This window comes from Ranitomeya variabilis, chromosome 8 (assembly GCF_051348905.1).
Source record: "Ranitomeya variabilis isolate aRanVar5 chromosome 8, aRanVar5.hap1, whole genome shotgun sequence".
NCBI lineage: Eukaryota > Metazoa > Chordata > Amphibia > Anura > Dendrobatidae > Ranitomeya > Ranitomeya variabilis.
The window spans coordinates 103377406-103919268 of NC_135239.1; the positions used below are offsets into that span (position 1 = coordinate 103377406).

At 45.8% G+C, this 541863-nt stretch overlaps 2 protein-coding genes across 2 annotated transcripts; both read left to right on the forward strand.

Annotated features, from left to right (window-relative positions):
• The first annotated feature begins 235954 nt into the window (after positions 1 to 235954).
• COLGALT2 (collagen beta(1-O)galactosyltransferase 2) lies at positions 235955 to 484362 on the forward strand. Its single transcript, XM_077278788.1, has 12 exons — positions 235955 to 236411; positions 320703 to 320813; positions 348001 to 348118; positions 348491 to 348625; positions 361988 to 362192; positions 400904 to 401023; positions 438584 to 438660; positions 453713 to 453819; positions 460905 to 461037; positions 469710 to 469837; positions 480472 to 480678; positions 483542 to 484362. Exons 1-12 carry the CDS (start codon positions 236188 to 236190, stop codon positions 483813 to 483815), a joined length of 1839 nt encoding a protein of 612 aa, XP_077134903.1. The 5' UTR covers positions 235955 to 236187; the 3' UTR covers positions 483816 to 484362.
• On the forward strand, positions 438834 to 449329 carry LOC143788139 (uncharacterized). Its single transcript, XM_077277547.1, has 7 exons — positions 438834 to 438922; positions 440589 to 440637; positions 444723 to 444797; positions 444894 to 445104; positions 445198 to 445357; positions 445469 to 446117; positions 449321 to 449329. The coding sequence occupies exons 1-7, from the start codon at positions 438834 to 438836 to the stop codon at positions 449327 to 449329; spliced, it is 1242 nt and encodes a 413-aa protein (XP_077133662.1).
• Positions 484363 to 541863: the final 57501 nt, after the last annotated feature.

The window sequence follows — 541863 nt, forward strand, 5'->3', positions numbered from 1 at the left end:
CTAGAAGGGAAAAGATAGACCTTTCTTGCCTCCAGAGAAAAGACCCCAAAAGTTGGATACAAGCCCCCAACAAATAATAACAGTGAGGTAAGAAGAAAAGACAAACGTAAGAATGAACTAGGTATTTAGCAAAGAGAGGCCCACTGACTAATAGCAGAATATAGTAAGATGACTTATACGGTCAGCAAAAACCCTATCAAAATTTCCACGCTGGATATTCAAGAACCCCCGAACCATCTAACGGCCCGGGGGGAGAATACCAGCCCCCTAGAGCTTCCAGCAAAATCAGGAATCACATTTAGTACAAGCTGGACAAAAAATAAGAGCAATGCAAATAACCAAAAAACAAGGAAGCAGGACTTAGCTTAATTTTGCAAGAACCCGGACCAGCAGACAGGAGCAAACAGAAAGGACCGATTACAATGATGCCAGGCACCAGACTGAGAATTCAGGAAGTTCATATAGCAACACCCCTGGACTAACAACCCAGGTGGGTGCCAAACTGAGGAAAGACAATCCCAGAGTCATATCACTAGTGACCACAAGAGGGAGCCAAAAAAGTCAATTCACAACATCAAACGCTGGCCAATGGTCATATTTTGTGCTATGTTGAATTTGGGTGGTATAAATTCACAAGTGATTTATCTTGAAAACAAGCTTGAACCACTCCGTAGACGATTGTATCTGAAAAAATTGGCCCATGAACTAGTACTTGGAGAGCTACGCAGGAGAAGCGTGAAAACAATCGGTATCCCCTCTCGCCTTCAAGTTCAGCTCAAAAGGTTCCGCCCAGAAGATGATGGTGAAAAGTCACCATCTGCACCACCTCACAAAAGAAGGAGATGCACCACCTGCCAAACGGAAAGCGGAACCAGAAGGCTTTCAAATTATGAATGTCTCAAATGTCATAAAGCAATTTGCCTGACACATGCAAAAATGGTGTGTAATTCTTGCTATTTGCTCTGCAAGTGTGACTTTTCTGGGGAAACCTCAGCATCTACTTCTGATTGAATATGTTTTTAATAGTACTTAAGGTACCTTAAAATTAAGTTTGTGTTCAAAAATTTTCTTTGTACATTTTTTTGAGAGAGTCGAACTGGGGACTATTTGGCGGGAGTTTTGAAAAGTTTGTATTTCATAGTTATTAGTTTTATGTTAAGTAAATGGTTTTTTTTGCAACTGATTATGTGTAGTCTCTTTTATTACATTCCTATGAAGGTCACTGATCACTTTTAGAGCACTGAAATTGCAAACATTAGATATTATAGGTATTTTTCCAGCAGGCGCCTGACAGGCACATTGTATGTGAACTCGTTAGTCCGAATATTGTATGTGACGGAGGGTAAAACAGATTTGTTTTGGAGCAAAGTGACTAAGTAAACCAAGTGTTATACATCACCTCTGATACACCACTTTTTTTCTCCATGACGAAGCGATTCAGTTACAAAGAGATACAGAGCTCATATGGTATTGGTCAAAGCTCAGATGGTGTTAAACAAGGTATTAGAACCCAGTCCCCTCAACCATATACCTCATGGACGTATCATCTTGTTCTTGAGTGATAATCTGAATGGTCTTACCTCAGTGCTAAAGCATTCATCTTGACTAACGAAGATCTTCCTCCTTACCACAGGAATCTGACAGGTAATGGGACATTTTAACTCATCCATCGATTACTCCTTTTTATAGGTTTATTGCACAGTTACCATTTTAGCACTCCAAAAGTGCATTGTCTAGATATTTAACCTACTTCCCACTTACAGTGGGTACGGAAAGTATTCAGAACCCTTTAAATTTTTCACTCTTTGTTTCATTGCAGCCATTTGGTAAATTCAAAAAAAAGTTCATTTTTTCACATTAATGTCCAATCTGCACCCCATCTTTACTGAAAAAACCCCCAGAAATGTAGAAATTTTTGCAAGTTTAATAAAAAAGAAAAACTGAAATATCACATGGCCATAAGTATTCAGACCCTTTGCTCAGACACTCATATTTAAGTCACATGCTATCCATTTCCTTGTGATCCTCCTTGAGATGGTTCTACTCCTTCATTGGAGTCCAGCTGTGTTTGATTAAACTGATAGGACTTGATTTGGAAAGGCACACACCTGTCTATATATGACTTCATAGCTCACAGTGTATTTCAGACCAAATGAGAATCATGAGATCAAATGAACTGGCTAAGGAGCTCAGAGACAGAATTGTGCCAAGGCACAGATCTGGCCAAGGTTACAACAGAATTTCTGCAGTATTCAAGGTTCCTATGAGCACTGTGGCCTCCATAATCCTTAAATGGAAGAAGTTTGGGGCCACTAGAAGTCTTCCTAGACCTGGCCGTCCAGCCAAACTGAGCAATTGCAGCGCCCCAGAGTCCTGGTCGTTGCAGTGTTGTCGCTCCGCCGCTAAGGGGAGTGATGGTACGTCTGATGGCACTAAAGGGGTTCACCTGACCAGGTATCACAGTCACACATTACACTTCACACTCTGGCCACCAGGGGGAGCAAAAAGGTTCTATGTATTAGGCCACTCCTCACACTCTGGTAAAACTGGGGGTTAGATAGGAAGTTAGAAAGAAGGTGACTGGGTTTTGCCCAGGTAACCTCTAGTGAGAGAAGAGGTTGCTTGGAAGGACTCAGGGAGGTCCCTGTCAGGGGTGGGATCCTGACAGTGGCCTAGCACAGGACAGATCGTTACGGAGCCGTGCCTGCACCTCATTGCGGCAGCAACTTAAGAAAGGACACGAAGCGAAGTATATTGTGGAGAAGTGAGAAACGAGATCACAGCACAAAGGCGATAGAACCAGAAGGAGTCATGCTCCGAGATCGGCAACATCCTTCTGAGGCGCGTAGCCAGCGGCCGGAACGCCGAGGAAGTAATAGACTCTACGCATTACTTTGAACTACGGCAGGGCAGTTAACTCTAGGTTGGCTGCCTCACCTTTTCACCTAATGAAGACAACGGAGGCAATTGTGGGAGAGGGGCGTCTCTAGGGTCCCTATAAAATAACTCCAGGCATACCCCGTCATACGGGTGCGTCCTATCCATATCATCTGGGGGACGGAGAGAAAGAACAGAAACATACACGACAGTTGTGAGGACTATCTCGTGGTGCTCAGCAGGGAAGTGCTACAACACCCAGGCGCTAGTAGGTAGGCTACTGATTTCCACCTGCAAAGGGAACTCTGGATGTGCCTTCGGACCGGCCGGTCTCAGCCAGCCCTGTTAGCAGTGCTCTGGATTGCGGATGCTGAAGCCATCAGTAAAAAGGTAAAGAGACTGAAACCCTGTGTCCTCATTATTTACTGCAACCTACATTGTCACCTACATCTTTAATTGGGCGCCCCTTAGCAGGCCACGGACCGGGTAAGGCCACCGTGACATCCCCAGAACCGAGAGACCCGGTACCGGGTACCCCGCTGCCCTGCGTTTGGGGGCCGCTCCAACTTGACGTCACGAACAAGATCTACTTAAGCCTGATGAATCAGGTCATGTGTGCCTTGGAACTGTGACTGAATTGTGCTTGAACCGTGATTTATTGCAAAAACTGTGTATTGTTATTTGCCGCCAAAAATTCCCGCCAAAACCGCCGCCATTACAGCGCCACGAGGAGCGCAGGGGAAGAAGAAGGGTGTGCCATGGGAGGGAACTAACCAAGTGGCGCTGAAAGTGACGACCGCCCCCTCCGACTACTGCTGCGAGAAGACGACATGCCCCGAAGTACAGGAGAACCACCCCCTGATTTGCAACGGCGGGAACCAAGAGGAGAAGGAGCTCCACCTTCAGAAAATGGCTGAACCATGTGTGTGTACAGCTGCCGATAGCGAAACAGCGAGGGTGACCAGCGAGTACCTGAACGACGACGAAGTGATCCCGGACTATCCCCACCGACCAGAGGCGGATCCGAACCCACCGCAGCTGGAGGATCCGGACCTCTCGGAGCCACGGGCGGAGGAGCCGAGTCCACCTATCCCGAACACAGAGCCAGCAGATGTGAAGCAATGGAAGTCGGAGCTGTCCCAGAGGGTCGCATTGGAAGAACCGCGGTCCGAGCCGCTGCCGACTCCAGTGTCCTCGTCAATGGAACGGACCGGCATCGGTGGAACCACATCAGACGCAGGTATGGAAAGCGCCCCTGCTCTAGCGACCGATCCTGCTCCCGCGACCGCTCCCCATCCCGACAATGACCGATTCCTCGCCGCTGAGCTGGTAGTGATAACCCCCGACACTATGGAGAAGCTGGTGCCTCCGTTACCGACAACTATGGGGGAACCACTAGATGTGAGCTCAGAGGGGGTGATCTTCCAATGGGATACCCCAAGGATTGGGCCAGATGGGGCCAGGCAGGAGGGCCTCAGCATTGCTGTGCTCACCTGGGAACAATATAAACAGTGCTTAATTCTACACTGGAAAAACCGAAAAGAGACAGAACAAAGAGACCCACCGAAAGTACAAGAACCAAAGACTGAACGCGGTAAGAAAAACTTGGTAAAACAGGGGACTGTACTAGCCTTTCACCCGAAACGGGGTTGGGGCTCTATACAGGAACCGGGACTGCCGACTGAAGTCTTCTTTACCAGGTACAACGTGAAGACCCCGTCCCGCAACTGATGTGACAACCAACTTCTATGTAAAGGGGACCAGGTGACCTACACTCGCCATCGGAGTGCGCAAGGGTGGTGCACTCAGAACGTCCAACGATGCGAGCCTGCAGTGGCGCCACCTGCTGTCCTGGCTACGACTAACTCTGACCTATAATACAAGAGAACGGAGTAATAAAATCCCAAGACTCATGTTAAAAAATAGTATAAATTTTATTTAACCAATACTTACAACTTAAATAACAGTACAAAACAGGCACATAGCCAAAAATAAGGTGTGGAGGAAACCAATGGTATGCATGAGGAATAGGAGGGAAAAATCAAAAGTTAAACCCTGGGTTGCTGAAGAAGCATGTGCTGATCACACTATGGGTGTATGCCACAATCCCACAGTCCCAAGTAGCTCTATACAAAGTCCATTATATCATCAAGACTATTGTACTTAGAAATCCAATATCCCAATACCATATGTAAAGGCACAGTTGCTAACGTCAGTGAATCAGCTTACCCATAATGGTGGATAATTCCCTCCGGTTCCACAGGCGGCCCCCTGACGCACGTTTCGCGGTCTGCTTTCTCAAAAGGGGTACAACGGAGCCGGCCGGCCAGGTGCTGCGATCTGCTCTCACTGTACGGCTGCACTCAGAGCAGGAAGCAGACGGCAAGGGACCTGAAGGACACCGACGGGTGAGCATGTACGGTTTGTTTTTTTACGTTTACGCTTGTAACCAGGGTAAACATCGGGTTACTAAGCGCGGCCCTGCGCTTAGTTACCCGATGTTTACCCTGGTTACCCGGGGACTTCGGCATCGCTCCAGCGCCGTGATTGCAACGTGTGACCGCAGTCTACGACGCTGGAGCGATATTCATACGATCGCTGCGACGTCACGGATCGTGCCGTCGCAGCGATGAAAATTTCAATGTGTGACGGTACCCTAAGGCTGCAGTGCTAACCACAGAGCCACTGTGCTCTAATGTTGTTGATTATGGCTTACAGACAATGAAAACCCAAAAGTCATTATTTCAGTTAATTAGAATAATTAACAAAAACACCTGCAAAGGCTTCATAAGCATTTATAAAGGTCCCCCTTTGTCTGTTTCAGTAGGCTCCGCAATCATGGGGGAGATTGCTGTCTTAACAGATGCCCAGAAAGCAGTCATTGACACACTCTACAAGGAGGGTAAGCCACAAAACGTAATTGCTAAAGAAGTTAGCTGTTCACAGAGTGCTGTATCCAAGCATATTAATGGAAAGTTGAGTGGAAGGAAAAAGTGTGGTAGAAAAAGGTGCACAAGCAACCGGGCCAACCGCAGCCTTGAAATGATTGTTAAGAAAAGGCCATTCAAAAATTTGAAAGAGATTCCCAAGGAGTGGACTGCTGCTGGAGTCTTTGCTTCAAGAGCCACCACACACAGACATATCCAGGACATGGGCTATAAGTGTCGCATTCCTTGTGTCAAGCCACTCATGACCAATAGACAAAGCCAGAAGTGTCTTGTCCAGGTCAAGGAGAAAAAGAACACAGTGGTCCATGGTGTTGTTTTCAGATGAAAGTACATTTTGCATTCATTTGGAAATCAAGGTCCCAGAGACTGGAGGAAGAGTGGAGAGGCACACAATCCAAGCTGCTTGAGGTCTAGTGTGAAGTTTCCACAATCTGTGATGGTTTTGGGGAGCCATGTCATCTGCTAGTGTAGGTCCACTGTGTTTTATCAAGACCAAAGTTAGCACAGCCGTCTACCAGGAAGTTTTAGAGCACTTCGTGCTTTCATCTGCCGACAAGTTTTTTGGAGATGGAAATTTCATTCTCCAGCAGGACTTGGCACCTGTCCACACTGCCAAAGGTACCAATACCTGGTTTACAAACAACAGAATGACTGTGCTTGATTGGCCAGCAAACTCGCCTGAGCTTAACCCCATAGAAAATCTCTGGGGTTTTGTCACGAGGACAAACCAATTAAATATATAGGTCTGATAAACCAATTAGAAGATCTTCTACCAAAAGACAGACCTAAAATGTAACTTTTATTAATACTTCTATAAAATATGGATTGTCAAGAGGAAGATGAGAGACACCAGATCCAACAATGCAGATAAGCTGAATGCTACTATCAAAGCAACCTGGGCTTCCATAACACCTCAGCAGTGCCACAGGCTGATCGCCTCCATGCCGCGCCGTATTGATGCAGTAATTGATGCAAAAGGAGCCCAGACTAAGTATTGACTGCTTTTACTGAACATTCATTTCAGTAGGCCAACATTTTGGATTTTAAAATCACTTTTCAAGCAGGTGTTATAAAGTATTCTAATTTACCGAGATAATGACGTTTGGGTTTTCATTGGCTGTAAGCCATAATCATCAACATTAACAGAAATAAACACAAGAAATAGATCACTCTGTTTGTAATGACTCTGGAGGCATGTGATGGAGCATTGTCCTACATGAAAATCATGTTTTTCTTGAACGATACCGACCACCTACCACTGCTTGAAGAAGTTGTCCTCCAGAAACTGGCAGTAGGTCTGGCAGTTGAGCTTCACTCCATCCTCAACCCGAAAAGGTCCCACAAGTTCATCTTTGATGATACCAGCCCATACCAGTACCCCACCTCCACCTTGCTGGCGTCTGAGTCGGAGTGGAGCCCTCTGCCCTTTACTGATCCAGCCTCTGGCCCAGCCATCTGGCCCATCAAGAGTCACAATCATTTCATTAATCCATAAAACCTTTGAAAAGTCAGTCTTAAGATATTTCTTGGCCCAGTCTTGACGTTTTATCTTATGTTTCTTGTTCAAAGGTGTTTGTTTTTCAGCCTTCCTTACCTTGGCCATGTCCCCGAGTATCGCACACCTTGTGCTTTTTGTTACTCCAGTAACATTGCAGCTCTGAAATATGGCACAACTGGTGGGAAATGGCATCTTGGCAGCTTCACGCTTGATTTTTCTCAATTCATGGGCAGGTATTTTGCGCCTTTTTTGCCCAAACACACTTCTTGCAACCCTTGGCTATTTGCCATGAAACGCTTGATTGTTCGGTGATCACGCTTCAAACATTTGGCAATTTCAACACTGCTGCATCTCTCTGCAAGACATCTCACAAGTTTGGACATTTCAGAGCCCGTCAAATCTCTCTTCGGACCCATTTTGCAAAACGAAAGGAAGTTGCCTAATAATTAAGCACACCTTATATAGGGTGTTTATGTCATTAGACAACACCCCTCCTCATTACAGAGATGAACATCACATGATTTACTTAATTGGTAGTTGGCTCTCAAGCCTGAACAGCTTGGAGTAGGACAACATGTATAAAAAGTATCATGTGATCCAAAAAACAACTTGCCTAATAATGCTGCACGCAGTGTATATAATATACTAGCTGGCAGCCCGATTCTAAAGAATCGGGAGTCTAGAATCCATATATACTTTATTTATTCAAATGTAAGAATAATACAATTAATAAATAATAGTAAGAAAGAACAAAAAATGGCTGCACTCACCAGCTCTTGACAATTCTTGTTATTTAAGGTACAGTTACACAGGATCCATGAACATGCTTATGAGGGGAGTGATAAAAGACATCAGACAACAACTTTGCGTGTTGTGGCAAATGCCACAACAACGGTTCTTTGCTTAAGAACAATAATGTAAATAATAAATAATATGTATCAATAACTATGTATATTGGTATGTTCTTTCTTGGCACAAATTGCAGGAAGTAGTATTCTAGGCAATTATATATTAGATGGGCATTTCCTGAAGGAAATACATGGTGCTTGAACAGCGCTACCAGCTTTACAGCAGCACTTTTCACACACGGGACTGGGGGGCGCGCTTACTTTTGCACCCGGGGCCGGGGGCGCGCTTACGTTTGCACCCGGGGGCGCACTTACTTTTCCACCCGGAGGCGCACTTACTTTTGCACCCGGGGGCGCACTTACTTTTGCACCCGGGGGCGCACTTACTTTTGCACCCGGGGGCGCACTTACTTTTGCACCCGGGTGCGCACTTACTTTTGCACCCGGGGGCGCACTTACTTTTGCACCCGGGGGCGCACTTACTTTTGCACCCGGGGGCGCACTTACTTTTGCACCCGGGGGCGCACTTACTTTTGGGGCCGCACTTACTTTTGATGGGTGGGGCTCCTCGGCCTCCGATTTGGTTGGTGGGGCCCCTCGTCCTCCGATTTGGTGGGTGGGGACCCTCGGCCTCCGATTTGGTGGGCGGGGACCGGCCTCCGATTTGGTGGGCGGGGACCCTCGGCCTCCGATTTGGTGGGCGGGGCCCCTTGGCCTCCGATTTGGTGGGCGGGGCCCCTCGGCCTCCGATTTGGTGGGCGGGGCCCCTCGGCCTCCGATTTGGTTGGCGGGGCCCCTCGGCCTCCAATTTGGTGGGCGAGGACCCTCGGCCTCCGATTTGGTGGGCGGGGACCCTCGGCCTCCGATTTGGTGGGCGGGGCCGGGCCCCTCGGCCTCCGCTTTGGTGGGCGGGGCCGCTCGGCCTTCAATTTGTTGGGCGGGGCTCCTCGGCCTCCGATTTGGTTGGCGGGGCCCCTTATCCTCTGATTTGGTGGGCGGGGACTCTCGGCCTCCGATTTGGTGGGCGGGGACCCTCGGCCTCCGATGTGGTAGGCTTGGCCCCTCGGCCTCCGATTTGGTGGGCGGGGACCCTCGGCCTCCAATTTGGTGGGCGGGGACCCTTGGCCTCCGATTTGGTGGGCGGGGACCCTCGGCCTCCGATTTGCTGGGCGGGGCCCCTCGGCCTCTGATGTGGTGGTCGGGGCCCCTCGGCCTCCGCTTTGGTGGGCGGGGCCCCTCGGCCTCTGATGTGGTGGTCGGGGCCCCTCGGCCTCCGCTTTGGTGGGCGGGGCCGGGCCCCTCGGCCTCCGCTTTGGTGGGCAGGGCCGCTCGGCCTCCGATTTGGTGGGCGGGGACCCTCGGCCTCCGATTTGGTGGGCGGGGCCGGGCCCCTCGGCCTCCGCTTTGGTGGGCGGGGCCGCTCGGCCTTCAATTTGTTGGGCGGGGCTCCTCGGCCTCCGATTTGGTTGGCGGGGCCCCTTATCCTCTGATTTGGTGGGCGGGGACTCTCGGCCTCCGATTTGGTGGGCGGGGACCCTCGGCCTCCGATTTGGTGGGCGGGGCCCCTCGGCCTCCGATTTGGTTGGCGGGGCCCCTCGGCCTCCGATTTGGTGGGCCGGGACCCTCGGCCTCCGATTTGGTGGGCGGGGCCCCTCGGCCTCCGATTTGGTTGGTGGGGCCCCTCGGCCTCCGATTTGGTGGGCGGGGACCCTCGGCCTCTGATTTGGTGGGCGGGGACCCTCGGCCTCCGATTTGGAGGGCGGGGACCCCCGGCCTCCGATTTGGTGGGCGGGGCCCCTCGGCCTCCGATTTGGTGGGCGGGGACCCTCGGCCTCCGATTTGGTGGGCGGGGACCCTCGGCCTCCGATTTGGTAGGCTGGGCCCCTCGGCCTCTGATTTGGTGGGCGGGGACCCTCGGCCTCCGATTTGGTGGGCGGGGACCCTCGACCTCCGATGTGGTAGGCTTGGCCCCTCGGCCTCCGATTTGGTGGGCGGGGACCCTCGGCCTCCAATTTGGTGGGCGGGGACCCTTGGCCTCCGATTTGGTGGGCGGGGACCCTCGGCCTCCGATTTGCTGGGCGGGGCCCCTCGGCCTCCGATGTGGTGGTCGGGGCCCCTCGGCCTCCGCTTTGGTGGGCGGGGACGGGCCCCTCGGCCTCCGCTTTGGTGGGCAGGGCCGCTCGGCCTTCGATTTGGTGGGCGGGGCTCCTCGGCCTCCGATTTGGTTGGCGGGGCCCCTCGGCCTCCGATTTGGTGTGTGCTCTGCCTGGGGCCACTGTGCTCTGCCTGGGGCCCCATATGCTGCCTGGGGCCCCTGTGCTCTGTGAGCTTTGACAAAGATCTGCAAAGATCGAAACGCAAAACAACAGAACGGAGTATACAAGTCCCAATACGCATTTTATTTAAAAATTGTATAATTTTATTTATATTATCAAAATATATAATTCAAACTGAGTAATCAAATATAAATACAATACATATAAATAACAGGATTAGTGGAGGAGGAAACACTATAATAGTGGCGGAGCGGATGACAACACCTATCACATCATATCACAAGGACTGCTATTGTGGGAGCCATAGTATGAAAACAGTCTGTGGCAATAGCCCTAATCATCATAGCTATATTGCTCAAAAAAAAAGAAAAAAAAAAAAAAAAAAGTTGCAACAGTGCAGGTTATATCACTAGCTAAAGTGCCATAGTGCCTACAGGACTCATCACCTCATATCATATAAAGCAGCTTACCCATTAGGTCTGAGATGTCTCACCACGCTCCACACACCACCCCCTTGACGCACGTTTCGCGGTCGCTTTCTCAAAAAGGGGTGAAACCCCTTTTTGAGAAAGCGACCGCGAAACGTGCGTCAAGGGGGTGGTGTGTGGAGCGTGGTGAGACATCTCAGACCTAATGGGTAAGCTGCTTTATATGATATGAGGTGATGAGTCCTGTAGGCACTATGGCACTTTAGCTAGTGATATAACCTGCACTGTTGCAACTTTTTTTTTTTTTTTTTTTTTTTTTTTGAGCAATATAGCGATGATGATTAGGGCTATTGCCACAGACTGTTTTCATACTATGGCTCCCACAATAGCAGTCCTTTTGATATGATGTGATAGGTGTTGTCATCCGCTCCGCCACTATTATAGTGTTTCCTCCTCCACTAATCCTGTTATTTATATGTATTGTATTTATATTTGATTACTCAGTTTGAATTATATATTTTGATAATATAAATAAAATTATACAATTTTTAAATAAAATGCGTATTGGGACTTGTATACTCCGTTCTGTTGTTTTGTATTTATTGGGGAGTTTCCTAGACTGTCCTATTGTTTCGGACAGAAATATTGGGAGAGATATAACAATCCTTGTCTCTCGGCCACGCATATGTATTAATTTTTGTGAGTTTTGTATTGAGAAAGATCGAAACGCGTAGCTCATGTCCTACCGTGCCATGGAGAGTTATTCAGCCCATGTTTTTAATATGGATCAATAAAGAATCGGAATTTTACTATTTGGAGCTGGAACAAATTTTCTCTTCCATTCCCCTGTGCGCTGCCTGGGGCCCCTGTGCTCTGCCTGGGGCCCCATGTTCTGCCTGGGGCCCCTGTGCTCTGCCTGGGGCCACTGTGCTCTGCCTGGGGCCCCATGTTCTGCCTGGGGCCACTGTGCTCTGCCTGGGGCCCCATAAGCTGCCTGGGGCCCCTGTGCTCTGCCTGGGACCACTGTGCTCTGCCTGGGGCCCCATATGCTGCCTGGGGCCCCTGTGCTCTGCCTGGGGCCACTGTGCTCTGCCTGGGGCCCCATATGCTGCCTGGGGCCACTGTGCTCTGCCTGGGGCCCCATATGCTGCCTGGGGCCCCTGTGCTCTGCCTGGGGCCCCATATGCTGCCTGGGGCCCCTGTGCTCTGCCTGGGGCCCCTGTGCTCTGCCTGGGGCCCCATGTTCTGCCTGGGGCCCCTGTGCTCTGCCTGGGGCCACTGTGCTCTGCCTGGGGCCCCATATGCTGCCTGGGGCCCCTGTGCTCTGCCTGGGGCCCCATATGCTGCCTGGGGCCCCTGTGCTCTGCCTGGGGCCCCTGTGCTCTGCCTGGGGCCCCATGTTCTGCCTGGGGCCCCTGTGCTCTGCCTGGGGCCCCTGTGCTCTGCCTGGGGCCCCATATGCTGCCTTGGGCCCCTGTGCTCTGCCTGGGGCCACTGTGCTCTGCCTGGGGCCCCATAGGCTGCCTGGGGCCCCTGTGCTCTGCCTGGGACCACTGTGCTCTGCCTGGGGCCCCATATGCTGCCTGGGGCCCCTGTGCTCTGCCTGGGGCCACTGTGCTCTGCCTGGGGCCCCATATGCTGCCTGGGGCCCCTGTGCTCTGCCTGGGGCCCCATATGCTGCCTGGGGCCCCTGTGCTCTGCCTGGGGCCCCTGTGCTCTGCCTGGGGCCCCATATGCTGCCTGGGGCCCCTGTGCTCTGCCTGGGGCCCCTGTGCTCTGCCTGGGGCCCCATGTTCTGCCTGGGGCCCCTGTGCTCTGCCTGGGGCCACTGTGCTCTGCCTGGGCCCCATATGCTGCCTGGGGCCCCTGTGCTCTGCCTGGGGCCCCATATGCTGCCTGGGGCCCCTGTGCTCTGCCTGGGGCCACTGTGCTCTGCCTGGGGCCCCATAGGCTGCCTGGGGCCCATGTGCTCTGCCTGGGACCACTGTGCTCTGCCTGGGGCCCCATATGCTGCCTGGGGCCCCTGTGCTCTGCCTGGGGCCACTGTGCTCTGCCTGGGGCCCCATATGCTGCCTGGGGCCCCTGTGCTCTGCCTGGGTGTAGGACACTGGTGACGTCACTTATCTCCGGACATTAGCTCCGGACATTAGCTCCGGACATTAGCTCCGGACATTAGCTCCGGACAAAGCCACGGAAGTTGGCACAAATTGCAGGAAGTAGTATTCTAGGCAATTATATATTAGATGAGTTTCACTTTTTGTATTGAAGAACTGAAATAAATTAACTTTTTGATATTCTAATTTTGTGAAAAGCACCTGTATATATGCTCTTTTCATATGGTTAACAGAGAATGTGCTGATATATTATGGACATGATTTGACCTGTAGTGCCATCTCATTTTGCAATGGTCTGTTGCTTTCCTCTGTACACTCTTCGTAGTGTTTTTAACCTATTTTTAATTACAGTATGTTCTATTATGAAGCAATTAAATATTTATATATCCTATGACTCTATACCTTTTTTGTGAATAGGCTATTTTATTTTAACATACTGTCTGCCATTAGTGTTCGTGACCGATAGTTTGCATTTAATTTTAAATAAATGGTTAATCAAAATCAGCTATTGTTGCCAACTCTTACATGCATGGGCAGTTTACAGTAAATGGCTGGCGTCTTGTCATTTGTCTGTGTACACAGAACAGTACAATATAAAAGTAACAACTAGTGATGAGCGAATGTGCTCGGATAACGTGTTATCTGCGCAGGCTCGGGGGCTAACCGAGTGTCTATGGCGTGCTCGAAAAACATCATAGAATGTTAGAGTTGGAAGGGACCTCCAGGGTCATCATGTCCAAGTCCCTGCTCAATGCAGGATTCACCAAATCATGCCAGACAAATGTCTGTCCAGACTCTTTTTGTAGATTTCTATTGAAGGAGAACTCACCACCTCTTGTGGCAGCCTGTTCCACTCACTCATCACCCTCACTGTCAAAACGTTTGATCTAATATCTAATCTGTATCTTCTCCCTTTCAGTTTCATTCCGTTACTTCTTGTGTTTCCATGGGCCGCTGAGAATAAGGATCATCACTATACATTGTGACAGCCCTCCAGATATTTGCAAATATGTTGAGTCCCCGGGGCGTCATGTTGTGCAGCTGTTAGACAACCGCAACACATGATGGGATTGCCTAACAAACAGTCAATCTCTGCATGTGTTGCGACTGTCTAACAAATAGGTAACCCCTGCATGTGTTGAGGCTGTTGAACAGCTGTGAGGCATGCAGCACGCAGCCGCTGGAACGCGAACATATTATTCAAGTACGCTGAAGACACTCGGTTAGCACTCGAGCATGCTTGGATAAGACCTTATCCGAGCACATTCGCCCATCACTGGTAACAGCGCATAATAAACAAAGAATGCTTTTATGGCCTTCACATTTCACCTTGTTCCAGTCTATCCACATCTGAATATTGTTACAAGAGGGGGTGGACTGCAATTCTCAAATTATGAACAACAGAACTTGTTGTGCCTCCACCATATACCTCACATCACATCTGGAAGTAGTTTAGAAAATGCTAGAATATTAATAGCATATGTTAAGGAATATCAGTTGTGCAATTTTTGCACATTTACACTGCATATGGCCGCATGAGATGAACACTCAAATGAACTATGGTCTTTCTTAATACATGGCCCAATATGAAACCTGGGCCCTTAGAAATAGCACACTGCTTCATGTGCATGATCTTTGTACAATATTAGAAAGGGATAGTTATGTGTAGACCAGAATTCATGATACTCTCTGGTGACGTAATGCAGCAAACTCTAAACACACAATTACTTCCCAGCCATTTATCTATACTATCTCTTAAATGTAGTCAATTATTGAAAGTCAACATGTACAGTTGCAATCAAAATTATTCAACTATCAACTATTCAGCTATTTGTAATGGCCAACCTTAACAAGAATAATTTAAATACCACAACACAACTAATAAAACAAGTTGTTTATCCAAATTTAGCACATAATTCCACTTTTACTGACCCTTGTATTCTTAGAATTACTCATCCCTTTCATGACAAGCAAGCATCTTTTATTCTTAGTAGAGCACCTTAGGCTGACCTGCTGCAAATGTGACACAAAGCCAGATATCAGCTTCTGACAGCCACTACAGAATTTTCTAGAACTTTTTTTCTGAAACCAAGCCTTGGTAGACTTTGAGTTTTGCTTGTAATCGTTGTCCTATTAGAAGGTACAATGACTCCCAAGCTTCAGGTTCATCACAGAAGACATGTATGTATCTTGCACTCCCCTCACTGCAGGTTTTCAGTGTCACAAATGCAGAGCATCTTCAGAACCTCACTCAGCCACCGCCATGCTTCACTGTAGGCATCACTGCGCCAACGCCCTGCATCACTGAGCCACTACAATGCTTCACTGTAGACAAGGTAATCTTTTCAGAATATGCTTAACTTTTTCCTCCAGACATACCGCTTATCCACAGGTGTAAAAAATTCCATCACTTACAGAACAGAATCTCAAAACTTTTGTGGCTTATTTATATGAAATTAAGCATATCGGCTCTGACTTTCCATGTGCTTTTGGGTCAGATGAGGTGAATGTCTAAGAGTTTGGGCATGAAGACCTTCAGTGTTTTTCTCATGCTATTTACTGAATAAACTGAAACCTCAGTGCCTGGTGCCACCATCTAGGTACAGGCCATTTGCAGTCACTTCAGGATTTTTGACTACCTGCCTCCTCAGGAATCTGGTGGCAGCTGGTGATAGCATCCTCTTTTTTCAGGTGATATTGTCAGCGTTTCTTTAACTTTGAACTTGCAAACTATGACTACAACTATTTCTCTTGGATTGTTCAGTGTTTTAGATAATCTTATTTGTGCAAGGCAATGATTTCTTCTCCTAAAGGCCCCGTCTCACTAAGCGATTTACCAACGATCACGACCAGCGATATGACCTGGCCGTGATCGTTGGTAAGTCGCTGTGTGGTCGCTGGGGAGCTGTCACACAGACAGCTCTCTCCAGCGATCAACGATCAGGGGAACGACTTCGGCATCGTTGAAACTGTCTTCAACGATGCCGAAGTCCCCCTGCAGCACCCGGTAACCAGGGTAAACATCGGGTTACTAAGCGCAGGGCCGCGCTTAGTAACCCGATGTTTACCCTGGTTACCAAAAAAAACAAACAGTACATACTCGCCTTTCGGTGTCCAGGTCCCTTGCCGTCTGCTTCCTGCTCTGACTGAGCCGCCGTACAGCGAGAGCAGAGCGCAGCGGTGACGTCACTGCTGTGCTCTCACTTCTCACTGTACGGCCGGGAGTCAGTGAGAGCAGGAAGCAGACGGCAAGGGACCTAACGGACATCAGATGGTCAGTATGTACTGTTTGTTTTTTTTTTACATTTACGCTGGTAACCAGGGTAAACATCGGGTTACTAAGCGCGGCCCTGCGCTTAGTAACCCGATGTTTACCCTGGTTACCAGTGAAGACATCGCTGGATCGGTGTCACACACACCGATTCAGCGATGTCAGCGGGGCCTCAACGACCAAAAAAAGGTCCAGGCCATTCCGACACGACCAGCGATCTCGCAGCAGGGGCCTGATCGCTGGTACGTGTCACACATAGCGAGATCGCTATGGAGGTCGCTGTTGCGTCACAAAACTAGTGACTCAGCAGCGATCTCGCTAGCGATCTCGCTATGTGAGACGGGGGCTTAACTCCTTGGACCACTCTCTTGAGATTCCTCAAAAACATTGTCAGACACTGCTATCTGGCTATGCCTCACATTTGCAGCCGGTTATAACAGCCAAAGGTAGTCTACTAAGTAAGAAAGATGCTTGTCATGAATGGGTTGAATAATTCTGAGCCTGGAGTGTTTAGTAAAAGTGGCATTTTATTTTAAATTGATTTAACAATTTAACACAAAGTATTGTAAATTTTGGTAACAAATCTAATTTTCAATAAGGGTTGAATAATTGTTTAAATTTATTTTAATTTATGTGAAGATAGTGAAAAAATATGTAGAGAGGCTGTCAGGGATGATATGTTTTTTTATTAGCCAGCTATTACATTCATTAAAGAAGGGTACCTCTTTACAGGAAAATTTCCGACAACACCACAATGCTGTAAACTCCTTTGCTGTGTCACACTGAAGTGTAAATGTCTTACCCTGGATGTTCACCTGTAGGCTCTCTGTTGGCTCTGAATCACTCGTGGACACGGTCAGGAGAGGGCCTCTGTGCAGGAGCAGTATATGGGCCCTTTGAACTTCACTAGCTCATCATAATTCACAATTACACTGGCTTTGGAGGTGATAGTGGTCCCTGACCTCTTGGGCCCCAGTGCAGCCATGTAGGTTCCACCAATGGTATGTCTGCCTATGCTCTGGATGGTATATGTACACAATAGTAAGTGTTTGTCTCCATATACATTATATGAAAAAGTGACCTGCTTTACCCACTCTTCCTCTTCTCCAGTTTTCTCTGCCTCCACTTCTGTGCGGGAACTAAACATTAGCTAAACTAGAAAAAACTTTTAGCAGCTCAAGACTAGTACAAGATGCGCCATATATGAATGATGTGAGCGATGCACGGAAACTCCAGGCCTCTATTCTCGAGCAGCAATGGAAATAAAAAGGTTTGTAATCCAACACCGCAAAGATAGTTAAAAAGATGATCTTTAATAAACAATTGTCTACATAAAATAGAATAAAAGATTCAGTGGAAAATATTATGTACACTGATGAGTAAAAGGGTAACAGTTTTTTGAGCTATTGACTTTCAGGCTCCATATCTCAGCATTCACTACAGCTTTGAACGTGAGACTACCATCATCATATAGACAATAACTGTCTTATGCATAAATAGCTGCTCTTGGGTATCGCATACATAAATTTGACTTCCAATTATTTAGCATATGATGAGTTATGCAGATTCTTGTCATGTCACTACATTTCTTCCTGTATAGTGCAAAATACAACATGTTCTCACATTCCCTAATAGCTGAGAGTGTTATTAGGTTGATTCCTAAGTGAAAGGTCACTGGTTCAAATCGAGGAGCAGCCATGAAGAAAATTTCCCAAGAAAAGAGAAACCTCATCATCCAGCTCACTGATAGCGGGCTCTTGACCAAGAAAATTGTCAAACTGCATCATGTGAGTGCCATGACAGTTGGAAGAATACAAAATGAAGCCCGTCCATTAATTCAAAAGCCAAGAAGTGGACGTCTAGGTAAAATATCAGAATCATCAAGTGGGCTCATCACAAGGTCTATCAGTTCTGGCGCAACAAACAGCAGTGGAGGAGGCTTATATGTGTTGTAATGGTGAATGCCCAGACGTTCATGCAAGCACCTTGTGACGCATGTTACACAAGTCTGGTATGGTTGCCCCAAAAAAAGGTAAAGAAGCCTCGACTTCACTATCGTCTTAAGAAGCAATGGTTCAAGTTTGCAAAAAAATATGAAAAGTGGACAGTAGAAGATTGGAAACGGATTAGTGTGATGAGATGAAAGTCAATAGACTTGGCTCTGATGGGTGCAAATGGGTCTGGAAGAAACAAGGGATTTAGGATCTGTTGAATCCAAAGGTGGATTTACAAAATACTAGCAAAATTTAAAAAAAAAAACATTTTTAGGAACAAAATAGTAACAATGCAGTGACATGACAAGAATTTCCATAACTAATCATATGCAAAATAGTTGCAAGTCATATTTATGTATGAGATAGCCAAGATGATTGTCTATAAAATGATGGTAGTATCACATTCGAAGCAGTAGTGGATGGTGAGATATGGAGCCTGAAAGTCAAAAGTTCAAAACATTGTTACCTTTTTACTCGTCAGTGTATCCCCTGCTGGGATATGCCAGGGAAGCAGAATTCTGCAGGACACAGAATTATACTGGCTGCACCTTCCTATAGCCAGGTGGAGGCAACAGGAGAAAGCACGGTGCTCCTTTTGCTCATCACTGTATCAGTCTTATGCGTTTCGTACTGCTGTGAGTCCTTAGTCATAGACATACCAAATCCATATGGTTCCAAGACCAGGAAACCTGTCTTTTATAGATTCAGAGAGCAGAGTTCACATAATTAGATTACACCTGTACAGGGCCGCCATCAGGGCATTACTGCCCTTACTGCTGTATGGGGCCCGGTGAGCAGCGGTACAGTAAGGCGCCCAGGGCCCCACCTCCTGTGCTTCTGCTCACCAGGCCCCATCATGCACTAAAGTGCTGTGCGGTGTGGTACACATGTCGGCGCAGGGGCTTGGGAGCTGTGCATGGCCATCTAACCTTGATGGCTGCACAGCTCCCGTTCCCTCCGCCTTCCCTGGACTTCTGGTCAGGTGTCTTCGCGTAAGCGCCGACATGAACGAAGACATCAGAAGCAGAGCTGCATCTGATCGGGATCGTCTGTGAGGTAAGTATGAAAAACGTTTTGTTTTTTTTATTTCTTTATAAAATAAATTTAATGGGTGAAGGGAGGAGAAGGGATTGCAAATGATGAAGGGGGCTGCAAATGATGAAGGGGCTGCAAATGATGGAGGGGCTGTAAGTGATGAGGGGGGCAGCAAATGATGGAGGGGGCTGTAGATGATGAAGGGGCTGCAAATAATGGAGGGGGCTGCAAATGAAGAGACTGCAAATGATGGAGGGGGCTGCAAATGATGAAGGAGGCTGCAAATGATGGAAGGGGCTGCAAGTGATTAATGGAGGGCTGCAAATGATGGAGGGGGCTGCAAGTGATGAAGAGGGCTGCAAATGATGGAGGGGACTGCATATGATGAAGTGAGGGAGGGGACGGAACTGCACATGAACGGAGGGGGACTGCACATGATGGAGGGGGACTGCAAATGATGAAGTGGGGGAGGGGGGACTGGAAATGATGAATTGAGGGTGAGGGATGGGGGGCTGCAAATGATAGAAGGGGACTGCAAATGATGGAGGGGGATGCAAATGATGAAGGGAGCTGCAAATGATGAAGTTGGCTGCTAATGATGATGGGGGCTGCAAATGATGAAGTTGGTTGCAAATGATGGAGGGGCTGTAAGTGATGAAGGGGGGCTGCAAATGATGGAGGGGGCTATAGATGATGAAGGGGCTGCAAATGATGGAGGGGGCTGCAAATAATGGAGGGGGCTGCAAATGATGAAGGGACTGCAAATGATGGAGGGGCTGCAAGTGATGAATGGAGGGATGCAAATGATGGAGGGGCTGAAGAGGATGAAGAGGGCTAAAAATGATGGAGGGGGCTGCACATGATGAAGTGAGGGAGGGGACGGGGAACTGCACATGATGAACGGAGGGGGACTGCACATGATGGAGGGACAGCAATTGAATTGAAGATGGGGATAGGGAGAGCAAATGATGAATTGAAGGTGGGGGTTGGGGGAGCAAACGATGACCTGGCGGAGAGCAAATAATGATGAATTTTGAGGGTGGTGGGAGTAAATGATGTATTGAATGTGGGGGGAGAACAGTTGACAATGAATAAAGGGTGGGGGTGGGATAGAGAGAAGATATGACAATGAATTGGGGCAGAAGGGGCTTGTAAATATAATGAATCGGGGGAGCGGGAGGTTCAGAGTAGGGGGCATTGAGGATGCAGTGACTGGTAATGAATTGGGGGAAAGAGTACAGGGGATAATTAATTTATATATTTATTAGGTCGGGAAAATGGCTATTTATAGTTGGTGGGGGCACAATGGTGGATTAAAATTTATATTTGGAATGGTGGATTGAATAATAACTATATATTAATGGTGGGTGCACATCTCTATTTAGGTGCGTAGTGTAAAAGAAAAGGAAAAAGTGGGGAATGGGCTCTGGAAGCGGTACTCTGGGTAACTGTGTTATTTTATGCAGAGACGAGTCCTGTCTGGAAGAAATGATGGCGGTCTGCGCTGCATGAAAAGAAAAGCGAAGATGAAGGACTTCAGCTAAAGATATCACCAGTGAGTCAGTATGTTACCTGTACACTGACACTATACACTGTATACTATATACAGAGCTCCTGTATATGATGTCACTGGTAATCACTGTATTACCTGTACACTATATAGAGAGCTCCGGTGTATAATGTCCCTAGTGATCCCTGTATTACCTGTACACTGACACTATATACAGAGCTCCTGTGTATAATGTAACTTGTGATCAGGGTATGATCTGTACCCTATGTACAGAGCTCTTGTGTATAATGTCACTGGTGATCACTGTATTACCTGTACACTGACACTATCTACAGAGCTCCTGTATAATGTCACTTGTGATCACTGTATTACCTGTACACTGACACTATATACAGATTTCCTGTGTATAAGTTCACTGGCGATCCCTATATTACCTGTACACTGACACTATATGCAAAGCTCCTGTGTACAATGTCACTGGTGATCACTGTATTATCTGTACACTGACACTATATACAGAGCTCCTGTGTATAATGTCACTGGTGATCACTGTAATACCTGTACACTATATACAGAGGTCCTGTGTATAATGTCACTGATGATCACTGTATCATCTGTACACTGACAGTAAATTCAGGGCTCTTGTGTATAATGGCACTTAGTATTGTGCTTTTTTAATTAATCAGTATTGTAGTATTCGGTCATTATGTGGTGGTAATATGTGATCTGGTCATGGTGTGGCTGCATTTGTTCCTTGTATGTGGTATTATTCAGTCACTATGCTATGGTAATATGTGATCTGATTATGGTGTGGCTGTATTTCTTCCTTTTATGTGTTAGTATTCGGTCACTATGTGGTCTGGTCATGGTGTGCTGGTATTTCTCCCTTGTTTGTGGTATTAATGGTCATTCTAAAAAATGTATGTGACTCATTATCTTCAACAAAAATAAATAAAAAATATACCTAAAAAGAGTATTGGATATTTTTAGAAATGTTTACTAGGTTAGAGTAGAATAGGGACTGGCCAAAAGAATCTGCCTTGTGGTGGCAGATTAAAAAATCTTTTGGCCAAAACAAAAGCTGATTGGTAAGGACGTGGTGCAGAAGGTGAGGTTTTGCAAGAGAGGGCAGTGGGACTGTGGAATGTTCGAGGTGTGGAGGTAGAGCTGGGGTGGAGCCTGGGTGGAGTCTCAAGGGGGTCAGAACATTTTGCCAGTATGGGGCCCTGAAATTCCTAGTGGTAGCCCTGCACCTATTACATGATGTTCATGAAGTTTTAAACCTTTAGTGAATATAGGACAAATTAAAGGGGTTGTCCACTACTAGGACAACCCCTCCTTAAACTAACATGTTATGACCCAATAAAATAATAAAGCCTATACTCACCTCCTGTGCCGGTGTCGTTCTCCGTGGTGTCGACACTCGCGGTCCCAGGGCTGTGATGCGATGGAATGACACGTGATGTCCAGCGCTCAATCAGCACTGCCATCACTGTCTCCCCCCTCAGACAAACTGAACCTGAAGAGGAGCCAGGGTCAGCTGTAGCCCTGTCTTCCTCTTCATGTTCAGTTTGTCCAAAGGAAGAAATAGTGACACCAGTGCTGATTGGGCACTGGACATCATGTGTCACAACACTGTATCATAGCCCTGGGGAGAGCGAGTGCCCACACCACGGGAATGGCACCGGCAGATGGGGACCACAGACCACATCTCGGTACCAATGCTTTCTGGCTGATGTTTTGGTCACATTTGAATGTTGGTTGTGCTTTCACATTCGTGGTAGCATGAGACAGACTCTACAGCCCACACAAGTGGCTCAGGTAGTACAGCTTATCCAGGATGGCACATCAATGCGAGCTGTGGCAAGAAGGTTTGCTGTGTCTGTCAGCGTAGTGTCCAGAGGCTGGAGGTGCTACCAGGAGACAGGCCAGTACACCAGGAGATGTGGAGGGGCTGTAGGAGGGAAACAGTCTAGCAGCAAGACGGCTACCTCAGCCTTTGTGCAAGGAGGAACAGGAGGAATACTGCCAGAGCCCTGCAAAATTACCTCCAGCAGGCCACAAGTGTGCATGTGTCTGCACAAACGGTTAGAAACCGACTCCATGAGGATGGTCTGAATGCCCGACGTCCACAGATAGGGGTTGTGCTCACACCCCAACACCGTGCAGGATGCTTGGCATTTGCCACAGAATACCAGGATTGGCAAATTCGCCACTGGTGCCCTGTGCTCTTAACAGATGAAAGCAAGTTCACACTGAGCACATGTGACAGACGTGACAGTCTGGAGACACCGTGGAGAGCGATCTGCTGCCTGCAACATCCTTCAGCATGACCAGTTTGGCAGTGGGTCAGTAATGTCATGGGGTGGCATTTCTTTAGAGGGCCGCACAGCCCTCCATGTGGTCGCCAGAGGTAGCCTGACTGCCATTAGGTACTGAGATGAGATCCTCAGACCCCTTGTGAGAACATATGCTGGGGCGGTTGGCCCTGGGTTCCTCCTAATGCAGGACAATGCCAGACCTCATGTGGCTGTAGTATGTCAGCAGTTCCTGCAAGATGAATGCATTGACACTATGGACTGACCCACCCGTTCCCCAGACCTGAATCCGATTGAGCACATCTGGGACATCATTTCTTGCTCCATCCACCAACGTCACGTTGCACCACAGACTGTCCAGGAGTTGGCGGATGCTTTAGTCCAGGTCTGGGAGGAGATCCCTCAGGAGACCATCTGCTGCCTCATCAGGAGCATGCCCAGGCGTTGTACAGTAGGGAGGTCATACAGGCACGTGGAGGCCACACACAATTCTGAGCATCTTTTCCTTGTCATGAGGCATTTCCACTGAAGTTGGATCAGCCTGTAATTTGATTTTCCACTTTGATTTTGAGTGTCATTCCAAATCCAGACCTCCATGGGATATTCATTTTGATTTACTTTGATAATTGTTATGTTTTATTGTTCTGAACACATTCCACTATGCAATGAATACAAATTTGCAACTGGAATATTTCATTCAGAGATATCTAGGATGTGGTTTTTTAGTGTTCCCTTTATTTATTTGAGCAGTGTCCTTCTGCTTTTGTTGTCTGAACCAGTGTCTGTTTTCCCCTGTTCCTGTCTTGACTCAGTGTTTCCTTTTAGTGTGCAGACTCCCCGGTTCGACTTGGCGTGTATCCTGACCTGTTTCTGTCATTTATCTTTTGGCTTATCCGCTCCTGAATGTTACTGACCCCCTGGCTTGTCTCTGACCTCAAGTAGGTTTTTTCCTTTGGTACTGCGCTACAGTCTTGGATTTGACCCTGCTTGTTTGGACTATTCTGCTGCCACCTGTGGTAGCCTCACTGTTGCACTGCAGGTTAGCTCTGTTAGATGCAGACCTGCTTCATCTCTACTGCCATCTAGTGAAGGCTGCACCTACCTACATTGCAGCAGCATGACAACATGGAGGCAGAATGGAAAGACATGGGGGCAGTATGGAGAGACATGGGGCAGTATGGAGAGACATGGGGGCTGAATGGAGAGACATGGGGCAGAATGAGGAGACATGGGAGTAGAATGAAGAGACATGGTTCAGTATGGAAAGACATACGGACAGTATGGAGAGACATGGTAGAATGGAGAGACATGGGGCAGTATGGAGAGACATAAGAGCAGAATGGAGAGACATGGGGAAGAATAGACAGACATGGGGGCAGAATGGACAGACCTGGGGGCAGAATGGAAAGACATGGAGGCAGAATGGAGAGACATGGGGCAGAATGGAGAGACAAGGGGCAGTATGGAAAGACATAGGTTGCAGAACGGAGAGACATGGAGACAGAATGGAAAGACATGGGGCAGTATGGAGAAACATGGGGGCAGAATGGAGAGACATGGGGCAGAATGAAGAGACATGGATGTCACAGCTGTGCCTGTCCGCGATACTCACCTCTTTCCTTGCACTTCCCGGCGTGATGCTGATCGGGGTTCTCACCGTGTCTCGCCAGCACTTCCTGCTTCTCGTCCTCCTCCGGCACCTTATGCGGCCGGGATGTCTTGACCTGGAAGCGCTGTCCTGTCTTGATGGCAGCTACCTGGTTTCTCAGGCTGCTTCCTGCTAGAGGAGGCGCCTGATTATCATCAGTATCTGCCCTTGTGCCAGCCTTGGCGCTCAAGCTTTTGCTTGTCTATACTCAGGTCCCTGCGTGCTTCTCTGTGCTAATTATGTGTGTGCCTTATCTTGATCTGATCTTACTGTCTTTCAGTGCCTACCATCGGTCCCTGGAGGTCCAAGGATTCTTCCTTGTCTCCTCGTTTCCCTAATTCTCAGTTCCTGTCCCACACCTCCGTCTCCCACCACTTATACCGGATATCTGACTGTCCCTAGTTGTTTGTCTGTTCTATGGTGCTCCCTGTTATCTCATCATTCGACCCTTTGTCTATTCTGTCTCCTACAAGCTATCCCCCTGGTACCAGCTGTCGTGGTATCCAGCCTCCTTGGGCCTGCCCCTGACGCTCCCTGTATAGGAGGTCGTTCCCTAGGTCAGCTCAGGGGGGTCCGGTATCACGACCCAGAGGGTCCACTCAGGATCGTTACAGGATAATCAGGCCATGGACCCCGCTGGTGCCTCTTTTTCTGCCCAAAAGGAGTTGGCATTTTTGCGCGAGAATCAAAATCGCATTATGTCGTTTATGCAATCCATGGAGTCTTGTTTAATTTCACTGCAGGCCTCTGACCTGGTAAATGCAACCCAGCTTGCAGGTCTCCAACAGGAACTTGCCCAGCTGCGCGACATACTGTCCCGCATGCTAAGTTATGTGGCCTCAGTGGATGACCGTTTGTTTAATCTTCAGTCCACTGCCACAGCTTCGGTGCAAGTTCTATCCAGTGACCCTGATTCTGCTTCTGTACCTCACCCCCCCTCACCTGGGGAAAGCCGCCCTGGTATAATGGCGATCCCAAGCTTTGCAGAGGTTTTTTGAATCAGTGTCGCCTACACTTTGAGCTGTTACCTCAGTAATATCACACCGATTGGACTAAGGTGGCATTCGTGGTCTCTCATTTGGAGGGAGAGAATCTGGCTTGGGTAAATCCACTGTGGGAGTGTGATGATCCCATTGTTTCTCAGCTGCTCGCCTTTCTGGAGACCTTTCGTAGAGTGTTCGATGAACAGGTCGTCTGACCTCTACTACGGAGTCCCTCTTCAATCTCCACCAGGGTTCTCTTACTGTTGGCCAATATGCCATTCGCTTCCGCACCTTGTCCTCAGAGTTGGGGTGGGATAATGAAGTGCTTGTCAGAGCATTTTAGCGGAGGCTGTCGGGCAGGATTAAGGATGAACTCGCGGGTAAGGATACTCCAACTTTTCATGAGGATCTTATCTCTCTCGCTACACGTATTGACCTGTGATTCCAGGAATGCTCTCGTGAATCGACTCGGGAGAGAAGGCCACTTAGTCAGCGACCCTCTGTGTCTACCTCTGCTACAGCACCTGCAGGGCTGCCCCATACTGGCAAAATTTTCGGGGCCCCCTTGAGACTCCGCCCAGGCTCCACCCCAGCCCCGCCTCCATGCTCCACCCCTCAAACTGTCCACAGTCCCACCGCTCTCTCTTGGAAAAACTCCACTTTTCACCTATCACACATTAACAGTTCCCATCACCAGATCACACATATAGCCAGCAGCTTTTGTTTTGGCCAAAAGATTTTTTAAGCCGCCACCATAACACGGTAGACACTTTTGGCCGGGCCCTACTCTGCTGTAACCTATTAAATATTTGTTAAAATATGCAATACAATTTAGGTATATTTTTATTTATTTTTCAATTTTTAAAATGACCAATAATATCACATACAAAGAACAAATACCGCTACACCATGACCAGATGACATATTACCACCACAGTGATCGAATAATATCACATACAAAGAACAAATACCGCTACACCATGACCAGACCGCATATTACCACCACAGTTATCGAATAATATCACATACAAGGAACAAATACCGCAACACCGTGTCCAGACCACATATTACCACCACATAGTGACTGAATACTACAATTCTGATCAGTAATAAAAAAAAAGCACCATACTATCACCATAAGTGCCATTATACACAGGAGATCTGTACTTAGTATGCAGTGTCTGTGTACTGATAATACAGTGATCACTAGTGAAATTATACACAGGAACTCGGTATACAGTACACAGTGTATAGTGTCAGTGTACAGGTAACACACTGACTCACCAGTGACGTCTCTAGGTGAAGTCGTTCATCTTTCATCCAGCACAGACCGCCATCACTTCATCCAGCCAGGACTCGTCTCTGCAGGAAATAACACAGTTATCTCGAGCTCCGCTTGTAGAACACATTACTTAATTTTTCCCAACTTCTACATTACACCACATGAAGAAAAAGAGGCGACATAGTATCACTCTACACAATAACAGGACCGACCCCTCATTTAAAACAGTATACTCAAAAAATAAAATAAATACATCACTGCAGTAATAATATCCCTAAATTAGTCCCTATGGTAATAATGTTCCCCATCCTGGCCACCGTGTGTCTCATTCCTGGCATCAGCCATATGTTCTCCCATCCTGCCCTCATGAGTATCCATTCTGCACCATATGATCTCCCCATCCTGCCCCATATGATCGCCCCATGTGATCTCTCCATCCTGCCCCATCTGTCTCCATCATATCCATCCTGCCCCATGATCCTGCACGATCTGTCTCCAATTCTGCCCCCAGTGTCTCCAATCATGCCCCATGTCTCCATTCTGCCCCCTATGTCTCCATTCATGCCCCCATGTCTGCAATCCTGCCACTTGTCTCCAATCATGCCCCCTGTGTCTCCATTCTGCCCCATCTGTCTCCAATCCTCCCCCATCTGTCTCCAGTCATGCCCCCATGTCTTTCATCCTGCCCCATGTCTCCAATCATGCCCCGTATCTCCATTCTGCCCCGTGTCTCGCATTCTGTCCCAATGTCCAGCATTCTGCCCCAGTGTGTCCAGCATTCTGCCCCAGTGTGTCCAGCATTCTGCCCCAGTGTGTCCAGCATTCTGCCCCAGAGTGTCCAGCATTCTGCCCCAGTGTGTCTGTGTCATGATATGTACTTTTACCCTGTCCTGTATTTGAATAATATGCCATTTGATGTATGTAACTGTTCTCTGGTTTCTATTAGCAGTAATTCATGTATGTTCTTGTGTTGGGAGTTACCTGTAACAATGTCTCCTTCCCCCAATACTTGCAGCCCTAAGCTATAATGTAATTAAGCTTTGTCAACTAGTGAAGGAATAGCCATTCTTCCTCACAGCAGGTGGCTAGTCAAATGTACATACTACAGAGCCGAACAGTCTAGAATCTTCTGATGGACCCAACCATTGAATAGAAGGTGTGACCCCTACCCCCCTTCATGGGCGGTTCCCAGGAGCTCAGACAATCCATTCTTATTTTGAGATCAGATGTGAGTTGACTTTTGAAGGAGAAGGAGTGGGGATTCTTAGCTGAGGCAAGACCCCATGTCCAGCTGTGACTGCGGAAGCGAACGGGGCGAGACTTGAGCTGAGGACATATCTCGTCGTTCGTGGGATTGTTTTGTGATCCCTTGGACTCGTGTGGACTATTGTTTTGTTAGCTGGCACAAGGATTATCGGGAGGTGCCCCCGAACCTGTTCCGTTGGACTAATTGTGGACTCTGTAGATCTACCTGCATGTGTTGTTCCAGCGTTCTTGATAATAAATCTGTGGAATCATCCCTTGGCCTGTTGTCCCTTCTTGCTCTGCCGTACACCCCGTCACAAACTGGTGGCAAGCAGCGGGATCAGAGCAGAAGGAATGGAGGACAATGGCCCAAAATCGGGAACCAGCACCACAGAGTACAAGAACTGGACTTTGGGGAGCCTACAATCAAAGGCCCGTGAAGTAGGAGTCCGTTTTAAAGGACTCTCCAAGGAGCAGCTAATTGAGGCTTTGGAAGGAGTTCGCCTGCAAGATGACGCTGAGGAAGGATCCTCACAGCAAATGGAGGAAAGACTGCAGCCGGAGGTAAATACCCAAAAAAGTCAGTGGATTGTGTGGTACAAGGAGGAGTTGGCATTGCTCGGAGAAGAGGCCACCATAAACGATAAGAGGGAGGCCATTCACAGAGCTCAGGAGAGGGAGGCCATTCACAGAGCCGAGGAGAGGGAGGCCATTCACAGAGCTGAGGACAGAGCTCAGGAGATGGCATTGCTGGAGAGGCAGATCGCTTTGGAAACAGCTAGAAGCTCCAGACAGACTGTAACCCCAGCACACACCATGAGGGAACTCCCCAGAGTGTCCCGCAAAGACTTCAAGCCGTTTAATGAGGCTGCAGGCGACATTGAGGGCTTCTTCCAGGACTTTGAGCATCAGTGTCGATTAATGGAAGTCCCGGACAGGGAGCGAGTCCGACATCTTGTGGGGCTCTTAGAGGGTGGAGCTGCCGAAGCCTATAGAGCTATGGACCCTCGGGGGAACCGTGAGTATGCGGAGATTAAACAGACTATTCTAGAACATTATGCTGTGACGCCAGACACTTACAGGACTCAGTTCCGTACTTTAGCTTGTGATGGGGAAGTGTCTTTTAAGATATATGCTCATAGACTCAAACAAATACAGTGGGGCAAAAAAGTATTTAGTCAGTCAGCAACAGTGCAAGTTCCACCACTTAAAAAGATGAGAGGCGTCTGTAATTTACATCATAGGTAGACCTCAACTATGGGAGACAAACTGAGAAAAAAAATCCAGAAAATCACATTGTCTGTTTTTTTATCATTTTATTTGCATATTATGGTGGAAAATAAGTATTTGGTCAGAAACAAAATTTCATCTCAATACTTTGTAATATATCCTTTGTTGGCAATGACAGAGGTCAAACGTTTTCTGTAAGTCTTCACAAGGTTGCCACACACTGTTGTTGGTATGTTGGCCCATTCCTCCATGCAGATCTCCTCTAGAGCAGTGATGTTTTTGGCTTTTCGCTTGGCAACACGGACTTTCAACTCCCTCCAAAGGTTTTCTATAGGGTTGAGATCTGGAGACTGGCTAGGCCACTCCAGGACCTTGAAATGCTTCTTACGAAGCCACTCCTTCGTTGCCCTGGCGGTGTGCTTTGGATCATTGTCATGTTGAAAGACCCAGCCACGTTTCATCTTCAATGCCCTTGCTGATGGAAGGAGGTTTGCACTCAAAATCTCACGATACATGGCCCCATTCATTCTTTCATGTACCCGGATCAGTCGTCCTGGCCCCTTTGCAGAGAAACAGCCCCAAAGCATGATGTTTCCACCACCATGCTTTACAGTAGGTATGGTGTTTGATGGATACAACTCAGTATTCTTTTTCCTCCAAACACGACAAGTTGTGTTTCTACCAAACAGTTCCAGTTTGGTTTCATCAGACCATAGAACATTCTCCCAAAACTCCTCTGGATCATCCAAATGCTCTCTAGCAAACTTCAGACGGGCCCGGACATGTACTGGCTTAAGCAGTGGGACACGTCTGGCACTGCAGGATCTGAGTCCATGGTGGCGTAGTGTGTTACTTATGGTAGGCCTTGTTACATTGGTCCCAGCTCTCTGCAGTTCATTCACTAGGTTCCCCCGCGTGGTTCTGGGATTTTTGCTCACCGTTCTTGTGATCATTCTGACCCCACGGGGTGGGATTTTGCGTGGAGCCCCAGATCGAGGGAGATTATCAGTGGTCTTGAATGTCTTCCATTTTCTAATTATTGCTCCCACTGTTGATTTCTTCACTCCAAGCTGGTTGGCTATTGCAGATTCAGTCTTCCCAGCCTGGTGCAGGGCTACAATTTTGTTTCTGGTGTCCTTTGACAGCTCTTTTGTCTTCACCATAGTGGAGTTTGAAGTCAGACTGTTTGAGGGTGTGCACAGGTGTCTTTTTATGCTGATAACAAGTTTAAACAGGTGCCATTACTACAGGTAATGAGTGGAGGAAAGAGGAGACTCTTAAAGAAGAAGTTACAGGTCTGTGAGAGCCAGAAATCTTGATTGTTTGTTTCTGACCAAATACTTATTTTCCACAATATGCAAATAAAATGATAAAAAAACAGACAATGTGATTTTCTGGATTTTTTTTTCTCAGTTTGTCTCCCATAGTTGAGGTCTACCTATGATGTAAATTACAGACGCCTCTCATCTTTTTAAGTGGTGGAACTTGCACTATTGCTGACTGACTAAATACTTTTTTGCCCCACTGTATGTCATCGCTGGCTGGAGGCAGAGGAGGCCTTCACCTGGGAGACCTTCCTCCAGGTTATCCTAAAAGAGCAGTTTTACTTCAAGTGCCATGCTGAGATCCGGGAATGGGTGCGTGAGAGGAGACCAGCGACAATGGAAGAAGCTGCATCTCTCACTGATGAGGCTCTCACCATCAAGCCTCAGTGGAGGGTTCTGTTGGAGGATGGAGAGAGACCTACCAGCTCCACAACATCGGTGGCCCCCAGTTCTTCTGTCCCCATTGTTCCCTGTTCCTCTAAGCCACCACCTCATGCTGATACCCGTGTAAATGTGCCTCCAGTTGCTTCTACTGCATTTTCTGGAATACGACGAGGAGAGGAAGTAGCAGAGCGCAGGTGTTATGGTTGTGGGCATCCGGGGCATCTGCAGGCCTCATGCCCAGCCAGCCCATGGAGGAGTCGTCCTCAAACCCCTACAGCACCTTTAGGTGGGAGCCGGCCTCCAGGTTCCCTTACCCCTCGCCCAAGAGGATGCCTTGGATGGAGTGAGACCCAGCACAGATGCTATCGATGTGGGCAGCCGGGGCATCTGCAAGCCTCCTGCCCAGCTGTTCAAATGAGGATTGATCCTGTACCCAGTCATATTATTAATTATGTACAGCCAAGTGCCATGGAGGAAGACGTGTCACCACTACGTGAGGACTGGCCTAGTGCCTCCCCCACCCATGTTGTACCACTAGGAGTTTATGGTGTGCGACCTGCAGCTATGACGACTTTTGCTCATCGAGGTAAGTACTTGCAGGAGGTCGTGCTGGATGGACAGAGACTTATTGGATTTTGTGACTCAGGGGCTTTCCTCACAGTGGCTGATCCCCGAGTGGTTCGGCCTGAGGCAATCCATAGAGGACCTGGGATTGTCATTAAACTGGCTGGTGGGCAATGGAGGACTATTCCCACAGCCACTGTGGATCTGAACTTTGGTTTTGGGGTCAGGCGATGTGTGGTTGGGGTGATGGGTGGTCTGCCTGCAGATGTTCTCCTGGGCAATGATGTGGGAGAGCTACGATGCCAATTTGTGGCTGCACGAAGCCACATGTAAGTTACGCTCTGCCTGTGTGTACTTAACCAGCGACCTGTAGAGGTCCCTAGTACGTACACAAATTGGGAGGGGAAGGGATTGTCATGATATGTACTTTTACCCTGTCCTGTATTTGAATAATATGCCATTTGATGTATGTAACTGTTCTCTGGTTTCTATTAGCAGTAATTCATGTATGTTCTTGTGTTGGGAGTTACCTGTAACAATGTCTCCTTCTCCCAATACTTGCAGCCCTAAGCTATAATGTAATTAAGCTTTGTCAACTAGTGAAGGAATAGCCATTCTTCCTCACAGCAGGTGGCTAGTAGTGTTGAGCATTCCGATACCGCAAGTATCGGGTATCGGCCGATACTTGCCGGTATCGGAATTTCGATACCGAGATCCGATACTTTTGTTGTATCGGGAATCGGTATCGGGATTAATATCAATGTGTAAAAGAAAGAATTAAAATAAAAAATAGGGATATACTCACCTCTCCGGCGCAGCCTGGACTTTACCGCCGTAACCGGGAGCCGTTGTACCTAAGAATGCGCGCTTGAAGGGCCTTAGATGAGGTCACTGCGCTCTGATTGGTCCGTAGCGGTCACATGGGCCGTCGCGACCAATCACAAAGCCGTGACGTCATCTTAAGGTCCTTCACGCGCTGATTCTTAGGAAGGAAGGCTGCCGGAAAGAAGCCGAGGGTGAGTATATACCTAATAGGAATATACTCACCCTCGGACGCGCCATGCTTCTTTCCGGCACTCTTCCTTCCTAAGAATCAGCGCGTGAAGGACCTTAAGATGACGTCACGGCTTTGTGATTGGTCACGACGGCCCATGTGACCGCCACGTGACCAATCACAAAGCCTTGACGTCACCTAAGGTCTTTCAAGCGCTTGAAATACCTTAGGTGACGTCACGGCTTTGTGATTGGTCGCGTAGCGGTCACGCGACCGCTACGCGACCAATCAGAAACTGCGGACGTCTTCTAAGGTATTTCAAGCGCTTGAAAGACCTTAGGTGACGTCACGGCTTTGTGATTGGTCGCGTAGCGGTCACGCGACCGCTACGGACCAATCAGAGCGCAGTGACCTCATCTAAGGCCCTTCAAGCGCGCATTCTTAGGTACAACGGCTCCCGGTTACGGCGGTAAAGTCCAGGGCGCGTCAGAGAGGTGAGTATATCTCTATTTTTTATTTTAATTCTTTCTTTTACACATTGATATGGATCCCAGGGCCTGAAGGAGAGTTTCCTCTCCTTCAGACCCTGGGAACCATCAGGGATACCTTCCGATACTTGAGTCCCATTGACTTGTATTGGTATCGGTATCGGATTAGATCCGATACTTTGCCGGTATCGGCCGATACTTTCCGATACCGATACTTTCAAGTATCGGACGGTATCGCTCAACACTAGTGGCTAGTCAAATGTACATACTACGGAGCCGAACAGTCTAGAATCTTCTGATGGACCCAACCATTGAATAGAAGGTGTGACCCCTACCCCCCTTCATGGGCGGATCCCAGGAGCTCAGACAATCCATTCTTATTTTGAGATCAGATGTGAGTTGACTTTTGAAGGAGAAGGAGTGGGGATTCTTAGCTGAGGCAAGACCCCATGTCCATCTGTGACTGCGGAAGCGAACGGGGCGAGACTTGAGCTGAGGACATATCTCGTCGTTCGTGGGATTGTTTTGTGATCCCTTGGACTCGTGTGGACTATTGTTTTGTTAGCTGGCACAAGGATTATCGGGAGGTGCCCCCGAACCTGTTCCGTTGGACTAATTGTGGACTCTGTAGATCTACCTGCATGTGTTGTTCCAGCGTTCTTGATAATAAATCTGTGGAATCATCCCTTGGCCTGTTGTCCCTTCTTGCTCTGCCGTACACCACGTCACAGTCTGTCCTGCATTCTGCCCCAGTGTGTCTGTCCAGCATTCTGCCCCAGTGTGTCTGTCCAGCATTCTGCCCCAGTGTGTCTGTCCAGCATTCTGCCCCAGTGTGTCCAGCATTCTGCCCCAGTGTGTCCAGCATTCTGCCCCAGTGTGTCCAGTATATTGCCCCAGTGTGTCCAGCATTCTGCCCCAGTGTGTCTGTCCAGCATTCTGCCCCAGTGTGTCCAGCATTCTGCCCCAGTGTGTCCAGCATTCTGCCCCAGTGTGTCCAGCATTCTCCCCCGTGTCCAGCATACTGCCTCCTTGTCCAGCATTCTGCCCCCGTGTCCAGCATTCTGCCCCCGTGTCCAGCATTCTGCCCCTGTGTCCAGCATTCTGCCCCAGTGTGTCCAGCATTCTGCCCCAGTGTGTCCAGCATACTGCCCCCGTGTCCAGCATACTGCCCCCATGTCCAGCATTCTGCCCCCGTGTCCAGCATTCTGCCCCCGTGTCCAGCATTCTGCCCCTGTGTCCAGCATTCTGCCCCAGTGTGTCCAGCATTCTGCCCCAGTGTGTCCAGCATTCTGCCCCAGTGTGTCCAGCATACTGCCCCCGTGTCCAGCATTCTGCCCCCGTGTCCAGCATTCTGCTGCTGTGTCCAGCATTCTTCCCCAGCGTGTCCTGCATTCTGCCCCGGGCCCCCCTGGATTGCCACTCTCAAAGAAAAAAAAAACACGAGTTCTTATCTGCTGCGCTCCTGCGCCGGGCGAAGCTCCCTCCAGGCTCCATGCAGGTGAAGACGCACCACTCGCCGGGCCCGGTGGCTGACAATGATGTCAGACGCCGGCGACTGCGCACTGCGGCCCTACTCGGCTGCCAGCCTCTGACTGGCTGGCGGCTGTTAACTATTGACGTGCGGGCGCGGGCCCGCACGTCAATAGCGTGCCGCAGCGCCTGCAGGGGGGGCCCGGTGAGCAGATGAGACGGGGCCCGATGAGGGCCCCCTCTGCCCACCGGGTCCCATACGCCAGTCATGGCTGTAATGCCCTGATGGCGGCCCTGAGCACCTGAACGATGCAAGTGGATCAGCTTCAAATGGCGGAAGAACGCCAAAGAGAGAGACTCGCACAAGGTCTTTGCTTCTACTTGCCTTCTCATAGGTGGAACGTTCGTCAAGTACTGCTACGATTGAGGGAGAATCGTCTATGCCAAGTTCGAGAAGTGTTTGAGCAGACATCCTTACCATTTTTGGGGTACATCATCTCAGACTCCAGGCTTAAGGATGGATCCCGAGAAGGTGTCCACCATCCTCAACTGACCACGACCCCTCGGGGTTAGAGCCATCCAACGATTCTTTGGCTTTGCAAACTATTACAGACAGTTCATTCCTCATTTCTCCTCGTTATCGATGCCTATCTCCTCTCTTATATGCAAAGGAGCTGATCTCAATGTTTGGTCTGCAGAGGCAGTGAACACCTTCCAGACTCTGAAGCCATCCTTTGCAACAGCCCCAGTGCTTCATAGCCCAGAGGCAAGCAGACCATTCATTCTCGAGGTGGATGTCAACTCTTCCGGAGCTGGTGCAGTGCTGTCCCAGAGGTCTTCTGGTCGGTTAGTCACCTGCAGGTTTTTCTCCAAGGCGTTTACTACTTCCGAACGCAACTATTCCATCGGAGACAGAGAACTACTTGCCATAAAGTTGGAATTAGAGGAATGACATTACCTGCTCAAGGGAGCAGTACATCCTTTCTTAATTTTCACCGACCACAAGAATCTGACCTATATTCAGTCAGCTCAGAGGCTCAACCCTCGGCAAGCCAGGAGGTCTCTATTCTTCACCTGCTTCGACTTTGAACTTCACTTCCCGCACGGTAATAAGAATGTCAAGGCTGATGCTCTTTCAAGGTCCTTCTAGTCGGCTAATGTAGAGGAGAATCCGTCACACATTATTGACCCCTCCAGAGGTAGACCACAACTATGAGAGTCAAAATGAGAAAACAAATCCAGAAAATCACCTTGTCAGATTTGACAAGATTTATTTTGCAAATTAAGGTGGAAAATAAGTATTTGGTCACCTAAAAACATGCAGGATTTCTGGCTCTCACAGACCTGTAACTTCTTCTTTAAGAGGCTCCTCTGTCCTCCACTCATTACCTGTAGTAATGGCACCTGTGTGAACTTGTTATCAGTGTAAAAGACACCTGTCCACAACCTCAAACAGTCACACTCCAAACTCCACTATGGTGAAGACCAAAGAGCTGTCAAAGGACACCAGAAACAAAATTGTAACCCTGCACCTGGCTGGGAAGACTGAATCTGCAATAGGCAAGCAGCTTGGTGCGATGAAATCAACTGTGGGAGCAATAATAAGAAAATGGAAGACATACAAGACTACTGATAATTTCCCTCGATCTGGGGCTTCATGCAAGATCTCACCCTGTGGGGTCAAAATGATCACAAGAACAGTGAGCAAAAAAAACAAAACTACATGGGGGGACCTAGTCAATGACCTGCATAGAGCTGGGACCACTGTAACAAAGGCTACCATCAGTAACACACTACGCCACCAGGGACTCAGATCCTGCAGTGTCAGACATGTCCCCCTGCTTAAGCTAGCACATGTCCGAGCCCATCTGAAGTTTGCTAGCGAGCATTTTGATTATCCAGAACAGTGTTGGGAGAATGTCATATGGTCTGATGAAACCAAAGTAGAACTGTTTGGTAGAAACAAAACTTGTCATGTTTGAAGGAGACAGAATGCTGAGTTGCATCCAAAGAACACCATACCTACTGTGAAGCATGGGGGTGGAAACATCATGCTTTGGGGCTGTTTCTCTGCAAAGGGACCAGGACGACTGATCCATGTACATGAAAGAATGAATGGGGCCATGTATCGTGAGATTTTGAGTGCAAATCTCCTTCCATCAGCAAGGGCATTAAAGATGTAATGTGGATGGGTATTTCAGCATGATAATGATTTCAAGCACACCACCAGGGCAATGAAGGAGTGGCATCCTAAGAAGTATATGAAGGTCCTTGAGTGGCCTAGCCAGTCTCCAGATTTCAACCCCATAGAAAACTTTTGGAGGAAGTTGAAAGTCCGTATTGCCCAGCGACAGGCCCAAAACATCACTGCTCTAGAGGAGATCTGCATTGAGGAATGGGCCAACATATCACCAACAGTGTGTGCCAACCTTGTGAAGATTTACAGAAAACGTTTTACCTCTGTCATTGCCAACACAGGATATATAGCAAAATATTGAGATGAACTTTTGTTAATGACCAAATACTTATTTTCCACCATAATTTGCAAAATAAATCTTGCCAAATCAGACAAGGTGTTTTTCTGGATTTGTTTTCTCATTTTGACTCTTATAGTTGTGGTTTACCTATGATGTCAATTACAGGCCTCTCTCATTCTTTTAAGTGGGAGAACTTGCACAATTGGTGGCTGACTAAATATTTTTTTTCCCCACTGTATTTGCGGCAATGTGTACATGGTGCCATAAAAATAACATGTCTACTATTGCAATTAATATATGACTTGATAGAGAATGTGTTATTATCATTACTTGAATATATTAAGAGTAACTGAATTGTATGTCCAGTACATGCGCACATACGTGTAATGCTCCATGGGCTTCTCAATTAAGTTTCCAAAACTCCTGGAAAGATCTGGAATTAAATTTAACAAAACCTCATTAAAAAACATGTAAGAAAGGACACGAGAGATGCTTCAAACTGTAGTCGTTGTTTACATAGGTTTAAATATGCCTTGAAGAAGTCTGCAAATATGACACTGATAAAGAGAATGTCCCACTGACATGGGGAATTTGCCTCCACTGTTATGCTGTCCTCTCCAATGACGGTATCAGCCAGCCAGATGCACCCACTGATTTTAGCAGTGTTTGTTATGTATGCAGGAGGTGAAGTTTTCGTGAAATGTACGATTTATTTGTTACATGGCTTTTGATACAGGAATTCTCTAATTGATGAGCACAAGTTCATGATGAGCTGCAGGCAATCCCCAACTGTAGCCAAAGCCTAATAGGAATATGGCGGGACTGAGGGCATTTGTGAGAGCTCCAACTACCATAGCACCCAGTCAGATCCCTTGATCACTTTTGCCAATAAGATGAAAGAGGGAGATCACTCCCTTTGCTTAACTACCTAAATGCCACTGTTGCTATTCCCAGGGTCCGGGCTGTCAATCACCACTTATTCTGAGCCTGTTCAACCACCCTTGTATGTTAAGGTTCATAAACAGCCTCATCACCTTAACATACTAATATATAAAGGTGATGAAAGGAGTTAAACATATTTCAGGACTTTGAGTTGGAAAGTGGCTAGTGGTTTTACCCCTCTAAAGACTCTTTAACCTTTTTCCTGACCAAAACTAATCTTACACATCCTTATAGGCGGGCCATATTTGCCACTAAGCACTGGAGGTCTAGTGCTCAGGGCGGCAAGTCGCTGGGAGCGGCACATGTCACTAGTTATTTTATTTATTTGTTTATAAACCTGTCCCCTAGGGGTAAATGTGACTATCCCCATAGAGTCTGGGGGTCGCGGGGGCGCCAGTGTTATTTTCAACTGAATGTGCATCCTTGGCGATATAGAGTTCTAGTCCTCTTCTTCTCTGAAGAGGCAATTTGCATATTAAATTTCCCAGAGGAGCATTGCACAGCAAATAAGCCTCCTTACCTTGACATGCCAGAGCCAGTATGTCACTCTTCCTCAAGGAGAAAAGTTGCCCCTTAGACCTCAGTCCAGAGCGTCTCACCCATCCAAATCAGTTCTCATACTTTGCACTGATGAGGGGCAATACCCCAAAACACCATGTCTGAAAATTGAGATTCTGATTTGGCTTTTATCCTAAGTCATATTGCAAAACTCATTAAAGGGTCGATAGTGACTAGTAGGATTGATGCTTCCAACAGGTGGCGCTATAGAAATGAAGTCCTCTTCCTCTCTGAAGAGGCAATTTGCACATCCTTGGAAATGGAATGCAATTCAAAGTTATTGCTGAGGAAAAATAAGTTTTTGCTCCACACTTCCTCCACAAGTTGCAGGCCTATCAAAGGACCGTATCTGCAGAAGACGTAGGCGTCCCATCACAGGTGGCACAATCAATGCATTGCAATGCCTTTATCGGGAGAAGTTGGAGTAAGATAGAGCAGCTCATCATGGATGTGTGAACAGTAGTGTTGAGCATTCCGATACCGCAAGTATCGGGTATCGGCCGATACTTGCGGTATCGGAATTCCGATACCGGGATTCCGATACTTGCCGCGTATCGGATACCGGAATCGGAAGTTCCAAGATTCAAAATGCAGAAATTCAGCCAATGAGAATGATTCCAAGTGTGGGCACATCCTGTTTAGCATGGAGGGCATGAAACTACTGGCAAGGCTGTGATTGGCTGCTGAAATTATGTCATGATGCAGTTTAAAAGTCGCTGGCGCCATTTTGCGATCACTCTGCTGTGAATTCAGTTAGTGACAGGACGCTGTTTGCTGACTGAGGGACAGTTTAGAGATAGCGATTTGCTTCTTTGTGCTTTCCAAAGGCTAATTTAGCAACCGCTGTGTTCACCTACTATTCACCTTGCTTTTGCCTTGTAGCGCTGTTTTCACAGCGATCTGCAAGGTCTGTGTGTGTGTGTGTGTGAGTGCAGCCCACTCTCTAGTCTGAGTGCAGCCACATAGGCCATCCATAGCTGGTTGTATTCAGTTCAGGGAGGGTGGTTCATTGCCTCATACTGTTCTTTTTTTTTTTTTTTTTCAAGTAGTGTAGTCTGCTGCTAATTTATTCAAAAAAATCCTATTAGTGTCTTTCCACCCGTCTCCAGCTAATTTGTGGAAAAACACTACATAGGATAACGTAGAGGAGGGTTTTTGGGCCTTGCAGCGCCGTTTACGGCTGTCTGCACGGTCTCCGTGTGACTGCAGCTCTATCCGTTGTCAGTTCAGCCCCCAAAAAATAAATAAATAATAAAGTTCACCAAACACACCAGTTACACCACTTTACATTTGTGTAGGCCACATTAGCTCATATTAAAGTCTAGTCCACACTTTAGAAAATTAGTGTTTCTTATACCTGTTAGGAGGAGTTGCTCAGGAATAAGCACACAAAGCCGTTAGTACTTTTCTGCTTATCTTTATCAGTCAGCCAAGATGAAGAAGGCAGTAAGTAAGGCACGTGGGCGTGGGCGTGGGCGTGGGCGCGGAGCAGGGAGGGGACGTGGGGATTCTGTGCCTGCTGCGGGCACCGGTGACTCATCAGCACCCACTTTCACCAGGCAACAGTCATTCATGCGCAGCTTTGTGTCAGAGCGCCGTACACCGCTGCTGCGTGAAGAACAAATTGAAGCCGTTGTCGGATGGATGGCAGCTAATGCATCAACTTCAATTAGTGCCACATCCTCTCAGACACAGAGCACTGGAGAGCAGCCATCTGTCTCTTCACCACCTGCCAAATTGCCCAGGCAGACAGAGAGCCCAGGACAGGAGCCGTCTCTACTTCTGTTCTCTGAATCTCTTGGCTTGGAAACAGGGGGCCAGCCAAGCAGCATTGGAGAAATGGAAGAAGAGGCAGGGTGCAGTGATGCCCAACAGCTTTTTCTCTCTTCCTCTGAAGAGGCGGGTGGGCCAGTGGCTCCGGTCACCACATCGCAGGCCGCATCAGCTGATGATGACACTCAGGTGCCACTTACTGGTGCGTGCTCTGCAGCTGAGACTACCCAGGAGGAGCAGTTGGGGGCAGAGGGTAGTGTAGATGATGAGGTCCTTGACCCATCTTGGCGTGAGGGACAGGAAGGTGGTGGGAGCAGCTCTGAGGAAGAGATTCCCCGTACGGCCCAAAGAGGGAGAGGGAGGGGGAAGACTGCGGATCCTGCAGCCTCCGCTTTGGCACCCGTTAGGAGCATGTCTCTTCCAAAAGCCAAAAAGGGCGCTCCCAAGACTTGCAGTGCCTGGTCCTTTTTTGACACAGTTGCAGATGACATTTGCTATGTCAGATGCAAGGTGTGTCATCAAAAAGTCAAAAGAGGTCGAAATGTCAGCAACCTCAATACCTCCAACATGTGGAAACATGTGCACAACAGGCACCCGGCGGAGTTAGAAAAACACACTGAAGAGCTAGGCCAACCAACAGCGGCAGCTACCACCTCTTCAGCTCGTGTTGCCTCTTCCTCTAGCTCACACGCAGCTGGTTCGGCTTCCTCCCAGGATCGCCGTGGAAGAACTTCTGGCCCTGTTGTCCAGAGACCCGCTGTAATTCCACCCGCAGCACCACTTTCCCAGTCATCCACACACTCCCAGCCCAGTCTACAGCCATCGGTAGTACAGGCATGGGAGAAAAGGCGGCCTTTCTCGTCAAACCACCCACGAGCACAGGCTCTGACTGCAGGCATTGCCAAACTTCTTTCACTGGAAATGCTGTCATTCAGGCTGGTGGAGACTGACAGCTTCCGTGACTTGATGTCATTGGCAGTCCCACAGTACAATGTGCCCAGCCGCTTTTACTTCAGCAGGCAAGCCGTCCCTGCCCTGCACAAGCATGTGGAGGGACACATAAAACACGCGCTACTGAACGCCGTCAGTAGCAAGGTCCACCTCACCACCGATGCGTGGACCAGTCAACATGGACAGGGGCGATACCTTTCCCTCACTGCCCATTGGGTTAATGTCGTTGAGCCGGGTACAGACCGTGCGAGTGGCGCAGGACGTGTCCTGCCCACTCCAAGGATTGCAGGAATCCATTCTGTACGCATTGACTCCTCCTCTTACACCAGTTCCTCAGAATCATCGCTGCAGGAGCCGTCACAGTCCACCTCCACATGGACCCGTGATGAACGTGTACCTGTTACGACCGACATGAGCACAGCCGTGGCCAAACGTCAACAGGCCGTCTTGAAATTAATTTTTTTGGGGAATCGTAGCCACACAGCGCAGGAGCTCTGGAATGCCATCAAGCAGGAGAGCGATGTGTGGTTTGTGCCAGCGAATCTCCAGCCAGGCATGGTAGTGTGTGATAATGGCCGAAATCTGGTGGCAGCTCTGGGCCTCGGCAACCTCACTCACATCCCATGTCTGGCACATGTGCTCAATTTGGTCGTGCAGAGCTTTTTGAGGGACTATCCGGATCTTGATGCACTGCTGCACAAGGTCCGCCTAGAGTGTGCTCACTTGCGGCGTTCCAGCACGGCAAAAGCGCGCATTGCGGCTCTGCAGCGCCGACACCGCCTGCCGGAACATCGCATCATATGTGACCTACCTACCAGGTGGAATTCCACGTTACATATGTTGGAGCGGTTGTGTGAGCAGCAGCAAGCTGTAATGGAGTACCAGCTGCTTCAGGCGCAAAGAAGTCGCAGTCAGCGCCGTACAGACTTCACAACCACAGAGTGGGCCACTATGAATGACGTCTGCCAGGTTTTGCGTCCCTTTGATTATTCCACGCGGATGGCGAGTGCAGATGATGCACTAGTCAGCATGACTGTCCCCCTTATCTGCCTGCTTGAAAAATCACTGCAAGCGCTAAGGGATGATGTTGTGGAAGAGGTGGAGGATGAGGATTCACCATTTCCATCATCTTCTGGACAGTCAGCGCCACGTGGTTCCTCACAAACGCGTAGGCAGGGGACAGTTTGTGAGGAGGATGAGGAGGAGTCAATGGAGGAGGAAGACATCCGTCCAGAGGAGGGAGTTACCGAATTGTCCAGTACTCAATGTGTACAGCGAGGGTGGGGTGATGACGAGCGGGCAGAGATCACGCCTCCAGCAGGGGACAGCGTTTCTTGGGCAGTTGGCAGTCTGCAGCACATGGTGGATTACATGCTGCAGTGCCTGAGAAACGACCGCCGCATCGCCCACATTCTCAACATGTCTGATTATTGGGTGTTCACCCTCCTCGATCCTCGCTATCGGGACAACGTAGAAAGCCTCATCACACCGTTGAACCGGGAGCGAAAAATGCGGGAGTACCAAGACACACTGGTCAATTCCATCATCTTCTCCATTCCAACTGAGAGAAGTGCTGCTAGTGCATTCCAAAGCAGCTCAGTGCGTCCAGGCAGTGGTGGAGGCTCTGCACAAAGAGGGAGCAGAAGCAGTGCCTCTGCCCAAGGCAAGACCAGTATGGCCCAACTGTGGCACAGTTTTCTGTGCCCCCCACAAAAGTCTACACCATCACAGACGGCTCCAGTCAGCAGGAGGCAACGGTTCCGTCAGATGGTGACAGACTACATGTCTTGCCCTCTTGCTGTACTCCCAGACGGCTCTTCCCCTTTCAAGTTTTGGGTCTCAAAGCTGGATACATGGCCAGAGCTAAGCCAGTATGCATTGGAGGTGCTGTCTTGCCCTGCGGCCAGTGTATTATCGGAACGTGTCTTTAGTGCTGCAGGTGGTGTACTAACTGACCGTCGCATGCGACTATCCTCCGATAACGTTGACCGGCTTACTTTCCTGAAAATGAACAAGGCCTGGATCTCGCAGGAATTTGCCACTCCTCCTCCTGATTAAATAATTAGGTCACTGTATACGTTATCCAGGTCTCCTGTTGTGTTCATCTTTCTACCACCTGAACTTAAATTCCTGGGCTCCAACACCGCCAGTTGAGGCTCAGAAGTGCCGTCTGCACAGTCAAAACATACGACCCAGTGTTATTGGGTTTCAGTAACGTCAGCTGATCCCCAGCTGTGTAGCCGGCAATGTGTCATGCGACCGCCACGCTGACACAACAACTGAAATGTAAGGGAATCTGTCCCCCCCCCCCAAGGCGTTTGTTACTGAAAGAGCCACCTTGTGCAGCAGTAATGCTGCACAAGGAAAAGGTAGCTATTTTGGTTTAGCTCCTTGCACACGCAGAACTTAACACTTATAAAATGTGTCCACTGATACCGTAAAACCGTCCCGGAGGTGGGACTTTCCTTCGTAATATGACGCAGCACAGCCGTCATTCCTCCCCCCCGGCGCCGCGCCCCGGCTCCTCAGCGTTGTTTGATTCCGTCCCGGAGCCTGCGCTGTTATGTTATCCCGTGGCCAGGCACACTTAGCGCTGCACGTCTTCTGGCATCATTTGGTGTCAGGATGGCTGCGCCTGTGCGGCCGCGCTGGCCGAGAGCCCGCCTCGCAGTGTCTTCTGATTTAATCCCACTGGGGGCCTGGGATCCATGGACATGCGCAGTGCATATCTGAACCTCCACCTCTCACTCATCTCCCTATGGCTTCTTCAGACTGTTCGGTGTCAGCTGGTCCCTAATAGCATGCCACGGCCGTGACACCGCACAGTCTTAAGAAGCCGTAGGGAGGGGAGTGAGAGGCGAGGATATGCACTGCGCATGGCCATGGATCCCAGGCCCCCAGTGGGATAAAATCAGAAGACACTGCGAGGCGGGCTCTCGGCCAGCGCGGCCACACAGGCGCAGCCAGCCTGACACCAAATGATGTCAGAAGATGGGCAGCGCTAAGTGTGCCTGGCCAAGGGATAACATAACAGCGCAGGCTCCGGGACGGAATCAAACTACGCTGAGGAGCCGGGGCGCGGCGCCGGGGGGGTAGGAATGACGGCTGTGCTGCGTCATATTACGAAGGAAAGTCCCACCTCCGGGACGGTTTCACGGTTTCAGGGGACACATTTTATAAGTGTTTAGTTCTGTGTTTGCAAGGAGCATGATGAAAAGAGCCACCTTTTCCTTTTGCATCTTTTGTGCTGCACAAGCTGGCTCTTTCAGCTACAAACGCCTTGGGGGGGGGGTTAAAGGTTCCCTTTCGACTTTCTCAGGCTTCGGCCTACATTGTGTTCCTCTGCTTTTCCACCTGTCCCTGGGCTCCAACACCGCTAGTTGCCGTCCAGAAGTGCTGTCCGCACAGTCCCAACAGTCGCTCCTCTGTTATTGGGGTTCAGTAACGTCAGCTGTTCCCCAGCTGTGTGTGTGGCAATCCCTCCTACCTCCTCCTACCTCCTCCTCCTCCACCTGTCCCTGGGCTCCAACACCGCTAGTTGTTGCCTGGTAGTGCTGTACGCACAGTCCCAACAGTCCCTCCTCTGTTATTGGGGTTCAGTAACGTCAGCTGTTCCCCTGCTGTGTGTGTGGCAATCCCTCCTACCTCCTCCTACCTCCTCCTCCTCCACCTGTCCCTGGGCTCCAACACCGCTAGTTGTTGCCTGGTAGTGCTGTACGCACAGTCCCAACAGTCCCTCCTCTGTTATTGGGGTTCAGTAACGTCAGCTGTTCCCCTGCTGTGTGTGTGGCAATCCCTCCTACCTCCTCCTACCTCCTCCTCCTCCACCTGTCCCTGGGCTCCAACACCGCTAGTTGTTGCCTGGTAGTGCTGTACGCACAGTCCCAACAGTCCCTCCTCTGTTATTGGGGTTCAGTAACGTCAGCTGTTCCCCTGCTGTGTGTGTGGCAATCCCTCCTACCTCCTCCTACCTCCTCCTCCTCCACCTGTCCCTGGGCTCCAACACCGCTAGTTGTTGCCTGGTAGTGCTGTACGCACAGTCCCAACAGTCCCTCCTCTGTTATTGGGGTTCAGTAACGTCAGCTGTTCCCCAGCTGTGTGTGTGGCAATCCCTCCTACCTCCTCCTCCTCCTCCACCTGTCCCTGGGCTCCAACACCGCTAGTTGTTGCCTGGTAGTGCTGTACGCACAGTCCCAACAGTCCCTCCTCTGTTATTGGGGTTCAGTAACGTCAGCTGTTCCCCTGCTGTGTGTGTGGCAATCCCTCCTACCTCCTCCTACCTCCTCCTCCTCCACCTGTCCCTGGGCTCCAACACCGCTAGTTGTTGCCTGGTAGTGCTGTACGCACAGTCCCAACAGTCCCTCCTCTGTTATTGGGGTTCAGTAACGTCAGCTGTTCCCCTGCTGTGTGTGTGGCAATCCCTCCTACCTCCTCCTACCTCCTCCTCCTCCACCTGTCCCTGGGCTCCAACACCGCTAGTTGTTGCCTGGTAGTGCTGTACGCACAGTCCCAACAGTCCCTCCTCTGTTATTGGGGTTCAGTAACGTCAGCTGTTCCCCAGCTGTGTGTGTGGCAATCCCTCCTACCTCCTCCTACCTCCTCCTCCTCCACCTGTCCCTGGGCTCCAACACCGCTAGTTGTTGCCTGGTAGTGCTGTACGCACAGTCCCAACAGTCCCTCCTCTGTTATTGGGGTTCAGTAACGTCAGCTGTTCCCCTGCTGTGTGTGTGGCAATCCCTCCTACCTCCTCCTACCTCCTCCTCCTCCACCTGTCCCTGGGCTCCAACACCGCTAGTTGTTGCCTGGTAGTGCTGTACGCACAGTCCCAACAGTCCCTCCTCTGTTATTGGGGTTCAGTAACGTCAGCTGTTCCCCTGCTGTGTGTGTGGCAATCCCTCCTACCTCCTCCTACCTCCTCCTCCTCCACCTGTCCCTGGGCTCCAACACCGCTAGTTGTTGCCTGGTAGTGCTGTACGCACAGTCCCAACAGTCCCTCCTCTGTTATTGGGGTTCAGTAACGTCAGCTGTTCCCCTGCTGTGTGTGTGGCAATCCCTCCTACCTCCTCCACCTCCTCCTCCTCCACCTGTCCCTGGGCTCCAACACCGCTAGTTGTTGCCTGGTAGTGCTGTACGCACAGTCCCAACAGTCCCTCCTCTGTTATTGGGGTTCAGTAATGTCAGCTGTTCCCCTGCTGTGTGTGTGGCAATCCCTCCTACCTCCTCCTCCTCCACCTGTCCCTGGGCTCCAACACCGCTAGTTGTTGCCTGGTAGTGCTGTACGCACAGTCCCAACAGTCCCTCCTCTGTTATTGGGGTTCAGTAACGTCAGCTGTTCCCCTGCTGTGTGTGTGGCAATCCCTCCTACCTCCTCCTACCTCCTCCTCCTCCACCTGTCCCTGGGCTCCAACACCGCTAGTTGTTGCCTGGTAGTGCTGTACGCACAGTCCCAACAGTCCCTCCTCTGTTATTGGGGTTCAGTAACGTCAGCTGTTCCCCTGCTGTGTGTGTGGCAATCCCTCCTACCTCCTCCTACCTCCTCCTCCTCCACCTGTCCCTGGGCTCCAACACCGCTAGTTGTTGCCTGGTAGTGCTGTACGCACAGTCCCAACAGTCCCTCCTCTGTTATTGGGGTTTAGTAACGTCAGCTGTTCCCCTGCTGTGTGTGTGGCAATCCCTCCTACCTCCTCCACCTCCTCCTCCACCTGTCCCTGGGCTCCAACACCGCTAGTTGTTGCCTGGTAGTGCTGTACGCACAGTCCCAACAGTCCCTCCTCTGTTATTGGGGTTCAGTAACGTCAGCTGTTCCCCTGCTGTGTGTGTGGCAATCCCTCCTACCTCCTCCTACCTCCTCCTCCTCCACCTGTCCCTGGGCTCCAACACCGCTAGTTGTTGCCTGGTAGTGCTGTACGCACAGTCCCAACAGTCCCTTCTCTGTTATTGGGGTTCAGTAACGTCAGCTGTTCCCCTGCTGTGTGTGTGGCAATCCCTCCTACCTCCTCCTCCTCCACCTGTCCCTGGGCTCCAACACCGCTAGTTGTTGCCTGGTAGTGCTGTACGCACAGTCCCAACAGTCCCTCCTCTGTTATTGGGGTTCAGTAACGTCAGCTGTTCCCCTGCTGTGTGTGTGGCAATCCCTCCTACCTCCTCCTACCTCCTCCTCCTCCACCTGTCCCTGGGCTCCAACACCGCTAGTTGTTGCCTGGTAGTGCTGTACGCACAGTCCCAACAGTCCCTCCTCTGTTATTGGGGTTCAGTAACGTCAGCTGTTCCCCAGCTGTGTGTGTGGCAATCCCTCCTACCTCCTCCTACCTCCTCCTCCTCCACCTGTCCCTGGGCTCCAACACCGCTAGTTGTTGCCTGGTAGTGCTGTACGCACAGTCCCAACAGTCCCTCCTCTGTTATTGGGGTTCAGTAACGTCAGCTGTTCCCCTGCTGTGTGTGTGGCAATCCCTCCTACCTCCTCCACCTCCTCCTCCTCCACCTGTCCCTGGGCTCCAACACCGCTAGTTGTTGCCTGGTAGTGCTGTACGCACAGTCCCAACAGTCCCTCCTCTGTTATTGGGGTTCAGTAACGTCAGCTGTTCCCCTGCTGTGTGTGTGGTAATCTGTTATGACCCCAATGGCGAGGGTCTCAGAGGAACGTGGAAGTCTGCAGAATACAAAAATCCAGCTCATAGGGCAGTGGTAACTGGGTTGACCATATATCTACTCCTAACGCCAACACTAGAAGTAGCCGGGGATCATTCCTACGTTGATTCTAGATGACACGCGCCAGCCGGAGAATCTAGCTACCCCTAGTAGAGGAAAACAAAGACCTTTCTTGCCTCCAGAGAAGGGGACCCCAAAGCTGGATAGAAGCCCCCCACAAATAATGACGGTGAGGTAAGAGGAAATGACAAACACAGAAATGAATCAGGTTTAGCACAGAGAGGCCCGCTTACTGATAGCAGAATAAAGAAAGGTAAATTATATGGTCAACAAAAACCCTATCAAAATCCACACTGGAAATTCAAGAACCCCCGAACCGTCTAACGGTCCGGGGGGAGAAAACCAGCCCCCTAGAGCTTCCAGCAAAGGTCAGGATATAGATTTGGAACAAGCTGGACAAAAATACAAAACCAAAACAAATAGCAAAAAGCAAAAGGCAGACTTAGCTGATATAACTGGAACCAGGATCAGTAGACAAGAGCACAGCAGACTAGCTCTGATAACTACGTTGCCAGGCATTGAACTGAAGGTCCAGGGAGCTTATATAGCAACACCCCTAACTAACGACCCAGGTGTGGATAAAAGGAATGACAGAAAAACCAGAGTCAAAAAACTAGTAACCACTAGAGGGAGCAAAAAGCAAATTCACAACAGTACCCCCCCCTTAGTGAGGGGTCACCGAACCCTCACCACGACCACCAGGGCGATCAGGATGAGCGGCATGAAAGGCACGAACTAAATCGGCCGCATGAACATCAGAGGCGACCACCCAGGAATTATCCTCCTGACCATAGCCCTTCCACTTGACCAGGTACTGAAGCCTCCGCCTGGAGAGGCGAGAATCCAAGATCTTCTCCACCACGTACTCCAACTCGCCCTCAACCAACACCGGAGCAGGAGGCTCAGCAGAAGGAACTACAGGCACAATGTACCGCCGCAACAAGGACCTATGAAATACATTGTGAATAGCAAACGACACAGGAAGATCCAGACGAAAAGATACAGGATTAAGGATTTCCAATATCTTGTAAGGCCCAATAAAACGAGGTTTAAATTTGGGAGAGGAGACCTTCATAGGAACAAAGCGGGAAGAAAGCCATACCAAATCCCCAACGCGTAGTCGGGGACCCACACCGCGGCGGCGGTTGGCAAAGCGCTGAGCCTTCTCCTGTGACAACTTCAAGTTGTCCACCACATGATTCCAGATCTGCTGCAACCTATCCACCACAGAATCCACCCCAGGACAGTCAGAAGGCTCCACATGACCCGAAGAAAAGCGAGGATGGAAACCAGAGTTGCAGAAAAAAGGCGAAACCAAGGTGGCGGAACTAGCCCGATTATTAAGGGCAAACTCAGCCAACGGCAAGAATGTCACCCAATCGTCCTGATCAGCAGAGACAAAACACCTCAAATAAGCCTCCAAAGTCTGATTGGTTCGCTCCGTCTGTCCATTAGTCTGAGGATGGAAAGCAGACGAAAACGACAAATCAATGCCCATCCTACTACAAAAGGATCGCCAGAACCTGGAAACGAACTGGGATCCTCTGTCTGACACAATATTCTCAGGGATGCCGTGCAAACGAACCACGTTCTGGAAAAACACAGGAACCAGATCGGAAGAGGAAGGCAGCTTAGGCAAAGGAACCAAATGGACCATCTTGGAGAAGCGATCACATATCACCCAGATAACGGACATGCCCTGAGATAGCGGAAGATCAGAAATGAAATCCATGGAGATATGTGTCCAAGGTCTCTTCGGGACAGGCAAGGGCAAGAGCAAACCGCTGGCACGAGAACAGCAAGGCTTAGCTCGAGCACAAGTCCCACAGGACTGCACAAATGACCGCACATCCCTTGACAAGGAAGGCCACCAAAAGGACCTGGCCACCAGATCTCTGGTGCCAAAAATTCCCGGGTGACCTGCCAACACCGAGGAATGAACCTCGGAAATGACTCTGCTGGTCCACTTATCCGGGACAAACAGTCTGTCAGGTGGACAAGACTCAGGCCTATCAGCCTGAAATCTCTGCAACACACGTCGCAGATCCGGAGAAATAGCTGACAAGATAACTCCATCTTTAAGAATACCAACAGGATCAGCGACTCCAGGAGCATCAGGCACAAAGCTCCTAGAAAGAGCATCGGCCTTCACATTCTTTGAACCTGGTAAATACGAGACAACAAAATCAAAGCGGGAGAAAAACAATGACCAGCGGGCCTGTCTCGGATTAAGGCGTTTAGCAGACTCGAGATACATCAGATTTTTGTGATCAGTCAAGACCACCACACGATGCTTAGCACCCTCGAGCCAATGACGCCACTCCTCAAATGCCCATTTCATGGCCAACAACTCCCGATTGCCCACATCATAATTTCGCTCGGCAGGCGAAAACTTCCTAGAGAAAAAGGCACAAGGTTTCATAACAGAGCAACCAGGGCCTCTCTGCGACAAAACGGCCCCTGCCCCAATCTCCGAAGCATCCACCTCAACCTGAAAGGGAAGTGAGACGTCAGGCTGGCACAAAACAGGCGCCGAAGTAAACCGGCGTTTCAACTCCTGGAAAGCCTCCACGGCAGCAGGAGCCCAGTTAGCTACATCGGAGCCCTTCTTGGTCATATCCGTCAAAGGTTTCACAATGCTAGAAAAATTAGCAATAAAACGACGGTAGAAGTTAGCGAAGCCCAAGAACTTCTGAAGACTCTTAACTGACGAGGGCTGAGTCCAATCAAGAATAGCTCGGACCTTGACTGGGTCCATCTCCACAACAGAAGGGGAAAAAATGAACCCCAAAAAGGGAACCTTCTGTACACCAAAGAGACACTTTGAGCCCTTGACAAACAAAGAATTTTCACGCAAAATTTTAAAGACCAACCTGACCTGCTCCACATGCGAATCCCAATTATCAGAAAAAACCAAAATATCATCCAGATAAACAATCAAAAATTTATCCAGATACTTCCGGAAAATGTCATGCATAAAGGACTGAAAAACTGAAGGCGCATTGGAGAGCCCAAAAGGCATCACCAAGTACTCAAAATGACCTTCGGGCGTATTGAATGCGGTTTTCCATTCATCACCTTGCTTAATGCGCACAAGGTTGTACGCACCACGAAGGTCTATCTTGGTGAACCACTTGGCACCCTTAATCCGGGCAAACAAGTCAGACAACAGCGGTAAAGGATACTGAAATTTGACAGTGATCTTATTTAAAAGCCGATAATCAATACAAGGTCTCAAAGATCCGTCCTTTTTTGCCACAAAAAAGAATCCCGCACCAAGAGGGGAAGAAGACGGACGAATATGTCCTTTCTCCAGAGACTCCTTGATATATGAACGCATAGCGGTATGTTCAGGTACCGACAGATTAAACAGTCTTCCCTTAGGAAACTTACTGCCTGGGATCAAATCTATAGCACAGTCACAGTCCCTATGAGGAGGCAGTGCACTGGACTCAGACTCACTGAAGACATCCTGATAATCAGACAAATACTCCGGAACTTCCGAAGGCGTAGAAGAAGCAATAGACACAGGCAGGGAATCCCCATGAATACCACGACAGCCCCAACTTGAGACTGACATAGCCTTCCAGTCCAGGACTGGATTATGGGTCTGTAACCATGGCAGCCCTAAAACAACCAAATCATGCATTTTATGTAAAACCAGGAAACGTATCACCTCGCGGTGTTCAGGAGTCATGCACATGGTAACCTGTGTCCAATACTGCGGTTTATTTGCTGCCAATGGTGTAGCATCAATACCCCTAAGAGGAATAGGATTTTCCAATGGTTCAAGAGCAAAACCACAGCGCTTAGCAAATGAGAGATCCATGAGACTCAGGGCAGCACCTGAATCTACAAACGCCATGACAGGATAAGATGACAGTGAGCAAATCAAAGTTACAGACAGAATAAATTTAGGTTGCAAATTACCAACGGTGACAGGACTAACAACCTTAGCTATACGTTTAGAGCATGCTGAGATAACATGTGTAGAATCACCACAGTAGTAGCACAAGCCATTCCGGCGTCTATGAATTTTCCGCTCATTTCTAGTCAGGATTCTATCACATTGCATTAAATCAGGTGTCTGTTCAGACAACACCATGAGGGAATTTGCGGTTTTTCTATCACATTGCACCGAATTAGGTGTCTGTTCAGACAACACCATGAGGGAATTTGCGGTTTTGCGCTCCCGCAACCGCCGGTCAATTTGAATAGCCAGTGCCATAGTATCATTCAGACCTGTGGGAATGGGAAAACCCACCATAACATTCTTAATGGCTTCAGAAAGGCCATTTCTAAAATTAGCGGCCAGTGCACACTCGTTCCAATGTGTCAGCACGGACCATTTCCGAAATTTTTGGCAATACACTTCAGCCTCGTCCTGCCCCTGAGACATAGCCAGCAAGGCCTTTTCTGCCTGAATCTCAAGATTGGGTTCCTCATAAAGTAAACCGAGCGCCAGAAAAAACGCATCAAGATCAGCCAATGCCGGATCTCCTGGCGCCAGCGAAAAAGCCCAATCCTGAGGGTCGCCCCGTAAGAACGAAATAACAATTTTTACTTGCTGAGCAGAATCTCCAGATGAACAGGGTCTCAGGGACAAAAACAATTTACAATTATTCACGAAATTCCTAAACTTAAACCTGTCTCCGGAAAACAGTTCAGGAATCGGTATTTTAGGTTCTGACCTAGGATTTCTGATAACATAGTCTTGTATGCCCTGCACACGAGTAGCCAGCTGGTCCACACTTGTAATCAAGGTCTGGACATTCATGTCTGCAGCAAGCATAGCCACTCTGAGGTAAAGGGGAAGAAGAAAAAAAAAAAAACTCAGAATCTTCTTTCTTATAATCACTCTTCTGAAATGCATTAAACATTTAATATTGGCCTGGCAAACTGTTATGACCCCAATGGCGAGGGTCTCAGAGGAACGTGGAAGTCTGCAGAATACAAAAATCCAGCTCATAGGGCAGTGGTAACTGGGTTGACCATATATCTACTCCTAACGCCAACACTAGAAGTAGCCGGGGATCATTCCTACGTTGATTCTAGATGACACGCGCCAGCCGGAGAATCTAGCTACCCCTAGTAGAGGAAAACAAAGACCTTTCTTGCCTCCAGAGAAGGGGACCCCAAAGCTGGATAGAAGCCCCCCACAAATAATGACGGTGAGGTAAGAGGAAATGACAAACACAGAAATGAATCAGGTTTAGCACAGAGAGGCCCGCTTACTGATAGCAGAATAAAGAAAGGTAAATTATATGGTCAACAAAAACCCTATCAAAATCCACACTGGAAATTCAAGAACCCCCGAACCGTCTAACGGTCCGGGGGGAGAAAACCAGCCCCCTAGAGCTTCCAGCAAAGGTCAGGATATAGATTTGGAACAAGCTGGACAAAAATACAAAACCAAAACAAATAGCAAAAAGCAAAAGGCAGACTTAGCTGATATAACTGGAACCAGGATCAGTAGACAAGAGCACAGCAGACTAGCTCTGATAACTACGTTGCCAGGCATTGAACTGAAGGTCCAGGGAGCTTATATAGCAACACCCCTAACTAACGACCCAGGTGTGGATAAAAGGAATGACAGAAAAACCAGAGTCAAAAAACTAGTAACCACTAGAGGGAGCAAAAAGCAAATTCACAACAGCAATCCCTCCTACCTCCTCCTACCTCCTCCTCCTCCACCTGTCCCTGGGCTCCAACACCGCTAGTTGTTGCCTGGTAGTGCTGTACGCACAGTCCCAACAGTCCCTCCTCTGTTATTGGGGTTCAGTAACGTCAGCTGTTCCCCTGCTGTGTGTGTGGCAATCCTTCCTACCTCCTCCTACCTCCTCCTCCTCCACCTGTCCCTGGGCTCCAACACCGCTAGTTGTTGCCTGGTAGTGCTGTACGCACAGTCCCAACAGTCCCTCCTCTGTTATTGGGGTTCAGTAACGTCAGCTGTTCCCCTGCTGTGTGTGTGGCAATCCCTCCTACCTCCTCCACCTCCTCCTCCTTCACCTGTCCCTGGGCTCCAACACCGCTAGTTGTTGCCTGGTAGTGCTGTACGCACAGTCCCAACAGTCCCTCCTCTGTTATTGGGGTTCAGTAACGTCAGCTGTTCCCCTGCTGTGTGTGTGGCAATCCCTCCTACCTCCTCCTACCTCCTCCTCCTCCACCTGTCACTGGGCTCCAACACCGCTAGTTGTTGCCTGGTAGTGCTGTACGCACAGTCCCAACAGTCCCTCCTCTGTTATTGGGGTTCAGTAACGTCAGCTGTTCCCCTGCTGTGTGTGTGGCAATCCCTCCTACCTCCTCCACCTCCTCCTCCTCCACCTGTCCCTGGGCTCCAACACCGCTAGTTGTTGCCTGGTAGTGCTGTACGCACAGTCCCAACAGTCCCTCCTCTGTTATTGGGGTTCAGTAACGTCAGCTGTTCCCCTGCTGTGTGTGTGGCAATCCCTCCTACCTCCTCCACCTCCTCCTCCTCCACCTGTCACTGGGCTCCAACACCGCTAGTTGTTGCCTGGTAGTGCTGTACGCACAGTCCCAACAGTCCCTCCTCTGTTATTGGGGTTCAGTAACGTCAGCTGTTCCCCTGCTGTGTGTGTGGCAATCCCTCCTACCTCCTCCTACCTCCTCCTCCTCCACCTGTCCCTGGGCTCCAACACCGCTAGTTGCCGTCCAGAAGTGCTGTCCGCACAGAGCCAAACACCTCGCCAATGTGTTAGTGGGGTTCAGCACCGCCAGCTGTTCCCCTGCTGTGCAGCCGGCAACGTGTACTGCGACCGCCACGCAGGCACAACAAGTTAAATTTAAGGGAACCTGTCCCCCCCCCCCCCAGGCGTTTGTTACTGAAGGAGCCACCTTGTGCAGCAGTAATGATGCAAAGGGAAAAAGTGCCTCTTTTCGTGGTGCTCCTTGCACATGCTGATCCTAACACTTATGAAAAGTGTCCCCTCCTACCGTGATACCGTCCGGTTGGTGGAACTTTCCTTTGTGATGTGACGCAGCACAGCCGTCATTCTTACCCCCTTGGCGCCGTGCGCCGCATCCTCAGCGTTGTTTGAATCAGTCCCGGAGCCTGCGCTGTTAGGTTAGCCCTTGGCCATGCACACATTTTGCGCTGCCCGTCTTCTGACATCATTTGGTGTCAGGCTGGCTGCGCCTGTGCGGCTGCACTGGCCGAGAGCCCGCCTCGTACTGTCATCTGATTTAATCCCACTGGGGGCCAGAGATCCATGGACATGCGCAGTGCATATCTGAACCTCCACCTCTCACTCATCTCCCTACGGCTTATTCAAACTGTGCGGTGTCAGCTGGTCCCTAATAGCATGCCACGGCCGTGACACCACACAGTCAGAAGAAGCCGTAGGGAGATGAGTGAGAGGTGGAGGTTCAGATATGCACTGCGCATGTCCATGGATCTCAGGCCCCCAGTGGGATTAAATCAGAAGACAGTACGAGGTGGGCTCTCGGCCAGCGCGGCCGCACAGGCGCAGCCAGCCTGACACCAAATGATGTCAGAAGACGGGCAGCGCAAAATGTGTGCATGGCCAAGGGCTAACCTAACAGCGCAGGCTCCGGGACTGATTCAAACAACGCTGAGGAGGCGGCGCACGGCGCCAAGGGGGTAAGAATGACGGCTGTGCTGCGTCACATCACAAAGGAAAGTTCCACCTACCGGACGGTATCACGGTAGGAGGGGACACTTTTTATAAGTGTTAGGTTCAGCATGTGCAAGGACCATAATTAAAAGAGCTAAGTTTACCTTTTCCAGCATTAGTGCTGTACACGATGGCTCTTTCAGCTGCAAACGCCTGGGGGGGGGGTTAAAGTTTCCCTTTCAACTTGCTCCAGTGCAGGCTTCGGCCTACACTCTGCTCCCTCTCCTCCTCCTGCTGACCCTGGGCTCTAACACCGCCAGTTGGGGCCCAGATGTGCTAGCTGCACAGAGCCAAACACCAGCCAATGTGTCAGTAGGGTTCAGCACCGCCAGCTGTTCCCCTGCTGTGTAGCCGGCAACGTGTCCTGCAACAGCCACGCAGACACAAGAACTGAAATTGAAGGAAACCTGTCCCCCCTCCCCCAGGCGTTTTTACGTTTTACAGCCACCTTGTACGACAGTAATGCTGCATGTGTGCAAGGTGGCTCAGAAACTTAATCTCCTTGCCCATGTTGAAGTGAACACGTCTAAAAATGAGTCCTCTGCGACCATTAAAACGTCCCTCAGGTGTGATTTTCCTTTGTATTGACACGCAACAAGCTCCTTGGTAGCGCTGCCCGTCTTCTGGCATCATTGTTTGGCTGGGTGCGCCTCTGCGGCCGCCTTGCCCCACACAACGCCCCTCGGTGTCTTATTTATTTGGACTGCAAGGGTGTGATTGATGGGCATGAACGGTGCATTTCTTCGCCTGTCCCTCATCTCCTTCCGCCTTCTTCAGACTGTGCGGCTTCATGGCCGTGGCATGCGATAAGGGATCAGCTGACGCCGCACAGTCTGAAGCGGGTGTAAGGACCCGAGTGTGAGAGGCGAACATATGTGCTGCGCCAGGCCATGAATCCCAGCCCCGCAGTGTTTTAACAATGTTAAGACACTGCGGGGCTGGGATTCATGGTCATCGCGAACCGCACCGGCCGACATTAAATGATGTCAGAAGATGGGCAGCGCTAACAGCGCTAGGCCAGGGGATAACACAACAGCGCAGACTCCTGTACAGCAAATAACAACGCTCAGGTCAGGAGGCTGCACCCAGCACCAAGGTGGGATTCTTGACATCTGTGCTGCGTCTCATTACAAAGGGAACTCGCGCCTCCAACACAGTTTGACTGTATAAAGGGCTAAATGTTATACGTGTTTCATTCAGCGTGTGCAAGGAGCAAAATTAAAAGAGCAACCTTTGACTTGTGCAGCACTACTGCTGCATAAGCTGTGGCTCTTCTACTTTGTAACCCCTGAGGGGGGGTTAAAGGTTACCTTTGAAATTGGTTCAAGTAGGCTTCGGCCTACACTCTGCTCCCCCTGCAGAGCACGGGCTCCAACACCGCCAGTTGGGGCCCGGTACTGCTAGCTGCACAGAGCCAAAAACCAGCCAATGTGTCAGTGGGGTTCAGCACTGCCAGCTGTTCCCCTGCTGTGCAGCCGGCAACGTGTCCTGCAACAGCCACGCAGGCACAACAGACCCAAAGCTGCCGCCAGTGCAGGCTTCGGCCTACACTCTGCTCCATCTCCTCCTCCTGCTGACCCCGGGCTCTAACACCGCCAGTTGGGGCCCGGTACTGCTAGCTGCACAGAGAAAAACACCAGCCAATGTGTCAGTGGGGTTCAGCACCGCCAGCTGTTCCCCTGCTGTGTAGCCGGCAACGTGTCTTGCGACCGCCACGCAGACACAAGAACTGAAATTGAAGGGAACCTGTCCACCCTCCCCCAGGTGTTTCTATGTTTTACAGCCACCTTGTACAGCAGTAATGCTGCATGTGTGCAAGGTGGCTCAGAAACGTATTCTCCTTGCACTCGTGGAACTGAACACGTCTAAAATGTGTCCTCTGTGACCATTAAAACGTCCCTCAGGTGTGATTTTCCTTTGTATTGACACGCAACAAGCTCCTTGGTAACGCTGCCCGTCTTCTGGCATCATTGTTTGGCTGGGTGCGCCTCTGCGGCCGCCATGCCCCACACAACGCCCCTCGGTGTCTTATTTATTTTGACTGCGAGGGTGTGATTGACGGGCATGAACGGTGCATTTCTTCGCCTGTCCCTCATCTCCTTCCGCCTTCTTCGGACTGTGCGGCTTCATGGCCATGGCATGCGATAAGGGATCAGCTGACGCCACATAGTCTGAAGCAGGTGTAAGAACCCAAGTGAGAGGCGAACATATGTACTGCGCCAGGCCATGAATCCCAGCCCCGCAGTGTTTTAACTATGTCAAGACACTGCGGGGCTGGGATTCATGGGCATCGCGAACCGCACCGGCCGACATCAAATGATGTCAGAGGACGGGCAGCACTAACAGCGCAAGGCCAAGGGATAACACGACAGCGCAGACTCCTGTGCAACAAATAACGATGCTCAGGAGGCCGCGCAAAGCACCAAGGTGGCATTTTTGCCAGCTGTACTGCGTCTCTTTACGAAGGGAACTCACGCCTCAAAATCAGTTTGACTGTGTAAGGGCCTAAATGTTATACGTGTTCCTTTCAGCGTGTGCAAGGAGCAAAATTAAAATAGCAACCTTTGACTTGTGCAGCACTACTGCTGCATAAGCTGTGGCTCTTCTACTTTGTAACCCCTGAGGGGGGGTTAAAGGTTACCTTTGAAATTGGTTCAAGTAGGCTTCGGCCTACACTCTGCTCCCCCTGCAGAGCACGGGCTTCAACACCGCCAGTTGGGGCCCGGTACTGCTAGCTGCACAGAGCCAAACACCAGCCAATGTGTCAGTGGGGTTCAGCACTGCCAGCTGTTCCCCTGCTGTGCAGCCGGCAACGTGTCCTGCAACAGCCACGCAGGCACAACAGACCCAAAGCTGCCGCCAGTGCAGGCTTCGGCCTACACTCTGCTCCATCTCCTCATGCTGACCCCGGGCTCTAACACCGCCAGTTGGGGCCCGGTACTGCTAGCTGCACAGAGAAAAACACCAGCCAATGTGTCAGTGGGGTTCAGCACCGCCAGCTGTTCCCCTGCTGTGCAGCCGGCATCGTGTCCTGCAAAAGCCACGCAGACACAAGAACTGAAATTGAAGGGAACCTGTCCCCCCTCCCCCAGGCGTTTGTACGTTTTTAAGGCCACCTTGTACAGCGGTAATGCTGCATGTGTGCAAGGTGGCTCATAAACGTATTCTCCTCGCACATGTGGAACTGAAAACACGTCTGAAATGTGTCCTCTGTGTGACCATTTAACCGTCCCGGGGGTGTGACTTTCCTTTGTAATGACACGCTGCAACCCACTTGGTAGCGCTGCCCGTCTTCTGGCATCATTGTTTGGCTGCCTGCGCCTCTGCGGCCGCCCTGACCCACACAACGCCCCTCAGTGTCTTATTTCTTGGGACTGCGAGGGTGTGATTGATGGGCATGAGCAGTGCATCAGTTCGCCTGTCCCTCATCTCCTTCCGCCTTCTTCAGACTGTGCGGCTTCATGGCCGTGGCATGCGATAAGGGATCAGCTGACGCCGCACAGTCTGAAGCGGGTGTAAGGACCCGAGTGTGAGAGGCGAACATATGTGCTGCGCCAGGCCATGAATCCCAGCCCCGCAGTGTTTTAACAATGTTAAGACACTGCGGGGCTGGGATTCATGGTCATCGCGAACCGAACCGGCCGACATTAAATGATGTCAGAAGATGGGCAGCGCTAACAGCGCTAGGCCAGGGGATAACACGACAGCGCAGACTCCTGTACAGCAAATAACAACGCTCAGGAGGCTGCACCCAGCACCAAGGTGGGATTCTTGACATCTGTGCTGCGTCTCATTACAAAGGGAACTCGCGCCTCCAACACAGTTTGACTGTATAAAGGGCTAAATGTTATACGTGTTTCATTCAGCGTGTGCAAGGAGCAAAATTAAAAGAGCAACCTTTGACTTGTGCAGCACTACTGCTGCATAAGCTGTGGCTCTTCTACTTTGTAACCCCTGAGGGGGGGTTAAAGGTTACCTTTGAAATTGGTTCAAGTAGGCTTCGGCCTACACTCTGCTCCCCCTGCAGAGCCCGGGCTCCAACACCGCCAGTTGGGGCCCGGTACTGCTAGCTGTACAGAGCCAAACACCAGCCAATGTGTCAGTGGGGTTCAGCACCGCCAGCTGTTCCCCTGCTGTGCAGCCGGCAACGTGTCCTGCAACTGCCACGCAGGCACAACAGACCCAAAGCTGCCGCCAGTGCAGGCTTCGGCCTACACTCTGCTCCATCTCCTCCTCCTGCTGACCCCGGGCTCTAACACCGCCAGTTGGGGCCCGGTACTGCTAGCTGCACAGAGAAAAACACCAGCCAATGTGTCAGTGGGGTTCAGCACCGCCAGCTGTTCCCCTGCTGTGCAGCCGGCATCGTGTCCTGCAAAAGCCACGCAGACACTTGCTCTTGTACCTTCTGCTCCCCATCCTGGTTCCAGTACCGTCAGCTGGTTCCGGGCAGAGCCTTTGGCTTAGGTGCCTCCCTCTGGGTATCCGAGTTCCACCAACGTCAGGTGGTCCTTGGTAGTGCTTTCAGGCACGGGTACCTCCTGCTTAGTAACCGGGTTCCAGTAACGTCAGCTGGTCTTCGGTAGTTCCATTGGCTCTTGGACCTTCGGCTACCCATCCGGGTTCCAGCACCGTCAGCTGGTTCTCGGCAGTGTCTTTTGCTCTTGTACCTTCTGCTCCCCATCCTGGTTCCAGTACCGTCAGCTGGTTCCGGGCAGAGCCTTTGGCTAAGGTGCCTCCCTCTGGGTATCCGAGTTCCACCAACGTCAGGTGGTCCTTGGTAGTGCTTTCAGGCACGGGTACCTCCTGCTTAGTAACCGGGTTCCAGTAACGTCAGCTGGTCCTCGGTAGTTCCATTGGCTCTTGGACCTTCGGGTAGCCATCCGAGTTCCAGTTCCATCAGCTGGTTCTCGGCATTTTCTCAGCCTTCTTGTACCTTCTGCTACATTTCCAAGTTCAAGAGACTAAACACGATGACCCGGAAGACCACCCCTAAGATGACGACGACACCAGAGACGACAACCACCGTGATGACGACGACCCTGGAGACGATGACCCTGAAGACGACCCCGATGACGACGACCCCGGAGACGACAACCTTGAAGACCACCCCGATGACGACGACCCCGGAGACGACGACCCTGGAGACGACGACGACCTGGAAGACCGAGAAGCAGAAGAACAAGAGGCTGCAGAACAAAGAGCAGAAGAACATTAAGCATAACACTAAATATCAGAGCAAAAAATATTATCTAAATTATAAGCAGAAGAAGACTAAGCAGTGTATGGGGGTGAGTCCGTTCCTCCTCGTGGTGCCCCTGGATAAAGCCTGATGCTGCAGGCCAAACTGAACGCGGACAAATGTAACTGTTTTGTGACAGGCAGAACGGAAGGTGTAATCTTCAAACTTTTATAGATAACAACTACGGGAATGCCTGTCACAAATAAGAATATGATGAAGAAGTAGAATATGATGAAGATAATAGTAAAATAAAAAGAATATGAACAATGTAACCAAAAAAATAATAGGTAGAAGATGAAGAAGAAGATGAATAAGGTGAAGAAGTTGATGTCAAAGAAGCTGATGATGAGGATAATGAAGAAGAAAGTGTGGGAGAAGTAAAAAAGAAGGTGAAGGGCGTGGAAGTAGTGAAACATCAATATCTGACAAAATAAAAAAAAAATTAACATAGTCAAAATCTTTCTACCGCCGAACGTCATAAAAAAAAAAAAAATCCTGCTATTCTATTACATTGGGCTAAACCTCTGTGCCTTTAATGTCTCCGCCACGTCCCCCAATACATCCTACATTATTCTTAGTTGTTTTCCTTCATGTAGAATGAACCTACAAGTTTATAAAGGGTTTATTTTAATTCCGATATTTTCGTCCCATTGACTTGCATTGGGATCGGGTATCGGTATCGGATTAGATCCGATATTTTGACGGTATCGGCCGATACTTTCCGATACCGATACTTTCCGATATCGGAAAGTATCGCTCAACACTAGTGAACAGGTGAGAGATGGGGTTGTTTTATATTATGCTGGAGGGATCACTGTGTGCATTATTCCTGTACCGTGAAATGTCTTTGTGTGTTATCCCTGTACTATTACATCACTTTATTTATTATCACTGCCATGCACAAAAAAGAAAAAGATAGTTGAATAAAGCACGCATGCACACTGGATAATAATCACTATTGTTTATTAGGCGAATCAGTACAAATAATCCATATGACAAAATTCTCTTAAAACATTTAAAAAGTGCATAACAACACAAAACTAAACACATAATCTACAAAAGCATCAAGGCAAATGTTTGACATTCAGTGTAAAGTGCAAGTTGATAAATATATCAAATGAAAATATGATAAAAAAAAGAATAACTATATTCATATACAAACATACTTTTTAAATGATCTTATGGATTTTTTGCCACATGGATTATTTGTACTAATTCAAGTCTGCCATGGAAACATTATGGTCTGATGAGAATAAAAGGTTGAATTTTTTGGCATTAATTCCAAAATGTATGTTAGAGGAAAAGCCAACACAGCCCATCATCAAAAGAACACTATACCCACAGTGAAGCATGGTGGAGGCAGCATTAGGTTTTGAAGATTTTTTTGGCAACAAGAACTTTATTATTTATTATTACTGTACTGTGACATCACTGCATTTATTATTGCTGTTCTTTATTATCATTGTTTTTGTTATCTTTTAACTGTGACATCAATGTGCTTATTTCTGCACTGTGACACGACTGTGTTTATTAATCATGTACCATGAAATCACTATGCTTATTATTCTTCTACTGTGACACTGTTGTGTTTATCTCTGCGATGTGACATCACTGTATGTAACATAGTAACATAGTTTTTAAGGTTGAAGGAAGACTTTAAGTCCATCTAGTTCAACCCATAGCCTAACCTAACATGCCCTAACATGTTGATCCAGAGCAAGGTAAAAAAAAACCCCATGTGGCAAAGAGTAAGCTCCACATTGGGGAAAAAAATTATTTCCCGACTCCACATACGGCAATCAGACTAGTTCCCTGGATCAACGCCCTATCAAGGAATCTAGTGTATATACCCTGTAACATTATACTTTTCAAGAAAGGTGTCCAGTCCCCTCATAAATATAAGTAATGAATCACTCATTACAACATCATACGGCAGAGAGTTCCATAGTCTCACTGCTCTTACAGTAAAGAATCCGCGTCTGTTATTATGCTTAAACCTTCTTTCCTCCAGATGTAGAGGATGCCCCCTTGTCCCTGTCTCAGGTCTACGAGTAAAAAGATCATCAGAAAGGTCTTTGTACTGTCCCCTCATGTATTTATACATTGTAATAAGATCACCCCTTAGCCTTCTTTTTTCCAAACTAAACAGCCCCAAGTGTAATAACCTATCTTGGTATTGCAGACCCAGTCCTCTAATAACCTTGGTCGCTCTTCTTTGCACCCGCTCCAGTTCAGCTATGTCTTTCTTATACACCGGAGACCAGAACTGTGCACAGTATTCTAAGTGTGGTCGAACTAGTGACTTGTATAGAGGTAAAATTATGTTCTCCTCATGAGCATCTATGCCTCTTTTAATGCATCCCATTATTTTATTTGCTTTTGTAGCAGCTGCCTGACACTGGCCACTGAATATGAGTTTGTCATTCACCCATACACCCAGGTCTTTTTCAGTGACAGTTTTTCCCATTGTTTTACAATTAAGCACATAATTATACATCTTATTTCTTCTGCCCAAGTGCATGTGGTGTGCGCGCCAGGGCCGTGGGGTACTCGGTACCGGGTCTGGTACTCAAAGGGATATGTCACAGCGGCGGCGACCCAGTCTGTGGCACTGGGCACCCATGTTAAAGGGATGGTCTTTAAAGGGATTTGTAAAATAATAAATGTTGGTGACGCCACCTGTGGTATTCGGTCAGGGATGACCAACGCTGCTTAAAGGGGTCCTCTGGGGTGATGTTATGGCAGCTAGATGGAATAACTTCCCAAAGGTGAAGTAGGTCCCCAGGGCTCCAGGTGAATAGATAGAGGAGGGTGAGTGGTGCAGTAAAGAACGAAGGACACAGTTGTGCAGTCTTTTTACCTGGTTTACTGATGGTAGCAGGTAGCCACAGTCCAGGGCACCAGATCACAGGCAGGTACAGGCAGGGTCCGGCCAGCTTGGAAGTGAGTACAGAGTCCAGCTTTATCAGGTGGAGATAAAAGCCTTCCTTTTAGCGTGTTTGTGTTGTTATAGTCCCTTACTGCCTATGGTTTTGTAGCAAGGTCCTCTCAGTTATCTCTGTCCTTTGTGTAAGTGGGACACAAACCCGTATGACAGGGTCTCTATCACGACCCGGGCTCTATGCGTCACTGTGTCTCCTGGGTGTTTGGGAGAACAGGTGATGTAGAATCCAGCTGTTCTGCCGATTTCTGCTATGTGTCTTAGAGTCCCACAAAAGCCTCAGTGTTCCGGCTACCGGTGTCTGCGCTTTGCCAGGGAGACAGTCTGTTTGCTGCCGTCCTCCCCTGGTGTCCTCGCCTGTGCTCCTCTCTCCGGCACATTAGCTAAAGGCTGTTCTTCCTTCTGTATCTCGTTATCTAGGAGCTATAGCACCTCAGGCTGTACGGCCCCTCACCCGTCCTTCTGCCTCAGACTGCTCCCATCTGCTGTCCGGCACCAACTGACTAAATCTTCCCAACTGCCTAGCAACTGCCTAGCAACTAAATCCTCCTCCCGACCAGAGAGAGCAGCTCCCCTGAAGTTGGGTGTAGAGCTCCCTCTTCTGGCCTGGAGTTAGAACGGTGTTGTATGTGCTAATTACCTGTTAAGAGGAATCTTCCATTGCTTCCAAGCATGACATCACTCTCCCCATGAGGAAAGCAGTGCCACTGTGACAACTAGGACCCTGGGCTGTCACACATGACCTTACATTTATCCTCGTTAAAGCTTATTTGCCATTTATCAGCCCAAGGTTCTAGTTAACATAAATCCTCCTGTAATATAAAATTGTCCTCCTCTGTATTGATTACCCTGCAGAGTTTAGTGTCATCTGCAAAAATTGAAATTCTACTCTGTATGCCCTCTACAAGGTCATTAATAAATATGTTAAAAAGAAGCGGGCCTAATACTGACCCCTTTGGTACCCCACTGTTAACTGTGACCCAGTCTGGGTGTGCTCCATTAAAATGCAAATCACTCACTTGTCCAGCTCATGCAAATATTGAATGGAGGAGATGAAAATAGAATAAAAATCTTGTCCTTTATTAGTGCATCATAAAAACAAGCTGTCGCGTTTCAGGCAATACTGCCCTTAGTCATAGCATAATAAAAACACATTACAACACAATATATAAAGGCACATAACAGAAGGCTACAATCAATCACAATACATGTCAATTAACCATATATCAAACACCTGAGTACCCATTGGACAAAGACACACACTCTGCCCAACCTGAGTGTTATACAAATGTTATAGCCACTTAGTATATATACAATATTGCTAATACAAATTGTAAGAATACAACAATACTCTTCGCCAATATATGTAAATACATAAAATACCCCCACATATATACACTGCTCAAAAAAAATTAAGGGAACACTAAAATACCACATCCTAGATATCTCTGAATGAAATATTCCAGTTGCAAATTTTTATTCATTGCATAGTGGGATGTGTTCAGAACAAAAAGAACATAACAATTATCAAGGTAAATCAAAATGAATATCCCATTGAGGTCTGGATTTGGAATGATACTCAAAATCAAAGTGGAAAATCAAATTACAGGCTGATCCAACTTCAGTGGAAATGCCTCATGCAAGGAAAAGATGCTCAGTATCATGTGTGGCCTCCATGTGCCTGTATGACCTCCCTATTGTACAATGCCTGGGCATGCTCCTGATGAGGCGGTGAATGGTCTCCTGAGGGAGCTCCTCCCAGACCTGGACTAAAGCATCCGCCAACTCCTGGACAGTCTGTGGTGCAACGTGACGTCGGTGGATGGAGCGAGACATGATGTCCCAGATGTGCTCAATCAGATTCAGGTCTGGGGAATGGGTGGGCCAGTCCATAGCTTCAATGCCTTCATCTTGCAGGAACTGCTGACACACTCCAGCCACATGAGGACTGGCATTGTCCTGTATTAGGAGGAACCCAGAGCCAACTGCACTAGCATATGGTCTCACAAGGGGTCTGAAGATCTAATCTTGGTACCTAATGGCAGTCAGGCTACCTCTGGTGAGCACATGGAGGACTGAGCGGCCCGCCAAAGAAATGCCACCCCACACCGTTACTGACCCACTGCCAAACCGGTCATGCTGAAGGATGTTGCAGGCAGCAGGTCACTCTCCACGGCATCTCCAGACTGTCACGTCTGTCACATGTGCTCAGTGTGAACCTGCTTTCATCTGTGAAGAGCACAGGGTGCCAGTTGCAAATTTGCCAATCCTGGTATTCTGTGGCAAATGCCAAGCGTCCTGCACGGTGTTGGGCTGTGAGCACAACCCCATCTGTGGACATCAGACCATCCTCATGGAGTCGGTTTCTAATTGTTTGTGCAGGCACATGCACATTTGTGGCCTGCTGGAGGTCATTTTGCAGGGCTTTGGCAGTGCTCCTCCTTGCACAAAGGTGGAGGTAGCGATCCTGCTGCTGGGTTGTTGCCCTCCTACATCCCCCTCCACCTCTCCTGGTGTACTGGCCTGTCTCCTGGTTATGCCTCCAGCATCTGGACACTACGCTGACAGACACAGCAAACCTTCTTGCCACAGCTAGCATTGATGTGCCATCCTGGATGAGCTGCACTACCTGAGCCACTTGTGTGGGTTGTAGAGTCCGTCTCATGCTACCACGAGTGTGAAAGCACAACCAACATTCAAAAGTTACCAAAACATCAGCCAGAAAGCATTGGTACTGAGATGTGGTCTGTGGTCCCCACCTGCAGAACCACTCCTTTATTGAGGGTGTCTTGATAATTGCCAATAATTTCCATCTGTTTTCTATTCCATTTCCACAACAGAATGTGAACTTGATTGTCAAACAGTGTTGCTTCCTAAGTGGACAGTTTGACTTCACAGAAGTTTGATTTACTTGGAGTTATATTCTGTTGTTTAAGTGTTCCCTTTATTTTTTAGAGCAGTGTACATAAACCACATATCTTTATTATATTTATACATGAGTACATCATTTAATAAAAATCCATCAGATCTGTTTTATAATTCATTCCTTCATGATTGGTTGTAGCCTTTTGTTATGTGCCTTTATATATTGTGTTGTAATGTGTTTTTATTATGCTATGACTGAGGGCAGTATTGCCTGAAACGTGTCAGCTTGTTTTTATAATGCACTAATAAAGGATAAGATTTTTATTCTATTTTCATCTACTCCATTCAATATTTGCATGAGCTGGACAAGTGAGTGATTTGCATTTTCACCTGGGAGTCGGCCGGCAGGAACTTGGTGGTGATCCGTGTTCTGCACATGTCTATTGAGAATTGGATTCTAATACGTCTGGTTGGGTGAGCTGATGAAATCCTAGTATTTGCAAGTGCTCCATTAAAAACCACCCTTTGTTTCCTATCCCGGAGCCAGTTCTTAACCCACTTACACATATTTTCCTCTATTCCCATTGTTCTCATTTTATGTACAGTATCAACCTTTTGTGTGAAACCATATCAAAAGCTTTTGAAAAGTCCATATACACCATGTCCACTGAGTGTCCTTGGTCCAGTCCGGAACTTAACTTTTCGTAGAAATGTATTAGCGATGAGCGAGTATACTCGTTGCTCGGGTTTTCCCGAGCACGCTCGGGTGGTCTCCAAGTATTTGTGACTGCTCGGAGATTTAGTTTTTGTTGCCGCAGCTGGATGATTTGTGGCTACCAGACAGCTTGATTACATGTGGGGATTCCCTAGCAACCAGGCAACCCCCACATGTACTCAGTAGCAGCTCTAAATCATGCAGCTGTGTCAACAAAAACTAAATCTCCGAGCAGTTACAAATACTCGGAGACCACCCGAGCGTGCTCGGGAAAACCCGAGCAACGAGTACACTCGCTCATCACTAAAGTTTATCAGATTAGTCTGACGGGAATGGTCCCTAGTAAACCCATGCTGATATTGGGTCATGAGGTTATTCCTCTTCAGATACTCCAGTATAGCATCCCTTAGAATGCCCTCCAGGATTTTACCCACAGTAGAGGTTAAGCTTACTGGCCTATAATTTCCGAGTTCAGTTTTTGTCCCCTTTTTGAATATTTGCACCACATTTGCTATATGCCAGTCCTGTGGTACAGACCCTGTTATTATGGAGTCTTTAAAGATTAAAAATAATGGTCTATCAATGACTGTGCTTAATTCCTGCAGTACTCGCGGGTTTATCCCATTGGGTCTGGAGATTTGTCAATTTTAGTGATTTTTAGACGCCGCCGTACTTCCTGCTGGGTGACATTTAATGGGGAATTTTTGTTATCACTGATCATATTGTCTGCCATGGAATTTTCTTGTGTAACTACTGATGAAAAAAGTCATTTAGCATATTGGCTTTTTCCTCATCTCATCCACCATTTCACCCAGACTATTTTTAAGGGGGCCAACACTATCATTTTAAAAAAAAGGGAGCATAAACTGCACATCCAAAAAATCATACACTGATCTAAAGCCACTAAGCAAAAATTTATATAACTGAACAATTTTAATTAGCAGGAGACTGCAAAGTAAGGGGTATAGCCCATTTTGGCTCTCACTGAAGAGCTGGTGGAAGGTGAGTTTCAGTGCTCCTTTCATTTTGGTGCTGGTGCTGTGTGGTGGCCATTGTTGCTGTGGCTTTGTGCTGGTGGGGCGGCGCGGTCTGGAATCATGGGGACTCAGTCTTGCAGCATGGGTGCTCTGGGGCAACAGGCCATCTGCCCTACTGGTGCATTGCCGCTGTGGTGGTGGTCGCTGCACGGCTCCGCTCCGTTAGGGCAGTAGGACCCACTATGAGGTTTGCCGTGACGTTGCAGTGGGCTTCATACAGTCTGGTCAGAATGTTAAAATAAGAATCACATGTTCAGTTATATAAATTTTTGCCTAGCGGCTTTAGATCAACATATGATTTTTGGAGGAGCTGTCCATTCTCTTTTTTTCAGAACTATAATTTTTAAATTTCTTACTATTTATGTAGTTAAAGAATATTTTGGAATTATTTTTACTCTCTCTGGCAATGAGTCTCTCTGTCTCTATCTTTGCTGCCTTGATTTGCTTTTTACAGAATTTATATAATTTTCTGTATTTATTTAATGCCTCATCACTACTTACTTCCTTTAAAGGGAACCTGTCACCCCGTTTTTTAAAGATGAGATAAAAATAGCGTTAAATAGGGGCAGAGCTGTGCTTTACATTAGTGTCTTTTTTGTGCCTTTATTCCCCACCTATGCTGCCGAAATACCTTTGTAAAGTCGCCGTTTTGGGCTGTCACTCACGCTGGTCTGGTCAAATGGGCGTGGTGACATCGCTGTTTCTTCCCCCAGATCTTGCTTATCTTTCCGTTGGTGGCGTAGTGGTTTGCGCATGTCCAACTGCCGAATCCACAGCGCAGGTGAAGAAAAAGAGCGCGATCTGCGCTATTCCCCTGGTCATCGGTGGGGGCGGCCATCTTCCTGAGGCCGCGCTTGCGCAGATGGAGTGCTCTGCTGCACGGGGCTTCAGGAAAATGCCCGCGGGATGCCGCGCGTGCGCAGATGGAGATCGCGGCGGCCATTTTCCTGAAGCCCCGTGCAGCATTGCACTCCATCTGCGCACGCGCGGCCTCAGGAAGATGGTTGCCCCCACTGATGACCAGGGGAATAGCGCAGATCGCGCTCTTTTTCTTCACCTGTGCAGTGGATTCGGCAGTTGGACATGCGCAAACCACTACGCCACCAACGGAAAGATAAGCAAGATCTGGGGGAAGAAACAGCGATGTCACCACACCCATTTGACCAGACCAGCGTAAGTGACAGCCCAAAACGGCAACTTTACAAAGGTATTTCGGCAGCATAGGTGGGGAATAAAGGCACGAAAAAGACACTAATGTAAAGCACAGCTCTGCCCCTATTTAACGCTATTTTTATCTCATCTTTAAAAACGGGGTGACAGGTTCCCTTTAATTCTCTAAATGCTTTCTTTTTGTCCCTTATTGCGCCCCTTACAGCTCTATTTAGCCATATTGGTTTTCTCCTATTTTTAGTATGTTTATTCCCATATGGTATATACTGTGCACAGGTCCTATCCAGGATGCTAATAAACGTCTCCCAATTTCTTTGTGTATTTTTATGTCTCAGGATATCGTCCCAGTTTATTGCACCAAGATCATCTCTCATCCGTTGGAAATTTGCCTTCCTGACGTTTAGTGCCCTTGTAACCCCTCTACTACACATCTTATAAAAGGATACATGAAAACTTATTATTTTGTGATCACTATTACCCAAGTGACCCCTAACCCTTATATTTGATATGCGGTCTGGCCTGTTAGTTAATATTAGGTCTAGCAGTACCCCCCTTCTTGTTGGGTCCAGAACCAGTTGTGAAAGGTAATTGTGTCTCATAGTTGTCAAAATCCGATTACCTTTGCTGGAATTGCAGGTTTCTGTTCCCCAATCTATTTCAGGGTAGTTGAAGTCCCCCATAATAATGACTTCTCCTTGAGTCGTTGCTTCATCTATTTGCTTTATGAGGATATTCTCTGTTGCTTCTGGAGCGGCCCCCAAACGCAGGGCAGTGGGGTACTCGGTACCGGGTCCCTCGGTCTCGGTTCTAGGGGTGTCACGGTGGCCCGATCCGGTCCGTGGCCCTGCTAAGGGGCGCCCAAATAAAGGTGTAGGTGAGAGTTTGTCAAGTGTTCGTGACGCCACCTGTGGTATTCGGTCAGGGTGACCGACGCTGCTAGGGGTCCGCTGGGGTGATGGAATGGCAGCTAGATGTTGTAACTTCCCACAGGTGAAGTATGTCCCCAGGGCTTCCCTTGATGAGTAGATGGTAATGGTGTAGGTCGCAGTAAATGACGAGGACACAGGGTTGCAGTCTCTTTACCTCTTTACTGAAGGCTTCGGCATCTGCAATCCAGAGCACTGCTAACAGGGCTGGCTGAGACCGGCCGGTCCGAAGGCACATCCAGAGTTCCCTTTGCAGGTGGAAATCAGTAGCCTTCCTACTAGCGCCTGTGTGTTGTAGTACCTCCCTGCTGAGCACCACGGGATAGTCCTCACAACTGTTGTGTATGTTTCTGTTCTTTCTCTCCATCCCCCAGATGGTTTGGATAGGACGCACCCGTATGACGGGGTAGGCCTGGAGTTATTTTATAGGGACCCTAGAGACGCCCCTCTCCCACAATTGCCTCCGTTGTCTTCATTAGGTGTAAAGGTGAGACAGCCAACCTAGAGTTAACTGCCCTGCCGTAGTTCAAAGTAATGCGTAGAGTCAATTAGTTCCTCGGCGTACCGGCCGCCGGCTACGCGCCTCAGAAGGATGTTGCCGATCTTGGGGCACGACTCCTCCTGGTTCTATCTCCTTTGTGCTGTGATCTCGTTTCTCACTTCTCTACAATATACTTCGCTTCATGTCCTTTCTTAGGATGCCGCCGCAATGAGGTGCAGGCGCGGCTCCGTAACGATCTGTCTCGTGCTAGGCCACTGTCAGGATCCCACCCCTGACAGGGACCTCCCTGAGTCTTCCCAAGCAACTCTCTCTCTCACTAGATGTTACCTGAGCAAAACCCTGTCAGCTTCTCTCTAACTTGCTATCCGACTCCCAGTTTTACCAGAGTGTGAGGAGTGGCCTAATATATAGAACCTTTTGCTCCCCCTGGTGGTTGGAGTGTGAAGTGTAGTGTGTGACTGTGATACCTGGTCAAGTGAACTCCTTTAGTGCCATCAGACGTACCATCACTCCCCCTTGTGGCAGAGCGACAATACTGCAACGACCAGGACTCTGGGGCGCTGCACTTACATTATAATTTGAGACTTATAACAAACCCCTATCAGTAATTCATTATTTTTACCCCTCCCCTTATCTCCACCCACAGGGACTCTACACTTTCATTGGATTCACCTATATTATCACGCCGGATGGGTTTTAAGGATGATTTTACATATAAACACACTCCCCCCTCGCTTAATTATAAGGTAATTTTTGAACAGACTATAGCCCTGTAAGCACAACACACCAGCCCATTTCCTCTACACCAAAGATGGGCAACACTTCAAAATCAATGAAAACATACTGACAGTAGAGTTATTAAACTCCCCCTAGTCATGAAGCGTTAAATTTTTAACAAATATCTTTATTAACACATAAAATATACACAATTAAAAAATGCCTCACAATCAAAAATAGTGATATCAAGACAGAGACCAGCGAAAAAACAGGCTATACACATCCACATAGACATCAATCCTATTGCGTTATATACATAAATTGTATTTCTCCCGATTCAGTATGGCAGAAAAATCAACTTAAAGTGGCAGTGCAAACAAAATAGCTGGGGGGCCACCTGAAAATGCCAGCATACGCTATACAATCCTATCTCCCTCTAGTGAGGCCAGAAAAAATATCATCCCAAAGAAATAAATTACTCCCCGTTATGTAGGGCAATTGCCCAGCATTAAATGTTATATAAATTTGCATATCATATACTCCTGAGCCTCATAGCCACTTGACAACCTAGCTGGATCACAAGGAAGTCACCCACAGCTAACATAGGTTTCATGGGACAAAACCCTATTCCAAGCATACGGGAAATCCAATCAGGCAAAGCCTCCAACCTAACCCCTATTGCACCACCCATACAGCCAAGGCACATATCACTGTGGAGAATGAAAAAGATGGATGTAATAACTAATCCAATACATATTACCTGGATGTGGACGCTGAAATAACGGCCTCGTGGCACGCTGAAACTCCGTTACCCCGACGCGCATTTCGCATCTGCTTCCTCCTGGGGGCGTGTCTCTGGTAAGGCGTCACTAACTTTTTAAGAACTGAGGCAACCAATCAGGTTGCCAGAACAGGGCTTCCCCTAAATGAGTCATACTTCCCAGAAATCCTCAACCAATCAGGTGCTGAGTACATGGCGTCTCCCACAACACTATCAGTGCAGCGTACACATTACCGGGACTAAGACACATCATGGCTATGCCTACTCATGCACAGCCTATCTAGCTTGTCAATACTAAATAGAACGTAGAAAACGCCAATCCTAACAGATGAGTGTCAATGCAGAACCTACTGCTAATGGAACTATAGCGCAAGAAGCCGGAGTCACGCAAAGGACAGCGAGGCACTACCGGAGCCTCCCCTGCAGGATGAGGCGCCGACCGTCACCATCGCCCCCCGCATGATCCCCCATGTTCTAAGCTGCGCAATAGCCACTAAAAAGAAAAATGTCCCGCTAATGCCAATGTGAATACATGAGTCTACAGCGCAAGGACCCGGAGTCAAGCAACGGACACCGATGCACAACCGCAGCCTCCCCTGCAGGATGAGTCACCAGCCGTCACCATCGCCCCCTATGTAATCCCACTGATTAACAAATACATAGCAAACAAGGTACCCACACTGAGAAATGAATGTGCTAATGATACTGGTAAATAAACCCCTCAAATCAGGCGCATACATGACAACCACCATTGTACCCCATGAATCCTCCCCCGCAATCCTACCAAAACAGAATATAGCCATCATATACAGACTAATAAATACAGAAAAATTAGGTCCATATTCATTGATAGGTGCAAAGCGCATGGGTCCATTTGTCAGATGCATTCAGAAAAAGTCAATCAGTATCATAAAGAGGCTGGCAGTTCCAGTGATGCACCAAGTGGAGCTCTGGACATCCTCAATATTGCACCGATGTCCCCTGGTCATATCGCTGACGGGTTGGTCATATAATTCAGCACACACTATGCAATCTTGATGGATGTAAAGTCCCTGCAAAAACCAAAATCGAGGTGCAAGTCTTCAGGGTCACATCAGTATCCATGATCATGCTGCCGAGAGATTAGCCATAAGTCCATACAACCCCACAGTATAGCGTACGGATTCTGAAAGTAATAAACTCAAATTAAAAACAATCAAAAATGAAACCAAACCAAAAAACAACACATATAAATAAAAACATTTAAAAGACCGACCACACATAATATGTACACAAAAAGACCAAGATGCTAATCACTTACAGGAAAGAACCAAAACCCAAATTTTCATTTAGCCCCTGTGGGGCCAGAGTACCCAGCCGGTACATCCACCGGCTCTCGACTTGCGCTAGGGCTTTACTCAAATCTCCACCTCTGGGACCTACAGTCACGAGGTCTATGCCCTTAACTATCATAGAGCGGGGATTGCAGTTATGGAACTTTTTATATAGTGCCTCGGGAGTGTCTTTAGACTGGCGAGATCCTCTACTGTTGTAGCTCTCTCTATGTCTCGCAGTCGCACATGTTCCCGGATACGTAACTTCAGTTCCCTAGTGGTGAGTCCAACGTACACTTTCCCGCAGGGGCAAGTAGAATGATAAATCACCCCCTTTGATGAGCATGAGATAAAATTCCTAATCTCAAATACTTTAGACCCATCAAAATTGGTGAACTTTTTTGTTTTGACACAATTGGCACAGGCCTTGCACCGGCCGCACGGAAAAAAGCCCACCAAATCCTTAACCATACTTTTCTTTTTTCTGGGCTCATAATGACTATGCACTAGAATATCACGAATATTTCTAGATCTCTTAGCCACTATATCCGGTTTTTGAGGTATAATTCTTTTTAATATCGGGTCCGTGTGTAACACCGCCCAGTGCTTCTCTACAATTTGCCTGAATTCATGCCATTTATTATGGTATCCTGTAATAAATCGTATTTGATCCTTACCATCCTTTGCTATACTACTGTTGTTACCATATAACAAAACATCCCTAGATGTATTTTTCGCTCTCAAAAGCCCTCTCCTGATTGTTTTCTGGCCATATCCGCGTTGTAGAAACCTGTCAGCTAAATCCTCTGATTGAGTCACAAAATAAGCCTCACTAGAGCAAATGCGGCGAACCCGCAAAAACTGGCCAATCGGAATCCCTCTAATTGTAGAGGGCAAATGTGTTGACCGGGCATGAAGCAACGAGTTTGTGGCTGTACTTTTACGGAAAACATTAGTAACAATGTCCCCCTCCGGGCGGGCACGTATCTGCAGGTCCAGGAAGTCCACCGACCTTCCATACTTAAAGGTGAGTTTAATATTCAAGTTGTTCTGGTTCAAGTTAATCATCAGGGCATTGAGCTCTGCCGTGCTCCCCTCCCATACAAACCAAATGTCATCAATGTATCTCATCCATTCCTGGATGAGATGGCTCTGGGGGATGGGATTACTCATAAAAATGTCCCTCTCCCAAGCCCCCAGAAAAAGGTTTGTATAGGAGGGGCACAGCAGGCCCCCATAGCAGTGCCCTGTAACTGCAGATACTTGCCACGCCCAAAGACAAAGACATTGTGTGAAAGTACAAATTCCAATAACTCTAACAGTCTTAGTACTAGCTTTATATCCAAATTACTGCACTCCAAGTACCAGGCCACCGCTCTTATTCCATCAGCATGCTTAATTGAGATATAGAGTGCCTCTACGTCAGCAGTGACCATGACACTCTTAGTGCTGAGTTGAAGATTATCCAATCTGCGCAAAGCAGCTGTGGTATCCTTAATAAATGAAGGCAGTTGTGTCACCAGAGGTTTCAGATAGTGGTCAAGAACTTGGATGATAATTTCACAGAGACCCCCGTTGCCCGACACAATGGGCCTACCCGGAGGGTCAACGGGGTCTTTGTGTATCTTGGGTAAAAGGTATAACGTAGGCATCCTGGGATGCATATTTCTAATCAGTTCCCACAATCTTTTGGGAACTATGCCTTCCTGGAATGCCCTTTCCAAAATATCACTTAATTGGTCCTGAAAAAGCCTCATAGGATTGCCAACCAGTTTCTTATAGCAATCTTTATTATTGAGCAATTTGTATGCTTGCTTCTCATACAAAGTATGAGGCCAGATTACCAAATTTCTGCCTTTATCGGCTGGTTTAAACACAACATCCCCCCATCCTTTGAGGATGTCCAAAGCTTTTTTCTCAGGCTGCCTGATGTTAGAAGGACCAAAGCCCTTCTGGGCAAGTTTCTCAATGTCACCGGCCACCAACTTCGTGAACATTTTTTAACATTTTTTAATTGTGTATGTTTTATGTGTTAATAAAGATATTTGTTAAAAATTTAAGACTATAGCCCTGTAAATTAACAGCCCACTCATGGCTCTCGTCCAGCCATGTCTCAGATATCCCCACCATGTCATAATTATGTTCCATCAAAATTAATTCTAATTCCTCCATTTTGTTGGTGAGGCTCCTGGCATTAGTATACATGCACTTTATGTATCTCTCTGTACCGCTATTCTTTCTTAAATTATTAACTGTTCTAACCGCACCCCCAACTTCCTTATTTGTGCCCAGGTCTCTATCTGCACTATCTTCCCCTCTTATAAATTGAATACCCTCCCCCCATCCCTAGTTTAAACACTCCTCCAACCTTCTAGCCATTTTCTCCCCCAGCACAGCTACACCTTCCCCATTGAGGTGCAGCCCGTCCTTAGCGTAGAGCCTATAACCAACTGAGAAGTCGGCCCAGTTCTGCAGGAACCTACACCTCTCCTTCCTACACCAATTCCTGAGCCAATTATTTATTTCCCTAATCTCCCGTTGCCTCTCTGGCGTGGCGTGGCACGTGCTACAGGCAGTATTTCGGAAAATACCACGTTGGAGGTCCTTGCTTTAAGCTTGCAGCCTAATTCCCTGAAATCATCTTTAAGGACCTTCCACCTACCTCTAACTTTGTCATTTGTGCCAATGTGCATCATGACCGCTCGGTCCTCACCAGCCCCTCCCAGTAATCTGTCCACCCGATCAGCGATGTGTCGGACTCGAGTGCCAGGTAGGCAGCACACCGTTAGATGAGCCCTGTCTTTGTGACAGATTGCCCTATCTATTCCCCTAATAATTGAATCTCCCACTATCAGCACCTGTCTCGCCTGCCCTGCTCTCCTATTTCCTCCTTACTGGAGCAGACACACCTTCAGCTTTCAGAGGACATGCCTGGCTGCAGCAGTGCTACCCCTGTACTGGCACCCCCCTCATCTGCCAACTTAGCAAACTTATTGGGGTGTGCCAGATCAGGAGTAGCCTCCCTGGCACTCTTCCCTCTACCCGGCCTTCTGTCACTCAGCTAGCTGCCTCACTGTCCTGCAGCTCCATCCTACGATCCTCCCCTACATCTATCCCATTGAGCATCTGCTCAGTGAGCAGCAGACTCCTTTCCATATTGTCTATGGATCTCAGTGTTCCCAGCTGCACATTTAGATTCAGAATCTGGGCTTCCAAATGCAGAACGCGCTCACGTCTCACACAGCAGTATGCTCCCTCGACTGGCTATATTATCCCTTAAGGCTAAGTGCACACGTTGCAGAATTGCTGCGGAAATTTCTGCAACTCCTGCCACGGGTATATCGCATGCGGAATTGGCATGCGTTTTCCCACTAAACACTAGCGTTTTGCAAGAGTAATTAGCTTGCAGAATGCTATCATTTTTCAAGCGATCTGTAGCATCGCTTGGAAAACTGATTGACAGGTTGGTGTCACACTTGTCAAACATAGTGTTTGACAAGTGTGACCAACTTTTTACTATTGATGCTGCCTATGCAGCATCAATAGTAAGAGACAGAGTGTTAAAAATAATTTTAAAAAACTATGATATTCTCACCTTCCGGCATGCAGCGCAACTTTCCCGCTCCTCGCGATGCTCCGGTCCCAGTAATGCTTTGCGGCATGACCCCAGATGACCTACGGTCTCGCGAGCCTGCACGTCATCACAGGTCATTTTCGCAATGCATTACTAGTGCAGCGCCCCAGAGACCTGGTCGTTGCAGTAACATCGCTCCGCCGCTAAGGGGAGTGATGGTACTTCTGATGGCACTGAGGGAGTTCACCTGACCAGGTATCACAGACACCAATACACTTCATAGTCTGGCCTCCAGGGGGAGCAAAGGGCACTACGTATTAGGCCACTCCTCACAGTCTGGTAAAACTGGGGGTTAGATAGAAAGTTAGACAGAAAGCTGACTGGGTTGGAACCAGGCAACATCCTGTGGCAGAGGGTGTTGCAGGGGAAGATTCAGGGGGGTCCCTGTCAGGGGTGCGATCCTGACAGAGGCCTAGCGAACAGAAAGAACGTTACGGGACCGCGCCTGCACTTCATCGCGGCGGTACCCCAAGAAAGGACAAGAAGCGAGGTTTATTGTGAAGAGTGAGAAACGAGATCAAAGCAACAAGGAGAAAACACCAGTAGGAGTCGTGCTGTAAGATCGAGGCAACATCCTACTGAGGCGTGTAGCCGGTGGCCGGAAATGCCGAGGAAGTACTGGCTCCAAGCCTTACTTCAAACCAACGGCAGGACAGTCAGTTATAGGCGGGCTGTCTCACCTAAATCACCTAAGCAGACATAGGGGGCAACAGTGGGAGAGGGGCGACTCTAGGGTCCCGGAAGAACTCCAGGCCTACCCGTCATACGGGTGCGTCCTAGCCATATCATCTGGGAGACGGAGAAGAACATCAGAATCAGTTGTGAGGGAACATCAGAAACAGACACAACAGTTGTGAGGACTATCCCGTGGTGCTCAGCAGGGAAGGACTACAACACACAAGCGCTAGAAGGAAGGCACAGATTTCCACCTGAAAAGGGAACTCTGGAGGTGCCATCAAACCGGCCGGTCTCAGACAGCCCTGTTAACCGTACTCTGGATTGAGGATCCTGAAGCCTTCAGTAAAGAGGTAAAGAGACTGCAACCCTGTGTCCTCGTTATTCATCGCACCCTGCACCACACCTCATCACTCTCAACTTTTATTGGACGCCCCTTAGCAGGGTCACCGACCGGGTCAAGCCACCGTGACAATCCCAGAACCGAGACAGAGAGGCCCGGTACCGGGTACCCCATGGCCCTGCGACGGTGGGGGTGCTCCACTAGGACCGGAGCGTCGCAAGGAGCAGGAAAGCTACGCGGGACGCCGGAAGGTGAGAATATCATGATTTTTTATTTTAATTCTTTTTTTTAACAATTATATGGTTCCCAGGGTCTGGAGGAGAGTCTCCTCTCCTCCCCCCTGGGTACCAACCGCACATGATCCGCTTACTTCCCGCATGGTGGGCATAGCCCCATGCGGGAAGTAAGCTGATCAATGCATTCCTATGTGTGCGGAATCGCCGCGATTCCCCTCTTTAATGAACATGCTGCGTTTTCTCCCGGAATGCGATTCCACCACGGAAAAAAATGCAGCATGTGCACAAAAAATGCGGAATGCATTCTAAAAATAGGATGCTTAAAGTATGCGGTTTTTTGTCGGTTTTATCGCGTTTTTATAGCAAAAAAAACGTGAAAAAAAGCGAAAATTCCTAAACGTGTTCACACAGCCTTATTTTGACATCACTGTCACTGTGACATACAAACACCTGCGCACACACAGTACAAATAACTGCACGAGCACAGTACGCATACCTGCGTGCACATAGTATGCAGACCTATACAGTACAAAGAGTCAGACATGTGGACAAATACAGACACATAAAGGCATATAAACAGTCATATAAATATGCACAAATAAACATAGATATATACAATTATATATACAGTACACAAACAGAAACACCTGGAGTAAAAAGGTCCACAAAAAAGAAGTACTTAAAAGGTATTGAATTTTATTAAATAACAAAAAGGCATAAATTAAGTAATATTATTTCATAACAACAAATGATTTTACAGCGAGGGATTAGCAACAAAAGAGAATGTGGGTCCTGGAGAATCAGTATATGTAACAAGGTGGGTATCGCATTTGATTGCAATTTTACATCAATAAGGTGCTAGTGCTACCGTAAGCAGATGACTTATCCTACTACGTAGTCAAAGCATATTAAGTGCTGTGTGCTAGTGCAATATTACATAGCCATCTATCTACTGTCAAATATCAATGTTCTTACCCATTGTCCCTCTTCAAGAACACCACATGTGAGCTATTTTTGTGGAAAATCAAAAACTGAAAAGTGGGGCGTGCAATATTATTCGGCCCCTTTAACTTAATACTTTGTTGCGCCAGCTTTTGCTGCGATTACAGCTGCAAGTCGCTTGGGGTATGTCTCTTTCAGTTTTGTACATCGAGAGACTGAAATTCTTGCCCATTCTTCCTTAGCAAACAGCTCGAGCTCAGTGAGGTTTGATGGAGATCGTTTGTGAACAGCAGTTTTCAGCTCTTTCCACAGATTCTCGATTGGATTGAGGTCTGGACTTTGACTTGGCCATTCTAACACCTGGATACGTTTATTTGTGAACCGTTCCATTGTAGATTTTGCTTTATGTTTGGGATCATTGTCTTGTTGGAAGACAAATCTCCGTCCTAGTCTCAGGTCTTTTGCAGACTCCAACAGGTTTTCTTCAAGAATGGTGCTGTTGTTGGCTCTATCCATCTTCCCATCAATTTTAACCATCTTCCCATAGCAGCCAATATGTTTGGAAGGTTTTTGCAAGACAAATTCATCGGATTAAGACAGCAGCTGCTAAAATAGTATTGCAGAGCAGCAAACAAGCATTTTAAGCTGCTGGCGCCTCTGGAGTTCCACGATCCTGAAGGTGTAGGATTCTCCAGAAGCTTCCAGTTGTGCATAAACCTTCTATTCAGCCACCCCTAAACAGGGCTCACAAGTAAAAACAGTTGCAGTAGATCCAGACATACATGAAGACTAATTTTAAAACAGACTTATTTACTGATGAGTGTCATGCAACCCTAGATGGTCCATATGGATGGAGTAGTAGATAGTTGGTGAATGGCCACCATGTCCCAGCAAGAAGGTGGCAGAGTCATGTTTTATGCTGGAATCATGGGTAGAGAGCTGGAAGACCCCTTTAGGGTCCATGAAGGTGTGAAAATGACCTCTGCAAATTATATAGCGTTTCTGACCACTTTCTTCCATGGTGCAAAAAGAAGAACAGTTTCTTCCATAGAAAAATCATCTTTATGCATGACACAGCATCATCTCATGCTACAAAGAATACCTCTAAGTCCTTGGCTATTATGGGTATAAAAGGAGAAAAAACCCTAATGAGAATGTTACCGTGATAGAGAGGAGTCAAAAGACTGCAGCGTCTGATTGCTCCTTCTTATGCGCTGAAAAGAAGCACTTAATCTTCTTTTAAAATGGTGTAAATTTCTTTTGGCAGTACAGGGGTTAATTGGCTATGTTGGGAGCTCTGAGCACTGTTAGCCACTCCTATCCCCTATATAATCTGGGTCCTGACTGACACACATTGTTACAGTAGCTTATACTGCATGGCTGGGAGGATAGCAGTTGGATTTGGCAGATTTAGGTAAAGTAGTTGTTCAGCATCCCAACATATCAGGTGTGGGAATCATGACTCCCAGGCAACTCTTAGTGGAGCCCAACATCACTTTGCCTGACAGGTTCTCTGGGGGGCGTGACAGGTATGTTGTTTTCAGGGAGACCTGTAAACTGTAATTTAGGTTACGTCCTGGTTGCTCAGGAACAGAGGAGCAATGTATGGGGATAATAATCTCGCTCCTTCAGGGGGACCTACAAGCATCTCTCCGGTCTGACTCTCAGTCGCTTCAGATGGTGGAGGAATTTTTTCTGGCACTGGGTCTTATATACGATGACCCCACCTGCGTCAGCTTCAGCAGGGAGACTGGCCGGCGGAAGAGTATTGCTCAAAGTTTTCATAGGTGGTCCACAGACACTAAGTGAAATGATCCCGCACTCCGTCGCCAGTTCTGTGAGGACCTGTGAAGGATGCCTTAGCACTGTATGAGTCAAATATATAAGGCAGCACACTGCGGCGCTAAAACATGCAAACATGAAACATGAAAATTGAACTGCATTACTGCACTAGAAATATGAAAAAATGAAAGCGTTTAGCTCATAAAATGGCCAATTTATGCGTACCTGGTAGCCACATTAGGGCATCTCTCGTATACCAGGTCCTACACTTTCCTTTCCTCGCTGAGAATAAACGTCTTCATCGTAGGGGCCATGCAAGCTGAAGTAATTGATTGCTATGTCTAGAGGGTCTCCCCCTCTTGTGGTTCTTGGACCTTTCTTGGCTCACTCTCCACAATCCTGTGGTAGATTGGCAGACTTAGGAAGTGGTAAAGTGGAGTGAGTATTGTCATGGATGCTGCTTGGGTACCCGGCTTGCTATGGTGGATACCCAGTCTGAGCCTAAATACCTGTCTGACTTTGGGGATATGTTCTCCAAGCAGGGGTGCCAAGAACTTCCTCCCCATCGTCCTTATGACTGCGCCGTTAATCTTGTTCATGGGGTCAATCTGCCTAAGAGCAGACTGTATAATACCTTTGGCAAGCCATGAAGGACTATATAGCAGAAAGTTTGGCAAAGGGTCACATCAGACCATCCTCATCCCCCATTGCTGTTGGGTTTTTCTTTGTAAAGAAGAAAAATGGGGGTTATGCCCATGCCTAGATTACCGTGAACTCAATCTGATCTGGAATCCATATCCGCTCCCTCTCATCCCGGACCTCTTTAATCAGATTGTAGGAGCAAAATGGTTTTCAAAATTGGACCTCAGGCAGGCATATAATCTCATTCATATTAAAGAGGGGGATGAATGAAAAACAGCTTTTAATTCGCCTGAGGGCTACTATGAGAACCTGGTGATTCCATCTGGGTTGACGAACGCTCCCGCCATCTTTCAGCATTTTGTAAATGACATCTTTAGTCACCTGGTAGATAGATTTGTGGTTATCTATCTTTATGTAAAAGCAAAAGAGGGGAGAAGCCAGCACTGCTTATGGTCAGAGCGCAATACATAAAGTGCACATGCACATACTAATTTCTAACTGTATTTCAGTGACCACTGTATTTCAGTGACCACCACTGTTGCCACGCATGCTGGGTTATGTACGACATTCTTTCTGTGTTCACTGTGATTGATAGGCTGCTGTACACACACACAGCAGCCCTGCCCCAGGCGCTGTTTAATTGTGCACCTGTGTCTCAGCCTGTCTCACCCTTTATCTGTGGTGCTGGTTGGGCAGTGTGGGGGTTAAACCTGAAATGTCCATGGCTGGACCTGGTCAACCTTTATCTGCGCTTGCCCTTTCTGGCACCATGGGAGTGATTCAGAAATGCTTCAGGTACAGCTTGCATTTAATGTGGTCTTGCTTTTTAGGAGGCCTTTATGGCACAGCGAATATAAAAAACGTAGAGTAGGACTGCCCCATTATGAGAATGCCGTGAAGTGGCAGGGTAGCTCAAAGAATTGTTCAATTGTTTGCTAAATGTCTCATTCTGAAATACAGTTAGAAATTAGTATGTGCATGTGCACTTTATGTATTGCGCTCTGACCATAAGCAGTGCTCGCTTCTCCCCTCTTTCGCTTTTACATTGGTATGTGGCTGACCACCACTGTTACCGCGCATGCTGGGTGATGTACGCCATTCTTTCTGTGTTCACTGTGATTGATAGGCTGCTGTACACACACACAGCAGCCCTGCCCTGCCCTAGGCTCTGTTTAATTGTGCACCTGTGTCTCAGCCTGTCTCACCCTTTATCCGTGGTGCTGGTTGGACAGTGTGGGGGTTAAACCTGAAATGTCTATGGCTTGACCTGGTCAACCTTTATCTGTGCTTGCCCTTTCTGGCACCATGGGAGTGATTCAGAAATGCTTCAGGTACAGCTTGCATTTAATGTGGTCTTGCTTTTTAGGATGCCTTTATGGCACAGCGAATATAAAAAACGTAGAGTAGGACTGCCCCATTATGAGAATGCATCACTCTGTTGTCCCAGCGCAGCAGCTCTTCCTGTGCTCAGCGGTCACGTGGCACCGCTCACTAAAGTAATGAATATGAACGCGTCTCCACTCCCATAGGCATGCTAGCCCCAGGACGACGGAGAAGCAGGGAAGTGCAGCGACCACATCAGGAGGGTGAGTATGACAGGGAGGGCGAGCCATGCAATATTCACCTGTCCCTGTTCACCGCCTGCGCTGTCTTCTACATCCTCTGGCTGTGACGTTCAGGTCAGAGCACACAATGACATGTTTAGTGTGCACCCTCTGCCTGAACAGTTACTGCAGAGAGCAGGAAGACATAGCGGCACACGCGGCGATGGAGTGGGGACAGGTGAATATCGCAAGTCCGGGGGCCTGAGCCAGCGGCGACTCCGGCGCATGGCCCCCACAGCGCGCCGGTGTTCCCGCCTGCTCAGGACACTGGCACCTCTCCCCCAGTGACGAGAGGTGAGTATGTCATCTTTTTTTTTAATCACAGCATCAGCAGGATATGGGGCATATTATTCTATGGAGCATCTTATAGGGCCATCAACCTTTATGGAGCATTATATGGGGCATAATATTATATGGAGCATCTTATGGTGCCATCATTAACCTTTGTGCAGCATTATATGGGGCATATTTTGTATGGAGCATCTTATGGGGCCCATCATGAACTGTATGGAGCATTATATGGGAGCATATTTTGAATGGAGCATCTTATGGGGTTCATCATGACCTGAATGGAGCATTATTATTATTTTTGAAATTTACCAGTAGCTGATGCATTTCCCACCCTAGGCTTATACGCGAGTCAATAAGTTTTCCCAGTTTTTTTGTGGGAAAATTAGGGACCCCGGCTTATACTCGGGTCGGCTTATACTCGAGTATATACGGTACTTTTGTTAACATTGTCCCTACTTTTTGAGATATATTGCTGACATCAATTTCTAAATTAGTTGATTTTTTTCAAATTAAATGGAAAATGTCCAAAATGTATCTTCTGATTTGTGTTCTATGTTGTATTGTCAATAAAAATATGTTTCTAAGAGATTTCCAAAACATTGTGATCTTGTTTTCTTTACATTTTACACAATGTCTCAACTTTTTTTGCAATGGGGGTTGTAAGATTGTTTCATCGGAAACAGAAAATCAACATAATCATAAGTTATCACTTATCACAGGGGTTGGACCCAAACCTGTTCCAAAAACCAAAAACAGTGCTCCTCAAAGCCCGATCTGAATGGAGTGGTAGACATATATGAGCACCACAGCTTTAATATTTATCTATGGGACTGGTGGAGATAGCCAAGTACAGCTCTTGGCTCTCAAATGAGAACATACATTTCTCCAGTTTGACAAATAACTTATTGTCACTGAGTATTTGAAAGACCGGCCTGACATGTACCTGATGTGACTCAAAGTGAGGTGAATAAATTAATATGTCATCAAGATAGATAAGCAAAAGAGGGGAGAAGCCAGCACTGCTTATGGTCAGAACGCAATACATAAAGTGCACATGCACATACTAATTTCTAACTGTATTTTAAAATGAGACATTTAGCAAACAATTGATCAATTCTTTGAGCTACCCCGCCACGTCACGGCAGGGAGGACTTGCAGCGATCGCGCCAGTAGTGGGTGAGTATGATGTGACAGCCGCCGGCCCCTGCCACTCCCCCACCAACCCCCTGGGACAATGACTCGAGTATAAGCTGAGAGGGGCACTTTCAGCCTAAGAAAATGAGCTGAAAATCTCGGCTTATACTCGAATATATAAGGTAAATGGTACTAATGAAAAACAGCTGGAGGGTGAATTTACACATGAATGTGTATAAAAAAAAGCATTTTAGAGAGACAACGTCTCTCAAAATCAAAGATGTCAATCTATGAACAACTATGTCTGTTAAGGCTGGCGAAACGCACCAAATAAATATAAGTATGGAAATAAGGTGCGCTCACAACCCGGAGTCCACCGTGCAGAGATGGTAACTGCTGCTGAGTAATGGCGGCACTCCATGGCGGTATTACACCAAAGTGCACACGGGTTAACGTCACCCGGTGTGAACAGACGCGAACCCTGTTGCTTCACAGAGTCGCAGAGCACAATAGAATGCTGTACCCTGTTAGCTGACACAGGGTGCAGCAGAGTTGGAGCTAGTTGGATCCCTAACGCTCACCCCCACTGCACTGGTGGTTGAACCCGCTGTCTCACTCAGTGGCTTTTGAGCCCACGCCTGAGGATGCCCGGACACAGATGCTGGGTTCAAGGGGGAATTCCCACCGTACTCTGATAAAGGAATGGTGCTCAAATAATAAATACGGACGCAACTGCGAACCGCTAAAGGATAGCAATAGCGCACAGAGTGCACGCAACGTAGAGTGTACGCCGCTACTGACGCTGACCAAGTGTGTGGCAGAGGCTTAGCAACTGACTCACGCTGTATGTTAGCTCCACTCACCCTGATGCCCAAGCAACAACCAGAGGGAAGGGGAACGTTAAGGGTATGTGTCCACGTTCAGGATTGCATCAGGATTTGGTCAGGATTTTTCATCAGTATTTGTAAGCCAAAACCAGGAGTGGGTGATAAATGCAGAGGTGGAGCATATGTTTCTATTATACTTTTCCTCTAATTGTTCCACTCCTGGTTTTGGCTTACAAATACTGATGAAAAATCCTGACCAAACCCTGATGCAATCCTGAACGTGGACACATACCCTAAGGAGCATTCACCAGATAAAATAACACAAGCTCACACACACCATTTAGGTTTATACTAGCGCATGGCCGAGCGGCCATGCAAACCTTTTATAGCGTTCCGGGACCTTCCTGGTGGTCCAATCAGAGCTGTTACAGGACCTGGGCATGTGACCTCTGACCTCAAATCAGAGGTCGACCCATGGGCATGCTCAGTAGATGAAAAGAAGGACTTAGTCCCTGGAATATCTGCTTGCTGATGATCAATGCTGGTTACAAAGGCTGAACCTGGGACAGCAGCAGTAACCAGACGCACAGTATCAGCCTGAGCCAGATGCTGGGACCGACGACTCTGCTGACAGACTCCACTGGGGCTGGGGAAGAATGGGAGACCGCAGCGGAGATGATGCGGGATCCCCCCTGTGCAGTGGCAGGTAGTTACTGCATATTGACAGAAAGCATTGTCAGTGACTTTGGAACAGCGAGAATCCTACATCACACAAGAATGGGACAATGTTCCAGTTCCAAAATTCCAGCAATTGTCTTCTCATTTCCTAGAGGTCCCAGATATTTACAGAATGTACAATGGCAGACATGGTTCTGCCCAAACCTTTTTGAGATGTTTTGTGGCAGCAATTTTTAAATGCGTTAAAAATTTCAATTAAAATGGAAAAGCGTTCTCCATATTAACCCCTTCCCGACATGTGACGGAATAGTACGTCACATGTCGGGACCCCCGCTTTGATGTGCGCTCCGGCGGTGAGCGCACATCAAAGTCGCGACATGTCAGCTGTTTTTTACAGCTGACATGTGCGCGCAATAGCGGCGGGTGAAATCGCGATCACCCGCCGCTATTAACTAGTTAAATGCCGCTGTCAAACGCAGACAGCGGCATTTAACTACCGCATCCGGCCGTGCGGCCGGATATGAGCGCATCGCCGACCCCTGTCACATGATCGGGGGTCGGCGATGCTCCTCCATTGTAACCATAGAGGTCCTTGAGACCTCTATGGTTACTGATTGCCGGTGGCTGTGAGCGCCCCCCTGTGGTCGGCGCTCACAGCACACCTGCATTTTAGCTACATAACAGCGATCTGATGATCGCTGTTATGTAGCAGAGCCGATCGGGCTGTGCCTGCTTCTAGCCTCCCATGGAGGCTATAGAAGCATGGCAAAAGTAAAAAAAAAAAGTTTTTAAAAATGTTAAAAAAATAAAAAAAACATAAAAGTTTAAATCACCCCCCTTTCGCCCCAATCAAAATAAATCAATAAAAAAAAAAAAAAAACTACACATATTTGGTATCGCCGCGTTCAGAATCGCCCGATCTATCAATTAAAAAAAAGCATTAACCTGATCGCTAAATGGCGTAATGAGAAAAAAATTCGAAACGCCAGATTTACGTTTTTTTGGTCACCACGACATTGCATTAAAATGCAATAACGGGCGATCAAAAGAACGTATCTACACCAAAATGCTATCATTAAAAACGCCAGCTCGGCACGCAAAAAATAAGCCCTCACCTGACCCCAGATCACGAAAAATGGAGACGCTACGAGTATCGGAAAATGGCGCAATTTTGTTTTGTTTTGTTTTTTGCAAAGTTTGGAATTTTTTTTCACCACTTAGGTGAAAAATAACCTAGTCATGTTAGGTGTCTATGAACTCGTAGTGACCTGGAGAATCATAATGGCAGGTCAGTTTTAGCATTTAGTGAACCTAGCAAAATAGGCAAGCAAAAAACAAGTGTGGGATTGCACTTTTTTTGCAATTTCACTGCACTTGGAATTTTTTTCCCGTTTTCTAGTACACGACATGCTAAAACCAATGATGTCGTTCAAAAGTACAACTCGTCCCGCAAAAAATAAGCCCTCACATGGCCAAATTGACGGAAAAATAAAAAAGTTATGGCTCTGGGAAGGAGGGGAACAAAAAACGAAAACGGAAAAACGGAAAAAGCTCCGGGGGTGAAGGGGTTAATGCATTCTTATTTTATTTACATTTTAGTCAACATCCCTATTTTTTTACAATTGGGGTTTGTATATACCTATGCCCTGTGACAGTTTTTCATGTGAAGTGTATATTGTGTGCGTGATATACAATGAAAATGTACAATTCATACACATAACTTCATACTATGCTGTTCATCCAAAGAGCTGCAATTAAGGAAACACAGAAGCTACATTCAGATTTGCACTCAGTCAAATCATTTATGTTTCAATTAACATTTTCTTAGCTCTGCAGATATTTTCAGTACAAACATCTTTTCTTCATACTCTGCTTCTAAAATATCCCCAAGATCCCTGAGGTTAACCACAGGTGACCAAAATCAATGGAGATGGTTACAAATCTGGAGCATGGTATATACATACTGGAGAAAAAATGTAATGAGCTAACGGAATATGATGTCACTATGTAACCTTGCCATACACACATACTTAGAGGGCTTTTATTGAAGAAATGCATTATCAGTATACGCTCCACAATCTTATAGGTTACTGTCAATTCAGGTTTACCCCATCTAGTGCTTTATTGGAGTCGCCCATGTTACTATTGACTCATGAATCATAATCTTCTGCATATTCATTCTCTGTCTTTCTACTATATTCATTCTGCAAGTGGGCAGGGTCGGTGGGCTTACCGGCCGGTGCGGCGTCCCCCTTAGCGGCTGGCTCTGCTGGCGGCGGCATCGGTGGGAATATCGGTAGCAGCTCTGGTAGCGGTGCAGGGACCGATGTCGGGGGATCCTCCGCCGGCGCCACCTGGTATGGGTCCTTGGCCCTCACCCGTAGTTGCAGGAGCTGATCGATCAATTCCTCCATCTCAATCTGCAGGAGGTCAGTGCCGACCGTGGAGATTTGGCTGCTGTGCTCTTCCGGGTAGCTGGGGGAGTTCTCTGCTTCAACCCCACACTCTGGTTCTGAGCAGCTGGCCATAGCGTCCTCCACGTGGCTCGCTTCCTGGTCTTTTTCCCGCTCTCTTCTTCATGGGCGGTTTTGCTTTCTTTGTCTCCGCCCTCCATTGAGGATCAGGAGGTGGATCTCGACTGCTGACGGACACGTCCTCAAGGTACAGAAATATTTAGACTGGGAGGCCATTGTTCTTCGTGCTTCTCAGTCCGTTCATGCCCACAACTCCATGCCCTTCTTCTTCTCCTGCGCTCCTCGTGGCGCTGTAGTGGCGGCGATTTTGGCTGGAATTTTTGGCGGCAAGTGGCAACACACAGTCTTTGCAATAAATCACAGTTCAAGCACAATTCTGGCACAGTTCTAAGGCACACATGACCCGATTCTCGGGCTTAAGTAGATCCTGTTCGTGACGCCAAAGTTGGATTGCCCCCAGGCGCAGGGCAGTGGGGTACTCGGTACCGGGTCCCTTCTGTCTCGGTTCTGGGAATGTCACGGTGGCCCGACCCGGTTCGTGGCCCTGCTAAGGGGTGTCCAATTAAAAGGGGTGATGAGGTTGTCAAGTGTTCATGACGCCACCTGTGGTACTCGGTCAGGATGACCGACACTGCTAGGGGTCCACTGGGGTGTTGGAATGGCAGCTAGATGGTATACCTTCCCACAGGTGAAGTATGTCCCCAGGGCTTCCCAGTAAGGTAGATGATGATGGTGTAGGTCGCAGTAAATAACAAGGACACAGGGTTGCAGTCTCTTTACCTTTTACTGTAGACTTCAGCGTCCACAATCCAAAGCACTGCTAACAGGGCTGGCTGAATCCGGCCGGTCCGAAGGCACATCCAGAGTTCCCTTTGCAGGTGGAAATCAGTAGCCTTCCTACTTGCGCCTGTGTGTTGTAGTACTTCCCTGCTGAGCACCACAGGATAGTCCTCACAACTGTCATGTATGTTTCTGATATTCTCTCTCTCCGTCCCCCAGATGGTATGGATAGGATGACCCGTATGACGGGGTAGGCCTGGAGCTATTTTAAAGGGACCCTAGAGACGCCCCTCTCCCACAATTTGCCTCCGTTGTTTTCATTAGGTTAAAGGTTGGACAGCCAACTTGGAATTCACTGCCCTGCCGTAGTTTGAAGTAATGCGTAGAGCCTATTACTCCCTTGGTGTTCCGGCCACCGGCTACGCGCCTCAGAAGGATGTTGCCGATCTTAAGGCAGAACTCCTCCCGGTATTGTCTCCTTGTGCTGTGATCTCGTTTCTCACTTCTCCACAATATACTCCACTTCTTGTCCTTTCTTAGGATGCTGCCGCAATGAGGTGCAGGCGCAGCTCCGTAATGTTCTATCTCTCGCTCAGTCTCTGCCAGGATCCCACCCCTGACAGGGACCTCTGTCTGCAGCTCCGATGTTCCTCCTTCTCTCCCTGTCTGTCTGACAGGTCTTTCCTGGGTCTCACCCAGTAGCGTTCTCTCTAACTTACTATCCAACCCCCAGTTTTACCCGAGTGTGAGGAGTGGCCTAATACATAGAACCCTTTTGCTCCCCCTGGTGGCCGGAGTGTGAAGTGTAGTGTGTGACTGTGATACCTGGTGAGGTAACTCCTTTAGTACAATCAGACGTACCATCACTCTGTTGTGAATTCCGTTCTCCGGCTCCCTCCTGTGGTCGTGAATGGTACTTTGGTGAGTTCGGTCCTTGGACACCCTCTGGTGGCTTTGAGTGGAACTGCTGATCTTTGAGGTTGGCTTTCTCAGCTGCCCTCGTTTATTGCTGCTGTTGGCTTCCCTATTTAACTCTGCCCAGGTCGTTAGTCCATGCCAGCTGTCAATGTCTCAGGACTGGTTCAGATCTCTCTTGGATTTCTCAGATGACCTGTCTACTCCAGCAGAAGTTAAGTCCCTGCTAGTTCATTTGCTGTTCATTGGTTTTTGAATCTATTTCTCTGTATATGCTATATTTCTAGTCCAGCTTGCTATTATGATATTTACTTGCTAGCTGGAAGCTCTGGGGATGCAGAGCTGCACCTCCACACCGTGAGTCGGTGTGGAGGTCTTTTTGCACACTCTGCATGGTATTTGTAGTTTTTTATGCTGACCGCATAGTTCCCTTTCCTATCCTCTGTCTATTTAGAGAAGATCCGGCCTCCTTTGCTAAAATCTGTTTCATTCCTGTGTTTGTCACTTCCCTGTTGACTCGCAGTCGATATTTGTGGGGGGCTGCCTTTACTTTGGGGAATTTCTCTGAGGCAGGGTAGGCTGCTATTTCTATCTTTAGGGGTAGTTAGCTCTTAGGCTGTGAAGAGGCATCTAGGGAGAGTTGGGCACGCTCCACGGCTATTTCTAGTGTGTGTGATAGGATTAGGGATTGCGGTCAGTAGAGTTACCACCTCCTCAGAGCTTGTCCCAGGTTTTCCGTTTTAACCATCAGGTCATTCTGGGTGCTCCTAACCACCAGATCCATAGCAGTACAGCTGGCCAACAAAGTGTTAATGCATCTCAAAAGAGGGATAAGAGAAGTTCTGGGGCAATTTTTTTTTCATTGCAGCTTGTTTTGTCTTTCTTTTCCCCTTAACCTCTGGGTGGTTCAGGACTCAGGTGTAGATATGGATATTCATGGTTTGTCCTCTTGTGTGGATCATCTCACTGCAAGGGTACAAAGTATTCAAGATTATGTAGTTCAGAATCTGATGTTAGAGCCTAGAATTCCAATTCCTGATTTGTTTTCTGGGGATAGATCTAAATTTCTGAATTTCAAAAATAATTGCAGACTGTTTCTTGCTCTGAAACCCCGCTCCTCTGGTGACCCCATTCAGCAAGTAAAGATTATTATTTCTTTGTTGCGTGGCGACCCGCAAGAGTGGGCATTCTCCCTTGAGCCAGGAAATCCTGCATTGCTTAATGTAGATGCATTTTTTCTGGCGCTTGGATTGCTTTATGACGAACCAAATTCTGTGGATCAGGCAGAAAAGATCTTGCTGGCTCTATGTCAGGGTCAGGATGAAGCAGAAGTATATTGCCAGAAGTTTAGAAAGTGGTCTGTGCTTACACAATGGAATGAGTGTGCCCTGGCAGCAATTTTCAGAAAGGGTCTTTCTGAAGCCCTTAAAGATGTTATGGTGGGGTTCCCCACGCCTGCTGGTCTGAATGAATCAATGTCTTTGGCCATTCAGATTGATCGGCGTTTGCGCGAGCACAAAGTTGAGCACCATTTGGCGGTGTCCTCTGAGCAGAGGCCTGAGCCTATGCAATGTGATAGGACTCTGACCAGAGCGGAACGACAAGAACACAGACGGCAGAATGGGCTGTGTTTTTACTGTGGTGACTCCTCTCATGCTATCTCTGATTGTCCTAAGCGCACTAGGAGGTTTGCTGGGTCTGTCACCGTTAGTACTGTACAGCCTAAATTTCTCTTGTCTGTTACTCTGATTTGCTCTTTGTCATCCTATTCTGTTATGGCATTTGTGGATTCGGGGCTGCCCTGAACTTGATGGACTTGGAGTTTGCCAGGCGCTGTGGTTTTTCCTTGGAGCCTTTGCAGAGTCCTATTCCCTTAAGGGGGATTGATGCTACGCCATTGGCCAAGAATAAACCTCAGTACTGGACTCAGCTGACCATGTGCATGGCTCCCGCACATCAGGAAAATATTCGCTTTTTGGTGTTGCATAATTTGCATGATGTTGTCGTGTTGGGTTTGCCATGGTTACAGATTCATAATCCAGTACTGGATTGGAAATCAATGTCTGTGTCTAGTTGGGGTTGTCAAGGGATACATAGTGATGTTCCTTTGATGTCAATTTCTTCTTCCACTCCTTCTAAAGTCCCTGAGTTTTTGTCGGATTACCAGGATGTATTTGATGAGCCCAAGTCCAGTGCCCTACCGCCTCATAGGGACTGTGATTGCGCTATTAATTTGATTCGTGGTAGTAAGTTCCCTAAGGGCCGACTTTTCAATTTATCTGTGCCAGAACATGCCGCTATGCGAAGTTATGTAAAGGAGTCCTTGGAGGAAGGGCATATTCGCCCGTCTTCATCACCGTTGGGAGCAGGGTTCTTTTTTGTGGCTAAGAAGGATGGCTCTCTGAGACCCTGTATAGATTACCGCCTTCTCAATAAAATCACGGTCAAATTTCAGTACCCTTTGCCTCTGCTGTCTGATTTGTTTGCTCGGATTAAGGGGGCTAGTTGGTTTACCAAGATTGACCTTCGAGGGGCGTATAATCTTGTGCGTATTAAACAGGGCAATGAATGGAAAACAGCATTTAATACGTCCGAGTGCCATTTTGAGTACCTGGTGATGCCATTCGGGCTTTCTAATGCTCCATCTGTGTTTCAGTCCTTTATGCACGACATCTTCCGGAAGTATCTGGATAGGTTCATGATTGTGTATTTAGATGATATTTTGGTCTTTTCGGATGATTGGGAGTCTCATGTGAGGCAGATCAGGATGGTGTTCCAGGTCCTTCGTGCTAATGCGTTGTTTGTGAAGGGGTCTAAATGCCTCTTTGGAGTTCAGAAGGTTTCCTTTTTGGGCTTCATCTTCTCCCCTTCTACTATCGAGATGGACCCTGTTAAAGTTCAGGCCATTTATGATTGGACTCAACCTACATCTGTGAAGAGTCTTCAGAAGTTTCTGGGCTTTGCTAATTTTTACCGTCGCTTCATCGCTAATTTTTCTAGTGTGGTTAAGCCGTTGACTGATTTGACGAAGAAAGGCGCTGATGTGGTGAATTGGTCCCCTGCGGCCGTTGAGGCTTTTCAGGAGCTTAAACGTCGCTTTACTTCGGCCCCTGTGTTGCATCAGCCAGATGTTTCGCTCCCTTTTCAGGTCGAGGTTGATGCTTCTGAGATTGGGGCAGGGGCTGTTTTGTCTCAGAGAAGTTCTGATGGCTCTTTGATGAAGCCATGTGCTTTCTTTTCTAGAAAGTTTTCGCCTGCTGAGCGTAATTATGATGTCGGCAATCGGGAGTTGTTGGCTATGAAGTGGGCATTTGAGGAGTGGCGACATTGGCTTGAGGGAGCCAAACACCGCGTGGTGGTCTTGACTGATCACAAGAATCTGACTTACCTTGAGTCTGCCAAGTGGTTGAATCCTAGACAGGCTCGATGGTCACTGTTTTTCTCCCGGTTCGATTTTGTGGTCTCATACCTTCCGGGATCTAAGAATGTGAAGGCTGATGCCCTTTCTAGGAGTTTTTTACCTGATTCTCCGGGAGTCCCTGAGCCGGCTGGTATTCTCAAAGAGGGGGTGATTCTGTCTGCCATTTCCCCTGATTTGCGGCGGGTGCTGCAGGAGTTTCAGGCTGATAGACCTGACCGCTGTCCAGTGGACAAACTGTTTGTCCCTGATAGATGGACTAGTAAAGTTATTTCTGAGGTTCATTGTTCAGTATTGGCTGGTCATCCTGGGATTTTTGGTACCAGAGATTTGGTTGCTAGATCCTTTTGGTGGCCTTCCTTGTCACGGGATGTGCGTTCTTTTGTGCAGTCCTGTGGGACTTGTGCTCGGGCCAAGCCTTGCTGTTCTCGTGCCTGTGGGTTGCTTTTGCCTTTGCCTGTCCCGAAGAGGCCCTGGACGCATATTTCCATGGATTTTATTTCTGATCTTCCTGTCTCTCAAAGGATGTCCGTCATCTGGGTGGTTTGTGATCGGTTTTCTAAGATGGTCCATTTGGTACCCTTGCCTAAATTGCCTTCTTCCTCTGATTTGGTTCCATTATTTTTTCAGCATGTGGTTCGTTTGCATGGCATTCCGGAGAACATTGTGTCTGACAGAGGTTCCCAGTTTGTTTCTTGGTTTTGGCGGTCCTTTTGTGCTAAGATGGGCATTGATTTGTCTTTTTCTTCAGCGTTCCATCCTCAGACAAATGGCCAAACCGAACGAACCAATCAGACCTTGGAAACCTATCTGAGATGCTTTGTTTCTGCTGATCAGGATGATTGGGTGACCTTCTTGCCATTGGCCGAGTTCGCCCTTAATAATCGGGCTAGTTCGGCCACTTTGGTTTCGCCTTTTTTTGTAATTCTGGTTTTCATCCTCGTTTTTCTTCAGGGCAGGTTGAGCCTTCTGACTGTCCTGGTGTGGATTCTGTGGTGGACAGGTTACAGCAAATTTGGACTCACGTGGTGGACAATTTGACGTTGTCTCGGGAGAAGGCGCAACGTTTTGCTAACCGCCGTCGCTGTGTTGGTCCCCGACTTCGTGTTGGGGATTTGGTTTGGTTGTCTTCTCGTTATGTCCCTATGAAGGTTTCTTCTCCTAAGTTTAAGCCTCGTTTCATTGGTCCTTATAAGATTTCTGAAATTATCAATCCTGTGTCGTTTCGTTTGGCCCTTCCAGCTTCTTTTGCCATCCATAATGTGTTCCATAGGTCGTTGTTGCGGAGATATGTGGCGCCTATGGTTCCTTCCGTTGATCCTCCTGCTCCGGTGTTGGTTGAGGGGGAGTTGGAGTATGTGGTGGAGAAGATTTTGGATTCTCGTATTTCGAGACGGAAGCTTCAGTACCTGGTTAAATGGAAGGGTTATGGTTAGGAGGATAATTCCTGGGTTGTTGCCTCCGATGTCCACGCTGCCGATTTGGTTCGTGCCTTTCATTTGTCTCATCCTGATCGGCCTGGGGGCTCTGGTGAGGGTTCGGTGACCCCTCCTCAAGGGGGGGGTACTGTTGTGAATTCCGTTCTCGGGCTCCCTCCTGTGGTCGTGAATGGTACTTTGGTGAGTTCGGTCCTTGGACACCCTCTGGTGGCTTTGAGTGGAACTGCTGATCTTTGAGGTTGGCTTTCTAAGCTGCCCTCGTTTATTGCTGCTGTTGGCTTCCCTATTTAACTCTGCCCAGGTCGTTAGTCCATGCCAGCTGTCAATGTCTCAGTACTGGTTCAGATCTCTCTTGGATTTCTCAGATGACCTGTCTACTCCAGCAGAAGTTAAGTCCCTGCTAGTTCATTTGCTGTTCATTGGTTTTTGAATCTATTTCTCTGTATATGCTATATTTCTAGTCCAGCTTGCTATTATGATATTTCCTTGCTAGCTGGAAGCTCTGGGGGTGCAGAGCTGCACCTCCACACCGTGAGTCGGTGTGGAGGTCTTTTTGCACACTCTGCGTGGTTTTTGTAGTTTTTTATGCTGACCGCATAGTTCCCTTTCCTATCCTCTGTCTATTTAGAGAAGATCTGGCCTCCTTTGCTAAAATCTGTTTCATTCCTGTGTTTGTCACTTCCCTCTTGACTCGCAGTCGATATTTGTGGGGGGCTGCCTTTACTTTGGGGAATTTCTCTGAGGCAGGGTAGGCTGCTATTTCTATCTTTAGGGGTAGTTAGCTCTTAGGCTGTGAAGAGGCATCTAGGGAGAGTTGGGCACGCTCCACGGCTATTTCTAGTGTGTGTGATAGGATTAGGGATTGCGGTCAGTAGAGTTACCACCTCCTCAGAGCTTGTCCCAGGTTTTCCGTTTTAACCATCAGGTCATTCTGGGTGCTCCTAACCACCAGGTCCATAACACATTCCCCCTGGTGGGAGAGCGACAATACTGCACGACCAGGACTCTGGGACGCTGCACTTCCCTAACCCCTTTCTGACATTAGACGTATTATCCCGCCCAAGTGCCCTGGGCCCGTATGACCATGGACGGGATAGTACGTCATGTGCGATCAGATGCGCTCACGGGGGGAGCACAGCTAATTGCGGCTGGTTGTCAGCTGATTCTGTACAGACGGCTCCCGGCACTTTAACCCTCGGAACACTGCAAACAAACATGATCGCAGCATTCTGGAGCCGGAAGAGGGTCTGACAGCCCCTCTGCCTTTGGATCGGAGACCCCGCAGCATGATGCGGGGTCCCAATCACTGCCATGGAGACCCAATGTCGTCATGATGACATCCTGGTCTCCAGAGCTGAGAGACTTCCTGTCATGTGCAGTGCATGTCAAGAAGTCTCTAAGGTTTGTGTATAGAAGCTGCAGCACTGACAGATTCTATAGCATGCTGATATGCATGCTATACACTGTGTGCAGAATTATTAGGCAAGTTATATTTTAGAGGATTATTTTTATTATTGATCAACAACTACAGTATGTTCTCAATCAACCCAAAAGACTCATAAATATCAAAGCTCAATATTTTTGGAAGTTGGAGTGTTTTTTTTTTAGATTTGGCTATCTTAGGAGGATATCTGTTTGTGCTGGTAACTATTACTGTAGAGATTTATTAGGCAACTTAATAAAAACCAAATATATTCCCATCTCACTTGTTTATTTTCACCAGGTAAACCAATATAACTGCACAAAATTTAGAAATAAACATTTCTGACATGCAAAAACAAAACCCCCCAAAATTAGTTACCAATATAGCCACCTTTCTTTATGATGATACTCAGCAGCCTTCCATCCATAGATTCTGCCAGTTGCTTGATCTTTTTACGATCAACATTGTGTGCAGCAGCCACCACAACCTCCCAGACACTATTCCGAGAGGTGTACTGTTTTCCCTTCCTGTAGATCTCACATTTTATGCGGGACCACAGGTTCTCTATGGGGTTCAGATCAGGGGGGCCATGTCATTATTTTTTCTTCTTTGAGACCTTTACTGTCCAGCCACGCTGCGGAGTAGTTGGAGGCACGTGATGGAGCATTGTCCTGCATGAAAATCATGTTTTTCTTGAACGATACCGACTTCTTCCTGTACCACTGCTTGAAGAAGTTGTCTTCCAGAAACTGGTAGTAGGTCTGTGAGTTGAGCTTCACTCCATTCCCAACCCAAAAAGGTCCCACAAGTTCATCTTTGATGATACCAGCCCATACCAGTACCCCACCTCCACCTTGCTGGTGTCTGAGTCGGAGTGGAGCTCTCTGCCCTTTACTGATCCAGCCTCTGGCCCATCCATCTGGCCCATCAAGAGTCACTCTCATTTCATCAGTCCATAAAACCTTTGAAAAGTCAGTCTTAAGCCTGCACTGGAGGAAGCTTAGTGTCTGTTGTGTCTGCGTGGTGTTTGCAGGACACGTTGCCGTCTACACAGCAGGGGAACAGCTGGTATTACTGAACCCCACTGACACAGTGGCGAGTGTTTTTTCTCTGTGCAGCCAGCACTTCCGAGCACAAAGTGGCGGTGTTAGAGTCCAGGGACAGCAGGAGGAGCAGAGTGTAGGCCGAAGCCTGCACTGGAGGAAGCTTAGTGTCTGTTGTGTCTGCGTGGTGTTTGCAGGACACGTTGCCGGCTACACAGCAGGGGAACAGCTGACGTTACAGAACCCCACTGACACAGTGGGAAGTGTTTTTCTCTGTGCAGCCAGCACTTCTGAGCACCAACTGGCAGTGTTAGAGCCCAGGGAATCAAGGAGGAGCAGAGGAGCAGAGTGTAGGCTGAAGCCTGCACTGGAGGCAGCTTAGTGTCTGTTGTGTCTGCGTGGCGTTTGCAGGACACGTTGCCGGCTAGACAGCAGGGGAAAAGCTGGTGTTACTGAACCCCACTGACACAGTGGCGAGTGATTTTCTCTGTGCAGCCAGCACTTCCGGGCACCAACTGGTGGTGTTAGAGCCCAGGGACAGCAGGAGGAGCAGAGTGTAGGCTGAAGCCTGCACTGGAGGCAGCTTAGTGTCTGTTGTGTCTGCGTGGCGTTTGCAGGACACGTTTCCCTGCTACACAGCAGGGGAACAGATGGCATTACTGAACCCCACTGACACAGTGGCGAGTGTTTTTCTCTGTGCAGCCAGCACTTCCGAGCACCAACTGGTGGTGTTAGAGCCCAGGGAATCACGGAGGAGCAGAGGAGTAGAGTGTAGGCCGAAGCCTGCACTGGAGGCAGCTTAGTGTCTGTTTTGTCTGCGTGGCATTTGCAGGACACGTTGCCGGCTACACAGCAGGGGAACAGCTGGCGTTACTGAACCCCACTGACACAGTGGCGAGTGTTTTTCTCTGTGCAGCCAGCACTTCCGAGCACCAACTGGCAGTGTTAGAGCCCAGGGAATCAAGGAGGAGCAGAGTGTAGGCCAAAGCCTGCACTGGAGGCATCTTAGTGTCTGTTGTGTCTGCGTGGCATTTGCAGGACACGTTGCCGGCTACACAGCAGGGGAACAGATGGCGTTACTGAACCCCACTGACACAGTGGCGAGTGTTTTTCTCTGTGCAGCCAGCACTTCCGAGCACCAACTGGTGGTGTTAGAGCCCAGGGAATCAAGGAGGAGCAGAGGAGCAGAGTGTAGGCCGAATCCTGCACTGGAGGCATCTTAGTGTCTGTTTTGTCTGCGTGGCATTTGCAGGACACGTTGCCGGCTACACAGCAGGGGAACAGCTGGCGTTACTGAACCCCACTGACACAGTGGCGAGTGTTTTTCTCTGTGCAGCCAGCACTTCCGAGCACCAACTGGCAGTGTTAGAGCCCAGGGAATCAAGGAGCAGCAGAGTTTAGGCCGAAGCCTTCACTGGAGGCAGCTTAGTGTCTGTTGTGTCTGCGTGGCGTTTGCAGGACACGTTGCCAGCTACACAGCAGGGGAACAGCTGGCATTACTGAACCCCACTGACACAGTGGCGAGTGTTTTTCTCTGTGCAGCCAGCACTTCCGAGCACCAACTGGTGGTGTTAGAGCCCAGGGACAGCAGGAGGAGCAGAGTGTAGGCCGAAGTCTGCACTGGAGGCAGCTTAGTGTTTATTGTGTCTGCGTGGCGTTTGCAGGACACGTTGCCGGCTACACAGCAGGGAAACAGCTGGCGTTACTAAACCCCACTGACACAGTGGGAAGTGTTTTTCTCTGTGCAGCCAGCACTTCCGAGCACCAACTGGTGGTGTTAGAGCCCAGGGAATCAAGGAGGAGCAGAGGAGCAGAGTGTAGGCCGAAGCCTGCACTGGAGGCAGCTTAGTGTCTGTTGTGTCTGCGTGGCGTTTGCAGGACACGTTGCCAGCTACACAGCAGGGGAACAGCTGGCGTTACTGAACCCCACTGACACAGTGGCGAGTGTTTTTCTCTGTGCAGCCAGCACTTCCGAGCACCAACTGGTGGTGTTAGAGCCCAGGGAATCAAAGAGGAGCAGAGTGTAGGCCGAAGCCTGCACTGGAGGCAGCTTAGTGTCTGTTGTGTCTGCGTGGCGTTTGCAGGACACGTTTCCCTGCTACACAGCAGGGGAACAGCTGGCATTACTGAACCCCACTGACACAGCGGCGAGTATTTTTCTCTGTGCAGCCAGCACTTCCGGGCACCAACTGGCGGTGTTAGAGCCCAGGGAATCAAGGAGGAGCAGAGGAACAGAGTGTAGGCTGAAGCCTGATTGGAGGAAGTTGAAAGGGAACCTTTAACCCCTCCCAAGGCGTTTGTAGCTGAAAGAGCCATCTTGTGCAGCACTAAGGATGCAAAAGGAAAAGGTGGCTCTTTTAATTATGCTCCTTGCAAATGCAGAACTAAACACTTATAAAATGTGTCCCCTGATACCGTGAAACTGTCCCGGAGGTGGGACTTTCCTTCAAAATGGGATGCAGCACAGCCGTCATTCCTACCCCCTTGGTGCCGTGCGCCGCCTCCTCAGCGTTGTTTGAATCTGTCCCTTAGCCTGCGCTGTTATGTTCAACCTTGGCCATGCGCAGTTAGCGCAGCCCGTCTTCTGACATCATTTGGTGTCAGGCTGGCTGTGCCTGTGCAGACGCGCTGCCCGAGATCCCGCCTGGCGTTGTCGTCTAATGTAATCACACTGCGGGCCTGGGATCCATGGGCATGCGCAGTGCATATCTTCGTCTCTCACTCCCCTCCTTCCGGCTTCTTCAGACTGTGCGGCGTCACGGCCGTGGCATGCTATTAGAGATCAGCTGACGGCGCACAGTCTGAAAAAGGCAGAGGGAGATGAGTGAGAGCCTGAGGTGAAGATATGAACTGCGCATGCCCATGGATCCCAGGGCCACAGTGTGATTAAATCAGAAGAGACTGCGAGGCGGGATCTCGGGCAGCGCGGCTGCACAGGCGCAAGCAGCCTGACAACAAATGATGTCAGAAGACGGGCAGCGCTAAATGCGCATGGCCAAGGTTGAACATAACAGCGCAGGCTACGGGACAGAATCAAACAACGCTGAGGAGGCGGCGCATGGCGCCTAGGGGGTAGGAATGATGGCTGTGCTGCGTCCCATTACGAAGGAAAGTCCCACCTCCGGGACGGTTTCACGGTGTGAGGGGACATATTTCATAAGTGTTAGGTTCAGCGTATGCAAGGAGCACAACAAAAAGAGGCACCTTTTCCTTGTGCAGCATTACTGCTGCACAAGGTGGCTCTTTCAGTAACAAACGCCTGGGGGGGACAGGTTCCCTTAAATTTCAGTTGTGGTGTCAGCGTGGTGTTCGCAGGACACATTGCCGCAACACAGCAGGGGAGCAGCTGGCATTACTGAACCCCAATAACAGAGGAGCAACTGTTGACTGTGCAGACAGCACTTCCGGACAGCAGTTGGCGGTGTTGGAGCCCAGGGAATGCAGGAGGAGCAGGCTAGAGTTATTGCCGCAACACAGCAGGGGAGCAGCTGGCGTTACTGAACCCCAATAACAGAGGAGCAACTGTTGACTTTGAAGACAGCACTTCCGGACAGCAACTGGCGGTGTTGGAGCCCAGGGAATGCAGGAGGAGCAGGCTAGAGTTATTGCCGTAACACAGCAGGGGAGCAGCTGGCGTTACTGAACCCCAATAACAGAGGAACAACTGTTGACTCTGCAGACAGCACTTCCGGACAGCAACTGGCGGTGTTGAAGCCCAGGGAATGCAGGAGGAGCAGGCTAGAGTTATTGCTGCAACACAGCAGGGGAGCAGCTGGCGTTACTAAACCCCAATAACAAAGGAGCAACTGTTGACTGTGCAGACAGCACTTCCGGACAGCAACTGGCGGTGTTGGAGCCCAGGGAATGCAGGAGGAGCAGGCTAGAGTTATTGCCGCAACACAGCAGGGGAGCAGCTGGCGTTACTGAACCCCAATAACAGAGGAGCAACTGTTGACTGTGCAGAGAGCACTTACGGACAGTAACTGGCGGTGTTGGAGCCCAGGGAATGTAGGAGGAGCAGGCTAGAGTTATTGCCGCAACACAGCAGGGGAGCAGTTGGCATTTCTGAACCCCAATAACAGAGGAGCAACTGTTGACTGTGCAGACAGCACTTCCGGACAGCAACTGGCGGTGTTGGAGCCCAGGGAATTCAGGAGGAGCAGGCTAGAGTTATTGTCGCAACACAGCAGGGGAGCAGCTGGCGTTACTGAACCCCAATAACAGAGGAGCAACTGTTGACTCTGCAGACAGCACTTCCGGACAGCAACTGGCGGTGTTGGAGCCCAGGGAATTCAGGACGAGCAGGCTAGAGTTATTGCCACCACACAGCAGGGGAGCAGCTGGCGTTACTGAACCCCAATAACAGAGGAGCAACTGTTGACTGTGCAGAGAGCACTTCTGGACAGCAACTGGCGGTGTTGGAGCCCAGGGAATTCAGGAGGAGCAGGCTAGAGTTATTGCCGCAACACAGCAGGGGAGCAGCTAGCATTACTGAACCCCAATAACAGAGGAGCAACTGTTGACTGTGCAGACAGCGCTTCCGGACTGCAACTGGTGGTGTTGGAGCCCAGGGAATGCAGGAGGAGCAGGCTAGAGTTATTGCCGCAACACAGCAGGGGAGCAGCTAGCGTTACTGAACCCCAATAACAGAGGAGCAACTGTTGACTGTGCAGACAGCACTTCCGGACAGCAACTGGTGGTGTTGGAGCCCAGGGAATGCAGGAGGAGCAGGCTAGAGTTATTGCCGCAACACAGCAGGGGAGCAGCTGGCATTACTGAACCCCAATAAGAGAGGAGCAACTGTTGACTGTGCAGACAACTGGTGGTGTTGGAGCCCAGGGAATGCAGGAGAAGTAGAGTGTAGGCCGAGGCTTAATTGGAGCAAGTTGAAAGGGAACCTTTAACCCCCCCCAGGCGTTTGTAGCTGAAAGAGCCACCTTGTGCAGCACAAATGATGCAAAAGGAAAAGGTGGCTCTTTTAATTTTGCTCCTTGCAAACGCAGAACTAAACACTTATAAAATGTGTCCCCTGATACCGTGAAACCTGTTATGGATCCTGGTGGCAAGGATCACAAAACCGACCTGATAGGTAAATGGAATATAGGACAAGCTCTGGGGATGTGGGAACTATACTGACCGCAACACTGATCCTATCCAAACACACTAAAGGCAGCCGTGGAGCGTTACCTAAAATCCTAGACGCCTCTTCACAGCCTGAGAAACTAGCTACCCCTAGAGAGAAAGCAAGCCTCACTTGCCTCAGAGAAATAACCCCAAAAGTTTAGACAGCCCCCCACAAATAATAACGGTGAGTTAAGGGGAAAGCACAAACATAGAAATGAAAACAGGTTTTAGCAAAATGAGGCCCGCTAATACTAAATAGACAGAAGATAGCAAGGGATCTGTGCGGTCAGTAAAAAACACTATCAAAAACTATCCACGCAGAGAATACAAGAACCCCCACACCGACTCACGATGTGAGGGGCGCACTCCGCACCCCAGAGCTACCAGCAAGCGAGAAAATCACATATAAGCAAGCTGGACTGAACTAATCAGATAGTGAGAAACATTTTCACTGAAACAATGAGCAAATGAACTAGCAAGACTTAGCTTCTCAAGGAGGAGACAGGTCACAAGTGAAGTCCAGGAGAGATCAGAACCAGTACTGAATACAACGACAGCAGGCAACCAGTAAAGGTCCAGGTGAATTAAATAGGAACCAAAATAGCAGGAAACGAGACAGCTGAGCCACCTACAGACCAGCCGTATCGCTAAAGGCCACAAGAGGGAGCCCAAGTACAGAACTCACACAGTACCACTCATGACCACAGGAGGGAGCCTGAGAACGGAATTCACAACAGAAACCGTCCCGGAGGTGGGACTTTCCTTCGTAATGGGACTGTGCGGCGTCACGGCTGTGGCATGCTATTAGGGATCAGCTGACGGCGCACAGTCTGAAGAAGGCAGAGGGAGATGAGTAAGAGCTTGAGGTGAAGATATGCACTGCGCATGCCCATGGATCCCAGGCCCGCAGTGTGATTAAATCAGAAGAGACTGCGAGGCGGGATCCCAGGCAGCGCGGCCGCACAGGCGCAGGCAGCCTGACAACAAATTATATCAGAAGACGGGCAGCGCTAAGTGCGCATGGCCAAGGGATAACATAACAGCGCAGGCAATGGGACAGATTCAAACAACACTGAGGAGGCGGCACACGGCACCAAGGGGGTAGGAATGACGGCTGAGCTGCGTCCCATTACGAAGGAAAGTCCTACCTCCGGGATGGTTTCACGGTATCAGGGGACACATTTTATAAGTGTTTAGTTCTGCGTTTGCAAGGAGCATGTCAGGACTCTGAACATTTTTTACCTTTTGTGCTTTACTACCCTTTTCCAACATGGCGTCTTTGGGCTCATGTGCACTTGTCTTCCTGCTATAAAACTCCACCCCAGCCTTCAGTCTGTGCTAGATTATTCTGCTTTGCATCCAGCTCCTGATTACTCCCTGGCCTTGCACCTGCACCTGCTCCTGTGAACCTGTGTTGGAGATCCTGCCACTCTGCTCTGAGTTCCTGCTGCATACACCAGTGTTCAGTAATCCTCCTTCATCTGATGCTCGTGTTACTTCCATCTGCATTTGCTGGACATGTAAGCTGTTTCTGCTCTGCAAAACCTGAGACTATTAACCGGGCCTCCCTGTCATGGTTCCCAATGGCAAGGGAACGTAAGAAACATATAAATAACGAACGAGCTCTCGGGTGATGGAAACTCGAGTTGACCGTGAGCTAAATCTACCACACAACTAATAGTAGCCAGGGAGCATACCTACGGCTTCCTAAATGCCACGCGCCAGCCGGAGGACTAACTAAGCCTGGTAGAGGAAGAAACAGACCTGGCTTACCTCTAGGGAAATACCCCAAAAGATGATAGCAGCCCCCCACATGTAATAACGGTGAAATAAGAGGAAAAGACATACACAGTATGAAAGTAGATTTAGCAAAGAGAGGTCCACTTACTAGATAGCAGAAGGATACAAAAGAGGACTTTACGGTCAACTGAAAACCCTTTCAAAAAACCATCCTGAAATTACTTTAAGACTCCTGTGTCAACTCATGACACAGGAGTGGCAATTTCAGCCCGCAAGAGCTTCCAGCTACAGAGAATTACAAAAGCTGCAAACTGGACTAAAGATACAAAACAAAAGGACAAAGTCCACTTAGCTGATCAGCAGACTAGTAGCAGGAACATGCAACCGAAGGCTCTGGTTACAATGATGACCGGCAAGGAAATGACTGGAGAGCAAGGCTAAATAGGAAACTCCCAAACGCTGATGGAAGCAGGTGAACAGAAGCAGCAAAGGGGCTGCCCTGAACTTGATGGACTTGGAGTTTGCCAGGCGCTGTGGTTTTTCCTTGGAGCCTTTGCAGAGTCCTATTCCCTTAAGGGGGATTGATGCTACGCCATTGGCCAAGAATAAACCTCAGTACTGGACTCAGCTGACCATGTGCATGGCTCCCGCACATCAGGAAAATATTCGCTTTTTGGTGTTGCATAATTTGCATGATGTTGTCGTGTTGGGTTTGCCATGGTTACAGATTCATAATCCAGTACTGGATTGGAAATCAATGTCTGTGTCTAGTTGGGGTTGTCAAGGGATACATAGTGATGTTCCTTTGATGTCAATTTCTTCTTCCACTCCTTCTAAAGTCCCTGAGTTTTTGTCGGATTACCAGGATGTATTTGATGAGCCCAAGTCCAGTGCCCTACCGCCTCATAGGGACTGTGATTGCGCTATTAATTTGATTCGTGGTAGTAAGTTCCCTAAGGGCCGACTTTTCAATTTATCTGTGCCAGAACATGCCGCTATGCGAAGTTATGTAAAGGAGTCCTTGGAGGAAGGGCATATTCGCCCGTCTTCATCACCGTTGGGAGCAGGGTTCTTTTTTGTGGCTAAGAAGGATGGCTCTCTGAGACCCTGTATAGATTACCGCCTTCTCAATAAAATCACGGTCAAATTTCAGTACCCTTTGCCTCTGCTGTCTGATTTGTTTGCTCGGATTAAGGGGGCTAGTTGGTTTACCAAGATTGACCTTCGAGGGGCGTATAATCTTGTGCGTATTAAACAGGGCAATGAATGGAAAACAGCATTTAATACGTCCGAGTGCCATTTTGAGTACCTGGTGATGCCATTCGGGCTTTCTAATGCTCCATCTGTGTTTCAGTCCTTTATGCACGACATCTTCCGGAAGTATCTGGATAGGTTCATGATTGTGTATTTAGATGATATTTTGGTCTTTTCGGATGATTGGGAGTCTCATGTGAGGCAGATCAGGATGGTGTTCCAGGTCCTTCGTGCTAATGCGTTGTTTGTGAAGGGGTCTAAATGCCTCTTTGGAGTTCAGAAGGTTTCCTTTTTGGGCTTCATCTTCTCCCCTTCTACTATCGAGATGGACCCTGTTAAAGTTCAGGCCATTTATGATTGGACTCAACCTACATCTGTGAAGAGTCTTCAGAAGTTTCTGGGCTTTGCTAATTTTTACCGTCGCTTCATCGCTAATTTTTCTAGTGTGGTTAAGCCGTTGACTGATTTGACGAAGAAAGGCGCTGATGTGGTGAATTGGTCCCCTGCGGCCGTTGAGGCTTTTCAGGAGCTTAAACGTCGCTTTACTTCGGCCCCTGTGTTGCATCAGCCAGATGTTTCGCTCCCTTTTCAGGTCGAGGTTGATGCTTCTGAGATTGGGGCAGGGGCTGTTTTGTCTCAGAGAAGTTCTGATGGCTCTTTGATGAAGCCATGTGCTTTCTTTTCTAGAAAGTTTTCGCCTGCTGAGCGTAATTATGATGTCGGCAATCGGGAGTTGTTGGCTATGAAGTGGGCATTTGAGGAGTGGCGACATTGGCTTGAGGGAGCCAAACACCGCGTGGTGGTCTTGACTGATCACAAGAATCTGACTTACCTTGAGTCTGCCAAGTGGTTGAATCCTAGACAGGCTCGATGGTCACTGTTTTTCTCCCGGTTCGATTTTGTGGTCTCATACCTTCCGGGATCTAAGAATGTGAAGGCTGATGCCCTTTCTAGGAGTTTTTTACCTGATTCTCCGGGAGTCCCTGAGCCGGCTGGTATTCTCAAAGAGGGGGTGATTCTGTCTGCCATTTCCCCTGATTTGCGGCGGGTGCTGCAGGAGTTTCAGGCTGATAGACCTGACCGCTGTCCAGTGGACAAACTGTTTGTCCCTGATAGATGGACTAGTAAAGTTATTTCTGAGGTTCATTGTTCAGTATTGGCTGGTCATCCTGGGATTTTTGGTACCAGAGATTTGGTTGCTAGATCCTTTTGGTGGCCTTCCTTGTCACGGGATGTGCGTTCTTTTGTGCAGTCCTGTGGGACTTGTGCTCGGGCCAAGCCTTGCTGTTCTCGTGCCTGTGGGTTGCTTTTGCCTTTGCCTGTCCCGAAGAGGCCCTGGACGCATATTTCCATGGATTTTATTTCTGATCTTCCTGTCTCTCAAAGGATGTCCGTCATCTGGGTGGTTTGTGATCGGTTTTCTAAGATGGTCCATTTGGTACCCTTGCCTAAATTGCCTTCTTCCTCTGATTTGGTTCCATTATTTTTTCAGCATGTGGTTCGTTTGCATGGCATTCCGGAGAACATTGTGTCTGACAGAGGTTCCCAGTTTGTTTCTTGGTTTTGGCGGTCCTTTTGTGCTAAGATGGGCATTGATTTGTCTTTTTCTTCAGCGTTCCATCCTCAGACAAATGGCCAAACCGAACGAACCAATCAGACCTTGGAAACCTATCTGAGATGCTTTGTTTCTGCTGATCAGGATGATTGGGTGACCTTCTTGCCATTGGCCGAGTTCGCCCTTAATAATCGGGCTAGTTCGGCCACTTTGGTTTCGCCTTTTTTTTGTAATTCTGGTTTTCATCCTCGTTTTTCTTCAGGGCAGGTTGAGCCTTCTGACTGTCCTGGTGTGGATTCTGTGGTGGACAGGTTACAGCAAATTTGGACTCACGTGGTGGACAATTTGACGTTGTCTCGGGAGAAGGCGCAACGTTTTGCTAACCGCCGTCGCTGTGTTGGTCCCCGACTTCGTGTTGGGGATTTGGTTTGGTTGTCTTCTCGTTATGTCCCTATGAAGGTTTCTTCTCCTAAGTTTAAGCCTCGTTTCATTGGTCCTTATAAGATTTCTGAAATTATCAATCCTGTGTCGTTTCGTTTGGCCCTTCCAGCTTCTTTTGCCATCCATAATGTGTTCCATAGGTCGTTGTTGCGGAGATATGTGGCGCCTATGGTTCCTTCCGTTGATCCTCCTGCTCCGGTGTTGGTTGAGGGGGAGTTGGAGTATGTGGTGGAGAAGATTTTGGATTCTCGTATTTCGAGACGGAAGCTTCAGTACCTGGTTAAATGGAAGGGTTATGGTTAGGAGGATAATTCCTGGGTTGTTGCCTCCGATGTCCACGCTGCCGATTTGGTTCGTGCCTTTCATTTGTCTCATCCTGATCGGCCTGGGGGCTCTGGTGAGGGTTCGGTGACCCCTCCTCAAGGGGGGGGTACTGTTGTGAATTCCGTTCTCGGGCTCCCTCCTGTGGTCGTGAATGGTACTTTGGTGAGTTCGGTCCTTGGACACCCTCTGGTGGCTTTGAGTGGAACTGCTGATCTTTGAGGTTGGCTTTCTAAGCTGCCCTCGTTTATTGCTGCTGTTGGCTTCCCTATTTAACTCTGCCCAGGTCGTTAGTCCATGCCAGCTGTCAATGTCTCAGTACTGGTTCAGATCTCTCTTGGATTTCTCAGATGACCTGTCTACTCCAGCAGAAGTTAAGTCCCTGCTAGTTCATTTGCTGTTCATTGGTTTTTGAATCTATTTCTCTGTATATGCTATATTTCTAGTCCAGCTTGCTATTATGATATTTCCTTGCTAGCTGGAAGCTCTGGGGGTGCAGAGCTGCACCTCCACACCGTGAGTCGGTGTGGAGGTCTTTTTGCACACTCTGCGTGGTTTTTGTAGTTTTTTATGCTGACCGCATAGTTCCCTTTCCTATCCTCTGTCTATTTAGAGAAGATCTGGCCTCCTTTGCTAAAATCTGTTTCATTCCTGTGTTTGTCACTTCCCTCTTGACTCGCAGTCGATATTTGTGGGGGGCTGCCTTTACTTTGGGGAATTTCTCTGAGGCAGGGTAGGCTGCTATTTCTATCTTTAGGGGTAGTTAGCTCTTAGGCTGTGAAGAGGCGTCTAGGGAGAGTTGGGCACGCTCCACGGCTATTTCTAGTGTGTGTGATAGGATTAGGGATTGCGGTCAGTAGAGTTACCACCTCCTCAGAGCTTGTCCCAGGTTTTCCGTTTTAACCATCAGGTCATTCTGGGTGCTCCTAACCACCAGGTCCATAACACATTCCCCCTGGTGGGAGAGCGACAATACTGCACGACCAGGACTCTGGGACGCTGCACTTCCCTAACCCCTTTCTGACATTAGACGTATTATCCCGCCCAAGTGCCCTGGGCCCGTATGACCATGGACGGGATAGTACGTCATGTGCGATCAGATGCGCTCACGGGGGGAGCACAGCTAATTGCGGCTGGTTGTCAGCTGATTCTGTACAGACGGCTCCCGGCACTTTAACCCTCGGAACACTGCAAACAAACATGATCGCAGCATTCTGGAGCCGGAAGAGGGTCTGACAGCCCCTCTGCCTTTGGATCGGAGACCCCGCAGCATGATGCGGGGTCCCAATCACTGCCATGGAGACCCAATGTCGTCATGATGACATCCTGGTCTCCAGAGCTGAGAGACTTCCTGTCATGTGCAGTGCATGTCAAGAAGTCTCTAAGGTTTGTGTATAGAAGCTGCAGCACTGACAGATTCTATAGCATGCTGATATGCATGCTATACACTGTGTGCAGAATTATTAGGCAAGTTATATTTTAGAGGATTATTTTTATTATTGATCAACAACTACAGTATGTTCTCAATCAACCCAAAAGACTCATAAATATCAAAGCTCAATATTTTTGGAAGTTGGAGTGTTTTTTTTTTAGATTTGGCTATCTTAGGAGGATATCTGTTTGTGCTGGTAACTATTACTGTAGAGATTTATTAGGCAACTTAATAAAAACCAAATATATTCCCATCTCACTTGTTTATTTTCACCAGGTAAACCAATATAACTGCACAAAATTTAGAAATAAACATTTCTGACATGCAAAAACAAAACCCCCCAAAATTAGTTACCAATATAGCCACCTTTCTTTATGATGATACTCAGCAGCCTTCCATCCATAGATTCTGCCAGTTGCTTGATCTTTTTACGATCAACATTGTGTGCAGCAGCCACCACAACCTCCCAGACACTATTCCGAGAGGTGTACTGTTTTCCCTTCCTGTAGATCTCACATTTTATGCGGGACCACAGGTTCTCTATGGGGTTCAGATCAGGGGGGCCATGTCATTATTTTTTCTTCTTTGAGACCTTTACTGTCCAGCCACGCTGCGGAGTAGTTGGAGGCACGTGATGGAGCATTGTCCTGCATGAAAATCATGTTTTTCTTGAACGATACCGACTTCTTCCTGTACCACTGCTTGAAGAAGTTGTCTTCCAGAAACTGGTAGTAGGTCTGTGAGTTGAGCTTCACTCCATTCCCAACCCAAAAAGGTCCCACAAGTTCATCTTTGATGATACCAGCCCATACCAGTACCCCACCTCCACCTTGCTGGCGTCTGAGTCGGAGTGGAGCTCTCTGCCCTTTACTGATCCAGCCTCTGGCCCATCCATCTGGCCCATCAAGAGTCACTCTCATTTCATCAGTCCATAAAACCTTTGAAAAGTCAGTCTTAAGCCTGCACTGGAGGAAGCTTAGTGTCTGTTGTGTCTGCGTGGTGTTTGCAGGACACGTTGCCGTCTACACAGCAGGGGAACAGCTGGTATTACTGAACCCCACTGACACAGTGGCGAGTGTTTTTTCTCTGTGCAGCCAGCACTTCCGAGCACAAAGTGGCGGTGTTAGAGTCCAGGGACAGCAGGAGGAGCAGAGTGTAGGCCGAAGCCTGCACTGGAGGAAGCTTAGTGTCTGTTGTGTCTGCGTGGTGTTTGCAGGACACGTTGCCGGCTACACAGCAGGGGAACAGCTGACGTTACAGAACCCCACTGACACAGTGGGAAGTGTTTTTCTCTGTGCAGCCAGCACTTCTGAGCACCAACTGGCAGTGTTAGAGCCCAGGGAATCAAGGAGGAGCAGAGGAGCAGAGTGTAGGCTGAAGCCTGCACTGGAGGCAGCTTAGTGTCTGTTGTGTCTGCGTGGCGTTTGCAGGACACGTTGCCGGCTAGACAGCAGGGGAAAAGCTGGTGTTACTGAACCCCACTGACACAGTGGCGAGTGATTTTCTCTGTGCAGCCAGCACTTCCGGGCACCAACTGGTGGTGTTAGAGCCCAGGGACAGCAGGAGGAGCAGAGTGTAGGCTGAAGCCTGCACTGGAGGCAGCTTAGTGTCTGTTGTGTCTGCGTGGCGTTTGCAGGACACGTTTCCCTGCTACACAGCAGGGGAACAGATGGCATTACTGAACCCCACTGACACAGTGGCGAGTGTTTTTCTCTGTGCAGCCAGCACTTCCGAGCACCAACTGGTGGTGTTAGAGCCCAGGGAATCACGGAGGAGCAGAGGAGTAGAGTGTAGGCCGAAGCCTGCACTGGAGGCAGCTTAGTGTCTGTTTTGTCTGCGTGGCATTTGCAGGACACGTTGCCGGCTACACAGCAGGGGAACAGCTGGCGTTACTGAACCCCACTGACACAGTGGCGAGTGTTTTTCTCTGTGCAGCCAGCACTTCCGAGCACCAACTGGCAGTGTTAGAGCCCAGGGAATCAAGGAGGAGCAGAGTGTAGGCCAAAGCCTGCACTGGAGGCATCTTAGTGTCTGTTGTGTCTGCGTGGCATTTGCAGGACACGTTGCCGGCTACACAGCAGGGGAACAGATGGCGTTACTGAACCCCACTGACACAGTGGCGAGTGTTTTTCTCTGTGCAGCCAGCACTTCCGAGCACCAACTGGTGGTGTTAGAGCCCAGGGAATCAAGGAGGAGCAGAGGAGCAGAGTGTAGGCCGAATCCTGCACTGGAGGCATCTTAGTGTCTGTTTTGTCTGCGTGGCATTTGCAGGACACGTTGCCGGCTACACAGCAGGGGAACAGCTGGCGTTACTGAACCCCACTGACACAGTGGCGAGTGTTTTTCTCTGTGCAGCCAGCACTTCCGAGCACCAACTGGCAGTGTTAGAGCCCAGGGAATCAAGGAGCAGCAGAGTTTAGGCCGAAGCCTTCACTGGAGGCAGCTTAGTGTCTGTTGTGTCTGCGTGGCGTTTGCAGGACACGTTGCCAGCTACACAGCAGGGGAACAGCTGGCATTACTGAACCCCACTGACACAGTGGCGAGTGTTTTTCTCTGTGCAGCCAGCACTTCCGAGCACCAACTGGTGGTGTTAGAGCCCAGGGACAGCAGGAGGAGCAGAGTGTAGGCCGAAGTCTGCACTGGAGGCAGCTTAGTGTTTATTGTGTCTGCGTGGCGTTTGCAGGACACGTTGCCGGCTACACAGCAGGGAAACAGCTGGCGTTACTAAACCCCACTGACACAGTGGGAAGTGTTTTTCTCTGTGCAGCCAGCACTTCCGAGCACCAACTGGTGGTGTTAGAGCCCAGGGAATCAAGGAGGAGCAGAGGAGCAGAGTGTAGGCCGAAGCCTGCACTGGAGGCAGCTTAGTGTCTGTTGTGTCTGCGTGGCGTTTGCAGGACACGTTTCCCTGCTACACAGCAGGGGAACAGCTGGCATTACTGAACCCCACTGACACAGCGGCGAGTATTTTTCTCTGTGCAGCCAGCACTTCCGGGCACCAACTGGCGGTGTTAGAGCCCAGGGAATCAAGGAGGAGCAGAGGAACAGAGTGTAGGCTGAAGCCTGATTGGAGGAAGTTGAAAGGGAACCTTTAACCCCTCCCAAGGCGTTTGTAGCTGAAAGAGCCATCTTGTGCAGCACTAAGGATGCAAAAGGAAAAGGTGGCTCTTTTAATTATGCTCCTTGCAAATGCAGAACTAAACACTTATAAAATGTGTCCCCTGATACCGTGAAACTGTCCCGGAGGTGGGACTTTCCTTCAAAATGGGATGCAGCACAGCCGTCATTCCTACCCCCTTGGTGCCGTGCGCCGCCTCCTCAGCGTTGTTTGAATCTGTCCCTTAGCCTGCGCTGTTATGTTCAACCTTGGCCATGCGCAGTTAGCGCAGCCCGTCTTCTGACATCATTTGGTGTCAGGCTGGCTGTGCCTGTGCAGACGCGCTGCCCGAGATCCCGCCTGGCGTTGTCGTCTAATGTAATCACACTGCGGGCCTGGGATCCATGGGCATGCGCAGTGCATATCTTCGTCTCTCACTCCCCTCCTTCCGGCTTCTTCAGACTGTGCGGCGTCACGGCCGTGGCATGCTATTAGAGATCAGCTGACGGCGCACAGTCTGAAAAAGGCAGAGGGAGATGAGTGAGAGCCTGAGGTGAAGATATGAACTGCGCATGCCCATGGATCCCAGGGCCACAGTGTGATTAAATCAGAAGAGACTGCGAGGCGGGATCTCGGGCAGCGCGGCTGCACAGGCGCAAGCAGCCTGACAACAAATGATGTCAGAAGACGGGCAGCGCTAAATGCGCATGGCCAAGGTTGAACATAACAGCGCAGGCTACGGGACAGAATCAAACAACGCTGAGGAGGCGGCGCATGGCGCCTAGGGGGTAGGAATGATGGCTGTGCTGCGTCCCATTACGAAGGAAAGTCCCACCTCCGGGACGGTTTCACGGTGTGAGGGGACATATTTCATAAGTGTTAGGTTCAGCGTATGCAAGGAGCACAACAAAAAGAGGCACCTTTTCCTTGTGCAGCATTACTGCTGCACAAGGTGGCTCTTTCAGTAACAAACGCCTGGGGGGGACAGGTTCCCTTAAATTTCAGTTGTGGTGTCAGCGTGGTGTTCGCAGGACACATTGCCGCAACACAGCAGGGGAGCAGCTGGCATTACTGAACCCCAATAACAGAGGAGCAACTGTTGACTGTGCAGACAGCACTTCCGGACAGCAGTTGGCGGTGTTGGAGCCCAGGGAATGCAGGAGGAGCAGGCTAGAGTTATTGCCGCAACACAGCAGGGGAGCAGCTGGCGTTACTGAACCCCAATAACAGAGGAGCAACTGTTGACTGTGAAGACAGCACTTCCGGACAGCAACTGGCGGTGTTGGAGCCCAGGGAATGCAGGAGGAGCAGGCTAGAGTTATTGCCGTAACACAGCAGGGGAGCAGCTGGCGTTACTGAACCCCAATAACAGAGGAACAACTGTTGACTCTGCAGACAGCACTTCCGGACAGCAACTGGCGGTGTTGAAGCCCAGGGAATGCAGGAGGAGCAGGCTAGAGTTATTGCTGCAACACAGCAGGGGAGCAGCTGGCGTTACTAAACCCCAATAACAAAGGAGCAACTGTTGACTGTGCAGACAGCACTTCCGGACAGCAACTGGCGGTGTTGGAGCCCAGGGAATGCAGGAGGAGCAGGCTAGAGTTATTGCCGCAACACAGCAGGGGAGCAGCTGGCGTTACTGAACCCCAATAACAGAGGAGCAACTGTTGACTGTGCAGAGAGCACTTACGGACAGTAACTGGCGGTGTTGGAGCCCAGGGAATGTAGGAGGAGCAGGCTAGAGTTATTGCCGCAACACAGCAGGGGAGCAGTTGGCATTTCTGAACCCCAATAACAGAGGAGCAACTGTTGACTGTGCAGACAGCACTTCCGGACAGCAACTGGCGGTGTTGGAGCCCAGGGAATTCAGGAGGAGCAGGCTAGAGTTATTGTCGCAACACAGCAGGGGAGCAGCTGGCGTTACTGAACCCCAATAACAGAGGAGCAACTGTTGACTCTGCAGACAGCACTTCCGGACAGCAACTGGCGGTGTTGGAGCCCAGGGAATTCAGGACGAGCAGGCTAGAGTTATTGCCACCACACAGCAGGGGAGCAGCTGGCGTTACTGAACCCCAATAACAGAGGAGCAACTGTTGACTGTGCAGAGAGCACTTCTGGACAGCAACTGGCGGTGTTGGAGCCCAGGGAATTCAGGAGGAGCAGGCTAGAGTTATTGCCGCAACACAGCAGGGGAGCAGCTAGCATTACTGAACCCCAATAACAGAGGAGCAACTGTTGACTGTGCAGACAGCGCTTCCGGACTGCAACTGGTGGTGTTGGAGCCCAGGGAATGCAGGAGGAGCAGGCTAGAGTTATTGCCGCAACACAGCAGGGGAGCAGCTAGCGTTACTGAACCCCAATAACAGAGGAGCAACTGTTGACTGTGCAGACAGCACTTCCGGACAGCAACTGGTGGTGTTGGAGCCCAGGGAATGCAGGAGGAGCAGGCTAGAGTTATTGCCGCAACACAGCAGGGGAGCAGCTGGCATTACTGAACCCCAATAAGAGAGGAGCAACTGTTGACTGTGCAGACAACTGGTGGTGTTGGAGCCCAGGGAATGCAGGAGAAGTAGAGTGTAGGCCGAGGCTTAATTGGAGCAAGTTGAAAGGGAACCTTTAACCCCCCCCAGGCGTTTGTAGCTGAAAGAGCCACCTTGTGCAGCACAAATGATGCAAAAGGAAAAGGTGGCTCTTTTAATTTTGCTCCTTGCAAACGCAGAACTAAACACTTATAAAATGTGTCCCCTGATACCGTGAAACCTGTTATGGATCCTGGTGGCAAGGATCACAAAACCGACCTGATAGGTAAATGGAATATAGGACAAGCTCTGGGGATGTGGGAACTATACTGACCGCAACACTGATCCTATCCAAACACACTAAAGGCAGCCGTGGAGCGTTACCTAAAATCCTAGACGCCTCTTCACAGCCTGAGAAACTAGCTACCCCTAGAGAGAAAGCAAGCCTCACTTGCCTCAGAGAAATAACCCCAAAAGTTTAGACAGCCCCCCACAAATAATAACGGTGAGTTAAGGGGAAAGCACAAACATAGAAATGAAAACAGGTTTTAGCAAAATGAGGCCCGCTAATACTAAATAGACAGAAGATAGCAAGGGATCTGTGCGGTCAGTAAAAAACACTATCAAAAACTATCCACGCAGAGAATACAAGAACCCCCACACCGACTCACGATGTGAGGGGCGCACTCCGCACCCCAGAGCTACCAGCAAGCGAGAAAATCACATATAAGCAAGCTGGACTGAACTAATCAGATAGTGAGAAACATTTTCACTGAAACAATGAGCAAATGAACTAGCAAGACTTAGCTTCTCAAGGAGGAGACAGGTCACAAGTGAAGTCCAGGAGAGATCAGAACCAGTACTGAATACAACGACAGCAGGCAACCAGTAAAGGTCCAGGTGAATTAAATAGGAACCAAAATAGCAGGAAACGAGACAGCTGAGCCACCTACAGACCAGCCGTATCGCTAAAGGCCACAAGAGGGAGCCCAAGAACAGAACTCACACAGTACCACTCATGACCACAGGAGGGAGCCTGAGAACGGAATTCACAACAGAAACCGTCCCGGAGGTGGGACTTTCCTTCGTAATGGGACTGTGCGGCGTCACGGCTGTGGCATGCTATTAGGGATCAGCTGACGGCGCACAGTCTGAAGAAGGCAGAGGGAGATGAGTAAGAGCTTGAGGTGAAGATATGCACTGCGCATGCCCATGGATCCCAGGCCCGCAGTGTGATTAAATCAGAAGAGACTGCGAGGCGGGATCCCAGGCAGCGCGGCCGCACAGGCGCAGGCAGCCTGACAACAAATTATATCAGAAGACGGGCAGCGCTAAGTGCGCATGGCCAAGGGATAACATAACAGCGCAGGCAATGGGACAGATTCAAACAACACTGAGGAGGCGGCACACGGCACCAAGGGGGTAGGAATGACGGCTGAGCTGCGTCCCATTACGAAGGAAAGTCCTACCTCCGGGATGGTTTCACGGTATCAGGGGACACATTTTATAAGTGTTTAGTTCTGCGTTTGCAAGGAGCATGTCAGGACTCTGAACATTTTTTACCTTTTGTGCTTTACTACCCTTTTCCAACATGGCGTCTTTGGGCTCATGTGCACTTGTCTTCCTGCTATAAAACTCCACCCCAGCCTTCAGTCTGTGCTAGATTATTCTGCTTTGCATCCAGCTCCTGATTACTCCCTGGCCTTGCACCTGCACCTGCTCCTGTGAACCTGTGTTGGAGATCCTGCCACTCTGCTCTGAGTTCCTGCTGCATACACCAGTGTTCAGTAATCCTCCTTCATCTGATGCTCGTGTTACTTCCATCTGCATTTGCTGGACATGTAAGCTGTTTCTGCTCTGCAAAACCTGAGACTATTAACCGGGCCTCCCTGTCATGGTTCCCAATGGCAAGGGAACGTAAGAAACATATAAATAACGAACGAGCTCTCGGGTGATGGAAACTCGAGTTGACCGTGAGCTAAATCTACCACACAACTAATAGTAGCCAGGGAGCATACCTACGGCTTCCTAAATGCCACGCGCCAGCCGGAGGACTAACTAAGCCTGGTAGAGGAAGAAACAGACCTGGCTTACCTCTAGGGAAATACCCCAAAAGATGATAGCAGCCCCCCACATGTAATAACGGTGAAATAAGAGGAAAAGACATACACAGTATGAAAGTAGATTTAGCAAAGAGAGGTCCACTTACTAGATAGCAGAAGGATACAAAAGAGGACTTCACGGTCAACTGAAAACCCTTTCAAAAAACCATCCTGAAATTACTTTAAGACTCCTGTGTCAACTCATGACACAGGAGTGGCAATTTCAGCCCGCAAGAGCTTCCAGCTACAGAGAATTACAAAAGCTGCAAACTGGACTAAAGATACAAAACAAAAGGACAAAGTCCACTTAGCTGATCAGCAGACTAGTAGCAGGAACATGCAACCGAAGGCTCTGGTTACAATGATGACCGGCAAGGAAATGACTGGAGAGCAAGGCTAAATAGGAAACTCCCAAACGCTGATGGAAGCAGGTGAACAGAAGCAGCAAAGTGCAAACAAGTCACCAGTACCACCAGCAACCACCAGGGGAGCCCAAAAAGCGGATACACAACAGTACCCTCCCCTTAAGGAGGGGGCACCGAACCCTCACAAGAACCGCCAGGGCGATCTGGATGAGCCCTATGAAAGGCACAAACCAGATCCGAGGCATGAACATCAGAGGCAGTTACCCAAGAATTATCTTCCTGACCATAGCCCTTCCATTTAACCAGATATTGAAGTCTCCGTCTGGAAATACGGGAGTCCAAGATCTTTTCTACCACGTACTCCAATTCACCCTCCACCAGCACAGGAGCAGGAGGTTCAGTAGAAGGAACCACCGGTACCTCATATCTCCGCAACAGCGACCGATGGAACACATTATGGATAGCGAAAGATGCCGGGAGGTCCAAACGAAAGGAGACAGGGTTAAGAATCTCCAAAATCCTATAAGGACCGATGAACCGAGGCTTAAATTTAGGAGAAGAAACCCTCATAGGGACAAAACGGGAAGACAACCACACCAAGTCCCCAACACGAAGGTGGGGGCCAACACGACGACGGCGGTTAACAAACTGCTGAGTCCTCTCCTGGGACAATTCCAAATTATCCACCACTTGTCCCCAAATCTGATGCAACCGATCCACTACCACATCCACTCCAGGACAATCCGAAGATTCAACCTGACCAGATGAAAAACGCGGATGAAACCCTGAATTGCAAAAGAAAGGAGAAACCAAAGTGGCAGAACTAGCCCGATTATTAAGAGCAAACTCCGCCAACGGCAGAAAGGCAACCCAATCATCCTGATCCGCAGACACAAAACACCTCAAATAAGTCTCCAAAGTTTGATTAGTTCGTTCCGTCTGGCCATTGGTCTGAGGATGGAATGCAGACGAAAAAGACAAATCAATGCTCAACCTGGCACAGACTGCCCGCCAAAATCTAGACACGAACTGGGTACCCCTGTCAGAAACGATGTTTTCCGGAATACCATGCAGGCGAACCACATTTTGAAAAAACAGAGGGACCAACTCAGATGAGGAAGGCAACTTAGGCAATGGCACCAAATGAACCATTTTAGAGAAACGGTCACACACCACCCAGATGACAGACATCTTCTGAGAAACAGGGAGGTCCGAGATAAAGTCCGTAGAGATGTGCGTCCAAGGCCTCTTCGGAATAGGCAAGGGCAACAACAACCCACTAGCCCTAGAACAACAAGGCTTGGCCCGAGCACACACATCGCAAGACTGCACAAAAACACGCACATCTCGAGACAGGGAAGGCCACCAGAAGGATCTAGCCACCAAATCTCTGGTGCCAAAAATACCCGGATGACCTGCCAGAGTAGAAGAATGAACTTCCGAGATGACTCTAGTGGTCCACTCGTCAGGAACAAACAGTCTACCAGACGGACAACGATCAGGTCTATCCGCCTGAAATTCTTGCAAAGCACGTTGCAAATCAGGAGAGACAGCAGACAAAACCACTCCATCCTTAAGGACACCAGCAGGTTCAGAATTCCCAGGAGAGTCAGGCTCAAAACTCCTAGAAAGAGCATCTGCCTTCACATTCCTAGAACCCGGTAAGTACGAGACCACAAAATTAAACCGGGAAAAGAACAACGACCAACGTGCCTGTCTAGGATTCAGGCGCCTGGCAGACTCCAAATAAATTAAATTCTTGTGATCAGTCAAAACTACCACCTGATGTTTGGCACCCTCAAGCCAATGATGCCACTCCTCAAATGCCCACTTCATGGCCAAAAGCTCCCGATTACCAACATCATAGTTTCGCTCGGCGGCCGAAAATTTTCGCGAAAAGAACGCACAAGGTCTCATCACTGAGCAGTCGGGACTTTTCTGCGACAAAACCGCCCCCGCTCCAATCTCGGAAGCATCGACCTCAACCTGAAAGGGAACGGAAACATCAGGCTGGCGCAACACAGGGGCAGACAAAAAGCGGCGCTTAAGCTCCCGAAAGGCCTCCACGGCAGCAGGGGACCAATTGGCAACATCAGCACCCTTTTTAGTCAAATCCGTCAGAGGTTTAGCAATGCCAGAAAAACCAGCTATAAATCGACGATAAAAATTAGCAAAGCCCAAGAATTTCTGGAGACTCTTCAGAGAAGTAGGCTGCGTCCAGTCGTAAATAGCCCGAACCTTGACAGGGTCCATCTCAATAGAAGAAGGGGAAAAAATGTACCCCAAAAAGGAAATTTTTTGAACCCCAAAAACACACTTTGAACCCTTTACACACAAAGAATTCTCCCGCAAAACCTGAAAGACCCTCCTGACCTGCTGAACATGAGACTCCCAGTCATCAGAAAAAATCAAAATATCATCCAAGTACACTATCATAAATTTATCCAAATATTCACAGAAAATATCATGCATTAAGGACTGAAAGACAGAAGGTGCATTAGAAAGGCCGAAAGGCATTACCAAATACTCAAAATGGCCCTCAGGCGTATTAAATGCGGTTTTCCACTCATCCCCCTGCTTAATCCGCACCAAATTATACGCCCCACGAAGATCAATCTTAGAGAACCACTTAGCCCCCCTTATGCGAGCAAACAAATCAGTCAGCAAAGGCAACGGATACTGATATTTGACTGTAATTTTATTCAGGAGTCGATAATCAATACAAGGCCTCAGAGAGCCATCCTTTTTAGAGACAAAGAAAAAACCGGCTCCTAAAGGTGATGAAGAAGGACGAATATGTCCCTTTTCCAGGGACTCCTTAATATACTCGCGCATAGCAGCATGTTCAGGTACAGACAGGTTAAACAAACGACCCTTTGGAAATTTACTGCCAGGAATCAGATCTATGGCGCAATCACAATCCCTGTGAGGAGGGAGTGAACCAATCTTAGGCTCTTCAAAAATATCACGATAATCAGACAAAAATGCCGGAATCTCAGATGGAATAGATGACGAAATGGGCACCATAGGAGTGTCCCCATGAGCCCCCCGACATCCCCAGCTTAACACAGACATAGCTTTCCAGTCAAGGACTGGGTTATGAGACTGTAACCATGGTAATCCAAGCACCAAAACATCATGTAAATTGTACAACACAAGGAAGCGAATCACCTCCTGATGGTCTGGAGTCATACGCATAGTCACTTGCGTCCAGAACTGTGGTTTATTACAAGCCAAAGGTGTAGAATCAATACCCTTCAGAGGTATAGGGACTTCCAGAGGCTCTAAATCAAACCCACAGCGCCTGGCAAAGGACCAGTCCATAAGACTCAGAGCGGCGCCAGAGTCCACATAGGCATCCACGGTAATAACTGATAATGAACAAATCAAGGTTACAGACAAAATAAATTTGGACTGTAAAGTGCCAATTGAAATAGACTTGTCAACCTTCCTAGTACGTTTAGAGCATGCCGATATAACATGAGCAGAATCACCACAATAGAAGCATAACCCATTTTTACGCCTATAATTCTGCCGCTCGCTTCTGGACATAATTCTGTCACATTGCACTTTCTCTGGCATCTCTTCAGAAGATACCGCCAAATGGTGCACGGGTTTGCGCTCCCGCAAACGCCGATCAATCTGAATTGCCATTGTCATGGACTCATTCAGACCTGTAGGCGCAGGGAACCCGACCATAACATCTTTAACGGCATCAGAAAGGCCCTCTCTGAAATTTGCCGCTAAGGCGCACTCATTCCACTGAGTAAGCACAGACCATTTACGAAATTTTTGGCAGTATATCTCAGCTTCATCTTGCCCTTGAGATAGGGCTATCAAAGCTTTTTCAGCTTGAATCTCCAAATTAGGTTCCTCATAAAGCAACCCTAAAGCCAGGAAAAACGCATCCACATTGAGCAACGCAGGATCCCCTGGTGCCAATGAAAATGCCCAATTTTGAGGGTCACCTCGCAGCAAAGAAATTACAATCTTAACCTGCTGGACAGGATCTCCTGAGGAGTGAGGTCTGAGAGAAAGGAATAATTTACAATTATATTTGAAATTCAGAAACCGAAATCTATCTCCGGAAAACACCTCTGGTGTAGGGATTTTAGGTTCAGAAATAGGAGTATGCATAACAAAATCTTGTAAATTTTGAACCTTCGTAGCAAGATTATTTAAACCTGCAGCCAAACTCTGAGGATCCATCTTTAAACAGGTGAGCTCAGAGCCATTCAAGGATTATAAGGAGAGAAAGGCAAAGGCAGTAATTAGAGCTGAAATACAATTGATCCAACTATGGAGCCAGCATAGGGAAAAAGAGAAAAAAAAAAAAAATTTACAGACTTCCTTTTTCTCTCCTTTCTTCTGCCAATAAGTTTAACACATGGCCGGTCATACTGTCATGGTTCCCAATGGCAAGGGAACGTAAGAAACATATAAATAACGAACGAGCTCTCGGGTGATGGAAACTCGAGTTGACCGTGAGCTAAATCTACCACACAACTAATAGTAGCCAGGGAGCATACCTACGGCTTCCTAAATGCCACGCGCCAGCCGGAGGACTAACTAAGCCTGGTAGAGGAAGAAACAGACCTGGCTTACCTCTAGGGAAATACCCCAAAAGATGATAGCAGCCCCCCACATGTAATAACGGTGAAATAAGAGGAAAAGACATACACAGTATGAAAGTAGATTTAGCAAAGAGAGGTCCACTTACTAGATAGCAGAAGGATACAAAAGAGGACTTCACGGTCAACTGAAAACCCTTTCAAAAAACCATCCTGAAATTACTTTAAGACTCCTGTGTCAACTCATGACACAGGAGTGGCAATTTCAGCCCGCAAGAGCTTCCAGCTACAGAGAATTACAAAAGCTGCAAACTGGACTAAAGATACAAAACAAAAGGACAAAGTCCACTTAGCTGATCAGCAGACTAGTAGCAGGAACATGCAACCGAAGGCTCTGGTTACAATGATGACCGGCAAGGAAATGACTGGAGAGCAAGGCTAAATAGGAAACTCCCAAACGCTGATGGAAGCAGGTGAACAGAAGCAGCAAAGTGCAAACAAGTCACCAGTACCACCAGCAACCACCAGGGGAGCCCAAAAAGCGGATACACAACACCTCCCTGGTTGAGCTAAGATATGATTTGAACTGCCTTATAGCATATCTATCTGTGTCTGGACTAAGTCAAGGATCTATTTGTGTCAAGTTTCCTCAAGAATAACTGTGCTACATAGACTTTCAGTTTGTTTGCATCTACCTCTGAAGTTTCCTATTGACTGCTAAGCTGCGTTTATAATTTGCACCAAGTGTTGTGGACTTGAGTTTCTCTCTGCACCTGCTTGAATCACCGTGTGATAATATAAACTTTACCACTTATAAAACTGTGTCCTGTTGTATTGTTCCACGCAAAGAGTCTCCTGAATTATCCCCTATAATTATTACAGAGCATAATTAAGAGCCACATTTTCCTTTTGCATAATTTGTGCTGCACAAGTGGCTCTTTCAGCTACAAACGCCTGGGGGGGGACAGGTTCCCTTAAATTTCAGTAGTTGTGTCAGCGTGGCGGTCGCAGGACACATTTCCAGCTACACAGCTGGGGATCAGCTGACATTACTGAAACCCAATAACACTGGGTCATGTGTTTTGACTGTGCAGACGGCACTTCTCAGCATCAACTGGCGGTGTTGGAGCCCAGGGATTACAGTTCAGGTGGTAGAAACATGAACGCAACAGGAGACCTGGATACTGTATCCAACCAATTATTTAATCTGGAAGAGGAGTGGCAAATTCCTGAGAGATCCAGGCCTTGTTCATTTTCAGAAAAGTAAGCCGGTCAACGTTATCGGAGGATAGTCGCATGCGACGGTCTGTTAGTACGCCACCTGTGGCACTAAAGACGCGTTCCGATAATACACTAGCAGCAGGGCAAGCCAGCACCTCCAATGCATACTGGCTTAGCTCTGGCCATGTATCCAGCTTAGAGACCCAAAATTTGAAGGGGGAAGAGCCGTCTGGGAGTACAGTAAGAGGGCAAGACATGTAATCTGTCACCATCTGATGGAAACGTTGCCTCCTGCTGACTGGAGCCGTCTGTGATGGTGTGGACATGTGTGGCGGGCACACAAAACTGTGCCACAGTTGGGCCATACTGGTCTTGCCTTGTGCTGAGGCACTGCTTCTGCTCCCTCTTTGTGCAGGGCTTCCTCCACTGCCTCGACGCACTGAGCTGCTTTGTAAAGCACTAGCAGCACTGCTCTCATTTGGACTGGAGAAGATGATGGAATTCACCAGTGTGTCTTGGTACTCCCGCATTTTACGCTCCCGGTTCAATGGTGTTATGAGGCTTTGTAAGTTGTCCCGGTAGCGAGGATCTAGGAGGGTGTACACCCAATAATCAGCCGTGTTGAGAATGTGGGCGATGAGGCGGTTGTTTCTCAGGCACTGCAGCATGTAATCAGCCATGTGCTGCAGACCGCCAACTGGCCAAGAAACGCTGTCCCCTGCTTGAGGCGTGATCTCTCCCTGCTCTGTATCACCCCACCCGCACTCTACACACTGACTACTGGAGAATTGTGTAACTCCCTCCTCTGCACCGATGTCTTCCTCCTCCATTGACTCCTCCTCATCCTCCTCACAAAGTGTCCCCTGCCTAGGCCTTTGTGAGGAACCACGTAGCGCTGACTGTCCAGATGCTGATGGAATTGGTGACTCCTCATCCTCCACCTCTTCCACAACATCATCCCTTAGCGCTTGCAGTGTTTGTTGAAGCAGGCAGATAAGGGGGACAGTCATGCTGACTAGTGCATCATCTGCACTCGCCATCCACGTGGAATCATCGAAGGAACGCAAAACCTGGCAGACGTCCTTCATAGTGGCCCACTCAGTGGTTGTGAAGTCTGAACAGCGCAGAGTACGATTTGTTTGTGCCTGATGCAGCGGGTACTCCATTACTGCTGGCTGCTGCTCACACAACCGCTCCAACATATGTAACGTGGAATTCCACCTGGTGGGTAGGTCACATATGATGCGATGTTCCGGAAGGCGGAATCGGTGCTGCAGAGCTGCAATGCGCGATCTTTCCATGCTGGAACGCCGCAAGTGAGCACACTCTAGGCGGACCTTGTGCAGCAGTGCATCAAGATCCAGATAGTCCCTCAAAAAACTCTGCACGACCAAGTTGAGCACATGTGCCAGACATGGGATGTGAGTGAGGTTGCCTAGGGCAAGAGCTGCCACCAGATTTCGGCCATTGTCACACACTACCATGCCAGGCTGGAGATTCACTGGCACAAACCACACGTTGCTCTCCTGCTTGATGGCATTCCAGAGCTCCTGCGCTGTGTGTCTTCGATTCCCCAAAGAAATTAATTTCAAGACAGCCTGTTGACGTTTGGCCACAGCTGTGCTCATGTCGGTCATAACAGGTAAACGTTCACGGGTCCATGTGGAGGTGGACTGTGACGGCTCCTGCAGTGATGATTCTGAGGAACTTGTGTATGAGGAGGAGTCAATGCGGACAGACTGGATTCCTGCAATCCTTGGAGTTGGCAGAACACATCCTGCGCCACTCGCACGATCTGTACCCAGCTCAACAACATTAACCCAATGGGCAGTGAGGGAAAGGTATCGCCCCTGTCCATGGTGACTGGTCCACGCATCGGTGGTGAGGTGGACCTTGCTACTCACGGCGTTCAGTAGCGCGTGTTTTATGTGTCCCTCCACATGCTTGTGCAGGGCAGGGACGGCTTGCATGCTGAAATAAAAGCTGCTGGGCACATTGTATTGTGGGACTGCCAATGCCATCAAGTTACGGAAGCTGTCAGTCTCCACCAGCCTGAATGACAGCATTTCAAGGGACAGTAGTTTTGCAATGCCAGCATTCAGAGCCTGTGCTCGGGGGTGGTTTGCCGAGAACGGCCGCCTTTTCTCCCATGCCTGTGCTACTGATGGCTGTAGACTGGGCTGTGAGTGTGAGGATGACTGGGAACGTGGTGCTGTGGGTGGAATTACAGTGGGTCTCTGGACAACAGTGCCAGAGGTTCTTCCATGGCGATCCTGTGAGGAAGCCGAACCAGCTGTGTGTGAGCTGGAGGAAGAGGCAACAACATGAGCTGAAGAGGTGGTAGGTGCCGCTGTTGGTTGGCCTAGGTCTTGAGTGTGTTTTTGTAACTCCACCGCGTGCTTGGTCCGCACATGTTTCCACATATTTGTGGTATTGAGGTTGCTGACATTTTTCCCTCTTTTGACTTTCTGATGACACACCTTGCATTTGACAAAGCAAATGTCATCTGCAACTGTGTCAAAAAAGGACCAGGCACTGCAAGTCTTGGGAGCACCCGTTTTGGCTTTTGGAAAAGGCATGCTCCTAATGGGTGCCGAAGTGGAGGCTACAGGAACCGCAGTCCTCCCCCTCCCTCTCCCTCTTTGGCCCGTTTGGGGAATCTCTTCTGTCATGGTTCCCAATGGCAAGGGAACGTCAGAGAACATAAATAACAGAACAGCTCTTGGGTGATGGAATCTCGAGCTGACCGTGAGCTAAACCTACCACACAACTAACAGTGGCCGGGTGGCGTACCTACGTTTTATCCCTAGACGCCTAGCGCCAGCCGGAGGACTAACTAACCCTAATAGAGGAAAAGACAGACCTGGCTTACCTCTAGGGAAATTCCCCCAAAAAGGAGACAGAAGCCCCCCACATATATTGACGGTGAGTACAGAGGAAAAGACATACGCAGTATGAAGGTAGGTTCAGCAAAGCGAGGTCCGCTTACTAGATAGCAAGAAGATACAATAGGGAACTTCACGGTCAGCTGAAAACCCTATTAAAATACCATCCCGAAATTACTTTAAGACTCATGTGTCAACTCATGACACCGGAGTGGCAATTTCGGCCCACAAGAGCTTCCAGCTACAGAAAAATAACATAACTGTGAACTGGAACAAAAATGCAAAACAAACTTAGGACTAAGAGTCCAACTTAGCTGATAGTAGTCTAGAAGCAGGAACATGCAACAGAAAGGCTCTGGTTACATTGATGGCCGGCACTAGAATAACTGAGCAGCAAGGCTAAATAGGATACTCCCATATCCTGATGAAAACAGGTGAACAGAGAAAGTGAAGCACACAAGTCCAGTACCACCAGTGACCACCGGGGGAGCCCAAAAACCAAATTCACAACAGTACCCCCCCCTCAAGGAGGGGGCACCGAACCCTCACAAGAACCACCAGGGCGATCAGGATGAGCCCTATGAAAGGCACGGACCAAATCAGAGGCATGAACATCAGAGGCTGTCACCCAAGAATTATCCTCCTGACCGTAGCCCTTCCACTTGACCAGATACTGAAGTTTCCGTCTGGAAACATGGGAGTCCAAGATCTTCCCCACAACGTACTCCAATTCACCCTCAACCAACACCGGAGCGGGAGGCTCAACGGAAGGCACAACCGGTACCTCATACCTGCGCAATAATGACCGATGGAAGACATTATGGATAGAAAAAGATGCTGGGAGGTCCAATCGAAAGGACACGGGGTTAAGAATCTCCAAAATCTTATACGGGCCGATGAACCGAGGCTTAAACTTAGGAGAAGAAACCCTCATAGGGACAAAACGAGAAGACAACCACACCAAATCCCCAACACGAAGACGAGGACCAACACGACGACGGCGGTTAGCAAAATGCCGAGTCTTCTCCTGGGACAACTCCAAATTGTCCACCACCTGTCCCCAAATCCGATGCAACCTATCCACCACAGTATCCACTCCAGGACAACCCGAAGACTCCACCTGACCGGAAGAAAAACGAGGATGAAACCCCGAATTGCAAAAGAAAGGAGAAACCAAAGTGGCAGAACTAGCCCGATTATTGAGGGCAAACTCCGCCAATGGCAAAAAGGCAACCCAGTCATGCTGATCCGCAGACACAAAACACCTCAAATAAGTCTCCAAGGTCTGATTAGTTCGCTCAGTCTGGCCATTAGTCTGAGGATGGAACGCAGACGAAAAAGACAAATCAATGCCCATCCTAGCACAGAACGCCCGCCAAAATCTAGACACGAACTGGGTCCCCCTGTCAGAAACGATATTCTCCGGAATACCATGCAAGCGAACCACATTTTGAAAAAACAGAGGAACCAACTCGGATGAGGAAGGCAACTTAGGCAAGGGCACCAAATGAACCATCTTTGAAAAACGGTCACACACCACCCAGATGACAGACATTTTCTGAGAAACAGGGAGATCAGAAATAAAATCCATAGAGATGTGAGTCCAAGGCCTCTTCGGAATAGGCAAAGATAACAACAATCCGCTAGCCCGAGAACAACAAGGCTTGGCCCGAGCACAAACATCACAAGACTGCACAAAAACTCGTACATCTCGAGACAGGGAAGGCCACCAGAAGGACCTAGCCACCAAATCCCTGGTACCAAAGATCCCGGGATGACCTGCCAACACAGAAGAATGAACCTCCGAGATGACTCTACTGGTCCAATCATCAGGAACAAACAGTCTACCAGGCGGGCAACGATCAGGTCTATCCGCCTGAAACTCCTGCAAAGCCCGTCGCAGGTCTGGGGAAACAGCAGATAATATCACCCCATCCTTAAGGATACCTGTAGGTTCAGAATCACCAGGGGAATCAGGCTCAAAACTCCTAGAAAGGGCATCCGCCTTCACATTTTTAGAACCTGGTAAGTATGAGACCACAAAATTAAACCGAGAGAAAAACAACGACCAGCGCGCCTGTCTAGGATTCAGGCGCCTGGCAGACTCAAGATAAATCAAATTCTTGTGATCGGTCAATACCACCACCTGATGTCTAGCCCCCTCAAGCCAATGACGCCACTCCTCAAAAGCCCACTTCATAGCCAAAAGCTCCCGATTACCAATATCATAATTTCGCTCGGCGGGCGAAAATTTTCGAGAAAAGAACGCACAAGGTCTCATCACGGAGCAGTCGGAACTTTTCTGCGACAAGACCGCCCCAGCTCCGATCTCGGAAGCATCGACCTCAACCTGAAAAGGAAGAGTAACATCAGGCTGATGCAACACAGGGGCGGAAGAAAAGCGGCGCTTAAGCTCCCGAAAGGCCTCCACAGCAGCAGGGGACCAATCAGCAACATCAGCACCCTTTTTGGTCAAATCAGTCAAAGGTTTAGCAACATCAGAAAAACCAGTTATAAATCGACGATAAAAATTAGCAAAGCCCAAAAATTTCTGAAGGCTCTTAAGAGAAGAAGGTTGCGTCCAATCACAAATAGCCCGAACCTTGACAGGATCCATCTCAATGGAAGAGGGGGAAAAAATGTACCCCAAAAAAGAAATCTTTTGAACCCCAAAAATACACTTAGAACCCTTCACACACAAGGAATTAGCCCGCAAAACCTGAAAAACCCTCCTGACCTGTTGGACATGAGAATCCCAGTCATCCGAAAAAATCAAAATATCATCCAGATACACGATCATAAATTTATCCAAATATTCACGGAAAATGTCATGCATAAAGGACTGAAAGACTGAAGGGGCATTTGAAAGACCAAAAGGCATTACTAAATACTCAAAATGGCCCTCGGGCGTATTAAATGCGGTTTTCCACTCATCCCCCTGCTTAATTCGCACCAAATTATACGCCCCACGGAGATCAATCTTAGAGAACCACTTAGCCCCTTTTATTCGAGCAAACAAATCAGTCAGCAGTGGCAGAGGATACTGATATTTGACTGTAATTTTATTCAAGAGTCGATAATCAATACACGGCCTCAAAGAGCCATCTTTTTTAGATACAAAGAAAAAACCGGCTCCTAAGGGAGATGAAGAAGGACGAATATGTCCCTTTTCCAGGGACTCCTTAATATATTCTCGCATAGCAGCATGTTCAGGTACAGATAGATTAAATAAACGACCCTTTGGAAATTTACTGCCCGGAATCAGATCTATGGTACAATCGCAATCTCTGTGAGGAGGTAGTGAACCAAGCTTAGGCTCCTCAAAAACATCACGATAATCAGATAAAAATTCCGGAATCTCAGAGGGAATAGATGACGAAATGGAAACCAAAGGTACGTCCCCATGAGCCCCCTGACATCCCCAGCTTAACACAGACATTGCTTTCCAGTCAAGGACTGGGTTATGAGATTGTAACCATGAAAATCCGAGCACCAAAACGTCATGTAGATTGTACAACACAAGGAAGCGAATCATCTCCTGATGGTCTGGATTCATACGCATAGTCACTTGTGTCCAGTATTGTGGTTTATTACTAGCCAATGGTGTAGATTCAATACCCTTCAAAGGTATAGGAACTTCCAGAGGCTCTAGATCAAACCCACAGCACCTGGCAAAGGACCAATCCATTAGACTCAAAGCGGCGCCAGAGTCGACATAGGCATCCGCGGTAATTGACGATAATGAACAAATCAAGGTCACAGACAGAATAAACTTAGACTGTAAAGTGCCAATTGAAATAGACTTATCAACCTTTTTTGTACGTTTAGAGCATGCTGATATAACATGAGTTGAATCACCACAATAGAAGCACAACCCATTTTTTCGCCTAAAATTCTGCCGTTCGCTTCTGGACAGAATTCTATCACATTGCATATTTTCTGGAGCCTTCTCAGAAGACACCGCCAAATGGTGCACAGGTTTGCGCTCCCGCAAACGCCGATCAATCTGAATAGCCATTGTCATGGACTCATTCAGACCTGTAGGTGCAGGGAACGTCAGAGAACATAAATAACAGAACAGCTCTTGGGTGATGGAATCTCGAGCTGACCGTGAGCTAAACCTACCACACAACTAACAGTGGCCGGGTGGCGTACCTACGTTTTATCCCTAGACGCCTAGCGCCAGCCGGAGGACTAACTAACCCTAATAGAGGAAAAGACAGACCTGGCTTACCTCTAGGGAAATTCCCCCAAAAAGGAGACAGAAGCCCCCCACATATATTGACGGTGAGTACAAAGGAAAAGACATACGCAGTATGAAGGTAGGTTCAGCAAAGCGAGGTCCGCTTACTAGATAGCAAGAAGATACAATAGGGAACTTCACGGTCAGCTGAAAACCCTATTAAAATACCATCCCGAAATTACTTTAAGACTCATGTGTCAACTCATGACACCGGAGTGGCAATTTCGGCCCACAAGAGCTTCCAGCTACAGAAAAATAACATAACTGTGAACTGGAACAAAAATGCAAAACAAACTTAGGACTAAGAGTCCAACTTAGCTGATAGTAGTCTAGAAGCAGGAACATGCAACAGAAAGGCTCTGGTTACATTGATGGCCGGCACTAGAATAACTGAGCAGCAAGGCTAAATAGGATACTCCCATATCCTGATGAAAACAGGTGAACAGAGAAAGTGAAGCACACAAGTCCAGTACCACCAGTGACCACCGGGGGAGCCCAAAAACCAAATTCACAACACTCTTCCTCAGAGCTGCTCCCACCACCTTCCTGTACCTCACGCCACGATGGTTCAAGGACCTCATCATCTACACTATCCTCTGCCACCAACTGCTTCTCCTGGGTAGTCTTGGCAGCACAATATGCACCAGAAAGTGGCATCTGAGTCTCATCATCAGATGCGTACTGCGGTGTGGTGACCGGAGGCACTGACCCACCCGTCTCTTCAGAGTCAGAGAGACAAAGCTGTTGGGCATCACTGCATACTGCCTCTTCTTCCGTTTCTCCAATGCTGCTTGGCTGGCCCCCTGTTTCCAAGCCAAGAGATTCAGAGAACAGAAGTAGAGATGGCTCCTGTCCTGGGCTCTCTGACTGCCTGGCCAATTTGGCAGGTGGTGAAGAGACAGATGGGTGCTCTCCAGTGCTCTGTGCCTGAGAGGATGTGGCACTAATTGAAGTTGATGTGTTAGCTGCCATCCATCCGACAACGGCTTCAATTTGTTCTTCACGCAGCAGCGGTGTACGGCGATCTCCTACAAAGCTGCGCATGAAGGACTGTTCCCTGCTGAAACTGGGTGATGATGAGTCACCGGTGCCCGCAGCAGGCACAGAATCCCCACATCCTCTCCCTGCTCCGCGCCCACACCCACGCCCACGTGCTTTACTCCCTGCCTTCTTCATCTTGGTTGACTGATAAAGATAAGAAGAAAAGTACTAAGGGCTTAGTGTGCTTATTCCTGAACAGCTCCTAACAGGTATAAGAAACACTAATTTTCTAAAGTGTGAACTAGACTTTAATATGAGCTAATGTGGCCTACACAACTGTAAAGTGGTGTGTTTGGTGAACTTTATTAATCTTTTTTTTTTTTTGCAGAACTGACTACAGAGTGAGCTGCACTCACACACAGACCGTGCAGACAGCCGTGAATGGCGCTGCAAGGCCAAAACAAGCTCCTCTATGTAATCCTATTTAGTGTTTTTCCACAATCTAGCAGGATACGGAGAGAAGGCCACTAATAGGATAAATTTGAAAAAATGTGCAGCAGGCTTCACTAATTGAGAAACAGACAATGGAACGGTATGAGGCAGCCACGCACCCTGAGCTGACTACAACTGGCTATGGCTGCGGACAGACTACAGAGCGATGTGCACTCACACAGAGACCGTGCAGACAGACGTAAACAGCGCTGCAAGGCCAAAAAAAGTTGCTCTATGTAATCATATGTAGTGTTTTTCTACAATTTAGCTGGATATGGATGGAAAGCCACTAATAGGAAATATTTGAAAAAATGTGCAGCAGGCTGCACTAATTGCAAAAAAGGACAACGGATTGAACGGTATGAGGCAGTCACGCACCCTGAGCTGACTGCAACCGGCTGTGGCTGCGGACAGACTACAGAGCGATGTGCACTCACACAGAGACCATGCAGACAGCCGTAAATGGTGCTGCAAGGCCAAAAAAAGCTGCTCTATGTAATCCTATGTAGTGTTTTTCCACAATTTAGCAGGATACGGATGGAAAGCCACTAATAGGAAATATTTGAAAAAATGTGCAGCAGGCTGCACTAATTGCAAAAAAGGACAATGGATAGAACAGTATGAGGCAGTGACGCACTCTGAGCTGACTACAACCGGCTGTGGCTGCAGACAGACTACAGAGCTATGTGCACTCACACACACAGAGACCTTGCAGACAGCTGTGAACAGCGCTGCAAGGCAAAAGCAAGGATCTCACACAGCGGTTGCTAAATTAGCCTTGGTAAAGCACAGTGAAGCAAATCGCTATCTCTAAACTGGCCCTTAGTCAGAACACAGCGTCCTGTCCCTAACTGAATTCACAGCAGAGTGAGCCCTAAATGGCGGCAGCGACTTTTATAGTGCATCATGACATCATTTCAGCAGCCAATCACAGCCATGCCAGTACTTCCATGCCCACCATGCAGATCAGGATGTGCCCACACTTCTAATCATTCCTCATTGGCTGAATTCGGGCACTTTGAATTGTGGGAACTTCCGATTCCGGTATCCGATATACTGAAAATATCGGAACTCGGTATCGGAATTCCGATACCGCAAATATCGGCCGATACCCGATACTTGCGGTATCGGAATGCTCAACACTAGTCTTAAGATATTTCTTGGCCCAGTCTTGACGTTTTATCTTATGTTTCTTGTTCAAAGGTGGTCGTTTTTCAGCTTTCCTTACCTTGGCCATGTCCCTGAGTATCGCACACCTTGTGCTTTTTGTTACTCCAGTAACGTTGCAGCTCTGAAATATGGCAAAACTGGTGGCAAATGGCATCTTGGCAGCTTCCCGCTTGATTTTCCTCAATTCATGGGCACTTATTTTGCGCCTTTTTTGCCCAACACGCTTCTTGTGACCCTGCTGGATATTTGCCATGAAACGCTTGATTGTTCGGTGATCACGCTTCAAAAGTTTGGCAATTTCAAGACTGCTGCATCCCTCTGCAAGACATCTCACAATTTTGGAGTTTTCAGAGCCCATCAAATCTCTCTTCTGACCCATTTTGCCAAAGGAAAGAAAGTTGCCTAATAATTAAGCACACCTTATATAGGGTTTTGATGTCATTAGACAACACCCCTCCTCATTACAGAGATGCACATCACCTGATTTACTTAATCGGTAGTCGGCTCTCAAGCCTGAATAGCTTGGAGTAGGACAACATGTATAAAAAGTATCATGTGATCAAAATACAGCTTGCCTAATAATTCTGTACACAGTGTAGAAGTGATCAGCCTGCACAAAATGAGTGTCCCATAGTGGGACACAGTGTAAAAGCAAAAGTGAATTTAAATTTTTTTTTTTTAAATAATTGTAAACATCTATAAAAAATCAATATTTATTCCATCAATAAATAAATATTTGAATTAAAAAAAATCTAAACAATAAAAGTACACATACAGTGGGGCAAAAAAGTATTTAGTCAGTCAGCAATAGTGCAAGTTCCACCACTTAAAAAGATGAGAGGCGTCTGTAATTTACATCATAGGTAGACCTCAACTATGGGAGACAAACTGAGAAAAAAATATCCAGAAAATCACATTGTCTGTTTTTTTATCATTTTATTTGCATATTATGGTGGCAAATAAGTATTTGGTCAGAAACAAACAATCAAGATTTCTGGCTCTCACAGACCTGTAACTTCTTCTTTAAGAGTCTCCTCTTTCCTCCACTCATTAGCTGTAGTAATGGCACCTGTTAAAACTTGTTATCAGTATAAAAAGACACCTGTGCACACCCTCAAACAGTCTGACTTCAAACTCCACTATGGTGAAGACCAAAGAGCTGTCAAAGGACACCAGAAACAAAATTGTAGCCCTGCACCAGGCTGGGAAGACTGAATCTGCAATAGCCAACCAGCTTGGAGTGAAGAAATCAACAGTGGGAGCAATAATTAGAAAATGGAAGACATTCAAGACCACTGATAATCTCCCTCGATCTGGGGCTCCACGCAAAATCCCACCCCGTGGGGTCAGAATGATCACAAGAACGGTGAGCAGAAATCCCAGAACCACGCGGGGGGACCTAGTGAATGAACTGCAGAGAGCTGGGACCAATGTAACAAGGCCTACCATAAGTAACACACTACGCCACCATGGACTCAGATCCTGCAGTGCCAGACGTGTCCCACTGCTTAAGCCAGTACATGTCCGGGCCCGTCTGAAGTTTGCTAGAGAGCATTTGGATGATCCAGAGGAGTTTTGGGAGAATGTCCTATGGTCTGATGAAACCAAACTGGAACTGTTTGGTAGAAACACAACTTGTCGTGTTTGGAGGAAAAAGAATACTGAGTTGCATCCATCCAACACCATACCTACTGTAAAGCATGGTGGTGGAAACATCATGCTTTGGGGCTGTTTCTCTGCAAAGGGGCCAGGACGACTGATCCGGGTACATGAAAGAATGAATGGGGCCATGTATCGTGAGATTTTGAGTGCAAACCTCCTTCCATCAGCAAGGGCATTGAAGATGAAACGTGGCTGGGTCTTTCAACATGACAATCATCCAAAGCACACCGCCAGGGAAACGAAGGAGTGGCTTCGTAAGAAGCATTTCAAGGTCCTGGAGTGGCCTAGCCAGTCTCCAGATCTCAACCCTATAGAAAACCTTTGGAGGGAGTTGAAAGTCTGTGTTGCCAAGCAAAAAGCCAAAAACATCACTGCTCTAGAGGAGATCTGCATGGAGGAATGGGCCAACATACCAACAACAGTGTGTGGCAACCTTGTGAAGACTTACAGAAAACGTTTGACCTCTGTCATTGCCAACAAAGGATATATTACAAAGTATTGAGATGAAATTTTGTTTCTGACCAAATACTTATTTGCCACCATAATATGCAAATAAAATGATAAAAAAACAGACAATGTGATTTTCTGGATTTTTTTTCTCAGTTTGTCTCCCATAGTTGAGGTCTACCTATGATGTAAATTACAGACGCCTCTCATCTTTTTAAGTGGTGGAACTTGCACTATTGCTGACTGACTAAATACTTTTTTGCCCCACTGTATTTGGTACTGCCGCGTCCGTAATGACCCGACCTATAAAACTGTCCCACTAGTTAACCCCTTTAGTGAACACCATTTAACAAAAAAAAGCCCAAAAAACAAAGGTTTATCATCATACCGCCGAAAAAAAACTGCAATAACATGCGATCAAAAAGATGTGGTACCCCTGAAAACGTAATTTTTTCCTGCAAAAAACAAGCCGCCACACAGCTCCATCACTGGAAAAATAAAGTTATAGCTATTAGAATAGAGGGATGCAAAAAAAATTATTTTTTTATATAAATTAGTTTTTATTGTATAAAAGCACCAAAACATAAAAAAATAATATACCCGTAAATGAAGTATCGCCCCGCTATAAATAGTAAGTCAAACCCCCCTTTATCACCCCCTTAGTTAGGAAAAAATAATAAAATAAAAAAGGATTTATTTCCCTTTTCCCATTAGGGTTAGGGTTGGGGCTGGGGTTAGGGTTGGGGCTAAAGTTAGGGTTAGGTTTGGGGCTAAAGCTAAGGTTAGGGTTGTAGCTAAAATTAGGGTTGGGGCTAAAGTTAGGGTTATGGTTGGGGCTAAAGTTAGGATTGGGGCTAAATTTAGGGTTAGAGCTACGATTGGGATTAAGGTTAGGGTTGGGATTAGGAGTGTGTTAGAGTTGGGAATAGGATTATTGGTGTGTTGGGGTTAGGGTCTGAGGTAGAATTGGGGGGGGTTTCCACTGTTTAGGCACATCAGGGGCTCTCCAAACGCGACATGGCATCTGATCTCAATTCCAGCCAATTTTGCATTGAAAAGTCAAATGGCGCTCTTTCCCTTCCGAGCTCTGCCATGCGCCAAAACAGTGGTTTACCCCCACATATCGGGTATCAGCATACTCAGGACAAATTACACAACAACTTTTGGGGTCTAATTTCTCCTGTTACCCTTGGGAAGCTACACAATTGGGGGCGAAAAAAATGTTTTTTTATTTTTACGGCTCTACATTATAAACTTCTGTGAAGCACTTGGGGGTTCAAAGTGCTCACCACACATCTAGATAGGTTCCTTAGGGAGTCTACTTTCCACTTTCTACTTTTGTGTCACTTGTTGGGGGTTTCCACTGTTTAGGCACATCAGGGGTTCACCAAACACGATATGGCGTCCGATCTCAATTCCAGCCAATTTTGCATTGAAAAGTCAAATGGTGCACCTTGCCTTCCAAGCTCTGCCATGCTCCCAAACATTGGTTTACCTGCATATGTGGGGTATTATCGTACACAGGACAAATTGTACAACAACTTTTGGGGTCCGATTTCACCTGTCACCCTTGGTAAAATAAAACAAATTGGATCTAAAGTAAATGTTTTGTTAAAAAAGTTACATGTTAATTTTTTTTTTAAACATTCCAAAAATTCCTGTGATGCACCTGAAGGGTTAATAAACTTCTTAAATGTGGTTTTGAGCACCTTGAAGGGTGCAGTTTTTAGAATGGTGTCACTTTTGGGTATTTTCTATCATATAGACTCCTCAAAGTGACTTCAAATGTGATGTTGTCCCTAAAGAAAAAATGGTGTAAAAAATCGCTGGTCAACTTTTAACCGCTATAACTTCCTAACAAACAAAAAATTGGGTTCCAAAATTGTGCTGATGTAAAGTAAATATGTGGGAAATGTTACTTACTAAGTATTTTGTGTGACATATCTCTGTAACTTAAGGAAATGAAAATTCAAAGTTGGAAAATTGTGAAATGTTATACATTTTTTCCAAATTTCCATTTTTTTTCACAAAAAAAGCAAGTCATATCAAAGAAATGTTACTAGTGATGAGCGAGTGTACTCGTTGCTCGGGTGATCTCCAAATATTTGTTAGTCTTCGGAGAATTACTTTTCATCGCTGCAGCTGAATGATTTACAGCTATTAGCCAGCTTGATTACATATGGGGATTCCCTAGCAACCAGGCAACCCCCACCATGTACTCAGCCTGGCTAATAGCTGTAAATCATTCAGCTGCGGCAATGAAAACTTAATCTCCGAACACTAACAAATACTTGGAGACCACCCGAGTATGCTCTGTAAAACATAAGCAGCGAGTATACTCGCTCATCACTAAATGTTACCACTAACATGAAGCACAATATGTCATGAGAAAACCATGTTAGAAACACCAGGATACATGCAAGCGTTCCAGAGTTATAACCTCATAAAGGGACAGTGGTCAGGATTGTAAAAATTGGCCAGGTCATTAACATGCAAACCACCCTTGCGGGTAAAGGGGTTAAAGAGTTTTCCAAAATGTGTAAAGTACATAAAATAACAACCTCCATGGACCTGATCTGGGCAGTTACTATTGGGCCTACTGGAATGCTCCATGAATAGTGGTGACCTTGTATATTGGGCAGGTACAAATCGAGATGCCTGAAGTCTGTGCCTCAACTGTGAAGTGTAACTATCAAGCTTTCTACCTTTATTCTTTTGTGTAATACCCAAGCTGTATTCCTCAATACTGTCTGTGACTGTCGGGATTGTGTTCTTAAGAGACTGTAACTACTACGCTAGTTGCCTCATGTTGAGTGAACGTCTTCAGCACATCCAAATATTGCATATTGATTGACTGGCACCGAAAAAATTACTAGAAGCTGTATGTAACAATCTGTGGTGTGTATTAGTTTAGAGGTTCTGTGGTGTGTGGTGGTGGGGTTCTATATTGAGGTATGTATTTATAGTTTCTGGGTCTGTATTAACCCCTTTATCACCTTGGATATATCAATATGTCCCTGTGACCAGGTACTTGCCGACCTTGGATGGATGTATACGTCCAGGCGATTTTGCGAGCAAAACCGATGTTGTGCGATCACCGCCAGGTGTCAGCTGATTCTGACAGCTGACACTGGGCACTCAGTACCAGGAGCGGACCAGAATTGCCCCTGCAGTTAAACCCCTAATGCTGCAATAGAACTCGAACATTTTGGGAGCAGGCAGAGAGAAGAAAGCCCCTCTGCCCTTGGATCTGGACCCCGCAATGTCATCTCAGGGTCCCAATACTTGCCACGTTGACACAATGTCATCCGGGTCACTGGGCACTAGTAAGGTAGTTAGGTGTTATGGTGACCTGGTGGTTAGGAGCACTAGGAATGACCCGATGAGCAAACTAGTAATACCGGACCAGCTCTGGGAAGTGGGAGCTCTGCTGACCGCAACCCCTAATCCTATCACAACAACTAGAAATAGCCGTGGAGCGTACCTGACTCTGCCTAGACGCCTCTTCACAGCCTAAGAGCTAACTACCCCTAAAGATAGAAAATAAAGCCTACCTTGCCTCAGAGAAATTCCCCAAAGAAAACAGGCAGCCCCCCACAAATATTAACTGTGAGTTAAGATGGAAGTCACAAACACAGGAATGAAACAGGTTTCAGCAAAGGAGGCCAGACTTAACTAAACAGACTGAGGATAGAAAAGGCAACTTTGCGGTCAGCACAAAAAACTATAAAAACCACGCAGAGTGTGCAAAGAGACCCCTGCACCGACTCACGGTGCGGAGGTGCCACTCTGCATCCCAGAGCTTCCAGCTAGCTTGGCAAAATCATGATAGCAAGCTGGACAAGAAAACAGAGATAAACAATTTAACTAGCAGGGACTTAGCTTTTGCTGGAGTAGACAGGTCATCTGCAAGATCCAAGAGAGAACTGAACCAGTACTAGAACATTGACAGCTGGCATCAAGTAACGATCTGAGTGGAGTTAAATAGAGCAGCCAGCCTAGAACTAAATGAGGTCAGCTGGAGAAGGAACCTCAGAACCAGCAGCTCCACTCACAGCCACCAGAGGGAGTCCATGGTTAGAACTCGCCAAAGTACCATTCACGACCACAGGAGGGAGCTCGAGAACAGAATTCACAACAGTACCCCCCCCTTGAGGAGGAGTCACCGAACCCTCACCAGAGCCCCCAGGCCGATCAGGACGAGCCAAATGAAAGGCACGAACCAGATCGGCAGCATGAACATCAGAGGCAACAACCCAGGAATTATCCTCCTGACCATAACCTTTCCACTTGACTTTTCCAGTTTCCAAAATCTTCTCCACCACATACTCCAACTCCCCCTCAACCAACACCGGGGCAGGAGGGTCAACGGAGGGAACCATAGGAGCCACATATCTCCGCAACAACGACCTATGGAACACATTATGGATGGCGAAAGAAGTTGGAAGGTCCAAACGAAATGACACAGGATTAAGAATTTCAGAAATCTTATAAGGACCAATGAACCGAGGCTTAAACTTAGGAGACGAAACTTTCATAGGAACATAACGAGACGACAACTAAACCAAATCCCCAACACGAAGTCGGGGACCAACACAGCGACGGCGGTTAGCGAAACGTTGAGCCTTCTCCTGGGACAATGTCAAATTGTCCACCACGTGAGTCCAAATTTGCTGCAACCTGTCCACCACAGAATCCACACCAGGACAGTCCGAAGGCTCAACCTGCCCTGAAGAAAAACGAGGATGGAAACCAGAATTACAGAAAAAGGGCGAAACCAAAGTGGCCGAGCTGGCCCGACTATTAAGGGCGAACTCAGCCAAAGGCAAGAAGGACACCCAATCATCCTGATCAGCAGAAACAAAGCATCTCAGATATGCTTCCAAAGTCTGATTGGTTCGTTCGGTTTGGCCATTTGTCTGAGGATGGAAAGCTGAAGAAAAAGACAAATCAATGCCCATCTTAGCACAAAAGGACCGCCAAAACCTTGTAACAAACTGGGAACCTCTGTCCGACATGATGTTCTCCGGAATGCCATGCAAACGAACCACATGCTGGAAAAATAATGGAACCAAATCAGAGGAGGAAGGCAATTTAGGCAAAGGTACCAAATGGACCATCTTAGAGAAGCGATCACAAACTACCCAGATGACCGACATCCTTTGAGAGACAGGGAGATCCGAAATAAAATCCATGGAAATATGCATCCAGGGACTTTTCGGGACCGGCAAGGGCAAAAGCAACCCACTGGCACGAGAACAGCAGGGCTTAGCCCGAGCACAAATCCCACAGGACTGCACAAAAGAACGCACATCCCGTGACAAGGAAGGCCACCAAAAGGATCTAGCCACCAAATCTCTGGTACCAAAGATTCCAGGATGACCAGCCAACACCGAACAATGAACCTCAGAGATTACTCTGCTAGTCCATCTATCAGGGACAAACAGTTTCTCCGCTGGACAACGGTCAGGTCTATCAGCCTGAAACTCCTGCAGCACCCGCCGCAAATCAGGGGAGATGGCAGACAAAATTACCCCCTCTTTGAGAATACCAGCCAGCTCAGGAACTCCCAGAGAATCAGGCACAAAACTCCTTGAAAGGGCATCAGCCTTCACATTCTTAGAACCTGGAAGGTACGAAACCACAAAATCGAAGCGGGAGAAAAACAGCGACCATCGAGCCTGTCTAGGATTCAACCGCTTGGCAGACTCGAGATAAGTCAGATTCTTGTGATCCGTCAAGACCACCACGCGATGCTTGGCTCCTTCAAGCCAATGTCGCCACTCCTCGAACGCCCACTTCATAGCCAACAACTCTCGATTGCCCACATCATAATTGCGCTCAGCAGGCGAAAACTTTCTAGAAAAGAAAGCACATGGTTTCATCACCGAGCCATCAGAACTTCTTTGAGATAAAACAGCCCCTGCTCCAATCTCAGAAGCATCCATCTCGACCTGAAACGGGAGCGAAACATCTGGCTGACACAACACAGGGGCAGAAGAAAAACGACGCTTCAACTCCTGAAAAGCCTCAACGGCCGCAGAGGACCAATTGACCACATCAGCACCTTTCTTGGTCAAATCAGTCAATGGTTTAACAACACTAGAAAAATTAGCGATGAAGCGACGGTAAAAATTAGCAAAGCCCAGGAATTTCTGAAGGCTCTTCACAGAAGTAGGCTGAGTCCAATCATAAATGGCCTGAACTTTAACAGGGTCCATCTCGATAGTAGAAGGGGAAAAAATGAAGCCCAAAAATGAAACCTTCTGAACTCCAAAGAGACATTTAGACCCCTTCACAAACAAGGAATTAGCACGAAGGATCTGGAACACCATTCTGACCTGCTTCACATGAGACTCCCAATTGTCCGAAAAGACCAAAATATCATCCAAATATACAATCATGAATCTATCCAGGTACTTTCGGAAGATGTCATGCATAAAGGACTGAAACACAGATGGAGCATTAGAAAGCCCGAATGGCATCACCAGGTACTCAAAATGGCCCTCGGGCGTATTAAATGCTGTTTTCCATTCATCGCCCTGTTTAATACGCACAAGGTTATACGCCCCTCGAAGATCTATCTTAGTGAACCAACTAGCCCCCTTAATCCGAGCAAACAAATCAGACAGTAGAGGCAAAGGGTACTGAAATTTGACGGTGATTTTATTGAGAAGGCGGTAATCTATACAAGGTCTCAGAGAACCATCCTTCTTGGCCACAAAAAAGAACCCTGCTCCCAACGGTGACGACGACGGGCGAATACGCCCTTTCTCCAAGGACTCCTTTATATAACTCCACATAGCGGCGTGTTCTGGCACAGACAAATTGAACAGTCGGCCCTTCGGAAACTTACTACCAGGAATCAAATTAATTGCACAATCGCAATCCCTATGAGGAGGTAGGGCACTGGATTTGGGCTCATCAAATACATCCCGGTAATCCGACAAGAACTCAGGGACTTCAGAAGGATGGGAAGACGAAATTGACAACAATGGGACATCACCATGTACCCCTTGACAACCCCAACTAGATACAGACATTGATTTCCAATCCAATACTGGATTATGGACCTGTAGCCATGGCAAACCCAAAAGGACCACATCATGCAAATTATGCAACACCAAAAAGCGAATATCCTCCTGATGTGCAGGAGCCATGCACATGGTCAATTGAGTCCAGTACTGAGGCTTATTCTTGGCCAAAGGCGTAGCATCAGTTCCTCTCAATGGAATAGGATACTGTAAAGGCTCCAAGAAAAAACCACAGCGCCTGGCAAACTCCAAGTCCATCAAATTCAGGGCAGCGCCTGAATCCACAAATGCCATAACAGAATAGGACGACAGAGAGCAAATCAGAGTAACGGACAAAAGAAATTTTGGCTGTACAGTACCAATGGTGGCAGACCTAGCGAACCGCTTAGTGCGCTTAGGACAATCAGTGATAGCATGAGTGGCGTCACCACAGTAAAAACACAGCCCATTCTGACGTCTGTATTCTTTCCGTTCAGCTCTGGTCAAGGTCCTATCACATTGCATAGGCTCAGGCCTCTGCTCAGAAGATACCGCCAAATGGTGCACAGTTTTGCGCTCACGTAAGCGTCGATCGATCTGAATGGCCAAGGACATAGACTCATTCAGACCAGCAGGCGTGGGGAATCCCACCATAACATCCTTAAGGGCTTCAGAAAGACCCTTTCTGAAAATTGCCGCCAGGGCACACTCATTCCACTGAGTAAGCACAGACCACTTTCTAAACTTCTGACAATATACCTCCGCTTCATCCTGACCCTGACACAAAGCCAGCAAGATTTTCTCTGCCTGATCCACTGAATCTGGTTCATCATAAAGCAATCCAAGCGCCAGAAAAAACGCATCTACATTACGCAATGCAGGATCTCCTGGCGCAAGAGAAAATGCCCAGTCTTGAGGGTCGCCACGCAGCAAAGAAATAATGATTTTTACTTGCTGAATGGGGTCACCAGAGGAGCGGGGTTTCAAAGCAAGAAACAGTCTACAATTATTTTTGAAATTCAGGAACTTAGATCTATCCCCATAAAACAAATCAGGAATTGGAATTCTGGGTTCTAACATCGGATTCTGAACTACATAATCCTGAATGCCTTGTACCCTTGCAGTGAGTTGATCCACACAAGAGGACAGACCTTGAATGTCCATATCTACACCTGTGTCCTGAACCACCCAGAGATTTAGGGGAAAGGAAAAACAAAACACGCTGCAGAGGGAAAAAAAATGGTCTCAGAACTTCTCTTATCCCTCTATTGAGATGCATTAACACTTTACTGGCCAGCTGTACTGTTATGGTGACCTGGTGGTTAGGAGCACTAGGAATGACCCGATGAGCAAACTAGTAATACCGGACCAGCTCTGGGAAGTGGGAGCTCTGCTGACCGCAACCCCTAATCCTATCACAACAACTAGAAATAGCCGTGGAGCGTACCTGACTCTGCCTAGACGCCTCTTCACAGCCTAAGAGCTAACTACCCCTAAAGATAGAAAATAAAGCCTACCTTGCCTCAGAGAAATTCCCCAAAGAAAACAGGCAGCCCCCCACAAATATTAACTGTGAGTTAAGATGGAAGTCACAAACACAGGAATGAAACAGGTTTCAGCAAAGGAGGCCAGACTTAACTAAACAGACTGAGGATAGAAAAGGCAACTTTGCGGTCAGCACAAAAAGCTATAAAAACCACGCAGAGTGTGCAAAGAGACCCCCGCACCGTCTCACGGTGCGGAGGTGCCACTCTGCATCCCAGAGCTTCCAGCTAGCTTGGCAAAATCATGATAGCAAGCTGGACAAGAAAACAGAGATAAACAATTTAACTAGCAGGGACTTAGCTTTTGCTGGAGTTGACAGGTCATCTGCAAGATCCAAGAGAGAACTGAACCAGTACTAGAACATTGACAGCTGGCATCAAGTAACGATCTGAGTGGAGTTAAATAGAGCAGCCAGCCTAGAACTAAATGAGGTCAGCTGGAGAAGGAACCTCAGAACCAGCAGCTCCACTCACAGCCACCAGAGGGAGTCCATGGACAGAACTCGCCGAAGTACCATTCACGACCACAGGAGGGAGCTCGAGAACAGAATTCACAACAGTTAGGTCATGTGCAGTGCATGATCTAACTAACTTGTGTCTGCATGGATGACAGGCTATAAGGTATAGCAATGATCCTACATTGCTAAACTTTATAACTGCGATCAGACTTCAGAAAGTGAAAGTCCCATGGTGAGAATAAGTAAAAAAGTAAAAAAAGAGTGAAAAAAAGTTGAAAAAATATATTTTAAAAAAATCAGAAAATAATAATAATAATATACAGTGGGGAAAAAAGTCTTTTGTCAGCCACCGATTGTGCAAGTTCTCCAACTTAAAAACATGAGAGAGGCCTGTAATTGACATCATAGATAGACTATAACTATGAGAGTCAAAATTGAGAAAACAAGTCCAGAAAATCAGCTTGTCTGATTTGGCAAGATTTATTTTTCAAATTATGGTGGAAAATAAGTATTTGATCATGTAAAAACATGCAAGATTTCTGGCTCTCACAGACCTGTAACTTCTTCTTTAACCCCTTAACGACCGCCGATACGCCTTTTAACGGCGGCCGCTAAGGGTACTTAAACCACAGCGCCGTTAATTAACGGCGCTGTGGAAAAAGTGTATAGCGCCCCCCAGAGTCGGATTTTCTCTGGGGTCTCGGTTGCCGAGGGTAGCCGAGACCCCAGAGAACATGATTCGGGGGGTTTTTACCGACCCCCGAGTTGCGATCGCCGGTAATTAACCGTTTACCGGCGGTCGCAACAAAAAAAAAACAAAACGCGATTTGCCGTTTAATTTCTCTGTCCTCCGATGTGATCGCACATCGGAGGACAGAGAAATGTGGTCCCCGATGGCCCCCAATAGCCCCTCGATACTTACCTACCTCCCCCGGTGCTCCTCGTGGCTCCCGATGGGCGCCGCCATCTTTTTTCCGGGAAAAAATGGCGGGCACACGCGCAGTACGCCCGCCGCCCGGCACCCGGAAGATCTTTGGGGTCTCGGCTGCCGTGGGTAGCCGAGACCCCAAAGAACATGATCGGGGTCGGTTTGCACCGACCCCTGCTTTGCGATCACTGGTAATTAACAGTTTACCGGCGACCGCAAAAAAAAAAAAAAAAGCGATCAGTTATTTCTCTGTCCTCTGATGTGATCGCACATCAGAGGACAGAGAAATAGGGGGATTCGGGGACCCTAACATACTCACCCGGTGTCCCTGGGTCCTCTTCTGTCTTCTCCTGCCAGCCGGCTTTTGCATCATGGCGGGCGCATGCGCAGTGCGCCCGCCATCTGCTGCCATCTGCCGGCCGGCAGGAGAAGACGAGTTGGGGCTAAAATTAGGGTTAGGGTTAGGGTTAGGGTTAGAGTTAGGGTTAGGGTTAGAGTTAGGGTTAGGGTTAGGGTTAGGGTTAGAGTTAGGGTTAGAGTTAGGGTTAGGGTTAGGGTTAGAGTTAGGGTTAGGGTTAGAGTTAGGGTTAGGGTTGGGGCTAAATTTAGGGTTAGGGTTAGGGCTAGGGTTAGGGTTAGGCTACTTTCACACTAGCGTTTTTTGGCTTCCGTCGCAATGCGTCGTTGGAGAAAAAACGCATCCTGCAAAAGTGCTTGCAGGATGCGTTTTTTCTCCATTGGCTTGCATTAGCGACGCATTGCGACGGATTGCCACATGTCGCATCCATCGTGCGACGGATGCGTCGTGCTTTGGCGGACCGTCGACACAAAAAAAACTACATGTAACTTTTTTGTGCGACGTGTCCGCCATTTCCGACCGCGCATGCGTGGCCGGAACTCCGCCCCCGCCTCCCCGCACCTCACAATGGGGCAGCGGATGCGTTGAAAAAACAGCATCCGCTGCACCCATTGTGCGGCGCTTACAACGCTAGCGTCGGTACGTCGGCCCGACACTGCGATGGGCCGAGTACGACGCTAGTGTGAAAGTAGCCTTAGGCTTCTTTCACACTTGCGTCGGTACGGGGCGGTCGCAATGCGTCGGCCCGACGTACCGACGCACGTTGTGAAAATTGTGCACAACGTGGGCAGCGGATGCAGTTTTTCAACGCATCCGCTGCCCAGTCTATGTCCTGGGGAGGAGGGGGCAGAGTTACGGCCACTCATGCGCGGAAATGGCGGACGCGACGTACAAAAAAAAGGTTACATTGAACTTTTTTTGTGACGACGGGGGCTAAAGTTATGGTTAGGGTTGGGGCTAAAGTTAGGGTTGGGGCTAAAGTTAGGGTTAGAGTTGGGATTAGGGTTTGGATTAGGGTTGGGATTAGTGTTACGTTTGGGATTAGGGTTGGGATTAGGGTTAGGGTTGGGATTAGGGTTAGGGGTGTGTTGGATTTAGGGTTTTGATTAGGGTTATTGTTAGGGTTGAGATTAGGGCTGTTTTGGGGTTAGGGTTGTGATTATCGTTAGGGTTGTGATTAGGATTATGGATCGGGTTGAGATTAGGGTTAGGGGTGTGTTGGAGTTAGGGTTGGAGTTATAATTTGGGGGTTTCCACTGTTTAGGTACATCAGGGGGTCTCCAAACACGACAGCCAATTTTGCGCTAAAAAAGTCAAATGGTACTCCCTCCCTTCTGAGCTCTGCCGTGCGCCCAAACAGTGGTTTACCCCCACATATGGGGCATCAGCGTACTCGGGATAAATTGGACAACAACTTTTGGGGTCCAATTTCTCCTGTTACCCTTGTGAAAATAAAAACTTGGGGGCTAAAAATCTTTTTTGTTGGAAAAAAAAATATTTATTTTTTTTGACTACTCTGCATTATAAACTTCTGTGAAGCACTTGAGCTTTCAAAGTTCTCACCACATATCTAGATAAGTTCCTTAGGGGGTCTAGTTTCCAAAATTTGGTCACTTGTGGGGGTTTCTACTGTTTAGGTACATCAGGGGCTCTGCAAACGCAACATAACACCCACAGACAATTCTATCAAAGTCTGAATTCCAAAATGGCACTCCTTCTCTTCCGAGCTCTGCCGTGTGCCAAAACAGTGGTTTACCCCCACATATGGGGTACCAGAATACTCAGGACAAATTGGAGAACAAATATTGTCATCCAATTTCTCTTGTTACCTTTGTGAAAATAAAAATTTGGAGGCTAAAAAAATCTTTTTTGTGGGAAAAAAAATATTTTTTATTTTCACTACTCTGCATTATAAACTTCTGTGAAGCACTTGGGCATTCAAAGTTCTCACCACATATCTAGATAAGTTCCTTGGGGGGTCTATTTTCCAAAATGGGGTCACTTGTTGGGGGTTTCTACTGTTTAGGTACATTAGGGGTCTGCAAACGCAACATAACGCCCGCAGACAATTCTATCAAAGTCTGCATTCCAAAATGGCGCTCCTTCCCTTCCGAGCTCTGCCGTGCACCCAAACAGTGGTTTACCCCCACATATGGGGTACCAGCATACTCAGGACAAATTGGACAACAACAATTGGGGTCCAATTTCTCTTGTTACCCTTGTGAAAATAAAAATTTGGGGGCTAAAAAAATCTTTTTTGTGGGAAAAAAAATATTTTTTATTTTCACTACTCTGCATTATAAACTTCTGTGAAGCACTTGGGCATTCAAAGTTCTCACCACATATCTAGATAAGTTCCTTGGGGGGGTCTATTTTCCAAAATGGGGTCACTTGTTGGGGGTTTCTACTGTTTAGGTACATTAGGGGTCTGCAAACGCAACATAACGCCCGCAGACAATTCTATCAAAGTCTGCATTCCAAAATGGCGCTCCTTCCCTTCCGAGCTCTGCCGTGCGCCCAAACAGTGGTTTACCCCCACATATGGGGTACCAGCATACTCAGGACAAATTGGACAACAACTTTTGGGGTCCAATTTCTCTTGTTACCCTTGTGAAAATAAAAACTTGGGGGGCTAAAAAATCTTTATTGTTAAAAAATATATATTTTTTATTTTCACGACTCTGCATTATAAACTTCTGTGATGCACTTGGGCATTCAAAGTTCTCACTACACATCTAGATAAGTTCCATGGGGGGTCTAGTTTCCAAAATGGGGTCACTTTTGGGGGGTTTCTACTGTTTAGGCACATCAGGGGCTCTCCAAACGCGACATGGCGTCCGATCTCAATTCCAGTCAATTTTGCATTGAAAAGTCAAATGGGGCTCCTTTGCTTCCGAGCTCAGCCATGCGCCCAAACAGTGGTTTACCCCCACATATGGGGTGTCGGCATACTCAAGACAAATTGTACAACAACTTCTGGCGTCCATTTTCTCCTGTTACCCTTGGTAAAATAAAAATTTGGAGGCAAAAAGATCATTTTTGTAGAAAAAATGTGATTTTTTTATTTTCACGGCTCTACGTTATAAACTTCTGTGAAGCACCTGGGGGTTTAAAGTGCTCACCACACATCTAGATAAGTTCCTTAAGGGGTCTAGTTTCCAAAATGGTGTCATATGTGGGGGGTCTCTACTGTTTAGGCACATCAGCGGCTCTCCAAACGTGACATGGCGTCCGATCTCAATTCCAGCCAATTCTACATTGAAAAAGTAAAACGACACTCCTTCTCTTCCAAGCTCTGCGGTGCGCCCAAACAGTGGTTTACCCCCATATATGGGGTATCGACGTACTCAGGAGAAATTGCACAACAACTTTTGTGGTCTAATTTCTCCTGTTACCCTTGTGATAATAAGAATGTGTGGGCGAAAAAAATCATTTTTGTGAAAACAAATGCGATTTTTTATTTTCACGGCTCTACGTTATAAACTTCTGTGAAGCACTTGGGGGTTCAAAGTGCTCACCACACATCTAGATAAGTTCCTTGGGGGGTCTAGTTTCCAAAATGGTGTCACTTGTGGGGGGTTTCCACTGTTTAGGCACATTAGGGGCTCTCCAAACGCGACATGGCATCCGATCTCAATTCCAGCCAATTCTGCATTGAAACAGTCAAACGGTGCTCCTTCACTTCCAAGCTCTGCGGTGCGCCCAAACAGTGGTTTACCTCCACATATGGGGTATCGGCGTACTCAGGAAAAATTGCACAACAAAATTTGTGGTTAAATTTCTGTTTTTACACTTGTGAAAATTAAAAAAAATGGTTCTGAAGTAAAATGTTTGCAAAAAAAAGTTAAATGTTCATTTTTTTCTTCCACATTGTTTTAGTTCCTGTGAAGTACGTAAAGGGTTAATAAACTTCTTGAATGTGGTTTTGAGCAGCTTGAGGGGTGCAGTTTTTAGAATGGTGTCACACTTGGTTATTTTCTATCATATAGACCCCTCAAAATCACTTCAAAGGTGATGTGGTCCCTAAAAAAAACATGGTGTTGTAAAAATGAGAAATTGCTGGTCAACTTTTAACCCTTATAACTCCCTAACAAAAAAAAAAATTGTTTCCAAAATTGTGCTGATGTAAAGTAGACATGTGAAAAATGTTATTTATTAACTATTTTTTGTGACATATCTCTCTGATTTAAGGGCATAAAAATACAAAGTTTGAAAATTGCAAAATTTTAAACATTTTCGCCATATTTCCATTTTTTTCATAAATAATTGCAAGTAATATCGAATAAATGTTACCACTAACTTGAAGTACAACATGTCTCGAAAAAACAGTCTCAGAATCACCAGGATCCAATAAAGCGTTCCAGAGTTATAACCTCTTAAAGTGACACTGGTCAGAATTGTAAAAATTGGCTTGGTCATTAAGTACCAAATTGGCTCTGTCACTAAGGGGTTAAGAGGCTCCTCTGTCCTCCACTCATTACCTGTATTAATGGCACCTGTTTGAACTTGCTATCAGTATAAATGACACTTGTCCACAACCTCAAACAGTCACACTCCAAACTCCACTATGGTGAAGACCAAAGAGCTGCCGATGGACACTAGAAACAAAGTTGTAGGTCCTGCACCAGGCTGGGAAGACTGATTCTAAAATAGGTAAGCAGCTTGGTGTGATGAAATCAACTGTGGGAGCAACAGTAAGAAAGTGGAAGACATACAAGATCACTGATAATCTCCCTCGATCTGGGGCTCCATGCAAGATCTCACCCTGTGGGGTCAAAATGATCACAAGAACGGTGAGTAAAAATCCCAGAACCACACAGGAGGACCTAGTGAATGACCTGCATAGAGCTGGGACCACCGTAACAAAAGCTACCATCAGTAACATACTACGCTGTCAGGGACTCAGATCCTGCAGTGCCCGACGTGTCCCCCTGCTTAAGCAAGTATATGTCAGGGCCCATCTGAAGTTTGCTAGAGAGCATTTGGATTATCCAGAAGAGTATTGGGAGACTATCATATGGTCTGGTGAAACCAAAGTAAAACTGTTTGGTAGAAACAGAACTCGTTGCAGTTGGAAGAGACAGAATGCTGAGTAGCATCCAAAGAACACCATACCTACTGTGAAGCATGGATATGGCAACATCATCCTTCCAGGTATCACAGCATCACACCACACTTCACACTCCAACCCACCAGGGGGAGCCATGCTCCTATCTAGTAGGGCACTCCTCACAGAAGGGTAAAACTGGTGGTTTGGATAGAAAGTTAGGGAGAAGATGACTGGGCTCGGCCAAGGCAACACTTGTCAGGCAGACAGGGGGAAAGGAGGAACATCTGAGCTGCAGACAGAGGGTCCCTGTCAGGGGTGGGATCCTGACAGAGGCCTAGCACGAGAAAGAAAGACACGGAGCTGTGCCTGCCCCACGTGCGGCAGCATCCTAAGAAAAGACATGAAGAGAACTGTGTTGTAGAGAGTGAAAAACAAAGTCACAGCACAAGGAGAAAACACCGGGAGGAGTTCTGACCTGGGAAAGGCAGCCTCCTTCTGAGGCGCGTAGCCAGTGGCCGGAACACCAAGGGAGTAATTGACTCTACGCATTACTTCAGAGACCGGCAGGACAGTCAACTCCAAGTTGGCTGCCCGACCTTAATACCTATGAAGACACAGTGGCAAATTGCAGGGGTCGGGGCGTCTCTAGGGTCCCTGTAAACAAGCCTCAGGCCATCAGTCAAACGGGTTTGTCCTATCCACACCATCTGGGGGACAGAGAGAGAAAGACATCAGAAACATCCACGAAAGTTGTGAGGACCTTACCGAGTTGCTCAGCAGGGAGGGACTACAACACACAGGCGCTAGAGGAATGCTACTGATTTCCACCTGGATAAGGGGACTCTGGATTTGCCTTAGGACCGGCCGGACTCTGCCTACCCTGTGGTCTGTACTCTGGACAGTGGACGCTGAAGCTTCCAGTAAAAAGGTAAAGAGACTGCAACCTTGTGTCCTCGTTATTCACTGCGCCTTACGTCGTCCACTATCACCACCTACACATCTGGGAAGCCCTGGGGACATACTTCACCTGTGGGAAGGTATACCATCTAGCTGCCACTCCATCACCCCAGCGGACCCTTAGCAGCGTCGGTCACCTTGACCGAATACCACAGGTGGCGCCACGAACTACACCTTTAATTGGACACCCCTCAAAAGGGCCACGGACCGGGTCAGGCCACTGTGACATCCCCCGAACAGAAGGACCCGGTACCGAGTACCCCATTGCCCTACTCTGAGGGCGATCCACAAACCTCCTACCATCTCCAAGGGCATTGAAGATGAAACATGGATGATTCTTTCAGCATGATAATGATTCCAAGTACACAGCCAGGGCAAGGAAGGAGTGGCTTAATAAGAAGCATATGAAGGTCCTGGAGTGGCCCAGCCAGTCTCCAGATGTCAACCCCATAGAAAACCTTTGAAGTGAGTTGAAAGGCTGTGTTGTTCAGCGACAGGCCCAAAACATCACTGCTCTAGAGGAGATCTGCATGGAGGAATGGGCCAACATACCACCAACAGTGTGTGCCAACCTTGTGAAGACTTACAGAAAATGTTTGCCAACAAAGGATATTCCTTATACTCAATTTTCCATTAATATGCTTGGATACAGCACTCTGTGAACAGCCAGCTTCTTTAGCAATGACCTTTTGTGGCTTACCCCCCTTGTGGAGTATGTCAATGACTGCTTTCTGGACATCTGTCAGGTCAACAGTCTTCCCCATGATTGTTGTGCCTACTGAAACAGACCTTTTTAAATGCTTAGGAAGCCATTGCAGGTGTCTTTTGTTAATTATTCTCATTTACTGAGATAATGACTTTTGGATTTAAGCCATAATCATCAACATTAACAGAAATAAACACTTGAAATAGATCACTCTGTTTGTAATGACTATATATAATATATGAGTTTCACTTTTTGTATTGAAGAACTGAAATAAATTAACTTTTTGATGATATTCTAATTTTGTGAGAAGCACCTGTATTTGGTATCATCCAACCTTTAAAACTGTCCCACTAGTTAACCCCTTTAGTGAACACCGTAAAAAAAAAAACAAGGCAAAAAACAATGCTTTATCATCATACCGCCAAACAAAAAGTGGAATAAAACACTATGAAAAAGAGGAATATAAATAAACATGGTACTGTTGAAAACATCATCATGTTCCACACAAAAAAGCAGCTATATAGCTCCATCAGTGGAAAAAAGTTATAGCTCTCAAAAATAATTATTTTTTTTATAAAATAGCTTTTATTGTGTAAAAGCACCAAAACATAACAAACTATATAAATGTAATATCGCTGTAATCATACTGACCCGAAGAATAAAGCTGCCTTATCAATTTTACCACACATGAAACAACTAAAAAACAAAACAAAAGGCAATTCCTCAATTGCTGTTTTTTGTTCATTCTGCCTCCCAAAAATCGTAATCGTAAGTGATCAGTGTACAGCACTTGATAAATGTGATCCCAAACGTTATGTAAAATGTTCCCAGTAAAAGTTTCAATTCAATCCACAAAAAAAGCAAGACGCCACTCAGGTCAATCATCTGTTAATGGAAATATGAGGGACTTCCACATAATTGATAGTACAAAGACTATGGAAAAGCGAAATGGCTCCTTGCCTCTCAAAAGAAAATGAGCCAATTCTGTGCTCCCAAATTCAAATGCCCACTCCCTTCTGGATCCCACAGTGTGCCTAAACCACATGTAGCGTCCACATGTTTGGCATATCTGTAGCGATTAGAGCCCGCCTAATTTAGTGGGGGTGTATCTCCAGAAGCTTGAGCTAGGAATAACGAACTGGTCACTGTAAGGTGCTGGTCACTACATCGTACTGGTTACTAAAATGGCAGTTTGCAATTTTCACTCAGCAACATCCACTGCTGCTTGTTTCTGGAAAACATTCATGGAATTAAAATCCAAAGGGGTAGAATTTCCAACATAGGGTCGCAGTGTGAGCAGCAGCCAGGGCTGTAACCATGGCTCGCCACGGTGTCTGATTTAGCGCACCTTGGCCACCCACATCACATACATAGAGTCGCACTGTCTCACTTGCCTGGTTCTCAGAGGACTCCCTTAGACGCAGGGACACTTCTTCACATAAAGAGACAGAGTTCAATTGCAACTTTAAACATAGAACTTTACTTGTTTCCAATCGCAGCACGTTCACATTAGTTACGGCATCAAAACAGAGTTCTGCACAGTTCACATCCTTCGCTTTCCCTGTGCTCTTACCTATGTCCAGTTGATACCCAGGACTGGCTCTGTAAGAAGCATTTAAAGGTCTTGGAGTGGGTCCTACAGACCTGGACCCAAAAGAAAATATTTGGAGGGAGCTGAAACTCCATGTTGTTCAGCAACAGTCCCGAAACCTGAAAGATATGGAGAAGATCTGTATGGGGGAGTGGGCCAAAATCCTTGCTGCAGTGTGTGCAAACTTGGTCAAGAACTACAAGAAATATCTGATCTCTGTATTGTATCTGTTTTCTTTTGCATCAAATACTTATTTCATGCAATAAAATGCTAATTAATTATGGAAAAATCATACAGTGTGATTTTCTGGATTTTTTAAAGATTCTATCTCTCACAGTTGAAGTGTACTTATGCTAAAAATTACGGACCTCTCCATTCTTTGTAGATAGGAAACTTGTAAAATCGGTAGTGTATTGAATACTTAGTTTCCCCACTGTACTTATGTACACGTTTTATTCACTGCTGGCATTCATTCAGGACAGGGTGGCACAACTTGAATTTTCACATCAGCCAGCAGAAAAGCAAGGATCAATCTTGCTCCCAAAAAAATGTATTTTCCTCACTGTATGGGCTCTGTGTATACATGTCTCTGTATGCATGTATGTGCTCTGTGTATGCAGCATGTCTCTGTATGTGTGTACTCTGCGTATGTAGCAGGTCTCTGTATGTATGTATACATGTCTAAGGATGTATGTGCTCTGTGTATACAGTCGTACACTCTGTATGTATGTGCACTGTATACACCATGTCTCTGTATGTATCTAGGCATGTACTCTGTGTATACAGCATGTCTCTATGTGTATGTATGTGCTCTGTGTTTGCAGCATGTCTCTGTATGTGTGCACTGTGTGTATACATGTCTCTATATGTATGTGCTCTGTGTATACATGTCTCTATGTACATATATGTGCTCTGTGTATACAATTATCTGTATGTATGTATGTGCCTTGTGTATAGATGTATCTGTATTTATGCATGTGGTCTGTGTATGCATGTCTCTGTGTTGAGGACAGCCATACGATCAAATACTTAATTTTCCTCAAGACATAAGAGATTGAGAGAAACATCCCATACAGTGTATTGTTTAACCTTACATAAGCTTGCTCATATCAAAGTGTGACACTAAAGATGGCTGACATTTCCTGTCTCACCACACAACATGTGCTGGTATCCAAGATGATCAAAGTGTGACACTAAAGATGGCTGCCATTTCCTCTTTCACCACACCATGTGCTGATGACCTCATGGACCAACCCACCCTGAAGACCACATGGATCTGCCCTCGGTGACACCCACTCTGATGACCTCATGGACCAACTCAGCCTGATGACATCATGGATCCGCCCATGGACTAGCTCATTGCCCAACCCACTAACCAATGGAATACATCCGATCACTCCCCTTTTAGAGCTAACCGAGCCCCCTCACAGGGTTATATAAACCTATGTTCGGATTAAACAAAGGTCCTTGGAGCTGAGCAATAGATTGATCAAGGAGAGATTACATCCGACTGTGTCTGTCTGATGAAATTTCTTTAGTGCGCACCTGATCAATATCCAATTAGGCTAGGAGTAGGCAACTAACTGAACATTTCTTATTGTTCAACCTAACATTTGTAGGTATGTGATCTGTGTAATGCATGCCTCTCCTATGTATTGTGGTGTAGTGACCAATGTTACAGCCAGGGGGCGCTGTGTGTGCTCTTCAAGATGCACTTGGAGGCAGAGTTATGATGAAACAGTGACTGGTAGTGTGGTGAATGGCCGATATGTGTCGCAGAGGGAGTCTGCGTGGTAAGTTTGATGTAACGTGGTTGTTTTGGGACCTGTAGTCGCACAAGAGTTTGTGTGATGTTGTATAATGATCATGGGGGACTTACTAGGCTAGTCGTGTGAGATGGGTGGGACAAACTAGCCACACAACCACACTCCCACCCATGGGTGTGGTTAAGGGTAGATAATGTGACCAGGGTGTGGGTCATATGGTCTTGTGAGGTTCCTGTGTATGGAGCCGTTTGTTCCTGTGCAAGGTCCTGGTCGGTCAGTGTTGGAGACTCCTGGGAGTGGAGTCGTCCTGGAAGCACCTGGAGACCGTAGACCTGGTCGGTCTGTGTTGAGGACCTGGGACTGACCTGAAGTCAGTGTGAGGAGTGGAAACTCCTAAGAGGTAACCCCGGACAAGGGGATCATAATATACAGCAGAGAAGCCTATCTGCTACATGAACTGTCTGATGTCCTGTAATGTTTCGTGGCTGTAATGAAAATGACTGTACCCTGTCTGGTTTATGCGGAGTTCAAATAAACCATATGGACTGACTTGTGTGAGGAACCGTGCCTGTCTATGATGATTCTGCTGCCAAGCGAGTGTCCCCAAGACCTGTAGCGGGTGAAACGCCACAGTATGTATATGCTCTGTATATGCAACATGCCTCTGTATGTATGTATATTCTCTGTGTATGCGGCATGTCTCTGTATGTATATGTATTATGTGTGCATGTATCTGTATATATGTACTGTGTGTATGCAGCACGTATCTCTATTGTAGTGCAGCGCGGTTGATGCATTGTGACAGACGCAGTGACCACAGGAAAGTTCAAAACAAAGTGACTTTAATGTCCAATGTACTCAGAAACAGAAAACAAATCTTTTTCATGGCTTCTCGATTTGAAAAAAACTCCCCAACAATTTGCCTCTTTCCATTTATTAAAAAAAATAACAATAAAGTCTGGCACTCGTGCTGCCCTCATGAGAACTGGCTGCTGTGAACTGAGGTGATGTCAGAAAGGTTACCTCAGCAGTGATGCCGTTATGAGAACTGGCCATTATGAAGTGAGATAATCTTACTGACGTCACCTCAGATCACAGCAGCTGGGTTGCGCGAAGTGTAGTGCAAGCCCCGGCTTCATAGACTGGATGAAGAAGACTGAGATCATCTTGGGACCTCCATATTATGGATAACGGCGGACCCTGTGGATTTTTATAATTATTTTTGATTAATAACACAAAATATGGTCACACAAATAACAAAGGTATTCACCAGGGAGTGAAGGAATGGGGAAGAAAATAAGGCAGGTAAGCATGAGGAATTTACAGGCGTACGAGCCATACAATTGTCGCACAATAAATTCCTCCAGCTCTCCAAACACCAGCTCCTCACTACTCCAGGTCTATCATGCAAGTGCTATCTCAGACAAGGATCTGACCAGAAGGCCTAGATTTTACATGAGAGAGGAGTGGCTAACCAAGCACAGCTGAAAGCAGGAATTTCCACATGGCCTATTAACCCCTGTCCTGCTGAAAGAAAACAAACACCTTTAATACACTGGAGAAGTGCTTCTTCTCAACAGCCAAGCAGGAGCCATCAGACGCCGTAGTCTTCTGGTACTGCTCTGTCGCGGTAACTCAGTGACAGCTACAATTGGTGCATCTAATATAGCGTAGCTTCTGGATCAGCTGATGGCAGTATATCTAGGTAGAAAACTTGGTTCTGTTCCCATGTCTATGTAGTAAGTTTGCTTCTGTTTAAAAATCTATGTAGTAAGCTTGGTGTTTTTCATGCATCTATGTAGTAAGCTTATTTATGTTCCTGTATTTATGTAGTAAGCGTGGTTCTTTTCATGTGTCTATGCACAGTGGGGAAAAAAGTATTTAGTCAGCCATCAATTGTGCAAGTTTTCCGGCTTAAAAAGATGAGAGAGGCCTGTAATTGACATCATAGGTAGACCACAACTACGAGAGTCAAAATTGAGAAAACAAATCCAGAAAATCACCTTGTCTGATTTGGCAAGATTTATTTTGCAAATTATGGTGGAAAATAAGTATTTGGTCACCTAAAAACATGCAAGATTTCTGGCATTTCTGGTGATTTTCCGAATTTGTTTTCTCAATTTTGACTTTCATAGTTGTGGTCTACCTATGATGTCAATTACAGGCCTCTCTCATCTCTTTTTAAGTGGGGGAAATTGCACAATTGGTGGCTGACTAAATACTTTTTTCCCCACTGTAGTATGCTTCGTGTTGTCCCCATATCTATGTAGTAAGTTTGTTTTTGTTTTTGTATCTATGTAGTAAGTTTGGTTCTGTTTCCAAATCAATGCAGTAAGCATAGTGCTTCTCAGGTATCTATGTAGTAAGCTTGTTTCTATTCCTGTATCTATGTCGTAAGCTTGGTTCTTTTCATATATCTATGTAGTAAATTTGGTTTGTCCCTATATCTATGTTGTCAGCTCAGTTCTGTTCCTGCGCCTATGTTGTAAGTTTAGTTCTGTTCCTATATCTATATAGGAAGCTCAGTTCTGCTCCTGTATCTATGAAGTAAGCTTGATTCTGTTCCCATATCTATATAGCAAGTTTGGTTCTATTCCTGCATCTATGCAGTAAGCTTGGTACTCTTCCTGTATTTAATAAGTATGCTAACTGCTGTTTTGTATCTACAGTGGGGACGAAAAGTATTCCGTCCGTAGACCCCTTTAAATTTTTCACTGTTTGTTTCATTGCAGCCATTTGGTAAATTCAAAAAAGTTCAATTGTTTTCTCATTAATGTACACTCTGAACCCCATCTTGACTGAAGAAAACAGAAATGTAGAAATTTCTGCAAATTTATTTAAAAAGAAAAACTGAAATATCACATGGTCATAAGTATTCAGGCACTTTGCTCAGACACTCAAATTTAAGGCACATGCTGTCCATTTCCTTGGTATCCTCCTTGAGATGGTTCTACTCCTTCATTGGAGTCCAGCTGTGTTTGATTAAACTGATAGGACTTGATTTGGAAAGGCACACATCTGTCTATAAAAGACCTCACAGCTCACAGTTCATGTCAGACCAAATGAGAATCATGCAGTCAAAGGAACTGGCCAAGGAGCTCAGAGACAGAATTGTGGCAAGCCACAGATCTGGTCAAGGTTACAACAGAATTTCTGCAGCACTCAAGGTTCCTAAGAGCACAGTGGCCTCCATAATCCTTAAATGGAAGAAGTTTGGAACCACCAGAAGTCTTCCTAGACCTGGCCATCCAGTCAAACTGAGCAATCGTGGGAGACGAGCCTTGGTGAGAGAAGTAAAGAAGAACCCCAAGATCACCCCAAGATGCTGCTTGGTCAGTCGTACTACATTATGCATTGATCATATCAGTCTGCTTCTTATTTGTTTTTACTTCTGCTTTCTCAACTCGCCCGCCCTGTAACACATTCTGTGTGCACTTTCTCCATATCCACCCCTCCCTTCTCCCCTCACACATGTATAACTCTGAGGCTCTACTGACATTTCTTACCCACTCCAAACCATCCAATACCTCCATACAGCACTCAAAAAGTTCATACAAATCATCCCACCACCTGTTCTTTCTGTTTTTTCTCCTTTTACTAGTTGCAGGCGACATCTCCCCTAACCCTGGGCCTCCCTCCACCAGCATACATTACTCTCCTCCAGCTGCATATAGAAACCCTGCTAATCTTATTAACATTCAGTGCATGTCTCCTATCACTTTCCAATGTGCTCTCTGGAATGCAAGGTCTGTGTGTAACAAACTAACTTACATTCATGATTTTTTCCTCTCTAATTCCGTTAACCTTCTGGCTATTACAGAAACCTGGATTGTCATGATTCTCAATGGCGAGAGAACATAGCCCAGCATATATGAGAACTAGCTCTTGGAAGATGGAAACTATACTGACCATGAACTAAACCTGCCGCACAACTAGAAGTGGCCGGGTAGCATGCCTACGTTTTTTATCCCTAGATGCCCAGCGCCAGCCGGAGAACTACCTAATCCTAGCAGAGGAAAAGACAGTCCTGGCTCACCTCTAGAGAAATTTTCCCAAAAGGCAGACAGAGGCCCCCACATATATTGGCGGTGATTTTAGATGAAATGACAAACGTAGTATGAAAATAGGTTTAGCAAAATCGAGGTCCGCTTACTAGATAGCATGAAGACAGAATGGGCACTTTCATGGTCAGCAGAAAACCCTATCAAAACACCATCCAGAAATTACTTTAAGACTCTAGCATTAACTCATAACACCAGAGTGGCAATTTCCGCTCACAAGAGCTTTCCAGACACAGTAACGAAACAGCAGCTGTGAACAGGAACAAAATGCAAAAACACACAAGGACAAAAGTCCAACTTAGCTAGGAGTTGTCTAGTAGCAGGAACATGCACAGAAGGCTTCTGATTACATTGTTGACCGGCATGAAACTGACAGAGGAGCAAGGTTATATAGCGACTCCCACATCCTGATAGGAGCAGGTGAACAGAGGGGATGATGCACACAAGTACAATTCCACAAGTGGCCACCGGGGGAGCCCAGAATCCAATTTCACAACACTGGATCCAGCATTCAGACACCGCCGCCAGTGCCGCTCTCTCTTTTGGTGGGCTGAAATTTTCACATACCGCCAGACCTGAGAACAGACAGGGTGGCAGTGTTAGTTTGCTCCTTTCATCACAATGTGCTTTCCAGGTCATCCCCCTGGTTCCCTCACTTACATTTCCTTCCTTTGAAGTCCATGCCGTCAGACTCTTTAAGCCCTTCTCCTTGCGAGTGGCAGTTGTTTATCGCCCTCCAGGCTCCTCCCGCCAGTTTTTAGACCACTTTGCCACCTGGCTTACTCACTTTCTATCCTGAGATATCCCCACCCTCATCATGGGAGACTTTAACATCCCCATCAATGAACCCCTCTCCCAATCTGCCTCTCATCTTCTTTCTCTAACTTCTTCATTCGGCCTCTCACAGCTTACTAATTCTCCTACGCATGAGGATGGAAATACTCTGGACCTGGTTTTCTCCCGTCCCGGCTCGCTGCATGACTTTACTAACTCCCCTTTCCCGCTTTCCGACCACAACCTTCTTTCCTTCTCTGTCAAGAATTATCTCCTCACCCAGGACACCCCCACTTACCGCAGTTATCGGAATACACGTACCATTAATACCCAGGAGATTATGGACAATCTCCACACATCTTTAGCCCCCATCTCCTCCCTCTCCTGTCCAGACTTAGCATTGTCACACTTCAATAATACACTGAAGAATGCCCTAGATGAAGCAACACCTTCTACACGCAGAAAGACCCAACACAGACAACGGCAGCCCTGGCACACAATGCATACATGCTTTCTTCAGCGCTGCACAAGGTGTGCAGAGCGGCAGTGGAGAAAATCTCTCTTAGCAGAAGACTTCATCCACTTTAAGTTCATGCTCAAAACCTTTAACTCTGTCCTTCATCTGGCCAAACAATCCTACTTCATCACCCTCATCATCTCACTATCCAACAACCCAAAACGACTTTTTGAAACCTTAAACTCCCTCCTGAAACCTAAAGTACAGGCCCCCATCACCAACCTCAGCGGTGAGGATCTGGCCACTTATTTCCTAGAAAAAATCAACCACATCCATCAGAATATCTCAGCCCAATCTCCTCAGTGCCTTTATCCCCTTCCCTGCCGCACCTCAAGCTCACTAGACATCTTTGAGCCTGTTTCAGAAGAAGAAATTTCCAAGCTCGCTTCTGTTCGGCCTACAACCTGCAACAGTGACCCCATTCCTTCACATCTCCTGCAGTCTCTCTCACCAGTGGTCACCACTCACCTGACTAAATTTTTAACCTCTCTCTTTCTTCAGGTATCTTTCCCTCCTCATTTAAACATGCCATCATAAGTAGCATTTTACTCCCTACGGGTCTAGGGGACACTCGCTTAGGTGCGGCGGATGACACTCAGGAGACACGTTTCCTTAAAAGTTCACAGGTTTATTGCTCCATAAACCACATTGCAACAGGAACAACAGGTAAACAGTCTTACGTCAGACAGATTATTCCTCAATGTCCATAGTAGAGCTCCGCTCTCTCAGGTCACACACAGACTGTGCTATGTCCAGCACGTAGGCTCTCCAGCCTAAAGATGGTCTCTGTGTGTTGTTCAGGATGTCTGTCCCCACCTGGAACCGTCCCAACACACAGGCCACTCTGCAGTGTCCAGCCAGGACACATGGAAGTCTGTCCACCCTGACACACACCCACACACCATGTGCTACACACACCTCCTTACATAGGTGTAACCACACCCAGGTACCTGTCACATGGCTAGTCAGGTGAGCGTGACATCACCACAGGTCCTTACACACAAAACCATCTTACGTGTTCAGACACGCCTCTTTGGGTGGGTTTGCAGGTGACTGAACCCACCCATCTCTCCAATCACCTGGAAGCCTTCCCAACGTAAACAAATCCCTCAGCAGTAGATCTGCTCGAGCAAAACATACCTAGGCTTCCATCACAGGGCCACCCACCTCTGCGATACATACTGTCCATCAATCACATGACCAGTCGCTATGCCACACCCTTTACTTAAAAAGCCATCCCTGGACCAGAACTGCACTGCTAACTACAGACCTGTCTCTAACCTTTCCTTCATCTCTAAACTCCTGGAATGCTTGGTCCACTCCTGTCTAATCTGCTATCTCTCGGATAACTCTCTTCTCAACCCCTTAAAATCTGGTTTCCGCTCTTTACACTCCACTGAAACTGCCTTGACTAAAGTCTCTAATGATCTAATAACAGCTAAATCCAACGGTCATTGCTCTCTGCTGATTCTCCTGGATCTCTCTGCCGCATTTGACACAGTGGATCACCAGCTCCTCCTCACTATGCTCCGCTCTATAGGCCTCAAGGACACAGCCCTCTCCTGGTTCTCCTCCTACCTCTCTGACTGCTCCTTCACTGTATATTTTGCCGGATTTTCTTCTTCTCCTCATCTCTTTACTATCGGGGTTCCGTAGGGCTCAGTCCTAGGCCCCCTCCTCTCCTCTCTATAAACTGCCCCTATAGGACAAACAATCTGCAGATTTGGGTTCCAGTATCACCTCTATGCTGATGACACCCAACTATAGTTCTTCCACTGACATCACCCCTACCATAATTCAAAATACCAAGGATTGTCTGTTTGCTGTCTCTAACATGTCCTCCCACTATCTCAAACTAAATCTCTCCAAAACTGAACTTCTTGTGTTTCTCCCCTCTACTAACCTCACTCTACCTAACATCGAAATAACCCTGGAGGGTTCAACCATAACTCCCAAGCAGCATGCCCGCTGTCTTGGGGTCATATTCGACACCGAACTTTCCTTTACTCCCTATATCCGATCACTCAGTCGCTCTTGTCACCTGCATCTTAAAAACATCTCCAGAATCTGACTTTTTCTCACCTTTGAAACTGCTAAGACTCTTACTGTCACTCTTATTCATTCTCGTCTGGACTACTGCAACTCTCTTCTGATCAGCATCCCTCTTACCAAACTTTCTCCTCTTCAATCCATCTTGAATGCGGCAGCCAGGGTCGTATTTCAGTCCAGCCACTTCACCAATGCCTCCATCTTGTGCCAGTCACTACACTGGCTACCCATTCGCTACAGGGTCCAGTATAAACTAATCTCTCTCACCCACAAAGCTCTCCACAGGTCTGCACCGCCTTATATCTCCTCTCTCATCTCTGTCTATCGCCCTACACGTGCCCTTCGTTCTACAAATGACCTAAGACTAACATCCCCGGTAATCCGAACCTCGCACCTCCGTCTCCAAGACTTCTCTCATGCTGCGCCAGCTCTCTGGAATGCACTTCCCCAGCGATCAGGCTGATACCTAGCCTCGACCTTTTCAAGCACGCTTTGAAAACCCTTCTCTTCAAACAAGCTTACCACATCAACTACTCAGTAAACTAACTTTGCCCTGTTCCCTCCTTCCGAATATTATTCTGAATCTGCGCCCTACTATTCATCTCTCTCCACACCCTCCATGCACATGATAACTGAACTTGATACTTGACTATTGCACTTAAACCCACGGGCTGATGACTGGATCATGCAACTTTATATAAAAATTCCTATTTACTATAATTGCCAGACCTGAAATAACAAGCACTTTTCACCTATTGTGTCCCCCCATTTCTTTGTAGATTGTAAGCTTGTGAGCAGGGTCCTCACTCCTAATGTCACTGTTTAAATTGTCTTAACTTGTATTGATTTTATTGTCTGTTCATGTCCCCACTTAATTGTAAAGTGCTGCGGATTATGTTGGCGCTATGTAAATAAAAAATATTATTTTTATCACTGTGGCTGAGCTCCAGAAATGCAGTAGGGAGATGGGAGAAAGTTCCACAAAGTCAATTATCACTGCAGTCCTCCACCAGTTGGGTCTTCATGGCACAGTCGCCCGACGGAAGCTTCTACTCAATGCAAGACATATGAAAGCCCACATAGAGTTTGCTAAAAAAAACACATGAAGGATTCCCAGACTATGAGAAATAAGATTCTCTGGTCTGATGACATGAAGATAGACCTTTTGGGTGATAATTCTAAGCGGTATATGTGGAGAAAACCAGGCACTGCTCATCACCTGCCCAATACAATCCCAACAGTGAAACATGGTGGTGGCAGCATCATGCTATGCTGGTGTTTTTCAGCTGCAGGGACAGGACACGACTGGTTGCCATTGAAGGAAACATGAATGTGGCCAAGTACTGAGATATCCTGGATGAAAACCTCTTCCAAAGTGCTCTGGACCTGAGACTTGGCCAAAGGTTCACCTTCCAACAATAAAATGACCCTAAGCACACAGCTAAAATAATAAAGGAGTGGCTTCAGAACAACTCTGTGGCCATTCTTGACTGGCACAGCCAGAGCCCTGACCTAAACCCAATTGAGCATCTCTGGAGAGACCGGAAAATGACTGTCCACCAACGTTCACCATCCAACCTGACAGAGCTGGAGAGGATCTGCAAAGAAGAATGTAGCATAATAGAAATGTAGCAAGCATATTACATGTAAAGGATTAGATTTGTCAAAAAAACTAATATCACGTCACCTAAATACATGCATGTAAAGTATGTATGCATGTATATGGCCTTTACATGCATGTATTTAGGTGACGTGATATTAGTTTTTTGACAAATCTAATCCTTTACATGTAATATGCTTGCTACATTTCTGTTATGCTATGTTCTAATTTCTGTGTTCTGAACAGGTTATTCCTTTGTGGTCAAGATGGACTATCGAGCATGAGAAAAAACCTGTCTCAATCAATTGGATCTGGTCTGTGGCACTGGGGGGGTGATGTGCAGCAGGCGGGTGATCACAGTTGGGATGATAAACTTTTGCAAATGAAGACACTCCTCCTGAAACGGTCCAGATTATGGTCGAATAGATTGTTTTTGGAGAAATATGTTACCTTACCAACAATATGATCCCATGGGGATTAAGGGTCAAGGTCATCCCTACTTTCCCAGTGGACGATGAGCAGTTTGTCACTAAGTGGGAGGAAGCATGTAATATGTGTTCATTGACGTTTTTACAACAGCTTATTAATCTGAATTCAACTAATATCTCAGAATTGGATAAATCTATTGCTGCTGCTCATGAGGAAATATGGAAGGGTTGCCCAGCTGATAGGGTACAACAGTTTGAATCTGAACTTGATAAAACTATGGATCAACTGGTTAAGAAGATTCAAGATAACCAGCTGTCAAAATATACTAGAGATCTAAGAGATTATCAGACTAAGAAAGTCTATCTTTGGAGAAATAAGAATAATTCTATTTTACATAGAGCATCCTCCAGTATTTCAGTAACTTCTTTGAGTGGACAATCAGATGCTTCTTCAACTTAAGTTATTTCATATAGGGCAAGTGAAACTCACAGACTGCGGGATCATTCCTATCACCCCTATAAAAGACACCCGATGAAAATAAGGTGATCAACCTGAGTAAGCAACATATTAACAGATGTGGATCTTTCTCTACTGGGCAGGGGTCTATCCTTTTCACCCACACCGGGATTTGACACCTTCACTGCGGTGAAGGATTTGCACATTTTTGCTAGATCTTTGTTGTTCAGGAGACATTTTTACAACAATGAATTTCAACATCTTTTCCCCAAAGAGGAGAAACAAGAGGCAATAAGAATTTTAGAAGAGCTGGCTATTGAACATGTCAACAAAGGAGGCAAGATCCCTCTGTCTATCCATCCACGTTTGATTAAGTTCCCTCCATTTACCTCTTGTCCCAGCATTGATTTGTTTGTCCGGGTGGTGACTGAAGAGTTCCTTAGAATCCCTAAATTTGGTGGAGGGGACAATCTTACTAAAGGCCCCGTCTCACATAGCGATTTGCCAACGATCACGACCAGCGATACGACCTGGCCGTGATCGTTGGTAAGTCGCTGTGTGGTCGCTGGGGAGCTGTCACACAGACCGCTCTCCCCAGCGACCAACGATCAGGGGAACGACTTCGGCATCGTTGAAACTGTCTTCAACGATGCCGAAGTCCCCCTGCAGCACCCGGGTAACCAGGGTAAACATCGGGTTACTAAGCGCAGGGCCGCGCTTAGTAACCCGATGTTTACCCTGGTTACCAAAAAAAACAAACACTACATACTCGCCTTTCGGTGTCCAGGTCCCTTGCCGTCTGCTTCCTGCTCTGACTGAGCCGCCGTACACTGAGAGCAGAGCGCAGCGGTGACGTCAGAGGTGCTGTGCTGAGCTCTCGCTGTACGGCCGCACTCAGTCAGAGCAGGAAGCAGACGGCAAGGGACCTGGACACCGAAAGGCGAGTATGTAGTGTTTGTTTTTTTTGGTAACCAGGGTAAACATCGGGTTACTAAGTGCGGCCCTGCGCTTAGTAACCCGATGTTTACCCTGGTTACCAGTGAAGACATCGCTGGATCGGTGTCACACACACCGATTCAGCGATGTCAGCGGGGCCTAAACGACCAAAAAAAGGTCCAGGCCATTCCGACACGACCAGCGATCTCGCAGCAGGGGCCTGATCGCTGGTACGTGTCACACATAGCGAGATCGCTACTGAGGTCGCTGTTGCGTCACAAAACTTGTGACTCAGCAGCGATCTCGCTAGCGATCTCGCTATGTGAGACGGGGCCTTTAGGAAGAGAGAGTCCGCTTGAAGTTCCTTCAAAATCTATCTGATGTGGTGCTGAAGCTGTCGGATAAAGGTGGTAATGTGGTGGTGTGGCTCAAGCAAATGTATGAGAGGGAGACATTTTGACAGCTTAATAACTCTACTTGCTATAGGAAACATACCTATAAGTTACCTCTCTGCATTTAATGCAAAACTTAATTCTATTTTAAAAAGGGCTCTTGATGACGGTACTATCACCAAAGACGTGGCATCTGCACTCACAGTGAAGGAACCTACTATTCCAACATTGTACCTTCTACCAAAAATCCATAAAGATATGGTGTCACCGCCCGGCAGACCTATCGTTTCTGGGAGAGGGAACTTTCTTGAACATGTCAATGGATGGATTGATTATTATTTTCAACCACTAGTGCTCAATCTTCCTTCGTTCCTCAAAGATTCGGGGGATCTGTTGCGCAAGGTCGATGGTTTGTGTTTAGAGCGTGACACACTATTAGCTCCAGTTGATGTGGAGTCTCTCTACACCAACATCAGACACCATGACGGCATCTGAGCCATTCGTTTTTTTCTGGGTACATCCCCACTCCCATTGCGGTTGAGGGACCTCATCCTGGAGCTTTTGGAGTTCACTCTCACCCACAATTTTTTCATGTTTACAGGGTCCTTCTACCTGCAGCTCCAGGGGACAGCCATGGGTGCGGCTTTTGCACCGGCCTATGCTAACTTGTTCCTTGGACTGTTTGAGAGGGACCATTTTCTGTCTGACAAACAGGGGTCAATTGATCATGTCCTTCTTTGGGCACACTATATTGATGATATCTAATTTGTCTGGCAGGGCACTTCCTTCAACCTTCTGCAATTCATATCTGTCCTGAACAGCAATGATCTAAATATACGTCTCACCCCGGTGTGGGATCCAAATAAAATTGATTTTTTGGATGTTACCATTCGGAGGGATAGATTTGGTATAATTCAGACGGATATTTTCCGTAAGCCAACAGATACAAATACTCTGCTCCATGCTTCGTTGTGTCATCCGCGTCATATGATTAAGGCCATCCCTGTAGGACAATTCCTCCGCCTACATCGCATTTGCTTAACTGATGATGATTTTGAAATTCGAGCGGAAGAACTTAAATCACTTTTTTTGGTGCGAGGGTATAGTAGGCGGATAATTAAAAAAGCATAACACTGCGCTAAACATTCAGTTCGCAATAACCTACTGTATAAAAATGCAACTGGTAGGCCTAATGCAAGTGGTATGGCAAGGTTCATCATGTCAAATCATCCTCAACATAAAAAATGTGATTGGCTATTAAGAAGGCTTAGCCTATTCTACAGGTTGATCCAATTATCAAGAAATTTCTCCCTAACAATCCATCTATTACATTCCACCGGGCAAGGAATTTGTGAGATCAACTTACCTGCAGCCATTACATCGGCCTATCTGGACCAACATTTCTTGACAGTGTTCCATTGAGGGGTGGCTGTGTGACTTGGTGTGTGGCAGATGCATCGCCTGCCCCAACATTGAGCGGTGCACCTCTTTGACAAACTTTCATGGCTCAAAATGTTTTGCAATAAAACAACATATATCCTGCATTTCCAGGTACGTTGTATATTATGCCACTTGTCCATGTGGACTTTGACCACTAGACAACTCAAGGTTCGTGTTAGAGAGTACATGTTTGGTATACAGGCGGCGGCGGTATGCATGGACACTGCCACCCTGAAAACCCTGCTACGGCGTTTTAGGGAATTCCATCAACGCTATGCTACACTGTTGAGAGTGCGTGGCATTGATTCCGTGAACATTAATATTAGGGGAGGGTTTGTCTAGACGCCTGGCTCAGCTAGAAACAAGGTAGATCTGGACACTACATACTATCCACCGAATGGACTAAATAAAAATATATAATTTGCTCCCTTTCTGTGACCCCTGTTATGACCCCAGTGGACAGGGTCTCAGAGGAACGTGTAAGTCTGCGAGATTCAAAAATCCAGCTCATAGGGCTGTGGTAACTGGGTTGACCAAATAGCTACTCCTAATGCCAACACTAGAAGTAGCCGGGGATCATGCCTACGGTGATCGCTAGATGACTCGCGCCAGCCGGAGAATCTAACTACCCCTAGGAGAAGAAAACAAAGACCTCTCTTGCCTCCAGAGAAAGGGACCCCAAAGCAAGATACAAGCCCCCCACAAATAATAACGGTGAGGTAAGAGGAAATGACAAACACAGAAATGAACCAGGTTCAGCAAAGAGAGGCCAGCTTACAAATAGCAGAATATAGCAAGATAACTTATCTGGTCAACAAAAACCCTATAAAAAACCACGCTGGAGATTCAAGAACCCCCGAACCGTCTAACGGTCCGGGGGGAGAACACCAGCCCCCTAGAGCTTCCAGCAAAGGTCAGGATACAGATTGGAACAATCTGGACAAAAATACCAAACAAAACAAAAGCAAAAAGCAAGGAAGCAGACTTAGCTTGAAATACAGGAACCCGGATCATAGGACAAGAGCACAACAGATTAGCTCTGATTTCAACGATGCCAGGCATTGAACTGAAGGTCCAGGGAGCTTATATAGCAACGCCCCTGAACTAACGGCCCAGGTGAGGATATAGGAAAAGACAGAAGCTCCAGAGTCAAATCACTAATGACCACTAGAGGGAGCAAAAAGCAAAATCACAACAGTACCCCCCCCTTAGTGAGGGGTCACCGAACCCTCACCACGACCACCAGGGCGATCAGGACGAGCGGCGTGAAAGGCACGAACTAAATCGGCCGCATGAACATCAGGGGCGACCACCCAGGAATTATCTTCCTGACCATAGCCCTTCCACTTGACCAGGTACTGAAGCCTCCGCCTGGAGAGACGAGAATCCAAGATTTCTCCACCACATACTCCAACTCGCCCTCAACCAACACCGGAGCAGGAGGCTCAGCAGAAGGAACCACAGGCACAACGTACCGCCGCAACAAGGACCTATGAAACACGTTGTGGATAGCAAACGACACAGGAAGATCCAGGCGAAAGGATACAGGATTAAGGATTTCCAATATCTTGTAAGGACCAATAAAACGAGGTTTAAATTTGGGAGAGGAAACCTTCATAGGAACAAAGCGGGAAGAAAGCCACACCAAATCCCCAACACGTAGTCGGGGACCCACACCGCGGCGGCGGTTGGCAAAGCGCTGAGCCCTCTCCTGTGACAACTTCAAGTTGTCCACCACAAGATTCCAGATCCGCTGCAACCTATCCACCACAGAATCCACCCCAGGGCAGTCAGAAGGTTCCACATGACCCGAAGAAAAACGAGGGTGGAAACCAGAGTTGCAGAAAAATGGCGAAACCAAGGTGGCGGAACTAGCCCGATTATTAAGGGCAAACTCAGCCAACGGCAAGAAGGTCACCCAATCGTCCTGATCAGCAGAGACAAAACACCTCAAATAAGCCTCCAAAGTCTGATTAGTTCGCTCCGTCTGTCCATTAGTCTGAGGATGGAAAGCAGACGAAAACGACAAGTCAATGCCCATCCTACTACAAAAGGATCGCCAGAATCTGGAAACGAACTGGGATCCTCTGTCTGACACAATATTCTCAGGGATGCCGTGCAAACGAACCACGTTCTGGAAAAACACAGGAACCAGATCGGAAGAGGAAGGCAGCTTAGGCAAAGGAACCAAATGGACCATCTTGGAGAAGCGATCACATATCACCCAGATAACAGACATGCCTTGAGACACCGGAAGATCAGAAATGAAATCCATGGAGATATGTGTCCAAGGTCTCTTAGGGACAGGCAAGGGCAAGAGCAACCCGCTGGCACGAGAACAGCAAGGCTTAGCTCGAGCACAAGTACCACAGGACTGTACAAATGACCGCACATCCCTAGACAAGGAAGGCCACCAAAAGGATCTGGCCACCAGATCTCTGGTGCCAAAAATTCCTGGGTGACCTGCCAACACCGAGGAATGAACCTCGGAAATGACTCTGCTGGTCCACTTATCAGGCACAAACAGTCTGTCAGGTGGACAAGAATCAGGCCTATCAGCCTGAAATCTCTGCAACACACGTCGCAGATCTGGAGAAATAGCTGACAAGATAATACCATCCTTAAGAATACCAACAGGTTCAGCGACTCCAGGAGCATCAGGCACAAAGCTCCTAGAAAGAGCATCGGCCTTCACATTTTTTGAACCTGGTAAATACGAGACAACAAAGTCAAAACGGGAGAAAAACAATGACCAGCGGGCCTGTCTAGGATTCAGGCGTTTAGCAGACTCGAGATACATCAGATTTTTGTGATCAGTCAAGACCACCACACGATGCTTAGCACCCTCGAGCCAATGACGCCACTCCTCAAATGCCCATTTCATGGCCAACAACTCCCGATTGCCCACATCATAATTTCGCTCCGCAGGCGAAAACTTCCTAGAGAAAAAGGCGCAAGGTCTCATAACAGAGCAACCAGGGCCTCTCTGCGACAAAACGGCCCCTGCTCCAATCTCTGAAGCATCCACCTCAACCTGAAAGGGAAGCGAGACATCAGGCTGGCACAAAACAGGCGCCGAAGTAAACCGACGTTTCAACTCCTGGAAAGCCTCCACGGCAGCAGGAGCCCAATTAACCACATCGGAGCCCTTCTTGGTCATATCCGTCAAAGGTTTCACAATGCTAGAAAAGTTAGCGATAAAACGACGGTAGAAGTTAGCGAAACCCAAGAACTTCTGAAGACTCTTAACTGACGAGGGCTGAGTCCAATCAAGAATAGCTCGGACCTTGACTGGGTCCATCTCCACAGCAGAAGGGGAAAAAATGAACCCCAAAAAGGGAACCTTCTGTACACCAAAAAGACACTTTGAGCCCTTGACAAACAAAGAATTTTCACGCAAAATTTTAAAGACCATCCTGACCTGCTCCACATGCGAGTCCCAATTATCAGAAAAAAACAGAATATCATCCAGATAAACGATCAAAAATTTATCCAGATAGTTCCGGAAAATGTCATGCACAAAGGACTGAAAAACTGAAGGGGCATTAGAGAGCCCAAAAGGCATCACCAAGTACTCAAAATGACCTTCGGGCGTATTGAATGCGGTTTTCCATTCATCCCCTTGCTTAATGCGCACAAGGTTGTACGCACCACGAAGGTCTATCTTGGTAAACCACTTGGCACCTTTAATCCGGGCAAACAAGTCAGACAACAGCGGCAAAGGATACTGAAATTTGACAGTGATCTTATTTAAAAGCCGATAGTCAATACAAGGCCTCAAAGATCCGTCCTTTTTAGCCACAAAAAAGAATCCCGCACCAAGAGGGGAAGAAGACGGACGGATGTGTCCTTTCTCCAGAGACTCCTTGATATATGAACGCATAGCGGTATGTTCAGGTATCGACAGATTAAACAGTCTTCCCTTAGGAAATTTACTGCCTGGAATCAAATCTATTGCACAGTCACATTCCCTATGAGGAGGCAATGCACTGGACCTGGACTCGCTAAAGACATCCTGATAATCAGACAAATACTCAGGAACTTCCGAAGGCGTAGAAGAAGCAATAGACACAGGCAGGGAATCCTCATGAATACCACGACAGCCCCAACTAGACACTGACATAGCCTTCCAGTCAAGGACTGGATTATGGGTCTGTAACCATGGCAGCCCCAAAACAACCAAATCATGCATTTTATGTAGAACGAGAAAACGTATCACCTCGCGGTGTTCAGGAGTCATGCACATGGTAACCTGTGTCCAATACTGCGGTTTATTTTCTGCTAATGGCGTAGCATCAATACCCCTAAGAGGGATAGGATTTTCTAATGGTTCAAGAATAAAACCACAGCGCTTAGCAAATGAGAGATCCATAAGACTCAGGGCAGCACCTGAATCTACAAACGCCATGACAGGATAAGATGACAGTGAGCAAATCAAAGTTACAGACAGAATAAACTTAGGATGCAAATTACCAACGGTGACAGGACTAACAACCTTAGATATACGTTTAGAGCATGCTGAGATAACATGTGTAGAATCACCACAGTAGTAGTACAAGCCATTCCGGCGTCTATGAATTTTCCTCTCATTTCTAGTCAGGATTCTATCACATTGCATCAAATCAGGTGTCCGTTCAGACAACACCATGAGGGAATTTGCGGTTTTGCGCTCCCGCAACCGCCGGTCAATTTGAATAGCCAGGGACATGGTATCATTCAGACCTGTGGGAATGGGAAAACCCACCATAACATTCTTAATGGCCTCAGAAAGGCCATTTCTAAAATTAGCGGCCAGTGCACACTCGTTCCAATGTGTCAGCACGGACCATTTCCGAAATTTTTGGCAATACACCTCAGCCTCGTCCTGGCCCTGAGACATAGCCAGCAAGGCTTTCTCTGCCTGAATCTCAAGATTGGGTTCCTCATAAAGTAAACCGAGCGCCAGAAAAAACGCATCAATATCAGCCAATGCCGGATCTCCTGGCGCCAACGAAAAAGCCCAATCTTGAGGGTCACCCCGTAAGAATGAAATAACAATTTTTACTTGTTGAGCAGAGTCTCCAGACGAACAAGGTTTCAGGGACAAAAACAATTTACAATTATTCCTGAAATTCCTAAACTTAAATCGGTCTCCTGAAAACAGTTCAGGAATCGGAATCTTGGGTTCAGACCTAGGATTTCTGGTAACATAATCTTGTATACCCTGCACACGAGCGGCAAGCTGGTCCACACTTGTAATCAAGGTCTGGACATTCATTTCTGCAGCAAGCTTAAGCCACTCTGAGGTAAAGGGGAAAAGAAAAAAAAAAAAAAAAAAAAATGAGAGAGGGAAAAAAAAAACCTCAAAATTTTCTTTCTTATAATCCCACTTCTGCAATGCATTAAACATTTAATACTGGCCTGGCATACTGTTATGACCCCAGTGGACAGGGTCTCAAAGGAACGTGTAAGTCTGCGAGATTCAAAAATCCAGCTCATAGGGCTGTGGTAACTGGGTTGACCAAATAGCTACTCCTAACGCCAACACTAGAAGTAGCCGGGGATCATGCCTACGGTGATCGCTAGATGACTCGCGCCAGCCGGAGAATCTAACTACCCCTAGGAGAAGAAAACAAAGACCTCTCTTGCCTCCAGAGAAAGGGACCCCAAAGCAAGATACAAGCCCCCCACAAATAATAACGGTGAGGTAAGAGGAAATGACAAACACAGAAATGAACCAGGTTCAGCAAAGAGAGGCCAGCTTACAAATAGCAGAATATAGCAAGATAACTTATCTGGTCAACAAAAACCCTATAAAAAACCACGCTGGAGATTCAAGAACCCTCGAACCGTCTAACGGTCCGGGGGGAGAACACCAGCCCCCTAGAGCTTCCAGCAAAGGTCAGGATACAGATTGGAACAAGCTGGACAAAAATACCAAACAAAACAAAAGCAAAAAGCAAGGAAGCAGACTTAGCTTGAAATACAGGAACCCGGATCATAGGACAAGAGCACAACAGATTAGCTCTGATTTCAACGATGCCAGGCATTGAACTGAAGGTCCAGGGAGCTTATATAGCAACGCCCCTGAACTAACGGCCCAGGTGAGGATATAGGAAAAGACAGAAGCTCCAGAGTCAAATCACTAATGACCACTAGAGGGAGCAAAAAGCAAAATCACAACAGACCCCTGCCTGCTGCGCATCAATGTGCGGCCCCTGGCATGCACATATTGTTTTTATGTGGTTTCATTTTTTAATATTTCTTTTTTTCTCTTTCATGTTTAGTATTGTCAATATTGGTATAGTATTTTGGATACTGAAGCACTATTCGGAAACATTAAAGCATTGTGTGTAGAGAGTCCTCTATTTGGTTAACCTTGACGCCTATCGTTGCATTTGACATTTTGATAAATATATATATGTAATTTTTGTTGTTTTGTTTTTTATTTATTTTTGTTTTTTATTACTATTGCTTTTCAGTATTATTATTTTTTTTTTATTATTATTTATTTGATATTTAGTGTCTAGTTTTGAAGGTGATACGGTGTAATTCATCATGTACCATACTTGATTCTGGGGAAATAGAGAATTGCTTTTAACACATTATGTTATGGCTGCATTATGAATATAACTCTCTATATATTGTAATTATAATTATATGGATAAAAGTTTGGTTATGTGTATTATTTGAGCAATATAATCTATGTACATTTCTATATTAACTTCTATATATGGAGCGGTAATATGCTGTGTTTATTTCTCCTTCTTACATAAATTCTCCTTGTACCTGAAATTAGCATTGTATAAATTTATGCCAAATGCACTCTCTCCTTACGCACCCTGAGGAAGGAGCAGGTTGCTCCGAAACGCGCGTCGGGAAGGGCTGTTGGTCCTCCACTCCTGCATTTATCAGGTATTTCACTGTGATTATTTCTCTGGGACTGCTGGTATAATATTAAGCATTTTATTATGTGGCACTTGTCATGATAGTCTTGTAGCCTATGGGATATTCACCATTGCAGGGTTGGTTGGCCTTTTTTGCCCTTTTTTTGATGTGTAGCCATTGAGTACGTACATTGTTCCCTGCTTTTGCCATTGTACCTATAAATCCTAAAGTTTTTTACATTTGTATTTAATAAAGTTTGTACATTTTTATGGGACGTCATGACTGCTTGTTTGGTTTTTGTTTTGCAAGGAACAATGGGAGAAAATCCCCAAATCCAGGTGTGAAAAACTTGTTGCATCATTCCCAAGAAGACTCATGGCTGTACTAGCTCAAAAGGGTGCTTCTACTCAATACTGAGCAAAGGGTCTGAATACTTATGACCATGTGATATTTCAGTTTTTATTTTTTAATAAATTTGCAACATTTGTACATTAATGAGAAAAAATGAACTATTTAGAATTTACCAAATGGCTGCAATGAAACATTTAATTGAAACATTTAAAAGGGTATGAATACTTTCCTTACCCACTGTATATGCAGCTTTGTATGTCGCTCATTTTTCTGGGCTGTTAATATAAAGCTCTTTGTTAATTACAACTCTGCCTGTATCACCTTACATTTACCAGAGGGTGTTATATCCCACTATATAGTCTGTATTTAGTCTGTATTGTACTTTGCATTTATTGGCTTATAATATAAAGAGCTTAAGGCTTAGTGCTGACATTATTCAGTATTTCTATTATTATGCACATTGTATTTTTGCCTACATAGCATATTTTGCAACATTCATATTGTACTTCAGGGCAGGCTCCTACTTTGGTATAGATATTTATGACTAATGAGTAGGGGGTGTACTTTCGGTACTGCATGTTTTTATATGCATTTTTTGAGGTGATAATAAAGGTTTCTGTATTTTTCATAGATTGTGTGGTTGTGCATTTTTCATAGATTGTGTGGTTGTGCATACCTTCATTAGTCTAGTCCCTTCTTTTCGTTGTCAGCTAAATATTACAGACTAGGTATTGCACCCCTTTTTTCCTCTTGGTAATTGCTTTATATCAACTAGTAGCGCACCCCTTTCTATCTCCCTTACACATATCTACTGTATATAGTACGCTTGGGTATGTTTCCATATCAATGTGGTAAGCTTGGTTCTGTTCGCATTTCTATTTATTAATAACATTTTTTATTTATATGTCACCAACATATTCTGCAGCATAATAATAACAAAGAAAAAGATAGAGCCTAAGTACTAAATATATAAAGTTCACCAAGCTGACTGAACGTGTATCAGTCATGGTTTTTATTTCAACATGCACAATGTGCACTGTTATTTATGGGCGTTATGTCAGCTTGGTGATGCTTCGGCATTCGTGTTATTTTATTTCACAGCCGCACCTCATTAATATTTATCTTTTCGTCTATTCACCTTCTTACTCACCCAGCATTTAAATTCCTTTTTTTTATGCTCACTAATGTTTTCGTTATGGTCCCTAGACGCTTACGCGGTTGCTCTCCTGTGGGCTTTTCCGTGAGCGGTCCATTTGGGGGCTTGCGCATGCGCTGTCGCATAGCGGCACGCCTGGACTTGCGTTCCACCGGACCGCAAGCGGAAATAGCCATGCATCACATTGGGGGATCACTGCGCATGCGCCACTTATGGACGTCCTCTGGCTTTTTTATCCTGCTCCTTCTGGCCATCGTAATAATATACACATGTCTTTTTGTGCTATTGGTTAGACCGCCTTATAAATATTCTGACCTCCACCCCCAACACACGCCTTCTGAGGAAGTGACTATCACGAAACGTGCGTTGGGGCAGCGGGAGCACCTCCATCGGACATTACTCACATGTAAGCTTCTTACTTTTTATTTATCATTTGAAATTATATGTGCACTTTATTTATGCAACACTGGTTGCTTTATTATGATATTTAAAATTATGTGCGCATGTTATATGTGGATATGGTTGGAAGCACATTATATATATTTAGCACTTTATAGGGTCAATAGACATATTAAGTATGCTTTGTAGTAGCACTAAGCACTTTTTCTGCACTTCATATATTTACAGTATGCTAATTTCAGATCTCACATGTGAGTATAAGATGAATTAAAGGGCTCCATAGACTGTTTTTTATGGTTTTTCTGCAGCCTCTAATGTGGCATTTTTGTACATGTTTTCTTTGATTGAAAAAATAAAAAAATATATTTTTTTTAAATATGGTGAGTAAAGATTTACGTAAATTTTATATATTTAGTACTTAGGCTCCGTCTTTTTCTTTGTTATTATTATATTGTTGAGATAGTACTTAAATAATTTTCATTTCTGAGTATTTGTATATCAATATTCTGCAGCATGTTACAATTCAGCAGGGACATGTACAGTCAAAAGTTTACATACCCCGCAGAATTTTCTTGGCCTTTTTTTCAGAGAATGTGAATGACTAGATGGTGGCCCGATTCTAACACATCGGGTATTCTAGAACATGTATGCGTAGTGTATAGCACAGTCCACGTAGTATATTGCACAGCCACGCAGTACATTGCGCAGCCCACGCAGTACATTGCGCAGCCCACGCAGTACATTGAGCAGCCCACGCAGTACATTGCGCAGCCCACGCAGTACATTGCGCAGCCCACGCAGTACATTGCGCAGCCCACGCAGTACATTGCGCACCCCACGCAGTACATTGCGCAGCCCACGTAGTACATTGCGCAGCCCATGTAGTACATTGCACAGCCTACGTAGTATATTGCACAGCCCACATTGTATATTGCGCAGCCCACGTAGTACATAGTGCAGCCCACGTAGTACATTGCGCAGCCCACGTTGTACATTGCGCAGCCCACGTTGTACATTGCGCAGCCCATGTAGTATATTGCGCAGCCCACATAGTATATTGCGCAGCCCACGTAGTATATTGCACAACCCGCATAGTATATTGCGCAGCCCACGTTGTATATTGCGCAGCCAGCGTTGCATATTGCGCAGCCCACGTTGTATATTGCGCAGGCCACGTTGTATATTGCGCAGCCCACGTAGTATATTGTGCAGCCTACGTACTATATTGAGCAGCCCACGTTGTATATTGCGCAGCCCAAGTTGTATATTGCGCAGCCCATGTTGTATATTGTGCAGCCCACGTAGTATATTGTGCAGCCCACGTTGCATATTGCGCAGCCCACGTTGTATATTGCGCAGCCCACGTAGTATATTGCGCAGCCCACATTGTATATTACACAGCCCATGTTGTATATTGCGCAGCCCACGTATATAGCAATGTGGGCATGATATAATAAAAAATAGTTATATACTCACCTTCCGTTGGCGCCTGGATCCAGGAAGAGGTTACCGATGCTTGGGATCCACCGAAGCTCCGCCAAGCTGCTCGCGCCAGCCGCCATTTTCCGTTCCCAGGATGCATTGCGAAACTACCCAGATGACTTAGCGGTCTCGCGAGACCACTAAGTCTTCTGGGTAATTTCGCAATGCATCGCCGGGAACGGAAGATGGCGGCCGGCGCGAGCGGCTTGGCGGACAACGGAGGGTGAGAATAGCAGGGGGGTTTTTTAAAATTATTTTTAACATTACATTTTTTTACTATTGATGCCGCATAGGCATCGTCAATAGTAAAAAATTTGGGACACACAGGGTTAATAGCAGCGGTTACGGAGTGCGTTACCCGTGGCATAACGCGGTCCGTTACCGCCGGCATTAACCCTGTGTGAGCGGTGACCGGAGGGGAGTATGCGGGCGCCGGGCACTGACTGTGGGGAGTAAGGAGCGGCCATTTTCTCCAGGACTGTGCCCGTCGCTGATTGGTCGTGGCTGTTTTGCTGCGACCAATCAGCGACTTGGATTTCCATGACAGACAGAGGCCGCGACCAATGAATATCCGTGACAGACAGACAGAAAGACAAACAGAAAGACGGAAGTGACCCTTAGACAATTATATAGTAGATAACACCAAAACTTTTTCTCCACTCATGGATAGTGGTTGGGTGAAGCCGTTTATTGTCAAACTACTGTGTTTTCTCTTTTTAAATCATAACGACAACCCAAAACATCCAAATGACCCTGATCAAAAGTTCACATACCCCATTACTTAATACCGTGTATTCCTCCCTCTAACATATCAATGACAGCTTCAAGTATTTTGTGGTAGTTGTGGATGAGGTTCTTTATTTTTTCAGATGGTAAAGCTGCCCACTCTTCTTGGCAAAAAAGCCTCCAGATCCTATAAATTTCTGGGCTGTCTTGCATGAACTGCGTGCTTGAGCTCTCTTCAGAGTTGCTTAATGATATTGAGGTCAGGAGACTGAGATGGACACTCCAGAACCTTCACTTTGTTTTGCTGTAGCCATTGACAGGTCTACTTGGCCTTGTGTTTTGAATCGTTGTCATGTTGGAATGTCCAAGTACGTCAGATGCACAGAATCTTGGCTGATGAGTGAAAATTTGTCTCCAGTATTTGCTGATAACGTGCTGCTTTCATCTTTCCTTCAACTTTGACCAAGTTTCCTGTGCCTCTGTAGATCACACATACAAACAATATCAGTGATCCACCTCCATGCTTTGCAGTAGGAAAGGTGTTGCTTTCATCATAGGCCTTGTTGACCTCTCTGCAAATGTAACATTTATGGTTGTGGCCAAAAAGTTCCATTTTGGTCTCATCACTTCAAATTACCTTGTTCCAGACATTTTGAGGCATGTCTCTGTGCTGTTTTGCGTACCGTAGGCGAGATACTTTGTGGCATTTGCGCAGTAATGGCTTTCTTCTGGCTAATCGACCATGCAGCCGATTTTTCTTTAAATGCCTCCTTATTGTGCATCTTGAAACAGCCACACTGCTAGTTTTCAGAGAGTCCTGTATTTCAGCTGGTGTTATTTGTGGGTTGTTCTTTCCACACTGAACAATTTTGCTGGCAGTTGTGGATGACTTTTTGTTGGTCTACCTGACCGTGGTTTTGTTTTTACAGAACCCCTGATTTTCCATTTGTTAATCATAGTTTGAACGCTGCTTACTGGCATTATCAATTCCTTGGATATCTTTTGTATCCCTCTCCTGTTTTATGCAGTTTAACTACCTTTTCCCGTAGATCCACTGACAATTCTTTTGCTTTCCCCATGACTCACAATCCAGAAATGTCAATGGTTGGATGAAAGATGCAAGAGTCTGTATGGATCCCAGAAACTCACTCAGTTTTTATGCACACACACTGATTACAAGCAAACTGGTCACATGTGAGGATGTTATCCTTTAGTAGCCATTCAAACCCATTTGTGTCAACTTCTGTGCATGTTATCAAGCCAAAATCACCAGGGCATGTAAACTTTTGATCAGGGTCATTTGGATGTTTTGGGTTGTCATTATGATTTATAAAGAGAAAACACAGTAGTTTGACAATAAATGGCTTTACTCAGTCACTAACCATGAGTGGGGAAAAAGTTTTGGTGTTATCATTCATATTCTCTGAAAAAGGCCAAGAAAGCAAAAATTCTGCCGGGGTATGTAAACTTTTGAGCACATCTGCAAATCCTGGAAATTAACCAGATTTTCTGAAGTAGTGCATTCTAGAAAACTGATGCAGCACAAGAGAAGTCTGGAGATGAGAGTGGAAAGTTCGGCTTATAGAGAATGTTAGTCTTAGGTCTCTAGCAGAATGGAGAAGATATGGGTTGGGTGGTTGTAAGGGGATAGGATTTTCCTCCACAAATTACTAAACCTTATGGTTACCAAAAGATGAACTCTCCTTACACCTCTATTGAGGTCTGATATTAACTATTAACGCCGAACTTGACTATTAATAATTAATATCCACTTAATATGCCTCAACGTTATCTTTTCCTTATACTATATACTAACTGAGACAAAACAGTGTAACAGTAAAGGATATTTATTACACTCACACAAGTCTGCAGTCTATAACATACATATATATTTATACCCAAGCTGGCGACTATAAATATATACAAATATACGGATATCACAACTCTGATACAGTAATATCACTACAGTATTCAGTGATATCGCAACAGTACAACACAGTAATAACCCACAATAACCAGTAATATCACAACAATATCACCACAATATAAAAACCCACAATTAACTGCCCGATTACCCAAATCACACATACAATATCAGCCCTCCCAATCTATAGCTTACTAACCCTAAGACCTAAGAGGTTACAGGGCATAGTAAGAAAAGGGGATACAGATATATTCAACCACCATGTGGATCCATGATCATTCCAGCACGCAGGCACAGCAAAAGATTCAGATCACATGTGTCTTGTGCCTTTTATGTCCAGCTAGAAGAGGTGTGTCAAGCCCCAGGTGTGTGGGGATGAGGTCACAAGTCTATTGTCCACTGGCCTAAGTCCTAAATTAAACCAGATATACCAGCTTGAGGAGGGGGCTACTGAGCACATGTGGGGGAATTATTTATCACTAGTGTTGAGCGATACCTTCCGATATCGGAAAGTATCGGTATCGGAAAGTATCGGCCGATACCGTCAAAGTATCGGATCTAATCCGATACCGATACCCGATCCCAATGCAAGTCAATGGGACGAAAATATCGGAATTAAAATAAACCCTTTATAAACTTGTAGGTTCATTCTACATGAAGGAAAACAACTAAGAATAATGTAGGATGTATTGGGGGAGGTGGCGGAGACATTAAAGGCACAGAGGTTTAGCCCAATCAAATAGAATAGCAGGATTTTTATTTTTTTTTATGACGTTCGGCGTTAGAAAGATTTTGACTGTTATTTTTTTTTATTTTATTTTGTCTGATATTGATGTTTCACTACTTCCACGCCCTTCACCTTCTTTTTTACTTCTCCCACACTTTCTTCTTCATTATCCTCATCATCAGCTTCTTTGACATCAACTTCTTCACCTTATTCATCTTCTTCTTCATCTTCTACCTATTATTTTTTTTGTTACATTGTTCATATTCTTTTTATTTTACTATTATCTTCTTCATATTCAACTTCTTCATCATATTCTTATTTGTGACAGGCATTCCCGTAGTTGTTATCTATAAAAGTTTGAAGATTACACCTTCCGTTCTGCCTGTCACAAAACAGTTACATTTGTCCGCGTTCAGTTTGGCCTGCAGCATCAGGCTTTATCCAGGGGCACCACGAGGAGGAATGGACTCACCCCCATACACTGCTTAGTCTTCTTCTGCTTATAATTTAGATAATATCTTTTGCTCTGATATTTAGTCTTATGCTTAATGTTCTTCTGCTCTTTGTTCTGCAGCCTCTTGTTCTTCTGCTTCTCGGTCTTCCAGGTCGTCGACGTCTCCAGGGTCGTCGTCTCCGGGGTCGTCGTCATAGGGGTGGTCTTCAGGGTCATCGTCTCCAGGGTTGTCGTCATCACGGTGGTTGTCGTCTCTGGTGTCGTCGTCATCTTAGGGGTGGTCTTCCGGGTTATCGTGTTTAGTCTCTTGAACTTGGAAATGTAGCAGAAGGTACAAGAAGGCTGAGAAAATGCCGAGAAACAGCTGATGGAACTGGAACTCGGATGGCTACCCGAAGGTCCAAGAGCCAATGGAACTACCGAGGACCAGCTGACGTTACTGGAACCCGGTTACTAAGCAGGAGGTACCCGTGCCTGAAAGCACTACCAAGGACCACCTGACGTTGGTGGAACTCGGATACCCAGAGGGAGGCACCTAAGCCAAAGGCTCTGCCCGGAACCAGCTGACGGTACTGGAACCAGGATGGGGAGCAGAAGGTACAAGAGCAAAAAACACTGCCGAGAACCAGCTGACGGTGCTGGAACCCGGATGGGTAGCCGAAGGTCCAAGAGCCAATGGAACTACCGAGGACCAGCTGACGTTACTGGAACCCGGTTACTAAGCAGGAGGTACCCGTGCCTGAAAGCACTACCAAGGACCACCTGACGTTGGTGGAACTCGGATACCCAGAGGGAGGCACCTAAGCCAAAGGCTCTGCCCGGAACCAGCTGACGGTGCTGGAACCAGGATGGGGACCTATTCAAGCTTGTCTTCCTAGAGCCCCAACTGGCGGTGTTAGAGCCCAGGGTCAGCAGGAGGAGGAGATGGAGCAGAGTGTAGGCCGAAGCCTGCACTGGTGGCAGCTTTGGGTCTGTTGTGCCTGCGTGGCTGTTGCAGGACACGTTGCCGGCTGCACAGCAGGGGAACAGCTGGCGGTGCTGAACCCCACTGACACATTGGCTGGTGTTTTTCTCTGTGCAGCTAGCAGTACCGGGCCCCAACTGGCGGTGTTGGAGCCCGGGCTCTGCAGGGGGAGCAGAGTGTAGGCCGAAGCCTAATTGAACCAATTTCAAAGGTAACCTTTAACCCCCCCTCAGGTGTTACAAAGTAGAAGAGCCACAGCTTATGCAGCAGTAGTGCTGCACAAGTCAAAGGTTGCTCTTTTAATTTTTCTCCTTGCACACGCTGAATGAAACACGTATAACATTTAGCCCTTTATACAGTCAAACTGTGTTGGAGGCGCGAGTTCCCTTCGTAATGAGACGCAGCACAGATGTCAAGAATCCCACCTTGGTGCTGGGTGCAGCCTCCTGAGCGTTGTTATTTGCTGTACAGGAGTCTGCGCTGTCGTGTTATCCCCTGGCCTAGCGCTGTTAGCGCTGCCCATCTTCTGACATCATTTAATGTCGGCCGGTGCGGTTCGCGATGACCATGAATCCCAGCCCCACAGTGTCTTAACATTGTTAAAACACTGCGGGGCTGGGATTCATGGCCTGGCGCAGCACATATGTTCGCCTCTCACACTCGGGTCCTTACACCCGCTTCAGACTGTGCGGCGTCAGCTGATCCCTTATCGCATGCCACGGCCATGAAGCCGCACAGTCTGAAGAAGGCGGAAGGAGATGAGGGACAGGCGAACTGATGCACTGCTCATGCCCATCAATCACACCCTCGCAGTCCCAATAAATAAGACACCGAGGGGCGTTGTGTGGGTCAGGGCGGCCGCAGAGGCGCAGGCAGCCAAACAGTGATGCCAGAAGACGGGCAGCGCTACCAAGGGTGTTGCAGCGTGTCATTACAAAGGAAAGTCACACCACCGGGACGGTTAAATGGTCACACAGAGGACACATTTTAGACGTGTTTTCAGTTCCACATGGGCGAGGAGAATACGTTTATGAGCCACCTTGCACACATGCAGCATTACCGCTGTACAAGGTGGCTGTAAAACGTACAAACGCCTGGGGGAGGGGGGACAGGTTCCCTTCAATTTCAGTTCTTGTGTCTGCGTGGCTTTTGCAGGACACGATGCCGGCTACACAGCAGGGGAACAGCTGGCGGTGCTGAACCCCACTGACACATTGGCTGGTGTTTTTCTCTGTGCAGCTAGCAGTACCGGGCCCCAACTGGCGGTGTTAGAGCCCAGGGTCAGCAGGAGGAGGAGATGGAGCAGAGTGTAGGCCGAAGCCTGCACTGGTGGCAGCTTTGGGTCTGTTGTGCCTGCGTGGCTGTTGCAGGACACGTTGCCGGCTGCACAGCAGGGGAACAGCTGGCGGTGCTGAACCCCACTGACACATTGGCTGGTGTTTTTCTCTGTGCAGCTAGCAGTACCGGGCCCCAACTGGCGGTGTTGGAGCCCGGGCTCTGCAGGGGGAGCAGAGTGTAGGCCGAAGCCTAATAGAACCAATTTCAAAGGTAACCTTTAACCCCCCCTCAGGTGTTACAAAGTAGAAGAGCCACAGCTTATGCAGCAGTAGTGCTGCACAAGTCAAAGGTTGCTCTTTTAATTTTTCTCCTTGCACACGCTGAATGAAACACGTATAACATTTAGCCCTTTATACAGTCAAACTGTGTTGGAGGCGCGAGTTCCCTTCGTAATGAGACGCAGCACAGATGTCAAGAATCCCACCTTGGTGCTGGGTGCAGCCTCCTGAGCGTTGTTATTTGCTGTACAGGAGTCTGCGCTGTCGTGTTATCCCCTGGCCTAGCGCTGTTAGCGCTGCCCATCTTCTGACATCATTTAATGTCGGCCGGTGCGGTTCGCGATGACCATGAATCCCAGCCCCGCAGTGTCTTAACATTGTTAAAACACTGCGGGGCTGGGATTCATGGCCTGGCGCAGCACATATGTTCGCCTCTCACACTCGGGTCCTTACACCCGCTTCAGACTGTGCGGCGTCAGCTGATCCCTTATCGCATGCCACGGCCATGAAGCCGCACAGTCTGAAGAAGGCGGAAGGAGATGAGGGACAGGCGAACTGATGCACTGCTCATGCCCATCAATCACACCCTCGCAGTCCCAATAAATAAGACACCGAGGGGCGTTGTGTGGGTCAGGGCGGCCGCAGAGGCGCAGGCAGCCAAACAGTGATGCCAGAAGACGGGCAGCGCTACCAAGGGGGTTGCAGCGTGTCATTACAAAGGAAAGTCACACCACCGGGACGGTTAAATGGTCACACAGAGGACACATTTTAGACGTGTTTTCAGTTCCACATGGGCGAGGAGAATACGTTTATGAGCCACCTTGCACACATGCAGCATTACCGCTGTACAAGGTGGCTGTAAAACGTACAAACGCCTGGGGGAGGGGGGACAGGTTCCCTTCAATTTCAGTTCTTGTGTCTGCGTGGCTTTTGCAGGACACGATGCCGGCTACACAGCAGGGGAACAGCTGGCGGTGCTGAACCCCACTGACACATTGGCTGGTGTTTTTCTCTGTGCAGCTAGCAGTACCGGGCCCCAACTGGCGGTGTTAGAGCCCAGGGTCAGCAGGAGGAGGAGATGGAGCAGAGTGTAGGCCGAAGCCTGCACTGGTGGCAGCTTTGGGTCTGTTGTGCCTGCGTGGCTGTTGCAGGACACGTTGCCGGCTGCACAGCAGGGGAACAGCTGGCGGTGCTGAACCCCACTGACACATTGGCTGGTGTTTTTCTCTGTGCAGCTAGCAGTACCGGGCCCCAACTGGCGGTGTTGGAGCCCGGGCTCTGCAGGGGGAGCAGAGTGTAGGCCGAAGCCTAATTGAACCAATTTCAAAGGTAACCTTTAACCCCCCCTCAGGTGTTACAAAGTAGAAGAGCCACAGCTTATGCAGCAGTAGTGCTGCACAAGTCAAAGGTTGCTCTTTTAATTTTTCTCCTTGCACACGCTGAATGAAACACGTATAACATTTAGCCCTTTATACAGTCAAACTGTGTTGGAGGCGCGAGTTCCCTTCGTAATGAGACGCAGCACAGATGTCAAGAATCCCACCTTGGTGCTGGGTGCAGCCTCCTGAGCGTTGTTATTTGCTGTACAGGAGTCTGCGCTGTCGTGTTATCCCCTGGCCTAGCGCTGTTAGCGCTGCCCATCTTCTGACATCATTTAATGTCGGCCGGTGCGGTTCGCGATGACCATGAATCCCAGCCCCGCAGTGTCTTAACATTGTTAAAACACTGCGGGGCTGGGATTCATGGCCTAGCGCAGCACATATGTTCGCCTCTCACACTCGGGTCCTTACACCCGCTTCAGACTGTGCGGCGTCAGCTGATCCCTTATCGCATGCCACGGCCATGAAGCCGCACAGTCTGAAGAAGGCGGAAGGAGATGAGGGACAGGCGAACTGATGCACTGCTCATGCCCATCAATCACACCCTCGCAGTCCCAATAAATAAGACACCGAGGGGCGTTGTGTGGGTCAGGGCGGCCGCAGAGGCGCAGGCAGCCAAACAATGATGCCAGAAGACGGGCAGCGCTACCAAGGGGGTTGCAGCGTGTCATTACAAAGGAAAGTCACACCACCGGGACGGTTAAATGGTCACACAGAGGACACATTTTAGACGTGTTTTCAGTTCCACATGGGCGAGGAGAATACGTTTATGAGCCACCTTGCACACATGCAGCATTACCGCTGTACAAGGTGGCTGTAAAACGTACAAACGCCTGGGGGAGGGGGGACAGGTTCCCTTCAATTTCAGTTCTTGTGTCTGCGTGGCTTTTGCAGGACACGATGCCGGCTACACAGCAGGGGAACAGCTGGCGGTGCTGAACCCCACTGACACATTGGCTGGTGTTTTTCTCTGTGCAGCTAGCAGTACCGGGCCCCAACTGGCGGTGTTAGAGCCCAGGGTCAGCAGGAGGAGGAGATGGAGCAGAGTGTAGGCCGAAGCCTGCACTGGCGGCAGCTTTGGGTCTGTTGTGCCTGCGTGGCTGTTGCAGGACACGTTGCCGGCTGCACAGCAGGGGAACAGCTGGCGGTGCTGAACCCCACTGACACATTGGCTGGTGTTTGGCTCTGTGCAGCTAGCAGTACCGGGCCCCAACTGGCGGTGTTGGAGCCCGGGCTCTGCAGGGGGAGCAGAGTGTAGGCCGAAGCCTAATAGAACCAATTTCAAAGGTAACCTTTAACCCCCCCTCAGGTGTTACAAAGTAGAAGAGCCACAGCTTATGCAGCAGTAGTGCTGCACAAGTCAAAGGTTGCTCTTTTAATTTTTCTCCTTGCACACGCTGAAAGGAACACGTATAACATTTAGGCCCTTACACAGTCAAACTGATTTTGAGGCGTGAGTTCCCTTCGTAAAGAGACGCAGTACAGCTGGCAAAAATGCCACCTTGGTGCTTTGCGCGGCCTCCTGAGCATCGTTATTTGTTGCACAGGAGTCTGCGTTTTTGTGTTATCCCTTGGCCTTGCGCTGTTAGCGCTGCCCATCTTCTGACATCATGTTATGTCGGCCGTTGCGGTTTGCGATGACCATGAATCCCAGCCCCCCAGTGTCTTAACATTGTTAAAACACTGCGGGGCTGGGATTCATGGCCTGGCGCAGTACATATGTTCGCCTCTCGCTTGGGTTCTTACACCCGCTTCAGACTATGCGGCGTCAGCTGATCCCTTATCGCATGCCACGGCCATGAAGACGCACAGTCCGAAGAAGGCGGAAGGAGATGAGGGACAGGCGAAGAAATGCACCGTTCATGCCCATCAATCACACCCTCGCAGTCCCAATAAATAAGACACCGAGGGGCGTTGTGTGGGTCAGGGCGGCCGCAGAGGCGCAGGCAGCCAAACAATGATGCCAGAAGACGGGCAGCGCTACCAAGGGGGTTGCAGCGTGTCATTACAAAGGAAAGTCACACCACCGGGACGGTTAAATGGTCACACAGAGGACACATTTTAGACGTGTTTTCAGTTCCACATGGGCGAGGAGAATACGTTTATGAGCCACCTTGCACACATGCAGCATTACCGCTGTACAAGGTGGCTGTAAAATGTACAAACGCCTGGGGGAGGGGGGACAGGTTCCCTTCAATTTCAGTTCTTGTGTCTGCGTGGCTTTTGCAGGACACGATGCCGGCTACACAGCAGGGGAACAGCTGGCGGTGCTGAACCCCACTGACACATTGGCTGGTGTTTTTCTCTGTGCAGCTAGCAGTACCGGGCCCCAACTGGCGGTGTTAGAGCCCAGGGTCAGCAGGAGGAGGAGATGGAGCAGAGTGTAGGCCGAAGCCTGCACTGGCGGCAGCTTTGGGTCTGTTGTGCCTGCGTGGCTGTTGCAGGACACGTTGCCGGCTGCACAGCAGGGGAACAGCTGGCGGTGCTGAACCCCACTGACACATTGGCTGGTGTTTGGCTCTGTGCAGCTAGCAGTACCGGGCCCCAACTGGCGGTGTTGGAGCCCGGGCTCTGCAGGGGGAGCAGAGTGTAGGCCGAAGCCTAATAGAACCAATTTCAAAGGTAACCTTTAACCCCCCCTCAGGTGTTACAAAGTAGAAGAGCCACAGCTTATGCAGCAGTAGTGCTGCACAAGTCAAAGGTTGCTCTTTTAACCCCTTTCTGTCATTAGACGTACTATTCCGTCCATGTGGGGTGGGCCCTACTTCCCAAGGACGGAATAGTACGTCATACGCGATCGGCCGCGCTCACGGGGGGAGCGCGGCCGATCGCGGCCGGGTGTCAGCTGCATATCGCAGCTGACATCCGGCACTATGTGCCAGGAGCGGTCACGGACCGCCCCCGGCACATTAACCCCCGGCACACCGCGATCAAACATGATCGCGATGTGCCGGCGGTGCAGGGAAGCATCGCGCAGGGAGGGGGCTCCCTGCGGGCTTCCCTGAGCCCCCCGCAGCAACGCGATGTGATCGCGTTGCTGCGAGGGTCTTACCTCCCTCCCTGCCTGCTCCAGACCCGGATCCAAGATGGCCGCGGATCCGGGTCCTGCAGGGAGGGAGGTGGCTTCACAGAAGCCTGCCCAGAGCAGGCACTGTGAAGCAGCCTGCACTTCTCTCAGATCGGTGATCTGTCAGAGTGCTATGCAAACTGACAGATCACCGATCTGTATTGTCCCCCCCTGGGGCAAAGTAAAAAAGTAAAAAAAAATTTTTCCAAATGTGTAAAAAAAAAAAAAAAAAATATTCCAAAATAATGAAAAAAAAATATATATATTATTCCCATAAATACATTTCTTTATCTAAATAAAATAAAAAAAACAATAAAAGTACACATATTTAGTATCGCCGCGTCCGTAACGACCCGACCTATAAAACTGGCCCACTATTTAACCCCTTCAGTAAACACCGTAAGAAAAAAAAAAAAAAAAAACGAGGCAAAAAACAACGCTTTATTATCATACCGCCGAACAAAAAGTGGAATAACACGCGATCAAAAAGACGGATATAAATAACCATGGTACCGCTGAAAACGTAATCTTGTCCCGCAAAAAACGAGCTGCCATACAGCATCATCAGCAAAAAAATAAAAAAGTTATAGTCCTGAGAATAAAGCGATACCAAAATAATTATTTTTTCTATAAAATAGTTTTTATCGTATAAAAGCGCCAAAACATTAAAAAAATGATATAAATGAGATATCGCTGTAATCGTACTGACCCGACGAATAAAACTGCTTTATCAATTTTACCAAACGCGGAACGGTATAAACGCCTCCCCAAAAAGAAATTCATGAATAGCTGGTTTTTGATCACTCTGCCTCACAAAAATCGGAATAAAAAGCGATCAAAAAATGTCACGTGTCCGAAAATGTTACCAATAAAAACGTCAACGCATCCCGCAAAAAACAAGATCTCACATGACTCTGTGGACTCAAATATGGAAAAATTACAGCTCTCAAAATGTGGTAACGCAAAAAATATTTTTTGCAATGAAAAGCGTCTTTCAGTGTGTGACGGCTGCCAATCATAAACATCCGCTAAAAAACCCGCTATAAAAGTAAATCAAACCCCCCTTCATCACCCCCTTAGTTAGGGAAAAATAAAAAAATTAAAAAATGTATTTATTTCCATTTTCCCATTAGGGTTAGGGTTAGGGCTAGAGTTAGGACTAGAGTTAGGGCTAGGGTTATTGCTAGGGTTAGGGCTAGGGTTGGGGCTAGGGTTGGGGCTACAGTTAGGGTTGGGGCTAAAGATAGGGTTAGGGTTTGGATTACATTTACGGTTGGGAATAGGGTTGGGTGTGTCTGGGTTAGAGGAGTGGTTAGGGTTAATGTTGGGATTAGGGTAAGGGGTGTGTTTGGATTAGGGTTTCAGTTATAATTGGGGGGTTTCCACTGTTCGGGCACATCAGGGGCTTTCCAAACGGGATATGGCATCCGATCTGAATTCCAGCCAATTCTGCGTTGAAAAAGGAAAACAGTGCTCCTTCCCTTCCGAGCTCTCCCGTGTGCCCAAACAGGGGTTTACCCCAACATATGGGGTATCAGCGTACTCAGGACAAATTGGACATCATCTTTTGGGGTCCAATTTCTCCTGCTACCCTTGGGAAAATACAAAACTGGGGGCCAAAAAATAAGTTTTGTGGGAAAAAAAGGATTTTTTATTTTCACGGCTCTGCGTTGTAAACTGTAGTGAAACACTTGGGGGTTCAAAGTTCTCACAACACATCTACATAAGTTCCTTGGGGGGTCTAATTTCCGATATGGGGTCACTTGTGGGGGGTTTGTACTGTTTGCGTACATCAGGGGCTCTGCAAATGCAACGTGACGCCTGCAGACCAATCCATTTAAGTCTGCATTCCAAATGGCGCTCCTTCCCTTCCGAGCTCTGTCATGCGCCCAAACAGTGGTTCCCCCCCACATATGGGGTATCAGCATACTCAGGACAAATTAGACAACAACTTTTTGGGTCCAATTTATCCTGATACCCTTGTGAAAATACAAAACTGGGGGCTAAAAAAATCATTTTTGTGAAAAAAAAAAGAATTTTTATTTTCACGGCTCTGCGTTATAAACTGTAGTGAAACACTTGGGGGTTCAAAGTTCTCACAACACATCTAGATAAGTTCCTTGGGGGGTCTAGTTTCCAATATGGGGTCACTTGTTGGGGGTTTGTACTGTTTGGGTACATCAGGGGCTCTGCAAATGCAACGTGACGCCTGCAGACCAATCCATTTAAGTCTGCATTCCAAATGGCGCTCCTTCCCTTCTGAGCTCTGTCATGCGCCCAAACAGTGGTTCCCCCCCACATATCGGGTATCAGCATACTCAGGACAAATTGGACAACAAATTTTGGGGTCCAATTTATCCTGTTACCCTTGTGAAAATACAAAACTGGGGGCTAAAAAATCATTTTTGTGAAGAAAAAAAAAAAGAATTTATTTTCACGGCTCTGCGTTATAAACTGTAGTGAAACACTTGGGGGTTCAAAGCTCTCAAAACACATCTAGATAAGTTCCTTAGGGGGTCTACTTTCCAAAATGGTATCACTTGTGGGGGTTTTTAATGTTTAGGCACATCAGGGGCTCTGCAAACGCAACATGGCATCCCATCTTAATTCCAGTCAATTTTGCATTGAAATAGCGCTCCTTCCCTTCCGAGCTCTGCTATGCGCCCAAACAGTGGTTTACCCCCACATATGGGGTATCGTCGTACTCAGGACAAATTGAACAACAACTTTTGTGCTCTAATTTCTTCTCTTACCCTTGGGGAAATAAAAAAATGGGGGCGAAAAGATCATTTTTGTGAAAAAATATGATTTTTTATTTTTACGGCTCTGCATTATAAACTTCTGTGAAGCACTTGTTGGGTCAAAGTGCTCACCACACATCTCGATAAGTTCCTTAGGGGGTCTACTTTCCAAAATGGTGTCACTTGTGGGGGGTTTCAATGTTTAGGCACATCAGGAGCTCTCCAAACGCAACATGACATCCCATCTCAATTCCAGTCAATTTTGCATTGAAAAGTCAAATGGCGCTCCTTCCCTTCCGAGCTCTGCTCTGCGCCCAAACAATGGTTTACACCCACATATGGGGTATCAGCGTACTCAGGACAAATTGCACAACAATTTTTGAGGTCCAATTTCTTCTCTTACCCTTGGGAAAATAAAAAATTGGGGGCGAAAAGATCATTTTTGTGAAAAAATATGATTTTTTATTTTTACGGCTCTGCATTATAAACTTCTGTGAAGCACTTGTTGGGTCAAAGTGCTCACCACACATCTAGATAAGTTCCTTAGGGGGTCTACTTTCCAAAATGGTGTCACTTGTGGGCGGTTTCAATGTTTAGGCACATCAGGGGCTCTCCAAATGCGACATGGCGTCCCATCTCAATTCCTGTCAATTTTGCATTGAAAAGTCAAATGGCGCTCCTTCCCTTCCGAGCTCTGCCCTGCGCCCAAACAATGGTTTACACCCACATATGGGGTATCAGCGTACTCAGGACAAATTGCACAACAATTTTTGGGGTCCAATTTCTTCTCTTACCCTTGGAAAAATAAAAAATTGGGGGCGAAAATATCATTTTTGTGAAAAAATATGATTTTTTATTTTTACCGCTCTGCATTATAAACTTCTGTGAAGCACTTGTTGGGTCAAAGTGCTCACCACACATCTAGATAAGTTCCTTAGGGGGTCTACTTTCCAAAATGGTGTCACTTGTGGGGGGTTTCAATGTTTAGGCACATCAGGGGCTCTCCAAATGCAACATGGCGTCCCATCTCAATTCCAGTCAATTTTGCATTGAAAAGTCAAATGGCGCTCCTTTCCTTCCGAGCTCTGCCATGCGCCCAAACAGTGGATTACCCCCACATATGGGGTATCAGCATACTCAGGACAAATTGTACAACAAATTTTGGGGTCTATTTCCTCCTGTTACCCTTGGTAAAATAAAACAAATTGGATCTGAAATACATTTTGTGTGAAAAAAAGTTAAATGTTCATTTTTATTTAAACATTCCAAAAATTCCTGTGAAACACCTGAAGGGTTAATAAACTTCTTGAAAGTGGTTTTGAGTACCTTGAGGGGTGCAGTTTTTAGAATGGTGTCACACTTGGGTATTTTCTATCATATAGACCCCTCAAAATGACTTCAAATGAGATGTGGTCCCTAAAAAAAAATGGTGTTGTAAAAATGAGAAATTGCTGGTCAACTTTTAACCCTTATAACTCCGTCACAAAAAAAAATTTTGGTTCCAAAATTGTGCTGATGTAAAGTAGACATGTGGTAAATGTTACTTATTAAGTATTTTGCGTGACATATGTCTGTGATTTAAGGGCATAAAAATTAAAAGTTGGAAAATTGCAAAATTTTCAAAATTTTCGCCAAATATTCGTTTTTTTCACAAATAAACGCAACTTATATCGAAGAAATTTTACCACTATCATGAAGTACGATATGTCTCGAGAAAACAATGTCAGAATCGCCAAGATCCGTTGAAGCGTTCCAGAGTTATAACCTCATAAAGGGACAGTGGTCAGAATTGTAAAAATTGGCCCGGTCATTAACGTGCAAACCACCCTTGGGGGTGAAGGGGTTAATTTTTCTCCTTGCACACGCTGAAAGGAACACGTATAACATTTAGGCCCTTACACAGTCAAACTGATTTTGAGGCGTGAGTTCCCTTCGTAAAGAGACGCAGTACAGCTGGCAAAAATGCCACCTTGGTGCTTTGCGCGGCCTCCTGAGCATCGTTATTTGTTGCACAGGAGTCTGCGTTTTTGTGTTATCCCTTGGCCTTGCGCTGTTAGCGCTGCCCATCCTCTGACATCATGTTATGTCGGCCGTTGCGGTTTGCGATGACCATGAATCCCAGCCCCCCAGTGTCTTAACATTGTTAAAACACTGCGGGGCTGGGATTCATGGCCTGGCGCAGTACATATGTTCGCCTCTTGCTTGGGTTCTTACACCCGCTTCAGACTATGCGGCGTCAGCTGATCCCTTATCGCATGCCACGGCCATGAAGACGCACAGTCCGAAGAAGGCGGAAGGAGATGAGGGACAGGCGAAGAAATGCACCGTTCATGCCCATCAATCACACCCTCGCAGTCCCAATAAATAAGACACCGAGGGGCGTTGTGTGGGGCAAGGCGGCCGCAGAGGCGCAGGCAGCCAAACAATGATGCCAGAAGACGGGCAGCGCTACCAAGGAGCTTGTTGCGTGTCAATACAAAGGAAAATCACACCTGAGGGACGTTTTAATGGTCGCAGAGGACTCATTTTTAGACGTGTTCACTTCAACATGGGCAAGGAGAATACGTTTCTGAGCCACCTTGCACACATGCAGCATTACTGTCGTACAAGGTGGCTGTAAAACGTAAAAACGCCTGGGGGAGGGGGGACAGGTTTCCTTCAATTTCAGTTCTTGTGTCTGCGTGGCTGTTGCAGGACACGTTGCCGGCTACACAGCAGGGGAACAGCTGGCGGTGCTGAACCCCACTGACACATTGGCTGGTGTTTGGCTCTGTGCAGCTATCACATCTGGGCCCCAACTGGCGGTGTTAGAGCCCAGGGTCAGCCGGAGGAGGAGAGGGAGCAGAGTGTAGGCCAAAGCCTTCACTGGAGCAAGTTGAAAGGGAAACTTTAACCCCCCCCCAGGCGTTTGTTGCTGAAAGAGCCATCGTGTACAGCACTAATGCTGGAAAAGGTAAACTTAGCTCTTTTAATTATGGTCCTTGCACATGCTGAACCTAACACTTATGAAAAGTGTCCCCTCCTACCGTGATACCGTCAGGTAGGTGGAACTTTCCTTTGTGATGTGACGCAGCACAGCCGTCATTCTTACCCCCTTGGCGCCGTGCGCCGCCTCCTCAGCGTTGTTTGAATCAGTCCCGGAGCCTGCGCTGTTAGGTTAGCCCTTGGCCATGCACACATTTTGCGCTGCCCGTCTTCTGACATCATTTGGTGTCAGGCTGGCTGTGCCTGTGCGGCCGCGCTGGCCGAGATCCCGCCTCGTACTGTCTTCTGATTTAATCCCACTGGGGGCCTGAGATCCGTGGCCATGCGCAGTGCATATCCTCGCCTCTCACTCCCCTCCCTACGGCTTCTTCAGACTGTGCGGTGTCACGGCCGTGGCATGCTATTAGGGACCAGCTGACACCGCACAGTTTGAAGAAGCCGTAGGGAGATGAGTGAGAGGTGGAGGTTCAGATATGCACTGCGCATGTCCATGGATCTCAGGCACCCAGTGGGATTAAATCAGAAGACAGTACGAGGCGGGATCTCGGCCAGCGCGGCCGCACAGGCGCAGCCAGCCTGACACCAAATGATGTCAGAAGACGGGCAGCGCAAAATGTGTGCATGGCCAAGGGCTAACCTAACAGCGCAGGCTCCGGGACTGATTCAAACAACGCTGAGGAGGCGGTGCACGGCGCCAAGGGGGTAAGAATGACGGCTGTGCTGCGTCACATCACAAAGGAAAGTTCCACCAACCGGACGGTATCACGGTAGGAGGGGACACTTTTCATAAGTGTTAGGTTCAGCATGTGCAAGGAGCACCATGAAAAGAGGCACTTTTTCCCTTTGCATCATTACTGCTGCGCAAGGTGGCTCTTTCAGTAACAAACGCCTGGGGGGGGGGACAGGTTCCCTTAAATTTAACTTGTTGTGCCTGCGTGGCGGTCGCAGTACACGTTGCCGTATACACAGCAGGGGAACAGCTGGCGGTGCTGAACCCCACTAAGGCTACGTTCACATTAGCGTTAAGCTAATGTGCGTCGGATTTGCGTCGGCGACGCAGCGGCGACGCATGCGTCATGCGCCCCCTATACTTAACATGGGGGACGCATGCGTTTTTTTTTGTTGCGTTGTGCCACACATGCGTCTTTTTTGCCGCAAGCGTCGGACCAAGAAAACGCAACAAGTTGCATTTTTCTTGCGTCCGATTTTCGGCAAAAACCGACGCATGCGTCGCAAAACGCAGCGTTTTTGCGTGCGTTTTGCCGCGTTTTTGCGTGCGTTGTGCGTTGCGTCGCCGACGCAGCGGCGCACAACGCTAGTGTGAACGTAGCCTAACACATTGGCGAGGTGTTTGGCTCTGTGCGGACAGCACTTCTGGATGGCAACTAGCGGTGTTGGAGCCCAGGGACAGGAGGGGGAGGTGGAGGTGGAGGAGGTAGGAGGGATTGCCACACACACAGCAGGGGAACAGCTGAAGTTACTGAACCCCAATAACAGAGGAGGGACTGTTGACTGTGCGTACAGCACTACTGGACGGCAACTAGCGGTGTTGGAGCCCAGGGACAGGAGGGGGAGGTGGAGGTGGAGGAGATAGGAGGGATTGCCACACACACAGCAGGGGAACAGCTGACGTTACTGAACCCCAATAACAGAGGAGGGACTGTTGGGACTGTGCGGACAGCACTTCTGGACGGCAACTAGCGGTGTTGGAGCCCAGGGAAAGGAGGGGGAGGTGGAGGTGGAGGAGATAGGAGGGATTGCCACACACACAGCAGGGGAACAGCTGACATTACTGAATCCCAATAACAGAGGAGGGACTGTTGACTGTGCGTACAGCACTACTGGACGACAACTTGCGGTGTTGGAGCCCAGGGACAGGTGGAGGAGGAGGAGGTGGAGGAGGTAGGAGGAGGTAGGAGGGATTGCCACACACACAGCAGGGGAACAGCTGACGTTACTGAACCCCAATAACAGAGGAGGGACTGTTGACTGTGCATACAGCACTACTGGACGGCAACTAGCGGTGTTGGAGCCCAGGGACAGGAGGGGGAGGTGGAGGTGGAGGAGATAGGAGGGATTGCCACACACACAGCAGGGGACCAGCTGACGTTACTGAACCCCAATAACAGAGGAGGGACTGTTGACTGTGCGGACAGCACTACTGGACGGCAACTTGCGGTGTTGGAGCCCAGGGACAGGAGGGGGAGGTGGAGGTGGAGGAGATAGGAGGGATTGCCACACACACAGCAGGGGAACAGCTGACGTTACTGAACCCCAATAACAGAGGAGGGACTGTTGACTGTGCGTACAGCACTACTGGACGGCAACTAGCGGTGTTGGAGCCCAGGGACAGGAGGGGGAGGTGGAGGTGGAGGAGATAGGAGGGATTGCCACACACACAGCAGGGGAACAGCTGACGTTACTGAACCCCAATAACAGAGGAGGGACTGTTGACTGTGCGGACAGCACTACTGGACGGCAACTAGCGGTGTTGGAGCCCAGGGACAGGAGGGGGAGGTGGAGGAGATAGGAGGGATTGCCACACACACAGCAGGGGACCAGCTGACGTTACTGAACACCAATAACAGAGGAGGGACTGTTGACTGTGCGGACAGCACTACTGGACGGCAACTAGCGGTGTTGGAGCCCAGGGACAGGAGGGGGAGGTGGAGGTGGAGGAGATAGGAGGGATTGCCACACACACAGCAGGGGAACAGCTGACGTTACTGAACCCCAATAACAGAGGAGGGACTGTTGACTGTGCGTACAGCACTACTGGACAGCAACTAGCGGTGTTGGAGCCCAGGGACAGGAGGGGGAGGTGGAGGTGGAGGAGATAGGAGGGATTGCCACACACACAGCAGGGGAACAGCTGACGTTACTGAACCCCAATAACAGAGGAGGGACTGTTGACTGTGCGTACAGCACTACTGGACGGCAACTTGCGGTGTTGGAGCCCAGGGACAGGTGGAGGAGGAGGAGGTGGAGGAGGTAGGAGGGATTGCCACACACACAGCAGGGGAACAGCTGACGTTACTGAACCCCAATAACAGAGGAGGGACTGTTGACTGTGCGTACAGCACTAACAGGCAACAACTAGCGGTGTTGGAGCCCAGGGACAGGAGGAGAAGCAGAGGAACACAATGTAGGCCGAAGCCTGATTGGAGAAAGTCGAAAGGGAACCTTTAACCCCCCCCCAAGGCATTTGTAGCTGAAAGAGCCAGCTTGTGCAGCAAAAAAGATGCAAAAGGAAAAGGTGGCTCTTTTCATGATGCTCCTTGCAAACACAGAACTAAACACTTTCAAAATGTGTCCCCTGATACCGTGTGACCGTCCCGGAGGTGGGACTTTCCTTCGTAATATGACGCAGCACAGCCGTCATTCCTACCCCCTTGGCGCCGTGCCCCGGCTCCTCAGCGTTGTTTGATTCCGTCCCGGAGCCTGCGCTGTTATGTTATCCCTTGGCCAGGCACACTTAGCGCTGCCCATCTTCTGACATCATTTGGTGTCAGGCTGGCTGCGCCTGTGCGGCCGCGCTGGCCGAGAGCCCGCCTCGCAGTGTCGTCTAATGTAATCCCACCACGGGCCTGGGATCCGTGGCCATGCGCAGTGCATATCCTCACCTCTCACTCCCCTCCCTACGGCTTCTTAAGACTGTGCGGTGTCACGGCCGTGGCATGCTATTAGGGACCAGCTGACACCGCACAGTTTGAAGAAGCCGTAGGGAGATGAGTGAGAGGTGGAGGTTCAGATATGCACTGCGCATGTCCATGGATCTCAGGCCCCCAGTGGGATTAAATCAGAAGACACTGTGAGGCGGGCTCTCGGCCAGCGCGGCCGCACAGGCGCAGCCATCCTGACACCAAATGATGTCAGAAGACGGGCAGCGCTAAGTGTGCCTGGCCAAGGGATAACATAACAGCGCAGGCTCCGGGACGGAATCAAACAACGCTGAGGAGCCGGGGCACGGCGCCAAGGGGGTAGGAATGACGGCTGTGCTGCGTCATATTACGAAGGAAAGTCCCACCTCCGGGACAGTTTTACGGTATCAGTGGACACATTTTATAAGTGTTAAGTTCTGCGTGTGCAAGGAGCTAAACAAAAATAGCTACCTTTTCCTTGTGCAGCATTACTGCTGTACAAGGTGGTTCTTTCAGTAACAAACGCCTTGGGGGGGGGACAGGTTCCCTTACAGTTCAGTTGTTGTGTCAGCGTGGCGGTCGCAGGACACATTGCCGGCTACACAGCTGGGGATCAGCTGACGTTACTGAAACCCAATAACACTGGGTCGTATGTTTTGACTGTGCAGACGGCACTTCTGAGCCTCAACTGGCGGTGTTGGAGCCCAGGAATTTAAGTTCAGGTGGTAGAAAGATGAACACAACAGGAGACCTGGATACTGTAGACAGTCACCTAATTATTTAATCAGGAAGAGGAGTGGCAAATTCCTGCGAGATCCAGGCCTTGTTCATTTTCAGGAAAGTAAGCCGGTCAACGTTATCGGAGGATAGTCGCATGCGACGGTCAGTTAGTACACCACCTGCAGCACTAAAGACACGTTCCGATAATACACTGGCCGCAGGGCAAGACAGCACCTCCAATGCATACTGGCTTAGCTCTGGCCATGTATCCAGCTTTGAGACCCAAAACTTGAAAGGGGAAGAGCCGTCTGGGAGTACAGCAAGAGGGCAAGACATGTAGTCTGTCACCATCTGACGGAACCGTTGCCTCCTGCTGACTGGAGCCGTCTGTGATGGTGTAGACTTTTGTAGCGGGCACAGAAAACTGTGCCACAGTTGGGCCATACTGGTCTTGCCTTGGGCAGAGGCACTGCTTCTGCTCCCTCTTTGTGCAGAGCCTCCACCACTGCCTGGACGCACTGAGCTGCTTTGGAATGCACTAGCAGCACTTCTCTCAGTTGGAATGGAGAAGATGATGGAATTCACCAGTGTGTCTTGGTACTCCCGCATTTTTCGCTCCCGGTTCAACGGTGTGATGAGGCTTTCTACGTTGTCCCGGTAGCGAGGATTGAGGAGGGTGAACACCCAATAATCAGACATGTTGAGAATGTGGGCGATGCGGCGGTCGTTTCTCAGGCACTGCAGTATGTAATCCACCATGTGCTGCAGACTGCCAACTGCCCAAGAAACGCTGTCCCCTGCTGGAGGCGTGATCTCTGCCCGCTCGTCATCACCCCACCCTCGCTGTACACACTGAGTACTGGACAATTGTGTAACTCCCTCCTCTGGACGGATGTCTTCCTCCTCCATTGACTCCTTCTCATCCTCCTCACAAACTGTCCCCTGCCTACGCGTTTGTGAGGAACCATGTGGCGCTGACTGTCCAGAAGATGATGGAAATGCTGAATCCTCATCCTCCACCTCTTCCACAACATCATCCCTTAGCGCTTGCAGTGATTTTTCAAGCAGGCAGATAAGGGGGACAGTCATGCTGACTAGTGCATCATCTGCACTCGCCATCCGCGTGGAATAATCAAAGGGACGCAAAACCTGGCAGACGTCATTCATAGTGGCCCACTCTGTGGTTGTGAAGTCTGTACGGCACTGACTGCGACTTCTTTGCGCCTGAAGCAGCTGGTACTCCATTACAGCTTGCTGCTGCTCACACAACCGCTCCAACATATGTAACGTGGAATTCCACCTGGTAGGTAGGTCACATATGATGCGATGTTCCGTCAGGCGGTGTCGGCGCTGCAGAGCCGCAGTGCGCGCTTTTGCCGTGCTGGAACGCCGCAAGTGAGCACACTCTAGGCGGACCTTGTGCAGCAGTGCATCAAGATCCGGATAGTCCCTCAGAAAACTCTGCACGACCAAATTGAGCACATGTGCCAGACATGGGATGTGAGTGAGGTTGCCGAGGCCCAGAGCTGCCACCAGATTTCGGCCATTATCACACACTACCATGCCTGGCTGGAGATTCGCTGGCACAAACCACACATCGCTCTCCTGCTTGATGGCATTCCAGAGCTCCTGCGCTGTGTGGCTTCGATTCCCCAAATAAATTAATTTCAAGACGGCCTGTTGACGTTTGGCCACGGCTGTGCTCATGTCGGTCGTAACAGGTACACGTTCATCACGGGTCCATGTGGAGGTGGACTGTGACGGCTCCTGCAGCGATGATTCTGAGGAACTGGTGTAGGAGGAGGAGTCAATGCGTACAGAATGGATTCCTGCAATCCTTGGAGTGGGCAGGACACGTCCTGCGCCACTCGCACGGTCTGTACCCGGCTCAACGACATTAACCCAATGGGCAGTGAGGGAAAGGTATTGCCCCTGTCCATGTTGACTGGTCCACGCATCGGTGGTGAGGTGGACCTTGCTACTGACGGCGTTCAGTAGCGCGTGTTTTATGTGTCCCTCCACATGCTTGTGCAGGGCAGGGACGGCTTGCCTGCTGAAGTAAAAGCGGCTGGGCACATTGTACTGTGGGACTGCCAATGACATCAAGGCACGGAAGCTGTCAGTCTCCACCAGCCTGAATGACAGCATTTCCAGTGACAGAAGTTTGGCAATGCCTGCAGTCAGAGCCTGTGCTCGTGGGTGGTTTGACGAGAAAGGCCGCCTTTTCTCCCATGCCTGTACTACCGATGGCTGTAGACTGGGCTGGGAGTGTGTGGATGACTGGGAAAGTGGTGCTGCGGGTGGAATTACAGCGGGTCTCTGGACAACAGGGCCAGAGGTTCTTCCACGGCGATCCTGGGAGGAAGCCGAACCAGCTGTGTGTGAGCTGGAGGAAGAGGCAACACGAGCTGAAGAGGTGGTAGCTGCCGCTGTTGGTTGGCCTAGCTCTTCAGTGTGTTTTTCTAACTCCGCCGGGTGCCTGGTGCGCACATGTTTCCACATGTTGGAGGTATTGAGGTTGCTGACATTTCGACCTCCTTTGACTTTGTGATGACACACCTTGCATTTGACATAGCAAATGTCAGCTGCAACTGTGTCAAAAAAGGACCAGGCACTGCAAGTCTTGGGAGCGCCCTTTTTGGCTTTTGGAAGAGACATGCTCCTAACGGGTGCCAAAGCGGAGGCTGCAGGATCCGCAGTCTTCCCCCTCCCTCTCCCTCTTTGGGCCGTACGGGGAATCTCTTCCTCAGAGCTGCTCCCACCACCTTCCTGTCCCTCACGCCAAGATGGGTCAAGGACCTCATCATCTACACTACCCTCTGCCCCCAACTGCTCCTCCTGGGTAGTCTCAGCAGCAGAGCACGCACCAGTAAGTGGCACCTGAGTGTCATCATCAGCTGATGCGGCCTGCGATGTGGTGAACGGAGCCACTGGCCCACCCGCCTCTTCAGAGGAAGAGAGAAAAAGCTGTTGGGCATCACTGCACCCTGCCTCTTCTTCCATTTCTCCAATGCTGCTTGGCTGGCCCCCTGTTTCCAAGCCAAGAGATTCAGAGAACAGAAGTAGAGACGGCTCCTGTCCTGGGCTCTCTGTCTGCCTGGGCAATTTGGCAGGTGGTGAAGAGACAGATGGCTGCTCTCCAGTGCTCTGTGTCTGAGAGGATGTGGCACTAATTGAAGTTGATGCATTAGCTGCCATCCATCCGACAACGGCTTCAATTTGTTCTTCACGCAGCAGCGGTGTACGGCGCTCTGCGACAAAGCTGCGCATGAATGACTGTTCCCTTGTGAAAGTGGGTGCTGATGAGTCACCGGTGCCCGCAGCAGGCACAGAATCCCCACGTCCCCTCCCTGCTCCGCGCCCACGCCCACGCCCACGTGCCTTACTCACTGCCTTCTTCATCTTGGTTGACTGATAAAGATAAGCAGAAAAGTACTAACGGATTTGTGTGCTTATTCCTGAACAACTCCTCCTAACAGGTATAAGAAACACTAATTTTCTAAAGTGTGGACTAGACTTTAATATGAGCTAATGTGGCCTACACAAATGTAAAGTGGTGTCACTGGTGTGTTTGGTGAACTTTATTATTTATTTATTTTTTTGGGGCTGAACTGACAACGGATAGAGCTGCAGTCACACGGAGACCGTGCAGACAGACGTAAACGGCGCTGCAAGGCCCAAAAACCCTCCTCTACGTTATCCTATGTAGTGTTTTTCCACAAGTTAGCTGGAGACGGGTGGAAAGACACTAATAGGAATTTTTTGAAAAAATGTGCAGCAGCATGCACTACTTAAAACAAAATGAAAATTGATTTGGCGGTATGACGCAGTGAAGAACCCTGAGCTGGAGACAACCAGGCTATGGCTGCTCACAGACTACAGGGCGAGCTGCAGTCACACGGAGACCGTGCAGACAGCCGTAAACGGCGCTGCAAGGCCCAAAAACCCTCCTCTACGTTATCCTATGTAGTGTTTTTCCACAAATTAGCTGGAGACGGGTGGAAAGACACTAATAGGAATTTTTTGAAAAAAATGTGCAGCAGCCTGCACTACTTAAAACAAAATGAAAATTGATTTGGCGGTATGACGCAGTGAAGAACCCTGAGCTGGAGACAACCAGGCTATGGCTGCTCACAGACTACAGGGCGAGCTGCAGTCACACGGAGACCGTGCAGACAGCCGTAAACGGCGCTGCAAGGCCCAAAAACCCTCCTCTACGTTATCCTATGTAGTGTTTTTCCACAAATTAGCTGGAGACGGGTGGAAAGACACTAATAGAATTTTTTTGAAAAAATTAGCAGCAGACTACACTACTTGGAAAAAAAAAAAAAAAGAACAGTATGAGGCAATGAACCACCCTCCCTGAACTGAATACAACCAGCTATGGATGGCCTATGTGGCTGCACTCAGACTAGAGAGTGGGCTGCACTCACACACACACACACACACAGACCTTGCAGATCGCTGTGAAAACAGCGCTACAAGGCAAAAGCAAGGTGAATAGTAGGTGAACACAGCGGTTGCTAAATTAGCCTTTGGAAAGCACAAAGAAGCAAATCGCTATCTCTAAACTGGCCCTCAGTCAGCAAACAGCGTCCTGTCACTAACTGAATTCACAGCAGAGTGATCGCAAAATGGCGCCAGCGACTTTTAAACTGCATCATGACATCATTTCAGCAGCCAATCACAGCCATGCCAGTAGTTTCATGCCCTCCATGCTGAACAGGATGTGCCCACACTTGGAATCATTCTCATTGGATGAATTTGTGCATTTTGAATCTGGGAACTTCCGATTCCGGTATCCGATACGCGGCAAGTATCGGAATCCCGGTATCGGAATTCCGATACCGCAAGTATCGGCCGATACCGGATACTTGCGGTATCGGAATGCTCAACACTATTTATCACTAAACACATCTCTACGTAAAGATATACATTTTGGAACACTTCCCTTCTACATTCCCCCTGTTGTCGAGAACCCGACAATTAAGTTTGAGGGACGTTTTGTGCTGGGATTTATTTGCCTACTCAACCCCATTCATGACTAGTGACAGTTCAGGATGGAATGAAGCATAATTCTGCACTTAGGTACCTAGACATCATCCACACGGCCATCAGCTCTTCCTTGCTGTTCACAGTAACCCACATCTCTATCCACAGAGTACACCTTCTTCTTCTTTCTTAGATCTTAGTCTAAGTCTTTTTGTTGTCAAAATCAAAGTCTTTTGTTATCAAAGTCTTTTTACTATGTATAATCTCTGTGGTCATGTCGTTACCGGTCTTCAGGTGTCGGCCTATCCCAATGTCGTCTTACTGGTCAGACTCTGGAATGGCTTCACCCTTACAGTCCATAGGTCAGCCAACGTCATGCTGTGCATACACTTCACCCTGTCGGACTTCACGTTACTCTATTTTGAGTATATCTGGCTTGATGAGACTGCTGGGTGTCACAGTCCATAGATGGGCCTCATGGCATTTTGTAGCGGAGGCACGACTTCCATCAGGCACGACTTCCATCAGGCATGACTTCACTTTCATCAGAAAATGCATCAGACACAATTTCCATCTCCTTTATTCTTGATTGAAGATAGTTGATGAGGTTCCTCTATAGATAGATGCGCAGATCTTTACTAGGCAGGTCAGCATTTCTGAAGTAGGGAGTGATGTCACAATACCTAAGTAGACTGTGGGAAGAACACCGTCTAATTCTAACCGACATTCAATCCATCCATTACGAACTTCACCATTGCTAGGGTTAAGTGGCAAATAACTTAGAAGCTGTGGGGACCTGTCCCTAGAGAACCTCACTCTTTCCCCATTCACATAAAACACATAAATTACAATTCCATAATGCATATAGAGACTTAAGCTAAAATAGCGTGGCTGCTACTGATCCATAAAGAAGATCATTGATCCAGTTATCTACTGGCTGTAAATGCATGAACACCTTCGCATGAACACACTTACTGAGTATGTCAATGTACAGGTAGTCCTGGACTTACACCTAAAGTGTCTATATGCACACATATGGAATTACTACACAGTAACACAACAATTAATATAACATCATTATTATATACAATATATATATAAATATATACTGGATTCTGGGGAAAGGACTGGATTTTTCTTGTGTCCTTAACCCCCTTCACCGGCTGAGTTAATGGTGCTCAGTTTGACTTCCGTGCAGTTGGGTGTCCAGTCTTTTGGTTCTCCTGCACATCATAAACAGTTCAATATATATAAAATAATGATCAGGAGGAAAATGACAGGACGAAGTGGCATTAAGTTTTATTACAGTCTCCTCCTCATGGCTGAAATCTGAGAGGAGATGTTTCAACTTGGCATCAAACGTAAGAGGGGTGTTCTGGAGTCTGTAATAATTATAGGGGATAACTCAGGAGACTCTGCATGGAACAAGACAACTACAGGACACAGTTTTATAAGTGGTAAAGTCTATATTATCACAAAAAAGCCCGTCCATACTGGGACTCTATGCCAGCAAGTTTGTTTTCCTGGGCTGCCATTCGGTTGCTTAAGTCCTGCAAAGTTTGCCCAAACACTTGTTGATTGTGTTCAAAGCTTCCAAACTTCTTTTGCAGACCTTCCACATCTTTCTGCAGTGATCTAATTATGGAAAACACCTGCTCTAATCTGCTCTCTGCAGTCATTGTTCCAGCAGTCTCCTTTTTTTTTAAGGCTAGAGTATCCTGTAATAATTATAGGGGATAACTCAGGAAACTCTTTGCGTGGAACAAGACAACTACAGGACACAGTTTTATAAGTGGTAAAGTCTATATTATCACACGGTGATTCAAACAGGTGCAGAGAGAAACTCAAGTCCACAACACTTGGTGTAAATATTAAACGCAGCTTAGCAGTCTGTAGGAAACTTCAGAGGAAAATGCAATCAAAAAGAAAGTCTATGAAGCACAGTTATTCTTGAGGATATTTGACACGAATAAATCCTTGTCTTAGTCCAAACACAGATAGATAAGTTTATAAGGCAGTTCAAATCATATCTTAGCTCAACCAGGGAGGCCTGGTTAATAGTCTCAGGTTTTTGCAGAGCAGAAACAGCTTACATGTCCAGCAAGTGCAGATGGAAGTAAACACGAGCAGCAGATGAAGGAGGATTACTGGAAACTGGTGTATGCAGCAGGAACTCAGAGCAGAGTAGCAGGATCACCACACAGGTTCACAGGAGCAGGTATATAGCCAGGGAGTAATCAGAGGTCAGGAGCTGGATGCAGGCAGAATACTCTAGCACAGACTGAAGGCTGGGGTGGAGTTGTATAGCAGGAAGACACAGTGCACATGAGACCAAAGACGCCATCTTGGAAAAGGGCAGTAATGCACAAAAGGTAAAAAATGTTCAGAGTCCTGACAGAGTCTCTCAGGGGTATCTGGGCAAAGGTCAAGACTTCTTCTCTGGAGTGATAGGTGCTCTTCTACATAGATACGTAAAATGGGACAAAAGAAACAATACGCTCTGGGAGATCTCCCAGTGCAGTTAATAAACATCCTTATTTGATGCTTCCCTGTCCCACCAAACTCACTCATTCTTTATATTTTTACTTCAAGGTGACCTCCCCCTGTTAACCTTTCTTGAGCTGCCCAATAATTAGCTAATGCCTCAACTCTCCTGAACCCCACAAAATGAATGCAATTTTCTTATAGTATGATCCTAGTCAATTGTCTCTGTTTCCTATACAGACACCCGTACCAGTTTTCCACAATTCAAAAGAGTAACATACAACCCTCGCAGCTACTTAACACCCTAGGAAAACTAAACGTAAAACTAAGGTACACTGACATTAGTTGCATCCTGCATCAGGTCTTAAACAAAACCATGTTATCCATCCAAACATCAAGGTCAGCACACAGTATAACATAACACTCCCTCGTGTACATCCGTTATCTGTCCATGCTTCTCCACCTGTCTTAAGGTACCGTCACATTAAGCGACGCTGCAGCGATAGCGACAACGATGCAGATCGCTGCAGCGTCGCTGTTTGATCGCTGGAGAGCTGTCACACAGACCGCTCTCCAGCGACCAACGATGCCGAGGTCTCCGGGTAACCAGGGTAAACATCGGGTTGCTAAGCGCAGGGCCGCGCTTAGTAACCCGATGTTTACCCTGGTTACCAGCGTAAAAGTAAAAAAACAAACACTACATACTCACCCAGCGTCCCCCAGCGTCTGCTTCCTGACACTGACTGAGCTCCGGCCCTAACAGCACAGCGGCTTTCACTTTCACTTTAGGGCCGGCGCTCAGTCAGTGTCAGGAAGCAGACGCTGGGGGAGGTATGACGCTGGGTGAGTATGTACTGTTTGTTTTTTTTACTTTTACGCTGGTAACCAGGGTAAACATCGGGTTACTAAGCGCGGCCCTGCGCTTGGTAACCCGATGTTTACCCTGGTTACCAGTGTAAAACATCGCTGGTATCGTTGCTTTTGGTGTCAAACACAACGATACACGGCGATCGGACGACCAAATAAAGTTCTGGACTTTATTCAGCGACCAGCGACATCACAGCAGGATCCTGATCGCTGCTGCGTGTCAAACTAAACGATATCGCTAGCCATGACGCTGCAACGTCACGGATCGCTAGCGATATCGTTTAGTGTGACGGTACCTTTAGTTCACGTAACAACAACCTTTATCCAATCTAAGATGCACAGGAAAACAAACAAACAAAGTCAATTTTACAGCTGAACTTCAAGGCCTAGGTGAACACACACCTCCCTACCTATCTTAGTTCAAGCAACAAATCAGAGAATCCATGAATGTGACTCTATTATTAAAGGAACCATAAAAACATTAACACCCTTAGGAAAACCTAAAGTAAAACTAAGGTACAATGACTTTAGTGGCAACCCATAATTGAATATGTAATTGTTGGTTTTTCTGAAGTGACCACAGCCTTTTCTAAATTAGGATTATGGGAATAAACAACCAACTAACAAATCCTGTTATCATTGCAATCACATTGCACCTCAGATAAAGGCTGAGTCACATGTAACAATATCGTTAACGATATCGTTGCAACGTCACGCTTTTGGTGATGTAAGCAACGATCCCGCTAACGATCTTGTTATGTGTGACAGCGACCAACGATCAGGCCCCTGCTGGGAGATCGTTGGTGGAAGGGAATGATCAGGACCTTTTTTTGGTCGCTGATCACCCGCTGTCATCGCTGGATCGGCGTGTGTGATGCCGATCCAGCGATGTGTTCACTTGTAACAAGGAAAAATATCGGGTTACTAAGTGCAGGGCCGCGCTTAGTAACCCGATATTTACCCTGGTTACCATTGTAAAAGTTAAAAAAAAAACACTACATACTCACATTCTGATGTCTGTCACGTCCCCCGGCGTCCACAGGGTTGACTGTGTCAGCGCTGGCCGTAAAGCAGAGCACAGCGGTGACGTCACCGCTGTGCTCTGCTTTACGGCCGGCGCTGACACATTCAGTGCAGGGAAGCTCTCGGCAGCAGCGCGCGCATTACCAGCGCTCCTCCCGAAAGCAGTTTTAACCCTGTGGACGCCGGGGGACGTGACAGACATCAGAATGTGAGTATGTCGTGTTTTTTTTTTTAACTTTTACAATGGTAACCAGGGTAAATATCGGGTTACTAAGCGCGGCCCTGCACTTAGTAACCCGATGTTTACCCTGGTTACCCGGGTGCTGCAGGGGGACTTCGGCATCGTTGAAGACAGTTTCAACGATGCCGAAGTCGTTCCCCTGATTGTTGGTCGCTGGAGAGAGCTGTCTGTGTGACAGCTCCCCAGCGACCACACAACGACTTACCAACGATCACAGCCAGGTCGTATCACTGGTCGTGATCGTTGGTAAGTCGTTTAGTGTAACGGTACCTTAAGGCCCTTCAGCCTCCTGTCTGGTCCTCACTGGTCTAACAATACATTACAATGACAAAAGAGCAAACTTAGCAAATAGAAGAAGAGTAAAAGAAATTAAACAAAACAAACAATCAGAAAAACCAGAAGCCAGACTGAAACTCTGAAAACTGAGTTTACATCAAGGCCTCACTAGCCTCTCTGGTTGTAATCGGCCATTTTGAGGAGTCTGCACATGGCAGGGCACAGACTGAGAGAAAATGCCATTATGTCTGTGAAAATGCCTGTGCTCCTTGACAATATTGCTAGGCCCCTCACAATTACTTGTGCAGTAACAGTTCCTTGCAATATGTCCAAAGTGACCACATTTAAAACATTTCACAGAATTATATTTCCTCTCCTTCATTGTACCCGGCCATTTGCAGTACCTGGCAATATGGCCGGAGCCAGCACAGGCATAACATCTAACACATGCCATGCCTGATTTATGGGCCCTGACAGAACATACTTCCTTCTGTCTGGAACTTTTAACCCCTTCCCGACATTTGACATACTATCCCGTCGAGGTGGGGTGGGCCCCCATGACCACGGACGGGATAGTACGTCATACGCGATCGGCCGCGCTCACGGGGGGAGCGCGGCCGATCGCGGCCGGGTGTCGGCTGCATATCGCAGCTGACATCCGGCACTATGTGCCAGGAGCGGTCACGGACCGCCCCCGGCACATTAACCCCCAGCACACCGCGATCAAACATGATCGCGATGTGCCGGCGGTGCAGGGAAGCATCGCGCAGGGAGGGGGCTCCCTGCGGGCTTCCCTGAGACCCCCAGAGCAACGCGATGTGATCACGTTGCTGCGAGGGTCTTACCTCCCTCCCTGCCTGCTCCAGACCCGGATCCAAGATGGCCACGGATCCGGGTCCTGCAGGGAGGGAGGTGGCTTCACAGAAGCCTGCTCAGAGCAGGCACTGTGAAGCAGCCTGCACTTCTCTCAGATCGGTGATCTGTCAGAGTGCTATGCAAACTGGCAGATCACCGATCTGTATTGTCCCCCCCTGGGGCAAAGTAAAAAAGTAAAAAAAAAAATTTCCAAATGTGTAAAAAAAAATTAAAAAAAATATTCCAAAATAATGAAAAAAAAATATATATATTATTCCCATAAATACATTTCTTTATCTAAATATAAAAAAAAAACAATAAAAGTACACATATTTAGTATCGCCGCGTCCGTAACGACCCGACGTATAAAAGTGGCCCACTAGTTAACCCCTTCAGTAAACACCGTAAGAAAAAAAAAAAAAAAACGAGGCAAAAAACAACGCTTTATTATCATACCGCCGAACAAAAAGTGGAATAACACGCGATCAAAAAGACAGATATAAATAACCATGGTACCGCTGAAAGCGTCATCTTGTCCCGCAAATAACAAGCTGCCATACAGCATGATCAGCAAAAAAATAAAAAAGTTATAGTCCTGAGAATAAAGCGATGCAAAAATAATTATTTTTTCCATAAAATAGTTTTTATCGTATAAAAGCGCCAAAACATAAAAAAATGAGATAAATGAGGTATCGCTGTAATCGTACTGACCCGAAGAATAAAGCTGCTTTATCAATTTTACCAAACGCGGAACGGTATAAACGCCTCCCCCAAAATAAATTCATGAATAGCTGGTTTTTGGTCATTCTGCCTCACAAAAATCGGAATAAAAAGCGATCAAAAAATGTGACGTGACCAAAAATGTTACCAATAAAAACGTCAACTCGTCCCGCAAAAAACAAGACCTCACATGACTGTGGACCAAAATATGGAAAATTTATAGCTCTCAAAATGTGGTAACGCAAAAAATATTTTTTGCAATAAAAAGCGTCTTTCAGTGTGTGACGGCTGCCAATCATAAAAATCCGCTAAAAAGCCCGCTATAAAAGTAAATCAAACACCCCTTCATCACCCCCTTAGTTAGGGAAAAATAAAAAAAAAGTATTTATTTCCATTTTCCCATTAGGGCTAGGGTTGGGGCTAGGGTTAAGGCTACAGTTAGGGTTGGGGCTAAAGTTAGGGTTAGGGTTTGGATTACATTTACGGTTGGGAATAGGGTTGGGATTAGGGTTAGGGGTGTGTCAGGGTTAGAGGTGTGGTTAGGGTTACTGTTGGGATTAGGGTTAGGGGTGTGTTTGGATTAGGGTTTCAGTTATAATTGGGGGGTTTCCACTGTTTCGGCACATCAGGGGCTCTCCAAACGCGACATGGCGTCCGATCTCAATTCCAGCCAATTCTGCGTTGAAAAAGTAAAACAGTGCTCCTTCCCTTCCGAGCTCTCCCGTGTGCCCAAACAGGGGTTTACCCCAACATATGGGGTATCAGCGTACTCAGGACAAATAGGACAACAACCTTTGGGGTCCAATTTCTCCTGTTACCCCTGGGAAAATACAAAACTGGGGGCTAAAAAATAATTTTTGTGGGAAAAACAAAGATATTTTATTTTCACGGCTCTGCGTTATAAACTGTAGTGAAACACTTGGGGGTTCAAAGTTCTTACAACACATCTAGATAAGTTCCTTGGGGGGTCTAGTTTCCAAAATGGGGTCACTTGTGTGGGGCTTCTACTGTTTAGGTACATTAGGGGCTCTGCAAACGCAATGTGACGCCTGCAGACCATTCCATCTAAGTCTGCATTCCAAATGGCGCTCCTTCCCTTCCGAGCCCTCCCATGCATCCAAACGGTGGTTCCCCCCACATATGGGGTATCAGCGCACTCAGGACAAATTGTACAACAACTTTTGGGGTCCAATTTCTCCTGTTACCCTCGGGAAAATACAAAACCGGGGGCTGAAAAATATTTTATGTGGGAAAAATTTTTAGTTTTATTTTTACGGCTCTGCATTATAAACTTCTGTGAAGCCCTTGGTGGGTCAAAGCGCTCACCACACATCTAGATAAGTTCCTTAGGCGGTCTACTTTCCAACATGGTGTCACTTGTGGGGGGTTTCTACTGTTTAGATACATTAGGGGCTCTGCAAACGCAATGTGACACCTGCAGACCATTCCATCTAAGTCTGCATTCCAAATGGCGCTCCTTCACTTCCGAGCCCTTCCATGCGTCCAAACGGTGGTTCCCCCCCACATATGGGGTATCAGCGCACTCAGGACAAATTGGACAACAACTTTTGGGGTCCAATTTCTCCTGTTACCCTCGGGAAAATACAAAACTGGGGGCTAAAAAATAATTTTTGTGGGAAAAAATGTTTGTTTTATTTTTACGGCTCTTCATTATTAACTTCTGTGAAGCCCTTGGTGGGTCAAAGCGCTCAAAACACATCTAGATAAGTTCCTTAGGGGGTCTACTTTCCAAAATGGTGTCACTTGTGGGGGGTTTCAATGTTTAGGCACATCAGTGGCTCTCCAAACGCAACATGGCGTCCCATCTCAATTCCTGTCAATTTTGCATTGAAAAGTCAAACGGTGCTACTTCCTTTCCGAGCTCTCCCATGCGCCCAAACAGTGGTTTACCCCCACATATGGGGTATCAGCGTACTCAGGACAAATTGTACAACAACTTTTGTGGTCCAATTTCTCCTGCTACCCTTGGGAAAATACAAAACTGGGGGCCAAAAAATAAGTTTTGTGGGAAAAAAAAGATTTTTTATTTTCACGGCTCTGCGTTGTAAACTGTAGTGAAACACTTGGGGGTTCAAAGTTCTCACAACACATCTAGATAAGTTCCTTGGGGGGTCTAGTTTCCGATATGGGGTCACTTGTGGGGGGTTTGTACTGTTTGGGTACATCAGGGGCTCTGCAAATGCAACGTGACGCCTGCAGACCAATCCATTTAAGTCTGCATTCCAAATGGCGCTCCTTCCCTTCCGAGCTCTGTCATGCGCCCAAACAGTGGTTCCCCCCCACATATGGGGTATCAGCATACTCAGGACAAATTGGACAACAACTTTTGGGGTCCAATTTATCCTGATACCCTTGTAAAAATACAAAACTGGGGGCTAAAAAATCATTTTTGTGAAAAAAAAAAATAATTTTTATTTTCACGGCTCTGCGTTATAAATTGTAGTGAAACACTTGGGGGTTCAAAGCTCTCAAAACACATCTAGATAAGTTCCTTAGGGCGTCTACTTTCCAAAATGGTGTCACTTGTGGGGGTTTTTAATGTTTAGGCACATCAGGGGCTCTGCAAACGCAACATGGCATCCTGTTGTGAATTTGCTTTTTGCTCCCTCTAGTGGTTACTAGTTTTTTGACTCTGGTTTTTCTGTCATTCCTTTTATCCGCACCTGGGTCGTTAGTTAGGGGTGTTGCTATATAAGCTCCCTGGACCTTCAGTTCTATGCCTGGCAACGTAGTTATCAGAGCTAGTCTGCTGTGCTCTCGTCTACTGATCCTGGTTCCAGTTATATCAGCTAAGTCTGCCTTTTGCTTTTTGCTATTTGTTTTGGTTTTGTATTTTTGTCCAGCTTGTTGCAAATCTATATCCTGACCTTTGCTGGAAGCTCTAGGGGACTGGTGTTCTCCCCCCGGACCGTTAGACGGTTCGGGGGTTCTTGAATTTCCAGTGTGGATTTTGATAGGGTTTTTGTTGACCATATAAGTTACCTTTCTTTATTCTGCTATCAGTAAGCGGGCCTCTCTGTGCTAAACCTGGTTCATTTCTGTGTTTGTCATTTCCTCTTACCTCACCGTCATTATTTGTGGGGGGCTTCTATCCAGCTTTGGGGTCCCCTTCTCTGGAGGCAAGAAAGGTCTTTGTTTTCCTCTACTAGGGGTAGCTAGATTCTCCGGCTGGCGCGTGTCATCTAGAATCAACGTAGGAATGATCCCCGGCTACTTCTAGTGTTGGCGTTAGGAGTAGATATATGGTCAACCCAGTTACCACTGCCCTATGAGCTGGATTTTTGTATTCTGCAGACTTCCACGTTCCTCTGAGACCCTCGCCATTGGGGTCATAACAGTTTGCCAGGCCAGTATTAAATGTTTAATGCATTGCAGAAGAGGGATTATAAGAAAGAAGATTCTGAGTTTTTTTTTTTTTTTCTTCTTCCCCTTTACCTCAGAGTGGCTATGCTTGCTGCAGACATGAATGTCCAGACCTTGATTACAAGTGTGGACCAGCTGGCTACTCGTGTGCAGGGCATACAAGACTATGTTATCAGAAATCCTAGGTCAGAACCTAAAATACCGTTTCCTGAACTGTTTTCCGGAGACAGGTTTAAGTTTAGGAATTTCGTGAATAATTGTAAATTGTTTTTGTCCCTGAGACCCTGTTCATCAGGAGATTCTGCTCAGCAAGTAAAAATTGTTATTTCGTTCTTACGGGGCGACCCTCAGGATTGGGCTTTTTCGCTGGCGCCAGGAGATCCGGCATTGGCTGATCTTGATGCGTTTTTTCTGGCGCTCGGTTTACTTTATGAGGAACCCAATCTTGAGATTCAGGCAGAAAAGGCCTTGCTGTCTATGTCTCAGGGGCAGGACGAGGCTGAAGTGTATTGCCAAAAATTTCGGAAATGGTCCGTGCTGACACATTGGAACGAGTGTGCACTGGCCGCTAATTTTAGAAATGGCCTTTCTGAAGCCATTAAGAATGTTATGGTGGGTTTTCCCATTCCCACAGGTCTGAATGATACTATGGCACTGGCTATTCAAATTGACCGGCGGTTGCGGGAGCGCAAAACCGCAAATTCCCTCATGGTGTTGTCTGAACAGACACCTAATTCGGTGCAATGTGATAGAAAAACCGCAAATTCCCTCATGGTGTTGTCTGAACAGACACCTGATTTAATGCAATGTGATAGAATCCTGACTAGAAATGAGCGGAAAATTCATAGACGCCGGAATGGCTTGTGCTACTACTGTGGTGATTCTACACATGTTATCTCAGCATGCTCTAAACGTATAGCTAAGGTTGTTAGTCCTGTCACCGTTGGTAATTTGCAACCTAAATTTATTCTGTCTGTAACTTTGATTTGCTCACTGTCATCTTATCCTGTCATGGCGTTTGTAGATTCAGGTGCTGCCCTGAGTCTCATGGATCTCTCATTTGCTAAGCGCTGTGGATTTACTCTTGAACCATTAGAAAATCCTATTCCTCTTAGGGGTATTGATGCTACACCATTGGCAGCAAATAAACCGCAGTATTGGACTCAGGTTACCATGTGCATGACTCCTGAACACCGCGAGGTGATACGTTTCCTGGTTTTACATAAAATGCATGATTTGGTCGTTTTAGGGCTGCCATGGTTACAGACCCATAATCCAGTCCTGGACTGGAAGGCTATGTCAGTCTCAAGTTGGGGCTGTCGTGGTATTCATGAGGATTCCCTGCCTGTGTCTATTGCTTCTTCTACGCCTTCGGAAGTTCCGGAGTATTTGTCTGATTATCAGGATGTCTTCAGTGAGTCTGAGTCCAGTGCACTGCCTCCTCATAGGGACTGTGACTGTGCTATAGATTTGATCCCAGGCAGTAAATTTCCTAAGGGAAGACTGTTTAATCTGTCGGTACCTGAACATACCGCTATGCGTTCATATATCAAGGAGTCTCTGGAAAAAGGACATATTCGTCCGTCTTCTTCCCCTCTTGGTGCGGGATTCTTTTTTGTGGCAAAAAAGGACGGATCTTTGAGACCTTGTATTGATTATCGGCTTTTAAATAAGATCACTGTCAAATTTCAGTATCCTTTACCGCTGTTGTCTGACTTGTTTGCCCGGATTAAGGGTGCCAAGTGGTTCACCAAGATAGACCTTCGTGGTGCGTACAACCTTGTGCGCATTAAGCAAGGTGATGAATGGAAAACCGCATTCAATACGCCCGAAGGTCATTTTGAGTACTTGGTGATGCCTTTTGGGCTCTCCAATGCGCCTTCAGTTTTTCAGTCCTTTATGCATGACATTTTCCGGAAGTATCTGGATAAATTTTTGATTGTTTATCTGGATGATATTTTGGTTTTTTCTGATAATTGGGATTCGCATGTGGAGCAGGTCAGGTTGGTCTTTAAAATTTTGCGTGAAAATTCTTTGTTTGTCAAGGGCTCAAAGTGTCTCTTTGGTGTACAGAAGGTTCCCTTTTTGGGGTTCATTTTTTCCCCTTCTGCTGTGGAGATGGACCCAGTCAAGGTCCGAGCTATTCTTGATTGGACTCAGCCCTCGTCAGTTAAGAGTCTTCAGAAGTTCTTGGGCTTCGCTAACTTCTACCGTCGTTTTATCGCTAATTTTTCTAGCATTGTGAAACCTTTGACGGATATGACCAAGAAGGGCTCCGATGTAGCTAACTGGGCTCCTGCTGCCGTGGAGGCTTTCCAGGAGTTGAAACGCCGGTTTACTTCGGCGCCTGTTTTGTGCCAGCCTGACGTCTCACTTCCCTTTCAGGTTGAGGTGGATGCTTCGGAGATTGGGGCAGGGGCCGTTTTGTCGCAGAGAGGCCCTGGTTGCTCTGTTATGAAACCTTGTGCCTTTTTCTCTAGGAAGTTTTCGCCTGCCGAGCGAAATTATGATGTGGGCAATCGGGAGTTGTTGGCCATGAAATGGGCATTTGAGGAGTGGCGTCATTGGCTCGAGGGTGCTAAGCATCGTGTGGTGGTCTTGACTGATCACAAAAATCTGATGTATCTCGAGTCTGCTAAACGCCTTAATCCGAGACAGGCCCGCTGGTCATTGTTTTTCTCCCGCTTTGATTTTGTTGTCTCGTATTTACCAGGTTCAAAGAATGTGAAGGCCGATGCTCTTTCTAGGAGCTTTGTGCCTGATGCTCCTGGAGTCGCTGATCCTGTTGGTATTCTTAAAGATGGAGTTATCTTGTCAGCTATTTCTCCGGATCTGCGACGTGTGTTGCAGAGATTTCAGGCTGATAGGCCTGAGTCTTGTCCACCTGACAGACTGTTTGTCCCGGATAAGTGGACCAGCAGAGTCATTTCCGAGGTTCATTCCTCGGTGTTGGCAGGTCACCCGGGAATTTTTGGCACCAGAGATCTGGTGGCCAGGTCCTTTTGGTGGCCTTCCTTGTCAAGGGATGTGCGGTCATTTGTGCAGTCCTGTGGGACTTGTGCTCGAGCTAAGCCTTGCTGTTCTCGTGCCAGCGGTTTGCTCTTGCCCTTGCCTGTCCCGAAGAGACCTTGGACACATATCTCCATGGATTTCATTTCTGATCTTCCGCTATCTCAGGGCATGTCCGTTATCTGGGTGATATGTGATCGCTTCTCCAAGATGGTCCATTTGGTTCCTTTGCCTAAGCTGCCTTCCTCTTCCGATCTGGTTCCTGTGTTTTTCCAGAACGTGGTTCGTTTGCACGGCATCCCGGAGAATATTGTGTCAGACAGAGGATCCCAGTTCGTTTCCAGGTTCTGGCGATCCTTTTGTAGTAGGATGGGCATTGATTTGTCGTTTTCGTCTGCTTTCCATCCTCAGACTAATGGACAGACGGAGCGAACCAATCAGACTTTGGAGGCTTATTTGAGGTGTTTTGTCTCTGCTGATCAGGACGATTGGGTGACATTCTTGCCGTTGGCTGAGTTTGCCCTTAATAATCGGGCTAGTTCCGCCACCTTGGTTTCGCCTTTTTTCTGCAACTCTGGTTTCCATCCTCGCTTTTCTTCGGGTCATGTGGAGCCTTCTGACTGTCCTGGGGTGGATTCTGTGGTGGATAGGTTGCAGCAGATCTGGAATCATGTGGTGGACAACTTGAAGTTGTCACAGGAGAAGGCTCAGCGCTTTGCCAACCGCCGCCGCGGTGTGGGTCCCCGACTACGCGTTGGGGATTTGGTGTGGCTTTCTTCCCGCTTTGTTCCTATGAAGGTCTCCTCTCCCAAATTTAAACCTCGTTTTATTGGGCCTTACAAGATATTGGAAATCCTTAATCCTGTATCTTTTCGTCTGGATCTTCCTGTGTCGTTTGCTATTCACAATGTATTTCATAGGTCCTTGTTGCGGCGGTACATTGTGCCTGTAGTTCCTTCTGCTGAGCCTCCTGCTCCGGTGTTGGTTGAGGGCGAGTTGGAGTACGTGGTGGAGAAGATCTTGGATTCTCGCCTCTCCAGGCGGAGGCTTCAGTACCTGGTCAAGTGGAAGGGCTATGGTCAGGAGGATAATTCCTGGGTGGTCGCCTCTGATGTTCATGCGGCCGATTTAGTTCGTGCCTTTCATGCCGCTCATCCTGATCGCCCTGGTGGTCGTGGTGAGGGTTCGGTGACCCCTCACTAAGGGGGGGGTACTGTTGTGAATTTGCTTTTTGCTCCCTCTAGTGGTTACTAGTTTTTTGACTCTGGTTTTTCTGTCATTCCTTTTATCCGCACCTGGGTCGTTAGTTAGGGGTGTTGCTATATAAGCTCCCTGGACCTTCAGTTCTATGCCTGGCAACGTAGTTATCAGAGCTAGTCTGCTGTGCTCTCGTCTACTGATCCTGGTTCCAGTTATATCAGCTAAGTCTGCCTTTTGCTTTTTGCTATTTGTTTTGGTTTTGTATTTTTGTCCAGCTTGTTGCAAATCTATATCCTGACCTTTGCTGGAAGCTCTAGGGGACTGGTGTTCTCCCCCCGGACCGTTAGACGGTTCGGGGGTTCTTGAATTTCCAGTGTGGATTTTGATAGGGTTTTTGTTGACCATATAAGTTACCTTTCTTTATTCTGCTATCAGTAAGCGGGCCTCTCTGTGCTAAACCTGGTTCATTTCTGTGTTTGTCATTTCCTCTTACCTCACCGTCATTATTTGTGGGGGGCTTCTATCCAGCTTTGGGGTCCCCTTCTCTGGAGGCAAGAAAGGTCTTTGTTTTCCTCTACTAGGGGTAGCTAGATTCTCCGGCTGGCGCGTGTCATCTAGAATCAACGTAGGAATGATCCCCGGCTACTTCTAGTGTTGGCGTTAGGAGTAGATATATGGTCAACCCAGTTACCACTGCCCTATGAGCTGGATTTTTGTATTCTGCAGACTTCCACGTTCCTCTGAGACCCTCGCCATTGGGGTCATAACAGCATCCCATCTTAATTCCAGTCAATTTTGCATTGAAAAGTAAAATAGCGCTCCTTCCCTTCCGAGCTCTGCTATGCGCCCAAACAGTGGTTTACCCCCACATATTGGGTATCGTCGTACTCAGGACAAATTGCACAACAACTTTTGTGGTCTAATTTCTTCTCTCACCCTTGGGGAAATAAAAAAATGGGGGCGAAAAGATCATTTTTGTGAAAAAATATGACTTTTTATTTTTACGGCTCTGCATTATAAACTTCTGTGAAGCACTTGTTGGGTCAAAGTGCTCACCACACATCTAGATAAGTTCCTTAGGGGGTCTACTTTCCAAAATGGTGTCACTTGTGGGGGGTTTCAATGTTTAGGCACATCAGGGGCTCTCCAAATGCAACATGGCGTCCCATCTCAATTCCAGTCAATTTTGCATTGAAAAGTCAAATGGCGCTCCTTCCCTTCCGAGCTCTGCCCTGCGCCCAAACAATGGTTTACACCCACATATGGGGTATCAGCGTACTCAGGACAAATTGCAAAACAATTTTTGAGGTCCAATTTCTTCTCTTACCCTTGGGAAAATAAAAAATTGGGGGCGAAAAATCATTTTTGTGAAAAAATATGATTTTTTATTTTTACCGCTCTGCATTATAAACTTCTGTGAAGCACTTGTTGGGTCAAAGTGCTCACCACACATCTAGATAAGTTCCTTAGGGGGTCTACTTTCCAAAATGGTGTCACTTGTGGGGGGTTTCAATGTTTAGGCACATCAGGGGCTCTCCAAATGCAACATGGCGTCCCATCTCAATTCCAGTCAATTTTGCATTGAAAAGTCAAATGGCGCTCCTTTCCTTCTGAGCTCTGCCATGCGCCCAAACAGTGGATTACCCCCACATATGGGGTATCAGCGTACTCAGGACAAATTGTACAACAAATTTTGGGGTCTATTTTCTCCTGTTACCCTTGGTAAAATAAAACAAATTGGATCTGAAATAAATTTTGTGTGAAAAAAAGTTAAATGTTCATTTTTATTTAAACATTCCAAAAATTCCTGTGAAACACCTGAAGGGTTAATAAGCTTCTTGAAAGTGGTTTTGAGTACCTTGAGGGGTGCAGTTTTTAGAATGGTGTCACACTTGGGTATTTTCTATCATATAGACCCCTCAAAATGACTTCAAATGAGATGTGGTCCCTAAAAAAAAATGGTGTTGTAAAAATGAGAAATTGCTGGTCAACTTTTAACCCTTATAACTCCGTCACAAAAAAAAATTTTGGTTCCAAAATTGTGCTGATGTAAAGTAGACATGTGGGAAATGTTACTTATTAAGTATTTTGCGTGACATATGTCTGTGATTTAAGGGCATAAAAATTAAAAGTTGGAAAATTGCGAAATTTTCAAAATTTTCGCCAAATATTCATTTTTTTTCACAAATAAACGCAAGTTATATCGAAGAAATTTTACCACTATCATGAAGTACAATATGTCACGAGAAAACAATGTCAGAATCGCCAAGATCCGTTGAAGCGTTCCAGAGTTATAACCTCATAAATGGACAGTGGTCAGAATTGTAAAAATTGGCCCGGTCATTAACGTGCAAACCACCCTTGGGGGTGAAGGGGTTAAACTCTTCCATCACTAAGGATGCACTCTTAACAACGTTACGTTTGCACTTTCTTTGTAATTTGGACAGCACATATCTGTCATTCCTTTTCGTTATTGGATCAAAATTTGATAAAATATTTGATCCCTCACCTGTTCCATCACTCCCCCCTTTTTACCCTGTACAGGGCACAATTGGTCAGGGATCTGACCTTGTTTTCAGAGACAAAGAGAAGGCCGGCACCACATGTGAAAAATCATTGATGACATTATTCAGACTAGTAATCAGTTGGGAACTAGTATCCAGCTCCACACTACACTGAGTAATAATGGCATAACTAGCTCCTGCCATTTTCTTCACAGCTTTGATCTCAGCCCCAGACTGAATCAGCTGGGCTTCCATATCAACACAATGATTTTTCATTTTCAGCAGTTGTGATTCAAGACTGGCAATCTGCTTTTCTCCATCCACATTATGCTGATTGGTCTCTGCCAGTTGTGTCTGTAAGGCACACACTCTCTGCACATTAGTCACACAACACTGGCAGTGGAAATTTGGGGAATCTGCATTATACAGGGATTCCTCATACACACAGATTAGTTTGGCTAACATTTGTAGTCGTTTACTTGATTTATTCAAAACTGACCATCTCTATGCACATGCTGTCATGCCCACATGCTTGTTCCAATAGGGCAGACCACAGCAATTCTGCAGATTTGGGTATAGTGAAGGTTACTGGGTGAAATTTACTGTGCTTTGCTAATCTTTTAAGGGTTGATAAGTCCATACTCACTCTTCCTGAAGCCATCTTGGTTGTCCTCCTTGTCCATTCTCTGCTGCTTGAAAAATGTCCTTTTACCTTAAGAACGACTATGACTCTTTGGAAGATTGGACTGGAAAAGATCACCCCAAACTCTCAAAGATTACTAAACAAAGGAAAAAGAAAAATGTTAAAAATCAGAAGACTTGGTTCTCTGTTATTGATTTTGCTCCGTGTATAGCTTGTATTGAAAATCTGCGTCACCCGTCTGAACTATCAGCGCTCTGAACGCACAGAATTACACAACAGTTCACCCTGTATCAATGTAATCTATCCACATTCCTCCGGCCTGATCAGCTCACAGATGATGACCAGAAACTCACACAGCTAAACATGAAAAACAAAATCTAAACAGTGGGCCTGTAGCTCGCCATTGTAAAAGGATCCAAATCCTCCCCAAATAATACTGAAACTTATGGTTACCAAAAGAGGAACTCTCCTTACACCTCTATTGGGGTCGGATATTACCTATTAACGCCGAACTTGACTATTAATAATTAATATCCACTTAATATGCCTCAACGTTATCTTTTCCTTATACTATATACTAACTGAGACAAAACAGTGTAACGGTAAAGGATATTTATTACACTCACACAAGTCTGCAGTCTATAACATACATATATATTTATTCCCAAGCTGGCGACTATAAATATATACAAACATACGGATATCACAACTCTGATACAGTAATATCACTACAGTATTCAGTGATATCCCAACAGTACAACACAGTAATAACCCACAATAACCAGTAATATCACAACAATATCACCACAATATAAAAACCCACAATTAACTGCCCGAATACCCGAATCACACATACGATATTAGCCCTCCCAATCTATAGCTTACTAACCCTAAGGCCTAAGAGGTTACAGGGCCTAGTAAGAAAAGGGGATACAGCTATACTCAACCACCATGTGGATCCATGATCATTCCAGCATGCAGGCACAGCAAAAGAGGGAGAGCTCATGTGTGTTGTGCCTTTTATGTCCAGCTAGAAGAGGTGTGTCCAGCTCCAGGTGTGTCCAGGTGTGTGGGGATGAGGTCACAAGTCTATTGTCCACTGGCCTAAGTCCTAAATGAAACCTGATATACCAGCTTGAGGAGGGGGCTACTGAGCACATGTGTTGGAATTATATATCACTAAACACATCTCTACGTAAAGATATACATTTTGGAACACTTCCCTTCTACAGTGGTAGAGAGAGATGTGGGGGGAATGTAGGGTGGTATAAAACTGTGGAGAGCTTTGTGTGTAAGAGTGTTAAGTTTATATTGAATTTTGGAGCAGATACGCAACAAGTGCAAATACTGGCATATAGTAGATGCATCAGTGTAGCTGGTAGAGATAAACATGTTCCTGGCTGTTGAATTCATGATAGATTGGAGTGGGGAGATTTTAATAAAAAAAACTGTTCTTGTGTCAATGTAGTAAGCTTGGTTCTGTCCCTATATATATCTATATCTATCTATCTATCTATCTATCTATCTATCTATCTATCTATCTATCTATCTATCTACAGTACAGACCAAGAGTTTGGACACATCTCATTTAAAGATTTTTCTGTATTTTCATGACTATGAAAATTGTACATTCACACTGAAGGCATCAAATCTATGAATTAACACATGTGGAATTATATACTTAACAAAAAAGTGTGAAACAGCTGAAATTATGTCTTATATCCTAGGTTCTTCAAAGTAGCGACCTTTTGCTTTGATGACTGCTTTGCAGACTCTTGGTATTCTCTTGATGAGCTTCAAGAGGTAGTCACCCCGGAAATGGTCTTCCAACAATCTTGAAGGAGTTCCCAGAGATGCTTAGCACTTGTTGGCCCTTTTGCCTTCACTCTGCAGTCCAGTTCACCCCAAACCATCTCGATTGGGTTCAGATCTGGTGACTGTGGAGGCCAGGTCATATGGCGTAGCACCCCATCACTCTCCTTCTTGGTCAAATAACCCTTACACAGCCTGGGGGTGTGTTTGGGGTCATTGTCCTGTTGAAAAATAAATGATGGTGCAACTAAACGCAAACCGGATGGAATAGTATGCCGCTGCAAGATGCTGTGGTAGCCATGCTGTTCCAGTATGCCTTCAATTTTAAATAAATACCCAACAGTGTCACCAGCAAAGCACCCCCACAGCATCACACCTTCTCCTCCATGCTTCACGGTGGGAACCAGGCATGTAGAGTTCATCCGTTCACCTTTTCTGCGTCACACAAAAATGCGGTGGTTGGAATCACAGATCTCAAATTTGGACTCATCAGACCAAAGCACAGATTTCCACTGGTCTAATGTCCATTCCTTGTGTTCTTTAGCCCAAACAAGTCTCTTCTGTTGTTGCCTGTCCTTAGCAGTGGTTTCCTAGCAGCTATTTTACTATGAAGGCCTGCTGCACAAAGTTTCCTCTTAACAGTTGTTGTAGAGATGTGTCTGCTGCTAGTATTCTGTGCAGCTTTGACCTGGTCTCTAATCTAAGCTGCTATTAACCGGCGATTTCTGAGGCTGGTGACTCGGATAAACTTATCCTCAGAAGCAGAGGTGACTCTTGGTCTTCCTTTCCTGGGGCGGTCCTCATGTGAGCCAGTTTCTTTGTAGTGCTTGATGGTTTTTGCCACTGCAATTGAAGACACTTTCAAAGTTTTCCAATTTTTCGGACTGACTGACCTTCATTTCTTAAAGTAATGATGGCCTCCCGTTTTTCTTTATTTAGCTGCATTTCTTGCCATAATACAAATTCTAACAGTCTATTCAGTAGGCCTATCAGCTGTGTATCCACCAGACTTCTGCGCAACACAACTGATGGTCCCAACATAGTTAGGCTTGTTTTACACTTATTTGGTGTAACAACCCTACTGGCATCACTGCATGGCCTCCCATCCCCCACCTGCATTATACTCAAACTCACTTACTTCTCTGGGCCTTGTTGTGACTTCTCTCTGCTGCCAGCTCCATGCTGTGTGCCTCATGTTTGCTGCTTGCTCTGTGCATGCTCTGTCTGTGTGCATAGGGGGGTGGCGCCATCAACTTCTGTGTCTTATTGAGACTATGTGCATCTTGCTAAGGTGTCCCCGGCCAATAACCATGAGGCTTACTGTATTTAAGACTTCCCCACCCATTGGTGGGGGCCTGTGCAACTTACTCCCTCAGTCAGTTCTTAGCTGCTGAGGTGCCAGGCTTTGTCTCTGTTGTCCTTGTGTAGCCACCCAGTGGGGCTTTGTACCCTGGCCTATGTCCGCCACTCAGGGGGGTGTTGTACCCTGGTCCGTGTCCTGTGTTTGCCATCCAGTGGGGCCTCGTACCTTGGCCTATATCCACCACCCAGAGGGGCGTCGTACCCTGGCTTGTGTCCATGTCTCTGTGCCTTGACCTGTTCCTGACTCTGTCTTAGGCTACGTTCACATTTGCGGTGTGTGCCGCAGAGTCGCCGCCGCAACGCACAGCGCAAATGTGAACACATGCACAACGCTGCTTTTTGCGCCGCATGCGTCCTTTTTTCCATTGATTTTGGACGCAGCAAAAATGCAACTTGCTGCGTCCTCTGCGCCCCGACGCGGGCGCCGCAGGGACGCATGCGGCGCAAAAAGCAAGTGCACCGCATGTCCATGCGCCCCCATGTTAAATATAGGGGCGCATGACGCATGCGGCGCCGCTGCGGCGCCCGACGCTGCGGCGCCCGCCGCGAATGTGAACGTAGCCTTAGTCTACTCCTGTTTCTGTGTTCGTTTATGTCCTTGTCATGCTTTGTTCCTTGCTCTGCACTCTGTGGCTTTTCTCTGCTTTCAGCTCTGCTCTCTGCGACCTTGCTTTGTTCTTTGCTCTGCACTCTGTGGCTTTGCTCTGCTTTCAGCTCTGCACTCTGTGTCTTGCTTAGCTCTGTTTTCGGCTCTGCTCTCTGAATTAACACATGTGGAATTATACACTTAACAAAAAAGTGTGAAACAACTGAAATTATGTCTTATATTCTAGGTTCTTCAAAGTAGCCACCTTTTGCTTTGATGACTGCTTTGCACACTCTTGGCATTCTCTTGATGAACATTCACCAGGAATGGTTTTCACTTCACAGGTGAGCCCTGTCAGGTTTAATAAGTGGGATTTCTTGCCTTATAAATGGGGTTGGGACCATCAGTTGTGTTGTGCAGAAGTCTGGTGGATACACAACTGATAGTCCTACTCAATAGATTGTTAGAATTTGTATTATGGCAAGAAAAAAGCAGCTAAGTAAAGAAAAACGAGTGGCCATCATTACTTTTAGAAATGAAGGTCAGTCAGTCCAAAAAATTGGGAAAACTTTGAAAGTGTCCCCAAATGCAGTGGCAAAAACCATCAAGCGCTACAAAGAAACTGGCTCACATGAGGACCGCCCCAGGAAAGGAAGACCAAGAGTCACCTCTGCTTCTGAGGACAAGTATATTCGAGTCACCAGCCTCAGAAATTGCAGGTTAACAGCAGCTCAGATTAGAGACCAGGTCAATGCCACACAGAGTTCTAGAAGCAGACACATCTCTTCAACAACTGTTAAGAGGAGACTTTGTGCAACAGGCCTTCACGGTAAAATAGCTGCTAGGAAACCACTGCTAAGGACAGGCAAGAAGTAGAAGAGACTTGTTTGGGCTAAAGAACACAAGGAATGGACATTAAACCAGTGGAAATCTGTGCTTTGGTCTGATGAGTCCAAACTTGAGATCTTTGGTTCCAACCACCGTGTCTTTGTGCGACGCAGAAAAGGTGAACGGATGGACTCTACATGCCTGGATCCCACCGTGAAGCATGGAGGAGGAGGTGTGATGGTGTGGGGGTGCTTTGCTGGTGACACTGTTGGGGATTTATTCAAAATTGAAGGCATACTGAACCAGCATGGCTGCCACAGCATCTTGCAGCAGCATGCTATTCCATCCGGTTAGCGTTTATTTGGACCATCATTTATTTTTCAACAGGACAATGACCCCAAATACACCTCCAGGCTGTGTAAGGGCTATTTGACCAAGAAGGAGAGCGATGGGGTGCTACACCAGACCTGAACCCAATCAAGATGGTTTGGGGAGAGCTGGACCGCAGAGTGAAGGCAAAATGGCCAACAAGTGCAAAGCATCTCTGGGAACGCCTTCAAGATTGTTGGAAGACCATTCCGGGTGACTACCTCTTGAAGCTCATCAAGAAAATGCCAAGAGTGTGCAAAGCAGTCATCAAAGCAAAAGGTGGCAACTTTGAAGAACCTAGAATATAAGACATAATTTCAGTTGTTTCACACTTTTTTGTTAAGTATATAATTCCACATGTGTTAATTCATTGTTTTGATGCCTTCAATGTGAATGCACAATTTTCACAGTCATGAAAATACAGAAAAATCTTTAAATGAGAAGGTGTGTCCAAACTTTTGGTATGTACTGTACATACTACATACATACTACATACATACTACATACAATACATTCATATATTACATACAATACATACATACAGACATACAGTACATTAAACATAGAGTACATACTCACCATTACTTGTCACTTTGATCCCCGAAGCCAGTGTCACCTGTAAAAAAGATTAAAATAACAAACAATCAATATACTCCCTGTCCGCAGAAATCCACGAGTGTCCCATGACGATCTCCCATGGAGAACGGCAGCATTAGCTGATGCGACCGCTCTCCAGGGGCTCCAGGAACACAATGATGGGAGGAAGGTATCCTTCCGCCACTGTATTCCTCCACCGCTGTAAAAAAAATAGTCCCTTGTCTCACTTTTGGCATTGCTGTGTGAGAAATTTTCCCATGCAGCAATTGCCATAAAGTGAGACCAGTGAACTATAGTAACCTCAGTGATGCACTGCAGGAGCCATTGTCTCCTGTCAGTGTGTCACTGAGGGTCCTATAGAGCAGTGACATCACCCGATGTCACTGTTCTATAGGGGAGATCGTCGTGGGACACTCGTTATTAATTGGACTACGGCGGACAGGTAGTATACGGTTTATTATTTTACTTTTTTTGCAGGAGCTGAAGTATGGTAAGTATGGTTAAATGAAGAATATTAAAACACTTTTTTCCTAATGTGTGTGTGTTTTATTAACCCTTTATTACTATTGGATTAATAATGGATAGGCGTCTTATTGACGCCTCTCCGTTATTAACCCGGCTTAATGTCACCTTACAATAGCAAGGTGACATTAACCCCTTATTACCCCATATCCCACCGCTACACGGGAGTGGGAAGAGAGGGGCTAAGTGCTGGAATGTGGGCATCTTACAGATGCACCATTTCCAGGGCGGCTGCGGACTAGTATTTGTAGCCGGGGGATCCAATGTCCATGGCCCCTCTCTAGGCTATGAATATCAGCCCGCAGCTGTCTGCGTAGCCTTTCTGGCTATAAAATATAGGGGGACCCCATATCATTTTTTGGGGGGGTTCCCCCTATTTTAATAGCCAGTAAAGGCTACGCAGGCAGCTGCGGGCTGTATTCATAGCAGGCTACAAATATTGGCCCCCGGCTGTCGGCTTTCCCCCTCTGGCGCAGAAAATTGCGCGGGATCCCATGCCGTTTTTTTTTTAATTAAACGCTCATTAAGGTCTCTTTCATACTTTCATCGGTACGGGTCCGTCACTATGCGTCGGGCCGACGTACCAACTCACCTTGTGAAATTTGTGCACGACGTCGGCAGCGGATGCAGTTTTTCAACGCATCCGCTGCCCATTCTGAAGTCCGGGGAGGAGGGGGCGGAGTTTCAGCCGCTCATGCGCGATAGAAAATTGCAGACGTGACGGACAAAAAAACATTCACATGAACTTTTTTTCGTGCCGACGGTCCGCCAAAACACGACGGATCCGTTGCACGACGTACGCTACGTGTGGCCATCCCTCGCGATCCATCGCTAATACAAGTCTATGGGTAAAAAACGCATCCTGCAAGCACATTTGAGGGATCCGTTTTTTTTCCGCCGGATCCTTTTTTTTCTCATAGAGTTGTATTAGCGCCGGATTGCGCCTGATGGCCACACGTTTCATCCGTTTTTTGCAGGATCCGTCAAAAAAGCGGTTTTCGCCGGACGGAAAACACATACAGAGGAACGGTTTTTCTGTCCAGCGAAAAAAGGCACAGCAACGGATCCAGCAAAAAACGGATGAAACTGAGATGTGAAATGATGAATCTGGCCTCCAAATCCGTTTTTTCATGCATGTTTTCATTCAAATCATGCACATTTTCCGTTTATTTATTTATTTCCAAAAACTGCATCAAAACCTGCATCGAAACCTGCATCAAAACTGCACCAAAAACTGCATCAAAACTGCACACGTCGTGTCCGTCGTGCAACGGATCCATTGTGTTTTGGCATACTGTAGGCACGAAAAAACGTTCAAGTAAACGTTTTTTTGTCCGTTGCGTCCACCATTTTCTACCGCGCATGCGCGGCCGAAACTCCGCCCCCTCCTCCCTGGATAGCGACGGACCCGTACCGACGCAAATATGAAAGACACCTTAATGAGCGTTTAATTAAAAAAAAAAAGGAAAAAAAAAGGCGTGGGCTCCCGTGCAATTTTCTGTGCCAGAGGGGGAAAGCCACGGCCGGGGGCCAGTATTTGTAGCCTGCTATGAATATCAGCCCGCAGCTGTCTGCGTAGCCTTTACTGGCTATTGAAATAGGGGGACCCCCCCAAAAAATGATGTGGGGTCCCCCTATATTTTATAGCCAGAAAGGCTACGCAGACAGCTGGGGGCTGATATTCATAGCCTAGAGAGGAGCCATGGATATTGGCCCCCCGGTTACAAATACCAGTCCGCAGCCGCCCCGGTAATGGCGCATCTGTAAGATGCGCCAATTCCGGCACTTAGCCCCTCTCTTCCCACTCCAGTGTAGCGGTGGGATATGGGGTAATAAGGGGTTAATGTCACCTTGCTATTGTAAGGTGACATTAAGCCGGGTTAATAACGGAGAGGCGTCAATAAGACGTATATCCATTATTAATTTAATAGTAATAAAGGGTTAAAGGGCCACTGTCACCCCCTCCAGCCGTTATAAACTAAAAGAGCCACCTTGTGCCGCAGTAATGCTGCATTCTAACAAGATGGCTCTTTTAGTTTTAGGTTCAAGTATACCCCAAAAAAAGCGATTTGATACTTAGCCATAATTGGTGTCTCTAGCCACGTAGGCTGGTCCTCCCTCCCCAGCTCGAAACGCTCCTCTGCCGTCACTCACATCTTCTTGGTCTTTCTGCGCCGCCCCCTCAGCGCTGTTTACGTTTTCAAACTGGCGCCTGCGCTGTGTAGTACTGTTCTGCGCAGGCGCAGTAAGCTCTGGCCGTCTGCCGTCCAAGCCAGTCTTTCACACTGCGCCTGCGTGGGCAGTGTGGCCCCCACCTTTGGAATCCCAGCCCCGCACTGTGTTATGCATTATGCACAGTGCGGGGCTGGGACGGCAGACGGCCAGAGCTTACTGCGCCTGCGCAGAACAGTACTACACAGCGCAGGCGCCGGTTTGAAAACGTAAACAGCGCTGAGGGGGCGGCGCAGAAAGACCAAGAAGATGTGAGTGACGGCAGAGGAGCTGGCCAAGCTGGGGAGGGAGGACCAGCCTGCGTGGCTAGAGACACCAATTATGGCTAAGTATCAAATCACTTTTTTTGGGGGTATACTTGAACCTAAAACTAAAAGAGCCACCTTGTTAGAATGCAGCATTACTGTTGCACAAGGTGGCTCTTTTAGTTTATAACGGCTGGAGGGGGTGACAGTGGCCCTTTAATAAAACACACACATTAGAAAAAAAGTATTTTAATATTCTTCATTTAACCATACTTACCATACTTCAGCTCCTGCAAAAAACATAAAATAATAAACTGTATACTACCTGTCCGCCGTAGTTCAATTAATAACGAGTGTCCCACGACGATCTCCCCTATAGAACTGCGACATCAGGTGATGCCACTGCTCTATAGGACCCTCAGTGGCACACTGACAGGAGACAATGGCTCCTGCAGTGCATCACTGAGGTTACTATAGTTCAAAGTCTCACTTTATGGCAATTGCTGCGTGGGAAAATTTCTCACACAGCAATGCCAAAAGTGAGACTAGGAACTATTTTTTTTACAGCGGTGGAGGAATACAGTGGCGGAAGGATACCTTCCTCCCGTCATTGTGTTCCTGGAGCCCCTGGAGAGCGGTCGCATCAGCTAATGCTGCCGTTCTCCATGGGAGATCGTCATGGGACACTCGTGGATTTCTGCGGACAGGGAGTATATTGATTGTTTGTTATTTTAATCTTTTTTACAGGTGACACTGGCTTCGGGGATCAAAGTGACAAGTAATGGTGAGTATGTACTCTATGTTTAATGTACTGTATGTCTGTATGTATGTATTGTATGTAATATATGAATGTATTGTATGTAGTATGTATGTAGTATGTACAGTACATACCAAAAGTTTGGACACACCTTCTCATTTAAAGATTTTTCTGTATTTTCATGACTGTGAAAATTGTACATTCACATTGAAGGCATCAAAACAATGAATTAACACATGTGGAATTATATACAGATGACACTGGCTTCGGGGATCAAAATGACAAGTAGAGGTGAGTATGTACTCTATGTTTAATGTACTGTTTGTCTATATGTATGTATTGTATGTAGTATGTATGTAGTATGCATGTAGTATGGATGTAGTATGTATTAGTATGTATGTAGTATGTATGTAGTATGTATGTAGTATGTTGTATGTATGTAGTATGTAAGTAGTATGTTTGTAGTATGTATGTAGTATGTTAGTATGTATGTAGTATGTATGTAGTATGTTGTATGTAGTATGTTGCATGTATGTAGTATGTATGTAAGTAGTATGTAAGTAGTATGTATGTAGTATGTATGTAGTATGTTAGTATGTATGTAGTATGTTGTATGTATGTAGTATGTATGTACATAGTATGTACACTCACTGGCCACTTTATTAGGTACACCTGTCCAACTTCTTGTTAACACTTAATTTCTAATCAGCCAATCACATGGCGGCAACTCAGTGCATTTAGGCATGTAGACATGGTCAAGACAATCTCCTGCAGTTCAAACCGAGCATCAGTATGGGGAAGAAAGGTGATTTGAGTGCCTTTGAACGTGGCATGGTTGTTGGTGCCAGAAGGGCTGGTCTGAGTATTTCAGAAACTGCTGATCTACTGGGATTTTCACGCACAACCATCTCTAGGGTTTACAGAGAATGGTCCGAAAAAGAAAAAAAATCCAGTGAGCAGCAGTTCTGTGGGCGGAAATGCCTTGTTGATGCCAGAGGTCAGAGGAGAATGGGCAGACTGGTTCGAGCTGATAGAAAGGCAACAGTGACTCAAATCGCCACCCGTTACAACCAAGGTAGGCCTAAGAGCATCTCTGAACGCACAGTGCGTCGAACTTTGAGACAGATGGGCTACAGCAGCAGAAGACCACACTGGGTACCACTCCTTTCAGCTAAGAACAGGAAACTGAGGCTACAATTTGTACAAGCTCATCGAAATTGGACAGTAGAAGATTGGAAAAACGTTGCTTGGTCTGATGAGTCTCGATTTCTGCTGCGACATTCGGATGGTAGGGTCAGAATTTGGCGTAAACAACATGAAAGCATGGATCCATCCTGCCTTGTATGGAGCATCTTTGGGATGTGCAGCCGACAAATCTGCGGCAACTGTGTGATGCCATCATGTCAATATGGACCAAAATCTCTGAGGAATGCTTCCAGCACCTTGTTGAATCTATGCCACGAAGAATTGAGGCAGTTCTGAAGGCAAAAGGGGGTCCAACCCGTTACTAGCATGGTGTACCTAATAAAGTGGCCGGTGAGTGTATGTACTGTATGTAGTATGTTGTATGTATGTATGTAGTATGTATGTAATATGTATGTAGTATGTTGTATGTATGTAGTATGTAGTATGTATGTAGTATGTATGCAGTATGTATGTAGTATGTATGTAGTATTTTTTTCACATTCAACACATTAGCCAGATGATGGGACTACTACTGTTCCATCATTGACTAATGTGACAATCACTGTCACTGTAGCAGGTATCATCTGATGGGACTTGTAGTCCCATCGGACGATGCCTACACACACGCAGAGACCCCCAGCAGCCCGCACAGACCCCCGGCAGCCCGCACAGAGCCCCTGCAGGCCCGCACAGAACCCCGGCAGCCCGCACAGACCCCCGGCAGCCCACACAGAGCCTCGGCAGCCCTCACAGAGCCCCGGCAGGCCCGCACAGACCCCTTGCAGCCCGCACAGACCCCCGGCAGCCCGCACAGAGCCCTGGCAGGCTTATTCTGTTTTAGTATCTATGTTATAAGTTTGGTTCTTTTCAGGTATATATGCAGTAAGCATGGTTCTATTTCAGTATCTACTTACTAAACTTGGTTCTTGTACCATATCTATGTAGTACACTTCTTCCTAGAACCCCTGGCAAAAATTATGGAATCACTGGCCTTGGAGGATGTTCATTCAGTTGTTTAATTTTGTTGATTGCAGATTACGGACATGGCACAAAACTAAAGTCATTTCAAATGGCAACTTTCTGGCTTTAAGAAACACTAAAAGAAATCAAGAACAAAAAATGTAGTAGTCAGTAATGGTTACTTTTTTTAACCAAGCATAGGGGAAAAATTATGGAATCACTCAATTCTGAGGAAAAAATTATGGAATCACCCTGTAAATGTTCATACCCAAAAATAACACCTGCATCAAATTAGATCTGCTCGTTAGTCTGCATCTAAAAAGGAGTGATCACACCTTGGAGTGCTGTTGCACCAAGTGGACTGACATGAATCATGGCTCCAAATGAGAGATATCAATTGAAACAAAGGAGAGGATTATCAAACTCTTAAAAGAGGGTAAATCATCACACAATGTTGCAAAAGATGTTGGTTGTTCAGTCAGATGTGTCTAAAATCCGGACCAAATACAAACAACATGGGAAGGTTGTTAAAGGCAAACATACTGGTAGACCAAATAAGACATCAAAGCGTCAAGACCAGAAACTTAACGCAATATGTCTCCAAAACAGGAAATGCACAACAAAACAAATGAGGAACAAATGGGTGGAAACTGGAGTCAAGGTCTGTGACCGAACTGTAAGAAACTGCCTAAAGGAAATGGGATTTATACACAGAAAAGCTAAACGAAAGCCATCATTAACACCTAAACAGAAAAAAACAAGGTTACAATGGGCTAAGGAAAAGCAATCGTGGACTGTGGATGATTGGATGAAGTCATAGTCAGTGATGAATCGTGAATCTGCATTGGGCAAGGTGATGATGCTGGAACTTTTGTTTGGTGCCGTTCTAATGAGCTTTATAAAGATGACTGCCTGAAGAGAACATGCACATTTCCACAGTCATTGATGATATGGGGCTGCATGTCAGGTAAAGGCACTGAGGAGATGGCTGTCATTACATCTTCAATAAATGCACAAGTTTATGTTGATATTTTGGACACTTTTCTTATCCCATCAATAGAAAGGATGTTTGGGGATGATGAAATCATTTTTCTAGATGATAATGAATCATTCCATAGAGCAGAAACTGTGCAAACATTCTATGAAAAAAAGACGTATAAGGTCAATGTCATGGCCTGCAAATAGTCCAGACCTCAATCCAATTGAAAATCTTTGGTGGAAGTTGAAGAAAATGGTCCATGACAAGGCTCCAACCTGCAAAGCTGATCTGGCAACAGCAATCAGAGAAAGTTGGAGCCAGATTGATGAAGAGTACTGTTTGACACTCATTAAGTCCATGCTTCAGAGACTGCAAGCTGTTATAAAAGCCAGAGGTGGTGCAACAAAATACTAGTGATGTGTTGGAGTGTTTTTTTGTTTGTTTGTTTTTCATGATTCCATAATTTTTTCCTCAGAATTGAATGATTCCATCATTTTCCCCCTATGCTTGGTTAAAAAAAGTAACCATTACTGACTACCACATTTTTTGTTCTTGATTTCTTTGTGTTTCTTAAAGCCAGAAAGTTGCCACTTGAAATTACTTTAGTTTTGTGCCATGTCTGTGATCTGCGTTTTTTCAACAAAATTAAACAACTGAATGAACATCCTCCAAGGCCGGTGATTCCATAATTTTTGCCAGGGGGTTGTAATACCATATCTATGTAGTATGTATGGGTCTGGTACTGTATGTATGTGGTAAGCTCAGTTCTGCCACATCTGTTGCAAGCTTTTGCTAACAGCTTAGTTGGGTATCAAGGATTGTACTTAGATGTGTGATCACAGTGTGAAGTCAACATGTCTTTTATGCAGCAGCCAGAGATAACCAGGTCAAGGATGGAGCACTGCTGATGGGCAGGTGCTGTGTGCTTGACTCTCTGCCTAATATTTGTAACCCAAACCCTGATATTAGTTGTTAACCAACTTTCCTGAACTCCTGAAAAACAAATCTGCTTCGTTATGCAGCAATAAAGAAAAGGAGGATGTAAAACTAGGCAGGTTTACCATTCTGCAGTCTAGGAAAGTTGGTTGAAAAGTAAAAGTTATCACAGTGATGTGACTGATGTCATAGTGATGTGACAGTGATGTGACAATGGTGTGATAGTGATGTCATAGTGATGTGACTGGTGTGACAGTGATGTGACAGTGATGTCATAGTGATGTGACTAATGTCATAGTGATGTGACAGTGATGTGACAATGGTGTGATAGTGCCAGGAGTTGTGTCCCACCAGAGACACCAGCGATCCACGAGTGACTGGTGCGGGGTCAGGAGAAGACCCGGGATTGTGTGCTGTGATGAATGGCATGCATTATTAGCGGTCCTGCAGATCCCCCCTCTCTCCTGCTCTCATATTTCAGCTCCATCCCCCCATCCCTCGTCCATGTAGCTGCAGGAGCAGAGCAGTATGCAGAGCGGTAGCTCGGGGGAACATGGCTGCAGTCAGTGCCTGGCTCCTTGTGCCCCTGTCCCTCTCCATCATGGGCGCTGTGCTGGCCGAGGAGCTCTCCGTGGAGGAGGACATGTTCCCGGAGTCCGGGCTGCAGAAGCCCAGTGTCCTGGTCGCCATCATAGCCCGGAATGCTGCGCACACGCTGCCCTACTTCCTGGACTGCATCGATAAGCTGGACTACCCGAAGAGCAGGATGGCTATCTGGTGAGGGCAAGGCTGGCACCCCGGCGGGCGCATTACATGTGCGGGGCACTGCTCCTGATGGAGGCTCCTCAGGTCACACAGGGATTGGCACTGACTCCTTACCTGCTGCTGCTACTTCTGGCCTCTCAGGTGACATCCTCTCCTTGGACCCATTCTGCCCTGCAGAGGAATGTGTTCCTTGCACCTCAGCAGCCTTCCTGTGCAGGGTCAGCAGCTCCATGTCTGGGGAACAGGCAGAGGTTCACCTTTCATGGTGAGGGCAGCAGTAGGTAGATGTTGGAGCATGGAAACATTACTCCTGAACAGGGGTCCACAACCTGGGGCCACATGTGTCCATGATGCCTTTCTGTGCGGCCCCCAACCATATGGATACAACAGGTAGCTGTATGTGAGCGGCTGCGCAGAGGCGTAGTGTGGCTGGCGAATACTAATGGTGCCCTGTGGATACCTCAGACATCAGGAGAATGCGGTCTCGTCCCCCGTGTGACAGTTCAGAGGGAGTCTGGGCATTGGACACTACTATATGGGAATTGTGAAACTTTAGGCAGTAAGTACATCACCTATAAGCTCTAGTGTAGGAATCTATGAGGTGAGCATGGCAGCTTCATTACCAGGATTTGTTCCCTCAGCTTTTGATGAGAATTTACAAGGCGATTTTCCTGCAAAATTCGAATTTAATAGAGAAATTGCTCCAAATATTCCTCTTGATTTTTGTTGGAAATGCTCAAATTAACGTGAAAAAGCCGCAATGTGAGACTGCGCCCTGGGACCTTTCTCCCAATAAAATACATGGGAGTATTTGAAGCGTTTTTTAATGTGGATTTTGGAGCTGAATCTATTTCTAAATCCTCCTAAAAAACCTCTGTGTGTGTGCTTAGGTACGATTAGAGAGCGGATTGGTGGAGACGTCCTGTGTATAAGTATACCGTCTACTTTCCTTATGCCACCATGAATGTCGCAGAAGCAAACACCTCATTCATTTTTATTGCAGCAATTGGTTCAGTATAACAATGTGGCCCTTGGACCAAAAACGTTGTGCACCAGAGCTCTATAAGTAGTGAGAGAAGCTTCCTGGGTTCAGTTTTGCACCCTCCAAATCTGAGTCACACTGAGAAATGGGTAGAAATGTTTGCGTCCCGTTATCCCATACGAGCAGTCCGGTGCTGTCACACACCCAGTGGTGGACTCCTAGCTGACTATTGGCGTCAAACAATTGGGAATATCTCAGGAATCCATTTACTAGATTTTGTAATCCTGGATCTAAAGATTTAGTGGCAGAAGTAATATAGTGTCAGCGATCTGATTTCTGACCTTATGTAAAGGGTAATTGCACTTTCTAGAAAACTTTTAACATGTCATAAATTTTGGTTGGTGGAGGTCCGAGTGGGATCAATTACTGTGCATTCTTCTGCCATGTCTATCCTGTTATTATTTGCTTGCGGTATTACTGGCCTTGTATTACATCTTATGGATGACTCTTTATTATGCATCCACCTCTCCAGTTTCTAACTTATGGGGCACTTAAAGGAAACCTGTGTAGAGATTGATGCTGCCTGAAACATTGGTATCCTGAAAACAGACAAGATCGCTGTTGTCCATCTCACATTCAGACGTCAGAGAAAATCGGACTGAGTCTGGACCACGATGCAAAGACTGTCTGCTGGTCTCCTGACCCAACTGTGTCAGATTCATAGAAATATATCAAGCTTCACGCTTGGGTCATGTGACCTGCTGCCAATCCGGACATTGCGGTCTGATTTCAGACTGATTTGCACGGACGTCTGATTGCGCTACTGTGACAGGCTGTGAGGTTTCAGAGAAATTATAGCTTAAAGGGTATCTGTCTCCTCCAGGATATATATGACCTATTAATATGGGTATACGGGTTATAGAAATGTTACACTAGTCCTTCCTGTATGCCTCATATTAATGGTCTGGAAGCTGAGAATTCTTATATTCTTTCTTTAAGTTAATGATATCTTCCAGGCTCTGGGGTGTGCAGTGCCTGGAATGAATTCCTGCCTCCTCTCCTCATTACCACACTACCCTCCCATCAGCATCAGTTGTGGCCCTGGAATCCTGCGTCTGCTCCCTGCACTCCCTCAGAAATCCATACCTCTTCCTCCCTTCTATGGGCGCTGCACTTGGGAGCGAATTCCACTCCAGAGACCTGCGTCCTGCGTGCCTATAAGGTGCTCTCCCCACTTCCTCCCTGCATAGTCATCATCTTGTACACATGGTTCCTAGTGATGACTATGCAGGGAAGATGTGGGGAGAGCACCTTATTGGCGCGCACGTCGGTGGTCACAGTGACTCACTGGCAACTGCGCAGAAGATCCCAGAATGCAGTGCCCACAGAAGGGAGGAAGATGTAGGTATTGTGGATGGAGTGCAGACGTGGGATTTCAGCACCAGAACTGACATGCATGGGAGGTGGTAGTATTACAATGAAGACAGGAGGCAGGGATATCTTCCAGGCTCCGGGGCGTGCGGTGCGCATATTAATAGGTCATATAGGTTCCAGAGGATGACAGATTCCCTTTAAAAACCAACTAGGCACATGGAAGATAATGGGCATAGGGAGAAGAGTCCAGTGGGTGTGTCCTCCAGCTTCTCCCCGCCCAGCTTATCTTAATTGACCAGACGTCTCTATTATTGCATAAGAAGTCAGCTGTCAGTCAAGTAGAGTTGGGCGGGAGAAGCTGAAGGGAGTCGCCCAGTGGACTCTCCATCCTCTGTTGCCTCATTTTTCAAACTGTGTTTTGAGCCTGTCTGTATTCCACGTTACCCTTGGTTCAAGCAGTATCAGATTAGATTCTCCTGAGCAGTCCCCTTTAAACTCCAAAGTTTCCATGGCAGTTCAATAAAGTGTTCTTTTCATAGTCTTTTCCTGATATGATGAGTCATGCTGCCCTCTGAACCCTACATGATGTACCACTAAGTGTAGATGGGCATATTCAGTGTACAGTGTAAGGTAGAGCCAACTATGTGGGAATGTTTGCACTGGTGGAGCAGTAACACTCCATTTATATTTAGGTCTATGTTGTGTACGGTAGTGTAGCTGCTCTTTATACTGATATTGTGTTTGTTTATTTTGTTTCTTGTAAACAATTGATTTTGATTATGAAAACTCCATCTGGAATCCATCATAGTCCATCAAGTCATGACTTCATGATGCACTCAGTTGTATCTGTATCTTCTCATTTTCATTTCCAATCTAAGTTGTATTTTCTGCAGGTTCCCAGGTAAATTATTGGGGTGGCCCGACTGTAACGGGGTCTGCTGTGCTGGAGTACCTCTTTCAGTACCACACCGTGGTTCAGGAGGTCCACTCTGCTTTGGCTGGATTCTGAATGAAGGACGCTGACTGGAATTCCTTGATTACATGGGGGAATATAAAATATCACTGCTTCTCCACGTATTTCCAGTGTGACAACTCTTTACACACAGAACACAGAATATACAGTGCCTACAAGTAGTATTCAACCCCCTGCAGATTTAGCAGGTTTAATAAGATGCAAATAAGTTAGAGCCTTCAAACTTCAAACAAGAGCAGGATTTATTAACAGATGCATAAATCTTACAAACCAAAAAGTTTTGTTGCTCAGTTAAATTTTTATAAATTTTAAACATAAAAGTGTGGGTCAATTATTATTCAACCCCTAGGTTTAATATTTTGTGGAATAACCTTTGTTTGCAATTACAGCTAATAATCGTCTTTTATAAGACCTGATCAGGCCGGCACAGGTCTCTGGAGTTATCTTGGCCCACTCCTCCATGCAGATCTTCTCCAAGTTATCTAGGTTCTTTGGGTGTCTCATGTGGACTTTAATCTTGAGCTCCTTCCACAAGTTTTCAATTGGGTTAAGGTCAGGAGACTGACTAGGCCACTGCAACACCTTGATTTTTTGCCTCTTGAACCAGGCCTTGGTTTTCTTGGCTGTGTGCTTTCGGTCGTTGTCTTGTTGGAAGATGAAATGACGACCCATCTTAAGATCCTTGATGGAGGAGCGGAGGTTCTTGGCCAAAATCTCCAGGTAGGCCGTGCTATCCATCTTCCCATGGATGCGGACCAGATGGCCAGGCCCCTTGGCTGAGAAACCACCCCACAGCATGATGCTGCCACCACCATGCTTGACTGTAGGGATGGTATTCTTGGGGTCGTATGCAGTGCCATCCAGTCTCCAAACGTCACGTGTGTGGTTGGCATCAAAGATCTCGATCTTGGTCTCATCAGACCAGAGAACCTTGAACCAGTCAGTCTCAGAGTCCTCCAAGTGATCATGAGCAAACTGTAGACGAGCCTTGACATGACGCTTTGAAAGTAATGGTACCTTACGGGCTCGTCTGGAACGGAGACCATTGCGGTGGAGTACGTTACTTATGGTATTGACTGAAACCAATGTCCCCACTGCCATGAGATCTTCCCGGAGCTCCTTCCTTGTTGTCCTTGGGTTAGCCTTGACTCTTCGGACAAGCCTGGCCTCGGCACGGGAGGAGACTTTCAAAGGCTGTCCAGGCCGTGGAAGGCTAACAGTAGTTCCATAAGCCTTCCACTTCCGGATGATGCTCCCAACAGTGGACACAGGTAGGCCCAACTCCTTGGAAAGGGTTTTGTACCCCTTGCCAGCCTTGTGATCCTCCACGATCTTGTCTCTGATGGCCTTGGAATGCTCCTTTGTCTTTCCCATGTTGACCATGTTTGAGTGCTGTTCACAAGTTTAGGGAGGGTCTTAAATAGTCAGAAAAGGCTGGAAAAAGAGATAATTAATCCCAACATGTGAAGCTCATTGTTCTTTGTGCCTGAACTACTTCTTAATACTTTAGGGGAACCAAACAGAATTCTGGTGGGTTGAGGGGTTGAATAATAAATGACCCTCTGAAAAGACTTTTCACAATTTAAAAAAAAAATAAACAAAGAAATAACATTCTTTTTTGCTGCAGTGCATTTAACACTTCCAGGCTGATCTACAGTCCAAATATCACAATGCCAAGTTAATTCCAAATGTGTAAACCTGTTAAATCTGCAGGGGGTTGAATACTTCTTGTAGGTACTGTATATCACAACAGATACAGAAGGCAGGCCCATTCAAAAGCGGCAGCCAAGACATACATTACAATAGCCGCAGGTGGCCGGAGCCTGCTGATATTTACTGTGGGAATTACAAAGGTGGGGGAGGTCAGAAGGGGGATATCTTGTCTCCTCTGCCCAGGGGCGCAGCCTGTGGGCTGATGCATTAGAGACATATATCTCACATGGAACCTATTATATATACAAATAACTGCATAACATATTCTGGGTGCTGGGGGGTTCTGTAACACCGACCATCTTCTACAGGGGTGCACTGCTCCTTAGCCTCCGTGCTTCCTGCATGCTCGGGGGTGGTGCGCTCCTTCTTCATAGACAGTTTGGGCAAGGACATTGGGGCGCACAGTGCCTTGATTGGCAGTGTGTCATGATTCCCAATGGCAGGGAAACATCAGAACACAAAAATAACGGACGAGCTCTGGGTGATGGAATCTCGAGCTGACCGTGAGCTAAATCTACCACACAACTAATAGTAGCCAGGGAGCATACCTACGACTTCCTAGATGCCACGCGCCAGCCGGAGGACTAACTACGCCTGGTAGAGGAAGGAACAGACCTGGCTTACCTCTAGGGAAATACCCCAAAAGATGATAGCAGCCCCCCACATGTAATAACGGTGAGTTAAGAGGAAAAGACATACACAGTATGAAAGTAGATTTAGCAAAGAGAGGTCCACTTACTAGATAGCAGAAGGATACAAAAGAGGACTTCACGGTCAACTGAAAACCCTTTCAAAAAACCATCCTGAAATTACTTTAAGACTCCTGTGTCAACTCATGACACAGGAGTGGCAATTTCAGCCCGCAAGAGCTTCCAGCTACAGAGAATGACAAAAACTGCAAACTGGACAAAAGATACAAAACAAAAGGACAAAGTCCACTTAGCTGGTCAGCAGACTAGTAGCAGGAACATGCAACCGAAGGCTCTGGTTACAATGATGACCGGCAAGGAAATGACTGGAGAGCAAGGCTAAATAGGAAACTCCCAAACACTGATGGGAGCAGGTGAACTGAGACAGCAAAGCACACACAAGTCACCAGTACCACCAGCAACCACCAGAGGAGCCCAAAAAGCGGATTCACAACAGCAGTGATTGGCTGCAGAAGTCACTTGCTGTAGTAATGGCGTCACTGCTGCCATGTCATTGAAGATCAAGACTAGTAGTGGAGAGACAGTGCTTCAATCACTCCCATGTCTATCAGAAAAAAAATAAGGTTAATTTTTGGTGGGATTGGTTGACCATCTAATAAGTACAGGTGCGTCCTTATCTTCCGGCAGATAATTCACTACCAGATGAGTCTGGCTTCAGCTTACTATGTTCTCCCTATGGGGAGTGCATGACTCAGTGATTGGGGTCCTGGGTTCAAATCCCACCAAGTACAACATCTGCAAGGAGTTTGTATGTTCTCCCTGTGTTTGTGTGGGTTTCCTCCGGGTTCTCCGGTTTCCTCCCACACTCCAAAGACATACTGATAGGAATTCTAGATTGTGAGCCCCATTGGGGACAACGATGATAATGTGTGCAAACTGTAAAGCGCTGCAGAATATGTTGGCGCTATATAAGCAATGCATAATAAATAAATAATAAAATAATAATAACGTTCTTGAGTATAGTGAATGGTCGGCATAATGAGCATTTCACCAACAGTTATCCAAGGTTTATGGCTGACTCAAGGTTGATTTTGTTATGTTGTATTTTTAGAGAGCACGCCTGTCTTCTAGAAATCTCAACCTGGAGATCGCCTGTAATAGTTTCTGAAGTTCATAGAAGCTCGAGCTTACTACCTGCTTAGCAGTCCCATGAATAAGAAGGATAAAAACACATCTAAACATGGAAACAAGTGGAATGTGCACTGTCTGTTCTGCTCAGTGTCTTCTGGGTAGGAGACAAGTAACAGTTTCTGGATTTAAGCACTTTTCATGTTAAGGCCGGGGTCACACTTGCGAGTATGATGCGAGAAACTTGGGCGAGTCTCAGGCATCAATACCCGGCACTGCCACTGGCACTCGGGATCGGAGTGTGCGGCTGCATGTATTTCTATGGATTTCTATGCAGCTGAACGCTCAGGTCCTGAGCGCCGACGGCAGTGCAGGGTATTGATGCGAGAAACTCGCAAGTGTGACCCCGAATTAATAGCAATATCTGCATTTGTTATCACAGCTGTGGGTAACGCTTTAGGGTAGGTTACATGACCATTTTCTCCATGGTCGTGTCCATGTCCATGTAAATTGGACTGCGCTCAGAAGTCATCAAAGTGCGATCTGATTTTGTTCAGAGACCCATAGACTTGTATTGCTGATTTTGATCTAACATTTAGATCAAAAATAATTTTTTTTCTTCTTTTATTTTTTTTAACCCCTTTACCCCCAAGGGTGGTTTGCACGTTAATGACCGGGCCAATTTTTACAATTCTGACCACTGTCCCTTTATGAGGTTATAACTCTGGAACGCTTGCATGTATCCTGGTGTTTCTGACATGGTTTTCTCATGACATATTGTGCTTCATGTTAGTGGTAAAATTTCCTTGACTTTACTTTAGTTTATTTGTGAAAAAAAAAACGAAATTTGGTGAAAATTTTGAAAATTTCACAATTTTCCAACTTTAAATTTTCATGCCCTTAAATCGCAGATATATATCACACAAAGTACTTAATTAGTAACATTTCCCACATGTCTACTTTACAATATTAACAGGAGAACCATGAGTCAAAAAGGTTGCCAAAAAGTAGTTTACATCAAACAGTACAAACTTTATTAAAGGTACAATCAATATCAAGATAAAATATTACCAGTTACACTAAAGTGACATAGTGACTACATCCGTGGATACAATAGTGAGCTGAGAACACCAGTACGAGACATAGAAATCCTGAGGTATATAGATATAAAATACGTATATTATCACAGTAGTGTGGACTGAAGACTAACAGCCAGAAACCGGCAGCCCAGCTAAGAAATATAATGATAACATAAAGTGCAAACGTGCTACAAAATTAGCTGGGAGCTACAGCGCACACAAAATGAATAAAGACAGTTAATTACCCATACTGGTATGTGACTGGGCGCTGGACGAGACCTCTACATCATCCCACATGGGTAATTAACTGTCTTTATTCATTTTGTGTGCGCTGTAGCTCCCAGCTAATTTTGTAGCACGTTTGCACTTTATGTTATCATTATATTTCTTAGCTGGGCTGCCGGTTTCTGGCTGTTAGTCTTCAGTCCACACTACTGTGATAATATACGTATTTTATATCTATATACCTCAGGATTTCTATGTCTCGTACTGGTGTTCTCAGCTCACTATTGTATCCATGGATGTAGTCACTATGTCACTTTAGTGTAACTGGTAATATTTTATCTTGATATTGATTGTACCTTTAATAAAGTTTGTACTGTTTGATGTAAACTACTTTTTGGCAACCTTTTTGACTCATGGTTCTCCTGTTAATATTATATTTATGGTTGAGTCGCCATCTTTTGGTAATACAATACACGGCTGATGTCCCTTTATGTGTATGTCTACTTTACATCAGCACAATTTTGGAAGTACATTTTTTTTGTTAGGGAGTTATAAGGGTTAAAAGTTGACCAGAAATTTCTCATTTTTACAACACCATTTTTTTTAGGGACCACATCACATTTGAAGTCACTTTGAGGGGTCTATATGGTAGAAAATACCCAAGTGTGACGCCATTCTAAAAACTGCACCCCTCAAGGTGCTCAAAACCACATTCAAGAAGTTTATTAACCCTTCAGGTGTTTCACAGGAATTTTTGGAATGCTTAAAAAAATGAACATTTTACTTTTTTTCACAAAAAATTTACTTCAGATCCAATTTGTTTTATTTTACCAAGGGTAATAGGAGAAATTGGACCCCAAAACTTGTTGTACAATTTGTCCTGAGTACGCCAATACCCCATATGTGGGGATAAATCACTGTTTGGGCGCATGGCAGAGATCGGAAGCGAAGGAGCGTCATTTGACTTTTCAATGCAAAATTGGCTGGAATTGAGATAGAACGCCATGTCGCGTTTGGAGAGCCCCTGATGTGCCTAAACAGTGGAAACTCCCCAAAAGTGACACCATTTTGGAAAGTAGACCCCCTAAGGGACTAATCTAGATGTGTGTTGAGCACTTTAATACCCAAGTGCTTCACAGAAGTTTATAATGTAGAGCCGTAGAAATAAAAAATCTTATTTTTTTTTACAAAAATGATTTTTCGCCCACAATTTTTTTTCCCCAAGGCTAACAGGAGAAATTGGACCCCAAACGTTGTTGTGCAATTTGTCCTGAGTACGCTGATACCCCATATGTGGGGGTAAACGACTGTTTGGGCGCATGGCAGAGCTCAGATGGGAAGGAGCGCCATTTGACTTTTCAATGCAAAATGGGCTGGAATTGAGATAGGACGCCATGTCTCGTTTAGAGAGCCCCTGATGTGCCTAAACAGTGGAAACCCCCCAAAAGTGACCCCGTTTTGGAAAGTAAACCCCCTAAGGAACTTATCTAGATGTGTGGTGAGCACTTTGAACTCCCAAGTGCTTCACAGAAGTTTATAATGTAAAGCCATGAAAATTAAAAAATAATTTTTTCTCCACAAAAATGATCTTTTAGCCCCCAATTTTGTATTTTTCCAAGGGTATCTGGAGAAATTGGACCCCAAAAGCTGTTGTGCAATTTGTCCTGAGTACGCTGATACCCCATATGTGGGAGAAAACTACTGTTTGGGCGCATGGCAGAGCTCAGAAGGGAAGAAGTGGCATTTTGGAATGCAGACTTTAATGGAATGGTACAAGTGTTATCCATGAGAATCACAGTTAGCATTTGGCCAAGGAGATCAGTTGTGTGCACAAGCCCTTATAATAAAGAGAGTAAAGAATATCTCCTAAGTATAGGATCCCAATTACACACGTCTGCAAGGGTAAAATTGTTTTAAAAGTAAGAGGTGATTTTTATATACGTTTGATCTCTGAACTCAGTAAAAATATAAAAAGAATTCCATCCCATACAGTTTTTTAATGAACCCTGACCCCATAGGCTTTTTCTTGCACAATACTTTGACCCTTTTGTGAGACTGTTGGTGGATGATTTTGGTGTCATTAGATTGGTTACAAATTAATGGACGCTGTGCTGCAATTGGTTGCTATGGGCAGAGAAGATTTTCTTAACACAGCTACCAAACAATGTGGTGGTGTTCATGGCATCAAATCACAGCATAGCTTTCATTTTACCTCAGCAGTGTAAGAAATGAAATCTGTGTTGTGACTGGTTGTTATGGACAGTAAAGACCGATATTTTTTTTACTCACAGGCCATAACAATGTGGTTCTGTCCATTGCAACCAATCAGAGCACAGCTTTCATTTTACCTCAGCAGTACAAAAACTGAAAGCTGCACTATCATTGGTTGCTGTGGGGAGCAAAGACAGATTTTGTTTTAGACAAGCTCATAAGAGTGCGGTAGTGTGCTTACCATGATTCCCTTCAGTATTTAGTGGTTGTGGTGCATTAAGCTTCTGTTTGTAACAAAGTGAACAAAATGGCTACAAGGTGGTGGCCTAATTCACCTAACAACTTTTTTCTACATTTGCGGTTGTTTTGCAGTGAAGAAACACTGAAGGAACATTATGGGCTTTGTTAGAAAATTGTACTTTACTGTAAAACAAGGTGATCAGGACAAGTCGTGGGCTCCACATGCAGTGTGTTCTGTTGGGATAGGATACAGTTGTCTAAAGGGAAGAAAGAGCTTTCATTGTGTCATTCTTATGATCTGGAGGGAACTGCAAATTCATAGTAATGACTGCTACTTTTGTACGTGCGACGTGGAGGGATTCAACTTTAAAATTAAGGAGAAATTATATACACAGACCTCCCGTGACTGATTCGCCCTGTGCCTCATGGACCAGGAATACCTTGAAGATACACCTGATTCAGAAGACTCAGAACATGTGATGCAAGATTCTAATGTAGACTTTCACGCTAGTCACAACGAGCCACAGCTTTTTACGCAGCTTGAATTAAATGATTTAGGCAGGGACTTGGAATTGCAGCAAGTATGCATCGTTGCCTGTAGGGCAGTCTGTGCACTTTAAATAAAGCTATGAGAATTTAGACCAGAGGTGTCAAACTGCATTCCTCGAGGGCCGCAAACAGGTCATGTTTTCAGGATTTCCTTGTATTGCACAGGTGATAATTTAATCACCTGCACAGAATGATTCCAGCACCTTGTGGAATGCTAAGGAAATCTTGAAAACACTCATGGTTTGAGGCCCTCGAGGAATGCAGTTTGACACCTCTGATTTAGACTTTATTGTCAAGAAACTTAACTACGAGGATCAAGGATGGTCAATATATGGTGATCTGAAAGTTCTCTCTTTGCTACTTGGGCAGCAAGGAGGATACATGAAGTACCCATGCTTTTTGTGTGAATGGGACAGTTGGGATAGTACTCAGTCATCACTGGAGCCCAAAAAGTTGGCCAATGAGAACATCTTTGCAACCTGGGAAACAAGTCGTTTCCAAGGCATTATAGATCAGATGAGCTTCATTTACCATTTTGTTTATGCTTGATAAAGGCAGCTTGATGGCTGAAATGTTGCTTTTATGGTGCATTTTCGATGAATTAAGGAATAGAATCATCTCTCTGGTTCCTTGGAAATGATTTGTCTCTAAATTTGCTGGTAACTCAGTGTGAAGTTGACCCAAGGAAGTGCAGAGCCTGTGGAGTGGTGCAAACCTGGACTCAAAAACATAGTCGCAGAAAGTTAGTTGATACCACTAAAGTTCTCCTGCCACCACTCCACTTTAAGCTTGGACTGTTGAAGCAGTTTGTGAAAGCTTTACTGAATGGAGAGACTTTTAAGTACCTGTGTGCCAAGTTTCATGGACTGTCCAACGCAAAACTGAAGGAAGGCGTTTTTGTGAGTCCGTATATTCAAAAACTTATGAAGGACGACATGTTCAAAACAAAAATGAAAGCTGTTGAGGAAAGGGTTTGGGATTCTTTTAAAGAAGTTGTGAAGAAATCTCTAGGTATCAGCAAAGATCCAAAATGTAAGTCCATTGTGGAGAACATGCTGAAACATTTCAAACCCTTGAGTTGTCTGATGAATTTGTTACATTTTCTACATTTCTATTTAGGCTGCCGTCACACTAGCAGTATTTGGTCAGTATTTTACATCAGTATTTGTAAGCCAAAACCAGGAGTGGAACAATTAGAGGAAAAGTATAATAGAAACATATGCACAACTTCTGCATTTATCACCCACTCCTGGTTTTGGCTTGCAAATACTCATCTATATATATAATTGTCTAAGTCTACGTTCACATTTGCGGTCTGCGCCGCAGCGTCGCCGCATGCGTCATGCGCCCCTATATTTAACATGGGGGCGCATGGACATGCGTCGCACTTGCGTTTTGCGCCGCATGCGTCACTGCGGCGCACGCGTCCGGGCGCAGAGGACGCAGCAAGTTGCATTTTTGCTGCGTCCAAAATCAATCAAAAAAAGGACGCATGCGGCGCAAAACGCAGCGTTGTGCATGCGTTTTGCTGCGTTTTTGTTTGCGTTGTGCGTTGCGGCGCCGACGCTGCGGCGCACAACGCAAATGTGAACGTAGCCTAAGGGGTACTTCCGTCTTTCTGTCTGTCTGTCTTTCTGTCGGCAACTTCCGTCACGGAAATCCCGCGTCGCTGATTGGTCGCGCCAGCTGCCTGTCATGGCTGCCGCGACCAATCAGCGTCGGGCACAGTCCGATTAGACCCTCCCTACTCCCCCCGTCAGTGCCCCCTGCGTGCTTCACTGCTGACACATGACCCGCACATGGTGCACGTCGCTGCACGAGGTTATAATGGGGAGGAAGCAGCGAGCGCTCACAATGCGGGACATGGAAATACAACGGGGAGATCACAGCGGCCGCCATCATCTGACCTGTGCCTGGGGCTCCGCACACTCCTGGGAGCAGCCACGATGTCCTCTGCCAGCAACGGCCTCCGTGCCAGACTACAGGAAGGGCGGACTATCACCCCGCATGTGAACAGCTCTTCGGAGCTAGACCATGTGCCGGCACTGTGGAGTCCTGCTGGGCCCTCGGCATCTCCGTCATCTACACACGTGTCCTGTTATTGTTAGGCGCGGGCCATGTGCTGCTCCTGCACTGCCAGAGATGGCGCCTCCGCCGCTCTCACCACCAGCTGTACATCTGCTACTCTCATGGTCGGACGGGCCGGGGACGGTCTCCAGAAAGCTGCCATACTACTTTGGCTGTGTTACATATGTCTCTGTGTTATATACTACGTGGGCTCTGCTATATACTACGTGGCTGTGCTATATACTACGTGGGATCTGCTATATACTACGTGGGCTCTGCTATATACAACGTGGCCTCTGCTATATACTACGTGGGCTCTGCTATATACTACGTGGCCTCTGCTATATACTACGTGGCTGTGCTATATACTACGTGGGCTCTGCTATACACTACGTGGGCTCTGCTATATACTACGTGGGCTCTGCTATATACTATGTGGATTTTGCTATATAGTGCGTAGCCTCTGCTATATATTACGTGGCCTCTGCTATATACTACGTGGCCTCTGCTATATACTACGTGGCCTCTGCTATATACTACCTGGCTGGGCAATATACTATGTGCCCTGTGTTATATACTGCGTGGGCTGTGCTATATACTACTATACATATTCTAGAATACCCGATGCGTTAGAATCGGGCCACCATCTAGTGTAAAATACTGACCAAATACTGCTAGTGTGACGGCAGCCTTAGACTGCTTTCCTGAAAACCTTGGTGCTGTTAGTGAAGAGCAAGGAGAAAGATTTCATCAGGATATTAAGGAGATGGAACGAGGATACCAAGGTAGATGGAACTTGAATATGATGGGGGATTACTGCTGGATGCTTCACAGCGAAGATCTGCAGGCCTTCTATAAGAGAAAAGGCATCAAGAGAAGCTTTAAAGAGAAAAGGAAGTCACAAGAATTAATTTCCAATAAACTTGCAGAATGAATGTTCAATAAATTTTTATACATAATATTGTGGACATTTTTGTCTACAGTAAAGATTTTTCTTGTTCATCTCACTTGAACACAATTTCACACTCATTTTGTGCAAAATTCAATATGTGATGGTTAAAAATAGAATTATTTTTTTTAAATCAGGGCACAAGAAAACATACGAATCAGTCATTGGATTTGAAAAAAATTTCATAAACCCAAATTTTGCATATCTGTATTATCTTTATTAACTCAGAACATGTCTTGCAGGAACAAAGAACATGTCTTGCAGGAAGGAAAAGTGGTCATATTTATACAGTTTTTAAAAATATGCTTATCCAAAATAGAGTGTTCCCACACAAAACGTATACAGACTCAAGTGTATATTTTGGATTATTATATCATTAACAACTGTACAAATAGGACCACTCTGTAGCCCCACTTCAGCCGGATGTAAACACATGGAATGGAGCTGTGCTATGCAGCGCTAATCAATATGTAGTACTGCAGGTATGAGTTCTGCAGAACAACAGACTCAATAGAATAGGCGCTGTTCTGCAGTACCCAAGAGCGGTGACTAGGCATTATTATTTATTTATTATGATTTGCTTAGATAGTGCCATCATTTGCCTCAGCACTTTACAGACATCGTCATCATTGCCCCCATTGGGGCTCACAATCTGGATTCCCTATTAGTATGTCTTTAGACTGTGGGAGGAAACCTAGGGAGAATGCAAATCCCTCACACATGTTGTCCTTAGTGGGATTTGATCCCAGGACTCCAGCGCTGCAAACCAACAGTGCTAACCACTGAGCCATGCATTGAATGGAACTGCTCAGTGTTTAGATCTGGCCGCCACTGGTGTAACAGCTGATTGGTGAGGGTGTCGAATGTAAGACACCCACGATCTTATATTAATGAACTATAACATGAATATGTCGTCAATATGTTCTTGACTGGACCACCCTTTTAAGGATTTGTTATATCATTATTGTTGTGGTCCCTGAAAATAGGAGGAGTACAGACTGTGGCTGTAATATTCTGCCCTTACAGACCCTTACATAGAGCAGCATATTAAGCTGAGATATCCGCTTTACATCTTCACACCTCTTTTTTTACTTTAGCAGTGATAATGTCTTGAAATATGCAGTATTGGAACTCAGTACACTGGTTGCATGTTCTGCCAGATGAATAGCCCTTTCTCTCTCCCCTATGAAGATACATGCTTGGCTCAGCTGAGCCTGTATATCCATTGTAATGGGTAAGGAAGAATAAGTCACAGCCAGGAACCTCTGCCAGGAGCTTATGCCCTGTGGGAATAAAGGATCAGACATGTAAATTCTAGCACGCCCAATCCTTCTTTCTTCTCTTATTTGCCATCAGGAAGGAGCCAGGCTATTTCTTAGTATGACCCACTGCCATATAGAAAGGTAGGAGAGCGCTGTATGACTTTCCTATACTCTATGGCCTAGTTGTTTGGTTAGAAATGGGTGACATTCCTACATAGATAACACACTGTTCTACAAAGTCTGATTAATATGTGTTTCCAACTCCTGCTTGACTTGCAGACCAGATTTGTGAGGATGTCAGTTTGTATGGCTGTATGATGTGTGCTTTGATTGCTGCTAATGGTAATTTGGCTTGTAGTTATTCTGCAGTCAGCATAACTGGGGCTCACTCAAGTGTCAACTGTGAAAAGGCTGGAGGAAGCTTATTGCAGACATCCTTCTGAGGCCCTGTGAATCCCAGTTGTGCCAGTTCACTGATGCTTTTCATAATAAACCTTTCATGAGCAGGTCAGAATTTCTCCTTTGTCATCAGTCATTAGCCTCCAGTCTCTTGTACATGAAAGAAACCAGACGCCTGGTTTATCCAGGGAACCCCTTATCACTGGTGGATAAGCTGTGTGATACCAAACACGAAGCTAGTCGCTTCCTTTTCATACTTTCCACTTAACACGACTTTGCCTTTTGTACCCGAGCATACTCAACAATTTGACCATTGTCCAAGATGAGATATTCCTTAATTTCCTGGCACCATACACTTTTGGGTGCCCAACATGTTGACAAACATACTTGTACACACACTGACTGGTGACCGGTCAATGCAACATTACGGGAATACCCTATTAAGTACAGTGATAGCAGGACAATACAATACAAGCCCTTTTTACCATTCACTTTTCATTTTCCCCCATCTCCTCATAAACTGTAAGAAGGACCCTCACTCCTTCTGGTATCTGAGTTTTGTGTTATTCTGTAATGTCTTTATAGTCTGTATAATGTAATGTAATGTAAAGTGCTGCGGAATATGTTAGCGCAATAGAAATAAAAGTTATTATTATAAGCCTCTGAGCAATAGTTATTCAATTGCTTTAGTTACACGGCACGAAAATAAAAAAGTTTGCAATAGACTTGCTTTTTTCTATCTCCTGTCATTCTCCTGCTAAGAGAGCTTTTATCTTTTATACTGTACTGCTGGTTTCCATGGAGCTTGCCACTACCACAGGACTGGCGTATAGCAAATGTGGTGCCAATATTCAAAAAGGGGACAAAAACTGAACTCAGAAATTATAGGCCAGTAAGCTTAACCTCTACTCTGGGTAAAATCCTGGAGGGCATTCTAAGTGATGCTATACTGGAGTATCTGAAGAGGAATAACCTCATGACCCAATATCAGCATGAGTTTGCTAGGGACCGTTCCTGTCAGACAAATCTGATCAATTTCTATGAAGAGGTACGTTCCTGACTGGACCAAGGGAACGCAGTGGATGTAGTGTATATGGACTTTTCAAAAGCTTTTGATATGGTGCCACACAAAAGGTTGATACATAAAATGAGAATAATGGGGATAGGGGAAAATATGTGCAAGTGGGTTGAGAGCTGGCTCAGGGATAGGAAACAAAGGGTGGTTATTAATGGAGCACACTCGGACTGGGTCGCGGTTAGCAGTGGGGTACCACAAGGGTCAGTATTGGGCCCTCTTCTTTTTAACATATTTATTAATGATCTTGTAGGGGGCATACAGAGTGGAATTTCAATATTTGCAGATGACACTAAACTCTGCAGGGTTATCAATACAGAGGAGGATAATTTTATATTACAGGATGATTTATGTAAACTAGAAGCTTGGGCTGATAAATGGCAAATGAGTTTTAATGGGGATAAATGTAAGGTCATGCACTTGGGTAGAAGTAATAAGATGTATAACTATGTGATTAATTCTAAAACTCTAGGCAAAACCGTCAATAAAAAAGACCTGGGAGTTTGGGTGGATGACAAACTCACATTTAGTGGCCAGTGTCAGGCAGCTGCTACAAAGGCAAATAAAATAATGTGATGCATTAAAAGAGGCATAGATGCTCATGAGGAGAACATAATTTTACCTCTATACAAGTCACTAGTTCGACCACACTTAGAATACTGTGCACAGTTCTGGTCTCCGGTGTATAAGAAAGACATAGCTGAACTACAGCGGGTGCAGAGAAGAGCAACCAAGGTTATTAGAGGACTGGGGGTCTGCAATACCAAGATAGGCTATTACACTTAGGGCTATTTAGTTTGGAAAAAAGTAGGCTAAGGGGTGATCTTATGTTAATGTATAAATATATGAGGGGACAGTACAAAGACCTTTCTGATGATCTTTTTAACCATAGACCTGAGACAGGGACAAGGGGGCATCCTCTACGTCTGGAGGAAAGAAGGTTTAAGCATAATAACAGACGCAGATATTTTACTGTAAGAGCAGTGAGACTATGGAACTCTCTGCCGTATGATGTTGTAATGAGTGATTCATTACTTAAATTTAAGAGGGGACTTTCTTGAAAAGTATAATGTTACAGGTTATATATACTAGATTCCTTGATAGGGCGTTGATCCAGGGAACTAGTCTGATTGCCGTATGTGGAGTCGGGAAGGAATTTTTTTCCCCAGTGTGGAGCTTACTCTTTGCCACATGGTTTTTTTTGCCTTCCTCTGGATCAACATGTTAGGGCATGTTAGGTTAGGCTATGGGTTGAACTAGATGGACTTAAAGTCTTCCTTCAACCATAATAACTATGTTACTAGTACCTGTCCACTGGCACAGTGCTCAGTAGCAACATTCCAGGAAAGGGGTTAACTCTTAACCCCTTTCTGCCATCAGACGTACAGACGTACTATTCCGTCTATGACCTGGGCCCTAATTCCCATGGACGGAATAGTACATCACATGCGATCAGCCGTGCTCACGAGGGGAGTGCGGCAGATCGCAGACGGGTGTCAGCTGACTATCACAGCTGACACCCGATACAAAGTCCCAGGGTCGGTCACGGACCGCTCCCAGAACTTTAACCGCCAGAACACTGCGATCAAACAAGATCGCAGCATTCCGGTGGCATAGAGAAGCATCGCGCAGGGAGCGGGCTCCCTGCATGCTTCCCTCAGACCCTCAGAACAATGCAATGTGATTGCGTTGTTCTGAGGTTCTCTCTGCCTGCAGACCCCCAGATCCAAGATCACCGCAGGGTCCTTCCGGGTCCTGCAGGGAGGTGGCTTCTCAGTGCCTCCTGAGAGCAGGCACTGGCAAGCATCCTTCCCTACCTGTCAGATCGCTGATCTGACACAGTGCTGTGCAAAGTGTCAGATCAGCAATCTGACTTCATACAGTGATGTCCCACACTGGGACAATGTAAAAAAGCAAAAATTAAAATATACTGTGCAAAAATATATTTTTTTAAATTCCTAAATAAAGAAAAAAATAATAAATATTGTTCCAATAAATACATTTCTTTATGTAAATAAGAAAAAAACAATAAGAAAAAAACAATAAAAGTACACATATTTAGTATCGCCGCGTCCGTAACGACCTGACTTATAAAACTGTCCCACTAGTTAACCCCTTCAGTGAACATCGTAAAAAAAAAAAAAAAAAACAAGGCAAAAAACAATGCTTTATCATCACACCGCTGAACAAAAAGTGGAATAACATGCGATCAAAAAGACGGATATAAATAAACATGCTACTGCTGAAAACGTCATCTTGTACTGCAAAAAATGAGCTGCCATACGGCATCATCAGCAACACAATAAAAAAGTTATAGCTCTCAGAATAAAGCAATGCAAAAATAATTATTTTTTTTATATAAAATAGTTTCTATTATATAAAAGCGCCAAAACATAAAAAAAGATATAAATGAGGTATCGCTGTAATCGTACTGACCTGAAGAATAAAACTGTTTATCAATTTTACCACACGCGGAACAGTATAAACGCCCCCCCAAAAGAAATTCATGAATTGCTTGTTTTTGTTCATTCTGCCTCACAAAAATCGTAATAAAAAGTGATCAAAAATGTCATGTGCCTGAAAGTGGTACCAATAAAGACGTCAACTCGTTCCACAAAAAACCTGACCTCACATGACTCTATGGGCCAAAATATGGAAAAATTATAGCTCTCAAAATGTGGTGATGCAAAAACTATTTTTTTGCAATAGAAAGCGTCTTTTAGCGTGTGACAGCTGCCAAACATAAAAACCCAGTATACAAACCCGCTATAAAGAGTAAATCAAACCCCCCTTTATCACCCCCTTAGTTAGGGAAAAATAATAAAATAATAAAAAAGTATTTATTTCCATTTTCCTATTAGGGTTAGGGCTAAAGTTAGGGTTATGGTTGGGGCTAAAGTTAGAGTTAGGGTTGGGGCTAAAGTTAGGGTTAGGGTTGGGGCTAAAGTTAGGGTAAGGGTTGGGATTACATTTACAGTTGGGATTAGGGTAAGGGTTAGGGGTGTGTTGGGCTTATGGTTGTGGTTAGGGTTGTGGTTAGGGGTGGGTTCGGGGTGTGGTTAGGGTTGGGATTAGGGTTGTTGGGGCGTTTCTACTGTTTAGGCACATCAGGGGCTCTCCAAATGCGACATAGCGTCCAATCTCAATTACAGCCAATTTTGCATTGAAAAGTCAAATGACGCTCCTTCCCTTCCAAGCTCTGCCATGCGCCCAAACAGTGGTTTACCCCCACATATGGGGTATCAGCATACTCAGGACAAATTGCACAACAACTTTGGGGCCCAATTTCTCCTTTTACCCTTGGGAAAAAAAAAATTGGGGGCGAAAAGATCAAAATATAATTTTTTATTTTTACGTCTCTACATTATAAACTTCTGTGAAGCACTTTGGAGTTTAAAGTCCTCACCACGCATCTAGATAAGTTCCTTTGAGGGGTTTACTTTCCAAAATGGTGTCACTTGTGGGGGTTTCCACTGTTTAGGCACATCAGGGGCTCTACAAACGCGACATGGCGTCCAATCTCAATTCCAGCCAATGTTGCATTGAAAAGTCAAACAACGCTCCTTCCCTTCCAAGCTCTGCCATGCGCCCAAAGAGTGGTTTTCCCCCACATATGGGGTATCAGCATACTCAGGATAAATTGCACAACAACGTTTAGGGTCCAATTTCTCCTGTTACCTTTGGTAAAGTAAAACAAATTGGATCTGAAGTTAATTTTTTGTGAAAAAAAGTTAAATGTTCATTTTTTGTAAACATTCCAAAAATTCCTGTGAAGCACGTGAAGGGTTAATAAACTTCTTGAATGTGGTTTTGAGCACCTTAAGGGGTGCAGTTTTTAGAATGGTGGTTTTTCTATCATATAGACCACTCAAAGTGATTTCAAATGTGATGTGGTCCCTAAAAAAAATGGTGTTGTAAAAATTAGCAATTGCTGGTCAACTTTTAACCCTTATAACTCCCTAACAAAAACAAATTTTGGTTCCAAAATTGTGCTGATGTAAAGTAGACATGTGGGAAATGTTACTTATTAAGTATTTTAAAACCTACAAGAGAAAAAAGTAAGCAAAAACCCTGATGTAACTAAGTAAAAAAGCAAAAGTGCATTTAAATAACAGAGTTTTTAGTAATACTGTTTTTTGATTAAAAAAAATAGCACAAAAGCCATGCCACCTAGTCAAGGTAACTCTGATCGGGACAGTCCTACACTGTCTAATATTAAAACCTTACCATGTGTCAATGTTGACCTCAGTGTGAATAAGGGCAGACAAAAGGACTGGGCCCAACCAGTGAAACACCAGACTGTGGAAGCCTTATATATAATCTCTAGCTCAGAAACAGGGAGGCCACACCCTGGCTTGCACAGAATGCAACAATAAAGAGAAAAAAACACAAAAATTGAGCTCTTTCTGACCTCGGACGGGATAGTACGTCCGAGGTCAGATCCCCTGCTTTGATGCAGGGCTCCGCGGTGAGCCCGCATCAAAGCCGGGACATGTCAGCTGTTTTGAACAGCTGACATGTGCCCGCAATAGCGGCGGGTGAAATCGTGATTGACCCGCCACTATTAACTAGTTAAATGCCGCTGTCAAACGCAGACAGTGGCATTTAACCGGCGCTTCCGGCCGGCCAGACGGAAATGAGCGCATCGCCGACCCCCGTCACATGATCGGGGGTCAGCGATGCTTCTGCAGTGTAATCATAGAGGTCCTTGAGACCTCTATGGTTACTGATCGCCGATAGCTGTGAGCGCCACCCTGTGGTCGGCGCTAACAGCACACCTGCATTTCTGCTGCATAGCAGCGATCTGATGATCTCTGCTATGTAGCAGAGCCGATCGTGCTGTGCCAGCTTCTAGCCTCCCATGGAGGCTATTAAAGCATGACAAAAGTAAAAAAAAAAGTGAAAAAAAATAAAATAAATAAAAGTTTAAATCACCCCCCTTTCGCCCCATTCAAAATAAATCAATAATAAAAATATCAAACCTACACATATTTGGTATCGCCGCGTTCAGAATCGCCCGATCTATCAATAAAAAAAGCATTAACCTGATCGCTAAACAGCGTAGCGAGAAGAAAATTAGAAACGCCAGAATTACGTTTTTTTTGTCGCTGCAACATTACATTAAAATGCAATAACGGGCGATCAAAAGAACGTATCTGCACTGAAATGGTATCATTAAAAACACCAGCTCGGCACGCAAAAAATAAGCACACACCTGACCCCAGATCATGAAAAATGGAGACGCTACGGGTATCGGAATATGGCACAATTTTTATTTTTTTTTTTAGCAAAGTTTGGAATTTTTCACCACTTAGATAAAAAATAACCCAGAAATGTTAGGTGTCTATGAACTCGTACTGACCTGGAGAATCATAGTGGCAGGTCAATTTTAGCATTTAGTGAACCTAGCAAAAAAGCCAAGCAAGAAACAAGTGTGGGATTGCACTTTTTTTTGCAATTTCACCGCACTTGGAATTTTTTTCTCGATTTCTAGTACACGACATGGTAAAACCAATGATGTCGTTCAAAAGTACAACTCGTCCCACAAAAAATAAGCCCTCACATGGCCATATTTACAGAAAAATAAAAAAGTTATGGCTCTGGGAAGGAGGGGAGCGAAAAACGAACACGAAAAAATGGAAAATCCCAAGGTCATGAAGGGGTTAACTTGAGTTAGTACACATGCAGAGGTTAAACGCATGTTCACATTGGCCACAAAACATTAAAACCTACAAGAGAAAAAAGTAAGCAAAAACCCTGATGTAACTAAGTAAAAAAGCAAAAGTGCTGTGGTCCTTAAAAAAAAATGGTGTTGTTAAAATGAGAAATTGCTGGTCAACTTTTAACCCTTATAACTCCCTAACAAAAACAAATTTTGGTTCCAAAATTGTGCTGATGTAAAGTAGACTTGTGGCAAATGTTACTTATTAAGTATTTTGTGTGACAACTGAGTCTCCCGCCAGGCCTGTGGGGTACTCGGTACCGGGTCCGTTACTTAAAGGGATGTGTCACTGCAGCGGCGACCCGGTCCGTGGCCTGGGCGCCCATGTTAAAGGGATGGTCTTTAAAGTGATTTCTAAAATAATAAATGTTCCTGAAGCCACCTGTGGTATTCAGTCAGAGGTGACCAATGCTGCTTAAAGGGGTCCCCTGGGGTGATGTTATGGCAGCCAGATGGTATAACTTCCCACAGGTGAAGTAGGTCCCCAGGGCTCCCGGTGAATAGATGGAAGATGGTGAGTGGTGCAATAAAGAACGAAGGACACAGTTGTGCAGTCTTTTTTTACCTGGTTTACTGATGGTAGCAGGTAGCCACAGTCCAGGGCACCAGATCACAGGTACAGGCAGGGTCCGGCCGGCTTGGAAGCGAGTTCAGAGTCCAGCTTTACCAGGTGGAGTTAAAAGTCTTCCTTCTAGCGCTGTGTTGTTATAGTCCCTTACTGCCTATGGCTTTGTAGCAAGGTCCTCTCAGTTATCTCTGTCCTTTGTGTAAGTGGGACACAAACCCGTATGACAGGTGACTCGAGCCTTTTTACAGGGTCTCTATCACGACCCGGGCTCTATGTGTCACTGTGTCTCCTGGGTTGCCAAGAGTGTGCAAAGCAGTCATCAAAGCAAAAGGTGGCTACTTTGAAGAACCTAGAATATAAGACATATTTTCTGTTGTTTCACACTTTTTTGTTAAGTATATAATTCCACATGTGTTAATTCATAGTTTTGATGCCTTCAGTGTGAATGTACGATTTTCATAGTCATGAAAATACAGAAAAATCTTTAAATGAGAAGGTGTGTCCAAACTTTTGGTCTGTACTGTACATGTAACAATTTGTTTTATTATTACCTCACTAGACATGTCCTTTTTCAAGTTTTTAAAAAGAAAAGAACAGTAGTTAAATCATGAAGCTATAAAATAAAACAATATGAACTGGTCTTAAACAATTAGTAGTACGTCATAACACTGACCTTTCACTATCAATTTGTCCCTTCTACTGGGTGAAATGTAATCTTGCCCACAATCTTTTACTAACAATGGGCATTTCTTTTTGTGTCAGAAGAATATGTCTGGCTGTTATGGGGTTTGGGTCCCCCTGAGTTACCATATATCTGATTTGTGTTTACTTTTATAATGTCTCATTTTCTTGGATACATAAATTATGGTGATGGACCAGAAGGGGCTGAAAGGTCCACTGCTACTTCTTTGTTGTTATTATCTTGGAGAGTACATTAGCTAGCCAGCGGTGCCGATCATATTAATAGTTGTAAAGGCACAGATGATTGGCCTCGGGGAGACCAAAACATCCAACACCGCGGAGACACCATCACGTGTTTCTCAACGCAGTGATCCAGAACACTGCCCCCATCCCTTATGGGAAATATGCAAATGCATGTAGGATAGCTGCGGAGACACCATCACGTGTTTCTCAACCCAAGCAGTGAATAGCCAGGTCTTTCCCTGGGAAGGAACAACCACGGGAAGGGCAGCATCCGATAAAGGAAAACATCCAATACAGGAAAACCACCTATGCCAAGCATGGTATCCATCCACAGACAGCTGTTCATATTCATATTAATAGGTCACATAACCAGTTATGTCATCCATTGCTAATCTTGAGCCACCTTCAACACTCCGTGGATGTCACTGTCATTGCTGAATGAAAAAATCCTTGTTTTTATTTCTGTTTCATTACATGGAATGAAAGTGTGGTGTTGCGGAGTCCATGTGATGGTTTCTGATTCCTGTAGCCAATGTTTTAACAAACTCTCCTCTTCTTCTTAGTCCTGGTTTGTACAATACATGAACTGGATATTAGGAATATTTTTTTCACTCCAGTTGATAAGTTGCATTGGTGCTAAGATTTGGTCCGAATATGACCTCTAGAGGCTAGCATAAGCTCCAAGGTATTTCACGGGACCTACTAAATCATCACATACACCTTTGCCACGAGCTGTGGCAGAAAAATGTGCCATTCACCTTCCACTCCAAAATGTTTATTTGTGATGGCATACAATTATAAAGTTTTGACTATGTTTAAACTGTGCAGAAGAGCCATCCGAGAACTAGTAGACCTTGCTCAAACTTGGTAGGATATCGTTTTTTATCACTGAAATCATTTTTTTGAACAAATGAATAGCTATTGAATCATAAAGTATGCACTCAGATATCAGAACACCACTTTTGGACTCTGTTCTCATCACACAGGGCGCTGGGGGAGACACTGCACAAGGGAGACACAGCAGTGACCAGTCCCTGAAATGAGTGTCAATGATGATGCTTCGTTTTAGGGTGGCAAACAAAGTAATGGGAGTGTCGGGATGTCCCATCCCTGTCGCCTTTGATGCCGCTTCGTTTCAGGGCGGAAAGGGGAGTGAGAGCAGTTTCAGCCAGCAGATGACGATTCCTTTGAGTATCCCATCATGCACTGGGATTCTCAAACGAATCGTCATAGGAGGTGGGTAATATAAACAGAACCCTAAGTTGCAGTACAGAGTGAATGGTAGGGAATTTTGCCATGACTTGGATTACAAAAGTTATTTAAGATTTATTTATTGAAATTTACTTTGGGGTTTCGGACTAACCTTTTAAGGACTTTCATCTGGTCACAAATATGTTCTACAACATCTTTTGCACTTTTGGAAACAGTCAAAAGTACATCTGTCAACAGATATCCACTGTTTTTAAGTTATACTATCTACCATGGTGTTTTTGAAATGATGTAATATTTTTCTTGGAGGACGTGTTTTGCAAATATTTATGTAACAGTTTGAACGCTTTTCTGGACACATTTTTTGAGGTACATACTTTGTAATCACCAAGGTTGGACACCAATCTGAATATCTATATCTTTCAGCTTACTTCCTTCAGGCATAAGCTTTGTGTTCTGGTGTGCTGTACATACAGTGGGGCAAAAAAGTATTTAGTCAGTCAGCAATAGTGCAAGTTCCACCACTTAAAAAGATGAGAGGCGTCTGTAATTTACATCATAGGTAGACCTCAACTATGGGAGACAAACTGAGAAACAAAAATCCAGAAAATCACATTGTCTGTTTTTTTATCATTTTATTTGCATATTATGGTGGAAAATAAGTATTTGGTCAGAAACAAAATTTCATCTCAATACTTTGTAATACATCCTTTGTTGGCAATGACAGAGGTCAAACGTTTTCTGTAAGTCTTCACAAGGTTGCCACACACTGTTGTTGGTATGTTGGCCCATTCCTCCATGCAGATCTCCTCTAGAGCAGTGATGTTTTGGGCTTTTCGCTTGGCAACACGGACTTCCAACTCCCTCCAAAGGTTTTCTATAGGGTTGAGATCTGGAGACTGGCTAGGCCACTCCAGGACCTTGAAATGCTTCTTACGAAGCCACTCCTTCGTTGCCCTGGCGGTGTGCTTTGGATCATTGTCATGTTGAAAGACCCAGCCACGTTTCATCTTCAATGCCCTTGCTGATGGAAGGAGGTTTGCACTCAAAATCTCACGATACATGGCCCCATTCATTCTTTCATGTACCCGGATCAGTCGTCCTGGCCCCTTTGCAGAGAAACAGCCCCAAAGCATGATGTTTCCACCACCATGCTTTACAGTAGGTATGGTGTTTGATGGATGCAACTCAGTATTCTTTTTCCTCCAAACACGACAAGTTGTGTTTCTACCAAACAGTTCCAGTTTGGTTTCATCAGACCATAGGACATTCTCCCAAAACTCCTCTGGATCATCCAAATGCTCTCTAGCAAATGTCAGACGGGCCCGGACATGTACTGGCTTAAGCAGTGGGACACGTCACGATCTGAGTCCATGGTGGCGTAGTGTGTTACTTATGGTAGGCCTTGTTACATTGGTCCCAGCTCTCTGCAGTTCATTCACTAGGTCCCCCCGCGTGGTTCTGGGATTTTTGCTCACCGTTCTTGTGATCATTCTGACCCCACAGGGTGGGATTTTGCGTGGAGCCCCAGATCGAGGGAGATTATCAGTGGTCTTGAATGTCTTCCATTTTCTAATTATTGCTCCCACTGTTGATTTCTTCACTCCAAGCTGGTTGGCTATTGCAGATTCAGTCTTCCCAGCCTGGTGCAGGGCTACAATTTTGTTTCTGGTGTCCTTTGACAGCTCTTTGGTCTTCACCATAGTGGAGTTTGGAGTCAGACTGTTTGAGGGTGTGCACAGGTGTCTTTTTATACTGATAACAAGTTTAAACAGGTGCCATTACTACAGGTAATGAGTGGAGGAAAGAGGAGACTCTTAAAGAAGAAGTTACAGGTCTGTGAGAGCCAGAAATCTTGATTGTTTGTTTCTGACCAAATACTTATTTTCCACCTTAATATGCAAATAAAATGATAAAAAAAACAGACAATGTGATTTTCTGGATTTTTTTTTCTCAGTTTGTCTCCCATAGTTGAGGTCTACCTATGATGTAAATTACAGACGCCTCTCATCTTTTTAAGTGGTGGAACTTGCACTATTGCTGACTGACTAAATACTTTTTTGCCCCACTGTACAACATACTGAGTGTGCACCACTACTACCAGCAAGGACACAATTCTTAAGTTGTAGGGCAGCACATTTTGAAAATCCTATTTTGGCAGAAGTTAAATTTTAAAAAAAACAAACCCCAAAGGACTCTTTCAAATTGGCGAGAACCAGCCTCTTACGAAGATGAGTTTTCTTACCGTTCTTTTTCATTGACAGTCTTTCTTGCCAGGAATAATTCAGTTCATTTCATCACTATTGTAGAAACCTTTCACTGTATCCACTATAGATTTATCTAATAATTTGCCTGTTTTAAGATCAAGACAAGTCATGCAATTTTTTTTTTATTTTATTTGAAAAATACAGACCTTGCACTTTCAGACCACGGGCTGAACAGATCTTAATTCGAGATTTTCAAACTGACACTGTTCATATAGTTATTTTTTTAAATATGATCCCTTTCAGATCCCAGCTTGAATTTTGGTACAGATGTGGCTAGGAGCATAGGAGGCACATGTGAATTTTTTAAACATTTTATATCATATAGTTTTTTTGGAAATGCTTTTCAAAATTGTCCATTTAATTCTGTATGGGTAAAATATTAACAAAGATATTCTTGTGACATATCGGAGACGCGAGTCTCCGCAAGATAAATGTCACCTGTACAATCTATTGGACGCAGTGATATTTTGCAGTTCAGTGATCACATGCGGATTCACCTGTCTTCAATAGACGGCAGCGCTTTGGATGCAGCGAACATGCGCTTCATCCAAAAGGCTTCTAGTTTCGGATCATGGGCACCCGGCTTAGTAGGATCATAAATAAAGTTCAAGCTGGCCATGCACATTACATAAGTGTGCTCAATTCATAAATTTGGAATGATGGGGGTGGATTGGCTATATTTACAGTGTAGCTAGCAATAGGCAAATCTGTTGTGGATTTAAGGATAATCTGCAACCGACATTTGCATCTGATGCATAGATTTCCGCTGAGGATTAGCATGTGTATTTTAGCGCATATTATCTCCACTGAAATTTACTGGAGCTAATGCTGCAAATTATAAAATCCATTATGTCTTATATCACATAATATACTGACTGGCCTTCATTAATGAAACTGTCCATCAGTAACACCAAGTAAGTCATTGTTGCTCAAAGCAACCAAAGTCCAGCTTTTAATTATCAAGGACAATTTAAGAAATGAAAGCTGCGCTCTGATTAGTTGTACTGCACAACAAGGACTTTGTGGATAAATAAGTCCTGATGTGTTTTTTATTGATGCTTTTCCATGTAATACTCTCACTACATACTTATATATTTGTATATGTACTATATACTGTCTATATATTGTAGTGCAGCAGGGTTGGTGAAGTGTGACAGACAGGCAGTGACCCAGGACAGTTCAAAACAAAGTCTCTTTTAATGGTCAGTGTACTCAAAACAGAAAGTACCGTAAATAGGTTCCTCTGGATCGCAGCCGGGAAACGAGATAGTCCGTAACCAGAACCGGTTACCGTGGGCGACTGCACCACCGTGTACGCTGAGGGGTGCCAGGCCTTTTGGCTCTGCTTGGCTCCTTGTTGCTTCACACAGACCGAAGCTATAGTAAAGCCTTCTGTTCTGCAGGTTTTCAAAACAAGAACACACCCAACCCCTTTGCTGCAGGGTTTTTACAAGGAACCTGGCAGGGAAGGAAACGAACCGCCCCACTACCATCCTGTAGTCCATTTCAAAAATAAAAGCCCACGGCAGGTTTTCCTAAATCTGCCTTGGACAAATAGCTTGCCCAAGACCAACACTTACTTTTATTTTGCATTTAAACCACAGGTATGCCTGCGACTGCAATGCACTCCTGCGGCCTCAATATGTTGCTGTGCGCATCCTGGGGGACACGTAGAGACCCTCGCAAATAACACCAGTCACTGCCTCACAATATATCTATAATATAACGCTGGGAGCGTCACTCTGTCCGAAGCCTTTATAGACTGCGCAAGCGCAGGCGCCGACGCAGTCTGGACCCCACAGAGTGACGCTCCCAGGAGATCGCGGTATGCGTAAGCACTGAACGCACACCGCAATCTCCAACGGAGAAGCAGGGACGTGCCAGGAGGGTGAGTATGCTCTATTTACCTCTCCCGTTCCACCGATGCGTGCTGCTCCGTCCTCCACATCCTCTGCCTATGACATTCAGGTCAGAGGGCGCAATGACGCGCTTAATGCGCGCCGCCCTCTGACTGAACAGTCACAGCCAGAGGACCCGGAAGACAGAGTGGCACGCAGCGCTGGATCAGGGCCAGGTGACTATAGCAAGTGCCGGGGGCCTGAGCTAGCGGCGACTCCGGCACCTGACCCCTCACAGCGCGCCGGTGTCCCCGCCTGCTCAGGCCCATGGCACTCGGCGCCCACCGACCATAGGTGAGTATGTTATTTTTTTTTTTATTGCAGCAGCATACAGGGCATATAATACTATGGAGCATCTTATGGGGGCCATCAACCATAATGGAGCAGCATACAGGGCATATAATCCTATGGAGCATCTTATGGGGCCATCAACCATAATGGAGCAGCGTATGGGGCATATAATACTATGGAGCATCTTATGGGGGCCATCAACCATAATGGAGCAGCATACAGGGCATATAATCCGATGTAGCATCTTATGGGGGCCATCAACCATAATGGAGCAGCGTATGGGGCATATAATACTATGGAGCATCTTATGGGGGCCATCAACCATAATGGAGCAGCATACAGGGCATATAATCCTATGGAGCATCTTATGGGGGCCATCAACCATAATGGAGCAGCATACAGGGCATATAATCCGATGGAGCATCTTATGGGGGCCATCAACCATAATGGAGCAGCGTATGGGGCATATAATCCTATGGAGCATCTTATGGGGGCCATCAACTATAATGGAGCAGCATACAGGGCATATAATCCTATGGAGCATCTTATGGGGGCCATCAACTATATTGGAGCAGCATACAGGGCATATAATCCTATGGAGCATCTTATGGGGGCCATCAACCATAATGGAGCAGCATACAGGGCATATAATCCTATGGAGCATCTTATGGGGGCCATCAACTATAATGGAGCAGCATACAGGGCATATAATACTATGGAGCATATTATGGGGGCCGTCAACCATAATGGAGCAGCATACAAGGCATATAATACTATGGAGCATCTTATGGGGGCCATCAACCATAATGGAGCAGCATATGAGGCATATACTATGGAGCATCTTATGGGGGCCATCAACCATAATGGAGCAGCATATGAGGCATATACTATGGAGCATCTTATGGGGGCCAACAACCTTTATGGAGCAGCGTATGGGGCATATAGATGGGAGCAGCAAATTACAGAACGGTGGCACAGGATGGGAGCAGCACATTACAGAACTGTGGCGCAGGATGGGAGCAGCACATGACAGAATAGGGCAGCACATGACAGAATGGGGGTGTAGGATGGCAGCAGCACATGCCAGAACGGGGGTGCAGGATGGAAGCAGCACATGACAGAACGGGGGTGCAGGATGGAAGCAGCACATGACAGAACGGGGGCACAGGATGGGAGCAGCACATGACAGGATGGGGGCGCAGGATGGGAGCAGCAAATGACAGAATGGAGGTGCAGGATGGGTGCAGCACATGTCAGAATAGGGGCGCAGGATGGGAGCAGCACATGACAGAATGGGGCTGCAGGATGGTAGCAGCACATGACAGAACTGGAGAGTAGGATGGGAGCTGTACATGACAGAATGGGGGCTCAAGATGGGAGAAGCGCATGACAGCATGGGGGCACAGGATGGGAGCAGCACATGACAGAACGGGGGGTAGGATGGGAGCAGCACATGACAGAATGGGGGCGCAGGATGGCAGCAGCACATGACAGAATCGGGGCTCGGGATGGGAGCAGCACATGACAGAACGGGGGCGCAGGATGGGAGCAGCACATGACAGAACGGGGGAGCAGGATGGCAGCAGCACATGACAGGATGGGGGCACAAGATAGGAGCAGCACATGGCAGGATAAGGGTGCAGGATAGGAGCAGCAAGTGACAGGACGGGGGCGCAGGATGAGAGCAGCACATGAAAGGATTATGGTGGAGTATGGGAGCACCACATGACAGGATTGGGGTACAGGATGGGAGCACCACATGACAGCATGGGGGTGCAGGATGGGAGCACATGACAGGATTAGGGCGCAGGATGGAAGCAACACATACCAGGATGGAGACCATATACCAATATAAATGCTCGCCACCCGGGCGTAGAACGGGTTCAATAGCTAGTATACAGTATATACAGTTATATGAAAAAGTTTGGCCACCCCTATTAATCTTAAGCTTAATGTTTTATAAAAATTGTTTTTTTTGCAACAGCTATTTCAGTTTCATATATCTAATAACTGTTGGACACAGTAATGTTTCTGCCTAGAAATGAGGTTTATTGTACTAACAGAAAATGTGCAATCTGCATTCAAACAAAATTTGACAGGTGCATAAGTATGGGCACCCTTATCATTTTCTTGTTTTAAATACTCCTACCTACTTTTTACTGACTAAAGGTACCTTCACACGAAACGACTTTACAACGAGAACGAGAACGATCCGTGACGTTGCAGCGGCCTGGATAGCGATATCGTTGTGTTTGACACGCAGCAGCGATCTGGATCCTGCTGTGATATCGCTGGTCGTTGATTAAAGGGAACCTATCACCCCGTTTTTTAAAAATTAGATAAAAATAGTGTGAAATAGGGGCAGAGCTGGGCTTTACATTAGGGCCTTTTTGGTGCCTTTACACCCCCGTTAGGCTGCCGAAATACCTTTGTGAAGTGGCCGTTTTGTCCTGTCACTCAAGTTGGTCAGGTCGGATGGGCGTGGTCACAGCGCCGTTTCTCCCCCAGATCAGGCTCATCATTACGTTGGTGGCGTAGTGGTGTGCGCATGTCCAAGGTCCCGAATCCTGCACAGGGGGGTGAAAATAGCAGCGATGTCCGTTATTTCATTGGTGGTCGGTGGGCGCGGCCATCGTGCTTTGGCCGCGCGTGCGCAGAAGCGGCGCTCTGCTGGCCGCGGCTTCAGGAAAATGGCCGCGGGCATCCGCGCGTGCGCAGATGGCTATCGTGGCGGCCATTTTCGTGAAGCAGAGTTCGCATCTCGGCTTCACGAAAATGGCCGCCGCGATAGCCATCTGTTGTTCTCCTGTTTGAATCTCCTCTGAAAAGTGGCATCATGGGCTCCTCAAAACAACTGTCAAATGATCTGAAAACAAAGATTATTCAACATAGTTGTTCAGGGGAAGGATACAAAAAGCTGTCTCAGAGATTTAACCTGTCAATTTCCACTGTGAGGAACATAGTAAGGAAATGGAAGAACACAAGTACAGTTCTTGTTAAGGCCAGAAGTGGCAGGCCAAGAAAAACATCAGAAAGGCAGAGAAGAAGAATGGTGAGATCAGTCAAGGACAATCCTCAGACCACCTCCAGAGAGCTGCAGCATCAACTTGCTGCAGATGGTGTCACTGTGTAATTCTTACATTTCTTGCTGCCATGTTGGGTCCCTTTTTCACTCTCAGGGCCCTTGTGTAGCTGAACAGGCAATTTTTTCTCCCTTAAAGGGGTTGTCGCATCATCCTAAAAGGGTAGAACTGCTTTTCTATAGAGCTTGTAAGCACTGCTCTAAATCTAGCTGATCTCTGGATAAAGCCATCTTTACTGTTTGTGTGCTCCTCATGCATAAGAAAAGTTGCCTGTGCTTTCATTATTGGCTGACACATGGTTAAGGCTAGTGGCCAACTTGTCAATTCTTCAGGAGCACGTTGCCTTCGTAGCAAGCTCCTTCAGACAACAAGAGAATAACCCGATAATCTCCAGGACTGAATGCAAACTATGATTTTTATTCAAGAATGTAGTTAACCAAGATTTGCGTAAAAATGAAAAACAGAAACTACGAGTTGTTTTGTTGTTAACGATGGTAAGTTAATGACTGATGTCCAGCAGTAAAGAAGAGCACATGTGTGAAGGATCGGATTTCTTTGACGCTTCTAAGATGCTTCACATTCACGTTCTCTGTAGACAATTATTCTCATCTCATCTGGGATGAGCTCATTTTAATTTTCAAAGCCAGGAAGTGGCAGAAGACATTTTTGTATGAACCTACACAGTGCATTTCCTGTAACTTTCTTGTTGGTATCTAAAGGATGCAAAACAAGCCCCAAATATCACAAAGCACCTATAAGACATAAACCTGAAGTCATAGAAGTAACCAGATTCTGGAAAACAGCAATTTCTGCCGTTACATTGGACAATTCAATTCATGAAAAGCAGAAGTAAAGTGCAGGAGTACAAATAGTGGCGACAGGTGGTAAAGGTTAAAGTGGTGGTCCATAGCCTGAAATCTATATATATAATTGTCTAAGGGGTACTTCCGTCTTTCTGTCTGTCCGTCTTTCTGTCGGCAACTTCCGTAACGGAAATCCCGTGTTGCTGATTGGTCTCGCCAGCTGCCTGTCATGGCTGCCGCGACCAATCAGCGATGGGCACAGTCCGATTAGTTCCTCCTTACTCCCCTGCAGTCACTGCCCGGCGCCCGCTCCATACTCCCCTCCGGTCACCACTCACACAGGGTTAATGCCAGCGGTAACGGACCGCATTAGGCCGCGGGTAACGCACTCCATTACCACTGCTATTAACCCTGTGTGTCCCCAACTTTTTACTATTGATGCTGCCTATGCAGCATCAATAGTAAAAAGATCTAATGTTAAAAATAATCAAAAAACCTGCTATTCTCACCTTCCGTCGTTCGACGATGCACTCGCGCCTGCCGCCATCTTCTGTTCCCAGAGATGCATTGCGAAATTACCCAGAAGACTTAGCGGTCTCGCGAGACCGCTAAGTCATCTGGGTAATTTCGCAATGCATCCTGGCAACGGAAGATGGTGGCAGCTGCGCGCACATTGCCAGAGCTTCGCTGGATCCCGGCGGGTGAGTAAATAATAATTTTTTATTTTAATTATTTTTTTTAACAGGAATATGGCGCCCACACTGCTAAATACTACGTGGGCTGTGTTATATACTGTGTGGGCAGTGCTATATATTACGTTGGCTGTGTTATATACCACGTGGGCTGTGTTATATACTACGTCGCCTGTGTGCCTGTGTTATATACTGCGTAGGCTGTTACATACTGCGTAGCTGCTATATACTACATGGGCAGTGTTATATACTGCGTGGCCTGTGCTATATACTACGTCGCCTGTGCCTGTGTTATATACTGCGTGGCTGCTATATACTGCGTGGGCTGTGCTATATATACGTGCCCTGTGTTATATACTGTTTGGCCTGTGTTATATACTACGTCACCTGTGTTATATACTACGTCGCCTGTGTAAGATACTGTGTGGCTGCTATATACTGCGTCGGCTGTGTTATATAGTACGTGGGCTGTGTTATATACTGTTTGGGCTGTGTTATATACAGCGTGGCCACTGTTATATACTGCGTGGCCACTGTTATATACTGCGTAGCCTATATTAACGCATCGGGTATTCTACAATATGTATGTATGTATATAGCAGCCACATAGTATATAGCATAGGCCACGTAGTATTTGTCTGCTATATACTACATGGCTCCTATATTCTACGTGGCCTGTGCTATATACTATGTGGCTGCTATATACATACATACATACATATTCTAGAATACCCGATGCGTTAGAATCGGGCCACCATCTAGTGTTATATATAAATATCTATTTTTGCAGCGTAAGTACTTTTGTAATTTGCTTTATTATAACATTCCCTACACTTCTACCTTTCCAGCTTATCACTAAATGTGTTTTTGCTTTTTTACTTCACTTCCTATGTCGTTTAAATTGAGGTGATTCTCAAATGAGGCATCATCAGGAGACTGGGGCTGCACTCACTTCCTGAGGTGCTGAAACTCTGCTTCTGTCTTTACTGGGCACTGCTTCTTACAGTGGAAGGAGACGTAATCGGGCACAGTGATATAAGCAGGGTGAGTTACAGCAGCTGCTCCCCACAGCTTCTATAACTGGCCTCCATTGAGTCATTGTCTGGACCAATGGTGTCACTGACACTGCTTCTATCACCGCCCCCTTATTCTAATTCGTTTGAGGTCTATGATAGAGCTGTGGGGAAGGGCTGGTGTCACTCACACTGCTTCTGTCACCGCCCCCTGTCGATGTCTTCTTTCACAATAAGACACTGTGTCAGGCAGTGACAGAGGCACAGTGACGGCACTTCAGTCAGTTCTCCCAAAGCTTCTATCAACTCTATGGACATCATCAGAGCATGGCTGATGTTCTGCTCCAGGCGGGGTGGTAGAAGCTGTGAGTGCAGCGTGATGACATAGGTTCCGGCCTGGTTTCTGCGGCATCATAGAGCCATATTACCGTTTGGGCTGCAGTGATTTCCGCAGTCAAACACAACATATGCTTTGCACGGAGGGGAGAGAGAGAGAGAGAGAGAGAATGTAAAAAATAATCCACATTGACTTGCATTGGGTGACTTTCGAGAAGGTCGGGTTTCACAAAACCCAACTCGATCCTAAAAAAGCAAAAGTCGCTCAACCCTACCCCTGATCGTTTGTTTTGGAGCTACTGTAAATTTCATTTTTTACAATATTTTAGGACAAGTCTTGTTATATGCTGTTAGCAGGCACCTTGGTGAAAGCTTACTGGCCTAACGCTTACTAAATGAAGGGACAGGAGTGTAAGTTGATTTTCTGGCAGACACAGCTGTTTATAAAACCGTGCTATACCTGCCAGAACAGTACTATCACCTCTATCACTTTTTTGGCTAGAGCGAGTTTTGAGGTTTGTTAGTTTCTAAGGAAAATTCCAAATGTTTATTACATCATGCTCCCGTTGATGAATGAATACTGCATGCTCCAACTACCAGACCGTTCATATGTCTTTACTACGTAACGAACACGCTCTGTTAGTTTATTTGCTGCCACGTGAAGCTATAAATGTTCACAAATCTATAAACATATATAAAGTGGGGTCATGTGTTTTATTCCTCACATATCAGTGAGAAGGAGCCAGGCAGAAGACCGGGTCACTACAAGCATTAATGTGGTCTTGATATGTTCATGTAAAAAAAGTGAGGTGCTCTAAGTAAATATTTTCACAATTTTTCAGTTTTCAGATGTCCATATTTTTGCTGGCTGCAAACTGTTAAGTTACACTGTGAAATATAATATTCCTCTCACTACGTATATAAAAGAAGGCTGTTTTCCCACAGACATTTCTTACAGGCTGTTCTGCATTTCATGGAACCTTCTTTCAAGGAGGTGCGTACACATTTTTGGGTTACATCCCATTAATGCTAGGTCAGATTTCCATTTCAATAACATAGTTGTCTGTGTCTCACACTATGTAATTGTTACACTACAGATCAAAATGCAACTTAGCTTTGGCTTGTATGAGACAAAGGTGAAGAGATATTCAATTAACATATTTCGAGCTAAACAGACAAAGACTATGAAAGGCCCTCCACGTCTAATACAGAAATGCTAATTTAGAAACGTAATGCATACATTCTATGGAATCTTAAAAGGATAATTTCATGTTATTAATTGCTTTAATTATCATGAAAATAAACAAGTTTGTAATTAATTTGCTTTTTCTATCTGCATTCACTCTCCAGCTGTAAGAGCATTCATCTTGCATAGTGGGTACAGTTTGTTTCCAAGAAGTTTGGCCACCAGAGCCAGGCCAAATGCTCAGTAGTTTGTTTCCAGGAAAAGAGTTAACTCTTAACATTCTAATCAGCACTCTACAACCATTGATAAATGTACAGCAGTTAGAGAGACTGTGAGCACAAAATGACTCTTCAAACTAAGTCCCTCCGCTCGGTGCTTCACGGCGGGGCCAGCCATTTAAATACACCGTCACACCTGCTTGTTTTCCTTCGATCTCCACTCGTCCTCTTCTTTGATTTGCAGCTCAGTATTCATAGGGCAAGAGAATGGTAGATATAAAAGGAGAGCAAGCAGGTGAGAAAGTGTATTAAAATTATTGGCCCCGCTGTGAAGCACCGAGCAGCAGCACTTGGTTTGAACAGTCATCCTGTGCTGACAAAGTCTCTTTAACTGCTCAATGCCATCTCAGCTCCAGAGCTGTTATCAAGCCTGTAAAATCACCAACCCTTTGGCCCTCACTTTTAGCAGTTTCCAGAATAGTTCTCCTAATCACAGCTCTCACTTTCCTGAGTAGTCTGTTTGTTCAAATGCACTGTTATAACTATGTGCAAATATAGCACTATCACTCAAGGAGGAGCATTTGTCGCAAAGTAACCAGGAAGTAAGGAGACTGCACAGCTCTGAGCTGCTCAAGAGGCAACTTGAGAATACCTTTTTAACTTTTGGTCCTTTGCATATGTAGCTGGAATAGTCTTCATAATATAATAGGGAAACCCGAGGCAAAAAAGATATCAGATGCCAAAAAGTTTATTCTTATGAACAATCATAAAGCAGCATGCAGCACCGTTTCGGCCGTGAGGCCCTTTGTCAAGGTAATTATCTACAAAATATAACATATAATAAGAAAATAAAGTACAAAACATAATCATAATCAATAAGTAGTCAAGTATTAACAAAAGGAAAAAAAATCTCATGTCGTATTGAATAACCTATGCACAAAACGTATATTAGTCTGAGGTCTGTATATTAAAAGCCTATCATGCAGTCCCCACAAATATAGATAACAGAATAGAGCAATGATTACCTGTATGGCGGTATCTAGATACATGCATATATATGTTTTGTACATAGGTTATTCAGTACGACATATTGACCTTATGTAGTAATCATTATCTCTTATTCCTACAGTTTTCACAATTTTCTTTTGATATATGGTGAAGATTCCATTCAATGATGTCCATTTGTCTAATTTGTACGATGTACATATATATCTCTTTTATTTTTTATGAGATTTTTTTCCTTTTTTTCCTTTTGTTAATACTTGACCAGTTATTGATTATGATTATGTTTTGTACTTCATTTTCTTATTATGATATGTTGTATTTTGTAGATAATTACCTTGACAAAGGCCTCACAGCCGAAACGTTGGTGCTGTATGATTGGTCATAAGAATAAACTTTTTGGCATCTGATATCTTTTTTGCCTCGGGTTTCCCTATTATATTATACTGTATCTTTTTCCTGAGGACAACCTCACAGTAGACTGAGATCCCCTTGATCTACTATTTTGGAATATTCTTCAGCCAGTGGTGTACCAATTATTTAAGCAATTGGGCGTTTTTCTGAAGCCCAAAGTACCATCCATCAGAAACCATATCACCAATCTATGTAAAAGTTGAAGCATGAGTTTGCTGAGGTAGAGTTATAAATCATCTACTTATGTATGCACAAAGTTAAAAGGGTTGTTCAGTGATACATTTTTTTTTTTTTTAAATGGCGTACCTGTTTTTTGCTGTGTGGCAACTTGGGACCAGAAAAAGAGACCAGTGCAGATTGAGAACGGAGGGGAAGCAGTGAGAGTGGACATCACTTCTTTTATTGTTTCGTACCCATTGAGAAACATTTTAATCTGTGGACTCCTCTTTTAAATGCATAGGTTTGTACAGCTCCCACTGAGTCTATTACTAAAGGTACCTTCACACTAAGCGACTTTGCAGCGAGAACGACGACGATCCATGACGTTTCAGCGTCCTGGATAGCGATCTCGTTGTGTTTGACACGCAGCAGCGATCTGGATCCCGCTGTGATATCGCTGGTCAGAGCTAGAAGTCCAGAACTTTATTTTGTCGCTGATCACCCCCTGTCATCGCTGGATCGGTGTGTGTGACACCGATCCAGCGATGTGTTCACTTGTAACCAGGGTAAACATCGGGTTACTAAGCACAGGGCCGCGCTTAGTAACCCGATATTTACCCTGGTTACCATTGTAAAAGTAAAAAAAAAACACTACATACTCACCTTCTGATGTCTGTCACGTCCCCCGCCGGCGGCTTCCCTGCACTGAATGTGTCAGCGGCGCCGGCAGTAACAGCGGTGACGTCACCGCTGTGCTCTGCTTTACGGCCGTCCGGCGCTGACACATTCAGTGCAGGGAAGCCGCCGGCGGGGGACGTGACAGACATCAGAAGGTGAGTATGTAGTGTTTTTTTTTTACTTTTACAATGGTAATCAGGGTAAATATCGGGTTACTAAGCACGGCCCTGCGCTTAGTAACCCGATGTTTACCCTGGTTACCCGGGTGCCGCAGGGGGACTTCGGCATCGTTGAAGACAGTTTCAACGATGCCGAAGTCGTTCCCCTGATCGTTGGTTGCTGGAGAGCTGTCTGTGTGACAGCTCCCCAGCGACCTAAACAGCGACGCTGCAGCGATCGGCTCGTTGTCTATATCGCTGCAGCGTCGCTGAGTGTGACGGTACCTTTACTTCAAGCCACTGTGGCAAGTACTCCATGGCTGAAGAAAAATGGGTTTGTCCTGTATACAGACATATTGTAAGTTACCAGGTACTATACAATTTTTACTCTCTAGTATGATAGCTACCCGGCAGGGAAGCTGTGTCCATAGTGTCATCTCATAAGGTGTCATTGTCAAATGTCTGCAGGTCTCACAGAGGCCATGGCACAATTTATCCATATGATGATACATTATGGTCACTAGGTTCATTTTTTGCAGGTTAGCAGATTTTTTTATGGTAAGTCTGAAAAAAAAACTTCTTAAAGAGCATAAAGTAGAAAATAAACTGAGTGTGCAACAGAAGTAATTGGTGAATAGATTTAATCCCGTTGTTCTGCCTTGTAGAAGCTGCACTGTCCGGTGTGATGTCAGAGCATGTCATGTGAGATTTTAATTCAATAATCTAATTTATGATTTATTTAAAAACGAAAAAAATCTTTAAATTGTGAAAAAAATAATATTGTCCTTATGTGATATGCTGGCTGTTGGGCACATTGGTGGAAAAATAGAAAATCTCTTTACCTATAGGTTAACAGATCAATCATCCATTATTGACCAAAAGCCATCATCATGTTTTAGTTTGACCACCACCATACTCTTCTTCACATTTCTGTCAAGGCTTGTCGGAATACCCCAGGGTTAGACATTCTTCATTTCTCATATGTCACAATTTCATTTTCTTTTGCTGGTATAGATTAGTGTAAAATTCCTTAATGACAAAGCCTGACCCAAGGCATCATATTAGTGCTCTCCTTTCCCTTGAAATTTTCATACATATTCAAACATATGGAAACATCAAACCCTACCACAATGACAAACATAAAAAACAGATGAACGGATATAAAATAGACTTGAAAAAAGGCGCAAGTTAAAAGGAGGATAAGGCGCAAATGGAAAACAGCCGAAAAACACTAAAAACTAGACAAAAAAGTACAAATAAATTGGGTCCAAGTAATTTATTTTATACAGTTGTGCTCAAAAGTTTACATACCCTGGCAGAATTTTTGCTTTCTTGTCCTTTTTCCGGAGAATATGAATGATAACACCAAAACTTTTTCTACACTCATGGTTAGTGGTTGGGTGAAGCCATTTATTGTCAAACTACTGTGTTTTCTCTTTTTACATCATAATGTCAACCCAAAACATACAGACAGGCATATTTCCCTTGAAGGGGTCCACTGTTGCAGGTTGGAGCTCTGGTAAATATGCCTGTCTATAAGCCTATACTGAGTGTTGCTTAGTAGTGTTGAGCATTCCGATACCGCAAGTATCGGGTATCGGCCGATATTTGCGGTATCGAAATTCCGATACCGAGTTGCGATATTTTTGCAATATCGGGAATCGGGATCGGGATGCATATTCATGTGTAAAATAAAGAATAAAAATAAAAAATAGGGATATACTCACCCTCGGACGCGCCCTGGTTGTAACCGCTGCAACCGGCAGCCTCCGTTCCTAAGAATGAGCGAGTGAAGGACCTGCGATGACGTCGCGGTCTTGTGATTGGTCGCGTAACCGCTCACGTGACCGCTCACGTGACCGCGACGTCATCAAAGGTCCTTCACTCGCTCATTCTTAGGAATGGAGGCTGCCGGTTGCAGCGGTTACAACCAGGGCGCGTCCGAGGGTGAGTATATCCCTATTTTTTATTTTTATTCTTTATTTTACACATGAATATGCATCCCAGGGCCTGAAGGAGAGTTTCCTCTCCTTCAGACCCTGGGAACCATCCAGGATCACTTCCAATATTTGTGTCCCATTGACTTGTATTGGTATCGGGTATCGGTATCGGCGATATCCGATATTTTTCCGATATCGGCCGATACAATCCGATACCGATACTTTCAAATATCGGAAGGTATCACTCAACACTATTGCTTAGATATCTGCTTAGTAAACCATATCTGTGTCACTGCCCCTGGTCTGTCTGCCAACAGATGGTTTGGAATCATGCTATTATATCCTTATTTCTAATATCCAGGCCGTCTGCTCTGCTCCGCACACCTGGGACAGTCTCCAGCATCATGGACATCTATTAAGCACTCAGCACTTTGTTTATTGCATATTAACCCTTACTGTCTTGAATGTTCATTACGATGTACACTGCATTGTTAGTGTGATAGGACTGCAGCATATATTTCCATCATCAATATTAGGTTCTTACTAGTTTACAGGCTCCATATGTATAAACCCCTATAAATGGAGTGATTCTTAATATAATCTCTTCACAGTGTATTTTTCATTTTCTGTTTGTATGTGTTGCTATTTCCTTTTTTTAATTACTGTATTGTTCGCTTTATAAGATGCACCTGATTGTAAGACACATCTAGATTTTAGAGAGGAAAATAAGAAAAAAAATATTTTGAGCGAAATAGTGTGCAAAAACCTTTTATAAAATACAAAAATGTTATCTGTTGATGACGGTCTGTTATGGAGGATCTGTGAATTACAGTACAGTGCCTGCAGTACCGTATATTGTGACTACCACCTCCTCATCCTCAGGAATACACCCACTTACTGTATACATGGCTGTATTCTGAAAGATGAGGGAGGTGGTAGTCATATTTGCAAAAAATAGCAAAAAAGGCAGAGATGCTTACGTGCCTAGGCCTCCGAACAAATGCATTATCAGGATGCAGTGGACCCAAGTGGTTAAGATGGCGGCTACACAGGTGCAGAAATACCAATAAGGCAGCCACTCACAACCTACCAAATTAATGGAGGGGGTGGCTGCTTGGCATATGACTGCACATTAGAGACTGGTATGTGGCGCTGTTCACACAATGGGAATGCACAGCATCCAGGTTAACAACCTATTAGTGACTCCCTTCTATTAGCTCAGGCGGGCTGCCCAGCGCTATTAAGATGCATCCCAAGTGAACAGACACCACAGTTTACATGACAGAGTGGGCCCAACTGCACCCCGAAAAAATGCAAAAGACACAAAAAAATATGTGAGGTATTAGTTTATATTCTGGCCAAAATATGTAAGCTCGTAACCCAACGTCAAGGGTCCCCACACTTACAAGTCCTACTCTAACCAATGTTAGCACAAAAAAAGGATTCAAAGATCCTCCAAAAATTCCAAAAAATAGCAAAAAAGGCATAGATGCTTACCTGCGTAGGCCTCTGAACAAATGCATTATCAGGATGCAGTGGACCCATGTGGTTAAGATGGTGGTTACACAGGTGCAGAAATACTAATAAGGCAGCCACTCACAACCTACCAAATTAGTGGAGGGGGTGGCTGGATGCTGTGCTTTCCCATTGTGTGAACAGCGCCACATACCAGTCTCTAATGTGCAGTCATATGCCAAGCAGCCACCCCCTCCATTAATTTGGTAGGTTGTGAGTGGCTGCCTTATTGGTATTTCTGCACCTGTGTAGCTGCCATCTTAACCACTTGGGTCCACTGCATCCTGATAATGTATTTGTTCGGAGGTCTAGGCACGTAAGCATCTCTGCCTTTTTTGCTATTTTTTGCAAATATGACTACCACCGCCCTCATCTTTCAGAATACAGCCATGTATACAGTAAGTGGGTGTATTCCTCAGGATGAGGAGGGTGGTAGTCACAATATACGGTACTGCAGGCACTGTACTGTAATTCACAGATCCTCCATAGCAGACCGTCATCAACAGATAACATTTTTGTATTTTATAAAAGGTTTTTGCACACTATTTCGCTCAAAATATTTTTTTTCTTATTTTCCTCTCTAAAATCTAGATGCGTCTTACAATCAGGTGCATCTTATAAAGCGAAAAATACGGTAATTAAAAAAAGGAAATAGCAACACATACAAACAGAAAATGAAAAATATACTGTGAAGAGATTATATTAAGAATCACTCCATTTATAGGGGTTTATACATATGGAGCCTGAAAACTAGTAAGAACCTAATATTGATGATGGAAATATATGCTGCAGTCCTATCACACTAACAATGCAGTGTACATCATAATGTCTATTTTTTGGAATTTTTGGAGGATCTTTGAATCTTTGTTTGTGCTAGCATTAGTCATATTTGCAATAAACATTTTGGACACTACATTACAGAGTATATTTACACTAAAAATGGCTAGAACCCCCATCATCCTTCATAATATACCCATTGGTACAGTATATTCTGAATGATGATGGGGGTTGTTTGCTCACCTTTCCTAAGAGGATCTCGGACTTGTGAGTACCGTAATTCCAACATTAAATAGTGTGCAGGGACAGATATGTGATTGGTGGAGGCAGCTCAGCAACAGTTCCCTGCACCAATCACTATCTATCCCTGCAGAGGAGGAAGAGGATCGCTCTTCTGTCCCTCCTCAGCTTTAGGCCTCTTTCACACATCCGTGTCTCCAATACGTGTGGTGACAGTTTTCACACGTACCGGAGACACTGACACACGTAGACCCATTCAAATGAATAGGTCTGTGCACATGTCAGTGTGTTTCCACGGACCGTGTGTGCCTGTGCCCCACACATAGACATGTCCACTTTTTACGCCAGCATGGACGGCAAAACGTCCCGCAGGTGTGCACACGGAGAACACACATGGATGTCATCCGTGTGACACGCATCGGCGGCGCTGGGGAAGAAGAGCTACAATAAGTGTTGTTCTCTGGCAGCGAGTGCTGAAGACGGGTCTCATCACTCTCCCTTGCTCTGCTGGCGATCAGCGTGAGCAGAGAAGAGAGGTGTTATATTCAAGTCAGAATAATGACAGCAGGTGGGGGCTTTTTGGACTATTATTCCCATCAACCTACATCTGCTGCAGCTATTAACAGTAACAGTAGGAGTGGATGATGAAGGTATTCCTCACCTGCCGCCGATTGCGATATAACCAAATGAATGAAAAACCCGGCATGAGTTCCCTCATATTTTCTATAACCAGCCAGGCAAAACTTACAGCTGGGGGCTGCAACCCTCAGCTGTCAGATTCAGCAAGGTTGGTTGTCAAGAATAGAGGGGTCCCCAACACCTTATTTTTAATTATTTAAATAAATAATTTAAAAAGACGGCATGGGGTCCCCCCATTTTTGACAACCAACCCTGCTAAAGTTCACAGCTGGGGGCTGGTTATGGGCCATAGATATTGCCCCCCCAGCCTAAAAATAGCAGCCCACTGCTGCCCAGAAAGGGCATATCTATTAGATGCGCCAAATCTGGCTCTTTGCCCGACTCTTTTCACTTGCCCTGTAGCGGTGGCAATTGGGATTGATGTCACCTTTGTACTGTCAGGTGACATTAAGCCCACGGCTTAGTAATGGAGAGGTGTCATCATTGAGGCTGGGCTGAATGCTCCATCTGCCCTGCATCCTTGGCCATTTCCCTGGAGACATCGCGTAGAGGCAGGCGTGGATGGAGATCTCGGCTTTCCTCCATCTGCTCCTGCATATGCCATATGCCTCCACCGCAGGGCCACCGCTCACCGCCATACCACCACTGCTTGCCACCGTACCACCACTCAGGACCACCGCTCCCCACTGTACCACCACCACATACCGCAGGACCGCCACACCACCACAACACCCTCAGCTCTGAGCCCACAGCATCGGTAAGAACAGTGTTCGGTTTATAAGATTCACCCCCATTTTCCCCCTAATTTTGTTTGATCATAAAAGTGTGTCTTATAATCAGAAAAATACGGTATGTCTTTTAAAAATAATTGTTAAACAAACATCAATTCTTTTTAGACACTATATTGCATTTGGACCATCCCTTTTTTGCAAGTTATAAAATTCATCCTTTAAGAAAGGAATATTAATGATGTTCTTAGTGCGTGCTGTGGGCAGGGACCATGAAGGTCTGTAGATATTTTGCAGAAGTCAACTGCTTAGTCATAATGTGGCCTTCAGAAAAACAACTTGATGCCATTCTGGGGCCGTTCCCAAGGAAAATATGAAGCACTAGATGTATCTTGTTTTCAACAAGCTTCTGTCTGCTGGGCCATCTTTACCTCAGGGGTATTTTTTCTCGTCAGTTTTGTGAAGTCATAGCTGTCTAGTTGGCAGTGAGAATAATTTGTGTGATTCTTCCAACTAAATGAAAATGAACTTGCCAGGATTTTTCTCTGTCATATATTTTTCAGTAAATTGCAAAACATGACATGTGCTCATACTCTCCACCTCCGGAGGTGACCTCTCATACTATTGCTAAACTTCATTTAATCCCTCTTGAAATTGTTTATGGAATTTAAGGCAAAATCATCATCAGATAAAAAGAAACAAAGTACAACACAAATAAAACAGAGTAACACATTGGGGCCATTCATCTTCTAGAGGACTTGTCCGTTCTGATAGGATTGTATTTGGACACACTGATGTTCTCTATGAAGTCGCAGTTGTGGAGCACCTCTTCTTAGAACTCTTCATTGTGCCAGTCCATTGTTAATCCTCCTGGAATCCATCTACATTTACATCAGTGTCCTAATATTCTCACCTCACACTTTCACACTGTCCAGTCAGTCCTAATAGTGTCAGATGGTCACATACCCTTTATGATAACAGAAATAGTAACGGCCATCGTCTATTTTACATTTCCAGGAGGAACAGCAGAGAAAAAGCATAATTCATAGATCTACAAATGATTTATCTAGTGTTATTTCATGGTTGGAGAACTGAACTGAAGTCCACTTTAAGTTACATATAATTTCCAGTAATTCACATCTTATTATCAAGCCATAGGGTTGTACGACAAAATTATCACTCCCTGCACCCACCAGTAGGTTGGGTTCACTGAATTCAGATTTATACAGCTCCCATTGAACTCAATCATAAATCTTTATGGAGTAAGAAAATGTTAAGTTATAGTTTAATATGTGAATGTTGCTGGTCAAGGGTGACTTCTGAGCTGCAAACTCTCAGCCTAGCATTAAAGGGGTGGTCCACCATAATCTAAACTATTTTGTAATATACTATAATTAACAATTCGCTATCCTTCCCTAACTACACTATGTTCGGTATCTGCTTTTCTAGATTTTTTCACTTTTTGATGATTTGTCATTTGAGAATTCCAGTGCATTTTGGGATACTCAAAGTGTCATCAGGAGCTACAAGCTGCAGTCATTGCTGCAGTCCCTTACCCCTCTCTGAAGCGAAGCGTCATCTGTGGCGCTCATTTCAGGGGCTGGGATAGTCCCTTTGTGATGTGCTGCGTGTGATGTGTACAATGACAGTGCGCTCTTTCACCGGCTCAGATCAGTAATGAGCTGACACCAAAGCGCGTCAGAACATCTGATGTCCCATGCAGAGGTGGCGCTGGTCTTTGCACGCTGAGTATTCTTACCATGCGCTCTCTTAACGTCTTGTTACAACTGACCTGAGCCGGCGAAAGAGTGAGCTGTCATTGTGCACATCGCGCAGCACACATTAGCGCAGGGACTAGTCCAGCCCCTCAAAGGAGTGTCACTGATAATGCTTAGTTTCAAGGAGGGGTCAGGGGCTGCAGCAGTGACTGCAGCCTCTGCCCCCTGATGACTCTTCATTTGAGTATCCCAGCATGCACTGGGATTCTCAAAAAAGAAGCATCATGAAACAGGAAATAAAAAAAAAGAAAAACAGTTAAACTTTAGCCAGGGAATAATAAGGAACTTTTAATTACAGTATATTAGAAAATAGTTTTGATTATGGCACTAAAAATATAGGGATTGGGATGAAAATTGCTTTGGACTTTGGACCACCACTTTAATGTCCAGTAATCTTTTATCAATCAGAATAATATGATTGCAGCTATTGGATATAATACATGTTGAGAATTAAGACCAGTGTAACTAACACACAATGAGTTTTAAAGTTACCTAAACTTTTATGCAGATTATATGCACATTGGCCTCCTTAGAAGCAGCAAAACTTTTTTTTTTTTAGGTTATATCTATTATTGATCCATCGGTCTTCTGGATGTACTATGTTATATACATTGTATGTTACTGTATTTAATTTCGTAATATTGAAAAAGACAATGAACCTTGAACAAGGGTTCATTCTTTTAGTGCTTCAATGATATGGTATGATCCTGGGACATAGTCCAATATGACATTCAATAGACTCCAGGGGTGATTTTATTGAATGCGTCTCCCAGCATCTGTCTGGAGCTCTGTTCTACAGTTTATTGCTGCATATGTCATTGTGGAGGAGGTTTGTGTATGCTTATGGCATCTGCTTGTAATTGTCTACATCATTGTCAGAGAACTGAGAAGTTGCAGCAACTCCACCTCTGATTTCTGTAACCCTTCACTCTTACCACCCGGAGCCTTTCTTCCGCTTCTCCCTTTCCTCCTGTCCCCAGCAGCAATGAGTTTATGCATATATATGTAGGCCTGATACTTTTATAACATAATTATAACCAAATAGTCACTAAATTACTATAGAAAACGTTAGGTCACCACTCTTAATTTGATCTGCCCATAATTTTCTTAGTTCTGCCAGACCCATAACCAATAACAGCATCTTCATCCAAATGACGATCTGGACACTTTTCTGTAGATTGATTCAATCCCTGAGCTAAATTATGACCCCCATTATTCTTACTCACTTTTCTGACTCCATGACTAAGTTGTAGGCGTAGGGCGCTGTGAGACACCATTTTTAGGTTGCCTATTTTAAACCGTACTCAGACGTTGTGTGATGTCATCAACTAGTTTTAACTCGACTGTAGAATGCATGTATGAAGATTCTAGAAGAACGTTTATTTTCCTGCTGAATTCTTGAAGACATGCACACATACAGCAGTTAAAAAGACTTTTCAAAAGCAGGACTGCATACACATGAGTTTCTAAGATGGCTGATAGATGGTGAATGAGGAAGAAGGGAGAGGTTACTGACATCAGAGCTACATAAGAGACAGACAGGGAGAGAGGAAGCGCAAACTTCTAAAGAGGGCAAACCTTATTGCATAGCAATGAAAGAGCACACTCTAACAACACAATAATAATGCAATAATGTCTTTATGATTCCCAAGTCATGGGACATGACACCCACCTTCTCTAGTAAAGAAAGCATTTGGATATAAGTATATGCTCAATATGTACTGTCAGGGGGCTGCATTAGTGATCACTAGGGTTGAGCGAAACGGGTCGGCAATTTTCAGAAGTCGACGACTTTTGGCAAAGTCGGGTTTCATGAAACCCGACCCCTGTGTGGGGTCGGCCATGAAGTCGGCGATCTTCTGAATCTGGAATCGGAATTCCGATACTGATTCCCGATATGTTTAAGATATTGGGAATTGGTATCGGAATTCAGATTTAAGTGTAAAATAAAGAATTAAAATAAAAAATATCGCCATACTTACCATCTGATGCGCCCTGGTACTAAGCGGGAACCTTCCTTCCTTAGAATCAGCCTTCCAGGACCTTGCGGTGACGTCGCGGTGATGTCGCGGCTTGTGATTGGTCGCGCGGCCGCCCATGTGACCGCTCGCGCGACCAATCAAAAGCCGCGACGTCACCGTGACGTCACCGTGACGTCACCGAAGGTCCTGGAAGGGCTGATTCTTAGGAAGGAAGGCTGCCGGAAAGAAGCAGGGCACGTACGAGGGTGAGTATATACCTAATAGGAATATACTCACCCTCGGCTTCTTTCCGGCAGCCTTCCTTCCTAAGAATCAGCCCTTCCAGGACCTTCGGTGACGTCACGGTGACGTCGCGGCTTGTGATTGGTCGCGCGAGCGGTCACATGGGCGGCCGCGCGACCAATCACAAGCCGCGACGTCACCGCGACGTCACCGCAAGGTCCTGGAAGGCTGATTCTAAGGAAGGAAGGTTCCCGCTTAGTACCAGGGCGCATCAGATGATAAGTATGGCGATATTTTTTATTTTAATTCTTTATTTTACACTTAAATATGGATCCCAGGGCCTGAAGGAGAGTTTCCGCTCCTTCAGACCCTGGGAACCATTGGAAACCCAATGCACTGCATTGGGTTTCGAGTTTCGGCCGACCCCGACCCCGACTTTTTTATAGGATCGGCCGATTTCACTCGACCCGACTTTTGAAAAAGTCGCGTTTCGTGAAACCCGACCCGATCCTATAAATGTAAAGGTCGCTCAACCCTAGTGATCACCTTTCTACAATACGGGATGCCACAGGTTGGTGTGGCTTGATGGGCATTTTTGCGTACCATACGGTCAAGCTGCTCCCACAACAGCTCAATGGGGTTGAGATCTGGTGACTGCGCTGGCCACTCCATTACAGATAGAATACCAGCTGCCTGCTTCTTCCCTAAATAGTTCTTGCATAACTTGGAGGTGTGCGTTGGGTCATTGTCCTGTTGTAGGATGAAATTGGCTCCAATCAAGCGCTGTCCACAGGGTGTGGCATGGCGTTGCAAAATGGAGCGATAGCCTTCCTTATTCAAAATCCCTTTTACCTTGTACCAATTTCCCACTTTACCAGCACCAAAGCAACACCAGACCATCACATTACCTCCACCATTCCTGACAGATGGCGTCAGGCACTCTTCCAGCATCTTTTCAGTTCTGCATCTCACCAATGTTCTGTGTGATCCAAACACCTCAAACTTGGATTCGTCTGTCCATAACGCTTTTTTCCAATATTCCTCTGTCCAATGTCTGTGTTTTTTTGCCCATATTAATCTTTTCCTTTTATTAGCCAGTCTTCGATATGGCTTTTTCTTTGCTACTCTGCCCTGAAGGCCAGCATCCTGGAGTCGCCTCTTCACTGTAGACTTTGACACTGGCGTTTTGCGTGTACTATTTAATGAAGCTGCCAGTTGAGGACCTATGAGACATCGATTTCTCAAACTACAGACTCTAATGTACTTGTCTTGTTGCTCAGTTGTGCAGCGGGGCCTCCCACTTCTCTTTCTACTCTGCTTAGAGCCTGTTTGTGCTCTCCTCCGAAGGGAGTAGTACACACCGTTGTAGGAAATCTTCAGTTTCTTGGTATTTTCTCACATGGAATAGCCTTCATTTCTTAGAACAAGAATAGACTATCGAGTTTCACATGAAAGATCTTTTTTTCTGGCCATTTTGAGAGTTTAATGGAACCAACAAATATATTGCTCCAGATTCTCATCTAGCTCAAAGGAAGGTCAGGTTTATAGGTTGTCTAGTCAGCCAAACTGTTTTCAGCTGTGCTAACACACTTGCACAAGGGTTTTCAAGGGTATTCTAACCATCCATTAGCCTTCTTACATAGTTAGCAAACACAAAGTACCATAAGAACACTGGAGTGATGGTTGTTGGAAATGGGCCTTTATACACCTATGACGATATTGCATTTCAAACTAGATGTTTGCAGCTAAAATAGTCATTTACCACATTAACAATGTATAGAGTGTATTTCTGAATCATTTCATGTAAGCTTCATTGGAAAAAACTGTGCTTTTCTTTCAAAAATAAGGAAATTTCTAAGTGACCCTAAACTTTAGAACTGTAGTGTATATGATGGGCGGGGGGGGATTTTTCATCACATTCTTGGAGATGCCCTTTAAGAACCATGCGCCTCATATTAAATTTGGCTCATCTTACTCCAGCAGACTCTGGATCAAGACTGATATACAATTATTGATGCATGAATCCTTCATCTCTTCCCTTCCAACAATTACAATCTCACAATATGGTGTTTACACCAAAAAACTTGCACAACACTCATTTAGGCGAGGGATTACTGCATAGAGAATGAAAATGAAGTTTGCGCATATTTCCTCAATCCAAAAATATTCGCCTGGGGCTCATTGCTTGAGAAATAGGTCCAGATGTTTTCCAGGAGGTCTTGACTGGATGCAGGATGGTGTTGTCATCCCTGATATCTGTTACTTTTCAGTACATTTCTACAATAATACCTGGCTAAATTTGTGTGGTTCTCTGTATTAAAGGAGCTTCACGTCATATGTGATAACTAGCTGATATTTGTGGGTTCTTCACTGGGACCACCACTGATCCTAGATTGGCCAGTTTGAATAGAATGATGGTCCTGCAATGAGATGTGTGAATGTTCTGAGATACTTTTTTGCAGGTATGCTTGAATCAATTGGCAGCTTTGATTGTGAATTTTTTTTTGCATGATTCAAAAGTGCCTCCAATTACCCTAAAAAGACATGTATTATTCTCCAAGGTTTCTCCAGACCCCAAAGCATAATAAAGAGAGGGGAGGACAAGAATTTAAAAATTAATTGTGTTCACCTGTTCTAGCCCTACCCTGACTTCATACGTTGAAGCTTCCTTGGTTAAAGGGAATCTGTCAGCAGGATTTTTCTATTGTTATTCTGTGTGCTGTTTCAATACTATCAGAGTTTTATCAGAAGGACATTATCACTGACAGACTAGCCACCCATGTACCTCCTGGTCTAACCAGGCACCCAGCGCTGATGATTGTGAATATACAATGTATGTAGAGCGCGGTGTGGTGTGGGAGAGGTTTTATTTCTGAGCACTGCCACATTAACACCAGTGAAAACTCTTATTGCTGCATGACTGCTGCACCTAGTAAAGTAAGTGATACATCCCTGTAATCAGGGTCTCTTTCTCTATATTTGTGCTGCTCTTAGATGAGGAAGCAAAAACCTGGTGACATATTCCCTTTAAGGCCGGAGTCACACTAGAAAAAGTTCAGAAACTTTCCCACGCTACAGAGTTCATGTCATGGGGAGGCTGCGCAGTCAGCTTTTCATTCATTACACAGTGGTTTACAGCCGGGACGGTAGCATTAGCACCGCTCCCGGTTGTAAACTATTTAACCCCTTGAGATGGATTGCAGAGTGGGACTTGACTGTACTGCGGACAGGTATGGGATATTGTTGCCTTTTTATTTTGGATTTTTTACAGGAGAACAAGGGCTTCGCTTGGATTGGGAATATAATAAAGATGAAAAACCTGTGTGTTTAATTATTTCATTAAAATACTTTATTCTTAATGCGTATGTATTTTTTTTAACCCTTTCATACTATTGGATTAATAATGGATAGGTATGTTATTGACACCTCTCAATTATTAACCTGGCTTAATGTCACATTACAATAGCAAGGTGACATTAACCCCTTATTACCCCATATGCCACCGCTACATGGCAGTGGGATGAGAGAGGCTAAGTGCCAGAATTGCCGCATTTTATAGATGCGCCTTTTCTGGGGCGGCTGGGTGCTGGTATTTCTAGGCTATGAATATCAGCCCGCAGCAGTCTGCGTAGCCTTTCTGGCTATAAATTATGGGGGGACCAATGTCATTTTTTTGGGGGGGTCCTCCTATTAGAATAGCCAGTAAAGGCTAAATATACAGCTACGGGCATATATTAATAGGCTGGGAAGCTCCATGAGTATTAACCCCTTCCGAGGCTAAAAATATCGGGCTATGGCCATCGGCTTTACCTCTCTGGTGAAGAAAATTTGCTTCCACATTATTTATTCATGATTTTCTGGGCGGAGATCCAATATATGTCCATTTTGCAAGCCGGCAAGAAATCTCGCCATGCGGATCACTGTTCAGGGAACATTGATGCAATTCTCGTCCGTGAAAAAACGGATCGATTTTTTTACATTATGTGTGACTCCAGCCTAATGATGTGAGTTGCCCTTAAGTATCTCATGGTTCTCTGTGCCAAAAAAGGCTAAGGACCCATGCAGGAAGACCAGGGAAGCTGTGGAGGCAACATAAGTAGTCAGGTGAATGTAATGCTGTTGTTTTATATTTTTTAACCCCTTACCATCACTGACCACCAATGATTCTGGAGGTTTTGGTTTGAATTGAGAAATAATCATGGGGATCGGTTATAACTTAAAGTCTTGGTGTAACCCCTTTAAAGGGAACTTGTCAGCAGGTCTTTAGACCCCAAACTAACATCTAGCATCTGCTAACTAAAGTTCCTGTAATGTTGATGACCTCCAAGCCTTCGTTTTATAAGTCTGTGTCAACGTTTTATAGAAACATTTTTATTCAAATGAGGTACAAGTACAGGGGTTCTTAGCCTGCACTTATGGTTCTCCAGCTTCCCTAAGAGAAGGACAAGAGGTTGTCAGAGGATGGGGAAAGATGGATAATGGCCAGAGAACTGCTATAAGTGCAGGTCAGGCCCCCTGTACTTGTGGCTCATTTGCGTGAAAATTTTCTTATGGATTTTTATGAAATGCAGACATGGACTTATAAAACAATGGGGTGGAAATTATCAAAATTATGAATACTCTACATAGCCACTGTTAGCTTGGAGTCCAAAAAGGCTGACATGTTCCCTTTAAGTGAAAATGATTATCTACAGTGGGGAAAATAAGTAATAGATACACTGACGATTTTGCAAGTTTTTCCTCCTACAAACAATGGAGAGGTCTATAATTTTAATCGTAGATACACTTCAAATGTGAGAGATAGAATCTAAATATAAAAAACAGATAATCATATTGTATGATTTTTGCATATTTCATGCAATAAAATGCAAATTAATTATGTGATATAATAGGAAAACAGAACTTATTATTTGGTACAGAAACCTTTCCTACATTTCCTGTAGATATTGACCAAGTTTGCACACACTGCAGCAGGGATTTTGTCTCCCTCCTCCATATAGATCTTTCAGGTTTCAGGGTTGTCACTAGGCAACATTGATATTCCCTCCAAAGATTTTCTATTGGATTCGGGTCTGGAGACTGGCTAGGCCACTCCAGGTCCTTGAAATGCTTCTTACGGAGCCAAACCTTAGTTGCCCTGACTGTGTGTTATGGGTCATTGTCATGCTGGAAGACCCAGTCACAACCCATCTTCAATGCCCTTGCTGAGGGGAGGAGGTTATTGGCCAAAATCTCGCTATACGTGACCCCATCAATCCTCCCTTCTATACGGTGCAATCGTACTGTCCCCTTTGCAGAAAAGCACCTCCATATCAGTCCAACATTATGGGTAGGCTACATGATACATTTATGGGTAGGCTGCATCTCCTCTCATGACTAATAACTTAATAGATCAGACCTTCAAAGATTTATGCTTAGAAGGCTGACTCTTCAGTAAATAACCATTTTCCATTCCCAGGTGCCCACATTAGTACATCTGTATTACCAACACATGTTTTGTCTCACCTGCTAAACCATCATGTAAATCATAGTGCAAATCATACTTCAGTTTATGGCAAAAATAATCCATGTAAAACTGCGCTTCTCTGATTTCAATGAAAGCTAGCATTGTGTGCCGTCCCTTCAGTCAGACAGTGTGCGCAGGAATGTAAACATAGACCATCCACGGTGAAAGTACACACACGTTTTAGGACATTTGAGATTGGCCTGCGCTCGTCCTAGTTGCACACACGATGAGACCAGACCTGTAAATATATTTATTCTTCACATACTGATTTATGTCTTCTCTGGAGAGCAGATGGTTGAGATTCCAGTGTGAAATCAAAGGATCCTCAGTATATCAATGCTTTATTTTCATATGAAAAAATATTCCAGTCAAAACTGAGTATTTAGTTTTATCTAGATTTCAGACACTTCCATCCACCTTGGGTACCTTACTGCACCTGGGTATTGCATTTCTTTGATATTGGAGGGTGGTCTGCCTGTGGTACACCTGACATAGTTGAACACACAGAAATATCGTAATATCATCAGGCTCTTATTACACTCACATTGTGTTACATAATGGTTACTCTGAAAACCACCCATTACATAATATACATATCATATGGCATTTATGGCACTGAAAGTTAAAATAAATAAGTGTCTGAGGTCTCTGCTAACGTGCAGATAGATAGTGTTATCCTTTTTTGCCTCAAATTCTGATAATAATGTCCAGGACTACAGCATTAGGAGAGGTCATCAATATCAGATATTTGAAGTTTGACAGCCTCACTGGTCAGCTAATAGCAATTTCAATAGCAAAAGGAAGTTCAACTCATTATCAAAACACCTCAGGTCCCTACACTGAGCGGTGGCCAATACTGGGTGGCAGCTCAGCTCCCTACAATGAGTAGGGGCTAATACTGAACAGTAGCTCAGCTCCCTACACTGAGCAGGGGCCAATACTGAGTGGCAGCTCAGCTCCCTACACTGAGTAGGGGCCAATACTGAGTGGCAGCTCAGCTCCCTACACTGAATGGTGGCCAATACTAAGTGGCAGTTCAGCTTCCAACACTGAGTGGTGTCCAATACTGAGTGACAGCTCAACTCCCTACACTGGGTGGTGGCCAATACTGAGTGGTAGCTCAGCTCCCTACACTGAGTGGTGTCCAATACGGAGTGACATCTCAGCACCCTACACTGAGTGGTGGCCAATACTGAGTGGCAGCTCAGCTCCCTACACTGAGTGGTGACCAATATTGAGTGGCAGCTCAGCTCTCTACACTGAGCGGTGGCCAATACTGAGTGGCAGCTCGGCTCCCTACTCTGAGTGGTGCCCAATACTGAGTGGCAGCTCAGCTCCCTACACTGAGTGGTGGCCAACAATGAGTGGCAGATCAGCTCTCTACACTGAGTGGTGGCCAATACTGAGTGGCAGCTCAGCTCTCTACACTGAATGGTGACCAATATTGAGTGGCAGCTCAGCTCTCTACACTGAGCAGTGGCGGATACTGAGCGGCAGCTCAGCTTCCTTGACTGAGTGGTCGCCAATACTGAGCAGCAGCTCTGCTTCCTACACTGAGTGGTGGCCAATACTGAGTGGCAGCTCAGCTCTCTACACTGAGTGGTGGCCAATACTGAGTGGCAGCTCAGCTCTCTACACTGAGTTGTGGCCAATACTGAGGGGCAGCTCAGCTCTCTATACTGAGCTGTGGCCAATACTGAGTGGCAGCTCAGCTCCCTACACTGAATAGTGACCAATACTGAGTGACAGCTCAGCTCTCTGCACTGAGTGGTGGCCAATACTGAGTGGCAGCTCAGCTCCCTACACTGAGTGGTGTCCAATACTGAGTGGCAGCTCAGGTTCCTACACTGCGTGGTGGCCAATACTGAGTGGCAGCTCAGGTTCCTACACTGAGTGGTGGCCAATACTGTGTGGCAGCTCAGCTCCCTACACTGAGTAGTGGCCAATACTGGGTGACGGCTCAGCTTCCTGCACTGAGTGGTGGCAAATACTGAGTGGCAGCTCAGCTCCCTACACTGAGTGGTGGCTAATAATGAGTGACAGCTCAGCTCTCTCTACTGAGAGGTGGCCAATACTGAGTGATGGCCCAGCTCCCTGCACTGAGCCATGGCCAATACTGAGTGATGGCTCAGCTCCCTACACTGAGTGGTGGGCAATACTGAATGACAGCTCAGCTCCCTAGGCTGAGTGGTGGCCAATACTGAGTGGTGGCCAATACTGAGTGACAGCTCAGCTCTCTACACTGAGTGTTGGCCAAAACTGAATGACAACTCAGCTCCCTAGGCTGAGTGGTGGCCAATACTGAGTGACAGCTCAGCTCCCTACACTGAATGGTAACCAATACTAAGCGGGTGCTCAGCTCTTTACACTGAGTTGGGGCCAATACTGAGTGGCAGCTCAGCTCCCTACACTGTGTGGTGACCTACACTGAGTGACAGCTGTGTAGTGGCAAATACTGAGTGGCGCCTCACCTGCTTATACTGACTGGTTGAGTACTGCAACTTGTCCCCCATTTACTTTAATAGGAGGTGTGCTGCAATACTTGGGAATGGCTACTACCCAAAGTACAAATCTGTGGTGTGCTGCATACACTGCTAATACATTATCGGTGGGGTTGCCAGATATTGAACCCACCCTTGGTTTGACAAAAAGTATAAGTCACTAATTGCCTAGTCATGGACAATCTTTCTTTCGCTACTCTCTTCTAGATGTAGCGTCACTTCTGTCCATGGGTTGTGTCAGTTAATGTAGCTCAGCTCCATTTATGTGACTGTGACTAAAAGGGACCCAAACATATTGAAATTGGTATCTTATCTACAGGCATGGTGCTATAGAGCAGGAACAACTGACCAGATTTGTATCATTTGTTTGTGGGAATTGTTTCAGCAAAACTTGCTGGAAATCCCGGATGTTTGTATGCATATGAGTCCAGTGGGTGGTCCAATATTGATTGACAGCTATTTACGCATGCACAGTCACACAAGGCAAACTGTCAGTCACTGAGTAGGACTGCCCTCTGAATTTCAATGAATAAAATACAATTTTCTAACAAACCTAAACCTATATATCATTCTGCTCAGCTTCTCCTCCCTGCCAAGCTGTCCACACATCGGACTACACGTATAACATGAAAGGTCACCTTTAATTGTATTACCACAAACAACCAATGGTCAGGTGTAGCGCCTGTCTTGCATAAAAACAGATATGGCTGTACTAACCTTGTGCAGCATCTTTAATATTATATGGCTGTAAATCAAACATAATCCTTACTTTGAATAGTTGAAAAAAGGGGGCAATCAGCTCACCTGTCTGGTGCACGGCAAAAATCAGACTAAGGCCGGCGTCACACTGGCGAGTTTTACGGACGTAAGAGCGCAGAAACTACGTCCGTAAAACTCGCATTACATACAGCACAATTATTCTCAATGGGGCTGCTCCTATTAGCCGTATATTACGGTTCAGTATTATACGGCTTTCTACGGCCGTACAAAATCGCAGCATGCTGCGTTTGTCAGCGTATTGCGCAAAAAAATCGCTAATGAAAGTCTATGGGGGCGAGAAAAATACGGATTCCACACGGACCTGCAGTGTGACTTGCGAGAAATACGCAGCGGTGTTAGTGAAAAGTCGGTAATTCAATTGCCTGCTTTTCATTTCTCCTTCACAAACCCGAGATGATATGAGACATGGTTTACATACAGTAAACCATCTCATATCCCCATTTTTTTTGCATATTCCACAGTACTAATGTTAGTAGTGTGTATGTGCAAAATTTGTGCACTGTAGCTGCTAAAATAAAGGGTTAAATGGCGGAAAAAATTGGCGTGGGCTCCCGCGCAATTTTCTCCGCCAGAGTGGTAAAGCCAGTGACTGAGGGCAGATATTAATAGCCAGGAGAGGGTCCGTGGTTATTGGCCCCCCCATGGATAAAAACATCTGCCCCCAGCCACCCCAGAAAAGGCACATCTGGAAGATGCGCCTATTCTGGCACTTGGCCACTCTCTTCCCACTCCCTGTAGTGGTGGGATATGGGGTAATGAAGGGTTAATGCCACCTTGCTATTGTAAGGTGACATTAAGCCAGATTAATAATGGAGAGGCGTCAATTATGACACCTATCCATTATTAATCCAATTGTAGGAAAGGGTTAAAAAACACACACACACATGATTAAAAAGGATTTTAATGAAATAATCACAGCGGTTGTTGTAATAATTTATTGTTCTCGCAATCCATTTGCAAACCCTCGCTTGGCAAAATAATAAACGCACAATATACATACCTTCTGATGTCAGATCACGTCCCACGATGTAATCCATCTGAAGGGGTTAACTAATATTACAGGCAGGAGGCCTGCAAATGCAGCGGTGCTCGTGTCTGTAATCCCCCGGCGAATGAATGAAATGTAGGTCATTGACCTACATTTCCTTCAGTCGCGGTGATGCGCCCCCTGGTGCATGTCCTCATATGACCTGGAGCGTGGGAAAAAGTTCCCAGGCTGCAGTTCATGAGAACATCCACCAGAGGGCGCCTCACCGCGACTCAATGTAAGTACAGATCCAGCTTTCCTTTCAGCACCCGGGGATTACAGGCACGAGCGAGTGGTTTATCGCAGCTCATGCCTGTAATATTAGTTAACCCCTTCAGATGGATTACTTCGTGGGACGTGATCTGACATCAGAAGGTATGTATCTTGTGCGTTTATTATTTTGCCAAGCGAGGGCCTGGAAATGGATTGCGAGAACAATAAATTATTACAACAACCGCTGTGTTTATTTAATTAAAATACTTTTAAATCATGTGTGTGTGTGTTTTTTAACCCTTTCCAACAATTGGATTAATAATGGATAGGTGTCATAATTGACGCCTCTCCATTATTAATCTGGCTTAATGTCACCTTACAATACCAAGGTGACATTAACCCTTCATTACCCCATATCCCACCGCTACAGGGAGTGGGAAGAGAGTGGCCAAGTGCCAGAATAGGCGCATCTTCCAGATGTGCCTTTTCTGGGGTGGCTGGGGGCAGATGTTTGTAGCCACGGGGGGGCCAATAACCATGGACCCTCTCCTGGCTATTAATATCTGCCCTCAGTCATTGGCTTTACCACTCTGGCGGAGAAAATTGCGCGGGAGCCCACGCCAATTTTTTCCGCCATTTAACCCTTTATTTCAGCAGCTACAGCGCCCAAATTTTGCACATACACACTACTAACATTAGTAGTGTGGAATATGCAAAAAAAAAGGGATATGAGATGGTTTACTGTATGTAAACCATGTCTCATATCCTGTCGGGTTTGTGCAGGAGAAATGAGAAGCCAGCAATTGAATTACCGGCTTTTAACACATATCGCGCTGAATGAAATCTAAATACAGAATATATACACTCACCGGCCACTTTATTAGGTACACCATGCTAGTAACGGGTTGGACCCCTTTTGCCTTCAGAACTGCCTCAATTCTTCGTGGCATAGATTCAACAAGGTGCTGGAAGCATTCCTCAGAGATTTTGGTCCATATTGACATGATGGCATCACACAGTTGCCGCAGATTTGTCGGCTGCACATCCCAAAGATGCTCCATACAAGGCAGGATGGATCCATGCTTTCATGTTGTTTACGCCAAATTCTGACCCTACCATCCGAATGTCGCAGCAGAAATCGAGACTCATCAGACCAAGCAACGTTTTTCCAATCTTCTACTGTCCAATTTCGATGAGCTTGTACAAATTGTAGCCTCAGTTTCCTGTTCTTAGCTGAAAGGAGTGGTACCCGGTGTGGTCTTCTGCTGCTGTAGCCCATCTGCCTCAAAGTTCGACGCACTGTGCGTTCAGAGATGCTCTTAGGCCTACCTTGGTTGTAACGGGTGGCGATTTGAGTCACTGTTGCCTTTCTATCAGCTCGAACCAGTCTGCCCATTCTCCTCTGACCTCTGGCATCAACAAGGCATTTCCGCCCACAGAACTGCCGCTCACTGGATTTTTTTTCTTTTTCGGACCATTCTCTGTAAACCCTAGAGATGGTTGTGCGTGAAAATCCCAGTAGATCAGCAGTTTCTGAAATACTCAGACCAGCCCTTCTGGCACCAACAACCATGCCACGTTCAAAGGCACTCAAATCACCTTTCTTCCCCATACTGATGCTCGGTTTGAACTACAGGAGATTGTCTTGACCATGTCTACATGCCTAAATGCACTGAGTTGCCGCCATGTGATTGGCTGATTAGAAATTAAGTGTTAACAAGAAGTTGGACAGGTGTACCTAATAAAGTGGCCAGTGAGTGTATATATATATATGTGTCTCAATTACATATATATATATATATATATATATATATATATATACTGTATATATGTTTTCCCGAACATTTGAGCACATAAATCCATTAGATGTCGGTTTTGCAAGCCTGCGCGAAAATCTCGCAGTACGGATGCCATACGGATTACATACGGAGGATGCCATGCGCAAAATACGCTGACACACCCTGACTACGGATCAATATTTTGGGAACATTTCTCCGTATTACGGCCGTAGTACGGACGTATAATACGTGGCGTATTGTCTTACGCCAAGTGTGACCCCAGCCTAAGGACTACACTGGTCAGAAACTAGGCGCCCAGATGCCTGATTAGACTCGTGTCCATTCTCTACCATTCTTATATGTTTTTAATCATTTTTGTTGTTGCTCTTTGCCATTCATGTATTTAATCTGAAAAATAAACTTTATTTTTTAATTGAATACTATGAGTGCTGGCTTCTACGTGGATCTACCTATATCCTTACTTTTATTTATCTGTAAAGTCAACAGGTATTTTGGTAAAGTTTAAGGGGTTTTCCCACAAACTAAAGTATATTTTAATAATTTGATCTTGGAATAATAATAATTTTCCACATTTGTATGGATTTAAAAATAATGTTCCTGTGCTGAAATAATCTTAGAATTATGCCTATGTAGTGGATGTATCTGACCATACAGGCACATGGTCGGATATACCCTAGCTCCCGATCAGGGGACGATGAAAAGGAGTATACAGACATTCCAGCAGGGGATCACAACTGATTCTTTTTGTGAGTAAAACATTTCACAGTCTGTTTTTAAACAATATTTTACCTTAAAGAAATAATTATTTGCGGTCCCATGCTGTCCTGTCTGTATATTCTTTTGCTTCCTCCACTGCCCAGAAGATGTGGTATGGTCAGATCATGTTCCTGTATACGGTCACACACAGACATTACACAGTACACAGCAGGGGCACATTTAGAAGATTATCTCAGCACAGGAACATGTTAAACACATCCCATTGTGAGAAAAAATATTATTATTCCAAGATCAACTGATTAAAATGAACTTTTGTTCATGGGAAAATCCCTTTAAACTCTTTAGTTGCTGATATGATTAAACCTTTTTCCGGCCTTTGTAAAGGCCCCGTCTCACATAGCGAGATCGCTAGCGAGATCGCTGCTGAGTCACAAGTTTTGTGACGCAACAGCGACCTCAGTAGCGATCTCGCTATGTGTGACACGTACCAGCGATCAGGCCCCTGCTGCGAGATCGCTGGTCGTGTCAGAATGGCCTGGACCTTTTTTTGGTCGTTGAGGTCCCGCTGACATCGCTGAATCGGTGTGTGTGACACCGATCCAGCGATGTCTTCACTGGTAACCAGGGTAAACATCGGGTTACTAAGCGCAGGGCCGCGCTTAGTAACCCGATGTTTACCCTGGTTACCAGCGTAAATGTAAAAAAAACCAAACAGTACATACTCACCATCTGTTGCCCGTCAGGTCCCTTGGCGTCTGCTTCCTGCTCTGACTGAGCCGCCGTACAGTGAGAGCAGAGCGCAGCGGTGACGTCACTGCTGTGCTCTCACTTTCCGGCCGGATCAGTCAGAGCAGGAAGCAGACGCCAAGGGACCTGACGGGCAACAGATGGTGAGTATGTACTGTTTGTTTTTTTTTACATTTACGCTGGTAACCAGGGTAAACATCGGGTTACTAAGCGCGGCCCTGCGCTTAGTAACCCGATGTTTACCCTGGTTACCCGGGTGCTGCAGGGGGACTTCGGCATCGTTGAAGACAGTTTCAACGATGCCGAAGTCGTTCCCCTGATCGTTGGTCGCTGGAGAGAGCTGTCTGTGTGACAGCTCCCCAGCGACCACACAGCGACCACACAGCGACGCTGCAGCGATCAGCATCGTTGTCTGTATCGCTGCAGCGTCGCTGTGTGAGACGGGGCCTTAAGTGTACTTAAAGGGACTCTGTCACCCCCTCCAGCCCTTAGAAACTAAAAGAACCATCTTGTGCAGCAGTAATGCTGCATTCTGACAAGGTGGCTCTTTTAGTTATTGGTGCATTCAAAGCAGAAATAAAGCGTTTTATAATTTCGCAAAAATACCTGTCTTTAGCCCTGGAGGCAGGTCTTAACCCCCCTGCTGCACAAGCCACGCTGCCATCACTCAAGGCTTCTTCGGCGCTAAGCGTCGTCCCCTCCGCGCTGTTTTCAAATCAAATCCGGCACCTGCGCTGTTTTGTTCTGCCTGGGGCAGGCGCAGTGAGCACTGCCCGTCTGACCTCAGATGCAGTCTCGCAGACTGGGCCAGTGCGGCCACCCAGCTTGTGAATCGCAGCCCCGCACTGTGCATAATGCATAAGACACTGCGGGGCTGCGATTCACAAGCTGGGTTGCCGCACAGGCGCAGTCTGCGAGACTGCATCTGAGGTCAGACAGGCAGCGTTCACTGCGCCTGCCCCAGGCAGAACAAAACAGCGCAGGCGCCGGATTTGATTTGAAAACAGCGCGGAGGGGGCGGCGCCCGGCGCCGAAGAAGCCCTGAGTAACGGCAGTGTGGCGTGTGCAGCAGGGGGGTTACGACCTGCCTCCAGGACTAAAGACAGGTATTTTTGCAAAATTATAAAACGCTTTATTTCTGCTTTGACTGCACCAATAACTAAAAGAGCCACCTTGTCAGAATGCAGCATTACTGCTGCACAAGGTGGCTCTTTTAGTTTCTAACGGCTGGAGGGGGTGACAGTGGCCCTTTAATAGATAAGTGCTTATATTGCCCAGCAGGAATAGTGGAGGCTGGGCCATGCCACTTAGTGTCAAGAGCAGCTGCAACCAGAATTCTGACATGAATGTTACAGATAAGTGATAAGGTGGACTTTTGGAGAAACCCTATGTAAACCAGCACCACCATGTAATTAACCTCTTTTTACATCTTTGCACCCTTGTTGACCCCCATATCTTGTCCTGGTCCTGTGCAGCATGATAGTGAGCACTTAGGGGTCAGATGGACATCTCCAGACTATGCTTTGCACCCCCTGTGAGTCTGCTGACAGTGTCGCTGCTGATTGTTCAGTGGTAACAATCACTTTAGTTTCAGATGGAGTCATCCATGAGTATGCTGCTGTGATAAATATTCAGTATGATAATGGGTAACCCGATTATAGGAGCCTCCGGTGAGCTGGTCTGGGAAGGAGGCCATCTGTAAACAATGACTAAATAATAGCTCTATATTAGGACAATGTATCTGTAGTTCCTCTCGTTTGCTGCGTCGGTGTCTTATACACTATGGGATTGAGTTTAAATATAGAAAACATTACCTTTTTCGACTGCCAGATAAATAAATGAATTCTGTCCGACTTGTTACATAATACTCTTCTGGGGACTAATCCATAAAACTAATCAGTTTGTATGACTCGGAGTGTGGATCAGCTCATGTGTTTACTCAGGAAGTGACTTTTGCAGTGTTGGAAATTTCCCTGTAGATTTCCACAACTTACGAATGCTAATTCCACCGGAAGCTTGTCTATTTAGTTTGCAGCATTTCAGCTACACATTATTCTTTTTCTCCTTTAGTACTTATTACAGATCATGATGTAGACATCAGCTATTTGGAATGGGCTTGGATGGAACATTTAGGATTTGTCCCTCCACAGTCTCAGCAGAACACCCCGTACCTTTGGATATTACAGCTATTTTTAATCAAAGAACAGCATGCAAAAAACCTGATGGGAAAACAGCATCCATTAAATAAATGTGCCTAGCAATTGGATGATGTCCAGTCTGATCCCAGCAGAGTCATGCCACACAATGGAAGACGTCTGCTTAACGTTCTTTACCCCTTATGGCTATAAAGTTATTGAAGCTTTGTTTTTTTGTGGGACAAGTAATATTTTTTGAGCGTCTTCCATATTTGACTTCTTCTTTTTTTTCTTTTCATTGTTTACACTATTTAAATTGTTATTCCCATCTTCTTATTAGACAGATATACAGTGCCTTGCGAAAGTATTCGCCCCCCTGGAACTTTTCAACCTTTTCCCTCATTTCAAGCTTTAAACATAAAGATACCAAATGTAAATTTTTGGTGAAGAATCAACAACAAGTGGAACACAATTGTGAAGTTGAACAAAATTTATTGGTTATTTTAAATTTTTGTGGAAATTCAAATACTGAAAAGTGGGGCGTGCAATATTATTCGGCCCCTTTAACTTAATACTTTGTTGCGCCACCTTTCGCTGCGATTACAGCTGCAAGTCGCTTGGGGTATGTCTCTTTCAGTTTTGTACATCGAGAGACTGAAATTCTTGGCCATTCTTCCTTGGCAAACAGCTTAAGCTCAGTGAGGTTTAATGGAGATAGTTTTTGAACAGCAGTTTTCAGCTCTTTCCACAGATTCTCAATTGGATTGAGGTCTGGACTTTGACTTGGCCATTCTAACACCTGGATACATTTATTTGTGAACCATTCCATTGTAGATTTCGCTTTATGTTTGGGATAATTGTCTTGTTAGAAGACAAATCTCCGTCCCATTCTCAGGTCTTTTGCAGACTCCAACAGGTTTTCTTCAAGAATGGTCCTGTATTTGGCTCCATCCAACTTCCCATCAATTTTAACTATCTTCCCTGTCCCTGCTGAAGAAAAGCAGGCCCAAACCATAATTCTGCCACCACCATGTTTGACAGTGGGGATGATGTGTTCATGGTGATGAGCTTTGTTGCCATTACGCCAAACATATTGTTTGGCATTGTTGCCAAAAAGTTCGATTTTGGTTTCATCTGACCAAAGCACCTTCTTCCACATGTTTGGTGTGTCTCCCAGGTGGCTTGTTGTAAACTTTAAGCAACACTTTTTATGGATATCTTTGAGAAATGGCTTTCTTCTTGCCACTCTTCCATAAAGGCCAGATTTGTGCAGTGTACGACTGATTGTTGTCCTAATGACAGACTGTCCCGCCTCAGCTGTAGATCTCTGCAGTTCATCCAGAGTGATCATGGGCCTCTTGGCTGCATCTCTGATCAGCCTTCTCCTTGTTTGAGATGAAAGTTTAGAGGGATGGCCGGGTCTTGGTAGATTTGCAGTGGTATAATACTCCTTCCATTTCAATATGATTGCTTGCACAGTGCTCCTTGGGAATTTTAAAGTTTTGGAAATCATTTTGTATCCAAATCCGGCTTTAAACTTCACCACAACAGTATCACGAACCTGCCTGTTGTGTTCCTTGGTCTTCATGATGCTCTTTGTGCTTCAAACAGAACCCTGAGACTATCACAGAGCAGGTGCATTTATACGGAGACTTGATTACACACAGGTGGATTATATCTATCATCATTAGCCATTTAGGACAACATTGGATCATTCAGAGATCCACAATGAACTTCTGGAGTGAGCCGTTTGCCAAGGAAGAATGGGCAAGAATTTCAGTCTCTTGCTGTACAAAACTGATAGAGACATACCCCAAGCGACTTGCAGCTGTAATCGCAGCAAAAGGTGGCGCAACAAAGTATTAAGTTGAAGGGGCTGAATAATATTGCACGCCCCACTTTTCAGTTTTTGAATTTCCACAAAAATTTAAAATAAGCAATAAATTTCGTTCAACTTCACAATTGTGTTCCACTTGTTGATTCTTCACCAAAAATTTACATTTGATATCTTTATGTTTGAAGCATGATATCTGGGAAAAGGTTGAAAAGTTCCAGGGGGCCGAATGCTTACGCAAGGCACTGTAGTTGTAAAGTATTGTAAAAACAAGCAACTTTCCAATTTACTAAGATTCTGCTAAATTACCCTAATCATTTCTATTGTATTTTTAATGTGTGCTTCATGTTGCCTAGGACCCTGGCCAGTGCCAAGCTCTTTTTATTGAGCTTATAAACCTAGCACTTAAGTGGCTTCATTGGTACTGTGCTCTTCTGATGCTGCAGAGGCAAGGATGCCTTAAATAGCAGTATCGGAGGCTGCACACTTCCAGTTAGCAGCACGATGAAGTTGCTAGTCTGAACTGTCACTCAAGCAGGACTGCCCACCCCCGAACAAGCAGAAAGCTGCTACGCTAGGGCATGATGATCTGCTGAAGAAACAAATGATTGTCATGTGTCGATCTGACAGTGCTTTACTTCTTTGACTTGTAAAATGAATATATATATATATATATATATATATATATATATATATATATATATATATATTTATATATATATATTATTCAACTAAGATTTGTTCTAATAGACAGTATTACTAAATAACCTTGGGAATTTTATTAGACCCAGGCTTGTCATGATTTCCTGGTGATCATATACAGCGATGAGCAAAAGGGAACAACGTTTTGAACTTTTCACTTTCAGGCTCCATATCTCACCATCCACTTCGAACGTGAGACTATAGTCATTTTATAGACAATCATCTTGGTTATCTCATACATAAATGTGACTTGAAATTATTTAGCATATGATTAGTTATGCTGACTCTTGTGATGTCACTGCATTGTTACTGTTTTGCTCCTAAAGATCTAAATTTTTATTTTTATTATTTTGTTAGTATTTTGTAAATATAGTTTTGGCTCTCAAGACTGCCTGAATCCTTCTGCTCTCAATCAGATTCAAATATGTATCAACTGAAATCTGATCCCAGGTCACTTCTACACGTTCCCAAAGTTGGTGCATACTGGTCCACTCACTTGGGTATATATATATAGCTTTTTCATCTACTCTACTCTCAAGTGTTCGTTAAGGTTGAGGTCTGGGGACTGTGGAGGCCCATCCAGCACGTCTACTTCATTGTTATTAAACCATTTCTTTGCCAGTCTTGATGTATGCTTCAGGTTATTGTCCTGCCAGAACACTATGTCCCCCTTTTCATACTCATAGTACTCGAGTGTGCGAAGTACATATATGTGAATACTCACAAATAGCTCAGCACTGAGACCGCTATCAATCCTGGTCAAGTATCCAATGCGTTTGGCTGTGCAACAACCACATATCAGACTTTCTAAACCGAACTTGACAGTTCCTTGAATTTCTTGATCTGCAAGCTCCTTTTTTGCTTGTTTCTTCAAGACCCATTTGCACTCATCAGAGACTAGTCTATTGACTTTTGTTTCATTGCTCCAACTCAGCAGTTTCCAATCTTTTGCTGTCCACTCTTTGTACTTTTTTGCAATCTCCAGCTGACGTTTCTTATAACAATATTGAAGTTGAGGATGCTTCACCTTTTTCGGGCCACCATTGCAGACTTGTGTAATGTGCGTTGCACAGTGCTTGCATGGCCATCTGTGATCTCACTATTATGAAGCATACGAGTCTCCTCCACTGCCGTGTTTTTCGCCCCAGAACTGATAGACCGCGTGATGAGCCGACTTGATAACTCCAATATTTTGCCTGGACGCCCACCTCTTAACTTTTGAGTGGCTGGACTGACTTCATTTTGTATTCTTCCAACTGTCATGACACTCACATGATGCAGTTTGGAAATTTTCTTGGCTGAGAGATGACTATCAATGAACTGGATGATGCGGTTTCTCTTTTTTTGAGAAATCTTTATGTCTGCTCCTCAGTTTGAACCAGTGACCTTTCGCTTGTTAATCTACCTAATAACACACTCAGCTATTAGGGAATGTGAGAACAGGTTGTAATTTGCAGTATACAGGAAGAGAGAAATTTTCCACCAGGAGCAAAATAGTAACAATGTAGTGACATTACAAGAATCTGCATAACTAATCATATGGAAAATTGTTGCAAGTCAAATTTATGTATGAAATAGTCAAGATGATTGTTTATAAGACTACTTTCACACATCAGGTTTTTGCCGTCAGGCAGGATCCGGCAAATTTGTAAAAAAAACTGATCCTTTGCAAATTGTGAAAAACTGATGCAACTGATCCGTTTTTTTTTTTTGCTGGATCCGTTTTTTTTTTTTTTAATGAACCCGGGGTAGGGTATGGGTATGTCTCCTCATGAACCAATTGTAGGAGAAACACATCGAGATTAGCATACTTAATAGCTATAGGTTTATACACTATAGCTCTTGTGGTCAACCTAGTATTCTCCATTAGGTATATCTAGTTTTTGGGAGTTGTTACAGCATTATGGTGCATTATAAGAGTGATGGGGGCCTATACTATATGGGTGCTTTGGTCTGTGATTATTAATAGATCCGTATACTTTGCTGCATGTGGGCTGTGATTACATTTGAAGGGTGCACACACAGCTCACTGAGCCTCTTGGGACTCTCTACCCCCTTCTGCCATATGGCAAAATAGGGCATATTAGGGGGAGTCGACGCCGAACGGGGGTGCCATCTACGCAGGTCTTAGGGTGCCAACCTCCGCAGCAAGGTAGGGCATTATCAGTAATATAACAGGTTCATTTATGTACCCTCTGTTTCCACAATACATAAGCAAGCTCTTGGCTCCCTGAGGCCTGTGCTAGTTCTAATTTGTTTGACTGCATAAATGACCATCAGATATACTAACCATTTTCTTGGTCATTGAAAGCAATGTGTTTACTTACCTGTGCTTACACCTTTATTTCTTGTTCATTGCATTTTTTGCCCCCCTCTTCCCATTTACAACATTTATTTTGAATGCACCCCTATGACATCTTATTGTGTATGTTTCCGACTCAGTGTCTGCAGTCTGACTCTTTTCCTCTCCCACACTTTAGGGCTTACTAGGGCACATTAGGATTAGGGAAAGTCTACGTTGACCGGAGGCACCACAGGGCAGGTCCTAGGGTGCCAACCTCTGCAGCAAGGTAGGGGATTCATAGTTGGACATTAGGGTTACCCTACACTTTCGTATTTAAGGCCAAACAGCGGACCCTTTTTTTTGTCTGTATGTCTGTTTGTATGAACTTTGTATGTTTTATATTACATTGTTTTCTTTGCTAATATATCATTAAAAGTTAAGTTTTAATTTATTCTTGTTGGCATAGTGCTTTGTTTGGGGTTTTATCTTTTCAAGCTCCATGCCATCCTTTGTATGATCAGTTATCTAGAGCTGAACTGCATATTCCAGATGAGGGTACAGTAACATTTTGTACTGTGGTACTTTTACGTCCCTCTCCATGAATTGATACCTGTTTTAATACATGACAATACACTGCTGGCTTTAGAAGCCACTGATTAACATTCCATGCTGTTATTTAGTCTGTTATCTACAAGTACACCCATATCCTTCTCTACTAGTGACTCTCCTAGTTTTACTCCCCCTAGAACATACGGTATGGTGCCCTCATATTATTGCCTATATGGATAACTTTCATTTCTACATATTGAACCTCATCTTCCCAGTGGATGACCAAACAGTCATTTTGTCCAAGTTGCTTGTACCTTTTGAACATCTTCCATAAACTTTATATACTACAAAGTTTGGTGTCATCTGCAAAAATAGAAAAAAAAATGAAATACAGTCGATTATTGCAATTTATGCAAATGTATAATATAGAAGAAGTTGTTAGCTTGTCTATTATCTGTGGCCCTTTATAAAATTGGAGGAAATAAAATATCCCTCAAATCATTTCATTCCTGTGATTTTCCATGTTTGCGTCAATGTGTTCAGGTTACCCCTGGACATCAATATGGCACTACACGGTGATATGTTCTGCTCTAAGAAAAAAATAGCCCATTCCACACGTCTCAATTTCTTTTCCATCACACAGAAGACGCCTCTTGTTTTCTACAAAATAAATAAATAAGGACGGAACGTCTCACCAAGTAAACAGATATTTCCCATAACCCAGAGATGTGGAAATAAGTCTGCTCTGTCTCCAAAGACTCTCTGTGAAAAATAGAATGAAAAATTAAAAGCCATTTTGGGGAATTAATCGCCTGGATGAAAACATGCATGAACATAGAATAATTTTAATACAGAAAACACCTGCAGTGCAGAAACATCCTCCATGCTTCTGCGTTAGTTTCTGCTATGTGAACTCTCGTGTTACTATTTATAAGGCCTCTTTCACAGGTCAGTGTCTCCGGTACGTGTAGTGACAGTTTTCTCACGTACCGGAGACACTGACACACGTAGACCCATTTAGATGAATTGGTCTATGCACATGTGCGTGTTTTCACACGGACCGTATGTACCACAATATGGACAGCACACGTGCACACGGAGAACAGTGTGCACTCTCCTCCGTGTGCACGTACCGCCCGCAGGAGAGACAGTGCTACACTAAGCGCTGTCCCCCCCGCTGTGGTGCTGAAGGCGGAATTCATCTCTTCTCCCCCGCCGGAGAGAAGAGATGAAAGATCAAGTTTTGTTTTTTTTTGTGAAAAATAAATTTTGCATGTGGAATATTCCCTGACTTTAATGAGCGGTCCCACGTGACCGCTCACACAGGAGAAGCTGCCAGTGCGGAGAGGACAGAGGAGACATCGCGGGAGCTAGGTGAGTATTTCTGCGGCAAGGGACCAGGCGGCGCACTGAGGGGGGAGGCGGGGGGCACATGCAAAATTTATTTTTCACCCCCCCCCCAAAAAAAATGATCTTTCATCTCTTCTCTCCAACGAACACTGGGGGAGAAGAGATGAATTCTGCCTTCAGCACCACATGCGGGGGGACAGCGCTTAGTGTAGCGCTGTCTCTCCTGCACGGTCCGTGTGGTCCTCAGGTGGCACACAGGCGGCACACGGATGCCGCACGTGTGCCACACTGATGTGCCACTTGAGCACACGGACATACGGACACGGATATCTCCGGTACCGGTTTTTCCGGTACCGGAAATATCAGGACGTGTGAAAGAGGCCTAACAGTGATCCTGCTGTTACAGGGATTGATTTATTCTCCATTTTTGAGTAATTTGGGGCAAAAATAGTTCCTCTGATTTGAAAGAAATGTATTACTGTAGTAATGGGAAATTATGTGTTTAATTTATTCCCCAAAACCCCTTTACACCCTATGTATATGTAATCACAAGAACCATTTAGGCTAAATCAGTGACAGACATTGATGCCATTTCTTTAGGAAATGCCATCAGTGTTGATTATCGAGAGGACAACCACAATGATTCCTGTGAATACTAGAATGAAGTGGCAACAGTGTGTAAGGCAGTGACCGGTGTAACATGTAGGGGTCGCTGTGTGTTCCCCCCAGGATGCGCAAGGAGGCGTATTGAAGCCATGGGAGTACACAGGTGTAGCTGTGATTGCAGTGCAGAATAAAAGTATTGGTTCTGGGCATGTTATGTGTCCAGGGCAGATTTAGAAAACCTGCTCTGGACTTTTGTGTTTTGAAACAGACTACAGAATTGTAGTGGTGCAATCAGTTTCATTCTTGGCCGGGTTTTCCATGTGGCTGAAGGCCACAGGTTGCTTGTAAAAACCCCTGAAGCAGAGGGTTGGGTGTGTCAGGGTCAGGTGTGTCAAGGTCAGTGTCAGTCTGATGTTGGCATGAGTACAGAGCAGAAGGCTCTGCAGAGTTGCTCCTGTGTGAGGCAACACAGGCAAGTGGAGCCAAAGAGACAAGGCAGCTGAAACGCCTGGCACCCATAGCGCACACTGCAACCGGTCTCAGAGGTGTCTTGTGCCCAGCTGTGAACCGGAGGTAGACTGTCCTGTGCCCAACTGTGATACGGAGGTGGACTGGCATGTTTATTGACTGCAATCTGTAGGATATGGTTCCCGGCTGCGATCCGGAGGATATCGTGTGCTGTGTTTTGCTGTGAGTTGAACATTAAAGAGACTTTTGCTTTGAACTTTCCTGGGTCACTGCCTCATCGCTGCACAGTGTGGATACCGCTGCACTTCAAGTGCTAGAGTGCCATTTTTATTCTTATGGGCTCCTCTTGACAGTTTTTTGGTAGCTGCATGATCGATCATTGCCGATGTGGTTTCCTGATGAAGGAGTCATAGTACTCTGAAACACGTTGAACAAAGCCACTTTTCATCTGAATATCCATTTGGACTTCTATCTTTCAAGCAGCGCAGAGATAATCCACCTTTTTATCCCATTTTTTTTCTTTACTATGGACTTAAGGAAATCACAGGATCTTCATGGTGTTGTCCATGTTGTCACCAGACCAATTTCTGGCTGTCATTGTTTCCAAGACAAAAGTGAAACTCATCACTGAAGAAGAAAGACATCAATTCCAGCCTCCATTGCTCCTATCCAGCCACCAGTCCCCATTGGAGACCACGTGTACAATGCTTTGAAAAGGACTTCATGAGGAAGAGTCACAGCTGTCCTACTGCTGGGATTTTGGTGTGGGGTGGCATTATATACTGAAGCCGGACCCTTCTAGTTTTCATTTCAGTTACAATAACAACTAGTGGTTACTGTTATGCACATGTGGTACTAAACATGGGGATAAAGGATCTAACAAAGAAAAAGCTGCACAACCCCACCCTGTTCCTGTACCGACTATAGTATCCAGTAATGCAGGCTCTAGTGGCTTCAGCATGACTTGGATAAACCTTGAAGGTAAAAACTAGAGGAGATAACTCGGACATAGCTCCCTAAAAGGCCATGAAGTGTATCACAAACCTCCTAAGGAATGGTGGGAAAGTGCAGAGTAAGAAACCCCAGCAGTACCTTTATCTGAATGGCCTATATACTCAAAAGTAGGACTAGAACTCCAAGCAGAATCCACTAAAGACTATCACCAGCAGAGAAGACCAGCAGGGGGAAGGTTTATATAGTAGCATCTGCAGTGTGATAGGACAGGTTAAATAACAAATGAAAAACACCTGCTGTCCAAAATAAATGAACAAAGGCAAAAGGTAATCACATGGATAGCAACAGAACCGCTGTGGCTCAACGGACAGAAATGCTGAAAGAAGAGCACAGGGCCATCGGATCAAATCTCGAAACATGACAGTTACAATAATAATAATATTTTTTTATTTATATAGCGCCAACATATTCCGCAGCGCTTTACAACTTATAGAGGGGACTTGTACAGACAATAGACATTACAGCATAACAGAAATCACAGTTCAAAATAGATACCAGGAGGAATGAGGGCCCTGCTCGCAAGCTTACAAACTATGAGGAAAAGGGGAGACACGAGAGGTGGATGGTAACAATTGCTTTAGTTATTTGGACCAGCCATAGTGTAAGGCTCGGGTGTTCATGTAAAGCTGCATGAACCAGTTAACAGCCTAACTATGTAGCAGTACAGACACAGAGGGCTATTAACTGCATAAAGTGTATGAGAACACGATGCAAGGAACCTGATTATGTGTTTTGTTTTTTTTTTCTATTTTTAATAGGCCACACAGGGATAGTTAGGTTAATGCGTTGAGGCGGTAGGCCAGTCTGAACAAATGCGTTTTTAGGGCACGCTTAAAACTGTGGGGATTGGGGATTAATCGTATTAACCTAGGTAGTGCATTCCAAAGAATCGGCGCAGCACGTGTAAAGTCTTGGAGACGGGAGTGGGAGGTTCTGATTATTGAGGATGCTAACCTGAGGTCATTAGCGGAGCGGAGGGCACGGGTAGGGTGGTAGACTGAGACCAGAGAGGAGATGTAGGGTGGTGCTGAGCCATGGAGTGCTTTGTGGATGAGGGTAGTAGTTTTGTACTGGATTCTGGAGTGGATGGGTAGCCAGTGTAATGACTGGCACAAGGTAGAGGCATCGGTGTAACGGTTGGTGAGGAATATGATCCTGGCAGCAGCATTCAGGACAGATTGGAGCCGGGAGAGTTTGGTAAGAGGGAGGCCGATTAGTAGAGAGTTACTATAGTCCAGACGGGAATGAATAAGAGAAACAGTAAGAGTTTTTGCAGAGTCGAAAGTAAGAAAAGGGCGAATTCTAGAAATGTTTTTGAGATGCAGATAAGAAGAGCAAGCCAGTGATCGGATGTGGGGGGTGAATGAAAGCTCGGAATCAAGGATGACCCCAAGGCAGCGGGCATGTTGCTTTGGAGTAATGATTGAACCGCACACGGAGATGGCAATGTCAGGCAAAGGTAGGTTAGTAGAGGGAGAGAACACGAGGAGTTCAGTTGTTGACAGGTTCAGTTTCAGATAGAGGGAGGACATGATGTTAGAGACAGCGGTAAGACAATCACTGGTGTTTTCTAAGAAGGTCGGAGTGAAAGCAGGAGAAGAGGTGTATAATTGGGTGTCATCAGCATAGAGATGGTACTGGAACCCAAATCTACTGATTGTTTGTCCAATAGGGGCAGTATACAAAGAGAAGAGGAGGGGGCCTAGGACTGATCCTTGAGGAACCCCAACAGTAAGGGGAAGGTGAGAGGAGGAGGAACCAGCAAAACATACAGTGAAGGATCGGTCAGATCCAAGAGAACCAAGAGAGAACGGTGTCCTTGATGCCGATGGAGCGGAGCATAGTGAGGAGGAGCTGATGATCCACAGTGTCGAATGCTGCGGAAAGATCCAATAGAATTAGCATGGAGTAGTGACCATTAGATTTAGCTGTTAGTAGGTCATTAGAGACTTTAGTGAGGGCAGTAAAGAGTAAGTAGAGGGCAGTAGAGTGTAAAGAGCGGAAGCCAGATTGAAGAGGGTCGAGAAGAGAGTTATCTGAGAGATAGCGGGTAAGACGGGAGTGGACCAGGCGTTCCAGGAGTTTAGAGATGAAGGGAAGATTAGAGACAGGTCTATAATTAGCGGCACAGTTTTGGTCGAGGGAGGGTTTTTTAAGTAATGGATGTATGATGGCATGCTTAAATGAGGAGGGAAAAATACCGGAAGTGAGGGAAAGGTTGAATATTTTTGTTGTGTGAGAGGTGACAGCTGGGGAAAGGGACTGGAGGAGATGTGACGGAATGGGGTCACTGGTGCAAGTGGTCGGGCGAGAAGATGCAAGGAGCCTGCTTACTTCTTCTTCAGTAACTGGTTCAAAGTCAGAGAGTGAACTAGATGCAGTGGGGGAGGGAGGACAGTGCCTGGTATGAAGAGATTGGGAGATGATTTCCTGTCGAATGTGGTCAATTTTTTCTTTGAAGTAATTGGCCAGATCGTCAGCGCGGAGATCTATGGTTGGGGCCTGCTCTCTTGGGTTGAGTAGGGACTGGAAAGTGTCGAAGAGACGTTTAGGGTTATTGGACAGTGAGGTGATGAGGGTGTTGAAATAGGTTTGTTTGGAGAGGTGAAGGGCAGAGTTGTATGTTTTTAGCATGAACTTATAATGGATGAAATCTTCGGGTAGATTAGATTTTCTCCACAGACGTTCGGCGCACCTGGAGCATCGCTGCAGGAAGCGTGTTTGCAGCGTGTGCCACGGTTGTCGCCGTCTGTGTCGAGTTGCTCTATGTATAGGAGGAGCAGCTTCATCCAGGGCACTTTGCAGGGTTTCATTGTAATGGTTCAGAGCAGAATCAGGACATGAGATGGAGGAGATTGGGGCCAATGAGGACTGCAAGTTCTTCATAAGTTTCTGGGTGTTAATGGCCTGTATGTTTCTATAAGTGTGGAAAGTGGGGGTGACCTGAGCGGGATGGCAGTTCTTGATAGAGAATGAAAGAAGGTTGTGGTCAGAGAGCGGGAGAGGGGTGTTTGTGAAATCATCCACTGAGCAAAGTCGGGAGAAGACCAAGTCAAGGGAGTTTCCATCTTCATGCGTTGGAGAGTTAGTATGCTGCGAGAGGCCGAAAGAGGAGGTTAGAGATATAAGGTGAGAAGCAAACGGGGAAAGGGGAGAAGCAATGGGGATGTTGAAATCACCCATGATAAGGGTGGGGGTGTCACAGGAGAGAAAGTGTGGAAGCCAGGTGGCAAAGTGATCCAGGAACTGATGAGAGGGGCCAGGAGGACAATACACCACCGCCTCTCGCATGGAGAAGGGGACGTAGAGTCTGACAGCATGGACCTCAAAGGAAGGGAATACAAGTCAGGGTACTTGGGGGATAACTTGGAAGGTACATTTGGGTGAAAGGAGCAGACCAACGCCTCCACCTGCTCTGTTGTCTGATCTTGGGGTATGAGAAAAATGTAGTCCACCATAGGAGAGAGCAGCAGCGGTTGTGTCTGACTGCTGGATCCAGGTTTCAGTAAGAGCCAGGAGATTAAGAGCCTTAGAAAGGAAGTAATCATGGGTGAAGGAGAGTTTATTACACACAGAGCGAGAATTCCAAAGAGCACAATTGAAAGAGACAGAAGGCATGCATGGAATATTAATAAGGTTAGAGGGGTTTCTGGGTGTAGCAGTTGGGAGGTTTGACTGGCTATAACATGGGGGGCCGGGGTTTGGAGAGATGTCTCCAGCGACTAGGAGAAGGAGGATAGAAAGAGTGAGCAGATGGTTAAGTGATTTGTGAGAGCGTCTTTTGTGTTGGATGGTGGGACTGAATGGATCTGCGCTGTTAAGCAGTGTGAACAGAGCATGAGTGCTATACATAGGAGAGGCAAGGACAGAGGGGCCGATATGGATGGAGTTTAAAGAGTTTATGCAAGGGCGGTGAGTGAATGCAGCAGCCAGGATATAGATTATACAGATACATATGGTGTGTATTTGTTCTGTTTCAAGTGAATAGGGAGTAGGTTTAGATTGTCTTACCTGTCTAACTGCCATGTTATAACTGCGTCATACTTAGAAAAAAATATACTTTGAAAAAAAAGTACACGAATAATAGTGCACGAATGCATCCCCAAGCTATGTCTACATTTATAGAAGGCTAGCTCTTAGATCTCACTTTTTTTTTTTTTTTTTTGGAAAAGGGTGTTTCTCCCCCTCTTGTTACCAATAGTGTTGAGCGATACCGTCCGATACTTGAAAGTATCGGTATCGGAAAGTATCGGCCGATACCGGCAAAGTATCGGATCTAATCCGATACCGATACCCGATACCAATACAAGTCAATGGGACTCATGTATCGGACGGTATTCCTGATGGTTCCCAGGGTCTGAAGGAGAGGAAACTCTCCTTCAGGCCCTGGGAACCATATTAATGTGTAAAATAAAGAATTAAAATAAAAAATATTGCTATACTCACTTCTCCGACGCAGCCTGGACCTCACCGAGGGAACCGGCAGCGTTCTGTGCTTAAAATGCGCGCGTTTCCTTCCTTCCGTGACGTCACGGCTTCTGATTGGTCGCGTGCCGCCCATGTGGCCGCGACGCGACCAATCACAGCAAGCCGTGACGTAATTTTGAGGTCCTGGAAGCCTAATTCTAGGCATTCAGGATTTTAAAATTACGTTCCGGCTTGTGATTGGTCGCGTCGCAGTCACATGGGCGACGCGACCAATCACAAGCCGTGACGTCACGGGAGGCAGGACACGCGCGCATTTTAAAATTACGTCACGGCTTGTGATTGGTTGCGTGCCGCCCATGTGGCCGCGACGCGACCAATCACAGCAAGCCGTGACGTAATTTCAGGTCCTGAATGCCTATTTCTGCATTCTCTACATAGGGACAAGCAAAAGTGAGTTAAATATCTATAAACACAAACAAATGCACAATAAGATGACTAACATATATAGCTATATGCTGGATTCAATGCCGAAGATAGAATGAATCAGATACCATCCAAGCCGCTTGCTGTCAGGGAATGGAGCAATAGACATGCAGGATAGTTCAGTTCAGGGAATGAATTATATGTTTACCATCCAAGCCGCTTGCTGTCAGGGAATGGAGCAATAGACATGCAGGATAGTTCAGTTCAGGGAATGAATGATATGTTTACCTGTATTGAAGAGAAGAGAGATGCTTGTTATATTCTGCCATGTTATAACTGTGTCATACTTAGAAAAAAATATACTTTGAAAAAAAAGTACACGAATAATAGTGCACGAATGCACCCCTGCATGAATGATTTGTTCATGGAACCAAAGGTACAGACATTTCTCCAAGTGTTCCAAGATCCGTTCTTCAACACAACAATATCAGGTCGTATATTTCTTGTGCTACCGTGACCTGCAGCACCTTTGGTCTTGTCCCTCATTGATCACATCTATGTCTTCATTGGTTGGCAATTGCAAAGGAGCTACCAGCAGCAGATCTTTACAATTTTCATGCCCAAGCACATTCAGATCATTCCTCAGGCAACCATTAATAACTCATTGATAACAGCGAAGGTGTGTAAGTGCACATGGCACATAGCACTCACTCATATATACGGATATGTTTAGTCGGAATGTGTAGTATACAAATCATATACTTACGGTCACATGATCGCTCACTCCCGGTGCAGGTATGCAGACATTCTAACAGCATGCAGTGCGGGCTGTGAGGATCCACAAGTAGGCAGTCACATAGAGTGACTTTTTAATTGAACCCCAAACCTGGATGACCTTTTTAAAATCAGAATTATTTTGCCATTTTGATGTGAAGTTTCAGATTAAGTACTTTGACCTCTTCAGGTTTAAGAGATCTATTGTGTTTTGAAATCTGGTGATAGAGCCTCTTTAAAGGCAACTTTTCAAACGATTTATGCTGCCCGAATCATGAGCAACATCAGTCTGGAACAGGATCCGTTATAAAAAATGTATGTTCTCTATGAAATGCTCTTATCATTTCAGAATAAAATGCTTTACAATGGGGCCAGGAACAAGGTGACTATAATGAGTAGTCACGGAGGTATGTCCGCACCTCAGCTCAGTCACCTAGTGTTCAGCCACATTAAATTATCTGATAGGTGCCCGTTTTCTTGTTATATGAAGTTGAAATCATTGTTGTAAATAGTAACACTAATAGTTTAACCCTCAATCCTTTAGAAATGATATTCATTAATGCTCATTTTGACTGCTTTACCCTATTGAGCCCCATTCTAGATGATGACATAGTGTGCCACCAACCTGTGTCACATGGTATGACCTGCAGATACATATGTGATGCAAACCCTTATCCTGACAGCTTTATGTAATAGTACATTTTGTTGAGCAAGATATTTGTCATCCAGTTAAAGATATTGGACAGAAGTCTATAAAGCACGAAGAATCTAAAAGTGTAAAAATGATAGTGAATGGTACTCCTGATTTTTGTTGTCCCTGTAGGTCAGACATAGGCCAGTGCAGTGAACAGAGAAGGTATTCTTACTTCTTGCTTATCAGTCTCAGTCTGCAGTGTGGCTTACAGTCTAATTTCCTTGTCTCAGGCATTCGATCATATATACACTCTAGGCATAGTTCATAGAAAGCCAATGTGTTTTTAGAGCCGAGAGGAAGCTGGAATATGCAGCGGAAACTCACATGTTCACAAGGAGAACATACAAACTCCATGCAGATGTTGAAAACCTTCATCTCTAGTGCCGGAGGCCACAGTGATCACTACGTCACTGTGCTTCTGATGTAGAATTTATATACTTGGAAAAAGAAGAAACAATTGCATGTCTTTGCATATCACAGAGCATTTTCTCATAAAATGACTAATAGCATGATGTCTTCCCAAGCCCTGCCAGTGAGATTTCTGCAGCTGTTACAATATATAACTGCTCAACTTGAAGTAAAAATAAAATTGTCCAAATTATTTTTTTGGCTTGAATATTGATAATGAGCGTTTTGTTGTCCCAGGTAAAATGCTAGCCACAAACTCCAGACTCGCCTTTCTCTGTGCCTGTCTCAAATGCTTTGGGGGGAATAGGATGCAGCTATACTTAAGCTCGAAGGTCCTAAGCCTCTTATCCATATGTCTTTCCAAGAATGTTTATAATTACAGTAAATCTTACTCTCCCCCAATTAATTTGAAGCCTAGGCCTTTAGATTAGGGTCTCATCTGAAAAAGGCCACTTTTTGTTGACAGATGGGAAGTCACACTTCGCCATTAAAATGTGAGGGTCTTTGTTCCCATTTTTAGCAGAGTACCCAATTTCATAGTGTCTATGTACTGTATATACATTGTGCAACAGAGGTGGACTTTCAATTCAGGAATAGCAAACCATTGGACAATAGCAAGTGGAATTCTGGAAAATTAGAAAAAGGAAGTTCCTTGTTGTGAATTCCGCTCTTGGGCTCCCTCCGGTGGTTATAAGTAGCATTTTTGTGAATTCTGCTCTTGGGCTCCCTCCTGTGGTTTTGAGTGGTATGGCTGCTTCTTGGATTTAGCATCAGCATCTGTTCTCACTGATCGTCTTTCTGGCTCGGCTATATTAGTCTGGCCTTATTCCTAATTCAATGCCAGTTGTAAATTGTTGAGCTTGGAGTCATGGCTCTCTGAGGATTTCCCTGCCACTCTGACCATTTCAGCAAAGCTAAGTCCTTGCTTGTCTTTTTGCAGTTCACTTGTTGTGGACTTTGTTGTTTGGCATTTTCTATGTTTTGCTCATTTGTCCAGCTTATCAGTATGGATCTATTTAGCTAAGCTGGAAGCTCTGGGCAGCAGAGTTTGCCCTCCACACCTTTAGTCAGGTGTGGAGATTTTTGCATTTCTCTGCGGTGGACTTTTTCTAGTTTTTATTACTGACCGCACAGTTTTCTGTTCTGTACTAATTCTGTCTAGCTAGTAGTGGCCTCCTTTGCTAAATCTTGTTTCATACTACGTATGTCATTTCCTTCTCCTCTCACAGTCATAATTGGTGGGGGGCTGTCCTATCCTTTGGGGATTTTCTCTGAGGCAAGATAGCTTTCCTGTTTCTACCTTTAGGGGTAGCTAGTTCTCCGGCTGTGACGAGGTGTCCAGGGAGTGACAGGAACATCCCACGGCTACTGCTAGTGTCTGTGTTAAGATTAGGAACTGCGGTCGGTATAGTTACCACCTGCTCAGAGCTAGTCGCATGTCGCTCCTTAATCACCAGACCATAACAGTTCCTGAACCTATAGCACAAGATCCTTCTAAAGAGGAACAGCCCACTGAAGCTGCATATGTGGCAAGTAACAGCAAGAGAATTGGGTCAGTAGCTGGCTAGTATGGGCACCATAACTGGTTGTCTTTGATAAGGCAAGAAAGACCATGCTTTCCCATACATTTCTTATGTAAGAACAAGTTCATTTTAATGAAAAAATACATCTTTGCAACCTAAGCAAAAAAGGTAGTTCTGATTGTAGAGGTTAGAGTGGAGAGCCACTGACAAACAACATCTCTTGTTCTGAGGCCCAGCACATCCATGTATTACATGTGATCACTCTTATATGACAGAGCAGTGCCCGGCAGCTGCCTCAGATGGGCTGGGGCTAGGGTTAAAGATGCTGGTCACAGGGATTACTGATCACGAGACTAGTCATCTCAGATGTTCTGTATGTGCTCATGAATGAGTCAAACATTAGGACTGGAGATATAATGTTTTTACATATGTATGTTTCTATTAGTCATGAATATTAGTGGTTGAAACAAAATGTTTTCATTAGATTAGTAAATGGTGAAGGGCGACCTTTCGCAGCAATTAATCTTAATTATCCAGAAGTCTATTTTCAGTAATCCAGGAGGCAAAAACTGTTATCTTTACGTTGACTTTTGAATTTGTGTTTGTTCTTCAGTTGGTCAAGAACCATAGACTGTTGTCATATGAGTCTTAAATGTTGATTTTGATATTTTTGAATGGCTGACATTTGCCTCTTATATCAGCTCCTACAGCTTAATGTCTGATACCTTTGCAAGACAGTGATGCAGGGTTATTGAACACTGGATGTTTGATAATATGTTGATTGACCATTGTGTGGGACCCTATGGTTTGTGGACTTGCAAAACAGGATAAAAACTATGCAAATTGATTAAATACTCAAACAATGTGAGTTAATCTCATCACACTTTCCTCTTGACCTCTGGATGATTGCTTGAAGGACTAAAGTTATGAACAATATAAAGGGTATATGCCTCTGTAACAAGAGATCCAAAGAACCAGAGACTCTTTACAAAATCACAGCCAGGAACACTCTACAGCAGCAACCAGGACAACTTGGCTTAATCATGAGGGACACAGATTTGACATTCTACAGGATGCCAGCTTATGGGACCACTGCCTGGATAAAAGAATACAGATCTGTTCCATTGATCATCACTGAACCAATGGATACATTTGGGGAAGCCAGGATTTGGACCCACCGGTCATCCTGGCACAATGGATATGTTTGGGAAAGCCAAGATTGGGACCCAGCGGTCACCTGGCTCCATGGAAATGTTAGGGTGACCCTCCGGTCACCTGGCTTCATACCTCAATAGACTGTCAGCTTCTTAAGCTTGTCGATACCTTCTACTGTGCGTTCCACAGGTGGGGGTAGTCGACACTGGAATTCGCAGCTGCTTTTACCCCGGCAAGTCAGCAAAAGAGTGAGACTCTGTATTTTTTCACCATCTTGAGCAGTTTGCTGGGACTGTTCTATGTGCTATTGTCTGCCTTGTAGTTCAATAAAGTGTTTCAACATAGTTTTACACTCACCCTGTGTTGTCTGAGTAGTATAATGCCCATGGTAAAAGGAAAGCGGGCGTTCAGTGGGATAAGCCCTGGTCTATTCAGGTCCCGGCTAGTAGGCTAGAGCACACGCTGACCTCCTCCATATCTCCACAATTGCTAACTGCTGAATCTTGACAGCATACAATATCAACACTGTCAAGATTGCGCTCTGTTGACAGCTTGAGTGGTCGTCACATGAGAATTTTGCATAGTTGTGGTTACGTGCGGTCTAGCTTCTCATCTGCTTCTTTCGGTTGAGAACATTGAAAAAAGCAGGAAAATTTAGTTGGTCGGCACATGACCGAAAGTATGCAAATTGTACATGAGCTGTCACGTGACAACCGCTTAAGCTGACAACAGAGCTGTCTGGAGAGAGTAGTCAGAGTGACTGCAGAAGTTTATGTGGATCTCAGACAAACCCCTTTAATCCTGGAGTAAGGGTTAATCCACCTGCTAGGGTAGATTTGAGTTTACCAACAAGACAGTTTAATAGAAAAGTTCATCCATGGACATTCACCGTGGAGCCTGGAAATCCCCTTTAAGCAATTAAACTTAAACAGCATTTTCAGAATTCAGGATACAGCGGTGAGTGCATGGGAACACCTGGCGGTAGCGCTGGTGAGCAGATGTACCGGACTGTGTGCTAGAAATACTAACACAATCTGCAGAAATGTGACCGCCTCAAAAATTGTATAAATGCTGGCAGAATAGTTAGAAACTGACTCATTGTTGGGATAAACTGTGAAACATGGAGGATAATCATTTTCATGTACAGGAGCTGTATGTAGAAGCTTTTGCAGAGATCTTTATTGCTTTTCCATGACTCCTGGGACCTTTGCAGCCAGTTACCAGCTGGGCAGGTTACAGACCCCAGGGGTATGGTATCAGTACTGTGTATACTATTAGAGAATTGGAAAGAAATTATAAATCATTTCAGAACTTGCAACAATTTCATTATTTATTTTGTTTGTTTTAGGGCAGGAACGGATCACAATATTGATAACACCACAGATGTATTACGGGAATGGTTAAAGAATGTTCAAAACTTATACCATTATGTTGAATGGAGGCCGATGGGCGAGCCCCAGTAAGTAATGTCACCTTGCAAATGTATGGTTCTGACTAGCACTTGCCATAGTATTCATGTCTACATGCTGAACATGTTCATGTGCTCTGAATGAGGAGATGTAAAACCTGGCAAAATAAAAAGCTCTGCATAAGAATCAGGGGACAGCCCTAAGACAAGGCACATAATTCATGGGGTACACAAGATGCTGTATACCTATTGTATTTACTCCTATTGGCCTGAACGCCAATCACCCGCTAGGTGTGACTATGAAGGGAGCTCCGCTTCTCACACCCACTCGTCCACTCATCTATTGGAATAGGCTGACCATAACTAAGCGCACCCCGCCACCTGTCCATGCATCCACACCACACTTTATGCAACCACCACCCGCCATTTTACGAGGGCAACAAGATGCCTGCACTGGGTATAGCACACACCCCACAAAGCTTTCCTCAGCACCAGACAACTACACTTCTTGTACTTTGCTATCCACAGGGTAACACAACTATACTTCCCCTCTTCAGGGTGCATTTAGAGCAGCAAGGAACAAACTTAATCAATTTTAGGTTTAATATACAAAAAAGGTACAGTGCATAAAAAGGTACAAAAATGAGATATTAAAAACACATACATAAAGTAAAAAAAATCATATAAAGCAAAAAGGGGTAAATGAAGAAAGTGCTTACAATTTGAGGATAGTGATTCTTTGCAGAGATATCCCAGAAATTAGGACAGATCTACAATACACATTGTCCTTCTGGGGTCTGACAATGAGTATTTCTAGATGAGATATTATAAAGGTCTCAGTCACACACCAACCCTCCTGCTGGTCAGGCGAGAGGAGAATGACTAATTGTATTCCATAAACATGGATGAAAAGACATAGGTGTTGAAGAAGGATGCGTTGGAGTCGGATTAATTAAGAGGCTGGTGCGGTTGAAAAGTTGGGGTGTGCCTCTGTGCACCTACAAGGGACGCTATAACTTGTCATGAATTAGTTGGAGCTCGGTAAAACTGGTGTCAACTTGAAAAAAAAATTGTACAACCTCAAATTGCACGTTATCAAAGATTTTTAAGCCAGATTTCTGCTATAACATTTTGATGAATCAGGGCCAATATTCTAATTTATGTCATATTTTTCCATAGAAACCTCCTAGTTGAATAATATGACATCCATTATTCCAAGCATACTTTCAACATTCTAAACACATCAAACTTGACTATAATATTTCCTATAAACGTTATATTTCTGTGGTTTGCTAATGTCGAAAATCGTGGCTCTGATATCCAGAAGCAGTTATGTCCATTGATCACAGGTATATTCGTGATGGTGTTGATATCACATTATTATTGATATGGAATAGAAATACTGCAGTTCCATTGCTATGTTATGTACCTGGTATGGAGACGTCCAGTTTCCTTTAGGTGCAATTAACTTAAGCTTTCATTTATTAAAGGGAACCTGTCACCTGAATTTGGCAGGACAGGTTTGCGGTCATATGGGCGGGGTTTTCGGGTGTTTGATTCACTCTTTCCTTACCCGCTGGCTGCATGTTGGCCGCAATATTGGATTGAAGTTCATGATGTGTCCTCCGTAGTACAGGCCTGTGCAAGGCAATCTTGCCTTGCGCACGTGCAGTATGCTTTGCCCAACTGCGGGCAAAGCCAAAAGCATTAGTGCGCATGCGCCGGCGCACTATGTCCCGGAAGTATTTTGCTGTGTTCCGGGACATAGTGCGCCGGCGCATGCAAACTAATGCTTTTCGGCTTTGCCCGCAGTTGGACAAAGCATACTGCGCATGCGCAAGTCAAGATTGCCTTGCGCAGGTGTGTACTACGGAGGACACAGCATGAACTTCAATCCAATATTGCGGCCAGCATGCAGCCAGCGGGTAAGGAAAGGGTGAATCAAACACCCGAAAACCCCGCCCATATGACCGCAAACCTGTCCCACCAAATTCAGGTGACAGGTTCCCTTTAACTCCTCCACAAGTGTCCCGGGTGCAGCTTGCAGAGATCTGAAGTCTGAAGTGTCTTCCCTGGCTGCTGCATTTTGCTGTCCCCCGGACTGGTAGTCGGCCATTATCTAAGTTGGCTGTCAAGCTGACAGCCGGCTCACAGAAGGTGCAACACGCCGGCTCTTAATGAACAATTGTACTCTTTCAGTCACAAATGCAATTGAAGCTTTGAACGGTGGGTCAGAGTGATGTAAGCAATGTGATCAGAAGCCCTGAAGCATGCCAATCCTAAAAGCGTGTAATATACTCACTGTCAGGATTCAGCTCTGCAGGATCCATCAGTCATCACATGGCCACATTACTCATATGCGAGTATCACTCTTATGGTCACGTGAGAATGAGCTTTACTTCCTGCCTCTCTCAGTTTTTCACTGAACATTGAGAGAATCAGGATGAGCAGCTCGTCAACACGTGGCTAAGTGTAAATCGCATATGTGCTATGGGTGGCGAGCGGCAAATTGAATTCTTGCCCTGGCGGCCAGAAAGCCTATAAACACCTCTATAGACACTTGTTATTGGGGGCAGATAACTGCTACTACTACAGCTAATGTTATGAGTGACTAATATCACACTCCTTCATGTCTGAGTCACCCTGTATGATGTGGAAAGCCGGAGGCTGACCTTCTCACATCGTGGACCTGCTCTAGGATACAGCACTGTTGAATTGAAATAACATTTTCTTTTAACCCCTTAGTGACGAAGCCAATTTGCTGCTTTATGACCAGGCCAATTTTTACAATTCTGACCACTGTCACTTTATGAGGTTAGAATTCTGGAACGCTTTAACCGATCCCGCTGATTCTGAGATTGTTTTTTCGTGACGTATTGTACTTCATGTTAGTGGTAAAATTTCTTCAATATCACTTGCGTTTATTTATGAAAAATAAACGGAAATATGGCAAAAAAAATTTAAATTTTGCAATTTTCAAACTTTGAATTTTTATGCCCTTAAATCAGAGATATGTCACAGAAAATTGTTCTTATTAAAGTGTCCTAATAAATTTTGTACTGAGCAAATTATCTCAACCTTCAAACTATCCTTGTCTTCCGGAAGCGCCAAGAAAGGAATTTTTTTTTTTTTTCTCAAAACATCATAATAAATAACATTTCCCACATGTCTACTTTACATCAGCACAATTTTGGAAACAATTTTTTTTGTTGTGCAGTTTCTTCTGAATACGCCAATACCCCATATGTGGGGGTAAACCAATATTTGGGCGCACAGCAGAGCTTGGAAAGGAAGGAGCATCATTTGACTTTTTCAATGCAAAATTGGCTGGAATTGAGATCGGATGCCATGTCTCGTGTGTAGAGCCCCTGATGTGCCTAAACAGTGGAAACCCCCAACAAGTGACACCATTATGTAAACTAGACCCCCCAAGGAACTAATCTAGATGTGTGGTGAGCACTTTGAACCCCCCAAGTATTTCATTAAAGTTTATAATGCGGAGCTGTGAAAATAAAAAATCATATTTTTTCCACAAAAATTATTTTTTAGCCCCCAATATTGTATTTCCACAAGGGTGACAGGATAAATTAGACACCTAAAGTTGTTGTGTAATCTGTTCTGAATATGCCGACACCCCTTATGTGGGAGTAAACCACTGTTTAGGCGCATGGCAGAGCTCGGAAGGGAAGGAGCGGCATTTAACTGTTTCAATGTAGAATTGGCTGGAATTGAGATCGGGCGCCATGTCGTATTTGGAGAGCTCTGATGTGCCTAAACACTGGAAACCCCGCACAAGTGACACCATTTTGGAAACTAGCCCCCCAAGGAATTTATCTAGATGTGTGGTGAGCACTTTGAACCCCCAAGTGCTTCACAGAAGTTTATAACACAGAGCCATGAAAATAAAAAAATATTTTTTTCCACAAAAATGATCTTTTTACCCCCAATTTTTCATTTTCCCAGGGGTAACAGGAGAAATTAGACCCTCAAAGTTGTTGTGCAATTTGTCATGAATACGCCGATACCCAATATGTGGGGGTATACCGCTGTTTGGGCGCATGGCAGAGCTCATAAGGGAAGGAGCGCGTTTTACTTTTTCAGTGTAGAATTGGCTGGAATTGAGATCGGATGCCATGTCGCTTTTGGAGAGCCCCTGATGTGGCTAAACAGTGGAAACCCACCACAAGTCACCCCATTTTGGAAACTAGACCCCCCAAGGAACTTATCTAGATTGTGGTGAGCACTTTGAACCCCCAATTGTTTCACTAAAGTTTATAACGCAGAGCCATGAAAATAAAAATATTTTTTTTTCCACAAAAATGATTTTTTTAGCCCCCAATTTTTTATTTTCACAATGGTCATGGGAGAAATTGGACCACAAAAGTTGTTGTCCAATTTGTCTTGAGTACGCCGATACCCAATATGTGGGGGTAGACCACTGGGCGCACGGCAGAGCTCGGAAGGGAAGGAGCACCTTTTGACTTTTTCAACGCAGAATTGAGATCGAACACCATGTCGCGTTTGGAGAGCCACTGATGTGCCTAAACAGTGGAAACCCCCCAATTCTACCTCCAACCCTAACCCAAACACACCCCTAATACCAACCCTAACCACACCCCTAACCCCAACACACCCCTAACCCTAATCCCAACCCTAACTACAGCTCTGACCCCAAAACACCCCGAACCCCAACACACCCCTAACCATAACCCTAATCCCAACCCTAATCCCAATCCTAACCCTAATCCCTAACACTAGTCCCAACCCTAACCCTAATCCCAACCATAAACGTAATCCAAACCCTAACCTAAACTCTAGCCCCAACCGTAACCCTAAATCTAGCCCCAATCCTAACCCTAACTTTAGCCCCAACCCTAACCCTAATTTTAGCCCCAACCTCACTTTAGCTCCAACCCTAACCCTAACTTTAGCCTCAACCCTAACCCTAATTTTAGCGCAACACTAACCCTAACTTTAGCCCCAACCCTAACCCTAACTTTAGCCCCAACCCTAACTTTAACCCCAACCCTAACCATAACTTTAGCCCCAACCTCACTTTAGCCCCAACCCTAACCCTAACTTTAGCCCCAACCCTAACCCTAACTTTAGCGCAACACTAACCCTAACTTTAGCCCCAACCCTAACTTTAGCACCAACCCTAACTTTAACCCCAACCCTAACCCTAACTTTAGCCCCAACCCTAACCCTAGCCCAACTCACTTTAGCCCAACTCTATTCCTAATGGAAAAATGGAAATAAATATATATTTTTTATTTCATTATTTTTCCTATCTAGGGAGGTGATAATGGGGGGGTTCATTTACTATTTTTTTATTTTGATCACTGTGATAGGGTCTATCACAGTGATCAAAATGAACCAATAGGAAAAAATTTCCTATTGTTGCCAGGTGCCGGCCGGCAGATCTCGGCGGGTTCACTGCGCATTCGCCCACCATTTGCTTACCATAAGAAGATGCCAGCGGCTGTGGGGGGAAGCAGGAGGACCCAGGGACACCGGTAAGTATCGGGGGGCATCGGGGGACCCTATTTCTCTCTCCTGATGTGCAATCACATCGGAGGAGAGAGAAATTAAATTGCAAATTGGGCTTTTTTTTTTTGCGGTCGCCGTTATATGGTTAATAACGGCAATCGCAACCCCGGGTTCCGTAAAAAGCAACCCGAATCATGTTGTCTGGGGTCTCGGCTACCCCCGGCAGCTGAGACCCCGGAGAAAATCGGACTCTGGGGGGTGCTATCCACTTTTTCCACTGCACCGTTAATTAACGACGCTGTGATTTAGATACCCTTAACTACCACCGTTAAAAGACCGATCGTTAAGGGGTTAATTTAGTCTACCAATGTCATCTGACTTTGTGTTCCATGTTGTATTGTGGGATATATATCTAAGCCTCCTGTAATGGAGAGACACCAGCTGGCCATTTTCTGCAAGTTTAACCAGGCCTGGAAATCAAGCGTGTTTTATTGGAAGGCTTTGCAATCATCTAGAATTGCAGAATTCATTGCTAAGTTCAATCTTCTACTATAGCAGGAGAAGTTTACTTTCTGGCAAAAGGTATTAGGACGCCCGCACATTTACCTACAGGAGCTCTAAAGGCATCTCATTGTAAACTCACAGACATTAATCCCTACCTGACATCCACTGTGCATGTATGACAAATGTCTGGTGTGAGAGTATGGCAGGCTCAAGGCGCTTAACCTGCACCATACCCGGCAAGTGCTGGTTGTAATACAGTTAGTATGTGCCTGTAACAGCAGCAATCAGAGCTACGTTTCTGAGCAAAATTGTTGAACTCTTAATTGCTACCATTCCAGGAGTCCATCAGTCCTCCTATTACACAATTTCAGGGTACTGATGACTTACTGTAGCAGCTGGGGGCTCTTGAAGTACCCCATTAATGGCAAGTTGGTTCTCCTGTGAAGCCCAGCCATAGGAGACCATGATTTTATATATATTACACATGCAGGTTTAAGTCCCCTCAGGGGACTAAAAAGAACAAAATTTAAAAATATAAAATAATAAAATGATTAAGCAAATTATAAAAACATAAAAAGTGTCACACCTCCACTGATGTGTAGCGGGATCATCCTTTTTCTCATGCGCACATGGAAACACGAGAAGCAATGGAAACTGAAAGGGAGAAGATACAGATTAGATATTGGAAAAAACTTTTTGAAAGAGTGGGTGATCAATGACTGGAAAAAGCTGCCACGAGAGGTAGTGAGCTCTCCTCAGAGGCAGGAGACATCTTTCTGAGATGGTTTAGTGAATCCTGCATTGAGCAGGGGGTTGGACATGATGACCCTGGACTCCCTTCCAACTCTAACACTCTATGATTCTATGATCAGATGTTGAACACCAATCTTAAGGATAGGTCATCAATAGTGATAAGCAAGCATGCTCATTATTCGACTTTGTATCAGGTGCTTTGGTACGTACCGAGTGTCGTGAGTGCTCAAGTGAAATATTCGTGTCCCCGTGCCTGCATGTTTCATGGTTACACATAAACAAAACACACAGGAGGATGCGATCATTTCACTTGAGCACCCGCGATGCTGGGTACGTACCCGAGCACCCGATGCAAACTCAAGTAATGAGCAAGGATACTTATCAACACTAGTCATCAATATAATATAATTGGACAACCTCCTTAATATCAAGTTGGTCCCCACTTTACAGCCATAACAACTTCCACTCTTCTAGGAAGGCTTTCAGCAAGATTTTGTAAGTGTCTATGGGATTGTTTTCAAATTCATCCAGAAGAGCATTTATGACGTCAGACAATGATGTTGGATGAGAGGACCTTGAAGTCAGTCCCCATTCTATTTCATCAACAATGTGTTCAATGAGCTTGGGGTTAAGGTCAGGACTCTATGCGACCAATAAAGTTGCTCCACACAAACTCATCCAACCATGCCTTTATGGACCTTGCTTTATGCATAAAGTGGCACTGTCATACTGGAACAAAAAAGGGCCTTGACCAAATTGTTCCCACAAAATTGTCCAAAATGTCTTATATGCTTAAGAATTAAGATTTCCCTTCATTGGAACTAAATGGCCTTGACCAACCCCTGAAGAACAGCCCCTGCACTATTCCTTCTCCACCAAACCTCACAGTTGGCACAATGGAGTCAGGCAAGTAATGTTTTCCTGGTATTCACCAAACCCAGACTCATTCATCAGATGCCAGATAGAAAAAAGTATCACTCCACAGAACACTTTTAGGCTGGTTTCACATTTGCGTTTGTTGCCGCAGCGTTTGTATCGCATATAAACACTTGTGTCGTGTTTTCCTATATTTAACATTAAAAACGCATTCGGTTTTTTTTGTTTGCGTTTTGCCGCGTTTGACGACGCATGCGTCGTCTCGTCATTTGCGGCTTGGTGTGGAAATGCAACATGTAGTAATTTCTGGAGGCGTCTATTTGCCGCCAGGAAAAGCATGCGGTCGATTGCGCAAGGATTGCGACAAAAAAACGCATTGCTGTTTATGTAAACGCATGTGTTTTTTTGCACATGCGTTTGGTTGCGTTTTTGAACACATGCGTTTCAATTGAGAAAAACATGTCTAGACACTGATAAGCCACCCCCCACCATCAAGGTGATAAAAGGGAGGGTGTGGACAGTTGCAGGTCACTTCTCACCAGACTCTGAAGCAGACGAGACACAGACAGGCTACATCTTGGAGGAAAACAAGACCCTGAACAATGTGAGTATATCCTAGCCAATGCCTTTATTTTCTATTTTCTGTCTCTACATGTCCTAATTTCTGCCATTTCTTTCTTTCTACATGCATCAGAATGTCTTCTTTGGATTCTTCATCTGGTGAGGAGTTTCGGCGAGGACAGTCGGAAGTGGAGCATGTCCTCAGTGAGGTGAGTACTTGCCTTGTCAGATTGGTAAGTATTCACTGTCACATCGACACATGTGACAATTTGATTTTTTCTGTTTTTTAGAGCTCTTCTACTGCGGCTTAGACAGGGCAGGAGCAGCGGAGTCAAGGTCCGGTGGAAAGGCGGCAGCGGGTATGTATACAAGGCTGACTGTCCTCAGTGTATTATTCTTGAATCTTCCTTTCTTTACACTCGTATTTGTTTACTTTTTTCTTCTGGAATCATTTTGTATGTTGACTTTCCAATTCATGCCATTTCTCAGCATCTTTTTTCTTTCTTTTCCTTATGTAAATTGAGCAAACTTTAATGACTTTCTTTAATTTTTAGGTTTCACAACGGGTGGATGACCTAATTGAAAATGAACTCCTTATCACCCTGGTCCAGGAGCGAGTCCCGTTGTGGGACACCCGGGATCCACTGCACTCGAACAACATCACGATCCGGCGGTTATGGAATGAGGTGGCCCAAGCGATGTGGGATGACTGGGACAACGCCCCGACACGGGTCCGAGCTGCATTTGGTAAGTATTGCACTGCAGTGTGAAGCAGCAGAGACCTTGGTCGTGCTCACTCGACTGTGTGTGATGAAAGAAACTCTCAGGAGTTTCTCTCATCACACACAGTTGTGTGAGCACGGCCAAAAGTCCTTTTTCTGACCACAATTTTTTTTTTAACAGTATCCAAAGTCAAAACACATTGGCGTTCGATGAAGGACCGCTTCAACAAGGACCTGCATCAAGAGAGCCGTGTTCCCAGTGGTTCAGGAGCAAGGATCAGACGCTACAAATACCATCGAGTACTGTCATTCTTAAGACCGGTCCTTGCCATTCTTAAGACCGGTCCTTGCCCAGAGAACGTAAGTATTTATCACGTGCATTAGGTTGTATTGTATTGCCATAATCTGTATTTTTAAATTCCACAGGATTTTGCGTCTGGTAAATTTTTGATATTAATTTTCTTTTCCTTTTTTCACAGCACATACAGCACGACTGTCGGCCCAGGTTCTGGAGCAGTCCTTCATCCGACAGCCACGGACCCGTCCCAGCCATCCAGCAGCGCAGCAGCAAGTGGGCCTTCCACACTAACTGGAGACCAGGGAGCTGGTCCATCAGGTCTTCCTCTTTCTCAGTCCTCTTCCACTGCCCCCTTTTTTTTGGGCTCATCCCGGCAGCGGCAGAGGGCTTCGGACAGGTCACTCATGCCTGAGTTTTTGCACTTGAGCTCGGTTTTACACGATGCAATCAAGGCTTTGGGTGACCGAATGGATGCTTCGCATAACCTCTTAAATGCACGTATCCAAGAGGTCAGCAAAAGCCTTGATCAAGTGAAAGCCGATCTCCAGAGGCCAGCACATCATTTTTTTAATCAAATTGAGCAGGGCATGTCGGAACACCTTACTCCTGATCTCCAGCTGAGTGTCATGCAGGCCTGCAATGCTGCTTACGTGCAGGCTATGCAGCAGAGTTGGTATTTTAAGCAGACAGTGGGGGCATATCCACCTGTGCCTTCACTGTCACGCTTGATGCCGACCTCTGCTGCATCCCACTGCACGGCCACCTCAATTCCTTCCACAGCTGGACACCACTACAGTACCACCACCATGCCGAGTGCAGTTGGACATCCCACCGCCACCACCATGACATCCGCTGCTCCTGCTTGGACCTCCTCCACTGACACCATGATGCAGCAGGACCCTGGCATGGCCTTCCATACCGCCTCCTCCACGATGCAGCAGGACCCTGGCATGGCCTTCCATACCGCCTCCTCCACGATGCAGCAGGACCCTGGCGTGGCCTTCCGTACAGCCTCCTCCACGATGCAGCAGGACCCTGGCATGGCCTTCCGTACCGCCTCCTCCACGATGCAGCAGGACCCTGGCATGGCCTTCCGTACCGCCTCCTCCACGATGCAGCAGGACCCTGGCATGGCCTTCCGTACCGCCACCTCCACGATGCAGCAGGACCCTGGCTGTTGTGAATTCTGCTCTTGGGCTCCCTCCGGTGGTTGTTGGTGGTAGTGCAGTTGTCTTGGGGTTGTAATCCGGGCAGGTGTTTCTGCTGATTGCAGCTCTATTAGGTATTTAGGTGTGCAGGATCCATGAGTCTGTGCCAGTTGTCCATTGTACTTGGAGAAATTGCATCTCTCTCTGGCTCCTCATGCCCTGCTGCAAATTCTGCTAAGATAAGTGTCTGGTTTTTTGTCTCTGTGCACACATGCAGTGTGCTTTGCAATTCAGTGCAATTTATTGTGTTTTTGTCCAGCTTAGACTTTGTTTGGATTTTTCAGTCATGCTGGATTCTCAGGAGATGCAGATATACTTTCTATGTCTTTAGTTAGATGTGGAAAATTTGTATTATCTGCTGTGGATGTTTTTAGGATTTTAATACTGACCGCTTAGAATTCTGTCCTATCCTTTTCTATTTAGCTAGAAGTGCCTCTTTTGCTAAATCCTGTTTTTCTGCCTGCGTGTGTCTTTCCTCTTATACTCACAGTCAATATTTGTGGGGGACTGTCTATCCTTTGGGGTTCTGCTCTGAGGCAAGATAGAATTCCCATTTCCATCTATAGGGGTATTTAGTCCTCCGGCTGTGTGGAGATGTCTAGGACGTGTTAGGTACATCCCACGGCTACTTCTAGTTGCGGTGTTAGATTAGGGTTTGCGGTCAGTACAGGTACCACCTACTCCTGAGAAAGTCTCTCATGCGGCTCCAAGGTCACCAGATCATAACAGTACAACTGGCCCACAATGAGTTAAATGCATCTCAGAAGAAGGGAAGAAAGAGCCATTTTTTTTTCTGTAGCCTGTTTTGTCTTTTCTTCCCTCTTTTCCTCTGGGTGACTGAGGAGTCTTGTGCTAGCATGGATGTTCAGGGATTAGTTTCTCGTGTAGACCAGCTTGCTGCTAGGGTACAGGGTATTTCTGATTATATTGCTGAGACTCCGCTTTTAGAGCCTAGGATTCCTACTCCTGATTTGTTTTTTGGGGACAGGTCCAAATTTTTGAGTTTTAAAAACAACTGTAAACTGTTTTTTGCTCTGAAGCCTCGTTCCTCTGGTGATCCCATTCAGCAGATTAAAATTGTCATCTCCCTGCTGCGTGGCGACCCTCAGGATTGGGCATTTTCCCTGGAATCTGGGAATCCGGCCTTGCTTAATGTAGATGCCTTTTTTCAGGCTCTAGGATTATTATATGATGAACCAAATTCTGTGGATCAAGCAGAGAAGACCTTGTTGGCCCTGTCTCAGGGTCAAGAAGCGGCAGAATTGTATTGTCAGAAATTTAGAAAATGGTCTGTGCTGACTAAATGGAATGAGGATGCTTTGGCGGCAATTTTCAGAAAGGGTCTTTCTGAATCTGTTAAAGATGTTATGGTGGGGTTTCACACGCCTGTTGGTCTGAGTGATTCTATGTCTCTGGCCATTCAGATCGATCGGCGCTTGCGGGAGCGCAGAACTGTGCGCGCTGTGGCGTTGTCCTCAGAGCAGATGCCTGAGAACATGCAGTGTGATAGGATTCTGTCTAGAACGGAACAACAAGGATTCAGACATCAGAATATGTTGTGTTTTTATTGTGGCGATGCTTCTCATGTCATTTCAGTCTGCCCAAAGCGTACAAAGAGAATCGCTAGTTCAGTTACCATCGGAACTGTACAACCTAAATTTCTGTTATCTGTGACCTTGATCTGCTCATTGTCGTCATTTTCTGATATGGCGTTTGTGGATTCAGGCGCCGCTTTGAACTTAATGGACTTTGAATTTGCCAGGCGTTGTGGTTTCCCCTTGCAGTCTTTGCAGAACCCTATTCCTTTAAGGGGCATTGATGCTACACCTTTGGCTAAAAATAAACCCCAGTTTTGGACACAGGTGACCATGTGCATGGCGCCAGGCCTTCAGGAAGATTGTCGTTTTCTGGTGTTGCATAATTTGCATGATGCTATTCTGCTGGGGTTTCCATGGTTGCAGATACATAATCCTGTGTTGGATTGGAAGTCTATGTCTGTGACTAGTTGGGGTTGTCAGGGGGTTCATAATGACGTTCCTGTGATGTCAATCTCTTCTTCCTCCTCTTCTGAAGTTCCAGAGTTTTTGTCTGATTTTCAGGATGTATTCGATGAGCCCAAGTCCAGTTCCCTTCCACCGCATAGGGACTGTGATTGTGCTATTGACTTGATTCCAGGCTGTAAGTTTCCTAAGGGCCGACTTTTCAACCTGTCTGTGCCGGAACATACCGCCATGCGGAGTTATGTTAAGGAGTCTTTGGAGAAAGGGCATATTCGGCCATCTTCTTCACCATTGGGAGCGGGATTTTTTTTTGTTGCTAAGAAGGATGGCTCCTTGAGACCCTGGATTGATTATCGCCTCTTGAATAAGATCACGGTCAAGTTTCAATACCCTTTACCTTTGCTTTCCGATTTGTTTGCCAGGATTAAGGGGGCTAGTTGGTTTACTAAAATTGACCTTCGGGGGGCATATAATCTTGTTCGTATTAAGCAGGGTGACGAATGGAAAACTGCGTTTAATACGCCCGAAGGCCATTTTGAATACCTTTTGATGCAATTCGGGCTCTCTAATGCTCCATCTGTTTTTCAGTCCTTCATGCATGATATCTTCCGGAATTATCTTGATAAATTCATGATTGTATATTTGGATGACATCTTAATTTTTTCCGATGATTGGGAGTCTCATGTGAAACAGGTCAGGGTGGTATTTCAGATCCTTCATGACAATGCTTTGTTTGTGAAGGGGTCTAAATGTTTCTTTGGAGTGCAGAAGGTTTCTTTTTTGGGCTTCATTTTTTCTCCCTCATCTATAGAGATGGATCCGGTTAAGGTTCAGGCCATTCATGAATGGATTCAGCCCACATCCGTGAAGAGCCTTCAGAAATTTTTGGGCTTTGCTAATTTTTATCGCCGTTTCATTGCTAACTTCTCCAGTGTGGTTAAACCCCTGACCGATTTGACGAAGAAAGGCGCTGATGTAACGAATTGGTCCTCTGTGGCTGTCTCTGCCTGTCAGGAGCTTACCGCCGTTTTACTTCTGCCCCGGTGTTGCGTCAGCCAGATGTTTCTCTTCCGTTTCAGGTTGAGGTTGACACTTCTGAGATTGGGGCAGGGGCCGTTTTGTCTCAGAGGAATTCTGATGGTTCCTTGATGAAACCGTGTGCCTTCTTTTCCCGTAAGTTTTCGCCTGCTGAACGCAATTATGATGTCGGCAATCGGGAGTTGTTGGCTGTGAAGTAGGCGTTTGAGGAATGGCGACATTGGCTTGAGGGAGCCAAGCACCGTATTGTGGTCTTGACTGATCATAAAAATCTGATTTACCTCGAATCTGCCAAACGGCTGAATCCTAGACAGGTCCCTGTTTTTCTCCCGTTTTGATTTCGTGGTTTCGTATCTTCCGCGTTCTAAGAATATTAAGGCTGATGCCCTCTCTAGGAGTTTTTTGCCTTATTCTCCTGAGGTACTTGAGCCGGTCGGCATTCTGAAGGAAGGGGTGGTCCTTTCTGCCATTTCCCCTGATTTGCGACGGGTTCTGCAGGAATTTCAGGCTGACAAACCTGACCGCTGTCCAGTGGGGAAACTGTTTGTTCCTGATAGATGGACTAGTAGAGTGATTTCTGAGGTTCATTGTTCTGTGTTGGCTGGCCATCCTGGTATTTTTGGTACCAGAGATTTGGTTGGTAGGTCCTTTTGGTGGCCTTCTTTGTCGCGTGATGTGCGTTCTTTTGTGCAGTCCTGTGGGACTTGTGTGCGGGCCAAGCCTTGTTGTTCCCGTGCTAGTGGGTTGCTTTTGCCTTTGCCGGTCCCTGAGAGGCCCTGGACGCATATTTCTATGGATTTTATTTCAGATCTTCCTGTTTCCCAGAGGATATCGGTTATCTGGGTGGTTTGTGACTGGTTTTCTAAGATGGTCCATTTGGTGCCTTTGTCTAAATTGCCTTCCTCTTCTGATTTGGTTCCGTTGTTTTTTCAGCATGTGGTTCGTTTGCATGGTATTCCGGAGAATATTGTGTCTGACAGAGGTTCCCAGTTTGTTTCTAGGTTTTGGCGGGCCTTTTGTGCTAGGCTGGGCATTGATTTGTCTTTTTCTTCCACATTTCATCCTCAGACAAATGGCCAGACTGAGCGAACTAATCAGACTTTGGAAACTTATTTGAGATGCTTTGTGTCTGCTGATCAGGATGATTGGGTGGGTTTCTTGCCATTGGCCGAGTTTGCCCTTAATAATCGGGCTAGTTCGGCTACCTTGGTTTCGCCCTTCTTTTGTAATTTTGGTTTTCATCCTCATTTTTCTTCGGGGCAGGTTGAGCCTTCTGATTGTCCTGGTGTGGATTCTGTGGTTGACAGGTTGCAGCAGATTTGGGCTCATGTGGTGGACAATTTGATGTTGTCTCAGGAGGAGGCTCAGCGTTTTGCTAACCGTCGTCGGTGTGTTGGTTCCCGGCTTCGGGTTGGGGATTTGGTCTGGTTGTCTTCCCGTCATGTTCCTATGAAGGTTTCTTCCCCTAAGTTTAAGCCTCGGTTTATTGGTCCTTATAGGATTTCTGAGATTATCAATCCGGTGTCTTTTCGTTTGGCCCTTCCGGCCTCTTTTGCCATCCATAATGTTTTCCATAGATCTTTATTGCGGAAATAAGTGGTGCCCGTTCTTCCCTCTGTTGATCCTCCTGCTCCTGTGTTGGTTGATGGGGAGTTGGAGTATGTGGTTGAGAAGATTTTGGATTCTCGCTTTTCGAGGCGGAGGCTTCAGTACCTTGTCAAATGGAAGGGTTATGGCCAGGAGGATAATTCTTGGGTTTTTGCCTCTGATGTCCATGCTGCTGATTTGGTCCGTGCCTTTCATCTGGCTCGTCCTGATCGGCCTGGGGGCTCTGGTGAGGGTTCGGTGACCCCTCTTCAAGGGGGGGTACTGTTGTGAATTCTGCTCTTGGGCTCCCTCCGGTGGTTGTTGGTGGTAGTGCAGTTGTCTTGGGGTTGTAATCCGGGCAGGTGTTTCTGCTGATTGCAGCTCTATTAGGTATTTAGGTGTGCAGGATCCATGAGTCTGTGCCAGTTGTCCATTGTACTTGGAGGGATTGCATCTCTCTCTCTGGCTCCTCATGCCCTGCTGCAAATTCAGCTAAGATAAGTGTCTGGTTTTTTGTCTCTGTGCACACATGCAGTGTGCTTTGCAATTCAGTGCAATTTATTGTGTTTTTGTCCAGCTTAGACTTTGTTTGGATTTTTCAGTCATGCTGGATTCTCAGGAGATGCAGATATACTTTCTATGTCTTTAGTTAGATGTGGAAAATTTGTATTATCTGCTGTGGATGTTTTTAGGATTTTAATACTGACCGCTTAGAATTCTCTCCTATCCTTTTCTATTTAGCTAGAAGTGCCTCTTTTGCTAAATCCTGTTTTTCTGCCTGCGTGTGTCTTTCCTCTTATACTCACAGTCAATATTTGTGGGGGGCTGCCTATCCTTTGGGGTTCTGCTCTGAGGCAAGATAGAATTCCCATTTCCATCTATAGGGGTATTTAGTCCTCCGGCTGTGTCGAGATGTCTAGGACGTGTTAGGTACATCCCACGGCTACTTCTAGTTGTGGTGTTAGATTAGGGTTTGCGGTCAGTACAGGTACCACCTACTCCTGAGAAAGTCTCTCATGCGGCTCCAAGGTCACCAGATCATAACACCTGGCATGGCCTTCCGTACCGCCACCTCCACGATGCAGCAGGACTCTGGCATGGCTGTACGCTCTACCAGCGCTATGGGCTCTGGCATGGCTGCATGCTCTACGAGAACTATGGACTCTGGCATGGCTGCATGCTCTACGACCACTATGGACTCTGGCACAGTGTAGCCGGACCCTGACAGGTCACCCGCCACCGCGCCACGCCATATGAGCCCACCAAGACCTCCCACAACCAGGCAAACAAAAAAAAATTGCAAAAAGCAAAAAAACCGAGGACTCTTAGCATTCCTCCCCCTTCACCTCCCAATGTGTCTGTAATGTCAGGTTTGTCTCACCCTTCCAGTGCATCTGAAGCCTCTCATGTGTCAAGCCCCATCCCCGAACTTCCAGACCCTTCTAGTTTCATTGCCCCTTCTCCTGCCACCTCTGCGTCGTCCACGGTTAGCCAGGCCTCAGTACTTCACACCTCCCGTTTACATCACCCTACCCCAAGCCGGCGCAGTAAAAAATATTTTTTTTCCAGTTGTTAACAAAATAAAAAAAGTTTGATTTGCCACAATTATGTTTGGTTTATTGTGTCTTCTGCGGCCGGCAACACACACCGTGCGCCATGAAACTTCGCCACACACTAATTTTTTGGGTCACATCATATCTCCTCTAGTTAAAAATAAAAAGACTGCAGCTTTGTGTGTCTTTAGTATACAGATATGAGGTGGCCCAAAAAATATTACATGTATCTCCATAATCTCTTTTGGTCTGTGCTTAGTGTGCCAGTCTGAAGGGAAAATGGTGGAAATACAGTGCAGACCTCTACTGAACAGGTCAGGTGTCAAAAAACTCATTAGTTATGACACCTGACCTGTTGAGTAGAGAACTGCCTTGTATAACCACCATTTTCTCTTCTTATATTACACACAACTTGAGTTACAATGGTGGTCAGTGTCACACACTACATATCTATGCTCACATGCACAGGTGTCAGAAATAGTGAATTCATGAGCCTGTATATGTTTATCATGAATTCATTATTTCTGACACCTGACTTGATGACTATAGATAGTGTGACAGTGATTGTCTCTTCAGCTTGTGTCCAATGGATACAGGAGAAGAGAATCATGACGCAATGACGTCAACAAGCTTACCAATGAAGCAACATGGCTGCCATTACTAGCAGTATGTGGCCAGTGTTGTATAACAGTATTTGTAAGCCAAAACAAGGAGTGGAACAATTAGAGGTAAATTATGATATTAACATAATAACTAGCACATCTGCTTTTATCACCCACTCCTGGTGTTGGATTACAAAAACTGATATTAAATACAGATCAAATACTGCCAGTTTTAGGACAGCCTGGGTTTGGAGAGGAAAAAGATAGGAGACACGGTGAACTCAACCAAAACTAAAGTTTATTAATGAGAAATATTATAAAGTTTATTAATGAGAAATATTATTATCATTGTAGAAAATAACTGGTACATATCGAATTACAACAGGACTTTTACACTACATTGTCCTGCCATGAGACACGTCCAATATCTGAATAAGAAAAGGCCGCAAATTGGTCCCGCATGTGGCCAACTGCTGCAGTTGACCGCAGCTGGTGATGCTGGAAATCGGGCAGTGGGTGTGCAACTGGTTCATCCAGTTCAATATTGGGTTGCTCCCTAACCATTATATAATTATGCAGAACCACACAGGCTTTGACCACCTCGTCGACTGTTTCCACTTTTAGATTTATGGCTGATGCAAGAATGCGCCATTTAGCGACCAGAATGCCAAAGGTACACTCTACAGTTCTTCGGGCCCTGGTCAGTCTGCAGTTAAAGATCCTTCTAGTGTGGTTCAAGTCCTGACTGGAATAGGACTTCAGTAGGTTTTCACACATCTGAAAGGCCTCATCCCCAACCATAACAAATGGCATCGGTGGTCCTTGAGTGTTGGGAAGAGGTTGTGGCGGGAGAAAATTGAAATTTTTGCCATACACACGGCGGCCCATATCCGAGTTCTTGAAAGTCTGCGAATCGTTGCCACGGCCAAAAGCGCATCGGCTATTGCCATGAGCACAACAGAAAAATATTTTTTGTAATTGAAGTACTCCGATCCTGTTCTGGCTGGTTTGATAATGCGAATGTGCTTTCCATCCAAAGCTCCTAAACAGTTGGGGAAATCACACACACTCCAGAATTTCTCCGCAATTTCTAGCCACATGTCCAAGGTGGGTAGGGGTATAAACTCATCCTGGAGTACATGCCACAAAGCCCGGCAGGTGTCCACAACTATTCCGGACAGGGTGGATATTCCAAGCCGGTATTGGAAGTGGAGGGATGATAAACTCTCTCCGGTGGCCAGGAATCTGTAAGAAAAACAAACACAAAAACCATTACAATCTATTCTTTTTATGGTGTGGTTACGCTAAAGAAAGAAAGGAAAATACCCAAAAAATACATGTCAGAAAAGAGTAAATTTAGACTATCATTGGTTTAGATTTGGAACGTACCGTAATGTAACCAGCAGACGTTCCTCGGGTGGAATCGCTTTACGGAGCTGGGTGTCCTGTCGCCGTATGACTCCTTGGACACGAGACAGCAAATCCAGGAATGAGTCTTGCGACATTCGTGTGAATTCCTGGAATTTCTCCGGGTTGGCATTAAGCTCGGCATAGAGCGTGTGGTAGGCTCCACGGCTCTCACGTAGTTCAATAATGGGGTGCCTCCAAAAACACCTACGTTGTCTCCTCCATCTTTGGCGATTTCTGTCTTGCTCCCAAGCGAAAGCCCAGGCAAGAAACAGCTTGAAGCTGAAATCCAGGTTGAAATAAAAGCTCTCCATGCGAAGATCCATCATGACACAGGATACAGTAGCAAACTGTTAAAATTTCAGTAGCCCTAGGGTCTATATATAGATATCCCATAATACACGCCCTCTGTAGTCCCATTGGCGGTGTCTGGTTATCTTGATTTTTCTCTTGTGAAATTTCTCATCATGCGCACCAAAAACGCAAACGCAGGAAAAAAACGCATGTAAACACGTACAAACGCGGTGTTTTTTTAACCGCATGCGTCAACGCATGCGTCAAAAAAACGCCGCATTTGTACGCGTTTACATGCGTTTTTTCCACCACTTGCGGATGCGTTTTAAACGCTGCAGATTTAAACGCAAATGTGAAACTAGCCTAACACTTGTCCAGAATCCAGTGGCGGTGTGTATTACTCCACTTCATCCAATGTTTTTCATTTTGCTTGGTGATGTAAGGCTTGCATATAGCTCCTCAGCCAGAGAAACCCGTGTAATGAAAGTCCTAGCAGTCAGTTTTGGTGCAGATACTAATGCCAGAAAAGATTTGGAAAACTTGTTGACCCCATGCTCTTGGTCTCTAACTTTTCTGCTTTCCTAACTATGGTTTCTCCATTAATTTTATTATTGATTTATGAAGGTCTCCTACGTTGTCTGATTTGGTTTTTATGTATTTTCATGTATAAACATGTACAATATTAAGATTTGTATTCTCTGACATAGGATCTGATCAATGGACCTATTGTGATGACCCAGCATTTTATTTTAATTAACAAGGCATCTATTTTCAGTAAGTCAGGAGGAATAGACTGTTATCTATATGTTGGCTTTTGAATTTATTTGTTTCTTTCTGGTTGGTCAAGAAAACACAGACTTTTGTTCGTATAAACCTGTGATATTGGCTTTTAACTTGACGTTCTTTGTAACACATTGTGCTGTTATAATAATAATCTTTATTTTTATATAGCACTAACATATTCCTCAGCGCTTTACAGTTTGCACACATTATCATCGCTGTCCCTGATGGGGCTCACAATCTAAATTCCCTATCAGTATGTCTTTGGAATGTGGGAGGAAACCGGAGAACCTGGAGGAAACCCACGGAGACACGGGGAGAACATACAAACACCTTGCAGATGTTGTCCAAGGTGGGATTAGAACCCAGGACTCCAGCACTGCAAGGCTGCAGTGCTATCCACTGAGCCACCATGCTGTTATCCTGGATGATAGAAATGCAGGGCAATTGAGTAATGATGTTTGCTGATATGTTGATTACACATTGTCCAGGCCATCTAGCTTGTTAACTTGCAAAACAGAGGAGTAAAAATTATGCAAATTGATTAAAAAGTCAAACAATGTGAGTCAACTTCATCACATCTTTCTCTTGACCTCTGGATGCTGGCTTGAAGGACATTTGTTAACTATAAAAAGAGGTTATGTGTCTCTGTAACATAGCTACATTCAGACATCCAAACATCCAAGATATCCAGAGATCCAAAGACGTAGAGACTCTTTACAAAACCACACCCAGGAACACTATACAGGATAGCTGCCAGATCATGGCTCCATCACAAGGGACACAGATTTGTCATTCTAGAGGATGCCAGCTTAAGGAATCATGCCCCGGCTGAAATAGTTCAGATCTACTCCATTGACTATCACTGAGCCATGGATATGTTTGGGGTAGGCAGTATTTGGACACACCTGTCACCTAGCCCCATGGATACATGTGGGAAAGCCAGGAATGGGACGCATCGGTCACCTGGCTCCATGGAGATGTTTGGAGAAGCCAGGTTGTGACCCTCCGGTCATCTGGCCTTGTTCCTCAATGGAATGACTGCTTCCTAAGCTTGTCGTTACCTCCTCTCTGTGCGTGCCACAGGTGGGGTAGTCAGCCCTGTTAGCTCTGAAGTCACATCTGCTCTTATCCCGACGGTTCAGCGGAAGGATGAGACACTGTAATTTTGCACCATCTTGGGTATTTTGCTGGGAATATTCTATGTTTTTTTACCTGTTTTCTGGTTTAATAAAGTATTGCCACACTGTTTTGCCCTCACTCTGTGTTGTCTGAGTAGTATTACGCCCACGGTATAAGGAGAGCGGGTGTTCAGTGGGATGTGCCCTGGTCCATGCGGTTTCAGCTACTGGAATAGAGCACCCGCTGACTCATGTGTTTCCACTCCTATCTATGTGAGCAGCTTCAGTATTTTCTGCATATCAGGACTGGCCATGAATAGAGATAGGCGAACCTGAAAAGTAAAGTTCAGGGTCCATACCGAACACCTACTCTTCGGGCACAAACCCCGAACATGGACTTCACCAGGAGCCTGTGTTACTGTTCGGGTTTGGCACCCGAACACCAGATATTTGCCTCCGATCGTGGGTAAAATCAATACCACCAGTCAGACAGCCACGGTTCCCACGCTGTCAAGTGACAGCTTGATCCCGCAGCTGTGATCGGAGGTAAAACTACTACTCCCATCAGCCTACACCTGCTGCCGATAATATCAGCGAGAGCAGGCGGCTAATGGAAGTATTCATCAGCCGCCACCTGCGCTCTAAATAAATAAATAAATAAAAAAAATACGGAGTGGGTTCCCCTGTATTTTTGATAACTAGGCAGGCAAAACTTACAGTTGCGAACTGCAACCCTCAAGTGTCAGCTTTTGCAAGGTTGGTTATCAAGATTAGAGGGGTCCCCACACCTTTTTTTTTTACTTATTTAAATAAGTAATTTAAAAAAATGGCCTGGGGTCCCTGCACATTTTGGACAACCAGCCAAGCTAAAGCAGACAGCTGAGGGCTGGTATTCTCAGGCTGGTAAGGGTCTATGGATATGGCCCCCCATCCTAATAATAGCAGCCTGCAGCTGCCCAGAAAAGGTGCATCTATTAAATGCACCAATTTTGGCACTTTGTCGTGCTCTTCCCACTTGCGCTGTGGTGGTAGCAAGTGGGGTTCATATTTGTGGGGTTGATGTCACCTTTGTATTGTACGGTGACATCAAACCCACGGCTTAGTAATGGAGAGTCGTCTATAAGATGCCTATCCATTACTAATCCTATAGTTATATTGTAAATTAATACACAGCAAGAATAAAAAATTATCAAAGATACAGGAAAAATATTTAGAATTGAGAGTCCTCAGTGGTTGATACCTTTTAATGGCTAACTGAAAAGATGGTAACAAATTGCAAGCTTTCGAGACTACTCAGGTCTCTTCATCAGGCATAGACTAAAGCAAATTCTGAAGAATCACATATTTATGCACAATACAGCACAGAACTGTCATTATGGGAGAGTGATAAGTGATAAACAGTTGTGTTCATAAATATCAACCACTGAGGATTCTCAATTCTAAAATTTTTTCTATCTACTGGCTAACAGGGTACCAAGATATTTATCTTTCCTGTATCAAAGATACAGGGAAACCCATCCTGTTTTTTTTAATTATTATTTATTTAAAGTGCAGGCGTCGCCTGATGAATGCACCAGTTAGCTGCGCCTACTCTCGCTGTTATTAGCGGCAGCAGGCATAGGCTGATGGGTATAGTAGTCCCATCAGCCAACGCCAGAGACTGGAGGTAAACTTTTTACCTCCGATCACAGTTGCGGGATCACGTTGTCATTTGACAACGTGGCAACCGCGTCTGTCTAAGAGGTAGTATTGAGTTTACCGCCGATCAGAGGCAGTGTTTGCCGCGCTGTCATGCAAATGACACCGAGGCAAACACTGGATGTTTGGGCACCCCTTTTTAAGGGAATGGGGTTCGGGTATTGTTCTGCTTCCCGAACCAAAACTTTGTTTATCTGTTCGGCTGGACCTGAACATCCATAGATTCGTCCATCCCTAGCCACTGTTCATAAGCTAGAGATGTCTTTGGTCTAAGTGGTGGTGGAAAAGGGCTTCCTTGCTTCTAGTCTAGCGATTGCTCTTCCTGAGTGGATTTTAAAACTTTCAGTTAAAAAAACATACTTGAAATTCCACCCAACTAATTTTAACAGGATTTGCCAAGTTGTATGAGCCGAGCTATTCTCTCCTGATGCTAAACTACTATCATTGATTTCCTTTGGTAGATGATAGGCAGTGGAGTTGTCTGGTGTCCACTTATTTCCCTCTACTGATGTAATATGCACAGTCACCAGAGTCAGTGCCTTGGCTGAACATTTTACTGGCAGCCATTTTATGCTTATTTTGAGGTGGTCATAGGTTTTAGATTTTTCTGCTTGACTCCAGCTGAGCGCTGCTGTTGGAGAAAAAATAAAGATTTAATAGGATAGATAAGTAATACATACAACTGATATCCCCCTCTTCCATTGAGAGAATCTCTACAATTATCAGAACAGAACATGCAGGTTAAAGGGCGACTAGGACCAGTAACTGTCATTATTTTACAGTTTCACATGGTGCGGTCATCAATGCTAGCTTTTAGTTGCATATGGTTTGCACATTTTTTGCACTTTTTTTTTAAACTACTGAGCATATGGAGAAATTTTTGTGGGTTCTAACAAACATTAGTGATTGCAATGAAAGCTGCTCATTCTCTACTACTTTTTGTCTGTTTATTAAAAATCTTAATTGCTGATATCCCTCTTTCTTCACTTTATCCCAAATGTCAGGGATATATTCCGGTAAGTTCCGGTCTGGACCAAGGGAACCCAGTAGATGTAGTGTATATGGACTTTTCAAAAGCTTTTGATACGGTGCCACGCAAAAGGTTGATACATAAAATGAGAATAATGGGGATAGGGGAAAATATGTGCAAGTGGGTTGAGAGTTGGCTCAGGGATAGGAAACAAAGGGTGGTTATTAATGGAGCACACTCGGACTGGGTCACGGTTAGTAGTGGGGTACCACAGGGGTCAGTATTGGGCCCTCTTCTTTTTAACATATTTATTAATGACCTTGTAGGGGGCATTCAGAGTAGAATTTCAATATTTGCAGATGACACTAAACTCTGCAGGGTAATCAATACAGGGGAGGACAATTTTATATTACAGGCTGATTTATGTAAACTAGAAGCTTGGGCTGATAAATGGCAAATGAGCTTTAATGGGGATAAATGTAAGGTCATGCACTTGGGTAGAAGTAATAAGATGTATAACTATGTGCTTAATTCTAAAACTCTGGGCAAAACCGTCAATGAAAAAGACCTGGGTGTATGGGTGGACGACAAACTCATATTCAGTGGCCAGTGTCAGGCAGCTGCTACAAAGGCAAATAAAATAATGGGATGCATTAAAAGAGGCATAGATGCTCATGAGGAGAACATAATTTTACCTCTATACAAGTCACTAGTGCGACCACACTTAGAATACTGTGCACAGTTCTGGTCTCCGGTGTATAAGAAAGACATAGCTGAACTGGAGCGGGTGCAGAGAAGAGCGACCAAGGTTATTAGAGGACTGGGGGGTCTGCAATACCAAGACAGGTTATTACACTTGGGGCCATTTAGTTTGGAAAAACGAAGACTAAGGGGTGATCTTATGTTAATGTATAAATATATGAGGGGACAGTACAGAGACCTTTCTGCTGATCTTTTTAATCATAGACCGGTGACAGGGACAAGGGGGCATCCTCTACGTCTGGAGGAAAAAAGGTTTAAGCATAATAACAGATGCGGATTCTTTACTGTAAGAGCAGTGAGACTATGGAACTCTCTGCCGTATGATGTTGTAATGAGTGACTCATTGCTTCAATTTAAGAGGGGACTGGATACCTTTCTGGAAAAGTATAATATTACAGGGTATATACACTCACCGGCCACTTTATTAGGTACACCATGCTAGTAACGGGTTGGACCCCCTTTTGCCTTCAGAACTGCCTCAATTCTTCGTGGCATAGATTCAACAAGGTGCTGGAAGCATTCCTCAGAGATTTTGGTCCATATTGACATGATGGCATCACACAGTTGCCGCAGATTTGTCGGCTGCACATCCCAAAGATGCTCCATACAAGGCAGGATGGATCCATGCTTTCATGTTGTTTACGCCAAATTCTGACCCTACCATCCGAATGTCGCAGCGGAAATCGAGACTCATCAGACCAAGCAACGTTTTTCCAATCTTCTACTGTCCAATTTCGATGAGCTTGTACAAATTGTAGCCTCAGTTTCCTGTTCTTAGCTGAAAGGAGTGGTACCCGGTGTGGTCTTCTGCTGCTGTAGCCCATCTGCCTCAAAGTTCGACGCACTGTGCGTTCAGAGATGCTCTTAGGCCTACCTTGGTTGTAACGGGTGGCGATTTGAGTCACTGTTGCCTTTCTATCAGCTCGAACCAGTCTGCCCATTCTCCTCTGACCTCTGGCATCAACAAGGCATTTCCGCCCACAGAACTACCGCTCACTGGATTTTTTTTCTTTTTCGGACCATTCTCTGTAAACCCTAGAGATGGTTGTGCGTGAAAATCCCAGTAGATCAGCAGTTTCTGAAATACTCAGACCAGCCCTTCTGGCACCAACAACCATGCCACGTTCAAAGGCACTCAAATCACCTTTCTTCCCCATACTGATGCTCGGTTTGAACTGCAGGAGATTGTCTTGACCATGTCTACATGCCTAAATGCACTGAGTTGCCGCCATGTGATTGGCTGATTAGAAATTAAGTGTTAACAAGAAGTTGGACAGGTGTACCTAATAAAGTGGCCAGTGAGTGTATATTAGATTCCTTGATAAGGCGTTGATCCAGGAAACTAGTCTGATTGCCGTATGTGCGGTCGGGAAGGAATTTTTTTTCCCCATGATGGAGCTTACTCTTACCACATGGGGTTTTTTTGCCTTCCCCTGGATCAACATGTTAGGGCATGTTAGGCTATGGGTTGAACTAGGTGGACTTAAAGTCTTCCTTCAACCTTAATAACTATGTAACTATGTAACTATGTATATACTGGGCCCCTTTGTGACTTTTCAGACATTGGAAAAGTCTAGAGATGCTACGTGTAGGACAAACTTTGCGACATTTCTTTGATAAACCACCACATGAAGGCCATTCTGCAGCAGATCATTGAAAATGAGCTAATGTTTAATAGGCGTTCTGCCTAAGATGCATGTCTGTTTACACAGGCAAAGTGAATCACTGCGCCACATAGATTAGCACATTGAAATCCATCATGCTTGTCCTTTTTGTCCCTGGTATCTGTAGTCAAAGAGAAGCACTCCACATACAAAACTTTAGGGTTTGACCCTGTAAAGCAAAAGTCCTGGTCGTGTTCACATTATCCATAGCAATGGGCTGGCATCAGGCTTACATTCCTTTACGCAGCGTTTAACAGCTGCCTGGTCATAAAGGGAACCCGACATCAGAAAATTGCCTATTAACATAACTCCATGCACCTACAGGCAGTTACATGATGCTTAATGGTGATTGTAGCTAAACTATACATTTGTGGTTTTGCTATAAATTAAAAAGTTGTCTCTGTGTGTACAGCCGTTTATCCTGAAGCATTGGGGCTAATAAGTCATTATCTGAAACCATGGCCATTCCTTTTGATTGATCACTCCTGTATTGTGTCATCAGCAGATGTCTTTGAGTTCCAGCACAGACACTTGCAGGGTCCAGACTCAGACCTCCACTGTCACATGCAGTGAGCTTGGTGGGGCTAAGACCCCTCAGTTCACTGTGCATAACCGAGACATTCTGAGATCAGACTCTGAAAGTGCCTGTACTCAACTTCAAATACTTCTGTGCAGATGTCACAAGACTGGACTGATCAATTTATTATTAATTATTTGGTTCACTTATATGGCGCCATTAATTCCGCAGCAGAACCATAAATGTATAGTTTAGCTACAAACACCATTGTAATTATTATGCAGTTGTCTGTAGAGGCATAGGGTTAGGTTAAGAGGCAATTTGCTGATGTCAGGTTCCTTTTAAGTCTGAGTATGATAACATTTTCTGAAAACAGCTTAGAATATTTAAAAAAAAAAAAAAAAAGAAAATCCTACTCACGTTGCTGATCCCCCACCAGTTAGGCTCTGAGGTCCATCATTGGTCCTTGCATTGAAGCCCATCACATGCAGTCTAACCTCCTGACTGCTGCAGCTCTTCACAGGTTAGACATACTGAGACCTAATGCGTCTTCTAACCATGTGATGGCTCGTGAACAGCTGAGGGGAAGTTCAGAAATAGACAGGTAAGTAAGAGGACCGATGCTAAAGGGGATTGATAAGGCAAATGTGTTTCTTTTCCTTCTCTAACAAAATAAGAATTTTTTTTTTTACAAGAAAACCGTTTTAAACCTTCTTAGGAAAATGTAACTGTGCCAGTGATTTTGACACCAGTGACCCAATTAGTCAAAAGAAAGTTAAGGAACAGTTGGAAAATAAATATCTGATTTTACAGGTCATTATTTCTGTTTTTAGATCCTACACTGATGAATTTGGACCCAAACACTGGCCGGCCTCCAGATTTGCCCATGTGATGAAGCTTCGTCAGGCTGCACTGCGCACTGCTAAAGAAAAATGGTCTGATTTTATCTTTGTAAGTAGAATAATTACCTTTTATGTTCATAAACATACTATTCAGAGGATCAAATGTAAGCATAAGTTTTATAAGTTCATAAGTTTTAAAGGGAAGCTATCAAAATGATCTATTGTTTAGATCAGTCTGCCAGTTTAGTGCTGTAGCTCCAGGTCTAGCAAACAAGTATGAAGAGCACATCTCAAAATGGTGAATTTTGTGAGTAACCCTGCACAGAAGAGCAGATCTGGAAGCACATACACTGGTCTAAGGGGTTTAAAGATAATATAAGTGTGGTACGTTGGAGACAGGATGTTACTACCTGTCAGATGAGTTGCTTGAAGTTGTCATTATCAGAAATATAATTCATCTTTATGTATTTTTTCCTTACAGTACATAGATGTAGACAACTTTATTACCAACCCACAAACCTTAAATCGTCTGATTGAAGAAAACAAAACCATTGTGGCCCCCATGCTAGAGTCTCGAACACTTTACTCAAATTTCTGGTGTGGAATGACACCACAAGTGAGTATAACAGATATCGAAATAGTATGCAATAATTGGCAATATTCCTGTATCCTGTGTAGTGGGCAGTGGACTATAGAAATCGGCATGTCCATATTTTCAAAAACCCCATTCAGATAAATAGGCTAGTCACACACATTTCAGCAAAAAATGTGCTCTGTCACTATTATTTTGCTGCATATCCTGAACGTTTGTTTCTGCCTGTAACCCTGTGCACACTGAAATCTGTCTGACTGATGAAGGCCATTGTAGGACCAAATAGTTTCTTTATTTTTGGATTGCCTGCACAAAATAAAATTATCTGCTTGCAACATTTATCTGATTGCCAAGTTCTCTACAAGATACACTCTTGAAGAATTCAAACTGTGTAAGATGTTAGTTAGAGGTAGGATTAAAATCAATATAAGGTAGATGAAGAAAAAATAATTCTTGGCATATCTGACAATAATCAGGCTATAACCTGACGTGAACAGCATGTCATGCTGAAATATCCCAAGGGCCGCAAAAATACAGTATTTAAAGGCATACTTACTTGAATGCATCACTAGATCCACCATCAGTATATGAATACATTACCATAACCAAGTTATCAGAAGCTTTGAGTTCTTGAGGAGAATTTGAAGAATTTCTGCTTCAATAATTTTGTGAACACAATAAATAACACTTCATTTTTTAAGCAGAACAAGAAACTCAAGTCCTCATAAAGTCAAAACTGCAAGTTTTGAAGAGTTCAGAGGATTAATATAGCCTTCTGACCAGTTGTGGATTTCTACATGTGTATAAGATCAGAACCACCGTCGGTACATGAGTCTGGCACCAGAACCACCATTGGTAAATGAATCCAACACCAAAACCACAGTTCGCACCACAACAACCGTTGTACATGAATGCATTATCAGAACCACCATCGCTACATGAATCCAGCAATAGAACCACAATCAGTGCATGAATACATCATCAGAGCCATCATCAGTAGATGAATCTAACACCAGAACCACAATCAATACATGAATATAACACCAGAACAACCATCAGTACACGAATGCAGGACCGGAAACACTGCCGGTAATGGAATGCAGCATCACAACTACTATTGGTACATTAATCCAGGAACAAAACCATAATCAGTACATGAATACATTATCAGAACCATCAGCAGTACATGAATGCAGATCCAAACTTAGTATAGCATTCAATTGCAATTTCAGGCCACCCTTTTTGCACTTGTGTCACATGAACTTTCATCTCCCAGTAATGTCCTAAAAAATGGTAAGGAGATGCTGGGAATTGTTGTTATCGGCCATCTTCAGACTGCGGACCATACAGGAACCACAGTGCTGATCATTTGTAGTCAGTATCGCAAATAAACATCTGTACAAGATCCTTATAGGTGACATCTTCTTTATTTGAAGCTGTTCCCATCCCTTTTGTTACTATTTAGTACAGATGCCAAGATGAGATTTCATGCCCATTGCTCATCTCTGCAGATTTTTGTCTTCTTTTGCAGCACAACCCAGTATGGGCCCTTAAAAATAAAAATCTCATTATAATGCCCCATTAATAGAAATAATTTGTATTATGACGTACCTACACTCTCTTGGATGGGACGTATTAAAGGGACTCTGGCACCTGAATTTGGAGGGAACAATTTTCAGCCATATGGGCGGGGTTTTCGGCTGTTTGATTCACCCTTTCCTTACCCACTGGCTGCATGCTGGCTGCAATATTGGATTGAAGTTCATTCTCTGTCCTCCATAGTACACGCCTGCGTAAGGCAAGATTGCCTTGTGCACGCATGTACTACGGAGGACAGAAAATGAACTTCAATCCAATATTGCAGCCAGCATGCAGCCAGCGGGTAAGGAAAGGGTGAATCAAACACCCGAAAACCCCGCCTCTATGGCTGAAAATTGTTCCCTCCAAATTCAGGTGACAGAGTCCCTTTAACATATTCAAAGCGTATATAATGCTGGTAATTTTATATACTATGAATATGATTCCCATAAATGTACCCCAAATTTTTTTTAAAACCTTAAAACTTTTAATGCCTAGATTCCTATGGAAACGGAAATTGCCTTTCAAATTCCTTTCATACCCAATTTCCTCAGGAGGTTTGGGAGTCCCAGATCCTTATATTTATTATAAAGAAATAATTTATATTATGCCACCTCACACAACCCCCCCCCCCCCACCCACTACCTCACAATGTTCCCTCACAGTAACACCACCTCTTTCCCATCTAGAATAATAGTCCATAGATTAAATCTTCAGCTTTACCTGCAGCACTTACTGTTCCCCGCTACGACTGTTGCATCCTTGTCATCTGAAAGACACAAATACGATTGAATGCAGGAAATAGGGAACTAGATAACTGGAAATCCTTTGGGAGGCTGCATGTGGCCTGTGGGCCGTACATGGTGCAGACCTGGCCTACATTATTTGGAATTTTGTTCTTTAAGGCTTGAAACTCTTTCTCAATTTCAACTGTAGCGTTTGATTGCTTTTGAACATGAGACTTTAATGTTTCATGTCTCTTTTATTACCTGTAGAATGTAATGTAGTTTTGGCTATGCAATGTAATATTTCTGGAAAATTAGTTCATGAAAAATGAAGAATTAGCAACATTTTCTGTAAATGTGTTGGATTGCCCAACATTGATGACCAGCATTAAACACATAAATATCTAAGCTTGGCAGTTAAATGTCTTAGGAAACTATGGGCCAGTGTTGGCATAGATATTTGTCAGTGTTCTTGTTAGTTTCAGCAGCTAATAAAGGTTAAATGCTACCCAAACCTATACATTTTTGGAATCAGAGGAGTTGTATCAAATAAGAAAATGCATTAGTTGAAAAAGTGGACTTCATCTCTAACATTCACGTACTTGTTCTGTTCCCCTCGCATGCTGTACTGTTATACTGTTACTCTCTCTAATTGTTCACTTCCTTGGCACCGAAATGAGCCTTATACAATAGGTTTTTTTGTGTGTTATGAATGCTGAAGAATTTTTGCTTCTACCGTTATCTGTGAAAAGTTAAATATGCCATTGTTATATTGTACTCCTACCATAATTTGCAATTATGTTATTGTTTTTTGTGTTATATCTATATGCTGTTATTCTAGTGAAAGTTTTCTGCACATTTAAAAAATTGTTGTCAGAGTCCCTGCACTGAAAGATGAATACAGATACATATAAAACTGTAATGGAGTTACTCGATGAATAGTTCACCGTGGAAATGAATGGACTAGGTTCACTAACATGGGGACTGCTCCTCCTTTGATGGAACCCAGACATAGAGCCCCTTTATGTTTATATGCCCCAAAATAGCATATGGACCAGGGTTGGCATCATGAGACAACCCTTTCATAAATCTGGTGTGAATAACTGATAATGGGCATGCATTCGTAATGTAGATGCAGTAATATTTCTAGAATAATCTTTAATGAAACTGGCCAAAGGCTAAAACCACTACTGCAAAATATGGCAGTGTGAATGTGGCCTTACTCTGTTGTAGTGCAGTGAGGTTGATGCAGTGTGACAGACCAGGCAGTGACCCAGGAAAGTTCAAAAACAAAGTCTCTTTTAATGATCAGCGTACTTACAAACGCAAAGTAAATAGGATCCTCTGGACCGCAGACAGGAAACAAAGACAGTCCGTGACTGAGACTGGTTGCCGTGGACAACTGCACCACCATATATGCTGAGGATGCCAGGCCTTCTGTTCTGCCCGCTTGCAAACCCAAGCTGACACAACCAACCCTTTGCTGCAGGGGCTTTTACAAGGAACCTGTGGCCGTAGGCCACATGGAAAACCAGGCTGGGAAGGAAGCGGACTGCCCCACTATCATCCTGTAGTCTGTTTCAAAAAATAAAAGCCCCATGGCAGGTTTTCCTAAATCTGCCTTGGACAAATAGCTTGCCCAAGACCAACACTTACTTTTATTTTGCATTGCAATCACCGCTATACCTGTGACTGAAATGTACTCCCGCGGCCTCTATACGCTTCTGTGAGCATCCTGGAGGACACATAGCGACCCTCACGTATAACACCGGTCACTGCCTCACATACCCCCTCCCTGTTCGAACTTGTGGGGTTGAACATTTGTCACCATACAGGAGGCCCATGACAGGCCATCCGCATTTCCCTGTGACTTCCCTGCACGATGTTCCACTGAGAAACTGAAATTTTGTAGGGACAGGAACCATCTGATGACCCGAGCATTCCTCTCTTTTGCATTTCTCATCCAGATGAGGGGAGAATGGTCCGTTACTAAACAAAATTGATGCCCGAGCAAATAATAGCGTACGGACTCAAGGCCCACTTAATCGCCAAGCATTCCTTCTCCACCATGCTATAATTTTTCTCTACTGGGATCAGTTTTTTTGCTCAAGTAGGTGTCTGGATGCTCATCCCCGTTCAGCTCTTGTGACAGCACCGCTCCTAGGCCTACCTCTGAGGCATCCATTTGCACAATGAAGGTTTTCTTGAAGTTGGGGCTGATGAGGACTGGCTTTCCACACAGCGCCGACTTCAGGGACTGAAATGCTTCCACCACTTGAGGATTCCACTGGACCATCACCGACTTCTTCACGTAACCTAAGTACTGGGCTTCCGTGACTCCTATTGTGCATTTCTTTAGGTTCGCTGTTAACCCCACTATTCTGAGAGACTCCAGCACTGCTTGTCCCTGGGATAGGTGGGTATTCCAATCTGCACTAAAGATGACTATGTCGTCTAAATATGCCGAAGCGTATTTCTGATGAGGCTCTAACACTATGTCCATCAAGCTCTGGAATGTGGCCGGAGCCCCATGTAAGCAAAAAGGCAAAATGACATATTGATAGAGAACTTCTGGCATTATAAAAGCGGTCTTTTCTTTCACCAATTCTGTTAACGGGACCTGCCAGTAATCTTTGGTGAGATCGAGCGTGGTGAAGTACTGAGCCTTCCCCAGTCTCTCAATTACCTTGTCCTCCCGGGGCATTGGATAGAGGTCAAATTTTGACACCTCATTTAATTTTATGAAGTCATTACAAAAGCGTAATGATCCGTCTGACTTTGGCATTAGCACAATGGAGTTAGCTCACTCACTCCGGGACTCCTCAATGACTCCCAACTGAAGCATTTGCTTCACTTTGGGCGTGATAGCTTTCCTCTGGGCTTCTGGCGCTCGGTACGTTTTTATCCGTACCCTTACCGAGGTTCGGTGACAATGTCATACTGTATCACCAAGGTCTGCCCCTGCATCTCCGAGAATATATCCGTATTCTGTTGCACCAGAACACGAGCTTCACATCGCTGTTTGGTGAGATCATTTATTTTAACCTGACCCCCAGCTGCATCCTTGGCCAGTGCATAGGGTCCCCCGTGGGTACGACTGGAGTCTCCTCCGTTACCAAACATTCTCGGTTCTTCCAGGCTTTTAGCAGGTTGACATAGTACAGTTGGTCGGGTTTCCTTTTTCCAGGATGATGCACCATATAATTCACTTCTCCCACCTTCCCGCATATCTTATATGGCCCTTGCCACTTGGCCATGAACTTACTTTCTGTGGGGGGCACCAGTACCAACATCCGGTCCCTTTCTTTAAAGGTCCTGACCGTAGCTCTCTTATTATACGTGTGGCTCTGCGTGGACTGGGCATCCAACAGATGATCCTTGATAACAAAAACCCCAAATGCATATTGTGAGATAGGGAGTGTGGCAAATAATAGTACCCACCCTCAGACTCACTAAATCCGCTCCAAAAATATCATATTTAGAAAAGGAGAAAATACGGAGCATCGATGAACAAAATATCAAAATTTTATTTTATAAATAGTCCATAATAAAACGTGAAATTCAATAACAATATATAGTAACATGCATGAAAAATGCCAAGAAATGCTGAAGGCCCCACCCCCCCCACTCAAATGGTGCCCCCACAAAGGAGAGCATAAAAAAAAAAAAACATAATCACATTTAGTCAAAATGCTATGCAGCAATGGTCTCAATAGACCTGGCCCTGGTCCCAAATACCATTACTCCACACAAATATCCCAAAATGTAACTCTATCCCATGACACATAAATAGGGGATAGGTATAAGTCCAGGGCTTACCAATAATGGGGGCAAGGTGGGGGAACAGCCGGAGAGTGGACCCCGATGCGCGTTTCGCGGCAGCGCCATGCTGCTTCCTCAAGGGCATGATCATTTGGTGCCAACAAGGACCTTAAAATAACCCAATGACCCCGGTCACGTGGTATTTGCCGGCGAATCACGGCGGCACTCTTGGCGCGTGCGCATTGTTTCCGCCAGGTCCTAGCCGTGGAAGTCGGCATCATGCCAAGTGCGCATGCGCCGGGAGCGAAAAAGCACCCGGAGCGCACGCACCGGGCCAAGAGACGCCGATCCACACCAGGGCACAGCAAACCGCAACGCGATGTGCACGGCCACCACTAAAGAATATATTTTATAGCCTGCCATATTTTATACCCCAACACAAAAAAACCCAGCATAACCCCTTCTATATTACAATAACAAAAAGAGAACGCTTAAACTAAACATCGTGTCCTGGTACAATGGATCCACACTGTAATAGATGTCCATCCATTCAAAAGAAGGGGAGGCTGTTGTTCATCATGACGGTCAGAGGGAATCACACATCTTGTCCATAGTACACAACTTAAATCCCCCCGGGGTAAAATGGCACATCAAACAGGAGTGTGGGCAGGGCCAAAAACAGGTAAATGAAGGAAACCTTGGGCACCTGATGTTTCAAAGTTACTGATAATGCAAGGAACAATAAAAAGAACATTAAAATCACATACAAAAACACGTAAAAACAACAACAACCCGGCTGAAACAAAAGGGAGGGGAAACACAGGAGGAAATTGATGGGAAACAGGAGGTACGTTATCGTGAGTTATAAACAGAGCACTAATAAGGGGCAGAAGTCAAACTGCTCATAGGTAGGGAGCAAAGCTTAATGTTTCGTTCAAGCCATTTGGTGACATTGTATCAAGTTGCACAATCCATTTTGTTTCAATTTGTGCTAAAAGTTTCTTATTGTCACCACCACGGATCCCCATGTGCAGAACATCGATTCCCCTCACCCGAAGAAGTCTCGCGTCGCATTTGTGGTGCAACCTAAAGTGACGTGGAATTGATTTAATATCAGAAATGTCGGACACTGTTCGATTATGGGCCTGATGGCAGCAATCCGGTCCTGCATGCTTGCCACGTGTTCGATCACACTCTGATGTGGAGTTGGCTCCTGTTCCCATATCTCCTTGGCTATGTCTAGCATCTCCCTCGGATGCCTGCCATACAATAGCTCAAACGGGGCAAAACCTGTGGACGCCTGTGGTACCTTGCGGAGAGCCAACATTATATACGTCAATAACATGTCCCAATCCCTCCCATCCTTGGAGACAACCTTTTTAAGCATGGATTTAATGGTCTTATTAAATCTCTCCACCAACCTGTCGGTTTGTGGATGGTACACCAACATACGTAGTTGTTTGATCTGGAGCAGCTTACATAGCTCCCTAGTCACCTTGGACTTAAAAGCAGTCCCCTGATCGGTAAGGATCTCCTTTGGCAGCCCAAGGTGACAAAACATTGCAAATAGCTCGCGGACGATTAGTTTTGCTTAGGTGTGGTGAAGTGGTATCGCCTCTTGGTACCCAGGCAGATTTCACTATAGGCCCCACCAAATCCATTGCTACCCGCTGAAAGGGTACCTCTATGATGGGTAGAGGCACCAATGTACTCCGGAACTTTGCAATGGGTGTGGTTAGTTCACACTCGGGACACGACTCACAATACCACTGTACCTCTGCATACACTCCGGGCCAAAAGAACCGCTGCAGTATGTGTTCTTGGGTTTTCTTTACCCCTAAGTGTCCTCCCAGCATGTGTGTGTGTACCATCCCTAGCACGGCCCGATGGTATGACTGGGGCACCACCAACTGTTCTACCACTTCACCTCGGATTTTATCAACCCTATACAACAAGTATTGGTTCACATCCATGCAAGGAAAAATGTTTCTGCCCCAGGGATCTGAGCCACCCTATTTATTTCCACCACCCTTTAACATGCCTGTGCCAGTGTGGGATCCTGGAGCTGCACTGTCCCGAACTTACCAGGGGAAACTTCCAGCTTGGGAATCGGTGGGGTCTCCTCGACCTCTCCTGCTAATACCTCTAGCGGAAACCTATTGGAGTTACACTCTGTCCCTAGGTTGGCGACCCCTACAGCAGGTATCCCTGACTCTGGATCTTCGGGTTTCTCACCCGGAATAACCTTTACCTTGGGAGGGTTAACCCTGGTGTCCCACAGGGACCAGAATAGGGGCAAGTCTCTTCCAAACACAGTCCCATATGGAATGGTCTTCACCACTCCCACCACGTTTGATATCTCTATACGGTGTGGAAAAAATAATCTCTGTGGTCGGGTACTCTCGGAGTTCCCCATGGATACACACCACCCCCACTTTGTCCATTGAGGTTGTCCCCGGCAACAGGGGACCCATGGACCAGAGTCACTAAGCTCCCCGAGTCCAAGAATGCCACCATCTGGTACCCATTGGTGAATATTGGGAACAGTTGGGGCTCGCTGCTGGTGGTGCCTGTAGTTGCGGTGCAGATGGGCTGAGTGTGCATAGATACTCAGCGAGTTTACCTGCAGTCCATGGGTTCTGTTGTTAGGGGGCAGTTGGCAGCCACATATCCAGGTCCTTGGCACCGCCAACACTTAATAGCTGCGGCATGAGTGGACTTGGGGCCGATTTAGGGGACACGGGTCTGTTGTCACTCTCCCTTCAGGATACCCCTTCAGTACAGGCTCGGTCTGGATTGGCCCCAGTGGAGGGTCATGGACTTTCCCAGGCTCCTGGGCTGGCAGGGCCTTACGTGACAGCTGAAGTGGAGCAGTGTCCCATATAAAGTCCTGAGTGGCTGTATACCACTCAACCAGTCCTGGTCCAGAGTGTCCAGGTCCCCTTGCCACACCCGGAAAGGAGCCAAGGTCTCGGGCTGGAGCCATTTTTTTTACCAGCTGCAGCAAGTCATATGTCTAAGACCGGCCGGGTGAGACTCCACAAAAGACCACTGGAATACCCGTTGTGTACGTACATATGTGGTAACCCCCAGGCAGGCAAGGATCTCACCTCTCAGCTTCTCATAGTCCAGGGCACCCTCCCAACTGAGGTCCAGGTAGGATTTCTGGGCATCTCCAGTCATGAATGGGGCCACCACTTCAGCCCACTGTGACATCGACAAGCTCTCCTGCTCTGCTGTGCACTTGAACATGATAGGGAAGGCTTCCATATCAAACTCAGGACTCATCTTCCTCAGCGCTGTCCGGTCTTGGTACCGGGCCTCAGAACGGATCGGGATAGCTGGCGAGGGCGCCTCTTGCAGATCTGAAATCTGTTGCAGGATCAGCTCATTTGTTTTCTGCTGCTGCAGATGCAGCAGCTGCTGCTGGTGATTGTGCTGCTGCAATTGGAGCTTCTCCTGCTGCCATTGCTGCTGCTCCTGCTGCCATTGCTCTTTTTGTTGCCGCTGAAACTGCAGTTGCTGCTCTTGTTGTTACCACTGGAACTGCAGCTGCTGCTGTTGTGTGAGGGCCAACTGCTTGAGTATTCCTCCATCTTGTCAGCAGGCTTGAACTGTGGCGTTACAGGCTTAATTACGGACATGCAGCACGCTTTGGGTATGCTTCAGTTTACACTGCCCGCATTCTCCAACCATATGTAGTGCAGCGGGGTTGGTGCAGTGTGACAGACCAGGCAGTGACCCAGGAAAGTTCAAAAACAAAGTCTCTTTTAATGATCAGTGTACTCACAAACACAAAGTAAATAGGATCCTCCGGATTGCAGCCAGGAAACAAAGACAGTCCGTGACCGAGACTGGTTGCCGTTGACAACTGCACCACCATGTATGCTGAGGTTGCCAGGCCTTCTGGCTCTGCTTGGCCCTGTGTTTCCTCACACAGGTGGAGCTCTGCAGAGCCTTCTGCTCTGCACGGTTGCAAAACCAAACTGGCACACTCAACCCTTTGCTGCAGGAAGGAAACAGACTGCCCCACTTCCATCTTGTAGTCCGTTTCAAAAAATAAAAGCCCCATGGCAGGTTTTCCTAAATCTGCCTTGGACAAATAGCTTGCCCAAGACCAACACTTACTTTTATTTTGCATTGCAATCACCGCTATACCTGTGACTGCAATGCACTCCCGCGGCCTCTATACGCTTCTGTGCCCATCCTGGAGGACACATAGCGACCCTCGCATATAACACCGGTCACTGCTTCACACTGTCCACAATGTGAAACTGCTGGGCTGTATATGCATAATTATACGCTTCTGTGCGCATCCTGGAGGACACATGGGGACCCTCGCATATAACACCGGTCACTGCTTCACACTGTCCACAATGTGAAACTGCTGGGCTGTATATGCATAATTCATTTTTTGCCTTGAGTTTCTTGATTTGAAATCTATTTCTATTCAAAAGCTCTGTTTATGCTACTATATCAAAGGGGTTGTCCAAACTTATTTCTTCAGGAGTACACTGCTCCTTTGCCTCCCGACTTTCTGCTTGCTGGGAGCGGCGTTCTTCTGATGAGTGACAGTTCATATCAGTGGCAGTCTGAACGCTATGCTCTTCCCTGTTGCCTCTGCAGCATTAAAGGATTGCAGGCAGACTTAAGGTACCTTCACACTCAGCAACTTTACAACGAGAACGACAACGATCCGTGACGTTACAGCGTCCTGGTTAGCGATCTCGTTGTGCTTGACACGCAGCAGCGATCTGGATCCTGCTGTGATATCGCTGGTCGGAGCTAGAAGTCCAGAACTTTATTTGGTCGTCAGATCGGCGTGTATCGTCATGTTTGACAGCAAAAACAACGATGTCAGCAATGTTTTACATGGAGCTAACGACCTGTGAGAACGATAAGTGAGTCACCATTACGTCACAGGATCGCTCCTGCATAGTTGTGGAGCTGCTGTGTTTGACGTCTCTACAGCGACCTAAACAGCGACGCTGCAGCGATCGGCTCGTTGTCTATATCGCTGCAGCGTCACTGAGTGTGACGGTACCTTAAAAGAGAACCTGTCACCAGAAAAAATGCTATTTACTTGTAGATATGGGGTTAATCTGCAGGTTAATAGCATTAGCGACCTACCAGGCACCTGCACTTAACCGAACTGCGGGAACAAAATGAACTTTATTCCCCTGGCAGCGCTCGGGCGTTCAGTAACCGCTCTGAGTATACAGAGCAGCTGCTGTATCCCCACCCCCGACCCTGACTGACAGCTGGCCCCAGTGCTGAGCGACTGTAAATTATGGTTACTGCTGCTGCTCTGTATACTCAGTGGTGACTGAACCAGCGCCGCCACCGAGACTGAACGCTGAACTCTGCTTGGGTAATAAAGTTCATTTTCTCCCACAGCGTTTGGCTAAGTGCAGGAGCCGAGCAGGTTAATAACGCTATTAACCTGCAGATTAACCCCGTATCTGCAGGTTAATAGCATTTTTTTCTGGTGACAGGTTCCCTTTAAAGCTACAGTGGGGAAAATAAGTATTTGATACACTGCCAATTTTGCAAGTTTTCCCACCTACAAAGAATGGAGAGGTCAGTAATTTTTATCATAGGCACACTTCAACTGTGAGAGACAGAATCTAAAAAAAAATACAGAAAATCACATTGTATGATTTTTACATAATCAAATTGCATTTTATTGCATGAAATAAGTATTTGATCACCTACCAACCAGCAAGAATTCTGGCTCTCACAGACCTGTTAGTTTTTCTTTAAGAAGCCTCCTACTCTACTCTCTTTACCTTTATTTTACCTGTTTGAACTCGTTGCCTGTATAAAAGACACCTGTCCACACAATCAATTACTCTCCAACCTCTCCACCATGGCCAAGACCAAAGAGCTGTCTAAGGACACCAGGGACAAAATTGTAGACCTGCACAAGGATGGGATGGGCTACAGGACAATAGGCAAGTAGTTTGGTGAGAAGGCAACAACTGTTGGCACAATTATTAGAAAATGGAAGAAACACAAGATCACTGTCATAAAATACTTATTTTCCTCACTGTATGTAGCAAATACCTTGTAAATGTGCTCTTCTTGTTAAGAAAACCAGTTTTTTTTTTCTGATAGGCTGCAGAGGTGGCCGAGATCACCTAGGCGAAATTATAAAGCCTTTTTGTTCTTGAGAATGAAGTTGTGTATTTTTACAAGCACTTTGCAATTTTACCCTCTACACAATATCATCTAACAAAACATGATCAAATGTCACAAATGCGAGATAGTAACTTCAAATTCGCTCATGTGAAGATTTCCTGTATTATGAACTTCAAGGTGTTTCCAGATCCTCCAGCTATTTTTCATGCGATTTCTCTTTTAACAAATGTGTTTAAAGTGCCAGAATATATAAAGCTCACCAGCTGCATGAATCATCAGACATGTCAGTTCACTCAGTTTTTTCGGGAGTTCCTAAGTTTTTAGTCTCCGATGATTTAAAAAAGTATACTCATTAATAATACTACTACTACTAATAATAATAAATTATGATAGTAATAGGGTCACTCCAGAGTACTCTCGGTGTCGGGAGAATCCCTCAGCTGCAGAACAGTTTGCTGGCCAGGAGAGCAGGTAGTCAGTGGCATACCCAAAAGAATGGATACGACTCCCCCCGCCTTGTGTTGTCTCTAGTAGAAGAGAGTGGTAGCTCACATGATCATCTTGGCTATGAGGAGATGATTGTAGATGTGTGCAGTGGATGAAGTAAGAGTATTGGCTTGGAGTAGAAGTATTTGGCCTGATCTGGGGTCTCATTTAATTTAGGGGTCTTTAATATGGTCCACACCCTTCAAAGAGCCACCCATTTTTGCCATGATCGCCTCTTCCAGGTTGACATCACTGTATAATATATTAAAATATACTTGCTCCTTTCCTTATGGTTTACCATTTAATTCACACATAGCAATACTAGTTGTATGCCTAAATATCACTGTCCAATACTGCACGGTGAGACACGTGAGCGCCGTGTGCCCAGGTCATCAGTCAGTGGTGCCCCCTTCATAAATGACAGGTGATGCCCCCCTGTAGGACCACATCGCTCGTAAACCACTAAGATTAAGATTATGTAATAGTATGAAGCAGTGATGTAACAAAAGCAAAAAAGAAAATGTGTTTATTTTTTATCCGTAGCAACCAATCACAGTGTAGCTTTAGTTTTTCAAGAGCAAAATACAACATTCTTTTATATAGTTTGATAAATCTGAACTAAAGTTACTTTTTAACTTTTGTTTACATTTTCAGCATTTTGATTTTCAATCCATTTTTTAACTATTATTTTTAGGGTTATTATAAAAGAACCCCGGACTATGTTCTTTTAAGAGAATGGAAGAGACAGGGCTGTTTTGCCGTCCCAATGATTCATTCAACAATGCTTATTGATCTTCGAAAGGAAGCCTCCATGAATCTACAGTTCTACCCTCCACATGAAGACTTTACGTGGAGTTTTGATGATATCATTGTATTTGCTTTCTCCTGTCGACATGCAGGTGAGTATGTAAAGAACTCAGTATGTAACAAGTGGAAAGGATCAAGTTGTTTGGTGGCTACCTATAGTGCTTTTACACTGGTAGATTAATGGTGACGGAGCTTCTGTAGGAGCACTGTTGACATTTATCTACCCCTGTAAACATGCCGGCGATCATGGTGTGATGATCTGATCATCTCACCATCGCAGCCATTCGCATGCGTCAGCGGTGCTGGTGGCTTCTGATAAGAGCGTATTCTAGAGCTGTTGCAGACCTCCATTGCGGTGTTTCTTTGAGGTGAGTATGCCTCCATTTATTGTTTTAAAATCATCAATGTCTAGCAAAAAATATTTCAGTGTTTGACAACAAGTTTGGCTGTTTTGCCCCAAAACGTTTTTGGACTATGTGGGCGGATTTAGTATTGGCCACTAGAGATGAGCAGATTGATTTGACGCAAATAGAATTTGTGTTGAATTTAATTATATTTTCAGTTCTCAGGAAATTTTAACAATTTACAAATCATTTTAAGTGAATTACTTAAGAAAATGCCTGTCAGGAGTTTACACATTACAGAAGATTGCATCAGTCACTGACATGACCTCAGGCATCACCACCTAGGCTTTTCTATAATGCTCTGCAACTGTCACATGACTATGTATTGTGCAGCCAATCAGGATAGACTTTCATAGCCTGTAAAAAAGCTGAGGTAAGGAATGCAACAGACATTTTAGGGTGATTTTAGGATAATGGAATTTCTATCTATTTTTACAACAAGAGAAAGAAAAAAAAGGGGCCAGACGCACTATCAGCACCGCTACACCTGTGCTCCACCTCCAGGTTACTGCGCTTTAGATTTAGCCACTACAGAATGGGGTATTTGATCACCTACCAACAAGCAAGTATTCTGGCTCTCACAGACCTGTTAGTTTTTCTTGGAGAAGCCTCCTTCTCTGCACTCATTACCTGCATTAATTTAACCTGTTTGAACTCGTTACCTGTATAAAAGACACCTGTCCATACACTCAATCATACTCAAATCTCTCCACCATGGCCAAGACCAAAGAGCTGTCTAAGGACACCAAAGACAAAATTGTACGTTTGTAGAAGGCTGGGAAGAGCTACAGGACAATAGGCAAGCAGGTGGGTTAGACGGCAACTACTGTTGCCACAATTTTTTGAAAATGGAAAATACACAAGATGACTGTCAATCTTCCTCTGACTGGGGCTCCATGCAAGATCTCACCTCGTGGGGTAAGGATGATTCTGAGAAAGGTCAGGAATCTGCTTAGAACTACACAGGACAACTTGGTCATTGACCTGAAGAGAGCTGGGACCACAGTCTCAAACATTACCTTTAGTAATACACTACACCCTCATGGATTAAAATCTAGCACAAGCCCGTTTGAAGTTCACCAATGACCATCTGGATGATTATGAGGAGGCATGGGAGAAGGTCATGTGGTCAGATGAGACCAAAGTAGAAGTTTTTAGTATCAACTCCACTCGCTATGTTTGGAGTTAAAAGGATGAGTACAACCCCAAAAACCCCAACCCAACTGTGAGGCATTGAGGGGGAAACATCATACTTTGAGGGGTCTTTTCTGCAAAGGGGACAAAACGACTGCACTGTGCTGAATGGATGATGAATGGGGTCATGTATTGCAAGATTTTGGCCAACAACCTTCTTCACTCAGTAAGAGCATTGAAGATGGGTCGTGACTGGGACTTCCAACATGACAATGACCCAAAACACACAGCCAGGGCAACTAAAGAGTGGCTCCATAAGAAGCATTACAAGATCCTGGAGTGGCATGGTCAGTCTCCAGACCTGGACCCAATAGAAAATCTTTGTAGGGAGCTGAAACTCAATGTTGCCCAGCCACAGCCCTGAAACCTGAAAGATCTGGAGAAAATCTGTATGGAGGAGTGGGCCAAAATCCCTGTTGCAGTGTGTGCAAACTTGGTCAAGAACTGCAGGAAACGTCTGACCTCTGTAATTACAAACAAAGTTTTCTGTACCAAATATTAAGTTCTGTTATTCTGTTAACTCCTTAATCCCGTATGACGTACTATCCCGTCAAGGTGACCTGGGACTTAATTCCGGGTGACGGGATAGTACGTCATACGCGATCGGCCGCGCTCACGGGGGGAGCGCGGCCGATCGCGGCTGGGTGTCAGCTGCCTATCGCAGCTGACATCCGGCACTATGTGCCAGGAGCGGTCACGGACCGCCCCCGGCACATTAACCCCCGGCATACCGTGATCAAACATGATCGCAGTGTACCGGCGGTATAGGGAAGCATCGCGCAGGGAGGGGGCTCCCTGCGGGCTTCCCTGAGACCCCCGGAGCAACGCGATGTGATCGCGTTGCTCCGAAGGTCTCCTGCCTCCTTCCTCCCTGCAGGTCCCGGATCCAAGATGGCCGCGGCATCCGGGTCCTGCAGGGAGAAAGGTGGCTTACCGAGCGCCTGCTCAGAGCAGACGCTGGTAAGCCTGCACCGATGTAAGTGAGATCGGTGATCTGACAGAGTGCTGTGCACACTGCACACTATCAGATCATCGATCTGTGATGTCCCCCCCTGGGACAAAGTAAAAAAAAAATTTTTCCACATGTGTAAAAAAAAATAAAAAAATAAAAATTCCTAAATAAATAATAATAAAAAAATATATATTATTCCCATAAATACATTTCTTTATCTAAATAAAAAAACCAAACAATAAAAGTACACATATTTAGTATCGCTGCGTCCGTAACGACCCAACCTATAAAACTGCCCCACTAGTTAACCCCTTCAGTAAACACCGTAAGAAAAAAAAAAAAAAAAACGAGGCAAAAAACAACGCTTTATTACCATACCGCCGAACAAAAAGTGGAATAACACGCGATCAAAAAGACTGATATAAATAATCATGGTACCGCTGAAAACGTCATCTTGTCCCGCAAAAAACAAGCCGCCATACAGCATAATCAGCAAAAAAATTAAAAAGTTATTGTCCTGAGAATAAAGCGATACTAAAATAATTATTTTTTCTATAAAATAGTTTTTATCGTATAAAAGCGCCAAAACATAAAAAAATGATATAAATGAGATATCGCTGTAATCGTACTGACCCGTCGAATAAAACTGCTTTATCAATTTTACCAAACACGGAACGGTATAAACGCCTCTCCCAAAAGAAATTCATGAATAGCAGGTTTTTGGTCATACTGCCTCACAAAAATCGGAATAAAAAGTGATCAAAAAGGGTCACGTGTCCGAAAATGTTACCAATAAAAACGTCAACTCGTCCCGCAAAAAACAACACCTCACATGACTCTGTGGAGCAAAATGTGGAAAAATTATAGGTCTCAAAATATGGAGACGCAAAAACTTTTTTGCTGTAAAAAGCGTCTTTTAGTGTGTGACAGCTGCCAATCATAAAAATCCGATATGAAAAAACGCTATAAAAGTAAATCAAACCCTCCTTCATCACCCCCTTAGTTAGGGAAAAATAATAAAATTAAAAAAATGTATTTATTTCCATTTTCCCATTAGGGCTAGGGTTAGGGTTAGGGCTAGAGTTAGGGTTAGGGCTAGGGTTCGGGTTGGGGCTAAAGTTAGGGTTAGGGCTAGGGTTGGAGGTAAAGTTAGGGTTAGGGTTGGGGCTAAAGTTAGGGTTAGGGTTGGGGCTAAAGTTAGGGTTAGGGTTTGAATTACATTTACGGTTTGGATTAGGGTTGGGATTAGAATTATGGGTGTGTCAGGGCTAGGGGTGTGGTTAGGGTTACCGTTGGGATTAGGGTTAGGGGTGTGTTTGGGTTAGGGTTTCAGGTAGAAATGGGGAGTTTTCACTGTCCAGGCACATCAGGGGCTCTCCAAACGCGACATGGCGTCCAATCTCAATTCCAGCCAATTCTGCGTTGAAAAAGTAAAACAGTGCTCCTTCCCTTCCGAGCTCTCCCGTGCGCCCAAAAAGGGGTTTACCCCAACATATGGGTTATCAGCGTACTCGGGACAAATTGAACAACAACTTCTGGGGTCCAAGTTCTCTTGTTATCCTTGGGAAAATTAAAAATTTGTGGGGCTAAAAATCGTTTTTGTGAGAAAAAAAAAGATGTTTTATTTTCACGGCTCTGCGTTATAAACTGTAGTGAAACACTTGGGGGTTCAAAGTTCTCACAACACATCTAGATAAGTTCCTTGGGAGGTCTAGTTTCCAATATGGGGTCACTTGTGGGGGGTTTGTACTGTTTGGGTACATCAGGGGCTCTGCAAATGCAGCGTGACGCCTGCAGACCAATCCATTTAAGTCTGCATTCCAAATGGCACTCCTTCCCTTCCGAGCTCTGTCATGCGCCCAAACAGTGGTTCCCCCCCACATATGGGGTATCAGCGTACTCAGGACAAATTGGACAACAACTTTTGGGGTCTAATTTATCCTGTTACCCTTGTGAAAATACAAAACTGGGGGCTAAAAAATCATTTTTGTGAAAAAAAAAAAGAATTTTTATTTTCACGGCTTTGCACTATAAACTTTTGTGAAACACTTGGGGGTTCAAAGTTCTCACAACACATCTAGATAAGTTCCTTTGGAGGTCTAGTTTCCAATATGGAGTCACTTGTGGGGGGTTTGTACTGTTTGGGTACATCAGGGGCTCTGCAAATGCAACGTGACGGCTGCTGACCAATCCATTTAAGTCTGCATTCCAAATGGCGCTCCTTCCCTTCTGAGCTCTGTCATGCGCCCAAACAGTGGTTCCCCCCCACATATGGGGTATCAGCGTACTCAGGACAAATTGGACAACAACTTTTGGGGTCTAATTTATCCTGTTACTCTTGTGAAAATACAAAACTGGGGGCTAAAAAATCATTTTTGTGAAAAAAAAATATATATATATTTTCACGGCTCTGCGTTATAATCTGTAGTGAAACACTTGGGGGTTCAAAGCTCTCAAAACACATCTAGATAAGTTCCTTAGGGGGTCTACTTTCCAAAATGGTGTCACTTGTGGGGGGTTTCAATGTTTAGGCACATCAGGGGCTCTCCAAACGCAACATGGCGTCCCATCTCAATTCCAGTCAATTTTGCATTGAAAAGTCAAATGGCGCTCCTTCCCTTCCAAGCTCTGCCATGCGCCCAAACAATGGTTTACACCCACATATGGGGTATCAGCGTACTCAGGACAAATTGCACAACATTTTTTGTGGTCCAATTTCTTCTCTTACCCTTGGGAAAATAAAAAATTGGGGGCGAAAAGGTAATTTTTGTGAAAAAATATGATTTTTTATTTTTACGGCTCTGCATTATAAACTTCTATGAAGCACTTGGTGGGTCAAAGTGCTCACCACACATCTAGATAAGTTCCTTAGAGGGTCTACTTTCTAAAATGGTGTCACTTGTAGGGGGTTTCAGTATTTAGGCACATCAGGGGCTCTCCAAACGCAACATGGCGTCTCATCTCAATTCCAGTCAATTTTGCATTGAAAAGTCAAATGGCGCTCCTTCCCTTCCAAGCTCTGCGGCCAATCACAAAGCCGGAACGTAATTTTAAAATACTGAATGACCTGAAATTACGTCACGGCTTGCTGTGATTGGTTGCGTCGCCGCCACATGGGCGACGCAACCAATCACAAGCCGGGACGTCACGGGAGGCTGGACACGCGCGCATTTTAAAATGCGCGCGTGTCCAGCCTCCCGTGACGTCACGGCTTGTGATTGGTCGCGTCGCCCATGTGACAGCGACGCGGCCAATCACAAAGCCGGAACGTAATTTTAAAATACTGAAGGACCTGAAATTACGTCACGGCTTGCTGTGATTGGTTGCGTCGCCACCACATGGGCGGCACGCGACCAATCACAAGCCGGGACTTCACGTAAGGAAGTAAACGCGCGAATTTTAAACAAAGAACGCTGCCGCTTCCCTCGGTGAGGTGAGTATAGCAATATTTTTTATTTTAATTCTTTCTTTTACACATTAATATGGATCCCAGGGCCTGAAGGAGAGTTTCCTCTCCTTCAGACCCTGGGAACCATCAGGGATACCGTCCGATACTTGAGTCCCATTGACTTGTATTGGTATCGGGTATCGGTATCGGATTGGATCCGATACTTTGCCGGTATCGGCCGATACTTTCCGATACCGATACTTTCAAGTATCGGACGGTATCGGTCAACACTATTCCTCAGAGATTTTGGTCCATATTGACATGATGGCATCACACAGTTGCCGCAGATTTGTCAGCTGCACATCCCAAAGATGCTCCATACAAGGCAGGATGGATCCATGCTTTCATGTTGTTTACGCCAAATTCTGACCCTACCATCCGAATGTCGCAGCAGAAATCGAGACTCATCAGACCAAGCAACGTTTTTCCAATCTTCTACTGTCCAATTTCGATGAGCTTGTACAAATTGTAGCCTCAGTTTCCTGTTCTTAGCTGAAAGGAGTGGTACCCGGTGTGGTCTTCTGCTGCTGTAGCCCATCTGCCTCAAAGTTCGACGCACTGTGCGTTCAGAGATGCTCTTAGGCCTACCTTGGTTGTAACGGGTGGCGATTTGAGTCACTGTTGCCTTTCTATCAGCTCGAACCAGTCTGCCCATTCTCCTCTGACCTCTGGCCTCAACAAGGCATTTCCGCCCACAGAACTGCCGCTCACTGGATTTTTTTTCTTTTTCGGACCATTCTCTGTAAACCCTAGAGATGGTTGTGCGTGAAAATCCCAGTAGATCAGCAGTTTCTGAAATACCCAGACCAGCCCTTCTGGCACCAACAACCATGCCACGTTCAAAGGCACTCAAATCACCTTTCTTCCCCATACTGATGCTCGGTTTGAACTGCAGGAGATTGTCTTGACCATGTCTACATGCCTAAATGCACTGAGTTGCCGCCATGTGATTGGCTGATTAGAAATTAAGTGTTAACAAGAAGTTGGACAGGTGTACCTAATAAAGTGGCCGGTGAGTGTGTATATATATATATATATATATATATATATATATATATATATATATATATATATATATATATATATATATCCTATCAGATCAGTGTCTGTATGATCTCATATCAGTAAATCCAAGGTATATATACTGACCAGTCTTGTCAGTGACCTCGGCTGCAGGACCCCACGGATGGGGATATTTGCATTATATATATCTGTATATATAGGGTCACGTCTATCAGTGCACATTACTGACCAGTCTCAATCTGAAGAACCATGAGATTTATGGCAGCTGCTCTGAAGTCCTTTACAGATCGGGTGATGCTTGGGCAACTCGCACTGACAGTGGCCAGATCTGTTTAAAAGTTCAAGCAGCCGCCATAAATGTACTGTGTCTCAGATAGAGACTGCAGATACAGGACAAGAATCCCGCAGGGTCATATCAAGAAGGGAGCAGTGTCCTGCCGCCTCCTCACTGCACGGTGCAGACAGAAGGGTGAGCTGTTACAGCACCACTGCGTCCTGTCCTTGTCCTCTCTGGACTGAAGAAGCAGCGCCATGGTCCTGACAGCTCTGCGGCATGCAATGTGGTCATGTCTGCAGCTGTCACAGGTACCGTGTCCGCACCCAGCGTCCCGGGGGATCATATGCTCTTCTGCCTCTCCACGGCCACTGCCTGCAGTAGTGCAGGGATATGTGTCTCCCTGCTCTACCTCAGAGCTTAACTATATCGGCAGGCTGTGCACGCTGAAAAAGTTAAGGATAGTGTAGCTCCGGGTGGGCCCCTGTGATCGGTGGGCCCGGGGCCACCGCACCCTCTGCCCCCCTGGTACCTATGCTATGGGGCTGTGCACTTCAGCAGCCAGGTGATGCAGTGGTTTTCACAATGCCTATTAAACAATTGTGTGACTTTGTATTGGAAACAATTGTTTGACTCGCAAAACTGAGAGGTCATAGCAGTTGGTCAGATGTGGCCTTGATGCAAATGCCACTACTGTTCTTACTACCACTACATCCATGCAGCCTGTCATCCAGCAGAGCGGACCCAGGGCCGTATTTGCCACTAGGCACGTGAGGGCACGTGCCTAGGGCGGGGGGGGGGGGGGCGGCACCTGAGCAGGTGTGTGGTTTTTTTTTAAAGTCCGGTCCGGGTGGGGTCACCTTAAGGCTTAAGCCCCCCCGCCGCCCCCCCACCGCTGCCTCCTTCCCCATACACAGTATGATTGATGCATACTCACCTCACCTGCTCCAGCGACGCCTGGTCTGCTCTCAGTGACTGCTCCCTCGCTGTGTGAGCGGTCACATGGTACCGCTGATTAAGGTCATGAATATAGGTCATGAATATGCATGCTGTCATGGTTCCCAATGGCAAGGGAACGTCAGAGAACATAAATAACAGAACAGCTCTTGGGTGATGGAATCTCGAGCTGACCGTGAGCTAAACCTACCACACAACTAACAGTGGCCGGGTGGCGTACCTACGTTTTATCCCTAGACGCCTAGCGCCAGCCGGAGGACTAACTAACCCTAATAGAGGAAAAGACAGACCTGGCTTACCTCTAGGGAAATTCCCCCAAAAAGGAGACAGAAGCCCCCCACATATATTGACGGTGAGTTCAGAGGAAAAGACATACGCAGTATGAAGGTAGGTTCAGCAAAGCGAGGTCCGCTTACTAGATAGCAAGAAGATACAATAGGGAACTTCACGGTCAGCTGAAAACCCTATTAAAATACCATCCCGAAATTACTTTAAGACTCATGTGTCAACTCATGACACCGGAGTGGCAATTTCGGCCCACAAGAGCTTCCAGCTACAGAAAAATAACATAACTGTGAACTGGAACAAAAATGCAAAACAAACTTAGGACTAAGAGTCCAACTTAGCTGATAGTAGTCTAGAAGCAGGAACATGCAACAGAAAGGCTCTGGTTACATTGATGGCCGGCACTAGAATAACTGAGCAGCAAGGCTAAATAGGATACTCCCATATCCTGATGGAAACAGGTGAGCAGAGAAAGTGAAGCACACAAGTCCAGTACCACCAGTGACCACCGGGGGAGCCCAAAAACCAAATTCACAACAGTACCCCCCCCTCAAGGAGGGGGCACCGAACCCTCACAAGAACCACCAGGGCGATCAGGATGAGCCCTATGAAAGGCACGGACCAAATCAGAGGCATGAACATCAGAGGCTGTCACCCAAGAATTATCCTCCTGACCGTAGCCCTTCCACTTAACCAGATACTGAAGTTTCCATCTGGAAACACGGGAGTCCAAGATCTTCTCCACAACGTACTCCAATTCACCCTCAACCAACACCGGAGCGGGAGGCTCAACGGAAGGCACAACCGGTACCTCATACCTGCGCAATAATGACCGATGGAAGACATTATGGATAGAAAAAGATGCTGGGAGGTCCAATCGAAAGGACACGGGGTTAAGAATCTCCAAAATCTTATACGGGCCGATGAACCGAGGCTTAAACTTAGGAGAAGAAACCCTCATAGGGACAAAACGAGAAGACAACCACACCAAGTCCCCAACACGAAGACGAGGACCAACACGACGACGGCGGTTAGCAAAATGCCGAGTCTTTTCCTGGGACAACTCCAAATTGTCCACCACCTGTCCCCAAATCCGATGCAACCTATCCACCACAACATCTTTAATGGCATCAGAGAGACCCTCTCTGAAATTCGCCGCCAGGGCGCACTCATTCCACTGAGTAAGCACAGACCATTTACGAAATTTTTGGCAGTATATTTCAGCTTCATCTTGCCCTTGAGATAGGGCCATCAAGGCTTTCTCAGCCTGAATCTCTAAGTTAGGTTCCTCATAAAGCAACCCCAAAGCCAGAAAAAACGCATCCACATTGAGCAACGCAGGATCCCCGGGTGCCAATGCAAATGCCCAGTCTTGAGGGTCACCCCGCAGCAAGGAAATTACTATCCTAACCTGCTGTGCGGGATCTCCAGCGGAGCGAGATCTCAGGGAAAGAAATAATTTACAATTATTTTTGAAATTCAGGAAACGAGATCTATCCCCGGAGAAAAATTCTGGTATAGGAATTCTAGGTTCAGATATAGGAACATGAATAACAAAATCCTGTAAATTTTGAACCTTCGTAGCAAGATTATTCAAACCTGTAGCCAAACTCTGAGGATCCATTTTAATCAGGTGAGATCAGAGCCATTCAAGGATTAGAAGGAGAGAGAGAGACAAAGGCTGCAATTAGAGCAGAAATGCAACTAAGTCAACTATAGAGCAAGCTCAGAGGGAAAAAAAAAAATAAAAAATCTGCAGACTTCTTTTTCTCTCCTTTCTTCTGCCAACGGTTTTAACACTGGGCCGGCCATACTGTCATGGTTCCCAATGGCAAGGGAACGTCAGAGAACATAAATAACAGAACAGCTCTTGGGTGATGGAATCTCGAGCTGACCGTGAGCTAAACCTACCACACAACTAACAGTGGCCGGGTGGCGTACCTACGTTTTATCCCTAGACGCCTAGCGCCAGCCGGAGGACTAACTAACCCTAATAGAGGAAAAGACAGACCTGGCTTACCTCTAGGGAAATTCCCCCAAAAAGGAGACAGAAGCCCCCCACATATATTGACGGTGAGTTCAGAGGAAAAGACATACGCAGTATGAAGGTAGGTTCAGCAAAGCGAGGTCCGCTTACTAGATAGCAAGAAGATACAATAGGGAACTTCACGGTCAGCTGAAAACCCTATTAAAATACCATCCCGAAATTACTTTAAGACTCATGTGTCAACTCATGACACCGGAGTGGCAATTTCGGCCCACAAGAGCTTCCAGCTACAGAAAAATAACATAACTGTGAACTGGAACAAAAATGCAAAACAAACTTAGGACTAAGAGTCCAACTTAGCTGATAGTAGTCTAGAAGCAGGAACATGCAACAGAAAGGCTCTGGTTACATTGATGGCCGGCACTAGAATAACTGAGCAGCAAGGCTAAATAGGATACTCCCATATCCTGATGGAAACAGGTGAACAGAGAAAGTGAAGCACACAAGTCCAGTACCACCAGTGACCACCGGGGGAGCCCAAAAACCAAATTCACAACAGCATGCATATTCATGACCTTAAATGAGCGGTACCACCTGACCGCTCATACAGGACGACGAGGGTGCTGCGCCGGGACAGAGCACAGAGGTGGAGGATTCCGTTCTTCTGTGAGGTGACAGCCAGGTGAGTATGATGACAGCCAGGGACGGGGGGAGCCGAGGAGGAGGATCGGGGAGCCCGGCAGGCGGCAGCCACAAGATAGATGGGGAGCGGCGGGGCAGGCAGCCGATGAGCCATGCATGGGGGGGATGGGAGATGACGAGCCAGAGCCACCAATGCCACCATGCATACAGGGAGGGAGGGGGAGATGAGCCACGCATACAGGGGGGGATGGGAGATGAGCCAGAGCCACCATGCATACAGGGAGGGAGGGGGAGATGAGCCACGCATACAGGGGGGATGGGAGATGAGCCAGAGCCACCATGCATACAGGGAGGGAGGGGGAGCTGAGCCTCGCATACAGGGGGGGATGGGAGATGAGCCTGAGCCACCCCTGCATACACGGAGGGGGAGATGAGCCACGCATATAGGGGGGGATGGGAGATGAGCCAGAGCCACCATGGATACAGGAAGGGAGGGGGAGATGAGCCACGCATACAGGGGGGGATGGGAGATGAGCCTGAGCCACCCCTGCATACACGGAGGGGGAGATGAGCCACGCATACGGGGGGGATGGGAGATGAGCCAGAGCCACCATGGATACAGGGAGGGAGGGGGAGATGAGCCACGCATACAGGGGGGGATGGGAGATGAGCCTGAGCCACCCCTGCATACACGGAGGGGGAGATGAGCCACGCATACAGGGGGGATGGGAGATGAGCCAGAGCCACCATGGATACAGGGAGGGAGGGGGAGATGAGCCACGCATACAGGGGGGATGGGAGATGAGCCAGAACCACCATGCATACAGGGAGGGAGGGGGAGATGAGCCACGCATACAGGGGGGGATGGGAGATGAGCCAGAGCCCCCATGCATACAGGGAGGGAGGGGTAGATGAGCCACGCATACAGGGGGGGTGGAGAGATGAGCCATACATACAGGGGGGAGGTGGAATATGAGCCATGCATACAGGGGGGAATGAATATAAGCCATGCATACAGGGGGGGGAGTATGAGCCATGCATACGGGGGGGAATATGAGCCATGCATACAGGAGGGGGGGTCATTATACAGTATGGAGAACTGTGTGTGGCCATTATACAGAATGGAGCATCATGTGTGGCCGTTATACAGTATTGAGGATCATGTGTGGCCATTATACAGTATGGAGCATCATGTGTGGCCATTATACAGTATTGAGCATCATGTGTGGCCGTTATACAGTATGGAGCATCATGTGTGGCCATTATACAGTATGGAGCATCATGTGTGGCCATTATACAGTATGGAGCATCATGTGTGGCCATTATACAGTATAGAGCATCATGTGTGGCCGTTATACAGTACGGAGCATCATGTGTGGCCAATGGCCATTATACAGTATGGAGCATCACGTGTGGCCGTTATACAGTATGGAGCATCATGTGTGGCTATTATACAGTATGGAGCACTGTGGCCATATTGTTTCGTTTATAATTATTGTATATAAAACAGTGTGATAAGCAGTGCTAAATGGCTGTGGTTGGGAAGTGGATATGGGTGTGACTAGTTGTGAAATGGGTGTGGTCAGAGGCGTGGCCTAAAATTTGCGCACTTTATACCTCCTTCCCAAGTTGGCAGGTATGGTACCGCATTTGCCAGATCATGGCAAGTGCCGCAAATCCCATAGGGAATGAATGAGGCCGAACGCAGTGTTGCTGTAAGTAATCCGATACGCGGCACATGCAGAAAAACTGACGGATCTGCTGCAAAAGGTGACTTTCACATCAACGATTCTTGCTAAAATCACTGCCGATAGTGTCATACTCACCAAAGGGGGAGGCAGCACTAAAAGTGCCTAGGGCAGCAGAAACCCTAAATACGGCCCTGAGCGGACCCCTACCCCATTCACTTGAATGGGGGGCCAACATTACAGTGTTTGACAGGGCCGGACTGAAACTAAAATTCAGCCCTGGCATTTGAAGTTACACAGGCCCACTTTGTCACATGGTGACTGTATAATATCTTTGTACACTTGTAGGTTACAAGAAGTGAGGGGAGTGTAAGGGTATGTTTCCACTGTCAGGATGGCCGGCGGTATCGCCGCAGCGGCGAAGCCGCTCGGCGCTAAGCCCCGCCCCCTTTCTGGGACGCGATCATGCCGGATGTGTTAACTCTTCACATCCGGGATGATCGCTCTCTCCCATAGCGCCCTGTGATATGCCTTGCGGGGACGCTGCGTCCCCGCAAGGTGTACGGACATGCTGCGATCTGAAAAGACGCGCAGCATGTCCGGAGTCGCAGGGCCGCCGCGTGCGGGTTTCCACGCATAGTGGAGACGGGATTTCATAAAATCCCCTCCACTATGCTGGAACATCTGGACGCTGCTTGTTTGACGCTGCAGCTCTGCGCAGCGTCAAACAAGCAGCGTTTCCTGACCGTGGAAACATACCCTAACACGACTATATAACATATAATCACAGCTGTATCCAGCATTACAGCTCAGTCCTATTTATTACTTTTAGTTGCAGTACCAAGAAAAGCCGCTACTTTACTTACATAACTGGATATCGTAGATAATGAAGGGATTGAGACGACCAAAGGCTATGGAACCTCATTCTGATGCTCCATAAACTTTGCCTACAGCCACTTTTGGTTCCGCTGCGCAACACGAGACCCGGTGACTCTGAAGAGCGGTGGCATCAGTAACGTCAACGCTCTTCAGATATTCCGGGTCTTGCACTGAGCACGGCTACTGTGAAGACCGGTATTGTTACTACCGTCACCACTCTTCAGAGTCGTTGGGTCTCGCCAGGTCTGGGCTAGTAGTGGGGGTGTCTGATAGACACCTCTCCATTACTTACACCAGGGATTGATAGCAGCTGACATTAGGCAGCTGACATCAACCCTAAAAATCATTACACATACCAGAATTAATTGCTCTGGCGGCTGGGAAAAGCAGTAGAGTTAGCGCTATTCCCAGGCGCCGGGTGCTAACTACAACTATCATCATCCTTGCCTCATCTCCCTGCGAAGCATTTCTGTTGTATTTACATGCGCTGATCTCAGGCCGCTATACGAGTGTGATTGACAATACTGAAGTCGTTAGCTTGTTTCCCGGGATCTTTACACCAACTGAGAAAGACTGAAGGGAACAGAACAATCACAATTAGATCAATCTGTCCCCATACAGTATCATGTTATCAGTAGCACATCTACAGTTTACACCGACGATGTGCTGCTGAGAACAAGGATTTCTGTTCCCACATAAACAATCCAATCACTCGATGAATAGGCAGCATTTTGCTTGTTTAGTATAATACACCCCATAGTCCTCCATATATTATAATACTCTCTTCAGTCCTCCATATAGTATAATGTACTGCCACAGTCCTCCAAATAGTATAATACACTCCTCATAGTGCTCCATATAGTATAATGCACCGCCATTGTCATCCATGTAGTACAATTTAACCCCTTTCTGCCAGCTGACGGAATAGTACGTCAGCTGGCAGATCCCCTGCTTTAAGGTGGGCTCCGGCGCTGAGCCCACCTTAAAGCCACGACATGTCAGCTGTTTTGTACAGCTGACATGTGCGCGCAATGAGCGCGAGTGGAATCGCAATCCGCCCGCGCCCATTAACTAGTTAAATGCCGCCGTCAAGCGCTGACAGCGGCATTTAACTAGCGCTCCCGGCCGCGCGGCCGGAAGTGCTCGCACTGCTGACCCCCGTCACATGATCGGGGGTCAGCAATGCATTGCCATAACAACCAGAGGTCTCCTTGAGACCTCTATGGTTGTTGATGGCCGAATGCTTTGAGCGCCACCCTGTGGTCGGCGTTCAAAGTACACGACCATTTCTACTACATAGAGGTGATCTGTACTTCACCTCTATGTAGCAGAGGCGATCGTGTAGTGCATGCTTCTAGCCTCCTATGGAGGCTATTGAAGCATGCCAAAATTTTTAAAAAAAGTATTCAAAAATATAAAAAAAAAATATATATATAAAAGTTTAAATCACCCCCCTTTCGCCCCAATCAAAATCAAACAATAAAAAAAAAATCAAACATACACATATTTGGTATCGTCGCGTTCAGAATCGCCCGATCTATCAATAAAAACAAAGGATTAACCTGACTGCTAAATGGCGTAGCGAGAAAAAAAATCAAAACGCCAAAATTACGTTTTTTTGGTCGCCGCGACATTGCATTAAAATGCAATAACGGGCGATCAAAAGAATGTATCTGCACCAAAATGGTATCATTAAAAACGCCAGCTTAGCACGGAAAAACTAAGCCCTCACCTGACCCCAGATCACGAAAATTGGAGACGCTACGGGTATCGGAAAATCGCACAATTTTTTATTTTATTTTTTTTGCAAACTTTGGAATTTTTTTCCACCACTTAGATAAAAAATAACCTAGACATGTTAGGTGTCTATGAACTCGTAATGACCTGGAGAATCATAATGGCAGATGAGTTTTAGCATTTGGTGAACCTAGCAAAAAAGCCAAACAAAAAACAAGTGTGAGATTGCACTTTTTTTGCAATTTCATCACACTTGGAATTTTTTTCCTGTTTTCTGTTACACGGCATGGTAAAACCAATGGTATTGTTCAAAAGTACATCTCGTCCCGCAAAAAATAAGCCCTCACATGGCCATATTGACGGAAAAATAAAAAAGTTATGGCTCTGGGAAGGAGGGGAACGAAAATGAAAAAATGGAAAAAGCTCCGGGGGTGAAGGGGTTAATTCCCATTGTATAATGCACCCCATAGTTCTTCATATAGTATATTGTATTCCCCATAGTCCTCGATACAGTATAATGCAGCCCACATATAGTATAATGATGCCACTCCAGAGTATAATGCAGCCACCCCACAGAATATATTGTAGCCCCCTGAGTATAATGTAACCCCCCAGAGAATATAATGCAGCCCCCTCATATAGTATAATGCAGCCCCTGCATATATATGGTAGCCCCCTCATAGAGCATAATGCAGCCCCTCATAGAATATAATGTAGCCCCCCCATAGAATACAATGCAGCCCTCCTCATATAGTATAATGCAGCTCCCCATAGAATATAATGTAGCCCCCTCATAGAGTATGATGCAATCACCCTCATAGAATATAATACAACCCCCATAGAATATAATGTAGCCCCCAGAGAATGTAATACAGCCCCCCATAGAATGTAATGCAGCCCCCCCCCGTAGAATATAATACAGCACCCCATAGAATGTAATACAGCCAACCTCCAGACAGAATATAATACAACCCCCCATGGAATATAATGTAGCCCCCATAGAATGTAATACAGCCCCCCATAGAATGTAATGCAGCCCCCCCATAGAATGTAATACAGCACAGCCCCCATAGAATGTAATACAGCCCAGCATAGAATGTAATACAGCAGAGCCCCCATAGAATGTAATGCAGCCAGCCCCCATAGAATGTAATAAAGCCCCCCAATAGAATGTAATGCAGCCAGCCCCCATAGAATGTAATACAGCCCCCATAGAATGTAATAAAGCACAGCCCCCATAGAATATAATGCAGCCAGCCCCCATAGAATGTAATAAAGCCCCCCCAATAGAATGTAATGCAGCCAGCCCCCATAGAATGTAATAAAGCCGCCCCAATAGAATGTAATACAGCACAGCCCCCATAGAATGTAATGCAGCCAGCCCCCATAGAATGTAATGCAGCCAGCCCCCATAGAATGTAATGCAGCCAGCCCCCATAGAATGTATTAAAGCCCCCATAGAATGTAATACAGCAATGTAATGCAGCCAGCCCCCATAGAATGTAATGTAGCCAGCCACCATAGAATGTAATGCAGCCAGCCCCACCCCATAGAATGTAATGCAGCCAGCCCCCATAGAATGTAATGCAGCCAGCCCCCATAGAATGTAATAAAGCCCTCCCATAGAATGTAATACAGCCCTCCAATTGCCGCACAATCCAGTTATCACTCACTGATATATTAAAAAAAACCAAAAACACTCTCCTCACCTCTCCTTGTGCCCCGCGCTGCTCCGGGCTCCGGTCTCAGCAGCTGCAGTCTGCCCGCCCGACACACAGCAGGTGCGCGATGATATGACATCATTGCTCACCTGCAGTGTCAGCGCGAGGCAGAGCGGGGAATGATGGGAGAGGGAGCGACAGCGGACGCTCTCTCCTCCATCATTCCATTCAACTGTACCGGCGTCATAGACACCAGTATAGTTGAATGTGGGGTGGGCGATGGGGGGGTGAATCAGCGCTGGCGGGAGGAGTCGGCCCTGGCACCGCTGATAGTGGCAGCGGCCCACTCCTGGCATCGACACCTCTGGCATTTGCCAGAAGTGCCCAATGGCCAGTCCGGCCCTGGTGTTTGACACGGTGTCATATGCATGACAGTGCGGCAAACACTGCTTCTGATCGGCAGAGACATCATCCCCACTGGTCAGAGAGCCACGGGTCCCATGCTGTCAGAAGAGAGCAGGAGCGCTCAGCTGTGATCGGCGGTATAAACTTCACCTCCGGTCACTGGTGTCAGCTGATGGGACTACTGCTCCCATCATCTGACACCTACAGCTGCTAATTACAGTGACAGCAGCAGCAGCGGATGGGAGTTTTCATCTGCCGCTCCTGCGCTATAAATAATAATAACGAAAAAAAACGGTGTGGGTTCCCCCCTATTTTTGATAACCAGCCAGACAAAACTCACAGCTGGGTGCTGCAACCCCCAGCTGTCAGCTTCAACAAGGCTAGATATCAAGAATAGAGGGGTCCTCACGATTTTTTTTAAAATTATTTAAATAAATGATTTTAAAAAATGTCATGGTGTCCCCCCCATTTTTGACAACCAGCCTCGCTAAAGCTCACAGCTGGGGACTGGTATTCTCAGGCTGGTAAGGGGCCATTGATATAGGCCCCTCCAGCCTAAAAATAGCAGCCCACAGCTGCCCAGAAAAGGCACATCTATTAGATGCGCCAATTCTGGCGCTTTGCCCGGCACTTCCCACTTGCCCTGTAGCAGTGGCAAGTGGGGTAATTAGGGGTTAATGTCACCTTGCTGTTGTAAGGTGACATTAAGCCGGCTTAGTAATGGAGAAGTGTCAATAAGTCACCTCTCCATTACTAATTTTATAGCGGTTAAAGGGGTAAATAAACACGCAGACATGCAGAAAAAAGTCTTTTAATGAAATAGAACACCACACAGTTTTACCATTTTATTATTCTGCCATTCCAAGCGAAGCCATCATTCTTCTGAAATAAAAATAAAATAATAAACCAAAAGTATACTCCCTGATCCCTCGCAGTCCAATATAACGAGTGTCCGATGCAGTATCTGGGGGAGATAAAGCTTACAAGGGTGAGCGCTGCTAATGTGACCACTCCCAGCTGTAAGCGACTGGGGAATGAATGAGACGGAGCGCAGGCTCAGTAACCAGCGGTGACGTCACGGAGCCTGCGCTCCCTCACTTCCTGACCGGCAATTCTATCAATCTATCTATTCTATCAAGCTATCTGTTCATTCTATATAATTCTATCAATCCATCTATTCTATCTATGCTATCAATCTATCTATTCATTCTATATATTCACTATCTATTCATTCTATCTATCTACAGGAAGTTGTTTTTTTTCTCTGTGTGCACTGAACTTTATTGGCATGCACAAAGAGAAAAAAAAGCATTTAAAAAAGCACCAAAAACGCGACAAAAAAAAAAACACACCAAAAAATGCACCTACAGCTGTGTGATTGGAGCAGCTTCTTTCCTGCCAAGAAGATCAGGTTTTGCTGCAGAGAAAAAACGCAGCAAAAACGCCCTGTGTGAGCTTACCCTAAGACTGTTCTTAGTAGTTTTGTAAAGATTAAATACACTGCCACCTTGTGCATTTACCTATTTATGGTGGTTTTTATCTCATTGAGAAGAATCTAGGAATTTTCTTTTGCATATTTTTGTTGCTGGATTCAATAAATATAAATTGAAGAATATTAAATATTAGCAATATTATTTCTGTCAGAGCTCATACCCATATGCGGGAAAAAAAATGTTCCGTAATCTTGACCGAAAAAAACGGACGAGTACAATGCGATTTTCACACCTAGCATCCGATTTACATCTGAGTGCATTGCGATTGCTATCCGATTGCAATGCAATGTTAACATGAGCTTTTACATACAGCAGTTCTCTATGTCATTTACACATCGTTTTCAAAGGAAATATTCATCAAAACACACACACACACACATGCGTATGCAGCATCAATAGTAAAAAGATCTAATGTTACAAATAAGAATAATAAAAAAAAAGGTTATTCTCACCCTCCGACGTCGCCCGCTGTCCTCGCCAGTGCAAGCGGCAGGTTCCGGTGCCAAATATGCTATGCGAGAAGGACCTTCCATGACGTCATGGCCATGTGACCGTGACGTTATCACAGGTCCTGCGCTCATACCAACCCTGGGACCGGAAGCTGCCGCGTGCACCGCACACAGGTGCCAGGACTTCAAGCGGCCTTCGGAGGGTGAGTATATGTTTATTTTTTTATTTTAAGTCTTTTTTAACCACGCATATAGTGCCCACATTGCTATATACTACGTGGGCTGTGTTACATACTGCGTGGGCTCTGTTATATACTACATCTCTGTGCTATATACTAACGTGGCTATGTTATATACTGCGTGGCTGCTATATACTGCATGGGCTGTTATATATTACGTGGCCAGTGTTATATACTGCGGGGGCTGTGCTATATACTGCATGGCTGCTATGTACTGCGTGGGCTGTGCTATATATTACGTGGCCAGTGTTATATACTGCGGGGGCTGTGTTATATACTGCACGGCTGCTATATATTGCGTGGGCTGTGTTATATACTGTTTGGGCTGTGTTATATACTGCATGGCCTTTATTATATACTGCGTGGCCTGTATTAACGCAGCGGGTATTCTACAATATGTGTGTATGTATGTATATAGCAGCCACATAGTATATAGCACAGGCCACGTAGTATTTGTCTGCTATATACTACATGGCTCCTATATACTACGTGACCTATTCTATATACTATATGGCTGCTATATACATACATACATATTGTAGAATACCCGATGCGTTAGAATCGGGCCACCATCTAGTATATCTATATATATGAGGCATCGTGATTACTCGCTAATCCCGCCCCTGCACAGTAGCTCTGCCCACCACCACACATAATCCTGCCCCCCACCACATTACCACACACAATCTGCACTACATCACCACACACAATCCCGCCCCCACAAATCCCGCCCCCCCACCACATCACCACACACATAATCCCGCCCCCCCACCACATCACCACACATAATCCCGCCCCCTTCAACACATCACCACACATAATCCCGCCCCCCAACACATCACCACACAATCCCGCCCCCCACACACAATCCCGCCCCCACAAATCCCGCCCCCCACCACATCACCACAAATAATCCCGTCCCCTTACCACATCACCACACAATCCCAACCCCCCAACACATCAACACACATAATCCCGCCCCCCACATTACCACACATAATCCCGCCCCCCACCACATTACCACACATAATCCCGCCCCCCCACCACATTACTACAGATAATCCCGCCCGCCACCACATCACCACACATAATCCCGCCCCCACCATATTACCACACATAATCCCGCCCCCCCATCACATTACCACACATAATCCTGTCCCCTCACCACATTACCACACATAATCCCGCCCCCCCACCACATTACCACACATAATCCTGTCCCCTCACCACATTACCACACATAATCCTGCCCCCCACCACATTACTACAGATAATCCCGCCCCCCCACCACATTACTACAGATAATCCCACCCCCCACCACATTACCACACATAATCCCGCCCCCACCACATTACCACACATAATCCCGCCCACCACATCACCACACATAATACCGCCCGCCCACCACATCACCACACATAATCCTGCTTCCCACCACATTACCACACATAATCCCGCCCCCCCACCACATCACCACACATAATCCTGCCCCCCAACACATCACCACACATAATCCCGCCCCTTCAACACATCACCACACATAATGCCGCCCCCCAACACATCACCACACATAATCCGCACATCACCACACACAATCCCGCCCCCCCAACACATCACCACACATAATCCCGCCTCCCCACTACATCACCACACATAATCCCGCCCCGCAACACATCACCACACAAAGCGCGCCCCCCACCCCATTACCACACATAATCCCGCCCCCACATTACAACACATAATCCCGCCCCCCACCCTATTACCACACATAATCCTGCCCCCCATTACCACACATAATCCCACCCCCACCACATCACCACACATAATCCCGCCCCCCAACACATCACCACACACAATCCCGCCCCCCCATCCCATTACCACACATATTCCCTTTCCCCACCACATCACCACACATAATCCCGACTGTTGTGTATCCGCTTTTTGGGCTCCCCTGGTGGTTGCTGGTGGTACTGGTGACTTGTTTGCACTTTGCTGCTTCTGTTCACCTGCTTCCATCAGCGTTTGGGAGTTTCCTATTTAGCCTTGCTCTCCAGTCATTTCCTTGCCGGTCATCATTGTAACCAGAGCCTTCGGTTGCATGTTCCTGCTACTAGTCTGCTGATCAGCTAAGTGGACTTTGTCCTTTTGTTTTGTATCTTTAGTCCAGTTTGCAGTTTTTGTAATTCTCTGTAGCTGGAAGCTCTTGTGGGCTGAAATTGCCACTCCTGTGTCATGAGTTGACACAGGAGTCTTAAAGTAATTTCAGGATGGTTTTTTGAAAGGGTTTTCAGTTGACCGTGAAGTCCTCTTTTGTATCCTTCTGCTATCTAGTAAGTGGACCTCTCTTTGCTATATCTACTTTCATACTGTGTATGTCTTTTCCTCTTATTTCACCGTTATTACATGTGGGGGGCTGCTATCATCTTTTGGGGTATTTCCCTAGAGGTAAGCCAGGTCTGTTTCTTCCTCTACCAGGCTTAGTTAGTCCTCCGGCTGGCGCGTGGCATTTAGGAAGCCGTAGGTATGCTCCCTGGCTACTATTAGTTGTGTGGTAGATTTAGCTCACGGTCAACTCGAGTTTCCATCACCCGAGAGCTCGTTCGTTATTTATGTGTTTCTTACGTTCCCTTGCCATTGGGAACCATGACACCCGACCCCAACACATCACCACACTATGGTTATTAACTTAATTTTAAGTTAATTTAGCACCTGTGTAAGCGCTATTGAATGTTGTCATTATTTACTTTAGTTTAATCACCAGCAGAGTTAATTAGATAGCAATGAGCGTGCCGAGCGTTAGCTGGCTGGAAACATCTAGTGTATATATATATATATATATATATATATATATATATATATATACACTCACCGGCCACTTTATTAGGTACACCTGTCCAACTTCTTGTTAACACTTAATTTCTAATCAGCCAATCACATGGCGGCAACTCAGTGCATTTAGGCATGTAGACATGGTCAAGACAATCTCCTGCAGTTCAAACCGAGCATCAGTATGGGGAAGAAAGGTGATTTGAGTGCCTTTGAACGTGGCATGGTTGTTGGTGCCAGAAGGGCTGGTCTGAGTATTTCAGAAACTGCTGATCTACTGGGATTTTCACGCACAACCATCTCTAGGGTTTACAGAGAATGGTCCGAAAAAGAAAAAAAATCCAGTGAGCGGCAGTTCTGTGGGCGGAAATGCCTTGTTGATGCCAGAGGTCAGAGGAGAATGGGCAGACTGGTTCGAGCTGATAGAAAGGCAACAGTGACTCAAATCGCCACCCGTTACAACCAAGGTAGACCTAAGAGCATCTCTGAACGCACAGTGCGTCGAACTTTGAGGCAGATGGGCTACAGCAGCAGAAGACCACACCGGGTACCACTCCTTTCAGCTAAGAACAGGAAACTGAGGCTACAATTTGTACAAGCTCATCGAAATTGGACAGTAGAAGATTGGAAAAACGTTGCTTGGTCTGATGAGTCTCGATTTCTGCTGCGACATTCGGATGGTAGGGTCAGAATTTGGCGTAAACAACATGAAAGCATGGATCCATCCTGCCTTGTATGGAGCATCTTTGGGATGTGCAGCCGACAAATCTGCGGCAACTGTGTGATGCCATCATGTCAATATGGACCAAAATCTCTGAGGAATGCTTCCAGCACCTTGTTGAATCTATGCCACGAAGAATTGAGGCAGTTCTGAAGGCAAAAGGGGGTCCAACCCGTTACTAGCATGGTGTACCTAATAAAGTGGCCGGTGAGTGTATATATATATATAAGAAAAAAAAAAACAAACAGCACTCCAAATGTGAACACGTGCACGCTGCAAACTGCAACACATAGATAAAAAAATCACAGCAGCACATGTACATGAATCGGCCATGTGAAAACACAGACAAATATACATTTCTCAAAAATATTTTTTCATAAACATTTTTTCACATTTTTTTTTTTTTTTCATAAAGCTTACAGTTAAATGGAGATTCTTAGCGCATAAATTGGCCAATTCATGTATGCCCATCAACCACGGCAAGGTGATCTCCCCCTGATGGGTCCTACTCTACTGTACATGCCACTCTTGGGCCACCAGCCTACAACTCTGGACAAAACATGTCACTCTGGGCTAAGCCTACAATTTATGGGCAGGTAGAGTTGATTACCGCCACCTGCAAGGTCAATGGGAGGAGTACAAGATAAGTCTGGATGCTGCCACATCCATACAAACAGAGGAAAAAAAAAAAACCAATCAGCACTCCAAATGTGAACATGTGCACGCTGCAAACTGCAACACATAGATAAAAAAATCACAGCAGCACATGTACATGAATCGGCCATGTGAAAACACAGACAAATATACATTTCTCAAAAATATTTTTTCATAAAAATTTTTTCAAAATTTTTTTTTTTTTTTTCATAAAACTTACAGTTAAATGGAGATTCTTAGCGCATAAATTGGCCAATTCATGTATGCCCATCAACCACGGCAAGGTGATCTCCCCCTGATGGGTCCTACTCTACTGTACATGCCACTCTTGGGCCACCAGCCTATAACTCTGGACAAAACATGTCACTCTGGGCTAAAGGTACCGTCACACTAGGCGATATCGCCAGCGATCCGTGACGTTGCAGCGTCCTGCATAGCGATATCGCTATGTTTGGCACGCAGCAGCGATCTGGATCCTGCTGGGATATCGCTGGTTGCAGGGAGAGTGGACGAACTTTCTTTCGTCGCAACTCTCCCGCTGACACCGCTGGATCGCCGTGTGTGACGCCGATCCAGCGATGTCTTCACTGGTATCCATGGTAAACATCGGGTTACTAAGCGCAGGGCCGCGCTTAGTAACCCGATATTTACCATGGATACCATGGTAAAAGTAAAAAAAAAAAACATTACATACTCACCGTCTGTTGTCCGTCATGTCCCCTGGAGCTTGCCGTACTGACTGTCTCAGCGCCGTCCGGCCGTAAAGCAGAGCCCAGCGGTGAACCTGCAGTAACAGCGGTTCACCGCTGGGCACCGCTGTTACGGCCGGCCGGCGCTGAGACACAGTCAGTGCGGCAAGCGCCGAGGGACATGAAGGACGACAGAAGGTGCGTATGTAGTGTTTTTTTTTTTTTTTACATGGGGACTTCGGCATCGCTGAAGACAGTTTCAGCGATGCCGAAGTCGCTTGGTCGCTGGAGAGAGCTGTCTGTGTGACAGCTCCCCAGCGACCACACAGCAACTTACCAGCGATCACGTCGCTGGTCGCGATCGCTGGTAAGTTGCTTAGTGTAACGGCACCTTAAGCCTACAATTTATGGGCAGGTAGAGTTGATTACCGCCACCTGCAAGGTCAATGGGAGGAGTGCAAGATAAGTCTGGATGCTGCCACATCCATACAAACAGAGGAAAAAAAACAAAAAACCAATCAGCACTCCAAATGTGAACATGTGCACGCTGCAAACTGCAACACATAGATAAAAAAATCACAGCAGCACATGTACATGAATCGGCCATGTGAAAACACAGACAAATATACATTTCTCAAAAATATTTTTTCATAAAAATTTTTTAAATTTTTTTTTTTTTTCAACTCCAATTCCAGTACAGAAAAATCACACTGACAGGTTAGAATAGATATATACACATATAGTATATATACAGTGCCTAAAAGTAGTATTCAACCCCCTGCAGATTTAGCAAATTTAATAAGATGCAAATAAGTTAGAGCCTTCAAACTTCAAACAAGAGCAGGATTTATTAACAGATGCATAAATCTTACAAACCAAAAAGTTTTGTTGCTCAGTTAAATTTTTATAAAATTTTAAACATAAAAGTGTGGGTCAATTATTATTCAACCCCTAGGTTTAATATTTTGTGGAATAACCTTTGTTTGCAATTACAGCTAATAATCGTCTTGTATAAGACCTGATCAGGCCGGCACAGGTCTCTGGAGTTATCTTGGCCCACTCCTCCATGCAGATCTTCTCCAAGTTATCTAGGTTCTTTGGGTGTCTCATGTGGACTTTAATCTTGAGCTCCTTCCACAAGTTTTCAATTGGGTTAAGGTCAGGAGACTGACTAGGCCACTGCAACACCTTGATTTTTTGCCTCTTGAACCAGGCCTTGGTTTTCTTGGCTGTGTGCTTTGGGTCGTTGTCTTGTTGGAAGATGAAATGACGACCCATCTTAAGATCCTTGATGGAGGAGCAGAGGTTCTTGGCCAAAATCTCCAGGTAGGCCGTGCTATCCATCTTCCCATGGATGCGGACCAGATGGCCAGGCCCCTTGGCTGAGAAACAGCCCCACAGCATGATGCTGCCACCACCATGCTTGACTGTAGGGATGGTATTCTTGGGGTCGTATGCAGTGCCATCCAGTCTCCAAACGTCACGTGTGTGGTTGGCACCAAAGATCTCGATCTTGGTCTCATCAGACCAGAGAACCTTGAACCAGTCAGTCTCAGAGTCCTCCAAGTGATCATGAGCAAACTGTAGACGAGCCTTGACATGACGCTTTGAAAGTAAAGGTACCTTACGGGCTTGTCTGGAACGGAGACCATTGCGGTGGAGTACGTTACTTATGGTATTGACCTCTTGAAGCTCACCAAGAGAATGCCAAGAGTGTGCAAAAGCAGTCATCAAAGCAAAAGGGGGCTACTTTGAAGAACCTAGAATATAAGACATAATTTCAGTTGTTTCACACTTTTTTGTTAAATATATAATTTCACATGTGTTAATTCATAGTTTTGATGCCTTCAGTGTGAATTTACAATTTTCATAGTCATGAAAATACAGAAAAATCTTTAAATGAGATGGTGTGTCCAAACTTTTGGTCTGTACTGTATATATTTATATTGCATAGATAGATAGAAGAAAAGCCGTTAATACATCTGTCACGTTTTGTAAATTCACTGCAGGAGCCAACAAGATAGAAGATATGGATTACATACAGTAAATACATATAGAATAGGTAGATATATAGATGTCAGTGACAAATACAATTAGTAGAGTGTGTGTGCAAATTACTGCACATGTATTTAATAAATAAAAGATTATTTTCTGGAAAAAAATGGCGTGGGCTCCCGTGCAATTTTTGCAACCAGCAGAGGGAAAGCAAATGACTGGGGGCAGATGTTTACAGCCTGGGAAGGGGGTAGTACCCATGGAGCTCACAGCTGTATAATTAGCCTTTACTGTCTATTAAAATGGGGGACCCCCCAAAAAAATGACATGGGGTCCCTCATAATTAATAACCAGCAAAGGCTATGCAGACAGCTGTGGGCTGATATTAATAGCCTAGGAAGGGGCCCCAGAAAAGGCGCATCTCTAAGATGCACCAATTTCGGCACTTAGCCTCGCTCTTCCCACTTGCCCTGTAGCAGTGGCAAGTGGGGTAATAGTTGTGGGGTTGATGTTAACTTTGTATTGTAAGGTGACATCAAGCTCACGGCTTAGTAATGGAGAGGTGTCAATAAGACACCTATCCATTACTAATCCTATAGTTGTTACATGTTAAATAAAGACACAGCCAGAATAAAGTATTTTAATGAACTAAAACACAACACAGTTTTCCCATTTTATTGTTACTCCTAATCCATGCAATGCCCTCAATCTCCTGTAATAAAAACAAAATTAACAAACCAACAATATACCCATGCCTGTCCGTCGCTGTGTCCCAAGCAGTAATCCATATCTGGGGATATGCAGTTTACAACCAGGATGGTGCTGCTTCAGAGACTAGCGGTGCCGTCACTGATGCTGTGCTCCCTCACAGTCTGACCTGTGCTGAACTCTGGAGCGTGGGAAAATGAACTGGCATTTTCCCACGCACCGCTAGTCACTGAATCTGTGCTGGCAGCATCTCCTCATTCACCAGTGGTTTTCAGCTGGGGCAGTCGTATCTTGCTGCGATTTTTATCTCAGTCCGATTTCAGCTGAGAAAAAAAAATCGCAGATGAGATGTAACCCATTAAATAACATTGGTCAGAGTGCAATCTGATTTTTCTCGGATTGCACTTGTCCGTTTTTCTCGCAAATGAGTATAAGCCATCATACCTGGGATCTCAATGCTTGCACTCTAGGATATATACACCAGGGCTTTAGGGTGTGCTGCTAAAAATGCTTTAAGGAGTATGCAAATTGACTCATCAGAGAGGAAGAGAACTTGAACCCTTTAACAAGCCTTGCCACATGACTTTTAGGATTACTACTACCAATAGGTGGCACTAGAGTTCTAGTCCTCTTCCTCTCTGAAGAGGCAATTTGCCTATTTAATTTCCCAGAGGAACATTGCCCGACTTAAAAGCCTCCTCACATTGACATGCCAGGCTAAGCGTTACCCCTTAGATCCTGGCTCTAATGAGTAATATTTCTCCTTCTGAAAAGTTCCCAGCTGACATAAGACTAGTGATGAGTGAATATACTCGTTACTCGAGATTTCCCGAGCACGCTCGGGTGACCTCCGAGTATTTATTAGTGCTCGGAAATTTAGTTTTCATTGCCGCAGCTGAATGATTTACATCTGATAGCCAGCATAAGTACATGTGGGGGTTGCCTGGTTGCTAGGGAATCCCACATGTACTTATGCTGGCTAAGAGATGTAAATCATTCATCTGAGGTGATGAAAACTAAATCTCCTAGCACTAAAAAATACTCAGAGGTCACCCGAGCGTGCTCGGGAAATCTCGAGTTACGAGTATTTTTGCTAAAGGAGACTTATAGGCCATGCAATCTTCCTCTGGGAATTTAAATATGCAAAGAACCCTTTCAAAGAGGAAGAGAACTGGTGCTCTAGTGCCATCTTATCCGGATAGCTATCCTAAAACTTAATATCAACCCTTTAAAGGGTCTTGCCATATGACTTGGTGTAAGAAGCTAATCCATAAACTTTATAAGCAGACAGGTATTTCGGGGTTGTTTGTCCCTCATCATTGTACGGCAGGAGGGGGGGTCTAAAGTGTATTTGCATATTTAAATTCCTAGGGGAGCATTGCACAGCCTATAAGTCATCTTACATTGACTTGGCATTCTCCACAAGGAGAAGCTTTACGCCTTAGATCTCATGTTCAAGACTTATTACCCTGCCAAACCAATCCTTCTGCTTATCCTGATGGGAGACAGACACCTGAAACACATGCCCGCAAATGGAGTGTCTACTTTGGCTTCTTATCCTGAGTCATGTGGCAAGATTCATTAAAGGGTTTGTATGTAATTTTAGGATTACAACATCCAGTAGGTGACGCTAGACATCCTGTCCTCTCACTGAAGAGGTTATTTTTCATTTCTATAGATCATGGGTGCTCAAACTGCAGCTCGAGGGTCCACATGCTGCCTGCAATGCCACTCTTTGGTGCCTCTAACCATGTGAACAGAAAAATGCTTTTCTGACAGCAGGGCCGGCGTCAGCACCCGGGCAAGTGCCGGGGCCCTGAGCAGGCAGGGGGCCCACTCGCCGTCGGGCACACTGGCGCGCTATAGTGCCGGCCCCCGCGAGTGGACCCCCCGCCTTCTCCGGGCCCCGGCACTTGCGATACTTACCTCTCCCGGTTCCAGCGCTGCAGGCAGCATCTTCCATCCTCTGACTGTGACGTTCAGGTCAGAGGGCGCGATGACGTCACCAGTGTGCACCCTCTGCCTGAGCAGTCACAGCACAGAGAGCAGGAAGACGCTGAGGAGACCAGAGCAGAGCAGCAACAAGCAATGCGAGTGAGTATTTCATGTTTTGTTTTTTTTAATATTTGGAGCAATATATGGGGACCATCAAAAGGGGCCCATATATGGAGCATTATATGGGGCTAATTCTATATGGAGCATCTTATGGGGCCAATAATATAGGGAGCATCTTATGGGGCCAATTCTATAGGGAGCATTATATGGGGCCAATTTAATATGGAGACAATTTAATATGGAGCATCTTATGGGGCCAATTCAAAATGGAGCAGTATATGGGGGACAATTACATATGGAGCAGTATATGGGTCCAATTATATATGAAGCATCTTATGGGACTAATTATATATGGAGCATTTTATATGGCCAATTATATGTGGAGCATTATATGGGGCCCATTGTACATGGAGCATCTTATGGGGCCAATTATTTTTGGAGCATTATATGGGACTCATTCTGTAAGGAGTATTATATGGGGCCCATTCTGTATGGAGCAAAATATGGGACTCATTCTGTATGGAGCATTATATGGGGCCCATTCTGTATGGAGCAGTATACTGTATGGGGCCAATCATATACTGTATGGAGCATTATATGAGGCCCATTCTGTAAGGAGTATTATATGGGGCTCATTCTGTATGGAGCATTATATGGGGCCCATTCTGTATGGAGCATTATATGGATCCTATTCTGTATGGAGCAATATATGGGACTCAGTATACTGTATGGGGCAATATATGGGGCTCATTATTCTGTTTGGAGCAATATATGGGGCTCATTATTCTGTATAGAGGACTATACTGTCCGGTTTCTGAGCTAATGTAGAATGTACAATAGATATCACTCATGTAATGTAAGAAGTAAGTGAAATCTTTGGCATTGTACTATACCTATATTATTGTATCGGTGCATTATAAATTGTGGTATGTGTTAAAGGGGCCCACCGGGTCTCTCGCCCAGGGCCCATGAAAATCTAGAGCCGACTCTGTCTGACAGGTTAAACGGAATCTGTCAGTAGGATCAACCCTCCTAAGTCTTCAATATGGGATGTAGGTCTTAGAAAGTTGTTGAATATAATGACACCTTGATATCTGCAATCCTATGCCTTATTCCAGAGAAATCCACATTTTTTTAAATATGTAAATGAGCTGCTAAATCTTTGGGCTGCACTCAGACATATGCAAGGTGATTAATTTAATTCTTGTGAAAATTACACCTCCATTAAAATAATGATTGTTTGGTGAACAACAAAAAAGTTAAGTAGCGAGTAGTGACGTTTCGACCCCGTCTGGGTCTTTTTCAAACATCGCTATACTTAACTGGTGGCAGGAATGATGTGGTACTGCTCCCAAGGCAGTGACAGGACAACCGCTCAAGTGTACCTCTGTGCATCTTCACTAGGCCACCAGGATCTATATTCAAGCCTTCCTTCTCCCCCCACCATGGGAGCAGTACCACATCATCTCAGGCACCAGTCAAGTATAGCGATGTTTGAAAAAGACCCGGACGGGGTCTAAACGTCACTACTCGCTACTTAACTTTTTTGTTGTTCACCAAACAATCATTATTTTTATTCTGGTGTATTTTTCACAAGAATTAAATTATTCACCTTGCATATGTCTGAGTGCGGCTGATTAATCTTTACTACGATTTTGGATAATTCCAGTTCAGCCAACACCTACTATTCTCTACAACCTGTGTGCGCCACCTTGTATTCTGAAATCTATGGGCTGAACATAGGTCTCCCTGAGAACCTTTCAGACCTGGCTCCTTGAAAGGCCGTCAAGTGTATCTTGTACCTCTGAAAGAACCGAAGGAGAGTGCAACTTAGATTGAACCAATTAGTGTACGAACCGGAGTATATGTCAAATTTCTCAACCAAAGGTAAAGGATACCCCTAAAATATAACTTTTATTTTATTATGTAAAATTACCCATATATCAGACAGTCTTAGCATTAATAGAAAACATGAACTAGGAGGGGGAGGTGTTGAACTTTCCCTTCCTTTCCCTACCTTACCGCGGAGGTTGGCACCCTAAGTTCGACATGGTGCCCCCTTTCAACGTCGGCTCTCTCTTGTGACCCTGAAAGGAGGAACTAACAGAAAGAAACATCACCAACACCAATAATAAAGTGCTATAGTGCAATAAAATGTAATACATTCGTCTGTATCAGTATCAATTCTCTGAGTTTTAGAGGCGATATAGCAATGACTCTTAAAAATACGCTTCCTCTTTATATCAGCATTAGCTCATTTTGATTTAACCCCTTTCTGACCTCGGATGGGATAGTGCGACTGAGGTCAGATCCCCTGCTTTGATGTGGGCTCCGTCGGTGAGCCCACATCAAAGCCACGACATGTCAGCTGTTTTGTACAGCTGACATGTACGTGCAATAGCGGCGAGTGGAATCGCGATCCACCCGCCGCTATTAACTAGTTAAATGACGCTATCAAACGCTGAGAGCGGCATTTAACTACTGCTTCCGGCCGTGCAGCCGGAAATGCGCTCATCGCCGACCCCGTCACATGATCGGGGGTCAGCGATATGTCAAGATAGTAACCATAGAGGTCCTTGAGACCTCTATGGTTGCTGATGCCAGCTTGCTGTGAGCACCACCCTGTGGTCGGCGCTCATAGCAAGCCTTTAATTAAGCTACATAGGAGCGATCTGATGATCGCTGCTATGTATCAGAGCCGATCAGGCTATGCCAGCTTCTAGCCTCCCATGGAGGCTATTGAAGCATGGCAAAAGTTAAAAAAAATGTTTAAAAAAATATGAAATAAATAAAAAAATATAAAAGTTTAAATCACCCCCCTTTTGCCCCATTCAAAATAAAACAATAAAAATAAAATCAAATATACACATATTTGGTATTGCCGTGTTCAGAATCGCCTGATCTATCAATAAAAAAAGGATTAACCTGATTGTTTAATAGAGTAGCGAGAAAAAAATTTGAAACGCCAAAATTACGCTTTTTTGGTCGCCGCGACATTGCACTAAAATGCAATAACGGGCGATCAAAAGAACATATCTGCACCAAAATGGTATCACTAAAAACGCCAGCTCGGCACGCAAAAAATAAGCCCTCACCCGACCCCATATCACGAAAATTGGAGACGCTACGGGTATCGGAAAATGGCAATTTTGTTTTTTTTGTTTTTTAAGCAAAGTTTGGAATTTTTTTCACCACTTAGATAAAAAATAGCCTAGACATGTTTGGTGTCTATGAACTCGTAATGACCTGGAGAATCATAATGGCAGGTCAGTTTTAGCATTTAGTGAACCTAGCAAAAAAGCCAAACAAAAAATACGCATGGGAGTGCACTTGTTTTGCAATTTCACCGCACTTGGAATTTTTTTCCCATTTTCTAGTACACATCATGGTAAAACCAATTATGTCATTCGTTTAAAAGTACAACTTGTCCCGCAAAAAATAAGCCCTGACATGGCCATATTGACAGAAAAAAAAAAAGTTATGGCTCTGGGAATGAGGGGAGTGAAAAACGAACACGGAAAAACGGAAAATCCCAAGGTCATGAAGGGGTTAAAAAAGATAATATTGTGAAGAGAGGTATATTGGTGTTTTTTGGTGGAAAGTGTCACAGATGGACCCTAATAAAAAAGACCACCTATAAGCTTTCAGATTCACCACTTCAAAACAGTTGTTCCCTTATGAAATTATCAATATAGGTGAACCTCTTGAAATATATGCAGTGACAAACAATAATGGTATTTAGTCTATAAGTTTCATGACAATATTATCAACCCACATATTTTCAGATCCACCATTTCCATTCAGTATAGGTCCTACAGGGTTTAATTTCTTTACAATCTATTGAGAATTTTAATTTCTTGCATTTTATTAATATTTACATTTAATTTTTTAACTGAATAATTATAAATGTCTATTTTGAGCACACAAACTCCTGAATGATTGTTCTTGCACGATGGAGGAGTTTCGATGTCGGATGGAACAGTATGTCGCCGATTACTTGATGCCGGTCTGAAAGCACGATCACCAAGGAAAAAGCAATTCTTAAATCTTAAACAGAGAGGTAAGAGAATTTCCTGGGCCACAGAACATCTTAGCTGGACAATTGAAGATTGGAAGAACGTAATCTGGAGCGATGAAACAAGAATATCAATTTTTGTTAGTGACGGAGTGTTTTATGTTAAGAGAAGGAAAAGGAAGACTGTTTTCCAAAATGTATGACAGCTACAATGAAACATCCTGAGAGTGTTATGATATGGGGCAGTATGTCCTGGCATGTTATTGGGAGAGTACAGGTTCTTGAAGGAACTGTAAATGCTTCAAAATATATTAATGATGACCTTGAACCAAAGCTTATCCCATTAATTCGTGACCTTGGCATGGAACAGACCGAAATTACTTTTCAACAGGATGGAGCACTATGTCACACTGCAAGGCAATGTCTAAAATGGCTTGAAAGCAAACAAATTTCTGTGTGTTCATGGCCAGGAAACAGTCCTGATCTGAACCCTATAAAAAATCTGTGGTCAAGATTAAAGCGATTGGTTTCTAGTAAGCGACCAAGCAACAAACAGGCATTGATTGCAGCTGTTATCAATTTCTGGTACCATGTTATAACCACAGAGAACCTGAGAAGTCTTGTTGAATCAATACCAAGGAGATGCAAAGCTGTTATCGATGCTAAAGGATACCCTACATGCTACTAAAGAAAGAACACACAGGGATAGCATGAAATTAACATATTAAGACGTGATATTTTGATTAGGCCTTTCTGCTGTTCTTATAGAAGTAATTAAATATTTTGTATTATGGTAACTAGTGATGAGCGAGTATGCTTGTTACTCGAGTTTCTCCGAGCATGCTCAGGTGGTCTCCCGAGTTTTTTGTAGTGCTCGGAGATTTAGTTTGTCGACGCAGCTGCATGATTTGCGGCTGCTAGACAGCTTGAATACATGTGGGGATTCCCTAACAAACAGGCAATGCCCACATGTATTCAAGCTGTCTTGCAGCTGCAAATCATGCAGCTGCGTCGACATAAACTAATCTCCGAGCACGCCAAAATATTCGGAGACCACCCAAGTATGCTCGGAGAAATTCGAGTAACGAGCATACTCGCTCATCACTAATGGTAACCTTTTTTCTATGTAGAGGTGTCCTAATCTACCATAGACAACTTGTGGCATTATTGTTATAAACACTTTGTATGATTGCATGCTAAAAACTTTCAAAAATGACAAACATTTGAAGTGTATCCACATTTTTGGCCACTAGTGTATAGTGTACAGTGTACAGGTAACACACTGCCTCACAAGTGATGTGTCTAGCTGAAGTCCTTCATCTTTGCTTTTCTTTTTCATGCAGCGCAGATCGCCATCACTTCTTCCAGCCAGGACTCGTCTCTGCATAAAATAACATGTAGTTACGTAGAGCCACCAGAGCACATTCCCCACTTTTTCCCTTTCTTTTGTACTACACATCTGAATACAGACAAGCATCCACCATTAATGTATAATTGGTTATTATGCAACCCACAATTCCAAATTTATATAGAATACACCACTGTGCCCCCACTAACTATACATAGCCACTTTTTCCACCTAATATATATATATTAATTAGCACCTGTACTCTTTCCCCTAATTCATTACCAGTCACTGCATCCTCAACGCCCCCCACTATGTACCTCCCGCTCTAACCCTAACCCCGATTCATTATATTTACATTCTCCTTCCGGCCCAATTCAATGTCATATCTTCCTCTCCCACCCTCTATTCATTATCATCTGCTCTCCCCCACATTCAATACATGATTTATTCCCCCACCCTCAAAATTCATAATTATTTGCTCTCTCCCAGGTCATCATTTGCTCTCTCCACCCCCCACCTTCAATTCAATTTCGGTCCCCATCCCTCACACTCAGTTCATCATTTTCAGTCCCCCTCACCCCCCACTTCATTATGTGCAATCCCCCCTCACCCACCCCCACTTCATCATGTGCAGTCCCCCTCACACTCCCACTTCATCATGTGCAGTCCCCCTCAACCCCCATTTCATCATGTGCAGGCACCCTCACCCTCCCACTTCATCATGTGCAGTTCCCCCCCACTTCATCATGTGCAGTCCCCCTAACTTCATCATGTGCAGTCCCCCCACTTCATAATGTGCAGTCTCTCCACTTCATCATGTGCCATCCCCATTCCCCCTCTTCATCACGTGCAGCCCCCCTCACCCCCCACTTCATCATGTGCAGTCCCCCACTTCATCATGTATAGTCCCCATCCCCCCACTTCATCATGTGCAGTCCACCTCACTTCATCATGTGCAGTCCCCATCAACATTTTTTTATACTTACAGCCCTAACAATCCTCAGCAGGCGCACCTCTGCTTCTAGCGTCCGGTACATGTCGACACATACACGTACATGCCATAATCTGACTGGAAGTACAGAGAAGACGGAGGGAGCGGGAGCTGCGCAGCTGTCAAGGCTGGACACCTGTGGAGCTCTGAGAAAGCTCCTGGGCCCCGGCGCCAATGTGTGTACCGCAGCACACAGCACTTTAGTGCATGATGGGGCCTGCTGAGCAGAAGCACAAGAGCGGGGCCTTGGACCTGCAGGCCCCCATCTGTACTGCTGCTCACCGAGCCCCATACAGCAGTTAGGGCAGTAATGCCCTGATGGCGGAGCTGGTCTCACACGTCAAGGGATATTGGGGTGTCTTAACCCATTTGGCCCTCTGGAAATGAGTATGTGAATTAGACAGGTGGTCTTCCGTGTCTTTTGTAGCTCCACTGTAGTTTTTGGAAGTTCTGAAACATTAGGCAGTAAGCAAAAAACCCATGATCAATTATAGCTAGCCATGTGCATGTGTATAGGAGTGAGTGGTTCACACATCAGAAATGCACTGGGAACTTGCTTAGTGACTCATATATTAGGAATGTATAGTGGGACTTGTACGGAGGAATGTTGCCATCTAATGGTGAAAGATAAAAGAAATAGGAACTAATGGAACAATGCTGGAACTAAAACATGAAGCTCAGCTGCCCGGAAGGAGAAAAGAGACCAGATGAACAGGGATGTGTAATCTTCTGTGATACATTTAGAAAATATAACAGCCCCTAAGGCCAGGGCAGAGGATGAGTCATCGGCCAGACTTGTGTCAAGTCGTATGTGTACTGTCTTCAAACTTCAAAAACCTGACCGTCACATCCAAACATAGACTAAGTGTGAACTGGTGCTGAACCTAGAGTCACCAACTCATATACTCTCAAGCAAAAAGGCAGCACACTGTAGTGCCATAGCATGTAAATATGAAATATGAAAATTGAATTGCAATACTGCATTAGAAATATGAAAAATATAAAAAATATGAAAAATGAAATATGAAAAATTGAGAAAGTTTAGCGCATAAATTGGCCAATTCACGTGTACCTGGAAGCCACGATAAGGCATTTCTCTTTTCCAGGACCTAGCAATGCCTTTCTTCTTTCCTTTTACGCTTAGTCTATGTTTGGATGTGACGGTCAATTTTTTAAGTTCGTATTCATTAGCCTTCTGACTGAGCACTCCGCCTTTTAGCCACAGGTGTTTTTAATCCCAGCAGGACCACTACCCCTCCACAGAGAGAGAGATTTTAGTCTAACAGAGGATTTATGTTCCCATACAGATGAAGACTTTATTCTAAGTGAGAAAAGGCATTGCTAGGTCCTGGAAATGAGAAATGCCTTATCGTGGCTTCCAGGTACACATGGGTTGGCCAATTTATGCGCTAAACTTTCTCAATTTTTCATATTTCATATTTTTTTAATTTTTTCATATTTCTAATGCAGTAATGCAATTCAGTTTTCATATTTCATATTTATATGCTATGGCACTACAGTGTGCTGCCTTTTTGCTTGAGAGTATTTGTACTGTCAACTAATTGGCTTATAGCGGCATCATAGAAAAGGGAGAGCAGGAGGCCTACTTTAAGAAACGGTCAATTAAGTGAGCCAGATGGGTAGGAAGCCTACTTAAAGGGCAATCTAGTGAGCCGAGGTCAGGAGGCGTAGCAATGGTGCAGAAGGGACCTGAGCTGCGCTCTAGGAGATGGAGGCAGCTGGAATAGCTCGTCTGTGCAGGGAGTCGTCAATGTACAGAAGTGCAAAATTTGTGATCTAATGGGGAAATAGAGTCGACACTTGCTAGGGCCTGCAGCAGTGACTATCAGAGATCAGGTGACAACAATACTAGTTGCGATATGGACTTTGGGGGATTATGGACCAGGGAATCTTTTCTATAAATATCGTTTTGCGTATAACCTAGCTCACTTTAGATTGTATTGTATTGTGTAATATAATGCTTATGTATATGTGTCCACAACAACAATTCGTAACAATGTAGAGCAGCTCAATATTGTCTTGTGATTTGTGAATCGTCAAATTGCCAGACATCGTATTTTTGATCACTTAAACTGTTAAGTAACCAATTTGTTACAATTTGTTGTCTGCAAATTCAGAGCCGTTGCATCCGCGTACCTGTTTACACATGCGCAACCTCTTTAGGGCCTATTCATACCATTTAACTTTTTTTAGCAAGGTTTTAGAGGAGGATTTTACTGCAAATCTACATAAAAATGCTTCAAATACCCTTTGAATCAGTTTCCTATTAGATGCTGTGCACTCTCTGTACTAAAAGAGCTTTACCAATTCAGTTCAGAAACTTTTTCAAAGAGTATTTGACAGTTTTTGATGTGGATTTTGGAGCAGAATCTATTTCTAAAGTCTTTTCTAAAATCTGTGTGTGAATGTTCCTTGAGACTACGTTCTCAGAATGAATATTTGGGAAGATTATAATGCTTTAGATTTTCTGTAGTATTTCTGCACTTACTAAATAAATTGAATTCTGTTTTTTGTTTGCGTTTTTGACCCTACAGTTTTTGTCTCTTTTTGGTATGTCATATTTTAAACAAAGCTGCTCTTTTCAGCATGTCAATTTTTTCAGCATTTTTTTCACCCATTCAAATGAATGTGAAAAAGCTCAAGTAAAAGACATATCACAAATGCAGGCCAAAGAAAAAGAGGTTTGGTACAGTGTTAGCCAGTTGAAAAAATATTGCTCTCAGTGGGAGAAACAAAATAATAATCTTGTAGTTATGAGACCTTTTAATGGCTAACAAAAATGATGTTACAAATACATCACTTAGCCTTAGTGGTATATAAGATTTGTATATGACCCCAGGTCTCTCCTGTATTTGTCTATGAACCGTTTTTCACCTTTAGCTTATCAGTATAGTGTTTTTTTTCCTGTACCTTTATGTCGGGCGTCTGTTGTGTCTTCAGCAGGTTTTAGGTCTCCTGCTATAATTGAACATTTCCATGTCATTTGCTCTCACAAACATCATTATTCTGCCATTAGCCTCGTAACAACCCGTCCTCTGATTGCTTTGTGCTTCTCTATTCCAGGAATTCAGATGTATATTTGTAACAAGGAACATTATGGATACCTTCCTGTGCCGCTGAAACCACATCAAACCCTGGATGATGATATTGAGAGCTTTACACATGTCCTGACAGACGCAATGAGTAAGTGAGGTTCTGTAGTAATACTAGCGGCTCCATGTGATCCGCCTATGGCCGCCCCGCAGTGTTTGGTGATTACAAACAGGAAGCTCACAACTGTGCATCGTGTATCACAGACAGACAGATGATCACATAGGACATAACAGATGGTAGTCATTTTATAGTGTGCATTGCACAAAATTCTCTTGCGTGCCCCACATATATATCATTACTGCAAGGATCTGGAAACCTGGTACATAGTGCAAATGGAAATTGGTGATCATTGGTGAAAACACACTGGGACCTCATCACCCTTCATAAGGCTATAATTAATTATGGGTGAAACATTAAAGACTAAAAAGACAGACGGCCGCCAGAACAGAGGCCATACGGGAGTCCACGGATACGCGATCTGCTTCATTACAACGAATGGTTAAGTCTGAATCGTGTTTTGGGTGATATAGACAGGAACCCTCATGTCACTGCTCATCATAGAGAAAAGGATAAATACAAATTTAGCCTTAAACGTGATCCAATATTTCCTATACCCCAAATTTTTTTACCCATAAACTCAGTGATGTCACAGTACAGAGATATAAATACAGTGACCTCACAGCAAAGGTAAAATAAACGCAGTGATGTCACAGTACAGTGATATAAAAACAGTGACCTCACAATACAGAGGTAATAATCTCAGCGATGTCACAGTACAGGAATATAAATACAGTGACCTCACAATACAGAGGTAATAAACTCAGTGATGTCACAGTACAGGGATATAAATACAGTGACCTCACAGCAGACGTAATAAACTCAGTGATGTCACAGTACAGTGATATAAATACAGTGACCTCACAGTACAGAGGTAATAAACTCAGTGATGTCACAGTACAGGGATATAAATACAGTGGCCTCACAGCAGAGGTAATAAACTCAGTGATGTCACAGTACAGTGATATAAATACAGTGACCTCACAGCAGAGGTAAAATAAACTCAGTGATGTCACAGTACAGTGATATAAATACAGTGACCTCACAGTACAGAGGTAATAAACTCAGTGATGTCACAGTACAGTGATATAAATACAGTGACCTCACAGTACAGACGTAATAAACTCAGTGATGTCACAGTACAGTGATATAAATACAGTGACTTCACAGTACAGAGGTAATAAACTCAGTGATGTCACAGTACAGGGATATAAATACAGTGACCTCACAGCAGAGGTAATAAACTCAGTGATGTCACAGTACAGTGATATAAATACAGTGACCTCACAGTAGAGGTAATAAACTCAGTGATGTCACAGTACATTGATACAAATACAGTGACCTCACAGCAGACGTAATAAACTCAGTGATGTCACAGTAGAGTGATATAAATACAGTGACCTCACAATACAGAGGTAATAAACTCAGTGATGTCACAGTACAGGGATATAAATACAGTGACCTCACAGCAGAGGTAATAAACTCAGTGATGTCACAGTACAGGGATATAAATACAGTGACCTCACAGCAGAGGTAATAAACTCAGTGATGTCACAGTACAGGGATATAAATACAGTGACCTCACAGTACAGAGGTAATGTACACAGTAATGTCACAATGCAAGAATAATATTCATGGTGATGTTACAGTTCATGGATAATGAACATGGATGAGAAAATGAGCACAGCCTCTCAGACCTTTCCTGGCACCTGCGCACTGCAGTACTTTGCTCTGAACTCAACAGGGCAGACAAAATACGCCTGCGCCGGAACCGCAGCGTGAAGACAAGAAGAGGACGTCATTGTATGAAGATAGGAGGCGCCGGACCGAACCTGAGACGCCCATCGGACCCGGACCGCGACACCCATCGGACCGGACCGCTTCGGGACCTCCCCTGGGTGAGTATAATATACCCTGTTTTTCTTACCTTTCAGGTTACATCGGGGGCTTATCTACAGCATTACAGAATGGTGTAGATAAGCCCCTGATGCCGATGGCCTTAGCTCACATACAATTTTTGGGGTGACAGATTCCCTTTAAATCGCCCCCAATGTAAATTTTTCAGTCTGGCCATGTGTAAGTAATGAGCACACACTTTCCCTGCACTAGCTGTTCCTGAGATTTTAATTTGATTACTGAATTTTAACATAAAGTACAGAGTTCTCACAGGTTAACATTCACACTATGCAGATTTTACATTATCTAGACGAAATGGAGAAACTAACTAATTCATAAACTCAATACCCACTGGGATTTTCAATTTCTCACTTGAATATGGGCTCACAAGATCCTGTGAATATCGATGTTCTGCAGATGTGTGACCTCCTCTTTATTCACGGTCTATGGGTCTAGTAGACATAGCGTGCAACAATCTCCACCAGCCCCTTAGAAGTGAATGTGTTATGGGCACAAATTTTCCCTACCACTCCATTCTCACAGGGGACTATGGGACCTCAATTTTCCTGATCATTGAAGACTTCTGTGGTCTGACTCCTGTGGATTATACATTGGTATAATCTGCAAGGGATCTGTGATATGTGAACAATATTCTTTTTGTGAAAACCCCTGTATAGGTCCTTGGAAAGACTGATCAAAAAATTGCATGAATGGACACCTACAGTGAGAGGAATCACATATATAGATCTATGCTAAACCTATACAACAGATTTGATCAATGACACTGTATTGTACAAAGTTAAAATTGTACCTCAATGTATATACACAAAATGTTTGCATATGGTAGCTTAAAATCTATAGACCCATCCAAAAGTTTGGACACACCTGTTAACGCAAAGGTTTTCCTTGTTCTTATTGGAATGTGCACATTGTATAATAAGTCTGAAGGCAGCAAAAGCATGAAGGAGCATACATGGAAGCAAAGAAACAAACTAGAATATACATTAAATCTTAGATTCCTCAAATGATGCTCATTTTTACTTGGATGACAACTTTAGACACCCCTGGCATTCTCTCAAATGTTTTTTTAATGGAGAGTTATTAGGCGTCAGGGGTTCATTTGTGGAATCTCTGGCCTTTAGAAAGTGTTTGCTACCATCAGGCGTGTTTAGCAGAGGCATTGTTGGCACCGAGGTCCATACAGTGGTGTACCCTATGCTAAAACTGTCCTAGGCCAAAATATGGCAAGAACCAATCAACTAAATATAGAGAAAAGACAGTTTATCGTTACTTTAAGACATAAAGGTCAGTCAGTACAGAAAATTGCTATAACTTGAAGAAAATATGCCCCCTACTTCCTAAAAAGAAACAGAAGACAGGTGCAGGGTAAATAACATAAACAGCAAAAAGATAAACCCTATCTGGGCTTTTACCAAAGGCTTAAACTACAGTAGTATGACTGGACTTCCAAATGAGACTATCACCAGCAGGAAATATCAGCAGGGAGAAAGTATATAAACCCACACCCAAAAGGTGATAGGGCAGACAAATGAGTAAATGAAAACATCTGTTACCCTAAGAAGACTGAAGCAAGGATAACAAAAATGAAACACCTAGAGAAAAGATGTATCTGCTGTGGCTTAGCGGACAGAGAACTGACCGCAAAGCACAGGCTCAAGGGTTTGAACCCTAATACATGATAGTACCCCCCTTTATACGAGGGGCCACTGGACCCACTGACATCCCCAACCCCTGACAGAGCACCCTCACTAGGCAATCCACATCAACCCAGAAGTTATCCTCCGGACTGAAACTCTACCATTTAATGAGATATTGCAGTCAGTGTCTGACACGTCTGGAACCAAAAACTCATTCCACCTCATACTCCTTGTCCTCCAAGTCAACCTCAATGATGTCCTGAGGGCCCGGGGTCCTGTCAAACTTTTTAAAAAGCGCGTAAGGGAAGGAATTATTTTTGTTCTACACAACCGGGAGTTAGAGCTTGACCATTACTGGATTTCTGATCTTAATTACCTTATACAGACCAACAAATTTAGGAGCAAATGTCCTTGCTGGAACTTTAAGACAACAATTTTTTTAGGATAGCCAAACAAAATCTCCTACCGTAAAGACAGGGGCCCTCCTACGTCTGCGGTTCGCAGTTCTCTTGTTCCAATTGCAAGTTATAAAAAAGACCTTTTTCAACTTCTCTCCAGACCTCAATCCAATGAGAAAAATATCTTTCCTCCTCTGTAACTGTAGACAGGAAACCAAAAAATTTCCAAAACTGGATGAAAACCCCCACAACAAAAAAAGGCAAGGTACTGGTAGCAGTAGAGGTGCGGTTATTGAGAGCAAACTCAGCCAGAGGAAGAAAATTCATCCAGTCCTCTTGATCTTCAGGCTTAGGCATTTTATCTGCTGAGGATTTTTCAGTGTTTTCCATAGTTGACACTTTTTTTTCTCTGCTCTGGGGCTCATTTATGATGACCCTAATGAAGTTGCTGTTACTGAATCAATGATCCGCAGATTGGTTCAGAGAAATCGTAAAGTGGAAGACTACTGCTCTCAGTTCAGACACTGGGCAGTGGAAACCTCCAAGAATGACTCAGATCTCCAAAGTCAATTCTACCAGGGTCTCTCTATGCAGATACAAGATATGATAGTTTGTAGTCCCACCCCGTTGTCCCCGGAAGAGGCCATGTCACTGGGACGACCTTTTGAACAGAGGTCTTTTAAAAACACATTTATGGGCGTATTAGTAACTCCTCCCCCTCATCTTATTGACACCATCCATGATGGCTTCTCAGCACACAAAAAATGGAGTTGTCTGAACTTCGAAATGAGACTATCACCAGCAGGAATTACCAGCAGGTGGAAAGTTTATAAAAACGCACCGAAAGGTCATAGGGCAGACAAATGAGTAAATGAAAACATCTGTTACCCTAAAAAAAACTGAAGCAAGGATAACAGAAACTAAACACTCGGAGAAAAGGTGTATCTGCTGTGTCTTGATGGACAAAGAAGCTGACCACAAAGCACAGGCTCAAGGGTTTGCTGCATCATACGACATGGCCTCAGCAACCACCTGACCTCAACCCATTTAAGATGTTTTGGATGCAAATTGAAGTCAAAGCAGCCAACAAATGTTCAACACATCTTGGAACTCCTTCAGGATTGCTTGAAAGCCATTCCAGGTGACTACCTGATGTAGCTACTTGAGAGGATGCCAAGGGGATGTAAAGCTTTTATCAGATTAAAAGTGGGTACTTTGAGAAATCGAAGATTTAACACATATTCTGGTTCATTTTATACATGTTTTGTTACTACAATGTGTGCATTCCAATAAGAACAAGGAAAATCATTGCATGAACAGATGAGTCCAAACTTTTGACAAGTACTGTATGTAACTAAAAATGTTCTTGGAACAAAATATTTCTAAAATAATAATGCCAAACACTAGTGAAATAATACCTTCACATGAAAAGCTTTTTTCTTTATTTAGGGTCTTCATGTGGGGGTATTATTATCTCACATGAATGTAGAACAATTTACTTGTTCTTTTAGCTTTATTGGCACACACAGAGCTCACACAGTGGACACGTGACACACACAGCTCACACAGTGGTCATGTCACACACAGTGGACACATGTGACCATGACCACCATCAGGGCATTACTTCCCTTAGTATTGTATGGGGTTTGGTGAGCACAAGTAAAGAAACGGGGCCAAGACTCTTGTGCTTATGCTCACCAGGCCCCAGGGTATAATGGGGCATGGTGGCGCACATCTCTCCATCATCACAGTCCCTCCGCCTCTGTGATGCACTGGTGATGGCGCGTACACAATGACATTATCGTGTATGCGCTGACATGTACATGCACCATTTGCCATGCCACCAGAAGTGGGGCTGAACCTTCAGGGCATCGTATGAGAGGTAGGTATGAAAAGCTTTTATTTTTCATAAAATTACTTAAATTGGCTTGGGGTGGAGCAACTGATGATAAATTGAGGATGTGGGACGAGGGACAGTGAATTATGATGTATTGAGGTGGGGAGCGCAAATAATGATGAATTGGTGGAGGGGGCAGCTAATGATGAATTGAGGTTGGGGACAGGACAGCAAAAGATGAATTGAGGGTGGGGTACAGCAAATGATAATGAATTCAGGGTGGGGGAAGAGCAAATGATGATGAATTGAGACTGAGGGATGGGGACAGCAAATGATAATGAATTAGGGTCGGAAGACTAATTGATTAAGTATTTAGACTGAGGAATGAGGGACAGTAAATGATGATGAATTAGGGTCGGAAGACTAATTGATTAAGTATTTAGACTGAGGGATGAGGGACAGTAAATGATGATGAATTGAGGGTCGGGAGAGTAATTGATTAATTGAATGTGGGGGGAGCAATTGATGCTATATGGAGGATGGGGAGACCAAATGATGATGAATTGAGTGTGGGGGTGGGAGAGAGAGAACATGACAAAATTAATTGTGGAGAAGGCATGTGACACACTGCCTTGAAAAAGCATCAGTGCAAAACGCGTGTCCGGGCGTTTGTGATTGTCTCCATGATTTTGTGATTACACCATGCGTAAACAATGACCTAATTTGGCTTTTACTCTAATAGACTAGCCAGACTAACAAAGAGGTCTATTTTAGACAATATATATGCAAGGTATTTTCGGCAGCCATATCATTTTTATGACCTGCTGAGTAAGTTTGACATTTATACCCTAAATCATACCTGGTTTTTCATCACTTCTTTTTCTTTACTTGAAGTACCCTCTTTGTCAAAGCCTTATACATGTGTCTTCTTTCTTGTATGATGAATTTTTTTTAATTATGTTTAATAAAATGTGATTTATTGTTTACTCTCTTGTGAGTGGTTAATGAATACTTAGTACCCATATCTATGTTATTATATGAATAAATCCACTGCATATCAAATTTATTTAAATGACTAATCGGAAAATGGATATTGATATGTCTCTAGCCAGAATTAATGCTTTATGTATTTTGAATATTTGTTTGAATACAGAGCTCCTGTGTAAAATGTCACAGGTAATCACAGTACGTTACACTGACACTATATACAAAGTTCCTGTGTTTAATTGCATCAGTATTGTAGTATTCGGTCACTATGTGGTGGTAATATGTGGTCTGGTCATAAAGTAGAGGTATTTGTTCTTTGCATGTGGTATTATCCGGTTACTATGTGGTGGTAATATGTGGTCTGGTCATGGTGTGGTGGTATTTCTTCCTTGTATGTGGTATTTTCTGGCACTTTGTGGTGATAATATGTGGTCTGGTCATAGTGTGGTGTTTTTTCCCTTGTATGGTGTATTATTTGGTTAGTATGTGGTGGTAGTATGTTTTCTGGTCATGGTATAGCGGTATTCGTCTCTTGTATGTGGTATTCAGTCACTATGTGGTGGTAATATGTGGTCTGGCCATTGTGTGGCAGTATTTGTCTCTTTTATGTGGTACTATTGGTCATTTTAAAACATGTATGTGACACATTCCCTTAAAGAAAAATAAATAAAAATATACCTAAAAAGAGCATTGGATATTTTATGAAATATTTAATAGTTTAGAGTAGAATAGGGCCAGGCCAAAAGAATCTACCTTGTAGTGGTGACAGCTTAATCTTTTGGTCAAAACAAAAGCTGGATATGTACAGTATGTGATATGGCTTTCGATGGGAACTGTTGACGTGTGATTGGTGAGGACATGTTGTAGTAGTGGATTTTTTCCAAGAGTAGGTGGTGGGACTGTGGAAGGTTTGAGGGGTGGAAGCGGAGGTGTGGAGCCTAGGCACAGTCTCAATGGGGCCCAGAAATGTTGCCAGTATGGGGCCTTTAAATTCCTGGTGAAGACCTGCAGGTGACACATACAACTCATACAGTGGACAAGTCACACACACAGAGCTCTCGCGGTGGACACATGTCACACACAAAGTTCATACAGTGGAAACGTCACACACACAGAGCTCTCGCAGTTGACACATGTCACACACTCATACAGTGGCACCTGTCACACTCACTCATACAGTGGGCACAAGTCACACACAGAGCTCTCGCAATGGACACATGTCATACACAAATCTCATACAGTGGAAACGTCACACACACAGAGGTCTTGCAGTGGACACATCATACACACTCATACAGTGGACACACATCACTCACAGACCTCTCGCAGTGGACACATGTCACACACACTCATACAGTGGCACATGTCACACACACACTCATACAGTGGACACAGGTCACACACTGAGCTCTCGCAGTGGACACATGTCACACACACTCATACAGTGGACACAGGTCACAACCAGAGCTCTCACAGTGGACACATGTCACACACATTCATACAGTGGACACAGGTCACACACAGAGGTCTTGCAGTGGACACATGTCACACACAAATCTCATACAGTGGAAATGTCACACACACAGAGGTCTTGCAGTGGACACAACAGACACACACTCATACAGTGGACACAAGGCACACACAGAGCTTCCGAAGTGGACACATGTCACACACAAGGCTCATACAGTGAGCACACACACACATCACATAGCAGACCTCTGAATAAATTCAGACCGTTAATGAATCCAGACCCCAAATCAAATTCCTTCTGTTATGAGAGCAGCCACTTAAATGTGGGGCTGTAGAAAAAGCTTTCCCTCTCCCCGTTCTTCTCTCACTATCCATACGTAGTGTTGTCTGCCAACAGCTGGTAGAAGGTGAAGTGTTCAGCCATCACCAGCAGACGGCACACAGAATTACATACAGATTGTAGCTTATAGCAGCCTAAAGAAAGCATTGCAGACATGAGCCAGGAGGAGTGAGAGCACAGGAGGGAGATTTTAGGCTTATAACCGTAAGCTATTATTAGGTGTGAAATTTCATCATGACCAGAATATTTGTAAGGAAAACTGTTTGCTATATGACTTTGATGTGACATTTAATAAAATGCATAAAAGTACTAAGGAAGTTTTTGTTGACGTAACAATTCAGTTCTATGTTGTAGCTCACCTTGTGATCAAGATTAATCATAATCAGGCGTTACAGACCTCCACTGATCAGCTGCAGTCAGTAGGGCATATTCTGTGGCAGCCATTGATTTTATTGCCCATTTTTGTAAAACATGGATAGGCTGAATCAGTCAGAGTTGTAGATGCTGTTAGCTCTGGCTATTAGATAATGGGATCCCAGGTTGATAACAGTTGGACATCCTGTCACCAAATGTGATTTTTTTTTCATACATACAAATGCTGTTCTTTTTGTTCTCATGCTGAGCCCCCTCAACTGCTAAGTGGTGTCATACTCATAACCCCTCCACTTCATGCTTATTGGAGCTTCTGCCTACTGGGTGACTTTATTTCGATCTGCCCAGGAACCAGATATCCAGCACAGATACCGGACCATTGCCTCACATTGCAGTGAGCGCAGAAGCGGCTCCTCACCTGTGTAAGACAATAAAGAGATTTTTCTAGAATGTAGAAATTCACAACTTAGTGAAAAATGTCACACATTCATGATAAATCCGAAAGACACTTTTTACTTTTCTATGCTAAAATAGTTGAATATAAAGAAACCATAGTAAATTCACAGAAGTCGTCATTTCTTAATAAATGTGTAATATTTTACAATGCTGCACCTTCTTTTAGACTCTTTTCAAAACTGGAATGAGTCTAAAACTTTAGCAGCATTTCAGAAATAATACGGATATATTTTGTTTAGTGATTTCCATCAATATTTTTTTAATTAAGGTAGAGTTAACTTCTATACAGTGGGGTTTCTACTGGGTAGGAGGGTTGCATATTTCCTCGGGGGCACCACTGGACCTCTTGGTGCTGTCCTTTCAGGTGTCTCCCAAGTGGCCTTGCCTTTTGCTGCCATTTTCTGAGCCAGCTGTCAAGCTTACAGCCATCTCAGAGAAGGTGTAAAACACTGACTATCAGCATTCAACTATACTCATGTACAAGTACAATTGAAGCCTTTTCCTCCAGCATTTCCATGTCAGGGCAACATCAACTATATGATCAGGTCAGCTAATCACGCTGCTAAGTGATTCCTGCATCGCACAGGAGAAGATGGCTATAAGGTAAGTACTACAACTAACAGTATTGGGAGTGGAGGGCTGGAAAAGCTTGGGGGGTAGGCGGTATATGTTTAGGGATCATATGGGCAGGGGGAAATGTGTGGGCAGGTGGGAGGAAATATGTGAAGAGACAATATTGTGCTGGAATGTATTAGGAGACAGTATGGAGAGGTCACTTTACAATGTACAATTTAAAATATAAACTTTTATTGGATATTCCCTAAAAATGGTAACAAAAAATGTAAACAGAGAAAATAACAAGAGAGACAGTGGTCAAAATTCTTGGTACCACTCATTTAATGACAGAAAAACCCACAATAGTCACAGAAATAACTTGAATCTGACAAAAGTAATAATAAATCAAAATCTATGAAAATGAACAAATGAAAGTCAGACATTGCTCTTCAACCATGCTTCCACAGAATTTAAAAAAAAAATAAAACTCCTGAAATAGGCCTGAACAGAAATGATGGTACCCTTAACTTAATATTTTGCTGCACAACCTTTTGAGGCTATCACTGCAATCAAAAGATTCCTGTAACTGTCAATGAGACTTCTGCACCTCTTGACAGGTATTTTGGCCCACTCTTCAAGAGCAAACTGCTCCAAATGTCTCGTGTTTGAAGGTTGCCTTTTCCAGACAACATGTTTCAGCTCTTCCAAAGATGCTCAGCAGGATTTAGGTCAGGGCTCATAGAAAGCCACTTCAGAATAGTCCAATGTTTTCCTCTTAGCCATTCCTGGGTGTTTTTAGCTGTGTGTTTTGGGTCACTATCCTGTTGGAAGACCCATGACCTACGACTGAGACCAAGCTTTCTGACACTGGGCATCACATTTCTCTCTAGAATCTTTTGATAGTCTTGAGATTTCATTGTACTTTGCACAAATTCACGACACCCTGTGTGAGATGCATTAAAGAAGCCCCAGAACATAATAAAGCCTCCTCCATGTTTCACAGTAGGGACAGTGTTCTTTTCTTGATATGCTTAATTTTTCCTTCTGTTAACATAGAGCTGATGTGCCTTGGCAAAAAGTTCCATTTTTGTCTCATCTTTCCATAGGACATTCTCCCAGAAGCTTTGTGGCTTGTTAACATGAATTTTGGCAAATTCCAGTCCGGCTTTTTTATGATTTTTTTCAACAATGATGTCCTCCTTGGTCGTCTCCTATGAAGTCCACTTTAGCTCATACAACGACAGATGGTGCGATCTGACACTGATGTTCCTTGAGCTTGAAGTTCACCTTTAATCTGTTTAGAAGTTTTTCTGGGCTCTTTTGTTACCATTCATATTCTCCGTCTCTGTGATTTGTCATCAATTTTCCTCCTGCTGCCACATCCAGGGAGGTTGGCTACAGTCCCATGGCTCTTAAATTTCTGAATAATATGTGCAACTGTAGTCACATGAACATCAAGCTTCTTGGAGATGGTCTTATAACTTTTACCTTTAACATGTTTGTCTGTAATTTTCTTTCTAATCTGCTGAGACAACTCTTTCCTTTGCTTCCTCTGGTCTATGTTGAGTGTGATATACACCATGTCACCAAACAGCACAGTGAGTATCTGTAGCTGTAGGTTTGTAGACACCTGTGATGCTAGTTAGTGGACCCAGGGCCGGACTGGCCATCGGGCACTTCTGGCAAATGCCAGAAGGGCCGGTGCCAGTAGTGGGCCGCTCGATCCGCCTCCCTCCCCCCCTCGCCGTCGCATTCAACTATACCGGCGTATAGACGCCGGTACAGTTGAATGCAATGACGGAGGAGAGAGCGTCTACAGACGCTCCCTCTCCCATCATTCCCCGCTCTGTCTCTGACACTGCGGGTGCGCGATGACGTCATATCATCGCGCACCTGCTGTGTCCCGGGCAGACTGCAGCTGCTGAGACAGGAGCAGGAACCAGGAAGCAACGCTGGCAAGAGGAGAGGTGAGGAGAGTGTTTTTTTTTTTTTACTGGACTGTTGGCCATTCTCGGGGGGGGGGGGGGGTGGAGGAAGAGAAGAGATGCGGGCTGTGCTCTGTGCTGTATACTACTGTGTGGGCTGTGCTATATATAGTGCTCTGTGGGCTGTGCTATATATAGTACTCTGTGGGCTGTGCTGTATATATTGCTCTGTGGGCTGTGCTGTATATAGTACTCTGTGGGCTGTGCTGTATATATTGCTCTGTGGGCTGTACTACATATAGTACTCTGTGGGCTGTGCTGTATATAGTATTCTGTGGGCTGTGCTATATATAGTGCTCTGTGGGCTGTGCTATATATAGTACTCTGTGGGCTGTGCTGTATATATTACTCTGTGGGCTGTGCTGTATATAGTGCTCTGTGGGCTGTGCTGTATATAGTGCTCTGTGGGCTGTGCTGTATATATTGCTCTGTGGGCTGTGCTGTATATATTACTCTGTGGGCTGTGCTATATATAGTACTCTGTGGGCTGTGCTGTATATAGTGCTCTGTGGGCTGTGCTATATATAGTACTCTGTGGGCTGTGCTGTATATATTGCTCTGTGGGCTGTGCTGTATATATTACTCTGTGGGCTGTGCTGTATATATTGCTCTGGGCTGTGCTGTATATAGTACTCTGTGGGCTGTGCTGTATATATTGCTCTGTGGGCTGTGCTGTATATATTGCTCTGTGGGCTGTGCTGTATATATTGCGCTGGGCTGTGCTGTATATAGTACTCTCTGGGCTGTGCTGTATATATTGTTCTGTGGGCTGTGCTGTATATATTGCTCTGTGGGCTGTGCTATATATAGTACTCTGGGCTGTGCTGTATATATTGCTCTGTGGGCTGTGCTGTATATAGTACTCTGTGGGCTGTGCTGTATATATTGCTCTGTGGGCTGTGCTGTATATAGTACTCTGTGGGCTGTGCTGTATATAGTACTCTGGGCTGTGCTGTATATATTGCTCTGTGGGCTGTGCTATATAGTACTCTGTGGGCTGTGCTGTATATTTTGCTCTGTGGGCTGTGCTATATATAGTACTCTGGGCTGTGCTGTATATATTGCTCTGTGGGCTGTGCTGTATATAGTACTCTGTGGGCTGTGCTGTATATATTGCTCTGTGGGCTGTGCTGTATATAGTACTCTGTGGGCTGTGCTGTATATAGTACTCTGGGCTGTGCTGTATATATTGCTCTGTGGGCTGTGCTATATAGTACTCTGTGGGCTGTGCTGTATATTTTGCTCTGTGGGCTGTGCTGTATATAGTACTCTGTGGGCTGTGCTGTATATAGTACTCTGTGGGCTGTGCTTTATATACTGCTCTGTGGGCTGTGCTGTATATAGCACTCTGTGGGCTGTGCTGTATATATTGCTCTGTGGGCTGTGCTGTATATATTGCTCTGTGGGCTGTGCTGTATATATTGCTCTGTGGGCTGTGCTGTATATATTGCTCTGTGGGCTGTGCTGTATATATTGCTCTGTGGGCTGTGCTGTATATATTGCTCTGTGGGCTGTGCTGTATATATTGCTCTGTGGGCTGTGCTGTATATAGTGCTCTGTGGGCTGTGCTGTATATAGTGCTCTGTGGGCTGTGCTGTATATAGTGCTCTGTGGGCTGTGCTGTATATAGTGCTCTGTGGGCTGTGCTGTATATAGTGCTCTGTGGGCTGTGCTGTATATAGTGCTCTGTGGGCTGTGCTGTATATAGTGCTCTGGGGGCTGTGCTGTATATAGTGCTCTGTGGGCTGTGCTGTATATAGTGCTCTGTGGGCTGTGCTGTATATAGTGCTCTGTGGGCTGTGCTGTATACTTCTACGTGGGCTGTGCTGTATACTACTACGTGGGCTGTGCTGTATACTACTGCGTGGTCTGTGCTGTATACTACTGCGTGGTCTGTGCTGTAAACTACTGCGTGGTCTGTGCTGTATACTGCTGTGTGGGCTGTGTTATCTACTACACGCGCTGTGCTATATTGTGCAGGCTGTGCTATATACTATACGGTTTGTGCTATATACTATGCGGGCTTTGCTATATACTATGGGGAGTATATTATATTCTATGGGGAGGCCATGTTATGTACTATGTGGCTGTGTTATATACTATTGTGGGGGTATATTATATTCTATGGGGGAGGCTGTGTTATATACTATGGGGGCTGCATTATATTCTATGGGGGGCTACATTATATATTATGGGGAGGTGGGCTGTATTATATTCTATGGGGGTTACATTATACTCTGTGGGGTGGCTGCATTATACTCTGGGGTGGCTGCATTATACTATATGTGGGCTGCATTATACTGTATCGAGGACTATGGGGAATACGTTATACTATATGAAGAACTATGGGGTGCATTATACTATGGGAAGTGAATTGTAGTACATGGATGACTATGGCGGTGCATTATACTATATGGAGCACTATGAGGAGTGTATTATACTATGTGGAGGACTGAGCAGTGTATTTTAATATGGAGGACTATAGGAAGTGTATTATACTATATGGAGGACTGTGGAGTACATTATAATATATGGAGGACTATGGGGTGTATTTTACTAAACAAGTAAATTGCTGCATATTCAGATTGTTTTTGCTGGAACAAAAATCATTGTTCTCAGCAGCACATCGCCGGTGTAAACTGTAGATGTGCTGCTTATAACATGATACTGTATGGTGATCTGTTAGTGATCTATTAGTGATCGTTCTGTCCCATCATTATTCCTCAGTTGGTGGAAAGAGGCCGGGAAACAAGCGTTGAACAACTTCCGTATTGTCGATCAAACTCATTTAGCGGCCTGAACTCAGCGCACGTAAATACAACAGAAATGCTTTTGTGTGATGTGCAATATGTTAGCATTTGGGGCCCCATTTTAAACTTTACCTAGGGCCCCACTTTGCCTAAAACCGGCCCTGCCTACAAGTGTACAAAGATATTATACAGTCACCACACCATGTGACAAGTGGGCCTGTGTAACTTCAAATGCCAGGGCTGAATTTTAGTCCCAGTCCGGCCCTGGTGGACACACCTTCATTTAAACATTATTTTCATGGGTACCACCATTTCTGTCCAGGCCTATTTCTTGAGTTACATTTTTAAAAAAATCTGTGGAAGCATGGTTGAAAAACAATGTCTGACTTTCATTTGTTCATTTTCATAGATCTTGTATTTATTATTACTTTTGTCAGATTCAAGTTATTTCTGTGACCATTGTGGGTTTTTCTGTCATTAAACGAGGGGTACCAACAATTTTGACCACGTGTATATGCCTGTGACATCGAGAAGGGCCTCTTCTGGGAATGTCACAGTGAGGCTGTTCACATATTTTGTGCTGCTATCTTTCATAAGCTGCTGATGATTATAACGAATATCCTATATATGCTATTAATAGTCTCTGAATTATCAGTGTTGCAAAATTGATATAGGTGAAAAAAATTGATGTACGAAGGGCATCTAATGTTCAGTAAATTTTAGGAGACAGTTTGAGCAAGGGGATTTCCCAGAGGATTCACACACATTTGTGTGATGAGGCAGATGAGGTAGAGGGGGTAATTGTGTGACAAGACAGTATGGGGGTATGTATGAGGGGTTAGTAAGGGGGGAATGTGAAGGAACGGTATGAGAGTAGACGTGTGAGGTGACTGGGACAATATAGTTTATTTATTTATTGCAGGGTATTTAATCATTATGTTTCTGTCTTTTTCTGTTTAATGGCTATTGTGAACGTGCACTTACAGGTCTCATGCACACACCAGTTTATATCCCAGTTCATAACGTTTGTTTTTTCTTTGTCTGTTTGCATCATGTGCATATAATGGTGTGGCCTGCCTTTCCTTTGAGCTGGGCATTATTGATGTGGTCTCCCTTAGCTATGGGTCCACTAATTGGGCCCAGGCTGTCTTAATCCTTATCTACATGTGTGGCGCCCCAGGGTCCTGGTCATCACAGTGGTATTGCTTTCCTCTTGGGGAGAGAGTGATGCTTCGTTTGGAGGCAAGAAAGGATAACTGCATCCAGGTATCACAAACATGCAACACATTTCACACTCCATGCCACCAGGGGGAGCATTCTGCTCCTATTTATTAGGTCTCTCCATATATATATATATATATATATATATATATATATATATATATATATATAACTGGTAGTCTGTAGGGAAAGTTAGTTAGTTGCTGGCTGAGCTCAGCTCAGTTAGTTCCAGACCAGAGTCTGAGGCGGACAGAAGGTTAACGGAGCTCTGCATGCCCTCAGAGCTGCAGCTCCCGGAAAGAGACTTTGAAAGGCCGAATTGTATTGCAGCGAGCGTGAAGGAAGTCGAAGCAAAGGAGAGGATACCAGAAGGGGACCAGTCCTGCTCAGGCTGCCTCCTTCTGAGGGGCAAAATCCCGGTAGCCAGAACACAGAGACCGGCAGGACAGCTAATTGCAGGTTACCTGTCTGCACCTACACCCAGGAGGCACGGTGACACCTACAGGGCCGCGTTATCTAAGAGACCCTATAAACATGCTCAAGTCACCAGTCATAACGGTTTTGTCCTATCCTATATGGGGGACAGAGAGAGCAAAACACCACATCTGTGAGACCCTTATGTGAAGCCATAGGCAGTAAGGGACTACACCATTGCAGCACAAGGGAAGGCTACTGATTTCCACCTGGACAAGGGAACTCTGGACTTGCCTCCAAACCGGACGGACTCTGCCTGCCCTTGGTCTGGTGCCCTGGACTGTGGATGCTGAAGTCTTCAGTAAAAGTAAAGAGACTGCAAACCTGTGTCCTCGTTCTTCACTGCGCCTCTCACCATTCTACCATCTATACCAGGGGTGGGCAATTAATTTTGCCATGGGGCCGCATGAGAAATTGGGATGATTTTAGAGGGCCGGACTAATATAATTAACTCATTTTTACCCAATACTATTGTACATTGTACATATGTCTGATTATTTTCTTGGCCAGAGCCGATTCAGGGAAAAAAATAAAAAATTGGGTTCGGACAGATCTTCAGATCACATTCGGCCATGCAGGTCAATGAGTCAGTGAAAAACATCAGACATGACACCTGAGTGTGGTCCCCTTTCGATGAACTGACACAATGGAGAAGATGGAGACATTTCTGTCTCCATCTTCTCATTTGAGAGAATTGGAGCACACTATGATCACACTCTGATCAGGTTGTGATTTGCATAATTGACCCAATTTTCTTGGATGAGAAAACATACGTGACGGAGCCTCAGCAGAGCACTGATTGGTGGAGGAGAGCCCTTTGACACGACGCAGAGTTCTGATTCCAGATCTGATGGGATGACCATAGGTGAAGGATGAGTGAAACCAATGGAAAATGTCTCAATGACAGCCACTTACTGTGGGAGACTGACCGAGGTCAGATTGGATCCAGGGAATATTAATCAGAAGGACATATTTACGTCCAGTCATAAGAGGGCGACGGAGAATAAACATCCGTGAGATGTCAGCAGGAACAAGAACACTGCTACACGCCATTTACCTGCGCACCAAATATGTACTTTTCCTGCAAAGCAATGAATCACATCTGACCCCCAAATCCTCGTGTAACCATTACTCAGCACTGCAGTGGTCTTCAATCATGTCTAATGCACTACTACTCCCAGGACACCCCATACATGCTGAGAGGAGTAGTTGTCACCACAGGACACTGCATTCTATTATTCCAAAAAGAATGGACTCCCCGGCATGAGCCTACGAGGGGTGAGAAGCGTGCCCCAGTGGAGGAGGGGACCACAAAGGACGGGATAGCAGCGCGGCGGGAGCAGGGGGCGTACAAGGAGCTCTGCACGTCCTGCTGCCACCATTGCAGGCGCCGACATCTGCTGCAGCGGGACCTGCACGGAATGTGGCCGCATGTGACATCGGTGCCCGGGGGAGGGGAGCCCACACATAAGTCCTCTATTACCACACAGTGATGGCACCCGTACACCCCCCGCCCCACGTGTGAGCAGGAGCCTTACCGGAGCGGCTGCAGCGCGGCCCGGGCTACACAGACAGGACGCGGACTCCTTCCCTTCACCCCATGCAATCCGCTGCTGCTGCCAGTACTACGGCTCCGGCTGCTGTGTCCTCCCCCGGAAGTGGAAGCTGAGCTCAGCCCCGCACTCATCCTCACACGCTGCAGCCTGGCGGGCACCGTGCATGCCGCGCAGTGTCAGTGTGCCGCCTCCTCACCCGCTAGCTGTGTGGTCACATGTGCTGCCTGCAGCCGTCTGCACACAGTGTCCGAGCACAGACTGCTAACCATGCTCAGCTGGCCGAGCGGTGCCAGGGGCGGCTGTCAGAAGTGACAGCTAGCTGGCAGGCCATTTAAAATCATCAGGCGGGCCGGATGCAGCCCGCGGGCCGCATCTTGCCCAGGTCTGATCTATACACTGGTAAGCCCTGGGGATATACTTCACCTGTGGGAAGGTATACCATCTAGCTGCCATAACATCACCCCAGGGGACCCCTTAAAGCAGCGTCAGTCACCCTGACCGAATACCACAGGTGGCGTCACAAACATAAACTTTATCCCTTTAAAGACCTTTCCCTTTTATACGGACATCCCAGGGCCACGGACCGGGTCAGCCACCGTGACATCCCCCCTTTGAGCCGATCGGACCCAGTACCGAGTAACCCCTTGCCCTGACGGGCGCTCCACATGCATGTCACTTGACAAGCGGTAAGGTTTTTAATATTAGAGTTAGGAAAGTCCAATTACAGTCACCGTGACAAGGTTGGATGGCTGTTACATTTTTTTGAGCAAAAAACATGTTAACTAAGTACCATATATTATTTTCATGAACTATTCTGTTTATTTACTGCAGGATATTTAATCATTATGTTTCTGTCTTTGTTTTTTTTCTGCATCAGCAATAATTAGTTTAAGTTGGTGAAGTAAAAAAATATACAGTGGGGTAAATAAGTAATTGATCCCTTGCTGATTTTGTAAGTTTTCCCACTGACAAAGACATCAACAGTCTATAATTTTAAGGGTAGGTTAATTTTAATGGAGCGCCCCCACACCGCCGCAGGGCCGAGGGGTACCCGGAGCCGGGCCTCTAGGTCTCAGTCCTGGGGTTGTCACGGTGGCTAGACCCGGTCCGTGGCCCTGTCCGTCAGTGGGGGACGTCCGGTGCAATAAGTGGTAGTAATGGTAGCGATGGAACGGTACGGTTGTGGGGTGTAAGTCGCGGTAAATAACGAGGACACCAGGCTGCAGTCTCTTTACCTCTTTACTGGAGATCTCTGAGTCCTCAGTCCGGAACACGGTTCACCAGGCTACGCAAGGCTGGCCGGTCCAATGGCACCTCCAGAGTTCTCCTCTCAGGTGGAAATCTGTGCCTTCCTTCTAGCGCTATGTGTTGTAGTCCTTCCCTGCTGTGCTCACGGAAAGTAACCCCACAACGGTTGTGTCTGTTTCTTAAGTTCCCTCACAACTCGATTTGATGTTCCTCTGTAATCCACCCCTTCCCTGTATTCAGGTTGGAATGGCACCCGTTTGTCAGGTAGGCCTGGAGTTCTTCCGGGACCCTAGAGTCGCCCCTCTCCCGCAATTGCCCCCCAAGACTTCATAGGTGATATGTGGTAGACAGCCCGCCTGAGACCGACTGTCCTGCCGCTGTTTGGAGTATGGCTTGAAGCTGTATTCTAATCCACTCCCTCGGCGTTCCGGCCACCGGTATTGCGCCTCAGCAGGGTGCTGCCTCTTTCAGCACAACCCCTGCTGGTATTCTCCTTCTGCTTGATCTCGTTTCTCACTCAGCACAATGTTGTGAATTTGGATTCTGGGCTCCCCCGGTGGCTACTGGTGGAATTGAACTTGTGACATCATCTTCCCTGTTCACCTGTTCTGATTAGATCTGGGTGTCGCTATATAACCTGGCTTCTCTGTTAGATGCTTGCCGGTCAACAATGTTATCAGAAGCCTCTCTGTGCTTGTTCCTGCTCCCAGACATCTACTAGATAAGTTGGACATTCGTCCATGTTTTGTTTTTGTATTTTGGTTCCAGTTCACAGCTGCAGTTTCGTTACTGTGTCTGGAAAGCTCTTGTTGATCAGGAATTGCCACTCTGGTATTATGAGTTAATGCCAGAGTCCTAAAGTAATTTCTGGATGTGTTTTGTTAGGGTTTTCTACTGACCATGAAAGTATGCTTTCTGTCTTCTGCTATCTAGAAAGCGGACCTCAAATTTGCTAAAACTATTTTCCTGCTGCGTTTGTTGTTTCATCTCATATCACCGCCAATATATGTGGGGGGCCTCTGTCTCCTTTTTGGGCATTTCTCTAGAGGTGAGTCAGGTCTTATATTTCCCTCTGCTAGCATTATTTAGTTCTCCGGCCGGCGCTGGGCATATAGGGATAAAAAGTAGGACATGCTACCTGGCTACTTCTAGATGATGCGGTAGGTTTAGTTCATGGTCAGTATAGTTACATCTTCCAAGAGCTTGTTCCTATTGAGGCTTATGCTAGTTCTCTGGCCATGGAGATCATGACAGTTTGACCGGCCCACTAAAGGGTTAAAATCCTTGGCTGAGAAAGGAGAGAAATAAGAAGTCTGCTGAAAATTTTTTTTTTTTTTTCTCTAGTAGTTAGTGTGCTCTTAATTGGATCACTTGCCAGTCTGTCTATGCTGCAGTCTTTCTTTTTTTTCTCTCTCCTTCTAATCTTTGAATGGCTCTATGTTCACCTGTCTATAATGGATCTACAGAGTGTAACTGCAGGTTTGAATAATCTCGCCACGAAAGTACAAAGTTTGCAAGATTTTGTTGTTCATGCTCCGGTATCAGAGCCGAGAATTCCTTTGCCGGAATTCTTCTCAGGGAATAGATCTAGCTTTCAGAATTTTAGAAATAATTGTAAGTTATTTTTGTCCCTGAAATCTCGTTCTGCTGGAGACCCTGCACAGCAGGTTGGGATTGTGATTTCCTTGCTCCGCGGCGACCCTCAAGATTGGGCTTTTGCATTGGCACCAGGGGATCCTGCGTTGCGCAATGTGGATGCGTTTTTTCTGGCCTTGGGCTTGCTGTATGAGGAACCTCATTTGGAACTTCAGGCAGAAAAAACTTTGATGTCCCTATCGCAGGGGCAAGATGAAGCTGAAATTTACTGCCAAAAATTCCGTAAATGGTCTGTGCTTACTCAGTGGAATGAGTGTGCCTTGGCGGCTACTTTCAGAGAGGGTCTTTCTGATGCCATTAAGGATGTTATGGTGGGGTTCCCTGTGCCTGCAAGTCTGAATGAGTCCATGACAATGGCCATTCAGATCGATAGGCGTCTGCGGGAGCGCAAACCAGTGCACCATCTGGCGGTGTCCACTGAGAAGACGCCAGAAAACATGCAGTGTGATAGAATTCTGTCCAGAAGCGAGCGGCAGAATTTTAGACGGAAAAATGGGTTGTGTTTCTATTGTGGGGATTCTACTCATGTTATATCAGCATGCTTTAAGCGTACTAAAAAGCTTGATAAATCCGTTCCCATTGGCACTTTACAGTCTAAATTTATTTTGTCTGTGACCCTGATTTGCTCTTTGTCATCTATTACTACGGACGCCTATATCGACTCTGGCGCCGCTTTGAGTCTTATGGATTGGTCCTTTGCCAATCGTTGTGGGTATGATTTAGAGCCTTTGGAGACTCTTATTCCTCTGAAGGGGATTGACTCCACCCCATTGGCTAATAATAAACCACAATACTGGACACAAGTGACTATGTGTATTAATCCGGATCACCAGGAGACTATTCGTTTTCTGGTGCTGTATAATCTACATGATGATTTGGTGCTGGGATTGCCATGGCTGCAGTCTCACAACCCAGTCCTTGACTGGAGAGCTATGTCTGTGTTGAGCTGGGGATGTAAGGGGACTCATGGGGACGTACCTTTGGTGTCCATTTCATCATCTATTCCCTCTGAAATCCCTGAGTTCCTGTCTGATTATCGTGACGTCTTTGAAGAACCCAAGCTGGGTTCACTACCTCCGCACCGTGAGTGCGATTGTGCTATAGATTTAATTCCGGGTAGTAAATACCCAAAGGGTCGTTTATTTAATCTGTCTGTGCCTGAACATACTGCTATGCGAGAATATATAAAGGAGTCCTTGGAAAAGGGACATATTCGTCCATCGTCATCTCCCTTAGGAGCCGGTTTTTTCTTTGTGTCAAAAAAAAGACGGCTCTTTGAGACCATGTATTGATTATCGGCTTTTGAATAAAATCACGGTTAAATATCAATACCCATTGCCGTTGCTGACTGATTTGTTTGCTCGCATAAAGGGGGCCAAGTGGTTCTCTAAGATTGATCTCCGTGGGGCGTATAATTTGGTGCGGATCAGGCAGGGGGATGAGTGGAAAACCGCATTTAATACGCCCGAGGGCCACTTTGAGTATTTGGTGATGCCTTTTGGTCTTTCTAATGCCCCTTCAGTCTTCCAGTCCTTTATGCATGATATTTTCCGCGATTTTTTGGATAAATTTATGATAGTGTATCTGGATGATATTCTGATTTTTTCGGATGATTGGGACTCTCATGTCCGGCAAGTTAAGAGGGTTTTTCAGGTTTTGCGGTCTAATTCTCTGTGTGTCAAGGGTTCTAAGTGCGTTTTTGGGGTTCAGAGAATTTCCTTTTTGGGATATATTTTTTCTCCCTCTTCCATTGAGATGGATCCTGTCAAGGTTCAAGCTATTTGTGATTGGACGCAGCCCTCTTCTCTTAAAAGTCTTCAGAAATTTTTGGGCTTTGCCAACTTTTATTGTCGATTTATTTCTGGTTTTTCGGATGTCGTTAAGCCATTGACCGATTTGACTAGACAGGGTGCTGATGTTGCTAATTGGTCCCCTGATGCTGTGGAGGCCTTTCAGGTGCTTAAGCGCCGTTTTTCTTCTGCCCCTGTGTTGCGTCAGCCTGATGTGACTCTTCCTTTTCAGGTTGAGGTCGACGCTTCTGAGATCGGGGCTGGGGCAGTGTTGTCGCAGAAAAGTTCTGACTGCGCCGTGATGAGGCCTTGTGCCTTCTTTTCCCGTAAATTTTCGCCCGCTGAGCGGAATTATGATGTTGGGAATCGGGAGCTTTTGGCCATGAAGTGGGCGTTTGAGGAGTGGCGCCATTGGCTCGAGGGGGCCAGACATCAGGTGGTGGTATTGACTGACCACAAAAATTTGATCTATCTTGAGACCGCCAGGCGCCTGAATCCTAGACAGGCGCGCTGGTCATTATTTTTCTCTCGGTTTAATTTTGTGGTATCGTACCTACCGGGTTCTAAGAATGTTAAGGCGGATGCCCTTTCTAGGAGTTTTGAGCCTGATTCACCCGGCAACTCTGACCCCACAGGTATTCTTAAGGAGGGAGTTATCTTGTCAGCCGTTTCTCCAGACCTGCGGCGGGCCTTGCAGGAGTTTCAGGCGGATAGACCGGATCGTTGTCCGCCTGATAGGTTGTTTGTTCCTGATGATTGGACCAGTAGAGTCATCTCTGAGGTACATTCTTCTGCATTGGCAGGTCATCCTGGAATTTTTGGTACCAGGGATTTGGTGGCAAGATCCTTCTGGTGGCCTTCCCTGTCACGAGATGTGCGAGGCTTTGTGCAGTCTTGTGACGTTTGTGCTCGGGCCAAGCCTTGTTGTTCTCGGGCTAGTGGATTATTGTTGCCCTTGCCTATTCCTAAGAGGCCTTGGACACACATCTCGATGGATTTTATTTCAGATCTGCCTGTTTCTCAGAAGATGTCTGTCATCTGGGTGGTGTGTGACCGTTTTTCTAAGATGGTCCATTTGGTTCCCCTGCCCAAATTGCCTTCTTCTTCCGAGTTGGTGCCCCTGTTTTTTCAAAATGTTGTTCGTTTGCATGGTATTCCTGAGAATATCGTTTCTGACAGAGGAACCCAATTTGTGTCTAGATTTTGGCGGGCATTCTGTGCTAGGATGGGCATAGATTTGTCTTTTTCGTCTGCTTTTCACCCTCAGACTAATGGCCAGACCGAGCGGACTAATCAGACCCTGGAGACATATCTGAGGTGTTTTGTGTCTGCTGACCAGGATGATTGGGTTGCTTTTTTGCCATTGGCGGAGTTCGCCCTCAATAATCGGGCCAGCTCTGCCACTTTGGTGTCCCCGTTTTTCTGTAATTCGGGGTTCCACCCTCGATTTTCCTCCGGTCAGATGGAATCCTCGGATTGTCCTGGAGTGGATGCGGTGGTGGAGAGATTGCATCATATCTGGGGGCAGGTGATGGACAATTTAAAGTTGTCCCAGGAGAAGACTCAGCTTTTTGCCAACCGTCACCGTCGTGTTGGTCCTCGGCTTTGTGTTGGAGATTTGGTGTGGTTGTCTTCTCGTTTTGTCCCTATGAGGGTCTCATCTCCTAAGTTTAAGCCTCGGTTCATCGGTCCGTATAAAATATTGGAGATTCTTAACCCTGTTTCCTTCCGTTTGGACCTCCCTGCATCCTTTTCTATTCATAACGTTTTTCATCGGTCGTTATTGCGCAGGTATGAGGCACCGGTTGTGCCTTCCGTTGAGCCTCCTGCTCCGGTGTTGGTTGAGGGTGAGTTGGAGTACGTTGTGGAAAAAATCCTAGACTCCCGTGTTTCCAGACGGAGACTCCAGTATCTGGTCAAGTGGAAGGGATACGGCCAGGAGGACAATTCTTGGGTCACTGCATCTGATGTTCATGCCTCTGATCTGGTTCGTGCCTTTCATAGGGCCCATCCTGATCGCCCTGGTGGTTCTGGTGAGGGTTCGGTGCCCCCTCCTTGAGGGGGGGGTACTGTTGTGAATTTGGATTCTGGGCTCCCCCGGTGGCTACTGGTGGAATTGAACTTGTGACATCATCTTCCCTGTTCACCTGTTCTGATTAGATCTGGGTGTCGCTATATAACCTGGCTTCTCTGTTAGATGCTTGCCGGTCAACAATGTTATCAGAAGCCTCTCTGTGCTTGTTCCTGCTCCCAGACATCTACTAGATAAGTTGGACATTCGTCCATGTTTTGTTTTTGTATTTTGGTTCCAGTTCACAGCTGCAGTTTCGTTACTGTGTCTGGAAAGCTCTTGTTGATCAGGAATTGCCACTCTGGTATTATGAGTTAATGCCAGAGTCCTAAAGTAATTTCTGGATGTGTTTTGTTAGGGTTTTCTACTGACCATGAAAGTATGCTTTCTGTCTTCTGCTATCTAGAAAGCGGACCTCAAATTTGCTAAAACTATTTTCCTGCTGCGTTTGTTGTTTCATCTCATATCACCGCCAATATATGTGGGGGGCCTCTGTCTCCTTTTTGGGCATTTCTCTAGAGGTGAGTCAGGTCTTATATTTCCCTCTGCTAGCATTATTTAGTTCTCCGGCCGGCGCTGGGCATATAGGGATAAAAAGTAGGACATGCTACCTGGCTACTTCTAGATGATGCGGTAGGTTTAGTTCATGGTCAGTATAGTTACATCTTCCAAGAGCTTGTTCCTATTGAGGCTTATGCTAGTTCTCTGGCCATGGAGATCATGACAGCACAATCTATCTCGCTTCTAGTCCTTTCTTGAGTCCCGCCGCTTCCAGGAGCCTGCGCGGACCCGTTACGTTCTTTCAATGCCAAGCCTCTGCCAGGATCCCACCCCTGGCAGAGACCCTACAGTCTCTCCCTTCACAACACCCCCTGCCACAGGGTGTTGCTCCGTTCAATCCCGTCAGCGTTCTCCTCTAACTTCCTGCCTGACCCCCAGTTTACCCACTATGGTGGGGAGTGGCCTAATGAATAGCACCCTTAGCTCCCCCCGGAGGCCCAGCTGTGAAACATATTGGTGTCTGTGATACCTGATTGGAGGAACTCCTTTGGTGCCATCGAACGTACCATGGCTCCCCTTAGCGGCGAAGCCACAGCACTGCAACGACCAGAACTCTGGGGCGCTGCACTCCCCCCTGGTTAAACACAGTACTCCGGGACTGGGAAGAAAAACAACAATACAGATTAGCAAAAAGACATACAATTTTGTTGAGTGCAAAACGATAAGTATACTTGAACAGGCTTCCCTTTATGGGAGGTGAGGACACTTTTAACGTTACAAACATGGTCAACATTATAAATTACAGGCTATACATAACTCCTGTTACCAGACCGGGTATTCTACTTAGTGCAAATTCTGGAACAATAAATTAACATTGTCTTTAAGAAACATACACTCTTAGTTTACCAAAGGCCTTCCTATAATCACATTACAGGGTAAGGTAACTTCACATTCTCCTACTTTGAACCTGCAGGACCGCCTGTCCCTATGGCACCAGACCTACTGCCTCTCCTTTCTTTTACAGGACCGCCCCGTTCAGCCAGGGCCTACTGCCTTTCGCTACTATACATAGTATAGACATAACATTCCTTTCGTTTAAAGAACTCTGAGCCCGCTCTACTCGGCTCCTTTAAGGACTCACTCTCTAACCCCTACGGGTTCGCCTTCTGTCCTTAGTAACAAAGTAACTTTCTATGGGGACGCAGGGTTGACCTTCTATCCTCACCTTCATCATTACTTCCTTACTTTCAACTATGCAGACCTCTACATCTACCCCTACGGGCTCTCTGCATCTTTTCTTTCTGCAAAACATTATTTAGATTTCACATTTCAACAAGTTCAACACATATAACTTAGCATGTAAAACAGTTACATTTCTTTTCAAGGCATCATTATGGCATTACTGTTCTGCAACAGTATCTCTCAAGTTCAGTTTCTCACATCCCCTTTAAGAGGGGACCAAGTCTTTCCGAGGTAGCTCGTCTTCTCAGCCTACCAGCCCATGCAAAGGTTCCGGTATGGTATCTTCGCAAAGTGTCTTTAACTAGAACCGGTAGGAAAGGTATCTTCACAAAGTGTCTTTGGCTCAAACCAATAGGGAGCACCTTTAAGAAGGTGCAAACTATTTACAAAAGAAAGTTCGAATCATACACAGTCCATGATTTCTGCAGTTTGTGTAACTTGGTGCAAAAACTTCAAGAAAAAGAAAAACAAACAAAGGGGATCTCGGGTCAACAAAGGGATCCATTAACCCTGGACAGGTTTAGCAGCAACTTTAAAAGAACAAACAGTAACTATTTACATTTTCATGGTATCGAGGTTTATTCTTCTTCTGGTGGCTCGGGCTCCTGCCCCCCAGCCGCTGTGGTGCCAGTGTCCGCGGTTCGAACGTGCAGATGAACTCGACTGGCCAACTCGGTGGCCGCAACCAGGCGCACCGTTGCGATGGTGACAAGATCGGGTGCTCCTGGGACCAGGTCCGAGGCGGTAAGGGTCGCGGCTCCAGACATACACCGCCGAACATTCCGTGCATACCACCCGAGCGTGTTCTGGTGGCGGCTGTAGGTCACTGGATCCCCCTTTTGTAACGGTTCTCCGCTTCGGCCACAACAGGGAGCCCTCACGTTACAATGCGCAACGAAAACTTCAGTATCCAGCCCCGGCTCGTGTATGAGGCCCCACCCCCTTTTTACATGGTAGGCCAACACAGTGCCCCGCCTTACCGCGTCTCTGTCATCCCATGCCGGGGGGGGGTTGTTGTACTTTCGATGGGCCCATCGACTCAGCTCCTTTCCGTCCTTTCCACTGCAGAATCAAGCACTGTCTATATTGTTCCCATGTAAGCACCGCAAGAGTGGACCCGTTCTCCCGGGATCCATCTGCTCTAAACCAGGGGGTGTCCCACCGAAGAACTACTCCATCTAAGCTCACATCCACAGGCTCCCCCACTCCAGTCGACAGCGGTGGCACCATCCTTCCCAGGTCATCGGGGGATAGCACCATTAGCCCTGCCGAGATAAGTCGCTCCCTACTGAGATGGAGGTGGGTCATAGAAGCGGGCTCGTGAAGGGGAGCAGGGACGTCGGCCATACCTGCGCCTAATGTGGTTCCATCGGTGTCGCTCTGGTCCGTTAACGAGGACGCTGGAGTCGGCCGCAGCCCGGACCGGGGCTCCTCCAATGGGATGCTCCGACTCCGCTCCGCTGGCTGTGGTTCCTCCTCCTCTAACTCCGAGGTCGGGATTGGTGGACGTAACTCCGCTGTCGGATCCGCAGGCTTCCGGTCCATCTCCGGTGAAGAAAGGCAGGCCGGAACTGCTTCTTCCTTGCTCAGGCACTCGCCGTTCATCATCGCTGCCTGATAGTCGGTGGCAGTGCATGCACCTAGCGCCGCCATTTCTCCGAGGTCGGGCTTCTCCGTCACCCACTTCCCGCCGTTGCATATCAAGGGGTGTTTCTCTTCTGCTTTGGGGCAGGTCATTCCTCTGCAGCCAGAAGTGCAGGGGGCGGTAGCCATTTCTCGCGCCACACTGGGAGTCTCCGCCCATAACACGCCCTCCTTCCCCTTGGGTGTAGCAATGGCGGCGCCTTTTGGCGGGAACTTTTGGCGGCTAATGGCGCAGCACAGTCTTACAATAAAGTACAGTCCAAGCACAACAAATCCCAGTCTCTAGGCACACATGACCTGATTCTTCAGGCTTAAGTAGATCCTGTTCGTGACGCCAAGTTTGGAGTCGCCCCCACACCGCCGCAGGGCCGAGGGGTACCCGGAGCCGGGCCTCTAGGTCTCAGTCCTGGGGTTGTCACGGTGGCTAGACCCGGTCCGTGGCCCTGTCCGTCAGTGGGGGACGTCCGGTGCAATAAGTGGTAGTAATGGTAGCGATGGAACGGTACGGTTGTGGGGTGTAAGTCGCGGTAAATAACGAGGACACCAGGCTGCAGTCTCTTTACCTCTTTACTGGAGATCTCTGAGTCCTCAGTCCGGAACACGGTTCACCAGGCTACGCAAGGCTGGCCGGTCCAATGGCACCTCCAGAGTTCTCCTCTCAGGTGGAAATCTGTGCCTTCCTTCTAGCGCTATGTGTTGTAGTCCTTCCCTGCTGTGCTCACGGAAAGTAACCCCACAACGGTTGTGTCTGTTTCTTAAGTTCCCTCACAACTCGATTTGATGTTCCTCTGTAATCCACCCCTTCCCTGTATTCAGGTTGGAATGGCACCCGTTTGTCAGGTAGGCCTGGAGTTCTTCCGGGACCCTAGAGTCGCCCCTCTCCCGCAATTGCCCCCCAAGACTTCATAGGTGATATGTGGTAGACAGCCCGCCTGAGACCGACTGTCCTGCCGCTGTTTGGAGTATGGCTTGAAGCTGTATTCTAATCCACTCCCTCGGCGTTCCGGCCACCGGTATTGCGCCTCAGCAGGGTGCTGCCTCTTTCAGCACAACCCCTGCTGGTATTCTCCTTCTGCTTGATCTCGTTTCTCACTCAGCACAATCTATCTCGCTTCTAGTCCTTTCTTGAGTCCCGCCGCTTCCAGGAGCCTGCGCGGACCCGTTACGTTCTTTCAATGCCAAGCCTCTGCCAGGATCCCACCCCTGGCAGAGACCCTACAGTCTCTCCCTTCACAACACCCCCTGCCACAGGGTGTTGCTCCGTTCAATCCCGTCAGCGTTCTCCTCTAACTTCCTGCCTGACCCCCAGTTTACCCACTATGGTGGGGAGTGGCCTAATGAATAGCACCCTTAGCTCCCCCCGGAGGCCCAGCTGTGAAACACATTGGTGTCTGTGATACCTGATTGGAGGAACTCCTTTGGTGCCATCGAACGTACCATGGCTCCCCTTAGCGGCGAAGCCACAGCACTGCAACGACCAGAACTCTGGGGCGCTGCATTAACATTGAGAAATATAATATCAAAAATAAAATCCATAAAATCACATTGTATAAATTATATAAAGTTATTTGCATTTTGTAGTGAGAAATAAGTATTTGATCCCCTACCAACCCTTAAGAGTTCTGGCTCCTACAGTCCAGTTAGACGCTCCTAATCAACTCATTACCTGCATTAAAGACGGCTGTCTTACATAGTCACCTTTATAAAAGAGTCCTATCCACAGACTCAATTAATCAGTCTCTAACCTCTACAACATGGGCAAGACCAAAGAGCTTTATAAGGATGTCAGGGACAAGATCATAGACATGCACAAAGCTGGAATGGGCTGCAAAACCATAAGTAAGATGCTGTGCGAGAAGGAGACAACTGTTGGTGCAATAGTAAGAAAATGGAAGAAATTCAAAATAACTGTCAATCGACATCGATCTGGGGCACCATGCAAAATCTCACCTCATAGGGTATCTTTGATCATGAGGAAGGTGAGAGATCAGCCTAAAACTACACAGGGGGAACCTGTTAATGATCTCAAGGCAGCTGGGGCCACAGTCGCCAAGAAAACCATTGGTAACACATTACGCCGTAAAAGGTTTAAAATCCTGCAGTGCCCGCAAGGTCCCCCCTGCTCAAGAAGGCACTTGTGCAGGTTCATCTGAAGTTTGCCAATGAACACCTGGATGATTCTGTGAGTGATTGGGAGAAGATGCTGTGGTCAAATGAAACAAAAATTGAGGTATTTGGCATTAACTCAAGTCGCCATGTTTTGGAGGAAGAGAAATGCTGCCTATCACCCAAAGACACCATTACCACTGTCAAGCATGGAGATGGAAACATTATGTTTTGGGGGTGTTTCTCTGCTAAGGGCACAGGACTACTTCACTTTATGAATGGGAGAATGGATGGAGTCATGTAAAATCCTGAATGACAACCTCCTTCCCTCCGGCCAGAATATTAAAAATGGGTCATGGCTGGGTCTTCCAGCAAGACAATGACCCAAAACATACAGCCAAGGCAACAAAGGAGTGGCTCAAAAAGAAGCACATTAAGGTCATGGAGTGGCCTAGCCAGTCTCCAGACCTTAATCCCATAGAAAACGTATAGAGGGAGTTGAAGCTCCGAATTGCCAAGCAACAGCCTCAAAATCTTAATGATTTCGAAATGATCTGCAAAGAGGAGTGGACCAAAATTTCTCCTGACATGTACGCAAACCTCATCATCATTTTTCTTTACTTAGCTGCTTTTTTCTTGCCATAATACAAATTCTAACTGTCTATTCAGTAGGACTATCAGCTGTGTATCCACCAGTCTTCTGCACAACACAACTGATGGTCCCAACCCCATTTATAAGGCAAGAAATCCCACTTATTAAACCTGACAGGGCACACCTGTGAAGTGAAAACCATTCCCAGCGACTACCTCTTGAAACTCATCAAGAGAATGCCAAGAGTGTGCTAAGCAGTCATTAAAGAAAAAGGTGGCTACTTTGAAGAACCTAGAATATAAGACATATTTTCAGTTGTTTCACACTTTTTTGTTAAGTATATAATTCCACATGTGTTAATTCATAGTTCTGATGCCTTCAGTGTGAATGTACAATTTTCATAGTCATGAAAATACAGAAAAATCTTTAAATGAGAAGGTGTGTCCAAACTTTTGGTCTGTATTGTATATTCACCCCAAATTTCTGGTACACGCAATTACCTTCATAAGTCACCTGCTTAGTGAAAGAATGTCCACCTTTGTGCACATGGCCTTTATGGAGTAGTGAGCATAAAAAAAGCCTTTACTTACACACAAATTTAGTAAGGCTTGTTTTGAGTTTGGCAAAAGACATGTCGAAGACTCCACAAATGTATGCAGGAACTTTCTGTGGTCAGGCGAGACCAAAATTGATCTTTTTGGCCACCAAGGTAAACACTATGTCTGGCGCCAAATCAACACATCTCATCACCCCAAGAACACCATCCCCACAGTGAATCATGGTGGTGGCAGCATCATGCAGTGGGGATGTTTTTCAGCTGCAGAGACAGGAAAATGGTCAGTGTCTAAAGGAAGATGGATGGTGCGTAATATAGGGGTATTGTGGTCAGACTTGAAGATTGCTGTTCTCCAGAGGAACCCATCTAACTTGATGAAGCTGGCAAGATATGGAAAGCCCATAGAAACTTATCCAAAGTGACTTGCAGCTGTAATTACTGCACAATGAGGCTCTTCAAAATACTGACTTTAGGGGGTGAATATTTATGCACATTGAAGTTTTCAGTTATTATGTACTATTGGTTGCTTAATTTACAATGAAAAAAACAAATGTTCACAGTTGTAGGCATGTTCTTTATGCAAACTGATGCAAACCCTCAAAGAACAGTACAATTCTAGGTTGTAAAACACCAAAAATGCCATGGGTTCAATACTTTTGCAAGCCACCGTAGGGGGGACACTGTGAGGGTACAGTGTGAAGAGGGCACCCATTATGGAAAGAAGAGGGTAGTAGGGAGACCGTGTACCATAAGAGGGACAGTGTGGGAGTCACATTTTGTGCAGGGAGCACAGTAAGGGGCATTTATTCAATGACACAGCATAGGGCAAATATTTTTCTTCGGGAGTATTATAATAACACTTATTTTTAAGGGCACTGTGTCAGGATGAGCTGCAGAAGACCAGAGAAGACTGAAGTCTGCAGAGTCGAGCTATGGATGTGAAAAGACATCACGGCTTGTGGACAAGATGGAGAAGAAAAGAAAGAGAAGATGTCACCTATAAGGTACCTGGATTTCAATGTTTATTTGGGATGCTGAGTATGACTTATCAGTGCTGTGGTTCCTGTATGGTTCACAGTCTGATGATGGGTGTTAACAATTCCCAGTATCTCCTTACCTTTGTTAAGAAAATAATGCAAGTTCTACTGTGAAAAGATATCCGCCATTCCATGAGTGGACTAAAATCTTCAAATTTATCTCAGGGATATAAATATAGACATGCCAGCGCAGTCAACAAAACCAGTGCAATTTGACCAAAAGATCTTAATAGTGATTAGCCATAACTAACCATGGTTAAGACTTCTGGGCAAAATGGGTTGGTTTTGCTGATTGAGCTGTCCTGTCTATATTTATGTTCATGAAAAAAATTTGAAGATTTTATTCCACCTAAAGAGTGCTGGATATCTTCTCGTTAATGTCTGCTCATGTGTGCGTGCATCTATAGGAGGATTATACTGAAAAACTGGTGAGCTGGAATCCCCGTTATAGGTTCATGCAGTACAATTGTATATAGGACTGACGTGACATTACATTGATCACTGTACTAAGCTTGGAGCTATATTCATGTTCTGTGGTTCTAGTGATGTATTTCTGTACTGTTGGTGGCTCTTATTATATATTCTTGTACTGACGGTAGTTCTCGTGATGTCTTGCTGTAATTAGGGGGGTTCTGGTGATGTATTCATGAACTCTTGGTGGCTTGGTGTTATATTCATGTACCTATTGTGGTTCTGGTGATGTATTCTTGTACTGTTATCCTGTACACATTTCACAATCAACAACTTGTCAGATGATACACGTGATACATATGTAACGAATATATAATGTGATGTCTGACAAGTTAAGGGCTAGTACTTCTGTATTTACATTAGGAGCATTCATTCTGATATTCAGCACTGTAGCATGCCAAATCCTAACCACTTGTAATATACAACCCCTGGCAAAAATTATGGAATCACCGGCCTTGGAGGATGTTCATTCAGTTGCTCAGAACTCAAATGTTGTTCAGAACTCAATTCAGAACAGAAAATGTGGCAGTCAGTAATGGTTATTTTTTTTAACCAAGCATAGGGAAAAATTATGGAATCACTCAATTCTGAGGAAGAAGTTATGGAATCATGAAAAACAAACAAACAAAAAAGCACTCAAACATCACTAGTATTTTGTTGCACCACCTCTGGCTTTTATAACAGCTTGCAGTCTCTGAGGCATGGACTTAATGAGTGTCAAACAGTACTCCATCAATCTGGCTCCAACTTTCTCTGATTGCTGTTGCCAGATCAGCTTTGCAGGTTGGAGCCTTGTCATGGACCATTTTCTTCAAATTCCACCAGAGATTTTCAATTGGATTGAGATCCGAACTATTTGCAGGCAATGACATTGACCTTATGTGTCTTTTTTTCATGGAATTTTTGCTCAGTTTTTTCTCTATGGCAGGATGCATTATCATTTTGAAAAATGATTTCATCATCCCCAAACATCCTTTCAATTGATGGGATAAGAAAAGTGTCCAAAATGTCAACATAAACTTGTGCATTTATTGAAGATGTAATGACAGCCATCTCCCCAGTGCCTTTACCTGACATGCAGTTGGAGCGCCCCCACAGTCGCAGGGCCGAGGAATACCCGGTACCAGGCCTCTCTGTCTCAGTTCTGGGATTGTCACGGTGGCTGGACCCGGTCCGTGACCCTGCTAAGGGGCGTCCAATGAAAGTTGAGAGTGACGATGTGTGGTGTAGGGTACGATGAATAACGAGGACACAGGGTTGCAGTCTCTTTACCTCTTTACTGAAGGCTTCAGGATCCTCAATCCAGAGTACGGTTAACAGGGCTGTCTGAGACCGGCCGGTCCGATGGCACCTCCAAAGCTCCCTTTGCAGGTGGAAATCTGTGCCTTCCTTCTAGCGCTTGTGTGTTGTAGTCCTTCCCTGCTGAGCACCACGGGATAGTCCTCACAACTGTTGTGTCTGTTTCTGATGTTCCCTCACAACTGATTCTGATGTTCTTCTCTGTCCCCCAGATGATATGGCTAGGACGCACCCGTATGACGGGTAGGCCTGGAGTTCTTCCGGGACCCTAGAGTCGCCCCTCTCCCACTGTTGCCCCCTATGTCTGCTTAGGTGATTTAGGTGAGACAGCCCGCCTATGACTGACTGTCCTGCCGTTGGTTTGAAGTAAGGCTTGGAGCCAGTACTTCCTTGGCGTTTCCGGCCACCGGCTACACGCCTCAGTAGGATGTTGCCTCGATCTTACAGCACGACTCCTACTGGTGTTTCTCCTTGTTGCTTTGATCTCGTTTCTCACTCTTCACAATAAACCTCGCTTCTTGTCCTTTCTTGGGGTACCGCCGCGATGAAGTGCAGGCGCGGTCCCGTAACGTTCTTTCTGTTCGCTAGGCCTCTGTCAGGATCCCACCCCTGACAGGGACCCCCCTGAATCTTCCCCTGCAACACCCTCTGCCACAGGATGTTGCCTGGTTCCAACCCAGTCAGCTTTCTGTCTGACTTTCTATCTAACCCCCAGTTTTACCAGACCATGAGGAGTAGCCTAATACATAGTGCCCTTTGCTCCCCCTGGAGGCCAGACTATGAAGTATATTGGTGTCTGTGATACCTGGTCAGGTGAACTCCTTCAGTGCCATCAGACGTACCATCACTCCCCTTAGCTGCGGAGTGATGTTACTGCAACGACCAGGTCTCTGGGGCGCTGCACAGTCCCATATCATCAATGACTGTGGAAATCTGCATGTTCTCTTCAGGAAGTCATCTTTATAAATCTCATTGGAACGGCACCAAACAAAAGTTCCAGCATCATCACCTTGCCCAATGCAGATTCGCGATTCATCACTGAATGATTTTCATCCAGTCATCCACAGTCCACGATTGCTTTTCCTTAGCCCATTGTAACCTTGTTTTTTTCTGTTTCGGTGTTAGTGATGGCTTTCGTTTAGCTTTTCTGTATGTAAATCCCATTTCCTTTAGGCGGTTTCTTACAGTTCGGTCACAGATGTTGACTCTAGTTTCCACCCATTCGTTCCTCATTTGTTTTGTTGTGCATTTCCTGTTTTGGAGACATATTGCTGTAAGTTTCCGGTCTTGACGCTTTGATGTCTTCCTTGGTCTACCAGTATGTTTGCCTTTAACAACCTTCCCATGTTGTTTGTATTTGGTTTAGATTTTAGACACAGCTGACTGCGAACAACCAACATCTTTTGCAACATTGCATAATGATTTACCCTCTTTTAAGAGTTTGATAATCCTCTCCTTTGTTTCAATTGACATCTCTCGTTTTGGAGCCATGATTCATGTCAGTCCACTTGGTGCAAAAGCTCTCCAAGGTGTGATCACTCCTTTTTAGATGCAGAAAACGAGCAGATCTAATTTGATGCAGGTGTTATTTTTAGGTATGAAAATTTACAGGGTGATTCCATAATTTTTTCTTCAGAATTGAGTGATTCCATAATTTTTTCCCTATGCTTGGTTAAAAAAGGAACCATTACTGACTACCACATTTTTTGTTCTTGATTTCTTTTAGTGTTTCTTAAAGCCAGAAAGTTGCCATTTGAAATGACTTTAGTTTTGTGCCATGTGTGTGATCTGTTTTTTTTCTACAAAATTAAACAACTGAATGAACATCCTCCAGGGCCGGTGATTCCATAATTTTTGCCAGGGGTTGTACTCACTCTTAGCACTGTTCTTCTTGCTGGTTCCCGTTTTCATCATGTGACTCCACGTATGGAAGGAGAAGATCCCGTGTAAAAAATACATCTACAAGGTATTAGAAGGACAAGACATACTGTTAGGGCTAGCGGAACGCACCGAGGAAAATAGTTTTTATTGTTATTGGTGCGTTCGCAGCCCGGGGTCCACCGTGCAGGAGAACCTGCTGCTAGACAAATGGCAGCACTATATGGCGGTATTGGCTAGCTCGGTTAACTCACAGAGCAGCCGTGAAAGCAAAGCTCTGCACCCTGTTAACTTCACAGGAGCACAGGCTAACTACCCAAGAGAGAGAGCAGTCAGTGGTCATGCATGCACCCAAAACTCCTCGCCGGAGGTGCCAGCATTCTAGGGGCTTATTTCAGCCAGGTCCCTGAATGTACTCAAACACACAAACTCCTCGCCGGAGGTGCCAGCATTCTAGGGGCATATTTCAGCCGAGCCGGGTCCCTGAACACAATCATACATGACCTCACTGGCGCAATTTAGAAAGACACTAGCGCATGGCTGTGTGGCCATGCGAGCCTTTTATAGCTGCACCCAGAACAGGACCTTCCTAGAAGGACCAATGAGAAGCTGCCGCAAAGCCTGAGCACCTTCAGGACCTTCCTGGAGGACCAATGGGCTTTGCTGCAGTATCCAAGCATGTGACCCTCGATCTCCAATGAGAGATCTTACCCTGGGCATGCTCAGAAGGAGAAAAGCAAGACTTAGTCCCAAAAGCGTCTGCTCGCCGTTGCCCAGCACTGACTACAATAGCAGAAGCTGGAAAAGCAGCAGTAATCCTCCTCACAGAGTCAGATTGAGTGAGACGCTGAGACCGACATCTCTGCTGAGCAGCCTCCACCGCGGCAGGAGAAGAATGGGAGACCGCAGCGGAGATGGCCCGAGATTCCCCCTGTGCAGAAGCGGGAAGTTGACCCCTAACACATACGAGTCTAAAGTAGCTTCAGTGTGAACATTGCAAGAATACAAACTTTGTTTTTTAATAATGATCATGATATGGAAAAAGAATTGCCAATTAATGTTTTTTACCACAAAAACCTGATTCAAACAATCGTTCATTATTTGATGATGGCTTCCTTATAAAAAGGTGTGATTCAGGAAAGTAAACCTAGTGATTACCGCTGACTGCAGAGGGTCCTGTATTAAATAATTGGATTCTTGTGAACTATGTATTTCCATGAAATGGATTGTCCAATACTGGACAACCCCTTATTACTGGGCACAGGCGAGATGAGAAAAATAAATTGATAATCTCCTTCAGAACCTTCAATGCTCCACAGCTGGGATAAACATCAGCAGGGGCGCAGTGTGAAACCTGCAGTGCATTTTGTGGAAGAAACTATCGTTTTTTTATATTACTCACTTCCCTGGGCTCATTAATAAGGCTTTGTTCACCAGTGGATAGCCCTTTTAAACCTAGAGAAAAAGATTAAAATAAATTCCAATAGTATTATGATAATTGAGCCTTCTGTATTTCTTTTCCTAAACTATTTAATTTTGTGTTTTAGTTGATCGACCGCCTCTGGAAATATCGCGATATGTCCATGTGCCACCCAAGCAGCCGGACAAGTTGGGGTTTGACGAGGTGAGTTCTTCTTTATTACGCACAGTATTCACGTTTTTTGTAACCAAGCACTAAAAATGTAAACCAAATTGTATTATCAACAAACTAAACAAGCTATCCTTAACGCTTCTAAAAGGCTGAACTAGAGCTGGTGACACTGCAATTAATAGAACACTTTACATGCATTACTCAAGATGAGGCTAGCTTCACACCAGAGACTTGGGCCGATTATGCTAGTTACGCTCAGGGACAGCGGGACTGACACTGGCACCAACATAGATGGGTAAGACAAACATGGTTGTATCTGTCCTTTAATTTGGCCTATGTAGGCGTAAAGGGTTATATGGGAGATGCACATACCGTCAGATGTGGTCATCTGAACCGGACTCAGTTTTATACTGAACGGTGCTTTGCCTGTTAGTGTCCCTATGGTGTTACTTGCAGTTGTCTTGGTCCCTTGTACGTGTATGCTATGAGCACCTTGTTTATGTACATTGTCTCTGTGTATGTGATATTTATAATAAAAATTGAGTTTTAGTGAATTATGCTTTTGGGTGTATATTTACTCCAGATTTTTTGTAGGATCTATATTCATGTGGAGTTGTACCCTGTGATTTATGTCCAGTAAAAGGGTGTTTCCCTGTGATAGAGTTCTCTGATATGTATCAGTGGTATATGTATTCAGTTCCCTGACTTGCCTGTTTAGTGCATACTTTTATGCCTTATTAAATAAGGATTTTGGAGAATTTTTTTTATTTGTCAACGCTCTGCTGTGTTATTTTGTTATTTCTTCTTGAAATACTTTATATAAATAAATTACCAACTGGGTGTTTCCAGCTTACACAGTCTGATAGGGCCGGCACTGAATGGACATTGTCACACTGTCTAGGGACACTGTCATGGCTAGGTTTGGGTATTCAATCCGTTAACCTGTTGCTGCGTGGTCAGTTCTCCTACCTGCTAAGCTATTGCCCTTTCTTCCCTGCCCAAGTACTGATGGTTTATATTGTCTTTGTTTTCCTGTCTGGGTTTTCTCCCCTCCAGGTGTTTCTCATTTTCCTGTTTTGGTCTGCCTTTCATATTCTGGGTGGGGGTTTTATATGTTCACCCTTCACTGCACTTCCTTGCTTGCTATACCTCTTGGTGGATGTGTGTTCAGGAGTTCCAGATACACAGCTAAGGGGCTTTCCATGTTTGGTAAACTCCAGTTGTATTTCTGCAGTGAGTTTTTTTTTCCTTTCCTTCCTATCACCTTTTCCTTTTGCCACAGTTAGGTTTCTGGGAGGTTGTTTGTTCCTTTTATTTTGGTTCACCATCATTTTCCCTCACTACCCAATATGAACATGTTTTAGCTTCTCACTCAGGGATTTTGCATCTTACTTCACACTCTCTTCTTCTCTTGTTTGCAGTGTGTTGTGGCCTTCCCTCTGGTTCCTTAGGAGGTAGGAGGAACTCCTCAATGGTCTTTTAGGGAGCTAGGTCCATGGTGGTGTTTTTAGTAGCGTGGCCAGGGCCTTTCTAGTCTATAGGGAGACCAATTGTGTGTATGTGCTGTGCTTCCCTTTTTCCTTTATGTGTGTGTGTACATGTTCATAACTGACACCCAAAATCTTTATCACCCAGCTGTTAATTGTATCATAAGTTCCTAGAAGGAATGACAGAGGAATAGTACAACACAAAGAACCAGGATTATTATAATTTGGGTAGTATAATTTTTCCTGAAAACAGACCTGTCAGAATAGCAAACTGTTTTTTTTGTTACCTTACTTGTCATGTGGATATTGTAAGTTACTATGAGTAATACTTTTGCATTGGAAAGTGGGGTCCTATGACAGTGTGGGGAATGATCAAGTAGCTACACCTCTATTAACAAGCACTTTGCTCTAAGTGCTGCCTTATATTCCCTATTTGACGGGTTGTTTAATGTGGACTTTTAAATCTCTTCCTAGAGCTACTAAAAGTCTTCAGAGAGCTCCTTGTGATCACACAACAGGAATGGTTTAGATCATCAGAGGCGGTCACAGAAATTCAAGCACTCTGTCTGGATTAAAGGATAATTGTAGGTGCCACATAGCCATCTATTCTAAGTATGCCATTTTACAAGTTGCAATAATTAGCCCCATGAAAAAATGGGTTACATAGTGATTTAGCAGTGTCAAAGGTCAAAGAAGCTGGAGGGGCAGCTTCAGGGTTAACTTTTAAAATTTGATAGAGGTAGTAGGTAATAAAACCATTCCAAGGATTCCAGGGCAGGAATGTAGGTCCACTAATTGAAGAGCTGCTGGTCACAGTCTTTTACACTAATTGGCCCCAGGTGTTTCCTGACTAAATTACAAGACTGAAAACTCAAGGCAGCTTTCTTCCTCCGGATCAAAAGATTCACAGTTTGATCATTTGTCTACATGCAGAAAACATTCAAGGCCACAAGTTCCTAAGAGAAGCTTGTAGTTTCACTGTTCTACTGCAGAGAGATGGAGTTTTTTCTTTTACTTGTCTGAAAGGAGCATCTAGCACCATGTAACAGTTCATGAACGCCTTTTGGGGAGGTCCTCATACTACACAGCTGACTTAGCTGCCCTTTTGTTTACTTCTGATAAAAACACTGTGATCTCAATGGGTCACAAATTTGACTTTAAAAGGTAAGACAGGGAATCACTTGCAGTGGCCTTTAGACCACTGGGGCCCAAAGCATTCCCAAGATCTTTAAAATTCTGAGAACAGGGCTCTGCAGCCTTATATTGAATGGAGCAGAGGTGCACATTCCTGACCTGAGAGCTTGGCCTCAGATCCTTTATCAATGGGACTGCCAGAGAGTCCAATACTGTGCACAGTTTTCTCCTATGGACAAAGTCTGATGTATAAAGAATTGAGCAGAGGCCTAGCATGCGCACCTTCGCTCCATTCAAGACTGTGCAGCCAAATACTTTTCTCAGGGATTAAGCGCCCCAATCTCAGGATTGCTGGGGTCTCAGTTGTCAGAACTCCCCAGCAATCGGCAGGCATTCCCTATTTTATGGAAAGGGAATAACTTGGACCTTTTTTGAGGGGAAAGGGAGGTTGGGGTGACTTGGTCTTAGTAATAGAGGTTGCCCAGCAATATTCGGAAAGGCCCCAATACACAAATGAAATGAAATAGTTGAATGATCATGGCACCAAAACACATGTTGGACTATGGTGATTTTTTAGGGATCGATGAGGAAGCTAGTGCAAATTGTTGGATTTAATTTTTAACACGGGCAATCAATCATTTAATCAAATCTGTAGATGATCATTTTATATTGTAAAAATCAGCCATTTTAATGGATTTTACCTGACCCCAGATTGCTTGCTGCAGGGCCTATTCGGGCACACATCATTCTCTTAGGCTACTTTCACACTAGCGTTAACTGCATTACGTCTCAAAACGTCTTTTTTCAGAAAAAACGCATCCAGCAAAACTTTTTGCTGGATGCGTTTTTTTCCCATAGACTTGTATTGGCGACGTATGGCGACGGATTGGCATACGTCGTGTACGTTTTACGACGGATGCGTCGAAATTTGGCGACACGTCGTCTCAAAAAAACGTAGATTGTAACGTTTTTTGTCTCCGCCTAAAAAACGTGTCGCGACGCATCCTGCGGCATACGTCGTTGGCTGCAATGGAAGCCTATGAGCGACGGATGCGTCGGGACACGTCGGACGACGCAATACAGCGCTGCAATACGTTTTTTTTACACTGAGCATGCTCAGAAGTAGTATTTTGTTGCCAATTGGTCAGACACCCCCAAATCTATATAAACCTGGCCTGGGCCTTCAACCCCACATATGCCAGCAAGAAGACAAAAGAGAGAAGCCTGCCAGCAAGAGCCCAGCCAGCAACAGGACCCCAGCCAGCAACAGGACCCCAGCCAGCCACAGGAGCCAGCCACAGGAGCCAGCCACCATAGAGCCAGCCACAGGAGACAGACACAGGACCCCAGCCAGCCACAAGACCCGAGCCAGCCACAGGAGCCAGCCACAGGACTCCAGCCACAGGAGCCAGCCATAGGACTCCAGCCACCATAGAGCCAGTGTGAGTATTGCAATTTTTGTGTGCATCTGTGTGCCTGTGCATTTGTGTGTGTATATGAGGTACTGACTACCGAAAGAGCTTAAAACCTGAAGAGAACCTGAGGCCTGCCATCGTCCTGCACCAGCCAGTGCCATGCTAGAGTCCAGATGCAGCCTGATTCCAGCCACTGTGAAGACCTGCTGCTTCAGCCAAAGGATTGTCAGCCTTTTGTATGTGTGTGTGTGTGTGTGTATGCGTCTTCTGATTGGGTTCACCTTTCTGCCTTTGTTGTACATATGTGTATTTGCATAAAGCTATGTGCATGCATGTGTATGTGTGTATTTTTGGACGGTTGTGTGCTTTTGTATCATGTGCCTGCACCTTATTATGCCTTTGCCAATTTTATGCCTGTTCATGTGGGAGGGTATGTGTCCATGTGCAGGATTGCATCAGGATGTGGTCAGGATTTTCCATCAGTATTTGTACGCCAAAACTAGGAGTGGGTGATAAAAGCAAAAGTGTGCCTGTTTTCGTATTATACTTTACCTAATTTTTACACTCCTGGTTTTGGCTTACAAATACTGATGGGAAATCCTGACCAAATTCTGATGCGATCCGGAATGTGGACACATACCATGCATGTTTTTTGTGTGCGTCTTGTTGATTGCATGTGCATTTGTCCATGCTGTAATTGGTTATTTGCCTTTTTCTGATGTATTGACTGTATAGTGGTCTGTGCAGCATGTGGTTTAAATGTGTTTTTTTTTTTTTTTTTCAATCTGATGTGTTTTTTAAAAAAGTCTAGCGGTCTGCAGCTTGTGGTTTGAATGTGTGAGTGTGGGTTTTTTCTATTTAATAAAAAATAATAATAAAAAAAAATAATAATAAAATGTTTTTTAAAAAAATGTCCGTAGTATTATTTCATAAAGGTAAATTTAAAACTGGTGTATGTACCAATGGTTACACATGCAATACAGGGTTGGTTGAGGGCTCATTTTTTTAATAAAGGTTAACCTGTAAAGTTTTTTTGTTTTTTTTTGGGGTGGGGGGGAGGTTATTTTTTTTAAATAAAATGTGTCAAATATATTTTTTCATTGTGTTAACATTTAAAAATTTAATTTTTTGGGACATGGAAATGAATGGTATAACGTGCAACTTTTTTGGGGGTTTTTGATGTTCACCTGTATGAACATTTCTGACATCATTTTAGTAGGGTGTTTATCGTTGAACATTTACCTAGTTCAGGGGGTGGTCTAACTATAGATCCATTATACATATTAACAGATAAACCAGGACCACAGCCGCTGCCCACCAGGACCACAGCCGCTGCCCACCAGGACCACAGCCGCTGCCCACCAGGACCACAGCTAAGAAGTGTTAGAAGTACGTTTTGAAGACCCCCAATCTGCTACTTCAATGTGTCGAGCAGATTGCAAGTGTCTCTTTAACTTACAGGAACACCAGGACCACAGCCGCTGCCCACCAGGACCACAGCCGCTGCCCACCAGGACCACAGCCGCTGCCCACCAGGACCACAGCTAAGAAGTGTTAGAAGTAAGTTTTGAAGACCCCCAATCTGCTACTTCAATGTGTCGAGCAGATTGCAAGTGTCTCTTTAACTTACAGAAACACCAGGACCACAGCCGCTGCCCACCAGGACCACAGCCGCTGCCCACCAGGACCACAGCCGCTGCCCACCAGGACCACAGCCGCTGCCCACCAGGACCACAAAACAATGTCCTCTTCTGACAGCCCTCCTCCACAGCAACAGCGTGTATCGGTAAGTTAACACAAAAAATGGGTTTATTTTTTTTCGCTTTTTAAAATTACATTTTGATGTCTAACCACATGCATAAATTATGTTTCAACAGGAAGCTGAATCAGATGAGGAGCTGTCAGAAGGGGGCGAGATGGGTGGAGAGATGCAAGTGGAGGAGGAACCAAGTGTAAGTAGTGGTGAAACAGTTGCTTCGCACATCACACTGCACCATACAGAAAACAGATTACTAAACACCTGCCTACCTTAACTGAGAATTTGTTTACTTTATTTCAGGCTGCTGCTGCTGCCGCTGAAGGCTCTCCCAGAAACTCCCAGAGTCGGCGGACTCGTCGCCGCGGTCGGCCATCAGTGAGTTTTTTTTTGGGGGGGAGGGGGATTCTATTGGTACTTTAGTATTTCAGTGTACTAATTTGTTTGTTTTCCTTTTTTTTTTTTTTGACACAGGCTTCACAGCGTGCTCCCGCAGAAGAGGATGATGATGATGACATTGACATCGATTGTCTCATCGAGGAGGTTCGCGAGCGGGAGCCGCTGTGGAACATGGCTGACCGCAGGCATGCTGATACCGGTGTCACCCGTCGGCTCTGGGACGAAGTGTGTCGCAACCTGTTTCCAAGGCGGGAGGACCTTCATCCTCAGCAGCAGAGCAAACTAGGTAAGTATTCACTTTCCAGTGATGTTTTGAGATGACTGTAATGTATTGCATTTACCAATTTTTTGTTTTTTCTTTTGATTCTTGTCTTCACAGTTGGAAAGGTTAGGAAGCGGTGGCGGTCACTGAGGGATCGCTTTAAGAGGGAATTCAACGATGAGATGAAGGCCCCGAGTGGCTCTGCAGGAAGGAAGAGGAGCAAATACAAATATGGCCAGGCCCTCTCCTTCCTGAGGCGAACCATGCTGAGCAGAGTGTAAGTATTCTACAGCCCACTAATAACCATGTTAACCTGTCTACTTAGTTTGCTTTCAGTCAGGGCTTTTTCATTCCAATGTATTAATTTCTTTTGTTTTTTCTTTCACAGCACCTTCTCCAGCCACCGGGCGCCTGCATCTTCCTCTGCGCCCTCTGGAGCGATCCCTCCTGAGTCCGCCACTGAGGGCCACGTCGGTAGGCCCCACACCTCTGTCCCCTCCTCTGACCCCTCTGTCCCCTCCTCTGACCCCTCTGTCCCCTCCACTTCATCCGCCCCAAGCAGTGGAGCATTATTGCAGGCTTCATTGCTCGCATCTGATGCTGAACAGTTAGCGTTCCCTTTACCCCACCCCTCTGATCCTGCCACCTCGACACCACCATTAGGTTCGTGGCGGCAGCGACAGAGGGGTCAGGAAAGGAGCTATGCTCCTGAGTTCTTACACCTGAATGCATCCTTCCAAGGCTCTTTCAAAATTTTGGGAGAGCAAGTGACTGCTGGTTTCAACATGGTGCAGTCACGCATCAGTGAAACAAGCCGTGAAACCAGCAGTCGCTTGGATAGGCTGCATTCAGCTGTAAGTCCCGATCCGGCCAATCTTTTTTTCCAATCCATGCTCATGAGCATGGAGAAGCTTTCTTTTGAGCAACAGATGCGGGTAATGAATACCTGCCATAATGCTGCACTGCAGGCCATTAATGAATCTACCCACACACCTCCCCACACCTCCACTCCAATTCCACCCCAGGCCCCACCCCAGGCCCCATTTCCACACCATACCCCCCATTACCAAACCCAGCTCCAATCCCCACACCAGCACCATTACCAAACCCCACGCCAGCCCCATTACCCAACCCAGTCCCACTACCCTACCCAGTCACAATACCCGACCCAGTCCCCACAACAATCCCGGCCCCCAGACCAAATTACTTCCCCAATGTTTTCTTTACTCAGCTTTTCTCTTCCCCCTACCCCAACACCACCCCCCTCTGGTCAGCCTCTTGGTTTAACCCCCCCTTCCACTGCACCCCAAACAAGTAGGGTTTCCCCACCTATCGACGTGGTCCAACCTTCCTGCCCCTCCTCCTCTCATATCTCCACCCAAAACTTTGAAGACTTGTAAATATGTTTTTAAAATGTTTATGTCAAAAAAATTTTGCAAAGTTTTCAAAAAAAAAAAATTGGAAAATAAAAAAAAACTTTTTTTTTGGCAAAAAAAAAAAAAAAAAAAAAGAGTTAAAATAAAATTCTGATTATTATTGTACTCTTTGTGTGTGTGTGGATTTATTAAGGTAATATAATAAAAAAGGTTTAATAAAAACAAACACCAGACATGTTAAAGGTATAACATAATGGTTTTACTAGCAAGAAAACCACGCTTTTTTGCCTTTTTTTTTTTTTGGGGGGGCAGAAACACATTTTTTACATAAAAAAAACACATGGGAAACTGGTTACACAATCATGTCTTGCCACGGGATCCGCCCGACAGGTGAGACAAAATAATCGGCAAACTGGTCCCTCATCCTTGTAACTGAACTTGTAGAGCGAACCAAGCTGCTGCGGTAGTCCCACAAGGTGGTCTCCAAATCTTCATCATCCAAGGAAACGGGCTCCTTTGAAAGGACAAAGTTGTGGAGCACCACACAGGCTTTAACTACCTCGTCTATAGTTGTTGTTTTCAGCTTGATAGCCGTCAGCAGAACTCGCCACTTCGCCGTCAATATGCCAAAGGAACACTCCACTACTCTTCGTGCTCTAGTAAGCCGGTAATTAAAGACCCGCTTGGTATGGTTTAAGTTCCGGCTACTGTACGGTTTCAGTAGGTGCGGCGACAGTTGAAAGGCTTCATCACCTACAAAAACATATTCCAGGGCTGGGTCATTTGTTCCTGGCAGTGGTCTGGCTGGCGGTAAATCGTAGCTCTCTCCATAAAGGCAACGACCAATCGGAGAGTTTTTAAGAACTTGCGAATCGTTGGACCGTCCATATGCTCCGATGTCCACGGCAAGGAACCTGCAGTTGGCATCTGCAATAGCCATAAGGACGATGGAGAAATACTTCTTATAATTATAATACTCCGATCCTGTTCCTGCCGGTTTCGCAATCCTTATATGTTTCCCGTCAACTGCACCCACACAATTAGGGAAATTGCAAATTTGCTGAAACTCTTCAGCACTTCGCAACCAGATTTCCATGGATGGTTGGGGGATATACTCTGGTTGCAAAGTGGTCCAAACAGCCCGACATGTGTCCTTCACTATTCCAGAGATAGTGGAAATGCCCAGCCTGAACTGATAATGGAGCGAAGTCATAGATTCACCCGTAGCTAGGAAACTTTAAAAAAAAAAAAAAAAATGTTAGAAAAAATTGCACAGACCAACAAGTTTTAATATGGCACTGTTAATTTTTTTTTAAGGACGGGACACCCAATAAAACCAGCATGAAACCGGTGTAAAAAAACAGTGGAATGTCCGCCAAGAAAACCCAAATTACATGCTGCAGAAAATAGTGCGCAGTATGCCAGCGTAGTATTGTCTGCAGCATGTAATATAACATTCAAAATGACCAATGACAGAAAAAAAAGCAGTTGCATGTCATCAAACCCAAAAAACCAAAAAAAAAAAAAAAAATGCAGAAAATGCAACACAATATTTCAGCGCAGTATTTTCTGCAGTCTGTTATCTAACATTCAATATCAGCAATGACATTTAAATAAAGCAGTTGAATGTCCGCCAAGAAAACCAAAATTACATGCTGCAGAAAATAGTGCGCAATATGTCAGCGCAGTATTGTCTGCAGCATGTAATATAACATTCAAAATGACCAATGACAGAAAAAAAAGCAGTTGCATGTCATCAAACCCCCCAAAAAAAAAAAAACTGCAGAAAATGCAACGCAATATTTCAGCGCAGTATTTTCTGCAGTCTGTTATCTAACATTCAATATCAGCAATGACATTTAAATAAAGCAGTTGAATGTCCGCCAAGAAAACCAAAATTACATGCTGCAGAAAATAGTGCGCAATATGTCAGCGCAGTATTTGCAGCATGTAATATAACATTCAATATCAGCAATGAAATAAAAAAAAGAGGCTTACCGCAGGGTCACCATCAGCCGCTCCGCCGGTGTGATGGCAAGCCTCATCCTTGTATCCTGTCTTCGGATGACATCCTCCAGTTTTGCAAGCAAAAAATTGAAATGTTCAATCCTCATCCGCACGTAGTTGTGGAATTTGTGTGGATTGTGCCGCAACTCCAGGTACAGAGTGGACTGGACACCCCGGGTCATCCGTAGTTGATTAATCGGATGAATCCAGAGTCGTCTCCGTCTCCGTTGCTGCAGAAGCATCCTACGCCTTTCCGCTGCCGCCTCCTTCTCCCGCACTATGATATCCAGGCGATTTGTCTCAAAGATAACGTCGGTAACCAAACTAGCAATCCTCCCAAGAACACCTTCCATCGCTGCCACAAAACTAAAACCCACAAAGATGGGCTGTAAATACAGTACTATATAGTTTTTCAAATTTTCCAGTAGCCAATCAAATTTGGGAGCCTCCCATTTTAAAAACGGATCCGTCGGAAAAACGGATACAACGGATGGTAAAACGTATGCAACGTATGCAACGCATCCAGTATTTTCGACGGAAACGTTTAGCGGATTTGCGACGTATCCGTCGAAATGCTGGATGCGTGGCATACGTTTGTCACCGTTTTTCACTTTTTTGACGCATCCGTTTTTTCGGCAAAAAAACGGATTTGCGACGTTATGCAGTTAACGCTAGTGTGAAACTAGCCTTAACCCACGTGGGGCTTAGGAAAAACATTGCTACAAAGTCCTCTCTCTCTGTTGCATTTGGCCCAACAGGCTGTTCATTAATCAATCTCTAGAGAATTGATTAAAGTGATATTCCCTTCTTAATAAATGGGTATTGTGTTTGTGACATGACCTAACCTTGTGATTTAGATTCTCTAAGCCGTGGGACAGGTTGAGCATCACAGACTGAAGATGATAGCAGAGTGGGCAAGGTTTGCCACACACCACGTGGCTCAATGATTGCCAGGACAGGAGGGCATGCAGGAAACACCAGAAGACACACAGCCAGGAATGTGGATATACACAGTCCAGGACACTTAGCAAACAAATGGTTAATGGCAGAGTTGTATGCTATCAGGAGGTAGATGGTCAATGAGAGAGATATAGACAATCAGCAAACTGCAGGCAGAAGTGATGTACAGGCAACTAAATACTTGCTTGCATAGATGTTGTAGTTCAGCAGTGTCCTCACTGTGCAGTGATGAGGCAGTGACCCAGGAAAGTTCAAAGTAAACTCAGTTTTAATGTTTAAACTTACAAACAAAACAAAACGGTATCCTACGGATTGCAGCCAGGAAACAAGACCGTCCATAAATGCGTCTGGTTACCGAGGGTGACTTCACCACTCTACTACGCTGCGGGGTGCAAGGAGTTCGCTCTGCTTGGTTCTGTGTTCCCTCACACAGGCTGAGCTTTTGCAGAGCTGTCCTGCACCTTGCAAACTCCACACTGACACACTCAACACTCTTCTGAAAGGGAAACCTGGAAAACCAGGCCCGGGGAGGAAACAGACCGCCCCACTACCTTCTAGTAGTCCGTTTCAAAAATAAAAGCCCATGGCAGGTTTTCCTAAATCTGCCCTGGACAAATAGCTTGTCCAAGACTAACACACACTTTTATTCTGCATTGCAATCACAGCCAAGCCTGTAACTACAACGCACTCCCATGGCCTCCACATGCTTCTCTGCACATTCTGGGGGACACATAGCGAGCCTCACATTTGACCCCGGTCATTGCCTCACAATTAGTGTTGAGCGATACCGTCCGATACTTGAAAGTATCGGTATCGGAAAGTATCGGCCGATACCGGCAAAGTATCGGATCCAATCCGATACCGATACCCGATACCAATACAAGTCAATGGGACTCAAGTATTGGACGGTATTCCTGATGGTTCCCAGGGTCTGAAGGAGAGGAAACTCTCCTTCAGGCCCTGGGAACCATATTAATGTGTAAAAGAAAGAATTAAAATAAAAAATATTGCTATACTCACCTCTCCGAGGGAACCGGCAGCGTTGTTTGCTTAAAATTCGCGCTTTTCTTTCCTTACGTGAAGTCCCGGCTTTGTGATTGGTTGCGTCGCAGTCACATGGGCGACGCAACCAATCACAGCAAGCCGTGACGTAATTTCAGGTCCTTAAGGATTTTAAAATTACGTCCCGGCTTTGTGATTGGTTGCGTCGCAGTCACATGAGCGACGCAACCAATCACAGCAAGCCGTGACGTAATTTTAAAATCCTTAAGGGCCTGAAATTACGTCACGGCTTGCTGTGATTGGTTGCGTCGCCCATGTGACTGCGACGCAACCAATCACAAAGCCGGGACGTAATTTTAAAATCCTTAAGGACCTGAAATTACGTCACGGCTTGCTGTGATTGGTTGCGTCGCCCATGTGACTGCGACGCAACCAATCACAAGCCGGGACTTCACGTAAAGGAAAGAAAAGCGCGAATTTTAAACAAAGAACGCTGCCGCTTCCCTCGGTAAGGTGCAGGCTGCGTCGGAGAGGTGAGTATAGCAATATTTTTTATTTTAATTCTCTCTTTTACACATTTTTACATTAATGTTGTTTCGATACCGATACCCGATACCACAAAAGTATCGGATCTCGGTATCGGAATTCCGATAACCGCAAGTATCGGCCGATACCCGATACTTGCGGTATCGGAATGCTCAACACTACTCACAATGTATACACACTGTTGTGGTAGTCGTAGTGTGAACAGCACTTGTATAGCAGAGAAGAGTTCATTATGCTTATAGCAAGCAAATAGATCTCCACAGGTCTGAGCCAGGAAGTAAATGCAGATTAATGGTGAACTTGTAGGAGTTTGATGAACAGATGATTAACCAGCTGATGGATGGTGAGGCAAACTCCAGAAATACATGTGGTAACTGAATGCAAAGCATACTGAATACTCAGACAACACTTGCTGCCTGAGTCGGCCTTACAAGGCCTTTGGGGGATGATGTCAAAGGAGTTTCCTGTGTTGGAAAACATGTCATAGTAGAAAGGAGCAGGGCTCAGCGCTGGTATACGGATAGGGGAGTAACAGCTGTTCTTGAGGTAATAAAACTTTTCTTTTGTTTGCATCATATTGCCTTGGAGACTGACTGCCACTGCTAGAAAACAGAATCTGTTCCATGCTTTCAAGCACTTTTCTGTAAGTTTGCAAGCACTGTTTTTAAGCTGGCCGTGATCACTAGAGCACACTGTTACCTCTTAATCCTGGTCAGCTTCAGCACAGTGTTTACAAGCTAGATCAGCGGTGGTCTGTCTCCTAGGCAACAGGCTATAAACAAAAGAAAAAAATAGCATTAATATCTCAAGAACAGCTGCTAATTTTATTAGGCGGTAAATTGCAATTGTTTTACCAAGCACTATCTAACAACACACATATACACTCACCGGCCACTTTATTAGGTACACCATGCTAGTAACGGGTTGGACCCCCTTTTGCCTTCAGAACTGCCTCAATTCTTCGTGGCATAGATTCAACAAGGTGCTGGAAGCATTCCTCAGAGATTTTGGTCCATATTGACATGATGGCATCACACAGTTGCCGCAGATTTGTCGGCTGCACATCCCAAAGATGCTCCATACAAGGCAGGATGGATCCATGCTTTCATGTTGTTTACGCCAAATTCTGACCCTACCATCCGAATGTCGCAGCAGAAATCGAGACTCATCAGACCAAGCAACGTTTTTCCAATCTTCTACTGTCCAATTTCGATGAGCTTGTACAAATTGTAGCCTCAGTTTCCTGTTCTTAGCTGAAAGGAGTGGTACCCGGTGTGGTCTTCTGCTGCTGTAGCCCATCTGCCTCAAAGTTCGACGCACTGTGCGTTCAGAGATGCTCTTAGGCCTACCTTGGTTGTAACGGGTGGCGATTTGAGTCACTGTTGCCTTTCTATCAGCTCGAACCAGTCTGCCCATTCTCCTCTGACCTCTGGCATCAACAAGGCATTTCCGCCCACAGAACTGCCGCTCACTGGATTTTTTTTCTTTTTCGGACCATTCTCTGTAAACCCTAGAGATGGTTGTGCGTGAAAATCCCAGTAGATCAGCAGTTTCTGAAATACTCAGACCAGCCCTTCTGGCACCAACAACCATGCCACGTTCAAAGGCACTCAAATCACCTTTCTTCCCCATACTGATGCTCGGTTTGAACTGCAGGAGATTGTCTTGACCATGTCTACATGCCTAAATGCACTGAGTTGCCGCTATGTGATTGGCTGATTAGAAATTAAGTGTTAACAAGAAGTTGGACAGGTGTACCTAATAAAGTGGCCGGTGAGTGTATGAAGATGGGAATAACCTTTAGATAGTGATTACCTTTCCAATTTTATAGTTGGTATACAAAAAGAATTAGTCTGTCAGCTAAAAATGTTGTAGGCTTCCACAGATAAAACTCTCAGACTACAGGCTATGGTTGGTTTCCAAGTTGTCTAGAGGTCACTTACTTCTGGCTCCATAAATGCATAAATGCAAGAAAGAATTGGTACGGTTGTCTTCACATTTTGCAGCAGACAAGTTAAAGGGGTATGCTATGAAATTGGTATAGTTAGTTAGAAAGCATGAAAATAAGCAAGTTGGCTATTGACTTGGCTCAGTGGTTAGCAGTAAAGCCTTACAGCATTGCAGTCCTGGATTCAAATCCCACCAAGGACAACATCTGCAAGGAGTTTGTATCTTCTCCCCTTGGTTTCCACAGGGTAATCCAGCTTCCTTTCCTACTCCAAAGACATACTGATAGGTAATTTATATTGTGAGCCCCATTGGGGACAACGATGCTGATGTCTATAAAGTGCTGTGGAAATAATGATATAATGGAGTAAAATAAATTGACTTGCTTTTTGATCTACTGTCATTGTTTTGTATGAGTTTTTTAATGGCAGCAGATTAGCACAGCAAGCCTCGCTGTTCGCTGTTTTTGCCTCTCCCTAGTTACACCAGCAGGGTAGCACAATTTGCTGGGCTGTTTCAGTAACTCCCATTCATTTCTATGAGAGTTATGCAAGCAATGTAGTGCGGTTGGGCGTAGCTGTTTTGTAGTCCACTCACAGTGGCCTGGACCTAAAATTGGTCATTCCTATGTCTGCAATAAAAGACAAACACAAGAACTTAGTTGTCAATTACTGTGAAACAATCACCCAGGAATTATGTGCATTCTCCTCTACAGTCTGCATTTTTCATTATGTGTGCAAAATATTTAGCATTTAATATATATGTTACTGGTATTGATAATGGTTTCCTTGCAGGTTTTCATGATTAATCTGAAACGTCGTCAAGATCGTCGAGTCCGGATGCTTCGCAGTCTGTACGAACTGCAAATCCAGGCAAAGACATTTGATGCCGTGGATGGCAAGTGAGTCTATAACTCCACATTACTGCTGTGACTGTCCTTCCATGTTATCTCTCTGTCAGAATTTTCTCTATATGATGGATAATGCAGTGTTGTGACGGCCATGTCTGAATATCACACGCTCTATTCCATTATAAGCTGTCATTCCTTAGTACCTCATTACAGCCCAGAAACAGTAGTATTACAGTTATTATTGTGTAGTGATATTAATTTCAAGTATGCCAGGATAGCTGAGCTAGAATGGCTGCAACCTGGGGGGAGAGGGGCTCTTACTTCTACCAACTGTGCAATACGCATTGTAATCTCACCAGGACCTATATAGTAGTTGGGGAAAAAAGTACTGTATTTAGTCAGAAGCTAATTGTGCAAGTTCTCCCACTTAAAAAGATGAGCGAGGCCTGTAATTGACATCATAGGCTGTTCAAAACAGCTGACATGTCCCAGCTTTGATGCGGGCTCACTGCCGGAGCCCGCATCAAAGTGGGGGTTCTGCCATCGGACATACTATACTGTCCAATGGCAGAAAGGGGTTAACATAGAGATATTAACACACAAATGCACAATGCACACATAAAAATATGTCATGCACACAAATACTGTTAGAATCTGTTTTGTTTTTGACCATCCGCCAACTTGTTGTGGTTTCCTGGCTGCTGGTCTCATTCCTTGCTGGACAACAGTGTTTATCCACTAGAGTTCTGGCTAGGTGCTTTGATAGCTTTCTGTGTTTGATATTGTGCAGTTCTGGGACCCCCGGTTCTGCTATCTTTAGTTTCTGTTTTCTGTTGGTTTCTGCAGCCTTCTCTGTATTTTCTATTAGGAGGTGACCTGTTTTTATACCCAGTCCTTAGATCTTTTATGGACCTACTTCCCCCTATCTATAGGTCTTTGCTTGAGATTAACCTAGGATCGTCAGTGGGTCTATTCGCAAGAAATTGGTCGCCAACTCCATTGTAGGGTATCAGCCTAGTCTCAGTGCAGGGTCAGTTTTCCCCCTTCTATCCTAGTTCTGTGTTGCAGTTCCGTAACATATTCACACTGTAGTGCGGCGGTGTTCACACTGTGCACAATGAGGCAGTGAACAAGTAAAGTTCAAAGCATAGGTATTTAATGCCCAAAAACTCACAAATGAAAAACACATGGTATCCTCTGGATCGCAACCGGGGCCTCAAAAACAGTCTGTATCCGAGACCGATTGCTGTAGGCGACTGCACCACCATATTACCCTGAGGGGCGCCAGGCGTTCGCTTCCCTTGGCTCTGTGCCAACTCAGACACAAGCTGGATATTGAAGAGCCACCTGCTCTGCAGCTTGCAAACCATCACTGACACATCCAGCCCTTTGCTGAAGGGTTTTCAAATGGCATCTGTGGCCAGAGAGAGTGAACCGCCCCACTGCCATCCTGTAGTTCACTCCAAAAATAGAAGCCCATGCCGGTATTCCTTAAATCTGCCTTGGTCAAATAGCTTCACCAAGTCCACGCTTACTATTATCCTGCATTGCAACCACAGCTATATCTGTGACTGCACTCCAGTGGACTCAATACGCTTCTATGCACATCCTGGGGAATACATAGCGTCCCTCGCATATCACACCCCTCACTGCCTCACAACACGCCAATACCCACATATACATACATATACATCAGCTTATACAAAATATACCAATATACACATTATGCACATGAACATAAACAGATATTACACTTGAACATACACACAGATGTGAACAAGACCTTTTAGATATACATGTGCTACTCACAGAATTAGAATATCATCAAAAAGTTGTTTTTTTTCAGTTCTTCAATACAAAAAGTGAAACTCATATTATATAGAGTCATTACAGAGTGATCTATTTCAAGTGTTTATTTCTGTTAATGTTGATGATTATGGCTTCCAGCCAATGAAAACCCAAAAGTCATTATCTCAGTAAATTAGAATACTTTATAAAACCAGCTTGAAAAATGATTTTAAAATTCAAAATGTTGGCCTACTGAAATGTATGTTCCTTTTGCATCAATTACAGCATCAATGTGGCGTGGCATGGAGGTGATCAGCCTGTAGCACTGCCGAGGTGTTATGAAAGCCCAGGTTACTTTTATAGCAGCCTTCAGCTCATCTGCATTGTTGGGTCTGGTGTCTCTCATCTTCCCCTTGACAATATCCTAAAGATTCTCTATGGAGTTGAGGTCAGGCGAGTTTGCTGGCCAATCAAGCACAGTGATACTGTTGTTTATAAACCAGGTATTGGTACTTTTGGCAGTGTGGACACGTGCCAAGTCCTGATGGAGAATGAAATTTCCATCTCCAAAAAGCTTGTCGGCAGAGGGAAGCATGAAGTGCTCTAAAATTTCCTGGTAGATGGCTGCACTGACTTTGGTCTTGATAAAACACAGTGGACCTACACCAGCAGATGACATGGCTCCCCAGACCATCACTGATTGTGGAAACTTCAAGCTAGACCTTGGAAATTAAGGTCCCAGAGTCTTGAGGAAGAGTGGAGAGGCAGACAATCCAAGCTGCTTGAGATCTAGTGTGAGCCACAGGCTGATCACCTCGATGCCACGCTGCATTGATGGAGTAATTGATGCAAAAGGAGCCCCGACCAAGTATTGAGTGCATTTACTGAACATACATTTCAGTAGGCCAAAATTTCGAATTTTAAAATCATTTTTCAAGCTGGTGTTATTAAGTATTCTAATTTACTGAGATAATGACTTTTGGGTTTTCATTGGCTATAAGACATAATCATCAACATTAACAGAAATAAACAGGTGAAATAGATCACTCTGTCTGTAATGACTCTATATAGTATATAGGTTTCACTTTTTGTATTGAAGAACTGAAATTAACTTTTTGATGATATTTTAATTTTGTGAGAAGCACTTGTATGTGCAAAAAGAAAAGCACAATACACCGTAAAAAAATTTTTATCATGAAGGACAAAAACTGTCCTGTAAAAGGAAAGAGGCAGCTGTATGTTGTAGAAAATAAAAAAAAGGTTCTTTGTTCCAGCTCCTTGGGTAAAAATCTTCAACATTTTATTCCAATAATTAAAACATGACAATAGACATTCTCCAAGACCGCACCATATGTGCACACAGGGACAACAAGCGACGCGTTTCGATCACAACAGCGATCGTTATCAAAGAGCTGGAACAAAGCTGTTTTTCTGTTGCATATTGTCGCATCAGGACGGAGTTCTCGTGCACCTGGAATGTGGTGAGCTGGCTTAATTTTCCTTTTGTACCTTAAGCTGTATGTTGTACAGTTTTTTTATTTATGTAATACTTGTATTGATGGAAATTTACTTGTATTGGTGGAAATTTTTCTTTGTCTTCACCTTCCCTCCTTCATAGCCATTTGAATGATAATTTATAATACATAAGTTGTATTTTTTAGGCACAGTTTTGCCATTCAGATATGCAAGCATTTGTATATTTATGTGAACTTTTATTACGATTTAAATGCAGAAGAAAAAGCAATTGCACCATTTTTATTGACGTGAGTTCCTGATCACCATAAATAATGTATTCATGCCATTGTACGACATAATTAATGTTTTAGTTATCTACTGGTTTGTAGAGCTTTTTATTAAGTTTACTAGATGGTAGCCCGATTCTAGTGCATCGGGTATTCTAGAATATGTATGTTGTTTATTTATGAAGATTTTAGAATAATACATTGAATACACAGGATTCGGCCAGCCGCGACCAATTAGCGAAGCATGGTTCAAATCCCGTGCCAATTCGCGGCCGGACTGCACCTGTCCCTGATTGTTCGTGGCCGGCCATGTAGTATATAGCACAGCCACGTAGTATATAACAGCCCACGTAGTAAATAGCACAGCCAGGTAGTATATTGCACAGCCACGTAGTATATTGCACAGCCACGTAGTATATAGCACAGCCACGTAGTATATAGCACAGCCCACGGAGTATATAGCACAGCCCACGGAGTATATAGCACAGCCACGTAGTATATAACACAGCCCACGGAGTATATAGCACAGCCACGTAGTACATAGCACAGCCCACGGAGTGTATAACACCCCACATAGCATATAACACAGCCACTTAGTTTATAACAGCCCACGTAGCATATAACACAGCTCATGTAGTATATAACAGCCCATGCACGCAGTATATAACACAGCCCACGTAGTGTATAACACAGCCCACGTAGTGTATAACACAGGCCACGTAGTGTATAACACAGGCCACGTAGTGTATAACACAGCCCACGTAGTGTATAACACAGCCCACATAGTGTATAACACAGGCCACGTAGTGTATAACACAGCCCACATAGTATATTGCACAGCCCACGTATATAGCACAGCCCACGTAGTATATTGCACAGCTAACGTAGTACATTGCACAGCCCACGTAGTATATAGCACAGCCCACGTAGTATATAGCACAGCCCACGCAGTACATTGCACAGCCCACGCAGTTCATTGCACAGCCCACGTAGTACATTGCACAGCCAACGTAGTATATTGCACAGCCCACGTAGTATATTGCACAGCCCACGCAGTATATAGCACAGCCCACGTAGTATATTGCACAGCCCACGCAGTATATAGCACAGCCCAAGCAGTATATTGCACAGCCCATGTAGTATATTGCACAGCCCACGCAGTACATTGCACAGCCCACGTAGTATATTGCACAGCCCAAGCAGTATATTGCACAGCCCACGCAGTATATTGTACAGCCCAAGCAGTATATTGCACAGCCCAAGCAGTATATTGCACAGCCCATGCAGTATATTGCACAGCCCACGCAGTACATTGCACAGCCCATGCAGTATATTGCACAGCCCAAGCAGTATATTGCACAGCCCACGTAGTACATTGCACAGCCCATGTAGTATATTGCACAGCCCACGCAATATATAGCATTGTGGGCATCATATCCCTGTTAAAAAAAGAATTAAAATAAAAAATAGTTATATACTCACCTTCCGGTGGCCCCAGATCCAGGCGAAGCGTTTACTGATGCTCCTCGCGCGCTCCGGTCCCAAGAATGCATTGCGGTCTCGCTAGATGATGACGTAGCGGTCTTCCAAAGCATGGAGCGGTCACCGGAGCGTCGCGAGGAGAGGGAAAGGCCGGTTCTGGATCCGAGGGGCCGACGGACGGTGAGTATATAACTATTTTTTATTTTTTTTTGTTATTTTTAACATTAGATCTTTTTACTATTGATGCCGCATAGGCAGCATCAATAGTAAAAAGTTGGTCACACAGGGTTAATAGCAGTGTTAATGGACTGTGTGTAATAATTATAGGGGATAACTCAGGAGACTCTTTGCGTGGAACAAGACAACTACAGGACACAGTTTTATAAGCGCTAAAGTCTATATTATCACACAGTGATTCAAACAGGTGCAGAGAGAAACTCAAGTCCACAACACTTGGTGTAAATATTAAACGCAGCTTAGCAGTCTATAGGAAACTTCAGAGGAAAATGCAATCAAGCAGAAAGTCTATGAAGCACAGTTATTCTTGAGGATACTTGACACAAATAAATCCTTGTCTTAGTCCAAACACAGATAGATAAGCTTATAAGGCAGTTCAAGTCATATCTTAGCTCAACCAGGGAGGCCTAGTTAATAGTCTCAGGTTTTTGCAGAGCAGAAACAGCTTACATGTCCAGCAAATGCAGATGGAAGTAAACACGAGCAGCGGATGAAGGAGGATTACTGGAAACTGGTGTATGCAGCAGGAACTCAGAGCAGAGTAGCAGGATCACCACACAGGTTCACAGGAGCAGGTATATAGCCAGGGAGTAATCAGAGGTCAGGAGCTGGATGCAAGGCAGAATACTCTAGCACAGACTGAAGGCTGGGGTGGAGTTTTATAGCAGGAAGACACAGTGCACATGAGACCATAGACGCCGTCTTGGAAAAGGGCAGTAATGCACAAAAGGTAAAAAATGTTCAGAGTCCTGACACTGCGTTACACTGCGGCATAATGCGGTCCGTTACTGCTGCCATTAACCCTGTGTGAGCGCTGACTGGGGAGGGAGTATGGAGCCATTTTGCCGCCGGACTGTGCCCGTCACTGATTGGTCGTGGCCGTTTTGCCATGACCAATCAGCGACTTGGATTTCCATGACAGACAGAGGCCGCGGCCAATGAATATCCATGACAGACAGACAGACAGACAGACAGAAGTGACCCTTAGACAATTTTATAGTAGATTACAAATTTGTTATTACATTATTGTGTTATATTGATTTGCACTTTTTTCATTAATAAGTTTTTGGAAAAAATCTTCAACTTTTACTCTTCCACTTTTTGCCTATAGAGTACTGTCATATAGAGATATATCTGTATTCCCCTAGCAAAGAGTACTATGGAGGTATGACTACTTGGAGAGTTAGGGGAAGACGGCAGCGAGAGCCCTCTATAAAACAGTACTGTAAGTGCAGAGTGGTGTCCCCAGGCAGATGGCATGGTACTAGTGACCACCGCTGATATGAGGGCCCCAGGGGGTATACCTGTGCAGTTGCTCTCCAGTATTGTCTAAATGTCTCCCCTTTGTAAAGACAATGCAGTGTGCAATAGGCAGACTACACTTCTGTAAATGGTTTAATTTATAAAAATACACGCAAACTCTTCTTTGTACTCTATGCCAAGATTACACATGTTTGACATATTTGATGCATAGTTGTAAAAGTGTGCCAAAGGTTACCATGTCCTTTGTAGTCCTGTGGTGCTGACTATGTCTCCGATGTCTGTCCTATGATCACTGAATAGCTGCATTCACCAGTATGAGCACTCAGTGATGCGGCGGAGTAAGAAAACAGGAAGCGGCATGTGCATGTAGTACATTCCTGCTGCTGTACAGAGCCCATCAATGGCGCTATTATTAAGGCAGAGCCGGGAACATATAGTGACACCTGTATTCCTGGAAATACATTGCTGTGTGGGTAGATGTAGGTCAGCAGCTTTGGCTGAGCAATGTTGTAACCACAAACACTGTATGCGGCCTAAGGTTAATGGTATCGGTAATTATAGAAATGCATGTCTAAGAATATAATCATTTTCCTATGTAATCATCCGTGATAATTTACTTAATAGGGCCCTTAATGAAAGTCAAATCAAGACGCTGAATATAGATGTCTTACCGGGATATCAAGACCCCTACTCTGGGAGAACGCTGACCAGGGGTGAAATTGGATGCTTTCTCAGCCATTACTATGTTTGGAAAGAGGTGAGAGAATAAACTGCTGAGAAATCTCCCACAGGAGCAAAGAGATCGTTTGTAGGACACTTATTAGGCCTCATGCAAATGACTATTTTGAGTTTGCATGTGGTTAATTTTATTTTCCTTGTTAACATAGAGACCATGTTGGTCATATTAGGCAACACACATATCAATATGGCTGTATGAACAGACAGTGGCCTGTGCTGCATGCTGCCTCACATGACACGGGAAATCTGCCCTTGAGCCTGAAATATAAATGCAATATAGATTCCTAATTCACAATCACATGACTTGATCATTGTTATAATATTTATGTGAAAAAATGTACATATGAAAATAGGAAAATAACAATTTCCACCCAATATAAACAACCATCCTAATCAGTAGAGCTCATCTCCACCTCTCTTTATCTCCTGCACTGAAGACTTGCTTTCAGTTTTCCAAAAATCTATACACACCTGACAGAAAGAAAATTAATTTTCACTTTCAATGAAAGAGCAGGTTACAGATGATGCCTATATTAGTCTATGGAGATCATGAAGTTGCTCCTTCCTGTGCATGTAAAAGAAAGAGGTAGAGCAAAATAATCCTTCACTGGGTAGCTAGAACTATAATAATTCATCTAACTTGAAATATAGCCAGCAAAGACTGCATATGTCAGAAGAGTATATATAGCCCCTCCCAAGATGTGATAGGACAAACCAAATGAATAAGTGAAAACACCTGCAGAAAAGAAAAACAGCAAAGCAAAAGAAAGACAAAAGCATTATCAGCAGATGGACAGGGACAACACAGGCTGTGGTCCAGCAGAGTGGGAAACCGAGCACACAGCCAGAGGTCACTGGTTCGAGCCATGGAATCAAGATATGACTGTACCCTTCCTTCTACAAGGGGCCACAGGACCCTCAGAAACTACCATCCTCTGAAAACGCTGATGTACCTTTCTTAATAAGCGATCCACAAGAAGATACTCCGAATTAACCCAGGAGTTATCTTCCAGACCCTAATCCCTCCATTTGATGAGATACTGCAAAGGGCGTCTGCCCGCCTGGATCCTAGAACTCTCTCTAATTTATACTCCTGATCCCCCTCTAGATCCACCTCAATAATGTCCTGGGGACCTGATGTCTCTTTAAAGCTCTTTAAAAGGGAAAAATGGAAGGAGTTGTTTATTTTCTAAGCTACAGGGAGTTGAAGCTTAACCATCACGGGATTCAAATTTTTGAATGAATTTTGAAGTAATCCTGTAAGGACCTACAAATTTGGAGGCAAACTTTCTAGTAGCTACTTTAAAATTTTTCCAGGGTAACCACACAATCTCCCCCACACTAAAGACAGAAGCCTTTCTACATCTGCAGTCTGCTCTATTTTTGTCCCGATCACTATTCTCTAAAAGTCCCTTTCAACTTCCCTCCATACGTTTAACGATTGGGATAGAAATTTCTCCTCTTCTGGGATGGAGGACTGCAACCCTGAAAAATTCCCAAATACTGGATGTAGATCCCCACTACAAAAAAAGGCAGGTTCCCAGTAGATGTGGATGTACAGTCATTTACAGCAACCTCAGAAAGAGACAGAAATTCTACCCAGTGGTCCTGACTGGAAGAGACAAAAACACCTCAAATATTGCTCTATCCCTCGGTTCATCCACTCAGTCTGTCTATTAGTCTCGGGATGGTACCTTGAGGAACCTTGAGGGAAATGACAATTTGATACCCAATCTGAAGGAAAAACTACACCAAAAGCTAGCCAAAAACTGAACCCCTCTATTGGAAATAATGTACTTTGGGTATATCATGAAGATTAACAGTATGAGAAATTAACAACATAGCTAGGCTCTTAGCAGTGTGCAACATTTAAGTGGAATATGTTAGTAATACCTGCAGTGCACGCTATCGTCCTCCTCCAGTTTCCAGACTGCTCCGCTGGTCTGTCCATGCTAGGGGCAGAGCTATCGTACACTTGGGTGGTGTCGCGCGTAACAGAATCAAATGAACCATCTTGCTGAAACGGTCCAACATCACCCACACAACAGTACTAATGCCAAAATTAGGTAAATCAGTGACAAAATCCATGGACAAGTAGTTCCATGGTTGTGACGGGATTTCATTAGGAAAAAGATAACTCGCTGGGGTCTGATGAGAAGGTCTAGACCTTGCTTAAACTCTTCATTTACGAACATACTAATCAACATCCTTGCAAGCATTCTGCCCCCAAAATAACCTAGAAAGAGATCTCCAAGTGGCAGAAGAACACAGATGCCCAGCTAAAACTGTGGATCTCCACAGAGTAAAGACAAAATAATAACTATTTGTTGGCTCTCGAACCCAGAGGATATTGATCGTAAATGGAAGTATAATTTACATGGAGCAGAAAAAAATGAAAACTTGTATCTCCATCAAAGCAATCTGGTAATTTTACCTTAAGTTCCAATATGGTCACTAGAAGTGGCTAAACGTGCATTAAGCTGTTGGTCCCTAATCTCTGCAATCTCCAGGCACTAGGCCTATAGTTGTGCGGCCAAGGCGCAAGCCAGCTCCATACGGATGCCCCCCCAGAACATACTAAATGGGGGGGGGGGGGCTATAATGTTTCTATAATGTTATGGCTGAGCCCTAACACTCGCACGGCGATGTACAAACCAGGGGAGATGTTAAACCTGCACGCCACAGGTTCCAATACAGACTACTCAAATCAATAAGTTGATCCTGATTTATACAATGTGATTTTCTGGATTTTATTTTTGATATTCTATCTCTCAATGTTCATGTCTTTGTCAGTGGGCAAACTTACAAAATCAGCAAGAGATCAAATACTTATTTCCCCACTGTATATTAAAAGGATAAAAAGTTTGATGGGAGTGTTTCTGCAGCGCCCCAGAGTCCTGGTCGTTGCAGTACTGTGGCTCCGCCACTAAGGGGAGCCACGGTGCGTTCGATGGCACTGAAGGAGTTCCTCCAATCAGGTATCACAGACACCAATATGTTTCACAGCTGGGCCTCCGGGGGGAGCTAAGGGTGCTATTCATTAGGCCACTCCCCACCATAGTGGGTAAACTGGGGGTCAGGCAGGAAGTTAGTAGAGAAAGCTGACTGGATCGAACGAAGCAACACCTAGTGAGAGAGGGTGTTGTGGAGGAAGAGACAGTAGGGTCTCTGCCAGGGGTGGGATCCTGGCAGAGGCTTGGCATTGAAAGAACGTAACGGGACCGTGCCTGCTCAGAATAGCGGTGGTGCCCTAAGAAAGGATTAGAAGCGAGATAGATTGTGCTGAGTGAGAAACGAAATCGAGCAGAAGGAGAATACCAGCAGGGGTTTTGTTGAAAGAGGCAGCACCTTGCTGAGGCGCATTACCGGTGGCCGGAACGCCGAGGGAGTGGAATAATATACAGCTTTAAGCCATACTCCAAACAGCGGCAGGACAGTCAGTCTCAGGCGGGCTGTCTACCACATATCACCTATGAAGTCTTGGGGGGCAATTGCGGGAGAGGGGCGTCTCTAGGGTCCCGGAAGAACTCCAGGCCTACCTGACAAACGGGTGCCGTTCTTACTGTAACATCAGGAAGGGACGGAAGATTAGCAGAAGATCAGTTAATCGAGTTGTGAGGGAACTTAAGAAACAGACACAACAGTTGTGGGGTACTTTCCGTAAGCACAGCAGGGAAGGACTACAACACAAAGCGCTAAGAAGGAAGGCACTGATTTCCACCTGTGAGGAGAACTCTGGAGGTGCCATTGAACCGGCCGGACTTGCGCAGCCTGGTGGACCGGATTCTGGACTGAGGACCGAGAGATCTCCAGTAAAGAGGTAAAGAGACTGCAACCTGGTGTCCTCGTTATTTACCGCGACCTGCACCCCACAACTGCACCGCTATACCACCGTTAACAGCACCTATTTGCAACGGACGTCCCCCACTGACAGACAGGGCCACGGACCGGGTCTAGCCACCGTGACAACCCCAGGACTGAGATCCCAGAGGCCCGGCTCCGGGTACCCCTCGGCCCTGCGGCGGTGTGGGGGCGCTCCAATTCTTGGCGTCACGAACAGGATCTACTTAAGCCTGAAGAATCAGGTCATGTGTGCCTAGAGACTGTGATTTGTTGTGCATGAACTGTAGCTTTATTGAGAGACTGTGTGCTACCACTGACCAATAGAAGTTCCCGCCAAAAGCCGCCGCCATTGCTACTTTGGAGAAGAAGGAGGGCGTGCTATGGGAGGAGACTACCAGAATGGCGTGAGAAATGGATACCGCCCTCTGTGCTTCGGGCTGCAAGGAGATGACCTGCCCCAAAGCAGAAGACAACCTCCTGATTTGCAACGGCGGGAAGCAGGAGATGGAGAAGCCCGACCTCGGAGAAATGGCGGAGTCAGGTGCATGCACTGCCACCGACTATCAGGCAGCGATGATGAACAGCAAGTGCCTGAGCGAGGAAGATGCGACTCCGGCTTGCCCCTCTTCACCGGAGACGGACTTATGTCCCCTGCAGCCGGAGGACCTGAAACTCCTGGAACAGATAGCAGAGCTGAGTCCACCAACCCTGACCTTGGAGTCCGTGGAGGAGGAACCACAGCGAGCGGAGCAGCGTTCGGGGGCCGCATCGGAAGAGCCGCGGTCCGAGCAGCAGCCGACTCCAGCGTTCTTGTCAGCGGACCGGATCGACATCGGTGGAACCACATCAGGCGTAGGTACGGAAGACGCCCCTGCTCCCCCTCACGAGTCCGCTTCCACGACCCACCTCCATCTCAGTAAAGGTCGACCCTTCTCGGCAGGGTTAATGGTGTTATCCCCTGGTGACCTGGGGAGGATGGTGCCACCGCTGTCGACTAGAGTGGGGGAGCCCGTGGATGTGAGTCTAGATGGAGTAGTTCTTCGGTGGGACAGCCCCTGGGTTGGGACAGATGGATCCCAGGAGAACGGGTCCACTCTTGCGGTGCTTACGTGGGAACAATATAGACAGTGCTTGATTCTACAGTGGAAAGGCCGGAAAGAGGCCGAGCCGATGGGTCCACCGAAAATACAACAATCCCCTCCGGCATGGGATGACAGAGACGTGATAAGGCGGGGCACTGTGTTGGCCTACCATGCAAGAAGGGGGTAGGGCCTCATACACGAGCCGGGATTGGATACTGACGTTTTTGTTGCGCACTGTAACGTGAGGGCTCCCTGCTGTGGCCGAAGTGGAGAACCATTGCAAAAGGGGGATCAGGTGACCTACAGCCGCCACCAGAACCCGCTCGGGTGGTATGCACGGAATGTTCGGCGGTGTATGTTTGGAGCCGCGACCCTTACCACCTCGGACCTGGTCCCAGGAGCACCCGACCTTGTCACCATCGCGACAGTGCGCCTGGTAGCGGCCACCGAGTTGGCCAGTCGAGTTCATCTGCACGTTCGAACCGCGGACACTGGCACCACAGTGGCCGGGGGGCAGGAGCCCAAGCCACCTGAGCAAGAGTAAACCTCGGAAACCTGAAAATGTAAATAGTTACTGTTTGTTCTTTAAGTTGCTGCTAAACCCGTCCAGGGTAAACTTTAAAAAGGTGGCCCCTTTGTTGACCCGGGGTCACTATTGTTGTTTTCTTGAAGTTTTGCACAAAGTTACACAAACTGCGAAATCATGGACTGTGCATGATTTGAACTTTCTTGTAAATAGTTTGCACCTTCTTAAAGGTGCTTCCTACTGGTTTTGTTTAAAGACATTTTGCGAAGATACCATTCCGAAGCCTTTGCATGGACTGGTAGGCTGAGAAGAAGAGCTACCTCAGAAAGACTTGATCTCCTCTTAAAAGGGGAGGTTAGAATTGAACTTGAAAGTGATACTGTTTTAGAACAGTAATGTCAAGATAATGCTTTGAAGGAAATGTAACTGTTTTTCATGGAAAAGTTATGTGTGTTTAATTTGTTTAAAATGTGAAACCTAGATAATGTTCTTTGAAGAGAAAGATGTAGAAAGCCCGTAGGGGTAGATGTAGAGTTCCGTTTAACTAAAAGTAAAGAAGTAATAACGAAGGTGAGGATAGAAGGTAAACCCTGCGTCCCCATAGAAAGTTAGTTCGTTACTAGGGACAGAAAGTAGACCCGTAGGGGTTAGTGAGTGAGTCCTTATAGGAGCCAAGCAGAGTGGGCTCCATGCTCTCAAATTGAAAGGAATGTTATGTCTATACTATGTATAGTAGAGAAAGGCAGTAGGCCCTGGCTGAACGGGGCGGTCCTGTAAAAGAAAGGAGAGGCAGTAGGTCTGGTGCCATAGGGACAGGCGGTCCTGCAGGTTCAAAGTAGGAGAATGTGAAGTTACCTTGCCCTGTAATGTGATTATAGGAAGGCCTTTGGTAAACCAAGAGTGTATGTTTCCTAAAGGCAATGTTAATTTATTGTTCCAGCATTTGCACTTAGTAGAATACCCGGTTGGGTAATGAGAGTTAATTGTAGCCTGTTGCTATGATATTTGATTATGTTTTGTAACGTTAAAGTGTCCTCACCTCCCATAAAGGGAAGCCTGTTCAAGTATGCTTATTGTTTTGCACTCAACAAATTTGTATGTCTTTTTGCTAACCTGTATTGTTGTTTTCTTCCCAGTCCCGGAGTACTGTGTTTAACCAGGGGGGAGTGCAGCGCCCCAGAGTCCTGGTCGTTGCAGTACTGTGGCTCCGCCACTAAGGGGAGCCACGGTGCGTTCGATGGCACTGAAGGAGTTCCTCCAATCAGGTATCACAGACACCAATATGTTTCACAGCTGGGCCTCCGGGGGGAGCTAAGGGTGCTATTCATTAGGCCACTCCCCACCATAGTGGGTAAACTGGGGGTCAGGCAGGAAGTTAGTAGAGAAAGCTGACTGGATCGAACGAAGCAACACCTAGTGAGAGAGGGTGTTGTGGAGGAAGAGACAGTAGGGTCTCTGCCAGGGGTGGGATCCTGGCAGAGGCTTGGCATTGAAAGAACGTAACGGGACCGTGCCTGCTCAGAATAGCGGTGGTGCCCTAAGAAAGGATTAGAAGCGAGATAGATTGTGCTGAGTGAGAAACGAAATCGAGCAGAAGGAGAATACCAGCAGGGGTTTTGTTGAAAGAGGCAGCACCTTGCTGAGGCGCATTACCGGTGGCCGGAACGCCGAGGGAGTGGAATAATATACAGCTTTAAGCCATACTCCAAACAGCGGCAGGACAGTCAGTCTCAGGCGGGCTGTCTACCACATATCACCTATGAAGTCTTGGGGGGCAATTGCGGGAGAGGGGCGTCTCTAGGGTCCCGGAAGAACTCCAGGCCTACCTGACAAACGGGTGCCGTTCTTACTGTAACATCAGGAAGGGACGGAAGATTAGCAGAAGATCAGTTAATCGAGTTGTGAGGGAACTTAAGAAACAGACACAACAGTTGTGGGGTACTTTCCGTAAGCACAGCAGGGAAGGACTACAACACAAAGCGCTAAGAAGGAAGGCACTGATTTCCACCTGTGAGGAGAACTCTGGAGGTGCCATTGAACCGGCCGGACTTGCGCAGCCTGGTGGACCGGATTCTGGACTGAGGACCGAGAGATCTCCAGTAAAGAGGTAAAGAGACTGCAACCTGGTGTCCTCGTTATTTACCGCGACCTGCACCCCACAACTGCACCGCTATACCACCGTTAACAGCACCTATTTGCAACGGACGTCCCCCACTGACAGACAGGGCCACGGACCGGGTCTAGCCACCGTGACAACCCCAGGACTGAGATCCCAGAGGCCCGGCTCCGGGTACCCCTCGGCCCTGCGGCGGTGTGGGGGCGCTCCATTTCTTTAACAACAGTAGTATGGAGAACATTAGCAGAAATGAGCCATGCTACTATAAATCTAGAACTGGTTTGAGATTACTAAAAAGAACAGCAAAATCTCTGTGTCTTTGCCTTTCTCTTCATATGCTTTCTCCCACTCCTCAATCCCTAGACTTTTATGATTAACAACTGTAACCAAATCTCTTAGAAGGTAGGCAGGAGGAGGAGGTTTGATAAATTGAGAAAGTGTTTTTTGGAGATATATTAAGATATTTTGATATTAAGATATATTGCAACGTTTCTTATCGTCACTTGTAATTTTCATTTATGCAAAGTTGTGTAAAATTGGAGGGACACTTTAAGTAAAATGCTGACCCATAACTGATGTGCAGAGAGAAAAGGGAGAGCACTCCTAAGTGCAATATCCCGTGTGATCAAAGAATATGAGTGAGTAGCAGGCGCAACACTAAACAAAACACGCAATGTCTCCACTCTCAAAGGCTGCAGCTGCTTCCATGAAGTCCTGACAGAAGCCATCAGGTGTCATTATAAATTAGCTTCAGAATAAGAATGACGGTTATGGTGAGCACTGCCAGTGAGGAGGTCAGAGGTGGTGTATATAACCAGGTATTTATCCAAACAACGTATTTCGGAGCAGATCTAGCTCCTTTATCACTTACATCTTCCCTCCTGATGAAAGAGCCAGATCTGCTCCGAAACACGTTGTTTGAATAAATACCTGCTTATATACACCACCGCTGACCTCCCCCTCACTGGCAACACTCTCTGTGACCGCGATTCTTATTCTGAAGCTAATTGACACATAACTGATGTAACTATTGAGCTAGATGCACACTCATTTGTATTTCATATCCTATCCAACTCCATGTTCTTCCATGAGAAATGATTCTTTAACTGACCATTTCATTCCAGGTGGTTGACCGTGGTCTTGAGAAGACTCTGGTGATAGAAGATGATGTGCGATTTGAGTATCAGTTCAGGAGTAAACTTGTAAAACTCATGAATGACATTGAAACAGTTGCTTTAGACTGGGATTTAATGTAAGTATCTGTAGCTATAATTCTTATAAGGTGATATTGATATCAAAAGTAAGATAATACCAGCAGCACATCTTATAATAATAATCTTTATTTTTATACAGCGCTAACATATTCCGCAGCGCTTTACAGTTTTGCACACATTATCATCGCTGTCCCCAATGGGGCTCACAATCTAGAATCCCTATCAGTATATTTTTGGAATGTGGGCAGAAACCAGAGAACCCAGAGGAAACCCACGCAAACACGAGGAGAACATACAAACTCCTTGCAGATGTTGTCCTTGGTGGGATTTGAATCCAGGACCCCAGCGCTGCAAGGCTGCAGTGCTATCCACTGAGCCACCATGCTGCAATTTTAAGCTCAATAGAAGTTAGTGTTAAATTCTATTACATGTGAGGAAGAGGTTGTCCACTTTTGTTTCCAAGTGGCTCAGAAATGTTTAAAGTAATAACACTCACCTCACCAAGCCCCTGCCATACCTGTTTTGATGCTGCACGGTCCCTTGATGGTCTCTGCTTCCAGTTGAATTAGTGATGTCTTGACACAATCAGTCGTCATTACTTTATTATTTTAACCCCTTAGTGACAAGCCAATTTTGTCCTTAATGACCAAGTAAATTTTTACAATTCTGATCACTGTCAGTTTATGAGGTTACAGCTCTGGAACACTTCAACGTATCCCACTGAAACTGAGATTGTTTTTTCGTGACATATTGTACTTCATGTTAGTGTTAAAATTTCTTCCCATTTCTCCCAAAATGTGGAGGAAAATGGGGGGTGCATCTTATAGTATGGTTGTATTGGCTTTGGCTGTGGTGGGGAGTTGGGGGAGCGGTATCAGAGGAGCAGCGGGTCACAGAGGCAGGAGCTGGCGGCTCTGGCTATCTCCTGTGGCCGCTGCTAAAGAGAAATGAATATGCACTGCATTCCACGCACATGGACGTGGAGGGCAATGAATATTCATTTCATCCTGGTATGATTGATTGATTGGCCCCATCCCGTTGCTGGTATGATTGGCCCCCATCCAGTTCCTGATATCCATGGCCCCATCAGAAAAGATTTTAAAAAAATACATTACTCTTACCTTCCTCTGCTCCCTCGCAGTCGCAGCATCCTGCTCCGGTGCCAGCAGCTGCTTAATGCTTGTAAGCAGCGCATGGCAGGGACATCATGTACTGCTCACAAGCAGATTGAGCACAGCTGGCAGAATACTCACCGGGACTGTTCATCGGAGATCGCGGTGAGTATCCATTCCTCTTCAGTAGTGTGCAGTGTCAGTCGCCTGCTTCCTGCTGCTGCGGCAGTCACGTGGGTCGATACTTAAGAGAAATGAATATTTAGATTAGCGGGAACTGGATGGGGGCCTATTAATCAATCATACCAGGAACAGGATGGGGCAAATCAATCATATCAGAATAAGAATGGGACCATGCATACCAGGATAGGGATGAGAGGACCATTGACCACATTTTTTAAAAATTTTTTTCCTAATTTCCTCCTCTAAAACCAAGGTGCGTCTTATTGTCCGGTGTGTCTTATAGTCTGAAAAATACGGTAATAAATAACATTTCCCACATGTCTACTTTATATCAGCACAATTTTGGAAACATAATTTTTTTGTTAGGAAGTTATAAGGGTTAAAGTTGACCAGCGATTGCTCATTTTTCCAATAAAATTTACAAAACCATTTTTTTAGGGACCACCTCACAAATTTGAAGTGAGTTTGGGAGGTTAATATGACAGAAAATACCCAAAAGTGACACCATTCTAAAAACTGCACCCCTCAAGGTGCGAAAAGCCACATTCAAGAAGTTTATTAACCCTTCAGGTGCTTCACGAGAACTAAAGCAATGTGGAAGGAAAAAATGAACATTTAACTTTTTTCACAAAAAAAATTATTTAGACCCAAACTTTTTATTTTCACAAGGGTACCAGGAGAAAATGGACCACAAAATTTGTTGTGCAATTTCTTCAGAGTACGCCGATACCCCGTATGTGGGGGAAAGCCACTGTTTGGGCTCAGGAGGGAGGGAGCTCTGTTTGACTTTTTGAACGCAAAATTGGCTGGAATCAATGGCGGGCGCCATATCGCGTTTGGAGACCCCCTGATGTACCTAAACAGTGGAAACCCTCCAATCATAACTCCAACCCTAACACAGTCCTACCCCTGACCCTAATCCCAACCCTATCACTAACCACAACCCTATTCCCAACCCCAACACTACCCTAAACCCAACACCCCAACCGTAACCACAACACAACCATATCCCCAAATACTACCCTAACTCCAACACCACAACTGTAACCCTAACCCCAACACCACAACCCTAACCCCAACACAACCCTAACCCTCGCCCCAACCCCATCTCTAGTTCTAACCCCAACCCTAGCTCCAACCCTAACCCCAGCTCTAACCCCAACCCTAACCCTAACTGCAAAGAATGGAAAAAATACATTTTTTTATTTTGCTACTTTTACCTAAGTAAGAGGGTGACAAAGGGGGGTTGATTTTCTATTTTTTTATTTTGATCACTGTTATAGGGTCTATCACAGTGATGAAAATGAACCAATAGGAAAAATCTCCTTTTGATGCCGGGTACCGGCCAGCACATCTCAGCGGGCGCACTGCGCATGCGCCTGCCATTTTCTTCCAGGAGGAAGATGCCGAGGGCTGGGGAACAGAGTCGGAGGGTCCAGGAATGACGGAAGTACCTTAGGTGGCTTGGGGGACCCCATTTCCCCTCTGGTATGCTAGATATCAGAGGAGAAAGAAATGAATGGGAAATCAGACTTTTTTTCTTCGCGACGATGAATAACAGTGATCACAAGACTGGTGTATGCTATAACCTTATTTCTCAGCACTGTAAAAAAGTGGTGCTGAGGATTAAGTACCATTAACTGCTGCTGTTAAAAGGCACATTGGCGGTGGTTAAGGGGTTAAACCATTTTGAGCCGTTAAAAAATGTGTAAGGCTACATTCCCATAATTTTGATTCTGCAGAATTTCTGCGCCTATTATTTAAATTGGGTAACTTGTTCTCATTGCATATTTGTGTGCGTTCTTTTTTACATGCATTTGTATCTCATTTTTAATGCTGCGTTTCTTGTCTCTTATTGGTGTGTCATGCTTTAAATAAAGCTTTCCTGTTTTTGATACTTCCTGGTTCAGTTTCGATAAAACTTTATTACTATAATTAGGTGCAGATTACATGCTTTTTTTATTAGTTTATGCTACGGAAACGCACTAAAAACACATGTGCGTTTTTTACCTGCGGATTTTCTACACCTAATGCAAGTCTATGGGGAAAATCTGCACAGAAAACTAAGCGAACCCTCAACAAAAATTGACATGCGGATTTGAAACACGACTGCAGGTCAGTTTATGTTGAGTAAAAAAAAAGCACAGAGGGCATGAGGTTTCTATAAATTTCATCCACTTTGCTGGAACTGTAACATGCTGCAATTTTGCTGCAGCAAAAACACGCAGAGTCAAAAACATGCAGCGTCAAAAACGCACCAAAAAGCTCACAGTTAAAATGTAGCCTTCTTTCACACTTCAGTTGTTTGGCGTCAGATTGTCCCGACATCGTAACGGATCGACAGATCCGTCAAAATTGTTGATAAAACGATTCTAACGGATCCGTTTTTTAGACGGATCCATTATATAGATGCATCAAAAGAACGGATCCATTAGAACCATTGCGACCGTTTTTCCATCCGTTGTAACCGTTTTTTGACGGATCCGTTTTTTAAAAAAGGAGGATCTCAATGTGGTTGGCTACTGGAAACTACTGGGAAACTATATATACAGTGTATTTACACCACATCTTTGAAAGGTTGTAGAGAAATAGAGAAAGTAGCAAAGATGGAAGGGGTGCTGGCGAATATTGTGAAGATATGTGCGGATTTCACTTTTGAGGCTAATCGGTTTGCAGTCATCGTTCGAGACAAGGAGGAAGAAAGTCTGCGCAACCTGCGGCAGCGGCGGAAGAGAAGGCTGTGGATCCATCCTATCACAGCCCAACGCATGACCCGTGACGTTTATTCCACACTGTACATTGAATTGAGGGAAAATCCTGAAAAATTCTTCAGCTATGTGCGCATGAAAGCGGAAAATTTTGAAATTTTGTTGGGCCATGTTGGAGAATCAATACGGAGACGAGACACCGAGATGCGCTTCTCCATATCACCAGCGGAGCGTCTGATGGTGACTATTCGGTGAGTTATTCTTTTTTTTAATGATTCTCATTCATCAGACTTATAACCGTAATGTTGTTTTTTGAAGTTTTTATTAATTAGTGTCTTTTCCTTTTGTTAACAGATTCCTTGCAACTGGAGAATCGTTTTCATCCCTACATTTCCAGTTCAGGCTTGGGATATCCACAATCTCAGGGATCATCAGAGATACCTGCCGGGCATTGTGGGATTGCTTACAAGCGGAATACATTCCAGAGCCATCACAGGAGAGGTGGCTGGAGATTGCCCACAATTTTGAAGAAATATGCCAGTTCCCAAATTGTGTGGGAGCAGTCGATGGGAAGCATATAAGGATTGTCAAACCTTATGGCTCTGGATCAGAATTTTACAACTACAAAAAGTACTTCTCAATTGTATTGATGGCCATAGCCGACTCACACTGCAAATTTATCGCTGTGGATATCGGTGCGTATGGACGCGCAAATGACTCCCAGATTTTTAAAACTTCACCAATGGGGCGTCGTTTGTATGGAGAGACATTTGACTTTCCACCGCCTAGACCTCTCCCTGGAACCAGCGGTCCACTATTACCATTTGTGTGCGTTGGAGATGATGCCTTCCAGCTTTCACCACACTTGATAAAACCCTATGGAAGTAGTGGACTTACCCAGAGGAAGAAAATTTTTAATTATCGCTTAACCAGAGCACGAAGAGTTGTGGAATGTGCCTTTGGCATATTAACTGCTAAATGGAGAGTACTACTAACTGCAATTAAACTGCAGACTGACACTGTTGATGATGTGGTGAAGGCTTGTGTGGTACTTCACAATTTTGTATTATCCAAAGAACATGTTTCCCTGGAGGATAATGTGTCAGAAACCACCTTGCGGGATTACCACAACACAAGTTTTCGCAGTCCAGTAGCAGTCTCCAGAATGCGGGACAATTTTGCAGACTGCTTCATGTCTCCTCAAGGATCAGTTGACTGGCAGTACGAAATGGTGTAAATTTTTTTTTTTTTCACACTTGTAAATATACCATGTTTTTTGTTTTGTTACAAAACCTTTGGACTTTAACCTCGCAGCATTGTGTGTTTTGACCCGGTACCCCTTTACACATTTTCTACTGTTACTTTTACCATAACCTTGGTGGTTTTTATACAGTTAAAAAAAAAAAAGGAAAGACAATAAAATCGTTTTTAAACCCAAAAAAGTTTTATTTATTTACAAGTTTACAGGTTCTCATAATTTGGGGTGGAGATAGTAGCGGAGGGGCTGACAGGGCGGACCACGTCGATAGTGGGGGATAGGACATCACGGGGAGGAACAGAAGTGCAATGGGTGGTGAAAACATGAGGTTGGGCAGGGAGTTGAGGTACAGATGTGGTCTGTGGGAGGTATGGTGAAGGTGTTGGTGGGATTGGGAACGGTGAACTTAAAGGGGAAGAATGGAAAGGGGAAGGTAGGTACTGGGAAATACTGAGGGGGAAGGAAGGAATGGCGAAGGAGTAGAAGTAGGATGGACGGGAGGAAGATGGACGGGAGGAGGATGGACGGGAGGAGGATGGACGGGAGGATAGACGGCAGCTTGGGGGGGAAAGGTGTTGAAACATGAAGGGTAGGTAGAGGGGCTTGGGACATCGCCTGCGCTAGAGCAGTGTGGCAGCCTTGCATCACATGCATCTGCAGGTCAGGAGTTAGATTTTCCATGTGCCTGAGGACCGACTGAAAAAAACAGTGTCTTGGTGACTGGTTTGCATCTGAATGCATCCTATCCAGACAACTGCTGAGTTCAAGTATGCTTTTGTTAACCATATTGTACCCAGCAGATGTTTGCTCACCCAAAAGCTTGATGGCATTCTGGAAGGCTGCATTTAGATGCAAAAACTCAGGCGCATAGCTCCTTTCCTGACCTCTCTGGCGCTGCCGTCCTGACCCTAAAGGGGGTCTAGATGTTGCGGCAGTGTCAGAGGGGTGGGGTAAAGGGAACTCTAACTCATCACCTGCAGCTTCAAGTGACGAAGTCCGCCCTGCTGCTCCAGCGCTGGAGGATGGGGCAGAGGGATCAAACAAAAGGGAAGGTGCAGATACAGAGGGGTCGACGTGGTCCCCGGTGGCAGACTCCTGAGAGATTGCTCCAGAGGGGTGCAACTCTGATGCAGGCTCCCAAGTGCTGCAGACAGTGCTGTTAAAGAAGAAAAAAAAAATTTGTATCTTGATATTACAATTGCCCTTGCTGCCCAAAAAAATTGAAGGTTACACATTTTAACAGTTTGACTGAAAACATGTGGTGTTGAATATTTACCTTCTGCTCAGCAGCGTCGACCGGAGGAACGACAGGGCTCTGGCATATTTATACCTGCTCCTGCGTCCTCTAGATCCACTCGGGGCCTGTATCTCCTTGTTAAACTCCCTCTTGAAGCGATCCCTGAGTGACCGCCACCGCACGATAACCCTGTTACCTGGAAAGATAAAGCAAAAATTGGTTACTATACAACACATTAAATCATGCTAACCTAAGTTAATGAAGTGTGAATACTTACGCGCTAGATCCTGGGCCCCAGTGTCGAGTTCCTCCCAGTTCTCCAGAACAGCACTGCACACTTCCTCCCATAGCCGTCGGGTGATGAACTGGTCAGCATGGCGGCGGTCCGCCATGTTCCACAGCAGCTCCCGATTTTGAACCTCTTGGATGAGGGTGTCAACATCTATCCCCTCCTCTTACTCAGCCTGTTCGGGAGCACGCTGTGAAGCCTTAACAAAAAAAAAAATTATAAAGGGAAAGATTATACCACATGAATTTTAAAGTTTACTAAACACCAAACCAAAAAGGAACTTACTCTTCGGCGACCACCGCGATTAGCATTCTGACGACTATGGGAGGTGCTTTGAGGAACTCTAGGTCGAGCCCCGGATTGTGAAGACTAATAAAAAAATAAATAAATAAATAAATAAATTTTGTGCTTGGATGGAGGCATATGTACTGTGTGTGTGCTGTGCTGAATGTTTGTGTTGGGTGTAGTGTGTTTTATGTAAAGGATCTGTCTCTGTAAAACTTACACTATGCGCTCCCGCTCCTTGCATTTCACCACCCTGCCCGTCTCCTTCTGGAAGCCCCTCTGCTTCAGCTTCCTGTGAAAACAGAATAAATACATATAGGGTTCAAAAACATATATTACCAGAGATGTACCCAAAAAAATTTATGAAGAAAAAAGAAAAATCACCTCAGGTGGCTGACAATGTGAGGGGGGGGGGGGGGGCTCCCAGAGGAAGACATTATGGTCCTGTTTTCCAAACTTGGGGGGCATGGCTGCGTCTGTCTTGGGTCCTTGCTGCGTTTGTCTTGGGTGCCTAAGAATCTGCAAGTATAAAGAGAGTTCTAAGCTACTATACAAAAGGATAGATACAGCTTTCGGGACTTTATACTTTCCCCCCAAAATTCCTTGAAAGCAACACCAAAACTACTTCAAACTTGATATGCGCCATGCGCATGTTGGTAAACCTACCCCACCCCCTCCTCCAGGCACAGTTTCAACCTCATAAAAAATTTCCCTCATTCAAAGTTAAAATACCAATACCCAAAAATGTTAATTATGGTTACCCTACAGTTACTATTTTCTAAAACCAGATAACATTTTCTATACCAAAGGTTTACATTCCGCATTTGTATGTAGAACCTCAAACACCTTTATTGAATGTAGACCCAGTTTTAAATTTATCTTGAAATCATACTACGGACAGTTTTGTGGAATTTTTATTACAATTTTTTTTTTTCATTTTTTTGTTGGAAAGTAGGAGCTAAACTGCTCTTTATTTTAAATACCAGTACAGTATGAAAAATAACAAAAATGCAGGACACACATCACACGGCATTTATACACACACACCACACACATGTCACAGCACAGCCTTTCAAAATACCAGCACAGTATGGAAAATAAAAATATGCAGGGTGGGCACACACACACACACACTGGCAGAACTCATGCTGGATGGCAGTACTCACATGGCAGTCTCAGGCAGGGTCTTGCTGGCTGCTGGCAGGGTCTGTCTTGCTGGCTGCTGGCAGGGTCTGTCTTGCTGGCTGCTGGCATGGTCTGTCTTGCTGGCTGCTGGCACTGTGTTCTGTTGTGAATTCTGTTGTGGGTTCTGCTCTTGGGCTCCCTTCGGTGGTTATAAGTGGTAGTGCTGCTGTTTGTCCTTCACAGCAGTCATCAGGTGCGACCCCTTCGGACGGGGCTATTTAGTCTGGCCTCACCCTTTGGTGAGTGCCAGTTGTTCATTGTTTCTGGAGGATTCTCATTCCTTCCTGGTCACCCCTGCTTGCAGTTCATTTCTTTCAAGATAAGTTCTGCTTGTTTGTTGTGGGCCTCATTGTTTAGTGCATTGCATGTTTTTTCTTGTCCAGCTTAATCTGTGTAAGGATTTATGCAGCCGAGCTGGAATCTCTGGAGAGGCAGATTTACCCTCCAAGTCTTTAGTTAGATTTGGAGTTTTTTTGTATTATCTGTGGTGGACATTTCTTAGTATTTTTAATACTGACCGCATAGTTCTCTGTCCTATCTTTTCTATCTAGCTAGATTGGCCTCCTTTGCTAAATTCTGTTTTCAGCCTGTGTATGTTCCTTCCTCTCCTCTCACAGTCAATATTTGTGGGGGGCTACCTATCCTTTGGGAATTTTCTCTGAGGCAAGATAGTTTTCCCTTTTCTATCTATAGGGTTAATTAGTCCTCCGGCTGTGACGAGGTATCTAGGATTGGTAGGTACATCCCACGGCTACTTCTAGTTGCGGTGTTAAGTCCAGGGTCTGCGGTCAGTACAGTTACCACATTCTCCAGAGTACGTCTCATGCCGCTCTTAGGCCACCAGATCATAACAGTGTTCTCTCTGCTTGATGGCACATTGAGGAATGAAGCCCACCTGCCCTGTTTATATAGTTTTGGGGTTGTCTGGGAAAAGTATCTACTTTTTGTAGCATGCTCAATTGAAAAAAGCGGATTGGGGCAACGTATCCGCCAAATGACGGATCCGTTGCCCATAGGCGCCCATTCTAAGAAATGGCGGACGCGACGGATCCGTCGCAAACCGTCATTTCGGCGCCGACAAAAAATGTTAGAATGTCCGTCAATGTCTAGACAACGTCCGCCAAATTTTGACGGATCCGTCACATGGCGGATGGAACGGACGACAATCCGCCACAATCCGTCACTAATGCATGTCTATGGGGAAATAGCGGATCCGCCCCCCAAAAATGGCAGATCCGCTATTTGACGAAAATGGCGGTTTCAAACTGACGCCAAAAGACTGAAGTGTGAAAGCGGCCTTAGAGGATAACCCCTTTAACAATTTGCAGCCAATTACTAACTAGTATAAACAAAAAATCCCAAAATGTTGGCATGAAAATTGCGGTAGAGCAAGACTTTCTATAGAGATGACCTGTATTTCTGGGGTGGTTTCACGCAGAGCGTTCTTTTGAAAAATGTCCATGCAGTTTTTACAACTAAAGACAGAAGTGTATCCAAAATAATAGCAGAAGAATAAGTTCTTCCTTTATATTTCCCATTTCTTTTGAAGCTTCAGCTATTTGCTGAAAAAACTGCATTGAAAATCAGTATCATTGGGGTGTGTTCAAGCTTTTGAATATCTTTTAACCACTTCAGGTATTAAAAGAGGCCAAGCAATTATAGTGATGTCCATTCTTCTGGCATTTTCCAATCTGGACACTCTCTGTATGTTATAAATTAATACAAGTCAACAGGAAAGCTCAAAAGATGCCTGGACGTCTTTTGGAGAATCTTGCCATCATTTTTACCTTCTTCATTACTCAGTGGAGTGAAAAAACTACAGTAAAAAAGACGTAATAAAAAAAAAATGAAAAAACTCTCCAAAAAACACAAGCAGCCAAAACTGTTGGAAAAACACACAACCAAAAAAAATGGAAAAAACTCTTGAAAAAAACGGTATTCTCTGAAGCATCTTCTGCTTGAAAACTTGTGGTTTTTCACTCCTGAAAAAAAGTCTGTGTGAACAAAGCCTTAGACCTCAGGATGGTGACCGTTCAGGCCAAAATTTGCATTCATAATAGGATGCAAAAATGGGCCCATATTATGATGTAATGTGTAAAATCTTAGGATGTGGGTTTGTAGCTATAGGGAGAGGTCAATAAGCTGCTGTAGACCTCCAGCATGCCGATACAGTGCTTGGTACTCTGACATTGGGGACCCATCAGGTTGACCCCATACATGTCTTCAGGCATTGCTTCATGTACATGGTCTTATGTAATTTACATGAAAGATTTATTATACATATACTGTATCTTCTATTTTCAAACTATTTTTGATACTTGGAGTAGCTTATAAATGAAATGTGGTATGTTACAATATTCTTTTGCTAGCATAACCCAATACGTGGCACTACAAGTTCTTACTCTTCTTCTGTAGCTACATTGGAAGGAAGAGGATGCAGGTGAAACGTCCGGAAAAGGCAGTCCCAAATGTGATGAACTTGGTTGAAGCAGATTATTCATATTGGACATTGGGTTACGCCATCTCACAGAAGGGAGCACGAAAACTGATTAATGCGGAACCATTGGGCAAGATGTTACCAGTGGATGAATTTATTCCAGTCATGTTTAACAAACACCCAGTGTAAGTATATCCACAAAATAATTATCCACAGCCAACAATTTTGACCAAAGTAATTTTTACCAATATTTACGTATGTGGATGGGGTTACAGAGGCACATCAAATGCATCTCTTTTATTACCATTTGCCACCTTTTTAAATTGGTAAACAGGGCCAGGCCCATTTTCCCTAGACAAGGAATGGGCAACACTTCACATAATGATGCAACATACTAATCCTACAGTTATATAGACTATGGTCAGATTAAGAAGTGTTCACATAGATATTTTAAAACCAACACTTCTTTATTATAAACAGCTAAAATACATAAAAATACATGAATAAACAATAGATAAGGTGCCTCAAACCAACCAAAAATACACAGAAAAGTCAGCTGGAGCAGGACACATGTATACACAGGAAATAATCTACCGTATGTGAAAATGCAAATGCGTGAGGTGCCAGATTGCTGGAAAGTAATCATAAGCTATTGTAATTTAATGGAATATCGCTACTGCTCGTTAGCCGTGAAAACACATTTATATTAGGATAAAAGGACTGATCAACATTGTCACCTCTCAGAATTCTTGTGTCAAAATGCACATACATAAAAAAATACAGTGTTTCTGCTATGCAATGAGAGGGCAATGCATAAATATATTTAAATAGCTATATCAAAATACATGCACGTGAAAAGATATAGTCTTTATATTGAGCAATGTGGCAGGGCTTGCACAACACCGGGAAGAATCACTTGCAAAACGCGCGTCGGGGTTAGGAGGTTCAGCGTGCCACTAGGCAGAGCATTTTTTGGAGCGGCGCAGACCCAGGTAATAAGTGTATGGCATGGGGTGGTCGCAAAATTTTTTGTTGCATGACCACAATATAATTGTGATATCCTAAGGGCACTTTGTGCTATGGCTTAATATGCAGGTATATAGTCCCGGTATTGTGCAAGCCCTGCCACATTGCTCAATATAAAGACTTTATCTTTTCACGTGCATGTATCTTGATATAGCTATTTAAATGTATTTATAATAAAGAAATTTTGGTTTTAAAATATCTATATGAACACTTCTTAATCTGACCATAGTCTGTATAACAGTGGGATTAGTATGTCGCTTTTTAAGTTAGGACAAGTACTGTTTTTTTACATTTTTTTTACTGATGTCATTCACATGCCATAACACGACTTACCTACAGTATGTATCATCTGATTCTTGACATACAATATGCATTATTTTTAAAGAGAATCTGTCAATAGGATCAACCATCCTAGGCCTCATTACCTTTGTCTATATGGGCATGCAGGTCATAAGAAGCTGAATATAATGCTACCTTAATATCTGCAATCTGATGTCTTATTCCCAATAAATCCACATTTTTCTTATATGTAAATGAGCTGTTAAGATCTATGGGCCGGATACTGATCTTCCTGAGAATCTGCCTCCATAAATAAAACAGAGCATTAACAGCGTGAGACATGTAAATCAGGAGAGCAGCCTGTCAGTCATTACATACAGAACCTAAAAGCCATCCCAGTGCGACAAAGTGTACGATTGGGGTACACCTTGTCGGGGTGGGATGGCTTTTACGACTTTTTTTTATAGCAAAAAGGTGTTCAAAATGAATCTTGTTCATTTTTAACACTGAGGATTGTGCTCAGTAACCTACGATACCTGGTGATGAAATCAGTTTTGTGGTTGTTGTTTAATCTTTATTTTCAGTTTTCAGTTAATAAGATTCTCGTGTTGCAAGGAGGACAATATTATACATGGTTTCGTTTTATTTAGACATATAGTTTTCTTTGAAAAAAAAAATTATATTAATGAAAATGGCGCCAGCAGCTGTGCCTGTGCAGTACCATCTTTCACGTTCCAATAACTGCCACTGCGCAGGTGGAGCCGGCACTATTTTGCAAGAGCAAAAAAAAAAATAGGCTCCATCAAAATGGCGCCGGCGCAGTAGCAGTGTTCCAATAAATACTTCAGCGCCATTTTAATTTTTTGTTCTGTAGCAAAATGGCATCGGCGCCACCTGCACAATAGCATCTATTGGAAAGCAATAGATCCTGCTGCGCAGGCCTGGCCGAAGGCGCCATTTTGATTAAGATATTTTTTTTTCAAAGAAAACTATATGTCTAAATAAAATGAAAAAAATGTATCACTCGTGGGTGTGCCAGTGGCTTTTATTTCTCTGGCTCTGTCCTGTGTTCAATCTCACACACCAAAAACTGACACAGCCAAGCCATAACTGAAAGTTTCAATGGGAATCATGGACACGGGCCACTCCCAAGACCCGGAGTGGACGGAGAGATCCATCCCACTACCATCCTACAGATCTCTCAGGTTTTCTTAAATATGACTTGGTCAAATAGCTTGACCAACCACACTCACTTTTATTTTGCATTGTAACGATATCTGTGGCTGTAATTACAATGCTCTCCAGCGGGTTTAATATACTTCTATGCACATCCTGTGGGACACATAATGACCCTCATATATCATTCCACTTACTGACTCACAATAACGTTGAAAATGGTATCTGATCTGCAAGCATAATGTTCTAGAAAAGGAGAAGCTGGTCAGATTGTTATATATTTTATGTATATTTTATCGGGAAATATTCAGGAAGGCTTTGCTGAGACGTCCCTTTTTCACATACATGTTGAATCTATCTTTTTCACAGATTATAATGGATACACATTCTGTCTATGGGGCTCCATATAATATGGAGATATTTCCGTATTATACTAGAGTCATGGTTGAAAATCAACCACACAAGTCTATGAGTATGTGAAAATCACGGACAGCATGTGGAAGCCATCAGTGTACAGTCCGTGTGCTGTGTAATTTGTTGTGTTTTACATCATCTTCTTGTGTCTAGAGAGAAGTATATGGAACACTATCACCCACGGGATCTCAAGGCCTTTTCTGCTGAACCTCTGCTTGTCTACCCCACTCATTACACTGGACAACCAGGATACTTTAGTGACACCGAAACATCCACCATATGGGACAATGAAACGGTGGCAACTGATTGGGACAGACAATACTCTGGAAAGACAAGACAGCAGGGTCAAATACACACGGATGCTCAGAATACAGAAGCATTGTCACCGCAGACGACACTGGACACATCATCTCGGGATGAACTATGATTACTAGAAACTTGTGTGTACAGAACCTAGATTTTGTATAGAAAAAAATGTTTACTGTGAATATTTGGTAATAACAAATCATTTTCTGTGGGTAAGCACATGTCCATACCATTGGCTACAAAAGACCCTCTCTAACCCTCTACATCTACAAAACTGAATCTGAAAATCTGATTAAAAACGTTCCTGAATGACATTTTTTCCATGTTTGGTGATGTAGTTGAGGACTACAGTACTACGACACCAAGAAAATTGCAGGAAAACAAAAAACATTTTTTTTAATTTGCTTGTTGTCTTAGACAGATTTCAGACTTTTGCGTGTCCTGTCTGAGTATGGACCATGAGGCACGGACTGCCTGCAGGTCTCCTAGCCCATACTCAGCAGCCTCAAATATGCCTATGGTACTATCAACTTTGGGTCAGGAGACCTGCGGCCAGTCCATGCATTGTGGTCTGTACCGGGGCCGTATTTCACGGATGTCTGAATACGGTATGTTGTATTTACTGGTTCCGCTTAGTGTGTACCTCCTGACTGCAAGTGTCGCACTACTGTTATGGCCGTTGTGCACATCGAGTCCTAGGCAACATTTTTTTCACATACTTGTGATACAACAAACTTATTAGTAAGAAATCAATAGGATGAAAATAGTCGGATGCAAGGCTCCCTAATATACCCTGTGTTCCAAATTATTATGCAAATAATATTTCCTCATATTTTCTCTAAATTACCTATCTGAATTGCAGTCATTGTTATTTTCCAGTCATCTACTATTCTAGTATAATTGCAATGTTTTGGAACAAACTGCCTATGAAAACAGTATCTTTTTAAAAAAAAATAAACACTCAAAATGCATGTTCCAAATTATTATGCACAGCAGAGTTTTCAACCTTTTTTTTTTTTTAATTTTGAACAAAAAAATGGTCAATTGTGAAGTTATAAGCATTATCAGTTATTACATAATGAAATCAAACAGTTTTCAAGTGAAAACTTTATTCTAGGTGATGTTACATTTGCACATAGGACCCCTTGTTCGAAAGAAGCTTCTGAACTCTCTCGTCCATTGAATTTGTCAGTTTCTGATGGTTTCTGCTTCAATTGTTTTGCATGTGGACAGAATACCCTCCCAGAGCTGTTGCTTAGATGTGAACTGCCTCCCGCCATCATAGACACTCCTTTTGATGATGCTCCAGTGGTTCTCAATGGGGTTGAGGTCAGGGGAAGATGGTGGCCACACCATAAGTTTGTCCTCTTTTATGCCCATAGCAGCCAGAGATGCAGATGTGTTTTTTGCAGCATGAGACGGTGCATTATCATGCATGAAAATGATCTTGCTGTGGAAAGCACGGTTCTTCCTCTTGAACCATGGCAGGAAGTGTTGTTTTAGAAACTCCACATAGATTATGGAGTTCATCTTTACCCCTTCAGGGATCATAAAGGGGCCGACAATCTCTCTCCCCATGATTCCAGCCCAAAACATTACTCCACCTCCTCCTTGTTGGCACCTTAACCGTGTTTTCATGGGGTGTCCATCAACCAGCCATCCTCCACTCCATCCATCTGGACCATCGAGCATTGCACGGCACTCATCGGTGAACAAAACAGTTTGGAAGTCAATCTTCATGTATCGTTTGGCCCACTGGAGCCGTTTCTGCTTGTGTGCAGTGGATAGAGGTGGTCGACAGGATGGCTTACGCACAGCTGCAAACCTCTGAAGGACCCTGCATCTTGTTGTTCTGGGGACGTTGGAGGCACCAGCAGCTTCAAAAACGTATCTGCTGCTATGACAAGGCATTTTTGCAGCTGCTGTTTTAACCTTACGCAATTGCCTGTTGGAAAGAGTCCTCAATTTTTCCTTATCAGCACGCACACGTGTGTGCTGGGAATCAGCTACATACTTCTTGATTGTGCGATGATCACGATGAAGTGTCTTGGCAATGTTGATTGTAGTCATGCCTTGACCTAAATACTCCACAATTTGTTGCTTCTCAGCAGCCGACACATCCTTTTTCTGTCCCATTTTGGCAAAAAGTGTAGGCTGCTTAATAATGTGGAACAGCATTCTTAAGTAGTCTTGCCTTTATTTGGACACACCTGCCAAACTAATGTGCACAGGTATCTGCAATTGCTTTCAGCGATATAAAGAGCCCTGACACACATCACCATCAATGAGTTTAAATGACAAACAAAAAAATTCTAACCTTATCACTCCTAAACTCTTTGTGCAGAATAATTTGGAACACAGTGTAAACCTGATAAGGCTCCAATGGAAACCTTTGTAGAATTTCTGTTTGTTTCTATTTATGTGCAGGAAAACATAATCTATGTGCTATGTGGTCAATTTTGAACATATTTTAGTACTGTCTATTTTGATGCTAAAACTATTTTGACTTTGATACTTTCGAACAGTATCAGTAATTATGTTATCAGGACTGAGTGCAAGTTATTTAAGTGGGATATCTATAGCGTTTCCATTACGGAGTCTAAAGATATTCTAAGGTTAAAAAATAAATCATACAATTATTGTTTATTATTGAACAGGCGATGTTAAATAATTCTATAAAAGTAAGAACTAATTCTTAATATCAATAAAACCCATGGAAATACTCTGTTAACCTTGATGAATCCAGTGCTACGAAGAATTACATGAGAAGACTGCAGAGACCGGGAGGAGGCTACAAAACACATGTGGCATGTGTGTCACGGGGAATACAGTCACATCTTAGGTTGCCAACTATTCATTTTCATTTTTTTCTACTTAAAACCAAGTATAAGGAGTAGTTTGGCAAAGTGGAGCCTTTTTATAATGTAAAAACAAAGCTTATTGCCACTATACTGGGACTGGATTGCCAACTATGTCACTTTTGACAGATTCATTTTAGTAACATTTTTCGTCTTTTTTTCCTCATGTGGATTCAACAGTAGATTGTTTTCATTTCCACTTGTATATTTCTGCTATGAAGTTACAGTATAAAAAAAAGTATATACCTCAACATATACAATCTTTTTGATGTGTACTTGTTTTTATTTATTTTTTTCTGCTCTCTCTTTCCACTTCCATAAAAAAAATTGTTTTTAGACACATGGGGTAAAGCCGGGACACTCCTAGCCTTCCCTATAGAAGCAGAGCCAGAATGGCCATCTGGCAATTCTGAAAATGCTAGGTAGGCCCATCCGGCAGTGAACCATAATGGCCAGCAACACAATTTAGCGGTATTTGCATCCTCAGTACACAGATACTGTTAACAAGTGTGTCAGAGCGGAGCGCCATCAGCTCTCAGGCAGAGGCTGGTACCTCACGAGGGACGTCAGAGGGCGCAATGACATCACTTCATCATGTGGCCTGCACCGAGCCATAACCACAGTGTGGGAGTGGGTCGTGCTGATTATTAGTTTATTTTATTCTTTGCACAGTGTGGGCATTTGTATTATAAGGAGGTACAGAGGGCATTATTATTATAAGGAAATACGGGGGACATTTTTCCTATAAATAGGCAGAGTACAGCATTATTATTATTATTATACTGAGACAAGGGGGCATTATTACTATAAAGACACAAGGGTGACATTATTGTAATGAGAAACAAGGGACATAATTATAAGGCGGCTTGGTGGTATTTTTATTATAAGCAGGCACTGGGGGATTTATGATTGTAAGAAGGAACAAGGGGTATTATCATTAAAAGGAGCCACGGGGGGCATTATTATTACAATGAGGAGACATGGGGGGCATTATTACTATGATGAGGCACAGAGAGCGCATTATTAGTTTGCAGGGACACAGAGGGTATACACTATTACTTTGTGATGGACAAAGGAGAGCACCTTTACAGTGCAGGACACAGGGGGCATTATTTGTGTCTAGGGACAGGTTATTGCACAATATAGTTTGCGTAGTGGAGGGAAATGTTAGGAGAGGACTGGAAAAACAGTAATCCAAGGATGTCTCTGTGTTACATACTGCAAGGACGAGTTATGGATGGAAAACACAGTCATGGCGGTCTGGGCCAAATGGAAAAATAAAGGGAAAATGAATGACAACAATCAGCGAGAATGTTACTGGTGAGTCCGTGGATTTATCTGTACTGTATTCTGCAGAGTGCCTGTATAGAGCAGATATCTACCATTATATGGTCACTGTATGTTGGTAATCTTGTATTAAATTGAATCATTTATTTATTTTGGAAATTTAGATGGAAGCCCTGATGTAAATGCTCAACACAGAGCACAGCATAAATTTGAACCTAGTCTTAAAACCATTTTCTCCCAGCAATACCAAATTAATTCTCATTTCAGGAAAACACCCAGGAGTCAAAATAGACACTACACCCATAGACAAATTTTCAGAGGATTGTAATTTCCAAAATAGGATCAGTTGAGGTGAGTTCCTGCGATTCTAGCACATTAGGAACTCCACAAATAGCACTATTAAACAACACCAGCAAACTCTGGCCTCCAAAAGTCAAATGATGTACCTTCCTTCTAAGCCCTGGCTTGTGCCCAAACAAAAAACACAAAATGAGCTGGAGTTTGAGTTGACATACATGCAACATATAAACACATGTTCACTTAGCCATTAAACAGACAGAATCTACAAGAAACAAAATGAGCATAAATCCTGCTGTAAGGCTGGTTTCACACTTGCGTTTTTGTCTGCATGCGTTTTTAAAAAAAAACGCATGTGTGAAAAACGCATGTAAACGCGGTAAAACGCATGCGTTTTTTAGACGCATGCGTTTTTATAGAAAAACACAAGAAAACACAAGAAAACACAAGAAAAAACAAGAAAACCCTACCCCTACCCCTAACCCTAACCCTAAACGTGACTGAAATACGTGGCACTGAAATACGTGCAACTGAAATACGTGGTACTTAAATACGTGGCACTTAAATACGTGGCACGTGGCACTTAAATACGTGGCACGTGGCACTTAAATACGTGGCATGTGGCACTTAAATACGTGGCACGTGGCACTTTAATACGTGGCACGTGGCACTTAAATATGTGGCACGTGGCACTTAAATACGTGGCACGTGGCATACGTGGCACTGAAATACGTGATACGTGGCACTTAAATATGTGGCAAGTGGCACTTAAATACGTGGCACGTGGCATACGTGGCACTGAAATACGTGGCACGTGGCACTTAAATACGTGGCACGTGGCACTTAAATATGTGCCACGTGGCACTTAAATACGTGGCACGTGGCACGTGGCACTTTAATACGTGGCACGTGGCACTTAAATATGTGGCACGTGGCATACGTGGCACTGAAATACGTGATACGTGGCACTTAAATACGTGGCAATATGACTGTCAGAAAATGTTCATTAAACGGTTAGGGGTGAGGTTAGGGGTAGAGTTAGGGTTAGGGTTTGGATCCCTTTATCACCTTGATGGTGGTGGGTGGCTTTTCAGTGTGTTTTCTGGTTTTTTTCTATAAAAACGCATGCGTTTTTAGCGCAAACAAACGCATGTGCTTAAAAACGCATGCGTTTACATAGACAGCAATGCATTTTTTTGCCGCGAAAAAACGCATGCGTTTTTTCGCGGCAAAAAAACGCGCAAGAAAATACTGCAGGTAGCATTTTTGAAAATGAACGCATGCAGACAAAAAACGCATGCGTTTGAAAACGCGACCAAACGCATGTGCAAAAAAACGCATGCGTTTTCAATGTTAAATATAGGGAAAAAAACGCATGCGTTTTTTGCGCAAAAAACGCTGCAGACAAAAACGCAAGTGTGAACCAGCCTAACTAAATAACTAAAAAGCAAAAGTGCATTTAACTAACATAGGGTCCTTAGTAACACTGTTTTTTATAAAAAAAATTAAAAAAAAAGTAGAAAAGCCAACCCACCAGCAGCAAGGTGACCCTATTCGGGACGGTCATACACTGTCTAATATTAAAACCTTACCATTTGTCAGAAGTGACCTGTGTGAATAAGGGCAGACAAAGGACTGTGTCCCGAACTCTGGACACCTCAGCCTTATGAAGCTTTTTACAATGTAATGTCCTGCTCAAGGAGGGGAGACCACACCATAACTTGCTCCAAATGCAAATATCCAAGAAAAGGCACACAAAAAAACACCCCAATTTGTTTATTTTCACAAGCGTAACAGGAGTAAATGGACCTCAAAATTTGTTGTTCAATTACTCCTGATTATGCCGATACCCCATATGCGGATAGAAACTACTGTTTGGGCGCACGGCAAGACTCAAAAGGGAAGGGGCGCCATTGGGCTTTTTGAGTGCAAAATTGGCTGAAATCATTAGTTGATGCCATGTTGCCTTTGGAGACCTCCCGATGTGTCTAAACAGTGAAAAAAAACACAATTGACCCCATTTTGGAAACTATACCCCCAAGGAATGTTTCTAGATGTGTAATGAGCACTTTGAATCCCCAGATGCTTCACAGAGGTTTATAAGGAAGAGCCGTGAAAATGAAAAATCACATTTTTTCCACAAAAATGTTCTTTTAGCCTCCATTTTTTTATTTTTTCATAAGTACAACAATACTCCTATGTGGAGAAAAACTACAGTTTGGGCGCATGGCAGGGCTCAGAAGGGAAGGAGCATCATTGGACTTTTGGAGCACAAAATATGCTGAAATTATTAGTAAGCACCATGTAGTGTTTGGAGAGGCCCTGATGTGCCTAAACAGTGGAAAGCCCCCATAAGTGATGCCATTTTGGAAACTAGACCCCTCAAGGAATTTATCTAGCTGTGTGGTGAGCACCTTGAACCCTCAGGTGCTTAACAGAATTTTACAACGTTGATTTGTGAAAATGGAAAAAAAGTTTTTTTCCGCAAAAAATTTGTTTTAGCCCCAAATTTTTTCATTTTCACAAGGATATCAGGAGAAACTGAACCTCAAAATTTGTTAAGCATTTTCTCCTGAGTACATCGATACCCCGTATATGGTCAAAAACTACTTTTGAGGCACAGTGCAAAGCACAGAAGGGAAGAAGCGCCATGTTGGAGTTCAGATTTTGATAGACTGGTTTGAGGGTGCCATATCACATTAGCTGAGACCCTGAGGTGCCAGAACAGGAGAAACCCCTCATAAGTGACCTCATTTTACAAACTACACCACCCAATGAATTCATCTACAGGTTCAGTGACCAAATTGACATCACTTGTGTCTCAGAATTTTATACCATTGGGCAGTGAGCAAAGAATAATTACATTTTTACCACTAAAATGTTGCCTTAGCCCCACGTTTTTAATTTTTCTAAAGGCTAAAAGGAAAAAATGGACCGCAGTTTGTTGTGAAAATTTCTCTTGGTTGTACTAATACTCATGTAATCCGGAAATACTTTTCTGGCACAGTGCAAAGCTCAAAGGAGAAGGAGTGCCATATTATAATTCAGATTTTACTGTTATAGTTTGTGAGTGCCATGGCCATCTGGCAGAGCCACTGAGGTGCCAGAACAGTTTAAAGTAACCCCATTTTATAAACTATACGTCTCAATGAATTCATCTAGGGGTTCAGTGATCGTATTGACACCACAGGTCTGTTACAGAATTTTATACCATTGGGCAGTGAAGAAAAAATAATATCATTTTTACCACCAAAATTTTGTCTTAGCCCCAGATTTTACATTTTCACAAGAGGAAATGGGTAAATATAGTACCAAAATTTGTCTCACAATTTCTGCTGAATCTAGAAATACCCCATATGTGGCTATACGGTACTGCTTAGACATATGAAGAGACTCAGGAGGGACAGAGGGCTATTTGCCTCCTCAAGTGAAGATTTTTCTAGAATAGTTTGCGGACTCCATTACAGAGCCCCTAAGTGCTAGAAAAGCAGAATCCTCCCTCAAATGGCCCCATTTTGGAAATTATACCCCTTTGGGAATTTATCTCCAGGTGTAGTGACAGTTTTGACTCATTGGTGTTTTCCAGAAACAAGCAGCAGTGGATATTGCTGAGTGAAAATTTCAAACTGCTATTGCTGGTACATTGTAGTGCCAGTATGTTGTAGTGCCCAGTACGTTATTCCCAGCTTGTGCTTCCGGAGACATGCACCTGCAAATTATCGGACTCTCATCGCTACAGACAAGTTTGTGCACAATAAATGTGGTTTAATCACACTGAGGCTTGATTTAAAGCTTTTGTTGGGAACATTTTACTTAACATTTTGGATCACATTTATCCTGCGCCTTGCATTGAGCACTTACTTTGGGGTTTCCATCTAGATCTCTGAGTGACGTGATTCAGAGGAAACCACAGAGGGATCTATTCAATATAATGAGGTAGCAGAGTTACTCTGGACTCTGTCAGGCCTCTGTTCTGCAGTGTCCTTCTTTTGGAACTGCACAAAACTGTGCAGGACCGCGCTTTTATACAAGCCTAAAAAGACAGACACTGCCAGGTAATAGGCCAGACAGCATCCACAGTGCCTCCATCTGCCTCACTATAGAGAATCTTCTGCCAAGGGGGTTCCGACTGAATAACATTTTTCAAGGATTTACATGGAGACCCCGGTGTAAGAGCTCAGTGTAGAGCGACGAATAAATGCACACCGAGCCTTACTGCGATCTTTGGGAGGCAGAATGGACAAATCAACAGCAGGAGAAGAATTAGTTTTATTTATTTTTAAGCCGTTCCTTGTGCAGTATAAGTGACTAGGCGACTTTATTCTTCAGGTTGGTGCGATTACAGCATTTTTATGTTTGGCTGCTGTCACACACTAAAAAACGCTTTTCATAGGCATCGCCATATTATGAGAGCTATTATTTTTTAATATTTCAGTCGACAGAGTCATATGAGTGCTTGTGTTTTTTCGGGACAAGTTGAAATATTTATTGGTACTATTTTTGGGCACATGACATTTTGTGATCACTTTCTATTTCAATTTTTGGGAGGCAGAATGGACAAAAAACAGGAATTGTTTTTTGGAGGGTTTTTAATGCAGTTCCGTATGTGGTAAAAATTGATAAAGCAGTTTTATTCTTCGGGTCAGTATGATTACAGCAATACCACATTTATATCTTTTTTATGTTTTGGCGCTTTTACACAATGAAAACTATTTTATAGAAAAAAAATAATTTTGCATAACTTTATTCTGAGAGCTATAACTTTTTCATTTTTCCACTTATGGAGCTGTATTGTGGCTTGTGTTTTGTGGAACAAGATATCTTTTCCAGGTTTACCATTTTTATGTACATTTGTTTTTTATCTTGTTTTATTCCACTTTTTGTTGGGTTGTATGATGAAAAAGCATTTTTTGCTTTGCCCTTTTGTTTTAACAGTGTTCACTGAAGGGGATAACTTGTGTGACATTTTTATAGGGCAGATCGTTCTGGGCGCGCCTATACTAATCGTGTACTTTTTTTTTTGCATAAAATTTGAAATTTATTGGTACAATGTATTGTTTTTTGTTATTTTCATTTTTGTTGTATTTTTATATTTTGCCTTTTTTTACTTTCTTTTAGTTAGTCTCACTATCGGACTTTGATTTTTAGCAGCCTGATCGTTGTTATAAATCAGCGTGAGAACCTGGCTGCTGTGACAAGCGGTAACCAGTAGAGTAGGTACTGGGGGAGCAGAAGAGGAGGTCACCCTGGACCCTGTGATCTCAGTGGCCCAACTGGAGCTACGCTTCTAATAACTGTATAGGCGTCCGCAGCGCGCCCATACAGTTAATCTCTGTGGCACAACAGGGAGACTCAACCTCTCTGCAAAGCTACCTGGCTGCTATGGGGCCCATGAGCTGGGAGGAGGGAGGCAAGTGCCAGCAGTGGGTCCCCTGCCTGTCATAGCAAGTTCAACTGTATCGGCTGGATGCTGATAGAGTTGAAAGCAATGATAAGTGAGGGATCGTCATGCTCCACCTGCCATCATTCCCCCTCTGAGATGTGTGTGTGATCAGAGCAGCGGATGAACTAGGAGGAGAGGTGAGTATTGCATTTTTTTCATGAGGCGTGCATTATACTGTATGGAAGCCTATGAGGTGTGCATTATACTATAGAGGCCTATGTGGGTGCATTATATTATGTAGAGTCTGCCTATGGGAAGTGTAATATACTACATAGAGTCTGCCTATGGGGAGTGCATTATACTATAATGGTTCCCACACGGGAACCAGAACCTGAACCAATGCAGGTGGACTCCTTACAGAGACGGGTGAGTGATGCCCGCAAGGAACATCGACTAAAAGAAAATCTATGTTTCTATTGTGGTAAGTCAGGGCACTTCATTACAAGCTGCCCCAACCGTTCTTGTAAGACTGCTGCAGCAGTCATACACTGTGAGTGCTGCGAAAGGGGATCTGTCAAATCCAAATCTCAAGTTCTAGGGCAGAGGTCCCCAACGTTTCTGACCTTGAGAGCCACATTCAGCCTTGAGAGAGGGTCGCGAGCCACATTCAGCTCCTGCTCCCCTCACAATTTTGGCAACTAAATCCCCCCCATTACAGGCATAATAGTAACCAAAGCTTTTCCACAAAAATCACCCCAAAGCAGTATACAAAGATCCAGGGGTTCCTACAATACCCCCCATTCAGTATTCTCCTATAAAGCACTCCCAAGACACTGTCACATCCAGCTTCAAACATCTCCTATGAACGGGTGGTGTCATCTTGTCTCCAGCGTACCATACTTAAATCATCTCAAAACCCATAAGACCAGTATATGTGCATCCAGATCTGTTCTTCTGTGCAGGGCTGCTCACAAAATTCACCATTTTCAGATGTGCTCTTCATACCTGTTTTCAAGAACTGGAGGTAATGAACCAAGCTGACAGACAGCTGCGAGCCACAATTCATGGGACCGCGAGCCACATGTGGCTCCCGATCTACAGGTTGGGGACCCCTGTTCTAGGGAGATCTGCAGCTATAGATACTTACTTCTCGGACTTAAACTGCATTATTTCAGAGCCCAATGATTGTGTAAATGCAGCAATTTTTCAAGTTCCCCAACAGTATCCCAGTTGAGCTGTAAGAAGAACAACTCTCATTGCTCCCTCTCCATCAAACTCTGGGTTGACTCGGTATGGGTGTGTAGCTCTGCCATGATTGACTCAGGGGCAAGCGGCAATTTTATGGACATCTCTTTTGCCCAGAAACATGGGATACGTCCCGTGAAGAAGGCTACTCCTGTACAGATGGAGACAGTGGATGGCTCCCTGTTAAACTCTGGACCAGTGGATCAGGAGACGGAACCCTTGAAGGTGTTCATGGGTAAAAATCATCAAGAAAGACTGTCTTTTATGCTTATCGCTTCTCCCTATTTTCCCATCATTTTAGGGCTGCCATGGCTGCAGGCTCAGAACCCTACAATTAACTGAGAGACCAAGGAGCTGCACTTCCCGGAGAAACAGATAGGTCCAGAAGTTGCAGCTTGTGCTGTTCCTGAGGGATCCTCAACGCTTTCAGAGCTACCAGCTATGTACCATGAGTATGCCGACGTATGTGACAAGAGGAACGCTGACCAGCTTCCCCCTCATCGTCCATATGGTTGTCCAATTGAACTTTTGCCAGGAGCAGGTATACCCTTTGGTAAGATCTACCCTTTGGCAGGGCCCGAGCTAAAGACTTTGAAGGACTATATTGATGAGAATTTAGCCAAAAGCTTCATACGCCACTCCTCATCTCCTGCAGGTGCACCCATCTTCTTTGTGAAGAAGAAAGATGGATCTCTTAGACCCTGCATAGATTACCGGGAGCTTAATAAGGTTACTATCAGAAACCGTTATCCACTGCCTTTGATCCCTGAGTTATTGGAGAGAGTACGGCATGCCAAAATATTTTCTAAACTGGATCTCCATGGGGCCTATAATTTGGTCCATATTAGACCTGGGGATGAATGGAAGACCGCATTCAGATCACGTTATGGACATTTTGAATACTTAGTCATGCCTTTCGGTCTGTATAATGCCCCAGCAACTTTCCAACATTTAGTGAACGACATTTTCAGGGATCTTTTGGATACTTTTGTAGTGATTTATTTAGATGATGTTTTGATTTTTTCTAACTCTACAGAGGAACATCATGGACACATGAAGTTGGTCTTAGAATGCCTACGACAGAATCATCTTTATATCAAACTTGAAAAATGCGAATTCCATCAGACCGCGATTCAATTTTTGGGGTATGTAATGTCATCACGAGGAATTTGTATGGATGAAAGTAAGACCCAAGCCATCAAGAACTGGCCAGTTCCTAAGAATGTGAAGGAAGTACAGCGCTTCATTGGGTTTGCCAATTTCTAGAGGCATTTTATTAGGAACTTTTCTGAAGTTGTGTCACCTATCACGCAACTTACCCGTAAAAGTTCTAACTTCACCTGGACTCCTCAAGCCCAAGAAGCGTTTTCTCACCTGAAAAGTAAATTTACCACAGCACCTACAGTGCCTACAAGTAGTATTCAACCCCCTGCAGATTTAGCAGGTTTAATAAGATGCAAATAAGTTAGAGCCTTCAAACTTCAAACAAGAGCAGGATTTATTAACAGATGCATAAATCTTACAAACCAAAAAGTTTTGTTGCTCAGTTAAATTTTTATAAATTTTAAACATAAAAGTGTGGGTCAATTATTATTCAACCCCTAGGTTTAATATTTTGTGGAATAACCTTTGTTTGCAATTACAGCTAATAATCGTCTTTTATAAGACCTGATCAGGCCGGCACAGGTCTCTGGAGTTATCTTGGCCCACTCCTCCATGCAGATCTTCTCCAAGTTATCTAGGTTCTTTGGGTGTCTCATGTGGACTTTAATCTTGAGCTCCTTCCACAAGTTTTCAATTGGGTTAAGGTCAGGAGACTGACTAGGCCACCGCATCACCTTGATTTTTTGCCTCTTGAACCAGGCCTTGGTTTTCTTGGCTGTGTGCTTTGGGTCGTTGTCTTGTTGGAAGATGAAATGACGACCCATCTTAAGATCCTTGATGGAGGAGCGGAGGTTCTTGGCCAAAATCTCCAGGTAGGCCATGCTATCCATCTTCCCATGGATGCGGACCAGATGGCCAGGCCCCTTGGCTGAGAAACAGCCCCACAGCATGATGCTGCCACCACCATGCTTGACTGTAGGGATGGTATTTTTGGGGTCGTATGCAGTGCCATCCAGTCTCCAAACGTCACGTGTGTGGTTGGCACCAAAGATCTCGATCTTGGTCTCATCAGACCAGAGAACCTTGAACCAGTCAGTCTCAGAGTCCTCCAAGTGATCATGAGCAAACTGTAGACGAGCCTTGACATGACGCTTTGAAAGTAAAGGTACCTTACGGGCTCGTCTGGAATGGAGACCATTGCGGTGGAGTACGTTACTTATGGTATTGACTGAAACCAATGTCCCCACTGCCATGAGATCTTCCCGGAGCTCCTTCCTTGTTGTCCTTGGGTTAGCCTTGACTCTTTGGACAAGCCTGGTCTCGGCACGGGAGGAAACTTTCAAAGGCTGTCCAGGCCGTGGAAGGCTAACAGTAGTTCCATAAGCCTTCCACTTCTGGATGATGCTCCCAACAGTGGAGACAGGTAGGCCCAACTCCTTGGTTTTTTGTACCCCTTGCCAGCCTTGTGACCCTCCACGATCTTGTCTCTGATGGCCTTGGAATGCTCCTTTGTCTTTCCCATGTTGACCATGTTTGAGTGCTGTTCACAAGTTTGGGGAGGGTCTTAAATAGTCAGAAAAGGCTGGAAAAAGAGATAATTAATCCAAACATGTGAAGCTCATTGTTCTTTGTGCCTGAACTACTTCTTAATACTTTAGGGGAACCAAACAGAATTCTGAGGGGTTGAGGGGTTGAATAATAAATGACCCTCTGAAAAAACTTTTCACAATTTAAAAAAAAAAATAAACAAAGAAATAACATTCTTTTTTGCTGCAGTGCATTTCACACTTCCAGGCTGATCTACAGTCCAAATGTCACAATGCCAAGTTAATTCCAAATGTGTAAACCTGCTAAATCTAAATCTTGAATACTACTTGTAGGCACTTTATCCTAGTGCATCCCAACCCTGAACTGGCCTTTATAGTAGAGGTGGATGCCTCTGACTGTGCCATCGGAGCCATACTCTCCCAGAGAACAGGTGAGAAGAATGTTTTGCATCCCTGTGCTTTTTTTTCACAGCGGTTGTCTGCAGCAGAAAAGAACTACAACGTGGGCAATAGAGATTTGTTGGCCATCATTGCTGCCTTCAAGGAATGGAGACATCATCTTCAGGGAACTGCACAGCAGATAGTCGTCCTGACCGACCATCGCAATCTTGAATTTATCAGATCAGCTAAGTGCATGACTCCTCGTCAGGCTCGTTGGAGTCTGTTCTTGAATCAATTCAATTTTGTAATCTCTTATAGGCCAGGATCGTGCAATGGAAAGGCAGATGCACTCTCTAGGATCCATTCAACTGAGACCTCTCCACTCACTACTTCTAAGACTATTCTTCCCGATTCCAGGTTCCTGGGAGTGATTCACAATCAAGACCTACTTAATGACATCAAGGAGGCATACCATTCGGATTCCTTTCTGGTGCAACCTCATAGGGATGTAAGTCTTGTTTATAAGAATGGTGTGTGATTTCAGGGCCAACGTTTGTATATACCTGAAACGGTCAGATTGAGAGTACTACAACTCATCCACGACTCTAAGATAGTGGGACATAGAGGAGTCCTAAAGATTCAATAATTCCTTTCTTGTTTCTTTTGGTGGCCCACTTATAGAAAAGATGTTCTAAATTATGTCTCTTCATGCGAAGTGTGTGCGAGATGCAAGACACCACGTTCTTCACCGACGGGTCTATTACAAACCCTACCCACCCCATCCTGTCCATGGGGATCCATTTCCATGGATTTCATTGTGGAGTTGCCAACCTCGCAAGGGAAAAACACCATTTTGGTGGTGGTGGATCGTTTGACAAAGGCAGCTCACTTTATTCCCTTTAGCGGCTTACCCACTGCTAAACAGACCGCAGATTTAATAATTCAAGATGTGTTTAGTTTGCATGGACTACCAGATGAGGTCATTTCTGATCGAGGGGTGCAATTCACTTCAAGGTTTTGGCACAATTTCTGTGCCGCATTGGACATTAAAGTAAATCTTTCTTCTGCCTTTCATCCTCAGACTAATGGCCAGACAGAATGGACCAACCAGACCCTGGGGCAGTATCTCGGCTGCTTTATCTACCACCTACAGGATGATTGGGTGGCTTTACTTCCTTTGGCTGAATTTTCTTATAATAACGCTCAGAGTGCTTTCACTAAGCAGTCGCCTTTTTATGCTAACCTAGGTTATCATCCTAACATACTTCCTCGATTTCCTATAGATACGCCTTTGCCAGCTGTGGCCGACAGAATCGCTTCCCTACAACGGAATGTTGATCTTCTAAAAGAGAATCTAGAATCGGCTCAGGAGAAATATAAGAGAGCAGCAGATAAGTTTCGTAAACCCGCACCAGCCTTCAGGGTAGGAGACTTGGTCTGGCTGTCAACTAAGAACCTTAAGTTAAGGATTCCATCATCCAAATTGGGACATAAGTACATTGGTCCCTACAGGATCAGTAAGATTGTAAGTGCCATGGCTTGTCGTCTTCATCTGCCCAGAACCATGAGAATTCACCCTGTTTTTCACGTTTCCCTACTAAAGGCAGCAGTACCCAATATGTTTCCTGGACGTTCTTCTCCTCATCCTGACCCAGTGCTGATTGGTGGTCAGGAGGAATTTGTAGTAGAAAAGATTCTGGATTCTAGGTTGCATAGAAATCAGCTACAATACCTGATTAAGTGGCAAGGATACTCAGTTGAAGACAACTCATGGGAACCGGTTAATAACATTAATGCTCCTCGCTTACTTCACCAGTTCTATCAGATGTACCCAGACAAGCCGGGTCTGGGGTCATCCGGAGGCTGTCCCTAAGGGGGGAGTAATGTAAGGTTTTAGACAATTTGCTATATCTGCTGTTATTTTTAATAGAACCTAGTTTTTCCTGTCGGCCATTTTGCTTTCTGTTTTGCTGTATCTACTTTGCCCTTAACCAGCATGGAGTTCTCAGTTTCATTGTTTCCGCCCTGTTCTCTGCCACTTGCCCTTTTAAGCAGCATCAGCTGTTTAATCAGTGCTTCAGAATCAAGTCTGCAGTTTACCTGTCACCTTGCTCCTGGAAGATTTGGACTTATTATCCTAACCACCTTCTACTTCAGATCCTTGGACATGTGTGGACTCAGGAATCCCTCAGCTTACCATCAATGTTGGCAAGGGAAGTAGAGAGAGAACAGAGAACCTTTAACCTGTTTCTGTGACTAGATGGACTTAAGGTTTATTCCTGCCTGTCTTGTCTCCTGCCTGCAACTGTGTTAACCCTTGTATGAAGTAATGCAAGAACTACTTAAACAAGCCTGTGTCTTCTGTGTTTCCTTGCACCCAAGCACAAGACTCTATACAGACTGTATTTTATATTTGACAGCATGGTTGTTCTGGAATATCTTCCCCATGATAGTAAATAAATGTTCCTTCATCTCAGGTGACTTCTGAAGCTTGTGTCTGAGGGAGATGAATCGGCTGTAGACCAGTTCTCTGTTGTTGGGTAGGCGTCTTCTTTGAGGTCGAAATGGTAGAGGTGCAACCCAACTGTTTGTCTTGTCTTTGACTATTTGTCTATTCATGATGTCCAAGATCATCCTGTCTTGTACAGACATCACTGTCTTGTCGTCTTCCTTTGTCCTGTGAAAGACTGTACATACTATGTGATCTTGTTCACCTTCAAAGGCGCGGTCTTCATTGGTAGAAACTGAGAAAGGGCAAGGTAAGGGAGTGCTGCTCAGTAGGGGTGGAGCCGCATATTCATCACTGTAATGAGCGGTACCACGTGACCGCTCATACAGGACAAGCTGCGGCGCTGAGAGGAAGCATCGAGGGAGGTGGGTGAGTATTTTATTTCCAGCGGGCGGGCGCACAGGGGATGGGAGGGGGGAGGTGACAAGGAACTTGATTTTAAAGACAAAAATAATAAAAAAACTCCAGCATTCGCTGGAGAGAAGGGATGAATGGCGGCTTCAGCACCACGCTGGAGACAGCGCTTACTGTAGCACTGTCTCCTGCACGGTCTGTGTGTGTCATGTCGGACACTGTTCAGACCAGGTCGTCTGACAGACAGCGGTAATTCCGCGTTTGGCCACTGTTTGCTCATTGGCGTCGGCTAGTTTTCGTCTGGCTGCTCCGGGGTTAATTTATCTGATCCTCGGATTGGAAGCTGGGCCATGCCCATTTCCTTTAAATGGTTCTCCTGATCTTTGGGCGTCGCCGATTATAGCTTCTGTCTTATCCGTAGTTATCTCGGTCCGGAGTGGAGAGCTGGTTGTTGGAGAATCGTTGCTGCTGGTGTATTTTCCTTTGTCTTATTTACTCCTTCCTATATTTGTATTTATTTTGCCCTGCACCTTTATAGTGTATTCCTGATTGACTGCGGCGTGGTGTATATTTTCCTTTATCCTTGTTTGTTATAATTGTGGGTATTGGTCTATTGCATTCACTGGGTGGTGGGCGGTGGTGTTCAGTCTAGGGCTGAATCAGGAATCAGGGTGAGGGTGGAGGCCTGAACATGCACACCTTCAGTGTAAACTTCAGGTAGGGGGTCAGACAGGGTTAACTCCCCAACAAAACTAGAGAAGAGTTCCAGACTGCCAGACCACAGTATATGGACATCATCTAAATAGCGCCCAAAATAATATTCTGGGATTCCATCATGAGGCCCCATCCTCTCCAAAGACAATGATGTCCTCCCACCAGCCCAGGAACAAATTAGCATATGTGGGAGCACAGGGGCTCCCCATTGCTGTATCCCTGAGCTGGTGGAAGAATTTTCCATTGAATGTAAAAAAATTGTGCTCAAGTATGAGCCTCATCAATCCTAATATAAACCGATTATATGCCGAATACTGCAGTCCCCTTGATCTAAGGAAATACTCCAATGCCCTTAGCCCCATATCTTGTGGGATGTTACTGTATAGGGCTTCTACGTCAATTGACGCCAGATAGACATTTTCACCCACAGTCACCTCCTCCAGCTTAAGGAGGAGGTCCGATGTGTCCCTAACATAAGATGGCAGGGATATTACAAATGGCCTAAGAATCTTATCTATATACAGACCGGAGTTCTGTGTAATGGATCCAACTCCGGTCACAATAGGACAGCCTTTAAGGGGATTCAAACCATTGTGCACCTTTGGTAAGGTGTAAAAACAGCCTGGACCGGGAACCTAGGACACATAAATTCCCGTTCATTTTTCGATATAATTTTTTGAGACAGGACCTCAGACAACAGGACTTCCCATTTTTTTATAAAACCCTTTGTTGGATCCTCTTTTAAGATTTTATACGTCTCCTCTTCCCTCAATATCCTATTACACATCTGTAAATAGTTTCCATGATTTAACACAACGAGGTTACCCCCCTTATCAGAGGGTTTAAATATTAGATTCTTATTGTCTGCAAGCCCATCCAATATTGCCCGCCATTGCACTTTTAACTACTGTATATCAGCATCCTAGGTGCCGATAAATTTGAAAGCAATGATGGAGGAGGGAGCATCAGCTGATGAATCCTCTGCGATTTTTACCCTTCTATGTCTGACGTCTCAGCGCAGCAGGCATGATGAAGTCAGTACAATGCGCCTGCTGTACCGAGATGTGCAGAGCATCTGAAGACACCATGAAGATACTGGACCAGAGGGGAGATGGGTAGAGGTGAGTTTTTATTAATTTTTTAAATGTGGGGTTCTTTGGGGTTTACAGTTGGAGAATCATACCGTGATGGGGGTCACCATTCTTTGTTGAGGGGTTGAGGGATGGGTATAGTAGGGTAATCATACCATGTGTGTGGAGGGTAGAGTGGAGGAATTCACTGTGGGGGTATCATACTGTGTTTGGGAGCACTTTTGTTTGCATCATACAATATTATTTGTACTATTCAAGGTTTTTATCCTTTGTTATTGCATATTTAAATTAGGCCATTGGGCCATGTGCTTTTTACCGCTCTTACAAGACATTTTATTCCAATATTTTATTCTAAGATCTATTAATTAAAATATACTTTGTTCTTGGGAAAACCCCTTTAAGTTTGTTTCCATATGAAAAAGTTCAGTGTTATATGATATAATAAGGAAAATCTTCCTTCATTGTAGAGATTTTGTAAATAAATATCAAGGTTGGCCCATCACTTTGTCCGAGCTTTTAATCTTGGCCCTCTGTGTATTTAAGTTTGAAATTCTTGGACATCGCAATTAGTAATGGGGGTGTCTGATAGACGCCACTCCATTGCTAACCCCCGGATTTGATGTCAGCGGACATTACAAAGATAACATCAACCCCAAAACCATTTCCCAGATTGCCAACACACCAGGGCAATCGGGAAGAGCTGAGGTTAAGCGCCAGAAATTGCACAATGGATACGCCATTTCTGCGGCGGCTGAGGGCTGATCTTATTAGGCTTGGAAAGTTTTTTTCGGCTTTAGCGCTGGTGTATGGTGATCCTGATGGCATCTCCCTGGCTGAATCTAAACTCCTTAAGATCAATCAGGGGGGCCGGCTGGCTGAGGAGTACTGCTCGGCGTTCTGGAGATAGGCCAGTGACACAAAGTGGAATGACCCTGCCCTTAGTAGTCATTTTTGTCAGTGTCTGTCAGCTAGGCTTGAGGACTCTGGTAAAATATGCTATTCCAAGGTTGCTGGAGGCTGCCATGGCCCTTGCTATCAGGGTGGATAGACGCCTCAGGGAGAAACATACACCGACTCTGCCCCATGTTGTTCTTCCTAAGGAGGAGGTCACACAGGTGCTGACAGATGAACCCATGCAGTTGGAGGAAGTCTCCTTTCATACTAGGTTGCCTGCGGTTCACCGTGGTACATGGGCATGTTTTTACTGTACGTGGGCATGTGCTGTCATTATATTAAAATCTGTCCATCTCGCATCAAAACTGGTACTTCATCGCAAAAGCCATGTTCCCTGGTCGTTTGGAGGGAGATGACCAGGATGTGTACATTTCCTCCACTTTTATGTATCAGTTTACCAATTTGGCTGAAATAGTGGTTGGTGGAAAAACTGAGACTATTCCAGTTCTTGTGGATAGTAGGGCTGGAGTCAGTTTGGTGGATTCAGACCCATGGTCTAATCGGTAGGACACTAGCGAGATCCATTCCTATTCGTGCTATTGATTCTGCTCCTCTCAGCCAGAATAGTTCGACCCAAGTTGTACATCTTGTGAACTTGCACATGTAAAGCACCATGGAATAAATGGCGCTATAATAATAATAAATAATAATAGGGTCTCTTCATGAAGAGTTCCTGATGTGCTAAGTTTTGGATGGTATGCTTACTCCCATCATCTTAGACCTTCTTTGGCTGAAAAAACACAATCCACAGTCATTGTTTGTCAGTCCAGAGAAGTAGTTAGTTGGGGCAAGTTTTGTAAAAACTGTTGCCTGGGAGCTACGATCTCTGCCCTCTTTGAATACTCTACCCACACCTCAGGTAATCTTTGAATCTCTGTGGCTTCCTGGGAAGATTGCTCAAGGGACAGTGGTGATTCCCTCTGAGTATCCTGAGGATTTGAGTTTGGTGACACAGGAGGAATCCTCTGTTGTCTGTCCCTCAAGAAGGGACAAAACGTACGCATGGTAATAAATGTTCAGGTCCGGACTTGTGTGTGAATGAGTACGTGTGGGTGTTCGCTAAAAGCATCAGGTTGAAATATGCATCTGGGATTTGGAGTTCTAGGGTGATCGGGACATATAGGGTGGCGGCCGTCCTCAGTCCTCGGACCTTCCACTTGCAGTTCCCCCCATTGATGCATGTACATAATATGTTCCACAGGTCATCGCTTACCATCACCATCGGGCTGCGTTTGCTGTGACCTTGAGGACCCTGTGGCTACACAGATGTAAACTAGTGGATTGATGCGTCCTTGCCGTACATCATTTCTGGTCAAGTCCAGTCTTAAGGCTCCCGAGGCCCCTCGTAGAAAGAGGGGTACTGTCACAAATCAGTAAGAGATTTCTGGCAGCTCTGAAAATTAAAATGTTGCTTTTCTCTTTTTGGTTTGGCAAGAGTTAGTGTCTGTTGCTGGCAGTTCTTTTAGGCTGGTCAGCTGATGTTCGTTGGTAACCCCTCTCACCTTCCTTTAAATAGTCACATGACTCATCAGCTGATCGTTGGTTATAGAGTTCTTCTATGCAAACCAGCCGTTTTCTCTGTTGCTGTGGAGATTAGCAGCAGAGCCGGAGCTGAATATTTCTTCCATTTTTGTCTGTTCCATGTTTGTCTCTTCCCCTTAGTGCTATCACCTGCAGTGGTGGGGCTATCGGCCTTGTAGGCCAGTGCACTAGCTAGGGGAACATTGAGGTGACAATCAGGGACTAGGAACATGATGGCAGCGGGGGGAAGTACCCGCATAGGGAATTAGGGAAGCTTACGGACAGGTACAGGTTGGTATAAGTAGGTATCTAATTTACGGTATATGCTTTGTTGTCCGCTGGGATTACCCATGTCCATGCATGACATGAAGGTGATTATACCATCTCCTCTCTATAAGGATGCCCACATGAAAAATGCTTTTTGGTACATTGTTCCCCTGATGAATCCCTGTCATGAGAGGTGGGAAACGTGTTGGGACGAACATGAATGTACTTACAATTAAGTACCTTATAGACATCATTTCTATGTCCTTTATGGGCTATTGGTCATTATGTGTGATTAGTCTTCTGTCCATGTATTTACTAAATCCCATATTTGATCAATCATCATATACTGTTTTTGTCCTTGTGTTCTGACTATAGATATCTTGAAGGCATGCTCATTATAATGGGACTATTGGGCAGATTATAGATTGAATGTTGAATTGACTCATTTGGGTTAAGATCATACTTTAAGGTGGTTTATATCTTTGCCACCATTTTATTTGCCCAATTTAGGCCAATCAGGCTAGTGCAATATATCTTTATATTTTTTTCTCAGGAGTTGCACAGGATCCTATTCCATATGGGACATGGAGAAATAGTGCTAACTGCTGTTGCTTCAAAAGCATCCAGCAACTTGAGGGTTTAACACAGTTACAGGAGACAGGGAGTGGTTAGCAAAGCCCCAGGATTGTGAGAAACCTGTTTACTGTTCTGGCAGCAGGGAAAGGGATGAGTGGTGTGTGATCTCTCTCACAAGAGTTCAGGCAAGTGAACCATAGGGACACAGGATTCCATTACATAGTGGAGTTGGGCTAACCCCCGTACTGATAGTGGAGAAAGTCTATCAGGAACAGGAAGATAGTTAGGCTTCTTTGACACTTATGTTTTAACAATCTGCACTGGATCCGTAAAAATGTTGAAATGACGGATCCTGTGCAGATTTTAAAAAACGGGTGCACTGGGCCCGTTTTTCTGACGGACCCATCGAGGCAATGTGCACCTGTTGTGTATGTGTCTTCACAGCGTTTTTTTGCTGCAAAAACGCATACACAACACAACCCAGGTTAAAAATAATAATAAAAAAAAAATAGCAATATTCTTACCTTTCAGCGTCCCGCGCAGCGTTACCGATGCTTCTGGCAGCTGGCATTCCCAGTAATGCCTTGCGTGCAATGACCTCTGATGATGTAGCGGTCTCGTTAGACCGCAACATCATCGGGTCATTTTGCAATGCATTACTGGGAACGCTAGCTGCCGGGAGCATCGGTAACTCTGCGCAGGACGCCGGAAGGTAAGAATATTGCGATTTTTTTTATTTTTAACATTATATCGTGTTACTATTGATGCTGCATAGGCAGCATCAATAGTAAAGAGAGAGAGCGAGAGTGAATTTCCCTGACTGGAAATTCTTTCACGCATGCTTAGTTTCAAAAGACGGAACCCGTCGCTGGATTCCTGCTTTTGACAGTCAGCGACGGATCCTGCGTCCATAAGCTTCCATTATAGCCAACGACGGGCAGCGCAGGATCTATCGCTGAGCGATTTTCCGACGTACAGAAAAAAGTTCCTCTGAACGTGTTCTCCACCCGACGGACAGCAATTTTCTGACGGATCCAGTGCACGATGGATGAAACGGATGGCCATCCGTCACAATCCGTTGCTAATACAAGTCTATGGGGAAAAAACAGGATCCAGCAGAAATATTTTCTGGATCCTGTTTTTTAAAAAATCGACGGATTTCGACGGGAGCTCAAAGACGGAAGTGTGAAAGAGTCCTTATTGGAAGAAATTGTGTCACCGAGATCATCTTCCTCAGCAAACACCCCTCCCCTCCTCCATTACACTGTGCTAGAAGGAATGCTGTGTGTACTACTGTGCTTTTGTAAAGAGTCTTGATCTGTGCTGAACTGTGCTATCAAAAGAGACTGTCAATGTGCCTCTAAGAAGCAGCTGTACTGTTTACAAAGCCTGTGCTTAGGAGACTTGAATTGTACTGGATGTGTTGTGACATTAAACTATACTGTTCTTGTTCATGAGGACTCTATCAATTTTATCTGTGTGAGCGAAAGGATCCATCTTGTTCCTGAAGAAGCTGTAGTAAATGGTCGCCCTGAGTAATGGTTCCCCCAGAGTTCCAAAGAATTAATGAGACCTGTTCTGCCCCTATCTGAACCTAGCGGCGTGCATGTAACACATACATTATTTTGGATTTGTTTTTTTCATCGATTTGCTCACAATATTGATCATTCATTTGGTCAAGGTATAGGTGATTTTTGTGCCAAATTACTGACATCTACTATAGTTGTGCACTTGATGCTATTATTTGTCCTAGTGTTTTTGGGTAACCTTTTGAACACAGTAGATGCATATATCTTCCTTACCTGTAGGGTTTACCAGGGTTAATAAGGCCAAGTCGATGGGCACCATTTCGGTACTTAGGGTGCCAACCTCCGCAGCAAGGTATGGATATTATTAGACATAATACTAGGGGTTGAATCCCAGGTATCCCAATTTTTTTATTTTTTGCATACTTTGATTCATCATGACTTGTTCCCAGCAAGCAATATCCCTGAACCCAACTATCGAAGTCATAAGATGTACGTGAACTGATTCCTACTGGATTACTCATTTAGACCTATTTTTTGTCTACAGTAAAATGGATCTTTAGGGTCACATTTACATACCTTCTTCAGAGTGGTGCCATCTTTTCCATTGCAGGGTTCATTAGGGTCTGTGAGGGCAAGCTGATGTTGAGCGGGGTGCCATATTGCTTCCTAGGGTGCCAACCTCTGCAGCAAGGTAGGATAGAGCTAGTTCCCTATTTCTCACTTCCTCGGGCTCTTCCCTGCTTTATTATAATATATAAAGCCCTCCCTTTTTAGTTATTGGCTTATAAAGTTGTATATAGTACGTGGGTCTTTTCTAGTGTTGTCTAGAGTTTAACCCCTTTACCCCCAAAGTAGTTTGCACGTTAATAACCAGGCCAATTTTTACAATACTGACCAATGTCACTTTATGAGGTAATAACTCTTCAACTGATCCCACTGATTGTTTTTTCGTGACATATTGTACTTCATGATTGTGGTAAAATTTCTTCAATATAACTTGTGTTTATGTGTGAAAAAATGGAAATTTGCTGAAAATTTAGAAAATTTAGCAATTTTTAAAGGGAAGGTGCTGCATTTTATTTTTTGTATTAAAAATGGTTGTTTATATAAACAATTATTTTTAATACAAATTTACATTTTTTAGCTTTAACTTTTTTTTATTATTTTTTTCAGCCACTGGGCGCCACCATTTTGCTTTGCAGGAGTGTAAGTGTAGCTGCACGACACTTACACTCTGCAAATACGGCAGCCCTGGGCATAGGAGACTGCGGTCGGTGTCCGACCCTATACTTTACATTGAGCTGCTCCCTGCTGTGATCTGGCCATGCCCCCTGAGTCGTCCACATCACAGCAGAGGCAGGAGATCGGCGCCATCTTTCTGGAGTTCACAGTGTGTCTTTGAGCTCCAGTTTCTCAGTATAATCGCAGGAGCCCTGCAGTTATAGGAGGAGGAGACCAAGGACAGAACAGGAGGGAGAAAGGAGCAGTGCTGGCAGCAGTGAAGTAATATCGGCGGGGGAGGGGGACAGGTAATCTAATCCTATCCTTTGTGATGCTAACTCTGAGCAGTGTATCTCCTCCCATGTGTGTTACTGTGCTGAGACATGTATCTAATCCTCTCCTGTGTGATACTGTCTGCTGAGCCATGTATCTAACCCTACCGTGTGATACTGTGCTGAGATGTGTATCTAATCCTCCTATGTGTGATACTGACTGCTGGGCCGTGTATGTAATCCCCTCTTATGCACTCCTCTCCCCTGTTATGTGTCATCTATATGGCGGTATTATGTGTGATCTATATGGCGGTATTATGTGAGAACACTGGAGGTATTATGTGAGATCTATATGATGTCGTTATGTGAGAAGTATATGGCAGTATTATGTGAGAAGTATATGGTGGTATTATGTGAGAAGTATATGGCAGTATTATGTGAGAAGTATATGGCGGTATTATGTGTGAAGTATATGGCGGTATTATGTGTGATCTATATGGCGGTATTGTGAGAACACTGGCGGTATTATGTTTGAGCTATATGGCGTCGTTGTGTGAGAAGTATATGGCGGTATTATGTGTGAAGTATATGGCGGTACTATGTGTGAAGTATATGGCGGTATTATGTGAGATCTATATGGCGGTATTATGTGTGAACACTATGGCATCTTTATTTGTGATCTATGTGATGGTATTATGTGAGAACTATAGGACAGTATTATGTGTGATCTGTATGGCGGTATTATGTGAGAACACTATGGCAGTATTATCTTCAGAAAGGAGACCCATTCTAGGGTGGTTCTGGCTGAGCACCTGCACACGAGTCTGGGGTAATAGAGGGGGCAGCAAGACCTCCAGTTAGGTGCAGTCAGGGGAAGGCTGGTGAGGCAGCTGAAGAGAGGGGTCTCATTTTTATTGTTACTATATGGCTACATTTCCCCCCAGCCTGCTTCCCAGCCTCACCCCGGAGTGCACCTGTCACCTCGCTTTCACACATCGCCAGGACAGGATGGAGAAGACAGGATCTGAGGAGGGGAATGGGGTCTGCATGCAAAGTCTGGATCAGAACAGGCCATCAATCCGCAGAAATGTTTCCTGGATTTCTGTGGAGCAGACGGTCCATCCATGTGTATAAAAGACAGCGCTCTATGTACAATCCCTGGCTGCTCCGTGCACTGAACATGGTGCCTCCATACACCAGTACACTGCTCTCCTGAAATACTCTGTGCTGCTGTCACCCTGCTCCCTCCACCATATATCTCCCAGAATCCTTGCTGACTGCCATCCTCGGTGACTGTCTACTTGTCAGTATAACTCTGCAGTCACCAACAAAATGGCTTCTCACTGTGTTCCTGAATATCATCGTCTCTTATCCCTTAGCAAACACCCAGAAGGGGAGGAGAGCGGACATCACACACGTCAGCAGACTCCGCCCATAATTACTGCAGTGCAGTAATGTGAGCTAGTTGTACACTAGGTTTTTGTCAAATTTCATTAGCTGCTCCCCCTAGTGTTTAAAAGTGGAAATTCCAAACCTTTTAAAATTATTTTTCAGATTTTACTAAATTATAAACAAATGATAATATTTTTTAAGAAAATGTAAACACTAATTCTTTTACATTTTTTCAATCGCTGGAAAACAATTTTTTTTATGGCACCTTCCCTTTAAACTTTCAATTCTTATGCCCTTAAATTAGAAAGATGTGTCATACAAAATAGTTAATATTAACTTTTCTCACATATCTGCTTTACATCAGCACAATTTTTGAAAGTTTTTTTTGTTAGGAAGTTATAAGTGTTACAAGTTGAACAGTGATTAGTGATGAGCGAATATACTCGTTACTCGAGATTTCCCGAACATGCTCGGGGGTCATCCGAGTATTTTTTAGTGCTCGGAAATTTCGTTTTCATCACCGCAGCTGAATGATTTACATCTGTTAGCCAGCATAAGTACATGTGGGGATCCCCTAGCAACCAGGCAACAAGTATATTCGCTCATCACTACCAGTGATTTCTCCTTTTTCCAACAAAATAAACAACACCATCTTTTTTAAGGACCACCTCACATTTGAAGTGACTTTCAGGGGTCTATATGATAGAAAATATCAAAAAGTGACACCATTCTAAAAACTGCACCCCGAAAAGTGCTCAAAACCACATTCAAGAAGTTTATTAACCCTTCAGGTGCTTCACGGAAATTTTTGGAATGTGGAAAAAAATGAACATTTAACTTTTTTTCTAAAAAAAAAAATACTTTAAACTCCATTTCCTTATTTTTGAAAGTAAAGCACAGTTCCAATGAAGCTAACATTAAATGATCCATACATTGTTAATGTGGCAAATGACTATTCTAGCTGCAAGCGTCTGGTTTGTAATGCAATATCTTCAGGTGTATAGAGGCCCATTTCCAACAACCATCACTCCAGTGTTCTTATGGTACTTTGTGTTTGCTAACTGTGTAAGGACTAGGCTAATGGATGGTTAGAATACCCTTGAAAACCCTTGTGCAAGTATGTTAGCACAGCTGAAAACAGATTGGCTGATTAGAGAACCTATAAATGTGAGTTTCCTTTGAGCTAGTTGAGAATCTGGAGCATTACATTTGTTGTTTCCATTAAACTCTCAAAATGGCCAGAAAAAAAGATCTTTCATGTGAAACTCGATAGTCTATTCTTGTTCTTAGAAATGAAGGCTATTCCATGTAAGAAATTACCAAGAAACTGAAGATTTCCTACAACGGTGTGTACTACTTCCTTCAGAGGAGAGCACAAACAGGCTCTAATCAGAGTAGAAAGAGAAGTGGGAGGCCCCGCTGTACAACTGAGCAACAAGACAAGTACATTAGAGTCTGTAGTTTAAGAAATCGACTCCTCACAGGTCCTCAACTGGCAGCTTCATTACATAATACATGCAAAATGCCAGTGTCAATATCTACAGTGACGAGGCGACTCCGGGATGCTGGCCTTCAGGGCAGAGTGGCAAAGAAAAAGCCATATCTGAGACTGGCTAATAAAAGGAAAAGGTTAATATGGGCAAAAAAACACAGACATTGGACAGAGGAAGATTGGAAAAAAGTGTTATGGACAGACGAATCCAAGTTTGAGGTGTTTGGATCACACAGAAGAACATTTGTGAGACGCAGAACAACTGATAAGATGCTGGAAGAGTGCCTGACGCCATCTGTCAAGCATGGTGGAGGTAATGGGATGGTCTGGGGTTGCTTTGGTGCTGGTAAAATGGGAGATTTGTACAAGGTAAAAAGGATATTGAATAAGGAAGGTTATCACTCCATTTTGCAATGCCATGCCATACCCTGTGGACAGCGCTTGATTGGAGCCAATTTCATCCTACAATGGACAGGACAATGACCCAAAGCACACCTCCACATTATGCAAGAACTATTTAGGGAAGAAGCAGGCAGCTGGTATTCTATCTGTAATGGAGTGGCCAGCGCAGTCACCAGATCTCAACCCCATTGAGCGGTTGTGGGAGCAGCTTGACCGTATGGTACGCAAAAATGCCCATCAAGCCAGGGGCTTCTGGAAGCATGGGGTGACATTTCTCCAGATTACCTCAGCAAATTAACTGCTAGAATGCCAAAGGTCTGCAATGCTGTGATTGCTGCAAAGGGAGCATTCTTTGACGAAAGTAAAGTTTGAAGGAGAAATTATTATTTCAAATAAAAATCTTTTTTTCGAACCATCTCAATGTCTGGACTAGATTTACAATTAATTTGGCAACTCATTTGATTAATAAAAGTATGAGTTTTGATGGAAACCACAAAATTGTTTGGGTGACCCTAAACTTTTGAATGGTAGAGCTGTATATTTTTCAACAATCTGACCAGAAGAAAACTCTAACAAAGTCCAAGAAAAAACATGTATGATGTCCTTGTCAAACAAAGGATAACCCTTCTGATCATAAATGGCCGGTCAAGTGGCTTTGCCATTAAATCACAAAACATCCATATATCTCATAGTGATGTTTCTATAGACCTGGGCTATATTATATACAGTGGGGCAAATACTTATTTTCCACCATAATATGCAAATAAAATGATAAAAAAACAGACAATGTGATTTTCTGGATTTTTTTGTCTCAGTTTGTCTCCCATAGTTGAGGTCTACCTATGATGTAAATTACAGACGCCTCTCATCTTTTTAAGTGGTGGAACTTGCACTATTGCTGACTGACTAAATACTTTTTTACCCCACTGTATATATGCAGTTATGGCCCCATAGACGCTCCATACAGCATTGTACCAGATGTAATGCTGCTGCTGCAATAAAAAAAAAATCACATAATCACCTCTCGTGGCTGCTCCTCAGCGTCCCGTCTCTCCGCACTGACTGTTCAGGCAGAGGGCGGCGCGCACACTAATACGTCATCGCGCCCTCTGACCTGCACAGTCAGTGCAAGAGGACGGGAAGACAGAGCGGCGCCCGGCGGATGGAACGCGGACAGGTGAATATGAAATACTCACCTGCTCCTAACGCTGTCCCATGGTACCGCACCTTCTTCGCGCAGGGCCTGTGGTGACGTCGCGGTCACATGACCGTGACGTCATGGCAGGTCCTTGTCGCACACCAAACTTAGCACCATAACCTGCCTCTTGCATGGACCGATGACCTGCCTCTTGCATGATTTGTTATTTTTTTTAAATTATTTTTCACATTACATGTTTTTACTATTGAGGCTGCATAGGCAGCCTCAATAGTAAAAACTTGGTCACACAGGGTTAATAGCGGCGATAACGGAGTGAGTTACCCGCGGCATAATGCAGTCCGTTACCGCTGGCATTAACCCTGTGTGAGCCGTGACTGCGGGGAGTATGGAGCGGGCGCCGGGCAGTGACTGCAGGGGAGTAGGGAGGGACTAATCGGACTGTGCCACCATGTCCCAAAAAGGCTGCAACAACAGCGAGGAGGTGGAGGAGTCATGTTTTGGGCCGGAATCATGGAGAAACAGCTGGTAGGGCCCTTTAAGGTTCCTGAAGGTGTGAAAATGACCTCTGCAAAGTATATAGAGTTTCTGACTGACAACTTTCCTCCATGGTATAAAAAGAAGAAATGTGCCTTCAGGAGCAAAATCATCTTCATACATGACAATGCACCATCTCATGCTGCAAAGAATACCTCTGAGTCATTGGCTGCTATGGGCATAAAAGGAGATAAACTCATGGTGTGGCCACCATCTTCTCCTGACCTCAACCCTATAGAGAACCTTTGGAGTATCATCAAGCAAAAGATCTATGAGGGTGGGAGACAGTTCACATCAAAACAGCAGCTCTGGGAGGCTATTCTGACTTCATGCAAAGAAATACAAGCAGAAACTCTCCAAAAAAAGTTCAGTGGATGCAGGAATTGTGAAGGTGATATCAAAGAAGGGTTCCTATGTTAACATGTAACTTGGCCTGTTACGATGTTTTGGAGTTAAATAGCTTTTTGTTCAGTGAATGTGACCTCCTAATGCTGCAAATTCAACAAATGAGCATTTTCAGTTCTTTAAACCATATCAAATGTTTAGAAATTCTACTGTGCCTAATAATTTGGAACAGTGCATTTTAAGTTTTTATTCATTTTGGAGATTATACTGTTATCATTGAGAGTTTTATTCAATAAAATTCGATGTATACTCTAACGGGTGATTACTTTTATTAGACTGACTGTCATTCGCACCAACCATTTAGGAAAATGTGAGAAAAATTTCATTTGCATAATAATTTGGAACATAGTGTACAGTATGAGCCCTTATACAGCCTCCTGTGTACAGTGTGAACTCCTATATAGCCTCCTATATACAATATGAGCCCTTATATAGCCTCCTGCTTACAGTATGAGCCCCTGTATAGCCTCCTGCATACAGTGTGAACTCCTATATAGCCTCCTATACACTGTGTTCCAAATTATTATGCACAAAGAGTTTAGGAGTGATAAGGTTAGAATTTTTTTGTTTGTCATTTAAACTCATTGATGGTGATGTGTGTCAGGGCTCTTTATATCACTGAAAGCAATTGCAGATACCTGTGCAAATTAGTTTGCCAGGTGTGTCCAAATAAAGGCAAGACTACTTAAGAAGGCCGTTCCTGTTGTGAACTCCGTTTTCAGGCTCCCTCTTGTGGTCACAGATGGTATTGTGTGACTTTGGTTTTTTGGCTCCCCCTGGTGGCCCTGGTGGTTTGGTTTATTATCCTGCGGGTCTGGCTGGATCAGCTGCCTCGTTATTCACCAGGGAGGTTCCTATTTAGCTCTGCTTCACTTCCACTTGTTGCCGGCTGTCAATGTATTCAGTGCTATTCTGATTACTCCTGATTATCTCGTTTTCTGCCTCTTCAGGATAAGCTAAGTTCAGTTTGAATATTTTTTGCTCATCTGCCTGCAATATGATTTCTGTGTAAGATGAGTCTAGTCCAGCTTGCTAATATGTGATTTCTTTGCTGGTAAGCTCTGGGGTACGGAGTTGCTTCCCCCGCACCGTTAGTTGGTGCGGGGGCTCGAGCAATCTCTGCGTGGATATTTTGAATAGGGTTTTTAATTGACCGCACAGTTTCCTTCCTATTTTCTGCTATCTAGTATTAGCGGGCCTCATTTGCTAAATCTGATTTCATCTCTGTGTTTGTGCTTTCCCCTTAACTCACCGTTAATATTTGTGGGGGGATATTCTATATCTTTGGGGTCATTCCACTGAGGCAAGAGAGGACTTTCTTTCCCTCCAGGAATAGTCAGTTTCTCAGGCCATGAAGAGACGTCTAGGATTTTCAGGTAACGTTCCACGGCTACTTATAGTTGTTTGCGGATAGGATCAGGTTGCGGTCAATCTAGTTACCACCTCCCCAGAGCTAGTCGTCTGTTCAGTTACTTAGCTAGTCCGTCCTGCGATCCTTGCCACTAGGATCATAACAGTACAGCCGGCCAGTAAAGTGTTAATTGCATGGCCGAAGCAGGAGAAAAGAAGCTTGGAGAAATTTTTTTTTTTTTTTTTTGCTGCCGTGTGTCTAGCTGCTGTGTGTCTGGCTTCTCTCCTCCTCTTAATCTTGGTGTGGCTTTGAGTTCAGCTGCTGATATGGATATCCAGAGTTTAGCCTCCAGTGTAGATCATCTTGCTGCAAGGGTACAAAGTATTAAGGATTTTGTTGTGCACAGTCCTATGTCAGAGCCTAGAATACCTATTCCGGAGTTGTTTTCTGGAGATAGATCTAGGTTCCTGAATTTTAAGAACAATTGCAAATTGTTTCTTTCTTTGAAACCTCGTTCCTCTGGGGATTCTGTTCAGCAAGTTAAGATTATTATTTCTTTCTTGCGTGGCGATCCTCAAGATTGGGCTTTCGCATTGGCTCCAGGGGATCCTGCATTGCTCAGTGTGGATGAGTTTTTTCTGGCCCTTGGATTGCTCTATGAGGAACCTAATCTTGAGAACCAGGCTGAAAAAGCGTTGTTGGCCCTCTCTCATGGGCAAGATGATGCAGAGGTGTACTGCCAGAAATTTCGGAAATGGTCGGTGCTTACTCAATGGAATGAGTGTGCCCTGGCTGCAAATTTCAGAAAAGGTCTTTCTGAAGCCATTAAGAATGTCATGGTGGGGTTCCCTACGCCTGCAGGTCTGAATGAGTCAATGACTCTGGCCATTCAGATTGATCGGCGTTTGCGGGAGCGCAAACTGTCATGAATCCCCAATGGCTAGGGATAGCACAGGATAAGCAAAGTATAATAAATATCGGACGAGCTCTAGGGTGATGGAACCTGGGCTGACTGCTGCCCTACGCCTGACAAACGCAACTAGAGATAGCCAGGGAGCGTGCCTACGTTGGTTCTAGACGCCACGCACCAGCCTAAGAGCTAACTAGTACTGCAGAGAAAACAAAGACCTCACTTGCCTCCAGAGGAATTAACCCCAAAGATATAGTTGCCCCCCACATGTATTGATGGTGAAATGAGAGGAAGGCACACACATAGAGATGATGTATATAGCTTTAGCAAATAGAGGCCCGCTGAAAACTAGAAAGCAGAATGACACAAAAGGGGACTGAGCAGTCAGCAAAAAACCCTAATCAAAAAAACCATCCTGAGATTACAAGAACCCATGTGCCAACTCATGGCACATGGGGAGAACCTCAGTCCACTAGAGCAACCAGCTAACAAAGAGACATTCTAAGCAAGCTGGACAAAAAAACAAACAACTGAAAAGCAGCACTTAGCTTATCCTGAAAGATCTGGGAGCAGGTAGGCAGGAACCAAACAGAGCACATCTGAACACATTGATAGCCGGCAAGGGAAATGACAGAAAGGCCAGGTAAAATAGGAAACACCCAGCCTCTGATGGACAGATGGAAACCAAAAGCCGCAACCCACCAAAGTCACCCAGTACCAGCAGTAACCACCAGAGGGAGCCCGCAACCAGAATCCACAACAGCAAACCTGCGCATCATTTGGCGGTGTCTGCTGAACAGACACCTGAGTCTATGCAATGTGATAGAATTCTGACCAGAAGTGAACGGCAAAATTATAGACGGCATAATTGGTTGTGCTTTTACTGTGGTGACTTAGCTCATGTTATCTCAGCATGCTCTAAGCGCACAAGAAAGATTGATAAATCTGTCACCATCGGTACTTTACAGCCTAAGTTTATTTTGTCTGTTACCCTGATTTGTTCCCTGTCATCTTACCCGGTTATGGCTTTTGTGGATTCAGGTGCTGCCCTGAGTCTGATGGATTTGTCATTTGCCAGGCGCTGTGGTTTTGTTTTGGAGCCTTTAAAATTCCCTATTCCACTAAGGGGAATTGATGCTACACCATTGGCTACGAATAAACCTCAGTACTGGACACAAGTGACCATGTGCATGACTCCGTTTCATCAAGAGGTGATTCGCTTTCTTGTATTGCATAATTTGCATGATGTTGTCGTGTTGGGCCTGCCATGGTTGCAGACTCATAATCCAGTCCTGGATTGGAAAGCAATGTCTGTGTCAAGTTGGGGTTGTCAGGGAATTCATGGCGAAGCTCCTGTGGTGTCAATTGCTTCATCCACTCCTTCTGAGGTCCCTGCGTTTTTGTCGGATTACCAGGATGTATTTGATGAGCCCAAACTCAGTTCTCTACCTCCTCATAGGGATTGTGATTGTGCTATAAATTTGATTCCTGAAAACCAAAGCTCCCGACGTAAGGACCCGAACCAATAAGAACAGGACAGGGAATATCAATAATATTAATTAATTTATTTTATTAAGTGACAATAGTGACAAACATTAATTGAAAATATATAGACATAAAATTAAATATAAAAATACATATATTGATAAAAAGATTATTGTGCACACTGAAAGCCGCAACACTTATAGGGCAAGCCAGATCCTCATAATAAGTTATAGCATATATGGCACATTATCCCAATATACACACTAAAAAAATATAAAAAATATATAAAAATTGTGTATAAAAATCAATTAGTGCCAGTGATATAAGGATATCACAAAAAAACGAACAATTCACTCTCAAATATCAAAGTGACCATGAAGAAAATATATATAAGTGCTATGTGCAAGAGTTGAACCACCATTAGGAGTACATAAGGTGCCAGAGAATGACCAAAGGGCCAAAAAGTGCTATGTGCTTATGGAAAAAATGCCAGTTACTTACAATGGTAGAGCAAGGGAATGACCCCAGGCTGCCAGCGGCTAATTAGTGTGCATAAATTAATTAATATTATTGATATTCCCTGTCCTGTTCTTATTGGTTCGGGTCCTTACGTCGGGAGCTTTGGTTTCCATTTTCTAGTGGTTTTTCACTATAAATATCGCACACGTGGTGGTCCATCAATTATAATATATTATATATATATATATATATATATATATTTTTATATAATTTTTTATTATTATTTTTATACTTTGGTGTCATTACTGTGTGGTTTTACTAAATTTGATTCCTGGTAGTAAGTTTCCTAAGGGACGACTTTTCAATTTGTCAGTGCCGGAGCATGCTGCTATGCGGAGTTATATAAAGGAGTCTTTGGAGAAAGGACTTATTCGCCCCTCCTCCTCCCCTCTTGGTGCGGGGTTCTTTTTTGTGGCTAAGAAGGATGGTTCCCTGAGACCTTGTATTGATTATCGCCTTCTAAACAAAATCACGGTCAAATTTCAGTATCCTTTGCCATTGTTATCTGATCTGTTTGCTCGCATTAGGGGGTCTAGTTGGTTCACCAAGATAGATCTTCGTGGTGCGTATAACCTTGTGCGTATTAAGCAGGGTGATGAATGGAAAACTGCATTTAATACGCCCGAAGGCCATTTTGAGTACTTGGTGATGCCTTTTGGACTTTCTAGCGCTCCTTCTGTTTTTCAGTCCTTTATGCACGACATCTTCCGTGAATATCTGGATAAATTTATGATTGTGTATCTGAATGATATTCTGTTTTTTTTGGATGATTGGGAGTCCCATGTTAAGCAGGTCAGGATGGTGTTTCAGGTCCTGCGTGCCAATACTTTATTTGTGAAGGGCTCAAAATGTCTTTTTGGAGTCCAGAAGGTTTCTTTTTTGGGTTTCATTTTTTCTCCTTCTGCTATTGAGATGGACCCAGTCAAGGTTCAGGCTATTCATGACTGGACTCAGCTTACATCTGTTAAGAGTCTTCAGAAGTTCTTGGGTTTTGCTAATTTTTACCGTCGCTTCATCGCTAATTTTTCTGGTGTTGTTAAGCCATTGACGGATTTGACCAAGAAGGGTTCTGATGTTACTAATTGGTCTCCTGCGGCTGTGGAGGCCTTTCGGGAGCTGAAGCGCCGGTTTTCTTCGGCTCCGGTCTTATGTCAGCCAGACGTCTCCCTTCCTTTCCAGGTCGAGGTTGATGCTTCTGAGATTGGAGCGGGGGCTGTTTTGTCGCAGAGAAGCTCTGATGGCTCTGTGATGAAGCCATGTGCTTTCTTTTCAAGAAAGTTTTCGCCTGCCGAGCGGAATTATGATGTTGGTAATCGGGAGTTGTTGGCTATGAAGTGGGCATTTGAGGAGTGGCGACATTGGCTCGAGGGAGATAAGCATCGTGTGGTGGTCTTGACTGATCACAAGAATTTGATTTATCTCGAGTCGGCCAAGCGGCTGAATCCTAGACAGGCTCGTTGGTCGTTGTTTTTCTCTCGTTTTGATTTCGTGGTCTCATACCTGCCTGGTTCGAAGAATGTGAAGGCTGATGCTCTTCCTAGGAGTTTTGTGCCTGACTCTCCTGGTGATTCAGAGCCAGCTGGTATCCTCCGAGAAGGGGTGATTTTGTCTGCCATCTCCCCAGATTTGCGACGAGTGCTGCAGGAGTTTCAGGCGGATAGACCTGACCGTTGTCCACTGGAGAGACTGTTTGTCCCGGATAGATGGACCAGCAGAGTTATTTCCGAGGTTCATTCTTCGGTGTTGGCAGGCCATCCTGGGATTTTTGGTACCAGAAATTTGGTGGCTAGGTCCTTCTGGTGGCCTTCCTTGTCGCGGGATGTGCGTTCCTTTGTGCAGTCTTGTGGAATTTGTGCTCAGGCTAAGCCTTGCTGTTCTTGTGCCAGTGGCTTGTTGTTACCTTTGCCTGTCCCGAAGAGGCCTTGGACGCACATTTCCATGGATTTTATTTCAGATCTCCCTGTCTCTCAGAGAATGTCTGTCATTTGGGTGGTGTGTGATCGTTTTTCTAAGATGGTCCATTTGGTGCCCTTGCCTAAGTTGCCTTCCTCCTCCGAGTTGGTTCCTCTGTTTTTTCAAAATGTGGTTCGTTTGCACGGGATACCTGAAAATATTGTTTCCGACAGAGGATCCCAGTTTGTGTCTAGATTTTGGCGGACCTTTTGTGCTAAGATGGGCATTAATTTGTCTTTTTCGTCGGCCTTCCATCCTCAGACGAATGGCCAAACCGAGCGCACTAATCAGACTTTGGAAACCTATTTAAGATGTTTTGTTTCTGCTGATCAGGACGACTGGGTGACTTTTTTGCCATTGACCGAGTTTGCCCTTAATAATCGGGCTAGTTCTGCTACTTTGGTTTCGCCTTTTTTTTGTAATTCAGGGTTTCATCCTCGTTTTTCCTCGGGTCAGGTGGAGCCTTCTGACTGTCCTGGAGTGGATGTTGTGGTGGATAGGTTGCATCAGATTTGGAATCATGTGGTGGACAATTTGAAGCTGTCGCAGGAGAAGGCTCAGCGCTTTGCCAACCGCCGTCGCTGTGTGGGTCCCCGACTTCGCGTTGGGGACTTGGTGTGGTTGTCTTCTCGCTTTGTTCCTATGAAGGTCTCCTCTCCTAAGTTTAAGCCTCGGTTTATCGGTCCTTATAAGATTTTGGAAGTCCTTAACCCTGTGTCATTTCGTTTGGACCTCCCGGCATCGTTTGCTATTCATAATGTGTTCCATCGGTCGTTGTTGCGGAGGTATGTGGTGCCTGTGGTTCCTTTGGTTGAGCCTCCTGCCCCTGTGCTGGTTGAGGGAGAATTGGAATACGTGGTGGAGAAGATCTTGGATTCTCGTATTTCTAGACGGAGGCTTCAGTATTTGGTTAAGTGGAAAGGCTATGGTCAGGAGGATAATTCCTGGGTTGTCGCCTCTGATGTTCATGCGGCCGATTTGGTTCGTACCTTCCATGTGGCTCACCCTGATCGCCCTGGGGGTTTTGATGAGGGTTCGGTGACCCCTCCTCAAGGGGGGGGTACTGTCGTGAACTCCGTTTTCAGGCTCCCTCTTGTGGTCACAGATGGTATTGTGTGACTTTGGTTTTTTGGCTCCCCCTGGTGGTTTGGTTTATTATCCTGCGGGTCTGGCTGGATCAGCTGCCTCGTTATTCACCAGGGAGGTTCCTATTTAGCTCTGCTTCACTTCCACTTGTTGCCGGCTGTCAATGTATTCAGTGCTATTCTGATTACTCCTGATTATCTCGTTTTCTGCCTCTTCAGGATAAGCTAAGTTCTGTTTGAATATTTTTTGCTCATCTGCCTGCAATATGATTTCTGTGTAAGATGAGTCTAGTCCAGCTTGCTAATATGTGATTTCTTTGCTGGTAAGCTCTGGGGTACGGAGTTGCTTCCCCCGCACCGTTAGTTGGTGCGGGGGCTCGAGCAATCTCTGCGTGGATATTTTGAATAGGGTTTTTAATTGACCGCACAGTTTCCTTCCTATTTTCTGCTATCTAGTATTAGCGGGCCTCATTTGCTAAATCTGATTTCATCTCTGTGTTTGTGCTTTCCCCTTAACTCACCGTTAATATTTGTGGGGGGCTATTCTATATCTTTGGGGTCATTCCACCGAGGCAAGAGAGGACTTTCTTTCCCTCCAGGAATAGTCAGTTTCTCAGGCCGTGAAGAGACGTCTAGGATTTTCAGGTAACGTTCCACGGCTACTTATAGTTGTTTGCGGATAGGATCAGGTTGCGGTCAATCTAGTTACCACCTCCCCAGAGCTAGTCGTCTGTTCAGTTACTTAGCTAGTCCGTCCTGCGATCCTTGCCACTAGGATCATAACATGTTCCACATTATTAAGCAGCCTACATTTTTTGCCAAAATGGGAAAGAAAAAGGATGTGTTGGATGCTGAGAAGCAACAAATTGTGGAGTATTTAGGTCAAGGCATGACTAGAATCAACCTTGCCAAGACACTTCATCGTGATCATCGCACAATCAAGAAGAATGTAGCTGATTCCCAGCACACACGTGTGCGTGCTGATAAGGAAAAATTGAGGACTCTTTCCAACAGGCAATGGCGTAAGGTTAAAAAAGCACCTGCAAAAATGCCTTGTCATAGCAGCAGACAAGTTTTTGAAGCTTCTGGTGCCTCCAACGTCCCCAGAACAACAAGATGCAGGGTCCTTCAGTGGTTTGCAGCTGTGCGTAAGCCATCCTGTCGACAACCTCTATCCACTGGGCCAAACGATACATGAAGACTGACTTCCAAACTGTTTTGTTCACCGATGAGTGCCGTGCAACGCTCGATGGTCCAGATGGATGGAGTGGAGGATGGCTGGTTGATGGACACCCCATGAAAACATGGCTAAGGCGCCAACAAGGAGGAGGTGGAGTAATGTTTTGGGCTGGAATCATGGGGAGAGAGATTGTCGGCCCCTTTATGATCCCTGAAGGGGTTAAAGATGAACTCCATAATCTATGTGGAGTTTCTAAACCAACACTTCCTGCCATGGTTCAAGAGGAAGAACCGTGCTTTCCGCAGCAAGATCATTTTCATGCATGATAATGCAAAGTCTCATGCTGCAAAAAACACATCTGCATCTCTGGCTGCTATGGGCATAAAAGAGGACAAACTTATGGTATGGCCACCATCTTCCCCTGACCTCAACCCCATTGAGAACCTCTGGAGCATCATCAAAAGGAGTGTCTATGATGGCGGGAGGCAGTTCACATCTAAGCAACAGCTCTGGTAGGGTATTCTGTCCACATGCAAAACAATTGAAGCAGAAACCATCCAAAAACTGACAAATTCAATGGACGAGAGAGTTCAGAAGCTTCTTTCGAACAAGGGGTCCTATGTACAAATGTAACATCACCTAGAATAAAGTTTTCACTTGAAAACTGTTTGATTTCAATTTGTACTAAGCTGATAATGCTTATAACTTCACAACTGACCATTAGTGTTGAGTAGTGTTGAGCATTCCGATACCGCAAGTATCGGGTATCGGCCGATACTAGCGGTATCGGAATTCCGATACCGGGATTCCGATACTTGGCGCGTATCGGATACCGGAATCGGAAGTTCCATGATTCAAAATTCAGAAATTCAGCCAATGAGAAAGATTCCAAGTGTGGGCACATCCTGTTTAGCATGGAGGGCATGAAAGTACTGGCAAGGCTGTGATTGGCTGCTGAAATGATGTCATGATGCAGTTTAAAAGTCGCTGGCGCCATTTTGCGATCACTCTGCTGTGAATTCAGTTAGTGACAGGACGCTGTTTGCTGACTGAGGGACAGTTTAGAGATAGCGATTTGCTTCTTTGTGCTTTCCAAAGGCTAATTTAGCAACCGCTGTGTTCACCTACTATTCACCTTGCTTTTGCCTTGTAGCGCTGTTTTCACAGCGATCTGCAAGGTCTCTCTGTGTGTGTGTGTGTGAGTGCAGCCCACTCTCTAGTCTGAGTGCAGCCACATAGGCCATCCATAGCTGGTTGTATTCAGTTCAGGGAGGGTGGTTCATTGCCTCATACTGTCCTTTTTTTTTTTTTTTTTTGAAGTAGTGCAGGCTGCTGCACATTTTTTCAAATAATTCCTATTAGTGTCTTTCCACCCGTCTCCATCTAATTTGTGGAAAAACACTACATAGGATAAAGTAGAGGAGGGTTTTTGGGCCTTGCAGCGCCGTTTACGGCTGTCTGCACGGTCTCCGTGTGACTGCAGCTCGCCCTGTAGTCTGTGAGCAGCCGTAGCTTGGTTGTCTCCAGCTCAGGGTTGTTCACTGCGTCATACCGCCAAATCAATTTTAATTTTTTTTCAAGTACTGTAGTCTGCTGTTAATTAATTTAAAAAAATCCTATTAGTGTCTTTCCACCCGTCTCCAGCTAATTTGTGGAAAAACACTACATAGGATAAAGTAGAGGAGGGTTTTTGGGCCTTGCAGCGCCGTTTACGGCTGTCTGCACGGTCTCCGTGTGACTGCAGCTCGCCCTGTAGTCTGTGAGCAGCTATAGCCTGGTTGTCTGCAGCTCAGGGTTGTTCACTGCGTCATACCGCCAAATCAATTTTAATTTTTTTTCAAGTACTGTAGTCTGCTGCTAATTAATTTAAAAAAATCCTATTAGTGTCTTTCCACCCGTCTCCAGCTAATTTGTGGAAAAACACTACATAGGATAAAGTAGAGGAGGGTTTTTGGGCCTTGCAGCGCCGTTTACGGCTGTCTGCACGGTCTCCGTGTGACTGCAGCTCGCCCTGTAGTCTGTGAGCAGCCGTAGCTTGGTTGTCTCCAGCTCAGGGTTGTTAACTGCGTCATACCGCCAAATCAATTTTAATTTTTTTTCAAGTACTGTAGTCTGCTGCTAATTAATTTAAAAAAATCCTATTAGTGTCTTTCCACCCGTCTCCAGCTAATTTGTGGAAAAACACTACATAGGATAAAGTAGAGGAGGGTTTTTGGGCCTTACAGCGCCGTTAACGTCTGTCTGCACGGTCTCCGTGTGACTGCAGCTCTATCCGTTGTCAGTTCAGCCCCCAAAAAAGAAATAAATAATAAAGTTCACCAAACACACCAGTTACACCACTTTACATTTGTGTAGGCCACATTAACTCATATTAAAGTCTAGTCCACACTTTAGCTAATTAGTGTTTCTTATACCTGTTAGGAGGAGTTTTTCAGGAATAAGCACACAAAGCCGTTAGTACTTTTCTGCTTTTCTTTATCAGTCAACCACGATGAAGAAGGCAGTGAGTAAGGCACGTGGGCGTGGGCGCGGAGCAGGGAGGGGACGTGGGGATTCTGTGCCCGCTGCGGGCACCGGTGACTCATCAGCACCCACTTTCACGAGGGAACAGTCGTTCATGCGCAGCTTTGTCGCCGAGCGCCGTACACCGCTGCTGCGTGAAGACCAAATTGAAGCCGTTGTGGGATGGATGGCAGCTAATGCATCAACTTCCATTAGTGCCACATCCTCTCAGACACAGAGCACTGGAGAGCAGCCATCTGTCTCTTCACCACCTGCCAAATTGCCCAGGCAGACAGAGAGCCCAGGACAGGAGCCGTCTCTACTTCTGTTCTCTGAATCTCTTGGCTTGGAAACAGGGGGCCAGCCAAGCAGCATTGGAGAAATGGAAGAAGAGGCAGGGTGCAGTGATGCCCAACAGCTTTTTCTCTCTGAGTCTGAAGAGGCGGGTGGGCCAGTGGCTCCGTTCACCACATCGCAGGCCGCATCAGCTGATGATGACACTCAGGTGCCACTTACTGGTGCGTGCTCTGCTGCTGAGACTACCCGGGAGGAGCAGTTGGGGGCAGAGGGTAGTGTGGATGACGAGGTCCTTGACCCATCTTGGCGTCAGGGACAGGAAGGTGGTGGGAGCAGCTCTGAGGAAGAGATTCCCCGTACGGTCCAAAGAGGGAGAGGGAGGGGGAAGACTGCGGATCCTGCAGCCTCCGCTTTGGCACCCGTAAGGAGCATGTCTCTTCCAAAAGTCAAAAGGGGGGCTCCCAAGACTTGCAGTGCCTGGTCCTTTTTTGACACAGTTGCAGATGACATTTGCTATGTCAGATGCAAGGTGTGTCATCAAAAAATCAAAAGAGGTCAAAAAGTCGCCAACCTCAATACCTCCAACATGTGGAAACATGTGCGCAACAGGCACCCGGCGGAGTTAGACAAACACACTGAAGAGCTAGGCCAACCAACAGCGGCAGCTACCACCTCTTCAGCTCGTGTTGCCTCTTCCTCTAGCTCACACGCAGCTGGTTCGGCTTCCTCCCAGGATCGCCGTGGAAGAACCTCTGGCCCTGTTGTCCAGAGACCCGCTGTAATTCCACCCGCAGCACCACTTTCCCAGTCAACCACACACTCCCAGCCCAGTCTACAGCCATCGGTAGTACAGGCATGGGAGAAAAGGCGGCCTTTCTCGTCAAACCACCCACGAGCACAGGCTCTGACTGCAGGCATTGCCAAACTTCTGTCACTGGAAATGCTGTCATTCAGGCTGGTGGAGACTGACAGCTTCCGTGACTTGATGTCATTGGCAGTCCCACAGTACAGTGTGCCCAGCCGCTTTTACTTCAGCAGGCAAGCCGTCCCTGCCCTGCACAAGCATGTGGAGGGACACATAAAACACGCGCTACTGAACGCCGTCAGTAGCAAGGTCCACCTCACCACCGATGCGTGGACCAGTCAACATGGACAGGGGCGATACCTTTCCCTCACTGCCCATTGGGTTAATGTAGTTGAGCCGGGTACAGACCGTGCGAGTGGCGCAGGACGTGTCCTGCCCACTCCAAGGATTGCAGGAATCCATTCTGTACGCATTGACTCCTCCTCTTACACCAGTTCCTCAGAATCATCGCTGCAGGAGCCGTCACAGTCCACCTCCACATGGACCCGTGATGAACGTGTACCTGTTACGACCGACATGAGCACAGCCGTGGCCAAACGTCAACAGGCCGTCTTGAAATTAATTTTTTTGGGGAATCGTAGCCACACAGCGCAGGAGCTCTGGAATGCCATCAAGCAGGAGAGCGATGTGTGGTTTGAGCCAGCGAATCTCCAGCCAGGCATGGTAGTGTGTGATAATGGCCGAAATCTGGTGGCAGCCCTGGGCCTCGGCAACCTCACTCACATCCCATGTCTGGCACATGTGCTCAATTTGGTCGTGCAGAGTTTTTTGAGGGACTATCCGGATCTTGATGCACTGCTGCACAAGGTCCGCCTAGAGTGTGCTCACTTGCGGCGTTCCAGCACGGCAAAAGCGCGCATTGCGGCTCTGCAGCGCCGACACCGCCTGCCGGAACATCGCATCATATGTGACCTACCTACCAGGTGGAATTCCACGTTACATATGTTGGAGCGGTTGTGTGAGCAGCAGCAAGCTGTAATGGAGTACCAGCTGTATCAGGCGCACAAAAGTCGCAGTCAGCGCCGTACAGACTTCACAACCACAGAGTGGGCCACTATGAAGGATGTCTGCCAGGTTTTGCGTCCCTTCGATTATTCCACGCGGATGGCGAGTGCAGATGATGCACTAGTCAGCATGACTGTCCCCCTTATCTGCCTGCTTGAAAAATCACTGCAAGCGCTAAGGGATGATGTTGTGGAAGAGGTGGAGGATGAGGATTCACCACTTCCATCATCTTCTGGACAGTCAGCGCCACGTGGTTCCTCACAAACGCGTAGGCAGGGGACAGTTTGTGAGGAGGATGAGGAGGAGTCAATGGAGGAGGAAGACATCCGTCCAGAGGAGGGAGTTACACAATTGTCCAGTACTCAGTGTGTACAGCGAGGGTGGGGTGATGACGAGCGGGCAGAGATCACGCCTCCAGCTGGGGACAGCGTTTCTTGGGCAGTTGGCAGTCTGCAGCACATGGTGGATTACATGCTGCAGTGCCTGAGAAACGACCGCCGCATCGACCACATTCTCAACATGTCTGATTACTGGGTGTTCACCCTCCTCGATCCTCGCTACCGGGACAACGTAGAAAGCCTCATCACACCGTTGAACCGGGAGCGAAAAATGCGGGAGTACCAAGACACACTGGTCAGTTCCATCATCTTCTCCATTCCAACTGAGAGAAGTGCTGCTAGTGCATTCCAAAGCAGCTCAGTGCGTCCAGGCAGTGGTGGAGGCTCTGCACAAAGAGGGAGCAGAAGCAGTGCCTCTGCCCAAGGCAAGACCAGTATGGCCCAACTGTGGCACAGTTTTGTGTGCCCCCCACAAAAGTCTACACCATCACAGACGGCTCCAGTCAGCAGGAGGCAACGGTTCCGTCAGATGGTGACAGACTACATGTCTTGCCCTCTTGCTGTACTCCCAGACGGCTCTTCCCCTTTCAAGTTTTGGGTCTCAAAGCTGGATACATGGCCAGAGCTAAGCCAGTATGCATTGGAGGTGCTGTCTTGCCCTGCGGCCAGTGTATTATCGGAACGTGTCTTTAGTGCTGCAGGTGGTGTACTAACTGACCGTCGCATGCGACTATCCTCCGATAACGTTGACCGGCTTACTTTCCTGAAAATGAACAAGGCCTGGATCTCGCAGGAATTTGCCACTCCTCCTCCTGATTAAATAATTAGGTCACTGTATACGTTATCCAGGTCTCCTGTTGTGTTCATCTTTCAACCACCTGAACTTACATTCCTGGGCTCCAACAACGCCAGTTGAGGCTCAGAAGTGCCATCTGCACAGTCAAAACATACGACCCAGTGTTATTGGGTTTCAGTAACGTCAGCTGATCCCCAGCTGTGTAGCCGGCAATGTGTCCTGCGACCGCCACGCTGACACAACTGAAATGTAAGGGAACCTGTCCCCCCCCCCCCCCAAGGCGTTTGTTACTGAAAGAGCCACCTTGTGCAGCAGTAATGCTGCACAAGGAAAAGGTAGCTATTTTCATTATGCTCCTTGCACACGCAGAACTTAACACTTATAAAATGTGTCCACTGATACCGTAAAACCGTCCCGGAGGTGGGACTTTCCTTCGTAATATGACGCAGCACAGCTGTCATTCCTACCCCCTCGGCGCCGTGCCCCGGCTCCTCATCGTTGTTTGATTCCGTCCCGGAGCCTGCGCTGTTATGTTATCCCTTGGCCAGGCACACTTAGCGCTGCCCATCTTCTGACATCATTTGGTGTCAGGCTGGCTGCGCCTGTGCGGCCGCGCTGTCCGAGAGCCCGCCTCGCAGTGTGGTCTAATGTAATCCCACCGCGGGCCTGGGATCAGTGGCCATGCGCAGTGCATATCCTCGCCTCTCGCTCCACTCCCTACGGCTTCTTCAGACTGTGCGGTGCCAGCTGATCCGTAATAGCATGCCACGGCCGTGGCAGCGCACAGTCTGAAAAAGCCGTAGGGAGGGGAGCGAGAGGCGAGGATATGCACTGCGCATGGCCACTGATCCCAGGCCCGCGGTGGGATTACATTAGACCACACTGCGAGGCGGGCTCTCGGACAGCGCGGCCGCACAAGCGCAGCCAGCCTGACACCAAATGATGTCAGAAGATGGGCAGCGCTAAGTGTGCCTGGCCAAGGGATAACCTAACAGCGCAGGCTCCGGGACGGAATCAAACAACGATGAGGAGCCGGGGCACGGCGCCGAGGGGGTAGGAATGACAGCTGTGCTGCGTCATATTACGAAGGAAAGTCCCACCTCCGGGACAGTTTCACGGTTTCAGGGGACACATTTTATAAGTGTTTAGTTCTGTGCTTGCAAGGAGCATAATTAAAAGAGCCACCTTTTCCTTTTGCATCTTTTGAGCTGCACAAGCTGGCTCTTTCAGCTACAAATGCCTTGGGGGGGGGGGTTAAAGGTTCCCTTTCTCCAATCAGGCTTCGGCCTACATTGTGTTCCTCTGCTTCTACTGCTGTCCCTGGGCTCCAACACCGCTAGTTGTTGCCTGGTAGTGCTGTACGCACAGTCAACAGTCGCTCCTCTGTTATTGGGGTTCAGTAACGTCAGCTGTTCCCCTGCTGTGTGTGTGGCAATCCCTCCAACCTCCTCCAACCTCATCCAAACTCCTCCTCCTCCACCTGTCCCTGGGCTCCAACACCGCTAGTTGCCGTCCAGAAGTGCTGTACGCACAGTCAACAGTCGCTCCTCTGTTATTGGGGTTCAGTAACGTCAGCTGTTCCCCTGCTGTGTGTGTGGCAATCCCTCCTACCTCCTCCAACCTCCTCCTACCTCCTCCTCCTCCACCTGTCCCTGGGCTCCAACACCGCCAGTTGCCGTCCAGAAGTGCTGTACGCACAGTCAACAGTCCCTCCTCTGTTATTGGGGTTCAGTAACGTCAGCTGTTCCCCTGCTGTGTGTGTGGCAATCCCTCCTACCTCCTCCAACCTCCTCCTACCTCCTCCTCCACCTGTCCCTGGGCTCCAACACCGCCAGTTGCCGTCCAGAAGTGCTGTACGCACAGTCAACAGTCCCTCCTCTGTTATTGGGGTTCAGTAACGTCAGCTGTTCCCCTGCTGTGTGTGTGGCAATCCCTCCTACCTCCTCCTTCCTCCTCCACCTGTCCCTGGGCTCCAACACCGCCAGTTGCCGTCCAGAAGTGCTGTACGCACAGTCAACAGTCCCTCCTCTGTTATTGGGGTTCAGTAACGTCAGCTGTTCCCCTGCTGTGTGTGTGGCAATCCCTCCTACCTCCTCCAACCTCCTCCAACCTCCTCCTCCTCCACCTGTCCCTGGGCTCCAACACCGCTAGTTGCCGTCCAGAAGTGCTGTACGCACAGTCAACAGTCGCTCCTCTGTTATTGGGGTTCAGTAACGTCAGCTGTTCCCCTGCTGTGTGTGTGGCAATCCCTCCTACCTCCTCCAACCTCCTCCTACCTCCTCCTCCTCCACCTGTCCCTGGGCTCCAACACCGCCAGTTGCCGTCCAGAAGTGCTGTACGCACAGTCAACAGTCCCTCCTCTGTTATTGGGGTTCAGTAACGTCAGCTGTTCCCCTGCTGTGTGTGTGGCAATCCCTCCTACCTCCTCCTACCTCCTCCTCCTCCACCTGTCCCTGGGCTCCAACACCGCCAGTTGCCGTCCAGAAGTGCTGTACGCACAGTCAACAGTCCCTCCTCTGTTATTGGGGTTCAGTAACGTCAGCTGTTCCCCTGCTGTGTGTGTGGCAATCCCTCCTACCTCCTCCTTCCTCCTCCACCTGTCCCTGGGCTCCAACACCGCCAGTTGCCGTCCAGAAGTGCTGTACGCACAGTCAACAGTCCCTCCTCTGTTATTGGGGTTCAGTAACGTCAGCTGTTCCCCTGCTGTGTGTGTGGCAATCCCTCCTACCTCCTCCAACCTCCTCCAACCTCCTCCTCCTCCACCTGTCCCTGGGCTCCAACACCGCTAGTTGCCGTCCAGAAGTGCTGTACGCACAGTCAACAGTCGCTCCTCTGTTATTGGGGTTCAGTAACGTCAGCTGTTCCCCTGCTGTGTGTGTGGCAATCCCTCCTACCTCCTCCAACCTCCTCCTACCTCCTCCTCCTCCACCTGTCCCTGGGCTCCAACACCGCCAGTTGCCGTCCAGAAGTGCTGTACGCACAGTCAACAGTCCCTCCTCTGTTATTGGGGTTCAGTAACGTCAGCTGTTCCCCTGCTGTGTGTGTGGCAATCCCTCCTACCTCCTCCTACCTCCTCCACCTGTCCCTGGGCTCCAACACCGCCAGTTGCCGTCCAGAAGTGCTGTACGCACAGTCAACAGTCCCTCCTCTGTTATTGGGGTTCAGTAACGTCAGCTGTTCCCCTGCTGTGTGTGTGGCAATCCCTCCAACCTCCTCCAACCTCATCCAAACTCCTCCTCCTCCACCTGTCCCTGGGCTCCAACACCGCTAGTTGCCGTCCAGAAGTGCTGTACGCACAGTCAACAGTCGCTCCTCTGTTATTGGGGTTCAGTAACGTCAGCTGTTCCCCTGCTGTGTGTGTGGCAATCCCTCCTACCTCCTCCAACCTCCTCCTACCTCCTCCTCCTCCACCTGTCCCTGGGCTCCAACACCGCCAGTTGCCGTCCAGAAGTGCTGTACGCACAGTCAACAGTCCCTCCTCTGTTATTGGGGTTCAGTAACGTCAGCTGTTCCCCTGCTGTGTGTGTGGCAATCCCTCCTACCTCCTCCTACCTCCTCCACCTGTCCCTGGGCTCCAACACCGCCAGTTGCCGTCCAGAAGTGCTGTACGCACAGTCAACAGTCCCTCCTCTGTTATTGGGGTTCAGTAACGTCAGCTGTTCCCCTGCTGTGTGTGTGGCAATCCCTCCAACCTCCTCCAACCTCATCCAAACTCCTCCTCCTCCACCTGTCCCTGGGCTCCAACACCGCTAGTTGCCGTCCAGAAGTGCTGTACGCACAGTCAACAGTCGCTCCTCTGTTATTGGGGTTCAGTAACGTCAGCTGTTCCCCTGCTGTGTGTGTGGCAATCCCTCCTACCTCCTCCAACCTCCTCCTACCTCCTCCTCCTCCACCTGTCCCTGGGCTCCAACACCGCCAGTTGCCGTCCAGAAGTGCTGTACGCACAGTCAACAGTCCCTCCTCTGTTATTGGGGTTCAGTAACGTCAGCTGTTCCCCTGCTGTGTGTGTGGCAATCCCTCCTACCTCCTCCTACCTCCTCCACCTGTCCCTGGGCTCCAACACCGCCAGTTGCCGTCCAGAAGTGCTGTACGCACAGTCAACAGTCCCTCCTCTGTTATTGGGGTTCAGTAACGTCAGCTGTTCCCCTGCTGTGTGTGTGGCAATCCCTCCAACCTCCTCCAACCTCATCCAAACTCCTCCTCCTCCACCTGTCCCTGGGCTCCAACACCGCTAGTTGCCGTCCAGAAGTGCTGTACGCACAGTCAACAGTCGCTCCTCTGTTATTGGGGTTCAGTAACGTCAGCTGTTCCCCTGCTGTGTGTGTGGCAATCCCTCCTACCTCCTCCAACCTCCTCCTACCTCCTCCTCCTCCACCTGTCCCTGGGCTCCAACACCGCCAGTTGCCGTCCAGAAGTGCTGTACGCACAGTCAACAGTCCCTCCTCTGTTATTGGGGTTCAGTAACGTCAGCTGTTCCCCTGCTGTGTGTGTGGCAATCCCTCCTACCTCCTCCTACCTCCTCCTCCTCCACCTGTCCCTGGGCTCCAACACCGCCAGTTGCCGTCCAGAAGTGCTGTACGCACAGTCAACAGTCCCTCCTCTGTTATTGGGGTTCAGTAACGTCAGCTGTTCCCCTGCTGTGTGTGTGGCAATCCCTCCTACCTCCTCCAACCTCCTCCAACCTCCTCCTCCTCCACCTGTCCCTGGGCTCCAACACCGCTAGTTGCCGTCCAGAAGTGCTGTACGCACAGTCAACAGTCGCTCCTCTGTTATTGGGGTTCAGTAACGTCAGCTGTTCCCCTGCTGTGTGTGTGGCAATCCCTCCTACCTCCTCCAACCTCCTCCTACCTCCTCCTCCTCCACCTGTCCCTGGGCTCCAACACCGCCAGTTGCCGTCCAGAAGTGCTGTACGCACAGTCAACAGTCCCTCCTCTGTTATTGGGGTTCAGTAACGTCAGCTGTTCCCCTGCTGTGTGTGTGGCAATCCCTCCTACCTCCTCCTACCTCCTCCTCCTCCACCTGTCCCTGGGCTCCAACACCGCCAGTTGCCGTCCAGAAGTGCTGTACGCACAGTCAACAGTCCCTCCTCTGTTATTGGGGTTCAGTAACGTCAGCTGTTCCCCTGCTGTGTGTGTGGCAATCCCTCCTACCTCCTCCAACCTCCTCCAACCTCCTCCTCCTCCACCTGTCCCTGGGCTCCAACACCGCTAGTTGCCGTCCAGAAGTGCTGTACGCACAGAGCCAAACACCTCGCCAATGTGTTAGTGGGGTTCAGCACCGCCAGCTGTTCCCCTGCTGTGTATACGGCAACGTGTACTGCGACCGCCACGCAGACACAACAAGTTAAATGTAAGGGAACCTGACCCCCCCCCCCCCCAGGCGTTTGTTACTGAAGGAGCCACCTTGTGCAGCAGTAATAATGCAAAGGGAAAAAGTGCCTCTTTTCGTGATGCTCCTTGCACATGCTGAACCTAACACTTATGAAATGTGTCCCCACACAGCGTTAAACCGTCCGGTAGGTGGAACTTTCCTTTGTCGTGTGACGCAGCACAGCCATCATTTTTACCCCCTTGGCGCCGTGCGCCCACTCCTCAGCGTTGTTTGAATCTGTCCCGGAGCCTGCGCTGTTAGGTTAGCCCTTGGCCATGCACACATGTTGCGCTGCCCGTCTTCTGACCTCATTTGGTGTCAGGCTGGCTGCGCCTGTGCGGGTGCGCTGGTCGAGATCCCGCCTCGCAGTGTCGTCTAATGTAATCCCACCGCGGGCCTGTGATCCGTGCCCGTGCGCAGTGCATATCCTCTCCTCTCACTCCCCTCCCTACGGCTTCTTCAGACTGTGCGATGTCAGCTGGTCCCTAATAGCATGCCACGGCCGTGACAACGCACAGTCTGAAAAAGCCGTAGGGAGGGGAGTGAGAGGACAGGATATGCACTGCGCACGGGCACGGATCACAGGCCCGCGGTGGGATTACATTAGACGACACTGCGAGGCGGGATCTCGGCCAGCGCACCCGCACAGGCGCAGCCAGCCTGACACCAAATGAGGTCAGAAGACGGGCAGCGCAACATGTGTGCATGGCCAAGGGCTAACCTAACAGCGCAGGCTCCGGGACAGATTCAAACAACGCTGAGGAGTGGGCGCACGGCGCCAAGGGGGTAAAAATGATGGCTGTGCTGCGTCACACGACAAAGGAAAGTTCCACCTACCGGACGGTTTAACGCTGTGAGGAGACACATTTCATAAATGTTTGGTTCCGCATGTACAAGGACCATAATTAAAAGAGCTAAGTTTACCTTTTCCAGCATTAGTGCTGTACACAATGGCTCTTTCAGCTACAAACGCCTGGGGGGGGGGGTGTTAAAGGTTTCCTTTCAACTTGCTCGAGTGCAGGCTTCGGCCTACACTCCGCTCCCCCTGCTCCTCCTGCTGACCCTGGGCTCTAACACCGCCAGTTTTTGCCCAGATGTGCTAGCTGCACAGAGAAAAACACCAGCCAATGTGTCAGTGGGGTTCAGCACCGCCAGCTGTTCCCCTGCTGTGTAGCCGGCAACGTGTCCTGCGACCGCCACGCAGACACAAGAACTGAAATTGAAGGGAACCTGTCCCCCCTCCCCCAGGTGTTTCTATGTTTTACAGCTACCTTGAACAGCAGTAATGCTGCATGTGTTCAAGGTGGCTCAGAAACTTATTCTCCTTGCCCATGTTGAAGTGAACACGTCTAAAATGTGTCCTCTGTGACCATTAAAACGTCCCTCAGGTGTGATTTGACTTTGTATTGACACACGCAACAAGCTCCTTGGTAGCGCTGCCCGTCTTCTGGCATCATTGTTTGGCTGGCTGCGCCTCTGCGGCCGCCCTGACCCACACAACGCCCCTCGGTGTCTTATTTATTGGGACTGCGAGGGTGTGATTGATGGGCAGGATCAGTGCATCAGTTCGCCTGTCCCTCCTCTCCTTCCGCCTTCTTCGGACTGTGCGGCTTCATGGCCGTGGCATGCGATAAGGGATCAGATGACGCCGCACAGTCTGAAGCGGGTGTAAGGACCCGAGTGTGAGAGGCCAACATATGTGCTGCGCCAGGCCCTGAATCCCAGCCCCGCAGTGTTTTAACAATGTTAAGACACTGCGGGGCTGGGATTCATGGGCATCGCGAACCGCACCGGCCGACATTACATGATGCCAGAAGATGGGCAGCGCTAACGGCGCTAGGCCAGGGGATAACACGACAGCGCAGACTCCTGTACAGCAAATAACAACGCTCAGGAGGCTGCACCCAGCACCAAGGTGGGATTCTTGACATCTGTGCTGCGTCTCATTACAAAGGGAACTCTCGCCTCCATTACACAGTTTGACTGTATAAAGGGCTAAATGTTATACGTGTTCCATTCAGCGTGTGCAAGGAGAAAAATTACAAGAGCAACCTTTGACTTGCGCAGCACTACTGCTGCATAAGCTGTGGCTCTTCTACTTTGTAACCCCTGAGGGGGGGTTAAAGGTGACTTTTGAAATCGGTTCAATTAGGCTTCGGCCTACACTCTGCTCCACCTGCAGAGCCCGGGCTCCAACAACGCTAGTTGCTGTCCGGAAGTGCTGGCTGCACAGAGCCAAACACCTCGCCAATGTGTCAGTGGGGTCCAGCACCGCCAGCTGTTCCCCTGCTGTGTAGCCGGCAACGTGTCCTGCAAAAGCCACGCAGACACAACACACCCAAAGCTGCCGCCTGTGCAGGCTTCGGCCTACACTCCCCTCCCCCTGCTCCTCCTCCTCCTGCTCCTCCTCCTGCTGTCCCTGGGCTCTAACACACCGCCAGTTTTTGCCCAGATGTGCTAGCTGCACAGAGAAAAACACCAGCCAATGTGTCAGTGGGGTCCAGCACCGCCAGCTGTTCCCCTGCTGTGCAGCCGGCAACGTGTCCTGCAAAAGCCACGCAGACACAAGAACTGAAATTGAAGGGAACCTGTCCCCCCTCCCCCAGGCGTTTTTACGTTATCCAGCCACCTTGTACAGCGGTAATGCTGCATGTGTGCAAGGTGGCTCATAAACGTATTCTCCTCGCACATGTGGAACTGAAAACACGTCTGAAATGTGTCCTCTGTGTGACCATTTAACCGTCCCGGGGGTGTGACTTTCCTTTGTAATGACACGCTGCAACCCCCTTGGTAGCGCTGCCCGTCTTCTGGCATCATTGTTTGGCTGGCTGCGCCTCTGCGGCCGCCCTGACCCACACAACGCCCCTCGGTGTCTTATTTATTGGGACTGCGAGGGTGTGATTGATGGGCAGGATCAGTGCATCAGTTCGCCTGTCCCTCCTCTCCTTCCGCCTTCTTCGGACTGTGCGGCTTCATGGCCGTGGCATGCGATAAGGGATCAGATGACGCCGCACAGTCTGAAGCGGGTGTAAGGACCCGCGTGTGAGAGGCGAACATATGTGCTGCGCCAGGCCCTGAATCCCAGCCCCGCAGTGTTTTAACAATGTTAAGACACTGCGGGGCTGGGATTCATGGTCATCGCGAACCGCAACGGCCGACATTAAATGATGTCAGAAGATGGGCAGCGCTAACGGCGCTAGGCCAGGGGATAACACGACAGCGCAGACTCCTGTACAGCAAATAACAACGCTCAGGAGGCTGCACCCAGCACCAAGGTGGGATTCTTGACATCTGTGCTGCGTCTCATTACAAAGGGAACTCTCGCCTCCATTACACAGTTTGACTGTATAAAGGGCTAAATGTTATACGTGTTCCATTCAGCGTGTGCAAGGAGAAAAATTACAAGAGCAACCTTTGACTTGCGCAGCACTACTGCTGCATAAGCTGTGGCTCTTCTACTTTCTAACCCCTGAGGGGGGGTTAAAGGTGACTTTTGAAATCGGTTCAATTAGGCTTCGGCCTACACTCTGCTCCACCTGCAGAGCCCGGGCTCCAACAACGCTAGTTGCTGTCCGGAAGTGCTGGCTGCACAGAGCCAAACACCTCGCCAATGTGTCAGTGGGGTCCAGCACCGCCAGCTGTTCCCCTGCTGTGTAGCCGGCAACGTGTCCTGCAAAAGCCACGCAGACACAACACACCCAAAGCTGCCGCCTGTGCAGGCTTCGGCCTACACTCCCCTCCCCCTGCTCCTCCTCCTCCTGCTCCTCCTCCTGCTGTCCCTGGGCTCTAACACACCGCCAGTTTTTGCCCAGATGTGCTAGCTGCACAGAGAAAAACACCAGCCAATGTGTCAGTGGGGTCCAGCACCGCCAGCTGTTCCCCTGCTGTGCAGCCGGCAACGTGTCCTGCAAAAGCCACGCAGACACAAGAACTGAAATTGAAGGGAACCTGTCCCCCCTCCCCCAGGCGTTTTTACGTTATCCAGCCACCTTGTACAGCGGTAATGCTGCATGTGTGCAAGGTGGCTCATAAACGTATTCTCCTCGCACATGTGGAACTGAAAACACGTCTGAAATGTGTCCTCTGTGTGACCATTTAACCGTCCCGGGGGTGTGACTTTCCTTTGTAATGACACGCTGCAACCCCCTTGGTAGCGCTGCCCGTCTTCTGGCATCATTGTTTGGCTGGCTGCGCCTCTGCGGCCGCCCTGACCCACACAACGCCCCTCGGTGTCTTATTTATTGGGACTGCGAGGGTGTGATTGATGGGCAGGATCAGTGCATCAGTTCGCCTGTCCCTCCTCTCCTTCCGCCTTCTTCGGACTGTGCGGCTTCATGGCCGTGGCATGCGATAAGGGATCAGATGACGCCGCACAGTCTGAAGCGGGTGTAAGGACCCGCGTGTGAGAGGCGAACATATGTGCTGCGCCAGGCCCTGAATCCCAGCCCCGCAGTGTTTTAACAATGTTAAGACACTGCGGGGCTGGGATTCATGGTCATCGCGAACCGCAACGGCCGACATTAAATGATGTCAGAAGATGGGCAGCGCTAACGGCGCTAGGCCAGGGGATAACACGACAGCGCAGACTCCTGTACAGCAAATAACAACGCTCAGGAGGCTGCACCCAGCACCAAGGTGGGATTCTTGACATCTGTGCTGCGTCTCATTACAAAGGGAACTCTCGCCTCCATTACACAGTTTGACTGTATAAAGGGCTAAATGTTATACGTGTTCCATTCAGCGTGTGCAAGGAGAAAAATTACAAGAGCAACCTTTGACTTGCGCAGCACTACTGCTGCATAAGCTGTGGCTCTTCTACTTTCTAACCCCTGAGGGGGGGTTAAAGGTGACTTTTGAAATCGGTTCAATTAGGCTTCGGCCTACACTCTGCTCCACCTGCAGAGCCCGGGCTCCAACAACGCTAGTTGCTGTCCGGAAGTGCTGGCTGCACAGAGCCAAACACCTCGCCAATGTGTCAGTGGGGTCCAGCACCGCCAGCTGTTCCCCTGCTGTGTAGCCGGCAACGTGTCCTGCAAAAGCCACGCAGACACAACACACCCAAAGCTGCCGCCTGTGCAGGCTTCGGCCTACACTCCCCTCCCCCTGCTCCTCCTCCTCCTGCTCCTCCTCCTGCTGTCCCTGGGCTCTAACACACCGCCAGTTTTTGCCCAGATGTGCTAGCTGCACAGAGAAAAACACCAGCCAATGTGTCAGTGGGGTCCAGCACCGCCAGCTGTTCCCCTGCTGTGCAGCCGGCAACGTGTCCTGCAAAAGCCACGCAGACACAAGAACTGAAATTGAAGGGAACCTGTCCCCCCTCCCCCAGGCGTTTTTACGTTATCCAGCCACCTTGTACAGCGGTAATGCTGCATGTGTGCAAGGTGGCTCATAAACGTATTCTCCTCGCACATGTGGAACTGAAAACACGTCTGAAATGTGTCCTCTGTGTGACCATTTAACCGTCCCGGGGGTGTGACTTTCCTTTGTAATGACACGCTGCAACCCCCTTGGTAGCGCTGCCCGTCTTCTGGCATCATTGTTTGGCTGGCTGCGCCTCTGCGGCCGCCCTGACCCACACAACGCCCCTCGGTGTCTTATTTATTGGGACTGCGAGGGTGTGATTGATGGGCAGGATCAGTGCATCAGTTCGCCTGTCCCTCCTCTCCTTCCGCCTTCTTCGGACTGTGCGGCTTCATGGCCGTGGCATGCGATAAGGGATCAGATGACGCCGCACAGTCTGAAGCGGGTGTAAGGACCCGCGTGTGAGAGGCGAACATATGTGCTGCGCCAGGCCCTGAATCCCAGCCCCGCAGTGTTTAACAATGTTAAGACACTGCGGGGCTGGGATTCATGGTCATCGCGAACCGCAACGGCCGACATTAAATGATGTCAGAAGATGGGCAGCGCTAACGGCGCTAGGCCAGGGGATAACACGACAGCGCAGACTCCTGTACAGCAAATAACAACGCTCAGGAGGCTGCACCCAGCACCAAGGTGGGATTCTTGACATCTGTGCTGCGTCTCATTACAAAGGGAACTCTCGCCTCCATTACACAGTTTGACTGTATAAAGGGCTAAATGTTATACGTGTTCCATTCAGCGTGTGCAAGGAGAAAAATTACAAGAGCAACCTTTGACTTGCGCAGCACTACTGCTGCATAAGCTGTGGCTCTTCTACTTTCTAACCCCTGAGGGGGGGTTAAAGGTGACTTTTGAAATCGGTTCAATTAGGCTTCGGCCTACACTCTGCTCCACCTGCAGAGCCCGGGCTCCAACAACGCTAGTTGCTGTCCGGAAGTGCTGGCTGCACAGAGCCAAACACCTCGCCAATGTGTCAGTGGGGTCCAGCACCGCCAGCTGTTCCCCTGCTGTGTAGCCGGCAACGTGTCCTGCAAAAGCCACGCAGACACAACACACCCAAAGCTGCCGCCTGTGCAGGCTTCGGCCTACACTCCCCTCCCCTGCTCCTCCTCCTCCTGCTCCTCCTCCTGCTGTCCCTGGGCTCTAACACACCGCCAGTTTTTGCCCAGATGTGCTAGCTGCACAGAGAAAAACACCAGCCAATGTGTCAGTGGGGTCCAGCACCGCCAGCTGTTCCCCTGCTGTGCAGCCGGCAACGTGTCCTGCAAAAGCCACGCAGACACAAGAACTGAAATTGAAGGGAACCTGTCCCCCCTCCCCCAGGCGTTTTTACGTTATCCAGCCACCTTGTACAGCGGTAATGCTGCATGTGTGCAAGGTGGCTCATAAACGTATTCTCCTCGCACATGTGGAACTGAAAACACGTCTGAAATGTGTCCTCTGTGTGACCATTTAACCGTCCCGGGGGTGTGACTTTCCTTTGTAATGACACGCTGCAACCCCCTTGGTAGCGCTGCCCGTCTTCTGGCATCATTGTTTGGCTGGCTGCGCCTCTGCGGCCGCCCTGACCCACACAACGCCCCTCGGTGTCTTATTTATTGGGACTGCGAGGGTGTGATTGATGGGCAGGATCAGTGCATCAGTTCGCCTGTCCCTCCTCTCCTTCCGCCTTCTTCGGACTGTGCGGCTTCATGGCCGTGGCATGCGATAAGGGATCAGATGACGCCGCACAGTCTGAAGCGGGTGTAAGGACCCGCGTGTGAGAGGCGAACATATGTGCTGCGCCAGGCCCTGAATCCCAGCCCCGCAGTGTTTTAACAATGTTAAGACACTGCGGGGCTGGGATTCATGGTCATCGCGAACCGCAACGGCCGACATTAAATGATGTCAGAAGATGGGCAGCGCTAACGGCGCTAGGCCAGGGGATAACACGACAGCGCAGACTCCTGTACAGCAAATAACAACGCTCAGGAGGCTGCACCCAGCACCAAGGTGGGATTCTTGACATCTGTGCTGCGTCTCATTACAAAGGGAACTCTCGCCTCCATTACACAGTTTGACTGTATAAAGGGCTAAATGTTATACGTGTTCCATTCAGCGTGTGCAAGGAGAAAATTACAAGAGCAACCTTTGACTTGCGCAGCACTACTGCTGCATAAGCTGTGGCTCTTCTACTTTCTAACCCCTGAGGGGGGGTTAAAGGTTACCTTTGAAATTGGTTCAAGTAGGCTTCGGCCTACACTCTGCTCCCCCTGCAGAGCCCGGGCTACAACACCGCTCGTTGCTGTCCGGAAGTGCTGGCTGCACAGAGCCAAACACCTCGCCAATGTGTCAGTGGGGTCCAGCACCGCCAGCTGTTCCCCTGCTGTGTAGCCGGCAACGTGTCCTGCGACCGCCACGCAGACACAACACCCCAAAGCTGCCGCCAGTGCAGGCTTCGGCCTACACTCCCCTCCCCCTGCTCCTGCTCCTCCTCCTTCTCCTGCTGTCCCTGGGCTCTAACACACCGCCAGTTGGGGCCCAGATGTGCTAGCTGCACAGAGAAAAACACCAGCCAATGTGTCAGTGGGGTTCAGCACCGCCAGCTGTTCCCCTGCTGTGCAGCCGGCATCGTGTCCTGCAAAAGCCACGCAGACACTTGCTCTTGTACCTTCTGCT

Coding starts and splice junctions, on each gene's coding strand:
- COLGALT2 (XM_077278788.1), top strand. CDS start 236,188: ATGGCTGCAGTCAGTGCCTGGCTCCTTGTGCCCCTGTCCCTCTCCATC. Junction 348,119..348,490: donor AATGGTCTGATTTTATCTTT/GTAAGTAGAATA, acceptor TTTTCCTTACAG/TACATAGATGTAGACAACTT. Junction 362,193..400,903: donor TTTCTCCTGTCGACATGCAG/GTGAGTATGTAA, acceptor TCTCTATTCCAG/GAATTCAGATGTATATTTGT.
- LOC143788139 (XM_077277547.1), top strand. CDS start 438,834: ATGAGGCTAGCTTCACACCAGAGACTTGGGCCGATTATGCTAGTTACG. Junction 440,638..444,722: donor GTGATCACACAACAGGAATG/GTTTAGATCATC, acceptor ACTTTATTTCAG/GCTGCTGCTGCTGCCGCTGA. Junction 445,105..445,197: donor TCAGCAGCAGAGCAAACTAG/GTAAGTATTCAC, acceptor TTGTCTTCACAG/TTGGAAAGGTTAGGAAGCGG.